The following is a 576,716-nucleotide window of genomic DNA, read 5'->3' as shown; positions in this document are numbered from 1 at the left end:
TGGCTGTAACAATGCATGTGCACATACCCTCTAGGCTGGCTGCCATAGTTTGCATCCCCACCCACACCTCCTTGGCCATCTCCCGCTGGACTCCTACTACTGTCCTCTCAAAGCTGGTCCCTGTGTCCTCCGAGTCCTCAGCTGTGTTGCTGCTGGCAGGTCATACTATTGGGTGCTGGGTGGGGTCTCTGGGATGGCTGCTACATTAATACTCCTCCTTGTGACTGAAGGTGGTGTCTGGAGGGATATGACTTGGAAGGTCTCTTGGCTCATGGTTGTCAGCTGGTCATCCAGGTCATCCGGGTACTACAGGACAGGCAGACCCGCATGAGAGCCATCATCCTCTGCAATGAGATGGTGTAAAATCAGTCTATCTGTGTTGTGGTAGTTGATATGTCATGTCACTGACTTGCTATTGGAGGTTCATTGTCATCATTAGTACCCAAACATTGTTCCTGTACATAATGTTTGCAGTCTATCAGCCCTATGCCCCACATGAGTGTCACATGAAGGGAAGACCAGTTGTAGCAATTAGATGTGTCATATCTTCTAGGTGTGATGTATATCCTTTTTGTAGCTTGACACCATCTTGTCATTGTCAACTCTCCCTATGTATCCATTTGCATGGTAAGGCCTTGCAGTTGGTGTTGGCGTGCTCATACTACAGCACCACACATGGCAATTTTTCCCTGTCCCAGTCTTACATGTTTCACATACACCCATGCAGTGCTGAGACCTTGCACCATCCCAGGGATGGCATTGCCAGGACACTATGCTCTTGTTACCATTGATAGCTCCTCATGTTGATGTTTGTGTATTTGTGCTACATTGCATAGCACTCATGGACCTAGCAAAGTTAAATTTAATCTTCAGCCTGTGCTGGTGGGTTTGCCATTCTACACACCAATGTCCTCCCCTCAATGCAGCTCTCCTTGCAACATGATACATGAGATGCAGCATGGTGGCAGTGCAGCTAATTTGTCACATGCACAGGGGTACACCCAGGGATGGCCAGCATGGGTATAAGATTTCTGCTGTGTATATCATTATGTATGTGACAGGGCCTGATGGTAAATTAGTCTATGGACATAGCCAGTTATCTGGAGTTGAACTTAGGTCAGGGCCTGAAACTAGGTTGATGGTGATTGTGCAGGTAGTAATACTGGTCCCTCATTTCAAGTGTGTCAGTCCTATGTGCACCTGACTGTCATTGTCTATTTGACAGGCCCCAACAGCACATGTGGTAGTGGCAACTGTTGTCTATGGGGAATGCCCCATGCGCCAATGGCTTGTCACTGCCATGTTTCCAGCAGCTTACAGACTGGCAATGCCACCTGTCCTGTGACACCAGACCAGTATTACGTTCAACGCTAACCTGCAGGTCTGTTCTGGCATTTCCACAAGCCTTTGCATGGCGGTGATACCCCCATGTAAATGTTGGTGGTGATGTGGTTTGGTGTGCCCCGGGTGCCCCTGCACAGCCGATGCACCTGGAATGGGCAGTGCAGGGGGGTCCCATGCCCTGGCCCTTTCCTCTTTCCACTGCCTGATTTGCATGGCTGAGTGCAGAGTGTCCTGTCACACCCAATGCACCCCAAAACTGGTACGGCTCTATTTGATCCATCAACAATGTTGTACTAGTTCCCTACAGAGTTACCATGAGCAGACATATTTCCACCCACCATCAAAACATGTGGCTCCTCATGCCAACCGCAAAGGGTACAGTTCACTGGCAGTTTTATCAACACAGGACTTGCCCATGTACCACCTCCCTCCCGTCGATGTGGAATTATACTGCATTATGTTCACAGTCATACCCCATGTGTTGTATGTGTGTGTTTATTTCCCATTCATGTGTGTCCCACATGGTTGTGTCAGAGTAGTTGTGGGCTCAGCCTGTGACTGTTGTGACCTAGTGTTTGCTATCTGTGGTACATATTTTTTGTAGTGGCACATTTCTGTTAAGCATAAAGATGTGTGGTTCAAAACTACCCCAGTGTAGTTGGTCTGGGTAGTGGCATGTTATCAATGATACAGGACAAGCCTGCTTTTCCCCCCAGCGCCTGTTCAGTTCTTTGTTCCTTGCACCCAGGGGGTACCCTGACCACATGATGGAGTGGTTGCTGCCTTATGTGGCTGTGTTGTCAATGTGGGGGGTGCTGGTGCTACAGGCACATGTCTGTGTACTGTTGGGACAGTTGCAATGACTTGTGTGCTGTCAGATGCAACACACATGTGTTTGAGCAATGAGGCAAGGCAGTTGCAAGGTGTCACTGCAAGGAACACCACCATGACGTTACCCCAGGAACGGTATTAACTGACTGCCTGGTCTCGGAAGTCTTGGTCGTGTTGGCAGGGTTGATATGACTATATATAAGGGGTGTTATGATAAAACAAACAGAGGCACAATGATTATAGATGCTACCCATCCCATGTGCTGCATATGTGGATGTAGGTATTTAGGCCTGGTGATCGACATATGGCCTGGTTGTGCATGTGTTATGGAGCATGACACTACCAAGGCGTAGGTACATGTGTAGCTTACGTCAGCATGGTGCAACTTACTTAGGCCCGTATTTATACTTTTTGATGCTAAACTGCGCTAACGCAGTTTAGCGTCAAAATATTTCGCGCCGGCTAACGCCATTCTGAAGCGCCATGCGGGCGCCGTATTTATTGAATGGCGTTAGCCGGTGCAAGCAGACTGGCGCTGCCTGGTGTGCGTAGAAAAAAACCACGTACACCAGGCAGCGCCGGCGTTGGGAAAGATGTCGTTAGGGCGTCTGAAAATGGCGCAAGTCAGGTTGACGCTAAAAAATCGTCTTAACCCGATTTGCGCCATTTTAAACGACGCCCAGACGCCATTTACATGACTCCTGTCTTAGTAAAGACAGGAGTCATGCCCCCTTGCCCAATGGCCATGCCCAGGGGACTTATGTCCCCTGGGCATGGTCATTGGGCATTGTGGCATGTAGGGGGGCACAAATCAGGCCCCCCTATGCCAAAAAAATAAATATATATATTTTTTTTTATACTTACCTGAACTTACCTGAATGTCCCTGGGGTGGGTCCCTCCATCCTTGGGTGTCCTCCTGGGGTGGGCAAGGGTGGCAGGGGGGGTCCCTGGGGACAGGGGAGGGCACCTGTGGGCTCATTTTGAGCCCACAGGCCCCTTAACGCCTACCCTGACCCAGGCGTTAAAAAGTGGCGCAAATGCAGGGTTTTTTGACCCGACCACTCCCGGGCGTGATTTTTGCCCGGGAGTATAAATACGACGCATTTGCGTTGCCGTCATTTTTTTAGACGGGAATGCCTTCCTTGCATCTCATTAACGCAAGGAAGGCGTTCACGCAAAAAAATGACGCTATTTGCCCATACTTTGGCGCTAGACGCATCTAACGCCAAAGTATAAATATGGCGTTAGATTTGCGCCGAATTTGCGTCGAAAAAAACGACGCACATTCGGCGCAAACGGAGTATAAATATGCCCCTTAATGTGCAATGTCCCCCTCTGCGCTCCTTTGACATGCATTGTGTGTGTCCTATGTGACTCCCCCTTCTTGCACTTGACATTTTACCATTAATTTCTAAACTATTTTTAGAGCCACCCTGCGTCATAGTATCACACCCAGGTCGCATTAATTTATGGAGCTATTCAGCACTAAATGTTTTGATGCAAAACTGTGTTAGCACAGTTTTGCATCAAAAAGTATAAATTTGGCGTTATTCTTTTGAAAATTAATATCTTGACTTGTGTGTGCTGGATTCATTTAGGCCCTCATTACAACTGTGGTGGTAAATGCCGCCTACCGCTGTGCTGACGGCCACCAACATACCGTGACCGCAGCAGTATTCTGCTACAGGTATTATGACCGACACTGAGAAATCCGCCAAAATACATACACCCACACAAGTCCAACAGAGAGAGACACAAGCCAGGAGCACCCACTCAATCTGAGCCACAGAACACCATCACCCATACACCATCCACACACCTCACACCACACACCCCAAGAGAGCACCCCACACATCACCCCACACATCACCCCACACATTCTCACACATATCACTCACACCACATCCATGGCAGCGCAAAGACACCGCAGGTTTTCAAAGGAGGAGCTAAGGGTCATGGTGGAGGAAACCATCCGGGTAGAGCCACAGCTATTCGGATCACAGGTGCAGCAGACGTCTATTACAAGGAAGATGGAGCTATGGCAGAGGATCGTGGACAGGGTCAACGCCATGGGACAGCATCCAAGAACAAGGGATGACATCAGAAAGAGGTGGAACAACCTATGGGGGAAGGTGTGTTCCATGGTTGCAAGACACCAGGTAGCCATACAGAGGACTGGCAGTGGACCCCCACCTCCTCCCCCTCAACCTACAACAGCCTTGGCAACAATGCATCCTGAGTGCCTCGCAGGAGTAGCAGGAGGACTGGACTCTCGTAAGTCATTTCTTTACTACTATATCCCCCACCCTACCTGCATGCCATCACAAACTCCTACCCCTACCCTCACCCCCATCACTCCACCACTTCACAAATACCCCACTTTCACAACCCATTCATCCCAATACCAAGCCCTGCATGTAACACAAATGCATGGACACCCATCACAGACCTGCATGGACACCCATCACCACAGCATGCCCAGTAGAGAGACTCACCCAGCCCACACAATTACCACTCACACAGGGCCAGGCTGACAGGGAAATCACAATCATACAGGGAAACACACCCCTGCACAAGATGGCATACGCAGATACAATAACACTGCATTTGCATCCCCACAGGACCCATACTCAACGTCACCGGAGAGGAGGTGCCAGCTACATCCAGTCCCCCCTGAAGAGGCCCACAGTAACGACAGCAGCTCTGCATGCCTGGATAAGGATGACCAACCTGGCCCCTCCGGTACCTCTGGACAGTCGGATCGCCAGTCACAATTCCAACCCACCACAGAGCCTCCCATCTCAGGAAACACCAGCACAGCACCCACCCAGCGGGCCCATGCCACTGTCCCCAAGACATGTCAATTAGCAGTGTGTCCACCACTACAGGGACCGCAGGCAACCACACAAACACAGGACGATCAGGGAACTGGTGTCAGTGGCAGTGGGCACACGGTTCAGGGGCCAGAGGCACAGGACCACAGGGAAGCTGGGAGGACTGCTGTGCGACGGGGAGGACAGGCCCAGGGAACCTACTCTCCAGGAGGCACTCACCAACATCCTAGGAGCATACCACCATTCCCAGGAGACGATGGGCCAGATACTGGCCAAGTTGCAGGAGACCCAGCGGCTGCAGGAGAGACAGTACCTTGGGATCAGGGAGGACCTCAAACACATCTACACCATCCTGGTCACCATTGCAGGGGTGCTGGGGCGACATGGCCAACACCATGAGGGAGGCAGTGGCACAACAATGGGCCCCTGACACTAGTCAAACCGATGAACAGCTTTCCACCTCCGCCGGCACTAGTGGACAGGAAGCCCCACCAAAGGAACAACAGGCCACCAGCACCGCACCCCCTTCAGTAGGAGAACCACCCCAAAAACCATCTCTGTGATCCAGGCAGAAGCCAGAGAACATTGCCAAAACCCCCACCAGGAAATAAGACTCTCCTGATTGTCACCCTTCTGTCTCACTCTGTCACCTTGTCCACCTTGCACTGCCATTGCTCTACTTCCTATGCCCCATTGGACAATGCACCTGTGACACCAAGAGACTGGACTCTACCCTGGACTTTCCTCCACTATCAGCCCAGCCCTATGCACATCCCCCTCTACTTATGAACACATAAATAAACACCCTTGGAACAAATACTAAGCAGGAGTCTGTCAAATGATTCAAATATGTATTAGTTCAACATAATCAAAGCATTAAAAGGCAAATTTACAGTCAAATATACTTTGAAATGACCATTGGTGGGTAGGAGTACACATAGCAGGAGCCAGAGTGGGACACAGAGATCTGAAGATAGAGATGCCAAAGGGTACAATAAGTGACCATAGGCATAGGGAAATCAGTCTGCCATGTACAATGTCCGACAGATAACTGATAAGTTAAGTTAAGTTACAGTGTCTTACCTGTGTGTCACTGGAAGTTCTGCTGTATTATGTTGCTTCTGTTGTCAACATCTTCTTCCTCTGCCTCCTCTTCCTCACTGTCCACAGGCTCCCCCGGTGCCACACGCCCATCTTCAGGCTCATCCTCCTGCAGAAAAGGCACCTGGCTTCTCAAGGCCAGGTTGTGCAACATGCAACGATGATCTGGCACACCTTCTTGGGTGAGTAGTACAGTAATCCACCTGTCAGATGGTGGTACCGGAACCTGCCCTTCAGGAGGCTGAAGGTCCTTTCAATAATCCTCCTTGTACGCCCATGTGCCTCTTTGTAATGTTCCTCTGCCCTTCTCCTGGCATTCCTCACTGGGGTCAGTAGCCATAGAGGTTGGGCTAACGAGAGTCACCTGCAAATATCGGAGGGCAACTGTTAGACACATACTAACCATTAGGGACAACCCCATACCCAGACACCAATTTATACTGTGTGGGGACCTTGGGCTCACCTATTAGCCACACCCGGTGCCTCTGGAGTTGGCCCATCACATATGCTGCTATTCCTCTAGATAAAGGCTTCATGCACAGAGCCAGGGTATTTGGCATTCACATGGGAGATGTATTGGTCCGCCAAACATACCATCTGCACATTCATAGAGTGATAGCTTTTTCTATTCCTTAACACTTGTTCATTTCTCCGGGAGGGGGGACAAATGCCACATTTGTAGCATCAATGGCACCAATGATGTTGGGGATATGTCCCAGGGTATAAACGTCAGCTTTCACTGTGGCCAAATCCTCCACCTGGGGGGAATACAATGTAGCATCACATGTGTTTAGCAGGGCAGACAACACTCTGGTCAACACGTTGGAGAACATTGGCTGAGACATCCCTGATGCCATGGCCACGGTTGTTTGAAAGGAACCACTCTCCAGGAAATGGAGCACTGACGGGACATGCGCTAGAGGGGTGATACCTGTGGGCTGGCTGATATCTGACATCAGGTCAGGCTCCAATTGGCACACAGTTCTTGGATTGTGGCACAATCAAGTCTGTAAGTTATGATGTCTGTCCTCCATTGTCGCAAGGTCCACCACGGGTCTGTACACCGGAGGATGCCGCAATCTCATATTCAGCCTCTGCGGTTGAAGCCTATGGAAGAAAACGGTGAGCAGAGGGTCATATTCACAGATCTATTGCACTAATGATGAATTTCTTTCTTTACAGAACCAGTATGTGAATCTGACAACCAGTTTCTGTGACAATGGGCGTCATTACAACATTGGCGGTAAAAGCCACTTACCGCCGTGCAGAAGACCGCCAACACACCGCCGCGACTGTGGAATTCCGCCATGGTCATTATGACCCACTGCTCGGAATCCTCCAAAATTCAGACACCCACACAAGTCCGCCACACCAAAGGTCAGTGATAAACTGGCGAAAACAAAACCGACACCGTCACACCAACAGAAATACGCCCACATTATCACGACAAACGAATCCACGCAGCAGCCTTTCAACCGCGGTATTCCATTGGCGGTACACACCGTCGCGCTCAAAATACACACACATTAACAAAACACAGCCACATTGGACAATTCAAAACACACACACCTGATACACATACACACACCACTCCCACACACCCAATACAATATAAAACACACACCCACATCACCCACAAACCCCTATGACAAAAATTCACGACGAAGGCCAGAGAGAGACACCACCATCAACAAAACTAGCATCCACAGGCACACAACACCATCACCCACATAACTTCCACGCACCTCACACAACACACCACTACATATCACCACACTTATCACCACACACACCACCCCACACATCACCTACACCACCCCATGGCACTGCAAAGAAATCCCAGGATCTTGGAGGAGGAGCTCAGGGTTATGGTGGAGGAAATCGTCCGGGTAGAGCCACAGCTATTTGGATCACAGGTGCAGCACACCTCAATTGCAAGGAAGATGGAGCTATGGCGAAGAATAGTCGACAGGGTCAACGCAGTGGGACAACACCCAAGAAATCGGGAGGACATCAGGAAAAGGTGGAACGACCTACGGGGGAAGGTGCGTTCCGTGGTCTCAAGACACCACCAGGTGGTTCAGCGGACTGGTGGCGGACCCCCACCTCCCCACCCACAACTAACAACATGGGAGGAGCAGGTCTTGGCGATTCTGCATCCTGAAGGCCCCGAGTTGGTGGTGGAATGGAATCTTAACTATTACATCCCCCACCCTACCTGCATGCTATCACATACCCCCACTCTCGCCCTCACCCCTATCACTCCAACTCCAACTCCTCACAAATGTACCAATATCACAAACCACACAGCCCAACACCAAGCCCTACATGCAACAACAACGCATGGACACCCATCACTAAAGTATGCCCACTCCACATACCTATACACCCACCTAAACCATCATCACACAAGCTCACACACAGGAATGCCAGCACTGGGGTACACAGTCACCCACCCATTGCACACCATGACACACACAGATGCAATAATCATGCCTTTACACCTCTGCAGGACCACTACCCAACGTCACTAGACAGGAGGGTCCAGACATGTTCACTCCACCCACAGAAGAGGCCTACAATGATGACAGCACCTCTGTCCAACTGGATCTAGATGACCAGCCCGGACCATCGGGGGCCTTGGGACAGTTGGTTCCCCTCACACTGGCACAGTCCACCACAGACCTTCCCCCCTCTGGAAACACCAGCACAGCACCCACCCAGCAGGCCCATACCTCCATCCCCAGGACATGTCAATCAGCTGTGTGTCCACCACTACGGGGAACCCACCACCCCAACAACAACAGGGACCTGGGGGGTGTGGCAGTGGGCACACGGTCCAGGTGACGGAGGCCCACGAACACAGGGGAACTGGGAGGGCTGCTCTCCTCCATCATGGGAGCATACCACCACTCCCAGGAGACGATGGAAACGGTCCTGGTCAAGTTTCAGGAGACCCAGTGGCCTGCTGGAGGAACAGTATTTGGGCTTCAGGGAGGAACTCAGAACCATCAGCTCCACCCTGGGCACCATCTTAGGGGTGCTGGAGGAAGTACTTAACACCAGGAGGGATACTGTGGCACTACAAGGGGCCCCTGACACTAGCATAGACGATGAACTGCCCACTACCTCCGCCGGCGCTAGTGGACAGGACGCCCCGCCACAGGACCACCACACCAGCACCCCACTCGCTGCAGATGGAGAACCACCCCTCAAACGGTCCCTGAGGTCCAGGGCAAAGACAGAGAGCAATGCCAAGACCCCCACCAAGAAATTAGACCACCCTGATTGTCATCCCACCGTCCCACTTTGTCACCCTATCCATATTTAAATTGCCCCAGCTCCACTTCTTATGCCCATTTGGATAATGCACCTGTGAGACTAATAGACTGGACTCTGCCATGGACAATCCTCCGCCATCACCCCTCACCATTTAACTTCCCCCTCCAATATCTTGAATTTAAATAAACACACCTACAGCACAAAAGATCTGGAGTCTGTCTGTGATTTCGAAATAGTGTATTTGCAATTACAGTGACAAAATGTTCATTAAATAGTAATGTCAACATACCTATGTCACACAGCTCTAGTCCATGAGGAATCTAAGCAGATGAAACATGTTGGGACCCACACCTGTGAAACCGTAAGGGAAAGTGACAACTCAGTGACCATACACTGGGTGAAAACGACAGACAGGATAGAGGTAGTAGTGCAAAAGTACATGTAGTAGGCAGGAATGTATTCTCACCTGTGTTTCACTGGAAATATTGCAGGATCACAGAGTCCCTGTTCTGCATGTCTTCTTCCTCTACTTCATCCTCATCACTGTCCACAGGCTCCACAGCTGCAACAACACCACCATCTGGACCATCCTCCTGCAGAAAAGGCACTTGTTGTCGCAAAGCCAAGTTGTGAAGCACACAGCAGGCCACGATGATCTGTCACACCTTCTTTGGTGAGTAGAATAGGGATCCACCTGTCATATGCAGGCACCTGAACTTGGCCTTCAGGAGGCCGAAGGTCCGCTCGATCACCCTCCTAGTTTGCCCATGGGCCTCATTGTAGCATTCCTCTGCCCTGGTCCTGGGATTCCTCACTGGGGGCAGTGGTCATGACAGGTTGGGGTACCCAGATTCACCTGAAAACGTCGAGGGACAACTGTTAGACACACACTAACCTGTAGGGATAACCCCAGACAACCATTCCCACTGTCTTGCTTCCAGGGGCTCACCTAATAGCCACACACGGTGCCTCTGGAGTTGACCCATCACATAAGGGTTGCTGCTATTCCGCAGGATGTAGGCGTCATGCACTGAGCCAGGGAACATGGCATTCACATGGGAGATGCACTGGTCTGCTAAACATACCATCTGTACATTCATAGAATGATAACTCTTCCAGTTTCTGTACACCTTTTCACTCCTGTGTGGGGGGACCAAAGCCACATGGGTCCCATCAATGGCACCTATGATGTTGGGAATGTGTCCAAGGGCATAGAAGTCACCTTTCACTGTAGGCAAATCCTCCACCTGAGGGAAAACGATATAGCTCCGCATGTGTTTCAGCAGGGCAGACAACACTCTGGACACCACGTTGGAAAACATAGGCTGGGACATGCCTGATGCCATGGCCACTGTTGTTTGAAATGACCCACTTGCAAGGAAATAAAGCACTGACAGCACCTGCACTTGAGGGGGGATTCCTGTGGGATGGCGGATTGCTGACATCAGGTCTGGCTCCAACTGGGTACACAGTTCCTGAATTGTGGCACGGTCAAACCTGTAGGTGATTATCCAATTTCTTTTCACCGGAGGATTCCGCCATCTCCTCACATGTCCCAGAGGACGGTGCCTATGAAGGACAACAGCGACCACAGAGTCAAACAACTCAGAGGTATGTACCCACAGTTTACACAGAACACCAATCATACACAAAATGTGTCCTGTATGTGTGTTGAGACTAGGCCTAGGTATGTGTGACGCAGTTGGAAATTAGGCCATGTGGGCCCCTGAAATGGTGGCTGCCTGACCTCTAAAGTGTGACAATGGAATGTGAGGTAACTGCGCTGGCGTTGCACACCGTTGCGGTAGGCGGTCGAAGACCGCAGCGCAATGCTGCATTGGTTAACATTGGACACTATGGGTCCCAGGAGCCAATGACGATGTACGCCGGCGGTGATGGTACGCACCGCCGCGGACGTGACTGCCATGGACATGACCGACATTTTCTCTCTGTTGATTCACTCGATACCTGATCTTCGACAGGAGAGGACCTACACTGCAAGTGCTGCTGTGACCTCGGTCTGGAAGAGACAATGGCTCGTGCATCTGGGGAAAGGGCCCCTGAGGGACCCCTGAACTGGATTTACTGCTGGAGAGAAATATGTAGCAGGGCCGCTGTGAATTCAGGCCAACCAGTCACTTACTTTGGGAAGATAGATGAGCAGGTTGGCCATGATTTTCCCAAGTTTCTCTCAGTTTTGATTTAGCCAAAAACATTTCTAAGCCCTCAGGTTTGGGCACCTTTAACACCACAGCCAGCTGTCCAAGACTGGAGGGGCACCATTTGGGGGTTCAGGAATCACTCAGGTTGGATCAAGGTACAAGATTTGTTGCAGCATTATAGATCTCTGGCTCCCTGATCAGGAGGCATGCAAACTGGTCGTTGGAATCACTCTGGATAGTCCTGGGTTCTAGTAATGAAGCAGGGCTCTAGCATCAGGGCAGGCCTCAGAGGCTTCCAGGCAGACTCCAGGCAGGATAGCAGTCCTTCCAGGTGAGGCAAATATGCTTTTTGAGATATCCAATAGGCTCAAATAGTTTTAGGGGAGGTGGCAATTTCAAAATTGGAACTTAGAATCTGACTTTACCATTAGGAGGATTTTTAATTACAATATCTCAGACACCAAACATAAAATGTTTACCTATTCCCAATCCAAAGTTACCACTTATTAAATGTAATAAACAACCACAATGTCTCCTATTGGATAGGTAGGCCTCACAGTATCGAAAAATACATTTAGGAGTTTTTCACAACCAGGACATGCATGTTCAGCTTTTTCATTGCACAATGCACACTGCCCTATTGGCTACCTAGGACCTACCTTAGGGGTGAATTACATCCAGTAAAAGGGGAGTTTAAGGCTTGGCATGGAGGCTATATTACCAAGTCGAATTAGCAGTTTAAATGCTACAAAGGAAGAACTAGTGCATGTTGTAAGGTGCTACTCAAGTGGGTGGCACAATAAATGCTGCAGGCCTACTAGTAGAATTTAATTTGCAGATCTTGGGTATATGATATATCACTCTACTAGAGATTTATAAGTAATTGAAATATGTCAATCAGGCGTAATTTTTTTTACCATGTTTAGGAGAGAGAGCACAAGAACTTTATTACTGTTTAGTAGTGCTAAAGTTCACAGAGTCCTAAGGTTCACAAAAACAGATTTCAGCAAACAGTAGAGTGCAAAGGCAAAATGTTTGGTGGGAGACCACCTTAAGGCTAACAGGTCTAACACCCTGGTAGTAGGTTTGAAGTACTTCAGAGTGGAGGATAACAGACCCCCATGAACCTGTTTCTAGTACTCCGCAGGCCATGCAAATGTTCCAGATGACTCTTGCTGAGCAGCTAGCTCCAAGCATCCCACAACACAATGATCTACAAAACCCACCCCCTTCACCATCACTCTCTAGAGACTATGGGGGTCATTACAACATTGGCGGTAAAAGGCGCTTACCGGCGTGCAGAAGACCGCCAATACACCGCCGCGGCCATGGTAGACCGCCACAGCTATTATGACACACATCTCGGAATCCGCCGAAATTCAGACACCCACACAACACCGCCACACCAAAGGTCAGTGATAAACATGCAGAAACAAATCCTCCACCTCCACGCCAACAGAAACACGCCCATGCTATTACGACCCACAAATCCATGCAGCGGTCTTTCAACCGTGGTATTCCATTGGCGGTACACACCGCTGCGCTCAAAATACACACACATCTCCAAAACACCACCACATTGGGGAACTGGGAGGGCTGCTGTGAGACAGGGGGCGGACAGGCCAAGGGAACCCACTCTCCACGAGGCCCTATCCTCCATCATGGGAGCATACCACCACTCCCAGGAGACGATGGCCATGGTCCTGGACAAGTTGCAGGAGACCCTGCGCCTGCAGGAGGAGCAGTATATGGGGCTCAGGGAGGAGCTCAGGACCATTGGCTCTGCCCTGGGCACCATTGAAGGGGTGCTGAAGGACATGCAGCAGAACTTGAGGGGCACCGTGGCACTCCAAGGGGCCCCTGACACTAGCCACGACGATGAACTGCCCACCACCTCCGCCGGCGCTAGTGGACAGGACACCCCGCCACAGGACCACCACACCAGCAACCCATCCCCTGCAAACGGACAACCACCACGCAAGCAGTCCCTGAGATCCAGGAACAGGACAGAGCAAGGTGGCAAGACCCCCGCCAGGAAATAAAACACCACGATTGTCCTCCCACTGTCCCACTTTGTTACCCTGTCCATAGTCGAACTGCCCCAGCTCCACTTCCTATGCCCAGATGGGCAGTGCACCTGTGAGACTAATATACTGGACTCTGCCATGGACATTCCTCCACCATCCCCCATCACCATTTTACAATCCCCCTTCATTTTTTGAGCACTTAAAAAAACACCCTTGAAACACAAAACAATCTGGAGTCCGTCTATGATTTGGTACGTTGTATTATCAATGACAGTGTCATAATGGCTGTACCATTGTAAGGCTAGCATACCTATGTCACACATCACAAGCCCATGAAGGATGCAAACAGTTGACACGTAGGTTCCAACACCTGTGAAACTAAAATTGAAGGGTACAACTCAGTTAACAAATAGTGATTGAAATGGAGGAACAGGATAGAGGTAGACGTGTGAAAGTTAATGTAATGTTAAACCTGAAAATGTTCTCACCTGTGTGTCACTGGAAATATTGATGTATGACTGACTCCCTGTTGTTGTTTTCTTCTTCCTCAGCTTCATCCTCATCACTGTCCGCAGGCTCCACAGGCTCCACAGCTGCTACAACACCGTCATCTGGATCACCCTCCTGCAGAAAAGGCACCTGGCATCGCAAAGCCAAATTATGGAGCATGGATCAGGCGATGATGATGTCCCACACCTTCTTCGGTGAGTAGAATAGGGGTCCACCTGTCATATGGAGGCACCTGAACCTGGCCTTCAGGAGGCCGAAGGTGCGTCCGATCACCCTCCTAGTCCGCCCATGGGCCTCATTGTACCGTTCCTCTGCCCTGGTCCTGGGATTCCTCACTGGGGTCAATAGCCAGGAAAGGTTGGGGTAACCAGAGTCCCCCAATAGCCATACACGGTGCCTCTGGAGTTGACCCATCATATCAGGGATGCTTCTATTCCGCAGGATGTAGGCGTCATGCACAGAGCCAGGGAACATAGCATTTACCTGCAAGATGTACTGGTCTGCCAAACAGACCATCTGGACATTCATCGAATGATAATTCTTCCTGTTCTTGTATACCTGTTCACTCCTGTGGGGGGGACCAGAGCTACATGGGTCCCATCAATAGCACCTATGACGTTGGGGATATGTCCAAGGGCATAGAAGTCACCTTTCACTGTAGGCAAATCCTCCACCTCAGGGAAAATGATGTATCTCCTTACGTGTTTCAGCAGGGCAGACAACACTCTGGACAACACATTGGAAAACATAGGCTGATGCCATGGCCACCGTCGTCTGAAATGACCCACTTGCAAGGAAATGGAGCACTGACAGCACCTGCACGTCAGGGGGGATTCCAGTCGGATGGCGGATTGGTGACATCAGGTCTGGCTCCAACTGGGTACACAGTTCCTGGATAGTGGCACAGTCAAATCGGTAGGTGACGATGACATGTCTTTCTTCCATTGTCAACAGGTCCACCAGCGGTCGGTACACCGGAGGATTCCACCATCTTCTTATATGTCCCAGCTGACGGTGCCTACGAAGGACAACAGCGAAGAACCAGTCACTATTCCTCCAGGTATGTACCCACAGTACACACAAGACTACACCAGACACAAAACCCTTCCTGTATGTGTGTTGAGTGTAGGCCTAGCTATGTGTGACGCAGAAGTTAATGAAGCCATGTGGGCCCCTGAAATGGCGGCTGCCTGACCTCTAAACTGGGACAATGGGATTGTGGGGTAACTGCGCTGGTGTTGCACACCGTCGCTGTAGGCAGTCGTAGACCGCGGCGCAATGCTGCATTGGTTAACATTGGACTCTATGGGTCCCAGGATCCAATGAACAGGTGCGCTGGCGGTGGTGATGCGCACCGCCGTGGACGTCACCGCCGCGGACGTCACCACCATTGTCTATCTGTTCAATCACTAGATACCAGACCTTCGACAGGAGAGGACCTACACTGCTAGTGCTGCTGTGACCTCGGCCTGGAAGCGACGATGGCTGCTGCGTCTGGGGAAAGACCCCTGCCTTCACTGCACAGGAGTTGGAGAAACTTGTGGATGGGGTCCTTCCCCAGTACACGCTACTCTACGGTCCGCCAGACCAACAGGTCAGTACACAGCGAGCACGTTGTATGGGCTAGGCCTGGGTGGAGAGGGCTGGGTGGAAGAGGGAAGGGGGCAGAGTTCATAGAACATTAATGCATGGGAATGAATGGGCCACATGGCCAGAGTAGGGAGGGGGCCACTCACAATGACGGTGCAGTTGGTAATGACTGTTTCTCCTCCCTTGTGCATGTCATGTAGGTTAGCGCCCACCAGAAGAGGGACATTTGGCGTTGCCATCGCCAAGGAGGTCCGGACCCTGGGGTCCCACCAGAGACGGGGCACCCACTGCCGGAAGAGATGGGAGGACATTCGCCGCTGCAGCAAGAAGACGGCGGAGGCTCAGCTGGGGATGGCCTCCCAACGTGGGAGGGGTGCCCGTCTCACCATGACCCCCCTGATGTTCCGGATCCTGGCGGTGGCCTACCCGGAGTTGGATGGGCGCTTGAGGACATCACAGCAGACACAAGGGGGTGAGTACAACCTCATTCTGCGGATTTTGCGTGCAGTGAAGGTGTCTGGGTGGGGGAGGTGGGCTGTGGGTGTCCCTAGGCCAGGGCGAGTTAGGTAGTCAAGGCCCCTCCGTAATGTAGGCCATGTGGCACTCAACCCCACCTCAGCAGAGTGCCAAGTCGAGGTATAGTTGCCCCTGTGGCATCCATGTGAGCAGATGTCCACCATTGCCATGTAGGCCATAACCCAGAAATTGCATGTGCAGAGTGCAGGCGCACGGCGTTATGCAGGGGGCTGCTGCGTCTGTCTTGTCCGCCAACGGTAGTGGAATGCCATGCACTAAAACTCTCTTTCTTCTGTATCCCACACCTTTTCCTGCTCTCCCTGTCCTTTTGTACATCAGCATCAACAGGCGGAGGTACAGTGGCACCGGAGCACGAGGGAGCTGCATCCCACATGGCCATGGAGGGCCACACCACGGACTCTGAATGCACCAGTGGGACGGAGGGCGAGGGGAGCTTCACGTCGGCCACCGGATCATCAACCAGCGACACAGACTCGTCCGCCGATGGGAGCTCCCCTGTGGTGGCGGCACCATCTGTGCCCCCCACTTCTACAGGTACAGCCGCCACCTCCTATACCAGCACCACCCCCCCAGCAGCCCCTCAGCGTTCGCCCCGTGCCTGCTCACCCTGGAGGGTGGGCATCACCTTCGCCCCAGGCACCTCAGGCCCTGCCCCAGTCACCCCTGCTGCCCTCATTGAGGAGGCCATTGACCTCCTCAGGTCACTCACTGTTGGGCAGTCTAATATTGTGAATGCCATCCAGGGTGTAGAACGAGATTTGCAACACGGTAATGCATTCCTGGAGGGCATTCATTCTGGTCAGGCTGTCCTTCAGCGAACCCTTCAATCTCTGGCCTCAGCACTGATGGCAGCCATTGTCCCTGTGTCTAGCCTCCCCCCTCCAACTTCCTCAACCCAGACCCAATCCCCTGTACCCCAGCCCATCCCAAGCACACCTACAGACCAGCATGCACACAAGTCAACACACAAAAGTAGCTCAAGCAAACATAAGCGCCACACATCCCACAGGCACTCACACAAGCATCACACCCATACAGACACAGCAACATCCACTGTGTCCACTGTGTCCCCCTCCTCCTCTTCTCCCTCCTTCCTCCCAGTCTCATCTACACACACACCTGCATGCACCACATCTACAGGCACCATGAGTCGCACAAGGAGACCCAGCACCCCATGCCGCACACCTGCACTCACCACCTCCACTGCCATTTACACGTCCCCTGTGTCCTCTCCCAGTGTGTCTGTGACGCCCCCTCCCAAAGTACACAAACGCCGGCAATCACTCACTCAACATCCATCCACCACACGACAGCCTCCAGTACCCGCATCTGCACCCAAAACAGCTAAAGTGTCACCTCCGACAACCACCTCCTCTTCCTCCACTCCCAGACCCCCTCCAGCTACCCATCCCAGTGTTCGTCAGAAACTGTCCCTCTGTAAAATTGCCCTTTTTGCCCCCCCTCAATTCATCAGTCCTGTCGTAGCGCCTCAGCCAAAAAGCCTCCAATACCAGTGGTGCGTGTTCAAGGCTTGTGGAGTGCACCGGCCACTAGGGCAGGCAGTAGGACCCGGAGCCAAGCCACTGGCAGCCCACCCTCTGTAAAGGCTCTCAAATTGGAGAGTGGACGACGGGACTGTGTTAAGACTCCGGGTGGGACAACAACTGACATGGGTTCGAAGGGGATTGGTGAGTCAGCTGTGACTCCAACAAAGGTGGGGAAGGTCCAGAGGAAGTATGCCCAGCCTTTTGTGAGTGTAACGGCGGAGAAGTGCGCCATCATTTCCGGCGGACCAGACACAACCGCCAGCACCGTCGTCACTGGTCCAGAGACCACTGCCGGAGTCACAGCCCAGGAGGGCCCAAGTATGGACCACCGCCGGAGTCACAGCCCAGGAGGGCCCAAGTATCGTCACTGGTCCAGAGACCACCGCCGGAGTCACAGCCCAGGAGGGCCCAAGTATCGTCACTGGTCCAGAGACCACCGCCAGAGTCACAGACCAGGAGGGCCCAAGTATCTTCACTGGTCCAGAGACCACCGCCGGAGTCACAGCCCAGGAGGGCCCAAGTATCGTCACTGGTCCAGAGACCACCGCCGGAGTCACAGCCCAGGAGGGCCCAAGTATCGTCACTGGTCCAGAGACCATAACCGGAGTCAGTGCCCTGGAGGGCCCCGGCTGCCACAGCCCCGCTGGACAATGATGGAACGTCATGCCACACACCAATGCCCAGTGTAGAGAACGTCATGCCACACACCAATGCCCAGTGTAGAGAACGTCATGCCACATACCAAAGCCCAGTGTAGAGAACGACATGCCACACACCAATGCCCAGTGTAGAGCACGTCATGCCACACACCAATGTCCATATCAGAACTGCCATGCTAAAGCACCGCTGAACATGGCAAAGACCGCCATGGCAAAGCACCACTGAACAGGGCAAAGACCGCCATGGTGAAGACCGCTGAACAGGGCAAAGACCGCCATGTCAAAGCACCGCTGAACAGTCCTGAACTGCCATGGCAAAGCACCGATGAACAGGGCAAAGACCGCCATGTCAAAGCACCGCTGAACAGTCCTGAACCACCATGGCAAAGCACTGCTGAACAGGGCAAAGACCGCCATGTCAAAGCACCGCTGAACAGGGCAAAGACCGCCATGGTAAAGCACCGCTGAACAGGGCAAAGACCGCCATGTCAAAGCACCGCTGAACGGGGCAAAGACCGCCATGGCAAAGCACCGCTGAACAGTCCTGAACCGCCATGGCAAAGCACCGCTGAACAGGGCAAAGACCACCATGGTGACGACCGCTGAACAGGGCAAAGACCGCCATGGCAAAGCACCGCTGAACAGTCCTGAACCGCCATGGCAAAGCACAGCTGAACAGGGCAAAGACCGCCATGGTGAAGACCGCTGAACAGGGCAAAGACCGCCATGGCAAAGCACTACTGAACAGTCCTGAACCGTCATGGCAAAGCACCGCTGATCAGGGCAAGCACCGTGTAGGAATGAAAAGGCCGCCACATCAGGCATCCTTATCCCATGTGCAGCTGGGACAGTGACAGGACATGAACTTTCACGGGGAGACTCATCCAATCTGGGCACCAGTCTCACACAGTACCAGTAGAGAACTGCATCTACTTGAGAGACTGTTGCTTTGCACTCCCCAGGATAATGCAGTGGGCAACCCACCCACTGTAGAGACTTGTGAGACTGTGGCTTTGCACTCCCAAGGATAATGCAGTGGTCAACCCACCCACTGTAGAGACTTGCGAGACTGTGGCTTTGCACTCCCCAGGATGGCACAGTGGGCAACCCACCCACTGTAGAGACTTGTGAGACTGTGGCTTTGCACTCCCCAGGATACTTCAATGGGCATGGAGCCCTGTCGTGGATCTGGCTTCGCATTCATCTGGTTGAGGTGCCCCCCCATCCCTTCCCCCTGAGGTGCCTGTAGTATTTCGATCTGATGCCCCGGCAGTGTTCTCTCCGATAGTGGTCAGGTATCGTTTGTGGGCCTCGCCCATGCATTTTTGGACTGTTGGTGCACGGACATTGTTGTGTACATATCTGCACTACTTCTCGTATTGTATCTATAATTATGAGTGAATTTGAAATTTATATCTGTATATTTTTGTATGACATGTATATTGGCACATTACATTGTTTGACCGAGTTTCGCATTGTCTATTCATTCTTCCGGGGGGGATTGTGGGTTATTACTGTGATTTTTTGTGAATGCATTGGTGTGTATGTTGTAATATGCGAGGGTAGGGGTGTTTGGTGGGTGTCCCCCTAACTTTTGCCTCCCCCCTCCCCGTGTCGTAGGTGCCGTACTCACCGGTGTCTTCGGTGCCTACGTAGCTGTTGGTCGTAGAGGAGCAGAAAGACAAGGGCAGGGAGTATTTGTAATTCTGGCTCCATGGTGGCCTCCTTCCTTGTGGGATGTGTTGAGGTGAGCATTTTCCCATAGCAAAAGCTGTTTCCGCCGTGTTTTTATCCACGGTGAATCCGCCCCGGAAAAGGTGGCGGATTGGTAGGTTGTAATACTGTGGGCGGTACTTTGTCTCCCGCCTGTCTGTTGGCGGTAACCGCTGCGCTGCTTGTCTGTACCGCCTTGGCGGGCGGTGTGTTAAAGTGCCTGTCTTTGTTGGCGGTTTCCGCCAGGGTCATAATTCCCTTTTTTTGTCCACTGGCCTGTTTGCGGTATTACCGCAGCTTTAACACCATCCGCCAGGGTTGTGATGACCACCTATCTCCTACCCCATGCTTATCACCCTGAGCCAATGAGGAGGATCCTTCCCCATGCATAGTACAGCTTCCAGCTCTTCCACGGTGGCAACATCCCTAAGTTCTGCAACAACTAGCTATGATTTCCTTTTTGTGTGACATTCCAGGTGGTGTGGGAGAGCTGAGGTTTGCTATTGATTGTTTAGATTTTTTTGCGTTATCAATGCTTGCTGTCTGATACAAAAATCTGCATGTATACTTGTACAATTTTAAGATTCTTGCAGGCTCATAAGCTGCAGACCCACTGAAATAATTCCTCAAATGTTTGTTTGCTCTGTTAGACTGTCTTGTGCTGTGTTTTGCACAATAACAATAAAAATGGTTAAAAAACAAGAAGGAATTGTGCTAGTGTCAGGCAGATTTGAAGTCAAGACAGAAGCCGCAGTCCAGTCTAGACTCTTACAGCACAAGAAACCATTTAAGTTAATCATAAACAGACACTTCCTCAGATCGGTACTAAAGTTAAACTTCCCTCCATTTCTTCATATGTCCATTTAACAATATACAAAATACATTAATAGTGTTCAAATGTTTGGTTCATAAGTAGTTTATGGATTAATTATACCTAATTTCATCCATAATTATTCATTTATCCCAAGCACAACACTACTTTCATTTAGAATTAAGGCCTTATCAGTATTTGGAATGTGCCAACTCTAAATTGCAAAACTGAAATATTATGGGGCATATTTATACTCCGTTTGCGCCGAATTTGCGTCGTTTTTTTCGACGCAAATTCGGCGCAAAACTAACTCCATATTTATACTTTGGCGTTAGACGCGTCTAGCGCCAAAGGTCATGGAGTTAGCGTCATTTTTTGGCATGAACACCTTCCTTGCGTTAATGAGATGCAAGGTAGGCGTTCCCGTCTTAAAAAATGACTCCCAGGCATGTGCGTGGTATTTATACTCCCGGGCAAAAATGACGCGGGTCAAAAAACCCAGCATTTGCGCCTCTTTTTAACGCCTGGGTCAGGGCAGGCGTTAAGGGACCTGTGGGCTCAGAATGAACCCAGAAGTACCCTCCCCTGCCCCCAGGTACACCCCCTGCCACCCTTGCCCACCCCAGGAGGACACCCAAGGATGGAGGGACCCATCCCAGGGAAGAAAAGGTAAGTTGTGGTAAGTATTTTTGTAAAAAAAAATTGTGGCATAGAGGGGCCTGATTTGTGCCCCCCTACATGCCACTATGCCCAATGACCATGCCCAGGGGACATAAGTCACCTGGGCATGGTCATTGGGCAAGGGGGCATGACTCCTGTCTTTGCTAAGACAGGAGTCATGTTAATGGCGTCTGGGCGCCCAAAAAAAATGGGTTAAGACGATTTTTTTGCCTCAGCCTGACTTGCCCCATTTTGGGACGCCCAAACGCCATTTTTCCCTACGCCGGCGCTGCCTGGTGTACGTCGTTTTTTTTCACGCACACCTGGCAGCGCCGGTCGGCTAATGCGTTAGGCGGCGCTAATTTTTTTTGTCGCAAAACTGCTTTACCGCAGTTTTGCGTCAAAAAGTATAAATATGGCCCTATATGTCACAGCATGGGCTTTGCACCCTGATGTCAGCCAAAAGAGTGGACTATGGGCCTGATTACAATTTTGGAGGAGGTGTTAATCTGTTCCAAATGTGACGGATATACCACCAGCCGTATTACGAGTTCATTATATCCCATGGAACTCGTAATACGGCTGGTGGTATATCCGTCACATTTGGGACGGATTAACACCCTCCTCCAAAGTTGTAATCAGGCCCTATGTGAGGTTATTACTTGCAGTGGAAGAACACAGAATCATGGGTCGCTCCTGCAGAACGTGAACCGGACCCCCTGATTCTCTCCATTTTCACATATTTTAATTGGACATCGGCTGATGGTGGACCCCTTATGGGTTAGGTGGCTCCTGAAGAACTGGGGGGCGCACTGCACCCAAGAGACTGCAGGGGCCTATGTTAAACCCCTGCTTATTGGACAAACAAATTAAATCAGCAAAATGTGTATAGTCCATGATGTGGTTGCTAGAGGCAAACCTCTCAAATTTTAGCTTCTCAGTTAAGGGTATGAATTATAATGTTAGGAGGCTCCACTGAAACAGTGGAGATAACTCACTTTATAAAAATGACAGATGTGTCCAGGGTGGGTGATCCTATTAAATTCTAAAGAAGTGAATGTCCTTGTTTGGCGAATGATGATGAGTCCAAGGAGCTCAACATGGTCAAAGTAATTGTTAATTAGGATGTACGCTAGAGCTCCCTCTGATGTCAGTAGAAAAGGTGCATCACCTCAGTTGGTTAGTAAATGTTACCATAAAGTCAGCAGAGGGATGTAGTACTGTTAGAAATGGGGTCTCTGGTTGACAGTCATTTTGCACTCTATCCAAGCAGGGACACTCGCTTTAGTCATGGTAAGGGAGTTACTCTCCTCAGACAATCCCTCCTCACCCCTTGGTAGCTTGGCACAAGCAGTCAGGCTTATTTCAGAGGCAATGTGGAAAGTATGTGTACCACCATGCACAGTAACACAGTGAAAACACCACAAAAGGAATCCTCACCAGTTTAGAAAAATGGCCAATATTTAGTTAATTAAAAAAGGACCAAAACAACACAATTTCAACATACACAAGCAAAGATATGAATTTTTAAATTAAAAGGAGTCTTATTCCATAGAAATTAATGGATCCATTGTTTTTACAGAAAGTACCTGGAATGTGTCAAAAATAAAGCAGCGTGAGCAAGCATGTGTCGGAAAAATAAGCAATGCATCAATCTCTGACTCACAAGTGAGGGTATGCGTTGATTCTCCTCCTGTTGGGTAGGCGAAGTGGCATTTCTCTGTCCTGCAGAAGAGAGATGCGTCCGTTTCCAGACGGACAGCCTCACTTTCGTGCAGGTTCACTGTGGTTTTGACGGCCAGCAATGATGCGTGAGAAATCCCAGTGCATGGGGGTGAAAAGCCGCGCTGAGTGGGTGATGCATCAATTTAGGTAGCTGCAAGTGAGTGTTGTGCTGATTTTCAAGCCACAACGCAGGCGGTGCAGCAATTTTTCAACAGCGAGGTGGGTGCTGCGTCAGTTTTTCTCCTGCTCCATTCCAGTGCATGGATTTCAGCCTTGGTTTTACCAACTTCTTCTTTCAAGGGCCCAGGGACAGGTTAGGGCATCACTTGGCAGGGTAGGAGTCTCAGCAAGAGAGTCCAGGTCCTAGCAGAGGATGTCTTTGATGGCCCTGAGACTTCAGAACAGTGAACGAGCGCAGTCCAAGCCCTTCAAGACCCTGCACTAGCAGGAAAACACCACAAAGTCCAGCCTTTGTAACTGCAGGCCAACCCATCAAAACACACTCACAGGCAAAGGGGCAGTACTTCTTCTCTAGCTCTTCAGCTCTTCTCCTTGGCAGAGGTTAGTCTTGATCCAGATGTGATCTAAAATTCTTGGGTTTTGGGTCCACTACTTATACTCATTTCTGCCTTTGAAGTAGGCAAAATTCAAAGGAAAATCTCTGTTGTTCACAAGATCCTGCCTTGCACAGGCCTGGCTCCAGACACACACCAGGGGGTGGGAGACTCCATTGTGTGAGGAAAGGTACAGCCTTTTCAGGTGCAAGTGTCAGCTCCTCCCTCCCCACCCTAGACCAGGAGACTCATCAGGATATGCAGGACACTCCTCAGCTCCCTTTGTGTCATTGTTTAGAGGAAATTCACAAACAGCCCGACTGTCAGTCTGACCCAGATGTGGATTCCACAGGCAGGTAGAGGCACAAAATGGTTATGCAAGAAAATGCCCACTTTCTAATGTTGGCAATTTCAACTTGCCAATCTAAAAAGAAACTTTACCAAAAGATGTATTTTTAAATGGTGATTTCAGAGACCCCACACTCCATACCTCTATCTGCTCCCGATGGGAAGCTGCACTTAAAAGATAATTAAAGGCAGTCCCCAAGTGAACCTATGAGAGAGACAGGGATTGCAAAAGTTAAAACCAAAATTGCCAGTATTTCACTATCAGGACATTTAAAAAACAACTGGTACATGTTCTACCTTTCAAATACTATGCACCCTGCCCATGGGACTACCTAGGGCCTACTCTAGGGGCGACTCATATGTAGTAAAAGGGAAGGTTTGGGCCTGGCAAGTGAGTACACTTGCCAGCTCGGATTGGCAGTGCAAAATTGTACATACAGACACTGCAGTGGCAGGTTTGAGCCATGTTTAAAGTGCTACTCGTGTGGGTGGCACAATCAGTGCTGCAGGCCCATTAGTAGTATTTGATTTATAAGCCCTGGGTACCAAATATGCCAGTCATGGAAATCACCAGTACAATTTACACAAAGAGCACTTGCACCTTAGCTCTGGTCAGCAGTGGTAAAGTGTCCAGAGTACCAAAACCTGCAAAAATTAGTCAGAACAAATAGGAGGAAGGAGGCAAAAAAGTTTGGGGATGACCCTGCAAAAAGGGCCAGGTCCAACAAACCATAAGCGGTTACCAGATACTGTGGGTCATCAAAAGCTGCTGCTACCATACAGTAGAATAAAATAGCAATGTGTTACCATATTCCAAACATTTGAAGCTAGGCCAGAACCAAGATACCCATCTTGCAACAAATGAAGTTATGTATTGGATTTCTGCATCCAATGCCTTCCTAAACACATTTAACAATAGATTAGGCAATGTTCCAAAAGGGATACACAGGTTGTGTTATCTATGATTAAACCTCCCATCAGCACAAGCACTTGCAATTATTTTTCTGTCAGTAGCCTTTAATGGGTGCTACCATGCATGTTCCTGATGCACTTTGGTCAGTCCAAGTGCTATTCCTATTTTGCTATTGCTGTTGCTATATTCTTCTATTCAATTGTTGTTTCAACCCACATTTAAATATTTCTGGGAACATTGTTTTCTATAAACAAAGCTTCACTTTAGGAATAACGCCATAAATGTCACACTGTTAGTTTATTTTTGAGCTTCAGTTAGCATTCCCTACTGGAGAGGACCATTGTTTCCAATTAACACTGCAAAATGTACAGCTCTACACTAGCCTGCCAGAAAAGAAATCCCTCATTTAAGTGCCCATACACTTACACATGTGCACACACAAACACACACATATATGTAAATGGAACATCTTCCCTGTCTCAATTATCGGATTCCCTGCCATTGACCTCGGCCTTCGCACAGTATTCTAATCAACAACTAGATTGCTAACATTCTATATTTGTTACAAAAGTGTGGCACACCTGATGTCATCTTGATGTAGTCAGAAACTGTAATACCTGAAGCATTTCCTTTAGAAATAATAAAACGGAGAGGGTCTTTTCGCAATAGAAATTATCGTTAGTGCTCTAAAAAACTAAAATGAAGACATAGGCTCTCATTCTGACAATGGCGGTAAATCCCAATTACTGCCACGCTGACTGCCGACAACTTACCGCCGTCGCCGCAGAAATTGGTTCACCATTTTATGACACACATACACCAATCCATCAGTATTCAGCCACGTACACAATTCTACCACATTAAAGTTCAGTGACAAAATGGATGATCAAAACCCACACCGTTACGCCAACAGAAGAACTCCCATTCCATTATGACCCACAAATTACCACAGCAGACGTTCAATGGCGGCAAACCATTGGCAGTCCATACTGATGTGCTCACAATGGACACCCACAAACAAAACAACACCACATTGGCAAATTCAAACAACAAACACCTGACACCCATACACACAGCACACCCACACACCAACACCACTATAAAACACACAACCACATTACCCACAACCCTTTACAAATACAAACCATTGGCACAAGACAGACACCAAGACCACAGACAAAACCAGAGCCCCACACCACTTACAAATATATACCACCCACCCACGCATCCCACATCACACACCCCAACACATTACCCCACACACCCTCACCTACACACCTCACACAACACCCATGGCACCACAAAGAAACCCCCGATTCACAAAGGAGGAGCTAAGAGTCATGGCGGAGCCTCAGCTATTTGGAGCACAGGTGCAGCAGATATCAATAGCCAGGAAGATGGAGCTATGGAGGAGAATCGTGTACAAGGTCAACACCGTAGGACAGCACCCAAGAACTAGGGATGACATCTTGAAGAGGTAGAACGACCTACCGGGGAATGTCTGTTCCATTGCATCAAGACACCAACTCGCTGTACAGAGGACTGGCGGTGGACCCCATCTCCTCCCTTACAAATAACAGCATGGGAGGAGCCAGTGGAGCAATTCTTGGCAATCCTGCATCCTGAAGGCCTGGCCGGAGTAGAAGGAGGACTGGACTCTGGCAACTCAACTCTCTACTAATACTACCCCCCTACCTGCATGCTATCACACACCCCCACCCTCACTCCCATCACTCCACCTCCTTCCACACACCCCACCATCACAGCTCACTCATCCCAATGCCAAGCCCTGCATGCCATACCAATGCATGGACATCACTCACAGCCCTGCATGGACACCTATCACTAAAGCATGCACACTAAAGAGAATCAGCTATACCACCATATACCAACTTACACAAATAGAAGCTGCCAGGGCAAATAAACCCAACAAGGGCAAGCCGATGATGCACAATATGTCAGACACAGAAACAATAACACATCATTTACATCCCCACAGGTACCCTAGCCAATGTCAGTGGAGAGGAGGTGCCAGTACTATCCAGTCCCCCAACTGAAGAGGCCCACAGTGATGACAGTAACTCTGGTCTTTAGGATCTGGATAACAAACCTGGCCCATCAGGGAACTCTGGACAGCCAGTTACCCAGGCCCAGTCACACACCACCACAGAACCTCCCCCTTCAGGAAACACCACCACAGCACCCACCCAGCGTACCCATACCTCTGTCCCCAGGACACGTCAATCAGCAGTGTGTCCACCTCTACGGAGACCCAAGGCCATACCTCGCACACAAGACAATCAGGGACCTGGGGTCAGTGGCAGGGGGCACTGGGAGGACTGCTGTGTGCCAGAGGAGGACAGGCCCAGCGAACCAACTTTTCAGGAGGCACTTGCAGGGATCCTGGGAGCATATCAACATTCCCAGGACACAATGGGCCAGATCCTGGACAATGTGCAGGAGAACAGGTGGCTGCAGGAGGGACAGTACCAGGCGATCAGGGAGGACTTGCAGGCCATCAACACAACCCTAGTCTCCATAGCAGGGGTGCGGGAAGACGTGGCCAGCATTATGAGGGAGGCAGTCACACAACGGTGGGCCCCTGCCACTAGCCAGACATCTGAACAGCCTTTCGTCCTCAGCTGCTGCTAGTGGACAGGAGGCTCCGCCACAGGACCAACAGGCCACCAGTACCCCTGCCCCTGTAGGAGGTGAACCACCCTGCAACCGTTCCCTGCAATCCAGATGGAAGCCAGAGACACTTGCCAAGACCCTCGCCAGGAAATGAGACTCTCCTGATTGCCACACTTGTGTCCCACCCTGTCACCCTGTCCACCTTGAACTGCCATTGCTCCCCTTCCTATTTCCCTTTGGACAATGCACCAGTGCTACAAACAGATTGGAACAATACCCTGGACTTTCCTCCACCATCACCCCAAGTATGGAGTATGTCACAACTTTCACATATATATTCATTTGAACATATACAAACATTGCAATTCAACTGTACAGAAAATGAGCATAGGTTAATGACCTGCAGTGATCACACCAGGAGCATATGTGAGGTCACCTACATCTGTAAAAGGAATTGCCAAAGGGTACAGTAAGTGGGCATAGAAGTGAGAAATAACAGCATGCCAGTGCCACAGAAATTCAAATAAATGTCATTGAAATGTGAAGTAACACTCTCTTACCTGTGTGTCATTGGAAATATTGTCTGATGATTGATGTACTGTTGTCCTCATCCTATGCCTCCTCATCCTCACTATCCACAGGGTCCATGGCTGCCACACAGGCATCTCCAGCCTCCTCCTCCTGCAGAAATGGCACATGGCATCTCAGGGCAAGGTTGTGCAACATGCAACATGCCACTGTTATCTGGCAGACCTTCTTGGGTGAGTAGCACAGGGATCCACCTGTTAGATGGAGGCACCTGAACCTGGCTTTCAGGAGGCCAAAGGTCCTTTGTATTATCCTTCTGGTTCGCCCACGTGCCTCATTATAACGTTCTTCTGCCCTTGTCCTGGCATTCCTCACAGGGGTCAGCAGCAACGACAGGTTGGGGTAACCAGAGTCTCCTACAGTATTGGTGGACAACATTTAGCAACACACTATCACATATGGCCCACACCATACCCATACACTAACCTATACTGGGTGGGGACCAGGGCTCACCTATTAGCAACACTCTGTGCCTCTGTAGTTGGGTCATCACATTTGGGACGCTGCCATCCTCAGGACAAAGGCATCATGCACTGACCACGGATAGTTAGCATTGATGTGGGAGATGTACTGGTCTGCCAAGCACACGATCTGTACATTCATAGAATGGAAACTCTTCCGATTTCAGAACACCTGATAATTTTGACGGGGGTGGGAATGCAATATGTGTTCCATCAACTGCCCCAATTTTGTTGGGGTTATGTCCCATTGCATAGAACTTGGACTTCACTGTGGCCAAATCGTCAACCTGGGGAAATACAAGGTAGCTGCACACTCTGGTCAGCACTACTGAGAACATTGGCTGTGACATTCCTGCTGCAAAGCCCACTGTCACTTGGAAAGAACCAGTTGGCAGGAAATGGAGCACTGATCGAACTTTCAGAGGAGGGAGATCCCAGTGAGGTGACGGATAGCAGATATCAGGCCAGGCTCCAATTGGGCACACAGCTCTGTGATTGTGGCCCTGTCAAGTCTATAAGTGAAGATGATGTGCCTGTCCTCCATTGTTGCCAAGTCCACCAGGGGTCTGTACATGGGGGTAGGTCCCCATCTCCTATTCTTCTGCAGCAGTAGCAATCTATGGGGCAAAAGAGTGAGGGGCTGATCACAAACTGAACAATAGGGCTACTGCAGAACTTTGCATGTTGTAATGGGTAAGTGTGAATTGTCCAGTATGTCCAAATTTCACCAGTGACTCAGAAAATATCCAGGGCCCCCCCCCCACCCCCAAAATAGCATCCGCCTGCCCTGTGTGAAGGGACAGGTGGAAGTAAGGTAATTCCGTTGACGTTGTGCGTCGTTGCGGGAGGAGGTCGGGTACCACCATACAACTCCTCATTGGTTAACATTCGGCCCTATGGGTTACAGTGGCCAATAGTGATCTACGCCGGAGTTGACGGTATGCACCGCTGCGGACGTGACCACCATTTTCTATCTCATCCCTCACTTGCTACTTGATCTTCAACAGGATAGGACCTACACTGCATGTGCTGCTGTGACCTGTGTCTGTGACCAACCATGGCCCGTGTGACTGAAGAAAGGACCCCAGCCTTCACTTAGGCAGAGTTTTAGAGAGTGGTGGATGCGGTCCTGCCCCGGTACGGACTGCTGTATGGGCCTCCGGACCAACAGGTGAGTACACTGTGGGCACGATGCATGTGGCATGAATGCATGGAGTTGTATGTGAGGGCCTTGTGTGAGGGGGGCGGATGGATGTCCTCTGGGTGGTGTATTGGTTGTGTGCTGGGCCATGTGTGTGTAAATGGTGATGTGAAGGGGTATGGTGGGCCAAAAGTGTAACATGCCGGACTATTTGACTAATACTATTTTCCTGTGTGTATTTCCTCTGCAGGTCAGCACCCATCAATAGAAGGGTATATGGCAAGATACCCACCTGAGAGACTGCGGCCTATCACTCCCCAGGACCAAGCACAGGGCATGTTGCCCCCTCCAGAGCAAGTGAGCAAGTCACCCACTCGAGAAACTGTGGCCCTGCACTCCCCAGGACCAAGCACAAGGCATGTTGCCCCCTCCAGAACCAGTGGTCTTGTTATATCTGCCGACTGGGGTACCCCCGTCCTCTGTCCCCCTGAGGTGCCTGCCTATTTCCCAACTGATGCCCCTGCAGTGTTTTCTCTGTGTTGAAGCAGATGTCATGTGTGGCCTTGTACTCTGGCCTTGTGGACTAGGTACATTGTGGACTGGGCTGTGTCCTTTTTTGTGTACATATGAATATATCTATTATCTTGCCTCACTTATTTATCTTGATGTGTTTCTCTCATTACAATCACTTTTTCAAAATCGTTTTGTCCTTGCATTATACATCCGAGGTACAGGGTAAAAATCTTTTAGTAATGCAGCTGATTGTATTTATACTTTTTTAGCGCCGCATTTGCATCGCTTTTTGACGCAAAGGCGGCGCAAACTTACAAAATACAATTGTATAATGCAGCGCTAAAAAAGTCTAAACACGGGCCTAAGTGTTTTGCACACTTTTGTCATTGGCTATACTTGGGCTACAATTTGGTGAATTTTGTGCTACATTTGGGCTCTTTTTTCTATGGTGGCCATCTTGGGAGGCTTATTTTTTATGAAGCTCCATAACCCCTTCGCTGCCAGGCCTTTTCCCCCTCCTGTGGTGAGCTTTTTTTTGCTATTTGGTGCTTAGGCCCTCATAACTTTTTGTTCACATAAGCTACCCACGCCAAATTTGTGTCCTTTTTTTCCAACATCCTAGGGATTCTAGAGGTACCCAGACTTTGTGGGTTCCCCTGAAGAAGACCACGAAATTAGCCAAAATACAGTGAAAATTTAATTTAGTTTTTTTCAAAAAAATGGGGAAAAAAGGGCTGCAGATGGCAGCTTGTGGTTTTTCCCTTGACAATGGCATCAACAAAGGGTTTGCAGTGGCAAGATCACCATCTTCCCAGCTTTCAGGAACATGCAGCCTTGAATTGGAAAACCCCATTTTTCAATACAATTTTGACATTTTACTGGGACATACCCCATTTTTACTATTTTTTGTGCTCTCAGCCTCCTTCTAGTTAGTGACCAAAATGGGTGAGAAACCAATGCAGGATCCCAGACAGCTAAACATTTCTGAAAAGTAGACACAATTCTGAATTCAGCAAGGGGTCATTTGTGTTGATCCTACAAGTGTTTCCTACAGAAAATAAAAGCTGAAATAAAAAAGTGAGGTAAAAAACTGCAATTTTTCTCCATGTTTTACTCTGTAACTTTTTCCTGCAATGTCAGATTTTTGAAAGCAATATACTGTTACGTCAGCTGGACTCTTCTTGTTGTGGGGATTTATAGGGCTTGTAGGTTCATCAAGAACTCTAGGTACACAGAGCCAATAAAAGAGCTGCACTTTGCAATGGGTTTTTATTCTATACTGGGTATACAGCAATTCATTTGCTGAAATATAAAAAGTGAAAAATAGGTATCAAGAAAATCTTTGTATTTCCAAAATGGTCACACGATAAGGTGTTGAGAAACAGTGGTTATTTGCACATCTCTGAATTCCGGAGTGCCCGTACTAGCATGTGAATTGCAGGGCAATTCTCAAATAGACGTCTTTTTTACACACTGCCTTACATTTGGAATGAAAAAATGTAGAGAAAGACAATGGGCAATAACACTTGTTGCTATTTTGTGTTCCGCCAAGTCTCCCGATAAAAATGGTACCTCACTTATGTGGGTAGGCCTAGCGCCCACAAAAGGAAATGGCTCAAAACACAACGTGGACACATCACATTTTTTCACAGAAAACAGAGGTGTTTTTTGCTAAGTGCCTACCTGTGGATTTGGGCCTCTAGCTCAGTCGGCACCTGGGGAAACCTAGCAAACCAGTGCATGTTTGAAAACTAGACAGCTAGGGGAATCCAAGATGGGGTGACTTGTGGGGATCTGACTAGGTTCTGTTACCCAGAATCCTTTGCAAACCTCAAAATCTGACCCAAAAAACACTTTTTCCTCTCATTTCGGTGACAGAAAGTTCTGGAATCTGAGAGGAGCCACAAATTTCCTTCCACTCAGCATTCCCCCAAGTCTTCTGATAAAAATGGTACCTCTCTTGTGTGGGTAGGCCTAGGGCCCACGAAAGGAAATGGCCCAAAACACAACATGGACACATCACATTTTTTCACAGAAAACAGAGGTGTTTTTTACAAAGTGCCTACCTGTGGATTTTGGCATCTAGCTCAGGCGACACCTGGGGAAAAATAGCAAACCAGTCGTGTTGAAAACTAGACACCTAGGGGAATCCATGATGGGGTGACTTGTGGGTCTCTGACCAGGTTCTGTTACCCAGAATCCCTTGCAAACCTGAAACTTTGGCCAAAAAAACACTTTTTCCTCTTGTTTCGGTGACAGAAAGTTCTGAAATCTGAAAGGAGCCACATATTTCCTTCCACCTAGCATTACCCCAAATCTCCTGATAACAATGGTACCTCACTTGTGTGGGTAGGCCTAGCGCCCACGAAAGGAAATGGCCCAAAGCACAACGTGGACACATCACATTTTTTCACAGAAAACAGAGGTGTTTTTTACAAAGTGCCTACCTGTGGATTTTGGCCTCTAGCTCAGCCGGCACCTGGGGAAACCTAGCAAACCAGCGCATTTTTGAAAATAAGACACCTAATGGAATCCAAGATGGGGTGACTTGTGGGGCTCTGACTAGGTTCTGTTACCCAGAATCCTTTGCAAACCTCAAAATTTGGCCCAAAAAACTTTTTTTCCTCTCAATTCGGTGACAGAAAGTTCTGGAATCTGAGAGGAGCCACAAATTTCCATCCACCTAGCGTTACCCCAAGTCTCCCAATAAAAATAGTACCTCACTTGTGTGGGTAGGCCTAGCGCCCACGTAAGGAAATGGCCCAAAACACAACGTGGACACATCACATTTTTTCACAGAAAACAGAGGTGTTTTTATACAAAGTGCCAACCTGTGGATTTTGGCTTCTAGCTCAACCGGCACCTGGGGAAACCTAGCAAACCAGCACTTTTGTGAAAACTAGACACCTAGGGAAATCCAAGATGGGGTGACTTGTGATGCTCTGACCAGGTTCTGTTACCCAGAATCCTTTGCAAACCTCAACATTTGGCCAAAAAAACACTTTTTCCTCTCATTTCGGTGACAGAAAGTTCTGGAATATGAGAGGAGCCACAAATTTCCTTCCACCCAGCGTTCCCCCAAGTCCGCCGATAAAAATGGTACATCACTTGTGTGGGTAGGCCTAGCGCCCACGAAAGGAAATGGCCCAAAACACAACGTGGACAGACCACATTTTTCAACAGAAAACAGAGGTGTTTTTTACAAAGTGCCTACCTGTGGATTTTGCCCTTTAGCTCAGCCGGCACCTGGGGAAACCTAGCAAACCAGCAAATTTTTTAAAACTAGACACCTAGGGGAATCCAAGATGGGGTTACTTGTGGGGCTCTGACCAGGTTCTGTTACCCAGAATCCTTTGCAAACCTCAAAATGTGGCCAAAAAAACATTTTTTCCTCTCATTTCGGTGGCAGAAAGTTCTGCAATCTGAGAGGAGCCACAAATTTCCTTCCACCCAGCGTTCCCCCAAGTCTCCCGATAAAAATGGTACCTCAGTTGTGTGGGTAGGCCTAGCACCCACGAAAGGAAATGGCCCAAAACACAACATGGACACATCACATTTTTTCACAGAAAACAGAGGTGTTTTTTACAAAGTGCCTACCTGTGGATTTCGGCCTCTAGCTTAGTCGGCACCTGGGAAAACCTAGCAAACCAGCACATTTTTGAAAACTAGACACCTAGGGGAATCCAAGATGGGGTGACTTGTGGGGCTCTGACTAGGTTCGGTTACCCAGAATCCTTTGCAAACCTCAAAATTTGCCCCAAAAAACATTTTTTCCTCTCATTTCGGTGACAGAAAGTTCTGGAATCTGAGAGGGGCCAAAAATTCCCAACCACCTAGCGTTCCCCCATGTCTGCCGATAAAAATGGTACCTCACTTGTGTGGGTAGGCCTAGCGCCCACGAAAGGAAATGGCCCAAAACACAATGTGGACACACCACATTTTTCCACAGAAAACAGAGGTGTTTTTTACAAAGTGCCTACCTGTGGATTTTGGCCTCTAGCTCAGCCGGCACCTGGGGAATCCTAGCAAACCAGCACATTTTTTAAAACTAGACACCTAGGGGAATCCAAGATGGGGTGACTTGTGGGGCTCTGACCAGGTTCTGTTACCCAGAATCCTTTGCAAACCTCAAAATGTGGCCAAAAAAACATTTTTTTCTCTCATTTCGGTGGCAGAAAGTTCTGCAATCTGAGAGGAGCCACAAATTTCCTTCCACCCAGCGTTCCCCCAAGTCTCCCGATAAAAATGGTACCTCAGTTGTGTGGGTAGGCCTAACGCCCACAAAAGGAAATGTCCCAAAACACAACGTGGACACATCACATTTTTTCACAGAAAATAGAGGTGTTTTTTACAAAGTGCCTACCTGTGGATTTTGGCCTCCAGCTTAGTCGGCACCTGGGAAAACCTAGCAAACCAGCGCATTTTTGAAAACTAGACACCTAGGGGAATCCAAGATGGGGTGACTTGAGGGCTCTGACTAGGTTCGGTTACCCAGAATCCTTTGCAAACCTCAAAATTTGGCCCAAAAAATGTTTTCCTCTCATTTCGGTGACAGAAAGTTCTGGAATCTGAGAGGGGCCACAAATTTCCTTCCACCCAGCGTTCCCCAAGTCTCCCAATAAAAATAGTACCTCACTTGTGTGGGTAGGCCTAGCGCCCACGTAAGGAAATGGCCCAAAACACAACGTGGACACATCACATTTTCTCAAAGAAAACAGAGCTGTTTTTATACAAAGTGCCAAACTGTGGATTTTGGCATCTAGCTCAACCAGCACCTGGGGAAACCTAGCAAACCAGCGCATTTGTGAAAACTAGACACCTAGGGAAATCCAAGATGGGGTGACTTGTGATGCTCTGACCAGGTTCTGTTACCAAGAATCCTTTGCAAACCCCACAATTTGGCCCCAAAAACACTTTTTCCTCTCATTTCGGTGACAGAAAGTTCTGGAATCTGAGAGGACCCACAAATTTCCTTCCAACCAGCGTTCCCCCAAGTCTGCCGATAAAAATGGTACCTCACTTGTGTGGGTAGGCCTAGCGCCCACAAAAGGAAATGGCCCAAAACACAACATGAACACATCACATTTTTTCACAGAAAACCGAGGTGTTTTTTACAAAGTGCCTACCTTTGGATTTTGGCCTCTAGCTCAGCCGGGACCTGGGGAAAACTAGAAAACCAGTGCATTTTTGCATACTAGACACCTAGGGAAATCCAAGATGGGGTGACTTGTGGGGCTCTGACCAGGTTCTGTTTCCCAGAATCCTTTGCAAACCTCAAAATCTGGCCAAAAAAGCACTTTTTCCTCTCATTTCGGTGACAGAAAGTTCTGGAATCTGAGAGGAGCCACAAATTTCCTTCCACCCAGCGTTCCCCCAAGTCTTCAGATAAAAATTATACCTCACTTGTGTGGGTGGGCCAGGTGCCTGCAACAGAATAAGGCCAAAAACGTGTAGAGATTGAGGGGATATGACAGCGAGTTGATAAGCAAATATTTTTCTTTTATACATCTTTTAGGCCGACTCTAATTTGGGGTCCCATGCAAGTGAGGTATCATTTTACTTGGGGATTGAGGGGAACGCTGGGTGGTAGGAAATTTGTCCCGCAACGGTGATCCTACAAAGAAAAGTGAGGAAAATATGATTTTTATGCAAATTTGGAGGTTTGCCAAGGAGTCTGGATAAGAAAATGATGGGGGATCCAGGCAAGCCACACCTCCTTGGACTCCTTGGGGTGTCTATTTTTAAAACATGTCTGAGTTTGGTAGGTTTCCCTAGATGAAGGCCGCACCCAGGACCAAAACTATAGGTGCCCCCCCATCCCCCAACACAGATAGTTTTGCAATAGATCATTTTGGTGTGTCCACATACTTATGTGATGTTCTAAACACTAAAATTGTGAAAAGAAATGCACTTAGGTTATGTTAAAAAGACCCCTCACCCACCAACTGAGTTGGTGGCATGCTTCATCATCGGGGTCCCACCCGAGGCACCTAGCGTGTCACAGGTGTGCTGCGACGCCTGATTACAGCGGAGCAGATTTTGGCCCTCATTCTGACCCTGGCGGTCAAAGACCGCCAGGGCCACGGGCAACGGAAGCACCGGCAACAGGCTGGCGGTGCTTCATTGCCCATTCCGACCGCGGCTGTAAAGCTGCGGTCGGAAAACCGGGTCCGGCGGTTTCCCGCCGGATTTCCCCCGGCTGGGCAAATCCTCCATGGCGGCGCTGGAAGCAGCACCGCCATGGGGATTCTGACCCCCTTCCCGCCACCCTGTTTCCGGCGGTTTTTACCGCCAGGAACAGGATGGCGGGAACGGGTGTCCAGGGGCCCCTGGAGGCCCGTGCACTGCCCATGCCACTGGCATGGGCAGTGCAGGGGCCCCCTCACAGGGCCCCAGCATGCTTTTCACTGTCTGCATAGCAGACAGTGAAAAGCGCGACGGGTGCAACTGCACCCGTCGCACTCCTGCAACACAGCCGGCTCCATTCGGAGCCGGCTTCAGTGTTGCAGGCCCTTTCCCGCTGGGCCGGCGGGCTCTCCCTTGGCGGGCGCCCTCCGGCCCAGCGGGAAAGTCTGAATGGCCCCAGCGGTCTTCTGACCGCGGAGCGGCCAATTGGCGGTTCCCGTTTGGCGGGCGGCAACCGCCGCCCGCCAAACTTGGAATGACCCCCTTTGTCATTTTTACCACACATACTGGTTGGATTTGGCACGAGGGTGAGTGATGGTTCAGTGGATCAAATTTTATTAACAAGAGATTTCACAAAAATGAAAAGCATTGTTAATAACGGAAAGGCCAACAAACTGAACCAATGACTCACAGCTCATGATCTGTAAAGCCACGGCAAGGCATCACCCGCTTTACAGTCCATTCACACACCTTTCATATATGACACGCACAAGACCTTTCACACTGCCAGCCACGGGCCCAGCACATTACAACACTTGCATCAACAGACAGCACCACTCAAGGGCCCATCACTTACATACACCCACATACCTGATACAGCAATCACACCAGCTGATGGGAGTGTGTGGACTGGTGTTTGGCTGGCAGTGTGTTGCAGTAGCCAACAGCAAGTCAATATGTACACTATCTACACCCTCAGCCAAGCACCACTTCACACACAATGGCATCACTATTTTTTATTTTTTTTAAACAAAGAAACCACTAACCAATTAGAAATAATTACAAAACTACAAACACAAAAGCTCTAACTAAGTACATGACAGAAATGTCAACCATGAAACTGAACACATGAAAATAGAAAACAGACAGTTTACACTCATGGCTAATCCCAGTAATTCTTCTGGGTGTGGTAATTCTTAAAACAACCACACACACACAGCCCAGGCTATGAAGGACAATCTGGGCAGTTCATTTGAGTCTCCCTCCGGATACCTCTTCGAAAACACACTCTACATTTCTTAGCTTAAAAGTCTTTTTTGGGTGAGGGAGGAATGTGCTCAGCAAAGTGGCGATCTTTCAATATAGCCACATCCTCCACCACTGCTTCTCTAGGAACTCTGGCCTGTTCCACCACAATAAGGCTCTCTATCACCGACTCCTGAAATTTCACAAATGTCATCTTTGACTCTGGAGACCTATCCTTAAACACAATAAAAGCATTAAAAGTTGCTAAGTGTAAGAAGTGAATTGCTAACTACTTATACCAAACGTAAGACTTACGAATAGCAGTATAAGGTTCCAACCTTTGATCAACTCTATCTACACCTCCCATGTTCTTATTATAATATAAAATGCACACAGGTTTACGCACTTCAGCAACCTGGCCCCAAACAGTCACGGGGGAAGTACTCTCATCATGGATGGTACTTAGCATGTAGACATCCCTCCTGTCTGAAAACTTCAAAGCTAGCAGCTCATCATTCCTCAAGGCACTGCACTGTCCCCTCTCAAGTTTTTTACAGACACGCTCCCTTGGATAGCCTTTCCGGTTACAACGAATTGTGCCACAAGCAACAGTGTCCACTCAAATCAATTCCTTGAACAACTGCACTCCAGTGTAAAAGTTATCTACATACAAATGGTGACCTTTGTTTAACAGTCGTCTACCAAGTTCCCACACAATTTTCTCAGTAACTCCAAAAGTGTGAGGACAACCGGGGGGGTCAATACTGGAATCCCTACCAGTGTAGACACAGAAATTATACACATATCCTGTACTACTTTCAGACAGCATATTCAATTTAATTCCACATCGTGCCCTTTTGCTAGGAATGTACTGCCTAAAAACCAAAGGACCCTTGAAGAGGACCAAAGACTCGTCCACAGCTATTTCTTTGCCTGGAACAAAGACCTCTGAAAACCGATCTACAAAATGATCAAGGACAGGCCTAATCTTAAAAAGACGGTCAGAATCAACGTGATCTTGTGGCAAGGCTAACGCATTGTCAATAAAATGCAACATCCTAAGAAGAAGCAAATACCGATTATGACTCATTGTTGCAGGAAATATAGCTGTAGTCATCAAGGGACTAGTACACCAATAAGAAGCCAGTGACGGCTTCCTTATCAACCCCATCTAAAGGGTCAAACCTAAAAACCTTTTCATCTCCTCCAAATTTGTGGGAATCCATTAGGTAGCTCTAAAGTGTGGCTTAAGTCTAGCAGCGTTGTCCCTCAAATACTGCTCCGCATACAAATTAGTCTGCTCAACAATCTCTTCCAAAAACACATCATCCACAAATAACTCAAATAAATTGACAGGCAAAAAGTTCTCTGTATTGACTCTACACCCCGGGAGCCCAGTAAAGGCAGGTAACTCTGGCTGCTCCATGTTTGGGGCAACCCAGAGTTCAGGTCTTCTAATGGGAAACCTTTCAGCCCCAGGTTGCTGCACTAATGGCACATCAGTGTCCTCCTCTGAAACAGGCCCTTCATCTGCACTGAGTGTGGCTTCCTCATCAGAAGATTCCTCTCCGACAGAAACTTCACTGCGAGAATCTCTCACTTCCTCCTCTGCCTCAGATGTAGAGTCCGTCTCATAATCGTGATCAGACAATGACTCAAAAAGCATTCCAACCACCTGCTGAGCGGTCATCCTGCAGCTAGCCATGATCTTTCCTATGAAAATTAACTGGACAAATGCACCACCAACAACCAGCACTGTGTACGATAAGTAATAAAGTGTAGCTTTATTATAAACTCAAAAACTATACCACTCACATGCCTGAAAAAGCTTGAATCACCAGCAACTACTCTGCACAGACGCAGCAATCACCAATGATATCCCTTTAAAAAGAAAGAAAGAAAAGCAAATTAGAAATAAGACAACACAAATATCATTGTACACAAATCTAAGGACAATTTCACACAAACCTGCATTTAGTACACCACCTACAAACATGTCATTCATGCATGGCAACAATACTCCTTTGGAGTAAATTGTTTTTACTTACCTAAAACATGCAACTATGCAAACCGCAGGTCAACCACCGCCAAAACCGCAAGGAGCCACAGCAAAGAAAGCAAAAGCTTTGAACTAGAACAGAAAGGAGGAAAAAAATTATCACAAATGCAATAACTTCATCAGTTGACAAACATCCCACCATCAAGCATTTAGAAATTGGTGCCTAAGTGGATTCTGCCATAGGGGCAGATGGGCCTACTAAAAAATAGGCCTATCTGCCCCAAGGAGGGCAGAAAATACCTTTAGTAGTGTATCACCACTGGAAGCGACCCTTGCCCAAGGGGCCACCCCCCAAACAAACAAAAAACACACACACACTATCGCTGGTGCCTACGTGGCTTCTGCCCCACTTGGGGGCAGATGGGCCTAAAAGAAATAGGCTTATCTGCCCCAAGGGGGGCAGAAATGGTTAACAGTTCAATGCCCCCTTGGGGGAGCGCCCCTTGCCCAAGGGGACGCCCCCCACATAAATAAACATATAAAAAAAATCCCTTGTGTTCTAGTGGTTTCTGCCCCCCTTGGGGGCAGATCAGCCTAAAAATATTAGGCTGATATGTCCCCAAGGGGGGCAGAAATGGCTGTGGTACACATGCCCCCAAAGGGGGGCGACCCTTGCCCTAGGGGTTGCCCCCCTCCACTAACACACACACACACACACTATCCCTGGTGTCTAAGTGGCTTTTGCCCCCCTTTGAGGCAGATGGGCCCAAATAAAATAGGCCCATCTGCCCCCAAGGGGGGCAGAAATGGCCAACAGTCCAACGCCTCCCTTGTGGGGGCGCCCCTTTCCCAAGGGGAGGTCCCCCACAAAAATAAACATATAAAAAAATCCCTGGCATTCTAATGGTTTCTGCCGTCTTTGGGGGCAGATCAACTTAAAAATAAGAGGCCGATCTGCCCCCAAGGGGGTTAGAAATGGCCACAACAAACATGCCCCCCACATGAGAGCGACCCTTGCCCAAGGGGCCGCTCCCCAACACAAAACACAGCAGAAATAAAGAATCCCTGGTGTCTAGTGGTTTCTGCCTCCCTTGGGGGCAGATCAGCCTAAAAATATAAGGGCAGTGCGATCGGGCAGCAGGAATGCTCAAAGAGACACCGGGCCAAAGGAAAACCCTTTCCTTTCCCCCGGTGCCTCTTATTTTACAACCCCCCACCCGCCGGAGGAGAAACTCACCTGTTTCTCCGGCTGTGCACTGGAAGCAAATGGCTTGCAGTGTGACTGGCAGTGTGTAAGGATGTCAGCGCGCAATCGCGCACTGACGTCATTACGGGGGGGGGGGGTGGAAGGGGTAGGGCTTCTCCTTCCATCCCTGCCTTGGGGGGGTGTGAGGGAACCCCACGGAGGGAGCGCTAGCGCTCCCTCTGGGCTCTGGGCCGCAGACGTAATGGTTACGTCCTTGGCACAAGAGCACTGTGCCGCAGGACGTAACCACAACATCCGCAGCACAGAAGGGGATAATTTTCTCATTTACTGCAATATCCTCAGTAGAAAGTGCTTTCAGTTTTCCACTACAATTCCATCAATATGGCGTTCAGATATGCCACACTTTTGACATAAATTCTGAATGTTAGCACTCTAGTTCCTCATTAGACCACTCTCTAATAAAGCTGCTACTCACCAACGGGTTAACTGGCAGTCTTTTACTGGTGTTAAAAGTGCATGTTTCAGCCTGCATGTCAGATTGTTTTAATGAAAGAGAAGATGAAGATATTTGAGAACTCACTTACAAAACGTTGTCATTTTTCTTTCTGCAGCACTAACCATAATTTCTAAGACAATATGAGCCTCCTCATTTTTTTTCATTCTAAATTAAATGTTCTAAATTTTACCAGTTTGAGTCAATCAGTATGGCATTAAGTGTGCCACTTTTTTGTCATAAGTAAGACTGTTGGAGCTCTAGTTGTTCTAAAGAATACTCAGGGAGGCAGCAGTTAAACATAAGGGACTCAACCAACAGGCTGCTTCTGTTGGAAGTACATATTCTTCTGAGAATGTCAGACATAGGGCCAGATGTATGAAGAAACCACTTTGCAAATCTCTAATAGCGATTTTTAAGAAATCGCTATTTCTGATTCGCAAAATGGTATGTATCATATTTGCGATTGATTAATAGCGATTTCTTAAAAATCGCAAATGCTATTACCGAATCGCAAATAGCGATTCTGAGCCCATTCGCATCTATGGACCTGTAGGCCCTCAACTGCAAATTTTTTGCATTTCCCAAATTGCGAATTCCTAACTGGAATTTGCAATTTAGGAAATGCAAAACCCCAGGGTGCTGGGGGCCTAAGGCCTCCTCTGCTGCGCCCCAAAAAATATTTGAGGACATGTAAGGCACACACATGACAAATGGGCATGTGTGCGTTACATGTCAATTTTAAAAATGCATTTTTAATGCATTTTAAAAATTTGCACATGGTTACCACCAAGTTTTACTTGGTGGTAATTGCGATTCCTAAATGCCCAATTCGCATTAAGGAAAAGCTTGATACATGTGCTTAAGAAATCGCAAATAAGGATTCCTTATTTGCGATTTCCTATTTAGAGAATTGCAATTTGCGATTCTCTAGATGGTCTCATAATTTTAAGGAATCACTATTGTAGCGATTCCTTAAAATTGCATAGCAAATGCCTTTCATACATAATGAAAGGCATTTTTGCATTCGCAAACGGCCATTCGCACCGTTTGCAAATGCAAATTCGCTTGATTCATCTGGCCCATAATTCTTATGTGGGTATGAAAGATAGTGTGAATGTACTGTCATTTTAGCTTCTGAAGCACCTTCCACAACCTCTGTGGAAAAATCTGGAGAAAACAGTTTTCTCTCAACATGATTTATAACATCCCAGCTTGTTCACAAGGTAAATTCACCTTAGAACACACCACAATTCTTAAATGAGTACGGTACTATTAAAAATTACTTATGTTGTAACCAAAATATGTTATCAACCTTCACATGTTCTCCTTTTTGTGACCCTCAAAAACTGCCATTCACTACAATGCATTTCAATAGGTGATATCATGTATATTGGTCCCAAGGTGGCTGCCAGCATTCCCTAGATGAAGTGCTGACAGCCAATTAGATCTCACCATGAGATCTGTGCTTAGACTCCAACCAGATATCTATTTCCTTTTCCTTTAATTACTCTAAAACTACTGAATGGATTTACGCCAAATAATAAAAAGCACAATCCGAGCACCAAGATCTAGCTTCCTGCCAAATTTGGTGTAGTTATGTTCAGCAGTGCAGGATGTAGTAGTGCCTAAAGTCTCTATGGGAAAATTTATGGGGAAACTACAATTTGGGACCCCCCTTTTAATTGGCCCCACCTGATGGGTAACTCATATACTTTCAAGACCGCAGCTGAACTGACTATTGTACTAATTTTGCGAATTTTGTGAAGATTTGTCAAACAGCTCCAAAGTTATTGGCAAAAAAAAAAAAAAAAAACTTTTCCTAAGGAAACTAGGTCCTAGCTATCACTAACTACTGGTGACCACCAGTGTGATATATATATATATATATATATAAATAAATATATACATAAAACCTTTGTTTTTTTTCCAGTGAATTTCTAAGGAATTTTAAATTCTATCTCCTAACTATAATGTTCCTGTAACCTTTGTTTTTTTTCAGTGGTAGTGACAGCCAGTAGTATATATACTATAACCTACCAGCAGTAGTTAGAACATATATATATTTTTTCACATATATATATATTTGTTTTTTCACTAAAAAAAAAAGGTTAAAGGGACATTATAGTTAGGTTCTGAATTTACTCGTACAAAACCATTGAAGTTCACATGTTATAATTAGAGCTATCTAAAGTACCTATAACTAGTTCCCTAAAGTAACTATAACTTGCCTCCCACCATGCACAGGTATGCGATCAATAATTTTACTTCATATGTTACAGTGACTTTATCAATGTTCTCATGAGTGCTGAAATGTGCGGGATAATTAGCAGTGCATGGTGAGGGCCCTAATATAGTTACCTTAGGGCATGAGTTAATGAACAATAACTTGAGAGATTGTCTGTGTGCCATACGGTATCCCTCCCTGCACAAATAATAACACTTTTTGTAATGCAGGAACACTTGCATAGTGCTATACTGACCAAGTCACTGGTAGCTCATGCAGACTGTGGTGTACAGATGTGAATTGATCCTGAATGTCTGTCAGACAAGTATCTGGGGGAGCAGCAAGGAGGAAGCCAAATCTGAGGTGCTTTGTGTGTCTTTGGATTTTGATTCTCACCCTTGTGGACAACCCTCCAAGGGGCAGGAATTGTGGGGCTGGATTGTGGGAAGCAAGCAGGATGGAGACTGTAACAAATGAACCAATGCTCAAACTATATCCTCTTTTTGTGAAGCAACGGAAAACTTGTGTGAGTAAAACGATCAAGTCTTCAATTGAGGATGAGGTTGCACCAGATTGAGAGTCATTGTTGTCTTATTGATTGATAAAGCTTATGTATCAACTCAACAGGCTTCTATATGGTTGGGTTCTGGTCCAGTGTTAGAAGACCTCATAAGCTCAGAGTCAGTCGATCCAAGCAACAGGGTTTCAGAGGCAAGTCCCTCTAATTACAACCCTTCTAGGGGCAAACATGAAGCAAATTTCTCACAGGGAGATAGCCAGTTTGAATCTATCAAGTCCTTCTCTGATACTTTACTGACTGAAATGTGGGATCTTAATTTATCACAAGAGATTACAGCCCTCCACAATAGACTGGCTAAAATTGAGGATAACATGGCACTATTACCAGCTAGGCTACAGGAGGTAGAATCTAGGATATCTTGAGGACAGGATGACATCTGTTCAGCAAGAAATGTGTAACATGGTAAAAAACAGGTCATCTTGAGAAAAAAGTTGAGGAATTTGAGAATCATGTGAGAATATCTAATCTATGAGCCCTGTGTGTTCCCTGATGCTTCAGGGGATCTGTCCATTGCGAGAGACCATCAAGTTCAATTTCACCGCTCACCCAATCTCAAACATTCATGTAGTCCTCCAGTGAACCTTGCAGACTACCACGATAAATAGCAGATATTAGCTAAAGCAATTGAGAAGAACTTCTGAGAACATTCAATTTTATAATTTTTCAGACATGTCCCTTTCTGTGGCTCAACTCCCAAAATAATGTTTAAGAATTGTGAACTTGTTTAAAACCCATGGGGTTCAGTAATACAACAATCTAAGTGTAAGGTTCTAGTGAAGGGACAGTTGCATTTGTTCTCAAATGTAAAAAAGAATCAGGAATTCGTGTTCCAAATGCAGATTTCATTCTTTTGCAGATGTCTAGGTAGTCTAGCAGATGGAGGGGTTGGAGCAGGGGCTGCCCCTGTTTCAGGGAGGGCATGATCAAGGCCAAGTGAGGGAACATGGCACCATATACAAGGGGTGGGGTCGGGGGTAGGGCATGCAGTTCCCTCTCTCTTGGGCAATTCCCTCTCCCTTCCGACTCCCACAACCAGGCATGCAATTTATCCTGGACTCCTCACTATCCATGACCCAGCAAGGCAACGCCATCTCCTCCTCCTGCTTCAACACCCTCTGCATGCCCCGAAAGATCTACAAATGGATCCCCATGGAAACGAGAACGTCACCCAAGCCTGCGTAAGCAGCAAACTGGACTACAACAATGCCCTCTATGCAGGAAACATGGTTAAACTTCAGAAAAGGCTGCAACGCATCCAGAACGCCTCCACACGTCTCATCCTGGACATGCCCTGCCACTGTCACATCACAGGCCACCTGAGAGACCTGCAATGGCTCCCTGTCAACAAGAGAACCGCCTTCAAACTCCTCACCCATGCTCTCAAAGCACTGCACAACATCAGGCCAGAATACCTCAACAGATGGCTCTCCTTTTACACCCCGACCCGACAGCTCTGCTCCACCCTCCTCGCCCTCGCAACCATCCCACTCATCTGTAGAACTACAACCGGCGGCAGATCAGTTTCACACCTTGCCACAAAGACGTGGAACACTCTTCCCACCCACTGGCATCAGACCAAGGACCTCCTTACATTTAGGAGACTTCTCAAGACCCGGCTGTTCAAGTAGTAGCAGCGCCCCCTCCTCCCCCCTAAGCACCTTGAGACCCTCACGGGTGAGTAGTGCACTTTACAAGTTCCTTGATTGATTGATTGATTGGTGTTTGGGGTTTTTGGGTCACTCGGGTTCTGGGCAGAAGTTTGGGGAGGCAGCATGTTCAGTAAAATGAGCAGAGCTAAAGAGAGTATTGATGAAATCATACAGAATAGGAGGTTGAGTCTGGAGGTGACTCATCTCAAAACAAAACTTCAAATCCCTAACAGATATTCCTGTGCATTTTTTGCCTTTGCAGGGGTCGCAATACGAGGAATGGTAATTTATTTGGCTAGATCTATTGATTTGCATGCAAGAGATGTACTTAGAGGATGATGGCTCTGGATAAAGGTATCAGTACAAGATTTCCTTCTGAATTTGGTGAACTATTATTGTCCTGTGTCTGACGAAGTAGGACCATTGATACATCTACACAACCTTCTACACAACCTTGCTATGTCCGTGATTTTTGGATGGCAACTTGAATTTTATTCAAGTGTGCCACATCTTAGTAGATATGGCACATTTCTGCTCTCTCCCTTCCATGTAATGTAGCACAATAAGGTGCCATGCTACACTGCATTGCATGAATGATTAGTAAAACTGCCCTTTACTGTTTTAGTCCTACTTTTACTTGTACTTTCCTTTACTTACACCTACTCTTGTACTTAATCATTTATGCTTCTTTTCTCAATTTTCTTACTTCTAATAAATCATATGTATACCTCCTCTTTATGCTATTCTTTTATGCTTACTTACACTTTTGCACTAAATTGTACTGCTGCATTCACTCCTACTTTTTTGCTTCTCTGCTCCTAATCTTACTGGTGTGTGTGTGTGGAAATTCATATTCCTATATATTGTTCTTTGTAATGGCATTCATCACACATATTCTCACTCCTACTCTTACTTACTTATAAGTATTCCTACTTATTTCTACATAGGCCTACTTGTATTCCTACCTACTGAACATCTCTTTACTTCACCTTACTCCTATTTTTCTGACTACTCAAATCTCTAAACTGACTCTTCAATCTTAAATTTACAGAGCCCTAGTTTTAATCCTATTTCTACTTATGTCAACAGTTACTCTTATAAATTTCGACATTTAGGGGGTTATTATGACCCTGGCGGAAGGCGGAGAAGCGGCGGTAAGACCGCCAACAGGCTGGCGGTCTTTTTTTTTTGTATTATGACGATGGCGGTTACCGCCATGGTCATCCGCCAGTTCTCCGTTCCGCCCGCCGGGCCTATACCGCCAGCGGTATTTTGACCCGGCTTACCGCTGTGGATTTCCTGCGGTTGGAACCATGGCACTGATAGGGGTCTCCCCCACCCCCCACCACGACTCCCTCCCCTACACCCCCCACCACCCCTGCCACGCCCCAGAGGTGGCAGGACCCCCCTACCCACCCGACCCCCAACATCACAGAACTCACACACACACAACACGCACGCAGGCACCACCAACACACACACGCACACACACCGACATACATGCCTACATCCACACACACAGTCAGACACGCACACCCACATACAAACATACATGCTCACATCCATACAGACATACCCACAGACATACACGCACTCATTCCCAAAACAAGCAACACCCCAGCAAGCAAACACGTACTCACCCCCCCTCTACATACACAGACGCACACCCCCATGCACCCACACAACACACAACACCCCCCCACCCCCCTCCCCTAACGGACAATCGACTTACCTGTTCCGTCGATCCTCTGGGAGGGGACGGGAGCCATGGGGGCTGCTCCGCCGACACCACACTGCCAACAGAACACCGCCACGCTGAATCACAGGACGTGATTCGGTGGGCGGTGTTCTGTTGGCGTGGTGGTGAAGGTGGAGCAACCTCCACTTCCCCGCCGCCCTTCAGTATGGCTGTTGGCGGCTCTCCATCGGAAAAAGGACGGAGAGCAGCCAACAGTCATAATACGCCGAGCGGCAAACCGCCACTACTGGTGGTCTTCCGCACGGCGGACCCTCGGCGGGCTTGTAAAAAGACCGCTGAGGTTGTAATGACCACTTTAGTTACTACAAGTATTGCTCCTACCTACTTCTGCTGACTCCTACTAATATTATTCCACCCATCTCCTTATGCCAATCATCCACCCTCATCAACGTATGTATCTATCATAAAAACCTAATCATTAATCCAACAACCAAGCAGTTATCCATTTAGGAACACTTGCCTCCTTACTTCCACGCAACTGCATCCGTTCCTCTAAGCACTGTATTAGTTTCATATGCCCTCGTAAGTCTCCAAGGATCCTTTCACTCTTGTATGCAATCTCACATATATGAATCCATGAATCTATTGATGCATCTATATGTACCTCTATTTATTTCTGGAAAGCAAACATGTAATGGGCAGATTGATTGAGTTAATTTTAGCATCTGGTAATTACTAGGGACTGCAATCCTTCAGCATCATTTTTATTGCTTACAGTGCCCCCTGAGACCAAAACCAACTTTGGTTCTGCTCCAATAGAAAAAGTTCAGTCCACATTGCCAGGCCAGGTCTCTTCTAAACGGAAACACCACAAACCTTATCTCTGTTTCAACCTAAATGTCTCTTGTCAATAGAGTTGAGCTTCAGTCTCAAGGCACAGTGAGTAAGGGTCGCATGCCTGGACATACCCATCACAATTGGAGAAAAACAGAATTGTATGTTGTCTGATTGTGTGTTTGTGTGTGTGCATGTGTTTGATCATTATTTATATGCATTAGGATACAGGTTTGTGTGTTGTAGGTTAGTATACTTAGTCACACAGCCTCATACAACCATTTCAACACAACAAAGAACACAAAAGAAGCCAGGCAAATCGACTTTCCCAGTGCTTGCTTTTTTACTAATCATTCTTTAAATAAATAGCTTCAGGCATTACATTATACCCTCTGCTCAAGGCAGATAGATACTACACTCGCCTAGGTGATTTTCCTCCACCAAACATACAGCTACAATTTCTCTTCCCATAGCCAATTTGATATGCACATTTTATTGAAGAGAGTTTAAGAAAATGTATTATGCACGTGTAAATTCACTCATCAGCAGAAGAAGCCTATTTTTAGTAGAAAAACAATTGCCCTCATTATGAGTTTGGCGGTATACGGGGAAGATCGCCGTGCGAAATGGCGCCACCATGCCGCCAGTGTTGGCAGTACAGCGACCGCCGGATTACGAGTCCCAAAACACAAAGCGCCAAAATACAGACACAAAACCAACACTGCTGGGCCAACCCATGGTGAATGAGTGACTGATCAATCACCAGCCACGCCAACACGATTCCTACCATCATATGATCAATCAACCTTCAGCAAAGTGGAACATGCATGGCAGACACCGTAGGCGGTTCGCACCGCAGTGAAACAAAAAGGCACAGTGAAAAGTAGCCAACACCACATTGGCTAGTTCAAATATCCCACTCCTGATAACCATACACAGACCACGCACACCTGACCATGCCACCATATAACTCCCAACAAGCCGTTGTGACAAATAGGAGCAGCCATAGCCACACCCGAGACTAAGCACACACTAGACACAGCAAACAAAGATCACACAGCACAAATTGCACAAATCAACACCACAGCTCACCAGCACACACAGCCAAACACACCGACATCATCACACACCCCGTATTACACCCGACACGCAAAACACATACCCACCCGACAACAAATCACGCCAGAAACACCCACGGTTTACCGACAATGAGTTGCAGGTAATGGTGGACAAGATCATCAGAGTCAAGCCACAGCTCATGGGATTCCAGACTCAACAAACATCAATTGCCAAAAACACAGAGTTATGGCAGAGTATCATCAACATGGTCAATGCATTCGGCACATACCCACACACAAGGGAGGACATCAGAAAGAGGTAGGACGACCTGAGGGGGAAGGTCCGTTCCATGGCGTCCAGGCAAAGGATAGCCAGTAATAAGACTGGTGGTGGGCCCCCACATCCTCCCCTCCATCTGGCAACCCAGGAGGAGAAGGTCCTGGACATCATGTATCCCTAAGGCCTGACTGGCATCAGCAGAGGGCTCAACACTGGTAAATCAGCAATATCCCCAAGCACCAACCACCCATGCTCAGTATGCCGTCCCACCACTCTCCAACCCACTGCAACCAACCCTACTCACCCGTCCCAACACCCCACACCCCTCCTCTGCATGCCACACCACCCCACTCCCACCCCACTCCCACTCCCACACCTGAGGTGCCTGCATTGCCCATTGATGCCCCTGCCCTGTGGAGGTCTGCACTGCAGTCAGTGCTTGAAATGAAAAAATTAAAGTGCAGGTACTCTGTGCCAGAGTACCTGCTTGTTACCGAGAAGTGCTGGTACTCTCCAATTAAAAGTATAACGTTTTTCTTGAGATGTGCCGGTACTCTCCCTCTCAAAATAAAAATGTGCCGGTACTCAGTACCGGACAGTACTGGCCCATTTAAAGCACTGACTGCAGTCAGGAGTCAAGTTGGGGCATCATCTTGTGCCCAGTGTGCTCAGGGCACTGGATTCTAAACTGGCCCTTGGGCCTGTATGTACAATTGTTGTTGCACATTTTTGCAATATATGGTTACCATGCGGCACTACACCATTGGTGTTCGTTGTTACCTACCTAGTCCTGGCTTTCATTCACCATGAATGTGTGGTGGTTGTGGGTATTGGTGTGTGTGTGTGTGTTGGTGTTTGCGTGTGTGTGTGGGCCTGACTTCCTGTGTAGTGTGTGTTGTGTGTGTGTGTGCTAACGTCGTTCCCTCCAGTGTGTGCTAGGCTGGTGTACTTACAGTTGGTGTTTGTGGTCGCCGTCACTGGTCTGGGAGTTGCAGGGCCAGGTAGAGGATTGTAAGGAGTTGCAATTTGGCTGCCATGGTGCCTACAGATGTGCCTGTGTTCCTGAAGGTAGGTGTTCCCTTTATATTGTTCGTTTCTGCCATGCTTTTTGTGGTGGTGGTTCCACCCCGGAAATCCTTTACGGTGTGGTATTTCTTAATATAGTCATGGGATACTGCCTGACTGCCAGGCTGGAGATGGCTGCTGACTGGTGTGCCAACACTTCTGCTGTGGTGGGCCGAACGGTGACTTAGCTGTGTTATTCAGGTACCTTTCCAGGACTTGTGATGTGACGGTCTTCACTGCCGGGCCTGCGGCGGTGCGGCCCCCAACTCCACCGTGGTGGTACGCTGACCTCCAAACTCATAATGGGGGCCAATGGGTTTGAATACATGTTTAGGTACTATTTATTGCATCTGATTTATCAGTTGCAAGTTGATATGCACAGTTATTTATCAGAATTTGAGAAAACTTATCATGCATTTGTAAATTCATTTATACACAGAAATAGCCTGAGTTATTAGGAAACCAATGGGCCTGATTACAAGCTTAGATGCTAGTTATCACACCCAAAAAATAACAATATCTCAGTGTATGTTACTTATTGGGTGCGAAAAATAACACCTGTTATGAGATGGTGCTGAATAACGTGGATTTTGGTGTTTAATGTACCAAAATATGTACAATGCAGTAAATACCATATTATTTTCTCTGTTAAGTTTTCACTGGGTTCAGCTGCCAAAATGTAATGGATGTTGAGGTATTTAACCCATCTGACAATTATCATATGCTTTAAATACCTACCAACTCGTAATACCAAATTATGCATAAATAGGGTTTTACGCAATGGTCAGAATATAAACAACTCATAATCAGGGTCACAGGCCCATATTTATGCGAAGTTAGCATTGCCATAGCATCATTTATTTCAACGCTAAAGTGGTGGTACCTTAACTCTATACTTATATCTTGACACTAGACCCGTCTAGCGTCAAAATATTGGAGTTAGTGCCATTTTTAGGAAGCGACACCCCACCTTGCGTCTCCTTGTGACAATGCGATGCGAGGTAGGCGTTCCCTTCCTAAAAATGACACTAGCACCCGAGTGCCATATTTAACTTCCGATGCTGAAACAATGTGTAACTTGGAGGCAGACCTAAATAATGGCGCTAAACCCGATTAGCGTCATTATTTAACGCCTGGTCAGACCCACATTAAAGTGCTGGTAGGCCCATTTCCATGTAGAAACACAATTGAATGGGCGCATAGATGCCCATCCCAACCCCCAGCATCACCACTACCCACACCACAGGGACACTAATGGAGTGGGGAGCCCATCACAGTTACTTGTTGTACGTGCTGTGTTGTGTGCCACTATAGGCCCCTTACATAGGGCCCCCTGGCTGCACTTGGTATGTTGGGTTTGCCTTGGAGACACTGGTCCCCTAAGGTGGAAATTAGGGTTGCAGTAATGACTCCTGTCTATACATAGACAAGAGTCATTTTTTTGGCTGCTTGTATATCAAAAAATTACGCTACGCTTACTAGTGGCAGATATTTTGCTGCTAATCAGACTACTGTCATTTTCCCTAACGTCATCTGTCACTGGCTAGTGTCTTTTGTGAAACACTAACCATTCTTTAGCGCTATCATACGTCTTTTCTTATATATTGTGCAGGGATGGTGTTAGGGAATGGCGTTAGCTTGCGTTAAGTAAATGACGCACAAATGCAGTAATGCAGATTTTAATCACTTTCCGTATATATGGGCCTCAGTGTCTTATTTCAGTATACAAGTTTTACACTTCTAATTGGATTTCCCAACGTTAGTTATCTGTCAGTAAATCTACTCTGGTGGTGGGGGAGTGGGCTGTCCAGAGAAAAAATGAAATGAAAAAGTTGTGCATATTCACAGGCTTACATGTTTGTGGTTAGTCATAAAAAAATTCAACTCCATCCCACCCTGGAAAATGGTCAGATATTTGCTTCTGTCATGGGTGGAGTAAATCCTTTTTTTGAGATTTGGAAGCGAAAGGGAACCTCACCCGAAATTGGTTAATTGGGAAAGTATTTTTCCTAAATGAAGAAAAAAAAAATCATGATTGTGCCTGGAAAGCTGCATCTTTATCAAGGTTCAAGCAGCAACCTGGAAACATCTTGTAAACTCCTAAAATGAGAAAATGTATCCACAATAAAAGGGCGTAAAGGACCAAGGACAGGTTTACTAATTTCTTTAGCAATGTCACCCGAGGCCCACCATTCACAAAGCCATTTGCTTTAGTTAGTTTAATTTAAATGTGCAAATGGCTCGACATATTTGTGCAAGATAGTCATCAAAATGTATTTTGAATTTGTATACTGATTTATTCATGTGTATTGTTAATATGCTATTGTGTAATGTTGTGTACAAGTAAATCCAACATTAGAGACTTAGGTGGTCATTACAACCCTGGCGGACGGTGTTAAAGTGGCGGTAAGACCGCCAACAGGCCGGCGGTAAAAATTTAGCAATTACGACCATGGCGGAAACCGGCAACAAAGACAGCCACTTTAACACTCGAACCGCCACGGCGGTACAAAGAAACAGCGCAGCGGTCACTGCCAACAGACAGACGGGAGACAATGTACCGCTCACACTATTATGACAGGCCAATCCGCCACCTTTTCCGGGGAGGATTCACCGCGGATAAAAACACGGCAGAAACAGGAATCCCGAAGGAAAAATGCTCACCTCTACACACCCCACAAGGACGCCATGGATCCGAAACTCCAAATTCTACCTGCAATAGTCTTCCTGCTCCTCTACCAGGAGCACGAACACCAGCGGCGAAGACCACAGTGAGTGCTGCACCTACGACACAGGGGAGGGGGAGGGAAAAAACAGTGACACACACACGCAATACGCAACAACCCCACCCTCACCCATGACAACACACACACTAATACAGCATGATACATTACAGTTACACCCCTAACCCCCCCCCCCCGGAAGAATGCAAAGCCAAAAGGAAATGAGTGTAGCCATTGTAATATATTGAAAGCAAGTAGGCAGAAATATGTGTATATACACCATGTGCAAAATATATACCAAGCATATTAGTCCAGGTAGTGCTCTAATAAAGTCCGTGGAACACTGGGACCACATGGTATGGGCGAGGCCCACACAAGATTCCCAACCATGACGGAGAGAACACTGCAGGGGCATCAGAGAGCAATAAAACAGGTACCTCGGGGGAGGGAAAGGGGGGCACCTCAGCCGGTTGAGTGCACAACGCCAAATCCACGAGTGGGTCACATGCCCACTGTTACATCCTGGGGAGTGCAAAGCCACAGTCTCACAAGTCTCTACAGTGGGTGGTTCGCCCACTGTTCAATCCTGGGGAGTGCAAAGCCACAGTCTCTCAAGTCTCTACAGTGGGTGGGTTGCCCACTGTTCCATCCTGGGGAGTGGAAAGCCACAGCCTCACAAGTCTCTACAGTGGGTGGTTTGCCCACTGTTCAATCCTGGGGAGAGCAAAGCCACAGCCTCACAAGTCTCTACAGTGGGTGGTTTGCCCACTGTTCAATCCTGGGAGTGCAAAGCCACAGTCTCTCAAGTCTCTACAGTGGGTGGGTTGCCCACTGTTCCATCCTGGGGAGTGCAAAGCCACAGTCTCTCAAGTGGATAACAGTCTCCACTGGTTCTGGAGGGGGCATGGTGCCCAGAGTGCTACATCCAGCTAAGGACAGAGGTAGTGGATGCATCATTCACCCCGTGACGGACTCAGTTGCGTCAGTGCCCTTGCCGCTCATGGGCCTGCGGTGTTTTAGAGGGCGGTGCCCTGTTCAGCGGTGTTTGAGACAGCAGTGCCCTGTTCAGCGGTGCTTGAGACGGCGGTGGCCTGTTCAGTGGTGTTTGAGGCGGCGGTGCCCTGTTCAGCGGTGTTTGAGACGGCGGTGCCCTATTCAGCGGTGCTTGAGACGGCGGTGCCCTGTTCAGCGGTGCTTGAGACGGCGGTGCCCTGTTCAGCGGTGTTTGAGAAGGCGGTGCCCTGTTCAGCGGTGCTTGAGACGGGGGTGCCCTGTTCAGCGGTGCTTGAGGCGGCTGTCTCCATTACAGGGACTAAGGTGCTGGCGGGCCTTCATGGCTCAGCGGGGATTTTGCTGGGGGTCCTTCATGGCCCAGCTGGGCTTGTGCTGGCAGGCCTGTCCTGGGCAGCTGGGCTTGTGCTGGCGGTCCTGTCCTGGGCAGCTGGGCTTGTGCTGGCAGGCCTGTCCTGGGCAGCTGGGCTTGTGCTGGCAGTCCAGTCCTGGGAAGCTGGGCTTGTGCTGGCGGTCCGGTCCTGGGCAGCTGGGCTTGTGCTGGAGGTGGCCTCCTGGGCAGCGGGGATGATGGCGGTCTTCTCCGCCGTGCTGCTCTTCCCAGACATGCTGGGTTTCTTGTGGCCCTTCCCCACCTTGGATGGTGTCACAGCTGAGTCCACACTCCCACTGGGACCCCTGGGAGCGGCATTGGTGGCTGGAGTCTTCACCCTCTCCCGCCGGGTACTGGCCAACTTCTGATGCTTCACAGCTGGGGGACTGTCTGTGCTGTGGCTGCGTGCCACACTGGCTGCCCTGGTGGCCGGTGCACTCCAGATTCCGGTGACTACAGGCACCACTGGTCCCGGAGATGTTGTGGCTGAGGTGCTAGTTCGGGACCTAGGACACGGACGGGGTGGGGGAGGTGTGGGAAAGAGGTCAAGGTTGGACAGGAAAAGTTTTTGACACACTGGGACGGGTAGCTGGAAGGGGTTTGGGAGTGGAGGAAGAGGTGGTGGTTGTAGGAGGTGTTCGTTTGCTGACTTTGGGTGAAGGTGCATGTGCTAGAGGCTGTCGTGAGGTGGATGGCTGTTGGGTGGGTGTGTGCCTGCGTTTGTGTATCTTGGGAGAGGGCGTCACAGACACACTGGGAGAGGACACAGGGGACGTGTGAATGGTAGTGGGGGTGGTGACTGCACGTGAGCGGGGTGTGGTGGTGGGTGTGCCGGTGATGGTAGTAGTGGCTGTAGAGGTAGTGCATGCAGGTGTGAGTGTATACGAGGAGGAGGGGGACACAGTGGAGGCAGTGTATGTTGGTGTGTCTGCATATGTGTGATGCTTGTGTGAGTGCCTGTGGGATGTGTGGTGCTTATGTTTGCCTGAGCTTCCCTTGTGTGTTGACCTGTGTGCACGCTGGTCTGTAGGTGTGCTTGGGATATGCTGAGGGACAGGGGATTGGGTCTGGGTGGAGGAGGGAAAGTTAGACACAGGGACAATGGCTGCCATCAGTGCTGAGGCCACAGTCTGAAAATCTCGCTGAAGGGCCGCCTGACCAGAATGAATGCCCTACAGGAATGCATTGGTTTGTTGCAACTGCCTTTCTACACCCTGGATGGCATTCAAAATGGTAGACTGGTAGACTGCCCAACAGTGAGGGACCTGAGGAGGTCAATGGCCTCCTCACTGAGGGCAGCAGGGGTGACTGGGCCAGGGCCCAAGGTGCCTGGGGCGACGGTGATGCCCACCCTCCCGGGTGAGCAGGCATGGGGCGAAGGCTGAGGGGCTGCTGGGAGAGCAGTGCTGGTGGGGGGGTGGCAGCTGTACCTGTAGATGGGGGTGGCACAGATGTTGCCGCCACCACAAGGGAGCTCCCATCAGAGGACGGGTCCGTGTCACTGGTGTCAGCTCCTGTCCCCGCCGTGGAGCTCCCCTCACTCTCCGTCCCACTGGTGAACTCTGAGTCCGTAGTGTGGCCCTCCATGGCCATGTGGGATGCAGCCCCCTGGTGCACTGGTGCCACTGCTCCTCCGCCTGATGATGCTAATGCACACAAGAACAGGGAGACCACAAAAAGGGGGGGGACGACAGAAGAAAGACATGTTGAGTGCATGCATTACCGCTACCGTTGGCGGACACGACAGACACAGAAGCCCCCTGCTCCACTGTTCAATTCCTGGGAAATAGCCTACAAGGCCATGGATGACATCTGCACACATAGATGACCCAGGGGCATGACTAGGTGTACATGACTAGGTGTACTTGGCACTCTACAGAGGTGGGCTGGGGTGCCACATGGGCTGCCTTATGGAGGGGCCTTGCCTACGGAACTCACCCTGGGCCTAGGGGAACCCACAGCCCAACTTCCCACACAGACACCTCCACTGCACGCAATGTCAGCAGAATGAGAGTGTACTCACCCCCATGTGGCTGCTGTGATGCCCTCAAGTGCCCATCCAATTCCGGGTAGGCCACCGCCAGGATTCTGAACATCAGGGGGGTCATGGTGCGACGGGCACCCCTCCCACGTTGGAAGGATATCCCCAGCTGAGCCTCCGCTGTCTTCTTGCTCCAGCGGCGAATGTCCTCCCATCTTTTCTGGCAGTGGGTGCTCCGTCTGTGGTAGACCCCCAGGGTCCGCACGTCCTTGGCGATGGCACGCCAAATATCTTTCTTCTGTTGGGCGCTGACCTACATGAAATGTACAGGGGGAAGAGTAAGTAATTACCAACTGCACCGTCAAAGTGATTGGCCCCCATCCCTACCCTTGCCATGTGGCACATGCATTCACCGTCTTTCATGCACGCAGCACTCTCCCCCCTTCCTTCTTGCATCCAGCCCTCTCCACACAGGCATAGCCCATACAACATGCTCTCTGTGTACTTACCTGTTTGTCTGGAGGACCGTAGAGTAGTGTGTACTGGGGAGGACCCCATCCACGAGTTTCTCCAACTCCTCCAATGTGAAGGAAGGGGCCCTTGCCCCAGACACTCGAGCCATTGTCTCTTCCAGACCGAGGTCACAGAAGCACTTTCAGTGTAGGTCCTCTCCTATCGAAGATCAGGTATCGAGTGAATAAATAGATAGAAAATGGCGGTCACGTCCGCGGCGGTGCGTACCGTCACCGCCGGCGTACATCGTCATTGGCTCCTGGGACCCATAGGGTCCAATGTTAACCAATACAGCATTGCGCCGCGGTCTTCAACTGCCTACCGCGATGGTGTACAACGCCAGCACAGTTACCTCACATCCCATTGTCCCACTTTAGAGGTCAGGCAGCCGCCATTTCAGGGGCCCACATGGCTTCATTTTCAACTGCGTCACACATACCTAGGCCTACACTCAACACACATACATTCCACTTTTTGAGTATGAATGGTGTTCTGGGTAAACTGTGGGTACGTACCTCTGAGTTGGTTGACTCTGTGCTCCCTGTACTCCTCCATAAGCACCGTCCGCTGGGGCATGTGAGCAGATGGCGGAATCCTCTAGTGTACCGACCGTTGGTGGACCTGTCGACAATGGAGGAGCGACATGTGATTATCACATACAGGCTTGACCGTGCCACAATCCAGGAACTGTGTACCCAGTTGGAGCCAGACCTGATGTCTGAAATCCGCCATCCCACAGGAATCCCCCCTTAAGTGCAGGTGCTGTCAGTGCTCCATTTCCTTGCAAGTGGGTCATTTCATACAACAGTGGCCATAGCATCAGGGATGTCCCAGCCTATGTTTTCCAACGTGTTGTCCAGAGTGTTGTCTGCCCTTCTGAAACACATGCGGAGCTACATCGTTTTCCCTCAGGTGGAGGATTTGCCTACAGTGAAAGGTGATTTCTACACCCTGGGACATATCCCCAACATCATAGGTGCCATTGATGGGGCCCATGTGGCTTTGGTCCCCCCCCCTCCAAAGGAGTGTACAGAAACCGGAAGAGTTATCATTCAATGAATATACAGATGGTATGTTTGGCAGGCCAGTACATCTCCCATGTGAATGCCATGTTCCCTGGCTCAGTGCATGACGCCTACATCCTGCGGAATAGCAGCATCCCTTATTTGATGGGTCAACTCCAGAGGCACCGTGTGTGGCTATTAGGTGAGCACCTGGAAGTAAGACAGTGGGAATGGTTTTCTGGGTCTGGGGATATCCCTACAGGTTAGTGTGTGTCTAACAGTTGTCCCTCGCCATTTGCAGGTGACTCTGGTTATCCCAACCTGTCATGGCTACTGACCCCAGTGAGGAATCCCATGACAAGGGCAGAGGAACGCTACAATGAGGCCCATGGGCGAACTAGGTGGGTGATCGAGCGGACTTTCGGCCTCCTGAAGGCGAGGTTCAGGTGCCTCAATATGACAGGTGGATCCCTATTCTACTCACCAAGGAAGGTGTGCCAGATCATCGTGGCCTGCTGTATGCTTCACAACTTGGCTTTGCGACGACAGGTGTCTTTTCTGCAGGAGGATGGTCCAGATGGTGGCAGCTGTGGAGCCTGTGGACAGTGAAGACGAGGAAGCAGAGGAAGAAGACACTAACAACAGGGACTCAGTAATCCAGCAATATTTCCAGTGAGACATAGGTAAGAATACAAACCTGCCTACTACATGTACTTTAACACTACTACCTCTCTACTGTGTGTCGTTTTCACCCAGTGTATGGTCACTCAGTTGTCACTTACCCTTACGATTTCACAGATGTGGGTCCTACTGTGTGACATCTGCTTAGATTCCTCATGGACTAGAGCTGTGTGACATAGGTATGTTGACATTACAATTGAAAGAGCTTTTTGTCACTGTAATTGCTAATACACTATTTCGAAATCACAGACAGACTCCAGATTGTTTTGTGCTTTAAGGGTGTTTATTTAAGTGCTCAATATTGGTGGAGTAGTGACATGGTGAGGGGTGATGGTGGAGGAATGTCCATGGCAGAGTCCAGTCTATTAGTCTCACAGGTGCATTGCCCTAATGGGCATAGGAAGTGGAGCTGGGGCAGTTTGAGTATGGACAGGGTGACAAAGTGGGAGAGTAGGATGACAATAAGGGTGGTTTCATTTCTTGGCGGGGGTCTTGGCATCGTGCTCTGTCTTTGTCCTGGATCTCAGGGACCGTTTGCGGGGTGGTTCTCCCTCTGCAGGGGGTGGGGTGCTGGTGTGGTGGTCCTGTGGCGGGGCGTCCTGTCCACTAGCGCCGGCAGAGGTGGTGGGCAGTTCATCGTCCATGCTAGTGTCAGGGGCCCCTTGTGGTGCCACAGTGTCCCTCCTGGTGTTCACGAGTTCCTTTAGCACATCTACGATGGTGCCCAGGGTGGAGCTGATGGTTCTGAGTTCCTCCCTGAAGCCCATATACTGTTCCTCCTGCAGGTGCTGGGTCTCCTGAAACTTGGCCAGTACCGTTGCCATTGTCTCCTGGGAGTGGTGGTAGGCTCCCATGATGGAGGAGAGGGCCTCGTGGAGAGTGGGTTCCCTTGGCCTGTCTGCCCCCTGTCGCACAGCAGCCCTTCCAGTTCCCCTGTGTTCCTGGGCCTCCGTCCCATGGACCGTGTGCCCACTGCCGCTGCCCCCAGGTCCCTGTTTTTGTTGGGGTGGTGGATTAGCCTGGGTTCCCTGTAGTGGTGGACACACAGCTGATTAACGTGTCCTGGGGACGGAGGTATGGGCCCGCTGGGTGGGTGCTGTGCTGGTGCTTCCAGAGGGGGGAAGGTCTGTGGTGGCCTGTGACTGGGTGAGGGGAACCGACTGTCCCGAGGTCCCCGATGGTCCGGGCTGGTCATCTAGATCCAGTTGGACAGAGCTGCTGTCATCACTGTGGGTCTCTTCTGTTGGAGGTGTGGACATGTGTGGACCCTCCTGTCCGGTGACGTTGGGTAGGGGTCCTGCAGGGGTATAAAAGGATGGTTATTACATCTGTGTGTGCCATTGTGTGCAATAGGTGGGTGACTGTGTACCCCAGTGCTTCCATTCCTGTGTAGGACCTTGTGTGATAATTGTTTAGGGGTCTGTTTGGGTATGTGTAGTGGACGTGCATTGGTGATGGGTGCTGTTGGACTTTTGCTTATGCAGGGTCATCCCCAGACTTTTTTGCCTCCTGCCTCCTATATTTTTCTGACATGTTGCTGTTGGCTTTTTACCTCTGAGCACTTTACCACTGCTAACCAGTGCTAAAGTGCATATGCTCTCCTGTTTAAATTGTATGTAAGTGGTTTATCCATGATTGGCATATTTGATTTACTAGTAAGTCCCTAGTAAGGTGCACTAGAGGTGCCAGGGCCTGTAAATCAAATGCTACTAGTGGGCCTGCAGCACTGGTTGTGCCACCCACATAAGTAGCTCTGTAATCATGTCTCAGACCTGCCACTGCAGTGTCTGTATGTGTAATGTTACACTGTAAATTCGACTTGGCAAGTGTACCCACTTGCCAGGCCTAAACCTTCCCTTTTCTTACATGTAAGGCACTCCTGAGGTAGGCCCTAGGTAGCCCCAAGGGCAGGGTGTGGTGTATGGATAAGGTAAGACATATAGTAATGTGGTTTATATGTCCTGACAGTGAAATACTGCCAATTTCGTTTTCACTGTTGCAAGGTCTGTCTCTCTCTCATAGGATAAAATGGGAGCTACCTTTAAATATGATTAAAGTGTAGATTCCCCTAGAGAGTAGATGGACATGTGGAGTTTGGGATCCCTGAACTCACAATTTAAAAATACATCTTTTAGTAAAGTTGATTTTAAGATTGTGCGTTTGGAAATGCCACTTTTAGAAAGTGAGCATTTTCTTGCTTAAACCATTCTGTGACTCTGCCTTGTTTGTGGATTCCCTGTCTGGGTCAGTTTGACAGTTGGGTTGTTTTTCACCTCACACCAGAGAGTGACACAAAGGGAGCTGGGGTGTAATCTGCATTTCCTGATTAGCCATCTCTGCTAGGAGGGAGGGGTGGAGTGGTCACTCTCATCTGAAAGGACTGTGCCTGCCTCTGACAATGCTGTCTCCAACCCCCTGGTGTGTGTCTGAGGCCTTGCCTGGGCAAGGCAGGATTTCACAAGAAGGTGTGAGTCCCCTTTGAAGGAAGGTGACTTCAAAGACTAAAATGGGTATAAGAAGGGCACCCAAACTTACAAACTTGAGAAACACTTCTGGAATCAAGAGGAACCTCTGCCTGGAGAAGAGCTGATCGCTGAGGAACAAGTGCTGCCCTGCCTGTGACTGTGCTTTGTGGAGCTTTCCTGCAGTGCTGCTTCTGCCAGAGTAAGAGGGCAAAGACTGGACTTTGTGTGCCTTCCATCTTGAAGAAGAAATCTCCAAGGGCTTGATGTAGAGCTTGCCTCCTGTTGTTGAAGTCTCAGGGATAGCAAAGACTTCTTCCTGCCAGCACCTGGAGTCTCTGGAGAGACCCCTACTCTGCTCTGAGGTGCCCTTCCAGTTCCTGGGACCCTGAAAGGAGAGGCTGGCAGCCTAAGGACAAAAATACACGCACCGAGCACCGTGCGGAGAAAAGATCGACGCGAATCCGATCGCGGCTGAGAAAACGACGCGACGCCGGCTCCGCAGCTGAGAAACGACGCCGCAGGAAACGCGACCGGAGAATCGACGCCCGGAGCAGGAGAAACGACGCGCAGCATCGCTGACGAAGGCTGAGAGATCGCAACCTGCGCCACGGGACTTTCGGACCGTCGCGTGGCTGGCTTTTTCGACGCGCATCGCCGTGCCGAGTTGTTTTCGACGCATATAACCGTGCAGGGTTATTTTCGACGCACACCGCCCGTGCGGGGTTATTTTTGACGCAAACCAGGTACATTTTTCACGCTAGCAGCGCTAGTGTGGTGTTACAACTACCTAAAGACTCTTTTTATTTTAAACCTTAAAAAAATCATAACTTGACTTGTGTATGTTGGATTTTTGTCGTTTTGGTCTTGTTTTGTCTAGATAAATATTTCCTATTTTTCTAAACTGGTGTTGTGTCATTTTGTAGTGTTTTCATTAAGTTACTGTGTGTGTTGGTACAAATACTTTACGCCCAGCACTCTGAGGTTAAGCCTACTGCTCTGCCAAGCTACCAAGGGGGTAAGCAGGGGTTAGCTGAGGGTGATTCTCTTTTATCCTACCTAGAGTGAGGGTCCTTGCTTGAACAGGGGGTAACCTGACTGTCAACCAAAGACCCCATTTCTAACATTGGTGACCAGCGGTCGGGATTTGGACTTGTATTTGTACTTGACATACAGTAATTAAGTGTACACTACTGTTTTGATCTCAGACCACTACGTGACCACATACTACTAGTCTTGTGATTTTTGTTTTTTTACTTGGACTGTTTTTCTCTGCATTCAGTTTCTTTTTTTCACTGATCCCGTGATTGACTTTTCTGAAACTTCATTTGAGAACTTGCTTTTCTGTTTTTGGAACTGTGCATATTTTTTTTTAACCTCTCATCATGTCTCAGTCTGGAGATGCCCTAGCTGAAGCTGCTTTTGACTTGGAGAAATTGGAGAGCTACAAAGTGGCTCAGTTGAAGCAGTTTTGTAGTAATGTTGGCTGTCCCATTAAGAGCTCATCCAAGAAGGATGAGCTGCAAAAGGCGCTGAGGGCCTGGGTGACAGCCAAAGCAGCTGAGGGGCACACAGATGAGGAGCCAGAGGGGGAAGAGGAGTTGCAAGTCACTCACACTGATGTAGTGGGTGGGCCTGCTATGTCTCAGGGGAGAATCTCCAGGGCAGGTAGCAGTGTGTCCTCCAAGAGTCTGACACCTGGAGAGTTACAGGACAGACAGGCAGAGAGGGAGTACCAGTTGAAGCTGAAAAGGCTCAGTCTAGAGGTGGAACAGAGAAAGCTGACCCTTGAGGTGGAACAGAAAAAGCTCGATTGGGAGCTGGAAGAAAGGAGGAGGAACTTAGAGATTAAAAAAATGATTTATGCTTACGAGCTTAAATTGAAAGAGCTGGAAGTCATGAGGGCTGAGTCCAGCTGGAATGGTGGCAGCAACAATTGTATATCCAGTGATGCTGCAGAAGTGCACATGCCCAGAGAGGTGGTGCCCTACTTGAAGGAGGGAGTTAACACACGCCAGGAGGTTCAGGGGTATGAGGTAGCTCCAGTGATGCACAGGGTCCCTGAGGTGGATTGGGGAACTGGCATGGGGAGTCATATTCCTACTGGTGGGAGGGACACTCTACTGACTCTAGGTGAGAGTGACAGGGAGAGGGGTTCCCCCCAGGTAGAAGTCCTGGTTATGGAGTGTGAAAACATCCCAGAAGAGTGTGGGTTGAGTGTCAGGGACAGTCAGGTACTGTCTCACCAGTCTCAGGAGGGTGATGTGGGGTGCTTTTTCAAGGCAGAGTCACTGGATGGTTGGGTGAAGGGTACTTTGGTTAATTCATGTGAGGGGCTGAGTGATGTAATTGCTGGAGAGCATATGTCTAGTCCTTATTTTCCAGAGCTATGCCAACACCAGGTGGAGTGTGAGTTCTCTGACCCCAGGGAGCTTACAATGGAGGCAGACTTCTGGGTGAGTACCAGAGAGTCTGAAGAGGCATTTGGGGGTGCTCCTGAGAGGAGTGGTCTAGGTAGTTCCCAACCAGGTGAGGTAGGGAAGGATTGTAGTGTCCCAGGTAGGTCCCAGTGTAGTGGGATGGGTGAGGGACCCCATGTCCAGTCTCAGAGGAGAGGGAATGGGGATGGGTTGAGGCCCAAGGTGCCCGAGATCCGGTCCCAGGTCCTGGAGGGTTCCCTGCGGGAACCCCAGGAGGGGAGCCTAGCCTGTACCATAGGGCCATCTGTTGAGGGAGACCCCACAGTGTCAGGAGAACTTGGGGGGGCCGCTGTAGCCAGCGTCCCACCAGTTCTGGTGTCTGGCAGTACCACTCCTAGTGAGGGGGTGCAGAAGTCCAGACAGAGGGTTGAGAGGGGGTTGCGGACCCCAGTGGAGAACCTGGAGGGTCAGGGGTCAGCTCTGAGAGCAGAGCCCCCCATGAATGACCTTGGTGAGACCATTTCTGGGTTGGGGGGAATCCAGACTCTGTCAGATGGGCAGAGGTCAGGAGACCTGCGCCAGCCAGACTCTTGTGTGGCCCTTCGGGACAGTGTGTCCCTTGAGGGGGGTAAGTGTGCCTCCCTGGAAGTCCTGGTGTGCCAGGCAATGGTTCAACCGCAGGGTGGTGACTCTGGGTTGAATGATCAGGTTCAGGGGGTAAACTCTGACCTGATGGGGGGTAAGTGTGCTCCCAAGGAAGTCCTGGTGTGCCAGGCAGTGGTTCAACCGCAGGGTGGTGACCCTGGGTTGGATGACCAGGTTCAGAGGGTAAACTCTGACCTGGTAGGGGGTAGGTATGCTCCCCAGGAAGTCCTGGTTTGCCAGGCAGTGATCCAGTCTGTGGGTACAGACCCTGGATTGGGAGGCCAGGTTAAGGGTGTCCCCCCTGACCTGGAGGAAGGGGCTACTGCTAACAGTGCCCCTACCATGTTGTCTTCTGGGGGGGCCACTCCTAGTTGGGTGGTTCAGGACCCCAGAAGAGAGGGCAGGGGGAGGGAAGCCTCACCCCTGGCCCTGGTCCAACCTGAAGGGACAGACCCCAGGTTGGAGGATCAGTTGCAGGTTAACATCCCTGCACTGATGGAAGAATTGTGCAGGACTGCTTCTACAAGCACCCTGACAGTTTTTGACTCTGGGGGTGCCGCTTCTGCAGGGAGGGTACAGAGCCCCAGAGGGGAGGACCAGGGTCAGGTTAACATCCCTGACCTGGTGGAAGAGAGAGTGGTCAAAGGGTGCCAGGCACCTGGGGCTACCACCCCCCACTCTCCACAGTCACAGTGGTTAGAGAGGCCTGAGGTCGGGCTCTCATCCCTGACAGTTGTCTGGGGCCACTGTGGCTTGCTGTCCTGGTGGACAGAGTTGCCCCTGGGGGGGGGAGGACGAGAGTCACACCCCGGGGGTGGAGTGGGCAACACCACTGTGTTGGCCCTGGTGGTACTATCTGCCCATTGCAATACATCTGTGAGCAAAGTAAAGTTAGGTGTTGCACAGATGGTGTCTGTAGATGTGGAGAAGGGTTCCCCATGGGTTAGCTTAGTGGGCCCTGAGAGTATGGACAGAGGGATCCAACTGGAGTCAGGAAGGCGTAGAACTGGAACATGCCCCTGCTGTTGTGGGCCTGGGTCCTTGTTCTATCGCCCCAATCAGGGAAGTACATCAAGGTATTGATTGTTCTCCCCTGGCTTTAGGCTGGTAGGGGGTCGTGTTGGACTTTTGCTTATGCAGGGTCATCCCCAGACTTTTTTGCCTCCTGCCTCCTATATTTTTCTGACATGTTGCTGTTGGCTTTTTACCTCTGAGCACTTTACCACTGCTAACCAGTGCTAAAGTGCATATGCTCTCCTGTTTAAATTGTATGTAAGTGGTTTATCCATGATTGGCATATTTGATTTACTAGTAAGTCCCTAGTAAGGTGCACTAGAGGTGCCAGGGCCTGTAAATCAAATGCTACTAGTGGGCCTGCAGCACTGGTTGTGCCACCCACATAAGTAGCTCTGTAATCATGTCTCAGACCTGCCACTGCAGTGTCTGTATGTGTAATGTTACACTGTAAATTCGACTTGGCAAGTGTACCCACTTGCCAGGCCTAAACCTTCCCTTTTCTTACATGTAAGGCACTCCTGAGGTAGGCCCTAGGTAGCCCCAAGGGCAGGGTGCGGTGTATGGATAAGGTAGGACATATAGTAATGTGGTTTATATGTCCTGACAGTGAAATACTGCCAATTTCGTTTTCACTGTTGCAAGGTCTGTCTCTCTCTCATAGGATAAAATGGGAGCTACCTTTAAATATGATTAAAGTGTAGATTCCCCTAGAGAGTAGATGGACATGTGGAGTTTGGGATCCCTGAACTCACAATTTAAAAATACATCTTTTAGTAAAGTTGATTTTAAGATTGTGCGTTTGGAAATGCCACTTTTAGAAAGTGAGCATTTTCTTGCTTAAACCATTCTGTGACTCTGCCTTGTTTGTGGATTCCCTGTCTGGGTCAGTTTGACAGTTGGGTTGTTTTTCACCTCACACCAGACAGTGACACAAAGGGAGCTGGGGTGTAATCTGCATTTCCTGATTAGCCATCTCTGCTAGGAGGGAGGGGTGGAGTGGTCACTCTCATCTGAAAGGACTGTGCCTGCCTCTGACAATGCTGTCTCCAACCCCCTGGTGTGTGTCTGAGGCCTTGCCTGGGCAAGGCAGGATTTCACAAGAAGGTGTGAGTCCCCTTTGAAGGAAGGTGACTTCAAAGACTAAAATGGGTATAAGAAGGGCACCCAAACTTACAAACTTGAGAAACACTTCTGGAATCAAGAGGAACCTCTGCCTGGAGAAGAGCTGATCGCTGAGGAACAAGTGCTGCCCTGCCTGTGACTGTGCTTTGTGGAGCTTTCCTGCAGTGCTGCTTCTGCCAGAGTAAGAGGGCAAAGACTGGACTTTGTGTGCCTTCCATCTTGAAGAAGAAATCTCCAAGGGCTTGATGTAGAGCTTGCCTCCTGTTGTTGAAGTCTCAGGGATAGCAAAGACTTCTTCCTGCCAGCACCTGGAGTCTCTGGAGAGACCCCTACTCTGCTCTGTGGTGCCCTTCCAGTTCCTGGGACCCTGAAAGGAGAGGCTGGCAGCCTAAGGACAAAAATACACGCACCGAGCACCGTGCGGAGAAAAGATCGACGCGAATCCGATCGCGGCTGAGAAAACGACGCAACGCCGGCTCCGCAGCTGAGAAACGACGCCGCAGGAAACGCGACCGGAGAATCGACGCCCGGAGCAGGAGAAACGACGCGCAGCATCGCTGACGAAGGCTGAGAGATCGCAACCTGCGCCGCGGGACTTTCGGACCGTCGCGTGGCTGGCTTTTTCGACGCCCATCGCCGTGCCGAGTTCTTTTCGACGCATATAACCGTGCAGGGTTATTTTCGACGCACACCGCCCGTGCGGGGTTATTTTTGACGCAAACCAGGTACATTTTTCACGCTAGCAGCGCTAGTGTGGTGTTACAACTACCTAAAGACTCTTTTTATTTTAAACCTTAAAAAAATCATAACTTGACTTGTGTATGTTGGATTTTTGTCGTTTTGGTCTTGTTTTGTCTAGATAAATATTTCCTATTTTTCTAAACTGGTGTTGTGTCATTTTGTAGTGTTTTCATTAAGTTACTGTGTGTGTTGGTACAAATACTTTACGCCCAGCACTCTGAGGTTAAGCCTACTGCTCTGCCAAGCTACCAAGGGGGTAAGCAGGGGTTACCTGAGGGTGATTCTCTTTTATCCTAACTAGAGTGAGGGTCCTTGCTTGAACAGGGGGTAACCTGACTGTCAACCAAAGACCCCATTTCTAACAGGTGCCATGCTTTGTTGTTGCATGCAGGGCTTGGTGTTGGGATGGGTGGTTTGTGATGTTGGGACATATGTGAGGAGTTGGAGTGCTGGGGGTGAGGGTGGGGTTATTTGCTGGCATGCAGGTAGGGTGGGGGATGTAATAGTTAAGATTTGTCTTACCAGAGTCCATTCCTCCACTTACTCCTGCGAGGCCCTCAGGATGCAGAATCGCCAAGACCTGCTCCTCCCATGTTGTTAGTTGTGGGTGAGGAGGTGGGGGTCCGCCGCCAGTCCGCTGAACTGCCAGGTGGTGTCTTGAGACCACGGAACGCACCTTCCCCCGTAGGTCTTTCCACCTATTCCTGATGTCCTCCTGATTTCTTGGGTGCTGTCCCACTGCATTGACCCTGTCGCTATTCTTCCCCATAGCTCCATCTTCCTTGCAATGGAAGTGTGCTGCACCTGTGATCCAAATAGCTGTGGCTCTACCCGGACGATTTCCTCCACCATGACCCTGAGCTCCTCCTCCGAGAACCTGGGGTGTCTTTGCCGTGCCATGGGGTGGTGTAGGTGATGTGTGTGGTGATAAGTGTGCTGATATGTAGGGGGGTGTTGTGTGAGGTGCGTGGAAGTTCTGTGGGTGATGGTGTTGTGTGCCTGTGGATGCTGTTGTTCTTGTTGGTGCTGTCTCTCTCCGGCCTTCTTTCAGAATTTTTGGTCGTAGGGGTTTGTGGGTGATGTGGGTGTGTGTTTTATATTGTAATGGGTGTGTGGGAGCGGTGTGTGTATGTGTATCAGGTGTGTGTATTTCGAATTGTCCAATGTGGATGTGTTTTGTAAATGTGTGTGTATTTTGAGCGCGGCAGTATGTACAGCCAATGGAATACCGCGGTTGAAAGACCGCCACGTGGATTCGTGTGTCGTGACAGTGTGGGTGTATTTCTGTTGGCGTGACGGTGGAGGATTTGTTTTCGCCAGTTTATCACTGACCTTTGGTGTGGCGAACTTGTGTGGGTGTCTAGATTTTGGCGGATTCCGTATTGTGGGCCATAATAGATGTGGCGGAATTCCGCGGCCGCAACAGTGTGTTGGCGGTCTTCTGCACGGCGGTAAGCGGCTTTTACCGCTGATGTTGTAATGACCACCTTAGAGTATTCCAATGTGAGGGGGTCATGGAAAGTTTCAATGAAAAAAAATACAAAGAAAACGACTACAATACACACATTTTACCATATGATTGTAAAAACAATTGAGTACATATTTAGCTTCTGTTTAAAAGTAGACATGTTTTGTTATACTCAATGAGTTGGCATTTCGTACAGTTTTCTGTTTTTCTGATTTTTTTACAGCAATGAACAACTTTTCGAGCAGTGACAGCTGTTTAAGGAAATGTAATTCCATACTACTTTAAAATTGCCTTTTATTACAAATTTTATCATCTGATATGGTCTGGCTATTACTTTCCAAACATTGGCTGCTATTTTAGTGCGCAGATGTTCTGTCAGGAGCATCTCCACTTGCTTGAGCAATTGCTCTCTAATTATAGGTCTGGACAGACTAAGTCGTTTCCCTCTGTTTCTGTGTTATTTGGTCTGGCACATTTTTCTCTCTGCTGTCCATCATAATTTAATGACATTTTGGGCAGTCCTATAAGTGTGCTAATATCTATAGGTTTGGAAAAATTATGTTTTGCCATTTATCTCTGAAAAAAGTATATTTTGCCATTTCCATTTGAAACGGCAAAATAAATCCTAGCAACACGGAATGCTCTTTAGATGACTTGTCATTCTCTTTTGTTAGCCACTTGAATGTGTGATCCAAAATTCTAACAATTGTGCATTTCATTCATATACACAAAATGTAGTCCAATCTAAAAAAAAATTCTGTTATGCCATTGGAATCCTTATAGTCAAGTAGTCACTACAGTCTTAGAAGAATTTATATAAATGTTCAAGAAAATTGTTCAGGACAAGTTTTCAGAATACCTCCTGTATTTGTAATGTCCGTCAAAACAAATCCTTACAAAGCAATAAATCTTGGCAAGGGCAATCCGAGACCAACGTAGTAAGGTTCTGGCTGCAGTAACATTGTATCCTGATTTTCTAGCATACAGTGTTGTGAGCTACGTGAAAAAATAAAGATAATTGAAGATAGCTATTGTCTCTCTAGATTATGCAAACGTTTGTGGACTGCTGGGTATCGCAGTTCTTTGTCAACATACTAATGAATAGCAAGACCTCCGCCCACAAATCCTCAGTCCAGACAATGCCAGCACTGTCATGACTGCCAACTTTTCCTTCTTTGTAAGGAACTTAAGACCATATTGATGGACTGGTTTGCGTCACTCTAGCAGCACGCAATGTGGTGCAAGAGCAACAGCAACCTTAAGTGAGATTTATGAAGCCACGCAAGGCCAGCTTGCATGTATACGTGGCTTCACAAATCTTGAGTAATGTAATGCAGCAAAAATCATTAATCTGAGCCAGGAAGGCTTTTCCATGGGTGTTGCATGGGTGTTCCCATGCAACATCCATACATTTTGACTCATTCCTAGATTTACAACAACTTGTAAACCTGGGAATGTGCCAAAAAGACACACCTCCCCACAAGAACTTGTAAACCTGGGAATGTGCCAAAAAGAAACAAATCCCCAGGAGAGGCATAACAAGAAGACATATGTTTATTTCTCCTCTTCTTTCTCTTTCTATGTGTTCTGCATTCTGCAAAGCCGCTCAGAGTTGTTTTTGTGCAGGAAGGTGTCCTGCACAAAAACAACCCTGCATGAAACACATGTCCCTTTGCAAGATGGTGGGAGGTTGCCTGTGTTGGCGCTAGGTGCCTGAAGGGTTATTCTTTTAAATGCTGCACATCCATGCCCTTTCCTTGTTACGCAGGGCAGTGCAGCAAGGTGACTTGTTGTGCTGCTCTGTGCCACAAAGCCCATACATATGGGCATTAGTGTGAGCAGGTATGAAGTACCACTCCCCCATGACAGAATCACATTGCAGTAAGCACTATCACACTTCCTGACAAATTGAGAAATACTAGTTCTACTACTAGATTTTCTAGTTTCAGATAATATAGTTAATCCTGATATTATGTGCTACATTCAGTCAAAGTGAGTTAATCATCATTATGAAAAAGTACATGACCTCATGTAAGACTCCACTCTTCCTAGATGTATTTAATTGTATTGTTATCCTACATTGTCTCAGCTCTAAAACTGTATTCTAAAAAGTTCAGCTTGGTGTTACATTTGATCACAATATGACCTTGAAACCAAAAAAAACAGCATTATGATGCTGATGAAATCACACTCACCACTTATAAAGTAATGAGCAGAGGGAAATGATAGGGGCAGACCATGTGAGGGAGTAGCTTCTAAGGACAGGCCACCAGGAGTACCAAATACAACATGTAAAAAGACTTTACTTATCAGTGGGTTGAGGAGCGCACCTGCAAATGTAAAATACAGCTAGTCTTATCCTCTCTCATACGAAGGGACAAGAAGTGGCAAGAGGTGTGTGACATGGTAGGTGATGTTGAATGGAAATATAATATTATCTGCACCCAAGGTGTTGTCAATGGGCTCCATCCATGCCATAATATAGTCAAATTAAATGATCAGTAGTATTTTGCCAATACAAATGCTACAAATGTATCCAATGTAGAGAACCACTGCTACATGAAGTGTATGAGCTGCTTATGAGGTTATTGGAACATCGAAAATTGCAAAACTTGAGTCTAAAATGATTACACATTAAATACAGCAGAAGAGCTAAGTTCATGATATGAACTAGCAGAAAGATGTGATAAATGATGGATAATAAATAACTTTTGTAAATACATTTCACTAAGAAGCATGTTTTCAATGATCAGGTGACAGGAACACAAAAAGGAGTAGAGCAGGATATATTTTGACTAAGAGCCTTGAAGAAAGTTCAATGTGGAATTAAAAGTGTTTTTTTTTTGCTTGGGAATAAAAAAAACGTTGTGCCTGATTTAGATCTTGACAGTATTACCACTGTCCCACCACAGTGGCAGACTGAAGTACTCTATCAAGTAGTCAGAGCTCCGACTGCCGCATTTGGATATATTGTAGCTGAGCTGCCGACTGCCACAACGGAGTGCCCTTTCTAGTCATCAGGCTTGCATGCTTCCTCCGAACATATTGGGATGTTACAGTCCTGCTGGTGTCTACCAGTGGCGGACTGGTGATGGAGAGAGATCATTGCAGGGCCAAAGTACAGTGTACAATGTCAGTGACAATGGCAATAGGGTAAGTAACACACACCCCGTGTACATTGACCATGGATGGCCACCAGCATGACACAGTACACAGCACACTACAGACACGCCTTTATCCTTTGCCATTCCACCACAACACAACATGTACACGCTCAGTACACGCAATGTGATACATCCCCGAAACACCATACACACATGAACGATACAACACCCACATGCAACACAGCCACATAAAAAACTGAATTACATGCATCTACACAAACACACACACAAGTACAACTACACATGTCCCAGCAACATCCAAAACTCAACAACTATACAACCAAACATACACAACCAACAACAGACCCACATGCAAGTGGCACTCTTGCAGTCACAACCACATCAACCCATGCAGCTCCCTCTACTTCAACCAGCCACTCCACTCACACCCCTCCCAAGTAAAAATGGTGAGGTGCCAAATATGTGCCCAATAGATTCCCCTGGACTATAGACATGACACAAGTAAAGGCACAACACAACCAGGGAAAACACATATCCAAAGTTGAAATAAGCAGTATTCCTCTGACATGTATTTTACAGTGCAAGTTCTGAGCTGACAAGTGAAAAGTGACAAGTCAAGTTTCACAAGTAATAAGGACTGCTAACCTTCGAGTCTGGCGATGACTGGGTCATGTTTGCTCTATGGTCCAGAGGCAGCAATGAAGGCAGTTCTTGTCCAGTCATGTCCAGTCAAAAATGGAAGTGGAAAAAGGGAAAAAAGCTATGTCTTTAACTCATTTCTATTCCAATTCATCAAGTCAGGTGTGGAGGTAACACTGCCACAGTTGCCTGCTTGGCAGGAAGAGTGGCTGGAGTCCTGCCGCAAGCCACTACTTCCAGTGTTGCCACTGATGCCGGTGGAGATTCCTGGTGAAGTCAGCAGCACTTGGGTAATCTTTCACATATGGGACCGCCAACATCTAAATCGAATGGGTGGACCAACAAGGAAGAGGCCGGGATTTCCAATGAAAAATTGACAGCAGTACTGTTACCACCAAGATCAGGCGCTCTGTCACTTCTGAAAGCAAAAGTACCCACTAACCAACCTATCGATTATGAAAAACTGGCTTGAGACAAGACATCAGGCAAATCATTCACCAGGCACCCAAAAACATAGGGGGTCATTACGACCCTGGCGGAAGGCGGAGAAGCGGCGGTAAGACCGCCAACAGGCTGGCGTTCTTTTTTTGGGAATTATGACCATGGCGGTTACCACCATGGTCATCAGCCATTTCTCCGTTCCGCCCGCCAGGGCGGAGATGACCACTGGGCTGGAGACCAGGGTCTCCAGCCCAGCGGTCATCACTATACCGCTGGCGGTATTTTGACCCGGCTGACCGCCATGGATTTCATGCGGTTTGGAACTGCCATGAAATCCATGGCGGTAAGCACTATCAGTGCCAGGGAATTCCTTCCCTGGCACTGATAGGGGTCTCCCCCACCCCAACCCCCTCCCCTACACCCCCCACCACTCCTGCCACCGCCCCAAAGGTGGCAGGACCCCCCTCCCCACCCCGACCCCCAACATCACATCACTCATACACACACGACACGCACGCAGGCACCACCACCACACATACACGCACACACACCGATATACATGCCAACATCCACACACACAGTCATACACGCATCCCCACATTCAAACATACACACACACAACCATATAGACATACCTACAGTCATACACGCACTCATTCCCAACCTCTCAACACCACCGCAAGCATACACGCACTCAAACACCCCCACTACATACACACATGCACACCCCGATGCACCCACACAGCACACAACACCCCTCCACCCCCCTCCCCTAACGGACGATCGACTTACCTGGTCCCTCGATCCTCCGGGAGGGGACGGGATCCATTGGGGCTGCTCCGCCGACACCACACCGCCAACAGAACACCGCCACGCCGAATCACAGGACGTGATTCGGTGGGCGGTGTTCTGTTGATGTGGCGGTGGAGGTGGAGCAACCTCCACTTCCCCACCGCCCACCAGTATGGCTGTTGGCGGCTCTCCGTCCGAAAAAGGACGGAGAGCTGCCAACAGTCATAACACGCTGAGCGGCAAACCGCACGGCGGTCCCTCGGCGGTCTTGGCAAAAGACCGCTGAGGTCAAAATAACCCCCATAGTGTTTTTTATGTAATTAAGGGCCAGATGTAGCAAAGGGTTTTACCCATTCTGTGTCAATGGGAAAATGTGTTCGGACATATGGCCCTAAATGTATTATTCTTGGGAAGTAAAACCTTAGACGATAAAGCTAAATCTCAAAGATTCAATAGTCTATCTAGGTGAGTACCAAATAAAAGTGCTGAATGTTTGAAATATGTGTTTGGGATATACACATTTGCTAACATTTAATTCATTTATGCGTGATCACACTGTTCTGATTTATGACAGCACGATTGATAACAATTATCTATTAGCCATGTGTACTACTTATGTGCCAATGATTGTGGCCATGTGTTGTTGAATCTTTGCAATTCCATCATATGTGTGATAATATTAGTATTTATTTATTCTTGATGTTGACCCTTTGATTGTGAGTCAGAATGTTTCCCCTAATGTTATTCATTGACTCTCAGTTAAACTTTTTTTCAAAACATCCATCATGTTGATTGTGACATGATTCTTCATCTGTTTGTAGAATTCCACACCACTAATTTATTTTTTACTTGACAAATTCTTCAATATTTTTGGGAATGTTTTGGCATTCAAGGTTTGTGTCTTTTTTGTAGCCTGTATTTGAGTTGTCCATGCTGTGTCTTTCTTTGTATCCCTTTTTCATTTCTTCACACCACAAATTTTCACTAGTTTTATGTATGTCCTATAATTATCGCTATGTCTGGATCTGGCACTAGTATGAACTGACTAAACACATTAGTGTTTGGTGCACACGTTGTGCCCTTTAGCCCTTGTGAATTTAGAATGGATAGTGCTTCATTTCGCATTCTTGAAATTATATGGGAAAGGATGATGGACATGCTGATTTTATGTCAAGACAGGATCTATGTTATATATTGGTTGATTTTTAGCTGACAATGCTGGGGAATTATTCCCAACTTTGGGGGTCATTCTAAGTCTGGCGGGTGGCGGAGGCCGCCCGCCAGACTTCCCTCCTCCAAAATACCGCTCCGCGGTCGCAAGACCGCTGAGGGTATTTTGGCTTTTGCACTGGGCTGGCGGGTGACCGCCAAAATGCCGCCCGCCAGCCTAGTGCAAAAACCCTTCCCACTAGGACGCCGGCTCAGAATTGAGCCGGCGGAGTGGGAAGGTGCGACGGGTGCAGTGGCACCCGTCGCGTATTTCAGTGTCTGCAATGCAGACACTGAAATACAAAGTGGGGCCCTCTTACGGGGGCCCCTGCAGTGCCCATGCCATTGGCATGGGCACTGCAGGGGCCCCCAGGGGCCCCACGACAACCCATACCGCCATCCTGTTCCTGGCGGGAGAACCGCCAGGAACAGGATGGCGGTATGGGCTGTCAGAATCCCCCATGGCGGCGCAGCAAGCTGCGCCACCATGGGGGATTCCCAGGGCAGCGGAAAACCGGCGGGAGACCGCCGGTTTTCCACTTCTGACCGCGGCAAAACCGCCGCGGTCAGAATGCCCTGCGGGGCACCACCAGCCTGTTGGCGGTGCTCCCGCCGACCCTGGCCCCGGCGGTAAGGAACCACCGGGGTCAGAATCACCCCCTTTCTCTTGATTTCCAGGATAACTCAAGGAGGTAGCTTACTCCTGGAATGCAATGAATGCAATAGTTAGGCAGAAAAACAGTAAGCCACAGGAAAAAAAAGTTTTTAATTCCGGACCTTGCTGTTTGTTCACTGCATTCTTTTTCTACACCATTCTTTACTACACATGAATTTTGAGTGATATGCTCACCTTATTTTATTAGGTGCAGTACAGCATGCAAAATATGGCTTTTTTTGTAAAGGAAGCTGATGCTTCTATTTTGCACCTTTTCAGATCCAAGTCATATGCTATGTACCTTACATCCACTCTGCTATGTTCCATTAAATAGTTACATAAACTAATCCATGCTGATTAGTTTTCATTTGTTCTTTTCATTCCATAAGACCAAACAACATTTACAGCACCTTTTTGGCTATTAATATAAGTAGCAAAATGAAAATTATTTACACCAGTTTTCTGGCCAGACCTCACAAGCATTTTGTGTGCCAGTGTCCCTTTTTCAAAGCATCCCTCTTACAATTTGACCCATCACTCTTGGATCAATTGTAAGCAATGACTGCTCAGATAATGATAATTAGAGTCACATGAAGAAGTCACAACATCAGTTTTACCTATGCAGCACAACAAGACACTTAGGGGCATATTTATTCTTTCTGTGCGATGAATTAGCATAATTTTTTTGCGCAAATTCAGCACAAACTTAAGTCTGTATTTATATTTTGACGCTAGACCCGTCTAGCATCAAAGTATTGGAGTTAAAGTCATTTTTTGGGTGTGTGAAATCACCTTGCATCAATGAGATGCAAGGTAGGAGTTCCCGTCCAAAAAATGACTCAAAGCCCCTAGCACCTCATTTATCCTCCCATGCAAAAAATGTTTTAGGTAGTTATAGTTAGGTCCATTTTTCCACTGACAGAGCATTTTTTGCTTTGCCAATAATTTTGGCGCTGCTTTACGAATCTTAACAAAATGTTCAAAGCGTATACTTTGGTCAATTCAGCTGCTGTATTGAAAATTTTGGCATGATCGCTCAAGCAGGCGCTGAGAAAGAGGGGATGGGGTGTTCCTAAAACACTTTTTCACCATTATGCGTCAATGGGATTTTTCCCAATTTTTAACCCAACTACAACCCGAATCTTTGAACGTAATTGCACCCAATTTGGCAGAAAGCTAGCTCTTGGTTAAGAAAGTGTGCTTTTTGTGATTTGGTGTAAATCTCTTAAGTTGTTTTGGAGAAATTAGAGTTTAAGAAATATAGATATCTAGGGCTGCAGATTCTCCACGCATCTAACTGACCCCATGATGATATCTGATTGACTGCCAACATTTCAAGCAGAAAGTATTAACAGCCATTTGAGACTCATCTTCAGCTGAGTCCCTAAAACAAATGTAAAAAAAAGAGAAGGGCCAGGGTAAGGACACCCTGACCACTTAGCTCTAGTAAAAAAGCATTAAAAAAATATATACATATATACAGACCTGCAGATTTTCCTGTTTTTTTTTGCTTTTTTAAAAAGGGTGGCTTCTTGCCCATTTCTTTTAATTAGTCACCGGGCGAGCCAGGTCCCGGGGGTATTTGTGCTTAAATAAAGGAGAGGGCCAGACTGGGCCCCCCTCCTTGGGTTTCTATTAGCCCCAGGGGCTGCCACCTTCCCAGTGCGATCAGAATGAAAACATGGACCACCTACGCCTCAGGGGCCACCACCTCCCCGGGGCAAAATAATGTTTTAAAATGGGGGAGACCCTATGGTGATTTATCAATGATGTTATCAAAGATGTCATGAGCATTGTGGTATGTGGGGTAATTAGAAGTGCAAGGTGAAGGCGCATGTTGCAGTTACCTTAGTTAATTAGCCATGACCAATCCCTTTCCTTCTTCAACTTCAGTCCAAGGGGTGCTGGTCCTCGGGGATGCCGGAGGGGCTGTGCAGCCCTTCAACATTAATTTTCATTAAAGCCTGAGAAGGGAGCAGTCCCTGGGGCTGCCCCGCATGCATTTTGTTTAAAGCCCCAGGGAAGTGGTGATCCCCAGGGCTGCACGGGGCCACGTGCCATCCCTGCATTAATTGTCATTAAAGCTCCATGGAGGTGGTGGTCCCCGGGTCTGCAGTGGGAGCACGTGGTGACCCCACATTCAATGCAATAGTTGCCCTGAGGAGGTGGCAGTCCCTGAGGCTTCAAGTAAGGCCAGGAGGAGGGGCATGTGCACCCTCCCCTCATTTTTTACATGCCACCTGGACCTGGCCCAACTCCCTGTAACCACTGAGATAGCTTTTCTAGACTTTGATGAATGATGTGCTAAGAATAATGGGGGTCATTCTGACCCCGGCGGGCGGCGGGAGCCGCCCGCCTGGAGGGAGCCGCCATATGGCCGCTCCGCGGTCGAAAGACCGCAGAGGACATTCTGGCTTTCCCGCTGGGCTGACGGGCGACCGCCAGAAGGCCGCCCGCCAGCCCAGCGGGAAACCCCTCCGCACGAGGAAGCCGGCTCCGAATGGAGCCGGCGGAGTGGAGGATGTGCGACGGGTGCAGTGGCACCCGTCGCGAATTCCAGTGTCTGCAAAGCAGACACTGGAATTCAAAGTGGGGCCCTCTTACGGGGGCCCCTGCAGTGCCCATGCCATTGGCATGGGCACTGCAGGGGCCCCCAGGGGCCCCACGACACCCCTCACCGCCATCCTGTTCCTGGCAGTTGGAACCGCCAGGAACAGGATGGCGGTGAGGGGGTCGGAATCCCCCATGGCGGCGCAGCAAGCTGCGCCGCCATGGGGGATTCCCAGGGCAGCGGAAAACCGGCTGGAGACCGCCGGTTTTCCTGGTCTGACCGCGGCCAAACCGCCGCGGTCAGAATGCCCTGCGGGGCACCGCCAGCCTGTTGGCGGTGCTCCCGCATCCCCGGCCCCGGCGGTCCTTGACCGCCGGGGTCGGAATGACCCCCAAAGTATTTTAGGACAATTTGAAAAGATACATTTATTTGTCAAGTAAAAAGAATGTGATTACATTTCAGTATGCTTCTTAAATATCTGTATTTGAAAAGTAATTAAAACAGGAACGTGACTGCTGTCACACCTAGACTGAACAGCTCAAGGTGAGAGCATGAGACCTTAACCTCTAGCCCACAGATAAGACACTGCAACTTTAATGTAAAAAAGACATACATTTTTCCTCATTAGGAATGTCAAAACACTAGTAAATAAACAGACAAATTGCATGACATAACACAACTTAAACCTTCAACCTGCTGAGTAACAGTCCGAGAGATTTAGTAGTAGGCCACAAGAGACTCTATCCTGCTGTGCCTTTAAACATAGCTATAATATTTGCAACCAAGCATCTTGCTTGTGTGCTGCTTTGAAGTCATCCCAGAGAGAGACTATTGTTATTACAATGTCTCTCCATGGAATAACTTCAAAGTAGCATACAAGCAAGATGCCTGCTGCCAACTGAGTACCGCGGGGGGAGCCTGAAGGCGCCTGCATACCTAGCCGGCTTCCCACATCCTGCAGGAGTCAGCATTGCTCCCGCAAACAGGGAGCTGCTTTACATAGCAGCACCCTGCTTGCGGGACCAATGATTCCATCTGTTTTCGGTACGCATACCCATGCATGCATATTTGCATTCAGGGAAACAGCTGAAAACTCTGCTTTCTGCAAAGAGGAGCTACATGACAGCATTGCTTGCAGAAGCAGAGTTATGTTTGCTTTTGAACATAACAGGAGCCAGACCTGGGAGGTGGTGGTCCCCATGGTCATTTTAGGCTTCATGAGCGGGGCCAGACAGCCATCCTTGAATGTTAAAGTTAGCCCCGGGGAGGTGGTGGTCCTCTGGGCCGGGGGTCAGCGACGGACCCCCTCCCTTATTTTAGTTAGAGTTATTTCACGTACCTATAACTCAGGGTCAAGATAACTATAACTTGCGCCCTCGCCATGCACTGCTAATTACCCCAAATATTCACTCATGATAACTTTTACAACATCAATAAAAATATTAATGAAACATTAGAAGTTAAATTATTCAAGAAAAGACTGCATGGTGGGGGTGGGAGTGATGGTTCCCTTAGGCTCCGACTTATAGTGACTTGAAGTTACTCTAACTATAACATGATGAATTTCTACAGTTTTGTGTGAGTAAATTCAGAACATAACTATAACGTCCCTGAAATCTTTCTTTTTTAAAGTTAATTTTTTAGATTTTATTTATGTATTGGAGCCTAAGCCCAGGATCCGAGACAGGTTGAACGGCCATGCCAGTGGAGCACACAGGACATAATCTCAATGAAGAGAAGACAAATGAAGAAATGATAACGCATTTGAACTGACAAGGGGCCTTCGTCACATGAACAGCATAAAGGTACAGTGAGATTTAAACATGAAAATACCATGAAAATGAATAACAGACACAGTCTAGTAGTCCTAACGGAAAGGAATGAAATGGCGGTGGCTATATTGAAATATCCTATAGTGTTAACTGCCCTTTACAAACACTTGTGAGCTCTCTTTGTCTGCTATACATGTAGAGGGAATGATACCAACAATACATAAAATGAAAAAAAATGAAACAAAACAATGTAAGTTGTATAAGTACAGTTGTATCAAAAAGTGAATATCAATATACATGTAGAACAACTGAATCTTAGTGTCAAAGTACACTTCATGAAACAGTTATGGCAGGAAATCCATAAGGTGCATTATACAAATAAACACATTGTATGCATACATTTACATTACAAAAACACCTATGTCATGTGAGTGCTGTTATCTCAATATACGTATGCAAAAATTTTGAATCATAGTGTCAAAGTACACATCATGACAAAGTAATACCTGGAAAATCCATTTGTGCATTATGTACACACTCACATACACACACACACATGTGGCCTACTGCATGCTTTTGTATACTTTGGCTCTTGCATAGTCCAAAATAGATAATGAGCAAATCATTTTCAGAAATAATATTAACTTGCACATTGACTCGGAAGGCACTCCGCCATAATGGCATATTCAGTTGAAGGAAAGAAAGGAAACCAATGTACTAGGAGGGAACACTAAGGGTGCAAAGGTGTAACACCCTAGTACTAAGTCAATTGACTAGGCCTCAAAGGAAACGTTTATGAAAAGTCATGTCTCCGTGGGACGGCAAACAAAAATGTCAATGGGACATGTAAATGGTGCATCTTGCCCAGATTCCAGTAAGACAAGAGGAGACAGTAAGGGACAATGACCTATCCAGGTCCCCAATAGGAACACTACACACATCAAAAGGGATCGCCCTGTTAAAAATATAGGAAGCCCACCTATGCGAGAACCCATACTCACAGGCATTGACCAAACCCTTCCTCCATTAACTCTATACAGAACACAGTACAAAAACATAGAGTGAAAATTTTTTTAGACAAATTATTATAGCAACACAACAAAAGAAGGCATTTCTTATTGGTGCTGCACGTCACCCAAATTGTGTAGATGGAGAAAAAAAAGGCTAATCCTGCAGACTCCCTCATGCATTCTTTTGGGCCCCTTCTAAGATAAAAACATGATAAACAACATGTTACAAAGATTTAAAATTACTTGACATTCCACAACATGGCATAAGTGGAAATACGTGGGAAAAGCCACAGGTCAGAAAACATAGTTCATTAATCATCATGCAAATGTACATTCATTTCTTTGTCAAAGTTTAGACCACCAGGGATATTGGTTTCTAGGTCCAGAATAAATCTGGATTCTCTTTTCCTCAGTTTAAACATCCTATCCCCCCTAGGATTGTAAGGAACCTGTTCAATGGCCATCCTTATAGCTTTTTCTTGAAAATGCCTGACTACAGTATAATGAGGATCACCGTTGGTGATGGTTCTCATGTGTTGCAGACACATTTTTTGATCATGCATGTGGTACTCCCCACATATCTTAGTTGGCTGGGATACTCCAGAATATACACAACAAACTCTGTACTACAGGTCAAAAATTCTTGTGTGTCCTGTTACTGTTGGCCAAAGAAAATTCTTGTGCCATCTCAATACTTTTGCACATCTCACAGTGGCCACATGAAAAGAAACCCTGTAGCTAGTGGTCCCTAAGGCTGGAACAGACACCGCATGACCCTGCACCGCAGAACAAGTCTGATTGCTTCTGCACCTTTACCAGAGACCAAGGTGTGCAGACTGAACCCTAACAGGGCTCCCTGCCTGGCACTATCTGGAACTACACCCAGATTCGGGGTACACACAACCTGCAGTGATCCAGAATAACATGAACACATTCAGATGTAGTGGGGGTCCAGATCAACACCATCCCTTCTGAGATGAAGGTCCTCTGCAATGTGCTCTGCAAGGTGAAGACAAAGCATGACAAGTACCAGCGGAAGTAAGTATCGAGTACTGTCCTATCACCATTTCATGACTGTAGTGCTATGCCTTCTGAGCACTAATTCATTTATGTGCTGTGGTGGCCCCCAAATGAGTGCTCATGTGGTACTGGGGACAAGGTCCCCAGTTATGGAATTGCCCTTATTATATTAGTAGGGCACTGTGCCCTCCACTCTATTTGCTTTTGTCAGTAGTTTATTGATAGCAAATCAGTGTGAGTTGAACACTGTACACTACATACTGTACTCTCCTCATGCCAGTGACTTACAGTGCTACCTGATTAGATATGCACTCTCTTTCTCATCACTTATGGATACTGCTGCCCATCTCAGATAATCAGTCTCAGCATCTCTCACTGGCTAGTGCACAGCTTTTCAGTCATCATAACTGATATCTGGCAGTTAATTTTTTGCTGGCTGATTCCAGGCATGTTCACGGTCTGGCACTGTTAACTGAATCTGTTATTGTGATCCCTCAAACAAAATTCTATTTCCTAACTATAAAGGTCCTGTAACCTTTGGATTTTTCTTTGAATTTCTATGGTTTTTTTAATGGTATTTCCTAGTTACTAACTATATATATATATATATATATATATATATATATATATATATGCACAGAATTTGCTGCTTGTTGGGTTACTAGGCACTTTCAATTTCTAGATAAAAAAGCTATACTTTGAAACATATTCTTTGCCCAAGATCACACATAGGGCCTGATTATGAGGTTGGCGGTCTATAGACAGCCACAATCGCAGTGGCGGTCTGGACCGCTGCCAATGCAGTGGTCTGACCTCCACATTACAACCCTGGTGGTCGGACCACCAGAGAACCATCAGCTTCACTAGGAGCTTAGTTCCTGGCAGTCTCGAGGATGGTGGAGGTCCTAATCCACCAGGGAAGCGCTGCAAACAGCGCTGCCCTAGGGATTATGACCCCCTTCTCCGACAGTGGTTTCATGGTAATAGCACCACCATCAAAAGGCTGGTGTAGAACAGGTGCAGGGTCCCCAAGGTGGCTCCTGCACTGTTCATGCACTTGGCATGGGCAGTGCAGAGGCTCTCCGGGCCAGCACTGTCACAATGTTCACTGTCTGCTTTGCTTTGCAGACAGTGAACATTGTGAGGGTGCTGGGGCACCCTGCTCACTACAGCATTGCTGCTGACTCATTTATGAGCCGGAGGCAATGCTGTAGCCTGTTTCCCACTAGGCCAGCAGGCGGAAACTCAGCTTTCCACCCGCCGACCTAGCAGGAAACTCTTAGGCGGCTGCAACCCTGTCATGAGTTTGGTGGATGGGCTTTCCAATCTGTCAAACTCGAAATAGGGCCCATAGTTGTAGGATGAAAAATCAGAATAGGACCTCAGTATTTATATGTTCGATGCCTAAGTGTTGCTCATTGGGCCATAACTAGAATGAGATTACATTTTCATGTTCCATTTCCTCTGCGCTAGTGCATTTTAGTGAGTAATTGTAAGATCTATTGACTTTTCCAATGGGTGTTACTTTATGATGATGAAAGTATAAAATTTCAAAAAGGAAAAATTATTCCAAAATGATGAAGTGAAATATCACATTGTGATTAGTACCACGAAATCCAAGACTGTTCTATTGATTTGAAAATAAAAAATGGAAACGTGTAAACCTATAAACTATGAAAAACAATGAATGGGATAATGTCCATCCCTGGGGATCAAAACGAAACAAGCACTCTGATGGAAACCATGCGTGTATTTGGTAGTGATTTATTGAATGTATGGAAAAGAACATCACTAGTTATGAGAGCACAATCCCACAAAGAACATAGGGAAGTATTCTATTGCTTACTGATGAGCTCTAATTCCAAAAGTAACGCATAGCTTGAAAAGCGTACCAAAACTAATCATCTTCTCTACAGGTGTCCAATTGTAGGTGTAAATCTGGATTCAGAAACAGTTGAATTTATCACTTTTTGCATTTATGTGTTTGGTGAATTCTCTTCTTTGTATATTTGTTTTTTGCACTGTAAGAAATGACCACGCCAAAAATGCTAATGACATCAAATACAATTATATCACATTTTTCCTATAAGTCCATGGACTACGATAGTTTGCATATTTTTCCATTCAGGTCACATTTTGGGGCTAATTTGTGATCTCCTGAGAGTAAAAAAAGAAGCTTATTTACTTTAGAAATTGATGCCAGAAGCCATATCAGTTAGTCTTTGTACACTCTTGTAAAATTACAGGACAAAATTATACGAATGATCCAAGACACAGCAAACAAGGACAAAGTACTATTTATGTCATTCATAGATTCTTCGGCCTACATTCTGTAGTTCCATGTCTTTTAACTTACGTCACTACAAATCATCCCTATATGGTGCCCCTTTGTAATGCACCCTATGCTTCTTTTTAGGAGTGTGTAAAGTTGCACAACTACCAAAAATAGATACACATGATATGCAGTTCTAGATGATTTGAGTTTTTGAAAAAAATACGACTTTTTTGAGTATTTTGAATGCAAGCATATTGAGTTTTATGTCACGTTTGAGGAAATGCAAATAGAAATATGCCCTTACTTACTGTGTAGCACTAAGTGCTATCACAGTAACAACAAACTGATTGCAGATGTGGAGAAAAAGGAGGAGGGGCAGTTTAATTGTGGCTCTGCAGGCAGTACTAGACGTGGCTGGTGGCATGGGTGCTGAGCGGGACACTTGCAGGGAGGGTGGTTTGATCAGCTTAGCTTTTATCGAGCTGCACGGGCCTGGAGGTCCAGTGCTTCAGGTCAAAGACCTAGATAAGCTGGCCTGAAACTGTAGTGTATGACATATTTCTCACAGATGACGACCTCAACATTAATCTTGCCTGGTTCGATCGCATTGTTTTAGGATTCACAGCCCTTGGTTACAAAATCAATTTTAAGAAAACTACATAGCCTTTCTTACTGTATTGTTCTTCAGATATGAGCTGTCAAAGGAGGGGAAGAGCCTGCCCCCACACTTTATAGAAAAATGTGCTAAATTCCAGCCACAAAACACTATCAATAGATTGCAGTCTTTCTTTGGTTTCTTTAACTTTGGCAGAACTTACATTACTGATTATGCACAATGCATCAAGCCAGTCTATGATTTAATATGCTCAGATTTCTCAAGCAGACACTGGACAATTGAACACACGTGCATCCTTAGAGGATTGCAACAAGACATGCTAGAAGCAAAACACTTACATGCCCGTGACAACAAAACAAAAATGGTCATTAGAATAATTGCTGATGCCATTGGGTTCACTTATGTCACCTTTAACAAACAAAACACGGTGCCCATAGCACATAAATCACATTTATATTCCAATGCAGAACAATGCTTTGCATCCACAGAAAAAATTGTACCTGCAGTACAGATGGCTGTCATCAAGGAGAGGCCACTTGCCCAAGGGAAATGCATTTTTGTCATTACCCCAGTGCCGGCCTTAGAAGCTGTCACCAAAGCAAGCTTTCCTAACACTAAAGCATTACATCCATGCTGGATCCAAAGGGCATCTCCCTGACAGCCACCGATGTTGATTACATCTTTGACCCAAAAACTCAAACACAAGAATTTCACCAATACGAACAGGAGTACCCTTCAGCTCTTAACATCTTGTCACTTGACAGATACCTCAATGTCATTTACATTGATGGTTCAGCACAACCAGATGTAGGTACAAAACACCAATGCTTAGCCCCTTGCGCACCTGTGAGTGAAAGTGATAAGGGATGTTGTATTACACCTTCACAATACCTACATGCAGACCATAGGGGACTGCACAACACAATTGGCTGAACTCAAAGTCCTCATCCTGGCACTGTAGCATATAGATCCAAGACACCTTACATTGATAGTATGTGATTCATAGTACTGTGTCCAGTTCTATAACAGTTTTCTTAATCATTGGTGGTTGAACGGATTCAGAGAAAACAAAGAATTTTCTGGGGGAGGGTGGCTGATCTTAAGGATAAGCTACCTGATGCACATGCAGTCCATACATTGGGTGTTGGACTTTTTTGCTTATGCAGGGTCATCCCCAATCTTTTTGCTTCCTGCCTCCTATTTTTTCTGACCTGCTGCTGTTGGTTTTTGAACTCTGAGCACTTTACCACTGCTAACCAGTGCTAAAGTGTATATGCTCTCTGTGCAAATTGTATGTAATTGGTTTATCCATGATTGGCATATTTGATTTACTAGTAAGTCCCTAGTAAAGTGCATTAGAGGTGCCAGGGCCTGTAAATCAAATGCTACTAGTGGGCCTGTAGCACTGGTTGTGCCACCCACATAAGTAGCTCTGTAATCATGTCTCAGACCAGCCACTGCAGTGTCTGTGTGCGCATTTTCTAACTGTAAATTTGACTTGGCAAGTGTACCCACTTGCCAGGCCTAAACCTTCCCTTTTCTTACATGTAAGACACCCCTAAGGTAGGCCCTAGGTAGCCCCAAGGGCAGGGTGCAGTGTATGGTTAAGGTAGGACATATAGTAATGTGTTTTATATGTTCTGACAGTGAAATATTGCTAAATTCGTTTTTCACTGTTGCAAGGCCTGTCCCTCTCATAGGTTAACATGGGGGGTACCTTTAAATCTGATTAAAGTGAAGTTTCCCTTTGGTAGTGGATGGACATGTGGAGTTTCGGGTCTCTGAGCTCACAATTTAAAAATACATCTTTTAGTAAAGTTGATTTAAGATTGTGTGTTTGAAAATGCCACTTTTAGAAAGTGAGCACGTTCTTGCTTATACCATTTCTGTGACTCTGCCTGTTTGTGCATTCCCTGTCCGGGTCAGTTTGACAGTTGGGCTGGTTGCACCTCACACTAGACAGTGACACAAAGAGAGCTGGGGTGTAGCCTGCATATCCTGATGAGCCATCTGTGCTAGTAGGGAAAGGGAGGAGTCGTCACTCACACCTGAAAGGGCTGTGCCTGTCCTCATACAATGCAGTCTCCAACCCCCTGGTGAGTGTCTGGGGCCTGTCCTGGGCAAGGCAGAATTTCACATTAAAAAAGACTTTACTTTGAAGAAGGCCTACTTCAAAGGAGAAATTGGGTATACGAAGGGCACCCAAAGCCACAGACTTTAGAAACCCTTTTGGAAAAAATAGGAACCTCTGCCTGGAGAAGAGCTGAGGGAGAAGAGCTGCCCTGCATGTGACTATGTTTTGTGGAGTTATCCTGCAGTTGTGGCTTCTAGCAGAGTAAGAGGGCAAAGACTGAACTTTGTGTGCCTTCCATCTTGAGAAGAAATCTCCAAGGGCTTAATCTAGAGATTGCCTCATGTTGTTTGAAGTCTCAGGGACAGCAAAGACTTCTCTCTGCCAGCACCTGGAGTCTCTGGAGAGACTCCTACTCTGCCCTGTGGTGCCCATCCAGTTCTTGGGACCCTGAAAGGAGAAACTGACAGCCTAAGAGGTAGAAATCCATACACAGAGCGCCGTGCGGGGAAAAGATCGACGCAACTCCGATCTGCAGCTGAAAAACGACACGCTGCCGGCTATGCGGCTGAGAATCAACACTCGCCGGAAACGCAACTGAAGAATCGACGCATGGAGCAGGAGAAACGGCGTGCAGCATCGCTGACGGAGGCTGGGAGATCGCATCCCGTGCTGCAGGGTTTTCGGATCATCGTATGGCTGGATTTCTGACGCGAACCACCGTGTCCTGGCTAAAACAACGCAAGGCCTGCCTGGACCCACCAAACGGCGCTGCCTTGGGGATTATGACCCCCTTCTCTGACAGTGGTTTCATGGTGGTAGCACTGGCATGAAAAGGCTGGCAGAGAACAGGTGCAGGGTGCCCCAAGAGCAGTGCAGAGGCACTCCGGGCCAGCACTGTTACAGTGTTCACTGTCTGCTTTGCTTTATGGGGTCCAGACAGCACTGAGTAATCTGTCAAGATGGACCTTGGGAGGACGTATTCCTTATGAGGTCCTCTTTGGGATACCTATGTATGTCCCAGATCTGGATGGCCCTGGTTTGATAGCAGCCGATACATCTTTTGACATAAATGAATGTCTCACTGTCTAACAGGAGCTTCAGCAGTTTTGTGATGATAGTTAATCCACCAGTGCTGCCTCCTTAGGAATAAGGGATTTGCCAACAACTTTTACAGGCTAGATTCCTAAAGTTGGTTGATCTGGTTTGTGAGAAGAATGTTGTAAAGAAGGAATTCGGCCCATCCTATGAAGACTCGACGCATGGAGCAGGAGAAACGACGTGCAGCATCGCTGACGGAGGCTGGGAGATCGCATCCCGCGCTACGGGGTTTTCGGATCATCGTACGGCTGGATTTCTGGCGCGAACCACCGTGTCCTGGCTAAAACAACGCAAGCCCTGCCTGGACCCATGTGTGGACTGAATCAATGCATTGCTCTCCTGCGGAGAGAAGAACTGACACACGCCAACTCGACAGAAGGGGGAAACGATGCAAGGTCTCGTGAGTGAGTGATATTGACGCATCGCAAGCCCTTTTTCACACACACCTGCCCGTGCTGGGATATTTTTGACGTGCACCAGGTACATTTTCACGCTAACAGTGCTAGTGATTGTTTAAAACTACTTAAAGACTCTTTTTGCATTTTTATTGATAACTTAACTTGTGTATTGTGGATTTTTGGCGTTTTGGTCTTGTTTTGTTTAGGTAAATATTTCCTATTCTTCTAAACCTGTGTTGTGTCATTTTGTAGTGTTTTCATTGAGTTACTGTGTGTGTTGATACAAATACTTTGCACCTAGCACTCTGAAGTTAAGCCTACTGCTCTGCCAAGCTACCAAGGGGGTAACAAGGGTTTAGCTGAGGGTGATTCTCTTTTACCCTGACTAGTGTGCGAGTCTTTGCTTGAACACGGGGTAACCTGACTGTCAACCAAAGACCCCATTTCTAACATTGGGTCACTAACGTGTAGGAGTGCACTATATTGGAAACACTTTGGCTGATGAAGCAGCCAAATCCCCAGTATCTGCGGCTTCTGTTGGTGCAGGGACTCATTCTCAGATGAGATTGATTAATGACATTCTGGCTGCTGTGAAAGCTTTGACTGAAGGCAAGCCTCTTTTAAAATTATACTCTGAAAAGTATTCTTACTACATCAGTGCAAAAAATGTTTGCCTTTCCAACAATGCCTGGGTTTTGGAGATCGAGTGATCCCCAACCAAGACCAGCGATTAGACCTCATCAAAGCAGTGCATGAGGGTGTCGCATCTGCTCATGTTGGTGTTGCGGCCACAATAACACTCTTACAGAAATGCATCTGGTGGCTGGATCTTTACAAACAGACCAAGCAGTATATTCTTTGCTATGACATTTGTCAGCAAATAAAAGGCTCAAACATCAAATGCCTGCTGCAGACATCCCTCTTAGTGTCTATTAGGCCACTACAATGTGTGTACCTGGACCATTGTGGTCCCTTACAAGCAGATTGTGGATACAAATGCATCTTAGCTGCTGTGGATTTTTGTTCTAGATTCCTGTGGGTATGGCCAGAGTGGTCAGCTGACACTTGAACTCTTATAAAAGTCTTTCTGATATTTATTGGTACATATGTGGTTGCAGCATTCCAGGGCCTGCCTTTGCACCTAAGGCATTCAGGGACACCCTGAGGACAATGGGAGTTGAATTCCATTACCCCTCACCCTATTATCCCAAAGGTAGTTCAGTTGTGGAGATGAGGAATTGATATCTAAAGTAGTCTTTAACAGCTACAGTATTAGGTTCACACCACAGTTGGCTTCATCACCTCTATGGGGTCCAGAGAGCACTTGAATAATCTGCCAAGACGGACCTTGGGAGGACGTATTCCTTATGAGGTCCTCCTGGCAGTCTGGAGGATGGTGGAGGTCCGAATCCACCAGGGAAGCACTGAATAATCTGCCAAGACAGACCTTGCAAGGATGTATTCCTTATGAGGTCCTCCTGGCAGTCTGGAGGATGGTTGAGGTCCTAATCCACCAGGGAAGCGCTGCAAACGCGCTGCCCTGGGGATTATGTCCCCCTTCTCTGACAGTGGTTTCATGGTGGTAGGACTGCCATGAAAAGGCTGGTGGAGAACAGGTGCAGGGGCCCCAAGAGCAGTGCAGAGGGGCTCCGGGCCAGCACTGTTACAGTGTTCACTATCTGCTTTGCTATATGGGGTCCAAAGAGCACTGAGTAATCTGCCAAGATGGACCCTGGGAGGACGTATTCCTTATGAGGTCCTCTTTGGGATATCTATGTATGTCCCAGATCTGGATAGCCCTGGTTTGGTAGCAGCCGATACATCTTTTGACATAAATGAATGTCTCACTGTCTTACAGGAGCTTCAGCAGTTTTGTCATGATAGTTAATCCGCCAGTGCTGCCACTTTAGCAATAAGGGATTTGCCAACAACTTTTACAGGCTAGATTCCTAAAGTTGGTTGATCTGGTTTGTGAGAAGATTGTTGTAAAGAAGGAATTCGGCCCATCCTACAAAGCACCGGTCCCAGTCCTGGAAATACAAGGCACCAGAACAATCATCTTACCACCGCTGCCAGGCTCTAAAGCAAACAGATTTGTCTACATTTACAACATCAAAATACACCATTCGTCCTATCCTACAGCAGGCACAGAGGTCTGGGATGGTGCCTATAATTCTTCACTTTCCAGTCCCGGTGGGTGGTTATTGTGGCCAACAGACACAAATCGGTGTCAGGTGCGTTTTGTTAATTCCTCAGGGGGTTTCAAGATTAGCCGGCCAGACCCTTGCTTTGTCTCGGGTCAACACTTGGGTATAGTTACCACATACAGTGTGGGTAAACTGTGCAACAATGGTTACAGACTAGCACCTTAGCAGCAGTTAAAGAACATCTTAATACACTGTCTGAAGACATAGACTTACAAGATTTCTTGCTAGGTCCCTGAAAGCCCCACTCTAAGAGATTACTGTATGCCCCATACAATGAGATCTGGAACCTTTCCCAAATGGAAGCAGCTGCGTATTTAAGGCAGATTGATAAGAAAAATTTGAAAAAAGGCTTTAGCTGCTGTCGATAATGGTATGGGTACACTGTTCAACAGAATATACTCCCATATTAACATAGCGTCATCTGTGACTGACATAATTCAGATTGACATCCTTTTTACATGATGGACAAAGTCAACTGCATTCCATCATGCAGTTAGGATGGACACTACAGATTCGAAAGAAAGGATGTGTTTACTGGAAATACATTAATAGTAGTGACCTGTTTGCTGCTTTAAACTTATTCCGGGAACAATGGACAACGGTTAAAAGGGAAGCGAGTTTCACCATGCTTCACATGGAAAAGTTAGAAAAGCTGTATTTTACAGATGCAGAAAGTCCATCAACAGTACGGCCCATACATGGCATTATAAATCTTCCCATTTCCAAGTTTTGTTTCACAAAATGCTTGAAACATCCTGCTGTTGGCAGATACGAGTGGCTAGGGGATAGCTATGTTAAAGAAGAGTAGGAGTTGTCCTTTGAATAGAAATGTCTGAACAGCGAAAAAGAGGTCTTTCTCAGAGGTACTGAATGTGAGACCTTTGCAATGCACGGGTCGAAAACTTGGCCTGTTTTCTGAAAGGTACTCCTGTCCCTTTGATCCGTCCAGCATTTCATATACTTTTGAATTGCAGTTATGTTGTCTTGAACAAACAGCTGTTGTGGTATAAGACCAGGAATTGCCTACGCAATTTCAGTCTCTAAGATGATAACTTGTTGTGGACATGTTTTATTCCCCCACACAAGAGATAAGAGTAGCAAAAATGTGGCCTCACATTGATTCTACTAATGTAAATGATGACAAGCTGAGTGGACTAAAGGCACTAAAGTTCCAAAAATAAGTTGCGTTGACACTGACTATAGAGATGTATGCTCTCTAGATAGTGAGATCATCAGCCGAGAAACAACCCCTATTAAATACCACCTTCCCCTAGCACTTTGGAGAGCTGGTATTCAGACTATTCAAGGCTTCAAGCACTACAGACATTGTGCACTTGTTTCAGGCTGTCCAGTCTGGATTAGTGTCCATCTTTCAGACTGTCTTTAGAGTCATTCCTTCAGCCATCCATCACTCTTTTCCAGTGTGTTGGGCAGCTTTCCTGTGAATTTGGCATTGATTGGTGGGATACTACTGCTGCTGTCACTGAAACACAGTGGTTGTGCCTTCCCAGATAAGTGGAGTGATAGAGCTACTATCACCAGCCCAGCTGTGCCATGATCGCATGATGCAGTTCATTGATGCCCCGTTGCTGGAAGAATTGGAGCATGATTAGTCACTGTCATTCCGACCAATCTTATGGTGGTTGCAACCAGTTTTTCATTGCACCTGGTGCCGCTTCGAGCATCTACCTTCTGTGTGCCTTGCTGTTCCGTCCATGCCTCCTGTGGACCAAGAGCTGCTCATGTTCCAGATGAAAGTTCATTCACAGTTGTGCTCCATGAGACTGCTGCTGATTCACGAGGCCACTTATGAGCCACCCTTGGTGAACTATCTGGCTCCTTCAGGCACTTTGGATGGTGTTGCCTTGGCGGGTGATCATGCGCTTGAGGCTGCTGCTCACTTTTATTCTATGGATCCGTCCGCCAATTCTGTCATTGATCTGACGATGTTGATTCATTCCTGGATGCCCTTCCTTTCGATGACTTCGGAGATATTCTCCAAGATCATGACTATTGTTAGATGAAATTGACCATTGGCTTTATTCTAAAATTTCAAAGTCATGCCAAAATTGCCTTTTGACCAAATTAACTTGGGCCTGCTGTGCTTGTCATGGTTGACATTTTGCCCTCAATATAACATTGGCGGTAAATGCCACCCACCGCCATGCTGATGGCTGCCAACATACTGCCGGGGTGGCAAATATCCATTTACCATATTATGACACACACAGACGAATCTGATAGAATACAGCCACATACACAAATTTGCAAGCCCAAAGGTCACTGCTAAACTGGTGTTCCTAAAACCCATACCGTTATGCCAACAAAACAACGCCTACCACATCATGACACACGAATCACAACAGTGGACATTCAATGGCGGTAAACCATTGGTGGTACATGTGGCTGCGCTCAGAATGGACACCCATAAACAAAAAAACACTACATTGGCCAATACGAAAAACACACACCTGACACTTGTACACACACTTCACCCACACACCCACACCACTATAAAACACACATGCACATTGCCCACAACCCTTTACCAACAACAGTTACTGCCAGGAGATTGACACAAACAGCACAAACACAACTAGACACACACACCACTCACACCCATACATCCCTCACACACTCCACATCACACACCCCAACACAGTACTCACCACCCTCTCACCAACACACTACACAACACACATGGCACCACAAAAGAACCCCCATTTCAATTAAGAGAAGTTAAGGGTCATGGTGGAGGAAATTGTCAGGGTAGAATCACAGCTGTTTGGAGCACAGGTACAGCAGATATCCATTGCAAGGAAGATGGAGCTATGGCGGAGACTCGTGGACAGGGTCAACGCCGTGGGAAAGCACTCAAGAACAAGGGACAACATCAGGAAGAAGGACCTACGGGAGAAGGAACTTCCATAGCAGCAATGCACCAGCTCGCAATACAGAGGACTGGTGGTGGAACCCCACCTCCTCCCCCACAGCTCACAGCATGGGAGGAGCAGGTACTGGCAATACTGAATCCTGAGGGACTCGCTGGAGTAGCTGGAGGACTGGACACTGGTAAGTCAACATTTAACACTTATCACCCCCATCCCTGCATGCCATCACACCCCCTCAACCTCACTCCCATCACTCCATCCCATACACTACACCTACACATATGACTAACCACAATGCCAAGCCCTGCATGCCATACCAATGCATGGACAGCTCTCCCAGCCCTGCATGGGCACCCATCACCAAAGCATGTACAGCATAGGGGAACTAGCAATCCCACAATACATCACCATACACAATCAAAGGTGGCAGGGCAAAAGCAACCATAGAAAGGAAGCCAGGGATGTACAATATGTCTCACACATGAAGAATAATGCATCACTTACATCCCCACAGGTGTCCCAGCCAATGTCAGTGGAGAGCAGGTGACCGCACTATCCAGTCCCCCAACAGAATATGCCCCCAGTGATGCCAGTAACTCTGAACTTCAGGATCTGGATGACCTACCTGGCCCATCAGGGACCACTTGACATCAGTTACCCAAGCCCACTCACAGACCACAACAGAGCCTCCCACATCAGGATCCAACACCACAGCACCACCCAGCATACCCACACCTCTGTGCCCAGGACATGTCAATCAGCAGTGTGCCCAACTGTTCAGGGACCCCAGGACGCACCTCATACCCAAGACAATCAGGGACCTGGGGTAAGTGGCAGTGGGCACACGGCTCAAGGGACAGAGGCACCGGCCAACAGGGTCAATGGGAGGACTGCTGTGTGCCAGGGGCAGGACAGGACCAGGGAACCGACTCTCCAGGAGTCACTGTTCAAGATCCTGGGAACTACCAACATTCCCATGACACGATGGGCCAGATCCTTGACAACGTGTAGGAGAACAGGCGGCTGCAGGAGGGACAGTATCAGGGGATCAGGGAGGAGTTGCAGGCCATCAACACCCCCCTGATCTCCATAGCAGGGGTGCTGGCAGACATGGCCAACATCATGAGGGAGGCAACAGCACACCAGTACGCATCTACCACTAGCCAGTCAACTGAACAGCCCTCCACTTCCACTGCCAATAGTGGCCAAGAGGCCACGTCACAGGACCCACAGGCCACCAGCACCCGTCCACCTGCAGAAGGTGAACCACACCGTAAACGTTCCCTGTGACCCAGACGGAAGCCAGAGACAATTGCCAAGACCCCGCCAGGAAATGAAACTCTACTGATTGTCCCGCTTGTGTCCCACCCTGTCACCTTGTCCACTCCGAACTCCCTTTGATACCCTTCCTATGGCCATTTGGACACTGCACCTGTCCTATAAACAGACTGGAACAATACCCTGGACTTTCCTTCATCATCATCCCATTCCATTGCACTTTCCCCTCAATTTCCTAGCACTACAAGAAACACCCTTGAACCCAACTCAAATACTTGTATGTCATGTGTTGAAACAGTGTATTAATGGAAACAGTTACATCCGTTGCAAATGAACAGTACAGTGTGAGAGCATAGAAATAATGACCTATAGCTGGCTGTAGTCAGCCCATCATTACACAGTTGTCATTGCACCAACATCTGTAAAATTATAATCCATAGGTGATGTAAGAAAGAACCATCTTTCTTGGCATGTTACCCCGATTTTTACCTGTATGTCAGTATGTTTTTGCCTGTCTCACTGGGATCCTGCTGGTCAGGACCCCTGTGCTCATACTTAATGGCCTAATGTGTGTGTGGTGTATAGTGTTTGACTGTGTCATTAATGCTCTGCTAACCATAACCTCAGTGCTCATTCGCTCTCTGATTTTAAATCTGTCACTATAGGCTAGTGACTTAATTTACCAATTTCAATTGGCACACTGGACCCCCCTTATAAGTCCTTAGTATATGTTACCTAGGTACCCAGGGCTTTGGGGTTCCAGGAGATCCTTATGGGCTGCAGCATTTCTTTTGCCAAACATAAGGAGCTCAGACAAACCCTTCCACAGGTCTGCCATTGCAGCCTGCGTGAAATAGTGCACATACTATTTCACAGCCATTTTCACTACACTTAAGTAACTTAGAAGTCACCCATATGTCTAACCTTCACTTGCTGAAGGTTAGGTGCAAAGTTACTAAGTGTGAGGGCACCCTTGCACTAGCCATTACATGTGTGTGCACTACATATAGGTCACTACCTATATGTAGCTTTGCAATGGTACCTCTGAATATGGCCATGTAAGGTGTCTACGATTATGGAATTGTCCCAACCATTCCAAATCTGGTATTGGGGAGCCAATTCCATGCATCCAGGGGGCTCCACTATGGACCCCCACTACTGCCAAACCTGCTCTCTGAGGCTTGCACTGCAGCTACAGCTGCTGCCACCTCACAGGCAGGGTTCTGCCCTCCTGGGGTCTGAGCAGCTCAGTCCCAGGAAGGCAGAGCAAAGCATTTTCTTTGGGAGCAGGGTGTTGCACCCTCTCCCTTTGGAAATTGGTGTTATAGGCTGGGGAGGGGTAGCCTCCCCCAGCCTCTGGAAATGCTTTGAAGGGGACAGATGGTGCCATCCTTGCATAAGCCAGTCTACACCGGTTCAGGAACCCTCAGTCCCTGCTCTGGTGCAAAACTGGACAAAGAAAAGGGGAGTGACCAGTCCCCTGTCCATCCCCACCCTAAGGGTGGTACCCAGAGCTCCTCCAGTGTGCCCCAGACTTTAGTCATCTTCCTTTGCAAGGTGTGAGGGCACTCTGGAGGCCTCTGAGTGGCCAATGCCAGCAGGTGACGTCAGAGACCCCTCCTGATAGCTCCTTACCTGATAAGGTAGCCAATCCCCCTCTCAGGGCTATTTAGGTTCTCTCCTGTGAGTCCTCTTCAGATTCTACTTGCAACTTTCCAGCAGGAATCCTCTGCAACTACTACTTCATCCTCTGACCTCGGATCAACCGCAGACTGCTCCAGGAACCAATGTAACAGCAACAAAGTATCCAGAAGGGCTACTTTTCCTCTGCAACTTCAGCTCCAGCCAGGAACTGCAACAGTTTCCATGGTGTGCACGCTCTGGAGACTCCCTGTCTTTACCATGAACCAGAAGGACAGAAGAAATCACTTCCCTGCTCATGCAGGCACCTTCAAAGTCGATGACCAGTTCTCTTGGATTCCCCTCCTGGCGACGAGCGTGCTACTTGGAAACCAGAGGGAGGATCCCATTGACACAGACTGTTCTGAGGTCTTGCTCTACCAATTTGGAGGAGGTAAGACCTTGCCTTCCCCCACAACGACAGTACCCTTGTGCACCTCGTCCTCTTCACCTCCTAAGGCCTCTGTACACTATTTGCAAAATTACTTCATGTACAGCCTGTCCAGGTCCCCAGTACTCTGCCTTGTGACGCTGAACTCACTGAGTTGTTCTCCAGCGGCGTGGGACCTTCCTTTGTAGTGCTGCACCAACCGCATTTTGCACCTCCTTTGTCCCCGTGTCCTGGGACTCCAGTGGGTGCTATCTGGTGTTCTGAGGGCTCTCTAAAGTGCTGAGAGCCCCTCTCTTCCTCCTCACACAGAGTTGAGGCCCCCAGATCCCTCCTGGGTCCAGATAGCACCAATGTGATGCAAAATGTGACTTTGCTGGAACCAAGGCTTGGAGAATTCCAGTGCCAAAACTCACCTGCATCCAACTTCTCTTTGTGGGACATCCAGTGCATCATGAAGGAACCCGCTGACATCTTCCTTGGGTGCATTTCTACATTCTTCGTCCAACCGGGGACTCTTCTTTTGCACCCTCTTCTGGGTTGGCAGGGGCTCCTGTCCTTCCTGGAACTTCTTTTGACTTCTGGACATGGGCTCCTTCCTTTGCAGGTCTGCAGGTCCAGGAATCCACCATTTGTTGTTTTCAGTCTTGCCTGGTTCTTGCAATAACTCCAATCACGACTTGTAGTGTGTCCTAAGGAAACTTGTAGTACTTTACTCCTGCTTTTCTGGGCTCTGGGGTGGGGTAATTTACTTACCATTACTGTATTCTTACTCTCCCAGTGATTCTGCACACACTACACTTATCTAAGGGGGAATTTGTGATTTGCATTCCACTTTCTTAGTATGTGGTTTGTGTTGCCCGTAGATCTATTTTCTTCCTTTGCATTCTTTAGCATTTCCTATTGTTTGCACTATCCTAGGTCTAATTACTTACCTTATTTTGGTGTCTAGTGTATATATTGTGTATAATACTTACCTCCAGAAGGAGTATTGCCTCTAAAGTATTTTTGGTACTGTGTCACCCAAATAAACAACCTTTATTTTTGGTAACACTGAGTATTGTCTGTACTTGTGTATAAGTACTGTGTAACTATAAGTTGTATTGCAGGAGCTTTGCATGTCTCCTAGTTCAGCCTAAGCTGCTCTGCTACAGCTACCTCTATCAGCCTAAGCTGCTAGAACACTACTGCAGTTCACTAATAAGGGATAACTGGACCTGGTGTAAGGTGTAACCACCCAAGGTAACCACTACAAACCAGGCCAGCCTCCTACAGGTGACAGTAAGTAGAGGTAAAAAGTGGGTAATACCATCATGCCATAGCCACACAGAATACACCAATATTCAAAGAAGTGTGAAGTTGCACTGACTCACCTGTTTGTCATTGGAAGTACTGACGGATAACTGTGGTTCTGTTGTCCTCATCGTCATCTTCAGCGTCTTCATCCTCACTGTCATCAGGGTCTACTGCAGCCACAGGAGTGTCTGAGGGCCAGGTTGTGGAACATGAAGCATGCCACCACTATCTCCCAGACCTTCTCTGGTGAGTAGCGCAGGGATCCACCTGTCAGATGGAGGCACCTGAACCTGGCCTTCAGGAGGCCGAAGGTTCTCTCGATGATCCTTCTGGTTCGCCCATGTGCCTCATTATAATGTTCTTCAGCCCTTATCCTGGCATTCCTCACAGGGGTCAGCAGCCACAATAGGTTTGGGTAGCCAGAGTCACCTGCGGGTATTGAGGGACAACATTTAGCCACACACTGTCCTATGAGGTTAACACCAGAGGCATACACTAACATACACTGGGTGGGGAACAAGGCTCACCTATTAGCCACACCCTGTAAATCTGTAGTTGGGCCATCACATTTGGGATGCTGCTATTCCCCAGGACAAAGGCATCATTCACCGACCCAGGATACTTAGCATTGACGTGGGAGATGTACTGGCCCACCAGGCACACCATCTGCACATTCATGGAGTGGAAACTCTTATGATTCCTGTACACCTGTTCATTCTGGCAGTGGGGGACAAATGCAATATGTGTCCCGTCAATTGCCCCAATAATATTGGGGATATGTCCCATTGCATAGAATCTGGCTATCACACTGGCCAAATCTTCCACCTGGGGGAAAGCTATGTAGCTGCACATGTGTTTTATCAGAGCAGAAAACACTCTTGACAGCAAGATTGAGAACATTGGCTGTAACATTTGTGCTGCCAAACCAACTGTCACTTGGAAAGAACCTGTCACCAGAAAATGGAGCACTTATAGCACTTGCACATGAGGGGTGATCACAGTCGGACGAGGGATAAATGAGATCAGGTCAGGCTCCAACTGGGCACACAGCTCTGTGATTGTGGACCTGTCCAGTCTATAGGTGAGTATAATGTGCCTGTCCTCCAGTGTAGCTAAGTCCACCAGGGGTGTGTACACGGGATATGTCTCCACGTTCTATTCATTTGCGGCGGTAGCTATCTAAGGGACACAAGAGTGAGTAGGCTGTCGGGGGGAAAAAAATGTGTTTGTACGGTGACTGAGACGGGAACATGGCGGCCAGCTAGGAAGCTGAGCCGTGAGTCCTCCGCACCGGGGGTAACCGACGCAACGCGATGCAGCGCAGAGGGAAGAGGAGGGGCTTGCTGGGCGCGCGGCAGCACTAGTGCCGGCGGTTCTGAATACGGAGGAAAATTACTGGCGAAGCGCTGAAACTGTGCCTCTCTTCGTCTCAGAGGTTTGTTCTTCGAAGAAATCCGGCCCCTGATATCTTTGGTGAGCCTATTAGAGGGGCTGGTTCGGTTTGAAAATACCGGAGTTCCACAGAAGGGCCACTGTCTAAAGTACTGAACATTCAGAAGGTAAGACTCCTTTTAGGGGTCATAGACTGGGAGTATCGTCCCCCCAAGGCTAAATGGAGGATCTAAGGTGAGCTGGCGGTTGGAAGGAGGCAGAGCTCTGGAAACTTTTTTTTCCCCCTCAGCTCCCCTCCCTGTTTACTAGTAAACAGTGAGAGAGGGTTACTCACCATATTCAAACCTGGCACATACCTTAACTCAGGCCGCGGACACGGCAGGGAAAGGCGCAAATAACAGTTTATGTGGAGAGAGGCGTAGGAGGTTTTGCTCAACCTCAGGAGTGTGGAGTGAGGCGATAAGGGGTGTGCGCCAGGGGAGACGCTACACCGCTAGGTGCAGTCTTCGAGGTCCAGGATCACTCTCGGGAGCAGACCTTACAGAAATAAAGAGCCAAGGGGGAGAGATAACTACTTCAGTATTAATGTCACCGGTTAAGCACTTTGTAAAAGGTCCTCAGGTGGGTATTGGTAAGCTGGGGGCAATACGGAAAAGGAAGTCGGGATCTCGAGGGCCGGAGTGCAATATAACAACTGACAATATATGTTCAACAAAAAGGAGAAGTCAATCTAGAGCAAAGGAGAGTCTGGGGGAGTTGGAGAACAATACGGAAGGAGGCTCAGGAGGAAAAGGGGTACCCCAGGGTCAATAACTAAATACTTCCAGTCAGGCATGGAGGAAATAAGCGAGATTTCTCCGGCTTCTGTGGAATCACACTTGGCCCCAGAGGGCTCAGCGGTATTGGAGCAGGGTTCCCCGGTGCAGTGGGAGGCCCAGATGACCCAGTTAACTACAATAGGGGGCAGCTCTCTAAGGGGCAAGGAAGACCTTCTGGAGCCTAACGCCTTAGCCCAATTGGAGCCCAGGGATGGGGGAGTATATGAGCTCTTACTTTCCCTTACGAAAGAGATTCGAGATTTCTGAAAACAATCAGGCTAAGATACAAGAAGCGTGCGTGATTTTAGAGACTGAGATCAATCAGCTAACGGATCGGGTTGGAAAGGTGGAAGAGGCCATGGAGCAGCAGAAAAATCAGGTGCTGGCCAACTCTCAAGACATTGCGCATCATAAGCGGGGGGAGAGGGCTCTGCAGGATAAACTAGAGTTTCTGGAAAATAACATGAGAAGAAACAACATTAGAGTTCTTGGAGTACCGGAGGGGGCGGAGGGAGCAGACCTCAAGGGTTATCTGATATCATTGATAAAAGAGGCAATGCCAGGTCTAGCGCATCTGAAACTAGAGGATGATATTCAAAGGATACACCGAGACCTGTTTAAAAAAAATGCAGGAAGGAAATCCCCTAGAAGAATCTTAGTGAACTTCGCCACCTACTCAATAAAAGAGAAGATTCTGTATGAGGCCCTGAAGGTGGGAAACTTCATTAAGGATGACTGGTCCTTTAGAATTTGATCAGATGTCTCTAGAGTGACTTTGGATAGACAGTGGGAGCTGGGGAAATTAATGCAAGAACTTCGCTCTTTGGGAGCAACGGTACAGTTAAGGTTTCCGGCGGCCCTGTGGATCATGTGGCAGAATAAAACTCATAACATAAGAGACCCTGAGGAGGTTAAGGCCTTTATAGAACAGATAAAGTTGTCGCAATAATGTAATGGTATTTGTGTGATTGAAGAATGCCCGGTGTGCGGAGGGCTCAAAGGGATCAGCAATGGCTGTCCTATTAAAAGCAGGTGAGGGTTCCCATGGGTGGTGGGGGTAGGGGTATAAGGGGTATATGGGGGTTTTGGCGGGGTTTGGAGAATTGGTTGGTTTGGGTGTGGGAGCATAAGGGGAAAAAAGGTTAAAAATAAAATAAATGTCCTCAAAATGTTTTTTTTTCGTGGTCAGAAGGGGAGGATCCAGGTATTTTCTTTTCTTATTATAGGATGGGTAAGCAGGAGGGCTTATTACTAAAAATAAGCTCATGGAATATCAACGGGCTCAGGGTCAAGTGTAGAAGAAGGAAGATTTTGGAATTTCTTAGGCAGGCGGAGGAGGATGTGATTATATTACAGGAGACGCATCTTTCACAAGATGAATGGGAAAAAGTGTTTAAAAATACAAGGTGGATATCAAGGGGGATAGTGACCAATCAGTCGTGCCCAGTCAAAGGCATTGCTATTCTTTTTAAAGAAAGGATAGCAAAGGGATTAGGTATAGGGGAGGTACATGTTGATTTAAAGGGCAGATGGGTGGTGGCGGAGGTTTGTTTTTTTGGGGTATGGCTCACGATCGCAGGTTATTATGGACCTAATACAGATGATGCCAGTTCATTTATAGAACTATATAATCTCCTTCTGAAAACCAAATACCCGATTGTATTAGGTGGGGATTTTAATATATTACTGAACTTGGCCTTGGACAAATCCACTCCCCGGGGAACGGCTAATTCCCCTAGATGTAGGTTACTGGTTAAGCAGGCTATAACTGATTTGGGGTTGGTGGATGTGTGGCAGGTTAAGGGGGGGGGTAGGACCCAGATTCACTTTTCACAACAAGAAATATGGGCATAAATCCAGAATAGATTTCTTTTTAGTACAGAATAGCTTGATAGGAAATGTTTCTTCAATAGTACATGCCCCGGCACATTTATCAGATCATGCGGCTGTTAAGCTGTATCTTTCCTTCACGGTGCAAGTTCCTAGGTTCCGAGGTACAATAAGTTGTTTATTATTATTGGATGACCTGATAATTGAGACATTAAGAAAGGATACAATAGATTTTTTTGAAGTGAATCAGGGATCTGCTAGTTTGCAAATAGTCTGGGATGTATACAAAGCCTATATTAGGGGGAGGCTGATTAATTTGGCTATATTTAGGCACAGGGAGGAGAGAGAGAAATTACGTAGTGTCAAGACCAGTATAGCGATGCTGCAGGACTCTATACAAGCTGCACAGGAAATGGGGAATAGGGATCAATTAATGTCACTCGAACGACAGCATGAGGAAGCCCATTCGAAATTAGAGTATTTATTGGAAGTTCGAGAAAGAAAGAAATGGGAAGCTAGTCAGTACGCCCATTATGAATATGGGGAAGGGTGCAGTAAGTTACTGGCTTGGAAGGTATAATCTGACCATTCAAAGAAACATATTGCGTCAATTAGGTCTAAGGCTACTGGTCAGATCTGTATAGAAGGTACTGAAATAGAAGCTGCTTTTGTTTCCTTTTTTCAAGATCTGTATTCAGATGAGCTGCGGAACTCTGAGGAGCAGGTTAGAGATTTTATGGCTACAGTTAGGCTGCCATGTCTGGAGAGCTCAGTGTTGCACATTTTAGAAGGAGAGGTAACCGGGTCAGAATTAATGGACATTTTTAAGGTTTTGAAGAGAGGTAAAGCCTCGGGCCCAGATGATCTCCCGAATGAGCTATATTTGGTACTGAGGGAAGAATTAATTCCAGTTTTATTGAAATTATTTAATCATATGCTCTTGGAAGGGGGCCAAGCACCAAGCTCCTGGAGGGAAGCAGTAATTTGTTTGATCTTGAATCCCCGTAAGGACCCAACACAGTGCTCCTCTTATCGACCTATTTCATTACTGAACTCAGACTATAAAATTTATACAAGTCTGTTATCTAAAAGGCTGGGGAAGGTTTTGCCGGGACTGGTCCACCCAGATCAGAAAGGGTTTATTAAGGGTAGACAGTTACAGGAATTAGTGCACGATTTACTGGCGGCAATGGATTTGGCTTTAGCAGAGATGCTTCCTCTTGCAATAATAACCTTTGATGCAGCCAAGGCATTTGATCAAGTAAACTGGTTATTTTTGCATGTGGTTATGGAAAGGTTTGGATTAGGGACTACTTTTATTAGGGCAGTTAATGAACTATACAGGTCACCAACAGCGAGAATTCTGATTAATGATGTGCTCTCACAAGAAGTGGCTATTTTCAGAGGGACGCGGCAGGGCTGTCCCCTGTCTCCTTTGTTATTTGATCTATATATTGAGCCACTAGCAACACTGCTTAGAAATAATGGGGAAATCCTCCCCTTTCAGAGTAGGAGCTGGGAGAAGAATGTCGCACTATATGCGGACGATCTTATGATCTACACTAGGGATCTTTCTTTGTCACTTCCTCCAATAAAATTGGCGATAGAAGGGTTCGGTAGAATGTCGGGATATAAAGTTAATGCTGAGAAGACAGAGATTATGGCGGTCATTCTGACCGCGGCGGGCGGCGGTCGCCGCCCGCCATGCGGTTACCGCCGAATGGCCGCTCCGCGGTCAGGAGACCGCAGCGGCCAATCTGGCTTTCCCGCTGGGCCGGCTGGCGACCGCCAAAAGGCCGCCCGCCGGCCCAGCGGGAAAGCCCCTGCAACGAGGAAGCCGGCTCCGAATGGAGCCGGCAGAGTTGCAGGGGTGCGACGGGTGCAGTGGCAAAGCAGACAGTGAAAATCTGTATGGGGCCCTGTTAGGGGGCCCCTGCACTGCCCATGCCAGTGGCATGGGCAGTGCAGGGGCGCCCAGGGGCCCCACGACACCCGTTCCCGCCATCCTGGTTCTGGCGGTGAGAACCGCCAGAAACAGGCTGGCGGGAAGGGGGTCGGAATCCCCATGGCGGCGCTGCAAGCAGCGCCGCCATGGAGGATTCCCTGGGCCAGGGGAAAACCGGCGGGAAACCGCCGGTTCCCCTTTTCTGACCGTGGCGGTAATAGCCCAGGAAGCACCGCCAGCCTGTTGGCGGTGCTTCTGCTGCCCTCCGCCCTGGTGGTCAGAGACCGCCAGGGTTGGAATGACCCCCTATGTGTTGGAACATGGCATATGAATCTCCGCTAGTTAAACAGGAAATTAGGTATTTAGGAGTCCAGATCACAAAAGAATTGGGGGACTTGGCAAGGATACATTTTGAGAAAACACATTTAGAGGCCAAGAAACTCCTAAGAACATGGGCGGCTCTCCCGCTGTCTTTAATAGGTAGATCCAATATCTTGAAAATGATAATTCTGCCAAAATTCACTTTTCTATTTAATACTATCCCGTTGGAATTTAAGAGCAAGTGGTTTACAAAATTACAGGGAGGCATGTCTTCGTTTGTCTGGGCACAAAAGGGAATAAGAATTTCGTGGAAAAAGTTATGGAAGAGAAAGGAACGGGGGGGCTAGCAACACCTGATTTCTATAAGTATTATCTGGCTTTTCAATTTAAGAATAGTAGAATTCTCTTAAATAAAAAATCAGAATACACTCCAATGTGGGCAGCATTGACTGCATATGTGGGGGAAGGAGCTGAGTTTTTTCTATACAAATTTGGCCACCCAAGGTTTTTCAAAAAAATTAGACTTAAGATCCTGTGGCAGGCCTGTAAAATTTGGTTACAGATTCGCAACCTACTGCGGATAACTTATTACTCTAAAAGCGAGCGGGATACTACAATGGGGACAGATTATAGAGGGTGCGAATTTGATACCATGGGTCACATTTCTGGAGAGAGTGGGAGGGGACATCTCTAAATTTAAGTATTACCAGTTGGTTAGCTGGATTAAATCTTTACAAGAAGGAGAAATTGGTAGATCTTGTTGGGACGAGAAACTAACTCAAAGACCTCTACCAAAGGAAATTGCGGTTTGGTATCAAGCATTGATGGAGGCAGCTGAGGAGGATCCCCCTTTCCCGCTCCAGAAATGGGGAGAGGTGTTCCCAAATATGGACATAATAGCGATGTGGCAAAAATCATGTTCTATTCTCTGGAATACGGTTAAATCTTCGGCAATGAGGAAGAATCATTTGTTTACATTGCACAGAGTGTATTGGACTCCAGCGAGATTATCCCGGATAAGTGGAATCCAGAAGAAATGCCCACGATGTGAAGGCATTGATGCGGACGCTTTTCATATGTTCTTGGACTGTCCAGGTCTAGCTAAATATTGGATAGATGTGCAGAGTGTCTTAAATAGGATATTTGGGGAAGAAATAATACTGAATTCTGCTCTAGTGTTATTTGGGGTTTGTGAGATGAGAGACCAATCACAGCAACGTTTTTTGTTTCTTTTGATGCTTATTGCTCGGCGACAAATCTGTCATAATTGGATATGCTCACAACCCCCTACAGTGCAGGAGTGGCTGAACTCAATAGATAGATTACATAAACTGGATGGAGCCGGGCCGATCAGTAAAAGAGATGTCTTGTGGGTGGGATGGGAAAACGATTGGTAAAATCTTATTCAAGTGGCTAAAGATGTCCGATGATTATACCTGACCCCCCCTTCGATACATCTGGCCTTATTGTCCAATCAGGATTTTGGGCAGAGGGGGGAACGATTTGCCAAGGATATAAGGAGATCCATGGAAAAGCGCGTCAGATGGAACGGCCAGTTGATACTAGGGGGCTGGATACCTGGAGTAAAAATGGATCCTCTCGCTATTGGCACGGGCTGGTGAGATGAGGACAAAAAAAAAAAAAGAGTGAGTAGGCTGTCACAATCTGGAAAACTAAACCACAACATCAGTCCAGATGGTGCACCTATGTATTGGGACAGTGTAAATGTCGAAGTATGTGCCTATTTAACCTGTGACGCAGTAATTTTCGATAGGCCTCTCCCCCCTGAAATGGCGACCGCCTATCCTGTATGAAGGGACAGGTGGAAGTGAGGTAATTCCGTCGACTTTGGGCATCGTGGCAGAAGGCGTTCTTGCACTGCCGTGCAGTTCCTCATTGGATAATATTGAGCCCTGTGGAGTACAGTGGCCAATGAGGTTGTACGCCGGCGGTGATGGTGGACACCGCTGCGGACGTGACCGCCATTTTATATCTGATTCCTCACCTGTTTCCTGAACATTAACAGGAGAAGACCTAGACTGCATGTGCTCCTGTGACCTATGCCTAGAACCTACCATGGCCCGTGTGACAGGGTAAGGGCCCCAGCCTTCACTTTGGAGGAGTTGGAGCGACTGGTGGATGGGGCCCTATCCCAGTATGGACTGCTGTATGGGCCTCCAGACCAACAGGTGAATCCACTTTGTCCAAGATGCATGTGGCATGGATACATGGAGATGTGTATGAAGGCATTGTGTAAGGGTTGGTGGGGGAGGGGGGTGGAGTGATTGTCTGTTGGCAGTGTACATGTTGTGTGACAGTCTGGACTGTTTGTTTAATGGAGTTCTCCTGTCTGTATTACCACTGCAGGTCAGCGCCCATCAAAAGAAGAGATTATGGTGTGGAAACGGTGGGAGGACCTGAGACACTGGGTACACAAGACTGTGGAGGCCCAGCTGGAGATGGCTTCCCAACGAGGAAGGGGTGTCCGTCGGACCCTGACCCCTCTGATGGCCCTCATACCCTGAGCTGGATGGGCGCTTGAGGGAATCACAGCATCTGCAAGGGGGTGAGTACAGTGGGCTTCATTACATATTTTGGCTGGTGGGGTGGTATCCAGTTGGTGGATGTGTGTTTGTGGGCTCCCCTAAGGCCAGGCCAGACATTGCTGCATGGGTCAACTGAAGGGCAATGGTTGCATGGCAAATACAGGTAACCTAGCTTTTCAGCAGTCCATTTCAGGCAGGGCATCATGGGTCCCAGGTGTGCTGCAGTTGGCGTGTGGTCCTCAACTTGCTTTAGTGTCTAGCCATATCACTGATAGTGCAATGCATAGTGCTTAAGCCTGCTCTCTGTGTGTGACGGTGATGTGCATGCCAATGGTGGTGTTGGTGCAGTCATTGACCAAGTGTATCCATTGTCTCCCCTTTCTTGTTTTCTCATCCTGTCCTTGTGTGCATTAGCATCATCTGGTGAATGAGCAGGGGCACCGGTGACAGAGGGAGCTGCATCCCACAGTACCCATGAGGCAGAGTCCACCGATGTAAAGGGAAGCAGTGGGATGGAGGGCAAGGGGAGCACCATGATGGAGACTGGAGGAGACAACACAGACTCTGATACCTCCTCCGATGGGAGTTCCCTGGTGGTGGCGAACACCTCTGTGACCACCCCAGCTACAGGTACAGTCGCCACCCTGTACCAGCACTGCTCTCCCAGTAGCCCCTCAGCGAGTTGCCTGTGTCCGCTCACCCAGAAAGGTGGGCATCACCTTTGCCCCAGGCACCTCAGGCCCTGCCCCAGTGAGCCCTGCTGCCCTGAGTGCGGAGGCTATTGACCTCCTGATATCCACCTCTATAGGGCAGTCAATCATTGTGAATGCCATCCAGGGGCTGGCATCCCATAATCAGCAATGCAATGCATTCCTGGAGGGTATTCACAGTGGATTGGCGGCACAACAGAGATCGATTCAGGCTCTGGCCTCCTCTCTGATGACAGCCATTGTCACTGTTTCTACCGTCTCCCCTCCAACTACCACTTTCCGGTCCCATTCTCCTCAATCCGAACCCATCCCAGGCACACATACAGACAAGCATGCACACAAGACTACACCTACGACTGGCACAGGCAAACTCAAGCACCACAATTCATCCCAAAAGCACTCATGCAAACACCATACATTTGCAGACACTACAACATCCACTTCCTCCACTGTCTCCATTCCTCGTCCTCCACCACCTCCCTCCCAGTCATGTCCACAATCACACCTGTATGCACTCTTCCAACAACCTCTCCCTCATCCTCGACTCCCATTACTCCTCCCTCCTCCCACACCACCTTCCCTAAAAATCTATTCCGTTCCTAATTTGACCTCTTCCCTACCCTTCACCCCTGTCCTGCCCGTATGGGTAGGGTACCAAGGACACAGCCCAGCACCTTAGACAAACAGTCCACCTGGATAGTGGTAGCATCACCTACTCGGGTGGTAAGGATACCACACCTCCATCGAAGCAGGGGAAGAAGCCAGCACCACCAGGAAAGAAGGGGAAGGAGCCTGCACCACCATGAGAGAAGGGGGAGGAGCCTGCACCACCTGGAAAGAAGGGGGAGGAGCCAGCACCACCAGGAAAGAAGGAGAAGGACCCTGCACCACCAGGCAGAGAGAGAAAGAGCCCATCCAGCCCTGCCAGGAAGGGTAAGGGATCCACGCCCCATGTACTGGAGTAGACGAAGCACTCTTCGCCAGCGGAGGCTTTCAGGCTGACACCTCCACCACCACCAGCTGTCACGGGCCCCAAGCGCCAGCTGAGGAAGTGCAGCCATCAGAAAGTGCAGAGGCTGTGCAGGGGGCACCTCCATCCACCACCACACTGCAGCCATCAGACAGTACAGATGCTGCCCAGGAGGCTCCTCCATCCACCACCACAGTGCAGCCATTAGACAGTGCAGAGGCTGCCCAGGAGGCTCTTACATCCAATACCACACTGCAGCCATCAGATAGTGCAGAGACTGCCCAGGAGGCTCCTCCATCCACCACCACACTGCAGCCATCACCACCAGCAGACACCATGTAGGCCACACTCTAGGGGCTCATGTGTGCTTTGCCCCCTCTAGAACCAGTGGGGAAGTCACCCACTCCAGAGACTATGGCCTTGCACTCCCCAGGACAGAGCAATGGGCATGTTGCCCCCTCCAGAACCAGTGGGGAAGTCACCCACTCCAGAGACTGTGGCCTTGCACTCCCCAGGACAGAGCAATGGGCATGTTGCCCCCTCCAGAACCAGTGGGGAAGTTCCCGTATTCGGCTGAGGTGCCCCCCACCCCATCCCTCTGAGGTGCCTTCCCACTTGCAAAATGATGCCCCTGCAGTGTTCTCTCCGGATGTGTCAGGAAACAGGTTGGGCCTTGGACTTTGCCCTGTGGCCTTGTGTGCCATTATAACTTTAGACTGGGCATTGGCCATTTATGAACATCTGTAAATCTATTTGGTTCATGTGGTAGGTTTTGCTATGCTAATACACTGTCAGTACTTCAGCAATCTGGTTTGTTTTTTATTATGCCATGTGTCATGTGCCATCGGTTTACGTGTGCAGCTGGTTGTATGTATGGTGTGTGTGTGTCAGGTGTGTGTTGTGCATGTGTGTCCCTGTCGTTTTCCTCCCTCCCTCCCTTTTTTGCTAGGCGGCTGTACTCGCCCTCGTTGTCTTTATTCCAGGTGGAGCATTACGTAGAAGATCATCGGGAAGACTTGCAGGCATTTATTGGCGTTGGTACCAAGCCGGAAAAGGTGGTGGTTTGCAGTGTCTTAATATGGTGGGAGGTACTTTCCATCTGGCTGTTGCTGGCTACCGCCGTGATAAGTGTTGTTCCGCCCTGGCGGTTGGTGTGGTACACTGGCTCTCTATGGGAGTTATCACCGCCATGGTCATAATATGGCAGTACTTACCGCCAGCCTGTTGGCGGTATTACTGCCACTTTATCACTTACCGCCAGGGTCGTAATGAGGGCCTTTGTCTCTTTGTATGTTTTAGCTATTTACTAGTTTTTAATTAGATTTTAATATTATTTTTATGATATTTTTTTTTGTTTTGAGTTAAGAGTATTTTAGCATGGGCTCAAGCACCTTCTTAGGCATCATCCCTGTGGAATCATACTTGTTCCGGTAATGTGAGGGTGTAGCGGATTTATTGGAAATCAGGAGTTAGCCTTCTGGCTTGCAGACCTGTGCCACAGTCACCTACTTAGCCTGCTCTGTTTGAGCGTATTTATTTAATTATTTCTTCCAAGATGGCTGCTATGTTTATAGTTAGGAAGATGTTTTAATTTCACATTATCAGTGCCACTCTGTGAAGCCTTTACTATCAGCATCAAAGACAAGTGAAATACCTAGGTATTCATGTCATGTCCCTTTCGTACTTATGTGTGACACAAACATAATGTACCTTTGGAGGGAATTGTTTATGTAATTGCCGCCCCAAGCTGCCTTCTTATCTTATATTTGGGAACATACCTTCGTCACGGGTCCTACAAGATCAATATAATTACATCTTACACAGATAAGGTTATCAGAGGGATTCCTAACATATGCCATCAGTGCTATCCATGCTACACATCTCCTTGATGCAGACCCAGCCTTTGTGTCCCCATGGTCTCTGATTTAGAGTCCTCATTCCAAGGTAGCAAAGGTTGGGGGGGGGCACTTATCATGCACAAGGTACTGGCAGATTAGGTTTATCTCTCCTTACTCTCTTTAGGTTAGATATTAGGTTCTCCATGCTAGGTCTTTCGGGATTTTTCATATCTCATGTTATTGCAAGATGGTGGGGTTCTTTGTGTTCACGACTTTTACAATTCTACTTTTTGCATTGTTCATTATCTTAATCATTGCAGCTAATGCATTTGAAAGAAGATTTCAGTCTTGTTAAGAAAACCTCTTGAGTACTTCACTAAATCTCCTTCCTTGCTTGTGTGTGACTGAGTCTTGTTGCTCTTGTGAGAAAAGGGTAATCACCATTTAACAACAACTCCCCTGAGATGTCGCACTCTTGAGTCCATGCGTAAAGGCTGCCAGAGATCGCCTTTAACTGTTTGGATTTTGGTGAGGTACTGCTTGTGAGCCGGGTGAGGTTGGGCCGACAGTTGCAACTTGTCGTACGGATGACCTAGTTGCCTACAAACAAAAGTGCTGTCATCCCTAAACTAGCAGTCTTGCCTAGAGCAACAGTCCAACAAGGACAAAACTGCCTGAGTATGCCTGTGTATGTGCTCTGGTGGGTCTGGGTGGCATCAGTAGAGTTTATATTTGATTGTGGTTTGCTGAGAAATAGAGGAGTGCCATTGGTCTAAAGAATTTTCTACATTATGTAGAAGCACGTACTAGGACACAGTATTATGTCTAATAAAAGGCTTGACCAGCAGCCTAGAAATAGCATAATGTTGCAACAAAAAGGAGCACTGAAAGAAAGAAATGCAGACAACAGGCTATCTAAAGTATAAGTAAAAATAGGTAAAGCCAATGGTTAAATAGCTAAAGGCAGTGGCTAAATGGAAACCTAGAGGTCCCAAGCGCTAAACCAAAGAGAGCAGAACTCAACTGAGAACTATCTGGAACAAACATCACCACCTGGACCATATTGGAAACCGAATACACAAAAGATAATGGCTTAGCGTTAAGGACTGTATGAGTAGGGATGGGAAAATTCAACAGTGAAAAATTGGAGAACCAGAATGAAGATTAATTTGTCACTAATGCTCTAATAAAGATTACTTACATATAGTCTGAGAAACTGATAATGGAATAACACTGAGCAACAAAGTACTATATGAGACATATTCAGGGAAGAACCAATATTGTCAGGCTCGCACAAGGGATACCCTAAGACTGGCCCTCATCAAAAATGTGGATATAGAGTCCTGCTGAACATACTAATAAGGATTCAGAAAAGGTGTGTGAGTATTGTAAGGGTATCCTGGAGGTGACCCAAGTAGAAGTAAGTTCTATATAATGAATTACATGATACCAAAAGTTGAGAAAACTAGCGGATAGTAAAGGTAAACCAATGGAGATTTTTAGGCCTAAAGAGGCTTTAAGAACGGCAAAGTACTCAATAACAGAGAGTCCGCAGGTAGGAAACAAACCATATACAGGGCAGTCCTGCTTCAACTCTCTTAGAAGTCAAAAGTCAAATATTAAACCAGCAAGTGTAAATGACTCCCAGGTGCCCAAGAGTGTAACTGAGTTGGAAAAGAGCAAAGGAAGCTACAGAAAATCTCCCTTGAACAGTGGTTTTCAAATGTGTTAAAGCAACGCCCCCTCACTGGGAAAAATTAAATCATCGGGCCCCCCTTCAGAATTTTTCATAACTTTTCGATTAAGTTGCCAATGTTTAAAAATGCAATAAACATTTTTCTGCTTCAAACAAAGCACTATTATCTGCATAACCCTTCTTTTGGCCAGAGCCTTGCACTCCCCCGGGATCATTTGGGGCCCTCCTAGGGGGGCCCACCCCCCAGTTTGAAGACCTCTGCCCAAGAACAGGGAAAAAACGAATTTAAGTTACAGGAGGAAATAGGCTTTCACCTTATCAAAAATGTGTGGCTTCTAGACATTCATCTGATGCCTGAGGAGGATGAGAAGCATGGGGGTGATAAGGCTAGAGAGACAGTAACCAGCAGAGAAAACAACGCTAGAAATAATAATAGAGCAATAACTCAGGGAGCTAGTTATGAGGCATAATTGATTCAAAGAATGATTGTCAAAAAAAATTGTCGAGCCAAAGATTTTATTATAATAGATTTGATGATAAATCTATATTGGAAACATTTCAATCATTCACAGGATTAAAGGACCTCATGGACATGCCTCTCTCCTCTATGCTGTCAGGGAAATTCAAAGTATCTGATTCTAAAAACACTACTAGCCCTCTCATGAAAGAGTATGGCATGCAAAAAAAGAATCCCTTGAAGTGCAAGCTGCAATGGCTCCAAACAAAGAAGGTTCTCTTTACCCTACAATATCAACATCTCTGTTGAAAACAGCAGTATCCAATAGGATTAGGGTGATGATTTGTGAGAGTTTTAGGAATTAACCTAATAAGTTCCACAATGATGGCTGCAATGAAACATTACCTGGAGTCTAGGTTAAGTTTATTTTAAAAGATAGTGAAAAACTCTAACCATACTATGGAGATGATGTCAGCAATCTTGGAACATCTCATAGATATCAAGACAAGTAAGTCTAAGGGTGATAAAACAATTATTAATACATTTGAAAAAGAAGATGAAAGCTCCCAAACTGTTAGCAACAGAAATTGTCTAATTTGCAATAAAGCTGACAAAATGCCCCAAACAGATGACAAAGGGCCTGAATTAGACTTTGGCGGATGGAGTATGTTCTGTTGCCATGAAGGAGTACTTTAGTGTGCCATGGCGAGGGTTCTCAACCTGCCAAATTTAGAGATGACCATCTGTTCAGAATACATGTCTTGGGTTTCTGGGTCCCACCATCAGGATAGTTCCTGGAAATGCATTGAAAAGTTGACAGATGGTGTGAATGTAGGCTTGGTAGGTAGTGGAGATGGAGTAGTCTCCATGGTCCACATACTGAAGTTCTACCAAATTCTAAATGAGGCGGGTAGAACTTCACTTTGGTGAAGAGGATTTTCTGTCCTGTTTGTGATTGAGTACCCTCTCCATTAAAGTCTAAATCATGCTTATAGACACTTTATCTAAAATTATCAGTTGTGAGAGTCCATTGATAACAAATTATGCAATGCCTGATATGCATGACATACTTATAACAAGGAAGAGAGCAACTATGTTGGCTTAGCAGACCCAATTGGCTAAGATCGAAAAAGAAATAACTGTGAAATCAGTAGATAAAAGTTAGTCCAAGTGAAAAAACAATAATTCTTGAATTTTCAAAGCAAAACACAATGGAAGAACTGCTTCAGAATTGAAAAAAGAGAGAGGAGAGGAAAATCTCTTAGAAAGATCAAATGCTTCAATTTGACTGTAGTAATACAGATGTAAATAAACTAACCAAAACAATATGATCTTGTAAGAACCACAAAGGAGGTCAAAAAGAAGTAGATTAAGATGTGGTCAATCACAGATACCAAGGAAATTGGGAGACATGCAGTGAGTTTAGATGACCATTCAACCTTTTGTGAAGTGACACATGCTCAGCATGATCTTGAAGAATAAAAAGAAAAGTTTCAAGTGTTAAATTACCCGAAATTGTTCCTGTAATAGATAGAAATAATACTAGCACACAGTTAAGCCATCAGAATTGTTTGCTGTATGAATAATGGATATATTTACAGATTGGACCCACAATCCATTTTTACACTAGAATAAAATTATTTCAATGTTCAATGCAGGCCCAACGCTGTCAAGAGTTACATTCACACATAGTGCTTGTGCCCCTTCCCCATGAAAGTAACCACACACTTGATTGGCCTGGTGCTAAGTGTTCAAAGCAAAAGATGAGTTAAAATGTTTAGGTTTTGATATTTATGAAGTACAAGAGAATAATTTGTACGATTTTCATTACAGTGATCGATTATCGACCCATCAACATGGGACAAAAAGGAACGTATACCACCTAGTCTCCATCCGTACTTTAATATTTACCAGTAAGAGTTTGTGGATGAGAAAATAATTATGCCTAAAACTGTTTCTGTGAGACAACTAGACACAAAGGGGGTTATTCTAACTTTGGAGGAGGTGTTAATCCGTCCCAAAAGTGACGGAAAAGTGACGGATTTACCACCAGCCGTATTACGAGTCCATTATATCCTATGGAACTTGTAATACGGCTGGTGGTATATCCGTCACTCTACCGTCACTTTTGGGACGGATTAACACTCCTCCAAAGTTAGAATAACCCCCAAAGACATGTGTACAAGAAACTAAAGGGCAAGAAGAACAAAACTGCAAATATTGCTGGTCCCTCAATCACCAAACATTGCTGTTCTTGATTTCAAGGATATTCGCATACTTTTGTGGAATATAACTGGTCTTAAATGAAATTAGGAATATATAATAGAGAAATTGAGAGTAAATAAAATCCTGATACTGACACTAGAATCCTGGGAATGGGAGAAAGGAGTCCTAGTGGATAACTTGGTATAAAACAAGAAGGCAGAGAAGGGTATATGCGATCATGCCATTGGAGGCTTGGTCACTCTAGTAGCGCTATAAAAGGCCATTAGGAGCAAAGGGTTATTATGGAGTTCTCTGATCTTATAACAGAGGTAATCACAGGAGGAAAGGATCCTTTAAGGTGAAAACTATTTCTAGAGAAAATATGATAGTGAAAGAATATATTTTAAGTAATAAACAACAAGGGAAATATTTAAACAATGTGGCCCGTATTTATACTCCGTTTGCGCCGAATTTGCGTTGTTTTTTTCGACGCAAATTCGGCGCAAAACTAACGCCATATTTATACTTTGGCGTTAGACGCGTCTAGCGCCAAAGTATTGGCAAATAGCGTCATTTTTTTGCGTGAACGCCTTCCTTGCGTTAATGAGATGCAAGGAAGGCGTTCCCGTCTAAAAAAATGACGGCGACGCAAATGCGTCGTATTTATACTCCCGGGCAAAAATCACGCCCGGGAGTTGGCGGGTCAAAAAACCCCGCATTTGCGCCACTATTTAATGCCTGGGTCAGGGTAGGCGTTAAGGGGCCTGTGGGCTCACAGGTGCCCTCCCCTGCCCCCAGGGACCCCCCCTGCCACCCCTGCCCACCCCAGGAGGACACCCAAGGATGGAGGGACCCACCCCAGGGACATTCAGGTAAGTTCAGGTAAGTATAATTTTTTATATTTTTTTATTTTTTTTGGGTGGCATAGGGGGGCCTTATTTGTGCCCCCCTACATGCCACTATGCCCAATGACCATGCCCAGGGGACACAAGTCCCCTGGGCATGGCCATTGGGCAAGGGGGCATGACTCCTGTCTTTACTAAGACAGGAGTCATGAAATGGCGTCTGGGCGTCGTAAAAAAATGGCGCAAATCGGGTTGAGGCGATTTTTTTGCCTCAACCTGACTTGCCCCATTTTAAGACGCCCTAACGTCATTTTTGCCCAACGCCGGCGCTGCCTGGTCTACGTGGTTTTTTTCCACGCACACCAGGCAGCGCCGGTCTGCTTGCGCCGGCTAACGCCATTCAATAAATACGGCGCCCGCATGGCGCTTCAGAATGGCGTTAGCTGGCGCAAAAATTTTTGACGCTAAACTGCGTTAGCGCAGTTTAGCGTCAAAAAGTATAAATACGGGCCTGTGTCTCTTAATTTAGGAAATCATTTTTAAATATCTCACTGCTCCAATATTGCTCCTGGGATATTGTAATTTAAATATTACATCAGCTGAAAGAAATGATCAAGTGCAGCATGCAGAGGAAAAAGCTTTAGATATACCATGCCAAATACATTGCCAAGGTAAAGGCAATTGTCTAGTATGAATTTATCTGACCATAAAAAGATTAATAATGACTGTAATAAATGTGAGAAAAACTATTGACCAACTGGCAAACTTTACCATTGATAATGGCAAAACAGCTTTTTCGATTGATCTTGCTGTAATATCATAAGAATATTTTTTGCATGTGACTGATATGGAAGATGAGGTTCAGGGGGGAAGTTATTTTAAACTCTTGAATTGATAAATACACTATGCCAATAATAGGGATACTCAGACCAGCAGCAGACAACTTTGCTGCAAGAACCAAAGAAGAATAGTTTCACCAAATTAAAAAAACAAAGTAAGATGCTATTAGATGCCATGTTAATCAAATATGTAGAGGATGCATTACAAGAGAAACATATGGATTATGCAGACAACAAATAAAAAATACAAGAAAAGTAGCTGTTCAGACTAACACTAAGCAAAAACCAAGAGCTATGAAAACATAGAATGATAAGTGAGAGCTAAATAAAATAAAAATTTCAAACTGGATCAAAGTATGAGGATCTGGATGAGGCAATCATAGTTCTCCAGGAAAATCAACCTAAGGTCTTTTGGGATGCCATAGGTAAAATGCTAGGAACAACCACAAAAGGGGTGGCAAACCTGCTGAGAAACTTTAGGTCAAGTATAAAATTACACTGTAGAATGTAAAGGAGAAAAAAACAATACTGATCTGAAATCAGCCCCTAAGAGTAACAATGTTGATCTAGGATTTAACTCACAAATACATTTGATACCATTTGTTAAAGAAATTAAATGGTTATTAAAGTCATTTAAAACATCAAGAGCTCAAGAAATAGATGGCCTTTCAGTCCAAGTTCCACAGTTAAACTCAAACTTGTGGGGTCAAGCTCTTATGTCCCTCTACAAGGTGGTAGTCACAGAACACAGAATATTGTAGACTTGGCGAGGCAGTTTAAGGGTGCCAATGCCCACTGAGAGGTCACAAAACCTGCCCAATGAATGCCAAATTATAACTTTGTGTGAGAAAGTCATCCTTTTGGCTCTGATCCCCCCATTTTTGTGACTGATACTGGTGGTTAGGGCTATGACAGTGCCCAGGGTTCTACAAACCAGACCCAGAGCCAGTGCTCTTTTTAAAAGGTATATTGTAATTAGGTGTCATTATAATCAGCTCTGACATCCTACCTAAAAGTGCATAGTGTATGGTAGGGCATGTAGGTTGAAGAACACCATTGGAGTTAAGGCACCAATGGATGCACTGCTGGGATGTCTGATGTCATTTTAAAGGCTGCCCTGCCTTGCTGGTTGAATTTAAACTAAAGGTAAGCCCATATTCGTCTTTGGAATTAAAAGTACATTCAAATTCCTAAACTACCTTATTTTTACATATACGTCACCTCTAAGGTCTGCCTTAGGTGCCCCTAGGGCATGGTGCAATTTACTTATAAGCAGGTACATTATAAAAGTTGCTTTAGAAGCACGTTGAGAGAAAAACTGCCAATTTAATGTTCCCCATTGTAGTTCATTAGCTCCATAGGCTAACATAGGAAGGCTTTATTTTACATTAATAAAGTCTTACTTTTCACAGGAGTGAGCTAGAAATGTCTCCAAGATATCACATTATTAAATCCAATCACTTACCAATGTTAGATTTATTAGAACTATTACAGGGAAAAAGTTTTAGAACTCTTTCTTAAAGTTACCTAAAATCAACCCTATAGTAGCCTTTCTTGATTGATCAGCCTTTGACATGCTGAGCAAAGCTACCTTAATTAGGTGTGAAGAGGTCTGGGCAGAGACAAAGGAACCATCTAGTAGGTGGAGAACTGCAATGACAGATGACAGAGCAGGAAGGGGACTGGGTGGCCAAACTCATCTTCAAAGGAGGGAATGACAGTTAGGCCAAAAACCAAACCTTCCCCATTTCCTGCAGGGCCAGCCAGATGGGAATCCTTGTAATTAGATTAGGAGAGGGACGGAAAGGGGAGTGTAGAAAGCCAAACAGATGTGTGGGCTTAGCCAGACCTGAACCTCTAGGAGAGATTTTCTCCATCTTGAATTTTTGAGAACCAGTGTTTTCTGGGATTGAAATATGCCACTCTATGCAGGGCGTGGTAATCACAGAATGTAATGCCCTGCACCCCATTGGTCAGGGGTGCTCCCCTGTTTGAAAACCCAGAAGCCTGGATACGAGTGGAAGAGCTGCCAAGCAAATGAGTTAGTTGCTGTAAGAATTCACAAGAAGGTCTGCAGAGCAGAACCCCTGGTCTGCACCAAGGAGGACTGCACCCATATGAACAGCACCTGCTCCACAGTCTGGGATTTACCACAAAAATGATTTTGCCTTGCTTCTAAAGATTCAGGCCGTGGACTCTCTGTAAGCAACAGCTATAAAGGAGCTACCAAGAGTCCTCTCCCTCAAGTCTGCAAGAAGATCCCAGCTGACCACCATCCAGTGGACATTTAAGGTTTTTGAGCAGGTGCTTTGGGGAATTGTAGTTCCAACTCCAAAGGAGCAACTCAGAGCTTTTGGAGCCTTGGATCAAAATTGTGGACACTGTAAAACCCCAAAAAGGCCTTCTGTAAAAAGATCCAGAAGTTCGGAGACGTTTGGAGTACTTTTTAGAAAACGCTCCATAAGGTGACAGACCCATCGTCGAGACTCAAGCCGGCGACGTTGAACTGCCACCCAGCCTGAATTTCAAGTTCATCCCGCTGATGCTGCTGAGTTTTTAGGCATCAACGAGAGCTCTAGGAGTTTACCGGTGCATCGCGGTGAGCCAAGCCCTTGTTATCAAACCGCAAGCTGGCTTGAAGAGGAGATCCACTCCACATTAGGGAAAAATCCAAAGATAAAGTTTTGACTGAGGCCTACCACTCAGTGTTTGGGCTCTGTAAGAAATGGGACCTCTAGTTCACATCGAGTTTGCACTCTGTCCAAACAGGGGCCCTCACTTTAGTCAGGGCAATAGAGACAACCAATTAAATAACACCTGCTCACCCCCTTGGTAGCTTGGCACAAGCAGTCAGACTTATCTTGAAGGTAATGTATAAAGTATTTGTACCAACACACTTAGTAATACAGTGAAAACACTATGAAGTGGACACCACACCAGTTTAGAAAAATAACCAATATTTATCTAAATCACACAAGACCAAAACGACAAAACTCCAAAATACACAAATCAAGTTATGAATTTTCGAAGGAATAGATTCTTACTTCATAGAAAACAATGGAAACATTGTTGTTACACAAAGTACTTGGTTTGCTTCAAAAATAAAGCTGGACGGGCAAGCTTGCGTCTGAAAAGTCAGTGATGCATCAATTCTTACACACAAGTGAGGCCATGCGTTGTTCCTTCTCCTGTTGGGGAGGCAATGCGTCTTTTTTCTCTCCTGTGATGCGTCGATTTCTGGACGGGGTACTTCGGGTCCACGCAGGTTCATGATGATTTTGACACCCAATGATGATGTGTGTGAAATCGGGCTGCACAGTGATGGAAAACCGTGCTATGTGGGGTTTGCATCATTTTCAGCAGCCAAAAGCAGGTGTTGAGTAATTTCTCTAGCCGCAGTACATTCGATGTATTGATTTACCAGCCGTGATGCAGGTCGTGCATTGATTTCAGCTGCAAGTTGGATGGCGTGTTATTTTTACAGCCTCATTACAGGTGGTGCATCAATATTTTCCCCGCATGGCTTCCTATGCGTGGATTTCAGTCCTTGTTCTACCAGCTTCACCTTTAAAGGGACAGGGACTGGGTGGGGCACCACTTAGTGGGGCAGGAGTCTCAGCAGAGAGTCCAGGTGCTGACAGAGGAAATCTTAAATGGCCCTGAGACTTCAAAACAGGAGGCAAGCTCAGTCCAAGCCCTTGGAGAAACTTCTCAAGCAGGAATATACCACAAAGTCCTGTCCTCTCTCAGGCAGAAGCAGTAACCCATTCTCCAGCTCTTCAGCTCTTCTCCTTGGCAGAGGTTCTTCTTGGTTCCAGAAGTAATCCAAAAATCTGGAGGTTTGGGTCCACCACTTGTATCCCTTTCTGTCTGAAGTAGACAAACTTCAAAGGAAGGTGTCTTTTGTTCACAAGATCCTGCCTTGCCCAGGCCTGGCTCTAGACTCACACCAGGGGGTTTGAGACTGCATTGTGTGAGGGCAGGCACAGCCCCTTCAAGTGTAAGTGACCACTCCTCGTTCCACTCTAACCCAGATGGCCCATAAGGATATTCAGGGTATACCCCAGCTCCCTTTGTGTGACTGCCTAGTGGAGAAACAGATATAGCTAAACTGTCAGTCTGACCCAGGCAGTGAATACACAAGCAGGCAGAGACACATAATGGTTTAAGCAAGAAAATGACCCCTTTCTAAAAGTTCCATTTTCAAACAAACGATTTAAACAACTTTACCAAAAGATGTATTTTTAAATGGTGAGTTCAGAGACACCCAAACTCCAGATCTTTACCTGTTCCCAAAGGGAAACTGCACTTAAAAGATATTTAAAGGCAGTCCCCATGTTAACCCATAAGGGAGATAGGCCTTGCAACAGTGAAAAACATTTTTGGCAATATTTCACTGTTAGGACATGTAAAACACATCAGCACATGTCCCACCTTTAACATACACTGCTCCCTGCCCATGGGGCTACCTAGGGCCTACCTTAGGCTGCCTGATATGTACAAAAAGGGAAGGTTTGGTCTGGCAAGTGGGCACACTTGCCATGTCAAATTGGCAGTTTCAAACTGTAAACACAGACACTACAGTGGCCGGTCAGAGCCATATTTACAGGGCTACTCATGTGGGTGGCACAATTAGTGCTTCAGGCCCACTAGGATAATTTGATTTACAGGCCCTGGGTACCTCTAATGCACTTTACTAGGGACTTACCAGAAAATCTGATATGCCAATCATGGATATCCCAATCACCAATGCAATTTAGACAGAGGGCATATGCACATTAGCACTGGTTAGCATTGGTAAAGTGCCCAGAGTCCTAAAACCAACAAAAGCAGGTCAGAAAAAATAGAAGGAAGGTGGCAAAACATTTGGGGATGACCCTTCAAAAAGGGCCAAGGCCAAAAGGCTCCATCAAGGTCAGCCTCAACATTTGACTTTGACCTGGTCAGGAGCAGCCAGATGTCTACGGTGGGCACCTTCAAAAACTAGGAAGCAGGCTTTTACATTTAGGGCCTCAAATATGACATTGGTGGTAAATCCCACTTACTGACATGCCAACTGCTGCCAACATACTGCTGCCGCCGCAGATATCCTCCAACCATATTATGACACACACATACCAATCCGTCACTATACAGCCACACACACAACTCCACCAGCCCAAAGGTCTGTGATAAACTGACAGTATCCAAACCCACACCGTTACGCCAACAGAACTATGCCACAGCATTATGACCCACAAATCACCACGGCGGACATTCAATGGCGGTAAACCATTGGCGTACATACCGCCACGCTCAAAATACACACTCTCATACAAAACAACACTACCTTGGTCAATTTGAATAACACACACCAGATACCCATACACACACCATACCCACACCACTATAAAACACACACTCACATTACCCACAACCCTTTATGAATACAAACAATTGCCACCAGAGAGAGACAGCAAGAGCACTCACACAACCAGAGCCACATTCCACCATCACCTATACACCACCCATGTACCTCATAACACACACCCCAACACATCACCCTACACACCCTCACCCACACCACTCTCACCACACTCATGGCACCACAATACTACCCCAGGTTCTCGGAGAAGGAGCTAAGGGTCATGGTGGAGAAAATCATCTGGGTAGACTCACAGCTACTTGGATCACAAGTGCAGCAGATATCCATTGCTAGGAAGATGGAGCTATGGTGGAGAATCGTGGACAGGGTCAACACCGTGGGACAGCACCCCAGAACAAGGGATGACATCAGGAAGAGGTGAAATGACCTACGGGTGAAAGTTCCATAGTAGCAAGACACCAACTTGTTGTACAGAGAACTGGTGGTGGACCCCCCCTAATCCCCCACAACTAACAACATGGAAGGAGCTTGTCTTGGCAATCATGCATCCTGAGGGCTTGGCCAGAGTAGGAGGAGGACTGGACTCTGGTAAGTCAACTCTTTACTACTATCACCCCTCTACCTGCATGCCATCAGATACCCCCACCCTCACTCCCATCACTCCACCACCTCCCACACACCCCACAATCACAACCCACTCATCCCAATGCCAAGACCTGCATGCAACACCAATGCATGGACACCCCTCACAGACCTGCATGGACACCTATCACTACAGCATGCACACTAGAGAGAACCACCTAACCCACCAAATAACAACTCACATAAGGCAAAGCTGCCAGGGCAATAACAACCATAGAGGGCAACACACCCATGCACAATATGTCACATGCAGAAACAATAACATCACAGGTAACCCACCCATTGTCACCGGAGAAGAGGTGCAAGCAACATCCATTCCCCCCACAGAAGAGGCCCACAGTGATGACAGCAGCTCTGGTCGCCTGGATCTGGATGACCAACCTGGCCCATCAGGGACCTCTGGACAGTCGGTTGCCCAGGCACACTCTCACACCACCACAGAGCCTCCCCCCTCAGAAAATACCACCACAGCACCCACCCGGTGGGTCCTTACCTCTGTCCCCAGGACATGTCAATCAGCAGTGTGTCCACCACTACAGGGACCCCAGGCCATCCCACAAACACAGGACAATCAGGGACCTGGGGTCAGTGGCAGTGGGCACACAGTTCAGGGGACAGAGGCCCAGGACAACAGGGAAGCTGGGAGAACTGCTGTGCGACAGGGAGAGGACAGGCCCAGGGAACCAGCCCTCCAGGAGGCACTCACCACAATACTGGGAGCATACCAACATTCCCAGGATACGCTGGGCCAGATCCTGGAAAAGTTGCAGGAGAACAGGCGGCTGCAAGAGGGAGAATACCTGGGGATCAGGAAGGACTTGAAGGCCATCAACACCACCCTGGTTTCCATTGCAGGGGTGCTGGCAGACATGGCCAACAGTATGAGGGAGGCAGTAGCACACCACTGGGCTCCTGCCACTAGTCAGACTACTGAACAGCCCTCCTCCTCCGCTGCCGCTAGTAGACAGGAGGCCATGCCACAGGACCAATAGGCCACCAGCACCCTCCACCTGAGAAGGAGGACTACCACACAAACGTACCCTGCAAAACAGACTATTGCCAAGACCCGCGTCAGGAAATAAGACTCTCCTGATTGTCACCCTTGTGTCCCACTCTGTCACCCTGTCCACCTTGAACTACCATTGCTCTCCTTCCAATGTCCCCATGGACAAAGTACCTGTGATACAAATAGACTGGACTCTAACCTGGACTTTCCTCCATCATCACTCCAGCCCAATGCACTACCCCCTCTTCTTCAGAGCACTGCAATAAACACACTTTGATAAAATACAATTATTGTGTATGTCCAAATGTATTTGTTTAACCAGGTTCGAACATTGCAATTCAACTGTACAGTAATGTTTACATAGGAAAGATCTGTAGTTTGCTGCAGTGAACACACCTTGAACAATAGGGGGGCACCAACATCTGCAAAAAGAGATGCCAAATGGTACAGCGAGTCGGCATAGAAGTAGGAATATACAGTCTGCAGTGACCATGTCACATATCTAACTGTCAATTATATGTGTATTAACACTGTCATACCTGTGTCTCATTGGAAGTTTTGACGAATAATTACACTGCTGTTGTCCTCATCCTCATTTTCTGCCTGCTCATCTTCACTGTCCACAGGATCCACTGCTGCCACACGGCCATCTCCACCCTCCTCCTCCTGCAGAAAAGGCACATGGCATCTCAAGGCAGGGTTGTGCAACATACAGCATGCCACAATGATCTGGCAGACCTTCTTGGGTGAGTAGCACAGGGATCCACCTGTTAGATGGAGGCAATGAAACCTGGCCTTCAGGAGGCCAATAGTCCTTTTTATAATCCTTCTTCTTAGCCCATGTGCCTCATTGTAACGTTCCTCTGCCCTTGTCCTGGCATTTCTCATAGGGGTTAATAGCCATGAGAGGTTGGGGCAACCAGAGTCACCTGCAAATAACAAGTGACAATTGTTAGCCACACACTCACCCTTAGGGCCCATACCATACCCATACACAAACATCCACAGGGTGGGAACCAGGGCTCACCTATTAGCCACACCCTGTGCCTCTGGAGTTGGGCCATCACATTTGGGATGCTGCTATTCCTCAGGATAAAGGCATCATGCACAGACCCAGGATACTTTGCACTTACGTGGGAGATGTACTGGTCCACCAGGTACACCATCTGGACATTCATGGAGTGAAAACTCTTTCGATTTCCGAACTCACTTACTACCTGACCTTCAACAGGAGAGGACCTACACCGCAAGTGCTGCTGTGACCTGTGTCTTGAACTGACCATGGCTCGTGTTACTGGGGAAAGGGCCCCTGCCTTCACCTCAGCGGAGTTGGAGCGACTGGTGGATGGGGTCCTACCCCAGTACCGACTGCTGTATGGGCCTCCAGACCAACAGGTGAGTACACTCTGAGTACGATGCATGGGGTGTGAATGCATGGAGTGCTGTGTTTGAAGGCCTCATGTGGGGGGGGGGGGTTGGTGGATGGACCCTTGGCAGCATGCAGCATGTATGCTGGGGCATGTCTGTGCTAATGGGGATGTGAAGGGGCATGGTGGGCCTTAAGTGAAACAGGCAGGATGGTCGGACTAATACCTTTCCCTATGTCTATTTCCCCTACAGGTCAGCGCCCATCAAAAGAAGGGTATATGGCATGCCATCGCCAAGGGTGTGCCGACCCTGGGGGTCTACGGCAGGCAGAGCACCCACTGTCGGACACGCTGGGAGGACCTGAGACGCTGGGCACGGAAGACGGCGGAGGCCCAGCTGGGGATGGCCTCCCAACAAGGAAGGGGTGCCCATCATACCCTGACCCCCCTGATTGCCTGCATACTGGCGGTGGCCTATCCGAAGCTGGATGGGCGCTTGGGGACATCACTGCAGCCACAAGGGGGTGAGTACAGTGCCTTACTTTACAACTTACGCCTGGTGGGGTGGTATCAGGGTATGGTGTTTGGGCCCTGTGGGTGCCCGAGTTCAGGCCTGGCATTGCAGAGTAGCTCCCATGTTGGGCAGGGTTCTGATGTGAAAGTCCTCCAACCAAGCTAGTGGGCATCCACTACTGGGCAGGGGTCTGTGGGTGTCAGGTATGCTGCAATTTGTGTTAGGTGTCCCTATCCATGGGCAGGTGATTAGCATTGTGACTGGTAGTGCATTGCCTAATGCGTAGGGCTGTTCCCTGTGTGTGAGTGTGTTGTGTACGCCAACGGTGGTGTTATTGCTGCCATTGACCAAGTGTATCCTTTGTCTCTCCCCCCCTTTTTGTTTTCTCACCCTGTCCTTATGTGCATTAGCATCATCAGGAGGAGGAGCAGAGGCACCGGTGAAGGAGGGAGCTGCATCCCACAGGACCCAGAAGGCGGAATCCACCAACGGTGAGGGCACCAGTGGGACAGATGGCGAGGGGAGCACCATGGCAGAGACTGGAGGGGGCATTTCAGACATGGATACCTCCTCCAATTGAAGGTCCCTGGTGGTGGAGGACACCTTCTTGCCCACTCCAGCTACAGGTACAGGTGCCACCCCTGTACCAGCACCGCCTTCCCAGCAGCCCCATAGCGAGTTGAGAAGGCTATTGACCTCCTGCGATCCATCTCTGTTGGGCATTCAACCATTGTGAATGCCATCCAGGGGCTGACAGCCCAAACGCAACAGTCCAATGCATTTCTGGAGGGCATTCACACTGGCATGGCGGCAAAACAGAGATCAATCTAGGCTCTGTTCTCCTCTCTGATGGCAGCCATTGTCCCTGTTTTCACCGCCCCCCGCCAACTTCCTCTTTCCAATCCCATTCCCCTCAACCCCAACCTATCCCAAGCACACAGTCAGACGAGCAGGCACCCAACAGCCATCCACCTCTTAACAGCATCCATCCCATGCACCTGCACCCAAATACAGCAGACTGGCAACTCCTATCACCACACCCTCTTCCTCCACTCCCAAACCATCTCCCTCTTCCAGATCCAATGTCGCTAAGAAGTTTTTCCTCACCACCATTGACCTCTTCCCTCACCCTCCCCCCGTCCCTCACCTCAGGCCAGGGTGGTCAAAACCCAGGCACGCACCTCAGCCACCCAGTCCACAGGCACAGTAGTGTCCCCAGCAACTCCAGGTGGGAAAGAATCCCAGCACCAGCCAGCCAGATGGAAAGGGGCCTGCGCCAAGTGCTTCAAGGAAGGGCAAGGAGGCAGCCCCAGCTGCAGGAAGGAAGGGCAAGGAGGCAGCCCCAGCTGCAGGAAGGAAGGGCAAGGAGCCAGCCCCCGCTGCTGGAAGGAAGGGTGTAGGAAAGGAACGGTGTACTTCATTACCTCATTTTGGCGACGAGCGTGGTGAAAACTTCACAGCCTTGAAGCCTCAACTGGACGATCTGCACTTCAAAGTAATGTCGGCTACGGGACCAGTCTGAGGACAACTGTGCTTTCTCCTCCTACGGGTGAGTTGGAGGTTTACGAGTCAACGAGCAGGAAATACCCTGACGGTTCGGTCTCATTGGTTTTATATCTTACGCAAAGTATATTGCTTTAAATTTCTGCACGCGCACTGTGTTTCGGCGTTTCGGATTCCTGACGTGTGCAATGCCAACGCATGCTACCTAGGCAACGTGGAGACGCCTCCTTCAATTAAGGTGCTCTCATACAACGTCATTATACGTCTCCAAGGCAACAGAGACGCTTTCTGCAAAAATACAGTGCGTGATTCGAGGCCTGTTTACACAACGTAAATACGCGTCTCCCAAGCAACGAGAGACGCGCACTCCGATCTTAACTATAAAGTGAAGCTGACTTTGTGTTGCATTTCGGTTTAACATCGCGGGATACATTTGACAACAAAAACGTGAAGCTGACCTTAAGCTGTTTCTTTGCTTTACAACGTGGCATACATTTGTTTTTGAGACTTCTAAGTGTACTGTGTAGTACATATTTGTTTCCGGAGACTTTATTAATAATAACTAATTCAAATGTACATGATTCCTCATAATTCTACACAATAATAATAATAACAATTTAATTTGGTGTCTAATTGTGTTCATCTGTAGAATTTAAATAATATTGACAGCATGCAAAATGTACCTGCAGCACCCTTCTTCTTGGTATCTCCAGGAGAACCTCCCATTAAATGGCAAAAGTGGAAAAAATGTGTTTACAAATTATGCAAAAGTCTGCGGCACGTCTCTTAGTGCGGAGAGAAAGACTTCCTTGTTAATGCACTGTTTAGGCACTGAGGGACAGGAAATTTTTGAAAACCTGCCTGATTTATTGGATAATGATTTGGCTGGTCTCAACGAATATGAGATTTGTATCAAAAAACTTGATTTACATTTTTTATCTAAAGTCTGTACAGTTTTGGAACGTTACCAATTTGGAAAGAGGTTACAACGACAAGAAGAATCAATTGAACAATATATTACAGCACTACGTGGTCTTGCCACTAACTGTTCATTTGGGGCTTCTTATGAAGAGCGCTTAAGAGACCAATTCATGTTGGGTTGCTCATTGGAAAAGGCTAGAGAAAATATGTGGCAAAAAGACAACCCATCGTTAGATGAAGTAGTTTCTATGGCCAAAGCATGTGAACATTCTAAGAACTGTATTCAGATTTTGAAGAACCAAAAAACTACAACTTGTGAATATGATATAGAAGAAGGGGGTTCTGTTAAAACTGTTCAAAGTAGTAAAATTGAAGTCAAGCATTTCAAAGAAAAGAATGATATTAAGAGCTTAAAGTCTTTTACGGGGAAATGTTTTAGATGTGGCAATGTAGGTCACATGGCTAATAATAAGGATTGTCCTGCTTGGAAAGTATTATGTAGAAATTGTGGAAAGAGAGGTCACTTGGCAAAATGTTGCAAAACAAAAACAGGCTCTAGGAAAGTTAGTGAAGTAGTTTTTGAAGACACGAATGATGATGTTGATGTGATAAACGTAATTGACATCTTGCAGAATACTGGTGGACACTTGGATGGTCCCCTAGAAACAATTTTGGTGAATGGTGCAAGTCTGAAAGTTTTATTTGATTCTGGAGCTAAAATAACTTTAGTTCCTAAAAGTTTTTATGATTTATACTTGAAAGGTAAACTTATCTTACAGAAGCCTGATATCTCTCCCAAAGGTTATGGTGGAGTACCTATCAAACTTCTTGGATACTTTTGGGGTACTATTGAGTTCAAAGAACGTATAATTCCGGCAAAAGTGTATGAGTCACTAAAAGGGGATTCTTTGATAAGTTGGTTTCATCAACGTGATTTGCGTGTTTACCTTGACCCTAATGAGGTCCCATCGGTACTTCTTAAGGATGTTTCTTCTGTTATTCAAGTGGATGAACAGGGACAAACATGGATTAACAAATTTCCTGATGTTTTCAAAAAAGAAATTGGCTGTCTCAATAATTACCAACTTGCAATTAGTTTAAAGCCTGGAGCTCAACCCAAAGTTGAGATCGGTTCCTTTCACTGTCAAACTTAAAATGAAAGAAGAAATAGACAGATTATTGAATAGTGGTATAATTCAAGAGGTAGAGGCATCTGAGTGGGTTGCTCCTGTTGTTATGATTAAGAAAGCTAATGGCGAAGTTAGACTTTGTGTAGACCTCAGAGAGTTAAACAAGGCAGTAGTAGTAGACCATCATCCACTTCCTAACATTAATGAAATGTTATGCTCTCTTAATGGTGCAAAACACTTTTCAACTCTTGATCTTTCCTCTGCATACCATCAGATAAAACTGCATCCATCTTCACAAGATCTCACAACCTTCATTACCCCTTTCGGTACCTTTAAGTTTCTCAGGATGCCTTTTGGCTTAATCTCAGCAGCTTCTGTATTTCAAAGGGCACTTGAAAAGGTATTAAGTGGTGTGAAAGGTGTTAAGATTTACCTAGATGATATTTTAATATATGGAAATGATTTAACTAAACATGACGAGAGTTTGAGAATAGTCTTACACAGATTGAGAAACTCAGGTCTTACCCTGAAATCTGAAAAATGTAAGTTTAACATGTCCTCCATAGAATATTTAGGTCATGAAATCTCAGGAAAAGGCATCCGTCCTAAATCTGCTTTGGTTGACACAATCATAAATATTCCATCTCCAGAAAACAAGCAGGAACTGGTAAAATTTCTTGGGATGGCAGAATTTTATAATAAATTTGTACCTAAGTTTGCTGGGAGAACAAGGAACATGAGAGATCTTTTGAAGAAAGGGAGTGAATTTTCCTGGTGTGCTCAATGTGATAATGAATTTCAAGATATTAAAGGTTCCCTACGCAAGGCAGGTAATTTAGGTAGTTATGACCCTAATGATGAGATCAAATTAATGTGTGATGCCAGCTCGAAAGGCATTGGAGCAGTACTAACACAGAGAGCAGATGGTGTCAATAGGACAATTTTATTTTTGTCTAGAAGCTTGAAAGGTGCTGAATACAAATATTCTGTGATCGAAAAAGAAGCACTAAGTGTTTATTGGCCAATAAGAAATTAAGAAAATTTTTATGGGGTTGTAACTTTGAAGTTATCACAGACCATAAACCTCTGAAAGAAGTTTTCAAGAACAAAGGTATTGACTTGGTGTCACACCGTATTCGCAAATGGGTAGTAGCTTTGCAAGAGTTTGATTATACAGTGGTCTATATGCCTGGAACTCTCAATTTGCAAGCTGATTGTCTCTCTAGGCTTTGCAAATCCTATTCTTTGGATGAAACTGACAGGGAGTGTGGCAGTGATGATGATGACTACTTTACGAGTGATGAATTTGACCAGGATGTTAAAGTTTGTCTTGTTACGAACTCGATTATTCAAGAATCGGAATGGAGAGATGAATTACTGAAAGACGTCACCTTACAAAAAGTAATTGAACAAACGAAAAATGGATGGGGTGTTAAAAAACATTGTGAAGAAGGTGTTGTGCCGTTTTGGCAAGTAAGGAATGAGTTAACGATTATAGATGATCTGTTACTTAGAAGTAGTAAGTTGGTTCCTCCCCTTTCTTTGAGGAAAAAGTTAGTTGCGCATGCTCACTCTAGCCATATGGGTATCTCCAAAACTAAAGAGAGATTGAGGTGTACTTATTGGTGGCCTGCCATGGATACTATGGTGGAGAGAGAAGTAAGGGATTGTCTTTTTTGTGCCCAATCGGATAAAGTCTTAAAATGCAGGATACAACCCATGGTGTTAAGGGAGGACTCCTTAGGACCTTGGATGGATGTAGCCTTAGATATTCTAGGACCAGTGAGGTTAGGCTCAATGGACAGGTATGTGTTGGTCTCTATTGATATGTATTCAAGATGGCCAGAAATAAAGATTGTGAGTTCTGTAGAATCTAAAGACATAATTGCCTTTCTTGAGGAACTTTTTGAAAGGGAAGGGTTTCCTTCCTCTGTCCTTACTGATAATGGAGTTCAATTTACTTCGAAAGCTACAGAATCCTTTTTGAAAGACAGAGGGATTAATCACAAAAAAGCTGCTTTATATCATCCTGAATCCAATGGGGTGGTAGAACGATTTATCAAGGTTCTTAAAGAAAGTATTCAATTGGCACAAAGGCAAGGTAATGAGTGGGAGAGTGAAATAAGGAAAAAGGTGCGTGAATATCGTTTGACTCCACATTCCTCCACAGGGGTGACTCCTTTTCGCCTATTTAAGGGAAGGTTACCGTGTCATGAGGTAGCTCCTGGATGGGTGCAAGAGAAACGTTTGTGTGTTGATCCCTTGATTGGTGATGTGAAAGGTTGGAGAAATAAAGAACGTGAAAAAAAAATTCAAAGGAAAAAATGGTATGATACACGAAAAAGTGTAAAGGAAACCAGTATAAAAGTTGGTGATTGGATAAAAATAAAGTCTCAGAGGGGTGGAAAAACAATTAGTAAATACTTAGGTCCGTTTAAAGTTGTGAAACTCTTTAAAAATGCAATAAAGACAAATGATCATAAAATATGGAACTTAAACAGAGTAGCAAAATGTGACATCTGTAAGCCAGATGAGTTTAAGGAGTCTGGCACTTCAAAGTCTAGTGAGGAGTCTGTCACTTCAAAGTCTAGTGTATCTGATACACTTGATAATGGTTCTCATATTGTTTTTGATTCCACAAAAAAGATGAGTTCCAGACCTGTGAGATTAATTAGGAGACCTGAGAGACTACGAGATTATGTGTAATTATGTTCATCACTTTCTCTTTTGTATGTTTTGAGTTGGTAATGTAAGGGAGGTGATGTAGTATTGTAAACTTATTGTTACTGTACACTTATTGTTATTTTAGATAATTCTTGTTAAGCACTATGTATATTCTCTTGTTGTTTTTGAAACACTCATTCTTGGGAGCAAGACAGTTCTAAGAACTTAGAATGTGGAATGGGGAGCTTGTAGTTAGGTTCCTGGTGGGGCAGTTGACTAGAAACGTCTTGCTGACAGGATGAGGCTTCTTTACTCTGAACCTATTCTTCAATAAACTTGTTGTGACAAGGAAAGGAACGGTGTACTTCATTACCTCAAAGGGCAAGGAGGCAGCCCCAGCTGCAGGAAGGAAGGACAAGAAGCCAGCACCAGCTGCTGGAAGGAAGGGCAAGGGGCCTGCAAAGGCAGGCAGTAGAGACCAGGGGCCTGGTACTGGGACTCAGTTGGAGTCCCCACCACCAACCATGGTGGTGCAGCCATCTGAGGCTGCAGGGGATGGGCTTGAGCCTCCCCCCACCGCCACCAGCACCGGCACCAGCACCAGCTGCCCAAGTTGGCAGTCTTCTGAGGCTGCAGGGGAGGGGCTGGAGCCTCCCCCCACTACTTCCAGCACTGCCACCAGCACTCTCACCAGCACCAGCAGCCCCTGTGGGCAGCCGTCCGAGGTTGCAGGAGATGGGCTTGAGCCTCCCCCGACCACTGCGAACACCACCACCAGTACCATCAGCCCAGTGAGCAGCCGTCCGAGGCTGCAGGGGATGGGCTGGAGCCTACCCCCATGACTACCAGCTCCACCGCAGCACCACCACTGAGCAGCCATCACCGCTGGCGGGCAGTGCGTAGTCCTGCATCCATGGGCTGTTGTGCGGGCTGACTCCTGAAAATCCTGTGGGTCTGACACACAGGTGAGAGACTGTGACACTCCCCAACATCTGCATCACAGGGCACAATGCCCCCTCCAGAACCAGTGGAGAAGACATCCACTCACCCCATTCTCCCCAGGATGATGCTCACTGGGCACGATACACCCTCCAGAACAAGTGGAGAAGACATCCACTCACCCCATCCTCCCCAGGATGAAGCTCACTGGGCTCAATGCCCCCTCCAGAACCAGTGTAGAAGACATCCTCTCACCCCATCCTCCCCAGGATGAAGATCACAGGGCACAATGCCCTCCCCAGAGCAAGTGGGCAAGTCACCCACTCGAAAGACTGTGGGTTTGCCCTTCCCAGGACAGAGCACAGGGCATGTTGCCCCCTCCAGGACTAGTGGCGTTGTACCATCTTCCGGCTGAGGTGCCCCCCCCCATTCCCCGTCCCCCTGAGGTGCCTGGTTATTTTCGACCTGATGGCCCTGCAGTGTTCTCTCCGTGTTGTTGCTGGAGTGAGGTGGGGCTTGGGACTTTGTGATGTGGCACTGTGGCCCACGAACATTGAGGACTGGGCAGTGTCCCTAGATTTGTGAATATGTATATAATTTTTGATTTGGATGTACGTATTACTACTATATTTATATTATTACACTCTTTTAACTCTATTGTAGTTGTCCTTGCATTATTACTGAGGGGTACAGGGTGAATATGTTATGTTACTGCATCTGCTTGAGTGTATGGTGTTGGGGGTGGGGTGTTGCATGTGTGTGTCACTCTCTTTCACCTTCTCCCCTCCCCTGTGTGTTAGGTGGCTGTACTCACTGTGGTCGTCTTCACCGTCGTTGGTGCACGTAGAAGAGCATGGGGAATACATGCAACTCGGGCTCCATGGTGGCGTTGTTCTTCCTTGAGTCTCCAGGGGTGAGTTGTTTCCCTTCTGTGCAGTGTTTCCGCCAGGCTTTTGATGTCATTGGTACCGCCCCAGAAAAGGTGGCGGATTGTTGTCTCATAATACAGTGGGCGGAACATTCTCTTCCACCTGGCTGTAGGTGGTAACCTCCATGGTTTCTGTTGATTCCGGCCTGACGGTCGGTGTGTTAAAGTGGCTGTCTGTCTCAGCGCTTTCAGTTGTGGTCATAATTTTGCAGTTATTACCACCAGCCTGTTGACGGTATTACTGCCACTTTATCACTATCCACTAGGGTTGTAATGAGGGCCTTAATCTTTCAAAATAAATATCTCCTTTTCCCTATACTGGAAGTTTGCCATGTTCATGTCATTTTAAGGATACAAATATTTGTTATTTTTTAAATTGGTGTTGGATTTTTATTGTTCAGTGTCTTTTTAGTTACCATTTTGTTGATAATAAATGCTTGAGCAACAATTCATTTATTAATACCTTGACTGGACCTTATTTGAGATTGTGGCCTTACTACTAAGTGCAGGTACCTACCTGCCCTAACTAATGAACTATTCTCCAACACTTTGCTATAAATGTATATGAAACACCTGATGAGATGCCTGGAAGAATGGGTGGTAAAAGCTAATGTACTCACAAAAATGCAACTAGGATTCAGGAAGGGTCTTTTAACCATTGATGGCTGTTTTACGTTAAAACCTCTGGTCAAAAGATATGTTATAAAGAAAAAACAATGAATGCATATGACCTATTTTGACTTAACATCAGCCTTTGATCCCAGCAATCAAGCTAGACTATGGAAACAAATGGAAACATGGGTTATTTCACAAGCACATTTGTAATTGATTGTCTATTTATATGAGGGTTCCTGGGTGCAAGTAAAGTTGGCCAGTAATTAAGTACTTTCCAGGAAAATTGAAACACCAAAAACACAAAGGCTGAGTTGCATGCTTGTCTTTCTCTTATTTTCAAGATATCTACTCTGACTTTCCAAACAATCTGCAGGGAGTCTGGGTATTTCCACCAAAGCAGGGAGAGGAACATTTATGTAGACAATACAATTCTAATGGAGCTTACACTTGCTGGCATGTAAAGATTACTAAGTACTTTGGCCAAATACTGTAGAAAGAATGAATTGTTAAAAAATGTAGCAAAGAAAAGGAAATATGACTTCTTAAGAAATGAGAAGAAATTACTTAATCAGAAAATGATGACTGAGCAACAAGTAAAGTTTGTGATAGAATATAAACACTTACAAATTACATTTTGTAGGAATCATAATTTTAGGGGTTACATTAAAGCCCAGAAACAACAAAGCAAATTGGTGACTGAAGTTTTAGCATGTTTGGCTCAAAAGCTTGGCCACAATACTGTGGAGGTTTTAAAAGAAACATTTAATTTAAACAATGTAAGCTTTTTGCTCTACAGGGCTACATTATTCAATTAGAGAGACATAAGACATATTGAGGTAGTGTAAATTAACATTTGATAGAAAAGGCTAGAACTTCAAGGAGCTCAGTTAATTCTGCATTGTGATTGTTCCTTGGATTGGTTAATATTAAATGTATATATTGCCTAAGACCAAATACTTATTGGCAAGCCACTGGAGATGTACCAAAGAGATCACTGAGATGTATGTTTAAAATGTATTTGCAGCCACGAACTCCAGTATCATGGATTGATAACTTATGGAAAAACGTGTTGAGAGTAGATACCAGTGGTATAGTGACACTGGGAGAAACTATAATCGCAAAAAGAAAGAAAATGTTAAAATATGTGCTAAATATGCTGTTGTTTAAAAAAGACCAAGAACACAACATCTCATCACATGGGTGATTCAGAGTTGCATGTTAAACTACTTTAAAGATATAAAAATAGAGGCATTAGGAGGTGGATACTGTAGCTGAGATAGGTTGAAGTTCCTTTGCTTACCAACTGTAAGCTGGGTAAAATTGAAAGTGGAAAGAATGTTGGGTGTGACGATATTTCTATTCTGTACAAATGGTCCTGCACACTGATAAATCCAACTGTATTTTGCTAATATTTCCTAGAGGAAAAGAGGAGGCTCTTGTTCCATATGATTCGATTGCTGAACAAAATAAAAATTTATGATTTATTTGCCACTGTTATGCAATGCAATAATATGAATATATGTTTTTAAACTTGTTACATTTTTCAGTATAGTCAATACAACAGCATAAGCACCTAAACATGATAACCAGACGGGGTTTAATTAAAGGGGTCCAGAATTTTACTGTATTTATCTAGTCCACAGTCAGCTAGTTTAATGTGTCTGAAAATGTTTCTAATTTTCATTGTCATCCTTTGTGGAAAATAATATCAGTGAGACATCTTTAATCTGCTGATAGCACTTTATGTATGGCCCTATTTGCACACGCGCTAATGTGTGAAAAACATTTTAAACACCGTTTTGTATAAATAATGGAGAAAGTAATGAATCTTAACTGCTCTCTTGATCTCCTTTCAGCTGTCTTATTTAAGATACTTTTAAAAACAGTATTTCAAATATCTTGATCTTTTAATAACAGTGTGTTGTGCTATCTGCAAAGTAAACTTTAAAAAAATATATATTTTATACGGTGCCTTCCCTGTTTAAATCGATAGGAATGGAATGCACTTTAAATAATATATTCTGCTGCCCTGCTATTACATGTTAAACATGTTTTTCATTTTTTGAATGCCCTTCAAATGATACATGTTGCTGTTTTGTTATTAAGGCCCTCATTATAACCCTGGCTGTCGGTGTTAAAGCGGCTGTAAAACCGCCAACAGGCCGGCGGTAAAAAAATTGGAATGACAACCGTGGCAGAAACCGCCAACATAGACAGCCGCTTTAACACTCCGACCGCCACGCCGGGACAAAAAAACAGCGCAGCGGTCACCGCCAACAGAATGGCGGAAGACAATGTACCGCCCACAGTATCATGAGAGACCAATCTGCCACATTTTCCGGGGAGGACGACCACGGTGAGTACTACAACTATGACACAGGGGATAGGGGACGGAAAAGAGAGTGACACACACACACACAACACGCAACATCCCCACCCCCACCCTCACTCACTACAACACACACACAAATACATGTTGATACATTACATTTACACCCCCAGCACCCCTGGAAGAACGCAAGGACAAAAGGAAATGAGTTGAACGAATGTAATCAATAAAAATCCATTACTCAAAAATATATAAACACTATTAACAAATATATACACCAAGAATTCAAGTCCATGTACTGCACCTACATAGTCCGTGGACCACTGGGACCAAAATGCATGGATGAGGCCCATACAAGATACCCGATCAAAACGGAGAGAACACTGCAGGGGCATCAGATTGAAATAAAACAGGCACCTCAGGGGGAAGGGAAGGAGGGGCACCTCAGCCGGATGAGTGCACGACGCCAGCTCCACGAGGGGGCACCATGCCCATTGATGTATTCTGGGGAGTGCAAAGCCACAGTCTCACAAGTCTCTCCAGTGGGTGGTTTGCCCACTGCTTTATCCTGGGGTGTTCAACGCCACAGTCTCACAAGTCTCTCCAGTGGGTGGTTTGCCCACTGCTTTATCCTGGGGAGTGCAAAGCCACAGTCTCTCAAGTGGATAACAGTTCTCCACTGGTCCAGGAGGGGGCTTTGTGCCCAGAGTGCTTCATCCTGCCAAAGACAGAGGTAGTGGATGTGATACTTCAGTGGTTCTGGAGGAGTCTTTGTGCCCAGAGTGCTTCATCCTGCGAAGGACAGAGGTAGTGGATGTATCTCTCCACTGGTTCTGGAGGGGGCTTTGTTCCCAGAGTGCTTCATCCTTCCAAGGATTGGGTGAGTGGATGCCTTTCTCCACTGGTTCTGGAGAGGTCTTTGTGCCCAGAGTGCTTCATACTGCCAAGGACAGAGGTAGTGGATGCCTTTATCCACTGGTTCTGGAGGGGGCTTTGTGCCCAGAGTGCTTCATCCTGCCAAGGACAGAGGTAGTGGATGTGACACTGACACTCCACTCACGGTGGGCCTACATGGAAGCAGTCCAGGCCCCTGGAACTGACCACCAGCTTCGTACGACTGACCAATAGGGATGGCAGCCATGTCTGCGGTGGTGCCACTGGAACATGATGTGGTGTGGCCGCTTGCGGAGCTTGCGGCGGCATCAGTAGCGGGTGTGCTTGCGCCGCTCATTGATCAGCGGTGCTGGTGGGTGGCTCAGTGAGCCTGCTGCTGGCAGCAGTTTCCTGGGCAGCGGTGCTGGTGGCAGCGGTGTCCTGGGCAGCGGTGCTGGTGGCAGCGGTGTCCTGGGAAGCAGTGCTGGTGGCAGCGGTGCATGTGGCGGTGCCGGTGGTGGGCTTGTCTGCTGTGCAGGTTGGCGGCGACTTCCCTTTCTTCCTCTGCCCCTTCCCCACCTTGGATGGTGGCGCAGCTATCTTGCCACTCCCAACTGTAGTCCTGGGAGAGCCCTTCGTGGCAGGTGTTTTGCCCTTCTCCCTCCGGGCTGTGGCTAACTTCTTATGTTTCTGAGGTGGGGGACTGTCCTTGGCCTGGCTCCTTGGCACACTGGCTGCCCTGCTGCTTGGTGCACTCCAGAAGCTGGTTACTGCTGGCACCCCTGTTCCCGGTGACGTGGTGGCTGAGGTGCAGAGTTGGGACCTGGAAAGGCGGGCCCTAGGGGACGGAAGGGGTGGGGGAGGTGAAGGGAAGAGGTCAAGGTTTGACAAGAAAGGTTTTTTAGACACACTGGGAAGGGTAGATGGAGGGGGTTTGGGAGTGGAGGAAAAGGTAGTGGTTGTAGGAGGTGTTTGTTTGCTGACTTTGGGTGAAGGTGCATAGGCTGGAGGCTGTCGTGAGGTGGATGGCTGTTGGGTGGGTGTGGACTGCATTTGTGTAGTTTGGGAGGTGGGCTCACAGACACACTGGTAGAGGACACAGGGGATGTGTGAATGGTAGTGGGGTGGTGAGTACACATGAGGGGTGTGTGGTGATGGGCATGCTGGTGATGCACGTAGTGGCTGAAGATGTAGTTCATGCAGTTGTGAGTGGAGACGTGACAGGGAGGGAGGAGGGAGATGAGGAGGAGGGGGATACAGTGGAGGCAGTGGATGTTGGTATGTGTGCATGGGTATGATGCTTGTGTGAGTGCCTGTGGGATGTGTGGTGCTTATATTTGCCAGAGCTACCCTTGTGTGTTGAGGTGTGTGCATGCTGGTATGACGGTGTGCTTGGGATAGGCTGAGGTACTGGGGATTGGGGCTGGGTGGAGGAAGTTGGAGGGGGGAGGCTGAACACAGGGACAGTGCTGAGACCAGAGTCTGAAAAGCTCGCTGTTGGGCTGCCTGACCAGAATGAATGCCCTCCAGGTATGCATTCGTCTGTTGTAACTGCCTCTCTACACCCTGGATGGCATTCAGAATGGTAGACAGCCCAACAGTGAGGGATCTGAGGAGGTCAATGGCCTCCTCACTGAGGGCAGCAGGGCTGACAGGGGCAGGGGCTGAGGTGCCTGGGGCAAAAGAGATGCCCACCTTCCTGGGAGAGTGGCCACGGGGCACACGCTGAGGGCCTGCTGGGAGGGTGGTGCTGGTAGGGGGGTGGCAGCTGTACCTGTAGATGCGGTGGGCACAGAGGGGTCCGCCACCGCAAGGGAGCTCCCATCAGAGGAGGAGTCGGTGTCGCTGGTTTCAGCTCCTGTCCCCGCCGTGGAGCTCCCCTCGCCCTCTGTCTCACTGGTGAATTCAGAGTCCGTAGTCTCGTCCTCCAGGGCCATTTGGGATGCAGCTCCCTCCTGTTCCGGTGGCACTGCTCTTCCACGTGATGATGCTAATGCACACAAGAACAGGGAGGGGGGGGAAAGAAAGTAGAAAGACATGTTCAGTGCATGCAATACCACCACCGTTGGCGGACACTACAGACACAGCAGCCCTCTGCATTACGCCATGCACTTAGAGTTCCCTAATTAATCTCAGGGCCATGGGGTACAAGGCCTATGCCCGACTGCTGCACACATGGAAGTCACAGGAGCCTGACTAGGGGTAGATGGCTCTTAACACTGGTAGGGTTGGGTTCTACATGGCCTGCCTTACGAAGGGACCTTGCCTACAAAACTCGCCCTGGCCTAGGGGTACCCACAGCCCACCTCCCCCACCCAGACACCTCCAATGCACGCTGAATCAGATGAATGTGACTGTACTCACCCCCTTGTGGCTGCTGTGATGCCCTCAAGCGCCCATCCAACTTCGGATATGCCACCGCCAGGATCCAGAACATCAGGGGGGGCATGGTGCGATGGGCACCCCTCCCATGTTGGGAGGCCATCCCCAGCTGGGCCTCTGCCGTCTTCTTGATCAAGCGGCGAATGTCCTCCCATCTTTTCCAGCAGTGGGTGCTCCGTCTGTGGTAGACCCCCAGGGTCCGGACTTCCTTGGCAATCGCACACCAAATATCATTCTTCTTGTGGGCGCTGACCTACAGGAATAGTACAGGGAAAAGGAGAAGATATAACAGTCCGGACCGTCACAGTCATTGGCCCACGTTCCTACCCTTGACATGAAGCACATACACTCACTGTTGTTTCATGCACACCTCATTCCCTTCCCCAATCTCCCATCCACACCACTCCAAACAGGCATTGCCCATACAGCATGCTCACAATGCACTCACCTGTTTGTCTGGAGGACCGTAGAGTAGCTTGTGCTGGGGAAGGACCCCATCCACTAGTTTCTCCAACTCCTCCAATGTGAAGTCAGGGGCACTTTCCCCAGACACTTGAGCCATTGTCACTTCCAGACTGAGGTCACAGCAGCACTTGCAGTGTAGGTCCTCTCCTGTCGAAGATCAGGTATCAAGTGAGTGAACAGTGAGAAAATGGAGGTCACGTCCGCGGCGGTGTGTACCGTCACCGCCGGCGTACATCGTCATTGGCTCCTGGGACCCATAGGGTCCAATGTTAACCAATGCAGGGTTGCCCCACGGTTTTCGACTGCCTACCTCGACGGTGTACAACACCAGCGCTGTTACCTCATATGCCCTTGTCCCACCTTACAGGTCAGGCAGCCGCCGTTTCAGGGGGCCACATGGCATTCATTGTAAATGCGTCACACATATCTAGGCCTTGCATACACACTAAGACAGGTACATAATGGATTGACAAATGTGTGCAATAAATATTCTATTTAATACCTCAGTGTTGGGTGACTCTCTGCTCGCTGTTCTCATCCATAGGGCACGTCCGCTGGGGCAGGTGAGGAGATGGCGGCATCCTCCGGTGTACAGACCGCTGGTGGACCTGTGGACAATGGAAGAGCGACATGGAATTGTCACCTACAGACTTAATTGTGCAACAATCCATGAACTGTGTGCCCAGTTGGAGCCAGACCTGATGTCAGCAATCTGCCATCCCACAGGGATCCCCCCTCTAGTGCAGGTCCTGTCAGTACTCCATTTCCTGGCAAGTGGGTCTTTTCAAACTACAGTGGCCATAGCATCAGGGATGTCCCAGCCTATGTTCTCCAACGTGTTGTCTGCCCTGCTGAAACACATGTGCAGCTACATCGTTTTCCCTCAGGTGGAGGATTTGCCTACAGTGAAAGGTGACTTCTATGCCCTGGGACATATCCCCAACATCATGGGTGCCATTGATGGGACACATGTGGCCTTGGTACCCCCCCGCAGGAGTGAACAGGTGTACAGAAACCTTAAGATTTACCATTCCATGAATGTGCAGATGGTGTGTTTGGCCGACCAGTACATCTCCCATGTGAACGCCAAGTTTCCTGGCTCAGTGCATGACGCTTACATTCTAAGGAATAGCAGCATCCCTTATGTGATGGGCCAACTCCAGAGCCACTGTGTGTGGCTATTAGGTGAGGACAAGGACCCTATACCATGTGAATAGTTGTCTGGGGTTGTCCCTAAGGGTTAGTGTGTGTCTAACAGTTGTCCCTCGACATTTGCAGGTGACTCTGGGTACCCCAACCTGTCATGGCTACTGACCCCAGTGAGGAATCCCAGGACAAGGGCAGAGGAACGCTACGATGAGGTACATGGGTGAACTAGGAGGGTTAGAGAGAGGACCTTAGGCCTCCTGAAGGCCAGGTTCCGGTGCCTCCATTTGACATGTGGTTCCCTCTATTACTCACCAAAGAAGGTGTGCCCGATCATCATAGCCTGCTGTATGCTGCACAACTTGGCTTTGCGGCGACAGGTGCCTTTTCTGCAGGAGGATGGTCCAGATGGAGGTGTTGTGGCAGCTGTGGAGCCTGTGGGCAGTGAAGAAGAGGAGGCAGAAGAAGAGGACATTGACAACAGAAACACTGTGATCCATCAATACTTCCAGTGAGACACAGGTATGAAGACATCACTACCTCCAACAGCTGATACAATTGTTCTACCTCTCATCTGTCTGTCACTTTCACCCAGTGTATGGACCCTGATTTGTCACTTTCCCTTTCGATTTCACAGATGTGGGTCCCACTGTGTGACCTCTGCTATGTAACCTCATGGACTAGAGCTGTGTGACATAGGTATGTTGACAATAGAATGGACATTGCTATTTTCCTCAGTTATTGCAAATACACATTTGTGAAAGCATAGACTGACTCCAGATAGTTTTGTGATTTAAGGGTGTTCATTTAAGTGCAGAGTCCAGTCTATTAGTCTCACAGGTGCATTGTCCAAAGGGGCATAGAAAGTGGAGCTGGGGCAGTTTAAGGATGGACAGGGTGACAAAGTGGGACAGAAGGATGACAATCAGGGTGGTCTCTTTTCTTGGCGGGGGTCTTGGCATTGTTCTCTATCTTTGTCCTGGATCTTAGGGACTGCTTGCGGGGTGGTTCTCCATCTGCAGGGGGTGGGGTGCTGGTGTCGTGGTCCTGTGGCAGTGCCTCCTGTCCGCTAGCGCCGGCGGTGGTGGTGGGCAGTTCATCATCCAGGCTAGTGTCAGGGGTCCCTTGTTGTGCCACAGTGTCGCTCCTGATGTTCACGGGTGCCCAGGGTGGTATTGATGGATTTGAGTTCCTCCCTGAACCCCAAATACTGTTCCTCCTGCAGCCGCTGGGTCTCCTGAAACTTGGCCAGTACCGTTGCCATCATCTCCTGGGAATGATGGTAGGCTCCCATGATGTTGGAGAGGACCTCATGGAGAGTGGGTTCCCTAGGCCTGTCCTCCCCCTGTCGCACAGCAGCCCTCCCAGTTCCCCTGTGTTCCTGGGCCTCTGTCCCCTGAACCGTGTGCTCACTACTACTGCCCCCAGGTCCCTGCTGTTGTTGCGGTGGTGGGCTAGCCTGGGTTCCCTGTAGTGGTGGACACACTGCTGCTTGACGTGTCCTGGGGACAGAGGTATGGGCCCGCTGGGTGGGTGCTGTGCTGGTGTTTCCAGAGGGGGGAGGCTCTGTTGTGGCTTGTGCCAGTGTGAGGGGAACCGACTGTCCCGAGGTCCCAGATGGGCCGGGCTGGTAATCTAGATCCAGTTGGACAGAGCTGATGTCATCACTGTGGGCATCTTCTGTGGATGGAGTGGACATGTCTGGAACCTCCTGTCCAGTGACCTTGGGTAGGGGTCCTGCAGTGGTGTAAAGGCATGATTATTGCATCTGTGTGTGCTATGGTGTGCAAAGGGTGGGAGGCCCTGTACCCCAGTGCTTGCATTCCTGTGTAGGACCTTGTGTGCTAATTGTTTAGGGGTCTGTGTGGGTATGTGTAGTGGCCATGCATTGGTGATGGGTGTCCATGCTTTGTTGTTGCATGCAGGGCTTGGTGTTGGGATGTGTGGTTTGTGATAGTGGGACATATGTGAGGAGTTGGAGTGATGGGGGTGAGGGTGAGGGTGGGGGTATGTGATAGCCTGAAGGTAGGGTGGGGGATGTAATAGTTAAGATTTGACTTACCAGAGTCCATTCCTCCTGCTACTCCTGCGAGGACCTCAGAGTGCAGTATAGCCAAGACGTGCTCCTCCCATGTTGTTAGTTGTGGGGGAGGAGATGGGGGTCCGCCGCCAGTCCTCTGAACCGCGATGTGGCGTCTTGAGACCACGGAACGCACCTTCCCCCATAGGTCGTTCCACCTCTTCCTGATGTCATCCCGTGTTCTTGGGTGCTGTCCCACTGCGTTGACCCTGTCCACGATTCTGCGCCATAGCTCCATCTTCCTAGCTATGGTGGTGTGCTGCACCTGTGATCCCAATAGCTGTGGCTCTACCATGACCCTTAGCTTCTCCTCAGAAAACCTGGGGTGTCTTTGCGGTGCCATGGGGTGGTGTGTTGTGATGTGTGAGGTGGTGTGTGTTGTGATGTGTGGGGTGATGTTTAGAGGTGTATGGTGTTTTGTGCGTGGATGTTTATGTGTGATGGTGTTGTGTGCCTCTGTATGCTGGTGTTGTCTTTGCTGTGCTGTCTCTCTGGCCTTCATCTAAATTTTTGGTAGTAAGACTTTGTGGGTGATTTGGGCGGGTGTTTTATATTGTATTGGGTGTTTGGGAGTGGTGTGTGTATGTGTATCAGGTGTGTGTATTTGGAATTGTCCAATTTGGTTGTGTTTTGTAAATGTGTGTGTATTTGAGCACAGCGGTGTGTACCGCCAATGAAATATCACAGTTTAAAGACCGCCGCGTGGATTCGTGGGTCGCGATAGTGTGGGTGTATACCTGTTGGTGTGACAGTGGAGGTTTTGTTATCCCCAGTTTATCACTGACCTTTGGTGTGGCGGACTGTGTGGGTGTCTAGATTTGGGCGGATTCCGAGCTGTGGGTCGTAATAGCTGTGACGGAATTCTGCAGCTGCGGCGGTGTGTTGGCGGTCTTCTGCACGGCGGTAAGCAGCATTTACCGCCAATGTTGTAATGAGGGCCTAAGTGTCTTTACATTTGTGTGACCAACATCTTTACATACTGAGGACAGTTGTACATAATAGCCTATTAGGATTTTTTAGACAAAGTCTTAGGCTGGACATTCCTACATAAATAAGGCAAAGTCTAAGGTACTTTTTCTGGAGGATCGCAAGCGCTCCGTCCCATTCTTTTTATTGGTAATTTGCACATCTGTTTTTATCTCATCTGTGATATTCAAATTAGATTACTGCAACTGCTTATGTTTGTGACACCTAGTTTCTACCATAAAAAGTTTCAAAGAGCACAGAATGCCACAGTTCATATCATTTGTCATATAAAGAATATGATCAGGCCTTCAACGACTACAGAAAGCTACATTGGTTGTAAATGGGGGAAAGGGTTCAAGTTGAATTGCCTCGGCTTAACCTATAAATCTTTCCACTCTCCGAAGGTGTCTTTCTTTGCCCATATTTGAAGCCACACTTCCCCCTCAGATCTCTGCACTCAGATTCCTTGGTGGTACTATAGAGCCTGTGGGAGGTCACTCATTCAGCTATCTTGGTTCTAAATTTTGGAACAAACTATGACAACTACTAAAGCAGACTTGACCAATACATTATCTTCAGAAGTACTTCTAATGTCTTTCTGCTCAGCTAATTTAGCTTTCAGCTACTTTTCAATGTGTCTTGTATTTCTAGCATTAAGAAACTACTGGGTACATGTTGAATATCAGAAGAAATACAATCCAATGAAAATATAAACTGCATTGTATTTTGGATGAAAATCTAACTGAGCAAAGCTAAGATGACAAATACATTTGGATTGTAGTGCCGACCTTTCTGGCTATGGGTTCCAGAATCCAAATATTAACCCCTGCGGGGTTGGGATTTTATCTGAACCTCAGTAACAGAGCATAATCATTAATTAAACTCCAGGCAGTATGGATCTTTGAAGTCAACAGAGAATTTTAATTGTTATCTTTTAGTTCAGTAAATAACAAGAATTAGGGGCTGAATACGAGTTTGACAGTCTGATAACCGCCAAGTTGCAGTGACGGTCTGACCACCAATGGCCTTGTGGAGCAGACTACCCTATTACAAGTTTGACAGTGTCACACAAACAGAAGACCACAATTGGTCCGCTGCTACCTCCAGGCAGCACAGACTGCCATGGTCATCCAGAAGCACAAACACCCTGGCAGAGCCCATGTTTCCACTGGTCCCAATACAAGGTTGCACACTGCTAATGTGACGTGGCGGCCCAACCACCATGTACAAGCTGGTGGAAATGGACACAATAAAGGGAGACACTCACCTGCAGATAGCTTCACGCATCCAGAGCTGCCGTGGAGCCCTTCGAAAACGTCATGCCACTTCTCCTGCTCGCCGGAAAGACAACAAAATCAATGACACCATGGACAACAGCAACTGTAAGTAACCAAACCTACCTGTAACATTAACCCTTTAAAAACTAACCCTTTAAAAACAGCACATTGCACCATTAAACACTTGATAGGGGGGTACGCCACAGGCAGCAGCTATGCAATTCATATAACACACACTCACTGGCATAGAGCAACACGGACACCTACACACACACAATACGCACACTTCAGCCAACACATATACAAACTGCATGGGAACACTACACAATTACACATGGCGACACAGCTCAGACATAGGGACACTGATGGCCACACATTATTCTCAGACATAACAACAACAACACAATTACTGCACATATCCAAACAACATACAAACACTCACACCCAATACTGGCCAGGCACATATAACACCACCATGAAGCAATCCTATAATGGACACACACATCACACCACAATGGAAGCAAAATACACAGAGATACAAATAGACACAATAGACAAAGCACACCACAACAACTAAACCTGCACAGCTGGACTGGGACTATCAGGACCACACATGGACCATACATGGAAGGAGGCTGCACTGGGACACATATCATATTGAACAGGGCACTCAAAACACATGCGCATGGGAAACGGCCCTACATGGATCTGTGGGACAACCAACACCAAAAGCAATTGTCATGAAAATCTAGACAAGGGGGAAGGGCAAGTCAACAAAGCACACACAACTCCCACTCTATGGGACATACAAATACACGAACCAGCTGCAAGGGACACACCCCCAAAATGGATACATGCACAATCAAATGCAAAGCTATCCAGCACAACTGAACACACTCCATGGCTGCACTGACAAAACTCAAGAAGGCACACATCACATGTATACAATAGCCATTTCAGGGGTCAAGTTCAACACCATACATGTCCACATCACACAACACACAACACAACCATTACACACACTACACAATGCCATGAAACCAACATTGCTTCTACAGGCCATAGGAAAGTCCATTTTGAGTGCCCAAATGGCACAGTGTTGGGCCCCTACTTGACTCTGACTGTCATGTAACCTCCACAGGAAGGGGCATTAAGGGGGCAGGCAGGTGCCTCATGCATTTTCCAGGGGAGGGGGCTTGGGAGGAGTTTGGATTTGGGCTTGGGAGAAGGGATCATTCTTCGGAGGGGTGGGCTTGTTCTTGGTGGGTGGAAGGCACAAGTGCTTTCAGGGGTAGGGAAGGCTTTGGAGGTTGAAGGGATGGCCTTGGAGAGTGTTGAGGTCCTATTGAGTATGGTACAGGGGTACAACCAGGGGTAACATCAAGCTCACACAGGAAAAGTTTTGTTGACACACGAGGATGGGAATCAGAAGGGGGTTGGGATTTGGAGGTTGAGGGAGTGGTTGTCCTACTTGTTGTAGTGGATGTCTTGGGTGTGTGCTTGTGGGAAGTATGCTTGTGTGTGGTGGGTATCTTTTGCGAGAGTGAGTTAGGATGTTTATTTGTCTTGGGCTGAGGTGGTGGAGTTGCTGGGGGATGCTGCAACCAGTGGGTGTCTGTTAGGTGGAAACTGCAGGTATGGTATATGTGTTGCATGTAGGTGTGTCTGTAGTTGTGGTGTCTGCAGATGTGGTGACTGGGGCAGATGTCTGAGGGTCTGCTGGGGTGGTATCTTTGGGTAGGATGGGTGTGATGGCTGTACCAGTGACTGTTGATGTGGTGACTGTAGGTATGTCAGATGTTGTGTGTGTGATGCTGGGGGTGGAGGGGGTGTTAGGGCATGTCATGACTGTTGCTGTGTCTGTGGGTGGAAGTTGTTTGTGTGTGCCAGAGTGTCTTGTGGTGCTTGTGTGAGCTACCTTTGTCTGTTGAGGTGGATGCTTGAGGGTCCGTCTGTGAGCTTTGGCTAGGTTGGGGAAGGGGGATTTGGACTGGGAAGAGGAAGGTGGAGGTGAGATGGAAGACAAGGAGTAGGAGTAACTGTCTGCCATGAGTGTGGATGCCAGAGCCTGAAAAGACCTCTGTAGTCCAGCAATTGCAAGGTGAAAGCCCTCCAGGAACATGTTGGTCTGCTGAACTTGGGTTCCCAGTCCCTGGATGGCATTCATGATGGTGGACTGACCCACAGAGATCGACCTCAGGAGGTCAATAGCCTCCTCACAGAGGGCAGAAGGGTTAACAGGGACTGGTGCAGAGTTGCCTGCGACAAAGGAAACACCCACCCTCTTGGGTGAGCAGGCACATCCAACTGCGTGGGGAGCAACACGGAAGGTGGTGATAGAATGGGGGGTGGTGGACAAATATGTTGCTGGGGGCTCCCTAATGGGTCTGTCACCATAAGGTTGTGACCACTGGAGGAGAAATCCATGTAGATCCAGTCTCCCGGTGGTACTCCCCTCATCCTGCGGGCCACTGGGTCCCTCTATGTCAGTGGTGTCTTGACCCAAGGTGCCCTACCAGATGCATCCCCACTCGGCTGTGCTCCATCTCCCTTGCCTCTCTGTGCTGATGCTGCCAAAAGAAAGAGGAATAGGGTCACAACATGGATATGAAAACATTCAATCACAACTCTGACAGACAAACAATACCATCTTGTCAAGTAGCCCCCATAAAATGTGCCAGCTCAGTGGCACAATCATGTGCCAATACAAAACCATGCATGCCATTTAGAATGACAACAGTAACACATGAGAAATTCAGGGTCTCAGACAAATGCAATAGCATTGATGAAGTCTAGCAACCACACTAACCATACCACATCTAGGTGACCACTCCAACCTCAAACCTGTGACACATGCAGCAGACCTGAGTGAACCAGTAGCCAACAATTGGATCCCATTGTAAGGTACCTAACCAATTACACAGACACAAGCCTATGCACACATCTAATATGCACTGATGTAATGCACCGACAATAACAGATGTTGCTAAGGAAATGCAGAGAACACTGGTACAAATGTGCTATACCTGGAGTAGCTGACATGGAAATATCCATGTCACTATGGACACATCACAACAATGTACAGCAAAGTACAGCTCCACAAGTGACACCTGCCCAAAATTAGTCAAGAAGGTAGTAGCGAGGTCACTCACATGTTGCGTTGCAAGGAACAACAATGATTTCAGGTCCTAAATCTCAAGGAAAGGTGTCTCCAGAATACATACAACAATGAATCTGTGAGTCTCAGGGTAGCCACCACCAATGTCTGACACACACTACAATGTTCACATCTGAGTGTGATTGTAGTGGAACAACTGTACCGTGCAGGAAGGAGAGACACAGACCTTGCAATCACTGACAGAAGGACCTCATCTTGTCCACTGAGAAGCAACATCACTACCAACATCTCAGTCCTGGCAAGCATGGCATCTGTCTGCAGATGAACCCCTGACCCAAACACATGTGATGCAAACATCACTGCAAGTCAATCCATGATGCATGCTAACGGTCAGAGCTTAATGTCCAATCAATACACAGGTGCAGTGCAGCTCCAAACATGATTCCACATCAAGGGTACACATGAACATGAAGTGAATCTACACTCTGGTCCTACCTGTCATGTCCCTCATAGCTACTGCAGTTCTACATGACTAATGACATTCTACAAGGCAAGAATGTATCTGTCAGACGACAGATGATGGTGACACACTCCTGTCTGTGGCACCACAATAATTGGACAACCATTGTAGATGTACCATTACAACAACAGTATTCCATGCACATATATGTGAGAGACTCCAAACATCATCTCATCCACATGGTTAGCACATGCCTAAAACAAGAACATATACATGTATCCTAAGGGCAATGGAGCACATGCAGAAATGGAGGCACAAGGAATAATGGCTACAGTGATGACACATCACTCATGGTAATGCACATTCCCCACTTCACAAGGGAAACTAGTTTGCTACAGCTGCCAACAATTAGCCATGTAAGTCGTGTCACATGTATGATGGGTACCTACGTATCACAGACTGCAGTGAGGCACCAGCACCATCATACACATGAGAAAACGTGCTCCTGGGTGGCAGATGTCAACCTACACATATCCCCAGACACATGGCAGAGTACAGTGACCCACAATCAATCAATCAATCAATCACTGCATTTGTAAAGCGCGCTACATACCCGCGAGGGTCTCAAGGCGCTGGGGAGTGGGGGTGCTACTGGTCAAAGAGCCAGGTCTTGAGGAGTCTTCTGAAGGCCAGCAGGTCCTGGGTCTGTCGTAGGATGGTGGGGAGAGTGTTCCATGTCTTGGCGGCGAGGTAGGAGAAGGATCTGCCGTCGGCAGTGGTTTTTCGGATGCGGGGGACTGTGGCGAGGGCGAGGTTGGCTGAGCGGAGGCTTTGGGTGGGGGTGTGGAAGCTGAGTCGGTTGTTGAGGTAGGTGGGTCCAGTGTTGTGCAGTAATTTGAGTACGTGGATCAGGAGCTTGAAGGTGATCCTTTTGATGACGGGGAGCCAGTGCAGGCTTCTCAGGTGGAGTGTGATGTGGCTGCGGCAGGTGACATCGAGGATGAGTCGGGCCGAGGCATTCTGGATGCGTTGGAGTCGTCACAGGAGCTTGTTTGTAATTCCTGAGTAGAGGGCGTTCCAGTAGTCGAGTCTGTTGGTGATGAGGGCCTGGGTAACAGTTTTTCTCGTGTCGAGGGGGATCCATTTGAAGATCCTGCGGAGCATCCGGAGGGTGTTGAAGCAGGACGCGGAGACGGCGTTGACTTGCCTGGTCATGGAGAGAGTGGAGTCGAGGATGACCCCCAAGTTGCGTGCGTGGTTCATGGGTTCCGGGGCTGTGCCTAGTGACGTGGGCCACCAAGAGTCGTCCCAGGCTGATGGGGTGGGTCCGAGAATGAGGATCTCCGTCTTGTCTGAGTTCAGCTTCAGTCTGCTATCCTTCATCCAGTCCGCTACGACCTTCATTCCTCGGTGGAGGTTAGCTTTGGCGGTGTGGGGATCTTCGGTGAGGGATATGGTCAGCTGGGTGTCGTCGGAGTAGGAGATGATGTTGAGGTTGTGTTGTCATGTGACGTGGGCGAGGGGGACCATGTAGATATTGAACAGTGTCGGGCTGAGGGAGGATCCCTGTGGGACGCCACAGATGATCTCGGTGGTTTTAGAGCGGAAGGGTGGGAGGCGGACGCTCTGGGTTCGGCCGGAGAGGAAGGATGTGGTCCAGGCCAGGGCCTTCTCTTGGATACCGGCGTCATGGAGGCGTGCTGATAGGGTGCGGTGGCAGACCGTGTCAAAGGCTGCTGATAGGTCCAGGAGGATGAGGGCGGCTGTTTCTCCTTTGTCCATTAGGGTCCGGATGTCGTCAGTGGCGGCGATGAGGGCGGTTTCGGTGCTGTGGTTACTGCGAAAACCGGATTGGGAAGGGTCCAGGATGTTGTTGACTTCGAGGTAGCGGGTCAGCTGTTTGTTGACAATCTTCTCTGTCACTTTTGCCGGGAAAGGGAGCAGGGAGATGGGCCGGAAGTTCTTGAGATCCTTGGGGTCCGCCTTAGGCTTCTTCAGAAGGGCGTTGATCTTGGCGTGCTTCCAGCTTTCTGGGAAGGTTGCTGTCTCGAAGGAACAGTTGATTGTTTTCTGGAGGTGGGGCGCGATAGCTGCGCTGGCTTTGTTGAAGACGTGGTGAGGGCAGGGGTCCGATGGGGACCCGGATTGGATGGAGTTCATGGTTTTGATGGTGTCTTCGTCGCTGACGCTGGACCAGACGGTCAGGCGACTGGTGCGAGTGGTAGTCGCAGGGGTGGTGGACTCAGTGGTGTGTGCGGGGGGGTCGGGGTTGAAGCTGCCATGGATGTCGGTGATCTTGTGGTGGAAGAAGGTGGCCAGGGTGTCGCACAGGTCTTGAGATGGAGGGATGTCATTGGTGATGGAGCTGGGGTTGGAGAGTTCTTTCACGATGCTGAAGAGCTCTTTGGTGTTGTGTGCGTTGTTGTCTAGGCGGTCCTTGAAGGCAGTCTTCTTGGCGGTCCTGATGAGTTGGTGATGTCTGCGGATGGCGCTCTTGAGGGCTATGTGGTTGTCTGGTGATCGGTCGTGGAGCCATTTCTTCTCCAGCTTCCAACAGGTGTGCTTGGTGATCCGGAGGTCCTCGGTGAACCTGGCGGCTTTCTTGTTGGTGTGGTTGGTTGTAAAGGTCTTGAGAGGGGCGAGGGTGTTGGAGCAGTCGTTGATACACTGTGTGAGGTTGGTCTTGGTGGTGTCTTAGTCGGTGGGGTCGGTGGGTGGTCTCAGGGCGAGGGCGGTAGTCAGTTGGTCCTCGGTGACCTTGCCCGAGCAGCGGCGTGGTAGCTGTTGGGTGCGGTGGTGTGTGGTGGTTTTTCTGAAGGTGAAGTGGACGCATCTGTGGTCGGTCCAGTGTGGTTCGGTGGTGTGGTTGAAGGAGACGTGGGGGCTTGCGGAGAAGATGGAGTTGAGCGTGTGTCCAGCGGCATGAGTGGGTGTCGTTACGAGCTGTTTGAGTCCGAGGTTGGCAAGGTTGTCGATCAGGGCGGTGGAGTTGGCGTCATTGTTGTTCTCAAGGTGGAAGTTCAGGTCCCCGAGGAGGATGTAGTCCGTGGAAGCGAGGGCGTGGGTGCTGATGAGGTCGGCAATGGTGTCACTGAACTGTGGACGGGGTCCGGGAGGTCTGTAGATGAGAGTTCCTCTGAGGGTGGTGTTGGGGTCGTGTGGATCTGGAAGTGCATGTGCTCGGCGGTGGTGAGGGTGTCATCGGTGTTCGTTGAGATTTTGATGGAGTCTTTGTGGATGATGGCGATTCCTCCTCCCACTCCGTTGGTGCGGTCTCTGCGGGAGATCTTGTAGCCCTGTGGGATGGCTATGGCAATGTCTGGTGCTGAGGTGGTGTTCAGCCAGGTCTCCGTCAGGAAGGCGACGTCGGGGCGGTGGAGTCTAGGAGGTCCCAAAGTTCGATGGCGTGCTTGCGAGCGGAGCGGGTGTTGAGGAGGATGCAGCGGAGGTGGTTGAGTTCTCTGGCTGGTGGTGTGGAGGGTTTGATGCTGGTGAATCTGCAGTTCCGGCAGGTGAAAGGCACCTGGGTGCGTTTCGGGATGGCCCGGTAGCAGGGGTGGTCTCGTCTGGTGTTGAGTGCGTGGAGGGTGCTTGCGTCGTAGTGAAGTCTGGCGTTGCGGGCGTGCGGGTTCCAGGTGTTCTGGTGCTGGGTGCGGTCCTGGCGTGGACGGGTGCAGATGGGCTTGCCTTAGGCGCGCCTTCGGCGGACCAGCGGCGCGCCCGCTTCACGGCCTCCATATGAGGGCAGAGGGAGGGAGGAGCAGCTGGGAGGTGGGAGCGGGGCGGCCAATGGGAGTGAAGGGTGCGGGGCGGCAGGGGCTCAGCAGCAAGGGAAAAACCCGGGGAAAAACCCGGGGGAAAACCCGGGGAAAAACGGTGGGAAAAGACGGCGGGAGAGGGACAACAGAGCACAGGGGTACAGAAAGCAAAACACAGGGGCACAGAATGAAAAAACGAAGTGGCACAGAAGCCAAGCGCAGGGGTACAGAAAAAAGGGAGCGAGTAGTCAGGCAGCAAAAGCGGCAACGGAGGTTCAACCCACAGGGGGCTGCGTGGCAGATGGGGGGAGCGACCTGCCTCGTGACAGGGTCAGTACCTTTGGACTGTAACATTTTGGAGGCGTGATCTGTTGGTAAAAACTAACACACACCAGAGGAGGTATTATAGAACAGTTGTACATCAAACAGAGTCATATGTTCTCCCTGCTGAGCAAATGGACTGAGGATTCCCCACAGCTTTATCCTAGGTCCCAGGTTCAAAATAAAGAGTACACCAGTTGGAAACACATGGCCTGTCTACGCAAATTAGCTCCTGTTGGACTTTTCTGCTTATGCAGGGTCATCCCCAATCTTTTTGCCTCCTGCCTCCTATTTTTTCTGACCTGTTGCTTTTGGCTTTTGAACTCTGAGCACTTTACCACTGCTAACCAGTGCTAAAGTGCATATGCTCTCTGTGTAAATTTGTATGTAATTGGTTTATCCATGATTGGCATTTTTGATTTACTAGTAAATCCCTAGTAAAGTGCACTAGAGGTGCCAGGGCCTGTAAATTAAATGCTACTAGTGGGCCTGCAGCACTGGTTGTGCCACCCACATAAGTAGCTCTGTAATGATGTCTCAGACTTGCAATGTCTGTGTGTGCAGTTTTAACTGTAACTTCGACTTGGCAAGTGCACCCACTTGCCAGGCCTAAACCTTCCCTTTTCTTACATGTAAGACACCCCTAAGGTAGGCCCTAGGTAGCCTCAAGGGCAGGGTGCAGTGTATGGTTAAGGTGGGACATATAGTGATGTGTTTTATATGTCCTGACAGTGAGATATTGCTAAATTCGTTTTTTACTGTTGCAAGGCCTGTCCCTCTCATAGGTTCACATGGGGGCTACCATTAAATCCGATTAAAGTGTAGATTCCCTTTGGGAGCGGATGGACATGTGGAGTTTGGGGTCTCTGAGCTCACAATTTAAAAATACATCTTTTAGTAAAGTTGATTTTAAGATTGTGTGTTTGAAAATGCCACTTTTAGAAAGTGAGCATTTTCTTGCTTATACCATTTCTGTGACTCTGCCTGTTTGTGGATTCCCTGTCTTGGTCAGTTTGATAGTTGGGCTGGTTGCACCTCACACTAGACAGTGGCACAAAAGGAGCTGGGGTGTAGTCTGCATTTCCTGATGAGCCATATGTGCTAGGAGGGAGGGAAGTAGTGGTCACTTACACCTGAGAGGGCTGTGCCTGTCCTCGCCCAATGCAGTTGCCGACCCCCTGGTGAGTGTCTGGGGCCTGGCATGAGCAAGGCAGGATTTCACATTCAGAAGAGACTTTACTTTGAAGGAGGCCTACTTCAAAGGAGAAATTGGGTATAAAAAGGGCACCCAAAACCACAGACTTTAGGAAACACTTCTGGAACCAAGAGGAAACTCTGCCTGGAGAAGAGCTGAATAGCTGAGGAAGAAGAGCTGCCCTGCCTGTGACTGTGCTTTGTGGAGCTATCCTGCAGTTGCTGCGTCTGCCAGAGTAAGAGGGCAAAGACTGGACTTTGTGAGCCTTCCATCTTGAGAAGAAATCTCCAAGGGCTTGATCTAGAGCTTGCCTCCTGTTGTTTGAAGTCTCAGGGACAGCAAAGACTTCTCTCTGTCAGCACCTGGAGTCTCTGGAGAGACTCCTACTCTGCTCTGTGGTGCCCATCCAGTTCCTGGGACCCTGAAAGGAGAAGCTGGCAGCCTAAAGATAAGAAAATCCATGCACAGAGCGCCGTGCGGGGAAAATATTGACACAACTCTGATCTCTGGCTGAAAAAACAATGCGCCTCCGGCTCCGCAGCTGAGAAAACAATGCTTACAGGAAACGCGACCGAAGAATCGACACACGGAGCAGGAGAAACGACGCGCAGCTTCGCTGACGGAGGCTGGGAAATCACAACCTGCACTGTGGGGATTTCGGATCATCGTGCAGCTGGATTTCCGACTCACGTACCGCCGTACAGAGTTATTTTTGACGCACACCCGCCTGTGCAGCGTTATTTTTGACGCACACCAGGTACATTTTCACGCTACAGCACTAGTGTGTGTTTAAAACTACTTAAAGACTCTTTTTGCATTTTGATTGCTAACTTTTCATGTTGGGAGGACTATCCCAGCTGGGCCTCCGCAATCTTCTGCGTCCAGTGTCTCAGGTCCTTCCACCTCTTCCAACAGTGGGCGCTCCGCCGGCTATGGACTGCTTCGTTCTGTACCTTCTTGGTGATGGCTCTACATATCCCCTACTTCTGATGGGTGTTGACCTGCATGAATGCAAAAAAGAAGACAGGCAATTATGTCCACGATGTAGAGAGTTAACCGGAGAGCCATCCGGGCTCTCCTATATTTTGTAAGTGTGCTCTGCACGTTTGGGTGGGGCACGGAGAAGGGGTATAAAATAAAGGTGGGGCTGCGCTGACGCAGTCCCCCGTGAGTTAACCAGCCGTCCGCATTGCCCGTGTCTTTCTTAGAAAAGTTCCCAAGGCCTTTTCTATATTGGCGACGAGCAGGATCTAAAGGTTAAAATAGCCCCGCATGCCTCCACAATGATGAGCGACAAGTGAAAAAAAAAAAAAGAAGAAAGGGGAAGAGCACCACGTCGACGACGTGTGCGATGGTGTGAGTGAGTGATCCCCGTTCCCTGCCCGCCGTCCTCAACGAGCTGAGCATTCTCAGCATTTGCACCTCACCTGTGTCTGGAGCGGCTGCGTGGTGTCCTGCGGTGTGGTCTGCGTTGGGCTGTGCCGCTGCCATGCCTGAACAGCACGGGCGCCGTAGCGCCGAAGACTCCTGTCCCCGTGTGGCTGTGGGGCTGTCCCACCTCTGTAACACAGGCAGCGAGGGCGTGGGAGTCTGTGTGTGCAGGCTTCTGGACCGGAGGAAAGGATTTTTCCTCTTTGAGGTGAGCCCCGCCCTGCGCGCAAGGAAGAACGCTACGGGGGCTGGAAGAAGAACGGTTGTCCAGGTGAGGTGTCTGTTGCCGAGGAAAGGCAGCACAGCACGCCAGGAACGCTCGGAGGGCAAAGAGGGCCCAGGAAGCAGCTGAGACCACTGAGTGCTTGTAGTGAAATGAGGCTCAGGTGGTGGGAAAGAAAAAAAAAGGAGGTTTACGGCAGCTGAGGGGTATGTCCCTCCAATACAAGAAACAGAATAGAAGAAAAAAAATATATGTAGAAACAAGAGTTTTTTTAAAAAGAAAATTACACAGAAAAAAAAACTGCACAGTTTCACACAAAGAAAAAAAAAACTGGATAAGGAGAAGGACAGTTGAATTAAGTAAAAGGCGGAGACACAGTAAGAAACATTAGACATACACAAGAGCTGTAGCTTTTGAGAAAGTGTACATTTAAAGTAACAACATGAGTGTGCCACAACCAGAAAATGCGCCACCACCACAGGAAAATCCCCACCTCCATGTACAGATAAATAACAGTGTTCACTCCTCCGTCACAACGTTGCCCCCATTCAGCCAACTGATTGATCCGGCCACAGCAGCTCCAAGATGGCGCCTGTGGCTAAATCGACTAGACAACTATTTCTGCGCCACCAGGGAAACGGATGGAGCGGTGCGCAGGTCACTAATGTTGCTGATGGGTGGAGATGAGTTACAAGTTATTTGATTCACTCCCAGACACTGGGGACAAATCTGACTTTGATGCGGCTGTAACGGCTCTTAATAGGCACTTTGATCCCCAGTTGAACTCAGACTATGAGCGTTTCAAACTGCGACAGGCGCAGCAGACGGAGATTGATTCAATGAACATGTTTTATGCACGACTGAGAAAACTAGCAGGTTCGTGTACAGGTCTCAACCAGCAGGAGGAGATCAGAGCTCAGATTATTCAGGGGTGCCGGTCTAATGCACTACGAAAGCTCATTCTGCGACAGCAAGGCATCTCCCTAGACGAAATTCTAATTCTTGCACGCTCTCTTGAACTATCGGTGGTCCGGGCAGATGCCATGGTGGCAGTGCAAGGTCAGTCGTTGGCAGCTGCTTCGTCAACACGTCCACTCCAGGTGAAAGAAGAGCAGGTAGACGCTATTCAGGCTCGTCAAACACCAGGAAGATGATCAAACATTTTTAGGCCTGTTGAACGTGTCTATGGGAGCTGCGGGTATGAACACAAGGCTGCAATGGGATGCCCGGCAAAAGGAAAATCTTGCAATCGTTGTGGCCAAGGTAATCATTTTGCAAGAGTGTGCCGGTCCGGAAGGAATAAGCAAGGGGATCAAAAGGGGAAGGATGCTAACGTCCGGAGTGTAACCAAGAAGTCTGAAGAGTTGGGAGATAGTACAACATCTAGTGGGCCCGTCTTTGAAGAAGATGAGGAGGAGGACATCTTTGTGATCTCATTCACTGGTGGGAGGCAACAAAAGAAGAGACTGCCTCCAATGAGAAAGGTACAAGTCAACGGCATGTTAGCATCAGTACTCATTGACACAGGGGCGTCTGTCAATGTCATGGATGAGACCCTGTTTGGGCAGCTAACTCCCACACCGTCTCTCGCCCCAACTGCCACCAAGATATACAATTATGGAGGACGGGAGCCCCTTCCTCTAAAAGGAACAGTGGAGGTGTCAGTGACCAGTGGAGATCGGTCGACACAAGCTAAATTCTATGTGGTGACAGAAGATTGGGTCACCCTGTTAGGGTGTCACACTGCGGAAGATTTGGAGTTAGTGTTTTTTGCTCGCCAGGTATATGACTCTCAAGTGGAACGCCTTATCAGTGAGTTTCCGCAGCTCTTTAAAGGGCTGGGACGGCTAAAAGGGAAGTGCATCAAACTTCATATTGACCTGAGTGTTGCCCCGGTCACTCTGAGACATCGCCGTGTGCCATTCCACATAGGACCTGCAGTGGAAAAGGAGTTACAACTGCTTGAGGACCAAGGAGTCATAGAAAAGGTAGACGGGCCAACACCCTGGGTTTCGCCGTTGGTAATAGCTCCAAAACCCAAACAACCGGGAGCTATTTGCCTCTGTGTTGACATGCGTCTGCCTAATAAAGCCATTCGGAGGGAGAGGCACATAACACCCACTATGGATGACATCATAGCTGATCTGAACGGGGCGCAATGGTTCTCAAAATTGGATCTCAACGCTGGGTATCATCAGCTGGAGCTGGACCCTGATAGCAGGAGCATTACCACTTTCTCAACACATGTGGGGCTCCGCCGGTATAAGAGACTGAGTTTTGGGGTATCCTCTGCCGCTGAAGTGTTTCAGAATGCCATTAGAGAGACATTGTCAGGGTTGCCGGGGGTAATCAACCTGAGCGATGATATCTTGATACACTCCCGGACTATAGATGAACATCATCAACATTTAAGGGCTACGTTACAAAGGTTAGTGGAATCGGGACAAACTCTTCACAAGAAGAAGTGTGCATTTTATCAGACATCCGTAGAATTCTTTGGCTACATCTTTTCTAAGGATGGTCTACAACTGGATCTGCGTAAAGCGGAGGCCATTCGTCAAACCCCAATTCCACAAACTTCAACAGAAGTCCGGAGCTTTTTGGGAATGGCCACGTGTTGTGGGAGGTTCATACCTCAGCTTGCCACGATGGCAGAGCCTCTGTGACAGCTCACAAAAAGACAACACCGCTGGGAGTAGACCCCGGCTGCGGACAAAGCATTCGCAGACGTCAAAGCAGCGTTGTTGGACAAATCAATCATGGCTTACTTCAACCCCCATAAGCCGGTGGAAGTAGTTGTGGATGCGAGCCCCGTGGGGCCTGGGGCCGTACTTCTTCAGGAGCAGAGACATCAGGAGTGGGTTCCTGTTGCATATGCCAGCAGAGCATTGTCTGCAGTGGAAACACGATATGCGCAAATTGAGCGAGAAGCCATAGCGATCCGATGGGCATGCAAGCACTTTCACTTGTATCTCTATGGACACGATTTTCAAGTAGTGACTGATCTTAAGCCTTTAGTTTCACTGTTTTCAGGAAGCCCACGCTTAGCACCTCCTCGAATTGAACAATGGACTGTTCTACTAGCCGTATAGGTTTTCAGTTTTTTTTGCCCAGGGATAAATAACCCAGCGGATTACCTGTCTCGACACCCATCCCCGAAAACATTTGATCCTCAACAAGAACAAGATGAAGAAAGCACTAAAGTCTTTGTCAGTATGGTGGTGTAGTCCGCATGCCCCAACGCTCTTATCATCACAGAAATTGTGAATGCTACAAAGGATGATGTAGTACTAAAGCAGGTTACTGATGCGTTGGGTCACAAGAAATGGAAACACTTCCTAGAGAAAACAAAGGTGTCTAGCCAAGAACATAAAATGACTATGCAAGGTATGTGGAAGGTGCGTGATGAGCTGTCCAATACAGGACTGATCCTGAGGGGAAGGAGGATCGTGCTTCCTCAGTGCCTGTGGGCTCGAGTGATAGAGCTAGCCCATCAGGGGCATCAAGGTGCCGCAAAAACAAAGGCGAGGATGCGTGCCAAAGTGTGGTTCCCTGGCATGGACAGTGAAGTTGATGAGATGGTGGGGAAGTGTCACTCCTGTATCATTACCCCTGCGGAACCGCCCAGTTCTCCGATAGTCACAGAACCTGCCACTCTGAAACCGTGGGCGAAGTTTAACATGGACTTTGGAAGTTTTCCGGATGGGCGGCTGACAGTTGTTCTGATGGACTCGTATACCAAATTTCCTGTGGTAGAGGTCATATCATTTACGGCATTTGAAAATGTGTGGCCAGTTCTCCAAAAGACATTTGCATTATTTGGGCTTCCTGATGAGATCAGGACAGACAATGGGCCCCCGTTTCAAGGGCAAGAATTTCGCTCCTACCTTGATGGGTTGGCTATTTGTCATCGCAAGATCATGCCGTATTGGCCTCAGGCGAATGGTGATGTTGAAAGGTTTATGAGAACTTTAAATAGAGCCCTCAGGATAGGAGTGGAGCAAAGAGAGGATGGTGAACAGTGTCTACAACAGTTCCTGAGTGCTGACCGCCAGACACCCCATAGCACCAGCAGCGTTGATGTTTATAGTCTCTCCGCGTGACTGTATCCCAGCTTGCCCACGCTGGAAACCACCTGTGTTGGATTTGAAAGCCACTCAGAGGCATCGGGAGGTCACTAATCAGAAGGCCAGCGAAAAACGGCGGACAAAACACAGAGAGTTCCAAGACGGTGATCGAGTGGTAGGGAAAAATCGGAAGGAAGGAGGGAAGTTCCGAACACCTTTTGAACCCGAGATTTGGGAAGTGATTGGTATTCAAGGGGGAATGATAACGGCAGCCTGGGGAAGACAAAGAGTTACAAGAAATGTGTCGCATTTCCGTAAAGCTGGAATCTTCGTCTCTGTGGAAGAGGAAGGAGAGATGGAGGAAATGATGGGTGTATCACCGAGCAGAAATGAAGAGACTGTGAGTCCTGCCGTGTGATGGTCCTGGACATAGGGGTGTGCGCGCTAGAAGTACAAGATATAACTTACGGCCTAATCCTGCTCCCAACAGCCAGCTAAAGGATTTTGTCTGCACAGTAGACCCGGTGTGAACTGTAATTCAGTGCCATCCTTTTCAGACTGAGCACTGGTGATGTCGAGTGTTGGTGATGTGAGGACATGTACTATGATCGTTCTGGGTTGTGTCTTATTTTCTTTCATTTCTTTATCCTCGTTTTCTTGCTCCATATTTGGGGTTTCTTGTGTGGTTTTAGATATGTTATATGTATAACTACATCTCTTCTGTGTGGAGTAAAACATGGGAGGGATGTAGAGAGTTAACTGGAGAGCCATCCGGGCTCTCCTATATTTTGTAAGCGTGCTCCGCACGTTCGGGCGGGGCACGGAGAAGGGGCATAAAATAAAGACAGGGATGCGCTGACGCAGTTCCCCGTGAGTTTACCAGCCGTCCGCATTGCCCGTGTCTTTCTTAGAAAAGTTCCCATGGCCTTTTCTACACACATGTCATATACAAAATTGCACATACATCTCAGTGTGGCAAGCTAAAACCAACCTTTCTTGACCATCCTACCTACTTGTGGCACATAGCAGTCATTGGAAACAGGGACATGGCTACATTTACTCCCCAATAGGCTGCAATACACACCACCCAGCTCTGGCCCTGCAGTTGCTAAGTAGGTCAACTGTGACTTCTGTGAGACATAAGTTAGCAACCTGACATTGATCAGAAACATAATAGAACACATCACACAAAGTGGCAACTGACAGGTAAACCCCTCAGCAAAGAATGCACACAAACCTCCACCACCTCTGAATTCCACCTGCTGCATACAGTCCCCAAAGGCCACAACCAGACTACACACTGCCCAATCACACTTGGCTGAAGGGAGTGACATGTTGGGCACACAAAGAGTCAAGCCTGTCCATGTGTGGACGCGTGCAGAGACAGATGCAGGCATATAATACTTCAGGGGGTGGGGATCTGTGTGTCTCATCAATATCACAATACACACTTCTACACATGTCTCCTAAACCTAGAGTACATTCTGAAAAACATGGGCATGCATTGTACATGTCCCACAGCAAAAAAGTCAGATATAGGTGGTCATTACAACATTGGCGGTAAAAGGCGCTTACCGCCGTGCAGAAGACCGCCAATACACTGCCGCGGCCATGGAATTCCGCCACAGCTATTATGACCCAGATCTTGGAATGCGCTGAAATTCAGACACCCACACAAGTCCGCCACACCAAAGGTCAGTGGTAAACTGGGGAATAACAAAACCTCCACCTCCACGCCAACAGAAACACGTCCATGCTATTACGACACACGAATCCACGCGCCGGTCTTTCAACCACAGTATTCCATTGGCGGTACACACCGCTGCGCTCAAATACACACACAACTCCAAAACACCGCCACATTGGACAATTCAAAATATACACACCTGATACACATACAAACACCACTCCCACACACCCAATACAATATAAAACACACACCCACATCACCCACAAACCCCTACAACCAATAGCACAGATTAGACAATCCCACCACACAGAGGCACACAACACCATGAACCACACTACTTCCATGCACAAAACACCACACACCACCACACATCACCACACTCATCAACACATACACCACCCCACACATCACCCACACCACCCCATGTCACGCCAAAGACACCCCCGCTTTTCCGAGGAGGAGCTCCGGGTCATGGTGGAGGAAATCCTACGGGTAGAACCACAGCTATTTGGCTCACAGGTGCAGCACACATCCATAGCCAGGAAGATGGAGTTATGGCGCAGAATAGTCGACAGGGTCAACGCTGTGGGACAGCATCCAAGAAATCGGGAGGACATCAGGAAGAGGTGGAACGACCTACGGGAGAAGGTGCGTTCCGTGGTCTCCAGGCACAACATTGCGGTTCAGAGGACTGGCGGCGGACCCCCACCTCCTCCCCCACAACTAACAACATGGGAGGATCAAGTCTTGACCATCATGCATCCAGAGGGCCTCGGAGGAGTCGGTGGAGGAATGGACACTGGTAAGTCAATTCTTAACTTTCATATCCCCCACCCTACCTGCATGCTATCAAACCCCCCCACCCTCACCCCCTCCCCTATCACTCCAAATCTTCAATAAAGTACTCATAACACAAACCACCCATACCAACACCAAGCCCTGCATGACACAACTAAGCATGGACACCCATCACTAAAGCATGCTCACTGCACATACCCAGAACACCCCCCCCAACCATCATCACACAAGCCCCCACACAGGAATGCTTGCACTGGGGTACACAGTGAGCCACCAATTGCACACCATGACACACACATATGCAATAATCATGCCCTTATGCCCCTGCAGGATCATGAAGGACCGTCACCACCCCGGAGAGTCCAGACAACTCCACTCCACCCACAGAAGAGGCCCACAGTGACGATGGGCCTCGGGACAGTCGGTTCCCCTTGCACAGGCACAGCCCAACACTGACCTTCCACCCTCTGGTAACACCAGCACAGCACCCACCCAGCGGGCCCAAACCTCCGTAGGTCAATCAGCGGTGTGTCCACCACTACAGGGAACCCAGGAAAACCCACCACCCCAACAACAACAAGGACCTGGGGGCAGTGGTAGTGGGCACACGGTCCAGGGGACGAAGGCACAGGAACACAAGGGAACTGGGAGGGCTGCTGTGCGACAGGGGACGGACAGGCCAAGGGAACCCACTCTCCACAAGGCCCTCTCCTCCATCATGGGAGCATACCACCACTCCCAGGAGACAATGGCAACGGTCCTGGTCAAGTTTCAGGAGACCCAGCGCCTGCAGGAGGACCAGTATTTGGGGTTCAGGGAGGAGCTCAGGACCATCAGCTCCGCCTTGGGCACCATCGTAGGGGTGCTGAAGGACATACAGCAGACCTTGAGGGACACCGTGGCACTCCAAGGGGCCCCTGACACTAGCCAGGACGATGAACTGCCCACCACCTCTGCCGGCGCTAGTGGACAGGACGCCCCGCCACAGGACCACCACACCAGCACCCCACCCCCTGCAGACGGACAACCACCACGCAAGCGGGCCCTGAGATCCAGGAACAGAACAGAGCAAGATGGCAAGACCCCCGCCAGGAAATGAGACCACCCTGATTGTCCTCCCACTGTCCCACTTTTTTACCCTGTCCATACTTAAACTGCCCCAGCTCCACTTCCTATGCCCAGATGGGCAGTGTACCTGTGAGACTAATAGACTGGGCTCTGCCATGGACATTCCTCCACCATCACCCATCACCATTTTACAACCCCCCCCTCAATTTTTTAGAACTTCAATAAACACCCTTGAACCACAAAACAATCTGGAGTCAGTCTATGATTTGGTAATATGTATTATCAATGACAGTGTAAAAAAGCGTTTCTACTTGTAAAGGCAACATACCTATGTCACACATCACAAGTCCTTGAAGGATGCATGCAGATGACACAAGTTGGTAACCATATCTGTGAAACCGTAATGGAAAGGAACAACTCAGTTACCAAATAATGCTATGAAATTACACACAGGATAGAGGAATACGTGTGACAGTGAATGTAATGGTAAAAATGAAAATGTTCTCACCTGTGTGTCACTGGAAATATTGCTGTATGACTGACTCCCTGTTGTCGTTTTCTTCTTCCTCAGCTTCCTCCTCATCACTGTCCACAGGCTCCACAGGCTCCACAGCTGCCACCGTCATCTGGATCATCCTCCTGCAGAAAAGGCACCTGGCATCACAATGCAAGATTGTGAAGCATCGAGCAGGCGATGATGATCTGGCACACCTTCTTCGGTGAGTAGAATAGGGAACCACCTGTCATATGGAGGCACCTGAACCTGGCCTTCAGGAGGCCAAAGGTGCGCTTGATCACCCTCCTAGTCCGCCCATGGGCCTCATTGTACCGTTCCTCTGCCCTGGTCCTGGGATTCCTCACTGGGGTCAATAGCCAGGACAGGTTGGGGTAACCAGAGTCCCCTAATAGCCACACACGGTGCCTCTGGAGTTGACCCATCATATCAGGGATGCTGCTATTCCGCAGGATGTAGGCGTCATGCACTGAGCCAGGGAACATAGCATTAACCTGGGAGATGTACTGGTCTGCCAAACAGACCATCTGTACATTCATAGAATGATAACTCTTCCTGTTCCTGTACACCTGTTCACTCCTGTTGGGGGGGACCAGAGCTACATGGGTTCCATCAATAACACCTATGATGTTGGGGATATGTCCAAGGGCATAGAAGTCACCTTTCACTGTAGGCAAATCCTCCACCTGAGGGAATATGATGTATCTCCTTAAGTGTTTCAGCAGGGCAGGCAATACTCTGGACAATACGTTTGAAAACATAGGCTAAGACATCCCTGATGCCATGGCCACTGTTGTCTGAAAAGACCCACTTGCAAGGAAATGGAGCACTGACAGCACCTGCACGTCAGGGGGGATTCCAGTGGGATGGCGGATTGGTGACATCAGGTCTGGCTCCAACTGGGTACATAGTTCCTGGATTGTGGCACGGTCAAACCGGTAGGTGACGATGACATGTCACTCCTCCATTGTCAACAGGTCCATCAGCGGTTGATACACCGGAGGATTCCGCCATCTTCTCAAATGTCCCAGCTGACGGTGCCTAGGAAGGACAACAGCGACGACCGAGTCAATTTGCCAGAAGAGATGGGAGGACATTCGCCGCTGCAGCAAGAAGACGGCGGAGGCTCAGCTGGGGATGGCCTCCCAGCGTGGGAGGGGTGCCCGTCGCACCATGACCCCCCTGATGTTCTGGATCCTGGCAGTGGCCTACCCTGAGTTGCATGGGCGCTTGAGGGCATCACAGCAGACGCAAGGGGGTGAGTACAACCTCATTCTGCGGACTTTGCGCGCAGTGGAGGGGTCTGGGTGGGGGAGGAGGGCTGTGGGTGTACCTAGGCCAGGCAGAAATACGTAGACTAGGCCCCTCTGTAATGCAGACCATGTGGCACTCTACCCCACCGCAGTATAGTGCCAAGTACAGGTATAGATGCCCCTGTGACATCCATGTGTGCAGATGTCCACCATAGCCATGTAGGCCACATCCCAGGAATTGCATCTGCAGAGGCCAGGAGCACAGCGTAGTGCAGGGGGCAGCTGTGTCTGTATTGTCCTTCAACTGTAGCGGTATGCCATGCACTCAACCTGTTCTTCTTCTGTCCCCTCCCCCTTTTTGTGCTTTCCCTGTTCTTATGTGCATCAGCATCATCAGGTGGAGGTACAGTGGCACCAGAGCACGAGGGAGCTGCATCCCACATAGCCATGGAGGGCCACACCATGGACTCAGAATGCACCAGTGGGACGGAGGGCGAGGGGAGCTTCACGTCGGCCACCGGATCACCAACCAATGACACGGACTCGTCCGCCGATGGGAGCTCCCTTGTGGTGGCGGCACCATCTGTGCCCCCCACTTCTACAGGTACAGCCGCCACCTCCCCTACCAGCACTGCCCTCCCAGCAGCCCCTCAGTGTTCGCCCCGTGCCCACTCACCCAGGAGGGTGGGCATCACCTTCGCCCCAGGCACCTCAGGCCCTGCCCCAGTCACCCCTGCTGCCCTCAGTGAGGAGGCCATTGACCTCCTCAGGTCACTCACTGTTGGGCAGTCTACCATTGTGAATGCCATCCAGGGTGTAGAAAGAGAGTTGCAACACGGTAATGCATTCCTGGAGGGCATTCATTCTGGTCAGGCTGTCCTTCAGCGAACCCTGCAATCTCTGGCCTCAGCACTGATGGCAGCCATTGTCCCTGTGTCTAGCCTCCCCCCTCCAAACTCCTCCACCCAGGCCCAATCCCCTGTACCCCAGCCCATCCCAAGCACACCTAGAGACCAGCATGCACACACGTCAACACCCAAGGGAAGCTCTGCCAAACATAGGCACCACACAACCCACAGGCACTCAAACAAGCATCACACACATGCAGACACACCAACACACACTGCCTCTACTGTGTCCCCCTCCTCGTCATCTGCCTCCTCCCTCCCAGTGTCGTCTACACTCTCACCTGCATGCACTACATCTACAGGCACCAGGAATCGCACCAGGACCCCCAGCACCACAACCCGCTCATCTGCACTCACCATCTCCACTTACATTTACACGTTCCCTGTGTCCTCTCCCAGTGTGTCTGTGACGCCCCCACCCAAAGTACACAAACGCCGGCAACCACACATCCAACATCCATCCACCTCACGACAGCCTCCAGTACCTGCACCTGCACCTGCACCCAAAACACCTAAAGTGACACCTCCTACAACCACCTCTTCTTCCTCCACTCCCAGACCCCCTCCAACTACCCATCCCAGTGTTCGTCAGAAACTGTCCCTCTGCAAAATTGACCTTTTTGCCCCCTCCAATTCATCAGTCGCGTCGTAGCGCCTCAGCCAAAAGGCCTCCAGTACCAGTGGTGCCTGTTCAAGGTGTGTAGAGTGCACCGGCCACCAGGGCAGGCAGTGTGACCGGGAACCAAGGCACTGGCAGCCCACCCCCATAAAGGCTCTGAAATTGGAAAGTGGCCGACGGGACCGTGTGAAGACTCCTGGAGGCAAAACAACTCACAGGGGTTCCAGGGGGATTGCAGAGGCAGCTGTGACTCCTCCAAAGGTGGGTAAGGGCCGGAGGAAGTCTGCACAGCCTGGTGTGAGCATCACGGCGGACAAGGGCGGCATCCTTCCCGGCGGTCGGGACGCCACCGCCAGCACCGTCGTGACTGGTCCGGAGACCACTGCCACCGCCGGAGTAATAGCCCAGGAGGGCCCAAGTATCTGCACTGGTCAGGAGCCTACCGACGGACTCATAGCCCAGGAGGGCCCAAGTATCGTCACTGGTCAGGAGACCACCGCCACCGCCGGAGTCATAGCCCAGGAGGGCCCAAGTATTGTCACTTTTCAGGAGACCACCGCCACCGCCGGAGTCATAGCCCAGGAGGGCCCAAGTATCGTCACTGGTCAGGAGACCACTGCCACCGCCGGAGTCATAGCCCAGTAGGGCCCAAGTATCGTCACTGGTCAGGAGACTACCGCCGGAGTCATAGCCCTGGAGGGCCCAAGTATCGTCACTGGTCAGGAGACCACCGCCGGAGTCATAGCCCAGGAGGGCCCAAGTATCGTCACTGGTCAGGAGACCACCGCCGGACTCAGTGCCCAGGAGGGCCCCGGCTGCCACAGCCCCGCTGGGCAATGAGGGAACGTCATGCCACACACCAATGCCCAGTCCACAGAACGTAACGCCACACATCAATGCCCAGTCCACAGAACGTCCTGCCACACACCAATGCCCAGTCCAGAGAAGGTCATGCCACACACCAATGCCCAGTCCAGAGAACGTCATGCCACACACCAATGCCCAGTCCAGGGACCGTCATGGCAAAGCACCGCTGAACAGTCCAGGGACCACCATGGCAAAGCACCGCTGAACAGTCCAGGGACCGCCATGGCAAAGCACCGCTGAACAGTCCAGGGACCGCCATGGCAAAGCACCGCTGAACAGTCCCGATCCGCCATGGCAAAGCACCGCTGAACAGTCCAGGGACCGCCATGGCAAAGCACCGCTGAACAGTCCAGGGACCGCCAGGGCAAAGCACAGCTGAACAGTCCAGGACCGCCACGGCAAAGCACCGCTGAACAGTACAGATCCGCCATGGCAAAGCACCGCTGAACAGTCCAGGGACCGCCACGGCAAAGCACCGCTGAACAGTCCAGGGATCGCCATGGCAAAGCACTGCTGAACAGTCCAGGGACCGCCATGGCAAAGCACCGCTGAACAGTCCAGGGATCGCCATGGCAAAGCACTGCTGAACAGTCCAGGGACCGCCATGGCAAAGCACCGCTGAACAGTCCAGACACCGCCATGGCAAAGCACTGCTGAACAGTACAGGGACCGCCATGGCAGAGCACTGCTGAAGAGTCCAGGGACCGCCATGGCAAAGCACTGCTGAACAGTCCAGGGACCGCCATGGCAAAGCACCGCTGAACAGGGCATGCACCGGGGAAGAATGAAAAGGCCGCCACATCACGCATCGTTATCCCATGTGCAGCTGGGACAGTGACGGGACAGGAACTGTCACGGGGAGTCTAATCCAGTCTGGGCACCAGTCCTCCTACAGAACCAGTGGAGGCTGTTATCGACTTGAGAGACTGTGGCTTTGCACTCCCCAGGATGGTCCAGTAGGCAACCCACCCACTGTAGAGACTTGAGAGACTGTGGCTTTGCACTCCCCAGGATGTAACAGTGGGCAACCCACCCACTGTAGAGACTTGAGAGACTGTGGCTTTGCACTCCCCAGGATGTAACAGTGGGCAACCCACCCACTGTAGAGACTTGAGAGACTGTGGCTTTGCACTCTCCAGGACTGAACAGTGGCCAACCCACCCACTGTAGAGACTTGAGAGGCTGTGGCTTTGCACTCACCAGGATGTAACAGTGGGCAACCCACCCACTGTAGAGACTTGAGAGACTGTGGCTTTGCCCTCCCAGGATGTAACAGTGGGCAACCCACCCATTGTAGAGACTTGAGAGACTGTGGCTTTGCACTCCCCAGGATGTAACAGTGGGCAACCCACCCACTGTAGAGACTTGAGAGACTGTGGCTTTGCACTCCCCAGGATGCAACAGTGGGCAACCCACCCACTGTATAGACTTGTGAGACTGTGGCTTTGCACTCCCCAGGATACATCGAGGGGCATGGAGCCCCGTCGTGGATCTGACTTTGCAGTCATCCGACTGAGGTGCCCCCCCTTCCCTTCCCCCTGAGGTGCCTGTAGTATTTCTATCTGATGCCCCGGCAGTGTTGTCTCCATTTGAGGCCAGGTATCTTTTGTGGGCCTCGCCCATGCATTTTTGGACTAGTGGTGCACGGACATTGATATGTGCATATCTGCACTACTTCTCGTCATGTATATACTTTTGACTGGTTTAATGATATATCTGTATATTTTTGAGACATGTATATTGATACATTACAATGTTTGAACTGATTTAGTTTTGTCTTTGCATTCTTCCGGGGGGGTTGTGGGTTGTTCCTGAGATTTTTGTGAATGCATTGGTGTGTGTGTAGTACTATGCAAGGGTGGGGGTGAGGGTGGGGGTGTTGCGTGTGTGTCCCCCTAACTTTTGCCTCCCCCTCCCCTATGTTGTAGATGCAGTACTCACCGTTGTCTTCGCCGGCGCCGGCGTTGCTCTTCTTAGATGAGTAGGAATACAAGGGCCGGTAGGATTTGTAATTCCGGCTCCGTGGAGTCCTCCTTCCTCGTGGGATGTGTTCAGGTGAGCGTTTTCCCATTGCAGATACTGTTTCCGCCGTGTTTTTATCCATGGTGAATCCGCCCCGGAAAAGGTGGCGGATTGGCGGGTTGTGATACTATGGGCGGTACATTGTCTTCCGCCTGTCTGTTGGCGGTGACCGCCGCGCTGCTTGTCTGTACCGCCGTGACAGGCGGTGTGTTAAAGTGGCTGTCTTTGTTGGCGGTTTCGGCCAAGGTCATAATTCCCTTTTTTTATCCGCTGGCCTGTTTGCGGTATTACCGCCGCTTTAACACCGTCCGCCAGGGTTGTAATGACCCCCATAGTGTCTCCTCAGTGAAAAACACACTGTTTGCACTAATGCAATGACCAGAGTGCTGTGAGAAAAAGGCCTCTTTCTGACATGGTTAGCCCCCTACTTTTTGCCTGATTTATGATGCGGCCTGGAAATTGTAGTGCCCACGGCCCCTCCTTACCAGGTTCCCTAGTCCAGAGCTCTTTCCGTAAAACTGTTGTGATGCATTGGCACAATTGGATACACCTTTAGCTACCACTATAAATCCCTAGTAAAAGGCACCTAGGTACCCAGGGCATGGGGTATTAAGGGTAGGCCCATATAGGCAGCATCACAGATTGTGCCACTCTCTAGGGCCATGCATCCAGATACACCCAGTACTGCCATTGCAGGTTGGGTGTCCTGGAACAAGGCTAAAACACAAAACTGACATAGCACACTGCCTGTGTGCCCTGTCCACCATACACTGTGTACACCATGGATTAAACACCCCTCTCACAGGCCTTCCAGCCCTAAGGCAGGACACACCATATTATATGTGAGGGCATAGCTGCATGAACAAATGCCCCCACTTTGTCCTTGCCGACCCTGGGACTTAGTGAGTGAACAGAGCAGCCATTTTAATACATTTGCTTGACACTGGTCAATACGAGTTCCCCAGCTACATAATGGCCACTCTGAAACCTGGGTTGTTTGTTATAAAACAACTCAGAATGATAAATCCAAACTGGTACCAGTATTGGATGTATCCCTAAATGTACCCAGGGGTCACCTTAGAAATACCCCCTGCAAAGGCTAACTACTCTGGCATGGTTGCTGACTGGTTCTATCCAGCCTGACACCTCCAGATACCCACTCTACAAACCTTAGGGAAGAGATCCATCTCTCTGGGTTGTAGATTTAAGCCCTTCCTGGGTTGAGGTGCCAACCTCCCTGCACTGCACTGGTTGCAAGCTTCAAAAGGCTAACCACCTTTGAAACTTGACCCACAGGACTGTTGCTAGCAGCAGATAGTAACCCCCCATGCAAGCCCTCACTTTTGGTGGGAGCAATGGTGGAAAAGTCAAACAAAGGGTAGGAGGAGTGGTCCCACCTAGCATGCACCATCCCTAAGGTGTTGCCTATGAGGTGACCACTCCATTTAATGCTCCTCCAACCTAGATGGAAGGAAAATAGCCAATCAGGGATAGGGAAGTGACCCTTCCCACAGGAAGTTGTCACTTTAGTGGGTGTAGCCACCCTAAGGTAGATGACCCATTGGTCCCTACCAGGTTACCCCTAAAATACCCACTCACCACTTTATTTAGTGGGCACCCCTTGACCAGGAAATCAGATTCAATGGACAAAGGAAGACCAGCACCAGTAAGATCCAAGGCACTAGAACTGTGGACCTGCTGCAACAAAGAAAAGGCAACAAATCCTGCCTGCTGCACCCAGGACCCAACAATTGCCGCTGGGGAGCTGCTGGACAACTGAAAAACTCTAAAGAACCCCAGAGGACCTCCAGACTTCAAAAATCGGCATAAAACTTCCTCCAGAGTGGAGGTTCCACTCTGTAACAAGTAACTAGCAAGTCAGGAAGGGTCACTTCACTGACCAGCCACTAACTCCTGAACTGAATACTGCAGCTGGACCAAAGAACACACCAACAACCGCAAGGACAAATCCTGAAAGTGTGCCGAATTTGGTGGCACTGCACTCTCCAGTGGTCTAACGGTACCAATAGCCGGGTATGGTCAGCTAACATTGGAAACCAAGAAGACCAGCCTTCCTGGGGCTGAAAAGGGACCAGGAGGAAGCCCCAGTCAAGGGACTTCAGGAACACCCTGGACCTCCCACCAGAGTACCCTTGTTATCCTTCTAACAACCCTTAAACCAATGGGCATCCTTTTGCACAGCTCCTGGCTCAGTGATTTGCTCTGCACCTGACCTCCCTATGCTCTGCAACAAAGAACCTGCTGTGCCTTAATGGTCCCCCACCCCTTGCAGCCTCAACACTCAAAGGGGACCCCAAAGAACCACCTTTAAATTTACCTGTGTAGTGCTTTTCCAAGTGGTCCCCGCATTGGCCCTACACCAGCAAAAGAGACCTTTCATCACTGCTCCCAAAAGCATCCGGAGCCTTCCAACCTTCTATAGCTGGCACAGTGTGCCCACCGATGACCTCGACTAACCTGCAAAAGAAGAACTTGGTAAACCATCTGTATGGTTTTATATGTTTTTTTAGAGGTGATCCTCTACTGATTTCTATGGTGCATAACTATGCACAAAAGAATATTTTTATTAAACTTCAAAAATTCATATCTAAAAAAGTATTTAACCAATTTTGATAATATTGGTCTTAAAAATGACCTAAATATTTTAAGTATTTTTAAAATTGTTCTCGAGTTATTCCTTTGCATGTGTGAGTTGCAAGATCGATGCTTTGAGTACAACAAATGCTTTGCAGTGCTCCTAGATTTACCTAACTACTCGACTAAGCTACCTTAAAAATTAGAGCATTAGGTGATCTACTGATCTAGTTTTACCCCTCTAAACCAACGTGTCATTGACTGGACCCCTTGTACAGTGTGCCTAGCTTAGCACACTACATAGAGGACCAACCTCCTACAAATGCAAAAACCCTTCTTAGGACACACTTGAACTGTATGAAATAGACAACAGGGCTATGGGATAAAGGAAGCTGTCTAGGAAATATATCACACATTGTCAAAGATAGAGCAGATCAGTCACAGATCACCTGCCTACCCTTTATACCATTTGCATTCTAATCAGTGAATAGGGGCTCAAGATGCTGCATATTGGCACTGAGGCATGATTTAGCCTCATAACATGCTGTGCAGGGATATTGGGTGTTGGCACAGTGTCACACTTGCATAGCAAAAGGGAATCCATACCAGCCCAGATTTCCAATGCTACTGTAAGAAACAATAGACACGCCGCGGTCTCTGCAGGCTGAGCAGACAGACCTACATGAAACACCATGTAACCTACAGCCAATTGCCATGTGGTGTCTATGTGTAGAGCTGAGGGGCATAGTAAGTCATTACCTGACTTCCGCAGAACAGTCCAACAAGGCCTAATGTGGCCTGAGATTACTGTGCCAACATAGACAGAACTCAACTTACAACAACCAACACATACAGCATACATTCACCCCTCCTGCTGTCATACAATTACATGTGACCACTCACTGATACCATCTTTTGGCACGAGATGCCTGGGGATGGCTCTTATGAGACATCAGCTAGTCATGTGCATCTAACACAAGTTGGGTTAGGGAACACTCAATACAGACTCCCCACATTGTCTCAGGACTCAATACCTGTCACTTGACACAGAAACATTCCCATTGATAGACACTGACATCACCTACAGGGCTTTAACTCCACAATCTGACAAACTGAGCCAAACTATAGGCTATCTTAAGGTGAGATATGACAAAGTACTGAGAAAAGGTTGCACATGGGGCACTTACCTGCTCCTCTGGTTCACCATAAAGCTATTCATACAGGGGTAGGACCTCTACCATGATCTTCTCCAGCTCCTCCAGCGAAAAGGCAGGGACCCTGCCACCTGCCATCTGTTGGACGTGGCATGATGGCTACAGAGTCGGTACACAGCAACTCAGGTAGTGAAGGTCTTGATGGCAGCAGTGTCAGGAGTCAAGAGAGGGATTTAGAAGAAGATGGCGGTCACCTCTGTCACATACACGACAGTCACTGCCGGCAGACACAGCCATTGGCCCAAGACCACCACAGGCAGCAATGTCGACCTATTGCTGTGTCCACCGCTGTTGCCTACTGACATGATGACTTCCACCAGTGGCCACGGGCAGTTCTTAATGTCCAGTGGAGTAGGGCAGGCACCAGCCATTTTAGAGGCATACAATGCTATTTATTGCTATTTTTGATTTTAAGAATCCCGAATATGTTGTGCAGGCAATTCATAAGTGCCGGCCGTGTCCTGTTATGTAGGTCAATCAATTTTTTCATCATATTGGTATAACATCAAGCACACATGACAACTTAACTAGGGGCACAGCCCCCACCCAATTCCCCGTGGGCAATTTAGGATTTAGGGGCATTGAATCACAGTCCAAGTGGCAAGTTACATGCACATATGGTTGCTATCCAGATAGATAATGTGTACACATATGTGGAAAAACAAGGGGGAAATGTGTCACATATGTGCAATTGTGATATGTGATGTGTAGTATGTATCATGTCTTCTGCTACTCACAAGCCATGTCACTGTTTGTAAATGGCATGTATTATGTATCTTGCAAAGGACACATTGAATGATGGCTATACTCTCATTTTGTCCCACACAGTTTCCCTGGGAGGAGAAGGATCAGAAAACTTCCTGTGTACCGTCCACTCACAGATCTTCAGGCCATGGAACATATCATCCACAACTATCACCTCGATAAGCAGACAATTGTGGATCTTTGTTGGAGCCAGATCTGATGCCAGCCATCAGTCATCCAAATAGCATATCACTCAAGTCATGTCAGTGTTGGACTTCCTGGCCATAGGGTCCTTCCAACATACAGTGGCCCTAACTGCTGGGATGTTCCATCCAATGTTCAGTCTGTTCTTGAAGCATGGACTCCCAGCAGTGTTGAAGCACTTGGACAGCTACATCTGGTTTCTTCAATGTGAGGATGTTGCACCTGTGAAGGCTGACTTCTATGGTTTGGCCCAAATCCCAAATGTGGTGGGAGCCATTGATTGTACACATGTAGCCTTGGTTCCACCACATGACAATGAACAAGTCTATGGGAACAGGAAAAACTTCCATTCCATCAATGTCCAACTTGTTTGTTTGGCAGACCTCTACATTTCCCAGGTCTGTGCCCTTTATCCGGGTTCACTCCATGATGCCTTCATCATAAGGAACGGCACTACTCCACAGCTGATGACACAACTGTGCCCAGAGGGGGCCTGCCTGGTTGGTAAGTCACACATGTCATATGTGTTTGTATATGTTGGTATCTCTGTTTTCAAGAGGCAGGGCATCTCATGCTATGCATTATAAAGCTAAGGTTTGCTAGCTATATCAGACTTGAAAATATGACTCTTTTGTTTATCTTCTTTGTTTGGGTTAGTCACATGCACTGACAGTGGATCAACTGAAGTTTCAAATGAGGTTTGGGTCATCTGCATGCCTTTACCTGCCCAAACGCCTTGTATATCATTCTTTCTTCCAGCTGCCTTCAACATGCCATCCTCATGTGGGCATTTCGGAGTTGTGTCATTGGCAGGTTGCTATTGCTGGTCTGACATGTGAAGTGGACATGGACTGATCCAGGTAATGCTGGTCACAATTTTTTTTGTGTGTGATTCCTATGCCTAGGCTGCCTGTCCAGCGCGTGGGCAGGATTCTGAGATACACAATACACTTGTTAGCTATGTTGTGTTGGTCCAATGGTCTCATGTGTGTGATAATGTGCCTTGTAACATGTCATCCTGTGCAATCCATGCCTTCTACTTTCACATTGTCATTTATCCTGTATGATCTGTTAGTGACTGACAATGTGTTTCGTCATTGCAGGCCAGTGTGCCTGTGCCACACCATTGACACAGGTGTGTGACATTCCACCAGATGCTTGCTCATTGTAATGTGAAGGACCTCGGCTCAGGGTATGTTGTACTGCCATCTTTCTTTGCCATGGTGTGTGTTAAGTTGGCAGACCTGGTTTTGGTATGTGATAAGGGTCAATACTGGTGAAAATATCCCACACTCTGTTAGCCTATTCTACAGGACAAGGTCTGACATACCCTTTTTTAGTTGGTCTGGGGACAGTACATTTAGGATAAGATGTTCTTGGCTATGTTTGTCCAGAAATTGTTAACAGCCTATGTGCAATACAGTACAATAAAATGTATAATTTGATCATACACTTGTGACATTGTGTTGCTAGTCATCCTCAGCATGACACTATCTGAGACTTCTTCCTCCATCCATTACCTTCTAATGTCTTACTCATGTGCTTCACATGTGATTAACATTCGACATTTCAGACAAATAAAAAAGAGAGGTAGTGGGTAGCATTTTAGTGATGGGTGTGTTTATATACACCACTACACAAATCAATAGTGATACTGGAATAAAAAAAGAGAAGTAAGGTGAAGGGATCAGTCATGGTTGATGCAATCAATAGAGTAGAGGCCACAACATGTGAAGTCCAAAGTCCAGTGTCCTACTAGCATGAAAAATGGAACCTGGTTAAGGAACAGTTAATGGAGTGAATCTGTGGGACACAATGGAATTACATCAGGAAGTGGTCACTTGCTGTCAGTAGTTGGTGTCTTGTCATCTGCACCTCCTGGATGCTTGGATGGACATCCCCGCTTGTGGGGGGATTCAGTAACTACATAGGCAGGGGTGTCTGAGGTGGGTGCTTCCCCCAGCAAGGCCTCCCTTCCACTGGCAGGCACTGATGACGTGCATGGTTTAGATGCACCATAGGAAGGGGTAGGATTTTGATGTCAATATCTGCTCTGGATAGTGTTGGTGTCCCTCAGCACCCCTGTTAGGGAGGCCATGTTGGTATTGTGGGCCTCCCACTGTTCATGCATTGTCCAATGGAAATCCCTCTCCAGTGCCTTGATTTCCCTGAGTTTGGTTAGTACCTGGCCCATCACGCCTTGGGACTATTGGTAGGATCCCAAGACATGGCTGATGGCATCCTGTCCAGGGCCATCACCAGCAGCCTCTTGCCACTGTGCCACACCATACACTTTACCCCCGCATGCCTGTGCCCTTGGTGCAGTCTGCCCCTTCCACTGGTTCCAGGTCCTTCATTGTCATTGTTGGCTGGCTGTGACTCAGGAACCTGGACTAGTGGGCATAAGATGTACTCAAGACAAAGGTTTGGGTGACTGGCTGCCTGCGATGTAGAGACCATGCGTCTGAGAGGAGTAGATGTGGTCAAGGCTAAGGCTGACCAGTGTCGTTTGACCAGTTTGTCCGGAAAGGCCAGAACAGCCCTCAGCATCTAATAGTCCAGGAGTTGTGTTCTGACTGAGATCTTCATCCATGGGAGAAGTGGCAGTCACCTCAGTGGTGTCGGTAGTTGCAGTGGCGGCTCGACCTGTTGATGTGAGAGAGACAATTTTAGTGGTTGTATTGTAACATCTACCCCCAATAGTTGACAATGACATTGGCCTAGGGCCATGCTCACATTGGACCTGGTGATTTCCCTTATGTGACAGCTACACATCTTATCATTTGTAATAACCTGACATTGGAGTCACATACCAATTGCAGTTCAGTGAACTAGCTTCAGACTGTCTGGAATTATTAGCTCATATCTTGCTAGCAATGCAGGCAGAATATTGGCTTGCAGGATGTTGTTTGAGTCATCTTGAAACCTAGTTATCTATGATGCAGGCATTGGCAGAACCTTAGATAAGAACCTTGGGGCCATAGCTCTGAATTATATGCTCTGTCTAGACATTTTGAGCTTTCCCTCCTGTCTACACTATTTTCATCTTGGCATAGCATCTCAAGATGGATCTGGGTGTGTGGCCACATCAAAGGGTGTGCCATGACCTGTATCATCATCCCTACCAGGTATGCCAAGTTATTTAGTGGATTCACGGACAGTGGCGCAATGTCATATGGACACTGGCCTGGTGTTTAGGGTTGCATGGTCTGGCTCTCCTTTGATTGATAGTGATATTACACACATCAAAAATCACAATTCACATTCTCTGTCCTCTAAGGTGAGTAGACGTCCATAGCAAGAATACCAACTAGGATATTTGAACATATGCAGAGTGGGCTGGATCATTGGATTGGGTAGACAGAGCCTCCTGACCTTATCAGTTATGTGACTCCATGCATTACATGCAGTCGTTCAATGTGACTCACCCAGGTGTGTGCATCTCATGTGTGTATAGCCAGGAAAAGGTATTTTGGCAGGTGTACAGTGGAATGGTGCTTGAAGTGAGAATTTGGAATCCTCCTATAAGTTCTAGTCATTTCTCTCCCTTATCACAAACACTGTACAGTTGTCCTCCTATCAGGTGAGCACAGTTCAATGGGTGAATAGAGATAGAAGGGTGCTTTGTATCAAGGTACATTGTGTTGGCTGGGGGTGGTGACACTAGTATTGTCCCCTGCCCTTGGCATTTCTGTCAGTTCCTGACCTACTCCTAGACACTATAGAGTTGTCCTCCTGTCATTTGAGTACATTTCAATGGGTGAGTAGAGGGAGAAAGGTGTTTTGTATCAGGGTACACTGATTTGGTGGGGATGATACTAGTATTGCCGCTGACCTTGGCATTCCTTTCAGTGCTTGCCCTACTCCCAGACACTGTAGAGTTATCCTCCTGTCAGGGGAGTACAGCTCAATGGGTGTGTAGAGGGAGAAGGGTTTTTTGTATTGGGCACATGGTGTTGGCTAGGAGGGTTGACACTAGTATTTCCCTCCGGCATTGGCCTTCCTGTCAGTGCCTGACCTTCTCCCACAGACTGAACAGTTGTCCTCGTTTTAGGTGAGTACCGTTCATGAGGCAATTGCAGAACAAGGTAATTTTGAGTGTGGTACAATGTTCTGGTTTTGTAATGGTAGAACAGTGCCTGCTGGGAATTGTGGTCCTCTCATTTCCCTGTGCTACACACAGTGTACAGAGATGTGGTTCCTCCAGGTGAGTCTAATTCCCATGTGAGATGGCAGATAATGGTCTTTGGACAAGGGGTGACTGGGCTGGTGAGTGGGTTGATAGTGAATGTTGGAAAAGGTAAGCATCGAGCATGCATGACAATACATTTGTGTGCCATTTTTATTGTTGTGACTTACCAGACTCCACTTCTCCAGACATTCCTGTCAAGCCCTCAGGATGCAGGGTGGCCAAGACCTTCTCATCCCATGATCTGAGCTGTAGGGTAGGAGGTGGGGGGACCACCACCAGTCTTCAGGACTGCAAGCTTGTGTCTGGACGCCATGGAATGGACCTTGCCCCTGAGGTTTTTCCACCTCTTCCTGATGTCGTCCCTTGTGCATGGGGAGCTTCCTACAGAATTAACTCTGCCGATGATCCTTTGCCACATTTCCATTTCCACATTTCCTAGCAATTGTAGTTTGCTGGACCTTGGCTACAAATAACTGTGGCTCTTTTCTAATGATTTTATCAACCATGGTTCTTAACTCGTCATCTATGAAACAGGGATTTTTCGGGGGTGACATGGTGGTGACTGGAAAAAGAACGGGTGGGTGCTGGGTGCTAAACAGGTGATGGGGAGTAATTAGAAAGGGGAGCTGCAACTGGATGTGATGGTTGGGTGTTGAGGATGTGGGATATGTGGTTGTGATAGTTGGATGGGGTACCTAATCCATGGTTTGGAATGTCTGTTTTTTGTGATGTCTTGTTGGGTTCTGCTGTGGAAATTGCAAAGGATTGGTAAGTGTGGAAGTGTGTGTTTATAGTGTGATTTGCAGGTGTGTCGAGTGTGTGGATGTGTGTCAGCTCTGTTGTTTTCAAATGCATCCAATGAATCCAATTTGGTGTGGTGTAATACTGTGGTGACCGCCAACCACTGTGGTTCAGACCGCCATGGCAGGACCGCCATTGTGATTTTTTTATTGTAATACGGTCAATTGATAGTTGACAGCTGGCCGTGCCAGTGGGTGGACTGCATATTTCCCACCCACCAGAGTCCTGCCGGGGTCAGTTTGTTGGCTTTGTTGGTCCAGGCTGTGTAACTCGTAATATGAAGGTCTGTGTGACCAACATGGTGTTCTTTTGGTGGCCCCCACTATGGCGGTCTGGTGGTCCGACCCCTAAAACTCGTATGAGTCCCTTAATGTGAGTCAAAGGGTTTTATTTTCAAAGTCTTTAATATAATCCATCACAATCAATATTTGATAATAATGTAAATCAATATATCAGTCAATAAGACAGTCACTACATTAATAATGCAACAAGTGTGTTCCATTAAGACACTCTCGATTCTAAATTAGATTAGGATTGAATGTGAGAAGAAAAAGCTGTCAGTTCAGATACACAGGAAGGGTTCTGATGAGAGAAATCAAAACATAAGCATGAAGCCTTAGTATCATAAGCTAGAAATTATTTTCCACTAAAATAACAGCAGACCAAGAAATATTCTAAGACCATTCATGTAGAAAAGTTTAAGAAACTCAATGAAGAGTCTTTTGGCAGAGAGTTGGGAAAAAGAATCTGGAATGAGGTGAGAAAACTTCTCTACTCCAAGTCAAAGAAAAGGAATGGGTCAGAGAAAGTCTATCTCTAAGTCTGCAAATCTAGGAAAAAAACATACTAATATAAATACACAAAAGCTATGTTGCAACATTATTTATGTTCTTCCTTCATGATGACCAATAGGATTTTTGTACGCTTCTGAGAACAGGTTTCCTCACCATCTTCTAAAAACAGTAGAATTGTCTTTCAGACATGAGTCCTTGAATGTTTCAACACGTTACTCATAAGTTCCAAAAACATTTTTCCATGGATCATTCTTCCTGTCATCTCCCTCTCCTTGTGGAGGGAACCTTGGTATCAGTAATCAAATACAAAACAAGCGCAAATTCACTAGCTAACAGTAGTTTTCAAAATGGTAACATCTGCAGAAAGGAGAAATAAAACATCTTGCAACTATTTAATGTGAAAAACTGTCTTTTCAATATTAATGCATTTTCTCAATTAAAATGGCACCATCAGTTGTGGTAAGCTTAAGACAACATTTCCTTTCCATTTTACAGGTTACCTACTGAAACTTTTGCTTTAGGCTCATATTATTTTTAGCGTAATCTTTGCACATAATTTTATTAAAGCATATTCTGACATACAAAGTGAGGTACCAAATCAAGCAGGTCATCCTCATCAAAGTTCTCACTTCCTGGCTTAGGCTATAAGTGAAAGTCAAAATCTACCAGTGAGCAAGATCTAAGTCTTTCGAATTCTGATGAAGCTCCAAATTAAACTGTTGGTTTGGCATTACAAGATCAGAGTGAGACAAAGATGGATTTTATATCCACTGAGGTCACTTCACAGCTGGAATAGATTTGCTGACTCCCCCACATCCAAGGATTTACCTTCAGATATTGTCAGTTTGTTTTGGTTCTCACAGTCCGTCAGTGAGGCAACACTATTTTTCTGAAGAACAAGAACCATCTAATAAAAAAATGAGGCCTGATGGGCAGAAATCTGTTTGAAATGTAATTAATTTGCATCTCAAGGAATATCCATCATCCAGTCCAATCTGTCTCTCAATGCCTACTAGAAAAAGCATTGCACTTTTATTTGTTAATTCTGTAGGATATTTCAGACTCCTGCTTTAGTAAAATGTAATCATGCAGACATACATTAGTGCACATATGATCTGGGTTCATGTCTTTACTTTCTCAATTGCAATTTAATCACTTGCACTATTCTGTGTTGATGCTGAAAACCTAAGGCTTCATGTACTTCTGAAACATGCTCTCTTTCCAAAGAGAGTGATACTGCTTGCTGGACTTTTTTGCTTATGCAGGGTCATCCCCAATCTTTTAGCCTCCTGCCTCCTATTTCTTCTGACCTGTTGCTGTTGGCTTTTGAACTCTGAGCACTTTACCACTGCTAACCAGTGCTAAAGTGCATATGCTCTCTGTGTAAATTGTATTATTGATTGGTTTATCCATGATTGGCATATTTGATTTACTAGTAAGTCACTAAAGGTGCCAGGGCCTGTAAATCAAATGCTACTAGTGGGCCTGTAGCAGTGGTTGTGCCACCCACATGAGTAGCTCTGTAATCATGTCTCAGACCTGCCACTGCAGTGTGTATGTGTGCAGTTTTAACTGTAAATTCAACTTAGCAAGTGTACCTACTTGCCAGGCCCAAATCTTCCCTTTTCTTACATGTAATGCACCCCTAAGGTATGCCCTAGGTAGCCCCAAGGGAAGGGTGCAGTGTAAGGTTAAGGTAGGACATATAATAATGTGTTTTATATGTCCTGACAGTGAAATATTGCTAAATTCCTTTTCACTGTTACAAGGCCTGTCCCTCTCATAGGTTAACATGGGGGCTACCTTTAAATCTGATTAAAGTGTAGATTCCCTTTGGGAGCGGATGGACATGTAGAGTTTGGGGTCTCTGAGCTCACAATTTAAAAATACATCTTTTAGTAAAGTTGATTTTGAGATTGGGTGTTTGAAAATGCCACTTTTAGAAAGTGAGCATTTTCTTACATATACCATTTCTGTGACTCTGCCTGTTTGTGGATTCCCTGTCTGGGTCAGTTTGACAGTTGGGCCGGTTGCACCTCACACTAGACAGTTACACAAAAGGAGCTGGGGTGTAGGCTGCATTTCCTGATGAGCCATCTGTGCTAGGAGGGAGGGGAGAAGTGGCCACTTACACCTGAAAAGGCTGTGCCTGTCCTCACACAATGCAGTCTCCGACCCCCTGGTGAGTGTCTGGGGCCTGGCCTGGGAAAGGCAGGAATTCACATTCAAAAGAGACTTTACTTTGAAGTAGGCCTATTTCAAAGGAGAAATTGGGTATTAGAAGGGAACCCAAGACCACAGACTTTAGAACACTTCTGGAAACAAGAGGAACCTCTGCTTGGAGAAGAGCTGAAGAGCCGAGGAAGAAGAGCTGCCCTGCCTGTGACTGTGCATTGTGGAGCTATCCTGCAGTTGTTGCTTCTGCCAGAGTAAGAGGGCAAAGACTGGACTTTGTGTGCCTTCCATCTTGAAAAGAAATCTCCAAGGGTTTGATTTAGACCTTGCCTCCTGTTGTTTGAAGTCTCAGGGACAGCAAAGACTTCGCTCTGCTAGCACCTGGAGTCTCTGGAGAGACTCCTGCTCTGACAAGTGGTACCCAATCCAGTCCCTGGGCCCTTGAGAGGTAAGCTGGTGGAAATCCAAGGAAACCGACTTCGGACGACTTCGGACCGCCGCCGCTGCTGAATCCGTTGACGCCGCCTGCAACCAGCTCCGTGATCTTTGCTGGAATGCGATGACCTTCGCAGGCCTGACGCCGCTGCAGCCCAGCTGAAGTCCGCAACTCCGTGGAAGTCGCCGCACCACGTCGTGACCGACGCCGCTCGAAGTGCGCAGATTCAACTTCGCGCATCGACTTGTTTTCACTCTTCACCAAAGGTACTGTACTTGGGGGTCTACGCGACTCTATGTCCGGCGCCGCTGGTGTCGGCTTGTTGGGACGACTCCATCACAACGCTGTGTTAACACCTCATCGAAGCATTTTGTGTTTCTAAGCGCTATTTTTGAGTTTAATCTTTAAAAATTCATAACTTGACTTGTGTATGTCGGATGTTTGTCGTTTTGGTCTTGTTTTGTTTAGATAAATATTTCCTATTGTTCTAAACTGGTGTTGTGTCATTTTGTAGTGTTTTCATTAAGTTAATGTGTGTGTTGGTACAAATACTTTACACCTAGCACTCTGAAGTTAAGCCTACTGCTCTGCCAAGCTACCAAGGGGGTAAGCAGGGGTTAGCCAAGGGTGATTCTCTTTTACCCTGACTAGAGTGAGGGTCATTTCTTGAACAGGGGTAACCTGACTGTCAACCAAAGACCCCATTTCTTACATTGGTGGCAGCGGTGGGATTTGGACTTGTATTTGTACTTAACATACAGTGATTAAGTGTACACTACTATTTTGAGTGCAGACCACTACGTGACCACATACTACTTGTTTGGTGATCTTTTGCTTTTTTTCTCAAAGACCCCTTTTTGTTCTACTTCCATGATTTTGCTGTTCCCTTGACTGATTCTTTTTACTTCATTGGGAACTTATTTTCTGCCTTTGGAACTTTGCACTTGTGACCGTCATGTCTCAATCTGGAGATGCAACAGCTGGAGCTGTGTTTGAAATAGAGAAACTGAAGGAGTACTCAGTTGCTCAATTGAAACAGTTCCTTAAAGATGTTGACTGTCCCACTGAGAGCTCCACCAGGGAGTGGGAGCTGCAAAAGACACAGAGGGCCTGGGTGACAGGCAAGGAGGCTGGAGGGCACACAGAGGAGGAGGATGTGGGTGGGGAAGTGCAGAGGATACACAGTGGTGTAGTGGAGGTAACTGTTACACCTGGGGGGAGGGTCCCCAGGAGGGGTAGCAGGGTGTCACCCAAGGGTCTGACTCCTGAAGAGTTAGAGGACAGACAGGCAGAGAGGGCTCACCAGTTGAAGTTCAAGGAATTGAGGATGCAAATGGAGAAGGAGCTGGAAGAAAGGAGGAGGGACTTAGAGATAAAAAATAGGATTTGGGCTTATGAGCTCAAAATGAAGGAGTTGGAATTCATGAGGGCTGAGTCCAGCTGGAATAGTGGCAGCAACAATTTTATATCCAGTGCTGCTGAGGAAGTGCACAGGCCCAGAGACATGGTGCCCCACTTGATGGAGGGAGTTAACACACACCAGGAGGTTCAGGGGTATGAGGTATCTCCAGTGATGCACAAGGTCCCTGAGGTGGATTGGGGAACTGGCATGGGGAGTCATATTCCTACTGGTGGGAGGGACACTCTACTGACTCTAGGTGAGAGTGGCAGGGTGAGGGGTTCCCCCAGGTAGAAGTCCTGGTTATGGAATGTGAAGACACCCCAGAAGAGTGTGGGTTGAGTGTCAGGGACAGTCAGGTACTGTCTCACCAGTCTCAGGAAGGTGATGTAGGATGCTTTTTCAAAGCAGAGTCACTGGATGGTTGGGTGAAGGGTACTTTGGTTAACTCATGTGAGGGGCTAAGTGATGTAATTGCTGTAGAGCATATGCCTAGTCCTTATTTTCCAGAGCTATGCCAACACCAGGTGGAGTGTGAGTTCTCTAACCCCAGGGAGCTTACAATGGAGGCAGACTTCTGGGTGAGTACCAGAGAGTCTGAAGAGGCATTTGGGGGTGCTCCTGAAGGGAGTGGTCTAGGTATTTCCCAACCAGGTGAGGTAGGGAAGGATTGTAGTGTCCCAGGTAGGTCCCAGTGTCGTAGGATGGGTGAGGGACCCAATGTCCAGTATCAGAGGAGAGGGAATGGGAATGGGCTGAGGCCCAAGGTGCCCGAGATCCAGTCCCAGGTCCTGGAGGGTTCCATGAGGGAACACAAGGAGGGGAGCCTAGCCTGTACCATAGGGCCATCTATTGAGGGAGACCCCACAGTGTCAGGAAAACTTGGAGGGGTGGCTGTCGCCAGTGTCCCACTAGTTCTGGTGTCTGGCAGTACCACTCCTAGTGAGGGGGTGCAGAAGTCCAGACAGAGGGTTGAGAGGGGGTTGTGGACCCCAGTGGAGAACCTGGAGGTTCAGGGGTCGGCTCTGAGAGCAGAGCCCCCCGGAAATGACCTTGGTGAGACCATTTCTGGGTTGGGGGGAATCCAGACTCTGTCAGATGGGCAGAGGTCAGGAGACCTGCACCAGCCAGACTCTTGTGTGGCCCTTGGGGACGGTGTGTCCCTTGAGGGGGGGAAGTGTTCCCCCTGGAAGCCCTGGTGCCAGGCAATGGTTCAACCGCAGGGTGGTGACTCTGTGATGAATGATCAGGTTCAGATGGGTAAACTCTGACCTGATGGGGGGTAAGTGTGCTCCCAAGGAAGTACTGGTGCGTCAGGCAGTGGTTCAACCGCAGGGTGGTGGCTCTGGGTTGGATGACCAGGTTCAGAGGGTAAACTCTGACCTGGTGGGGGGTAGGTATGCCCCCCAGGAAGTCCTGGGTTGCCAGACAGTGGTCCAGTCTGTGGGTACAGACCCTGGACTGGATGATCAGGTAAAGGGGGTAAACCCTGACCTGAAGGGGTGGGAGGTTTGCCCAATCACCCCCCCGGTGTGATTTCAAGGGGTACTCTCCCTGAGGGGGTGGGGTGCAGAACCCTGAGATTAGGGCCAGGGGAGAGAGAGCCTCACCCCTGGCCCCAGTGCAATCCAAGGGTACAGACCCTGGATTGGAATGCCAGGTTCAGGGTGTCCCCCCTGACCAGGAGGAAGGGGCTACTGCTAACAGTGCCCCTACCATGTTGTCTTCTGGGGGCCCCACTCCTTGTTGGGGGGTGCAGGACCCCAGAAGGGAGGGCAGGGGGAGGGAAGCCCCACCCCTGGCCCTGGTCCAACCTGAAGGTACAGACCCCAGGTTGGAGGACCAGTTGCAGGTTTGCATCCCTGTACTGGTGGGAGAATTGGGCAGGACTGCTTCTACAAGCACCCTGACAATTTTGGACTCTGGGGGTGCCGCTAATGCAGGGAGGGTACAGAGCTCCAGAGGGGAGGACCAGGGTCAAGTTGTCATCCCTGACCTGGTGGAAGGGAGAGTGGTCAAAGGGTGCCAGGCACCTGGGGCTAACGCCCCCCACTCTCCACAGTCACAGTGGTTGGAGAGGCCTGAGGTCGGGCTCTCATCCCTGACAGTTGTCAGGGGTCACTGTGGCTTGCTGTCCTGGTGGACACAGTTGCCCCTGGGGGAGGAATGAGAGTCACACCCCAGGGGTGAAGTGGGCAATGCCACTGTGTTTGCCCTGGTGGTACTATCTGCCCATTAGAATACATCTGTGAGCAAAGTAAAGTTAGGTGCTGCACAGATGGTATCTGCAGAAATGGAGAAGGGTTCCCCATGGGTTAGCTTAGTGGGCCCTGAGAGTATGGACAGAGAGATCAGACTGGAGTCAGGAAGGCGTAGAACTGGAACATGCCCCTGCTGTTGTGGGCCTGGGTCCCTGTTCTATTGCCCCAATCAGGGAAGTACATCAATGTATTGGTTGTTCTCCCCTGGCTTTAGGCTGGTAGGGGGATGTGGTGAACTTTTTTGCTAATGCAGGGTCATCCCCAATCTTTTTGCCTCCTGCCTCCTATTTTTTCTGACCTGTTGCTTTTGGCTTTTGAACTCTGAGCACTTTACCACTGCTAACCAGTGCTAAAGTGCATATGCTCTCTGTGTAAATTGTATTGTTGATTGGTTTATCCATGATTGGCATATTTGATTTACTAGTAAGTCCCTAGTAAAGTGCACTAAAGGTGCCAGGGCCTGTAAATCAAATGCTACTAGTGGGTCTGTAGCAGTGGTTGTGCCACCCACATGAGTAGCTATGTAATCATGTCTCAGACCTGCCACTGCAGTGTCTGTGTGTGCAGCTTTAACTGTAAATTCGACTTGGCAAGTGTACCCACTGGCTAGGCCCAAACCTTCCCTTTTCTTACATGTAAGGCACTTCTAAGATAGGCCCTAGGTAGCCCCAAGGGCAGGGTGCAGTGTATGGTTAAGGTAGGACATAAAATAATGTGTTTTATATGTCATGACAGTGAAATATTGCTAAATTCGTTTTTCACTGTTGCAAGGCCTGCCGCTCTCATAGGTTAACATGGGGGCTACCTTTAAATCTGATTAAAGTGTAGATTCTCTTTGGGAGTGGATGGACATATGGAGTTTGGGGTCTCTGAGCTCACAGTTTAAAAATACATCTTTTAGTAAAGTTGAATTTAAGATTGTGTGTTTGAAAATCCCACTTTTAGAAAGTGAGCATTTTCTTGCTTATAGCATTTCTGTGACTCTGCCTGTTTGTGGATTCCCTGTATGGGTCAGTTTGACAGTTGGGCCGGTTACACCTCACACTAGACAGTGTCACAAAAGGAACTGGGGTGTAGTCTGCATTTCCTGGTGAGCCATCTGTGCTAGAAGGAAGGGGAGGCGCAGTCACTTACATCTGAAAGTGCTGTGCCTGTCCTCACACAATGCAGTCTCCTACCCTCTGGTGAGTGTCTGGGGCCTGGCCTGGGAAAGGCAGGATTTCACATTCAAAAGAGACTTTACTTTGAAGTAGGCCTACTTCAAAGGAGAAATTAGGTATAAGAATGGCACCCAAAACCACAGACATCAGAACACTTCTGGAAACAAGAGGAACCTCTGCTTGGAGAAGAGCTGAAGAGCTGAGGAAGAAGAGCTGCCTGCCTGTGTCTGTGCTTTGTGGAGCTATCCTGCAGTTTTTGCTTCTGCCAGAGTAAGAGGGCAAAGACTGGACTTTGTGTGCCTTCCATCTTGTGAAGAAATCTCCAAGGGCTTGGTTTAGAGCTTGCCTCCTGTTGTTTGAAGCCTCAGGGACAGCAAAGTCTTCTCTCTGCCAGCACATGGAGTCTCTGGAGAGACTCCTGCTCTGACAAGTGGTGCCCTATCCAGTCCCTGGGCCCTTGAGAGGAAAGCTGGTTGAAATCCAAGGAAACCGACTTCGGACGACTTCGGACCGACGCCGCTGCTCAATCCGGTGACGCCGCCTGCAACCGATTTTGTGATCTTCGCTGGAATGCAACGACCTTTGCAGGCCCGATGCCGCTGCAGCCCCGCTGAAGTCCGTGACTCTGTGGAAGTCGCCGCACCATGTCATGACCGACGCCGCTCGAAGTGCGCAGATTCAATGTTTCGCACAGACACCACGATCCCCGACTTCGTGCATCGACGTATTTTCACTCTTCATCAAAGGTACTGTACTTGGGGGTCTACGCGACTCCAAGTCCGGCGCCGCTGGTGTCGGCTCGTTGGGAACGACTCCGTCAAGACGCCGTGTTAACATCTCATAGAAGCATTTTGTGTATCTAAGCGCTATTTTTGAGTTTAATCTTTGAAAATTAATAACTTGACTTGTGTATGTCGGATTTTTGTCGTTTTGGTCTTGTTTTGTTTAGATAAATATGTCCTATTTTCTAAACTGGTGTTGTGTCGTTTTGTAGTGTTTTCATTAAGTTACTGTGGGGGTGATTCTAACCCTGACGGGCGGCGGAGGCCGCCCGCCAGAGTTCCCCCTCCAGAACACCGCTCCGCGGTCATAAGACCGCTTCGGTGATTCTGGCTTTTGCACTGGGCTAGCGGGCGGCCACCAAAAGGCCGCCCGCCAGCCCAGTGCAAAAGAGCCTTCCCACGAGGACGCCGGCTCAGAATTGAGCCGGCGGAGTGGGAAGGTGCGACGGGTGCAGTGGCACCCGTCACGTATTTCAGTGTCTGCAAAGCAGACACTGAAATACAAAGTGGGGCCCTCTTACGGGGGCCCCTGCAGTGCCCATGCCATTGGCATGGGCACTGCAGGGGCCCCCAGGGGCCCCACGACAACCCATACCGCCATCCTGTTCCTGGCGGGAGAACCGCCAGGAACAGGATGGCGGTATGGGCTGTCAGAATCCCCATGGCGGCGCAGCGAGCTGCGCCGCCATGGAGGATTCTAAAGGGCAGCGGAAAACTGGTGGGAGACCGCCGGTATTCCGCATCTGACCGCGGCCAAACCGCCGCGGTCAGAATGCCCTGCGGGGCACCGCCAGCCTGTTGGCGGTGCTCCCGCCAACCTGGACCGCCGGGGTCAGAATGACCCCCTGTGTGTGTTGGTACAAATACTTTACACCTAGCATTCTGAAGTTAAGCCTACTGCTCTGCCAAGCAACCAAGGGGGTAAGCAGGGGTTAGCCGAGGGGGATTCTCTTTTACCCTGACTAGAGTGAGGATCCTTGCTTGAACAGGGGGTAACCTGACTGTCAACCAAAGACCCCATTTCTAACACTACTCTCAACAGATGAGCTAAATAGATATCATTTAGCTCTCAGAGCATTACATTGACTACCACTGAAGCACAAATTAAGCATAGGCCTTCCTTATAAGTCTGTCTTCTTCCAAAAATCTTCTTTCCTTGTCATTACATTGCAGACCTCAAGAGGCCTTTGCAACAATCTTATCTAATCAATAATCTTTTTATACATCCCTTTAATCAGGAAGACATTCACTTTCAATATGGATTTCTCTATTGCTGCCCTCAGAGTGTGGAATTGGGTTCATCATCTTAAAGCTGCATAAACACTTCTAGCCTTTTTGAAAAGTGTGGAAGAATGTTTTCTTTTAACTATTATTTTTTAGTTTGCTTCGAGTCTCTTGCTGAACAAATGTTTATTTTTTTCTTTGACTGTATTTTTATTCTCTCTGTTTTGTCAGCTTGCCAGTAACAATTACATGGGATATCTTCAAGGCTGAAAACGTATTCAATAGTGAAACCAATTTGTCATTCACCTCCAATTTGATTCTGTTAGTAAAAACTTTGAACATTACCTTTCATTGTGTACTACCTTGATGTGTATGCCCTATGTGGACATGTTCCCTCTTTGTGGCTTCTGATCCATAATAACCGCTTGCTTTTAGTTTAAAAAACATATGACTTTTAGTTTAAAAAACATATGACTAAATAATTGCTGCTCCATTTTTAAAAAAGGAATCTATTCACAAGTCTCTTTCCACGGTTCTTTCCTTATTCCATCTCTGTAGTCATAGCCTTTGCTCTCTCCTGTCACCTCTAGTCTTATGGCATGTTCTTCAAATGTCATGCATACCAGTAATCAATGTATAGTAGTATGACATACCACAAAATCTCTTAAAAGACTGCCTGTAGAGGTAACTCCATGTCAGGGCGTCTGTGCACATATCAGCTGATGTGTGTGGGTGGACGACTGTTGGTGTGTTGGTCTGTGTGTACATGGATATGTGTAGGTCTAATTCTCTTTCTGGACATGAGTGGCATGTGTTATCTAACACAATTTACTATAAAAAGTAAAATATGTTGGTGTTTTCAATGTTTCTTTAAAAATGTGAACCTTGAATCTTGACACGTTTCTAATGGGATATGTATGCAGTGCTATTTCTTCACAAAGACCACATTGGCAGAAGTGAACAGATGAAAACAAGAAGAAAATACCACACATAAGGAAAGTACATATTAACTGAGTGAAAAGGGTCTAATCCATTGTACTCACAGTGAAAACATCTGCCAGTGGTGCATCTTTTTACATAAGTTACAAGACCGTTTATTCACACAGTATTAGTCCATCATCAAAAAAAGAAAAACATAATTTCACAGTGACAGGAATGCGGTCTGCCCTGACAATGTGGTGCTCTTATAAATGGATGAATGTGGTGAAGTTGGATAATGATAGTGTGGTCCAGGATAAACACCGATCTGTTATTGTTGCTAATTTCAACTCGAGTAACATCCTTGCTATCTAGGTCTTTCCTGGTACATGAGAATCTGAAGCTAAAACCAATGCATCACAATTGAGGTCCTAAATGTTCAGGGGCCAAGTCCAAAGAAACAGGATGATTCATTGATTTTCAAAAACCCACAACGTTCTTATGCGATTTGTGTGGATTGCCACACAGCAGTTATTCACAAACATCCAAATAACAGATGGTGATCAATTCAAAAAGTATGTTTCCTAGTGGTCACCTAAACCTACACCAGCAGATCTTTGGCTGTTGAAAACAATAAGGCCCACAATTCTCAGTATTTCATGGAACACTATACAACAAGCGTCCTTGCTGCATGGCGCTGTGTGAAATGGTGAGGGCAGGAATGTGCCATATTCAACATTACATGCTGCATTCCTGCTCGCTGCCTGCAGTAGCACACACACTGCTGCCAAGTTCAAACACAGACACCCAATGCTGCCTCCATTGTAGCCAGGCTTGTTTCTGTGCACAAAAAAAAACCTCAGAGGCATTTTTCTCTTTCTATTTATGGAGCACAATGCAGCACACTTAGAAAGAGGAACCATTGAGGAGAAATGAAGATATTCACCTTGTTGCACCTCTGGTGGGGAGGCGTACAATTTTGAAGCATCCCTAGTTCTACCAGGGTAAATCTGGGAATGTAGCAGAATGTATGGGCAGATATGCGGAAACACCCACTCTGCCTGTGGCACAATTCCATGTCACAGAGTAAAGCAAGGCAGCAAATTGCACTGCCTTGCATTACTCAAGATTTATCAAGCCAAGCAGGAGCACACAAGGTGGCCTTGCGATAATGCACATGAGACACAAAACCTTGTTAATATTGCCTAGAAGTTTTAATTCACACTTAAGATGCAAATGCTCACTAACTTTTTATTTTGTTAAATCTATCCGTTACTTCCACGAAAGATGTGTGAGACTAGAGTTTTCACACCAAATTTGCATATCCACACAAATGTTTGTGTTCACCAAGGCATGGCTGCTTCGGAGTTCACTTTCCTTATCCCTAAGACTGCTGAATAACTGCTCTTTTGTACATTACAATCACCAATCAATGCTTATAAATGAAACTTTGCGTTTTAAAGATTTCGAAAAAGGTCAGGTTAAAAATGGTTTTATTATTTTTGTTTTGACAAGTAACAATATGTTGCAATCGTTTTTCTTTCATTTTCCTTTGCATTTAATGTTTTTCAAGTATTTTTTGCTTTCAAGCGAAACGTATATTTCCATTTAACCTTTTTTGCCAAAGGTGCAGGTTAGAAAGATCCTTAAACCATGTTTTAACATTAAATAACTGTCTGTAATGTTGCTGTTTGATACTGAAAGGCAAATTTCCAACAAAGCATTATTTAGTAATAAAGGTCATAGATATCCTTAAAGAGATGTTACAGGAGAAAGTATGCACCTAGATGTTGTTTTGTTGGCATTTCTTCACTTTTGTAAAGTTTGACAGTCACATGTTCTTCTTACTTGCCGTTTGAAAAACACATACACATATTTCATTGACGCTGAGGCGGAGGGTAATGGGTACTCAATTGTTTGCCATAAAATGTAAGCACCTTATAGAACCGACTTTGGAACTTTTTATTTTGAGAGTGCTGTGTAGATTTGTTTCTAACTTTCTGCGATTTAAAACATGTAATACTTCTACCATTTTGCAATTATGAATTAAGTCTGATAAAATATAGATAAAAATATGCAATATAATAAACCAGTTGTGTTGTTTAGATTAGACATTTCTGCATGCTGCCCACCTAACCTATTCATGTGCACTAGTTACTGTGTATTTCTATGATAGCTGCAGAGTCTGGGGCGTGAAGCGAACATAGGCAGTGGACATATTGTATTCTTGTGTTCGGTGAGATTAAATGAAATTGTGGTATTAGCCCAATTGTCCTTGTGCTGTCAGGAAATTAGTAGGAGTTAGCCACTGTTAATGATCTAAGCAGACGGTAACAAGGCTTAAACAAAGATCCACATTGTATAATACATTTTGGCAATTAAAACCTGGTACTCCTGGATAGCCGTAATGGACAATTCTCTTTCAGTTTTTGCCCCCATCATAATTAAAGCAAGTCCCTCTGCTATCTTGCTGTGTGAACAAACCCTCTTGAAATCGTACTAGTTTCATTAGAAAATTAAGTAATGAGGTAGTTCCTCTAATATTCACTTCCTGTCCATTATACGCATACTGTGTATCAAACCATGTATCCCTGCAGATCAGCTTGTGGTTGTCCTTGGCTTTTGCTGAGTCGAGGTTTTTTAATAATGAATATATGTATGCTTATGTTGGCATATGTAGAGATCAATCCTCTAGGTTGTATGGGGTGTAAATGTGGAACCATCAGAACCTCTAATCAAGACAGTCCTTGACCTGTGGACAGTTCAGATGAAGGACCGCCCTGCTGTCTGAGGAAGCAAAACTTCCCTGCTGAAAGAAGAAGGGAAACTGGATCTGCATGCCTTGATCACAGACTACCCGGAGTGACAGCAAGGGTCAGTTGGCTGTCCTGTATGAGCTATAGGAACACAACAAGCTTCCATAGGCTTTTCTGAAAGTGTCCAGCACACGCACAAGCTGGATCTGCCTGGCCAGCTTGAGCCCTGTTGCTGACCTAGACTGAAGTGAGTACTGATCCCCAAGAGGTACCCCCCAGGTCCTTGATCCTTGGCTGACATCAGTGTGAACTCCTCCTGAAGAAAAGTTGAAGATACAGATTTTTGTGCTCCTCACAACCACAAAGTGGCCTCTGTGGGACAAGCATTGACCGCCTACAACAACCACCAATGGGAAGTTCCAGCAGGCCTTGCTTTTTGCTGGGACAGTGACCGTCTGCATTAAACAACAAAGCAAAACCTGCACTTTGCCCCATCATCAACAGACCACAACAGGGTGCCCAGCTCTTTGCACTATAGTAATAACTGTCTGTATCAACTGCATTATACCAACAACCTCCTCTCTGTGGCCTCTGACCAATGAAAACAGCACTCTTCATGCCAGGCTTGAGAAGGTAACTGTTCAGTGAGACTAACCTGATCCCTGTATCAGACCTTGTGATTGTCCCCCAGTCTAGCATGACCAGAAACCATGAGTGGTGCTTTGCCTTTCTTTGCGCTTTTTTCAGCTGAAACTTTCAAAACTGATACCCCTGGTTCTATTGGATCTTTGTTGTTTTGGTGTCATTTTATGAATCAAATTTTACTCTATTTTTATATTATTGGATTTTTTCTTTTGTTGTGTATTCACTTCATTACAGTTTGTGTGCTGTATAAATAGTTTACACATTTGCTCTAAGTTAAGACTGATTGCTATTGTGCCAAGCTGCCAAAGTGTTAAGCACAGGTTGATTTTGTGATTTTTCTGGTTCACCTAGACTAGGATTAGGATTGATTGTGTTTGTTTGAGTGGGGCTTCCAGCACCCTTTAGACATAACCCACCTTTTTACATCGGTGCTGAGTAGTGGTGATTCAGTATTTGTATTTGTGCAGTATCACTCGGGGATTCGTGCAAAACGGAATCCTTAATAATAATCTGACATTAGGAATTACTTTTTTTAAAAATTCTCCTTGATCACCCATATTTTTTCCTTTCCCATAAGTAATTGCTACCTCACATTTGCCCCACCTTCAATACCTGCTTGAAAAGGTAGGGTTGGAGCTTGGCTGCATTGATATCCTCAAAATGACAGAGCTGAAGAAGCTCTCGAAGGAAACAGGGCTAACTTTGTAGAAGGGGGCCACAAAAGTGGACTTTCAAATAGGCCTCAGAGCCTCTCAGGAGATCTTCAGGATGCAAGCTGCAACAAGAGATTAAGAGACTAATGACCCTGAGGAGGCGAAGGAGGTGAATGTGGATGACAAGTGTCAGGAAGGAAATGACATGGCCACAAGCACAGAGCTTCAGCAGCAGCAGGAGGAGGAAAACCTGCCCACATGAGCAAAGTCCCCTGCCAGGAGCAGTGTGTCTTGCAACAAACTGCTCCCTAGGGAACTGGAGGACAGGAGAGCTGAAAGAGAGTTTAGCCTCCAGCTAGCCAAGCTGAATTTGGAAGCCACTAGAGAGGAGGGGGCCAAAAAGAGGGATTTGGAGAAAAAAAGCTTCCTGGCTCATGAAGTGACTCTGAAGGAGCTTGACCTAAAAGCCAAACAAACCCTATGGTCCAGCAGCAATGACACCAGCGGCAACAGAGTGTCCAATGGATAAAAGGGACACCATTCCTAAAGACCTGGTGCCTAGTTATGTTGTGGTGGATGAATATGACAAGTGGTTTGCTGTATATGAGGTAGCACAGCATATGCATAGGGTCCCAGAGAAAGACTGTGGGTCTAGTCTAGGGAAGCACATACCACATTTTGGGATTGGTTTAGAGGTAGCTAAATAGATGCTCTATGTTCCCATGAAGGCAACCCTTATTGGCATGTTCAGTCTGACTCCTGAGATGTTAAGAATATAATTAAGGGATGATTTAACCAGTTCTGGGTGGATTTTGTGGAGTATTTCGGTAAAGCACTGAATAGTTGGGCGAGAGGCATCAATTTGAGAGATGTTGATTGGTGGTTTAATGTGATTTTCAGAGAGCACATGCTCAGCAAATGCTATACAGAATTGTGCCCACAACGATAGATATTGGGCTGGTCCTTGGACTGTTGGAGCCTAGGGCAGAAAGGGAAATTGTGAGCATACAACATGAAAGCACAGAAAATTACATCAAAGGAAGTGCCATCAATTGACTATTTTTAAGAAGCAACTCTTTGGTGTGGGTATCAGTAAAACAAAAACATAAATACTAACACTAATAAAATAAGCACATATCTTTTGAATGTCCATTGACTGGAAATACCTTATATTAGTCACACACGATAGAAAAGTTTGGCCTAGGTCTCTCCAAAACTTTTGCTTCCTCAAATGTTAACAATTTGCAATCAGATTAGAGCATTAGATACATACATACATGTGCCTTTGTATGCCATATTTATATAACACAAACCTAGCCGAAAGGCTGCAAAGCACACTACGGGGTCAAAGAGACAGGATCATGACTCCTAAATTTAGGCCCATATTTAGAGGAAAATGACAGAGGGCGATGGTGTGCCAAAATTGACAGCGCCGCCCTTCATCATTTTCACAATGCAGGAATGCTCCATATTTAATTGAATAAGGCGCACCCCTGTGTTGTTCCCTGAGCTGCCACTAAATTTAGCTGCAATGCAGGCATCCTTGCACCATCATGCAACGATGTCTGCGTTGAGAAGTGCCAAATCACCATTAGTAATTGTTTATGTGCAGGAAGTGACACCTTTCCACACATAAACAATCATGTTTGGCATTTTCCTCTCTCTATGTATGCTGCAGAACACAGCACACATAGAAAAAGCAAAAAGTCAAGGAGGAATTAAAGTTTTCCTCCTCTTTGCACCTTGATAACACCACCTGTGGGATGGCGTTAGATTTTGGTGCTGCCTCAGGTTTATGAAAACTCATAAATCTGAGGCAACATCAAAATGCAATGGGTATTGCTGTGGCATGCCCACAGCAACATCCACTGCACGCCCCTTCCACGCAAAGGGCTGCGTGTGAAGGGGTTGTATTTAGAAGGTGGCATTAAGCCACAAAAAGTGGTTTAACACCACCTTGTGTGTACGGCACAGGGCATATCGCCACCAGAGAGTCACGAAAAAAAAGTGACCCTCCGGTGGTGCTAGGGGAACATAAATACACCCCTTAGTTTTTTCAAAAGGTGAGTATGGGCTGTTTTATAAATTGGAGATGGGTTCAGGGTGTCCAGATGTATTTAACATTCCAGATCCTTCGTGAATACATGGGCAAGGCCTTTTTCTTGTTTTATCTCTTTTTAGCAATTCTTCTTCTTCCTCCATCAGAAGGTGTCCTTGCTGTGGGTGTGTAGAAAGCCACTGTAGAGGGCCAGCTTTTCATGCAAGAAGGCATGGGTGTCAGTTGTGTAGTGCAAACCTAATCAAAAACAACAGAGCACTGTACAGGGTTAATGACAAGTATAAAGTCAAGTAGTCATGGGGAAGGTAGCTGGGTCTCTGACTGTTAATGCATTGTGATGGCTTTACAGATGATGCATCTGGATTAGAAGATTGTGCGGGCTGGCAAGGGGAAACAGTGGAGTTCCATCACATCGAAATGATGATGTTATAATTTTTCATGCCCTAGTGAGGTGTGTTACAGCAAGTAGAATGCCATTAGGGGGGGCAGTGTGGATTAAAATTCCAACATGGTTTACCAGATACCCCGTGCAAGACAGGATATGTGCAAAAACGTTATGAAAGCAAATAAAACAGTTAAAAATATTATGACTTCTATTAAAGGTATCATCCTAGTAACTGAAAAACACCAGAAACTACAAGAATAAAATCAAATGTAGGCTAAAAGTGTTTAATGCCTTATGCCAGAGCCATAGTTACAACACTTTACCAAAAAATGTAGGGTGTATTTGTTAGGGCTGAGTGGGTGCTCAAGATCCTGTATCAAGCAAATTCAAAGAAGGAAATGAAAGGTGCCTACACAGGGGAAACACCCAACCCCTTAGGGTTTAAAAAAAAAAAAAACATACAGGACAAACAATGTGTGGCACCTCTCTAATCAAGTATAACATTCTAGAGTAGTTATTAGAGAAACATGCAAACAATTTAATACAAGTTTGAATTATCCAAACTCAACACAAATTAAAGATTATAGCACTTTGAAATCCATCCGTGGTAATACAATTGTGATTTATTGATACATTTTCAGCGTCCGCCAACACGTGTTTCGTCATGGGAAATTTCCTTTCTTAATATTCCCGAAACGACTTCTTCAGGGCTACAAATTGTAAATAAATATCAAATATTAGAAACCAAAATGCTCCAATTTTCAAACAAAAATATTTGCCAAAGAAGCCCCATTGAAATCAAGGTGAAGGTCTCCTGAGGGAGACCAATGTGATGATTCTTTTAAAATTAGTGCAAGCACAACCTACGAATCCGAATAATGATCCAACAGAGTGCTCCCCACACGAATGACCCAACTAATCTTATGTTCACTTTTATAGAACTAATCCAACCAGTGATACCATGCATCCACAAATTGAGTGCCACCACACCCTAATGTCAAAAAATCTATTCTTAGGACCTCTAAAAGGCCTCCTAGAATACCTTGTTATTAGAACATGTCACCGTAAATTCATCGTCATTGAGTCGAAAAAAGAATATAGGTATATTGCCATTACATAGTAAGCTGACTCGATCTAAAATAATAAACAGAAAAAACCAAAGACCTAATATAGCGGGATATTTCCAATAAACCATGAAGTTTACACACACCTCTTATACATTGTGAATCACACCAAGCCCCCTTTGTGAGGTACCTGTCATCCAGTGGCCAAATGATCATGTATACCCGTCTTATATATCTGATTGTGGAAGAAACGAACAGTATCTATAAGTAACAACTACATAAGCCTACATACATCTAAATCAAGCTCCTTAATAAATACTATCTTCTCCGAAAAATCAAAATTGAACCTATTCAGGGCTCACCTCATATTATCGGAATCTCTGCATACCAGCGTTAATTTCGAGTGGAAAACGCTGCGACGTGAGTACGCGTCTCGTATGTGTTTAGTAATCTGACCCGGAAGTAGATATACTTGCGGGGCAGCCGTCTAAACGACATCATGAAAATAGAAAGAGGACCCGCTGATACGAGGATATACACCTCAGATCACTATGTGACTACAACGGGAGTGTAACGCGTTGCCTAGGTAACTAAACGACGCTCCAAAATAGGGACGAAAAGAAGGAAAGGAAAAAATGACTAATCTTCATAAACCCTAAGTTATGCTATCAAAAAGCTAAATATAAATTAGAATTAAGGGAACAAGATTGCAACCACACGCACGACCCAGATTGGAAAAGTGAAAATTCCAACATATCAGTCAATCATTCAGTGTCTTATGACTGTGACTAAATATCATGATTGCCATTAAACCCTGGTTTAACCAGGTTCAAACAGAGTCCATCTCCACCAGTATGATGTCCCATATATCCCATATATTATCATGTTGGAGAATTTTGGTGCATGGTAATATCACAAAGCCTCCATCAGTAAACCATTGATTTACATTCAATCAGAATATACAATACAGTAAAAAATCAGCAACAACAAAGAGCAATCATTACATAGAAATCGAACAGTTAATCACCTAAAAAGAACTCCAATTCCCGATCCGAATTGAGACCTAGGGGCATATTTATACTCCGTTTGCGCCGAATTTGCGTCGTTTTTTTTTATGCAATTTCGACGCAAAACTAACTCCATATTTATACTTTGACGTTAGACGCGTCTAGCGCCAAAGTTCATGGAGTTAGCGTCATTTTTTTGCGTGAACACCTTCCTTGTGTTAATGATATGCAAGGTAGGCGTTCCCGTCTTAAAAAATGACTGCGATGCATATGCGTCGTATTTATACTCCCGGGCAAAAATGACGCCCGGGAGTGGGCGGGACTAAAAAACCTGCATTTGCGCCGGATTTTCGCGCCTGGGTCAGGGCAGGCGTTAAGGGATCTGTGGGCTCAGAATGAGCCCAGAGGTGCCCTCCCCTGCCCCCAGGGATACCCCCTGCCACCCTTGCCCACCCCAGGAGGACACCCAAGGATGGAGGGACCCACCCCAGGGACATTAAGGTAAGTCCAGGTAAGTATTTTTTCTCTTTTTTTTTTGTGGCATGGGGGGCCTGATTTGTGCCCCCCTACATGCCACTATGCCCAATGACCATGCCCAGGGGACAGAAGTCCCCTGGGCATGGCCATTGAGCAAGGGGGCATGACTCCTGTCTTTGCTAAGACAGGAGTCATTTCAATGGGGGATGGGCGTCGTAAAAAAATGGCGCAAATCGGGTTGTGGCGATTTTTTTGCCTCAGCCTGACTTGCACCATTTCTGGACGCCCATACGCCATTTTCCCCCTACGCCGGCGCTGCCTGGTGTACGTCGTTTTTTTTAACGCACACCAGACAGCGCCGGCGGCTAACGCCGGCTAACGTCATTCAATAAATACGGCGCCCGCATGGTGCTTCAGAATGGCGTTAGCCGGGGCTAATTTTTTTTACGCAAAACTGCGTTGGCGCAGTTTTGGGTCAAAAAGTATAAATATGGGCCCTAATTCCACAGCTCTCAATCTCATGATCCAGAGAGCTTCCTTCTTACGTAGGGCTAATTCTCTGTAGGATCTTTAGGGATATGCTCCAGTCCAAAAAATACAAAACTCTTATGTGTGGTTTGTGCATCACAGTCGACAATGTGTGTTACTAAAGGGTATCTCACATCATTATTTTTAAGTGCTCGAATATGCTCACCAATTCTAGATTTGAGTTGACGTATTGTACTTCCCACATAGATTTTGGAACATTTACAACGTATTATGTACACGACAAACGTGGTGTTGCAATTGATCAAAGAGTTTATATTAAGAAAATTCGCTAATATTGTGGCATGCCCCACGGCAAACTTCACAGCAGCCATATTTGAAAAATCCAACCAATTTAGTGGAAAGCCATGTTTTATGTGGAGCAGTGGAGGTAAAGCTGGGACATAAAATACTTTTCAGGTTTCTACCTCGTCGGTATGTTACTGGAACCTTTTCAGGTAAATATTCTCTCGCGGATTCATCCTGTGGTAGTATGTTCCAGTGTTTCTTCATACAATTTTCTAAAATCCTGGACGCATCATTGAAATCAGTTATAAATCGGATCTTATCCGATTTGTCCAACAGCTCCCCTCGATCTTTAGGTTTCAAGGTATCACTTCTGCTCAAACGTACAGCTCTAGATTTTGCTTCTTTTACTAGCTTGTTCGAGTAGCCACGTGCTAGAAATCTTCTGCCCATATCCTCAACCTGTTGTAGAAATTCATCATCCAAACTACAATTGCGTCTGGCCCTCACTAATTCTGCGAAGGGAATGGAGGCTATTTGATGTCTAGGGTGTGGGCTATTTGCATGCAAAATAGAGTTGCACGCCGTGGTCTTGCGAAAGAGTCTACTTTGAATTCTACCATTTGCGACAAAAATCTCCACATCCAAAAATTCAATGCTTATTGCACTATAATGATACGTAAATTTTACATTCATAGCATTAGAATTGAGAAAGTTACAAAATTCTATCAATTTTATCTCACCACCAGTCCAGATTAGAAAACGGTCATCTATATAGCGTCCCCAAAACAATATGTGTGTTTGCCATTGAGCAGCCATGGGGCCCCAAATCCATTTATGTTCAAACCACCCCATGAAAAGATTCGCATAGGAGGGGGAGAATTTCGAACCCAACACCCCTGTCAACTCTTCCTTCTTCTGGTTTCCGGTTCCTCCTTGCCTCAGCCTCTCTCCTACAAGCAACCTGCAAAAGAGAAAGAAGACAAGGTTAGACTGATCAGTATCTCTTGCCAGCGACAAGTAAGTGCAAAACTTTTATTACCTGAAAGAACTTTGACAACAATTTCTGGATTCGTGTATAGACAATTTGAAACAAGATACATTCCACGAACATTGTGATTCAAACTCTTTGTTACAACAATACTTTGCGGAACTTTGTGAAGCAAACATTTTTTTATAGAACTTTTAAGAATCGAACCGGGGAAACCATTAACAGCAAGGCAAACAGTAAATCAAGGACTTGCACAAATTACATGCTGTATTTTGACGTAAAAGTACAGTATTTGTTTTATAAAAGATTCTGGAAATATGGGAAAAGTGAGTCTGCTATTGGCAATTTAGGCTTTAGTTATATTAAGATGAATGTTTGATATTGATAATTCTGATAACGGTATTTGTTTAATGTTTTAGAAGCTTTAGAGTAATAGAAAGCACATCCCAGAGCAGTAACACATTCCAAACCTGGAAACTAGAGACCAGGATCCAAGAGGTACTTTTAGAAGAAAATTTCTAATAAATAAAGGGATAGTCAGGAACCCAGTTAGGAATAGGATGTACTTATCTGTTCTTTGTTTATGTTTCATTAGGCACCAGTTTCTACAGAAGTCAGAGAGGGCCGCAGATTTGTGCAGCACTTCAACAGTGGAAACGCAAGAACGCTGTTGTCTCTTTATTTTATTTTATCCACTTCCCCCCTTCCCTTGAGCTTCTGTTCTTAGTGCACTGTTTTAAAAACTAGTTTGCTGGAACAAGCAGTTTCAGGGTGGGGTCGGATTGTCTTCAACCTCCATCAGAACTGAACAAGGACTCAGGTGAGCTGGGCTTTGACAGTGTGCTTGAGATAGGTTGGAGTTGAGGGGAATGGGATTGGGAAAAGGAAATTGTAGGGGGAAACAGGGACAATGGCTGCCATCAGAGGGGAGGCCAGATCCTGGATTGATCTCTGTTGGGCCGCTAAGCCACTGTGAATGCCCTCCAGGAATGCATTAGTCTGTTGCATCTGGGATTCCAGCCCCAGATGGCATTCACAATTGTTGACTGCCCTACAGAGATGGATCGTAGGAGGTCAATAGCCTCCTCACTGAGGGCAGCAGGGCTGACTGGGGCAGGGCCTGAGGTGCCTGGGGCGAAGGAGATGCCCACCCTCCTAGGTAAGAGGGCAAGGCCAACTCGCTGAGGGGCTGCAGGGAGGGCAGTGCTGATACGGGGGTATGGCGGCTGTAACTGTAGCTGGGTGGGCACAGAGGTGTCCACCACCACAAGGGAGCTTCCATCGGAGGAGGTATCTGTGTCAGAACTGTTCCCCAGTCTCTGCCCTGGTGCTCCCCTCGCCCTCTGCCCCACTGATGCCCTCACTGTCGGTGGACTCTGCCTCCTGGGCTGTGTGGTATGCAGCTCCCTCCATCGCCAGTGCCTCTGCTCCTCCACCAGATGATGCTAATGCACATAAGGACAGGATGACAAGACAAAAAGGGTGAGGGGAGACAAAGGATACACTGGGTCAATGGCTGCACTAACACCACCGTTTGCATACACACCACCCTCACACACAGGGAACAGCCCTACACAATATGCATTGCACTACCAGTTATAATGCTAGCCACCAAGGCATGGGGAGGGGAACGCACCGCCAAATGCAGCACACCTGGGACCCATCCAGCTCTGACCAGTTGTGGATGCCTACGAGCTAGGTATCAGCATTATCTGTTCAGAACCCTGGCCAACATGGGACCTACACTGCAATGTCAGGCCTGGCCTAGGGACACCCACTTACACACATCCCCCACCCGGATTCCACCCTACCATATGTAAGTTGTAATGATGGGCACTGTACTCAACCCGTTGTGGCTGCTGTGATGCCCTCAGGGGCCCATACAGCTCCGGGTAGGCCACCACCAGTATGTGGGCCATCAGGGGGGTCAGGATTCGACGGGCACCCCTTCCTCTTTGGGATGCCATCCCCAGCTGGACTTCTGCCATCTTCCGTGCCCAGCGGCTCAGGTCCTCCCAGCGCTTCTGACAGTGGGTGCTCTGCCTGCTGTAATCCCCCAGGGTCCCCACCTCCTTGGCAATGGCAAGCCACATACCCTTCTTTTGGTGGGCGTTGACCTGCAGAGGAATTATACACAGGAAATAAGATCAATCAGACCGTCCTACCTGTTACACTCATGGCCCACCATACCCCTTCACATCACCATTTGCATACACATGGCCTAGCACACAACCAATATGCCGCCCAGGGGACATCCACCCACCCCCCCTACACAAGGCCTTCACACACACCACTCCATGCATTCAGGCCACATGCATCGTGCCAACATTGTACTCACCTGTTGGTCTGGAGTCCCATACAGCAGTCTGTACTGGGTTGGACCCTATCCACCAGTCGCTCTAACTCCACCAAGGTGAAGGCAGGGGCCCTTTCCCCAGTCACATGGGCATGGTAGGTTCCATAAACAGGTCACAGCAGCACATGCAGTGTAGCTACTCTCCTGTTGAAGGTCAAGTAGCAAGTTAGTCATCAGATAAAAAAAACGGAGTTCACGTCCGCGGTGGTGCACAACGTCACCGCCGGCGGTCATCTCCATTGAACAGTGTACCTCATAGGGCCCAATGTTAACCAATGAGGAGTTGCACTGCGGTTCCCGACCACCTATTGCAACGGCGCACAACATCAGCGGAATTACCGCACTTCCATCTGTCCCTCCACACAGGACAGGTGGACGCCATTTCAGAGGAGGGGTGGCAGGCTCTGGATAATAACTGCATCACAGTAAAAAATGGGACATACAAGACAATCCCCCTTAACCATTACAAATTAATATCTTGCATTGTACTGTTGTGGCTCCAAAGTTCAGTTTGTGACCGGCTCCTCACTCTTTTGTCCCTTAGACTGCAAACGCTGTGGATGAATAGGAGATGGATACATGCCCCCGTGTACAGACCCCTGGTGAACTTGGCAACAATGGAGGACAGGCACATTATCCTGACCTATATACTTGACAGGGCCACAATCACAGAGCTGTGTGCCCAACTGGAGCCTGACCTGATATCTGCGATTGGGCGCCCCACAGGGATCACCCCTCTTGTGCAAGTCCTATCTATGCTCCATTACTTGACAACTGGTTCTTTCCAAGTGACAGTGGGCTTGGAAGCAGGAATGTCACAGCCAATGTTCTCAATAGTACTGACCAGAGTGTTGTCTGCACTGATAAAGCACATGTGCAGCTACATTGTTTTCCCCCATGTGGAGGATTTGGCCACAGTGAAGGCTGACTTCTATGTAATGGGACATATCACCAACATAATTGGGGCAATTGATGGGACTCCTATTGCATTTGTACCCTCCCCATCAAAATGAATAGCTGTTCAGAAATCGCAAGAGTTTCCACTCGATGAATGTCCAGATGGTGTGCTTGGCGGACCAGTACATCTCCCATGTCAATGCTAAGTATCCTGGGTCTATGCATAATGCCTTTAGCTTGAGGAATAGCAGCATCCCAAATGTGATGACCCAAATACAGAGACACCGGGTGTGGCTAATAGGTGAGGCCTGGTTCCCACCCAGTATATGTTGGTTTATGGGTATGGTGTGGGCCATATATGATAGTGTGTGGCTAAATGTTTTCCCTCGATATTTGCAGGTGACTCTGCTTACCCTTTGGCTACTGACCCCTGTGAGGAATGCCAAGGCAAGGGCAGAAGAATGTTACAGTGAGGCACATGGGCAAACAAGAAGGATAATCAGACAAACCTTTGGCCGCCTGAAGGCCAGGTTCAGGTGCCTCCATCTAACAGGTGGGTCCCTGTGCTACTCACCCAAGAAGGTCTGCCAGAAAATCGTGGCATTCTGCTTGTTGCACAACCATGCCTTGAGACGCCATGTGCCTTTTCTGCAGGAGGAGGAGGCTGGAGATGGCCGTGTGGAGGCAGTGGACCCTGTGGACAGTGAGGATGATGAGGTCGAGGATGGGGATGAGGATGAGGATGAGGACAACAGAACAGCAGTGATACAACAATACTTCCAATGACACACAGGTAAGACAGTGTTACTTCACATTTCATTGTCATTACTTAAATTATGTTTGGCATTGGCATGCTGTTATTTCCTACTTCTATGCCCACTCACTGTACCTTTTGGCAATTCATTTTGCAGATGTTGGTGCCCCACTATCGCTACTGGTGTGATCACGGCAGGAAACTACAGGTCTTTCCTATGTGAACATTACTGTACAGTTGAATTGCAATGTTTGAACCTAGTTAAACGAATACACACTAAAACAATGTTACATACTCCATACTTGTATTTTTTCCAAGGGTGTTTATTGAAGTGCTAAGAAGAAGAGGGGCAAGTGCATTGGGATGGGGTGATGATGGAGGAAAGTCCAAGGTATTGTTCCAGTCTATTTGTGGCACAGGTGCATTGTCCATAGGGACATAGGAAGGGGAGCAATGGCAGTTCAAGGTGGACAAGGTGACAGAGTGGGACACAAGGGTGACAATCAGGAGAGTTGGGAATTGGGGGTCTTGGGAATAGTCTCTGGCTTCTGCCTGGATTGCAAGCAACATTTGTGGGGTAGTTCTCCTTCTGCAGGGGGAGGGGTGCTCATGGCCTGTTGGTCCTGTGGCGGGGCCACCTGTCCATTAGTGGCAGTGGAGGTGGAAGGCAGTTCAGATCTCTGGCTAGCGTCGGGGACTGCTGTTGTGAGACTGCCTCCCTCATAATGTTGGCAATGTCTGCCAGCACCCCTGCAATGGAGGCCAGGGTGGTGTTGAGGGCCTGCAAGTCCTCCCTGATCCCCTGGTACTGTCCCTCCTGCAGCCACCTGTTCTCCTGCACGTTGTCCAGGATCTGGCCCAGCTTATCCTGGGAATGTTGGTAGGCTCCCAGGATCTCTGCAAGTGCCTCCCGAAGAGTCGGTTCCCTGGGCCTGTCCTCCCCCTGGCGCACAGCAGTCTTCCCAGTCTGCCTGTTGTCCTGTGCCTCTGTCCCCTGAACCGTGTGCCCACTGCCACTAACCCCAGGTCCCTGATTGTTTTGGGTATGGGGTGTGCCCTGGGGTCCCTGTGGTGGTGGACACACTGCTGATTGATGTGTCGTGGGGACAGAGGTATGGGTACGTTGGGTGGGTGCTATGATGGTGTTTCCTGATGGGAGAGGCTCTGTTGTGGTGTGTGACTGGGCCTGGGTAACCAACTGTCCAGAGTTCCCTTATGGGCCAGGTTGGTTGTCCAGATCCAGGCGACCAGAGGTGCTGTCATCACTGTTGGCCTCTTCAGTTGGGGGACTGGATAGTGCTGGCACATCTTCTCTGCTGACATTGGCTGGGATACCTGTGGGGATGTAAATGCTGTGTTATTGATTCTGTGTCTGACATATTGTGCATCAGTGGGTTGCCCTATTTGTTTGTATTTGCCCTGGCAGCTTTAACTTGTGTAGGTTGGTATGTGGTGGGCTAGCTGATTCTCTCTAGTGTGCACACTTTGGTGATAGGTGTCATGCAGGGCTGTGAGTGATGTCCATGCATTGGTGGTGCATGCAGGGCTTGCCTTTGTGATGGGTGGGATATGATGGTGGGGTGTGTGGGAGGTGGTGGTGTGATGGGAGTGAGGGTGAGGGTGAGGGTGGAGGAATGTGATGGCATGCAGGTGGGGGGTGATAGTAGTAAAGGGTTGACTTACCAGAGTCCAGTCTCCCTCCTACTCCAGCCAGGCCCTCAGGATGCATGATTGCCAAGACTTGCTCCTCCCATGTTGTTAGTTGTGGGGGAGGAGGTGGAGGTCAACCTACAGTCCTCTGTATAGCAAGTTGGTGTCTTGCTGCAATGGAACGTACTTTCCCCCGTAGGTCGTTCCACCTCTTCCTGATGTCGTCCCTTGTTCTGGGGTGCTGTCCCACGGCGTTGACCCTGTCCACTATCCTCCGCCATAGCTCCATCTTCCTAGCAATGGCTATCTGCTGCACCTGTGCTCCAAATAGATGAGGCATTACCCTGATGATTTCCTCCACCATGACCCTTAGCACCTCCTATGAGAATCTGGGGTGTCTTTGTGGTGCCATGGGTGTTGTATGAGTTGTGTAGGTGAGGGTGTGTAGGGTGATGTGTTGGGGTGTGTGATGTGGGGTGTGTGGGTGGTGTATAGGTGTCGGTGGTGTGTGGCTCTGGTTTTGTCTGTATTCGTGGTGTCTGTCTCGTGCCAATGGTTTGTAGTCATAAGGGGTTGTGGGTACTGTGGGTGCGTGTTTTATAGTGGTGTGGGTGTGTGTAGGTGCTGTGTGTATTGGTGTCAGGTGTGTGTTATTCAAATTGACCAATGTGGTGTTGTTTTGTATGTGTGTGTATATTTTGAGCTCAACGGTATGTACCACCAATGGATTACCACCATTGAGTGTCCGCTGTGGTGATTCGTGGGTCATAATGTGATGGGCGTTGTTCTGTTGGCGTAATGGTGTGGGTTTGGATACCACCAGTTTATCAGTTACCTTTGGTGTGGCGTACTTGTGTGTGTTGCTGAATAGTGATGGATTGATGTGTGTATGTCATAATATGGTAAACGGATATCTGTCGCGGCAGCGGCATGATGGCTGCAGTCAGCGGGGCGGTCAGTGGGATTTACCGCCAATGTCATAATGAGGGCCATAATGTGTCATTTCTTGGTACATAATTTACTCACCCCTGCCGCATAATTTGATCCTCTCCTGCCACATAAATCCAGGGGTTCTGCTTATTGCTATGCTGCTCCCTTTTTGGCAAAATTGGGAGTATTTTGATTCAATGTGAAAACGTCTAGCCACCGAGATTTAAATTTTTTTACTGATTATTTCCTGAAGGAGATAGGTACCCAGTCACATGTTATAATCACCTAAATGCAGTACAGTGGTAAATATATAGCCTTTGCACCAAAGCAGTGGGTCTACAAATTTAACAAACTGGGCAAATAATGCTCTCTCTCTGCATTATTCACTGATCAGACAATACATCAGCACTTTGAAACAGGCTTAATGTGAGAAATAAAAACAAAAGGAATATCCTGACTCTGGCTCAGCACAAAGTCCAGTTTGAACCACAAGTTCATAAGAGCAGAGCTTTCATGTGGCTTCTGCCTGCCACCCTCCTTCTAACCAGGATTTGGCATTACAGCTAGAGCTGCTGACTTTGTAAGTGGGGAATCAGGTTCCAACATTCTGTGATCCTGGGCAAATGACTTAATCTCCCTATGCCTAAAAATGTGTTCTTGTATAATGTAACCAATTCTCAAGTAAAGCAATCCAATACCTTTGGGTCAAGCTTGCTATATACAAAACTGCAAACAAAAAGTGTTTAACCACTCATTCAAGGCTGTGTGCATCTAGGGTTGAAACCTGGTTGTTTTTTTTGTTCCATTCTGGTACAAAAATAGGCAGTCGCTTAAAGCTGTTATTTTTCACCCTTATCAGTACATAATCAAAACAACAAACATAAACAGCAAATACATTTAAATGTGTTTTAGTGATGCGTTCAATCCCTGAGTAAAAATGTAAGTAAGAAAAGACAAAAACATTTTCTTACAAGTGAATACTCATGATTTTCCTTGAAGTCCTTTTTAGTAGTGTGTCCTTGCCTTTGCAGACTCCTGAAAAAACCCAGTAACGAATGGCCTGGATTTTCTCTTCAAAAGGTGTCAAACCTATTTGCATTCCAGTAGTTGAAGGTGATCTTGAAGCTGCATGGTGCAGGACCACTCCTGTGTAACAATGCCCCCTCCCAGACACTGACATGCATCTCCTTCACAGCTCATCAAGGGCTTAAAGAGTGAGAGCTGTTGGTCATTCCCTTTTCCTGGCAGTGCTGCACATGCCTGCGAGGCCCAGGAAAGAAGTGCCCCTTTTCTGGGTCTCACAGTTCTGGAGTACAGGTGCGAGGCCCAGGTCAGGGGGTACACTCGTGTAAGGCCACATGTTGTTGTGCTGAGCGCGGGGTCCTGAGCAGCTGCCCATGATGCCCATGCATGGCACTGGCCCTGTATATATACTAAGTTCACCGCACCTAAGCTTAGAAAGGAAGCAGATCTCTGGATCAGACCACAGTGACCAAGAAGGTACCTGGAAGGATCACCAAAAAGGTGGAAAGGGTCCCCAGGAGAAGAAAGAGGATGGAGACAAGGATAGAAACAAAGAGTTTTCTCAAGGCCCCCAAATGAGTTCTCATAGGAAGGATTCCCAATCCCATCCTGTCCAAAAGAAAAGGGCTCTTTATGAGAATCAGCCCTCAGGTCACATTTCACATAAGGTCTATGAGTGCTACAGGTATGGACAAGCTCAGGGGGATGCCAACTGCCTGGAAAGGCAGCAGCCCTCCACTGGAGGGCAGATCGCATGTATGGCAAGAGTAGTACCCAGAGAGCAGGCTTCCTCAGTTGGTGTGGGGAAGAGTGCAGAGCTTAGCCTAGTGCCTCTGGATGATAGAGAGATAATACCCATCATCAATGGGCAGAAGGTGGAGGCTCTGAGATACGTAGGAGCCAACATGGCTACTCTGCTGTCCTCAGGGCAGGTACTCCCTAATGTAGTACACTAGTTTGTTTGATTAGGGGTAGGTGGAACTCGTGGGAGTTTTATTCCACTGAATTCTGTGGAGTTACATAAAACTCTGTGAGATTCCACAGACTACCATGAACGGGCGTTGCTGCTCGAGAGGATTTTGCTGCTGCTCGAGTATACTTTCTACTCGAGTAGCAGTTTTCTTACCATAAACGGTCGGAACCGCCTGCGACAGTTCGCAGTGATAAAATCTCACTGGGTGCCTTCCTAGCTCCTCAAAACCATGTTAGGGGACAACAATTCTTGCTTTCGCTCAACAACTTTCCATTGGTGAGCTGCATGCAAGAAAAAACTCCACCATGTGGGGGTTGGCGGAATTCATCAAAAATTCATGTTACAAGTGTAACGTGGAGTATCCAAAATCCTGCAACCCCACTGGCAGTGCTGAATTTTTCTCCCACTGCCAGTTGTGACAGCTGACAACCACGAGAGTCACTGTCTTGTAGTTCTGTTTCCCTTTGAATGAGGTTTATTAAGAGTAGCTGTATGTCTGGTTATACCTGTGGATTGTCTGACATGGAGCACCCCATCTGTAAAGAGGTGGATGACCGGTCAAACTTTGAGATTTTAAGGTTTCCTGAGTGGGTGTGTCTGACCACCCGGTCCATGGCAGCCCCAAGAAGGAAGTCAAAATGACCTGGAGCCTCGAAAAATGACCCAGTACTTGACAAAAAGAGAAAGGGCATTGGAAATCTGCAACTGAGATTTCTACAGTTCAGGAGGCTAAGCGGAGGGTGGTGCCCCAGAATCTATAGGGGAAGACATTGTTGCCTTGGGGGACCTACACAAGTAGTTCAGATGGCAAACCAGAGGAAGAGGCTGTCCCGGGCACAATTCTGCAAAGTACAGAGGGTGTGTCTTTCTCTTGAGGTAAGTCTGAGTCATTAGCAGCTGTGATGTTCACCTAACCTACTGGGAAAACTCTCTCCTTTATAGTGAGCTTAGGGTTCCTTAGCCTTTGACAAGCCATGTGTTGGTGATCCTTCAGTGCTATAGGGCTGTCCTACTGGTGCTGGCTCATGACATACCCCACGCAGGACATTATGGCAAGGCCAAAATCTTTCCAAGTTTGGTGTCCCACCTTTATAGGCCCTGGATAAGAATAATCTCAGATACATTCTGCAGGGTCTTTCCCACTTGTCAAGGCCAGTAGGAAGTCAGGAGCAAAGGGGAAGACCACTTGCTTCAGCACCCTATAGTGGGAACCCCCTTTGAGATGGTAGGTATAGATATTGTTGGACCTCTGGACCCGTAGACTGCCCTAGGCAACAGGTTCATCCTGGTCTTGGTGTATCACACAGAACCTGGAGGCCATTCTTCTTAGTATGGTGACTGCGTTCGAAGTGGTCACGGCATTGATGGGTATATTTACCCAAGTAGGTTTCTCCAAGGAGGTTGTATCAGAAGAAGGCACACACTTCCTGCCTGCATACATGAATTCCATGATGGATGACTGTAGAGTAACCTACAAGTTCTCCACACCACACCACCTCCAGACAAATTGGTTCAACAAGACCCTGAATACCAGGATTATGGGCCTACCTGAACCCATGAGTTTTATGTGGGACATCCTCTTACCATGCCTTCTTTTTGTATATAGGGAGGTACTTCAGATGGGAGTGGGGTACAATTCCTTTGAGCGTCTATTTGGCTACCCTGTGCATGGAACAATCAGTCGTGTCGGGTGTAGTGGGAACAAGCTCCCAAGGAACCCCCTCAGGTGTTGTGAGCCACATGTTGGCACTCAGATCTCAGGTGATGTATTTCTGCAAAGAAGCCACTGAAAACTTGCCCGGAAGTGATGACGTAGTGGTACAACCAGAAGGGCATTCTGATAGAGTGCCAACCTGTCTAAAAGATGTAGATTATGGTGCCTGGGGAGCCCCACAAATTCAAGGACTAGTGAACTGGGCACTATGAGATCAAAGTGTGGAATGGGAAGTTACCTACTTGGTGGACCTCATGACCTCCAAGAACCCTTTAAAGGTCCTGCATGTAAATCACCTTAAACCCCACTTTAAGAGGTCTGAAGTAACCATGCTCTTAGTGACAGATAATGGTTTCGATGAGGAGAGCAAGCCACTCCCCGACTGTCTGTTTGTCGATGAGCAAGATGTCAAGATGGGTCAGTGGAAGGAGATGTTCTCTCACATACCTGGCCCCAGAGCAACAGAGGGATTATCACCTCTTGTTGAATCAGTTTGCATCACTTTTCTCACTTACTCCTAGTCTCACCAATTGGTGCACCCATGATATTAACTTGAGACAACATGCCTGTCTAAAGCAAAATTTACAAAGTGAGAGCCAGCATCAAGGAGGAGATGTTCAAGACACTGGTGTTAGGAGTGATTAAGCACACAAACAGATCTTAGTCCTGTCTACTGGTCTGGTACCCAAGGCTGCCCCACTACACCCGGTGAGGGTTCCTTGAAGTCACATATGTTATTGCTAAGCTGACATAGAGGACTTCAATTTTTGCCACCTATATCTCAGAATGGGACACATTTGTACTTTATGGCTGCTAAGGTTTACTGGGAACTAGAATTAAATATGTTCATGAATGATTTGCCTCCCTCCAGTCTACTTATGGATTTACTCATTGCTTTGGCTCTCTTTCAACAAGGCATTCCAGGAAGCCTCTCATTGACAAGGGCTCTGCAGATTGGATACATTCCTACAGCTGACTCACTGTGGCCTCAAACGCATGGTGAAAAATATCTAAATGGAATAAACCAGCAATCTCTAGCTGTTTTGGTTTTTGCCTGTCTCCTCAGGGCTTTGGTGACTTATCCCTACCCACCAAGACCCTACATTTTGATGCAGCAACAGTAATTTATTGTCACTCTTACAGTCCAGAGGACATCAAGGCAGGTTCCTAAGAACCATGCCTTATACCCAAGGACGTTTTCACAGTTAATCAACTCTGTAGATGCTGTTGCAGATCTATGTATGTTTTGAGGAGTGGGTGGTAGGGTGTCATTGTATTGTGTGCATTTTCCAGTGATTCAAAGATTCCATACTCCCAACCCTGGTAGAAATACAATTAAATATAATTTTTACCAATTCCTTTTCCAACCTACTGCAAATGATTAAAAAGTGACTAATTCAAATGGGCACCAAATAGGGTCTAGGAGTTCTGAGCTGTCGATCCCCCACATAAGTATTAGGAGATAACTCCAATCTGTGGTCAGGGAACATTTTCCCCCTTCTGTGGACAAAGACAATCCCATGATGGACCTCTTTAAATCAAAATGTTTCTGTATCTTCAATCTCTATTTCTGATATTTATGTGCTAAGAAAGTCTTTTGTATTACTGATCCTGCTCCTCCCTTTACAGCACAGAAAAATAACAGACAGGAACCCCTACTGTGCTTAGCCTATCTCTCCAAACCTACCCAAGGGTATCAACCTATAGTATTGAATGGACTCTCACTCACTGGGGTTCCAAGTGGCATACTTCATCATAGAGTCCTCGTCCAGATACCGAGTGCATCTGGATGGGCTTAATCTTGGTAGCCAAGAAAGCTTTTTGGGTATTGGGTAGGATCCTAGATTTAAAACAGTCTAGGGTGTTCTGGGGGCTAATTTTATTTTCAAAGGGCACCCTGATGGAGTTAAAATACATTTAGGGACACACTAAGGAAATTAGGCCCAAATTTAAGAAATCTGCCGATTTACATCCTGAAGTGCCACTTTCTTTGCACCACCCTAACGCAAACATGTGTACACCATATTTTAGATAACGCACACAATGGTGGTATTAAGAACAATAGTGTCACATTTGTTACACTATTGTGACGCTTTGTTCCTCTAGCATCAAACATTCTTTCAATAGAGTAGCAAAGTGCAAGGAGGCCCATTGATTCCAATGGGTGTGTCCTCTAAATGCCTGATTTCAGCAGGTGTTAAAACATGACACCAAAATTGGTGCAATGATATCTTGTAGATTTCATTGCACCATTTTTACGTGCCTCCTTGCCCTGGAACGCTCCCTTTGCATACATTATGCATGGCGCATGCATAATGTGGCGCAGAGTTGCAAAGTGGCATAATGCATGCATTGATATGCAGATATGCTGCAGTGTTTTTTGCAATCCAACTCCACATTAGCGTCAGAAAGGTCAAAGGTAGAAAGTCAGAGACTGGTGACAGTAAACAATTGGATTAATTGAGACTCAGGGACAGGTTATGTGGAGGACCTTATTATCCCTAAGGTAGAGAGGATGGAGTTAAACAATAAAGCTGGCCAGACACCTTGGACAGAACACACATTTTGGCATCTCTGTTTGGTCTTTCTACTTTTAGGGCTATATGGAATGCATGGAAAGACATATACCGACTCCTGAGAGTAGATAGTAAAGTTCATTAAGATGCCTCACTCTGGTATAATGAGGAAATCAGTGTGGACCAACAGACAACAAAATGGGCTTTATGTGAATCGGTGGGAATTAAAACAATTGGAGACCTTCTCAACAGAGATTTGTTTTGTTCCTTTGAGATGTTAAATCAGCATTTTCACTTCCCCAGTCACAACCCTGGAGCTACTGACAGGTGCAGCACTGCTCATGAGGCATGCTCAGATGGGATATGATTGATCTCTCAACTTTGCTGATACTAAATTTAAGTTGTGGACTTTTCCAAGGGAGGGATTTTGAATATGTACGAAATACTCATTGGCAATCTCTACTCATATGATACTTTCTGTGCAGCTTAATCCTATTTGCAGGAGCAGCTGGGTGTAGAATACTCAGGGAGTGACTGCAAAAAATATCATGATCGCTCACTCAGAGAAGTATGCTTAAAATATGACTATTTCAAAATCCTCCATAACTCATATTGGTATCATTTCAAACTATGTAAGGCTCATCTGGTTCCTAGTACGGTATGTGGGAGATGCCCAGAAGGTGTATATTATTTGTATAACATGTTTTGATTGTGCCCTTTATTGGATATATATTGGTGCTATGTATGGGAGGCACCACACTCAACTAGTTTTATTCCTTTTAAGGAGCTGGGCAAGCTGGCCTGGTTACATGATTTTGTTGCTTCTGATAGTATTACCTCTTATCGGCATGAACAGATGTCTACAGCCCTTACGGTGGCTAAGATCTCCAAATTACCCCATTGGCATTTAGCACAGGTGCCGACACCACAATAATGACTAGTTGAACTTTAGTATTTAGTAGTTTCAAAATCAAATCCAGATATTTGACAAGGTTTAGGGTCCATCTTTACACTTATGGGAATTGTAACTATATTTATTTTATGTATCGCATAATTTTAAGTGCTCAACTGTGATGGCAGTTCAAGTGCTTTCACTAATGACCTGGGTTTGGGGTGAAGTGTTTCAGGTTGGTGGCTTAAGGTATTGGCTTGTGGGGTGTATGTCATGTGTGGGGATAGGTTACCTCAGACTTTGCTCAAACTGTGCTAAGTGAAATGGCTTTTTGTTCCTTATTGGATTTCATTTGCTACTCTTTTAATTTTTTATAAAGTTCTTTTTGTTCCCTTTTGGGATCTCACTTAGCACAGTGTTTAAATGGGAGTGGAGTATTCTGTATTTCATTACAGTTGTAAGGTTAAAAGACACTGTGCCTGAGATAATAATTTAACGTATCAAGGAGAAAATAACCTAAGAAAAAAGAATCATGTTGAGACTGAATCAGATGTGTTTCTGTTTGTTGAAAGTTGCGATTCATCTTCTAAAAATCGAAACGCAGCATATTTGGGCAGTCTTGGCATAAAGGTATTGAGAAAGTGAATATAAAATAGAAAATGTAAACTGTCAATTTAAAATATCAAGTACAATACCAAAGACTTTTGGTGGCTTGCAAGGACCAGGTTCCTTACTGTGATACACAATTTCTATCAGTACTGACACTCACAGTCTTACCCTTTTCTTCAGGGGGCAGGAGTGGATCTTTAGTTTGATCCTGCAAGAAATAAGAAAGGTACACTGAGTACTTCTCTAGGACCAAATAAATGATACATTTCAAGATGCACAGTGTATCAGACCGGTGCCCCTGCATCAAGCATCAAGCTAAATACATTAACTAGTATTTATAGTGTTAGAAATGGGGTCCTTGGTTGACAGTCAGGTTACCACCTGTTCAAGCAAGGACGCTCACTCTAGTCAGGGCAAAAGAGAATCACCATCAGCTAACCCCTGCTTACCCCCTTGGTAGCTTGGCAGAGCAGTAGGCTTAACTTCAGAGTGCTAGGTGTAAAGTATTTATACCAACACACGCAGTAACTTAATAAAAACACTACAAAATGACACAACACCAGTTTAGAAATATAGGACATATTTATCTAAACAAAACAAGACCGAAACAACAAAAATCTGACATACACAAGCCAAGTTATGAATTTTGCTTAGCGCTTAGAAACACAAAATGCTTTGATGAGGTGTTAACACGGCATTGTGATGGAGTCTTCCCCAACAAGCCGACACCAGCGGCGCCGGACACGGAGTTGAGTAGACCCCCAAGTACAGTACCTTTGGTGAAGAGTGCAAACAAGTCGATGCGCAAAGTCGGGGATTGCGGCGTCTGTGTGAAACATTGAATCCACGTACTTTGAGCGGCGTCGGTCACGATGTGGCGCGGTGACTTCCACGGAATCGTGGACTTCAGCAAGGCTGCAGCAGCATCGAGCCTGCGAAGGTCGTCGCGTTCCAGCAAAGATCACGGAGTCGGTTGCAGGTGGCGTCACCGGACTCAGCAGTGGCATCGGTCCGAAGTCGTCCGAAGTCGTTTTCCTTCAATTTCCCCCAGCTTTCCTTTCAAGGGCCCAGGGAATGGATAGGGCACCACTTGTCAGAGCAGGAGTCTCTCCAGAGACTCCAGGTGCTGGCAGAGAGAAGTCTTTGCTGTCCCTGAGACTTCAAACAACAGGAGGGAAGCTCTAAATCAAGCCCTTGGAGATTTCTTCACAAGATGGAAGGCACACAAAGTCCAGTATTTGCCCTCTTACTCTGGCAGAAGCAGCAACTGCAGTATAGCTCCACAAAGCACAGTCACAGGCAGGGCAGCACTTCTCCTTAGCTCTTCAGCTCTTCTCCAGGCAGAGGTTCCTCTTGATGTCCAGAAGTGATCTAAAGTCTGTCGTTTTGGGTGCCCTTCCTTTACCCAATTTCTCCTTTGAAGTAGGCATACTTCAAAGTAAAGTCTTTTTGGAATGTGAAATCCTGCCTTGCCCAGGTCAGGCCCCAGACACTCACCAGGGGGTCGGAGACTGCATTGTGCGAGGACAGGCACAGCCCTTTCAGGTGTAAGTGACCACTCCGCCCCTCCCTCCTAGCACAGATGGATCTTCTGGAAATGCAGACTACACCCCAGCTCCTTTTGTGTCACTGTCTAGTGTGAGGTGCAACCAGCCCAACTGTCAAACTGACCCAGACAGGGAATCCACAAACAGGCAGAGTCACAGAAATGGTGTAAGCAAGAAAATGTTCACTTTCTAAAAGTGGCATTTTCAAACACACAATCTCAAAATCAACTTTACTAAAAGATGTATTTTTAAACTGTGAGCTCACAGACTCCAAACTCCACATGTCCATCCGCTCCCAAAGGGAATCTACACTTTAATCAGATTTAAAGGTAGCCCCAATGTTAACCTATGAGAGGGACAGGCTTTGCAACAGTGAAAAATGAATTTAGCAACATTTCACTGTCAGGACATATAAAACACATTACTATGGGGGTCATTCTGACCCTGGCGGTAAATACCGCCATGGCGGAGGTTGGCGGTAGCACCGCCAACAGGCTGGCGGTGCTCCGCCGGGCATTCTGACCGCGGCGGTACAGCCGCGGCCAGAAGCGGAAAGCCGGCGGTGTACCGCCGACTTTCCGCTGCCCATGGGAATCCGCCATGGCGGCGCAGCTTGCTGCGCCGCCATGGGGATTCTGACACCCCATACCGCCATCCTGTTCCTGGCGGTTCGCCCGCCAGGAACAGGATGGCGGTATGGGGTGTTGTGGGGCCCCTGGGGGCCCCACAAAGAATTTCAGTGTCTGCTTTGCAGACACTGAAATTCGCGATGGGTGCAACTGCACCCGTCGCACCTTCCCACTCCGCCGGCTCCATTCTGAGCCGGCTTCCTCGTGGGAAGGGTGTTTCCCGCTGGGCTGGCGGGCGGACTTTCGGCGGTCGCCCGCCAGCCCAGTGGGAAACCCAGAATGACCGCCGCGGTCTTTTGACCGCGGTACGGTCTTCTGGCGGTTCCCGCTTGGCGGGCGGCTACCGCCGCCCGCCAAGCTTAGAATCAGGGCCTATATGTCCTACCTTAACCATACAGTGCACCCTGCCCTTGGGGCTACCTAGGGCTACCTTAGGGGTGCCTTACATGTAAGAAAAGGGAAGGTTTAGGCCTGGCAAGTGGGTACACTTGCCAAGTCGAATTTACAGTTAAAACTGCACACACAGACACTGCAGTGGCAGGTCTGAGATATGATTACAGAGCTACTTATGTGGGTGGCACAACCAGTGCTGCAGGCCCACTAGTAGCATTTGATTTACAGGCCCTGGCACCACTAGTGCACTTTACTAGGGACTTACTAGGAAATCAAATATGCCAATCATGGATAAGCTAATCAACCATACAATTTACACAGAGAGCATATGCACTTTAGCACTGGTTAGCAGTGGTAAAGTGCTCAGAGTTCAAAAGCCAAAAGCAACAGGTAAAAAAAAATAGGAAGCAGGTGTCAAAAAGATTGGGGATGAACCTGCATGAGCAAAAAAGTCCAACATATAGAATTTCTGTTATTACTGGAGATTACTGCCTCGTGTTTTTCTCCCAAATTACTTTTAAACAGGACTTCCTTTTTCCATGTTTAAAATGTTTTTAAAACTTTGCTATATTTTTGCACTATGATGTTGCACTCTGTTTCATTTACCTTCTTTATGCAAACAATATCTTTACTATTCAAATTCAGTTCCTCCCCTAAGGTCTGCTACGTTTACTCCGGGGGTCCATGAGAACATAGAAAATGTAATATTATCAATAAATTAACACAAAATGGAAATAAGAAAATTTGAAAAATGTTCTGTAAAAGTGAGGGGATATGAAATTCGAGGCTAAAAATTATGGGGTATATTTAAGAAAAATGGCGCTGCACAATGCAGCACCACTTTTCTTGTTCCGCTTAGCGATGCCCTAACGCCATCATGTGCATGCCGTATTAAAAATACGGCACACCATGGTGGTAGTCCAGTGCTTTGCAGGAATATTGTAAAAAATTCTGACGCTAATTCTGCAAAGCACCCAGAGGCCCATTGTAACCAATGAAAGCCTCCCTTTATTGCCTACTCTGAGCAGGTGTTAAAAGTGCTGAAAAAAATGATGCAAGGAAATCTCTTAGATTTTCTTGCACCGTTTTTTTGCTCTCCCCCCCACCCCCAACCGGGGAACACCCCCTTCGCATCCACTATGCCTGCACCACTTTTTCAATGAAATTACGATAATGTGGCATTGGCATGGCGCTAGGGGCTCGTAAATATGCCCCTAAATTGGTATCCTCAGTTTGATTTGTTGAAGCAGTGAATGTGCATTCAACAGACTATAGTTTTGTTAACCTACGACCTCCATTGGCTTCAGAAAAGCTCCAACCTTCCATCAAAATTAAAATGTTGATCTTTATTTTCGTGAATTAAATAATAATCTTCAGCATTTGTGTATTTGTTGGATGAATGCTTGGTTCTCTATTTTTGCATTGTTTTGTTGTTCAAACTATCAAAATGACTACATTTCGGGTCTCCAACTTTCAGTAAACACTCAGCCATGGTCCACAGATTCCAATAATTATTTAGTGGGGGTCCCTGGATCCCATTAATGATTAAGTGGACTCCAAAGAAGTCGAAAGCATAAGAACTACTGCTGTAAAGTCTCTCCACATTTATTTATGAGTCAAAATCACTTGCTAACATTGAACAATTAGCTTCACTGGAAACTTGCTGTAAGCCATCAGCTTTAGCTTTTAATTGGCAATGGGATTTTTACTTGGAAATAATGTAGTCCCAAAAATCCATGAACTTGCAATGACTTGTTCAATTTTTAGATCAACTTCCCATTGGAAAAGACCAACTTTTTTTCTCTTTTCCCCCAGACATTTTCATTCTTTTGTTGAAACTACTTTTTTGGGCCATAGTACTCTGCGCACCCTACTACCGCAGATTTACAGTGCTATATTTAAAAAATGCTGCATTCAGTTTGGAAGCAACTAGCAACATACTTAAAAAAAAATTTGACAGTAATTTAAAATCCAACCTACAGGACAAGTCAGATTTTAATTTACCATTTTAGAAAATGACACATTTTGGAACATGCATTTTCCTGCCAAAAACTAAAAGGCTTCCCTGCCAGTGTCCACATATAAGCTGACCCCTGATTGCTCTCCTCTAATGAGAGAGTATTGCTCTCAGATAGTGAACAAAGGGCTCTGGGTGTGGGGTGCGGCTCTACTCCCTTGGCAGGGTGGCCTAGAGGATGTAACCCTCCACTCCAGAGCTTCCAAAGATGCCTATAAAGTCACTGGCAGATGAAGTTCACACCTATATCTGCTTCCCTCTTGCCTCTCTGGTCAGGCCAGGACCAAACACCGGGTATAAAAGTGGCAGCCCCAGAACCTCTCATCTTTGGACTTCTGGACTTCTCATCAGAACACTCCTGGATTTTAGGAAAATCAGAAGGAGGACTGCTCTGTTGTCTGAAGAACCTGAAGGAAGTCTGGACTTGCTTACCTTTGAACCCAAGACCCCAGAAGTGACTCCAGCGATCAGTTGGCTGACCTCCTGTTTGAGCTGCAGGAGCAAAAAAAAGCTTCCAGAGGCTTTTTACCTGCAATTGCACAAATGGCCAACTCCAACTGGACCCTCCCTGAACCCTGCTGGTTGGTTTATTGGAGTGAACCCTAACCTGTGAGTGGTGCCTACCAGGTCCTGAACCTTTGGCTGGTGTTACAGTGTTCTCCTCCTGTCCCCAAACTGCAAGACGAGGGACTTATACATCTTTTGCCAACTTTCTACAAGGAGACACAGCAGAGACCCATTTCTCATCAAAGCCATCACCTGCAAATGGCCGGTAGGCATCAACTTGCTGGTTCACCCCACTGAAGTTGATCTAAGTCCAAGTGTAAAGGACATTACTGGGATCGAAGCCAAGCAGCATTTGATCGGCAGTGAGACTTTCCAGGGTACAGGCTTCAAACTTTATCCTGTCCAAAGTTTACCGCCTCCATCGATGATTGCACAAAGTCCCCACATTACAGCAACCCACTGTCAACAAGCTCTGCTTCAGATCCATCTTGCAGATAGCCCAGCCGATGACTCATCAGTGACCAATTTTCTTCATAAATGTCTCAAAGTCAGAAGATGAACTGTCCACTGAGTTGAACCTGGTCCCTGCATCTGAACCACGGTACATCGCAGTAGGCCTTACTTTTTGACTTTGAGCTGCTCTTGCATGACCAGATAACCATGACAGCCCCTTTTTGGTGCTATTTTTAATTCAAATTTTAAAAAGATATCTCTGGATCTACCTGTTTCGTCTTGTTTTGGTGTCATTTTATTATTAAAATATTCTCTATTTGTTTTAAAATGATTTTTTCCTGTTTTGGGTTTTCACTTTCTTACTGTTTGAGTACTGCATAAATACTTTACTCATTGCCTCTACATTATGCCTGACACTTTTGTGCCAAGCTACCAGAGGGCTAAGCACAGGTTTATTTAGTGACTACATTGATTTACCCTGATAAGGACTGCGATTAATATTTGAAATGGGTTCTCGCTCCCTTCTACCAATATTCCAATTTCTTAACCGCTTCGCTGCAAGGCCTTTTCCCCCTTAGGTGCCAAGCCTTTTTGGGCTATTTGGGGCAGTTTGTGCTTAGACCCTCATAACGTTTTGTCCACATAAGCTACCCAAGCCAAATTTGCATCCTTTTATTCCAATATTCTAGGGATTCTAGAGGTACCCAGACTTTGTGGGTTCCCCTGAAGGAGACAAAGAATTTAGCCAAAATACAGCGAACATTTCATTTTTTTCAAAAAAATGGGAAAAAGGGCTGCAGAAGAAGGCTTGTGTTTTTTCCCTGAAAATGGCATCAACAAAGGGTTTGTGGTACTAATATCACCATCATCCCAGCTTTCAGGAACAGGCAGAACTGAATCAGAAAACCACACTTTTCAACACAATTTTGGCATTTTACTAGGACATACCCCATTTTCACTATTTTGTGCACTTTCAGCCTCCTTCCAGTTAGTGACAGAAATGGGTGTGACACCAATGCTGGATCCTGGAAGGCTTAAGATTTCTAAAAGTAGACAAAATTCAGAATTCAGCAAGGGGTAATTTGTGTAGATTCTACAAGGGTTTCCTACAGAAAATAACAGCTGAAATGAAAATATTTTGAACCTGAGGTGAAAAAAACATCAATTTTTCTCCATGTTTTACTCTGTAGCATTTTCCTGCAATGTCAGATTCTTGAAAGCTATATACCGTTATGTCTGCTGGGCTCTTCTGGTTGTGGGGATATAGGGCTTGTAGGTTCACCAAGAACCCTAGGTACTCAGAAATAATAAATGAGCTGCATCTTGCAATGGGTTCTCATTCTATACGGTTATAAAGCAATTCATTTGCTGAAACATAAAGAGTTGAAAACAGATATCAAGAAAACCTTTGTATTTCCAAAATGGGCTGTAGATAAGATATTGAGAAGCAGTGGTTATTTGCCATCTCTGAATTCCGGGGTGCCCATACTAGCATGTGATTTACAAGGCATTTCTCAAATAGACGTCTTTTTTGCACACTGTCTTAGATTTGGAAGGAAAAAATGATAAGAAAGACAAGGGGCAATAACACTTGTTTGGCTATTCTGTATTCCCCTAAGTATCCTGATGAAAATGGTACATCACTTGCGTTGATAGGCCTAATGGTTGCAACAGGAAATGTGACATAGACACATCACATTTTACATTGAAATCTGACGTGTTTTTAGCAAAGTGCCTAACTGTAGATTTTGGCCTCTAGCTCAGCCAGCACCTAGCGAAACCTACCAAACCTGCACATTTTTCGAAACTAGACGCCTAGGGGAATCCAAGATGGTTTGCCTTGTGGGGCTCTCACCAGGTTCTGTTACCCAGAATCCTTTGGAAATCTCAGAATTTGGCCCCAAAAAAACTTTTTCCTCTTATTTCGGTGACAAAAAGCTCTGGAATCTGAGAGGAGCCACACATTCCCTATTCCCCAATGTTCCCTCAAGTCTTCCGATAAAAATGGTACCTCACTTGAGTGGGTAGGCCTAGCGCCCACGACAGGAAATGCCCCAAAACACAACCTGGACACATCACATTTTTGGAAAGAAAACAGCTGTTTTTCGCAAAGTGCATAGGTGTGGATTTTGGCCTGTAGTTCATCCGGCACCTAGAGGAACGTAACAAACCTGTGCATTTTTTAAAACAAGAAACCTAGTGGAATTCAATATGGGGTGACTTGTGGGGCTCTCGCCAGGTTCTAATAACCGAGAATCCTTTACAAACCTCAAGATTTGGCTAAAAAAACACGTTTTCCTCACATTTTGGTGACAGAAAGTTCTGGAATCTGATCAGAGCCACAAATTTCCTTCCCCGCAGTGTTCCCCCAAGTCTGCCGATAAAAATGGTACCTCACTTGAATGGGTAGCATAGAGCCCGCAAAAGGAAATGCCCCAAAACACAACCTGGACACATCACATTTTTCGAAAGAAAACACAGCTGTTTTTTGCAATGTGACTAGCTGTGAATTTTGGCCTCTAGCTCAGCCGGCACTTAGGGAAACCTACCAAACCTGCGCATTTTTTAAAACTACACACGTAGTGGCATCCAAGATGGGGTGACTTGTCGGGCTCTCACCAGGTTCTGTTACCCTGAATCCTTTGCAAACCTCAGAATTTAGCCCAAAAACATTTTTTCCTTTCATTTTGGTGACAGAAAGTTCTGGAATCTGAGAGGAACCACAAATTTCCTACCCCCCCAGTGTTCTCCCAAGTCTGCCGATAAAAATGGTACCTCGCTTGAGTGGGTAGGGCTAGCGGCCACAACAGGGGATGCCCCAAAACACAACCTGAACACATCACATTTTTCGAAAGAAAACAGAGCTGTTTTATGCAAGGTGCCTAGATGTGGATTTTGGCCTCTAGCTCAGCAGGCACTTAGGGAAGCCTGCACATTTTTGAAAACTAGACACCTTTTGGAATCCAAGATGGGGTGACTTGTGGGGCTCTCACCAGGTTCTGTTACCCAGAATCCATTGCAAGCCTCAACATTTGGCCAAACAACACTTTTTGCTCACATTTCGGTGACATAACTTTCTGGAATCTGAGAGGAGCCACAAATTTCCTTCCACCCAGCGTTGCACCAAGTCTCCCGATAAATATGGTACCTCACTTCTGTGGGTAGGCCTAGTGCCCACGACAGGAAATGCTCCAAAACACAACATTGACACATCACATTTTTCCAAAGTAAACAGCTGTTTTTTGCACAGTGCTTAGCTGTGATTTTGATCTTTAGCTCAGCCGTCACCTAGGTAAACCTACAAAACCTGTGCATTTTTTAAAACTAGACATGTAGTGGAATCCAAGATGGGTGACAGGAAATGCCCCAAGACAAAACCTGGAAACATCACATTTTTCTAAAGAAAACAGAACTGTTTTTTGCAAGGTGCCAAGGTGTGGATTTTGGCCTCAAGCTCAGCCGGCAATTAAGAAAACCTACCAAACCTGTGCATGTTTCAAAACTAGACTTGTATGGGAATCCATGATGGGGTGACTTGTGGGGCTTTCACCAAGTTCTGTTACCCAGAATCCTTTGCAAACCTCAGAATTTAGTGGTAAAAAAAAAACTTTTTCCTCACATTTCAGTGACAGGAAGTTCTGGAATCTGAGAGGAGGCAAAAATGTCCTACCCCCTCAGTGTTCCCCCAAGTCTTCCGATAAAAATGCTACCTCACTTGAATGGTTAGGCCTAGCGCCCGCGAAAGGAAATGCCCCAAAACACTACCTGGACACATCATATTTTTCCAAAGAAAACAGAACAGTTTTTTTGTAAGGTGCCTAGGTGTGGATTTTGGTCTCTAGCTCAGGAGGCACCTAGGGAAACCTACCAAACCTGTGCATGTTTTAAAACTAGACTCCTAGGGGAATCCAAGATGGGCTGACGTGTGGGGCTCTCACTAAATTATGTTACCCAGAATCCTTTGCAAACCTCAGAAATTAGCCAAAAAAAACACTTTTTCATTTAATTTAGTTGACAGAAAGTTCTGGAATCTGAGAGGAGCCACAAATTTCCTTCCACCCAGCGCTGCGCCAAGTCTCCCGATAAAAATGTTACCTCACTTCTGTGTGTAGGCATAGTGCCCACGACAGGAAATGCCCCAAAACACAACATTGACACATCACATTTTTACAAAGTAAACAGCTGTTTTTTGCAAAGTGCCTAGCTGCCGGCGACCTTTAGCTGAGCCAGCACTTAGGTAAACCTACCAAACCTGCACTTTTTTAAAAACTAGACTCGTGTGGGAATCCAAGATGAGGTGACTTCTGGGGCTCTCACCACGTTCTGTTACCCAGAATCCTTTGCAAACCTCAGAATGTAGCCAAAAAAACACTTTTTCCTCTTATTTCGGTGACAGAATGTTCTGGAATCTGAGAAGAGCCACAAATTTACTTCCCCCCAGTGTTCCCCCAAGTCTGCCAATAAAAATGGTACCTCACTTGAGTGGGTAGGCCTAGTGCCCGCAACAGGAAATGCCCCAAAACACAACCTGGACCCATCACATTTTTCGAAAGAAACCAGAGCTGTTTTTTGCAAGGTGCCTTGGTGTGGATTTTGGCCCCTAACTCAGCCTGCACTTAGAGGAACCTACCAAACCTGTATATTTTTTTAAACTAGACACCAAGTGGAATCCAAGATGGGTTGACTTGTGGGGCTCTCACCAAGTTCTGTTACTGAGAATCCTTTGCAAACCTCACCATTTGGCCAAAAAACACTTTTTCCTCACATTTCGGTGACATAACATTCTGGACTCTGAGAGGAGCCTTAAATTTACTACCACCCAGCATTGCGCCAAGTCTCCGATAAAAATGGTACCTCACTTCTGTGGGTAGGCCCAGTGCCCACAACAGGGAATGCCCCAAAACACAATGTGGACATGTCACATTTTTCCATAGAAAACAGCTGTTTTTTGCAAAGTGCCTAGCTGTGATTTCGACCTCTAGCTCATCCGGCACCAGGTAAACCTACCAAACTTGCGCATTTTTGAAAACTAGGCACACACGGGAATAAAAGATGGGGTGACTTGTGGGGCTCTCACCAGGTTCTTTTCCCCAGAAACCTCTGCAAACCTCAAAATTTGGCAAAAATACACTTTTTCCTCGCATTTCGGTGACCTTACGTTATGGAATCTTTTGAGGAGCCACAAATTTCATTCCACTCAGAGTTGCGTGAAGTCTCCCGATAAAAACTGTATGCCTTGTGTGGGTAGTGCTAGTGCCTGCGACAGGAAATGCCACAAAACACAACCGAGACACATAAAATTTTTCAAAATAAAACAGAGTTGTTTTTTGCAAAGTGCCTTGCTGTGGATTTTGGCCTCTAGCTCAGGTGGCACCCAGGGAAACCTAACCAAACCTGTGCGTTTTTTAAAACTAGAAACCTAGGGGAATCCAAGATGGGGTGATTTGTGGGGCTCTCGCCAGGTTCTGTTACCCGGAATCCTTTGCAAACCTCAACATTTGGCCAAAAAACACTTTTTGTTCACATTTCGGGAGACATGAGATTCTGGAATCTGAGAGGAGCCACAAATTTCCTTCCACTCAGCGTTGCGCCAAGTCTCCCGATAAAAATGGTACCTAACTTCTGTGGGTAGGCCTAGTGCCCACGACAGGAAATGCTCCAAAACCCAACATTGACACATCACATTTTTCCAAAGTAAACAGCTGTTTTTTGCAAAGTGTCTAGCTGTGATTTTGACCTTTACCTCAGCCGGCACTTAGGGAAACCTACCAAACCTGCACTTTTTTTAAAACTAGACTCGTATGTGAATCCAAGATGAGGTGACTTGTGGGGCTCTCACCAAGTTCTGTTTCCCAGAATACTTTGCAAAGCTCAGAATGTAGCCCAAAAAACACTGTTTCCTCTTATTTCGGTGACAGAAAGTTCTGGAATCTGAGAGGAGCCACAAATTTACTTCCCCCCAGTGTTCCCCCAAGTCTGCCGATAAAAATGGTACCTCACTTGAGATTTTTTAAAACTAGGCACGCAGTGGAATCAAAGATGGGGTGACTTGTGGGGCTCTCACCAGGTTCTGTTCCCCAGAAACCTCTGCAAATCTCAAAATTTGGCAAAAATAAACCTTTTCCTCACATTTCGGTGACCTACCAAACTTGCACATTTTCTAAAACTAGACACCAAGTGGAGTCCAAGATGGGGTGACTTGTGGGGCTCTCACCAGGTTCTGTTACTGAGAATCCTTTGCAAACCTCAACATTTGGTCAAAAAACACTTTTTCCTCACATTTCGGTGACTTAACATTCTGGAATCTGAGAGGAGCCATAAATTTACTTCCCCCCAGTGTTCCCCCAAGTCTGCCGATAAAAATGGTACCTCACTTGAGTGGGTAGGCCTAGTGCCCGCAACAGGAAATGCCCCAAAACACAACCTGGACACATCATATTTTTCGAAAGAAAACAGAGCTGTTTTTTGCAATGTGCCTAGGTGTGAATTTTGGCCTCTAGCTCAGCTGGCACTTAGGGAAACCTACCAAACCTGCACATTTTTTAAAACTAGACACATAGTGGCATCCAAGATGGGGGGACTTGTGGGGCTCTCACCAGGTACTGTTACCCAGAATCCTTTGCAAACCTCAGAATTTAGCCAAAAAAACACTTTTTCCATTTATTACGGTGACAGAAAGTTCTGGAATCTGAGAGAAACCACAAATTTCCTACCCACCCAGTGTTCCCCCAAGTCTGCCGATAAAAATGGTACCTCATTTGAATGGGTAGGCCTAGCGGCCACAACAGGATATGCCCCAAAACACAACCTGAACACATCACATTTTTTTAAAGAAACAAGAGCTGTTTTTTGCAAGGTTCCTTGGTGTGGATTTTGGCCTCTAACTCTGCCGGCACTTAGAGGAACCTACCAAACTTGCACATTTTCTAACACTAGCCACCAAGTGGAGTCCAAGATGGGGTGACTTGTGGGGCTCTCACCAGGTTCTGTTACCGAGAATCCTTTGCAAACCTCAACATTTGTCAAAAAACACTTTTTCCTCACATTTCGGTGACTTAACATTCTGGAATCTGAGAGGAGCCATAAATTTACTTCCACCCAGCGTTGCGCCAAGTCTCTGGATAAAAATGGTACCTCACTTCTGTGGGTAGGCCTAGTTCCCACGATAGGAAATGCCCCAAAACACAACGTGGTCATGTCACATTTTTCCATAGAAAACAGCTGTTTTTTGCAAAGTGCCTAGCTGTGATTTCGACCTCTAGCTCAGCCAGCACCAGGTAAAACTACCAAACTTGCGCATTTTTTAAAACTAGGCACGCAGGGGAATCAAAGATGGGGTGACTTGTGGGGCTCTCACCAGGTTCTGTTCCCCAGAAACCTCTGCAAACCTCAAAATTTGGCAAAAATAAACCTTTTCCTCACATTTCGGTGACCTTACTTTCTGGAATCTTTTGAGGAGCCAAAAATTTTCTTCCACTCAGCGTTGCACAAAGTCTCCCGATAAAAACTGTACGCCTTGTGTGTGTAGGCCTAGTGCCTTCGACAGGAAATGCCACAAAACACAACCTAGACACATCACATTTTTCAAAATAAAAAAAAGTTGTTTTTTGCAAAGTGCCTAGCTGTGGATTTTGGGCTCTAGCTCAGGTGGCACCCAGGGAAACATACTAAACCTGTGCGTTTTTGAAAACTAGAAAACTAGGGGAATCCAAGATGGGGTGACTTGTGGGGCTCTCACCAAGTTTTGTTACCCAGAATGATTTGCAAACCTCAGAATTTAGCCAAAAAACACTTTTTCATCACATTTCGGTGACAGAAAGTTGTGGAATCTGAGAAGAGCCACAAGTTTCCTTCCCCGCAGTGTTCCCCCAAGTCTTCTGATAAAAATGGTACCTCACTTGAGTGGGTAGGTCTAGTGCCCATGACAGGAAATGCCCTAAAACACAACGTGGACACATAACATTTAAAAAAGAAAACAGAGCTGATTTTGGCAAAGTGCCTAGGTGTCGATTTTGGCCTCTAGTTCAGCCGGCATCTAGGGAAACCTTCCAAACCTGCACATTTTTGAAAACTTGACACCTAGTGGAATCCAAGATGGGGTGACTTGCAGGGCTCTCACCTGGTATTGTTACCCAGAGTCCTGAGCTAACCTCAAAATTTGGCCAAAAAAACACTAGACACCTAGCGGAATCCAAGATGGTTTGACTTGTGGGACTCTCACCAGGTGCTGTTACCCATAATCCTTTGCAAACCTCAAAATTTGGCAACAAAAAAAACCTTTTTCCTCACATTTTGGTGGCATACGTTCTGGAATCTGAGAGGAGCCACAAATTTCCTTCCATTCAGCCTTGCGCCAAGTCTCCTGATAAAATATGTACCTCACTTGTGTGGGTAGGACTAATGCTCGTGACAGGAAATGCCCCAAAACACAACCTGGACACATCACATTTTTCAAAAGAAAACAGAGCTGTTTTATGCCAGGTGCCTAGGTGTGGATTTTGACCCCTAGCTCAGCCGGCACTTAGGAAAACCTACCGAACCTGCACAATTTTAAAAACTAGACACATAGTGGAATCCAAGATGGGGTGACTTGTGGGGCTCTCACCAGGTTCTGTTAACCAGAATCCTTTGCAAACCTCAACATTTGGCCAAAAAAAACACTTTTCCCTCACATTTCGGTGACATAACATTCTGGAATCTGAGAGGAGCGACAAATTTCGCTCTACCCAGCGTTGCGCCAATCTCCCGAGAAAAATGGTACCTCACCTCTCTGGGTAGGCCTAGTGCCCACAACAGGAAATGCCCCAAAACACAACATGGATACATCAAATTTTTCCAAAATAAACATTTTTTTTGCAAAGTGCCTAGCTGGGGATTTTGGACTCTAGCTCAGCCGGCACCTAGGGAAACCTACCAAACCTGTGTGTTTGTGAAAACTAGACACCTCGTGGATTCCAAGAAGGGGTGACTTTTGGGGATCTCACCAACTTTTGTTACCCAGAATCCTTTGCAAACCTCAGAATTTAGCCAAAAAAACACTTTTTTCTCTTATTTCGGTGACAGAAAGTTCTGGAATCTGAGAGGAGCTACAAATTTCCTTCCCCCAAGGTTCCCCCAAGTCTTCCTATAAAAATGGTACCTCACTTGAGTGGGTAGGCCTAGAGCCCGCGACACGAAATGCCCCAAAACACTACCTGGACACATCCCATTTTTCGAAAGAAAACAGAGCAGTTTTTTGCAAGGTGCCAAGGTGTGGATTTTGGCCTCTAGCTCAGCCGGCACTTAAGAAAACCTACTAAACCTGTGCATGTTTTAAAACTAGACTCATATGGGAACCCAAGATGGGGTGACTTGTGGGGCTCTCACCAGGTTCTGTTACCCAGAATCCTTTGCAAACCTCAACATTTAGCCAAAAAAAAACACTTTTTCCCTCACATTTCGGTGACATAACATTCTGGAATCTGAGAGGAGCGACAAATTTCGCTCTACCCAGCGTTGCGCCAATCTCCCGAGAAAAATGGTACCTCACCTCTGTGGGTAGGCCTAGTGCCCACAACAGGAAATGCCCCAAAACACAACATGGATACATCAAATTTTTCCAAAATAAAATTTTTTTTTGCAAAGTGCCTAGCTGGGGATTTTGGCCTCAAGCTCAGCCGGCACTTAGGGAAACGTACCAAACCTGTGCATTTTTTAAAACCAGACTCCTAGTGGAATACAAGATGGGGTGACTTGTGGGGCTCTTACCAGGTTCTGCTACCCAGAATCCTTTACAAACCTCAAGATGTGGCAAAAAAAAACACTTTTTCCTCACATTTCGGTGACATAACATTCTGGAATCTGAGAGGAGCGACAAATTTCGCTCTACCCAGCGTTGCGCCAATCTCCCGAGAAAAATGGTACCTCACCTCTCTGGGTAGGCCTAGTGCCCACAACAGGAAATGCCCCAAAACACAACATGGATACATCAAATTTTTCCAAAATAAACATTTTTTTTGCAAAGTGCCTAGCTGGGGATTTTGGACTCTAGCTCAGCCGGCACCTAGGGAAACCTACCAAACCTGTGTGTTTGTGAAAACTAGACACCTCGTGGATTCCAAGAAGGGGTGACTTTTGGGGATCTCACCAACTTTTGTTACCCAGAATCCTTTGCAAACCTCAGAATTTAGCCAAAAAAACACTTTTTTCTCTTATTTCGGTGACAGAAAGTTCTGGAATCTGAGAGGAGCTACAAATTTCCTTCCCCCAAGGTTCCCCCAAGTCTTCCTATAAAAATGGTACCTCACTTGAGTGGGTAGGCCTAGAGCCCGCGACACGAAATGCCCCAAAACACTACCTGGACACATCCCATTTTTCGAAAGAAAACAGAGCAGTTTTTTGCAAGGTGCCAAGGTGTGGATTTTGGCCTCTAGCTCAGCCGGCACTTAAGAAAACCTACTAAACCTGTGCATGTTTTAAAACTAGACTCATATGGGAACCCAAGATGGGGTGACTTGTGGGGCTCTCACCAGGTTCTGTTACCCAGAATCCTTTGCAAACCTCAACATTTAGCCAAAAAAAAACACTTTTTCCCTCACATTTCGGTGACATAACATTCTGGAATCTGAGAGGAGCGACAAATTTCGCTCTACCCAGCGTTGCGCCAATCTCCCGAGAAAAATGGTACCTCACCTCTGTGGGTAGGCCTAGTGCCCACAACAGGAAATGCCCCAAAACACAACATGGATACATCAAATTTTTCCAAAATAAAATTTTTTTTTGCAAAGTGCCTAGCTGGGGATTTTGGCCTCAAGCTCAGCCGGCACTTAGGGAAACGTACCAAACCTGTGCATTTTTTAAAACCAGACTCCTAGTGGAATACAAGATGGGGTGACTTGTGGGGCTCTTACCAGGTTCTGCTACCCAGAATCCTTTACAAACCTCAAGATGTGGCAAAAAAAAACACTTTTTCCTCACATTTTGGTGACAGAAAGTTCTGGAATCTGAGAGGAGTCACAAATTTCCTTCCCCCAGTGTTCCCCCAAGTCTGCCGATAAAAATGGTACCTCTCTTGAGTGGGTAGGCCTTCCGCCCGCAAAAGGAAATGCTCCAAAACACAGCCTGGACACATCACATTTTTCGAAAGAAAACCAGAGCTGTTTTTTACAAGGTGCCTAGGTGTGGATTTTGGCCTCTAGCTCAGCCGGCACTTAGGGAAACCTACCAAACCTCCACATTTTTGAAAACTAGACACCTAGGGGAATCCAAGATGGTTTGACCTCTGGGGCTCGCACCAGGTTCTGTTACCCAGAATCCCTTGCAAACCTCAAAATTTGGCAAAAAAAACACTTTTTCCTCACATTTCGGTGGCATAATGTTCTGGAATCTAAGTGGAGCCACAAATTTCCTTCCACTCAGCGTTGCGCCAAGTCTCCCGATAAGAACTGTACCTCACTTGTGTGGGTAGGCCTAGTGCCCGTGACAGGAAATGCCCCAAAACACAACCTGGACACATCACATTTTTCATAAGAAAACAGAGCTGTTTTTTCTCAAAGTGCCTAGGTGTGGATTTTGACCTAAAGCTCAGGAGGCACCTATGGAAACCTAAAAAAACCTGTGCATTTTTTTAAACTAGAGTTCTATGGGAATCAAAGATAGGGTGACATGTGGGGCTCTCACGAAGTTCTGTTACCCAGAATCCTTTGGAAACCTCAGAATGTAGCCAAAAAAACACTTTTTCCTCTCATTTCGGTGACAGAAATCTCTGGAATCTGAGACGTGCCACAAATTGTCTTCCCCCCACGCTCCCCCAAGGCTGCCGATAAAAATGGTACCTCACTTCTGTGGGTTGGCCTAGTGCCCACGAAAGGAAATACTCCAAAACACAACATTGACACATCACATTTTTCCAAAGTAAACAGCTGTTTTTTGCAAAGTGCCTATGTGTGGATTTTGGCCTCTAGCTCAGACGGCACCTAGGGAAAGCTACCAAACCTCCGCATTTTTTAAAAGTAGACACCTATTGGAATCCAAGATGGGGTGAATTGTGGAGCTCTAACCAGGTTCTGTTACCAAGAATCCTTTGCAAGCCTCAACATTTGGCCAAAAAACACTTTTTACTCACATTTCGGTGACATAACATTCTGGAATCTGAGAGGAACCAAATATTTCCTTCCACCCAGCGTTGCGCCAAGTCTCCTGATAAAAATGGTACCTCACTTGTGTGGGTAGGCTTAGTGCCCACAACAGGAAATGCCCCAAAACACAACATGGACACATCACATTTTTCCAAAGAAAACAGCTGTTTTTTGCAAAGTGCCTAGCTGTGGATTTCGACCTCTAGCTCAGCCGGCACCAGGTAAACCTACCAAACCCGTGCATTTTTTAAAAGTAGACACCTAGTGGAATCCAAGATGGGGTGACTTGTGGGACTCTCACCAGGTTCTGTTACCCAGAATCGTTTACAATCCTCAAAATTTGGCTAAAAAAACACTTTTTCCTCACATTTCGGTGACAGAAAGTTCTGGAATCTGAGAGGATCCACAAATTTCCTTCCACCCATCGTTTCCCGAAGTCTCCGATAACAATTGTACCTCATTTGTGTAGGTAGGCCTAGTGCTCGTGACAGGAAATTCCCCAAAACACAACATGGACACATCACATTTTCCCAAAGAAAACAGAGCTGTTTTTTGCAAAGTGCCTCGCTGTGGATTTTGGCCTCCAGCTCAGCTGACACTTAGGGAAACCTACCAAACCTGTGCATTTTTTCAAACTAGGCACGCAGGGGAATCAAAGTTGGGGTGACGTGTGGGGCTCTCACTAGGTTTTGTTCCCCAGAATCCTTTGCAAACCTCAAAATTGACAAAAAAACACTTTTTCCTCACATTTCGGTGACCTTACGTTCTAGAATCTGAGAGGAGCCACAAATTTCCTTCCACTCAGCATTGCGCCAAGTCTCCTGATAAAAACTGTACCTCACTTGTGTGGGTAGGCCTAGTGCCTGCAACAGGAAATGCCACAAAACACAACCTAGACACATCACATTTTTCAAAAGAAATCAGAGCTGTTTTTTGCAAAGTGCCTAGCTGTGGATTTTGTCCTCCAGCTCAGGTGGCACCCAGGGAAACCTAACAAACCTGTGCATTTTTGAAAACTAGAAACCTAGGGGAATACAAGATGGGGTGACTTGTGGGGATCACACCAAATTTTGTTACCCAGAATCCTCTGAAAACCTAAGAATTTAGCCAAAAAAACACTTTTTCCTCTTATTTCGGTGACAGAAAGTTGTGGAATATGAGAGAAGCCACAAATTGTCTTCCCCCTATGTTCCCCCAAGTCTGCCGATATAAATGGTACCTCACTTGAGTGGGTAGGCCTAGAGCCCGCGACACAAAGTGCCCCAAAACACTACCTGGACACATCACATTTTTCAAAAGAAAACAGAGCTGTTTTTTGCATAGTGCCTACCTGTGGATTTTGGCCTCTAGCTCAGGAGGCACTGAGGGAAACCTACCAAACATGTTCATTTTTAAAAACCAGACACCTAGGGGAATCCAAGGTGGGGTGACTTGTGGGGCTCTGACCAAGTTTTATTACCAAGGATCCTTTGTAAACCTCCTAATTTAGCAGAAAAAAAAACACTTTTTCCTCACATTTCGGTGACAGAAAGTTCTGGAATTTGAGAGAAGGCACAACTTTCCTACACCCCCCAGTGTTTCCCCAAGTCTTTCGATAAAAATGGTACCTCACTTGAGTGGGTAAGTCTAGCGCCCGCGACATGAAATACACCAAAAAACACAACCTGGACACATCAAATTTATCCAAAGAAACAGAACAGTTTTTTGCAAGGTGCCTAGGTGTGGATTTTGGCCTCTAGCTCAGGAGGCACCTAGGGAAACCTGCCAAACCTGAGCATGTTTTAAAACTAGAATCCTAGGGGAATCCAAGATGGGGTGACTTTGGGGGATCTCACTAAGTTCTGTTACCCAGAATCCTTTGCAAACCTCAGGAATTAGCCAAAAAAAACACTTTTTCATTTAATTTTGTTTACAGAAAGTTCTGGAATCTGAGAGGAGACACAAATTTCCTTCTCCTCAGTGTTCCCCCAAGTCTGCCGATACAAATGGTACCTCACTTGAGTAGGTAGGCCGGGAGCCCGCGAGAGGAAATGCCCGAAAAAACAATCTGGACTCATCAAATTTTTCGAAAGAAAACAGTGCTGTTTTTTGCAAAGTGCCTAGATGTGGATTTTGGCTTCTACCTCAGGAGGCACCAAGAGAAACCTACCAAACCTGTCCGTTTTTGAAAAACAGACACCTAGGGGAATCTAAGATGGGGTGACTTGTGGGGCTCTCACCAAATTTTGTTACCCAGAATCATTTGCAAACCTAAGAATTTAGCCAAAAAACACTTTTTCCTCATATTTCGGTGACAGAAATTTCTGGAATCTGAGAAGAGCCACAAGTGTCCTTCCCCCGAGTGTTCCCCCAAGTCCTCCAATAAAAATGGTACCTCACTTGAGTGGGTAGGCCTAGCGCCTGTGACAGGAAATGCCCCAAAACACAACCTGGAAACTTCACACTTTTCGAAAGAAAACAGAACTGTTTTTTGCAAGGTGCCAAGGTGTGGATTTTGGCCTCTAGCTCAGCCGGCACTTAAGAAAACCTACTACACCTGTGCATGTTTTAAAACTAGACTCATATGGGAACCCAAGATGGGGTGACTTGTGGGGCTCTCACCAGGTTCTGTTACCCAGAATCCTTTGCAAACCTCAAAATTTGGCCAGAAAAACACTTTTTCCTCACATTTTGGTGGCATACGTTCTGAATCTGAGAGGAGCCACAAATTTGCTTCCATTCAGCCTAGAGCCAAGTCTCCCGATAAAATATGTACCTCACTTGTGTGGGTAGGACTAATGCCCGCGACAGGAAATGACACAAAACACAACCTGGACACATCACATTTTTCAAAAGAAAACAGAGCTGTTTTTTGCCAGGTGCCTAGGTGTGGATGTTGGCCCCTAGCTCAGCCGGCACTTAGGGAAACCTACCAAACCTGCACATTTTTTTAAACTAGACACCTAGTGGAATCCAAGATGGGGTGACTTGTGGGGATCTCACCAGGTTCTGTTAACCAGAATCCTTTGCAAACCTCAACATTTTGCCAAAAAAACACTTTTTCCCTCACATTTCGGTGACATAACATTCTGGAATCTGAGCGGAGCCACAAATTTCGCTCCATCCACCGTTGCGCCAAGTCTCCTGATAAAAATGGTACCTCACCTCTGTGGGTAGGCCTAGTGCCCACAACAGGAAATGCCCCAAAACACAACATGTATACATCACATTTTTCCAAAATAAACATTTTTTTTTGCAAAGTGCCTAGCTCGGGATTTTGGCCTCTAGCTCAGCTGGCACCTAGGGAAACCTACCAAACCTGTGTGTTTGTGAAAACTAGACACCTAGTGGATTCCAAGAAGGGGTGACTTTTGGGGATCTCACGAACTTTTGTTACCCAGAATCCTTTGCAAACCTCAGAATTTAGCCCAAAAAATATTTTTATCTCTTATTTCGGTGACAGAAAGTTCTGGAATCTGAGAGGAGCTACAAATTTCCTTCTCCCAAGGTTCCCCCAAGTCTTCCTATAAAAATGGTACCTCACTTGAGTGGGTAGGCCTAGAGCCCGTGACACGAAATGCCCCAAAACACTACCTGGACACATCACATTTTTCTAAAGAAAACAGAGCAGTTTTTTGCAAGGTGCCTAGGTGTGGATTTTGGCCTCAAGTTCAGCCGGCACTTAGGGAAACCTACCAAACATGTGCATTTTTTAAAACAAGACTCCTAGTGGAATACAAGATGGGGTGACTTGTGGGGATCTTACCAGGTTCTCTTCCCCAGAATCCCTTGCAAACCTCAAAATTTGGCAAAAAAAACACTTTTTCCTCACATTTCGGTGGCATAATGTTCTGGAATCTGAGAGGAGCCACAAATTTCCTTCCACTCAGCGTTGCGCCAAGTCTCCCGATAAGAACTGTACCTCACTTGTGTGGGTAGCCCTAGTGCCCGTGACAGGAAATGCCCCAAAACACAACCTGGACACATCACATTTTTCAAAAGAAAACAGAGCTGTTTTTTCTCAAAGTGCCTCGGTGTGGATTTTGACCTCTAGCTCAGGAGGCACCTAGGGAAACCTACCAAACCTGTGCATTTTTTTAAACTAGACTCCTATGGGAATCAAAGATTGGGTGACATGTGGGGCTCTCACGAAGTTCTGTTACCCAGAATCCTTTGGAAACCTCAGAATGTAGCCAAAAAAACACTTTTTCCTCTCATTTCGGTGACAGAAATCTCTGGAATCTGAGACGTGCCACAAATTGTCTTCCCCCTATCCTCCCCCAAGGCTGCCGATGAAAATGGCACCTCACGTGAGTGTGTAGGCCTAGCGCCCACCACAGGTAATGCCCCAAAACACAACCTGGACACATCACATTTTTCGAAAGAAAATAGAGCTGTTTTTTGCAAAGTGCCTAGCTGTGGATTTTGGTCTCTAGCTCAGGAGGCACCCAGGGAAACCTACCAAACCTGTGCATTTTGGAAAACCAGACACCTAGGGGAATCCAAGATGGGGTGACTTGTGGGGCTCTCACTAAGCTTTGTTACCCAGAATCCTTTGCAAACCTCAGAATTTAGCCAAAAAACACTTTTTCCTCTAATTTCAGTGACAGAAGCCTCTGGATTCTGAGAGGAGCCACAAATGTCCTTCCCCCCAGTGTTCCCTCAAGTCTTCCGATAAATATGGTACCTCACTTCTGTGGGTTGGCCTGGTGCCCACGAAAGGAAATGCCCCAAAACACAAAGTTGACACATCACATTTTTCCAAAGTAAACCGCTGTTTTTTGCAAAGTTCCTAGGTGTGGATTATGGCCTCTAACTCAGACGGCACCTAGGGAAAGCTACCAAACCTCCGCATTTTTTTAAAGTAGACACCTATTGGAATCCAAGATGGGGTGACTTGTGGGGCTCTAACCAGGTTCTGTTACCCAGAATCCTTTGCAAGCCTCAACATTTGGCCCAAAAACACTTTTTGCTCACATTTTGGTGACATAACATTCTGGAATCTGAGAGGAACCAAAAATGTCCTTCCACCCAGCGTTGCGCCAAGTCTCCTGATAAAAATGGTACCTCACTTCTGTGGGTAGGCCTAGTGCCCACAACAGGAAATGCCCCAAAACACAACGTGGACACATCACATTTTTCCAAAAAAAACAGCTGTTTTTTGCAAAGTGCCTAGCTGCGGATTTTGACCTTTAGCTCAGCCGGCACCAGGTAAACCTACCAAACCCGTACATTTTTGAAAAGTAGACACCTAGTGGAATCCAAGATGGGGTGACATGTGGGACTCTCATCAGGTTCTCTTACCCAGAATCGTTTAGAGTCCTCAAAATTTGGCTCAAAAAACACTTTTTCCTCACATTTCGGTGACAGAAAGTTCTGGAATCTGAGAGGATCCACAAATTTCCTTCCACCCAGCGTTTCCCCAAGTCTCCCGATAACAATTGTACCTCATTTGTGTAGGTAGGCCTAGTGCTCGTGACAGGAAATTCCCCAAAACACAACATGGACACATCACATTTTCCCAAAGAAAACAGAGCTGTTTTTTGCAAAGTGCCTAGCTGTGGATTTTGGCCTCCAGCTCAGCTGACACTTAGGGAAACCTACCAAACCTGTGATTTTTTTCAAACTAGGCACGCAGGGGAATCAAAGTTGGGGTGACTTGTGGGGCTCTCACCAGGTTTTGTTCCCCAGAATCCTTTGCAAACCTCAAAATTGATAAAAAAACACTTTTTCCTCACATTTCGGTGACCTTACGTTCTTGAATCTGAGAGGAGCCACAAATTTCCTTCCACTCAGCATTGCGCCAAGTCTCCCGATAAAAACTGTACCTCACTTGTGTGGGTAGGCCTAGTGCCTGCGACAGGAAATGCCCCAAAACACAACCTAGACACATCACATTTTTCAAAATCAAACAGAGCTGTTTTTTGCAAAGTGCCTAGCTGTGGATTTTGTCCTCTAGCTCAGGTGGCACCCAGGGAAACCTACCAAACCTGTGCGTTTTTGAAAACTAGAAACCTAGGGGAATACAAGATGGGGTGACTTGTGGGGATCGCACCAAATTTTGTTACCCAGAATCCTCTGCAAACCTCAGAATTTAGCCAAAAAAACACTTTTTCCTCTTATTTCGGTGACAGAAAGTTCTGGAATCTGAGAGAAGCCACAAATTGTCTTCCCCCCATGTTCCCCCAAGTCTGCCGATAAAAATGGTACCTCACTTGAGTGGGTAGGCCTAGAGCCCGCGACACGAAATGCCCCAAAACACTACCTGGACACATCACATTTTTCCAAAGGAAACAGAGCTGTTTTTTGCATAGTGTCTACCTGTGGATTTTGTCCTCTAGCTCAAGAGGCACTGAGGGAAACCTACCAAACATGTGCATTTTTGAAAACTAGACACCTAGGGGAATCCAAGGTGGGGTGCCTTGTGGGGCTCTCACCAAGTTTTATTACCAAGGATCCTTTGTAAACCTCCTAATTTAACGGTAAAAAAAAAACTTTTTCCTCACATTTCGGTGACAGAAAGTTCTGGAATTTGAGAGAAGGCACACATTTCCTACACCCCTCAGTGTTTCCCCAAGTCTTTCGATAAAAATGGTACCTCACTTGAGTGGGTAGGCCTAGCGCCCGCGACGTGAAATACGCCAAAAAACACAACCTGGACACATCAAATTTTTCCAAAGAAACAGAACAGTTTTTTGCAAGGTGCCTAGGTGTGGATTTTGGCCTCTAGCTCAGGAGTCACAGAAGGAAACCTGCTAAACCTGAACATGTTTTAAAACTAGAATCCTAGGGGAATCCAAGATGGGGTGACTTTTGGGGATCTCACTAAGTTCTGTTACCCAGAATCCTTTGCAAACCTCAGGAATTAGCCAAAAAAAACACTTTTTCATTTAATTTTGTTTACAGAAAGTTCTGGAATCTGAGAGGAGCCACAAATTTCCTTCTCCTCAGTGTTCCCCCAAGTCTGCCGATACAAATGGTACCTCACTTGAGTAGGTAGGCCGGGAGCCCGCGAGAGGAAATGCCCGAAAAAACAACCTGGACACATCAAATTTTTCGAAAGAAAACAGTGCTGTTTTTTGCAAAGTGCCTAGCTGTGGATTTTGGCTTCTACCTCAGGAGGCACCAAGAGAAACCTACCAAACCTGTCCGTTTTTGAAAAACAGACACCTAGGGGAATCTAAGATGGGGTGACTTGTGGGGCTCTCACCAAATTTTGTTACCCAGAATCATTTGCAAACCTAAGAATTTAGGCAAAAAACACTTTTTCCTCATATTTCGGTGACAGAAATTTCTGGAATCTGAGAAGAGCCACAAGTGTCCTTCCCCCGAGTGTTCCCCCAAGTCCTCCGATAAAAATGGTACCTCACTTGAGTGGGTAGGCCTAGCGCCTGCGACAGGAAATGCCCCAAAACACAACCTGGAAACATCACACTTTTCGAAAGAAAACAGAACTGTTTTTTGCAAGGTGCCAAGGTGTGGATTTTGGCCTCTAGCTCAGCCGGCACTTAAGAGAACCTACTAAACCTGTGCATGTTTTAAAACTAGACTCGTATGGGAACCCAAGATGGGGTGACTTGTGGGGCTCTCACCAGGTTCTGTTACCCAGAATCCTTTGCAAACCTCAAAATTTGGCCAGAAAAACACTTTTTACTCACATTTTGGTGGCATACGTTCTGGAATCTGAGAGGAGCCACAAATTTGCTTCCATTCAGCCTTGCGCCAAGTCTCCTGATAAAATATGTACTTCACTTGTGTAGGTAGGACTAATGCCCGCGACAGAAAATGACACAAAACACAACCTGGACACATCACATTTTTCAAAAGAAAACAGAGCTGTTTTTTGCCAGGTGCCTAGGTGTGGATTTTGGCCCCTAGCTCAGCCGGCACTTAGGGAAACCTACCAAACCTGCACATTTTTTAAAACTAGACACCTAGTGGAATCCAAGATGGGGTGACTTGTGGGGATCTCACCAGGTTCTGTTAACCAGAATCCTTTGCAAACCTCAACATTTGGCCAAAAAAACACTTTTTCCCTCACATTTTGGTGACATAACATTCTGGAATCTGAGAGGAGCCACAAATTTCGCTCCACCCACCGTTGCGCCAAGTCTCCTGATAAAAATGGTACCTCACCTCTGTGGGTAGGCCTAGTGCCCACAACAGGAAATGCCCCAAAACACAACATGGATACATCACATTTTTCCAAAATAAACATTTTTTTTTGCAAAGTGCCTAGCTCGGGATTTTGGCCTCTAGCTCAGCTGGCACCTAGGGAAACCTACCAAACCTGTGTGTTTGTGAAAACTAGACACCTAGTGGATTCCAAGAAGGGGTGACTTTTGGGGATCTCACCAACTTTTGTTACCCAGAATCCTTTGCAAACCTCAGAATTTAGCCAAAAAATAATTTTTTCTCTTATTTCGGTGACAGAAAGTTCTGGAATCTGAGAGGAGCTACAAATTTCCTTCCCCCAAGGTTCCCCCAAGTCTTCCTATAAAAATGGTACCTCACTTGAGTGGGTAGGCCTAGAGCCCGCGACACGAAATGCCCTAAAACACTACCTGGACACATCACATTTTTCTAAAGAAAACAGAGCAGTTTTTTGCAAGGTGCCTAGGTGTGGATTTTGGCCTCAAGCTCAGCCGGCACTTAGGGAAACCTACCAAACATGTGCATTTTTTAAAACAAGACTCTGAGTGGAATACAAGATGGGGTGACTTGTGGGGCTCTTACCAGGTTCTGTTCCCCAGAATCCTTTACAAACCTCAAGATTTGGCTAAAAAAAAAACTTTTTCCTCACATTTTGGTGACAGAAAGTTCTGGAATCTGAGAGCAGCCACAAATTTCCTTCCCCCAGTGTTCCCCCAAGTCTGCCGATAAAAATGGTACCTCTCTTAAGTGGGTAGGCCTTCCGCCCGCAAAAGGAAATGCTCCAAAACACAGCCCGGACACATCACAGTTTTCGAAAGAAAACCAGAGCTGTTTTTTGCAAGGTGCCTAGGTGTGGATTTTGGCCTCTAGCTCAGCCGGCACTTAGGGAAACCTACCAAACCTGCACATTTTTGAAAACTAGACACCTAGGGGAATCCAAGATGGGGTGACTTGTGGGGCTCTAACCAGGTTCTGTTACCCAGAATCCGTTGCAAGCCTCAACATTTGGCCAAAAAACACTTTTTGCTCACATTTTGGTGACATAACATTCTGGAATCTGAGAGGAACCAAAAATTTCCTTCCACCCAGCGTTGCGCCAAGTCTCCTGATAAAAATGGTACCTCACTTCTGTGGGTAGGACTAGTGCCCACAACAGGAAATGCCCCAAAACACAACGTGGACACATCACATTTTTCCAAAAAAAACAGCTGTTTTTTGCAAAGTGCCTAGCTGTGGATTTTGACCTCTAGCTCAGCCGGCACCAGGTTAACCTACCAAACCCGTGCATTTTTGAAAAGTAGACACCTAGTGGAATCCAAGATGGGGTGACTTGTGGGACTCTCACCAGGTTCTCTTACCCAGAATCGTTTAGAGTCCTCAAAATTTGGCTCAAAAAACACTTTTTCCTCACATTTCGGTGACAAAAAGTTCTGGAATCTGAGAGGATCCACAAATTTCCTTCCACCCAGCGTTTCCCCAAGTCTCCCAATATCAATTGTACCTCATTTGTGTAGGTAGGCCTAGTGCTCGTGACAGGAAATTCCCCAAAACACAACATGGACACATCACATTTTCCCTAAGAATACAGAGCTGTTTTTTGCAACGTGCCTAGCTGTGGATTTTGGCCTCCAGCTCAACTGACACTTAGGGAAACCTACCAAACCTGTGCATTTTTTCAAACTAGGCACGCAGGGGAATCAAAGTTGGGGTGACGTGTGGGGCTCTCACCAGGTGTTGTTCCCCAGAATCCTTTGCAAACCTCAAAATTGACAAAAAAACACTTTTTCCTCACATTTCGGTGACCTTACGTTCTAGAATCTGAGAGGAGCCACAAATTTCCTTCCACTCAGCATTGCGCCAAGTCTCCCGATAAAAACTGTACCTCACTTGTGTGGGTAGGCCTAGCGCCCACCACAGGTAATGCCCCAAAACACAACCTGGACACATCACATTTTTCTAAAGAAAATAGAGCTGTTTTTTGCAAAGTGCCTAGCTGTGGATTTTTGTCTCTAGCTCAGGAGGCACCCAGGGAAACCTACCAAACCTGGACATTTTGGAAAACCAGACACCTAGGGGAATCCAAGATGGGGTGACTTGTGGGGCTCTCACTAAGCTTTGTTACCCAGAATCCTTTGCAAACCTCAGAATTTAGTCAAAAAACACTTTTTCCTCTAATTTTGGTTACAGAAAGTTCTGGAATCTGAGAGGATGCACAAATTTCCTTCCACCCAGCGTTTCCCCAAGTCTCCCGATAACAATTGTACCTCATCTGTGTAGGTAGGCCTAGTGCTCGTGACAGGAAATTCCCCAAAACACAACATGGACACATCACATTTTCCCAAAGAAAACAGAGCTGTTTTTTGCAAAGTGCCTAGCTGTGGATTTTGGCCTCCAGCTCAGCTGACACTTAGGGAAACCTACCAAACCTGTGCATTTTTTCAAACTAGGCACGCAGGGGAATCAAAGTTGGGGTGACTTGTGGGGCTCTCACCAGGTTTTGTTCCCCAGAATCCTTTGCAAACCTCAAAATTGACAAAAAAACACTTTTTCCTCACATTTCGGTGACCTTACGTTCTAGAATTTGAGAGGAGCCACAAATTTCCTTCCACTCAGCATTGCGCCAAGTCTCCCGATAAAAACTGTACCTCACTTGTGTGGGTAGGCCTAGTGCCTGCGACAGGAAATGCCACAAAACACAACCTAGACACATCACATTTTTCAAAAGAAAACAGAGCTGTTTTTTGCAAAGTGCCTAGCTGTGGATTTTGACCTCTAGCTCAGCCGGCACCAGGTAAACCTACCAAACCCGAGCATTTTTGAAAAGTAGACACCTAGTGGAATCCAAGATGGGGTGACTTGTGGGACTCTCACCAGGTTCTCTTACCCAGAATCGTTTAGAGTCCTCAAAATTTGGCTCAAAAAACACTTTTTACTCACATTTCGGTGACAGAAAGTTCTGGAATCTGAGAGGATCCACAAATTTCCTTCCACCCAGCATTTCCCCAAGTCTCCCAATAACAATTGTACCTCATTTGTGTAGGTAGGCCTAGTGCTCATGACATGAAATTCCCCAAAACACAACATGGACACATCACATTTTCCCAAAGAATACAGAGCTGTTTTTTGCAAAGTGCCTAGCTGTGGATTTTGGCCTCCAGCTCAGCTGACACTTAGGGAAACCTACCAAACCTGTGCATTTTTTCAAACTAGGCACACAGGGGAATCAAAGTTGGGGTGACTTGTGGGGCTCTCACCAGGTGTTGTTCCCCAGAATCCTTTGCAAACCTCAAAATTGACAAAAAAACACTTTTTCCTCACATTTCGGTGACCTTACGTTGTAGAATCTGAGAGGAGCCACAAATTTCCTTCCACTCAGCATTGCGCCAAGTCTCCCGATAAAAACTGTACCTCACTTGTGTGGGTAGGCCTAGCGCCCACCACAGGTAATGCCCCAAAACACAACCTGGACACATCACATTTTTCTAAAGAAAATAGAGCTGTTTTTTGCAAAGTGCCTAGCTGTGGATTTTGGTCTCTAGCTCAGGAGGCACCTAGGGAAACCTACCAAACCTGTACATTTTGGAAAACCAGACACCTAGGGGAATCCAAGATGGGGTGACTTGTGGGGCTCTCACTAAGCTTTGTTACCCAGAATCCTTTGCAAAGCTCAGAATTTAGCCAAAAAACACTTTTTCCTCTAATTTCGGTTACAGAAATTTCTGGATTCTGAGAGGAGCCACAAATTTCCTTCCCCCCAGTGTTCCCTCAATCTTCCGATACAAAATGGTACCTCACTTCTGTGGGTTGGCCTAGTGCCCACGAAAGGAAATGCCCCAAAACACAAAGTTGACACATCACATTTTTCCAAAGTAAACAGCTGTTTTTTGCAAAGTTCCTAGGTGTGGATTTTGGCCTCTAGCTCAGACGGCACCTAGGGAAAGCTACCAAACCTCTGCATTTTTTAGAAGTAGACACCTATTGGAATCCAAGATGGGGTGACTTGTGGGGCTCTAACCAGGTTCTGTTACCCAGAATCCTTTGCAAGCCTCAACATTTGGCCAAAAAACACTTTTTGCTCACATTTCGGTGGCATATCATTCTGGAATCTGAGAGGAACCAAAAATGTCCTTCCACCCAGCGTTGCGCCAAGTCTCCTGATAAAAATGGTACCTCACTTCTGTGGGTAGGCCTAGTGCCCACAACAGGAAATGCCCCAAAACACAACATGGACACATCACATTTTTCCAAAAAAAACAGTTGTTTTTTGTAAATTGCCTAGCTGTGGATTTTGACCTCTAGCTCAGCCGGCACCAGGTAAACCTACCAAACCCGTGCATTTTTTAAAAGTAGACACCTAGTGGAATCCAAGATGGGGTGACTTGTGGGACTCTCACCAGGTTCTCTTACCCAGAATCGTTTAGAGTCCTCAAAATTTGGCTCAAAAAACACTTTTTCCTAACATTTCGGTGACAGAAAGTTGTGGAATCTGAGAGGATCCACAAATTTCCTTCCACCCAGCGTTTCCCCAAGTCTCCCGATAACAATTGTACCTCATTTGTGTAGGTAGGCCTACTGCTCGTGACAGGAAATTCCCCAAAACACAACATGGACACATCACATTTTCCCAAAGAAAACAGAGCTGTTTTTTGCAAAGTGCATAGCTGTGGATTTTGGCCTCCAGCTCAGCTGACACTTAGGGAAACCTACCAAACCTGTGCATTTTTTCAAACTAGGCACGCAGGGGAATCAAAGTTGGAATGACTTGTGGGGCTCTCACCAGGTTTTGTTCCCCAGAATCCTTTGCAAACCTCAAAATTGACAAAAAAACACTTTTTCCTCACATTTCGGTGACCTTACGTTCTAGAATCTGAGAGGAGCCACACATTTCCTTCCACTCAGCATTGCGCCAAGTCTCCCGATAAAAACTGTACCTCACTTGTGTGGGTAGGCCTAGTGCCTGCGACAGGAAATGCCACAAAACACAACCTGGACACATCACATTTTTCAAAAGAAAACAGAGCTGTTTTTTGCAAAGTGCCTAGCTGTGGATTTTGTCCTCTATCTAAGGTGGCACCCAGGGAAACCTACCAAACCTGTGCGTTTTTGAAAACTAGAAACCTAGGGGAATACAAGATGGGGTGACTTGTGAGGATCGCACCAAATTTTGTTACCCAGAATCCTCTGCAAACCTCAGAATTTAGCCAAAAAAACACTTTTTCCTCTTATTTCGGTGACAGAAAGTTGTAGAATCTGAGAGAAGCCACAAATTGTCTTCCCCCCATGTTCCCCCAAGTCTGCCGATAAAAATGGTACCTCACTTGAGTGGGTAGGCCTAGAGCCCGCGACACGAAATGCCCCAAAACACTACCTGGACACATCACATTTTTCCAAAGGAAACAGAGCTGTTTTTTGCATAGTGCCTACCTGTGGATTTTGTCCTCTAGCTCAGGAGGCACTGAGGGAAACCTACCAAACCTGTGCATTTTTGAAAACTAGACACCTAGGGGAATCCAAGGTGGGGTGCCTTGTGGGGCTCTCACCAAGTTTTATTACCAAGGATCCTTTGTAAACCTCCTAATTTAAAGGGAAAAAAAAACACTTTTTCATCACATTTCGGTGACAGAAAGTTCTGGAATTTGAGAGAAGGCACAAATTTCCTACACCCCCCAGTGTTTCCCCAAGTCTTTCGATAAAAATGGCACCTCAATTGAGTGGGTAGGCCTAGCGCCCGCGACATGAAATACGCCAAAAAACACAACCTGGACACATCAAATTTTTCCAAAGAAACAGAACAGTTTTTTGCAAGGTGCCTAGGTGTGGATTTTGGCCTCTAGCTCAGGAGGCACCTAGGGAAACCTGCCAAACCTGAGCATGTTTTAAAACTAGAATCCTAGGGGAATCCAAGATGGGGTGACTTTTGGGGATCTCACTAAGTTCTGTTACACAGAATCCTTTGCAAACCTCAGGAATTAGCCAAAAAAAACACTTTTTCATTTAATTTTGTTTACAGAAAGTTCTGGAATCTGAGAGGAGCCACAAATTTCCTTCTCCTCAGTGTTCCCCCAAGTCTGCTGATACAAATGGTACCTCACTTGAGTAGGTAGGCCGGGAGCCCGCGAGAGGAAATGCCCGAAAAAACAACCTGGACACATCACATTTTTCGAAAGAAAACAGTGCTGTTTTTTGCAAAGTGCCTAGCTGTGGATTTTGGCTTCTACCTCAGGAGGCACCAAGAGAAACCTACCAAACCTGTCAGTTTTTGAAAAACAGACACCTAGGGGAATCTAAGATGGGGTGACTTGTGGGGCTCTCACCAAATTTTGTTACCCAGAATCATTTGCAAACCTAAGAATTTAGCCAAAAAACACTTTTTCCTCATATTTCGGTGACAGAAATTTCTGGAATCTGAGAAGAGCCACAAGTGTCCTTCCCCCGAGTGTTCCCCCAAGTCCTTCGATAAAAATGGTACCTCACTTGAGTGGGTAGGCCTAGCGCCTGCGACAGGAAATGCCCCAAAACACAACCTGGAAACATCACACTTTTCGAAAGAAAACAGAACTGTTTTTTGCAAGGTGCCAAGGTGTGGATTTTGGCCTCTAGCTCAGCCGGCACTTAAGAGAACCTACTAAACCTGTGCATGTTTTAAAACTAGACTCGTATGGGAACCCAAGATGGGGTGACTTGTGGGGCTCTCACCAGGTTCTGTTACCCAGAATCCTTTGCAAACCTCAAAATTTGGCCAGAAAAACACTTTTTCCTCACATTTTGGTGGCATACGTTCTGGAATCTGAGAGGAGCCACAAATTTGCTTCCATTCAGCCTTGCGCCAAGTCTCCCGATAAAATATGTACCTCACTTGTGTAGGTAGGACTAATGCCCGCGACAGAAAATGACACAAAACACAACCTGGACACATCACATTTTTCAAAAGAAAACAGAGCTGTTTTTTGCCAGGTGCCTAGGTGTGGATTTTGGCCCCTAGCTCAGCCGGCACTTAGGGAAACCTACCAAACCTGCACATTTTTTAAAACTAGACACCTAGTGGAATCCAAGATGGGGTGACTTGTGGGGATCTCACCAGGTTCTGTTAACCAGAATCCTTTGCAAACCTCAACATTTGGCCAAAAAAACACTTTTTCCCTCACATTTCGGTGACATAACATTCTGGAATCTGAGAGGAGCCACAAATTTCGCTCCACCCACCGTTGCGCCAAGTCTCCTGATAAAAATGGTACCTCACCTCTGTGGGTAGGCCTAGTGCCCACAACAGGAAATGCCCCAAAACACAACATGGATACATCACATTTTTCCAAAATAAACATTTTTTTTTGCAAAGTGCCTAGCTCGGGATTTTGGCCTCTAGCTCAGCTGGCACCTAGGGAAACCTACCAAACCTGTGTGTTTGTGAAAACTAGACACCTAGTGGATTCCAAGAAGGGGTGACTTTTGGGGATCTCACCAACTTTTGTTACCCAGAATCCTTTGCAAACCTCAGAATTTAGCCCAAAAAAATTTTTTTCTCTTATTTCGGTGACAGAAAGTTCTGGAATCTGAGAGGAGCTACAAATTTACTTCCCCCAAGGTTCCCCCAAGTCTTCCTATAAAAATGGTACCTCACTTGAGTGGGTAGGCCTAGAGCCCGCGACACGAAATGCCCTAAAACACTACCTGGACACATCACATTTTTCTAAAGAAAACAGAGCAGTTTTTTGCAAGGTGCCTAGGTGTGGATTTTGGCCTCAAGCTCAGCCGGCACTTAGGGAAACCTACCAAACATGTGCATTTTTTAAAACAAGACTCCTAGTGGAATACAAGATGGGGTGACTTGTGGGGCTCTTACCAGGTTCTGTTCCCCAGAATCCTTTACAAACCTCAAGATTTGGCTAAAAAAAAAACTTTTTCCTCACATTTTGGTGACAGAAAGTTCTGGAATCTGAGAGCAGCCACAAATTTCCTTCCCCCAGTGTTCCCCCAAGTCTGCCGATAAAAATGGTACCTCTCTTAAGTGGGTAGGCCTTCCGCCCGCAAAAGGAAATGCTCCAAAACACAGCCCGGACACATCACAGTTTTCGAAAGAAAACCAGAGCTGTTTTTTGCAAGGTGCCTAGGTGTGGATTTTGGCCTCTAGCTCAGCCGGCACTTAGGGAAACCTACCAAACCTGCACATTTTTTAAAACTAGACACCTAGGGGAATCCAAGATGGGGTGACTTGTGGGGCTCTAACCAGGTTCTGTTACCCAGAATCCGTTGCAAGCCTCAACATTTGCCCAAAAAACACTTTTTGCTCACATTTTGGTGACATAACATTCTGGAATCTGAGAGGAACCAAAAATTTCCTTCCACCCAGCGTTGCGCCAAGTCTCCTGATAAAAATGGTACCTCACTTCTGTGGGTAGGACTAGTGCCCACAACAGGAAATGCCCCAAAACACAACGTGGACACATCACATTTTTCCCAAAAAAACAGCTGTTTTTTGCAAAGTGCCTAGCTGTGGATTTTGACCTCTAGCTCAGCCGGCACCAGGTAAACCTACCAAACCCGTGCATTTTTGAAAAGTAGACACCTAGTGGAATCCAAGATGGGGTGACTTGTGGGACTCTCACCAGGTTCTCTTACCCAGAATCGTTTAGAGTCCTCAAAATGTGGCTCATAAACACTTTTTCCTCACATTTCGGTGACAAAAAGCTCTGGAATCTGAGAGGATCCACAAATTTCCTTCCACCCAGCGTTTCCCCAAGTCTCCCAATAACAATTGTACCTCATTTGTGTAGGTAGGCCTAGTGCTCGTGACAGGAAATTCCCCAAAACACAACATGGACACATCACATTTTCCCAAAGAATACAGAGCTGTTTTTTGCAACGTGCCTAGCTGTGGATTTTGGCCTCCAGCTCAACTGACACTTAGGGAAACCTACCAAACCTATGCATTTTTTCAAACTAGGCACGCAGGGGAATCAAAGTTGGGGTGACGTGTGGGGCTCTCACCAGGTGTTGTTCCCCAGAATCCTTTGCAAACCTCAAAATTGACAAAAAAAACACTTTTTCCTCACATTTCGGTGACCTTACGTTCTAGAATCTGAGAGGAGCCACAAATTTCCTTCCACTCAGCATTGCGCCAAGTCTCCCGATAAAAACTGTACCTCACTTGTGTGGGTAGGCCTAGCGCCCACCACAGGTAATGCCCCAAAACACAACCTGGACACATCACATTTTTCTAAAGAAAATAGAGCTGTTTTTTGCAAAGTGCCTAGCTGTGGATTTTTGTCTCTAGCTCAGGAGGCACCCAGGGAAACCTACCAAACCTGTACATTTTGGAAAACCAGACACCTAGGGGAATCCAAGATGGGGTGACTTGTGGGGCTCTCACTAAGCTTTGTTACCCAGAATCCTTTGCAAACCTCAGAATTTAGCCCAAAAACACTTTTTCCTCTAATTTCGGTTACAGAAATTTCTGGATTCTGAGAGGAGCCACAAATTTCCTTCCCCCCAGTGTTCCCTCAAGTGTTCCGATACAAAATGGTACCTCACTTCTGTGGGTTGGCCTAGTGCCCACGAAAGGAAATGCCCCAAAACACAAAGTTGACACATCACATTTTTCCAAAGTAAACAGCTGTTTTTTGCAAAGTTCCTAGGTGTGGAATTTGGCCTCTAGCTCAGACGGCACCTAGGGAAAGCTACCAAACCTCCGCATTTTTTAGAAGTAGACACCTATTGGAATCCAAGATGGGGTGACTTGTGGGGCTCTAACCAGGTTCTGTTACCCAGAATCCTTTGCAAGCCTCAACATTTGGCCAAAAAACACTTTTTGCTCACATTTCGGTGACATATCATTCTGGAATCTGAGAGGAACCAAAAATGTCCTTCCACCCAGCGTTGCGCCAAGTCTCCTGATAAAAATGGTACCTCACTTCTGTGGGTAGGCCTAGTGCCCACAACAGGAAATGCCCCAAAACACAACATGGACACATCACATTTTTCCAAAAAAAACCGTTGTTTTTTGTAAATTGCCTAGCTGTGGATTTTGACCTCTAGCTCAGCCGGCACCAGGTAAACCTACCAAACCCGTGCATTTTTTAAAAGTTGACACCTAGTGGAATCCAAGATGGGGTGACTTGTGGGACTCTCACCAGGTTCTCTTACCCAGAATCGTTTAGAGTCCTCAAAATTTGGCTCAAAAAACACTTTTTCCTCACATTTCGGTGACAGAAAGTTCTGGAATCTGAGAGGATCCACAAATTTCCTTCCACCCAGCGTTTCCCCAAGTCTCCCGATAACAATTGTACCTCATTTGTGTAGGTAGGCCTAGTGCTCATGAAAGGAAATTCCCCAAAACACAACATGGACACATCACATTTTCCCAAAGAAAACAGACCTGTTTTTTGCAAAGTGCCTAGCTGTATTTTTTGGACTCCAGCTCAGCTGACACTTAGGGAAACCTACCAAACCTGTGAATTTTTTCAAACTAGGCACGCAGGGGAATCAAAGTTGGGGTGACTTGTGGGGCTCTCACCAGGTTTTGTTCCCCAGAATCCTTTGCAAACCTCAAAATTGATAAAAAAACACTTTTTCCTCACATTTCGGTGACCTTACGTTCTAGAATCTGAGAGGAGCCACAAATTTCCTTCCACTCAGCATTGCGCCAAGTCTCCCGATAAAAACTGTACCTCACTTGTGTGGGTAGGCCTAGTGCCTGCGACAGGAAATGCCCCAAAACACAACCTAGACACATCACATTTTTCAAAATCAAACAGAGCTGTTTTTTGCAAAGTGCCTAGCTGTGGATTTTGTCCTCTAGCTCAGGTGGCACCCAGGGAAACCTACCAAACCTGTGCGTTTTTGAAAATTAGAAACCTAGGGGAATACAAGATGGGGTGACTTGTGGGGATCGCACCAAATTTTGTTACCCAGAATCCTCTGCAAACCTCAGAATTTAGCCAAAAAAACACTTTTTCCTCTTATTTCGGTGACAGAAAGTTCTGGAATCTGAGAGAAGCCACAAATTGTCTTCCCCCCATGTTCCCCCAAGTCTGCTGATAAAAATGGTACCTCACTTGAGTGGGTAGGCCTAGAGCCCGCGACACGAAATGCCCCAAAACACTACCTGGACACATCACATTTTTCCAAAGGAAACAGAGCTGTTTTTTTCATAGTGTCTACCTGTGGATTTTGTCCTCTAGCTCAGGAGGCACTGAGGGAAACCTACCAAACCTGTGCATTTTTTTAAACTAGACACCTAGGGGAATCCAAGGTGGGGTGCCTTGTGGGGCTCTCACCAAGTTTTATTACCAAGGATCCTTTGTAAACCTCCTAATTTAACGGGAAAAAAAACACTTTTTCCTCACATTTCGGTGACAGAAAGTTCTGGAATTTTAGAGAAGGCACAAATTTCCTACACCCCTCAGTGTTTCCCCAAGTCTTTCGATAAAAATGGTACCTCACTTGAATGGGTAGGCCTAGCGCCCGCGACATGAAATACGCCAAAAAACACAACCTGGACACATCAAATTTTTCCAAAGAAACAGAACAGTTTTTTGCAAGGTGCCTGGTGTGGATTTTGGCCTCTAGCTCAGGAGGCACAGAGGGAAACCTGCCAAACCTGAGCATGTTTTAAAACTAGAATCCTAGGGGAATCCAAGATGGGGTGACTTTTGGGGATCTCACTAAGTTCTGTTACCCAGAATCCTTTGCAAACTTCAGGAATTAGCCAAAAAAAACACTTTTTCATTTAATTTTGTTTACAGAAAGTTCTGGAATCTGAGAGGAGCCACAAATTTCCTTCTCCTCAGTGTTCCCCCAAGTCTGCCGATACAAATGGTACCTCACTTGAGTAGGTAGGCCGGGAGCCCGCGAGAGGAAATGCCCGAAAAAACAACCTGGACACATCAAATTTTTCGAAAGAAAACAGTGCTGTTTTTTGCAAAGTGCCTAGCTGTGGATTTTGGCTTCTACCTCAGGAGGCACCAAGAGAAACCTACCAAACCTGTCCGTTTTTGAAAAACAGACACCTAGGGGAATCTAAGATGGGGTGACTTGTGGGGCTCTGACCAAATTTTGTTACCCAGAATCATTTGCAAACCTAAGAATTTAGCCAAAAAACACTTTTTCCTCATATTTCGGTGACAGAAATTTCTGGAATCTGAGAAGAGCCACAAGTGTCCTTCCCCCGAGTGTTCCCCCAAGTCCTCCGATAAAAATGGTACCTCACTTGAGTGGGTAGGCCTAGCGCCTGCGACAGGAAATGCCCCAAAACACAACCTGGAAACATCACACTTTTCGAAAGAAAACAGAACTGTTTTTTGCAAGGTGCCAAGGTGTGGATTTTGGCCTCTAGCTCAGCCGGCACTTAAGAGAACCTACTAAACCTGTGCATGTTTTAAAACTAGACTCGTATGGGAACCCAAGATGGGTTGACTTGTGGGGCTCTCACCAGGTTCTGTTACCCAGAATCCTTTGCAAACCTCAAAATTTGGCCAGAAAAACACTTTTTCCTCACATTTTGGTGGCATACGTTCTGGAATCTGAGAGGAGCCACAAATTTGCTTCCATTCAGCCTTGCGCCAAGTCTCCCGATAAAATATGTACCTCACTTGTGTGGGTAGGACTAATGCCTGCAACAGAAAATGACACAAAACACAACCTGGACACATCACATTTTTCAAAAGAAAACAGAGCTGTTTTTTGCCAGGTGCCTAGGTGTGGATTTTGGCCCCTAGCTCAGCCGGCACTTAGGGAAATTACCAAACCTGCACATTTTTTAAAACTAGACACCTAGTGGAATCCAAGATGGGGTGACTTGTGGGGATCTCACCAGGTTCTGTTAACCAGAATCCTTTGCAAACCTCAACATTTGGCCAAAAAAACACTTTTTCCCTCAAATTTCGGTGACATAACATTCTGGAATCTGAGAGGAGCCACAAATTTCGCTCCACCCACCGTTGCGCCAAGTCTCCTGATAAAAATGGTACCTCACCTCTGTGGGTAGGCCTAGTGCCCACAACAGGAAATGCCCCAAAACACAACATGGATACATCACATTTTTCCAAAATAAACATTTTTTTTTGCAAAGTGCCTAGCTCGGGATTTTGGCCTCTAGCTCAGCCGGCACCTAGGGAAACCTACCAAACCTGTGTGTTTGTGAAAACTAGACACCTAGTGGATTCCAAGAAGGGGTGACTTTTGGGGATCTCACCAACTTTTGTTACCCAGAATCCTTTGCAAACCTCAGAATTTAGCCAAAAAACAACTTTTTCCTCTCATTTCGGTGACAGAAATTTCTGGATTCTGAGAGGAGCCACAAATGTCCTTCTCCCCAGTGTTCCCTCAAGTCTTCCGATAAAAATGGTACCTCACTTCTGTGGGTTGGCCTAATGCCCACGAAAGGAAATGCCCCAAAACACAACGTTGACACATCACATTTTTCCAAAGTAAACAGCTGTTTTTTGCAAAGTGCTTAGCTGTGGATTTTGACCTCTAGCTCAGCCGGCACCAGGTAAACCTACCAAACCCGTGAATTTTTTGAAAAGTAGACACCTAGTGGAATCCAAGATGGGTGACTTGTGGGGCTCTAACCAGGTTCTGTTACCCAGAATCCTTTGCAAGCCTCAACATTTGGCCAAAAAACACTTTTTGCTCACATTTCGGAGACATAACATTCTGGAATCTGAGAGGAACCAAAAATGTCCTTCAACCCAGCGTTGTGCCAAGTCTCCTGATAAAAATGGTACCTCACTTCTGTGGGTAGGCCTAGTGCCCACAACAGGAAATGCCCCAAAACACAACGTGGACACATCACATTTTTCCCAAAAAAAACAGCTGTTTTTTGCAAAGTGCCTAGCTGTGGATTTTGACCTCTAGCTCAGCCGGCACCAGGTAAACCTACCAAACCCGTGCATTTTTGAAAAGTAGACACCTAGGGGAATCCAAGATGGGGTGACTTGTGGGACTCTCACCAGGTTCTCTTACCCAGAATCGTTTAGAGTCCTCAAAATTTGGCTCAAAAAACACTTTTTCCTCACATTTCGGTGACAGAAAGTTCTGGAATCTGAGAGGATCCACAAATTTCCTTCCACCCAGCGTTTCCCCAAGTCTCCCAATAACAATTGTACCTCATTTGTGTAGGTAGGCCTAGTGCTCGTGACAGGAAATTCCCCAAAACACAACATGGACACATCACATTTTCCCAAAGAAAACAGAGCTGTTTTTTGCAAAGTGCCTAAGTGTGGATTTTAGCCTCTAGCTCAGACGGCACACTAGGGAAAACTACCAAACCTCCTCATTTTTTAAAAGTAGACACCTATTGGAATCCAAGATGGGGTGACTTGTGGGGCTCTAACCAGGTTCTGTTACCCAGAATCCTTTGAAAGCCTCAACATTTGTCCAAAAAACACTTTTTGCTCACATTTCGGTGACATAACATTCTGGAATCTGAGAGGAACCAAAAATGTCCTTCCACCCAGCGTTGCGCCAAGTCTCCTGATCAAAATGGTACCTCACTTCTGTGCGTAGGCCTAGTTCCCACAACAGGAAATGCCCCTAAACACAACGTGGACACAGGACATTTTTCCAAAGAAAACAGCTGTTTTTTGCAAAGTGCCTAGCTGTGGATTTTGACCTCTAACTCAGCCGGCACCAGGTAAACCTACCAAACCCGTGCATTTTTTAAAAGTAGACACCTAGTGGAATCCAAGATGGGGTGACTTGTGGGACTCTCACCAGGTTCTGTTACCCAGAATCGTTTACAATCCTCAAAATTTGGCTAAATAAAACACTTTTTCCTCACATTTCGGTGACAGAAAGTTCTGAAATCTGAGAGGATCCACACATTTACTTCCACCCAGCGTTTCCCCAAGTCTCCCGATGACAATTGTACCTCATTTGTGTAGGTAGGCCTAGTGCTCGTGACAGGAAATTCCCCAAAACACAACATGGACACATCACATTTTCCCAAAGAAAACAGAGCTGTTTTTTGCAAAGTTCCTAGCTGTGGATTTTGGCCTCCAGCTCTGCTGACACTTAGGGAAACCTACCAAACCTGTGCATTTTTTCAAACTAGGCATGCAGGGGAATCAAAGTTGGGGTGACTTGTGGGGCTCTCACCAGGTTTTGTTCCCCAGAATCCTTTGCAAACCTCAAAATTGGCAAAAAAAACACTTTTTCCTCACATTTCGGTGACCTTACGTTCTAGATTCTGAGAGGAGCCACAAATTTCCTTCCACTCAGCATTGCGTCAAGTCTCTCGATAAAAACTGTACCTCACTTGTGTGGGTAGGCCTAGTGCCTGCGACAGGAAATGCCACAAAACACAACCTAGACACATCACATTTTTCAAAAGAAAACTGAGCTGTTTTTTGCAAAGTGCCTAGCTGTGGATTTTGTCCTCTAGCTCCGGTGGCACCCAGGGAAACCTACCAAACCTGTGCGTTTTTGAAAACTAGAAACCTAGGGGAATACAAGATGGGGTGACTTGTGGGGATGACACCACATTTTGTTACCCAGAATCCTCTGCAAACCTCAGAATTTAGCCAAAAAAACACCTTTTCCTCTTATTTTGGTGACAGAAAGTTGTGGAATCTGAGAGAAGCCACAAATTGTCTTTCCCCCTATGTTCCCCCAAGTCTGCCGATCAAAATGGTACCTCACTTGAGTTGGTAGGCCTAGAGCCCATGACACAAAATGCCCCAAAACACTACCTGGACACATCACATTTTTCGAAAGAAAACAGAGCTGTTTTTTGCATAGTGCCTACCTGTGGATTTTGGCCTCTAGCTCAGGAGGCACCGAGGGAAACCTACCAAACATGTGCATTTTTGAAAACTAGACACCTAGAGGAATCCAAGGTGGGGTGACTTGTGGGTCTCTCACCAAGTTTTATTACCCAGGATCCTTTGCAAACCTCATAATTTAGCGAGAAAAAAAAAACACTTTTTCCTCACATTTCGGTGACAGAAAGTTCTGGAATTTGAGAGAAGGCGCAAATTTCCTACCCCCCCCCCCTAGTGTTTCCCCAAGTCTTTCGATAAAAATGGTACCTCACTTGAGTGGGTAGGCCTAGCGCCCGCGACATGAAATACACCAAAAAACACAACCTGGACACATCACATTTTTCCAAAGAAACAGAACTGTTTTTTGCAAGGTGCCTAGGTGTGGATTTTGGCCTCTAGCTCAGGAGGCACCTAGGGAAACCTGCCAAACCTGAGCATGTTTTAAAACTAGAATCCTAGGGGAATCCAAGATGGGGTGACTTTTGGGGATCTCACTAAGTTCTGTTACCCAGAATCCTTTGCAAACCTCAGGAATTAGCCAAAAAAAACACTTTTTCATTTAATTTTGTTTACAGAAAGTTCTGGAATCTGAGAGGAGCCACAAATTTCCTTCTCCTCAGTGTTCCCCCAAGTCTGCCGAAACAAATGGTACCTCACTTGAGTAGGTAGGCCTGGAGCCCGCGAGAGGAAATGCCCGAAAAAACAACCTGGACACATCACATTTTTCGAAAGAAAACAGTGCTGTTTTTTGCAAAGTGCCTAACTGTGGATTTTGGCTTCTATCTCAGGAGGCACCAAGAGAAACCTACCAAACCTGTCCACTTTTGAAAAACAGACACCTAGGGGAATCTAAGATGGGGTGACTTGTGGGGCTCTCACCAAATTTTGTTAACCAGAATCATTTGCAAACCTAAGAATTTAGCCAAAAAACACTTTTTCCTCATATTTCGGTGACAGAAATTTCTGGAATCTGAGAAGAGCCACAAGTGTCCTTCCCCCGAGTGTTCCCCCAAGTCCTCCGATAAAAATGGTACCTCATTTGAGTGGGTAGGCCTAGCGCCTGTGACAGGAAATGCCCCAAAACACAACCTGGAAACATCACACTTTTCTAAAGAAAACAGAACCATTTTTTGCAAGGTGCCAAGGTGTGGATTTTGGCCTCTAGCTCAGCTGGCACTTAAGAAAACCTACCAAACCTGTGCATGTTTTAAAACTAGACTCGTATGGGAACCCAAGATGGGGTGACTTGTGGGGCTTTCACCAGGTTCTGTTACCCAGAATCCTTTGCAAGCCTCAAAATTTGGCCAGAAAAACACTTTTTCCTCACATTTTGGTGGCATACGTTCTGGAATCTGAGAGGAGCTACTAATTTCCTTCCATTCAGCCTTGCACCAAGTCTCCTGATAAAATATGTACCTCACTTGTGTGGGTAGGACTAATGGCCACAACAGGAAATACCCCAAAACACAACCTGGACACATCACGTTTTTCAGAAGAAAACAGAGCTGTTTTTTGCCAGGTTCCTAGGTGTGGATTTTGGCCCCTAGCTCAGCCGGCACTTTGGGAAACCTACCAAACCTGCACATTTTTTAAAACTAGACACCTAGTGGAATCCAAGATGGGGTGACTTGTGGGGCTCTCACCAGGTTCTGTTAACTAGAATCCTGTGCAAACCTCAACATTTTGCCAACAAAAACACTTTTTCCCTAACATTTCGGTGACATAACATTCTGGAATCTGAGAGGGGCCACAAATTTCACTCCACCCAGCGTTGCGCTAAGTCTCCCGATAAATATGGTACCTCACCTCTGTGGTTAGGCCTAGTGCCCACAACAGGAAATGCCCCAAAACACAACATGGATACATCAAATTTTTCCAAAATAAACATTTTTTTTGCAAAGTGTCTAGCTGGGGATTTTGGCCTCTAGCTCAGCCGGCACCTAGGGAAACCTACCAAACCTGTGTGTTTGTGAAAACTAGACACCTAGTGGATTCCAAGAAGGGGTGACTTTTGGGGATCTCACCAACTTTTGTTACCCAGAATCCTTTGCAAACCTCAGAATTTAGCCAAAAAAAACACTTTTTTCTCTTATTTCAGTGACAGAAAGTTCTGGAATCTGAGAGGAGCTACAAATTTCCTTCCCCCAAGGTTCCCCCAAGTCTTCCTATAAAAATGGTACCTCACTTGACTGGGTAGGCCTCCTGCCCGCGACACGAAATGCCCCAAAACACTACCTGGACACATCAAATTTTTCGAAAGAAAGCAGAGCTGTTTTTTGCAAGGTGCCTTGGTGTGGATTTTGGCCTCAAGCTCAGCCGGCACTTAGGGAAACCTACCAAACATGTGCATTTTTTAAAACAAGACTCCTAGTGGAATACAAGATGGGGTGACATGTGGGGCTCTTAACAGGTTCTGTTACCCAGAATCCTTTACAAACCTCAAGATTTGGCTAAAAGAAACAATTTTTCCTCACATTTTGGTGACAGAAAGTTCTGGAATCTGAGAGGAGCCACAAATGTCCTTGCCCCAGTGTTCCCCCAAGTCTGTCGATAAAAATGGTACATCTCTTGAGTGGGGAGGCCTTCCACCCGCAAAAGGAAATGCTCCAAAACACAGCCCGGACACATCACATTTTTCGAAAGAAAACCAGAGCTGTTTTTTGCAAGGTGCATAGGTGTGGATTTTGGCCTCTAGCTCAGCCGGGGAAAACTACCAAACCTGCACATTTTTGAAAACTAGACACCTAGGGGAATCCAAGATGGTTCCACTTCTGGGTCTCTCACCAGGTTCTGTTACCCAGAATCCCTTACAAACCTCAACATTTGGCCCAAAAACATTTTTTGCTCACATTTCGGAGACATAACATTCTGGAATCTGAGAGGAGCCACAAATGTCCTTCCACTCAGCGTTGTGCCAAGTCTCCTGATAAAAATGGTACCTCACTTCTGTGGGTAGGCCTAGCGCCCACAACAGGAAATGCCCCAAAACACAACGTGGACACAGCACATTTTTCAAAAGAAAACAGCTGTTTTTTGCAAAGTGCCTAGCTGTGGATTTTGACCTCTAACTCATCCGGCACCAGGTAAACCTACCAAACCCGTGCAATTTTGAAAAGTAGACACCTAGTGGATTCCAAGATGGGGTGACTTGTGGGATTCTCACCAGGTTCTCTTACCCAGAATCGTTTAGAGTCCTCAAAATTTGGCTCAAAAAACACTTTTTCCTCACATTTCGGTGACAGAAAGTTCTGGAATCTGAGAGGATCCACAAATTTCCTTCCACCCAGCGTTTCCCCAAGTCTCCCAATAACAATTGTACCTCATTTGTGTAGGTAGGCCTAGTGCTCGTGATAGGAAATTCCCCAAAACACAACATGGACACATCACATTTTCCCAAAGAAAACAGAGCTGTTTTTTGCAAAGTGCCTAGGTGTGGATTTTAGCCTCTAGCTCAGACGGCACTTAAGGAAACCTACCAAACCTGCACATTTTTTAAAACTAGACACCTAGGGGAATCTAAGATGGGGTGACTTGTGGGGCTCTCACCAAATTTTGTTACCCAGAATCATTTGCAAACCTAAGAATTTAGCCAAAAAACACTTTTTCCTCATATTTCGGTGACAGAAATTTCTGGAATCTGAGAAGAGCCACAAGTGTCCTTCCCCCGAGTGTTCCCCCAAGTCCTCCGATAAAAATGGTACCTCATTTGAGTGGGTAGGCCTAGCGCCTGCGACAGGAAATGCCCCAAAACACAACCTGGAAACATCACACTTTTCTAAAGAAAACAGAACCATTTTTTGCAAGGTGCCAAGGTGTGGATTTTGGCCTCTAGCTCAGCTGGCACTTAAGAAAACCTACCAAACCTGGGCATTGTTTTAAAACTAGACTCGTATGGGAACCCAAGATGGGGTGACTTGTGGGGCTTTCACCAGGTTCTGTTACCCAGAATCCTTTGCAAGCCTCAAAATTTGGCCAGAAAAACACTTTTTCTTCACATTTTGGTGGCATACGTTCTGGAATCTGAGAGGAGCTACACATTTCCTTCCATTCAGCCTTGCGCCAAGTCTCCCGATAAAATATGTACCTCACTTGTGTGGGTAGGACTAATGGCCACAACAGGAAATGCCCCAAAACACAACCTGGACACATCACGTTTTTCAGAAGAAAACAGAGCTGTTTTTTGCCAGGTTCCTAGGTGTGGATTTTGGCCCCTAGCTCAGCCGGCACTTAGGGAATCCTACCAAACCTGCACATTTTTTAAAACTAGACACCTAGTGGAATCCAAGATGGGGTGACTTGTGGGGCTCTCACCAGGTTCTGTTAACTAGAATCCTGTGCAAACCTCAACATTTTGCCAAAAAAACACTTTTTCCCTAATATTTCGGTGACATAACATTCTGGAATCTGAGAGGGGCCACAAATTTCACTCCACCCAGCGTTGCGCTAAGTCTCCCGATAAAAATGGTACCTCACCTCTGTGGGTAGGCCTAGTGCCCACAACAGGAAATGCCCCAAAACACAACATGGATACATCACATTTTTCCAAAATAAACATTTTTTTTGCAAAGTGTCTAGCTGGGGATTTTGGCCTCTAGCTCACCCGGCACCTAGGGAAACCTACCAAACCTGTGTGTTTGTGAAAACTAGACACCTAGTGGATTCCAAGAAGGGGTGACTTTTGGGGATCTCACCAACTTTTGTTACCCAGAATCCTTTGCAAACCTCAGAATTTAGCCAAAAAAACACTTTTTTCTCTTATTTCAGGGACAGAAAGTTCTGGAATCTGAGAGGAGCTACAAATTTCCTTCCCCCAAGGTTCCCCCAAGTCTTCCTATAAAAATGGTACCTCACTTCACTGGGTAGGCCTCCTGCCCGCGACACGAAATGCCCCAAAACACTACCTGGACACATCAAATTTTTCAAAAGAAAGCAGAGCTGTTTTTTGCAAGGTGCCTAGGTGTGGATTTTGGCCTCAAGCTCAGCCGGCACTTAGGGAAACCTACCAAACATGTGCATTTTTTAAAACAAGACTCCTAGTGGAATACAAGATGGGGTGACATGTGGGGCTCTTAACAGGTTCTGTTACCCAGAATCCTTTACAAACCTCAAGATTTGGCTAAAAAAACCACTTTTTCCTCACATTTTGGTGACAGAAAGTTCTGGAATCTGAGAGGAGCCACAAATTTCCTTGCCCCAGTGTTCCCCCAAGTCTGTCGATAAAAATGGTACATCTCTTGAGTGGGGAGGCCTTCCACCCGCAAAAGGAAATGCTTCAAAACACAGCCTGGACACATCACATTTTTCGAAAGAAAACCAGAGCTGTTTTTTGCAAGGTGCCTAGGTGTGGATTTTGGCCTCTAGCTCAGCCGGGGAAAGCTACCAAACTTGCACATTTTTGAAAACTAGACACCTAGGGGAATCCAAGATGGTTCCACATCTGGGTCTCTCACCAGGTTCTGTTACCCAGAATCCCTTACAAACCTCAACATTTGGCCAAAAAACACTTTTTACTCACATTTCGGAGACATAACATTCTGGAATCTGAGAGGAGCCACAAATGTCCTTCCACTCAGCGTTGTGCCAAGTCTCCTGATAAAAATGGTACCTCACTTCTGTGGGTAGGCCTAGTGCCCAAAACAGGAAATGCCCCAAAACACAACGTGGACACATCACATTTTTCGAAAGAAAACAGCTGTTTTTTGCAAAGTGCCTAGCTGTGGATTTTGACCTCTAACTCATCCGGCACCAGGTAAACCTACCAAACCCGTGCATTTTTGAAAAGTAGACACCTAGTGGATTCCAAGATGGGGTGACTTGTGGGACTCTCCCCAGGTTCTCTTACCCAGAATCGTTTAGAGTCCTCAAAATTTGGCTCAAAAAACACTTTTTCCTCACATTTCGGTGACAGAAAGTTCTGGAATCTGAGAGGATCCACAAATTTCCTTCCACCCAGCGTTTCCCCAAGTCTCCCAATAACAATTGTACCTCATTTGTGTAGGTAGGCCTAGTGCTCGTGACAGGAAATTCCCCAAAACACAACATGGACACATCACATTTTCCCAAAGAAAACAGAGCTGTTTTTTGCAAAGTGCCTGGGTGTGGATTTTAGCCTCTAGTTCAGACGGCACTTAAGGAAACCTACCAAACCTGCACATTTTTGAAAACTAGACACCTAGGGGAATCTAAGATGGGGTGACTTGTGGGGCTCTCACCAAATTTTGTTACCCAGAATCATTTGCAAACCTAAGAATTTAGCCAAAAAACACTTTTTCCTCATATTTCGGTGACAGAGATTACTGGAATCTGAGAAGAGCCACAAGTGTCCTTCCCCCGAGTGTTCCCCCAAGTCCTCCGATAAAAATGGTACCTCATTTGAGTGGGTAGGCCTAGCGCCTGCGACAAGAAATGCCCCAAAACACAACCTGGAAACATCACACTTTTCTAAAGAAAACAGAACCATTTTTTGCAAGGTGCCAAGGTGTGGATTATGGCCTCTAGCTCAGCCGGCACTTAAGAAAACCTACCAAACCTGTGCATGTTTTACAACTAGACTCGGATGGGAACCCAAGATGGGGTGACTTGTGGGGCTTTCACCAGGTTCTGTTACCCAGAATCCTTTGCAAGCCTCAAAATTTGGCCAGAAAAACACTTTTTCCTCACATTTTGGTGGCATACGTTCTGGAATCTGAAAGGAGCTACAAATTTCCTTCCATTCACCCTTGCGCGAAGTCTCCCGATAAAATATGTACCTCACTTGTGTGGGTAGGACTAATGCCCGCGACAGGAAATGCCCCAAAACACAACCTGGACACATCACGTTTTTCCGAAGAAAACAGAGCTGTTTTTTGCCAGGTGCCTAGGTGTTGATTTTGGCCCCTAGCTCAGCCGGCACTTAGGGAAACCTACCAAACCTGCACATTTTTTAAAACTAGACACCTAGTGGAATCCAAGATGGGGTGACTTGTGGGGCTCTCACCAGGTTCTGTTAACCAGAATCCTTTGCAAACCTCAAAATTTTGCCCAAAAAACACTTTTTCCCTAACATTTCGGTGACATAACATTCTGGAATCTGAGAGGAGCCACAAATTTCGCTCCACCCAGCGTTGCGCCACGTCTCCTCATAAAAATGGTACCTCACCTCTGTGGGTAGGCCTAGTGCCCACAACAGGAAATGCCCCAAAACCCAAAATGGATACATCACATTTTTCCAAAATATTTTTTTTTTTTTGCAAATTGTCTAGCTGGGGATTTTGGCCTCTAGCTCAGCCGGCACCTAGGGAAACCTACCAAACCTGTGTGTTTGTGAAAACTAGATACCTAGTGGATTCCAAGAAGGGGTGACTTTTGGGGATCTCACCAACTTTTGTTACAAGAATCCTTTGCAAACCTCAGAATTTAGCCAAAAAAACACTTTTTTCTCTTATTTTGGTGATCGAAAGTTCTGTAATCTGAGAGGAGCTACAAATTTCCTTCCCCCAAGGTTCCCTCAAGTCTTCCTATAAAAATGGTACCTCACTTGAGTGGGTAGGCCTAGAGCCCGCGACACGAAATGCCCCAAAACACTACCTGGACACATCACATTTTTCGAAAGAAAACAGAGCTGTTTTTTGCAAGGTGCCTAGATGTGGATTTTGGCCTCAAGCTCAGCCGGCACTTAGGGAAACCTACCAAACATGTGCATTTTTTAAAACAAGACTCCTAGTGGAATACAAGATGGGGTGACATGTGGGGCTCTTACCAGGTTCTGTTACCCAGAATCCTTTACAAACCTCAAGATTTGGCAAAAAAACACTTTTTCCTCACATTTCGGTGGCATAATGTTCTGGAATCTGAGAGGAGCCACAAATTTCCTTCCACTCAGCGTTGCGCCAAGTCTCCCGATAAGAACTGCACCTCACTTGTGTGGGTAGGCCTAGTGCCCGTGACAGGAAATGCCCCAAAACACAACCTGGACAAATCACATTTTTCAAAAGAAAACAGAGCTGTTTTTTCTCAAAGTGCCTAGGTGTGGATTTTGACCTCTAGCTCAGGAGGCACCTAGGGAAACCTACCAAACCTGTTCATTTTTTTAAACTAGACTCCTATGGGAATCAAAGATTGGGTGACATGTGGGGCTCTCTCGAAGTTCTGTTACTCAGAATCCTTTGGAAACCTCAGAATGTAGCCAAAAAAACACTTTTTCCTCTCATTTCGGTGACAGAAATTTCTGGAATCTGAGACGTGCCACAAATTGTCTTCCCCCCATGCTCCCCCAAGGCTGCCAATGAAAATGGTACCTCACGTGAGTGTGTAGGCCTAGCGCCCACAACAGGTAATGCCCCAAAACACAACTTCGACACATCACATTTTTCGAAAGAAAATAGAGCTGTTTTTTGCAAAGTGCCTAGCTGTGGATTTTGGTCTCTAGCTCAGGAGGCACCCAGGGAAACCTACCAAACCTCTGCATTTTAGAAAACCAGACACCTAGGGGAATCCAAGATGGGGTGACTTGTGGGGCTCTCACTAAGCTTTGTTACCCAGAATCCTTTGCAAACCTCAGAATTTTGCCAAAAAAACACTTTTTCCTCTCATTTCGGTGACAAAAAAATTCTGGATTCTGAGAGGAGCCACAAATTTCCTTCTCCCCAGTGTTCCCTCAAGTCTTCCGATAAAAATGGTACCTCACTTCTGTGGGTTGGCCTAATGCCCACGAAAGGAAATGCCCCAAAACACAACATTGACACATCACATTTTTCCAAAGTAAACAGCCTTTTTTTGCAAAGTGCCTAGGTGTGGATTTTGGCCTCTAGCTCAGACGGCACACTAGGGAAAGCTACCAAACCTCCTAATTTTTTTAAAGTAGACACCTATTGGAATCCAAGATGGGGTGACTTGTGGGGCTCTAACCAGGTTCTGTTACCCAGAATCCTTTGAAAGCCTCAACATTTGGCCAAAAAACACCTTTTGCTCACATTTCAGTGACATAACATTCTGGAATCTGAGAGGAACCAAAAATGTCCTTCCACCCAGCGTTGCGCCAAGTCTCCTGATAAAAATGGTACCTCACTTCTGTGGGTATGCCTAGTGCCCACAACAGGAAATGCCCCAAAACACAACGTGGACACAGCACATTTTTCGAAAGAAAACAGCTGTTTTTTGCAAAGTGCCTAGCTGTGGATTTTGACCTCTAACTCATCCGGCACCAGGTAAACCTACCGAACCCGTGCATTTTTGAAAAGTAGACACCTAGTGTATTCCAAGATGGGGTGACTTGTGGGACTCTCACCAGGTTCTGTTACCCAGAATCGTTTACAATCCTCAAAATTTGGCTAAAAAAAACCTTTTTCCTGACATTTCGGTGACAGAAAGTTCTGGAATCTGAGAGGATCCACAAATTTCCTTCCACCCAGCGTTTCCCCAAGTCTCCCGATAACAATTGTACCTCATTTGTGTACGTAGGCCTAGTGCTCGTGATAGGAAATTCCCCAAGACACAACCTGGACACATCACATTTTCCCAAAGAAAACTGAGCTGTTTTTTCTCAAAGTGCCTCGGTGTGGATTTTGACCTCTAGCTCAGGAGGCACCTAGGGAAACCTACCAAACCTGTGCATTTTTTTAAACTAGACTCCTATGGGAATCAAAGATTGGGTGACATGTGGGGCTCTCACGAAGTTCTGTTACCCAGAATCGTTTGGAAACCTCAGAATGTAGCCCAAAAAACACTTTTTCCACTCATTTCGGTGACAGAAATCTCTGGAATCTGAGACGTGCCACAAATTGTCTTCCCCCCATGCTCCCCCAAGGCTGCCCATGAAAATGGTACCTCACGTGAGTGTGTAGGCCTAGCGCCCACAACAGGTAATGCCCCAAAACACAACCTGGACACATCACATTTTTCGAAAGAAAATAGAGCTGTTTTGTGCAAAGTGCCTAGCTGGGAATTTTGGTCTCTGGCTCAGGAGGCACCCAGGGATACCTACCAAACCTGTGCATTTTGGAAAACCAGACACCTAGGGGAATCCAAGATGGGGATGACTTGTGGGGCTCTCATTAAGCTTTGTTGCCCAGAATCCTTTGCAAACCTCAGAAATAAGCCAAAAAAACACTTTTTCCTCTCATTTCGGTGACAGATATTTCTGGATTCTGAGAGGAGCCACAAATTTCCTTCCCCCCAGTGTTCCCTCAAGTCTTCCGATAAAAATGGTAGCTCACTTCTGTGGGTAGGCCTAGTGCGCACGAAAGGAAATGCCCCAAAACACAACATTGACAACGTAAACAGCTGTTTTTTGCAAAGTGCCTAGGTGTGGATTTTGGCCTCCAGCTCAGACGGCACCTAGGGAAAGCTTCCAAACCTCCTCATTTTTTTAAAGTAGACACCTCTTGGAATCCACGATGAGGTGACTTGTGGGGCTCTAAACAGGTTCTGTTACCCAGAATCCTTTGAAAGCCTCAACATTTGGTCAAAAAACACCTTTTGCTCACATTTCGGTGACATAGCATTCTGGAATCTGAGAGGAACCAAAAATGTCCTTCCACCCAGTGTTGCGCCAAGTCTCCTGATAAAAATGGTACCTCATTTCTGTGGGTAGGCCTAGTGCCCACAACAGGAAATGCCCCAAAACACAACGTGGACACACCACATTTTTCCAAAGAAAACAGCTGTTTTTTGCAAAGTGCCTAGCTGTGCATTTTGACCTCTAACTCAGCCGGCACCAGGTAAACCTACCAAACCTGTGCATTTTTGAAAAGTAGACACCTAATAGAATCCAAGATGGGGTGACTTGTGGGACTCTCACCAGGTTCTGTTACCCAGAATCGTTTACAATCCTCAAAATGTGGCTAAAAAAAACCTTTTTCCTGACATTTCGGTGACAGAAAGTTCTGGAATCTGAGAGGATCCACAAAATTCCTTCCACCCAGCGTTTCCCCAAGTCTCCCGATAACAATTGTACCTCATTTGTGTAGGTAGGCCTAATGCTCGTGATAGGAAATTCCCCAAAACACAACATGGACACATCACATTTTCCCAAAGAAAACAGAGCTGTTTTTTGCACAGTGTCTAGCTGTGGATTTTGGCCTCCAGTTCAGCTGACACTTAGGGAAACCTACCAAACCTGTGCATTTTTTCAAACTAGGCATGCAGGGGAATCAAAGTTGGGGTGACTTGTGGGGCTCTCACCAGGTTTTGTTCCCCAGAATCCTTTGCAAACCCCAAAATTGGGAAAAAAACACTTTTTCCTCACATTTCGGTGACCTTGCGTTCTAGAATCTGAGAGGAGCCACAAATTTCCTTCCACTCAGCATTGCGTCAAGTCTCCCGATAAAAACTGTACCTCACTTGTGTGGGTAGGCCTAGTGCCTGCGACAGGAAATGCCACAAAACACAACCTAGACACATCACATTTTTCAAAAGAAAACAGAGCTGTTTTTTGCAAGGTGCCTAGCTGTGGATTTTGTCCTCTAGCTCAGGTGGCACCCAGGGAAACCTACCAAACCTGTGCGTTTTTGAAAACTAGAAACCTAGGGGAATACAAGATGGGGTGACTTGTGGGGATCGCACCAATTTTTTTTACCCAGAATCCTCTACAAATCTCGGACTTTAGCCCAAAAAACACTTTTTCCTCTTATTTCGGTGACAGAAAGTTGTGGAATCTGAGAAAAGCCACAAATTGTCTTCCCCCTGTGTTCCCCCAAGTCTGCCGATAAAAATGGTACCTCACTTGAGTGGGTAGGCCTAGAGCCCGTGACACGAAATGCCCCAAAACATTACCTGGACACATCACATTTTTCGACTGAAAACAGAGCTGTTTTTTGCATAGTGCCTACCTGTGGATTTTGGCCTCTAGCTCAGGAGGCACCAAGGGAAACCTACAAAACCTATGCATTTTTAAAAACTAGACACCTAGGAGAATCCAAGGTGGGGTGACTTGTGGGGCTCTCACCAAGTTTTATTACCCAGGATCCTTTGCAAACCTCATGATTTAGCGAAAAAACCCCACTTTTTCCTCACATTTCAGTGACAGAAAGTTCTGGAATTTGAGAGAAGGCACAAATTTCCTACCCCCCCCCCCCCAGTGTTTCCTCAAGTCTTTCGATAAAAATGGTACCTCACTTAAATAGATAGGCCTAGCGCCCGCAACACGAATTACAACAAAAAACACAACCTGGACACATCACATTTTTCCAAAGAAACAGAACTGTTTTTTGTGCAAGGTGCCTAGGTGTGGATTTTGGCCTCTAGCTCAGGAGGGAAACCTGCCAAACCTGAGCATGTTTTAAAACTAGAATCCTAGGGGAATCCAAGATGGGGTGACTTTTGGGGATCTCACTAAGTTCTGTTACTCATTATCCTTTGCAAACTTCAGGAATTAGCCAAAAAAACACTTTTTCATTTAATTTTGTTTACAGAAAGTTCTGGAATCTGAGAGGAGCCACAAATTTCCTTCTCCTCAGTGTTCCCCCAATTCTGCCGATACAAATGGTACCTCACTTGAGTATGTAGGCCTAGAGCCCGCGAGAGGAAATGCCCGAAAAAACAACCTGGACACATCACATTTTTCGAAAGAAAACAGTGTTGTTTTTTGCAAAGTGCTTAGCTGTGGATTTTGGCTTCTACCTCAGGAAGCACCTACCAAACCTGTCCGTTTTTGAAAAACAGACACCTAGGGGAATCTAAGATGGGGTGACTTGTGGGGCTCTCACCAAATTTTGTTACCCAGAATCATTTGCACACCTAAGAATTTAGCCAAAAAACACTTTTTCTTCACATTTCGGTGACAGAAATTTCTGGAATCTGAGAAGAGCCACAAGTGTCCTTCCCCCGAGTGTTCCCCCAAGTCCTCTGATAAAAATGGTACCTCACTTGAGTGGGTAGGCCTAGCGCCTGCAACAGGAAATGCCCCAAAACACAACCTGGAAACATCACATTTTTCGAAAGAAAAAAAGAACTGTTTTTTGCAAGGTGCCAAGGTGTGGATTTTGGCCTCTAGCTCAGCCGGCACTTAAGAAAACCTACCAAACCTGTGCATGTTTTAAAACTAGACTCATATGGGAACCCAAGATGGGGTGACTTGTGAGGCTCTCACCAGGTTCTGTTACCCAGAATCCTTTGCAAACCTCAAAATTTGGCCAGAAAAACACGTTTTCCTCACATTTTGGTGGCATACGTTCTGGAATCTGAGAGGAGCCACAAATTTCCTTCCATTCAGCCTTGCACCAAGTCTCCTGATAAAATATGTACCTCACTTGTGTGGGTAGGACTAATGCCCGCGACAGGAAATGCCCCAAAACACAACCTGGACACATCACATTTTTCAAAAGAAAACAGCTGTTTTTTGCCAGGTGCCTAGGTGTGGATTTTGGCCCCTAGCTCAGCCGGCACTTAGGGAAACCTACCAAACCTGCACATTTTTTAAAACTAGACACCTAGTGGAATCCAAGATGGGGTGACTTGTGGGGCTCCCACCAGGTTCTGTTAAACAGAATCCTTTGCAAACCTCAACATTTGGCCACAAAAAACACTTTTTCCCTCACATTTTGGTGACATAACATTCTGGAATCTGAGAGGAGCCACAAATTTCGCTCCACCCAGCGTTGCGCCAAGTCTCCCGATAAAAATGTTACCTCACCTCTGTGGGTAGGCCTAGTGCCCACAACAGGAAATGCCCCAAAACACAACATGGAAACATTACATTTTTCCAAAATAAACATTTTTTTTTGCAAAGTGCCTAGCTGTGGATTTTGGCCATCAAGCTCAGCCGGCACTTAGGGAAACCTACCAAACCTGTGTGTTTGTGAAAACTAGACACCTAGTGGATTCCAAGATGGGGTGACTTGTGGGGCTCTTACCAGGTTCTGTTACCCAGAATCCTTTACAAACCTAAAGATTTGGCTACAAAAAACACTTTTTCCTCACATTTTGGTGACAGAAAGTTCTGGAATCTGAGAGGAGCCACAAATTTCCTTCCCCCAGTGTTCCCCCAAGTCTGCCGATAAAAATGGTACCTCTCTTGAGTGGGTAGGCCTTCCGCCCGCAAAAGGAAATGCTCCAAAACACAACCTGGACACATCACATTTTTCAAAAGAAAACCAGAGCTGTTTTTTGCAAGGTGCCTAGGTGTGGATTTTGGCCTCTAGCTCAGCCGGAACTTAGGGAAACCTACCAAACCTTCACATTTTTTAAAACTAGACACCAAGGGGAATCCAAGATGGTTTGACTTCTGGGGCTCTCACCAGGTTCTGTTACCCAGAATCCCTTGCAAACCTCAAAATTTGGCAAAAAAACCACTTTTTCCTCACATTTCGGTGGCATAATGTTCTGGAATCTGAGAGGAGCCACAAATTTCCTTCCACTCAGCGTTGCAGCAAGTCTCCCGATAAGAACTGTACCTCACTTGTGTGGGTAGGCCTTGTGCCCGTGACAGGAAATGCCCCAAAACACAACCTGGACACATCACATTTTTCAAAAGAAAACAGAGCTGTTTTTTCTCAAAGTGCCTCGGTGTGGATTTTGACCTCTAGCTCAGGAGGCACCTAGGGAAACCAACCAAACCTGTGCATTTTTTTAAACTGGACTCCTATGGGAATCAAAGATTGGGTGACATGTGGGGCTCTCACAAAGTTCTGTTACCCAGAATGGTTTGGAAACCTCAGAATGTAGCCAAAAAAACACTTTTTCCTCTCATTTCGGTGACAGAAATCTCTGGAATCTGAGACGTGCCACAAATTGTCTTCCCCCCATGCTCCCCCAAGGCTGCCCATGAAAATGGTACCTCATGTGAGTGTGTAGGCCTAGCGCCCACAACAGGTAATGCCCCAAAACACAACCTGGACACATCACATTTTTCGAAAGAAAATAGAGCTGTTTTGTGCAAAGTGCCTAGCTGTGGATTTTGGTCTCTGGCTCAGGAGGCACCCAGGGAAACCTACCAAACCTGTGCATTTTGGAAAACCAGACACCTAGGGGAATCCAAGATGGGGTGACTTGTGGGGCTCTCATTAAGCTTTGTTACCCAGAATCCTTTGCAAACCTCAGAAATTATCCAAAAAAACACTTTTTCCTCTCATTTCGGTGACAGATATTTCTGGATTCTGAGAGGAGCCACAAATTTCCTTCCCCCCAGTGTTCCCTCAAGTCTTCCGATAAAAATGGTACCTCACTTCTGTGGGTAGGCCTAGTGCCCACGAAAGGAAATGCCCCAAAACACAACGTTGACACATCACATTTTTACAATGTAAACAGCAGTTTTTTGCAAAGTGCCTAGGTGTGGATTTTGGCCTCTAGCTCAGACGGCACCTAGGGAAAGCTACCAAACCTCTGCATTTTTTAAAAGTAGACACCTCTTGGAATCCAAGATGGGGTGACTTGCGGGGCTCTCACCAGGTTCTGTTACCCAGAATCCTTTGCAAGCCTCAACATTTGGCAAAAAAACACTTTTTGCTCACATTTCGGTGACATAACATTCTGGAATCTGAGAGGAGCCATACATTTCCTTCCACCCAGCTTTGCGCCAAGTCTCCTGATATAAATGGTACCCCACTTCTGTGGGTAGGCCTAGTGCCCACAACAGGAAATGCCCCAAAACACAACATGGACACATCACATTTTTCCAAAGAAAACAGCTGTTTTTTGCAAAGTGCCTAGCTGTGGATTTTGACCTCTAGCTCATCCGGCACCAGGTAAACCTACCAAACCTGTGCATTTTTGAAAAGTAGACACCTAGTGGAATCCAAGATGGGGTGACTTGTGGGACTCTCACCAGGTTCTGTTACCCAGAATAGTTTACAATCCTCAAAATTTGGCTAAAAAAACACTTTTTCCTCACATTTCGGTGACAGAAAGTTCTGGCATCTGAGAGGATCCACAAATTTCCTTCCACCCAGCGTTTCCCCAAGTCTCCCGATAACAATTGTACCTCATTTGTGTAGGTAGGTCTAGTGCTCGTGACAGGAAATTCCCCAAAACACAACATGGACACATCACATTTTCCCAAAGAAAACAGAGCTGTTTTTATGCAAAGTGCCTAGCTGTGGATTTTGGCCTCCAGCTCAGCTGACACTTAGGGAAACCTACCAAACCTGTGCATTTTTTCAAACTAGGCACTCAGGGGAATCAAAGTTGGGGTGACTTGTGGGGCTCTCACCAGGGTTTGTTCCCCAGAATGCTTTGCAAACCTCAAAATTGGCAAAAAAACTATTTTTTCTCACATTTCGGTGACCTTACGTTCTAGAATCTGAGAGGAGCCACAAATTTCCTTTCACTCAGCATTGCGCCAAGTCTCCCGATAAAAACTGTTCCTCACTTGTGTGGGTAGGCCTAGTGCCTGCGACAGGAAATGCCACAAAACACAACCTAGACACATCACATTTTTGAAAAGAAAACAGAGCTGTTTTTTGCAAAGTGCCTAGCTGTGGATTTTGTCCTCTAGCTCAGTTAGCACCCAGGGAAACCTACCAAACCTGTGTGTTTTTGAAAACTAGAAACCTAGGGGAATCCAAGATGGGGTGACTTGTGGGGCTCCCACCAGGTTCTGTTATCCAGAATTCTTTGCAAACCTCAAAATTTGGCCAAAAAAACACTTTTTCCTCCTGTTTCGGTGACAGAAAGTTGTGGAATCTGAGAGAAGCCACGAATTGTCTTCCCCACTATGTTCCCCCAAGTCTGCCGATAAAAATGGTACCTCACTTGAGCGGGTAGGCCTAGAGCCCGCGACACGAAATGCCCCAAAACTCTACCTGGACACATCACATTTTTAGAAAGAAAACAAAGCTGTTTTTTGCATAGTGCCTACCTGTGGATTTTGGCCTCTAGCTCAGGAGGCACCGAGGGAAACCTACCAAACCTGTGCATTTTTGAAAACTTAACACCTAGGGAAATCCAAGGTGGGGTGACTTGTGGGGCTCTCACCAAGTTTTATTACTCAGAATCCTTTGCAAACCTCATAATTTAGCCCAAAAAAACACTTTTTCCTCACAAAGTTCTGGAATATGAGAGAAGGCACAAATTTCCTACCCCCCCCCAGAATTGCGCCAAGTCTCCTGATAAAAATGGTACCTCACTTCTGTGGGTAGGCCTACTGTCCGCAACAGGAAATGCCCCAAAACACAATGTGGACACATCCCATTTTTTCAAAGTAAACAGCAATTTTTTGCAAAGTGCCTAGCTATGGCTTTTGGCCTTCTGGTCACCCGGCGCCTAGGGAAACCTACCAAACCTGTTTATTTTTCAAAACTAGACACCAAGGGGAATCCAAGATGGGGTGACTTGTGGGGCTCTTACCAGGTTCTGTTACCCAGAATCCTTTACAAACCTCAAGATTTGGCAAAAAAAACACTTTTTCAACACATTTCGGTTACAGAGAGTGCTGGAATCTGAGAGGAGACACACATTTCATTCCACCCAGCGTTCCCCCACGTCTCCCGATGAAAATGGTACCTCATTTGTGTGGGTAGGCCTAGTGCCCGTGATAGGAAATTCCCCAAAACACCACGTGGGCACATCACATTTTCCCAAAGGAAACAGACGTCAACATCAGGACAGTGCACGCTCTACGGGTGACAAAAATGCAAAAACCCAGCCTTTATGCAAGGACATAATTCATGCATTGTATTTATATGCAGGATGTTAACCTTTTACATTGCAGACTTTAACCTTGAAAAACACTATTAATGATGTTTGCAATAACTGCTCATTTGCAATGTATTGCTGCAGGCTTACTGAGTGTGTTAGGGTGTGGTCCCTTTCTAGGACCTTCTAGAAGCTTTCCCTGCAGCATGACTGGGTGTGGTTTGTGGGCTGGGCTAGACTCTATATAAGGGAGCCAGCCCAGCTCCATGTGCTCACTATTCAGAGGTCCCGGTGTAGAGCAGCAGCAATTTCCTGAGCTTCTGTTCCGGAGGCCTACCTTGATGTTCCAGGCCTGCCCCACATTACATTGATGATCCTTGAGCAGAGTGGTAAGGCCGAGGTCGGGCTGGGCCACCTACCCCGTTGTCAGAGATTCTTGAGTCTTGGGCCTACTCGTGGAACTTTCAGAGTATGCGAGTCATTGCTCTCATGTAAACCTTGATGTTCGGATCGGCAAAGGCTTGAGCAATCATTTCATGGCATTTGCATATTCTTGTTAGAATCGGTAGTGTGCATGATTGATTTCCCACCTGTAAACCTTGATGTTCGGATCGGCAATGGCTTGCGTGATCATTTCATGGCATTTGCATGTTCTTGTTAGAATCGGCAGTGTGCGCAATTCATTTCCCGCATGTAAACCTTGATGTTCGGATCGGTAAAAGCTAGCGTGATCATTTCATGGCATTTGCATATTCTTGTTCGAAGCGGCAGTGTGTGTGATTCATTTCCCGCATTTAAGCCTTGATGCTCGGATCGGCAACGGCTTGCGCGATCATTTCATGGCATTTGCATATTCTTGTTGGAATCGGCAGTGTGCGCGATTCATTTTCCACATGTTAACCTTGGTGTTCAGATCGGCAAAGGCTTGCGCGATCATTTCATGGCATTTGCATATTCTTGTTAGAATCAGCAGTGTGAGCAATTCATTTCCCGCATGTAAACCTTGATGTTCGATTGGTAAAGGCTTGTGCGATCATTTCATGGCATTTGCATATTCTTGTTAGAATCGGCAGTGTGTGCAATTATTTCCCTCATGTAAACCTTGATGTTCGGATCGGCAAAAGCTTGTGCGATCACTTCATGGCATTTGCATATTCTTGTTACAATCGGCAGTGTGCACAATTCATTTCCCACAAGTAAACCTTGATGTTCGGATCGGCAAAGACTAGCGCGATCATTTCATGGCATTTGCATATTCTTGTTAGAATCAGCAGTGTGCGCAATTCATTTCCCGCATGTAAACCTTGATGCTCGGATCGGCAAAGGCTTGCGCGATCATTTCATGACATTTGCACATTCTTGTTCGAATCAGCAGTGTGTGTGATTCATTTCCCGCATGTAAGCCTTGATGCTCGGATCGGCAAAGGCTTGCGCAATCATTTCATGGCATTCGCGTATTCTTGTTGGAATCAGCAGTGTACGAGATTCATTTTCCGCATGTAAACCTTGGTGTTCAGATCGGCAAAGACTTGCGCTATCATTTCATGACATTTGCACATTCTTGTTCGAATCGTCAGTATGCGTGATTCATTTTCCGCATGTAAACCTTGGTGTTCAGATCGGCAAAGACTTTCTCGATCATTTCATGACATTTGCACATTCTTGTTCGAATCGGCAGTGTGCGTGATTCATTTCCCGCATGTAAACCTGGGTGTTCAGATCGGCAAAACCTTGCGCGATCATTTCTTGGCATTTGCATAACCTTGTTAGAATTGACAGTGTGTGCGTTTCATTTCCAACAAGTAAAACTTGATGTTCAGATCAGCAACAGTGTGCACGAGTTAAAACTTTGATATGTAGTTTTTGTTGAAGTGCACACATTTATCCTGGGCTTCTGGATTTTCTGCATAGACACTAAACTCAAAATGTGACATTCTTTGTGCGAATGAAGTTCCTGGGAACGTTTCAGATTGCCTCATGTTTGAAATGCAATGTTTGTTCTGAAACATTATTCTGGAAGGTTCTTGTATTCCTAGAAAGTATGTGACATTTCATAAAAAGCCCATAAGAAACATTGTATTAACTATTCTTGATTTTTTTCCAGATACCCAGAGTTCTTGAGGTCTAGTGATAGTAATTTCTTAGTTTATCCTTGATTACAGTATGAGAACGCTTAGAACCATAGTCTAATGAAAGTAACTGTGATTATATCTTGATATTGAGTTGTTTATCCTTTTGCTTCCTACAGCTCTCCTTCCCAGCTGTTCCCTACCTAATCCCCTTTTCCCCCACTTGGACTCTCTCAGGCTCTGTGATATTTCTATCAGAGGTTTGTAGCTGTCTAGTGGTGGGCATGTTAGGAACGTGCACAGACCAGGAGGATCTGGTTTCCCTGACAACAGTGCTGTTTTGCGCAAAGTTCCTAGCTGTGGATGTTAGCCTCTAGCTCAGGCGGCACTTAGGGAAACCTACCAAACCTGTGCGTTTCTGAAAACCAGACACCTAGTGGAATCCAAGATGGGGTGACTTGTGGGGCTCGCACCAAGTTTTGTTACCCAGAATCCTTTGCAAACCTCAGAATTTAGCCAAAAAAACACTTTTTCCTCTTATTTCAGTGACAGACAGTTCTGGAATCTGAGAGGAGCTACACATTTGCTTCCCCTCACTGTTCCCCCAAAGTATTCCAATGAAAATGGTACCTCACTTGAGTGGGTAGGCCTAGCGCCCACAACAGGAAATGCCCCAAAACACAACCTGGACACATCACATTTTTCAAAAGAAAACAGAGCTGTTTTTTGCAAAGTTCCTAGCTGTGGATTTTGGCCTCCAGCTCAGTCGGCACTTAGGGAAACCTACCAAACCTGTCCATTTTTTAAAACTAGACACGCAGGGGAATCAAAGATGGGGTGACTTGTGGGGCTCTCACCAGGTTATGTTCCCCAGAATCCTTTGCAAACCTCAACATTTGGCAAAAAAGCACTTTTCCCACACATTTTGGTGACATTACGTTCTGGAAACTGAGAGAAGCCACAAATTTCCTTCCGCCCAGCATTTTGCAAAGTCTCCCGATATAAATGTTACCTCACTTGTGTGGGTAGGTCTTGTGCCCGTGACAGGAAATGCCCCAAAACACAACGTTGACACATCACATTTTTCCAAAGAAAACAGCTGTTTTTTGCAAAGTGCCTAGGTGTGGATTTTGGCCTCTAGCTCAGCCGGCACCTAGGGAAACCTACCAAACCTGTGCATTTTTTAAAACTAGACACCTAGGGGAACCCAAGATGGGGTGACTTGTGGGCCTCCCAGCAGGTTATGTTACCCAGAATTCTTTGCAAACCTCACAATTTGGCCCAAAAAATACTTTTTCATGATATTTCAATGACATGACATTCTAGAATCTGAGAGAAGCCACAAATTTCCTTCCACCCAGCATTGCGCCAAGTCTCCCGATAAAAATGGCACCTCACTTCTGTGGGTAGGCCTAGTGCCCGCATCAGGAAATGCCCCAAAACTACGAGGACACATCACATTTTTCCAAAGTAAACAGCTGTTTTTTGCAAAGTGCTTAGCTGTGGATTCTGGCCTCTAGCTCAGCTGGCACTTATGGAAACCTATCAAACCTGCACATTTTTGAAAACTAGACACCTAGTGGAATCCAAGATGGGGTGACTTGTGGGGCTCCCACCAGGTTCTGTTATCCAGAATTCTTTGCAAACCTCAAAATTTGGCCAAAAAACACTTTTTCCTCACATTTCGGTGACATAACATTCTGGAATCTAAGAGGAGCCACAAATTACCTTCCACCCAGCATTGCGCCAAGTCTCCTGATAAAAATGGTACCTCACTTCTGTGGGTAGGCCTACTGTCCGCAACAGGAAATGCCCCAAAACACAATGTGGACACATCCCATTTTTTCAAAGTAAACAGCAATTTTTTGCAAAGTGCCTAGCTATGGCTTTTGGCCTTTTGGTCACCCGGCGCCTAGGGAAACCTACCAAACCTGTTTATTTTTCAAAACTAGACACCAAGGGGAATCCAAGATGGGGTGACTTGCGGGGCTCTTACCAGGTTCTGTTACCCAGAATCCTTTACAAACCTCAAGATTTAGCAAAAAAAACACTTTTTCAACACATTTCGGTGACAGAGAGTGCTGGAATCTGAGAGGAGACACACATTTCATTCCACCCAGCGTTCCCCCACGTTTCCCGATGAAAATGGTACCTCATTTGTGTGGGTAGGCCTAGTGCCCGTGATAGGAAATTCCCCAAAACACCACGTGGGCACATCACATTTTCCCAAAGGAAACAGACGTCAACATCAGGACAGTGCGCGCTCTACGGGTGACAAAAATGCAAAAACCCAGCCTTTATGCAAGGACATAATTCATGCATTGTATTTATATGCAGGATGTTAACCTTTTACATTGCAGACTTTAACCTTGAAAAACACTATTAATGATGTTTGCAATAACTGCTCATTTGCAATGTATTGCTGCAGGCTTACTGAGTGTGTTAGGGTGTGGTCCCTTTCTAGGACCTTCTAGAAGCTTTCCCTGCAGCATGACTGGGTGTGGTTTGTGGGCTGGGCTAGACTCTATATAAGGGAGCCAGCCCAGCTCCATGTGCTCACTATTCAGAGGTCCCGGTGTAGAGCAGCAGCAATTTCCTGAGCTTCTGTTCCGGAGGCCTACCTTGATATTCCAGGCCTGCCCCACATTACATTGATGATCCTTGAGCAGGGTGGTAAGGCCGAGGTCGGGCTGGGCCACCTACCCCGTTGTCAGAGATTCTTGAGTCTTGGGCCTACTCGTGGAACTTTCAGAGTATGCGAGTCATTGCTCTCATGTAAACCTTGATGTTCGGATTGGCAAAGGCTTGCGCAATCATTTCATGGCATTTGCATATTCTTGTTAGAATCGGTAGTGTACATGATTGATTTCCCACCTGTAAACCTTGATGTTCGGATCGGCAATGGCTTGCGTGATCATTTCATGGCATTTGCATGTTCTTGTTAGAATCGGCAGTGTGCGCAATTCATTTCCCGCATGTAAACCTTGATGTTCGGATCGGTAAAGGCTAGCGTGATCATTTCATGGCATTTGCATATTCTTGTTCGAAGCGGCAGTGTGTGTGATTCATTTCCCGCATTTAAGCCTTGATGCTCGGATCGGCAACGGCTTGCGAGATCATTTCATGGCATTTGCATATTCTTGTTGGAATCGGCAGTGTGCACGATTCATTTTCCACATGTTAACCTTGGTGTTCAGATCGGCAAAGGCTTGCGCGATCATTTCATGGCATTTGCATATTCTTGTTAGAATCAGCAGTGTGAGCAATTCATTTCCCGCATGTAAACCTTGATGTTCGATTGGTAAAGGCTTGTGCGATCATTTCATGGCATTTGCATATTCTTGTTAGAATCGGCAGTGTGCGCAATTATTTCCCACATGTAAACCTTGATGTTCGGATCGGCAAAAGCTTGTGCGATCACTTCATGGCATTTGCATATTCTTGTTACAATCAGCAGTGTGCACAATTCATTTCCCACAAGTAAACCTTGATGTTCGGATCGGCAAAGGTTTGCGCGATCATTTCATGGCATTTGCATATTCTTGTTAGAATCAGCAGTGTGCGCAATTCATTTCCCGCATGTAAAGCTTGATGCTCGGATCGGCAAAGGCTTGCGCGATCATTTCATGACATTTGCACATTCTTGTTCGAATCAGCAGTGTGTGTGATTCATTTCCCGCATGTAAGCCTTGATGCTTGGATCGGCAAAGGCTTGCGCGATCATTTCATGGCATTCGCATATTCTTGTTGGAATCAGCAGTGTGCGAGATTCATTTTCCGCATGTAAACCTTGGTGTTCAGATCGGCAAAGACTTGCGCTATCATTTCATGACATTTGCACATTCTTGTTCGAATCGTCAGTATGCGCGATTCATTTCCCGCATGTAAACCTTGGTGTTCAGATCGGCAAAGACTTTCTCGATCATTTCATGACATTTGCACATTCTTGTTCGAATCGGCAGTGTGCGTGATTCATTTCCCGCATGTAAACCTGGGTGTTCAGATCGGCAAAACCTTGCGCGATCATTTCTTGGCATTTGCATAACCTTGTTAGAATTGACAGTGTGTGCGTTTCATTTCCAACAAGTAAAACTTGATGTTCAGATCAGCAACAGTGTGCACGAGTTAAAACTTTGATATGTAGTTTTTGTTGAAGTGCACACATTTATCCTGGGCTTCTGGATTTTCTGCATAGACACTAAACTCAAAATGTGACATTCTTTGTGCGAATGAAGTTCCTAGTACAATTCCTATTGTTTTCCTGGGAACGTTTCAGATTGCCTCATGTTTGAAATGCAATGTTTGTTCTGAAACATTATTCTGGAAGGTTCTTGTATTCCTAGAAAGTATGTGACATTTCATAAAAAGCCCATAAGAAACATTGTATTAACTATTCTTGATTTTTTTCCAGATACCCAGAGTTCTTGAGGTCTAGTGATAGTAATTTCTTAGTTTATCCTTGATTACAGTATGAGAACGCTTAGAACCATAGTCTAATGAAAGTAACTGTGATTATATCTTGATATTGAGTTGTTTATCCTTTTGCTTCCTACAGCTCTCCTTCCCAGCTGTTCCCTACCTAATCCCCTTTTCCCCCACTTGGACTCTCTCAGGCTCTGTGATATTTCTATCAGAGGTTTGTAGCTGTCTAGTGGTGGGCATGTTAGGAACGTGCACAGACCAGGAGGATCTGGTTTCCCTGACAACAGTGCTGTTTTGCGCAAAGTTCCTAGCTGTGGATGTTAGCCTCTAGCTCAGGCGGCACTTAGGGAAACCTACCAAACCTGTGCGTTTCTGAAAACCAGACACCTAGTGGAATCCAAGATGGGGTGACTTGTGGGGCTCGCACCAAGTTTTGTTACCCAGAATCCTTTGCAAACCTCAGAATTTAGCCAAAAAAACACTTTTTCCTCTTATTTCAGTGACAGACAGTTCTGGAATCTGAGAGGAGCTACACATTTGCTTCCCCTCACTGTTCCCCCAAAGTATTCCAATGAAAATGGTACCTCACTTGAGTGGGTAGGCCTAGCGCCCACAACAGGAAATGCCCCAAAACACAACCTGGACACATCACATTTTTCGAAAGAAAACAGAGCTGTTTTTTGCAAGGATCCTAGGTGTGGATTTTGACCTCAAGCTCAGACGGCACTTAGGGAAACCTACCAAACCTGTGCATTTTTGAAAACTAGTCTCCTGGTGGACTCCAAGATGGGGTGACTTGTGGGGCTCTCACCAGATTCTGTTACCCAGAATCCTTTGCAAACCTCAAAATTTGGCCAGAAAAACACTTTTTCCTCACATTTCGGTGACATAACATTCTGGAATGTGAGAGAAGCCTCAAATTTCCTTCCACTAAGTGTTCCCCCAGTCTTCTGATAAAAATCATACCTCACTTGAGTGGATAGGCCTAGGCCCGCGACAGGAAATGCCCCAAAACACAACCTGGACACATCACATTTTTCAAAGGAAAACAGAACTGTTTTTTGCAAGGTCCTCTGTGTGGATTTTGGCCTCTAGCTCAGACGGCACCTAGGGAAAGCTACCAAACCTCCACATTTTTTAAAAGTAGACACCTACTTGAATCTAAGATGGGGTGACTTGTGGGGCTCTCTCCAAGTTTTGTTACCCAGAATCATTTGCAAACCTCAGAATGTAGCCAAAAAAACACTTTTTTCTCTTATTTTGGTGACATAACATTCTGGAATCTGAGAGGGGCTACAAATTTCCTTCCACCCAGCGTTCCCCCAAGTCTCCAGACAAAAATTGTACCTCATTCGTGTGGGTAGGCCTAGTGCTCGCGATAGGGAATTCCCCAAAACACAATGTGAACATATCACATTTTCCCAAAGAAAACTGAGCTGTTTTTTGCAAAGTTCCTAGCTGTGGATTTTGGCCTCTAGCTCAGCCGGCACCGAGGGAAACCTACCAAACTTGTGCATTTTTTTAAACTAGTCACGCAGGGGAATCAAAGATGGGGTGACATGTGGGACTCTCACCAGGTTCTGTTCCCCAGAATCCTTAGCAAAACTCAAAATTGGAAAAAAAACACTTTTTCCTCACATTTCGGTGACAGTACGTTCTGGAATCTGAGAGGAGCCACACATTTTCTTCCACCCAGCATTGCGCCAAGTCTCCTGATACAAATGGTACCTCACTTGTGTGGGTAGGTCTTGTGCCCGTGACAGGAAATGCCCCAAAACACAACATGGACACATCACATTTGTTTAAAGAAAACAGAGCTCTTTTTGCAAGTGCCTAGGGGTGGATTTTGGCCTCTAGTTCAGCCGGCACCTAGGGAAACCTTCCAAATCTGCACATTTTTGAAAACTTGACACCTAGAGAAATCCAAGATTGGGTGACTTGCGGGGCTCTCACCTGGTATTGTTACCCAGAGTCCTTTGTTAACCTCAAAATTTGGCCAAAAAAACACTAGAAACCTAGGGGAACCCAAGATGGTTTAACTTGTGGGGCTCTCACCTTGTTCTGTTACCAGGAATGCTTTGCAAACCTAAAAATTTGGCTAAACAAAACACTTTTTCCTCACATTTCGGTGGCAAAATGTTCTGGAATCTGAGAGGAGTCACAAATTTCCTTCCACTCAGCGTTGCGCCAAGTCTTCCGATAAAAACTTTACCTCACCTGTGTGGGTAGGCTCAGTGCCTGCGACAGGAAATGCCCCAAAACACAACTTGGACACATCACATTTTTAAAAAGAAAACAGAGCTGTTTTTTGCAAAGTGCCTAGCTGTAGATTTTGGCCTCTAACACAGGAGTCACCTAGGGAAACCTACCAAAACTGTGCATGTTTTAAAACTAGACTTCTAGGGGAATCCAAGTTGGGGTGACTTGTGGGGCTCTCACTAAGTTCTGTTACCCAGAATCCTTCGCAACCCTCAGAAATTAGCCAAAAAAACACTTTTTAATTTAATTTCGTTGACAGACTGTTCTGGAATCTGGGAGGTGCCACACATTTCCTTCTCCTCAGTGTTCCCCCAAGCCTTCCTTTAAAAGTGGTACCTCACTTGAGTGGGTAGGCCTAGCGCCCGCGACAGGAAATGCTCCAAAACACAACCTGGACACATCATATTTTTCTAAAGAAAACAGAACTGTTTTTTGCAAGGTGCCAAGGTGTGGATTTTAGCATCTTGCTCAGCCAGCACTTAAGACAACCTACCAAACCTGTGCATGTTTGAGAACTAGACTCCTATGGGAATCCAAGATGGGGTGACTTGTGGTGCTCTCTCCAAGTTCTGTTACCCAGAATCTTTTGCAAACCTCAGAATTCAGCCAAAAAAACACTTTTTCCTTTCATTTTGGTGACAGAAATTTCTGGAATCTGAGGGGAGCCACAAATGTCCTTCTCCCAAGTGTTCCCCCAAGTCTGCCAATAAAAATGGTACCTCACTTGAGTGGGTAGGACTAGTGCCCGCAACAGGAAATGCCCCAAAACACAACCTGGACACATCACATTTTTCGAAAGAAATCACAGCTGTTTTTTGCAAAGTGCCTAGCTGTGGATTTTGGCCTGTAGCTCAGGAGGCACCCAGGGAAACATTCCAAACCTGTACATTTTTGAAAATTAGACAACTAGGGGAATCAATGATGGGGTGACATGTGGACGCCGCGATCACCGACTTTGCGCATTGACTTGTTTTCACTCTTCACCAAAGGTACTCTACTTGGGAGTCTACGCAACTACACTGGTGTCTGCTCATTGGGAACGACTCCATCATGACGCCGTGTTAACACCTCATCGAAGCATTTTGTGTTTCTGAGCACTATTTTTGAGCTTAATCTTTAAAAAATAATAACTTGACTTGTGTATGTCAGATTTTTGTCATTTTGGTCTTGTTTTGTTTAGATAAATATTTCATATTTTTCTAAACTCGTGTTGTGTCATTTTGTAGTGTTTCCATTAAGTTACTGTGAGTGTTGGCACAAATACTTTACACCTAGCACTCTGAAGTTAAGCCTACTGCTCTGCCAAGCTACCAAGGAGGTAAGCAGGCGTTAGCTGAGGGTGATTCTCTTTTACCCTGACTAGAGTGAGGGTCATTGCTTGAACAGGGGGTAACCTGACTGGCAACCAAAGGCCCCATTTCTAATTTTGGTGATCAGCGGTTGGTATTTGGACTTGTATTTGTACTTGACATACAGTGATTAAGTGTACACTACTTTTTTGATCTCAGACCACTGTGTGACCATATACTACTTGTTTGGTGATATTTCATTTTTCTCTTAAGGACTCCTTTTTGTTCTACTTCCATGATTTTGCTGATTCCTTGACTGATTCTTTTCACTTCATTGGGAACTTGTTTTCTGCCATTGGAACTTTGCTCTTGTTGCCATCATGTCTCAATCTGGAGATGCAACAGCTGGAACTGTGTTTGAATTAGGGAAACTGAAGAGGCACTCAGTTGCTCAAATGAAACAGTTCTGTCAGGATCTTGCCTGTCCTGTTAAGAGCTCCGCCAGGAAGGGGGAGCTGCAACAGGCACTGAGGGCCTGGGTGAAAGCCAAGGAAGCTGGGCGGCACACAGAAGATATGGTTGGGGAAGTGCAGAGTCTACACAGTGGTGTAGTAGAGGTACCTGTTACACCTGGGGGGAGGGTCTCCAGGAGTGGCAGCAGTAGGTCCTCTAAGGGTCTGAATCCTAAAGATGTGCAGGACAGACAGGCAGATGGTAGTTAGCATGTACACATCCCTCCTATCTACAAATTTCAGAGCTAGCAGCTCATCATTCTGCAAGAGACTGCACTGTCCCTTCTCAAGTTTTTTACCGACAAGCTCTCTTTGATAGCCTTTCCGATTCGAGCGAGATGTGACTCAAGCAACAGTGTCCACTCTGAACAACTCCTTGAACAACTGAACTCCAGTGTAGATGTTATCTACATATAAATGGTGATCTTTGTTAAACAGTCGTCTACCAAGTTCCCAAACTATTTTCTCACTAACTCTAAAAGTGGGTGGACAACCAGGGAGGTCAATACTGGAATCCCTATCAGTGTAGACCCGGAAATTATAAACATATCCTGTATTACTTTCAGACAGCAAATACAATTTAATTCCATACCGTGCCCTCTTGCTAGGAATGTACTGCCTAAAAACCGAACAACTCTTGAACAAGACCAAAGACTTATCTTCCGATATTTCTTTGCCTGGAACATAGATCTCTGTAAAACGATCTACCAAAAGATTAAAGACAGGTCTAATCTTAAAAAGACGGTCGGAATCAGGGTGATCTTGTGGCAAGGCTAAAGCATTATCTGAAAAATAAGCTCATACCGGTTACAACTCATGATTGCAGGAAATATAGCAGTTGCCATCAAGGGACTAGTAGACCAATATGAAGACAGTGATGGCTTCCGTATCAGCCCCATCAAAGAAGATAAACCCAAGAACTTATTCAACTCTTCCAGATTTGTGGGAATCCACTGGCTAGCTCTAGAGTGTGGCCTAAGTCTGGCAGTGTTGTTCCTCAAATACTGCTCTGCATACAAATTAGTCTGCTCAACAATCTCTTCCAAAAATATACTGGCCATAAACAACTCAAAGAAGTTGACAGGCAAAAAGTTTTCCGTATTAACTAGACACCCTGGAAAACCAGTAAACGAAGGCAACTGTGGCTGCTCCATGTTTGGTGCAACCCACGTGTCAGGTTCTTCCAATGGGAAGCCTTTCAGCCACTGGCTGCTGCACCATTGGCACATCAGTGTCCTCTTCTAAAACAGGCCCTTTATCACCACTGAGAGTGGCTTCATCATCAGATGATTTCTCTCTGACAGAAAATTCACTTCCAGAATCTTGCACTTCCTCCTCTGCCTCAGATGCAGTCAGTCTCATAATCATGGTCAGAAGACGACTCAAAAAGTACACTAACAACCTGCTGAGTGGTCATCCTACGGCTAGCCATGATCCTTCCTACAAAAAGTAACTGGACAAATGCACCACCAACAACCATCACTGTGTAAGATAAATAACAAACAAAGTACAGGTTTATCACTAAGAGTTATAAACTCAAAATCTATAGCGCTCACTTGCCTGAAATAGCTTGACTCACCAGCAACTACTCTGCACAGCCACAGCAATCATCAATGATATCCCACTAAAAAGAAAAAAAGAAGCAAATTAGGCATAAGACAACACAATAATCATTGTGCATAAATCTAAGGACAATTTCACACAAAATCCTACATTTAGTACACCAGCTACAAACAAGTCATTCATGCATGGCAACAATACTCATTTGGAGTAAATGTATTTACTTACCTAAAACTTGCAACTACGCAAACCGCAGGGCAACCACTGCCAAAACCACAACAAGCCACAGCAAAGGAAGCAAAATCATTGAACTAGAACAAAAAGGAGAAATAATCTTTTATTATCGTAAATGCAAATACTTTGCCAGTTGACAAATACTCAACCACCAACCATTGTTAAATTTTCCCTGGTGTCTAGTGTTCCCTGCCTATAGGCAGATGGGCCTAAAAAAAAATAGGCCAATCTGCCCCCAAGGGGGCAGAAATACCATAGACTATATTGCCCCCTTTGGGGGGGCGACCCTTGCCGAAGAGGCCTCCCACACAAAGCACATACATGATCCCTGGCGCTAAGTGGATTCTGCCCCACTTGGGGCAGATGGGCCTAAAAAACAAAAAAAGCCTGGTCTGTTCCCATGTGGTGCAGAACTGCCCAATAGTGCTTTTTGCCCCTTGGGGGCGACCCAAACACAGAAAAAAATTAAATAAATAAAACAAATCCCTGGCATCTTTATGGCTTCTGCCCCCCCAGAGGGCAGAAGGGTCTAAAAAAATAGGGCAATGGCATAGATTATATTGCCCCCTTTGAGAGGGGTGACCCTTGCCCAAGGGACCACCCCTCCACACAAAGCACACACAAAACACACAAAAACAAAAGAAAGAAAACAAAAAAATCCCTGGCGTCTTTATGGTTTCTGACCCCCCCCCCCCGGGGGCATAAGGGTCTAAAAAAATGGGCAGGCAAAAATTGCATAGATTATATTGCTCCCTTTGGGGGGCGACCCTTGCCCAAGGGACCACCTCCCACACAAAACACACACACACACACATGATCCCTCGCGCTAAGTGGATTCTGCCAACCCTTGCCCAAGGGGGCGCCCCCCCCAAACACAGAAAAAAACAAAAGAAAAAAAACAAAAAAATCCCTGGCATCTTTATGGTTTCTGACCCCCCTGGGGGAAGACGTGCCTAAAAAAAATAGGCTAATCTGCCCCCAAGGGGGGCAGAAATGGCCTAGAATATATTACCCCCTTTGGGGGGGGTGACCCCCCACACAAAGGACACACACACATGATCCCTGGCGCTAAGTGGGCAGAAGGGCCTAAAAAAAATAGGGTTCCACGCCGTCTTGCACCCTTTGACCATGTCAGCGCGCGAGCGCGTGCTACGTCATTGGGGGTGGGGTGGTAGGGGAAGTGATTCCCCTTCCAGCCCTGACCCTTTGGACCTAGGGAGGAGCGCTAGCATTTCCCCCGAGGGCTGGTACATGGACGTAATGGTTATGTCCGTGGCACCCGAGAGGCGCAGCCACGGACGTAACCATTACATCCATGGCGTACAGGGGGATAAACTTCCCTACCTTCAATCCTACTTTTTACTCTAAGGGCCATAAATAAACAAAGGCATTGAGCTTGGTTGTTCCTCTAAATTCTGTTTACATATCAACATTTGTAACACTTTTCCAAGAGACTACTTGCAATGTATTAATGTGTGAACTGTTGCTTGGTGTCATAACCATATGCTCATATGCTACCTGGAGAGCTAAATGTAAACTCTGGGGACATTTCTGAAATTTTGGAATTGGACTCCCTAGGAATACTAGGAACATTATATGATATAGAAGCAGCAATTATGGTAAATAAAATGAAACAATCTTTTGCAAAATGTTGGCATCCAATTACTTCTTGGATGAAGAATCTTTTACTGGAAAATTAGAAACAGAATTGCAGGAGGTTGGGATCTTTGATATTACGGTAGGACTTTGTTGTTTACTTGCATTTTTCTGTTTTTATGACGTTTCTCATAGTTATAGCTCTGTTACAAGGATTACACAGATGTTGCTGCTATACTATTTGTATGCCCTATGTCAATTTGTTCTATTATCTTTTTGCAAAAAAAAACAGCAATATTGTAATTTTTGCAGCTTCCATTGATACTATGATTAGTGTCTTCTTAGTATTTTCTTTTTTCACATCAAATACAGAATAGGAAGAAATGTACATATTGAAATTTAGAGGATAACATAATCGTATACAGGATCGTATAATAACAGTAGGATATTTTAGATTAATGCAAGGCAGAACCAAGCAGATTTCTTAGTAGGGTTTGGATTGCACATTTGTATCAAACCAGGCTTTTATGGATTACAAAGGAGCCAATCATTACAATGTATGCAGCATTTTGCTTCACATTGTGCTAGGGCCACTAGGGTTATCTGATACTTTGTCCACCGATTTTTCCGCATGATTCTCATGCAACACCCACTGCATAATTTGGAGAGTTCATAAAAAAAGTATTGGTATCTCAAATAGATCAACGGTTACTGAGAAAAAGGTTCACCCATGATGTCTCAGGAACTTTGCAAAAAGATATATAAATGTGTTGTTGGACTTTTTTGCTTATGCAGGGTCATCCCCAGTCTTTTTGCCTCCTGCCTCCTATTTTTTCTGACCTGCTGCTGTTGGCTTTTGAACTCAGAGCACTTTACCACTGCTAACCAGTACTAAAGTGCATATGTTCTCTGTGTAAATTGTATGGTTGATTGGCTTATCCATGCAGTTTTCTTTAAATAGGTGGGTTTTCAACTTTTTCCTAAAATGGGGTAGTCCTAGTGAATACAAGGCCTTTTGTTTTATTTTTTATTTTTCTTAGACTTCTTACTCTAAAGTCTGGTGGTGTCCTACCTGTGGCTATGCCAGGAACCAAGAAAGATGGCGAGCTTGCCTGCAAGACATGCAAGGGCACTGGTTGTTATGGCTTTGTAAATGATGGAGTTGGTTTTGAAAATGGTGCTGGCTGGGGAGGGGAGCCAATTGAGTATCATCAGGCTGGGTTGATATAATTATATTCCTTCAGGCTCATGATGCGATGTGGTGAGTAGGATGCTCTTAGGGCTACCAGATTGGAGTCTGAGAGGCCGTGGAGTAGGGCATAACCACCATCAAGGTGCAGGAGTAAGAGGAGTTGAACAAAAGTTATGAATTCCCTATCTGGAAGAATAGGTTTGACTGTGTTTTGAAGATGGTGTTGATTCTAGGCTGCCTTTGTGTTTTGCCAGTGTGTTCATTGAGGGTGAGGTTGATGTTGACAATGATTTCAAGTGATTTGTCATTAAGTGGCCGTTGGAGTTCCAGACTGTCAAGTTTCATGTCATTGAGCCAAGTTTGTACTGTATTTTGTTCACTGTTCTTTGGCAAATAATGGGAATTCTCTCTTGTTTGGGTTGAACTTCTGATAGGTACTGGACATCCAGTTCTGAATTATGTGCAAGCAGCGTTTGAGGCACTGAGGGGCATATTTAAGAGCCCCTAGCTCCACCGGAGTGTCACGTTTTGTGACACTCTGATGGCGCTATGTCGCGCTCCGTATTTACAAGGTGGCGTTAAGCAAGGTGAGGTTGAGCCACTTTTTGTGGCTTAACGCCACCTTGCAAATATTGCCCCTTCACACATAGCACTTTGCACGTAAGGGACCTGCAATGGGTGATGCTGTGGGTGTGCCACAGCAACACCCATTGCATTTTGATGCTTCCCCAGATTTACAAGTTTTTGTAAACTTGAGGCAGAGCCAAAAGCGTTATTTCTCCTCATTTTTTAGCTTTGTATATGTGCTGAATTTTGCAACACACATATATAGAGCACATCACCATTTAAGATTGTTTTTGAGCAGGAAGAGGTTCCTTCCTGCACAAAAACAATCTCCCCCCCAATGCAGCCATGCTTGCAGTATGGTGCAAGGGTGGCTGCGTTGGCTCACGGCAGCATAGTTAGCACCGGCGCATAGGGAAACAGAGGGGTGTGCCATATTCCAGTAAATACGGCGCATCCCTGCATTTTAAAAATGACTGTACATGATGCTGGCAAATTTGGCGCAGTGCTGCGCACCGTCATTTTCTATGAAATCTGGCCTTGAATGCCTGAAGCAGAGGAGACTATCAGCATGTTGGTGAATCATGATGCTCATTTCTGTGTGTAGCACGCCAAACGGCTGAATATAAGTGTTGAAAATGACTGAGACGGTATGGACCCATGAAGGACTCTTCATGTGACAGGGACCTTGAGGTGCTCATATGAACAAACTACTATGGGCTGTAAAGAAAGGAGGAGCACCCGTGAGGGACATTATCAGTGAATCCTATTCTTGTCTCGAAGGTATGGGGGTGAGAGAGCGTAGCTTATATAATCTATATTAACATGAAATGTTTATGAATTAATGCGTGATAATGCCGCATAGAAACTGTAATAATGAATTCTTGCTTAAACGTGCACTTGAAATGTGACCACGGGGAGTGGCCGTCAATGTATACGAGAACTAATAGAAATGACTAATATTGATAAAATATGATATTAAAGTGTGGTTTTGTACTAATTATTAATGATTTCATTATTGAATTTGTGCTGAAATCCTTGTAGGCCTTAAGTTAGCATGAGCCGAAGCTTAGCTGCTAGGCTCTCATATTAAACCTATTTTTCCAATCTTGCAGCGTGCTGACTCGCAAAAGGACATGACCCCTTGTTGTTTTCTTCAAACTAGAAGCTGAATGTAGCCATAGTAGATCCGTTCCCATGAAATCCCATTGCTTGTAGAAAATGTTAATCAAAATGCAACAGTGTAGATTAATGTAATGTACAAGGTCGTTCAAACCGGTGAAGACAATGGAGCTACTGACCAAAAGATGTGCAAAGAATTACAGAAGGATGAAATCATACCGGATGTGCTACCTCTAAAGACGTCAATTATGTGGACCAATGAAAAGCTTGTAAAAAAATATGGGGTGAAAGATTAATGACATAATCCATTTCCTAATTGGATAAAGATAGTGGGGTATAACGTTCAACCAATTAAGTTTTAGGGGAATGTACAACGGAAAAGGGATAAAAACCCATGACACGGGGAGCCATTGAGAATGAGGTAGGGAATGCTATTGATTTTATCCAGAAACTTTGTCACTCTGTTTGGTGACTTATTGGTTTGCTTAGAACCATCCTCGTACTTAGATTGCCCATTTTAAACTTTACCTCTTTATGAGGGAAGTGCCCCTTTTGCCTTGAAGCTGAATTCTGACTGATGGCGATTAGACTGATGTCCTGAAGACTGAACCTGAGTGCTGACCTAAACCTTGGAGGGTTCTGGATACAAGAGTGAGAAGAGGGCTAGGCTTCGTCACAGTTAGCAGTCAAAGTTAGCAGGTCTAGTCTTCTCCTGTCCTTCCACAAAGTCCAGAAGTGTTCTGCGGCTCACACATTGGGTACCACATTTATGCCTAGCACCGGCCCATCGGTCAAAGTGACTCCCGTCTCCTCCCCAACCAATAGAGTAAACATTCCTAGTGGCAACCCTGCACATAGTTACAGTACTTGCTGTGTGCCCAATTACAAATAATCCCACAGTGCTCCCATGAAACCTTTCTTCAAATGTTTAGCACTTTTGTGACCACCCTAGAGGTGTGGTCAGGAAAATGATCAGCCCCTCCGCTGTGGTCACACAGTTCTGGGGGCAGTTCTCCTCTCCCTAGGATTGGTGCCTGACTAGCTGGGGTAGAAAAGTGAGCCCTGCCTAGTTATCAATGTACATTTGCCTGTGACATGGTAGGCCTTCTTGAAGTTAATTAAGTTATAAGGCACAGCTCAGGTGGTCATTCTGTCAGAGGAAAAGAACACTTCACCATATTCAAGGCCTGTGTCTCAGCTTTGGCAGCAAGTTCACACCTTATCAAAGTGACTATTCAACATCTAGATGGCAGTTGAAGCTCATGCAAGTGGATCTTTAGAGGTCTTACGGAGGGTTAAGGTGTCTTTTCCAATATGTTTATTACAAATCTGTTTTTACCAGTGAATTTGTCCTCTAATAAACATTTCAAAAAGTCTAAAAATTAGTTGTGTAGGTGTTTCTTAACTGAAAATATCAATATTAAATTTAATATTGTATTCCAATGCTTTCTTATGTAACAGACACACAAGAAAATGGTGTATACAGCTTTTCTTCTAACTGTAAAGGCATGATTTACATTAAACATAAATGGGCCAGATTTGCTAAGGTAAATGTACACTTTTTTTAACAATTGTTTACAATTGCTGGCTATTTACAAAGATATTTTACTAGTAGTATGGTTACAAATGCAGAGTCACCACATATAAAAAGATAGGACTGTCCTATTCCTTTATAGGCGAAGACTTACACAAAAGTGTAAGTTTACCTTTGTGAATTAGGCCCAGCTTTTTATAACTATTTCTATCATAATTTTTTCAAGATACACATTGTCAACAATTACAGTATCATAACAATCAAATCAGTAGCATCAAATGTATCTGTTCTTTCATTTCAGACCTTTCTGTGCCCCTGCACCCAGAGTATCCTTCCATCTTGCCCCCAACTCCAATACAGTCTTTCTGTCGCTTCCATGTAGACCTCTTGAGGGCATAGTCAGTTTTATTCCTATTATTACGATTATTGGGTGTTCACAGTAGTGTGCTGTAGCTTCCCGAACCAAGGGCATGGTGTTACCTCCAATCACCCCAGATTTTATCAAACGTTTTAGGGAATCCCCAAGCACTGTAGATCACATTTTCTGCCTCCAGACAAGAGTTCATGCCGGCGATGTATTGTCATTTGATTGGCAGTTGTTGCTTTCTCCTCTTCAAAGCAATGTCTCTCTTCACCAACATGAAGCCTCTATCACAGATCAGTAGCTGGGCTTGTGTGAGCCCAACATCACATGGGATCCCTAAAATGGAGAAACTGTGAAGTGGTAGGAATGGTCACTTTTCCAGTTCCCCAATAACTGGAGACCCACGGCGTCATTTGCAATAGCAAGTACTTAGCCATGCCTGGGCATTCCCTCTATAGTGCCGAGATATCTTTCCCAGGCTTACCTAAGTATCACCAGAGTGTCAGGATAGTTTTTCAGTATGGTGCAAAATATGTGGAAAACCACTTTATTGTTTAATTCCTCACAGAACCCCCACCTTTCCAGGGGGCTGGCGTCAGGGACCAAGGCCCAGTCTATTTGTTCCACCTGCAAGATGTATTGTGGTTCCATGTATTTGTAAAACTGAGTAGTGTCTAGTTTGTTTTCATGCCACAAGTTGTCAAGGTGTTTCAACACTCCTGCCACCGTCTCTAGGATGTAATTCACTGAGGAGATACCAATGAGATCCAATCTACAGAGCCCGGACAGCCTTTCAACTTCTGTGCCCCTTCTACGGAGGTTTTTGCCAAGTTAGTTGTCCATACCAACCTATGCTTCTAGAGGCCTTGTCCCATGCATCTAGGGTAGTTCAGATAGGATGCAACAGTTGTTGTCTTCTCTTCTGCTGTAAAAATAGTGCAGATATGTTTGGTCTTCCATTCCTAACTGCTCAAGTCTGGAAGCAGGGCACAGTCTTGAGGCAAACCCCCATTGATTGTTATTTTGGAGCTGCATCACCCACCATTATGCCCTAACATCCAGTAGTGCAATGCCACAGTTGTATGTTGATCAGGTAAGGGACAGTAAGTCTATTTGGGGGTGCCACTACTGCAGAAGAGGGCTTGTGTAGTTTTATTTAGTAAAAAATGCTTAAACCAGGGGGTTTTGGCCAATAACAGCCTGGCCCAACTCAAACCACTGGGTTAACAAAGTCCTTGAAAAAAAACAATTTCATAATTCACTGTACAAATGTTATAAATTGTTGGAGAGTCCAAAAAAAGGAAAACATAATAACACTGTTTGAATTAAATAATAATTACATGTATTTGCTGTACATCTCAATACAATATACATTTTTTTTTTTTTATTTATTTATTTTTCATTGCTCAATACATTTTTAAAAAGTTTGAGTTTTACAGAGTTTATGAATAATTTAGATAACAGATATCATTTGGTGGACTGTAGAAAAAAAACATATTAGTAAAGTTATTGAGTTCTGATTGTTCTTTAGAGTTTGTAACATGAATTATCAGTTAATGAGCACATGTGACTCATATAACCTGATGTTGAAATTCAGGATCACAAATTAGTGAATTTTGGATGTTAAAGATAATTGGTAGATACATTTTTTTTTAAAGTACTGGATTCTTTTAAAAGTAGGTGAGTGCCCCTTCTCCTTCCCCCTCTCTTTATTTGAGTAAGGATGAAACTTATAAGTAATGGAATTTAGATACTTTTGAGTTATGGCTCTTTGTTTCTTCTTTTCTATTTCATTTTTTCAGTGTATATAGTTTTTTTTTATAAATGTCACATTTTGGAAGGATAAATGTGATGGTGGAAGTAAAAGAGAACATTTGCCATTTTTTTAAGGATATTCCTATGGTATTAACTCATGCAGAGATTTGATTAAGGTAATTAGACACAGTGGGAGTCATTAGAAAATATGTCAGCATCTCAAACCCAAAATTTGGTGACTTAGATACAGTTACTTTGTATAAGTACAAATGCATTTGAGCAAATTGTGACATGGTTAAACACAAGGGAACACTCCAGATTGAATTAATAGTGAGTTTGATTCCCTATTAATTGAGGTTACTTGCTTGAGGAGATTAGACTAAGGCAAGCAAATATTTTAGGGTAGTCAGGGAACATGTGAGCACCCTAAACCAGAACCTAGGATTTAAAAAAAATATATACATCTTGACAAAATAATGATTCCATCAGCTAATTGGTTATTACGTTAGTGCCTTGTTTGTAATGACACCTTTGCTGTTCAATCTTTTTTGCTTTTATGATCTTGTTTGGTTTTTGAGTATTAAGTAAATAAAAGTAGATGAATTTGAGAACATTGCTGTCTATTTTTGACATTATGCTTTTTTCATTTTATCAATTAATCCTAGGTTTGTAATTATTTAGCAAATATTAATACTTAACACTCCTGAAGAAGGGACAATGTACTTTAAGCTTTTTTTGGTTCTTGGAGTTTCAACATGCCTAAGAAGACTTGGAAAACAGATTACAGGCAGGTAACAGGCCTCCATGGTCACAATGTCTTTTCCCAAGTCTTCTACCCTCCGAGCCCTACCTTTCTTTGGCCTGGGTGACTAAGTTTTGCTTTTTGTTTCTGAGGATAATATTACATGCCTCCCAGACAGTAACTGGGGAGTTTACAGTGCCAACATTTTCTGCAAAGTAAAGCTTGGATTCCACCCTTAGTCCCTTTACTACATTTGTGTCTTGCAAATTCCAGGCATTAAGGGGGTCATTACAACCCTGGCGGACGGTGTTAAAGCTGCGGAAATACCGCAAACAGGCCGGCGAAAAAATAAATGGAATTACGACCCTGGCGGTAACCGCCAACAAAGACAGCCACTTTAACACACCGCCCGCCACGGCGGTACAGACAAACAGCCTGGCAGTCACCGCCAACAGACAGGCGGAAGACAATGTACCGCCCACAGTATCACAACCTGCCAATCCGCCACCTTTTCCGGGGCGGATTCTCCGTGGATAAAAACACGGCGGAAACAGCTTTTGCTATGGGAAAACACTCACCTGAACACATTCCACGAGGAACGACGACTCCATGGAGCCGGAACTCCAAATCCTACCTGCCCTTGTCTTTCTGCTCCTCTACGACCAACAGCGACATAGGCGCAGAACATACCGGTGAGTACTGCATCTACGACACGGGGGAGGCAAAAGTTAGGGGGACACCCACTAAACACCCCCACCCTCGCATATCACAACATACACATCAATGCAGTCAAAAATGTCACATGAACAACCCACAATTCCCCCGGAAGAATGCAAAGACAAAGCGAATTGCGGTCAAACATTGTAATGTGCCAATATACATGTCATATAAAAATATACAGAATAATATCTCGAAATCTGTCATAGTTATATCTACAATACAAGAAGTAGTGCAGATATGTACACAACAATGTCCATGCACCAAAAGTCCAAAAATGCATGGGCGAGGCCCACAATAGATACCTGACCAAAATCCGAGAGAACACTGCCGGGGCATCAGATAGAAACACTACAGGCACCTCAGGGGGAAGGGAAGGGGGGGCACGTCAGCCGGATGAATGCAAAGCCTGATCCACGATCGGGCTACCTGCCCTTTGATGTATCCTGGGGAGTGCAAAGCCACAGTCTCACAAGTCTTAACAGTGGGTGGGTTGCCCATTGTACCATCCTGGGGAGTGCAAAGCCACAGTCTCAAAAGTCTCTACAATGGGTGGGTTGCCCACTGTACCATCCTGGGAGTGCAAAGCCACAGTCTCACACGTCTCTACAATTGGTGGGTTGCCCACTGTACCATCCTGGGAAGTGCAAAGCCACAGTCTCAAAAGTCTCTACAATGGGTGGGTTGCCCACTGTACCATCCTGGGTAGTGCAAAGCCACAGTCTCAAAAGTCTCTACAATGGGTGGGTTGCCCACTGTACCATCCTGGGGAGTGCAAAGCCACAGTCTCACAAGTCTCTACAGTGGGTGGGTTGCCCACTGTACCATCCTGGGGAGTGCAAAGCCACAGTCTCAAAAGTCTTTACAGTGGGTGGTTTGCCCACTGTACCATCCTGGGGAGTGCAAAGCCACAGTCTCAAAGGTCTTTACAGTGGGTGGTTTGCCCACTGTACCATCCTGGGAAGTGCAAAGCCAAATTATCGCAAGTAGATGCAGTTCTCAACTGGTACTGGGTGGGACTGGTGCCCAGACTGGATGAGTCTCCCCGTGAAAGTACCTGTCCTGTCACTGTCCCAGCTGCATATGGGATAAGGATGCCTGATGTGGCGGCCTATTCATACTCACACGGTGTTTGCCCTGTTCAGCGGTCTTCACCATAGCGGCCTTTGCCCTGTTCAGCGGTCTTCACCATGGCGGTCTTTGCCCTGTTAGCGGTCTTCACCATGGCGGTCTTTGCCCTGTTCAGCGGTGCTTAGCCATGGCAGTCTTGGCCTTGTTCAGCGGTGCTTAGCCATGGCAGTCTTTGCCCTGTTCAGCAGTCTTCACCATGGCGGTCTTTGCCCTGTTCAGCGGTCTTCACCATGGCGGTCTTGGCCTTGTTCAGCGGTGCTTAGCCATGGCAGTCTTTGCCCTGTTCAGCGGTCTTCACCATGGCGGTCTTTGCCCTGTTCAGCGGTCTTCACCATGGCGGTCTTTGCCCTGTTCAGTGGTCTTGGCCTTGTTCAGCGGTGCTCTGACATGGCGGTTCGGATACTGACATTGGTGTGTGGCATGACGAACTCCACACTGGACATTGGTGTGTGGCATGACGAACTCCACACTGGACATTGGTGTATGGCATGACGAACTCCACACTGGACATTGGTGTGTGGCATGACGTTCCATCATCTCCCAGCGGGGCTGTGGGATCCTGGTCCCTCCTGGGCACTGACTCCGGCGGTGGTCTCTGGACCAGTAACGATACTTGGGCCCTCCTGGGCACTGACTCTGGCGGTGGTCTCCTGACCAGTAACAATACTTGGGCCCTCCTGGGCAATGACTCTGGCGGTGGTCTCCTGACCAGTAACGAGACTTGGGCCCTCCTGGGCACTGACTCTGGCGGTGGTCTACTGACCAGTAACGATACTTGGGCCCTCCTGGGCACTGACTCTGGCGGTGATCTCCTGACCAGTAACGATACTTGGGCCCTCCTGGGCAATGACTCTGGCGGTGGTCTCCTGACCAGTAATGATACTTGGGCCCTCCTGGGCACTGACTCTGGCGGTGGTCTCCTGACCAGTAACGAGACTTGGGCCCTCCTGGGCACAGACTCTGGCGGTGGTCTCCTGACCAGTAACGATACTTGGGCCATCCTGGGCAATGACTCTGGCGGTGATCTCCTGACCAGTAACGAGACTTTGGCCCTCCTGGGCACTGACTCTGGCGGTGGTCTCCTGACCAGAAACAAGACTTGGGCCCTCCTGGGCAATGACTCTGGCGGTGGTCTCCTGACCAGTAACGAGACTTGGGCCCTCCTGGGCAATGACTCCGGCGGTGGTCTCCGGACCAGTAACAACGGTGCTGGCGGTTGTGTCTGGACCGCCGGAAATGAAGGCGCACTTCTCCGCCGTGACACTCACAACAGGCTGGGCAGACTTCCTCGGGACCTTCCCCACCTTCTTTGGAGTTACAGCTGACTCACCAATCGCCTTCGATCCCATTTCAGTTTTTGTACCACCAGGAGTCTTGACACGGTCCCGTCGTCCACTCTCCAATTTCGGAGCCTATACAGGGGGTGGGCTGCCAGTGCCTTGGCTCCGGGTCCTACTGCATGCCCTGGTGGACGGTGCACTCCAAAATCCTGGAACACTCACCACTGGCACTGGAGGCTTTTTGGCTGAGGCGCTACAACGGGACTGATGAACTGGAGGGGGGGGGATAAACAGGTCAATTTGACAGAGGGACAGTTTATGACGGACACTGGGATGGGTAGCTGGAGGGGGTCTGGGAGTGGAGGTAGAGGAGGTGGTTGTAGGAGGTATCACTTTAGCTGTTTTGGGTGCAGGTGCAGGTACTGGAGGCTGTCGTGAGGTGGATGGATGTTGGGTGAGTGATTGCCGGCGTTTGGGTACTTTGGGAGGGGGTGTCACAGACACACTGGGAGAGGACACAGGGGACGTGTAAATGGCAGTGGAGATGGTGAGTGCAGGTGAGCAGCTTGTGGTGCTGGGTGTCCTGGTGCGAGTCCTAGTGCCTGTAGATGTGGTGCATGCAGGTGTGTGTGTAGACGACACTGGGAGGGAGGAGGGAGAAGAGGAGGAGGGGGACACAGTGGAGACAGTGGATGTTGCGGTGTCTGTATGGGTGTGATGCTTGTGTGAGTGCCTCTGGTGTGTGTGGTGCCTATGTTTGCTTGAGCTACTTTTGGGTGTTGACTTGTGTGCCTGCTGGTCTGTAGGTGTGCTTGGGATGGGCTGGGGTGCAGGGGATTGGGTCTGGGTGGAGGAAGTTGGAGGGGAGAGGCTGGACACAGGTACAATGGCTGCCATCAGTGCTGAGGCCAGAGATTGCAGGGTTCGCTGAAGAACAGCCTGACCAGAATGAATGCCTTCCAGGAATGCATTACCATGTTGCAACGCCCTTTCTACACCCTGGATGGCATTCACAATGGTAGACTGCCCAACAGTGAGTGACCTGAGGAGGTCAATGGCCTCCTCACTGAGGGCAGCAGGGGTGACTGGGGCAGGGCCTGAGGTGCCTGGGGCGAGGGTGATGCCCACCCTCCTGGGTGAGCTGGCACGGGGCGAACGCTGAGGGGCTGCTGGGAGGGCGGTGCTGGTAGGGGAGGTGGCGGCTGTACCTTTAGAAGTGGGGCGCACAGATGGTGCCACCACCACAGGGGAGCTCCCATCGACGGACGAGTCCGTGTCACTGGTTGGTGATCCTGTGGCCGACGTGAAGCTCCCCTCGCCCTCCGTCCCACTGGTGCATTCAGAGTCTGTGGTGTGGCCCTCCATGGCCATGTGGGATGCAGCTCCCTCGTGCTCCGGTGCCACTGAACCTCTGCCTGATGATGCTGATGTACAAAAGGACAGGGAGAGCAGGAAAAGGGGGGGAGACAGAAGAAAGAGAGTTTTAGTGCATGGCATACCGCTACCGTTGGCGGACAAGACAGATGCAGCAGCCCCATGCATTACGCCGTGCTCCTGCCCTCTGCACATGCAATTTCTGGGATATGGCCTGCATGGCAATGGTAGAAATCAGCGCACATGGATGGCAAAGGGGCAACTATACATCAACTTGCCTCTGTTCTGATCTGGGGTAGAATCCCACATGGCCTACATTAATGAGGGGCCTTGCCTACCTAACTCGCCCTGGCCTAGGGACACCCACAGCCCACCTCCCCCACCCAGACACCTCCACTGCACGCAAAGTCCACAGAATGAGGTTGTACTCACCCCCTTGTGTCTGCTGTGATGTCCTTAAGCGCCCATCCAACTCCGGGTAGGCCACTGCCAGGATCCGGAACATCAGGGGGGTCATGGTGCGACGGGCACCCCTCCCACGTTGGGAGGCCATCCCCAGCTGAGCCTCCGCCATCTTCTTGCTGCAGCAGCGAATGTCCTCCCATCTCTTACGGCAGTGGGTGCCCCGTCTCTGGTGGGCCCCCAGGGTCCGGACTTCCTTGGCGATGGCACGCCAAATGTCCCTCTGCTGGTGGGCGCTGACCTATATGACATGCACAAGGAAAGAGGAACACTCATTACCTACTGCACCGTCAATGTGAGTGGCCCCCTCCCAACTCTGTCCATGTGGCCCATTCATCCCCATGCATAACTATTCTATGTACTCTGCCCCCTTCCCTCTTCCACCCAGCCCTCTCCACCCAGGCCTAGTCCATACAACGTGCTTCCTCAGTACTAACCTGTTGGTCTGGAGGACCGTAGAGTAGCGTGTACTGGGGAGGACCCCATCCACAAGTTTTTCCAACTCCTGCGCAGTGAAGGCAGGGGCCCTTTCCCCAGATGCAGCAGCCATCGTGGCTTCCAGACAGAGGTCACAGCAGCACTAGCAGTGTGGGTCCTCTCCTGTCGAAGGTCAGGCATCTAGTGATTGAAGAGATAGAAAATGGTGGTGAAGTCCGCGGCGGTGACGTCCGCGGCGGGGCGCATCATCACCGCCAGCGCACCTGTTCATTGGCTCCTGGGACCCGTAGGGTCCAATGTTAACCAATGCAGCATTGCACCGCGCTCTACGACCGCCTACCGCGACGGTGTCCAACGCCAGCGCAGTTACCCCACAATTCCATTGTCCCAGTTTAGAGGTCAGGCAGCCGCCATTTCAGGGGCCCACGTGGCTTCATTTACTACTGCGTCACACATACCGAGGCCTACACTCCAAACAGTTCCCGGATGGGTTAATTGTCTGTTGTAGTCTTGTGTGTGACTGTGGGTACATACCTGGAGGAATGCTGACAGTTTCTTCGCTGTTGTCCTTCTTAGGCACCGACAGTTGGCACATATTGGAAGATGGCGGAATCCGCCGGTGTACGGACCGCTGGTGGACCTGTTGACAATGGAAGAGAGACATTTGATCGTGACCTACCGGTTCGACCGTGCCACAATCCAGGAACTATGTACCCAGTTGGAGCCAGACCTGATGTCACCAATCCGCCATCAGACTGGAATCCCCCCTGACGTGCAGGTGGTGTCAGTGCTCCATTTCCTTGCAAGTGGGTCATTCAGACAAAAGTGGCCATGGCATCAGGGATGTCCCAGCCTATGTTTTCCAACGTCTTGTCCAGAGTGTTGTCTGCCCTGCTGAAACACTTAAGGAGATACATCATATTCCCTCAGGTGGAGGATTTGCCTACAGTGAAAGGTGACGTCTATGCCCTTGGACATATCCCTAACGTCATAGGTGCCGTTGATGGGACCCATGTAGCTCTGGTCCCCCCCGCAGGAGTGAACAGGTGTACAGGAACAGGAAGAGTTATCATTCCATGAATGTCCAGATGGTCTGTTTGGCAGACCAGTACATCTCGCAGGTAAATGCTATGTTCCCTGGCTCAGTGCATGACGCCTACATCCTGCGGAATAGCAGCATCCCTGATATGATGGGTCAACTCCAGAGGCACCGTGTATGGCTACTGGGGGACTCTGGTTACCCCAACCTGTCCTGGCTATTGACCCCAGTGAGGAATCCCAGGACCAGGGCAGAGGAATGGTACAATGAGGCCCATGGGCGGACTCGGAGGGTGATCGAGCGAGCCTTCGGCCTCCTGAAGGCGAGGTTCAGGTGCCTCCATATGACAGGTGGGTCCCTATTCTACTCACCGAAGAAGGTGTGCGACATCATCATCGCCGGCTCCATGCTCCATAGTTTGGCATTGCGATGGCAGGTGCCTTTTCTGCAGGAGGATGATCCAGATGACGGTGTTGTAGCAGCTGTGGAGCCTGTGGAGCCTGTGGACAGTGATGAGGATGAAGCTGATGAAGAAGAAAACGACAACAGGGAGTCAGTCATACAGCAATATTTCCAGTGAGACACAGGTGAGTACATTTTCATGTTTAACATAATATTAACTTTCACACGTCTACCTCTATCCTGTACCTACATTTCACTGACTATTTGTTAACTGAGTTGTCCCCTTCCATTTCAGTTTCACTAATGTGGTAACCTACGTGTCAACAGCTTGCACCCTTGAAAGGCTTGTGATGTGTGACATTGGTATGTTGGCCTTCCAATGAGTAACCATTTTTGACACTGTAATTGACAATACAAAGTTCAAAATCATTGACTGACTCAAGTTTTATTAGTGTTTCAAGGGTGTTCATTTAAGTGCATAACAATGAAGGGGGGTTGTGAAATGGGGATGGGTTATGGTGGAAGAATGTCCATGGTAGAGTCCAGTCTATTAGTCTCACAGGTACATTGCACATCTGGCCATTGGAAGTGGAGCTGGGGCAGTTCCGATTTGCACAGGGTAACAAAGTGGTACAGTGGGGGGACAAGCAGGGTGCTCTTATTTCATGGCGGGGGTCTTGCCATCTAGCTCTGTCCTGTTCCTGGATCTCAGGGACCGCTTTCGTGGTGGTTGTCCGTCTGCAGGGGGTGGGGTGCTGGTGTGTTGGTCCTGTGGCGGGGCGTCCTGTCCACTAGCGCCGGCGGAGGTGGTTGGCATTTCATCATTGTGGCTAGTGTCAGCGGCCCCTTGGAGTGCCACGGTGTCCCTCAAGGTCTTTTGAATATCCGTCAGCACCCCTACAATGGTGCCCAGGGCGGAGCTGATGGTCCTGAGCTCCTCCCTGTACCCCAAATACTGCTCCTCCTGCAGACGCAGGGTCTCCTGCAACTTGCCCAGTACAGTTGCCATTGTCTCCTGGGAGTGGTGGTATGCTCCCACGATGGAGGAGAGGGCCTCGTGGAGAGTAGGTTCCCTTGGCCTGTCCTCCCCCTGTCGCACAGCAGCCCTCCCAGTTCCCCTGTGTTCCTGTGCCTCCGTCCCCTGGACCGTGTGCCCACTACCACTGCCCTCAGGTCCCTGTTGTTGTTGGGGTGGTGGGTTAGCATGGGTGCCCTGTAGTGGTGGACACACCGCTGATTGACCTGTCCTGGGTAGGGAGGTATGGGCCCGCTGGGTTGGTGCTGTGCAGGTGTTCCCAGAGGGTGGAAGTTCGGTGTTGGGCTGTGGCTGGGCAAGGGGAACAGACTGTCCTGAGGCCCACGATGGTCCTGGCTGGTCATCAAGATCCAGTGGAGCAGAGCTGCTGTCGTCACTGTGTGCCTCTTCTGGGGGTGGAGTGGTGTTGTCTGGACCCTCTGGTGTGGTGACGTTCCTTAGTGGTTCCTGCGGGGGTATGAGTACATGATTATTGCATGTGTGTGTTTCATGGTGTGCAATGGTTGGGTGTGCGTGTACCCCAGTGCAGGCATTCCTGTGTGGGGGCTTGTGTGCTGATGGTTGGGGGGTGTTCTGGGTCTGTGCAGTGGGCATGCTTTAGTGATGGGTATCCATGCTTAGTTATGTCATGCAGGTCTTGGGGTTGGGATGGGTGGTTGGTGTCATGGGTAGATTAGTGAGGATTTGGGGTGATAGGTGAGGGTGTGAGGGTGGGTGTGTGTGATAGCTTGCAGGTAAGGTGGGGGATATGATAGTTAAGATTTTACTTACCAGTGTCCGTTCCTCCAACGACACCTGCGAGGCCCTCAGGATGCAAGATGGACAAGACTTACTCCTCCCATGTTGTTAGTTGTGGGGGAGGAGGTGGGGGTCCGCCGCCAGTCCGCTGCACCGCGATGTGGTGCCTGGATACCGTGGAACGCACCTTCCCCCGTAGGTCGTTCCACCTCTTCCTGATGTCCTCCCTATTTCTTGGGTGCTGTCCCACTGCGTTGACCCTGTCGACTATTCTTTGCCATAGCTCCATCTTCCTGGCTATGGATGCGTGCTGTACCTGTGAGCCAAATAGCTGTGGCTCTACCCGGATGATTTCCTTCACCATGACCCTGAGCTCCTCCTCGGAGAAGCGGGGGTGTCTTTGGCGTGCCATGGGATGATGTGTGTGATGTGTGAGGTGGTGTATGTGTTGATGAGTGTGGTGAGTGTAGTGGTATATGGTGTTTTGTGCGTGGATGTTGTGTGGGTGATGGTGTAGTGTGCCTCTGTGTGATGGGGTTCTCTATTCTGTGCTGTCTCTCTCTGGCCTTCTCCCAGAAATTCTGGTCGTAGGGGTTTGTGGGTGATGTGGGTGTGTGTTTTATATTGTGTTGGGTGTGTGGGAGTGTTGTTTGTATGTGTATCAGGTGTGTGTATTTGGAATTGTCCAATGTGGCGGTGTTTTGGAGATGTGTGTGTATTTTGAGGGCAGCGGTGTGTACCGCCAATGGAATACCGCATTTGAAAGACCGCTGCGTTGATTCATGGGTCGTAATAGCATGGGCGTGTTTCTGTTGGCATGGAGGTGGAGGATTTGTTTCTGCATGTTTATCGCTGACCTTTGGTGTGGCGGAGTTGTGTGGGTGTCTGAATTTCGGCGGATTCTGTGATGTGGGTCATAATAGCTGTGGCGGAATTCCGTGGCTGCGGCGGTGTGTTGGCGGTCTTCTGCACGGCGGTAAGCGCCATATACCGCCAATGTTGTAATGACCCCCTAAGTCTCCAGATCATTGCATTTCACTGCCCCGGCCTGTAATGTCTAAGGGTAATTTTGAGGGGGGTGGTCTGATATGCCATGGGACATGTATTTGCAGATTGTTTTGCCACCGCTTTAGTGCTTAAGACGAACATAATCTATTCATGAAAAGCTTTTATGGCCCCAGAGCAAAATGGGTATTTTCTGTCCAGAGGGTGTTTCAGTCTTCACATGTCCATCTGGCCTACGGTACAAGTAAACTGGGGCAGTTCAGTAGTCACTCATGTGCCACATTAGAGGGTTCAGATCGTTCCATCCCCCTTTCAAGGATGTCTTCATAGTTTACTACTGTTAAATGTCAATTTGCATTTGATTCCAATACAATGGGGCCTACCGCTTCATACACCCTTTGTTGTAGTGATGGGGAGCATAGTCATTGAGGATCCATATTTAATGATGAACCCAGGTGCCTTGAATGGCTACATAGCATCCAGCTGGATCTTCCCATTTCCAAGTCAGCTGAAATGGAGGGTTCTTTCTCATTAATATTGTAACCCCACTGGATCTCCTGGTAAAACCCTTTTGGGCCATAGATGCACGAGGGCCCCCTGGAGGCACTTTCAATGCAACACCTGGTGGGCTAGTGTTGCATGATTCTAAGGAGTGCCTAGTGCATTGACATGTGTACACATGGTTGGTCCGAACCAACCAGATCACCTTTTGCCCCTTGCCAGGACTCTATTTCAAACAAGAGATTGTGGTGGAGGCTTGTATTATCCGATTTCCCTTTTTTCATTCACCCACTTCCGTACCGCTTCAGGAGTGTCAAAGAAATATGATCTAGTTCCATGAACTACTCTGAGATTGGTGAGAAAGAAGAGCATGTAGGATAAGTTCATCTTGTGGAATTTCCTTTTTACCCGCTAGAATGATTTACATTGGTTTTCTACTTCATGTTTTTACATGCTTCCCTTAATATTGTGTCTCTGTGCTGGAAATTGAAGATAAAAGCAATCAGTGGTTGTGAGGGAACCTAGGGGTGGGTTTCAGTGCAGGTCTTAAATGCACTCTTTCAATGCGAATTCACGGTGAAAATGCCCTTCCAGGTATCCAGGGTGTGAGTCTGAGCCAATCATCTAGGAATTTCCCTAATGAAGAAGTTTCCATGGCCTCCAGGAATCTTAGGAATTGAAGCTTTGACCTGTTCTCTGTGTCTTCTTTCCTCCCCTGATGGTTGTTACAAGCCTTTTTTCCTGTCTGTGAGAAGGGTAGTCATCTTATCCTTGAGTGTTAAAATTCAGCCCTCTGCCTGTGACATTCAATCAACTACATTGGGTGAGATAAATAACAACTATTACGAGCTGGTGTTGAATAACACACAGAGTGTGGTGTTTAATGCAACAAAATCTGCATGATACAGTATGCTTCCCCCTTTAATCATGTATGACCTGTCTTAATTGAATGAAGGCTGAGGTATTTAATGTATCTGATAATTATCGGATGCATCAAATAGCTACCAACTTGTAATTTTGACGCATGCATAAACAAGAGTTTATGCATGGCTCAAAATACACTGACAACCCTGAAATCAGGCCCTATGAATTCAAGCTACACCAAAGAAGAAACAAGGTGATATCATTTTCAAAGCAAGTGGGGTAAAAGGAAACAAAATCCATTAATGGAAATAATATGAAAATGACCTGCTGAAAAGAATTTGTCTAAAGACTTGTGTTAATGTTTATGTTTGAAAGTGAGAGAAAGTGCTAAGTGGCATTTCTTGCTGTGCACCTGCTGCACTTCCCTTATAGGTCAGATTGGTTAAGAGCTTTGATTTAGGATTAAGGGCCTGATTTAGATGTTGGCAGAGGGGAATACAAATGTGGCAGATATCCGGTCCACTGTATTGTGATCGGATTCTATACTATGGGGATCGTAATGCGGCAGATGGGAAATGCATCATGCTTGTGACAGTGTATTCCCTCTGCCAACATCTAAATCAGACCCAAGGTCAGTATACCAGAAGTCCTGGCCCTGCAACTGAGAAAAGCTGAATGTTGTAGCCAAGGAGGGTGCCTAGAAGCTACATTTCTTACATCTGTTAAGGTGTTGAAGCCTTCATTTTTGGCAGTCAAAACAATGAGTGGAACAAACTTGAAATCTCTAACCGGTGATCTCCCTTTATTATTGGGATAATTTTGCTGCATGGTCCAGTTATACATTTTTATCTTTGTACTTGAGCAGATCTGCTCATTTCACTTTCACTTAAATTGAAATAACAGTGTGACAAACACTCTGATCATTATTTCACAAGAAGAAGAAAAAATTGGGCAGCTGCAGATGTACTTCACTGGCAGCCCCATGTGAAAAAATTATAAAGGGCAGCCTCTGGTGCAAGCACCAAAAGTTGCATGACTGCACTTCCCTGCTTCAGCCAATGAAGAAGGCACTGGGCAGTGAGTTGACCCACACTAAAAAGGTTAAGAAAATCCAGTAATGCAATAAAAACGCATATTCCCATAAACATCACAATCTTCTAAAACAGGAGAAAAAACCTTACAGCTGCAAACCTCACTATCCATTTCACTATTTAAACATCAGTTGTATGTCTACACAGTGATATAACTTAGCACTGATTGTTCTGCTACAGTAATAACACACTACAGAGTACCAGCTCTATTAACTTCCTACAAGAGAAGACTAGAAATGTCATAATTAGAGTGTAATGAACCTGTTACATACAGGTTTTGTGCAGATATGCGGACTGGTGTGCATTCAAATTTGAAAATGTAGATAGATGTAGACAATTTATGTCAGGCACTACTGATCAAACCAGGAGTGCCCAGTATTGTAGGTGCCATTTCTTACTTCCTACTGGTGTGAAATTCTTTCTGGTTGGTTAGCAGGGATTAGGTGACAGGGTAATCCATCACATCTACGAAGCTTCTATTACATACCTTCCTCTCACATAAGTATGCTGGTAGCAAATTGGACTCGGTGTACATTGTCTTGTCTGTTCTTTCTGAGTAACGTAATGCCAAAGATGATCATGTATCCTGTCTTCAATTGTGCATCAACAACCCTGCCTTAGGACTCATGCACCAGAACAATAAGACAGTGAGACTGTGAGTAGGCAATAGCACCTTAAATCCTTAGGGGCATATTTATACTTTTTGATGCAAAACTCCACTGACGCAGTTTTGCATCAAAAAGTTTAGCACTGGCTTGCGCCATTCCTGAGCACCAGCCGGGCGAAATATTTATGGAATAAATGAAAGCTGGTGCAAAGGGTAAGCTAGTGTAAAAAAATAAATGACATTATCCAGGTGAGTGTGGCGGTATGGGAGAAGGGGATTTGCACCACAAAATGACGTTAGGCAGGTTAGTGGCAAAAAAAATGGCAAAAAAAATGCCTCTAACCAGCCTAGGGTCATTTTCTGATGCAAAACCATCCATACCACATGGTTCCTGTCTTAGAAAAGACAGGAGTCATACCCACCACCCCAATGGCCTGCAGAGGGGTCCTGTGTCCTCTGGGCATGGCCACTGCACACTGTGCCTTGCAGGGGACCCCAAGTTGGGCCCACGATGGCACTTTCATTTAAAAAAAAAAATACTTACCTATATTTACACTACTTACCTGGGATGGGGTCTCCCATCCTCTAGTGTCCCTCTGGTGGGAGTGGAGGTCTTTCTGGTGCTTGGGGAGGGCACATGTGGACCCATTACATGGTTTTTAACCATGGAAATGGGTCCACAGGTCCCCTAACGCCTTGTCTGACCCAGGCGTTAAATTATGGTGCAAAGCAAGCTTTGCACCATTATTTAGCCCCTCCTCCCACCCGTACATCATTTTAGCACAGGAGATAAATATGGGACTATGGAGTTAGCACCATTTTTTAGATAGGAACACCTACCTTGCATCTCATTGACGAAAGGTAGGTTAACACATCTAGAAAATGGTGTAAACTCCAATATTTTGAGGTTAGACATGTCTAACGTCAAAATATAAATATGGAGTTAGTTTTGCGCCAAATTTGAGTTAAAAACAAATGCTGCAAATTCGGCACAAATGGAGTATAAATGTGCCCCTTATTCTTTACTGGATAGGAGCCTTGTTTTGTAATGCCTTAGGACCCAATGAATAATTTTAAACAGTTTCAATGTTGATAATCAGCATATGTTTCTCCATGAGTTGTTCAGATTGCAAATAGAGAGAAGAACACTGAATCCAGAGGGCTGGGCATATCTCAGCAATCCAGCTAGAGTGTATTTTCTGTCTAGTACTATAACATTTTACTTAATGAGTTTTACATAATTAAAACGTGTGAAAGTAGAAAATGTTTAAAATATGCTGTTTCTCTAAGCATCGATCAGCCCTTTTCGCTCTTCTGAATGGAATTCTAAAGGAGTACACTGCAATGACTATGGCTGGGAATGCATGAGTCCTCTTAAATTTGCAAGTGGCATTTCTAAATCTGGGGACTTTCACATTTGACCCTGTTTGCTTATCAACATGAGGCTTGATCAAACATCAGTCAATTAGTCTCATTTTCTTTACATATCCACTAAGGAGATGCGTATTAAATTACACTCACAGAGAAGAACGACATATATAATGTATAAGCATGGATTGCATTTGGGTGAAGCAAGACATGTACTAATAATGTTAATGTTTATGAATTATTTCCTCTGTGTGCCTTTGAGATGTTTCTTTTTCTCGTTCTATGAATGGCTTATTCTATTTATCTAAATATTTTGTATTTCTGGAACATTTCAGTCTTCTAATGTACAATGGATCCATATGAGGTGGACGGTATCCTTGGCAATGGAACATTTATTATCTGTATAAGTGGGTGAAAGAAATGCACATTGTTGTTTCAGAATAAAGGCATGTATTGAGTCAGTAATCTTCTAACTAAAACCTCTTGACCTTTTCAGTTGAATGTCATGGTGACTACCGGTGTTACATATCTGATGGTGAATAGGCTCTACCTGCAGTATTTTTTCATTTCAAGGGTTCTGCTTCAGAGAACAGAAATGTATGTCAATATTTGTATTTTACTTGACACACCATAATCTGATAATATTCTCCTCATCATAAATCCATAATCTAACTGGACACAATGCCTTTGTTTTACAGTTCTTAAAAGTGCATTTTCCTCTTTTCACTCTAGAAAGGTGACATACAGAATTAGGATTAGAGGAGGACAAATAAATCATGAGGCTAATTGACTTGGTGCATAAGTACCTTGATATCAAAATATATTATCTAAAAGGTTGACATCGTATTATTTCTTAACGATAGGAGAAACCAACAGAAATAAACAAAATTACCTAGAAAGTATAATTCACTGGACACTTCCTTCTTTTCCATACATATCATCTTGCTTCGAATGGCAGTAAACAGATTTCCTCCGGTATATGTATTAACAAATCTAAACACAAAGGCTTAGTTTATACCACCTAGTGCGGAAATCAAATGCACAACTACCTTACTAAACTTGTACAATAACTATTAGCTAGAGAGAGGTCTTTCTCATACCACATTAGCGTCGTTTGCTAAGGAAGAGCTGTGCCTTAACAAATGAATTCTTAAAATGCAAATACTACAGATGTTACTAAGTTCCTGACAGAACGGGGAAGTTTTATATTTAAGCCAGTATCAGATTGAAGTACAGAGTGAGTCGGAACCATTTGACAATATTCTATATTGCACGAAATACGAGATACTCCTGTTGGGATATTAAATGTGTGCAATAGAATACAATAATTCTGCTGCCCTGTCAAGCATACCACGCATACTGTCATCAACTAAATAATGAGCTTCATCCTTCTGTAGATTTTGGAAGAGTATTCAGCGAGGCATTTTAGAATTTAAATAACATCCAAATATATGCCTACAAAACTACACGTTAAACAAAGATTTAAACTAAGACAAACCAGATTGTGTAAGTCTATCCACATCAGGCATATGTCTGTAGAGCTCATTCATTTTTCTAAAACACCATGCATCTTTTGTTACTAAACCAAAGAAAGACCTGAACATCTATTCACTTAATTTAACCTTGAGGAATTTAGAATAGATGCTTATAGAAAGCACAAATGAGTCATTATTTAAGAAACCAGGCCAGCCTAATAGCTATCAGAGTACAAATTTACCCGCTACCTCAATTTTGGATGCCAATCTCAAAGTTATTGATCTTAACATTGAGAGATTTGTAAAGTGCATGAATGCTGAGGGTGCCTTGACGCTAATATCCACTGCACTAAAAAGAGAGATTACCTAGCTTAAAAAACAGATTATCATCAAAAAGAACCTATAACCATTTGCAATTTTAGTGAAGAGCAGATTCTCAGGGCTAACAGCTATTATGTTGAACAGGAGAATAAATATATTTTAAGCTGTTTCCTGAAGGTAAAAAAGATTGGACTGATGTCTAAGATGTCCAGGAAGGTTATTCTACAGTTGGGCTGTAGAAAAGATTTAGCTCCTGCTTTCCCTTTTCTTATTTCTAATTTTACCAACAATACCTGTTGTGGAGTTGGTTGAATGCAAAGTTCTTCTCAGGCAATACCACTAAAGTTTTTTTTTTAGGTAATATGGGCCATCTCCGTACAAAGTCTTATGTGATAGGCATAGGGCCTTAAACATTGACACTTTTATTTATGGGAAGCCAGTGAAGATCATGCAATTCCTCAGACCCTGGCTTAAACTAATGGATTTTCATCAGCAGACAGGCTCCTGCATTCTGTAGGCTTTAAAGTGTTTTCAAACAATGCTGGTGAATGCCCAAATATAGAGCATTTCAATAATCTAGTCTTGACAACACTAAGACAGCGACCAAATGGAATGAAAGGAAGCATCTCCCTTAGCATACACCAAAAGAAAAAAGAAGAAAAGGTACGTTTATTAATCTTGAAATACAAACAGGAATCAAAAGGTATTCCCAGGTTCCTGACGAGTGATGCAGGAGAGGGCCCAGTTTCTGGGGCCTCCAAGATTGCTCCCAGGACCCTGACTCTTTACCAAAGAAGAGAACTTTAGTTTTCACTGAATTCATCATCAGACTATTGCTACTCGTTCAGTCTTCAATAGCGCACATACATCTATTGAAATGGCATGCAGTCTCCTCAACATCATTCATAATTTACAACACAATTTGTGTGTCATCAGCATACTCAACAGGAGTGAAAGCAAAGGTGTGAATCAATCTTGTTAGGGGTGCCACATAAATATAAAAAAGTGTAGCACTCAGTGAACAGCCCTGAGGGCCCAACATGACAGTGTAAAAGACTCGGATAAAAAATCCCCCAGGGCAACAGACTGATCTCTACCCAAAAGTAAGAAGCAAAACAGCCCTAAAATAGAGCCTCCCACACCAATATCTGCCAGACGTTCCAACATTACATCATGATTTACAGAGTGAAAGGCAGACACTAGATCCAACAGGATCATTGCTGCCTTTCTGCTGTTGTCTAAAATGCTTTTCAGCTCCTTTGTGGCTTCAACTAGAGCAGGTTTGGTGCTATTTGTGGCCTGAGTCCAAATTGCACTGAATCAAGAATACCATTCTCCTGTACAAATTTAAAGAGTGTAATATTCATATGACTTTCCAATATTTTTGCTGAAAAAGGTAGACATGATATTGGACAATAGTTTTTTTTACCTCATTTGTATCTAATGTGGGTTTCTTCAACAAGTGGATAGAAACTTTCTTCCATTCCAAAGGAAACAATCCACAGTCAATAATGGTGTTTAATAATCTAGTAAGGGGAGGAGTAACCACTCCTACTACCTAATGAACAATTATTTGGGGCACCAGATTTGGTTTGATATATGACTTCGGACACTCTGTCCTTTGTAGGGGTGAATTTTACAAAATTATTTTGCACTGAGGCTTTACTGGTAGAACCCAAAACTAAGGCTGATGGGCTGCTCCTTGTATTTAATCTGCAATAGATCTCCTCCACTTTATTTAAAAACAAAGGGATTTGAAATAATCTTGATAGTTTTGAAAAGTTCTCTAAAAGAGTTCTTTTTTAAGCAGAAAACTTATCAACAAAATATTTGGTTTTCTCAAAGACAAAGAGCTTTTTGTACTCTTGAATATATTGATTGCATCTGACCTTTTCTTTGTTTTTCTCCATACTCTCTCCTGCCTTCTACATTTTTGTTTTAATTGCTGAGAGGAGAATCAGGTAGCAGGGAGTCTCCTTCTGTGATTTTTAATTGTTTTAACAGGGGTGAGCTTGGTAACTGCACCTCTTGACCACCCAGAATGTGCCCCACTCTTACATTTGAGTCTTTCATAAAAATGAGGTGAGAAGTTGTAGTGAATCCTAGTTCGTTTTAATGGGATAACAGGAGTTAGCTTAGCCTCTGGCTTGCAGACTCGTGCCCCGTCACCTAGTGACTTTTAGCCTACTTAGCTTGCTCTGTCTTAGCCCATTTAATTATTTAATTCTTCTAAAATGGCTGCCTTATTTATAGTTAGGCCACTTGTGATGAGTTACATTATCAGTGTCACCACGCTAAGGCGTCAAGATCAAGCAACAAAGACAAACAAACAGTAGGTGTTCACACTTAGGGATTTTCCCTCTCTATACTTTCGAGGGATTGTTTATATTAATTGCCATCCCAAGCATGTCTGTTATCTATTGTTTGGGAACACGCCTACGTCAGGGGTCCTTGTAGATCTGAATAAACACATTGCACTTTAGACAGATAATCAGAGGGATTCCGACCAGAGGGCATCGCCACCATCGCTGATATCGATGCTGCAGTCGTCTTGACACTGACCAAGTCTTTGTGTCCCTGCGGAGTCTGAGATAGAGACCTCATTCCAAGGTAACGAGGGTTGGGGGCTCCTCTCATGGACATGGCATTGGCAGATTAGGTTTAGCAAACCCAGCTCTCCTTTAGGTAGGAGGTTAGGTCTTTCACATTAGGGTATTAGGGCATATTACATCTCGTATGTCTTTTCTATGCATTGCAAGTTGGTGGGGGTCTTTGTAGTAATGACTCTCGTCTTCACAATTCTGTTCCTTGCATTATTCATTATCCTAATCATTGCAGCCCATGCAACTTATCACAAATTGCAGTAATGTTAAATAAAAACTATTTGAAACTTTACTGCATCTTTGTCATTGCCTGTGTTTGTATGAGACATGATATATCTGTGAGAAAGGGGTAATCTCCGTTTAACCACGACACTCCCTGAGATGTCTTATTCTCGAGTCCATGCGTAAAGGCTGCCACAAATCACCTTTTACTATTGTGTTTCTGGTGAGGTGCAGCTAGTGAGCCGGTAAGGTTGGGAAAATAGTTGCGACTTGTTGTAGGATAGGCATAGTCGCCTACAAGCAAAAGTACTGCCATCCGTTAACCAGCAGTCTTGCCCAGAGCAAGGGTCCAAACTGCGACAAAGTATTTAAAACATCTACTAAACAAGTTTTATGTATTCTATTCCAAGCTTGATCTTTCTTACTTAGCTCAGCATTTTTAACAACATTAGTGGGCGGGACAACATCTAGGTTGAAATTGATGGCTTTAAGACCTGACCAAGAAATGGGTAGGACATTATCAAGTGTTAGGTCTAAATTGTTTGAGAAAATGCCCAACAACATGAGTAGAAATATAAACCCACTGGGAAAAGCCAAATCCATTAAGAATATTCATAAGTTGTTCTGAGTCTTTCTTATTATTGTTGTCTAAATTAAAATTTAAATCACCTAGGATAGTGAACTTAGAGAACTGCATGCAGGATTCTATAGACCTTCTAAAAGGCCAGCCTTGGGCTCTGGTAGACTATTGATGAAGAGTCCATTGAAAATGGGTTTGTGCTTAGTAAGTCCTCCACACGTAGTGATGTAAATCTTCTGTAATAAATGAATCATATGAAGGCCGACACATCTGCTTCTGAGGTAACTATCCTCAACTGTCCCAATTGCATGCTAATCTTCCCAGAAACTTTCCATAATACATCATCAGAATCTAGCATGATGCTACAACTCTTACTTCTACTTCAAGACCGCACACAACATTTCTGAAATGTTTGAGCCCCCAAACCACTGCAAGTTTTTATTTTATATCACTGAATGCCTTTCCTCCACAGGTGAAGATGCTCTAGATGCAAATGCTATTGTATCCTCCTGGCCCAGCGTTTTTTTTTTTTACTTAAACAGCTCCAATCCCTTTGTTACTTGCATCAGTAGTTATACACACCCACGTTTAGGGTCATAACAAAGTTCCCGCTGTACATATTTCATCCTTATATCGTAAAATCATCTTGTAAAATTTCTGTCTAAATAAATTTGCCATTTTCCTTTAACAGCTGTCTCTTATTGTTAGTTTTTTCAGAAAATATATTTGTAAATTAGCATAGAATTCGACTAGCTCAAGAAATGTTCTCAACTCATCTTTGTTACAAGGTGTAAGAGCATCTTTTATAGCATTCACCAATACTTTTTTTGGCTTTTACCTTCTGCTGTTATTTCATGCACCAAGTAATTCAAAACTTGCACATCAAACTTGCAGTTAAAAACTCTGCTGTCAACCCATTCTCACATAACTTGGTTAATATGCTTTGTACCCTTTTATCAAGTTTTTCTTTATTCTCCCCCATCATTAGGATTTCATCTTGGAAGCAGATTATGGCTGCCATGTCTTAAAAAAATGTGTTAGCTTTGAAAAACAACTGCTGCTAAGGTAAGCCCAAACGGCCTAGATATATATCAATAACACCCCTGTGGAGTCGGAGAAGCAGTTGATTTTTAGCATTACCATGTAACCCATGTAACTTTATCTGATGATATGCTGATGATAAACCCATGGGCGAACCATTTCACACCTTTTGTCAGTGCAAGCATCCTGTTGATTTTTGAAAGGGGAAATGTATCCACAATAATATTTTTATTGAACTCCTAAAATCAACAGATAAGGGGCCAGATGTAGCAAAGGTTTGCGACTCGCAAACGGGCAGAATCGCAATCTGCGACAGTGCAAAATCGGAAATGGGATGCAAAAAGCCCATTTCCGACTCGCAAAAAGTGATGGGACCCGTTTGCAAGTCGCATCCGTTGCGACCCCATTTTGCGACCCGCAAATAGCAAGTCGCAATTTGCGAGTCGCAAACCTTATGCAATTGCAACTCGCAAATTGCGACTACTCGCAAAAAGCCCAGTTTGCATGTCCCATTTACCACTAACTCAGAGCAGGTGGTAACCATTACCAAAGTATAAAAGGGGACCCAGAAGCCATCTGGGTTACTCAAGATGGCGGAGATATACCTGATAGCAGTGAGGAGGAGAGTCTACGCAGCCCAGCAGAGGGGGAGGAGGGGCCACAGACAGGAGAAGATATATAGAACCAGGCAGACTCTTTTTCAGCAAACTGAAGAGGAGATCTATGACAAATACCGCCTTAGCAGCGCAGCCATTCTAGAATTAATAGATTTACACAAACCACAGCTAGAACACCAGACTCTGCGTGGCTGCGCCATTCCTACGCATGTGCAAGTACTATGCTCACTGCACCTCTTGGCCTCAGGGAGCTATCAGGGGGTCATTGCTGTGGCAGGTGGGGTATCCCAAAGTGCAGTGTCAATGTTCCTCAGGGCCTTCCTAGATGCCTTAGTCACGCACATGTCCCACTTCATATACTTACCAAGGAATGAGGCAGAAATGAACAGCACCAAGCTGGACTTTTACAGGATTGCCCACTTTCCCCATGTCATAGGGTGTGTAGATGGGACACACATTCAAACATGCCCCCCTGCAAATCTGGAACACATTTTCCGCAACAGAAAGTGTACCCACTCACTCAACATACAGGTTGTTTGTGATGCCCATTATGTCATCACGGACATCGTAGCTAAGTTTCCAGGCAGTACCCATGACTCATACATTTTTAGGCATAGTGGGATACATCAACGCCTGGAACGTGGGGAATTCGGAGACGGTTACCTCCTAGGTAGAGCCATAGACACTTGCAGACATACACACAGGTCACTGTGCACGACTATCTGGACTTCCTAACAGTGTACTTTTGTGCCCAACAGGTGACCGTGCCTATGCTCTCAGGCCTTGGATCATGACTCCGTTTTTAACACCCAGCACTGAATCAGAGAGGCAATACAACAGTGCGCATAAGAGGACCAGGAACCTGATAGAGCGCACTTTCGGACTCCTGAAGGCAAGATTCAGATGCCTCCACCCAGTGGAGGCGCCCTCCAATACACCCCCATTACCGCATTCAAAATTGTGGTCGCATTCGCCATCCTCCACAACATAGCCACCCGACGTGGGCTACCTCTCACCCCTGCAGACCCAGATCCGGATGATGAAGAGCAAGAACAACCACATCGCCATCATGGGGATAGGAGTATAGCTAATCTAGGCAGACTGAGACGGGACCACATTGCAACACAATATTTTGGACGGTACGTGTCAACTCCCACCATACTCACCTATTGACCAAAAACTCCATTTGTTAAGTGGAACAAAAATAACTGTTTTATTACTGTAATTAAGAAACTATATACAAGTCGAAATTGTCCATGGGCAGGAAAATGCCAACCAGTCATGTGGCACATTAACGCCATGTGCCACATTTAATGGTCCTGGGTGTTATCTATGATCTCCTGCCCCTCCTGCCAGCTTGGCTGGTCCCTGCTGCGTCCGTGGTGCTCTGCCTACCACTCCTGAGCACCCTGCTGTCAGTGGCAGAGACACTGCTCACTGTTGAGCCCTCCTCACTGTCTTGGGGTGTTTCCCCTGTGGCCCTCGACATTTCCCGTGTCTCCATAAGTTCGATTATGTGGGTGAGACGTCCCAGGCCCCTGGCAACATCCCCAGTAAGATGGCCCATCTCTACTTGCAGCCCAACTGTCCTCCTCGACAGGCCTGTTGTATTAATGGCGAGCCTGCCGATCGATGTGGCCATCCTGTCCAGTCGGTGCATTATCTGCCGATCTCTGCGCCGCCCAGCCTCTGCCTGGGCCAGCAGTCCTCCCGCCAGTTCCCTAATGGCAAGGGCAAGGTCCCCAGTGTTCTGGCATATCATGTCCATGCGTCTGTTGAGGTGCTGCATGCTTGCATGGTTGTTTCGCACAAAGCGGTGCAGCACACCACTGATCCTGCCCAAAATTCTGTTTTACAGGCGCTGACCACGCAGCAGATGTGCCTCACTGGTGGTTGGAGGAAGTATCCCGGATGCAGACTGCAGCCCAGATGGCCTTGTCCTGCGACGCCTGCGCAGCGGTGGCTGCCCTGTGCTCCCACCTGTGTCCTCCCTGCCTGTTGCTGGGGCAGCTTCTGGTGTGATTGTTGCAGCAGGTGTTGCTACTGCAGGGCAGCTGCTGTTTGTTCTGTGTGAAGACTGGCAGTTATAAAAGGGTGTATTTGTAAACTTCCTGGCTGTGATGTCATCATCATGTGCCAGGAAGTGTTTCCAGAGTGTTCTGGTGTGGTTTCTGGAGTGTTCTGCTGCACCTGCAAGCAATTTTCAAGGAAATCGCAATTTGCGACACCTACTCGCTAATTGCGAGTTCGTTTTTTGCACACTCGCAAAAAGCGACCTCGCAATCTGCAGACTCGCACACTGCGTTGCGAGTCCGGCTGCGAGTCGCAAAATCGGATCGGTTTTTTTTCTGGCATTACATATTGCGACTCGCATTTTGCGAGTCGCATCAACTCGCAAAATGCGAGTCGCAATTTTTATTTTTGCTACATCTGGCCCAAGATGATTTTACCTTTGCACTTGTGGACTCCAACCAATGGTGATATCCATTCCATTGCTCTACTTTCTCAATAATTCCTCCTTCTATTAGAGTTTTCAATTCTTTATTGACGTCCTCTCTCAGTACCCAGGGTATGCCTCTAGATTTGTGTAGTTTTTGTTCTGCTTAAGTTTTGAAAATGATTTTGTGGACGTATCCCTTGAGAGTGCTAATTTTTCCAGAAAAAAAATAAGGACATTTGTTCTTCAATTTGGCCCATTGCTCTCACTTTCACTCACCGCTAGAACCTGTGCTACACTATTGTGATCAAGTATACTATCCAACTCTCTTTGATCCATCCATCCTGATACAGCCAGAACTTCTTCAATTTCATACAATTTACCAATTGCCTTTCTCCTTTTAAATTCAAAAGTGACTTTCTTGTAACCAATCATGGGTATAGATTATTCAGTACAACGTTCCAGAGTAACATCTGGAGGATTGAAGAATGTGCCTATTACTCCCACAAATTGTTCTTCCCATTACTTATAAATGATTGTATCTGGGGCACCTGAATCAGCTACAGTAGTATCTCTACTCCTCTTAAATGTATTTTATAGACTGATTTGTTTCTGGATTGTAAATGGAAGTGGTTAAAATACATGTTCTTTTCAGAATTACTTTCTGTAACCTCACTAATGTCATTATTACCTGAATCCTTGATACCTAAATCATAAACATGCTCTTTTGAAGTACCTTCCTCTGCTGATGTTTCTGAGTCAGTGTTGGATTCCTCTTTAACTATGGCAACATTCTTGAATTTTTTCCTCTTCTACACACCTTGGCAAAATGCCCTTTAATACCACATTCACCACATTTCTGTTTTTTAGCAGGACATTGTTGACTGTAGACAAGGTGTTCCTAACTACAACATCTGTATCACCTTTTTCCGATGTCTTAACATTATTTTTTTCTGTTATAAACACATATAGGCCCTCATTCCGAGCCTGGCGGGCGGCGGAGGCCGCCCGCCAGGCTTCCCCCCTCCGAAATACCGCTCCGCGGTCGTAAGACCGCGGAGGGTATTCCGAGTTTTCCCCTGGGCTGGCGGGCGGTCTTCACAAGACCGCCCGCCAGCCCAGGGGAAAACTCCCTTCCCACGATGACGCCGGCTCGTAATAGAGCCGGCGGAGTGGGAAGGTGCGACGGGTGCAGTTGCACCCGTCGCGTATTTCAGTCTCTGCTTTGCAGACACTGAAATACTTTTAGGGGCCCTCTTACGGGGGCCCCTGCCGTGCCCATGCCATAGGCATGGGCACGGCAGGGGCCCCCAGGGGCCCCGCGACTCCCCCTCCCGCCATCCGGTTCCCGGCGGGAGAACCGCCAGGAACTGGATGGCGGGAGGGGGAGTCGGAATCCCCATGCCGGCGCAGCATGCTGCGCCGGCTTGGAGGATTCCTTTGGGGCAGCGGGAAACCAGCGGGAGACCGCCGGTTTCCCTTCTCTGACCGCGGCTGAGCCGCCGCGGTCAGAATGCCCCGCGGGGCACCGCCGGCCTGTCGGCGGTGCCACCGCGTCCCACGGCCCTGGCGGACTTGTTCCGCCAGGGTCGTAATGACCCCCATAGTCTCTGTCTTTTTTTATGTTTAATTTTGTTAACAATATCTTTCAGAGGTTCCTTTAACTCGCTCATAACAGCTTCACCACACATTGGAAATTTCCACTTTTTTAACTAAAGCTATAAGTTCTTCTAGTTGAGACTCTCCATGCACCCACAACCTTTCTTGTATGTGTTCATTATTTACATGCATTATTATCTGATCTCATATATGTTCATCATGTAATGTTCCAAATCTACATGCTAAAGTGAGCTTTTTCAGATTAGAAACATACTGTTCAGTTGTTTCTATTTCCCCTTGGTTTCGTCTGAAAAAAGTATACCTATCAATAGCGATACATTCAGAAGTAGAGTAGCACTTATCTAAATCCTCTATTGCATATCAAGATACATTCAAATCATCCACCTGTCGAACCTTCTTTTCTATGGCGTTATATACTTTAAGACACTGTGGCCCAAGGAGTTTAAGAGAATTTTCTTTTTCTTTAGTGGAGTTAAATCTTTCTTTTCAAAGGTATCCTTGTAGTTCAAAAAGTATTTTTTCCATTCGTGCCACTTGATGGCTGATGTCAAGAACGGCAGAGGTGGAGTGAGTGAGAATATTTGTAATGTCCACATTTTTACTCCTTAATAACACCCCAATACAATTTGAAATGTATTGACCAATAACAAAGATACTTATAGTTTGTATAGGTAATTTGTGCACTTATCATGATGTTTACTCACTTGCGGATTGTTTTTTAATAGACCCAAATCATGGTAAACCACCAGTAAGCAATGCACTGATGGCAGATATCCTGTGAACTTGTTACAAGGTGTGCCTGTCTCCAAAATAATACAAGAAAATGAAATCCTGTGAAATTGTTACAAGGTGTGCCTGTTACTAAAATAGTGCAATGAAGGCACTGACAATTAGCAAAAGATGTGCCTATCACCGAAGGGTTCCATAGAAATATTCCTGGTCCTTAGCGATCAAAGATAAACATGTATTTTAAAAAAACTCATGAAGTGTTATTCCCATCACGTAAAAAATGTCCACCTCACGTTGTGCATACTATGTTTTTTCTACAGGAATTAGATAGTTTCATGCTTGCTTGCTTGTGCGCTGGTGGCTGATGATCCTCGCAACACCGGAAGTGCTGCGCTGGTAACTGATGATCCACAAAGACACAAAGGTGCTGTGAACAGGCAGTGCGTTGTGAATGGCCAATTCATACTTCATAAAAATGCAGTATGTTAAGGTATAATGGCATATTCTTTTACTTGATGTGCCTGCTGCATCCAGTAATCAAACGACTCACATTGGTGATGCACATGATACTGCCTGTTGCATGAGTGACTCATGCTTAATGTGCACATTAGGCTTTTTAAATGAGGCACCCTCACAGTACTAACATTATTAATGATTAACAAATACAAATGTTTCTTAAATATAAGATAAGCAGATTGTAATCTGTGTTGGCCTCAAAACAAATATTACTTATCATGGGTTTTCAGATTCAGTCAGCTGGCGTAGCGCTTTCTTCTTCCCCGCTACATCGGGTTATACACAAGTACCCTTACTAGTCACTTGGAAATCTTGTGTTTTTCTTAAATCTTATTGCCAACATTTGTTGCATAAGTCCTCCACACATAGTGATGTAAATCTTCTTTATTTAAGAAAGAATTAATCATATAAAGTCAGAAATCTGTTTCTGAGGTAATGATCTTCAACATCCCTAATAACATTCTAACTTCCCCAGCAACCTTCCATAATACATCATCACATTCTAGCCTGACTCTACAACATTCTAATTGTGATATGTCATCATGAATAAGGTAAGAATATGAAGACACAACAGTTTGTTAGCTAATTTACAACTAACTAACATTGCTTCAAAATCTATTACATTGACCGCCTTGTATAGTAGTTCAAAGCAATCTTGATTGACTACTGCTAGGCCACCTCCGCATTTGCCCAAGTGGTCTAATCTGGAAATAGTGAACCCATTCGGTAAGGCATTGACCAGATCTGAATCTGAAGTTTCATCTGCCCAGGTCTCAGTAAGAAACACTAGATCTGGAGTATACATTTCTAGACAGTGACAGAATTTGGTTTTGTACCTAATAAGCGAGTGAATGTTCAACTGTATACAATTCACTCTTAAGCCACCCTTCACAAGAGGCTGGGAAGTCAAGAAATTGTCTGTCCCACCACCAAGAAGTGTTTGTTCTACATTACAACCCGAGTTACAATGCGTACAATGTATAGTGTCCTGGTCATGACAAAGGTCAAAATCCTTACTGGATGGAAACTTACCTGTATTAAATTGTAGTTGCAGCTTTCTAGAATACTTTAGGAGAGCAAGTAAACCAGGGATTGAGGTGCCTAGTGCAGTTTTGGCTTAGACAGGCACAAATGGGCTTGCCTTTGTCATGCCTTTGGCACGCCCGCTGTGCATCTGTGCTCCTAGGCTTGTTTTATACTGAGCCCGGGATGAAGACTGGACTTCTAATAAAAATAGCATCCTTAGTAACCCATCTTGGCTCTGAACACAGCACAAGTGGTACAAATTTTAAATCATGAAGTATTGTGATGCCACGCAATAAGCAGTCAACAGTACGTTAGTTATTTAGTGTAGATCTATGCAGATTTAGGGGGTCATTACAAGTTCAGCGGGCTCATGACCGCCATGTTAGTGGCAGCAGAGAACACATTATGACCATGGCGGTATTCACAGCAGAACACAGCGAATCCACTTAAGGCACCGCCAGTGCGGTCAGGCCGCTACGGATGATGGTAGCCAGCTGCAGGCCGCAGAGACCAGCTCCCCACTGGACAGATTACGAGGCTGTACACCACCAAAGTTTTCACCCTGCTCACACCACCATGGAAAACCCTGTCAGAACCCAACTCTATAAAAGGAGACACTCACCTTCAGAAACACATACCTTTCGACGATGACGACAACAACCATGATTATGCACGTGAGAGAGCGTAGCTTATATAATCTATATTAACACCAAATGTTTATGAATTAATGTGTGATAATGCCGCATAGAAACTGTAGAAATGATTTTTCCCTTAAATGTGCACTTGTAATGTGACCACGGGGAGTGGCCTCCAATGTATACATGAACTAATAAAAATGACTAACGTTTTGAATTAATATAAAGAATAAGTTTATACTAATTATTAATGATTACATTATTGAATTTGTGCTGAAATTCTCGTAGGCCTTAAGTTAGCATGAGCTGGAGCTTAGCTGCTTGGCTCTCATATTAAATGTATTTTTCCTATCTTGCAGTGTGCTGACTCGCAAAAGGAGATGACCCCTTGTTGTTTTCTTAAAACTAGAAGCTGAATCCGTTCCCATGAAATCCTCATTGCTTGTAGAAAATGTTAATCAAAATGCAACAGTGTAGATTAATGTAATGTACAAGGTCGTTCAAACCGGTGAAGACAATGGAGCTACTGACCAAAAGATGTGCAAAGAATTACAGAAGGATGAAATCATACCGGACGTGCTACCTCCGAAGACGTCAATCATGTGGACTAATAAAAAGCTTGTAAAATAATATGGAGTGAAAGATTAATGACATAATCCATTTTCCAATTGGGTAAAGATAGTGGGGTATAACTAAGATCCAATAACATTTTAGGGGAAGGTACAACGAAAAAGGGATAAAAACCCATGACACGGGGAGCCATTTAAAATTAGGTAAGGAATGCCATTGATTTTATCCAGAAACTTTGTCACTCTGTTTGGTGACTTATTGATTTGCTTAGAACCATCCTCTTCCTTAGATTGCCCATTTTGCACTTTACCTCCTTATGAGGGAAGTGCCCCTTTTGCCCAGGAGCTGAATTCTGATTGATGGTGATTAGACTGATGTCCTGAAGACGAAGACTGAACCTGAGTGCTGACCTAAACCTTGGAGGGTAATTATGACAATGAAACTGTGATTTGTCTGTTTGCTTTTCCTTTCTAGGTACCAACTGCTTACTTTTGACAGTGACCATAGCTAGATGTTTTCCAAATTGGTGTTCTAAATTGTTTTGCATGAAGCCCAAAATGCTAATGCTAATCAGTGGTTAGCACAGGAGTTCACTAAACTGACGCAAATAGACAAATGACTGAATCTATGCTTTGTTGAACTGACACGTTAATGACACTCTGCTAAAATTGACTCATGTTTACGTTGTGTTATGTTTAAATAATTGCGTTCCTCGTGTTGTTTAAGTCTTATTGAAGTTGCCAAATTATGACAATGTTATTGAATGTTTTGCTAATGAAATTAACACATATGCTCTTAGAATTGTAATCAATAGGGAATGAACCTCATAAAATTCTATTTAACTGGTGTGGTTATTCATGACTGCAAGGTCATGGTAGTGTCTTGAATTGATTAATGACTTTGACTAAAGTGAAATGTATTGTTGTGATAAATATTGATGACATCATTGACGTATTGATTGACATATTGATTAGCTATCTCGTCCTAAGGTGTCTCTCAACTGGGTCAACAGATTCATTTGCCTAAAACGAGTCCTGATGTGTAATAGATTATCATAAAGGGACGCGTTAACACACCCTTACCTGTCACTGTTGCACAATGCCAATGTATCTACACACACAACATACACATCATGAACGAGTAACGGTGGCGACACACGTACCCTCACACTGACATACACACTCACACACAGCCACATACACACATGCATAAACATAGTACACACACTGCCACCAACACACATGTAAAAAACACACACCATTTCCCATAAACACAGCACAGTACAGTCAAACACAACAACACACAACACTACCAAATGACACAACTATACCACAACAGCAACTCCTCAAAAGCACTGTTAAGCGTCCTCAATATACACCTCCACTTGCCAAATCATACATACGACACAATGTAACAACACTAGAGAATCAATACACACAATCACACATCCATACAATGAGGCCTACGTCATACCCCACAAACACACTTCACAACGAATCTGACATAACAATCACCATATACTCATGCACACAGTACAACCACACAAGGGCACACAACACTCCAAATAACACATCACCACAATCTCAACACACAATACCAACACACATCCATTGTCCCAACTCATACATGCCCATCACACAATACACAGCCATCACTGCAGGACAGATGCAATCCACACACCCAACACATGCTGCCCAGACACAACTGTTAGTGCAACCGCCACGCACACAAAGCTAACTCACATGCAAAACAAAGCAGCCAAGACTAAAAAAGCCATAAGAAAAGAAAGGCAGAACAAAGATGTAACCTTATAACCAACAACTGGTTGGCCAAGATGTATGTTAATACATAAATAAATAAATATATATATACAGAACTATGTGCAAACATGAAGGCCATAGGCCACTCCAAACACATATGTGCATCATGCACATATGGCACTTGCAAGTGCGCCTACTTGACTCTTGACTGCCAAATAACCTCCACAGATAGGGGCATCAAGGGGGCAGGCAGGCACCTCAGGGTTTGTGGAGGGACAGATGGGTGTTTGGACTTATGTTTGGGAGGGGGATCTTTGGTTTTTGGAGGGGGGCTTAGGTTGGGGCTTAGGGGAGGGCGATGAACTCTTGGGAGGGATCGACTACTTGGTGGGGGATGGGCGTGGCTACTTGTACGGGATCCACGGGAGGACTTGGAGGTGTAAGAGCTGGACTAGGGGAGGGACACAGATCGTTTGAGGGTCACACAGGGTGGGAGCAGAGTAGGGAAAAGACACAACTCCGAGAGGAAACATTTATTTGACACAAGATACGGTCATGGCAAAAGGGTTTGTGAGTGGAAGTAGAGGGAGTGATGGTAAGAGATGTTTTGGTGGGTGTCTTGGGTGCATGAGTGTGTGAGGTATGCTTGTGTGTGTTGAGTGCCTATTGAGTGTGTGAGTGTGGAAGCTTATGTGTCTTGGTAGGAGGGGGGTGGAGGTGCTAGGAGATGCTGTGGTAGATGGGTGACTCTCTCTTGGGATGGTGACTGCAGGCATGGTTGATATGCTGTATGTAGGCCTGTCTGTGGTTGTGGTCACTGCGGATGTGGTGACAGGGGTGGATGTCTGGGGGTCTACCATTGTGCTGATTGTGGGTAAGAGAGGATTTATGGATGTATGGGTGAAAGTTGGTGTGGTGTCTGCAGGTGTGTCCAGTGTTGTGTCTGTGAAGGTAGGGGTGGTTGGGGAGTCAGTGCAACTAGTGACTGTTGGTGTGTCTGCAGGTGGGTGTTGTTTGTGTGCATGTATCTGTCAGCAGAATCCTTGGATGTTGAGGTGGATGCATGCTTGTCTGTCTGTGTCCCTTGGCTGGGAGAAGGAAGAGGGGTTTGGGATTGGGAGGAGGAAGGTGGAGGGGGGACAGAAGACAAAGGGTGACTGGCTGCCGTCAGTGTGGATGCCAGAGCCTGAAAGGATCTTTGGAGGCCAGCCAGTGCACTGTGAATGCCCGCCAGGAACATATTGCTCTGTTGGACTTGAGTTGCAAGTCCTTGGATGGCATTCACGATAATCGACTGATCCACAGAGATGAACCTCAGGAGGTCAATAGCCTCCTCACTGAGGGCAGCAGGGCTGGTAGGGGCAGAGGTCCCTGCAGAGAAGGAGACGCCCACTCTTCTAGGTGAGCGGGCATGGACCATTGGGTGGTGAGCTACAGGGAGGACAGTGTCAGTAAGGGAGGTGGCAGACAAAGATGGTGCTGGGATAGTCCCAGAAGGGTCCGCCATCACCAGGGAGTGTCCACTGGAGGAGGTTTTCAAGGATGATGATCCAGTCTCCCCCGTGGCACTCCCCTCGCCCTCCAGGCCACTGGGTCCCTCGCTGTAAGTAGTATCAGCACTCCGGGTCCCGTAGCCAGCAGCATTCCCACTCACCTGTGCCCCATCTCCTTTACCTGCTGATGCTGATGCACACAAATAGAGAGAGAGAGAGAGAGAGAGAGAGAGAGAGAAAGAGTGAGATAGAGAAGGAAAGAGAGGGTCATCAAATTCTTCACATACACACATTATAACATGGACAACTGTAGGTATACATCTCCTGGCTAGGCAACCTCATATAGGAAACCACATATCCTACATCATGTCACAGCACGTTACTCCAATCCACCCCTTTATGTCATCTGTCTCACTAACATAATAATCCAAGTAAGGTAGCACAACAGGAGAAATTCAACAAATCATGTGGAAAGCTATGTTAGCATGCTCATCATGCCCTAGCTTAAGATGAAATTCTGTCCAAATCCTGATCATGACTCTCCATACTCCTATCACCTTTAGGAAAAGTATTTGACCAATCACACCATATCATGCATGTTCTGATTCAACACCTGACCAATCCATGTCCATAAGTAATGTCCCATGCAAGTTAAGACAACTCTATTTGCAGACCACACAGCACCTGCCATTCCATTCACATGCCTGGCTGAACCCTCTGTACATATGTGCCATAATGTATACAATCTCTGGTGTAGCCACAACAAGTGGCACTCCAATAAGGTGACATCTGATGCTAGAATACATGTCTGGAAAACAGCCATGTCAGTACATGTACCAAATCCCAGCGGAATGGTCAGACACTATACACAGATACACCACATCACTTCATACATGGATATGCAGCTACAGTGGCCTACATAGCACACATGAGACACCCACTGACAATCACAAAGAGTAGTGTATGAACAACTAAACAAACACCAGTCAACAAATACATTATAGGGCACATAACATTCCACCAGACATGCAGATACAGTTCCATGGCATGACAACATGATTAAATCAACACCACTCACACCATTCCTGACACGTGATTACCTGTACCTAAGTCCAGACAACAAACATATCCCACTGAAGAAACATGTACACATGACGTACACATGGACCTACATGACTGCCATTGCACTGAGAACATATCTCATAACAACAATAGCCGTATTAGAAATAGTAGTACAGCAAAACCGTTGCATACTGAATTAAGAGGTGACTCAATGCCAATTCCTGTCCAAACTGCCCACATAAGCTATGCCAAGGAAAGCAATGAGTGTCCCACTCTATAAGATGTGCCCCCAAGTAACCATTGAGACATGATGTAGGCAACTAAAAACATATGTTGCACTCTTATTGGTAGGGCATTGGCACATATAGCATGGATATTGCACATTGTCAAAGGGTAGGTCAACCTAGCCACTTTCCACCACTAGAACAAAGCCATTGGGATAAAAGTGATTTGCCCACATGTCAATGGCATGGAAATGCATGAAAAGGGCAAATAGACAAATTCAGACACCCAAAGTTGAATCTCCTTCCGTTACAACCTTCACATAACCCATAGTGTGAAAATGAAGTGACAATGGGGATACATCTACAAACCCCATGTGTACAGTCCTATACTGGCCATATCTGTTGACTGTTTGAGATGCCATCCTCAGATGGAGTCAATACCTGTACCAGAACATAAGTAAACTAGCCCCTGTACCAAATCTGTCAAGCAACCAGTAGCAAATACAGGTGATCAACACAGAAAGGAGTGGTTAGACACCTTAGAGCTACTTTATCACGTATGCTGATGGATGGACCTGTAAAAACTCTATGAGTAGGATGATACAGCAGCCTACATCCATATGAATGGCTGGGTCGAGTAACGCATGTGGCATTGTCATTTGTGCATCTCCACATGCAGACATTGATATATCTTGACACTGGTGATCTCAACGTACACATAACAAACCCTAACGCCAGATCTCGATCTAATAGTCAGGCTATGTGAGTACTACTTATTTCCACTAGTCTACATACATGTAGCACCTACTACATTGTCACAGCTGCTAAGGTTTGACTGCAAACACCATACTACCAGAGTGAAGTACAAGTATACAGTTAGTACTTACCCCCTTGTGGCTGCTGTGCTGCCTTCAAATGCCCATCCACCTCAGGGTAGGCAACCACCAAAATGCAGGTCATTAGGGGGTTCAGTGTCTGACAGGCACCCCTCCCTCGTTGGGAGGACATCCCCAGCTGGGCTTCAGTGGTCTTCCGGGCCCAGTGTCTCAGGTCCTCCCATCTCTTTTGACAATGGGTGCTCCGCCGGCTGTGGACCTCAAGGGTCTGCACTTGCGTGGCGATGGCATGCCAAATCACCTTCTTTTGATGGACGTTGACGTGCATGGATGACACAGACAAAAGCAGAATGTCATGTACACATGCACCATATCAATAGGAGTGGTCACTACACAGCACTCACAGCAAGTAGGCACACATACCCAACCTCTCTGCTCACAAGCCTTCACAATATACCATCTGCATGCATTTACACCCTCACAGGGTCACCTGCCTGATGCAACGTCACACACAACACCTTTCACACATAGCTAGGGCATTGGTCTTACCTGCTCCTCTGGTGCCCCAAATAGCTGTTCATACAGAGGTAGGACCTCCTACAATTGCTTCTCCAGCTCTTCTGGGGTGAAGGCAGGGGCCCTATCAATTGCAGCATGTGGCATGATGGATCCCAGAGGCAGTACACAGCAGCTCACGTCGTGGAGGTCTTGCTGACAACAGTGTGGGGAGTAAAGTAAGCAAAACTGCAGAAAATGGTGGTCATGGCCGACACGTACAGGACCGTCACCGACAGCGGTCATGCCCATTGGCCCCAGTCCACCAAAGGCAGCAATGTTAATCAATGGCAGGTTGCACAGTGGTTGCAACCACCTACCATTATGATGACTTCCGCCTGCGGACTTAGGTCATTTCCAACTGTCCACTACAGTAGGTCAGGTGCCTAATCATTTTGGGCACATGTAATCAATGGATGTGCTTAATTATCTGTGTCTGTCACTTACTCCCCCAAAAATCTGTGTAACCGTATAGTTGGCCCATCATGGTCGTGCAACATACTGTGCCAATTCTTAGACAATGACGTTTTGAGGGAGTATATATCGTGAGAACTGTGTTGAGCTACTCTGAGGTACATAGGCCACTGGTAGATATTGGTAGAATCCAAAAGATATGTGTGATTAGTTAAGGACAGCTAAGTCTCTCACACATGTACAATAACATGTGTTTCATATGTACAATCCAATTTACATGTTAGCCAATGTGAGGCTATGAGGGTGAATTAGGTCCATATCTATGGTCTGTATTGTATATGTCAGAAGCGTTACACATCCACAACAGATGTTAGGTGCCAGGTAATATACAATGGGTTAATGATGTGTGCATACTGCTTAACTCATTGTATATTCTCTCCTTTCAATAGCTATCCTGCCTTGAAGAGATTGAGACAATCACCAGTGTACTGTCCACTAGTAGACCTGGAAACCATGGAGGACAGGCATGTTATTCAGACATATCATCTGAATCGTCATACCATCATGGATCTTTGTACACAGATGGAGCCATATCTGATGCCAGCCAGTCGCAATCCCTATGGCATACCTCCCATAGTTCAAGTATTATCAGTGCTACACTTCCTGACCACAGGGTCATTTCAGAATCCTGTTGCCTTGACAGCAGGGATGTCTCAGCCCATGTTCATTCTGGTGTTGAAGGATGTACTGTGTGCTTTGTTGAAACACTTGGACAGCTACATCAGGGTCCCCCCAAGAGTGGATTTGCCCTATGTGAAGGGAGACTTTTATGAGATAGGACACATTCCTCATGTGGTAGGAGCCATTGATGGCACCCATGTATCCCTGGTACCTCCAGGTGCCAATGAACACGTTTATAGGAACATGAAGAACTATGACTCAATCAACGTGCAGGTGGTGTGTCTGGCAGACCAGTACATTTCACAAGTCACAGACAAGTTTCCTGGACCTGCGCATGATTCCTAAATAATGTGGAACAGCAATGTCCCACATCTAATAGTATGACTTCAAACAGAGAGGGCCTGGCTGCTTGGTAAGTTTGCACTGCAGTGTGTGTTTCAGTGTTATGTCACCTGTCATCACAATGTAGCCAGTCACAGCACCTATTTATCAGTTGTTCTACCACTGTGGTCACAGGTGACTCAGGCCATCCAAACCTTCCTTGGCTGTTGACACAGTGAGGCAAGATTCAGGTGCCTGAACCTATCTGGAGGAGCCCTCCTCTACTCGCCCCACAAGGTATTCCAAATAATCGTTACTTGCTGCATGCTCCACAATCTAGCCCTGAGACACCAGATACCATTGCTAGCAGATGAGAGTGAGTCAGCTGGAACAGTGGCTAGAAATGCTGATATGGCAAGTGATGAAGAGCCAGAGGAAGAAAGAACCAATCAATCAATCAATCAGAACATTTATAGAGCGCGCTACTCACCCGAGAGGGTCTCAAGGCGCTGGAGGGGGGGGGGGGGGGAGTTACTGCTGCTCGAAAAGCCATGTCTTGAGGAGTTTCCTGAAGGCGAGATGGTCCTGGGTAGTTCTTAGGTGTGCGGGGAGGGAGTTCCATGCTTTAGCTGCCAGGTAGGTGAATGATCTTCCTCCGGCGGTGGTTCTGCGGATCCGTGGGACGGTGGCGAGGGCGAGGCTGGCTGAGCAGAGCTGACGGGTGGGCGTGTAGAACGAGAGGCGGCTGTTGAGGTATTCGGGGCCCATGTTGTGGAGTGCTTTGTGTGCGTGGGTGAGGAGCCTGAAGGTGATCCTCTTGTTGACGGGGAGCCAGTGCAGGTGTTTCAGGTGGGTGGATATGTGGCTGTGGCGAGGGATGTCGAGGATGAGGCGTGCGGAGGCGTTCTGTATGCATTGTAGACGTTTGAGAAGCTTTGCGGTGGTACCCGCGTATAGGGTGTTTCCGTAGTCCAGACGGCTTGTGACGAGGGCATGGGTGACTGTCTTTCTGGTTTCGGCGGGGATCCATCGGAAGATTTTTCGTAGCATGCGTAGGGTGTTGAAGCATGATGACGAGACGGCGTTGACTTGCTTGGTCATTGTGAGGAGGGGGTCCAGGATGAATCCGAGGTTTTGTGCGTGATCCGAGGGGGTTGGTGCGGTGCCCAGCGCCGTGGGCCACCAGGAGTCGTCCCAGGCAGATGGGGATTGTCCGAGGATGAGGACCTCCATCTTGTCTGAGTTCAGTTTTAGGCGGCTGAGCTTCATCCAATCCGCGACGTCTTTCATTCCTTCCTGTAGATTGGTTTTGGCGGTGGTTGGGTCTTTGGTGAGGGAGAGTATCAGCTGGGTGTCGTCGGCGTAGGAGATGATGTTGATGTTGTGTTTGCGTGCAATGGCGGCGAGGGGGCTCATGTAGATATTGAAGAGGGTTGGGCTGAGCGAAGATCCTTGGGGTACGCCACAGATGATCTCGGTGGGTTCTGAGCAGAAGGGAGGGAGGTGGACTCTCTGGGTTCAGTCGGAGAGGAACGAGATGATCCAGTCTAGGGCCTGTCCTAGGATTCCAGTGGTGCAGAGGCGGGTTATTAGGGTGTGATGGCACACAGTGTCGAAGGCAGCCGAGAGGTCCAGGAGGATGTGGGCGGTTGTTTCTCCATTGTCCATCAGAGTCTTGATGTCGTCGGTGACTGCAATGAGGGCGTTTTCTGTGCTGTGGTTGGCTCGGAATCCAGATTGGGAGGGGTCGAGCAAGTTGTTAGCCTCGAGAAAGGCGGTAAGCTGCTTATTGACGGTCTTCTCGATGACCTTGGCCAGGAAGGGGAGGAGAGACATGGGGCGGAAGTTCTTCAGGTCATTGGGGTCAGCCGTGGGTTTTTTCAGGAGGGCGTTGACTTTCATGTGTTTCCAGCTCTCGGGGAAGGTGGCTAATGCGAACAACCTGTTGATGATGTTCCGGAGATGTGGGGCGATGACGGAGTCGGCTTTGTTGAAGATGTGATGGGGGCAAGGGTCCGAGGGGGAGCCGGAGTGGATTGTGTTCATGATGCTTCTGGTCTCTTCTGAGCTGATAGGGGTCCAGTAGCTGAGTGTAGTGGTGGGGGCTGCTGGTTCGGTGGTAGGGGGCGGGGTCTGGGGTCCGAAACTGTTGTGTAGATCTGCGATCTTTCGGTGGAAGAACGTAGCAAGGGAGTTGCAGAGTTCTTGTGAGGGTGTGATGTCGTTGGAGCTGGCGCTGGGATTGGAGAGCTCTTTGACGATGTTGAAGAGTTCCTTGCTGTTGTGGGTGTTGTTGTCTAGTCGCTCTTTGAATGAAGTCCTTTTGGTGGAGCGGATCAGATGGTGGTGTTCACGGGTGGCGGTCTTGAGGGCTGTCATGTTTTCTGTGGTTCGTTCCTTGCGCCAGGTTTTTTCTAGGGTTCGGCAGGATTTCTTAGATTCTTTGAGGGCGTCCGTGAACCATGGGGGTTTCCTGATGCTGGTCCTGATTGGGGGGCTTTTAAATGGTGCAAGGTTTTTGGCACAGTTGGTGATCCACTGTGTGAGGCTGTGGGCTACGTTGTTGGCGTCAGTGATGTTGGCTGGTGGGTTTTGGCTCAGTGTTGAGAGGAGCTGTTCTGTGGAGATTTTGCTCCAGCGTCTGCGGGAGATTTGTTGTGTGCGATGGTGGTGAGTCTCCCGTTCGAAGGTGAAGTGGACGCATCTGTGGTCGGTCCAGTGTAGTTCAGAGGAGTGGCTGAAGGAGATGTGATTGCTAGCGGAGAAGATGGGGTCGAGTGTGTGGCCAGCGGAGTGGGTGGGGGTGCTCACCAGTTGCTTGAGTCCGAGGTTGGCGAGGTTGTTGAGCAGGGTGGCGGTGTTGTTGTCGTTGTTTTTCTCCAGGTGGAAGTTCAGGTCCCCGAGGAGGATGTATTCTGGTGAGGCTAGGGTGTGCGGGCTGATGAAGTCTGTGATGGTTTTGCTGAATTGGGCACGTGGGCCCAGGGGTCTGTAGACGAGAGTTCCTCTGAGGGTGTTTCTGGGGTCGGTGTGGATCTGGAAGTGTACATGTTCGCGGCGAGGGGGGTGTCTTCGGTGGTGGTCGTGATGTTGATGGTGTTCCTGTAGATGATGGTGATTCCTCCTCCGGTTTGGTTGACGCGGTCCTTCCGGGCGATCTTGTAGCCGTCGGGGATGGCTATGGCGATGTCTGGAGCCGAGGAGGCGTTCATCCAGGTTTCTGTGATGAAGGCGACGTCTGGTGCTGTTGTGTCTGGGAGGTCCCATAGTTCGATGGCGTGCTTGTGGACGGAGCGTGTGTTGAGGAGGATGCACTTGAGGTGGTTGTTGTTGCGAGGGCCGGTGGGTGGTCTGCAGGTTCGGCGGAATGTGTATTTGCAGGCTTGGCAGGTGAAGGGTCCATGGGTTCGTTTAGGGCTGGCTTGGTAGCAGGTGGCTGTTCGTCCGGTGTTGAGGGCGTAGAGGGAGGCGGCGTCGTATCTTAGTCGGGTGCTTTGAGTGCGGTGGGGGCCAGGGGTTCTGGCGCTGGGCGCGTAGGGAAGCGACCTACCCGAGGGTCAAGGGTCGCTGTCTCTGCCGCGCAGCGACCACCATAAGAAGGAAGGGGGGGAGGAGGGGTCAGCTGGGAGGCGGGAGGGAAGGAGAGCAAATGGGAGCAGGGGTTGCGGGGCCGCAAGGGTGGCAGCGGCGGGAAACAAAGTGCAGAGGAGTAGAGGAGAAGGAAAAATAAACAATGAAAGGAACGTCAAAGGAGGAAATAAATGCAAGAGCTACCTGGCATGTGTGTTCCATGGGATATGTGATCATACACATATGGAATGTGTATGTAAAGATTCTGTACCTGGTGATATATAGGTCCCAGATGGGTGTCCCTGCTTTTCAGGTGGGTTACCATGGGCATGCCTTCTATTACCTGTATGTGTGCATTGTATACCACCATGCCTTCCATCCTGATAGTACTCTCTGTCATGCTCTATTTGCAGATTTGAATACTGACTATACTATGGTATTGGCCTGGATTTTAACCTCTCTGACATCTGTCCTGTGACATTTCTGTTGGTAGAGGGAGCCTCCATATGATGACCCTTACATTGGCTGTTCGATGCAGGGGGCATGACCAGACCTCAATTGGGAAGCATGGCGATTGTTGATGTATTATAAAAGACACATATACAGCCGTTGTTTTCAATTGTGATTTATTGTGCACATCAGGATACTAAAGGTCAAAATCAAAGTGCTGATAAATAGGGACATGAGTTAGATCATGGTAGATGGATTCATCAGAGTAGTAGCTACACCAGTTGGTAACACGGGTTCAGTTTCCTTGTACCATGGGAAAATTGAGTCATGTCTCAAAACAGTCTACAGTGCGTCTCAGTGGCACTCAAGAGTGACATATTAGGAGAGGTTAACTTTCTGGCAGTGGCTTTGGTCTTGGCATCTGCTCCAGCCAGATGTCTGGGTGGATGTCACTTTGTGGGTGGGGTTGTTCAGCTACAGAGGGAGGGGTGCCTGAAGCATGTATTTCCCCTGGCAGGGCCTTCATTCGACTAGCTCCGCAGATGTAGATGGGACAGATGTCACATTGCTGGTGGAAGGGGCCTGATGGTGTGTTGAGGAATCAATGAGGGTGATATTGATGTCTCTCAGCATCCCTGCAATGGTAGCCATGGTGGCATTATGTGCCTTCCACTGCTGCATGACTTCCTGGTGGTATTCCCTCTGCAGACTTTGATTCTTCCCCAACATGGTGATTGTTTGGCCCAACCTGTCCTGGGAACTTTGGTATTCTTCTAGGACTTTGGAGATGGTTTCCTGGTCAGCGGGGTCCCTTTGAGGCCCAATCCACATACCCACAGCATCCCTCCCATGCATCCCAAACCCAGGTGCCTGTGCCCCTGCCACTGTGTGTACACTCCAAGTGGTAGCTGGGCATTCATTGTCAGGGATGTCAAGGTTCGACTCAGGTCCCTGTACTATGGGGCATACACTTGATTGAACAGGCCTTGGGACAAAGGTTGGGGGGCAAATGGTTGTTTGATGTAGTAGCACCAGGGCAGGGGTATTGATGTGGGCAGGGTAAGGCAGGGAGTCATTGACCAACCAGGTGCCACAGATGGGCCAGGTTGTTCCTCATTGTCCAGACATCCAGGTGTGCTGTCTTCACTGGGGCCTTCATCCTGAGGAGGACTCAGGAATCCTCTTCATGGTGGCAATGGCTAGGTTACTTGTGGAGGGAGTGAGACACAGAGTTCAGGTTGGAATGTCTGTTTGATTACGTCTTTGTGAGATGCAGACAGTGGCTTTGCATGATTCCCTAAAATTACATTGACAGGTGCTGCACAGCATACCTTTGTTGTACATACTACTGTGTGACTTGATTACCATACTCCATGTTGGGAGCTGTCATACAAGTTCGGTACAGATTGCACTGCAGATGGGTTCTCTTTATGTGTGGTAACTGACATGACTGTTCACCTCTGTTACCTAGTGAATAGTCAAGTTTTCTAGATGTCACGCATTAAAGCTGAATAATACATGCTGGTGTCCTAGTGGAAACACAGTATGTGAGTATGCAAGGGTAATAGTCCTGTGTCTAGATGTTGTGCATGTGCATCAACTCAGCCATATTACTTTCCAACCCAGGTCAGTCCATATCTGGCTTGAGATATTTGATGTGTGGCCATTAGCAATGGTCACTCTGCTGTAGCTGTATATTGTTTTGTATGCTATTGTGCATCTGCCATTGCATTGCTGTCATTACCATGTACAAGTCCTCACTAGGACAATCTAGATGATGTAGATAGTACCTTAATTGTACATGCATGAAACGTGATGTGTTGTGCACATTCCAGGTTTTCAAAATAAGGAGTTAATGCATTCTGGAAGTCGTAGTGATTTGATCAGCCAGCAGTTAACCTACCATTGCAAGGGACTATGCGGGCATTTGGGCAGAGTGGAGTGGCATGCAGGAGAGGGGCATTGGGTGATTAGGTGGGAAGTGTAGTTGGACATTTAGTTAATTAGTGAGTATTTGGGTAGTGAGGAAGCATGCAGGACAGGACCAATATGTGACATGACTGTTGTGAGTACTTAGCAGACCCCAATCCCCCAGATATTCCAGTCAGGCCCTCAGGATGCAGTATGTCCATGACCTTCTCCTTCCATGATGAGAACGTTAGGAGGGGGGGGGGCTCCACCGTCAGCCTTTTGCACAACTAATTAGTGGTGTGATGCCATGGAACGCACCTTCTTGTGCATAGATGTAGGCTACCTACTGAATTGACCCTGTCGACCATCCTTTGCCACAACTCCATTTTTCCTGCCAATGTTTGGTGGACCTGTGCTCCAAACAATTGTGGCTCTACCTCAACTCCTCATCAGTGAAACGTGGGTGTTTTCGTGGGGACATGGTTGTGGTTGTGTAGACGGTGTGTGGGGGTATTGTGAGTATAAGGGTGCAGTGTTGGGTAATCAGTGAGGTGTGAGTACTATGAGGGTGTGACAGTTGTCGCAAATTGTGTGTGCTTTTGATGTGTGTAGTGTGTTAGTTGTGCTGATGTGGGGTGTGTACCGAGTGTGGTGTGCATGTGGGCCTATTGTGTAGAGGTGCTATATGTATTATTTTCCGCTATTCTATAGTTATCTGAATGGCGTTTTTGTTTCAAAGGATTGTGGGTTGTGTAGGGTAGTGCAGTGAGTAGTTGTGTCAGGAGTGTGTCATTTGTGGGGTATTCACACTATCAAATGTGGTGTTTTGTTCTGCCTGATGTGGATTTTGACCTTGCAGTGCGCACCACCAACGGTTTTCCGCCATGGAAGTATCACTCTGGTGATTTGTGGCTCTTAATCTGGTAGGTGGAATTGTGTCGGACTGGCAGTGCTCGTTGCCACCCTCCAGTGTCCTGGTGGTTTCGGATTTTGGGCTGTCTTTTAGCAGTCTTCACAGTGTGACCCTTAATTCGGCGGTCGGATTACCACCAACATGGTGGTGTTTTGGCAGCCACCAACACAGAGGTCTTCCCAAAAGACTGCCAAACTTGTAATGAGTCCTGTAGTCTCCATCTGAGGAGAAAACCAAATGGCCTTACATCAAATGCAGGAAACACTAAACACATTTAAAAACAATGACTTTAGACCCCTTATTTTTCATGCACCTGACAGTACCCTTCCTGTTATCAAGGGAGTACTTCAAAGAAAGAAAGAGCACATACTCTGACTTGCAGTGACTAGAAATTAAGGGGCATATTTATACTCTGTTTGCGCCGGATTTGCGTCGTTTTTTTTTACGCAAATCCGACGCAAAACTAACTCCATATTTATACTTTGGCGTTAGACCCATCTAGCGCCAAAGATCTTGGAGTTTGCGTCATTTTTTAGCGTGGACACCTTCCTTGCGTTAATGATATGCAAGGTAGGCGTTCCCTTCTAAAAAATGACTCCGAGGCATGTGCGCCGTATTTACACTCCCGGGCAAAAATGATGCCCGGGAGTGGGCGGGTCAAAAAAAATGACGTCCAGCCGCTTTAGCGTCATTTTTTAACACCTGGTCAGGGCAGGCGTTAAGGGACCTGTGGGCTCGGAAGGAGCCCAGAGGTGCCCTCCCATGCCCCCAAGGACACCCCCTGCTACCCTTGCCCACCCCAGGAGGACGCCCAAGGATGGAGGGACCCATCCCAGGGAACTTAAGGTAAGTTCAGGTAAGTATTTTTTTTTTTTTTTTGGGTGGCATAGGGGGGCCTGATTTGTGCACCCCTACATGCCACTATGCCCAATGACCATGCCCAGGGGACATAAGTCCCCTGGGCATGGCCATTGGGCAAGGGGGCATGACTCCTGTCTTTGCTAAGACAGGAGTCATTTAAATGGGGGTTGGGAGTAAAAAAAAATTGCGCAAATCGGGTTGAGGCGAAAATGTTGCCTCAGCCTGACTTGCCCCATTTTTTGACGCCCAAGCTACATTTTCCCCTACGCCGGCGCTGCCTGGTGTAAGTCATTTTTTTTACGCACACCAGGCAGCTCCGCCGGCTAACGTCATTCCATAAATAAGGCGCCCGCATGGCGCTTTGGAATGGCATTAGCCGGCGTTAAATTTTTTGACGCACAACTGCGTTGGCGCAGTTGTGCGCCAAAAAGTATAAATACGGCCCTAAGACATTACTGGAAGTGGTGTCATGGGAGGTAGTGTCACTAGTAATCATATGGCACAGAAGAAGTCACTAAACAGGTAGAAAATTAGATTTTGAAGCAATGCACTACATTTCCTATCACATCAATATTCCAAATGTGTCATCTACAGATGGCATTTCCAGCTGTAAAATTCTATTTTCATATTAGAGTTTTTTTTTTTTAAATGCAACAGAGGCCCAACCACCCTGTAATTTAATCAGCGCCAACCTAACTCCCAGGAAACACTGAGTGCAGCGCCACTTTCCCTACGCACCTTAGCATCCCCCTACCGCCACCTTGTGTGCGCCGTATTTAAAATTCGGTGCACCATGGCACAGGGTAGGAGGCAATAGCATTATTCTATCTGACGCTATTGATGTACTCTGCAGGAGTAACGCCAAAATGTTGGCGCTACTCTTGCAGAGTATATAGGGTATATAGGGGCCTATTCTAAATAATGGAAGCCCCCTTTTAGCGCCTGCTCTGAGCAGGCATTAAAAGTGCCGAAAAAAATGGCACAAGGAAATCTCATAGATTTCCTTGCACTCATTTTTCAGCCTCCTTTACATACAATATACCTGTTGCAGACATCATGTGGCACAAGGGTTTACAAAGTGGTGCAATGCAATTATTGCACCACTTTGTAAATATGGCACGTGGGAAATGCCACATTAACGCCACATTTGTGTCAAAATCAATGCAGCAAATGTGGTGCAAGGTGACGCTAGAGGCTCATAAATATGCCCCTTAGTTTGTAACTTAAAAAACAATTCCAAAGTACCTAGAGTATTTTAGCTTTTAGGAGAAAACTGCAGGAAATACAAAATAAATTATTGAGCCCAACACTGCCAGTTAAAGCATCCTCAAACAGTATATTATCCTTGCCCTAAAAAACATGGAACCTTTTGTTATGGTATTATTGGCTTCTTATGAATGAGTGAAAAAAGCACTGCATAATGTCATGCTTTAAAATACCTGCATGTAAATGAAGTATTTAACTTAAATCGTCTAGGTTGAAAATACCTCTATGCAAATAAAGTACTCTAAAATAGTCTGGGGTTTTTTTTCAAACAAAACTTTTCATTATAGATTTCTTAGGCCCATACATATAATGAGACAACTGAATTATAAGTCCCAGAATGAATAGTCTTATTGGCTAAAGTGCCAGATCTGGCTCAAGATGTTACACACATTATGAGATGACTTGGGACCTGTTAAACATCACAAGAAAAACAAAACATGCACAGTCCCAGGACAATGGGTAGTGGAGAGATGCATGTGAGGCAGACATTTGTGAGGTGTGTGAGGCATAGTTACCAGTGAAGGGAATGGATAGGTCGAAGAGAGGACATATTGGGGCGTAATCCCTATGTCACCTAGGCAATTGTTGTTATCTCATTTTACAGAATAAATGCACAAAACTCAAAGTGCTGCAGTTCTCTAAATGTGCAACATAATTCTGCAGCAGGGTCCACAAATATACAATAACAAGTGTGCAGTCATTTCCCCAAAACAACCAGATAGAAAAAAAAATTCTTTGCAAAGTCACTCATATTGAAACCTCATTCATGGAAAATAACTCTATAACAACTCTTAAGGAACTGCAACACAGATATACTGATTTTATGTAAATATCAAAATGAAATAATGAAATGAATAAATCCTTCTCCAATTATGAACCAAAATAAAATCTTAAGCAGTATGTGGCACTCTAAATTAAAGTTTTAAAGTAACAAAATCCGATGCCTAATAAAGCTTCAAAAGTCACAAAATGCAACGCCTAATCTTCCGAAAACATTTCAGTCAATGTGTGCTGACAGCTTTCGTCTTGAACATGTTCCTGTGGCAGTGACAGAGCGTAGCTTATATAATTAATATTAACATGAAATGTTTGTGAACTAATGTACAATAATGCCCCATAGAAACTGTATTAATATGTTTTGCTAAAACGTGCGCTTGAAATGTGCCCACGGGGAGTGGCCACCAATGTATACGGGGACTAATGAAAATGACTAATGTTGATGAATTATTGCATTTAAATGGTTTTACACTAATTATTAATGATTATGTTACTAAAGTTCGCTAATAAATCTTTTAGGCCTTAGTTAGCATGAGTCAAGGCATAGCGGCCTGACTCTCATATTAAATGTATTTTTCTAAACGTGCAGTGTGCTGACTTGCTAAAGGACATGAACTCTTGTTTTTCTTCAAACTAGAAGCTGAATGTAACTATAGTAGATCCGTTCTCATGAAGTTCATCTTGCTTGTAGAAATATTTTAGCTGAATGCAACAGTGTAGATTAATGTTAGGTACAAGGTCGCCTAAACTGGTACAGACAATCGAGCCACTGACTGAAGATGCGCAAAGAATTACAAAAGGATGAAGTCATACCGGACATTCTACCTCTAAAGACGTCAATCATAAGGACCAATAAAATGCGTGAGAACTGTTGTGGGGTGACAAATTCAATGACCTAATGTAAAGTTAATTGGTTAAAAATAGTGGGGTGCAACCCCTTGTCCAACCAGTTATTAGGGGAATGTACACCTTAAAGGGGATAAAAACCCTTGACACCAGGAAGAGAATTAGAATGGAGAATAGGAGACTAGGAGAGACTAGGGGAGATGCTGATGCGAATTGCTATGATCCAGACACTTTGTCACTTTGACTAGTGACTTGATAAATTTAGACTAGAACCATCCTTGTCTTTAGATTGCCCATTTATACTTTACCTCCTTATGAGGGAAGTACCCCTTTTGCCCTTCCTGCCTGAGCTGAGTTCCTGACTGATGACGAATCAACTGATGTCCTGAAGACAAAGACTGAAACTGAGTGCTGACCCAAACTTGGAGGGTAACTATATGACAATGAAATTGTGATTGTCTGTTTGCTTTTCCTTTCTAGGTACCAACTGCTTCTCTTTTTGACAGAGACCATATCTAGATGTTTTCCAAATTGGTGTTACTAAATTGTTTTGCATTAAGCTCAACATGCCAATGCTAATTCGAGGTTAGTTAAGGGTTCACTGAACTGATGCAAATGGACAAATGACTAAGGGGGTCATTACAACCCTGGCGGTACAAGACCGCCAGGGCTGTTATGACGGAAGCACCGCCAACAGGCTGGCGGTGCTTCCCAGGGTATTACGACCGCGGCGGTAGCGCCGCGGTCGCACCGCCGGGGCCGGCAGTTTCCCGCTACAATGGCCCGGCCGTAGTAATCCGCCAGGGCAGCGCTGCCCAGGGGATTACGAGTCCCCCTACCGCCAGCCTTTTCCTGGCAGTTTGAACCGCCAGGAAAAGGCTGGCAGTACGGGGAGCCGCGGGGCCCATGGGGACCCCTGCACTGCCCATACCACTGGCATGGGCAGTGCAGGGGCCCCCTGACAGGGCCCTGTGCAGCTTTTCACTGTCTGCTTAGCAGACAGTAAAAAGCGCGACGGGTGCAACTGCACCCGTCGCACGGCCGCCAACACCGCCGGCTCCATTTCGAGCCAGCTCCTGTGTTGCGACCAAGATCCCCGCTGGGCCGGCGGGTGGAAACTAAGTTTCCACCCGCCGGCCCAGCGGGGATCTCCATATGGCCGCTGCAGGCGGCGGGCCGATCTTGGCGGGCGGCTTCAGCCACCCACCAAAGTCGTAATGAGGGCCTAAATCTATGCTTTGTTGAATAACTTGCTAGTAATATTCTGCTAAGGATAGCCTATGTTCACGCCTTGTTATATTCTGATGTTTGTGATACTTGCTTTGATGAAATCTTCTCAGAGTTGCCATATTGTGACTATGATAATGTGTTTTCTGGTTTTGAGACTAATAAACTTATTAGTAGAATTGTAACCAATAGGGAATAAATATCACAAAATTCATACTAAACTGGTGTGGTTATTCATGACTGAAAGGTCATGGTGGTGTCTTGAGTTTAATTAAATGTCATTAACTAAGGTGAAATGCATTGTTGAAATAAATATTGATGATATTATTGATGCATTGATTGACATGTTGATTAGCTATCTCGTCCTAAGGTGTCTTCAATCAGGGTCAAAAGATTCATTGGCCTAAAACGAGTCCCAAAGTGTATAAATTAGTCATGGAGGGACACGTTATCAGTTCTGGTAGCAGAGCAACGGTTTGGACCTTTGGGGCCCTAGGACAGAGAATCATTGTTTAATTTTGGTTTTCGAGATAATGCAAACTGGAAGTATGATGTGTTTCTAAATTCCCCATGACTTTCCCGGAATCTTGGAGCCTGCCTAAGTGAGTTGGGAATGTTCTCGGCGTTTTAGCATATGTGGTATAGAATTTGCGCTTGCTCAGCTTATGCATATTGCAGGTGTTTTGTGAAGTTTGTGTGTTTAGGCCAGGTAATGTTGTTTTAGTAGGAGTGGGCGTACTCCGCAGTATGAGAGTAGGGAAGTCGGCGTACTTCATGTGAGTGTGGTGCTTCGTGCTCAAAAATGATCCACATGGTTGGTTGGTAATGTACGGACCTGTCGTGTTCTAAGACTCCGGAGTATATTGACAAGTGTAGGAGACACTTGGGTTTATGTTGTAATTTGTGTGGTTTAATAGGTCAATCGGGCGTGGTTGACAAGTCGAGTTTGAGTCAAATTGTGTGAGTGAAACCTCCGATGGAGATTTGGCAAGTTCTAAAGTGCACTAGGACAAACCATTGACAAGTCGAGAGTAGAATTTTCGAATCGAATTCTGCTTGCGTATGCGGGAGCTGAGAAGGAGAGAGTAGCGGCCGAGGCTTCAAGTGAAATCTCTGTAAAGTTCTGAAGCAATTGTGTACCTTTTCTGTAGTAAACCGACAAATTTGGGTTTTTGTTGTTAAAGGTGCTCACAAAATATTGCATTAGTTGTGTGTGAGGAGGACAAGCCGCAAGACTTTGTCAGGTGCAGAGTGTGTGAGTGTGACATCAGTGGTGCCGCGCTGGGATAGGTCAGTTGCCGAGAGGGGTCGCGCACAGATTGGCAGCCGTCCGTGAGAGGCAATAGGTTGAGAAAGGTGGGTGAAGAGAGTTCTGGGAATTAAAGTCACTTTCTGATTAGATTCAAATCAAAATAAAAGACGCAAAATGAAGTTTATCAAAGCGCTAAAGAGTGCTCTGAAGTGAGATACATATATTAGGGAAAGTGAAGGGGAGCCTACACCGCCTGAGGGTACTCCAGCTTATATTGTAATGGAGGAGAAGGGAGTCGCGCCATGTCTTTGGATGAAACAGTGGCGCAAATTAAGAGAGAAGGAGGGATGTTTAGTGTTTTCAGAGCATGGAACGTTCAGTACAAGAATTTTAGAGAACTTGAGGTGGATGTTAAGTGTGCAAAAGCCGCCTCCAAGACCAGCTCAGTATGAGGCATTAGCAGTTTGGGATTTAAAGGCCATACGACAAAGACAGCAAAGACTTGAGAGGAGAATGAAAAGGGCAGAAAAGACTTTAGCTGAGGCTAGATGGGACAATGAAAGCAGAATGTGGAGAAGGGGAATATTTGACGGGCTTAAACTGTTTCCGGCAATGACTCAGGAAGATGAGACATAGGGAAAGAAAGCTACCTGTAAGACAGAGAAGGGCTCTAGCAAGCAAAAAGAGACTCAGAGATCTTGGGTAGATAAGGACGATTCTGACGATGAGGAGTTTCTTAATCAGTTGTTACATGATCGCCCGCCACCATATGCTATAAGTGACACTGCTCCAAGCACTAGTGCGGGTCCTGAGCATCCGGCACCGAGCAAGGGAATTACAAATAGAGTGCAGACAAGTGAAACAGTTTTGACACAAAATGGTGTCAGTGTACCCACTGCACCAGACGCGCAGATACAGTTACAACCTCCACCGATACAGAGGCTTTATCCAGACATCCCAGTACTAGAGACAAGTACGAGTCTGATGGTGCCGCCTGATCCGATATACACAAGATCAAAGTTAGTGCAGATTGAGCCAACTCTGCAATTGCTGCCCCAGCTGCAGCAACAGCTGATTGCGGGTTACAATCCAATAGCAGGACCGCAGTCAGTACCTGCTCCAGCCACAGTGAGTCAAGCTTTGGGAGTTAGTGCTCCACAGGGTTTGGGACCAGGTCAGACACCAGCTGCCATATCATTACCAATTACTGTTGGTCCACCAGTACCGCTGTATGTGTAAGGTAAGCCTGGCACATGCGATCAGGGAGTGAGGACCCAAGAGATAATAAGAGGAGGGTTCACAGGAACTCCTCAACCAATGACACCAAGAGAACAGGCAGTAGAAGGACTCAGATCTTTGTTAGACCTTAGTCCGATTGGGGCTCCTTTAGAGGCAATGAGACTAGCAGGGCTAAGTGTGCTAGCCCCACAGACACTGAGTACAGATACAACACAGTCACTATTGATGCAGACAGGAAACATTTCGTTGCAAGGCTTCTCCGTGCAACAATTAAATGAGTGGTTAGAAAAGACCAATGCTTCACAAACTACTGCAGCGACCACAGAGAGGCCAGAGAAGGATGAATACTTAAACTTTGTAAGACTGGATATGGAAGCTGCTGAACTAGTGGGAGGAACAATGGGGGTGAACAGATTAGAGTCATACACAGAAGCAGAATTGAGGTATCTGTGCCCCAAAATCACTAAAGAAGTGGGCAAAGTGCACCAGAGGTTAGCAAACCTGGCTGACAAATATGACATAGACATTGAGAATACTAAACATTGGAAAAGAAGCTACAGGTTAGAATTCGACTCTAAAGATTTTGACCACATGAGGTCTACCGGAATGAAAGCACATCTTAAAGAAATACTGCAAAGTGCGCAAATCTGGTGAGCCTTAGAGAAATGGGAAGGCAGATGGGCAAAGAAAAGAGATAAAGAAAAGAGTGATAGTCCGGAACCAAAGCAGGCTAAAGACGCACCGGACACGGGGACAGTAAAAATGTTACCAATGAGAGAGATAGTCGGAGGGGTGCTAGTCCATGTATTGTGGTCTAGAGGTGACATCCTATCATTCACAAATGATTATCCCAGGTTGAGGGAGAAACCGATAGAGTGGTATCAGCAGACAGACAGATTTGTGAAGCTTGCGAAATGTCTTTGGGAGGACTTGAATACCCTGTTTGAGATTATCGTTCCACCTGTCTTATGGCTTGAGTGCAAGAGAGGTGTGGATTGGCCGACACAGGAACCGGCAAGGGATAAGGTAACTGGAGCACCATCTGAGGAGGTGATGAAGTACTATCATAAAGTGATTGAGTTTTTGAAGCAGAAAGTGTCGCCGAAGGTGACTGATTGGCAGAAAATCGATCGGACCTCACAGGAGGCCAAAGAGTCGATTCATGCTTACTATGAGAGATTGTTGAAAGCGTTCAGGCACTACAGTGGCACTGAGACCATAGAACCGAAAGACATGAATCATCTTGTGTTCAGGTTTGCTGAAGGGCTAAGACCAGAGATTAGCCAGATGATTAAGAATCATTTGATCTGTTGGCAAGCGAAGCCGATTGATGAGGTGTTGCAGTATGCGAAATACTGTAGTGAAAGATTGAGTTGAAGCAGAGAAAGTTGAAGGAGAAAGTGATGGTCATGCAGATTAAGGCAGCGCAGGCAGGGATGCAGGGAAACGGAATACAGCAGATGGTACAGCAGCAACCGCAAGGGAATGGCATGTTTCAGACACAGCCAAGAGGCCGAGGTCGAGGTTTTGTGAACCGTGGTCCAGATCTGAATACTGTTGTGGTTCAAAATGATGTGCAGGGGGTGAAGAACATATCACCATGTCATGGGTGCGGGGCATGGGGCATTGGCAGGGGGAATGCCCAATGGTGTTGCACGATGGTGCAGTTCAACAAAGCAGTGATGTCAGTACATTTCAAAATGTGAGGGGTCCAAAGGTGAGGGGCCAAAACCAAAACTTCCAGAATAACATGGTACAGATGCAGGGGTTACAGCCCGTGCATCAAATGCAAATGCCGCGTGTTCAACTAGCACAAATGCAGCAAGTACAACAGAAGGTTCCTATGGTACCTAGACAGCAAATGCAATTACCATTAGCTCCAATGGGACAGCAACAGGTGATGCTTACTCAACAGGTCACAGGCCAAATGATGAGTCAAAATAACACAGTGCAACAGTTCCCATTGCGTGGTGAGGATGGAATAAACGATGAATGGTCGGATGATTGTTCAGACAGTGAGAAGTGTAGCCTTGTTGCATCCCTAGAAGTAGATCAGAGGGGTTCCTATGTAGAGGGAAAGGTGATGGGACATAAGGTTTAATTCTTGGTTGACACAGGAGCTACACGTTCTATAGTCAGAAGCGCAGAGGTCTCGAAATTGCCACTTTCAGGGCGTACCTTAAGAGTGATAGGAGTAGTGAATCAATATTTGACAAACCCGATTACAGATCCGGTTCAAGTTGAGATTGGCACTTTCAGGGACTGCATAAGTTTGTAGTCTCTGATCCTAGTCCAGCATCCTTACTGGGAAGAGACTTACTGTGCAAAACGAGGTGTTCAATTACCTGTTCCAATGAAGGGATTGAGGTGCAGACAAACAGTGATGATGAAGGGGAAGATGGTCAGTTTCTAGAGTTAGAAACGGAGACTGCCAATGAGGAATACCCTTTGATAACTCTATTCCCGATGATTACAGTGACTGACTTACCAGCTGATTTGCAGGTAACAGTGACAGAGAAGTGTGGGACCTGACAGGAAAAGAAGTGGGACTGATAAAAGGAGTAGAACCGGTTAAAGTGCAGGTAAAGTTGAATGCAGTATTTCCCCAGGTACCACAGTACCACATGGCACAAGATGTCCTCATTCAGGTATCACAGATAATTGTGGACTTTGTGAAGCAAGGGGTTCTGAAAGAGGTATTGAGCAGCCCATGTAACTCACCAATAATGGGTCTGAAAAAGCCTTGTGGGAAGGTTCGAATTGTGCAGGATTTGAGGAAAATAAACGAGATTGTGGTAAAATGCTGCCCTATAGTGCCAAACCCAGCAGTAATCATGTTTCAGGTTCTGTGTGATGCAGAGTGGTTCACAGTTGTGGACCTCTCTCAAGCATTCTTTTCGGTGCCTCTTCATGAGGACAGCCAATTTCTTTTCAGTTTCAAATTCCTGGATAAAGTGTACAGTTGGTGCAGAATTCCTCAATGGTTTTCTGAGTCACCTTCCATCTTCAATCAGATATTGAAGAAGGATTTGGAGTCGTTGGAACTGCCTTTCAGTTCGACTCTGGTACAGTACATTGATGACTTCCTGATTGCGTCCAGGACAAAAGACGACTGTAGGTATGACACAATTGCCTTCCTGAACCATTTGGGAAAGAACGGACATAAAGTGTCCCCAAAGAAGCTGCAGTATTGTCAGAAAGAGGTAAAGTACTTAGGTCACTTGATTGAGAAGGGCTCCAGGAGAATATCAAAAGAAAGGTTGACAGCCATACTGCAGATGAATCCCCCAACAACAAAGAGAGATGGCAGAATGTTTTTGGGAATGGTGGGCTACTGTCGTCAGTGGATTCCCAACTTTTTGATTATCTCTAAACCATTAGTGAAACTGACAGACAAGGAAGTTCAGGATGACCTGGGTACCATAATCTTGTCCAAGAAAGAGATGGAGGCATTCATGAAGTTGAGAGAATGTATGTGCAGGGCACCAGCTTTAGGTATGTCTGATTACACGAAGACTTTCCTAATGTTTTGTCATGAACGTGATGCTTGTTCTTTGTCTGTCTTAACACCGGTCCATGGAGGTGCAAACCGCCCAGTAGCATATTTTTCAGCTACTTTGGACCCAGTCGCAGCAGCCTTACCGGGTTATTTGCGTGCAGTTGCAGCAGGTGGTCAGAGCCTCACACAGTGTGAAGGCATATTGATGGGACATTCCTTAACAGTAATGGTTCCACATTTAGTTGAAATTGTGTTAATCCAAACCAAGACTCAGCATATGACAAATGCTAGGCTGACAAAATACGAAACAATCATTCTGGGGTCGCCAAATGTTTCACTCAAGAGATGTACTGTATTGAACCCGGCAACTTTACTTCCTGTTGAAAATGCTGAGATTAATAATGTTGAGGAAGTAGAACATGATTGTCTTGAGGTAACAGAACTATGCACCAAACCAAGACCTGACATCAAAGACATCCAATTGGAAGAAAATGACTATATTATGTTTGTTGATAGTTCATATTTGAGAGACTCATTAGGAGTACTGAGAGCTGGGTATGCCGTGTGTACAATCACTGGTATTCTAGAAGCCTCCTGCCTTGAAAGAGTGTACTCTGCACAAGTGGCTGAATTAATTGCCCTTACTAAGGCATGCCACGCAGCTGAAAACCTGAAGGTCACTATTTATACTGACAGGAGATACAGATTCGGAATTGTGCATGATTTTGGCCAATTGTGGTCAGAGAGGGGTTTCATGACCTCTTCTGGTTCACCAGTGAAAAATGGCGAAAAGATTAAGGATTTGTTGCATGCGATTCAGTTACCTCTTGAAATTGCCGTGGTGAAATGCAATGCTCATGTTAAATCGCAAGACTTTGTGTCAATGGGAAACGGCTATGCAGATCAAGTCGCAAGGTTTTGCACATTGAACTGTATATCATTCAAGGATCAGTGGGAATTGTTACCGGAAACTGAAAATGAAACCTGTCTAAACTTTGCATTAAGAGTGGTTGATACATTAGACGAGTTAAGATCACTGCAGGGTTGTGCTAGCAGAGAGGAAAAACGCTTCTGGCAGAGAATGCAATGTATACAGAGGTCTGATGACTTGTGGGTCTCAGAGGAGGGGAAATGGTTTTGCCAAACAGTCTTTTGTCACAGTTTGCAAGGTTTTACCATGGTCAAGCACATCTTGGCAGAGATGCAATGATCAGGTTGTTTAAAATCGATTGGTTCAATCCGAAATTCAGACAAGCTGCAGAAGTTATCTGTCAGAGGTGCATCATCTGTCAACGGATGAATGCAGGAAAAGGGACCGTGGTGACTTTGAGCCACATAGGGAGAGCTGGAGGTCCGTTTAGCAAGATGCAAATGGATTTTATTGAGATGCCTGTGTGTGGAGGCTTGAGGTAAGTGTTGGTGATTGTGTGTGTTTTCAGTCATTGGATTGAAGCATACCCTACACGTAGAAATGACAGCCTCACAGTAGCAAAGCTGTTGCATAGGGAGTTAATACCACATTTTGGATTCCCAATCTCTTTAGAATCAGATAGGGGCAGACACTTCGACAATGAGGTGATTAAGCTCTTGTGTGCTGCATTGGATATTGAGCAGAAGCTGCATTGTAGCTATTGCCCGGAAGCATCAGGACTAGTGGAACAGATGGATGGTTCCTTGAAGTCGAGAATGGCAAAAATTTGCGCAGGTACTAATTTGAAATGGCCAGATGCATTGCCCATAGTGCCGATGTCAATGAGAAACACATCTGACAAGAAAACAGGACTTTCTCCCTACGAGATTCTGATGGGTCGAGCTATGAGATTACCTGCAGAGCCTGCAAATGCTCTTGTGAATATCACGGATGATATGGTGTTGGACTACTGCAAGGGTCTGGCTGATGTGGTCCGCTCTTTTTCTCACCAGGTGGAGGCTACCACATTGCCACCGATCAGTGATCCAGGTCACACCCTGAAGGCCGATGATTGGGTGGTTGTCAAGAAGCACGAGAGAAAATCGTGTTTGGAGCCATGCTGGAAGGGGCCATATCAAGTAATACTGACAACAACCACTGCTGTGAAATGTACCGGCGTTCCAAACTGGATACATGCCAGTCACACAAAGAAGGTGACGTGTCCAACTGATGAGGAACCTGAAGTCTCCAAAACAACTGCAGAAAAGGGAGTCTCAGGGCCGGAGAGTATTCAAAGGGGAACTGAGACTGAAGGAGAGCCCACTGAGGACGGCTTAGTCCCTCAAACAGTAAACGAGTTCGAGAGAGGTGACAGTGAGCCTATCTCAGTGGAGGCAGCAGGGGAACCGAGGCAAAGAGAGGTTCTTCCAGTTGTTGACGGATACGGGTTTGAGGTTGAGCCCGTAACAGACCCTGAAGACGAGGGGGGAGAAGCAGAGGGAGGTCAGAGTACATCCACTCCCCCAGAGCCACTTACAGGTCTGTCAAGAGAAAACACCATAGCACAAGAGGAGGGCGCTGTTCAACGTCCTGAAAGGCCAAGCAGGAAGAAAACACATAAAGGAGATAACTGGCCGAAGCCACAAGCTGCAATAGAGAAAGTGGTGCCTGGTGACACAATAGAGGAAGAAGTTGATACAACCAGGAAAGAGGATCTCAGTGAAGGAGAGTTACAGAGTAAACGCAGACTGAAAAGAAAAAGAGTCGCAAACAGGAGGTACGCAGGTCCTGAATGGGCATACGCAACATCAGCTGAATGACAACAAAAATTCTTGGCGTTCTGTTTTGATCGGGAGGTATCAAGTCAATACTACGGCACCTGAATTCAACTTTAGAAAGAGACTGTGTTAAAATTTAAATTGAAATTTAAAGCGGAAAAGCTGAGAAAAGAGACTGATAAATTACCGGATGTGAAACTGAAAACCTGATTTGACTTTGAAAAACGGATTATGACAAACTGCTAAACCTGATTTGACAAAAGGGGTCTTGGAGTGAGTGAAACGCTGTAAATATTCACAGAGAGAGAAAGAGACTTTTACATTGAGAAAAAAAAAAGGGGGGGGGGGGTTTATATCATCCTCAAGTTGATTGTTTGCTTGGTATTTCTCTGCTATCTGATTCTTTACAGATCATGGGTTACACTAAGAATAGAACGGGTAGGATGTGTGGTTGGTTGAGTGTCATTCTAGGTATCGTATGTGCAATAATAATTATAGGTGTGATTGTGGGAATGCCATAGATTGAAAAGAAAGTGACTAACAATGCTTCAAAATCTGAGACTGCTACACTAACACTGTGGGAAAAGTTTGAGCAGGATGCAAAATACTTACATGCAGGAACTAATTCAAAGGGGGAACTGTCTACTAATGTCTTCTATCGCTTGCTGAATGAATATGTTGACACAATGGATGCGAGAAACTGTTGTGTGTGCACAAAGATTCCTTCATCAGTACAAGAAGGGGTTACTTATCATAGCTTGCCGCTAACTTACGGGATAAGCTGTAGTTTGCTATTAACAAGATTCTATAATCAAGAACATGTACAATATTTTTACTCTAACTTAAATGTAGTGTTTTCTTTTGTGCCTGTGATTGAGTTTCTGAACAAGTTAGCTAAAAAGCATAGCATAAAATTAATTAGGGGTTTCTTTGAGCCGACACTGACATTTGGGACAGCTTATGCACACCACAACAATCTAACTTGTTTACTAACGCCTGTAGAAAAGAGCTTCTTAGATCACACTGATGATAGATGCAAGGCATTGAAAGAGAAGCTAGAAAAGGGGTTAGAAAAACGCACAATTGCAAATGATTATGCTTACACCGCAATAAAGACACAAGGCAAATTAGCTATAGAGGCATTACATGTAGGTAGGCTTTGTATATATAGGCCGAAATCTGAGCATGACACTTTATTTGTGGGAACAAGTGAATGCAGGCATGTGTTTTTGTTTCAGAGTAAGTGGACGTTCATGTTAAATGGACAGGATCCAGCGATCCCTGGGATCTACTATATCTGTGGGCTTAATGCTTATTACCGTCTCCCTAAGGGATGGTATGGGACATGTTATATGGTAATAGTTTTCCCAAAGATCTACCAGATTGATGACAAAGCAAATTCCTAAAATGTCTGAATTACAACATACTAGACAAAAGAGAGAGAAAACAGCTGCTGTTGTTGGTGACATATTTGGAGCCATAATTCCTTCAGTAGGGGTTATCTTAAACTCCATAAAGATTTGAAAGTTGTCTACTGTTGTGGATAACATGCTGACAAACTTCACAGGGGCTTTACTCCTGATGGATACTGAACTTGCTGCGGAAAGAGCTATGACTCTTCAAAACTGGCTTGCTTTAGACATTCTTTTAGCGAAGAGCGGCGGAGTCTGTAAGATGCTTAATGAGCGCCATTGTTGTGCGTTCTTACCTGACAATAGTAAAAAGATTAGAAGTATGCTTACTAACCTAACAAGAGATAGTGCAGATTTGAAGGACTTGAAGGAACCTGGAGTTTGGGAGAAAGTTGGGAATGGAAGTACCAGAGTAGGGAATTGGTTTAGTAATATTTGGAATGGGGTTCTTGCCAAAATATTAGGGGGTCTATTGATTGTTCTAATTTGTTTATTAGGCTTATGGTTATCATGCAAAGTCAATGAAAGAATAAAGAGAAATCTGACAAAACGAAGCAAAAGAAATGAAGAAAATGAAAGGGAGAAAATGTTTAATGAAATTTGGGAAAGTTCACACAAAGGGTAAGATGTTGAAATGAGAGTGATGAGGAAAGTGAGAGGTTGAAAAGGGAAAGGTTTGTGTGATGACAAAGGTCGTCAGAGGAGGGACTGAGAGAGCGTTGCTTATATAATTAATATTAACAGGATATGTTTGTGAACTAATGTACAATAATGCCGCATAGAAACTGCATTAATATGTTTTGCTAAAACGTGCGCTTGAATTGTGCCCACGGGAGTGGCCATCAATGTATACGGGGACTAATGAAAATGACTAATGTTGATGAATTATTGCATTAAATGGTTTCACACTAATTATCAATGATTATGTTACTAAAGTTCGCTAATAAATCTTTTAGGCCTTAGTTTGCATGAGTCGAGGCCCAGCTGCCTGACTCTCATATTAAATGTATTTTTCTGATTGTGCAGTGTGCTGACTTGCTAAAGGACATGAACTCTTGTTTTTCTTCAAACTAGAAGCTGAATGTAACTATAGTAGATCCGTTCTCATGAAGTTCATTTTGGAATGTACAACTAAAAGGGGATAAAAATCCTTGACACCAGGAAGAGAATTGGAATGGAGAATTGGAGACTAGGAGAGACCAGGGGAGATGCTGATGCAAATTGCTATGATCCAGACACTTTGTCACTTTGACTAGTGACTTGATAATTTTAGACTAGAACCATCCTTGGCCTTAGATTGCCCATTTATACTTTACCTCCTTATGAGGGAAGTTCCCCTTTTGCCATTCATGCCTGAGCTGAGTTCCTGACTGATGGCAAATCAACTGATGTCCTGAAGATGAAGACTGAACCTGAGTGCTGACCCAAACTTGGAGGGTAACTATATGACAATGAAATTGTGATTGCCAGTTTGCTTTTCCTTTCTAGGTACCAACTGCTTTTCTTTTTGACAGAGACCATATCTAGATGTTTTCCAAATTGGTGTTACTAAATTATTTTACATGAAGCCCAACATGCCAATGCTAATTCGAGGTTAGTTAAGGGTTCACTGAACTGATGCAAATGGACAAATGACTAAATCTATGCTTTGTTGAATAACTTGCTAGTAATATTCTGCTAAGGATAGCCTATGTTCACGCCTTGTTATGTTCTGATGTTTGTGATTCTTGCTTTGATGAAATCATATCAGAGTTGCCATATTGTGACTATGATAATGTGTTTTCTGGTTTTGAGACTAATAAACGTATTAGTAGAATTGCAACCAATAGGGAATAAATATCACAAAATTCATACTAAACTGGTGTGGTTATTCATGACTGAAAGGTCATGGTGGTGTCTTGAGTTTAATTAAATGTCATTAACTAAGGTGAAATGCATTGTTGTAATAAATATTGATGATATTATTGACGAATTGATTGACATGTTGATTAGCTATCTCTTCCTAAGGTGTCTTCAATCAGGGTCAAAAGATTCACTGGCCTAAAACGAGTCCCAAAGTGTATAAATTAGTCATAGAGGGGCGCGTTATCAGCAGCATGACATTATTGAATATAAACAGAAATTGTTACTCGTTCCGAATCACTCATTTTCTTCAATTAGGGCACCATAGATTCAAACATAGGTCTCCTGATAAAAAGAGGCTTATAACATTTACAGAATAACATGTCCCCTGTTTTTCCCACTCCCCACATGCATTTTAGATGGTAAGGTTTGTGTCAAATGCCAGCACTCACTGTTCTGCCACTGCCTTCTCAGAAATCATTGTTCACCTAAGGTCTGGAAAGAAAAGTTTTGGGGCGGCCAGCATAGTTCAATCGTCTTCAACGAAAACATGAGCCATGGTGCATATGTGTTGGATTGATTTGTAACTCAGCATGCAAAGCAATGAGGCATCTTAGGATGGGGTTCAATCAACTTTGTGGGGAATTAGCTTAGAACTCAAGGGCAGGGCAGGCGCTATCTACAGCTACTTCCTGTCACTTCCATAGCCTGGCCATCAACTAGAACTGACCTCAGCTACGAATGTTATGTAAAGTCATAATCTAATACATGAAGAAAAGCACAGTGATTTATAAAACTATGAGCATCTGTACAAGTCATTATTTTCTTACACAACTGGGTAAATGTAGCCCAGTTGTGCAAGAAAAAGCCACATATGAAAGCAGTCACTTCTGCTTTCATATCTTCTGTATCTACAGAGCCTTGTTTTAGGTTGTGCAAGAGAAAGCCACATCTGAAACTAGTCACCTCAGCTTGCATATCTTCTGCGACCACAGAGCCTTGTTTTAGGTCACACCCACAGCCTCCAGGCATCAGGCAGAATTATTCTGAAAATGCATTTTATTTTATTATTCTGGATTATGGTACACTGCCCTCTCACCTCAAATGTCCAAAGTCAAACAAAATACATGCAATGTACTTTTATATATTAAAGGCTTTTGGGATGTGACTGTCTGCAGGAGTGAAGGTGCTGAACTTGGACAGCAAGCAAAAACACATGTAATGCATGGCTATCCTTTTATCCCCCAAGGTGACAATGATCATATTATCTTCAAGAAGTTTAGAGTTGTTCAGCCCATATGAGGACAGAACCTCTAGCTCTGCCAGCCATGGGGAAAAGGTTAGGTAAGACATTTAACGAATATTCCAGGGTCTTGGAAATGGTCAAACAAACATTGTTTCTTATAATGTGCACAGTTTTAACCGATAGCTTGAATACATTGGTGCTTCAGACATGCTGTCCAAATATGAAGCAGTACTTCTCCAAGATATGTAGCTATTGAATTTTCCATCCCTTTATAGCCTCCATTGGTTACCTAAATCCCTCTCTCCTTCTACAACTTTTAAAATGGGTTGAGATTGGAATGGAATGGTTCTAGGTTATTGTAGAAGATTAGCCTTTGTAAGTAATTCATGCTTAGCTAGGGGCAACATTTCTCACACCGTCCCCATCCTCATACTGTAGACCCCCTCCTAGAATCCCTGGGAAACTCAGATGTGCAAATGTGATTTTATTAGAGGCTACCACCCTGTCACAATTGTTCTCTGGGTTTTCAGTGATACACTTATTCATTATATTGCAGTAGATATTACACACTTTTCTTAAGTGTGTTGCTTTTAATGTCTTTCCTAGAAAAGCAGTAGTCATCTGTTTCCTTAACGCTACACTTTCTCAAACCTAATCTGTCCTGCACACTACTTTTTCCAGTGACCTATTAAAGCTGATTGTTGAGTTAAGGAATTAGTAGGCATAGTGGCCTTCAGTTGAAGAATATGAAGGATTTGTATCCATGCTATTTCTGTTGCTGATATGGTTAATACATACGTTCAGGAAGTAAATTATACCAACCTGCTCAGTGTTTCCAGAATGAGTTTAAGAAGAGCTGCAGATTACAGAGAAAATTTTTATTTATAGAACAAAATGTTTAAAAGGACAACAGTCCATGCTTAATTCAAGTCTTCACTGAGAGCATACTTCCAATTAGGGTCAGAAATCAGTTTATTTGACAAAAAATGTATCTACTATGTACAGGTTAAAGCGTACACTGCAGATTGAAGCAGCATTATTTCTTAATCCCTACCACTGTGACACAATCTCTCCCTGTTTTGATATCTACAGAACAGAATAAAATGTATTAATTGTTTTCTTGAAAGAGGTTTAGTTAAAAATGTGAGCTAGGCTTTTCCTACTAAGATCAAGAAAATAACAGAAATGAAGAAAAACAATTCAGTTGAATATACTAGGTCATACCCAGAACCCTGCAGGTATAGTGCTAATAATCCTGTTATTGATATATAAAATTGAAATTAATATTGACACTTTAAGAGTTTCAATTTTGAATCCAATTAATGTTCACATCTCAATGTTCTCAAAGCAGCAGTTTTTTGGGAGGAATATCTTAATTTAGAGTGCCTCAAACATTTTAGCCATGATTTCCCACTCTGATGCATTCAGCGTTAAAGTGTCACTACATGTAAAACCTGCAGATCTAAATGAACAAAAGTACTATTGTTTGTGAAGATATGTTGTTGTAACAAAAGTGATGCTTCCAATAACCCCAGAAAGAAAACACAACATAAAATCACACTATCACCTCCGGACAGGTTTATGAACGAATATTAAGCTGAGAAAAATATTGTGTCCTTTGTTGATTAATTCCTTTAGCTAGGTTTCTGAAAGGAAAACTTGAATGATCCCAAATATATGAGCTGTGGATGTGTCAAGTCTTTGGCTACTCACAATCATAGTACTGTTCCAAAGTGCAAAGAAAAACAAAGTTTTTATTTAAAAAAGAGGGACAGTTTCTGCAGTTCTTTGCAAAAACAGGAAATTATTCATTGTACTGCAAAGCGTGGGCTGCCAACACTTGCCAGTCAACCCCCATTCTATGCTCTGAGCATTTCTTACCCCTTGCAATACACAAATATTTCCCCTAGGTCTATGAATGCACCAATGCTGCCAACCAAATTGCTATTTATTCCAAGCAGTAATCAAGAAAATATGTCCTTATAAAAGCATTGTACAATGGCGCAGTGGTTGTGAGTGAAAAGATGTGCTTGGTGCTCTTCCATATGTGAAACACACATGTGACACTAGTGATCAAAAGTGCACATCTAAAAACAAGCACAGACTGTTCTTGGCTAATCAACAGTTTAGAAAAGGTCTGCAATTTCAGTCGACGTTTTAATCCCTAAGGAAATAATTGGACCATCAAAAGGACTTTAGATATGCTTGAGCCCCAGATTTGAGAGTAAAAATGGACCTTGCAAAAGACCCCAAGGGTAATACAAAAACTATCAGTCCCTGATGATAATGGTCCAAAACTCCTGCAGGATGAAGCCTGGAATTAAATGGAGGCATCCCCCAGCCAAAGGTCTCGATGGTCCACTGCCTGATGTGTAGCAGGAGCCTCTCCAACCAAAGTGGTCCCAGGTGGGTGGGGAGGGAATATAAGAAAATAAGGCACAGCCCAATGGAAGCAGTGTCCCAACGGTGAAGTGAACAGTGAGTGAAAAGCCCCCTGCAGAAAAGACTAGGACTTTTGGTGCACCTCACACCTAACGAGAGCTTGCCCCCCTGGACTTCCACCCTACCCTTTCCCTCACTCAAGCATCACCCATATGGTGACCACAAGCTCTAACTCAGATCTCTTGCTCCGCTATGTCCTACTTTCAGGACATAGCAAGTACTTTACTCATCTTTTGCTATTTGCCAGTAAGTACATGTCCTCTTGTTCTGACTGGATTTAGATCTAGAAATGTAGCACTTATTTAACACAAAATGATAAAATGATTCAATAGAACAGCTATGTATTTATATATTTACAAACATCCTTCAACCTTTTGCCCCACTTTAAAATCCCTCCCACATCACATTCAAAACCTACTCTTACCCTAACAATAATCCTGCTCACAGAATACCTACATTTACCCATCAGAAAGATGTAAAAAAAAGAAAACCAAAACTGAATGCTGCTCTGCTTCATTACTTGTTCACCTACAGGCAGTAGATTTTTGTTTCACTATTGAAAATACATCTGTTGGGGATATTTACACCTGTTCTATTTCTTTACAGAAAGGTTTCAACTCCAGCCTGAGGTGATACATGAGGTCCCACTTCTAGCAATGGGCATAGTTAGAATGCAGCTCATTTTTTTCTGGTACATGCCTTCGGGGACACTCACCCAGTATGCCTGTTCCTTTGAGAGAAGCACTTGTCAGGCATGTCACATAGTGCTAGTACATGGGGAGCTTTTGTGCACTACAAACTCAATCCCTCTTATGACACTCTTTGAATAAAGATTGAACAGACTGTGGCAGTCATTACAACATTGGCGGTAAAAGCCACTTACCGCCGTGCAGAAGTCCGCCAACACACCGCCACGCCCGCGGAAATCCGCCACAGCTATTATGACCCACAGCACAGAATCTGCCAAAATTCAGACACCCACACAAGTCCGCCACACCAAAGGTCAGTGATAAACTGGCGAAAACAAATCCTCCACCGTCACACAAACAGAAATACGCCACCATTATCACGACAAACGAATCCACAAGGCGGTCTTTCGACCGCAGTATTCCATTGGCGGTACACACCGCTGCACTCAAAATACACACACATTTACAAAACACAGCCGCATTGGACAATTCAAAATACACACACCTGATACACATACACACACCACTCCCACACACCCAATACAATATAAAACACACACCCACATCACCCACAAACCCCTATGACCACAATTGAGAAAGAAGCACAGAGAGAGACACCACCATCAACAATACTAGCATCCACAGGCACACAAGACCATCACCCACATAACTTCCACGCACCTCACACAACATCCCACTACATATCAGCACACTTATCACTACACACACCACCCCACACATCACCCACACCACCCCATGGCACGGCAAAGACACCCCAGGTTCTTGGAGGACGAGCTCAGGGTCATGGTGGAAGAAATCGTTCAGGTAGAGCCACAGCTATTCGGATCACAGGTGCAGCACACCTCCATTGCAAGGAATGTCGAGCTATGGCGAAGAATAGTGGACAGGGTCAACACAGTGGGACAGCACCCAAGAAATCGGGATGACATTAGGAAGAGGTGGAACGACCTACGGGGGAAGGTGCGTTCCGTGGTCTCAAGACACCACCTTGCGGTTCAGCGGACTGGCGGCGGACTCCCACCTCCTCCCCCACAACTAACAACATGGGAGGAGCAGGTCTTGACAATTCTGCATCCTGAGGGCCTCGCAGGAGTAGCAGGAGGAATGGACTCTGGTAAGTCAAATCCCAACATCACAAACCACACATCCCAACACCAAGCCCTGCATGCAACACCAAAGCATGGACACCCATCACCAAAGCATGCCCACTGCACAAACCCATGCACCCCCTTAAACCATCATCACAAAAGGTCCCACACAGGAATGCAAGCACTGGGGTACACGGTCACCCACCCATTGCACACAATGGCACACACAGATGTAATAAACATCCTTTTATACCCCTGCCGGACCCCTACCCAACATCACCAGACAGGAGGGTCCACACATGTCCACACCACCAACAGAAGAGGCCCACAGTAATGACAGCAGCTCTGTCCAACTGGATCTAGATAACCAGCCTGGCCCATCGGGGACCTCGGGACAGTCAGTTCCCATCACACAGTCACAGGCCACTACAGAGCTTTCCCCCTCTGGAAACACCAGCACAGCACCCACCCAACGGGCCCATACCTCTGTCCCCAGGACACGTCAATCAGCAGTGTGTCCACCACTACAGGGAACCCAGGTTAACCCACCGCCACAACGACAACAGGGACCTGGGGGCAGTGGCACTGGGCACACGGTTCAGGGGACGGAGGCCCAGGAACACAGGGGAACTGGGAGGGCTGCTGTGCGACAGGGGGAGGACAGGCCAAGGGAATCCACTCTCCACAAGGCCCTCTCCAACATCATGGGAGCCTACCACCACTCCCAGGAGGCGATGGCAACAGTACTGGGCAAGTTTCAGGAGACCCAGCGCCTGCAGGAGGAACAGTATTTGTGCTCCAGGGAGGAACTCAGAGCCATCAATTCCGCCCTGGGCACCATCATAGGGGTGCTGAAAGAAGTACTTAACACCAGAGGGACACTGGAACAACAAGGGGCCCCTGACACTAGCCTGGACGATGAACTGCCCACCACTTCCGCCGGCGCTAGTGGACAGGAGGCACCGCCACAGGACCATGACACCAGCACCCCACCCCCTGCAGAGGGAGAACCACCCTGCAAACGGTCCCTGAGATCCAGGACAAAGACAGAGAACGATGCCAAGACCCCCGCCAAGAAATAAGACCACCCTGAATGTCATCCTTCTGTCCCACTTTGTCACCCTGTCCATACTTAAACTGCCCCAGCTCCAGTTCCTATGCCCCTTTGGGCAAAGCACCTGTGAGACCAATGGACAGGACTCTGCCATGGATATACCTCCACCATCACCCCTCCCCATTTTGCAACCCCCTCCAATATTGAGCACTTAAATAAACACCCTTGAAGCACAAAACAATCTGGAGTCAGTCTGTGATTTCGAATTAGTGTATTGTCAATTACTGTGGCAAAAAGCTCTTTCAATTGTAATGTCAACATACCTATGTCACACAGCTCTAGTCCATGACGAATCAAAGCAGATGTCACACAGTGGGACCCATATCTGTGAAATCGGAATGGAAAGTGACAACTCAGTGACCATACACTGTGTGAAAACGACAGACAGTCGAGAGGTAGTAGTGTTAAAGTATATGTAGTAGGCAGTTTTGTATTCTTACCTGTGTCTCACTGGAAATATTGCAGGATCACCGAGTCCCTGTTGTCGATGTCCTCTTCTTCTGCTTCCTCGTCTTCACTATCCACAGCCTCCACAGCTGCAACAACACCGCCATCTGGACCATCCTCCTGCAGAAAAGGCACCTGTTGTCGCAAAGCTAAGTTGTGAAGCATACAGCAGGCCACGATGATCTGGCACACCTTCTCTGGTGAGTATAATAGGGATCCACCTGTCATATGGAGGCACCTGAGCCTGGCCTTCAGGAGGCTGAAGGTCCGCTCGATTATCTGCCGTGTTCGCCCATGGGCCTCATTGTAGCATTCCTCTGCCTTTGTTCTGGGATTCCTCACTGGGGTCAGTAGCCATGACAGGTTGGGGTAACCAGAGTCACCTGCAAATGGTGAGGGGCAACTGTTAGACACACACTAACCTGTAGGGATAACCCCAGACCCAGACAACCATTCCCACTGACTTGCTTCCAGGTGCTCACCTAATAGCTACACACGGTACCTCTGGAGTTGACCGATCACATAAGGGATGCTGCTATTCCGCAGGATGTAGGCATCATGCACTGAGCCAGGGAACTTGGCATTAACATGGGAGATGTACTGGTCTGCCAAACATACCATCTGCACATTCATAGAATGATAACTCTTCAGGTTTCTGTACACCTGTTCACTCCTGCGGGGGGGACCAAAGCCACATGTGTCCCATCAATGACGCCTATGATGTTGGGGATATGTCCCAGGGCATAGAAATCACCTTTCACTGAAGGCAAATCCTCCACCTGAGGGAAAACGATATAGCTCAGCATGTGTTTCAGCAGGGCAGACAACACTAAGGACAACACGTTGGAAAACATAGGCTGGGACATCCCTGATGCTATGGCCACTGTTGTTTCAAATGACCCACTTGCAAGGAAATGGAGCACTAACAGCACCTGCACTTGAGGGGGGATTCCTGTGGGATGGCGGATAGCTGACATCAGGTCTGGCTCCAGCTGGGTACACAGTTCCTGGATTGTGGCACGGTCAAGCCTGTATGTGATGATCACATGTCTTTCCTCCATTGTCGATAGGTCCACCAGCAGTCTGTACACCGGAGGATTCCGCCATCTCCTCACATGTCCCAGCGGACAGTGCCTATGAAGGACAACAGTGAGCACAGAGTCAACAAGGTACGTACCCACAGCTCACACAGAACACAAATCATAATCCGAAAAGTGGCCTGTATGTGTGGTGAGGCTAGGCCTAGGTATGTGTGACACAGTTAAAAATGAAGCCATGTGGGCCCCTGAAATGCCGGCTGCCTGACCTGTAAAGTGGGACAATGGGATGTGAGGTAACTGCGCTGGCGTTGTACACCTTCGCGGTAGGCAGTCGAAGACCGCAGCGCAATGCTGCATTGGTTAACATTGGACCCTATGGGTCCCAGGAGCCAATGACGATGTACGCCGGTGGTGACGGTACGCACCGCTGCGGACGTGACCGCCATTTTCTATCTGTTCAATCACTCGATACCTGATCTTCGACAGGAGAGGACCTACACTGCAAGTGCTGCTGTGACCTCGGTCTGGAAGAGACAATGGCTCGAGTGTCTGGGAAAGGGCCCCTGCCTTCACATCGGAGGAGTTGGAGAAACTCGTGGACGGGGTCCTCCCCCAGTACATGCTACTCTACGGTCCTCCAGACAAACAGGTAAGTACACTGGGAGCATGCTGTACGGGCTATGCCTGTGTGGAGTGGGGTGGATGTAAGAAGGGGGGAAGAGTGCGGCGTGCATGAAACAACGGTGAGTGCATGTGCCACATGGCAAGGGTAGGGATGGGGGCCAATGACTGTGATGGTGCAGTTGGTAATAAGTTTCTCTTCCCCCTGTACAATTCATGTAGGTCAGCACCCACCAGAAAAAATATATTTGGCGTACCATCGCCAAGGACGTCCGGACCCTGGGGGTCTGCCACAGACGGAGCACCCACTGCCGGAAAAGATAGGAGGACATTCGCTGCCGTAGAAAGAAGACGGCGGAGGCTCAGCTGGAAATGGCTTCCCAACGTGGGAGGGGTGCCCGTCGCACCATGACCCCCCTGATGTTCAGGATCCTGGCGGTGGAGTACCTGGAGTTGGATGGGCGCTTAGGGCATCACAGCAGCCACAAGGGGGCGAGTACACTCTCCTCCTGCTGATTTTGCGCGCAGTGGAGGGGTGTAGGTGGGGGAGGTGGGCTGTGGGTTTCCCTAGGCCAGGGCGAGTTTAGTAGGCAAGGTCCCTCCGTAAGGCAGGCCATGTGGCACCCCACCCCACCTCTGTAGAGTGCCAAGTACACCTATTCATGCCCCTGTGTCATCCATGTGTGCAGATGTCGTCCATTGCCTAGTAGGCCATTTTCCAGGGTTTGAACAGTGGAGCCCAAAAGTGCGGCGTAGTGCAGGGGGCTTCTGTGTCTGTCGTGTCCGCCAACGGTAGCGGTAATGCATGCACTGAACATGTCTTTCTTCTGTCGCCCCCCCTTTTTGTGGTCTCCCTGTTCTTGTATGCATTAGCATCATCAGGCGGAGGAGCAGTGGCACCGGAGCACAAGGGTGCTGCATCCCACATGTCCAAGAAGGGCGAGGCTACGGACTCGGAGTTTGCCAGTGGGACGGAGGGCGAGGGGAGCTCCACAGCGGGGACAGGAGCTGACACCAGCGACACAGACTCGTCCTCTGATGGGAGCTCCCTTGTGGTGGCGGCAACATCTGTGCCCCCCCATCTACAGAGACAGCTGCCACCCCCTACCAGCACTGCCCTCCCAGCAACCCCTCAGCCTTTGCCCCGTGCCCGCTCACCCAGGAGGCTGGGCATCACCTTCGCCCCAGGCACCTCAGCCCCTGCCCAGTCACCCCTGCTGCCCTCAGTGAGGAGGCCATTGACCTCCTCAGGTCCCTCACTGTTGGGCAGCCTACCATTTTGAATGCCATCCAGGGTGTCGAAAGGCAGTTGCAACAAACCAATGCATTCCTGGAGGGTATTCATTCTGGTCAGGCGGCCCTTCAGCAAGCTTGTCAGACTCTGGCATCAGCACTGATGGCAGCCATTGTCTCTGTCTCTAGCCTCCCCCATCCAACTTCCTCCACCCAGACCCAATCCCCTGTACTCCTATCCCAAGCACACTTTTCAGACCGGCATGCACACACGTCAACACACAAGGGAAGCTTAAGCACCACACATCCCACAGGCACTCATGCAAGCATCACACACATGCAGACACACCAACATCCACTGCCTTCACTGTGTCGCCCTCCTCCTCCCTTGTCTCCCTCCCAGTCTCATCTACACTCACACCTGCACGCACTACATCTTCAGCCACTACTGCCATCACCAGCACACCCACCACCATTCACGTGCAGTCACCACCCCCACTACCATTCACACGTCCCCTGTGTCCTCTCCCAGTGTGTTTGTGATGCCACCTCCCAAGATACACAAACGCAGGCACACACCCACCCATCAGCCATTCACCTCACGACAGCCTACAGCGCATGTACCTTCACCCAAAGTCACCAAACGAACACCTCCTACAACCATAACCTTTTCCTCCACTCCCAAGCCCCCTCCAGCTTCCCGTCCCTGTGTCTCCAAAAAACTTTTCCTGTCCAACCTTGACCTCTTTCCCTCACCTCCCCCACCCCGTCCGCCTCCTAGGGCCCGAGTCTCCAGGTCCCAACCTAGCACCTCAGCCACAACATCTCTGGGACCAGTGGTGCCTGTAGTCACCGGAATCTGGAGTGCACCGACCACCAGGGCAGCCAGTGTGGCACGGAGCCACCGCACGGACAGTGCCCCACCTTTCAAGCATCAAAAGTTGGCCAGTGCCCGGCGGGAGAGGGGGAAGACTCCAGCCACCAAAGCCATTCCCAGGGGTCCCGGTGGGAGTGTGGAGTCAGCTGCGACACCTTCCAAGGTGGGGAAGGGCCACAAGAAACCAGGAAAGTCTGGGAAGAGCAGCACGGCGGAGGAGACCGCCATTATCCCTGCTGCCCAGGAGGCCCCCGCCATCATCCCCGCTGCCCCGGAGGCCACCGGCATCATCCCCGCTGCCCAGGAGGCCATCGCCATCATCCCCGCTGGGACCAAGAGGACCGCCAGCACAAGCCCCGCTGGGACAGAGAGGACCACCAGCACAAGCCCCGTTGGGACAGAGAGGACCACCAGCACAAGCCCTGCTGGGACAGAGAGGACCACCAGCACAAGGCCCCCTGGGACAGAGAGGACCGCCAGCAGCTGAGTCACTGCAAAGGAGCCCGCTGCTTCAAGCACCGCTGAACAGGACACCGCCGCCTCAAGCACCGCTGAACAGGGCACCGCCGCCTCAAGCACTGCTGAACAGGGCACCGCCGCTCCAAGCACCACTGAACAGGGCACCGCCGCTCCAAGCACCGCTGAACAGGGCACCGCCACTCCAAGCACCTCTTAACAGGGCACCGCCGCCACAAGCACCGCTGGCCCATGAGCGGCAAGGGCACTGACGCTACAGAGTCAGTCACAAGCAGGATGAAGCACTCTGGGCACAAGGCCCCCTCCAGAACCAGTTGAGAAATACATCCACTACCTCTGTCCTTAGCAGGATGAAGCACTCTGGGCACAAGGCCCCCTCCAGAACCAGTGGAGAGATACATCCACTACCTCTGTCCTTAGCAGGATGAAGCACTCTGGGCACAAGGCGCCTTCCAGAACCAGTGGAGAGATACAACCACTACCTCTGTCCTTAACAGGATGAAGCACTCTGGGTACAAGGCCCCCTACAGAACCAGTGGAGACTGTTATCCACTTGAGAGACTGTGGCTTTGCACTCCCCAGGATGGAACAGTGGGAAACCCACCCACTGTATAGACTTGAGAGACTGTGGCTTTGCACACCCCAGGATGGAACAGTGGGCAACCCACCCACTGTAGAGACTTGAGAGACTGTGGCTTTGCACTCCCCAGGATGGAACAGTGGGCAACCCACCCACTGTAGAGACTTGAGAGACTGTGGCTTTGCACTCCCCAGGATTGAACAGTGGGCATGTGGACCCCTCGTGGATTTGGCGTTGTGCACTCAACCGGCTGAGGTGCCCCCCCTTTCCCTCCCCCTGAGGTGCCTTTTTTCTTGCTCTCTGATGCCCCATGCAGTGTTCTCTCTGTCATGGTCAGGGATCTTGTGTGGGCCTCGCCCATACCGTGTGGGCCCAGTGTTCCACAGACATAATTGGAGCACTACCTGGACTACTAAGCTTGGTGTATATTTTGTTTATGGTGTATATATATATTTTTGCGTACTTGATTTTAATATATTACAATAGTTACACTCATTTCCTTTTGTCTTTGCATTCTTCCGGGGGGTTGGGGGGTGTAACTATAATGTCTAAATATGTATTGGTGTGTGTGTTGTGGTGGGTGAGGGTGGGGGTGTTGCGTTCGTGTGTCCCTGTTTTTTCCCTCCCCTGTGTCATAGGTGCAGAACTCACGTTGTCTTCAGTGCCGGTGTTCGTGCTCCTGGTACAGGAGCAAGAAGATGAGCGCTGGAAAAATGTGCAGCTCTGGTTCCATGGCATCCGGATTCCTTGTGGGGTGTGTAGAGGTGAGCATTTTCCGTTCGAACTCCTGTTTCCGCCGTGTTTTTGTCTGTGGTGAATCCGCCCCGGTGTAGTGAATCCTAGTTTGTTTTAACGGGATAACAGGAGTTAGCTTAGCCGTAGGCTTGTAAACTTGTGCCCCCGTCACCCAGTGACTTTTAACCTACTTAGCTTGCTCTGTCTTAGTCCATTTAATTATTTATTTCCTTTAAGATGGCGGCCTTGTTCATAGTTAGGCCACTTGTTATGGGTTCTGTTATCAGTGTCACTGCGCCAAGGCGTCAAGATCAAGCATGAAAGACAAACATACAGTAGGTATTCACACTTAGGGATTTTCCCTCTCTATACTTTCGAGGGATTGTTGATATTAATTGCCGTCCCAAGCATGCCTGTTATCTATTGTTATGAATAACACTTATGTCAGGGGACCTTGTAGATCTGTATAAATACAACACACTTTAGATAGATAATCAGAGGGATTCCGACCAGAGAGCATCGCCACCATCGCTGATACCAATGCTGCAGTCATCTTGACGCTGACCCAGTCTTCGTGTCCCTGCGGAGTCTGAGATAGAGACCTCATTCCAAGGTAGCGAGGGTTGGGGGCTCCTCTCATGGACACGACTTTGGCAGATTAGGTTTAACGAACCCAGCTCTCCTTTATGTAGGAGGTTAGACCTATTCTCCTTAGGGTACTAGGGCTTATTCCATCTTTTACATATACATATATTTCTTTCATATATTGCACAATGGTGGGCGTCTTTATAACAATGACTCTCTTCTTCACAATATTGTTGCTTGGTATATTCATTATCCTAATCATTGCAGTTCATGCAACTTATCACAAATTGCAGTTATGTTGAATAAAAACTATTATAACTTCACTGCATCTGTGTTATTGCCTTTGTTTCTATGAGACATAATAAATCTGTGAGAAAAGGGTAATCTCCGTTTAACTACGACAACCCTGAGATATCGTGCTTTGAGTCCATGCGTAAGCGACTGCTACAAATCACCTTTTACTATTGTGTTTCTGGTGAGGTAAGGTTTGGACAACAGTTACAACTAGTTGTAGGAAGAGACTTAGGGGCTCATTCCGAGTCCGGCGGGCGGCGGGCGCTGCCCGCCGGGCGGAAACCACCCAAAGACCGCACCGCGGTCAAATGACCGCGGGGGTCATTTTGACTTTCGCGCTGGGCCGGCGGGCGATCTCCAGAAGATCACCCGCCGGCCCAGCGGGAAAGCCCCTGCAACGAGGAAGCCGGCTCCGAATGGAGCCGTCGGAGTTGCAGGCGTGCGACAGGTGCAGTAGCACCCGTCGCGATTTTCACCGTCTGCATAGCAGACAGTGAAAATCATGGTGGGGCCCTGTTAAGGGGCCCCTGCACTGCCCCACGACACCCGTTCCCGCCATCCTGTTCCTGGCTGGTTTTACCGCCAGGAACAGGCTGGCGGGAAGGGGGCAGGATTCCCTGGGCCAGGGGAAAACCGGCGGGAAACCGCCCTGGAAGCACCGCCAGCCTGTTGGCGGTGCTTCCGTTGCCCTCCACCCTGGCGGTTTCAAACCGCCAGGGTCGGAATGAGGGCCTTAGTCACCTACAAACGAAAGTACTGTCCTCCTGAGACCAGCAGTCTTGCTCAGAGCAAGAGTCCAAACTACGACACCGGAAAGGGTGGCAGATTGGTAGGTTGTGATACTGTGGGCAGTACTTTGACTTCCGCCAGTCTGTTGGCGGTGACCACCAAGCTGTTTGTCTGTACCGCCGTGACGGTCGGAGTGTTAAAGTGGCTTTCCGCCACGGTCATAATTCCGATTTTTTTACTGCCGGCCTGTTGGCGGTCTTACCGCCGCTTTAACACTGTCCGTCAGGGTCATAATGACCACCTGTGTGATTTGATAGGATTGGATGTGCTCTGCCGTTCCTAACCCCTACCATTATGAAAAGAAGGAATTATTTAAAAAAGCAATAGTTACAAAACAGCAAAACCACAAATTTAAAAAAGAAAAAGAAAACAAAACAGATAAAACCGAGAACCAATCAGTTCAGCACCAGCCTGGTGATGGACAAAGCAAGAGAAAACTCCAGCAGGAGAAGGGTGGCAAAAAGAAAAAAAAGAAAAACTCTGGAGGCTCACAATAGGTACCAGCATTGCCCAGTTCAAAGCAGATGCAATAAAACAACAATGACTCATATGGCACGTTGCCCAAGTAGCACCATGTGATAAGAAGCCTTAGTAACATGCTAGCATTTTGTAAACAAATTAACATTCATTTTGACTCAGGTGACTCGAAGTAGGCAATTGCATAGGAAAGCCATGTGATTGTGTACACTTGTATAAATGTTGAAAAATAGGTTTTTGCAACAGAAATGCATTGCAAAAAGTTAAAATTTTTAAACAACAGTTCAGCTTGATTAGACCTTAGTGACCATGAATATTTGTCAGGAAATAAATATGATTAAAAAAATGAATAATGTTTGTAGAAAAATATTTCTTGACTTTACCCACCCCTACATCAAACGTTTTAGAGGTGTAATTTTCTGCTGTTTCCAGACTTACTGTGACCAAGAAATAAAGAGCTTTAAGAAGTACTACAGGGTACAGGGATCTAGCTCCACCAAAAATGTGATTCCTGTTGGGATGGAATAGTCCTCTAAATATTTACTGACTTGTACCCATGATTTGAGTGCCCAGATGTACTGTTGTCTGGATCTCTAATGCTGATTTGTATTGTCGTAGTCAAAAATGAATCATGCATGTGCACCATGACAGGGGCTTAGTATGTGGGACTGGGAGTGGTGTTCAAAGCACTATTCTCATATAGTTGGAAGACCAGTGCCCTCCAAAGGAGTTAAGATACATGAGCGAAGTGGCAGCACCATACTGTGAAGTGATGAGTAGTAGTGAACGGGTCCTTTTTAACCTGTGTCACTGAAGTGACGCTTTAAGGCTCACTCACCTTTTTAAAAGTTCCCCTTGCTATGTGCTTAACTCATCTGGTGTCTACATCAGTTAGAATTATAGGGCTGTGCAGCACAGGGGTGACTCTATGCTCACTGTATGTGTGCCTGGGAGGGGTACAGTACAGGGACAGAGCAGCACTGTGCAGTACATGCATGCTAAGTACATATATATATATTATACAAGAGATGTAGTGTTCTGCAGAGGGAGTGTGCAGTGAAAGCACATGCTGGGTGTATGTGTGTTTGCAAGAAGTACAATACATGAAGGGTAAAGTGTGCTGTGTATGCATGGGGAATGTGTTTACTGGCACTGTGTGTGTTTGCAAATAGCACACCATGGCACAACACAGAAAGGCTCTGGTACTGAGCAGTACACACATAATGAATGTGTGGGCAGGATATATGTATGTTTGTGAAGGCATAATGCATTGAGGTAACAGTACTAATAAGTGTATGTGCTGAGTCCATACACTAAGTGCAAGTGTGCATATATTAGTACATTATGTGGGGGGCCCTATATTTCCATTTTGAGAATCCCAGTCCTGCCTGATGAAGGAGTAGAGGAATCCTCAGACAGAATTGAGTATTGCTGCATTCCTGCGAGCTGGGTGGGACACACTGGAGAAAGGGAAAGAAAGTCTTCCCCTGTACACTTCAAAGGAAGGTTGCTTTTTGATTCAGTGATAGATTACGAGAAAATAGCCTGGACATGGACACACCACAGGAAACAGATGAAGCTGCTAAGGAAACCATAGAGAGCTGGGCAGGGAGCCCGGGATTTACCTTTTTATGAACATATGAATGTGGCTGACATTCAGGTTTGAACTCTAGGCACTTCGATGGCCAGTGGTGTGGGACTGTCAGCTTCAGAGTCTTTCCTCCTGTTACCGACAGCTTTTAAAGAGGAAGATGGAGAAGAGAGAGAAAAGTGTAGTCTTCAAAAGAAGCTGAACCACAACATTGAACTCCTCATCTGCCAAGCAGTCAGATGGGCTTTGTGAGAAGAGAAAGCTCTGCAAGACTTCTGCATGTGAATAGGACTAGAGACCAAGGCCTGTTAGTCTCCCTGTTCGTAAGGGGACACCACCCAGGGAAACCAAGACCATCTGCTCTGGAGCCTGGAGAACCAGTGCCTGCCTGCTTACTAAGACTAGTGTGCATTCTGATGAAGAAAAGACTATTGTAGGGAGAGAGGCCCAGTAGGTAGCCTGACTAAACTGACTCCTAGTGGACCGATTGGAATTAAGTGAAGAAGGATAACTTACCCCAGTTCCTCAGGATCCATAGTAGGTCAGGCCCTGGACCTATCAGATTCTTTGCACCCTTAGAAGGTGGCTCCCACTTTGCAGCTCTACTGACACACACTTTGGCACAATCCAGGGTATGGAAGGATCACAACTGTGTTGTAATGCCTATAATGCATTGATATATGACTGGAATAAGATGAGATGCTGCATGTTTTGTGGCCATCATTGAAATTGACTATTGTTTTTGAAACAACATTATTGTTATTGAATCCTACTAGATGCTCATAATGACCACTTATTTTTGATGTTTCACAAGTGATTTTATTATAACCCTGATCTTTTAACGTCATTTTGTGTATGATATCACACTGTTTTTAATTTATGTGATAAGTATGAATGTTTGATTGTTTGATGTTTTTTAGAATGAGTTATGTTTATGACCCAGTTACACATACACGTTTTGAGTTTTGACATAGTAAACTGATTTTGTATAATGGTTGTATATTTTTTTAATGGATTATTGTTAAACTGGATTTAATCCTGAATAAAACACAGTATAACTGACATGTGCCTCATTTGTATCTGTATTGCCCCAATAAGTTGGATCATAAAACCCATACACATAAAATGCCCTGTCCTTTCTTTGTCAGGCAGCTTTGTTGTAGTTTTCTACGTATTTCCGTGGTTGTTGCTGCCTGAGTAGCATAGCTATTTCAGAGGTCCTCTTTCCTTGCAGGGGACAGTGATATTCCACACACTTTAGAATTCGAAGATGGCTACTGTTAGAAATTGGGTCTTTGGTTGACAGTCAGGTTACCCCCTGTTCAAGCAAGGACCCTCACTCTAGTCAGGGTAAAAGAGAATCACCCTCAGATAACCCCTGCTTACTCCCTTGGTAGCTTGGCAGAGCAGTAGGCTTAACTTCAGAGTGCTAGGTGTAAAGGATTTGTACCAACACACACAGTAACTTAAGGAAAACACTACAAAATGACACAACACCAGTTTAGACAAATAGGAAATACTTATCTAAACAAAACAAGACAAAAACGACAAAAATCGGACATACACAGGTTAAGTTATGAATTTTTAAAGATTAACTCAAAAATAGCGCTTAGAAACACAAAATGCTAGGATGAGGTGTTAACACGGTGTCGTGACGGAGTCGTTCCCAACAAGCCGACACCAGCGGCGCCAGACACGCAGTCACGTAGATCCCCCAAGTACGGTATCTTTGGTGAAGAATGAAAACAAGTCAATGCGTGAAGTCGGGGATCACAACATCTGTGCGAAACGTTGAATCAGCGCACTTCGAGCGGCGTCAGTCACGTCGTGGTGCGACGACTTCCATTGAGTCACGGACTTCAGCAGGGCTGCAGCGGCATCGGGCCTGCGAAGAGCCTCGCGTTCCAGTGAAGGTCACGGCGTCGGGTGCAGGCGGCGTCACCGGATTCAGCAGCGCCATCGGTGCGAAGTAGTCCGAAGTCGATTTCCTTCGATTTCCACCAGCTTTCCTTTCAAGGGCCCAGGGACTGGATAGGGCACCACTTGTCAGAGGAGGAGTCTCTCCAGAGACTCCAGGTGCTGGCAGAGAGAAGTCTTTGCTGTCCCTGAGACTTCAAACAACAACCCTCGGAGATTTCTTCACAAAATGGAAGGCACACAAAGTCCTGTCTTTGCCCTCTTACTCTGGCAGAAGCAGCAACTGCAGGATAGCTCCACAAAGCACAGTCACAGGCAGGGCAGCACTTCTCCTCAGCTCTTCTCCAGGCAGAGGTTCCTCTTGTTTCCAGAAGTGTTCGAAAGTCTGTGGTTTTGGGTGCCCTTCTTATACCCAATTTCTCCTTTGAAGTAGGCCTACTTCAAAGTAAAGTCTCTTTTGAATGTGAAATCCTGCCTTTCCCAGGCCAGGGCCCAGACACTCACCAGGGGGTTGGAGACTGCATTGTGTGAGGACAGGCACAGCCCTTTCAGGTGAAAGTGACCACTCCTCCACTCCTTCCTAGCACAGATGGCTCATCAGGAAATGTAGACTACACCCCAGCTCCCTTTGTGTCACTGTCTAGTGTGAGGTGCAACCAGCCTAACTGTCAAACTGACCCAAACAGGGAATCCACAAACAGGCAGAGTCACAGAAATGGTATAAGCAAGAAAATGCTCACTTTCTAAAAGTGGCATTTTCACACAAACAATCTTAAAATCAACTTCTCTAAAAGAGGTATTTTTAAATTGTGAGCTCAGAGACCCCAAACTCCACACGTCCATCCGCTTCCAAAGGGAATCTACACTTTAATCAGATTTAAAGGTAGCCCCCATGTTAACCTATGAGAGGGACAGGCCTTGCAACAGTGAAAAAACTAATTTAGCAATATTTCACTGTCAGGACATATAAAACACAATACTATATGTCCTACCTTAACCATACACTGCACCCTGCCCTTGGGGCTACCTAGAGCCTACCTTAGGGGTGTCTTACATGTACGAAAAGGGAAGGTTTAGGCCTGGCAAGTGATTACACTTGCCAAGTCGAATTTACAGTTAAAACTGCACACAGACACTGGTCTGAGAAATGATTACAGAGCTACTTATGTGGGTGGAACAACCAGTGCTGCAGGCCCACTACTAGCATTTGATTTACATGCCCTGGCACCTCTAGTGCACTTTACTAGGGACTTAATAGTAAATCAAATATGCCAATCATGAATAAACCAATTACATACAATTTACACAGAGAGCATATGCACTTTAGCACTGGTTATCAGTGGTAAAGTGCTCAGAGTTCAAAAGCCAACAGCAACAGGTCAGAAAAAATAGGAGGCAGGAGGCAAAACGATTGGGGGTGACCCTGCATTAGCAAAAAAGTCCAACAGCTACCCAGAGCAATGTTTACAGAGTGGCCATCTTGGAATGATAGTATACATGGGGCATCATTGTTTTTCCTATTCCAAGATGGCTAGTAAGTTGCTTTAAAACATGACAGCTAATTGGAACTTTAAAACACTACACTATGCCCACTATGCACTATGCCAGAAGATTAGCTTTAATTTTATAATGCCAGCATATGCTTACAAAGTTCAGGTGACATGTTTTCCTTATTCTACTTGATTTTCTGAGTCTGTTTCCTTGTGGAAGAGTAAGTGCGAAGGTGATTGGCAAGGGCACATGTATGATGACTTATTGAGTGCCTCATCTCACCATTGACTGAAGAGGCGCTTTCAGTTATAAGCCAGACTTGTTGGCACTATTGTATGATGTGCACGTGCCCATTTCACAAGCCGTTCTGATACATGGGTATGTACAGAAAGCAGACTCCTTTAAATAGCCGTGATATATAAATGAAACAAAGACCAAGAAAGCTCTGCTTTGTTTCGGTACAAGGTATTTTTTGTCAACTGAAGGGAGAGTTGTTTCCTATCACTCTTGTAAGTCTTGAATCCGTTTATGAAAAGAGCAATCAAGTCATCTACCCTGTATCTTACCATATAATAATGGGGCTAAGAAATCGTTCTTTGTATTTCTTCCCTTGAAATTCGTTTTTAAGAATAGACAGTCAAACCTTTCTCTCAAGGATTTTCAAAATGTCACATTTTATACAGACAGATACACACACGCAGGCAGGCATTCATATAGCTCGTGCTGGAAATTGCAGAACTGTACATCTGTCCCATTGTGTGCTCCTCTATTGAAGCGCAAGCCGCTTTCATTCAGTGTAAAGGTAGAGTTTCTAGCTCAGGCGCGCAATACAGAATGTAATTAAGCCTTTTTCTTTGTTCTTTAAATTTTAATCTTCTATCTCATATCAGAATTAATGAGGAAGCTGGTTTCATTGCTCTGAAATACAAGGTTCTGAACTTTACACTTCATTCACATAAGACCCTCTGTCCATGGAGATTCTCCCTGTTACAGTCGAATTCAGCTATTTTTAGGCACTACGTTATTCTATGAATTCAGCATCGCCGGTGTTTTTTTCTTCATACATAAAGGCTCAGGATATGGCATGAAATTAGATAACGCCACACTGGCTCCTATTTAATGCATGGTGTAAATGTTATTTCGCACATCAGGGCCCTAAATCATTGCATAGGTGTGTGATGTGGCTGACTTACTTTATGAATGTAAACACCTACCCGTGGTTCTCAAAGTGTTAGTGTTAAGATTTACTTAGACGTAGATATGAAATTAATTAATGCCTGCATGAGCTCACAGTAAACAGTAAGACCTGTATACTTTTAGGTAGGTTTCTCATCTTAGTTCATGGAAGGGGAGACAAGGTCAAATAAGACCAGGAATCTCAAAACGCAAACCCTGTACTTAGTCGAAGTTGCTACTTGTAGTACCTTTCGACACTGCTTTACTCACTTGACTCCAAGTCCATGGTAGGTCCTCCATTTTCTGCCCCATGATTATGGGAAATGAGCAGCAATCCCCAAATCCTCTTTTTTTTCCAGAAAAGGTCCCTTAGGTACACTGATGGCCAACACCAGCTTCAAGGGCACATGTTGAAAACTGAACACATTTCAACTGCCCTCTCCGCCTTATGCCTGCCAGTGAATTCCAGAGCATACTGTCACCGCTGAAAACATTCATGTTCAACAAAGCCTTGCAGAACGAGTGATAGTTTAAAAAAAAAAATTGTTAACAGTTTTATTTATTGATATTTTAAAATGATACATATCTTTATTCACGATGCCATAACATGTTACACGGATGTACAACACACCTTTCTGTGCCATCCTTAAGTGTCTGGTTTATACATTACAATATCACAAACTCAGAGTAACCTTTATTACAATTCTATATTCAAATGTGTTAGTCCATATTGCAGACATCTTAGGAGACACACATTCACAGTCGCATGTTTGTGAGACGGGGAGTCCGTTTCCACCAATTGTATCTCTTTGAACCCCTATAACCGCCCTCCACTAGTACAAAAAGTAACCAAGTAACTTGCCCAGACGTGTCAAACTCAACTGAATGGTGTGTGGTGCAGTCGCCAGGTCGTAGCACCGCATGCGTCCCAATGGGCTCCCCACCCATCTGTGGCAGGGCAGGAAACCATTGGGGGGAACATGAGGGGGCCTGCACAGGGGAGTCTCCATCTGGTGTGTGTGTCCACAGGGGGTAACTGAGAGTTTGTGATTATCATACCCCTAGCCATCATTGAGTAGAGGCCCATCAGAGTCCTCATCTGTGGCCGCACCTAGGGTTTCCTAGGCATTCAGCACCTCTGCCCACATGGGGGCTATCAGTCTGCGCCTCAGTCCTCTCATTTCCTTTCTCTGTAGCGCCCTTTCCTCTGCCCTTGCCCAGTGTGTAACGTCCACTACCCATATGTCCAGTCTGGGCCCATGTTTATTTTTCCAGGCCATCACCACTCTCTTGCGTGCTAACACCAATGCCAGGTTGGCGAACTTGTTCCCTACCTTTTTAGGAGAAGGCCTATCAAAAAGACCCAGCAAGCATACAGCTGGACTATTATCCAGTTGCCTGTCTAAGACGTTGTTGAGCCGCGCAAGGACTCCCCCTCAGTAGTGTCTTAGTGTTGGACATTCCCAGGTCGTATGACAAAACTCACCCTCATTCAACTGGCATCAGGGAAGGCCGCCAATAGCACTCCTTAAATCCAGTTAATTCTATGTGGAGTGAGGTAGGTCCTATGGACGTAGTTGTACAGTATATACTTCAGACATGTAGCTTGTGAAACCTTGTGTGCATATAGAGTCCTAGCCCATTCAGCATCTGTCATAAGTCTGTATATATCTGTGTCCCATTTATGTTGCAGTCCTCCCAGCTACTGCTCAATCATCCCATCCAATGCTCTGTAATCCACGTGACCAGGTGGGACCACCACCCATTAGCCAGCAGGGTCTTGAGGACTGAAGCTGTGGGGGCTCCTTGCTTCTATCACCCCATAGATCCTTCAGGGCTCTTGTAATGGCCTCGTATGTTAAGAATTGTCTGTCAGGCAAACCCATCTGTGCTGGTAAATCCCCAAAAGGTCCCAGCATTCCACCTTGGTAGTACTCTCCCACAGGCTTCATCCCCACCTCTGTCCAGAATTTTAGCTGTCCGGGGGTAAAGAAGGAACAGTGTTCGCCAGCGGTAGTCCAATGAGTTTTCACCCAGGAACGCCTCAGCAGGCCGGGGCTCCGCCAGTCATCAGCTCCTTTTAATGAGGGTGCCCATGTCCAGCGTCTCCCCGTGGGAGCATTGTATTGTCTCACCCAGTATCAGGTGTCTCACGGGGGCACAGTCCCCCTTGCATGCTTGCCATGGCCTTCTCTCCCCACCTGGGTGAGAGGGAGACACTCACCACAGCCAGCAGCATCCTGCTTCAAGGCCTCTCCCTCCAGGCCCCTCCAGCCGTGCATCGCACGCCCGGCATTCCAATATGGCCTGTGTCCAGCCCAGCTGTGCCTGGGAGGAGAGGGGGTGGGGGAGGACCCTGCCCATGTCACATGGCTTGCTCAGGTCCAGCCACTGCCCAGCCACTCCTTGCTTCATTGCCAGTGCACTCCAAGGTCAAGAAACCCCACCCTTCCTCTTGTTGCGCTAGTTGGGGGATCGCTGGCACTGCGGCCGCACCTCTCACTCACTCCTGTTGTATGGGGCCTTCAAGGCCACTGCGAGGCCACCATCTTGTGTCCATCCACAGACACCTTCACCCTGTCTCAGTACTGGGTATAGCAGAGTTATCCACAGGATCTTTTGTGGGCCGGTCCGGAGCTTCACATTCACACCACTGCCACCTTCAACGACTAGCTCCGCCCCCCAGAATGCTACCTGCGTGTAACTTGTGTTGTTCACTGCACCTCTGCCATCTCTTACAGCCCAATGTTGACTAATAAGATGTTCCAGAGCACTGGCTAACGGCTTAACCAATACCTATGCGATGCATGGGCAACAATTTACTTTTTGCTTTAGTGCTCAAGAGCTCCCTCTACCACCTCCCCTTCCTCTTCATGGAAACATGCAGACTTCCCAGTTATACTTGTAAGACTTAAGGTCAAACTTCCAGCAGAACCTTGATCTATCCAAAATGTGTTGAGATTGACAAGTGTAGACTCAACATCACCACTCAATGCCACCTATACATGGAACATATCAATTCCAGCCACTTCCATATGACTCCTTAGCATAAGAGCCACAATTTTGTTTTGCTTGATGCAGTGAAAATTCTTGCCCCCTGTGGAACAAATAAGATTTCCCAGGTGTTAGCCCGAGAAGCATAGACCGTACCCCTTACATAAACAAAATCACGTCATGCCATCTTCCATCCCTTCCGTGTCAACAAATACATACTAATGCACAGTCATGGCAAGACTCAATCCACAAAATACCTTTTTAGTTGCTTTCAGCTCATGGACATATCACATGCAAATGCTTACTTTGAATAGCGACAAGATGATCTTCTTAATTCAAAATGTCCAACCAATAAATTGTGCAAGAAATGTGACTATAGGTATGCAAATTTTCAGGGTTGTGCACATTAATACACATTTTAAAGTATTTGTAGTTTTGTTCCTAAAAAACTGCTTTGAGGAAGTCCAGTGCTTTGATATAATCGGAGATCTAGTTGGCTACCCACAATCCACATATAAGCAAGACAAAATTAATAAAATGAACAACTAATAAAACACACAAGCTTGATTCCCAAAGTATATTGTGAAATTAAATCAAGTTGCAAATTCTCAATACTGATATACAGAATGAAAGTTCTGCTTTTATCCCTGCTGGTCACAACTCTATTGTCATTGGTTCCACAATTCTCTAATGGTGGCTGTAGGGCGGCACCCTTTATCTTGGCCTTTCTGTGTCAGTGATATTCAAGCTTCAGAGAATTCTCAAAATGGCTGTGACACTGATAGAAAAGCTGCTTAGTTTGAATCATGTATCTCTGGCAAGCTACTCACTGCACTTGTTCCCAGAGAAACAGCACATTCTCTTTAGGCTCCTTTGTACATTTGAATGTGCTATTTATAGGGAAGACCTAACTTTTTAATTACATTACATTACATTACAAAACACTTACTATAGCGCACAGCTCACTCCCATAAGAGCATCTCAGTGCTTAGAGTGACAGGCAAAAAATGAGCATTGTCAGATAGTTTAGAGAGGGGCATTAAACAGCCATGTTGTTCACATCTATTTGAATTTTTCCTGTTCCACACAGAAATGAATGGAGAGGGGCAGTTTGTTCCAATAAAATGGAGCTAGATATAAAAACTATATCTAGCTGTGAGGGAATGCGGGATCTTTAGATAAACCTTATGAGAAGATCTCAGCAATCTGCACGACTAATAAAAATTGAGTTTAAAGTGCAAATGGGTACACAGAGCCTTGTTGAGGGCCTTCTGGGTCATGCAACACATTTTTAAAATTATCCATTTTCTAATGGGAAACCAATGAGGTTACATAAGAATAGTAGCAGTGGGCATACAGTAAGCAAGTTGCAGATTAGCCAAGCTGCTGTGTTTTGCACGACTCTAAGTTTGGACAGCAAGGTGTCATTGGGTGCCCATAACAGTGCATTCCCATAGTCAAGGCGACTCCTGATAAGGGCCTGGACTACAGTCTTTCTCAATCCATGAGGAATCCACTGTAAAGTTTTCCTTAAGAGCTGCATAGTGGCATAGCAGGTACCACAAGTAGGTTCAATATGGGATTTCATAGAAAGGGTTTCGTTGATTTTAATCCCCAGATTTTTTACCACCTGTTTGGGGACTGGAGCTGGTCCAAGCTCAGACGGCCACCAATACACTGACCCGATCTCTTGAGCTTTGCCAAAAAGCTAAATTTCCGCTTTTATCTCCATTTAACTGGAGACAGTTGTTAGGCTGCGATTTCTCTCAAACAGTGTCCCAAATTATATTGTATTTTATTGGATCGGACTCGAAGGAGATGAGAAACTGGGTATCATCTACATATGATACAATTTCAAATCCACATGCTCTTACTATCTGTGCTAGAAGGGCTACATAGATGTTAAATAATGCAGAGTTCAGGCAGGAACCCAGTGGGTTTCCTTTATTAATTCTTATTGTTCTTGATTGGAAGGAGGCTAAGAGTGTGTTTTTCTTCCTTCACAGGAATCAAATGCTTCACTGAGGTCGATGGAGATTTTCACCCAGAAAGAGTGAAATCATACACAAATTTACATTAACACCACCCAAACAACGTAGTCACCATGACCAAAGTAGTCACGGAGGGAGACTCCAATCAATGAAAAATTTCAAAGCTTGATTTCACAACCACAAGCTAATGTCAGGAAGACTGTGTGCAAGATCAGATTAAAAAGATATCTCAACACCATTGGCTCCCCAAAGCGGTGAAACAAATGTAATCTAATTAAAATTAATACAATTAAGCATTCAAGAAGAACAATACATATCATTAAAGAGATACTCTGAAACAAAGAAACATATCTCATGTCAGATTGTATCAACAATAATCAATTTCAATTAAGCAAACTATGCAAAATTTGGGTTGGACATAGGTTGTCCCTGCAGCTAACCAAATTAGGACATGCATGTGCGGGGACGGGCTAACACATGTGGGCAAAAGACAAAAGAAGACAAAAATAATATGGAAGAATATATCTAGTGCTTCAGATTACTAACTAGAAAAAAAAAGGGTGAGTGTCAACATGCTAACTTCTATTCTAGAATAAGAAAAACATGTCAAAGGAAAAGGCAATCAGCATGGAGATATACCATTCCTACGGTCAGCATTCAAGGATTGTTCATCAGCCAAGTATTCGATCAGCAGCAAAGTCCAGTCTGACATCATCAGCAAAGTGTAGAGAGAGAACTGCACAGACTTAAGAGGTCTCAAGAGCCAAGGAAACACTGACTGAAACTTATGAAGTCCATCCTGATACAAAAGAGCACAAATGGCTCTAATTTGTAATTTCTGTGGCCTCACATCACAGAAAAGAGGCATTATCCAATCAAAAGGCAGTAAAAGGTCAGGTTGCAACAGTCTGGTATTTTCTCAGGTTCAGTCTGAGATCATCTCCTCTCTCAGTGAGCATCCAAACAGTTTGGTAACAATTTAACTTCTCTTGTAAAAATCCAGTTTCTTCCCAGAGCGTACAATGGAATTGTCTTAGTCCCATGTAAATCCGCATGTTATTTGAAACAACTTACTTCATGTTATTTTCACAGACATTAATGTTCCTTTTTAAAGATTACTAAACTAAAAGTCTCTGTGCAATCCAACAAAAAACCTATTTGGTACTCATGAGAAGAGAACATAGAGGACAATGATATGTTAGAAAGAATAATGATTCATCACTTTAAATGACTGCAAAATACAAGTGCTGCAGACTTAGTTATGCTAATATATGAAATATAAGTGCATTAATAGATATGTTAATAAAACAAAGATAATATTCATCTTGTAAATTCAATCATTAATAATATACAATCAGAATAAGTAAAATATTTCATTAGAAACTGAATCATTTTGTTAATACATCACATTAGATATAACAGAGATGTGCATTTAATTTTATGCACCCGTTTGTTTAGATTCATGAATCACACATTAGGCATTAAAAAATTGTTTTGGGAAAATGGCAGTTAGTCTACAGTCTAAAATATATTTAGTCATTATTTAAACCTTATTAGCACATTTTTAAATCCGGTTGGCACAATTGTGACCACAACACTGAAAACATGAGCACTTTTAAAATGCATGTCAATGCAGCTTTCTATGTTAGGCTATTAACATAAAATATAATTTGTCACTTTCTGCTGACCTCTGGGTCACTAAAATCATTACTAATATTTTATGCTCCAACATGTCTAAACAGATGTTTTGGGTTCGGTTGCCAAGAAATCACTGAGCCAAAGCAAGGCACTGCCACATATTCCTCCCTCATATAATCTGTGCATAAGGATGGAGTGAGAGAATGTATCAAAGGCTGCTGCATAGCTAATTATTACCAGTATTATCGGCATTCCTGGGTCCAATGATAGTCTAATTTCATCAGTGACCACAACTAATGCAGTCTCCGTACTATGTGATGCTCTATAACCAGACTCTGAACTGTCTAGATTCTTGTGTTATTCTAGAAAGATAATCAGTTGGGAGTTAACATACATTTCTAGAATTTTAACAAGTGATGGAAGCAATGAGATTGGGCAGTAGTTAGAAAGAATCTCTGGGTTGGCAGAAGGCTTATTGAGAAGGGGTGAAAATTGCGCTCACTTACATTTCACCTGATGTTTAGCTGAAGGTAGAGAGAGATTAAAAAATGCCATAACAGATGGTACAATATCTTTGGCAAGACTGGCACATATGATGGGGGGCAAGGGTCTAAAGAGTAACCAGATTTGGCTGGGGATAGCAGCTCCTGCACCTGTTCCAGAGAGCATAACTCAGAATTGCTCAAGACATTGTTGGTATTTGAAGGTCATTGATTGAAAGTATGTTCTCTCACTTGCAATTCCAGTTTATTTGGAAAATTCTTCTAAATAAGATTAATTTTGTCTTCAAAGAAATCTTCTGAGTCACATAATTTTGATGAGGTCAGAATAATACAAGTACGGGGTCATGGTTTTATAAAACTATTCATGGGTTTATAAAGTTCCTTAATGGAGTTGCCCACATGATCAATAGTTGCAATAAGATGTGCTTTATGAGCTATCCTAAGCTGCTTAAAATAGCTTTTCAGCAGGAACCTGTATGCTTCTTTGTTGGCCAGAGATTTAGTAGCAGGTCATCTCTGTTCAAGACCTTTGCATTCGAATTTAAACACACAGATTTTCAGTATATCAGGAAGCATGACTTTTTGCTGAAGTTGGTAAAACTTTTTTAACTGGGGCCATTTGGCCAAAGGCCCTGGAAAGGGAACCATGATATACATCCACATCAGAATCAATAACATCGTAAGATGAAACTGAGATGGCTCTACAAAGCTCAGAAAATGGGGCAGAAGTAACTGTCTTCCAAGCGCAGCTAAGCTTGATGAATTTTGTGCCAGGCTTGGCGGATGTATCTTTACATGGGATCCGAAACTGGATCAAGTAATGGTCAATACAAGCAATAAGAAGGGGAAGTTCACATGTTGCTTCCCCTGAATTGGTACAGGTAAATCAAGGGTGTGCCCTGCCTTATTTATGTGTAGGTCCTGACACTATTTGTATAAGTCATAGCAGTTCCAGGTCTGCGAAAAGTTGGGTCACATTCTGGTGAAAATTAAAATATTAAAATCACTAAGAAGTAGAACTTTTTTGTGGCCAAAATATGTGGCATGATGTAGTCAATTAAAGACTGACTGAAGCCTTTCTTCATTTCAGGAGGACGATCATCAAGAATCAGTAGCAGAGATTATGATTTGGAAGACACATAACTCTCCCCAGTCAAACATTTAAGTGCTAGTTAGTTCACCATGGAGGGAGTTGTGGAATGCAATAGTCACCCATCCACCAGGCCTACCCTCTCTATCGAGTATAAGCAATGAATACTTTTCTGGTATAGCTCAGGGAATACATAGAAATCATGTTGCTTTTCACCAAGTTTCCACAAAGACCTGACATTAAAGTTCCTTAACCCCACTTCTCGGAATGCTCATTGGCTGGGACAAATGTCACAGAGCTCAAATTAGGGACCTTCAGGTGCATTATATTGACTGAATTAGCTGCATCAGTAGTTTCAAAAGCTGGCACAGAAACAAAGCAACTGAAGCTGTAATAGTTACACAAGGTCGGAAACTCTAAAAACGGGAAATGCTGTTCACAACACCAAATAGGGTTTTGAATGTTTTTGAGGTTCATACAAATTTAGTAGAGCTCAGAAAAATAATATTTTCTAGCTGCAAGGCTTATTATGGTGTCAAAGATAAAAAGGAGGAGGGATCCTGGCATCTGGAGTCATCCGGGGCAGATAGGCACAGCCAGGCTTGCCTTTGACGCACCGTTGGCCTGGTGGCGGCGCTCACCATGCACGTGTCTGCTGCACATCCGTGCTCTGATACCCCTTAAATAATATCCTGTGAGGCACTTGGGGCCATATTTATACTTTTTGATGCAAAACTGCGCTAACGCAGTTTTGCGTCAAAAAAATTAGCGCCGGCTAACGCCATTCTGAAGCACCATGCGGGTGCCGTATTTATTCAATGACGTTAGCCGGCGTTAGCCGGCGGCGCTGCCTGGTGTGCGTGAAAAAAAACGACGTACACCAGGCAGCGCTGGCGTAGGGGGATATGGAGCTTGGGCGCCAAAAAATGGGGCAAGTCAGGCTGAGGCAAATTTTTCGCCTCAACCCGATTTGCGCCATTTTTTTCGACTCCCAACCCCCATTGAAATGACTCCTGTCTTAGCAAAGACAGGAGTCATGCCCCCTTGCCCAATGGCCATGCCCAGGGGACTTCAGTCCCCTGGGCATGGTCATTGGGCATAGTGGCATGTAGGGGGGCACAAATCAGGCCCCCCTATGCCACAAAAAAATAAATAAAAAAAACTTACCTGAACTTACCTTAATGTCCCTGGGATGGGTCCCTCCAGCCTTGGGTGTCCTCCTGGGGTGGGCAAGGGTGGCAGGGGGTGTCCCTGGGGGCATGGGAGGGCACCTCTGGGCTCCTTCCGAGCCCACAGGTCCCTTAACGCCTGCCCTGACCAGGCGCTAAAAAACAGCGCAAAAGCGTCCGGACGTCATTTTTTTTGACCCGCCCACTCCAGGGCGTGAATTTTGCCCGGGAGTGTAAATACAGCTCACATGCCTCGGAGTAAATTTTTTAGACAGGAACGCCTACCTTGCATATCATTAACGCAAAGTAGGTGTCCACGCTAAAAAATTACGCAAACTCCATGGACTTTGGCGCTAGACGCGTCTAACGGCAAAGTATAAATATGGAGTTAGTTTTGCGTTGGAATTGCGTAAAAAAAAACTACGCAATTCCGGCGCAAACAGTGTATAAATATGCCCCTTGATTTCTAGAACAACAAACTACCCAAAATGGTGGTGATCTAGTGGCCCCCAAAAAGTAAGACGCAAGGAGAACTCCAGGCTCTCTCTGCAACAATCACCGTGAGCCCTGGCGGACTGGAGAGCAGTCTAATGGAGTCTTATTTACGAACAAGGCCCTTGATATTTTGGTCCATATTTATACTTTTTTAGCGCCGCGTTTGCGCCGCTTTTTGACGCAAAAGCGGCGCAAACTTGCAAAATACAATTGTATTTTGTAAGTTTGCGCCGTTTTTGCGTAAAAAAGTGTCTCAAACGCGGTGCTAAAAAGGTTTAAATATGGGGCTTTGTGTCATGCATTTGCCGAAGATTCCCATTTCAGATCTGCTCACTGGGCAGTAGGGCAGCAGTGATTTGTAGGTCCTTAGCTTTTAACTATTGAGCAGTTTGCTACTTCTCTTTTTTATGTATTTCTGATCGTTTCACATTTCATTATGCAGCAACGCTCATGTTTTTGGCAACTTTTCGTTATGGCCGTACCTTGTTTTGCCTACCTCGCCTGCCATGTATGAGTCCTAACGCTGACCATGGCTGTTATGTCCGAGCTTTGTCAATAACAAATACAAAACAAAACAAAAACATTCCCTGCTGTACCTGAGGAGAAAACAGCCAGTAAAAAAATAAAACAGGCTGGGCACATCTTCCCTTCACTGAACCCCACTACTTAATTTGTATTTTTATTGTTTCATTTTTTACCACATTTACGTTTTTTGTAGCATGTATCTGCTATCTTTTCAATTTTGAAACCTGGCCAGATATACTCAGTCTGCATCATCAAATAGTTTAAGAAATTATTACTTATTTGCAACTTTAGATGTTACTTTTAAATTGCAAATCGATACCATAGGTATGAATGGTTTGTGACGTTAATTCTGATCAGTTACTGACTCCCGAGTTGGGTTGACAATTGATTTGAAAAGAAGAGGTGTCCTTTGAGCAAGGCCACAATGTAACTTCCATCTATTGGAAATGTCCCTTTTGCTGTTGTTCTAATAATTTACAATTTACATAATCGTTTATCCATGCTGTTTTATTTTACGTGATTTAAAGCTTGCAATCATGTAACAGAAGGTTAAATTGGAATTATTAATAAAAGGGATTTGTATTTGGGTTTTCTCAAAAGGTATTTCGAAAAGTAAAGATCAGCTCATCTTGCAACATTTGTTATTAATTCTTAATCGATCTGAGGATCACCAGACATCATGGCTCCATTCGTTGTTAGGCTATACATTGTGAAATGTTCATTATTATTCGGTGTCACATGAATTAACAGATTTCGCATTGGATGTCTAGTTTAAACGTCATGGTAATCTATAAATAGTAGTATTTTTTTGCAGTCCGCGTGTGGACATCATAGAGTTGACAGAAACCAATGTACCGAATGAGTACTTTGAACGTCTTATTGACTTGAAAATATGGGAGGTTATCAAGGGATTGTTACGAGTGTTTATCCAGTCAAGAAACAGTCTCAACCACCACCATGAAGAGCCTTTTTGTGAAAATATCTGGATGGACAACTAGAACCAATTGATCAAACTGGAGGCCATCATTCAGCTCTAAGGCATATGGCACGTGATTAGCAAATAGGAATAACATTTAGCCTTCAAAAGAGGCCCCATCTGTTTTTTTAGCTTTCCTTGACACTTATGAAATGATAACTATCACTCACTAAGTCTACTACTTATGAAAGTAAAAGATTGAATTTTTGGCAACCTAGTCCTTTTCCACACGTATCACAGGCGTCAATGTGAGGATATGTCAAATATAATTCAAATATCATCTCAAAGCTCATTGTTAAAGTGTGTTGTACACTGGTGAACATGCATTTGTCTGTCTGCACACATCACACTGTCTGACTGATGCTTTGAAAGGCCATTCCATGCCTAGTAGTGCACTGTAGGAAATAGGGCATTAGTTGAAGGCAGTGAGGACCCACTTCAGTTAAAAATAACACTTGTCAGGGTGCACTACAAAAGTAATTAAGTAAACCTTTGCCCAGCCCCAGTAGATGTAGCAAACAGGCCTAGCTTTAAAAGCAACCTGTAAAGTATTTATGCAGTATCAAATAGTAATAAAGTGAAAATCCACCACAAGAAAAATACCAAGCCAATTTAGTAAGATACAGAATATTTTTAATAAATACATTCAAGTGAAAGCAAGAAAAACCCAATGGAGATGTGAATTTTTTAATTATGAATGAAAAATAATTCCAAAAGGCACAAAGTCTCAACTGTGGTTATCAGATCACACTAGGCTAGGTCAAAGTCAAAAGTTAATGCTGACTGTGATAGATAGCTATCCATATACAGGGACCAGGTGATTCTTGGTGGAAAGTTTACAGTCTGATTTCATTTTCTTGAGAAAACAAGAGGCCGTTGAGTTTTTTGGTGGGGCAAGCTGCAAACAAAATCAGAGGAATAAGTCAGCATCAACTTAGCCAAATGACCCTGAGGAATTTCTCAGCATCAACTTTGTCAACTGATATTGGAGTCACTTCTGGGTTCCAAAGTTTATAGGAAGTATATTTTAGTAAGGGCTCCAGGAAGATTAGTGCCTCTTTTATGTCATGACCAGCTCCATCCTCCTCTTTGTGCATTTTACATTTTCTGATGTACTATTAATGTTTCAAAAAGGTCCTATAGTTTTGTTTGGCCACCATCTACAGAAAAAAGGTTGTGCTCATGAAGATTAAACAGGATTAACAGTTGGGAGTTTCTCTGGTGTATGTATTATGTATGTTAGACTTGGCATCATTGGCATGGTCTCCACTCACTTTTTGCCTCTACTTCCCAGGCTGTTTCTGTATGCTGGATTCAGTGTTTGCTGTTTTGTTTGCTCTGGACACACTTACCACTGCTGACCAGTGCTAAAGTATAAGTGTTCCCTGTATAAACTGTGTGTGTACATTGGCTATCCATGATTGCCATATTTGATTTACCAGTATGTCCCTGGTAAAGCGCACTAGAGGTGCCCAGGGCCTGTAAATCATATGCTACTAGTGGGCCTGCAGCACTGGTTTAGTAAAGTTGGTTTTTAGATTGCGTTTGAAAATGCCACTTTTAGAAAGTAGGCATTTTCTTGCTTAAACCATTCTGTGACTCTGCTTGTTTGTGGATTCCCTGTCTGGGTCAGTTTGACAGTTGGACTGTTTGCACCTCTCCTCTAGACAGTGACACAAAGGGAGCTGGGGTGTAGCCTGCATATCCTGATGGGTCATCTGGGCTGAGGGGAGTGGGGGAGAGGTCAGTTACACCTGAAAGTGCTGTGATTGCCCTCCCATAATGCAGTCTCCAACCCCATTGTGTGTGTCTGGGGCCTGGACTGGGCAAGGCAGGATCTTTAAAACAACAGAGACTTTCCTTTCAAGCAGGTCTACTTCAAAGACAGAAAGTGGTAAAAGAAGAGCACCGAAAGCCCCTGAAAATTGGATTACTTTTGGAATAAAGAGGAACCTCTGCCAAGGAGAAGAGCTGGAGAAGCTGGAGGAGGAGTACTGCCCGCTTGCTTGTGTCTGTGCTTTGTTGGGTTGGCCTGCAGTAGCTGCTTCTGCCTGAGAGAAGACAAAGACTGACTTTTGTGTGACTTCCCACTGGTGAAGACTCTCCAAGGGCTTGAGTTGAGCTTGCCTCCTGTTGTTAAAGTATCAGTGAAAAGAAAGACTATTCTCTGCGAGCACTTGGGCTTTCTGCTGAGAGTCCTGCCTGCCAAGTGGTGCCCTAACCTGTCTCTGGGCCCTTGAAAGGTGCAGCGTGTGGAAAAGGGCAGAAATCCACACAAAGACCACCAAGCGGGGAATCTTTTGATGCACCACCCACTTCGGGGCTGATAAACGACACGCCTCAGGAATTGCTGCTCAAATCGACACTCCACCTGCATCTCAGCTGGGAGATCGATGCAACATGGCTGGAGAAACGACATGCAACACCCGCAGCGGCTGCTGTTAATGATGCAAGCCCCCACACAGCACGGTTTCTTGACACCGTGCACCCCGATCTCAACGGAATATGGCTGGGTGCAGAAAATTAACGCAAAGCCTGCCCGGACCAGAGGTGCCCCTCCAAATCGTCACATCGGTCTCTTGCGTGAGAGAAGAAATGATGCACGCTGACCTGACCGGGGGAGAAACAAGGCATGCTCTCCCTTGCGAGTGAGAAAATGATGCATCTCTGGCTTTTTCCGCCGCGCACTCGCCTGTGCAGCTTTATTTTGACGCTACCCAGGTACTGTTATACACTAACAACGTTCTCACTGTTTTCTAAAGGCTTTAAGATTATTTGGCTTTTTCAATTCATAACTTAACTTGTGTATATTGTGTTTTTGTTATTTTGGTCCTGTTTTATTTAGATAAATATCAATTTTTCTAAATCTGTGTTGTGTCATTTTTTAGTGTTTTCACTGAGTTACTGGGTGTGTTGGTTCAAATACTTTACACCTTGCTTCTGAAGTTAAGCCTGCCTGCTTGTGTCAAGCTACAAAGGGGGTGAGCGGGGGTTAACTGAGGGTGATTCTCCTTTGCCTTGACTAGAGGGAGGATCCTTGCTTGGACATGAGGTAACCTGATTGCCAACCAAAGACCCCATTTCTAACAATGTACAAGATGTATCTACTGTATAGCTCTCATAGCAGGCATCTGTAGGAGGCTGGACTGGCTTGTAGTGAGTACCAAGGGGTACTTGCACCTTGCACCAGGCCCAGTTATCCCTTATTAGTGTATAGGGTGTCTAGCAGCTTAGGCTGATAGATAATGGTAGCTTAGCAGAGCAGCTTAGGCTGAACTAGGAGACGTGTGAAGCTACTACAGTACCACCTAGTGTCATATGCACAATATCATAAGAAAACACAATACACAGTTATACTAAAAATAAAGGTACTTTATTTTTATGACAATATGCCAAAGTATCTTAGAGTGTACCCTCAGTGAGAGGATAGGAAATATACACAAGATATATATACACAATAGCAAAAATATGCAGTATAGTCTTAGAAAACAGTGCAAACAATGTATAGTTACAATAGGATGCAATGGGGAAACATAGGGATAGGGGCAACACAAACCATATACTCCAGAAGTGGAATGCGAACCACGAATGGACCCCAAACCTATGTGACCTTGTAGAGGGTCGCTGGGACTATTAGAAAATAGTGAGAGTTAGGAAAATGACCCTCCCCAAGACCCTGAAAAGTGAGTGCAAAGTGCACTAAAGTTCCCCTAAGGACAAAAGAGTCGTGTTAGAGGAATAATGCAGGAAAGACACAAACCAGCAATGCAACACTGTGGATTTCCAATCTAGGGTACCTGTGGAACAAGGGGACCAAGTCCAAAAGTCACAAGCAAGTCGGAGATGGGCAGATGCCCAGGAAATGCCAGCTGCGGGTGCAAAGAAGCTTCGACTGGACAGAAGAAGCTGAGGTTTCTGCAGGAACGAAAAGGGCTAGAGACTTCCCCTTTGGTGGACGGATCCCTCTTGCCTTGGAGAGTCGTGCAGAAGTGTTTTCCTGCCAGAAGGACGCCAACAAGCCTTGCTACACGCAAATCGTGCGTTTGGCGTTTTTGGACGCTGCTGGGGCCCAGGAGGGACCAGGAGGTCGCAAATTGGACCTGCAGAGAGAGGGTACGTCGAGCAAGACAAAGAGCCCTCACTGAAGCAGGTAGCACCCGGAGAAGTGCCAGAAACAGGCACTACGAGGATGCGTGAAACGGTGCTCGCCGAAGTTGCACAAAGGAGTCCCACGTCGCCGGAGACCAACTTAGAAAGTCGTGCAATGCAGGTTAGAGTGCCGTGGACCCAGGCTTGGCTGTGCACGAAGGATTTCCGCCGGAAGTGCACAGGGGCCGGAGTAGCTGCAAAGTCGCGGTTCCCAGCAATGCAGCCCAGCGAGGTGAGGCAAGGACTTACCTCCACCAAACTTGGGCTGAAGAGTCACTGGACTGTGGGGGTCACTTGGACAGTGTCGCTGGATTCGAGGGACCTCGCTCGTCATGCTGAGAGGAGACCCAAGGGACCGGTAATGCAGCTTTTTGGTGCCTGCGGTTGCAGGGGGAAGATTCCGTCGACCCACGGGAGATTTCTTCGGAGCTTCTGGTGCAGAGAGGAGGCAGGCTACCCCCACAGCATGCACAAGCAGGAAAACAGTCGAGAAGGCGGCAGGATCAGCGTTACAGAGTTGCAGTAGTCGTCTTTGCTACTATGTTGCAGGTTTGCAGGCTTCCAGCGTGGTCAGCGGTCGTTTCCTTATCAGAAGGTGAAGAGAGAGATGCAGAGGAACTCGGCTGAGCTCATGCATTCGTTATCTAAAGTTTCCCCAGAGACAGAGACCCTAAATAGCCAGAAAAGAGGGTTTGGCTACCTAGGAGAGAGGAAAGGCTACTAACACCTGAAGGAGCCTATCAGCAGGAGTCTCTGACGTCACCTGGTGGCACTGGCCACTCAGAGCAGTCCAGTGTGCCAGCAGCACCTCTGTTTCCAAGATGGCAGAGGTCTGGAGCACACTGGAGGAGCTCTGGACACCTCCCAGGGGAGGTGCAGGTCAGGGGAGTGGTCACTCCCCTTTCCTTTGTCCAGTTTCGCGCCAGAGCAGGGGCTAAGGGGTCCCTGAACCGGTGTAGACTGGCTTATGCAGAATTGGGCACATCTGTGCCCAACAAAGCATTTCCAGAGGCTGGGGGAGGCTACTCCTCCCCTGCCTTCACACCATTTTCCAAAGGGAGAGGGTGTCACACCCTCTCTCAGAGGAAGTTCTTTGTTCTGCCATCCTGGGCCAGGCCTGGCTGGACCCCAGGAGGGCAGCTGCCTGTCTGAGGGGTTGGCAGCAGCAGCAGCTGCAGTGAAACTCCAGGAAGGGCAGTCTGGCAGTACCAGGGTCTGTGCTACAGACCACTGGGATCATGGAATTGTACCAACAATGCCAGGATGGCATAGAGGGGGCAATTCCATGATCATAGACATGTTACATGGCCATATTCGGAGTTACCATGGTGAAGCTACATATAGGTAGTGACCTATATGTAGTGCACGCGTGTAATTGTGTCCCCGCACTCACAAAGTTCAGTGAATTGGCTCTGAACAATGTGGGGGCACCTTGGCTAGTGCCAGGGTGTCCTCACACTAAGTAACTTTGCACCTAACCTTTACCAGGTAAAGGTTAGACATATAGGTGACTTATAAGTTACTTAAGTGCAGTGTAAAATGGCTGTGAAATAAGGTGGACGTTATTTCACTCAGGCTGCAGTGGCAGGCCTGTGTAAGAATTGTCAGAGCTCCCTATGGGTGGCAAAAGAAATGCTGCAGCCCATAGGGATCTCCTGGAACCCCAATACCCTGGGTACCTCAGTACCATATACTAGGGAATTATAAGGGTGTTCCAGTAAGCCAATGTAAATTGGTAAGAATGGTCACTAGCCTGTCAGTGACAATTTGGAAAGAAATGAGAGAGCATAACCACTGAGGTTCTGGTTAGCAGAGCCTCAGTGAGACAGTTAGGCACCACACAGGGAACATATACATGCACACCTATGAGCACTGGGGCCCTGTGTGACAGGGTCCCAGTGACATATACATATAGGCCACAAACCTATGAGCACTGGGGTCCTGACCAGCAGGATCCCAGTGACACATAACAAACATACTGAAAACATAGTGTTTTCACTATGAGCACTGAGGCCTGGCTATCAGGATCCCAGTGAGACAGTGAAAACAGTGACAAAACACCCTGACATACACTCACAAACAGGCCAAAAGTGGGGGTAACAAGGCTAGAAAGAGGCTACCTTCTCACACAACCCCCCCCCAAACGAAGGACAATAAGGCTAACCTTGGCCAGTTGAGACTTTATTGTCTAAGTGGTGATAAGTAGAGAGTAGCTCTGCAATAGACTGGTTACTCCCTTTATTATCCACTATATGGTTACTTCCCTGTGGGGATGTAAACCACCCTGTTTGAAGTTTTTTAGCTAAGCAACAATGTGAAGATGTATTTTCAGAGTTTCTATCAGTAAGTTTTAGTTTAGAGCAGTGGGAATTGTCCACTGAACCTATTTGTAGTGATGGAAATGCCAGACAGGGATGCTGTCTCAGAAAAGCCATAGCTGGGCAAAAACTTTGTCCATCTGGCTGGAAGAGAGAACAGGGATGCTGTTTCTCTTGAGTTGGAGCAGGGCAGGGATGCTGTCCTATGAGCTCCACACTAGGGCAGGGATGCTGTCCTAAGTGTTGTGAGGTAGTGCAGGGTTTCTGCACTAAAGTTTCTCTGGGAGGGTTGGAGGGATGCTCCATGTTAACTAAAATGGTGCTGTTTTTCTCACCAATGTTAGTTATCCCACAGAGAGGTACTTCCACCTCAGGGAGTCCAGCTTTGCCAGCTGATGATTCCCTTGGAACAGGTGCCACCCCAGGAGAGGTTTCTCCCACCACAGGAATAGTATCCTGAATGGTAGGGTGGTTAGGGGATACTGTGATACCCTTTTTACCTGTTGATGGAGAGGGATCCTGAGTTTTCAGGCCTTCTCTCCTTTGCTTTTTCATTTCACTTGAAATGAGAGGGAACAATTCCTCAGGGATGCCCAGCATGGCTGCATGGGCATAAAACTCTACATCAGCCCAACCTGAGGCCTCTAGGTCATTACCTAAGAGACAGTCTACAGGTAAGCTAGGTGATACCACCACCTGCTTGGGGCCAGTAACTCCACCCCAACTAAACTGAATTATAGCTAAGGGAAGAAACTTAGTGGAGTTATGGACATCAATAATCTTATACTGTTGTCCAATGATGTGTTGTTCAGGAGGCACTAGGTTTTCAGTCACCAAAGTGAAACTGGCACCTGTGTCCCTGTAGGCCAAGGCCTCAACACCATTTATTGAAACTGTCTGCCTGTACTTATCCATTGTAAGGGGACAAGCAGCCAGTGTGGCAAGGCCAATGCCACTAGGTGTGACAGAAACTGTCTTGGGACTGATTACATCAGTTTCCACTATGGACCCATAAGTGAACCTGTTAGAAATGGGGTTTTTGGTTGGCAGATAGGTTGCCCTCTGTCCAAGCAAGAACCCTCACTCTAGTCAGGGTAAGTCACACACAATCCAAAATCAGCCTGTGCTCACCCTCCGGTAGCTTGGCACGAGCAGTCAGGCTTAACTTAGAAGGCAATGTGTAAAGCATTTGTGCAATAAATCATACAACACCATAGTATAACACCACAAAAATACACCACACAGTGTTTAGAAAAATATAGAATATTTATCTGGATAATTGTAGGTCAAAACGATCAAAGTTGCAATACGAATTTGTAAAGATATCACTGAAAAGTGATATTAAGAGTCTTTAAGTCTTTAAAAAGCAATAAAGTGTCTTTCAAGCACAGAGTACCTGGTTTCTGGTGGGAAATCTCCTCAGAGGGCCACAGGAGAAGAGATGCGTGGAAAAAGGGGTGTGTGCGTCGTTTTCCGCTCAGCACACACAGACTTGCGTCGTTCTTTTCCACGCGGGGAAGTCGGGCGTCGTTTTCCGGCGCGCAGACAGTCTCTTTTTGTGGATCGCGAGGATTACCAGATGTCCCGGGTCTGTGCGTGGATTCTCCTGCTTATTTTCCGGCTGCGCGTCGTTCTGCGGGGCTGCGCGTCGAAGTTTCGATCTCACGGTAGGCGTCGCGTCGATTTCTCCTTGGAAGTCGGGCGGCGTTGTCCTTGCGAGGCCGTGCGTCGAAATTTTGGTCTCACGGCAGGCGTCGCGTCGATTTCTCCTTGGAAGTCGGGCGGCGTTGTCCTTGCGAGGCCGTGCGTCAAAGTTTCGCACTCACGGTAGGCGTCGCGTCGATTTCTCCTTGGAAGTCGGGCGGCTTTGTCCTTGCGAGGTTGTGCGTCGAAGTCTCGATCGTCCCGAGGGCGTCGCGTTGATCAGCGTCGGTGTGCGGCGTTTTTCTCGCCGCGAAACAAGCTGTGCGTCGAAATTTTCGGCGCACGGAGCGTCCACGTGAAAGGAAGAAGTCTTTTTGGTCCTGAGACTTCAAGGAACAGGAGGCAAGCTCTATCCAAGCCCTTGGAGAGCACTTTCACAGCCAGACAAGAGTTCAGCAAGGCAGCAGGGCAACAGCAAGACAGCAGTCCTTTGGAGAAAGCAGACAGGTGAGTCCTTTGAGCAGCCAGGCAGTTCTTCTTGGCAGGATGTAGTTTCTGGTTCAGGTTTCTTCTCCAGCAAGTGTCTGATGAGGTAGGGCAGAGGCCCTGTTTTATACTAAGTTGTGCCTTTGAAGTGGGGGTGATTTCAAAGAGTCTCTAAGAAATGCACCAAGTTCCCTTTCAGCTCAATCCTGTCTGCCAGAGTCCCAGTAGGGGGTGTGGCAGTCCTTTGTGTGAGGGCAGGCCCTCCACCCTCCCAGCCCAGGAAGACCCATTCAAAATGCAGATGTATGCAAGTGAGGCTGAGTACCCTGTGTTTGGGGTGTGTCTGAGTGAATGCACAAGGAGCTGTCAACTAAACCTAGCCAGACGTGGATTGAAGGGCACAACAAGTTTTTAGTGCAAAGAAATGCTCACTTTCTAAAAGTGGCATTTCTAGAATAGTAATATTAAATCCGACTTCACCAGTCAGCAGGATTTTATATTACCATTCTGGCCATACTAAATATGACCTTCCTGCTCCTTTCAGATCAGCAGCTGCCACTTCAACAGTGTATGAGAGCAGCCCCAATGTTAGCCTATGAAGGGAGCAGGCCTCACAGTAGTGTAAAAACGAATTTAGGAGTTTTACACTACCAGGACATATAACTACACAGGTACATGTCCTGCCTTTTACCTACACAGCACCCTGCTCTAGGGGTTACCTAGGGCACACATTAGGGATGACTTATATGTAGAAAAAGGGGAGTTCTAGGCTTGGCAAGTACTTTTAAATGCCAAGTCGAAGTGGCAGTGAAACTGCACACACAGGCCTTGCAATGGCAGGCCTGAGACAAGGTTAAGGGGCTACTGAGGTGGGTGGTACAACCAGTGCTGCAGGCCCACTAGTAGCATTTAATCTACATGCCCTAGGCACATGTAGTGCACTCTACTAGGGACTTACAGGTAAATTAAATAGTCAATCATGGATAAACCAATCAATAGTACAATTTACACAGAGAGCATATGCACTTTAGCACTGGTTAGCAGTGGTAAAGTGCTCAGAGGTCAAAAGCCAACAACAACAGGTCAGAAAAAAAATAGGAGGAAGGAGGCAAAAAGTTTGGGGATGTCCCTGTCAAAAAGCCAGGTCCAACATGACCCCCCACCAGCCTAAAGCCAGGGGAGAACAATCACTATCCTGATGTACTTCCCTGTTTGAGGCGACAGAACAAGGACCCAGGCCCACAACAGCAGGGGCATGCTCCAGTTCTTCGCCTTCCTGACTCCAATTGGATCCCTCTGTCCATACTCTCAGGGCCCACTAAGCCCATCCATGGGGAACCTTTCTCCTTTCCTGCGGATCCCATCTGTGCAGCACCTAACCTTACATTGCTCACAGATGTATCCCAGGAGCAGGATAGTACCACCAGGACCAACACAGTGGTGTTGCCCATTCTATCCCCGGGGTGGGACACTTGTCCCCTCCCCAGGGATAACTCTGTCCACCCGGACAGCAAGCCACAGTGATTACTGACAGCTGCCAGGGATGAGAGCCAGGCCCCAGGCCTCTCAAAGCTCTCCAACCACTGTGGCTGTGGAGAGTGGGGGGCGGTAGCCCCAGGTGCTGGGCACCCTTTAACCACTCTCCCTTCCACCAGGTCAGGGATGACAGCCTGAACCTGGTCCTCCCTTCTGGGGCTTTGTACCCTCCCTCCTGGAGCGGTACCCCCAGAGTCCAACATGGCCAGGGGGCTTACAGAAGTCGCCCTGTACCATTCCTCCACCAGTGCAGGGCTGTTAACCTGCCACTGGCCCTCCAACCTGGGGTCTGTACCTTCAGGTTGGACTAGGGCCCGGGGTGAGGCTTCCCTCCCCCTGCCCTCCCTTCTGGGGTCCAGCACCCTCCAACTAGGAGTGGCCTCTTTAGAAGACCACATGGTAGGGGCACTGTTATCAGTAGCCCCTCCCTCCAGGTCCGGGGGGACACCCTGAACCTGGTCTTCCAGCCCAGGGTCTGTACCCTCAGACTGGATCACCGCCTGGCAAACCAGGACTTCCTGGGAGGCACCCCTACCCCCTACCAGGTCAGAGTTTAACCTCTGCACCTGCCCATTCAACTCAGAGTCACCACCCTGAAGTTGAACAATTGCATGGCACGCCAGGACTTCCTGGAGGGCACACTGACCCTCCACCAGGTCAGAGTTTAACCTCTGCACCTGACCATTCAACTCAGAGTCACCACCCTGAAGTTGAACAATTGCCTGGCGCACCAGGACTTTCTGGGAGGCACACCTACCTCCCACCAGGTCAGAGTTTAACCTCTGAGCCTGGTTCCCCAGCCCAGGGTCACCACCCTGAGGTTGGGCAATTGCCTGGCACGCCAGGACTTTCTGGGGGGCACACCTACCCCCCACCAGGTCAGAGTTTAACCTCTGAACCTGGTCATCCAACCCAGAGTCAACACCCTGAGGTTGGACAATTGCCTGGCACAGCAGGGCTTCTTGGGAGGCACACCTACCTCCCACCAGGTCAGAGTTTAACCTCTGAACCTGGGTATCCAACCCAGAGTCAGCACTCTGAGGTTGAACAATTGCCTGGCACGCCAGGCCTTTCTGGAGGGCACACTGACCCTCCACCAGGTCAGAGGTTAACCTCTGAACTGGGCCATTCAACTCAGAGTTACCACCCTGAAGTAGAACAATCGCCTGGCACGCCAGGACTTCCTGGAGGGCACACTGACCCTCCACCAGGTCAGAGTTTAACCTCTGCACCTGCCCATTCAACTCAGAGTCACCACCCTGAAGTTGAACAATTGCATGGCACGCCAGGACTTTCTGGGAGGCACACCTACCTCCCACCAGGTCAGAGTTTAACCTCTGAACCTGGTTCTCCAACCTAGGGTCACCATCCTGAGGTTGGACAACTGCCTGGTACACCAGGGCTTTCTGGGGGGCACACCTACCCCCCACCAGGTCAGAGGTTAACCTCTGAACCTGGATATCCAACCCAGAGTCACCACCCTGAGGTTGAACCATTGCCTGGCAGGCCAGGACTTTCAGGGAGGCACACCTACCTCCCACCAGGTCAGAGTTTAACCTCTGAGCCTGGTTCTCCAACCCAGGGTCACCACCCTGAGGTTGAACCATTGCCTGGTATACCAGGACTTTCTGGGGGGCACACCTACCCCCCACCAGGTCAGAGTTTGACCTCTGAACCGGGTTAGCCAACCCAAAGTCACCACCCTGAGGTTGGGCAATTGCCTGGCACCCCAGGACTTTCTGGGAGGCACACCTACCTCCCACCAGGTCAGAGTTTAACCTCTGAACCTGGCCATCCAACTCAGAGTCGACACCCTGAGGTTGGACAACTGCCTGGCACGCCAGGACTTTCTGGGGGGCACACCTACCCCCCACCAGGTCAGAGTTTGACCTCTTCACCTGGTAAGCCAACCCAGAGTCACCACCCTGAGGTTGAGCCATTGCCTGGCATTCCAGGACTTTCTGGGGGGCACATCTACCCCCCACCAGGTCAAAGTTTAACCTCTGAACCCGGTTATCCAACCCAGAGTCACCACCCTGAGGTTGAATCTTTGCCTGGCATGCCAGGGCTTCCTGGGGGGCACTCTCACCCCCCACAAGGGACACGCCGTCCCCAAGGGCCACACAAGAGTCTGGTTGGCGCAGGTCTCCCGACCTCTGCCCATCCGGCAGAGTCTGGGTTTCCCCCAAACCAGAAACGGTCTCACCTGGGTCATTCCTGGGGGGCTCTGCTCTCAGAGCTGACCCCTGACTTTCAAGATCCTCCACTGGGGTCTGCCGCCCCCTCTCAACCCTATGTCTGGACTTCTGCACCCCCTCACTAGGAGTGGTACTGCCAGACACCAGAACTGTTGGGATGCTGTCTACAGTCATCCCCCCAAGTTCTTCTGACACTGCGGGGCTTCCCTCAAAAGGTGGCCCTACGGTACAGGTTAGGCTCTGAGACCTACCTGGGACACTACAATCCTCTCCCACCTCACTTGGTCGGGAACCACCTAGACCACTCCTTTCAGGAGCACCCCCAAATGCCTCTTCAGACTCTCTGGTACTCACCCAAAAGTCTGCCTCCACTGTAAGTTCCCTGGGGTCAGAGAACTCACACTCCACCTGGTGTTGGCGTAGCTCTGGAAAATAAGGACCAGACATATGCTCTCCAGCAATTACATCACTCTGCCCTTCACATGTATTAACCACAGTACCCTTCACCCAACCACCTAGTAACTCAGCCTTGGAAAACCACTCTACATCACCCTCTTGAGACTGGTGAGACAGTTTCTGTCTGTCCCTGACACTCAACCCAAACTCTTCTGGGATGTCTCTACACTCTATATTCAGGACGTCCACCAGGGGGGAACCCTTTTCTCTGTCACTCTCTGCTAGAGTCAGTAAAGTGTCCCTCCCCCCAGTAGGAATATGACTCCCTGTGCCAGTTCCCCAATTCTTCTCAGGGACCCTGTGCATAACGGGAACTACCTCATACCCTTGAACTGCCTGGGGTGTGTCAACTCCCTTCTTCAAGTTGGGCACCACATCTCTGGGCTTGTCCCCTTCTTCAGCAGTACTAGATGCAAGATTTTTGCTGCCACCATCTGAACTGGACTCAGCCCTTCCGGCCTCCAGTTTCAGCTCTTTACAGCTCAGCTCTTGAGCTGCAATCTTTTCTTCTTCCAGGGCTAAGAGACTTGCTGCCTCAGCCCTTTCAATAAACTCATCTAGCTCTTCCATCCACCGTGTTTGAGCCATGAGCCATTCTTTTTTCACTGGGTCTCTTTCCTCATCTGAGTCGTCCTCCTCCTCCTCTGAGGGGTACTTAGTCATTTGGTTTCTTGCTGCCTCTCTCTCTGCCCATCTGTCTTCCTCCCAGACTATGTAGGCATGTAGCATCTCTGCTTTAGTAGATCTCTTTGCTACAGGAAGGCCACATTCTCTGCAAAGCTTCCTTAGGTCAGCCTTAGTGAGGTGGTCAGTAGGCAAAAAGAATAAGTAGGTAAGCGATCCCATTCTGATAGGATCTTACCAGCAAAAACCAAAATCCAAAGTCCAAAATATCAATAGTATATCCAGGAGGACATCAGAGACCAAAAGTCAAAAAAGAGATAAAAAATCAAGTTGACCTTCAACTGTGGGTAGGTAGTGAAATACTTAGCTACTGTATGTCACTGCACAAACACAAGTCCTATCCTCACCGCTGATCACCAATGTTAGAAATGGGGTTTTTGGTTGGCAGATAGGTTGCCCTCTGTCCAAGCAAGAACCCTCACTCTAGTCAGGGTAAGTCACACACAATCCAAAATCAGCCTGTGCTCACCCTCCGGTAGCTTGGCACGAGCAGTCAGGCTTAACTTAGAAGGCAATGTGTAAAGCATTTGTGCAATAAATCATACAACACCATAGTATAACACCACAAAAATACACCACACAGTGTTTAGAAAAATATAGAATATTTATCTGGATAATTGTAGGTCAAAACGATGAAAGTTGCAATACGAATTTGTAAAGATATCACTGAAAAGTGATATTAAGAGTCTTTAAGTCTTTAAAAAGCAATAAAGTGTCTTTCAAGCACAGAGTACCTGGTTTCTGGTGGGAAATCTCCTCAGAGGGCCACAGGAGAAGAGATGCGTGGAAAAAGGGGAGTGTGCGTCGTTTTCCGCTCAGCACACACAGACTTGCGTCGTTCTTTTCCACGCGGGGAAGTCGGGCGTCGTTTTCCGGCGCGCAGACAGTCTCTTTTTGTGGATCGCGAGGATTACCAGATGTCCCGGGTCTGTGCGTGGATTCTCCTGCTTATTTTCCGGCTGCGCGTCGTTCTGCGGGGCTGCGCGTCGAAGTTTCGATCTCACGGTAGGCGTCGCGTCGATTTCTCCTTGGAAGTCGGGCGGCGTTGTCCTTGCGAGGCCGTGCGTCGAAATTTTGGTCTCACGGCAGGCGTCGCGTCGATTTCTCCTTGGAAGTCGGGCGGCGTTGTCCTTGCGAGGCCGTGCGTCAAAGTTTCGCACTCACGGTAGGCGTCGCGTCGATTTCTCCTTGGAAGTCGGGCGGCTTTGTCCTTGCGAGGTTGTGCGTCGAAGTCTCGATCGTCCCGAGGGCGTCGCGTTGATCAGCGTCGGTGTGCGGCGTTTTTCTCGCCGCGAAACAAGCTGTGCGTCGAAATTTTCGGCGCACGGAGCGTTCACGTGAAAGGAAGAAGTCTTTTTGGTCCTGAGACTTCAAGGAACAGGAGGCAAGCTCTATCCAAGCCCTTGGAGAGCACTTTCACAGCCAGACAAGAGTTCAGCAAGGCAGCAGGGCAACAGCAAGACAGCAGTCCTTTGGAGAAAGCAGACAGGTGAGTCCTTTGAGCAGCCAGGCAGTTCTTCTTGGCAGGATGTAGTTTCTGGTTCAGGTTTCTTCTCCAGCAAGTGTCTGATGAGGTAGGGCAGAGGCCCTGTTTTATACCAAGTTGTGCCTTTGAAGTGGGGGTGATTTCAAAGAGTCTCTAAGAAATGCACCAAGTTCCCTTTCAGCTCAATCCTGTCTGCCAGAGTCCCAGTAGGGGGTGTGGCAGTCCTTTGTGTGAGGGCAGGCCCTCCACCCTCCCAGCCCAGGAAGACCCATTCAAAATGCAGATGTATGCAAGTGAGGCTGAGTACCCTGTGTTTGGGGTGTGTCTGAGTGAATGCACAAGGAGCTGTCAACTAAACCTAGCCAGACGTGGATTGAAGGGCACAACAAGTTTTTAGTGCAAAGAAATGCTCACTTTCTAAAAGTGGCATTTCTAGAATAGTAATATTAAATCCGACTTCACCAGTCAGCAGGATTTTATATTACCATTCTGGCCATACTAAATATGACCTTCCTGCTCCTTTCAGATCAGCAGCTGCCACTTCAACAGTGTATGAGAGCAGCCCCAATGTTAGCCTATGAAGGGAGCAGGCCTCACAGTAGTGTAAAAACGAATTTAGGAGTTTTACACTACCAGGACATATAACTACACAGGTACATGTCCTGCCTTTTACCTACACAGCACCCTGCTCTAGGGGTTACCTAGGGCACACATTAGGGATGACTTATATGTAGAAAAAGGGGAGTTCTAGGCTTGGCAAGTACTTTTAAATGCCAAGTCGAAGTGGCAGTGAAACTGCACACACAGGCCTTGCAATGGCAGGCCTGAGACAAGGTTAAGGGGCTACTGAGGTGGGTGGTACAACCAGTGCTGCAGGCCCACTAGTAGCATTTAATCTACATGCCCTAGGCACATGTAGTGCACTCTACTAGGGACTTACAGGTAAATTAAATAGTCAATCATGGATAAACCAATCAATAGTACAATTTACACAGAGAGCATATGCACTTTAGCACTGGTTAGCAGTGGTAAAGTGCTCAGAGGTCAAAAGCCAACAACAACAGGTCAGAAAAAAAATAGGAGGAAGGAGGCAAAAAGTTTGGGGATGTCCCTGTCAAAAAGCCAGGTCCAACAGAACCCAACTACACCCTTTGCTTGACTGTTGCCAGCAGTCCCACCACTAGTACCACTACTGCTAGGGGCACTAGAGCTTGATGTATTAGTGGTGGTAGGCTCAGGAGGTTTACCTGGACAGGACTTATCCCCTGGCCTATGGCCTCTGTTTTTACACACAAAGCACCAAGGCTTTTTAATGTGTGCAGGTTGGGAAGAAGAGGAAGAATTTGTTTTATCCCCACCCTCTGAAGAGTGTTTAAGATTTGAAGTGGGATCTTTGGTTTTACCCTTATCCCCATGCTTATCTTGAGATTTTTCACCATCTTTCTTCTTATTGCCATCTTTGTCACCCCCTGTATGAACTGTTCTGTTCACCCTTGTTCTGACCCATTTGTCTGCCTTCTTTCCCAATTCTTGGGGAGAGGTCAGATCAGAGTCTACCAGGTACTGGTGCAACAAATCAGACACACAATTATTAAGTATATGCTCTCTCAGGATTGTGTTATACAGGCTTTCATAATCAGTAACTTTACTGCCATGTAACCACCCCTCCAAGGCCTTCACTGAATGGTCAATGAAATCAACCCAGTCTTGTGAAGACTCCTTTTTGGTCTCTCTGAACTTTATCCTGTACTGTTCAGTGGTTAAGCCATAACCATCCAGGAGTGCATTCTTAAGAACTGTAAAATTATTGGCATCATTTTCTTTCACAGTAAGGAGCCTATCCCTACCTTTTCCACTAAATGATAGCCATAGGATAGCAGCCCACTGCTTTTGAGGGACATCCTGTACAGCACAGGCCCTCTCAAGTGCAGCAAACCACTTGTTAATGTCATCCCCCTCCTTATAAGGGGGAACTATCTTATGCAGATTCCTGGAATCATGCTCTTTTGCAGGATGACTATGGGGAATACTGCTGCTGCCACCATGGGTATCTAAACCCAACTTCTGTCTTTCCTTCTCTAATTCTAAAGACTGTCTATCAAAATCCAGCTGTTGCTTCTTGAGCTTCAGTCTGGTTTGTTCCACTCTCAATCTATTGAGCTCCCTTTCTAACAATCTGTCATCAGGGTGGGTGGGAGGGACATTTCTAGATACAGAGGTATGATGGGAATGAACAGAAGGAGACCTGTCCCTTACAGAGGGCACCCTAACAGCTTGGCTACCAGTATAATGTGAGAGCACACCATTAGTATGGTGTGATTCAACCTCTGTACCAACTATGCTAGACTGTCTAGTAATGGGCAGGCTGAGAAGTTTCTTTCCTGAACCTTTTCCTGGGGGAGTCCCTGGATCAGATTGAGAACCATTAGCTGCTTTTTCACCAGATTGGGCACTTATGGCCTTATCCTGTACTCTAAGCATGTTAATTAACAGTTCTAAGGAAGGATTCTTCCCTACACTCAAACCTCTCTCTATGCAGAGACTCCTTGCTCCTTTCCAGCTAAGGTGATCATATGCAAGTTTGGCCAGTTCAACATTTTGGCCTGTGCCAGACATTTTTTAGAGAGAGTTAAAGTGATAGAAAAAGAGAAAAAAGTTTTCAGAACTTTTTGGAAAGACAGAAAAAACTTTTAAAACTTTTAAGAACTTTTTGAAAGTTTTAGAAGTACTTTTCAGCACTTAGAAAAGAGTGAAAAGAGGAAATGCAAAACATTTTGGCTATGTGTATATACACTGACCTTGTTTTGTATATTTTTCTCTTATGAAAAGTACAATGACAAGAGTGGTAAGCAGTCTCAAGCACTTATCCCACCACTGCACAACCAATGTAGGAGGCTGGACTGGCTTGTAGTGAGTACCAAGGGGTACTTGCACCTTGCACCAGGCCCAGTTATCCCTTATTAGTGTATAGGGTGTCTAGCAGCTTAGGCTGATAGATAATGGTAGCTTAGCAGAGCAGCTTAGGCTGAACTAGGAGACGTGTGAAGCTACTACAGTACCACCTAGTGTCATATGCACAATATCATAAGAAAACACAATACACAGTTATACTAAAAATAAAGGTACTTTATTTTTATGACAATATGCCAAAGTATCTTAGAGTGTACCCTCAGTGAGAGGATAGGAAATATACACAAGATATATATACACAATAGCAAAAATATGCAGTATAGTCTTAGAAAACAGTGCAAACAATGTATAGTTACAATAGGATGCAATGGGGAAACATAGGGATAGGGGCAACACAAACCATATACTCCAGAAGTGGAATGCGAACCACGAATGGACCCCAAACCTATGTGACCTTGTAGAGGGTCGCTGGGACTATTAGAAAATAGTGAGAGTTAGGAAAATAACCCTCCCCAAGACCCTGAAAAGTGAGTGCAAAGTGCACTAAAGTTCCCCTAAGGACAAAAGAGTCGTGTTAGAGGAATAATGCAGGAAAGACACAAACCAGCAATGCAACACTGTGGATTTCCAATCTAGGGTACCTGTGGAACAAGGGGACCAAGTCCAAAAGTCACAAGCAAGTCGGAGATGGGCAGATGCCCAGGAAATGCCAGCTGCGGGTGCAAAGAAGCTTCGACTGGACAGAAGAAGCTGAGGTTTCTGCAGGAACGAAAAGGGCTAGAGACTTCCCCTTTGGTGGACGGATCCCTCTCGCCTTGGAGAGTCGTGCAGAAGTGTTTTCCTGCCAGAAGGACGCCAACAAGCCTTGCTACACGCAAATCGTGCGTTTGGCGTTTTTGGACGCTGCTGGGGCCCAGGAGGGACCAGGAGGTCGCAAATTGGACCTGCAGAGAGAGGGGACGTCAAGCAAGACAAAGAGCCCTCACTGAAGCAGGTAGCACCCGGAGAAGTGCCAGAAACAGGCACTACGAGGATGCGTGAAACGGTGCTCGCCGAAGTTGCACAAAGGAGTCCCACGTCGCCGGAGACCAACTTAGAAAGTCGTGCAATGCAGGTTAGAGTGCCGTGGACCCAGGCTTGGCTGTGCATGAAGGATTTCCGCCGGAAGTGCACAGGGGCCGGAGTAGCTGCAAAGTCGCGGTTCCCAGCAATGCAGCCCAGCGAGGTGAGGCAAGGACTTACCTCCACCAAACTTGGGCTGAAGAGTCACTGGACTGTGGGGGTCACTTGGACAGTGTCGCTGGATTCGAGGGACCTCGCTCGTCGTGCTGAGAGGAGACCCAAGGGACCGGTAATGCAGCTTTTTGGTGCCTGCGGTTGCAGGGGGAAGATTCCGTCGACCCACTGGAGATTTCTTCGGAGCTTCTGGTGCAGAGAGGAGGCAGGCTACCCCCACAGCATGCACAAGCAGGAAAACAGTCGAGAAGGCGGCAGGATCAGTGTTACAGAGTTGCAGTAGTCGTCTTTGCTACTATGTTGCAGGTTTGCAGGCTTCCAGCGCGGTCAGCGGTCGTTTCCTTATCAGAAGGTGAAGAGAGAGATGCAGAGGAACTCGGCTGAGCTCATGCATTCGTTATCTAAAGTTTCCCCAGAGACAGAGACCCTAAATAGCCAGAAAAGAGGGTTTGGCTACCTAGGAGAGAGGAAAGGCTACTAACACCTGAAGGAGCCTATCAGCAGGAGTCTCTGACGTCACCTGGTGGCACTGGCCACTCAGAGCAGTCCAGTGTGCCAGCAGCACCTCTGTTTCCAAGATGGCAGAGGTCTGGAGCACACTGGAGGAGCTCTGGACACCTCCCAGGGGAGGTGCAGGTCAGGGGAGTGGTCACTCCCCTTTCCTTTGTCCAGTTTCGCGCCAGAGCAGGGGCTAAGGGGTCCCTGAACCGGTGTAGACTGGCTTATGCAGAATTGGGCACATCTGTGCCCAACAAAGCATTTCCAGAGGCTGGGGGAGGCTACTCCTCCCCTGCCTTCACACCATTTTCCAAAGGGAGAGGGTGTCACACCCTCTCTCAGAGGAAGTTCTTTGTTCTGCCATCCTGGGCCAGGCCTGGCTGGACCCCAGGAGGGCAGCTGCCTGTCTGAGGGGTTGGCAGCAGCAGCAGCTGCAGTGAAACCCCAGGAAGGGCAGTCTGGCAGTACCAGGGTCTGTGCTACAGACCACTGGGATCATGGAATTGTACCAACAATGCCAGGATGGCATAGAGGGGGCAATTCCATGATCATAGACATGTTACATGGCCATATTCGGAGTTACCATGGTGAAGCTACATATAGGTAGTGACCTATATGTAGTGCACGCGTGTAATGGTGTCCCCGCACTCACAAAGTTCAGTGAATTGGCTCTGAACAATGTGGGGGCACCTTGGCTAGTGCCAGGGTGTCCTCACACTAAGTAACTTTGCACCTAACCTTTACCAGGTAAAGGTTAGACATATAGGTGACTTATAAGTTACTTAAGTGCAGTGTAAAATGGCTGTGAAATAACGTGGACGTTATTTCACTCAGGCTGCAGTGGCAGGCCTGTGTAAGAATTGTCAGAGCTCCCTATGGGTGGCAAAAGAAATGCTGCAGCCCATAGGGATCTCCTGGAACCCCAATACCCTGGGTACCTCGGTACCATATACTAGGGAATTATAAGGGTGTTCCAGTAAGCCAATGTAAATTGGTAAAAATGGTCACTAGCCTGTCAGTGACAATTTGGAAAGAAATGAGAGAGCATAACCACTGAGGTTCTGGTTAGCAGAGCCTCAGTGAGACAGTTAGGCACCACACAGGGAACATATACATGCACACCTATGAGCACTGGGGCCCTGTGTGACAGGGTCCCAGTGACACATACATATAGGCCACAAACCTATGAGCACTGGGGTCCTGACCAGCAGGATCCCAGTGACACATAACAAACATACTGAAAACATAGTGTTTTCACTATGAGCACTGAGGCCTGGCTATCAGGATCCCAGTGAGACAGTGAAAACAGTGACAAAACACCCTGACATACACTCACAAACAGGCCAAAAGTGGGGGTAACAAGGCTAGAAAGAGGCTACCTTCTCACAGCATCTCAGCAGGTGTGGTGCAAATTGACAAACAGAATGGCGGTACTTGTCTTCTTCCTTGCTTATCTGCTCCCCAGTGGCAATTGTCACAGCTAATAGGTTTCTGAGCTTCTGCTGCCTTTAGAAATATTCTCTTCTGGGTTAGCCCTTCATTGGAATTTTCTAATATGTTGGCATCCCTTTAATGCGTGGAGTTCTAAATTTGGTTTCAACATTGTACATATGCTGTAACGCAGTCAGTATTTTTTTGGTTATACATCTGCTATTATATGTTACTTCATCTTCCTGAGCCCTGTTGGGTTAACAAACATCCTACTGCTTACTAGTCGCACTCCCATTTGCCATGTTTGAGAGTTGAAAAGGTCCCAGCCTTTGGAGTGAACAGAAGGAAATAGTTGCAGATAAAAGCTCCAAACACATTCAAGAACTTCATTGTAGCATAACAGTTTTCCTTGAGAACATTCCTTGAGCATACAATATACAGTGATCTTGAATAGGATTCTTTAGAACAAAAATGTGTCATAGCAAATGACACATCACAGGAATGAACACGCAACACAGAAATTCATAATTTTAAGAAAATGTAATTGGGCTGATATTGCAGTCTGTATTCCAATGATGAGCTGTGGCTCCTTGCTGATTGCAGACATGATGGTATTTATAGTCTCTATGATAAGATAGTGGAAATTCACACTTGGTACTCTATCATGTTAAACTTGTTTACTCTTGTTCTGGTAGTCCTAGGGATCCACTCCTGAGCACCCACCGACCTCTACCCCCACCGACCTTTCAACCTCAGAAGAAACCAGATCAGCTACCAACTCACCATCATCCTCATTGTCTTGCTTGCCAAAACCACCTTTCCTGAAGCCTGGAAACACACAGAGAGCAGAGCTCCCCTCAAGAAACCTTTTGTAGACCCCAATGAGCTCCAGAACTACCTTCTAATCTCTCTATCCCCTTCCCCACCAAAGTCCCGGTGAAGGTCATCAACCTCCAACTCACCGAGCACCCAGAGAGAAACAACCTACTGGACCCATCCCAATCAGGCTTCAGAGCCAACCACAGCACCGAGACAGCCCAGATCATGGTAACAGATGACATCCACATCCTACTCGACAGAGGAGAATCAGCTGTCCTGATCATGCTGGTTGTCAGCTTTCGACACCGTCTCTCACCACACAGTCATTGGCTCACTATGCCATATAGGGATCACAGGCAATGCACTCAGATGGATGGCATCCTTTCTCACAGGATGCACCCAAAGAGTCTACCTTCCCCTTCACCTTGCAAGCCAAGCACACCATCTGCGGTGTCCCCCAAGGCTCATCCCACAGCCCAGACTTTTTAAACATCGACATGACACCACTTGCTGACATAGTAAAATCACACAACATCAACATCATTGCCTACACTGATGACACCCAGCTCATACTCTCTCTCTCAACAGACCCCAACTGAACAAGGACCAACTTACACAACTGCACGAAGAACATATCCGTCTAGATGAGGGACAACTGCCTGAAGCTCAACACAGATAAGACAAAAGTTCTGATCTTCGGCAGACACACAAACCTGTGGAAGGTCTCCTTGTGGCCTTTGGAATGCAGACACACATCCACGCCTAAAGACCAAGCATGCAACCTTGGCATCATCCGCGACAGTGAACTCTTTATGCATCGTCAGGTCAACGCCATCCCCCTCAGCCTGTTTTCACACGCTCCGCAAAATCTTCAAATGGATACCCATGTGCACCAGAAAGACAGTGACGCATGCCCTCATTACCTACTGAATGGACTACGGCCATGCACTCTACACACGCACCACCACCAAACTCTTGCAAAGACTCCAGATGATCCAGAACGCATCAGTGAGGTTGATCCTCAGCTTGCTCATGAGAACTCACATCACCTAGCACCTGAAAGACCTTGACTGGCTCCCATTCCAGAAAAGATTCATTCTGAAAAGCCCTTTATGACCAGGGCCCCACCTACCTTAATCACTGTCTACACTCCCATCATCCTCTCTGGAACCTCCAATCCGCACATCAGGCCCTTGCTTAAATATCCCACATTTGTCGATGTCGCTTGGGAGGACGCTCCTTCTCCTATCTTGCCATCAAAATGTTGAACATCCGTCCACAACACCTCCACACCGCACCCTCACTTACCCATTTTAGGAAGGACACAACACATGGCTTTTCGAGTAACACCAGCAGCAAGAACATGGACATCCGCTTGGCTGATAAGCCGCGCTCTACAAATACACATTGATTGATTCCTGCTACACCTATTTATTTGCAATTCTTCTTGAGCTCTAGGCAAAATGGTCATCTTCCAACATGCATGCTCCACCAGTGTTATGGTTGTCAGATGTCTTATTGCCAATAATATGCATTGATGATATAAATATATTTTTGACAAAAAAAAATTCCATATGTATTTGCAGTCATGAATTAAGCACTTTAGCAATTGCAAGTGGTATGTTTTGGAGCGTAGCTCTTATAATCAAAATGAACATGAAATGTTTATGGACTAATGTGTAATAATGCTGCATAGAAAATGTATTAATGTGTTTTACTAATGTGAGTCCAAAATGTGCCCACAGCGAGTGGCCACCATTATACCCGGGGAGTGGCCACCAATATACCCGGGACTAACACAATTGACTAATAATGAGTTTTTAATGCACTAATGTATGATTTTGTATTAGTATCAAGAGCTATACATTGAGGTTTTGCTAATTAATTCACTAGGCCTTAGTTAACCTGAGTCGGGGCCTAGCTGCCCTGTTTCATATTAAATGTGTTTATCTAACGTGCAGTGTGCTGAGTTGCTGAAGGACATGTAATCTTATTTTTCCAGAAGCTAGAAGATGAGTGTAACTGTAGTAGATCTCTTCTCATGAAACTCGACTTTCTCAAGGAAACATTCTTGCTGGAAGCAACAGTGTAGACTCGCAAAAGGTACAAGGTCGCCTAAACCAGTATAGACAATGAAACTACTGACTGGGGATGCAAGAGGACCACGAGAATATAAAAATCATACTGGACATTCTACCCGGTGAAGACGTCAATCACAAGAGCCAATAAACTACGTGAGAACTGTTATGAGGTGACAATTTTGATGGTACGACTGGAAAACCATTGCAGGGAGATAGTGGTGTGCCAAACCTGCCCAATTAGAAATTAGGGGACTGTACAACAGAAAAGGGATAAAAACCTTTGACACGAGGAGCCAAGGGGAGATGCCATTGCGAATTATTCTTGCTATTACCCATACACTTGCCACTCTGCCTAAAGACTTTGCTGTTTGACTCTTCAAACCATCCTCACCCTTTCCATGCCCGTTCCATGCTTCTCCTCCTTATGAGGGAAGTGTCCCTACTTATCCCGTCTTGCTGAACTTTGCTGTGTTTCCTGGCTGATGGCGAATCAACTGATGTCCTGAGGATGAAGACTGACTCTGTATGCTGTCCCATTACGGAGGGTAACTACATGATGATGACATTGTAATTGTCTGTTTGCCTTTCCTTTCTAGGTGCCAACTGCTTCTTTTGACAGAGACCATAGTTAGATGTTTTCTAAATGTATGTTGCTAAATTGTTCTGCATGAAGCCCAACATGCCAATGCTAATTTGAGGTTAGTTAAGGGGTTCATTAAACGGACGCAAATAGACAAATGACTGAATCAATGCTTTGTTGAATAATGCGCTAATGATGCTCTGCTAAGATTAACCAATGTTGATGTTGTGTTATATCCTAATATTCATAATCTTTGCTTTGATGAAATCGTATTCTAGTTGCCATATTATGACAATGCTGATGTGTTTCATGGTTTTGAGACTAAGAAACTTGGTAGTAGAGTGTAATCAATAGGGAATAAACATCATAAACTTGCTAAAATCTGGGGGCATATTTATACTCCGTTTGCGCCGGAATTGCGTCGTTTTTATTGACGCAATTCCGACTCAAAACTAACTCCATATTTATACTTTGGCGTTAGACGCGTCTAGCGCCAAAGTCCATGGAGTTTGCGTAATTTTTTTGCGTGGACACCTACTTTGCATTAATTATATGCAAGGTAGGCGTTCCCGTCTAAAAAATCGACTCCGAGGCATGTGCGTCGGATTTATACTCCCGGGCGAAATTCACGCCCGGGAGTGGGCGGGTCAAAAAAAATGACGTACGGCCCCTTTCCGCCGTTTTTTAGCGCCTGCAAAAGGCAGGCGTTAAGGGACCTGTGGGCTCTGAAGGAGCTCAGCGGTGCCCTCCCATGCCCCCAGGGACACCCCCTGTCACCCTTGCCCACCCCAGGAGGACACTCAAGGCTGGAGGGACCCATCCCAGGGACATTAAGGTAAGCTCAGGTAAGTTTTTTTTAAAAGTTTTTTTGTGGCATAGGGGGGCCTGATTTGTGCCCCCCTACATGCCACTATGCCCAATGACCATGCCCAGGGGACAGAAGTCCCCTGGGCATGGCCATTGGGCAAGGGGGCATGACTCCTGTCTTTGCTAAAACAGGAGTCATTTCTATGGGGGTTGGGAGTGAAAAAAAATTGCGCAAATCGGATTGAGGTGAAAAAATTGCCTCAACCTGACTTGCCCCATTTCTTGACGCCCAAGCCCCATATCCCCCTACGCCGGCGCTGCCTGGTGTACGTCGTTTTTTTTAACGCACACCAGACGGCGCCGGCGGCTAACGCCGGCTAACGTCATTGAATAAATACGGCGCCCGCATGGCGCTTCAGAATGGCGTTAGCCGGCGCTAATTTTTTTGACGCAAAACTGCGTTAGCGCAGTTTGGCGTCAAAAAGTATAAATATGGGCCCTGGTGTGGTTATTCATGACTGAAAGGTCACGGTGTGTCCCGATTCTCATTAATGACATTGAATTGATGTGTTATGGTGATTATTGATGACGTTATTGACTTATTGATTGACATGGTGGATAGTTATCTCATCTTAAGGTGTCTTCAATCAGGGTCAAAAGATTCATCGGCCTAAAACGATTCCCGAGTGAATAAATTATCTAGATTGGGACGCGTTATCTGTTCTGGTAGCAGAGGACGGTTTGGCCATTTGGGGGCCCTAGGACGAGGGACCATTGTTTAAAAGTGTTTTCGAAATAATGCAAATTGGAGGTATGGTGTCTCTCTAAGTCCCAAATGACTTTCCCGGAAACTCAGAGCTTGCCTAAGTGAGTTGGGTATGTTCTCGGCGTTCTAGCATGTGTGAAATAGAATTTGCGCTTGCTCAGCTTATGCATATCGCAGGTGATTTGTGAAGTTTGTGTGAATTTAGGCCAGGTAATGTTTTAGTAGGAGTGGGCGTACTCCACAGTATGAGAGTAGGGAAGTTGGCGAACTTCATGTGAGTGTGGCGGTTTGTGCTAAAAAAATTGTCCACGTGGTTGTTGGTGATATGCAGTCCTGTCGTGGTCTGAGACTCCGGAGTATATTGATAAGTGTATGAGAAACTTGGTTTATGTTGTAATTTGTGCGGTTTAATAGGTCAATCGGGCATGGTTGACGAGTCGAGTTTGAGTCAAAATGTGTGAATGCATCCTTCGATGGAGATATTGGCAAGTTCTAAAGTGCACTTGAACGAACCATTGACAAGTCGAGAGTAGGATTTGCGGGTCGAATCTGCTTGCGAGTGTGAGAGCTGGGACGGAGAGAGTAGCGGCTGAGGCTTCGAGTGAAATCTCTGTAAAGTTCTGAAGCGATTGTGTTACCATTCCTGTAGTAAACCGGCAAATTTGAGTTTATTGTAAGGTGCTTGCAGCATATTGCATTAGTTTCTGTGTGAGGAAGACAAGCTGCAAGACTTTGTCAGCCACAGTGTGTGTGAGTGTGACATCATTGGAGCCGCGCTGGGATAGGTCAGTTGCCGCTAGAGGTCGCGCCCGGATTGGCAGCCGTCTGTGAGAGGCAATTGGTTGAGAAGGTAGGCGAAGAGTGTTCTGGGAATTAAAATCACTTCCTGATTAAATTCTAAACAAAATAAAAGAGGCAAAAATTAAGTTTTTGAAAGCTCTAAAGAGTGCTTTGAGGGGCGATACATACATTACAGCGAGTGTTGGGGAGCCTAGACCGCCAGAGGATACTCCGGCTTATACCGTAATAGAGGAGAAGGGAGTCGCGCAATGTCTTTGGCTAAAGCAGTGGTGCAAAATAACAGAAAAGGAGGGATTTTTGGCGTTTCCGGAGTACGGAACGTTTAATATAAGGATTTTGGAAAATTTGCGGAGGGTGTTAAGTGAGCAAAAACCGCCTCCAAGACCAGCTCAGTTTGAGGCATTAGCGATTTGGGATTTAATGGCCATACAACAGAGGCAGCAGAAATTTGTGAGGAGAATGAGAAAAGCAGAAAAGACTCTAGCAGAGGCTAGATGGGATAGTGAGACCAAGATGTGGAGAAGGGGAATAGTAGACGAAGTAAGGATGTGTCCGGAAATAACACAAGAAGCCGAGACAGAGGGAAAGAAGGCCACTTGTAAGACAGACAAGGGCTCTAGTAAGCCAATGGAGACTCAGAAGTCTTGGGCAGATGCAGATGATTCAGACGATGAGGAGTTTCTTAATCAGTTGTTGCATGATCGCCCGCCACCATGTGCCATGAATGATAATGGACCGAGTACTAGTGCGGGTCCTGAAGATCCGTCACAAAATAAGGGAATCGCGAATACAATACAGACAAGCAATACAATTCCGATACAGAATGGTGTTAGTGTACCCACTGCACCAGATACACAGATACAGTTGCAGCCACCGCCAATTCAGAGGCTCTATCCTGATGTCCCAGTTTTGGAGACAACTACGAGTTTGATGGTGCCGCCTGATCCAGTATACACGAAAGCAAAGCTAGTGCAGATTGAGCCAACTCCACAATTGCTGCCCCAGCCGCAGCAACAGGTGGTTCCGAGCTACACTTCTGTCACAGAACCCATGATGAATCAAGCTGTGGGAGTTAATGCTCCACAGGGTTTGGGAATTGGACAGTCATCAGCTGCTATATCATTGCCAATTACTGTTGGTCCGCCAGTACCGCTGTATGCGCAAGCTAAGCCTAGCGTATGTGACCAAGAAGTGATGACCCAAGAGGCGATAAGAGGAGGGTTCACAGGAAACTTGCAGGGAATCACAGAAGGGGGACAGACAGCTGAAAGGTCTAGATCCTTGTTGGATTTCAGTCCGATTGGGGTTCCTATGGAGACAATGAGGCAAGCAGGATTGGGTACCCTGACCCCACAGGTGATGAGTGCAAATACGTCACAGACATCAATGATGCAGTCTGGAAATGTCTTGTTGCAAGGCTTAACAGTGCAACAATTGAATGAGTGGTTAGACAAGCTCAACACTCCGCAGACTACTTCAGTGACCACAGAGTGATCAGAAAGAGAGGAATACCTGAATTTTGTGAGGCTAGGTGTGGAAGCCACAGAATTAGTAGAAGGGACAATGGGGGTGAACAGATTAGAGTCATACACGGAAGCAGAATTGAGGTTAGACTTCGAACCTAAAGATTTTGATCACATGAGATCCACACGAATGAAGGCACATCTTAAAGAGATATTGCAGAGTGCTCAAATTTGGGGAGCATTAGAGGAGTGGGAAGGCAGATGGGCAGAGAAGAGAGATAAAGAGAAAGGTGACTGCCCGGAACCGAAGCAGGCGAAAGCTGCACCAGACACGGGAACAATACAAATGTTACCAATGAGAGAAACAGCTGGAGGGGTTCTAGTTCATGTACCGTGGTCTACGGGGGACATTCTGTCATTCACAAATGATTATCCCAGGTTGAGGGAAAAGCCAATAGAGTGGTATCAGCAGACGGACAGGTTCGTGAAGCTCGCAAAGTGCCTCTGGGAAGACTTGAATACACTGTTTGAGATTATAGTCCCAGCTGACTTATGGCTTGAGTGCAAGATGGGTGTGGATTGGCCGACAGAGGAACCGGCAAGGGACAAGATTACTGGAGCACCATCTTCTGAAGTGATGAGGTATTACCATAAGGTGATTGAGTTTTTGAAGCAGAAAGTGTTGCCGAAAGTTACTGATTGGCAGAAAACTGATTGAACGTCACAGGAGGGCAAAGAGTCGATACATGCTTACTATGAGAGGTTGTTGAAGGCATTCAAACACTATAGTGGCACTGAGGTCATAGAACTGAAAGACATGAATCACCTTGTGTTCAGGTTTGTTGAATGGTTGAGACCAGAGATTAGCCAGATGATTAAAAATCATTTGATCTGTTGGCAAGCGAAGCCGATTGATGAGGTGTTGCAGTATGCGAAATACTGTAGTGATGAGACTGAATTGAAACAAAGAAAGCTGAAAGAAAAGGTGATGGTGATGCAAATTATGGCAGCTCAGGCAGGGATGCAGGAAAATGGAGTACAGCAGGTGGTACAACAACAACCTCAAGGAAACTGAATGTTTCAGACGTAACAAAGAGGCAGAGGTCGAGGAGGTTTTGTGAACCGTGGTCCAGATTTGAATACCGTTGTGGTTCAAAATGATGTGCAAGGGATGAAAAAGGTGTTACCATGTCACACGTGCAGGGGCATGGGACACTGGAAGCGGGAATGCCCAATGATGGTGCAGGATGGTGTTGTTCAACAAAGCAATGATGTTGGCACATTTCAAAATGTGAGGGGTCCAAGAGTGAGGGGTCAAAATCCGAACTTCCAGAATAACATGGTGCAGATGCAGGGTCTCCAGCCTATGCAACAAATGCAAAAGCCACGTGTTCAACCAGCACAGATGCAGCAGGTACAACAGCAGATTCCCATGGTACCTAGACAGCAAATGCAGTTACCACCAGCTCCAATGGGACAGCAACAGGTGATGCTTCCTCAACAGGTCACAGGTCACACAATGAGTCAAAATGATGCAGTACAACAGTTCCCATTGCGTGGTGAGGATGGAAAAAACGATGAATGGTCGGATGATTGTTCAGATAGTGAGGAGTGCAGGCTTGCAGCGTCCCTAGAAGTAGATCAGAGGGGACCTTATGTTCAGGGAAAGGTGATGGGTCATAAGGTTTCATTCCTAGTTGATACAGGAGCTACACGCTCTACAGTCAGAAGTGCAGACGTTCCGAAATTGCCACTTTCGGGGCGTACCATAAGGGTGGTAGGAGTAGCAAATCAGCTCCTGACAAATCCGATTACAGATCCGGTCCAAGTTGAGATTGGTACCTTCCAGGGATTACATAGATTCGTAGTCTGTGACTCGAGTCCCGTATCCCTACTGGGAAGAGGCTTACTGTTTAAGACGAGATGTTCGATTACCTGTTCCAATGGAGGGATTGAGGTGCCGACAAACAGTGATGATGAAGGGGATGATGGTCAGATCTCAGAACCAGAGACGGAGTCCGCAAGTGAGGAGTACCCTTTGATAACCCGATGTTCACAGTGACTGATTTACCAGCCGAATTACAGGGAGCAGTGACAGAGAAAGTGTGGGACTTGACAGGAAAGAAAGTGGGATTAATAAGAGGAGTGGAGCCAGTCAGGGTAGAAGTGGAGCCAAATGCCGTGCTTCCCCAGCTACCACAGTACCACATGGCACAAGATGTTCTTATACAGGTGACGCAGATAATTGTAGACTTTGTAAAGCAAGGGGTTCTAAAAGAAGTGATGAGCAGCCCGTGTAATTCACCAATAATGGGTCTGAAAAAGCCTTGTGGGAAAGTTCGAATTGTTCAAGACCTGAGAAAAGTTAATGAGATTGTGGTAAAATGTTGCCCCATAGTGCCAAATCCAGCCGTGATTATGTTTCAGGTTCTGTGTTATGCAGAATGGTTCACAGTTGTGGATCTGTCTCAAGCATTCTTTTTGGTGCTTCTTCATGAGGACAGCCAATTTCTCTTCAGTTTCAAATTCCTGGACAATGTTTACAGTTGGTGTCGAATTCCTCAAGGGTTTTCTGAATCACCTTCCATCTTCAATCAGATATTGAAGAAGGATTTGGAATCATTAGAATTGCCTTTTAGTTCGACTGTAGTACAGTACATTGATGATTGGTTAATTGCGTCCAAAACGAGAGATGACTGCAGGTACGATACTATTGCCTTACTGAATAATTTGGGAAAGAACGGACATAAAGTGTCCTCAAAGAAGCTACAGTACTGTCAGAAAGAGGTGAAATACTTACATCACCTGATTGAAAAAGGGTCGAGGAAAATATCCAAAGAAAGGGAGACAACCATATTACAGATGAACCCCCCCGACAACCAAGAGGGACGTTAGGATGTTTTTGGGAATGGTGGCTACTGTCGTCAGTGGATTCCCAACTTCTCGATTATCTCTAAACCTTTGGTGAGGTTGACTGTCAAAGAAATTCAAGACGGCCCGGGTGCCATAACCATGTCCGAGAAATAGATGAGGGCATTCATTGAACTGAGGGAAAGCATGTGCAGGGCACCAGCTTTAGGTAATCCTGATTACACAAAGCCTTTTGTATTGTTTTGTCATGAACGTGATGCTTGTTCTTTGTCAGTCCTGAAACAGGTCCATTGAGGTGCAAACCGCCCAGTAGCATATTTTTCAACTACTTAGGAACCAGTCGCAGCAGCCTTACCGGGTTGTTTGCGTGCAGTTTCAGCAAAGCCTCACTCAGTGTGAAGGTATAGTGATGGACATCCCTTAACAGTAATGGTCCCACATTCAGTTGAAATTCTGTTGACCCGAACAAAGACGCAGCATATGACAAATGCAAGACTCACAAAGTATGAAACAATTATACTGGGGTCACCTAATGTATCTTTGAAGATATGTGCTGTGTTGAACCTGGCAACTTTGCTTCCTAATGAAAATGCAGACATTGATGATGCTGAGGATGTAGAACATGATTGTCTTGAGGTAACGGATCTGTGCACCAAACCGAGACACGACATTAAGGATGCCCAATTGGAAGAAAATGATTACATTATCTTTGTTGTTGGTTCATGCCTGAGAGACTCAGTAGGAGTACTGAGAGATGGATATGCCGTGTGTACAATCTCTGGTATCCTAGAAGCATCCTGGCTTGAAAGACTATACTCTGCTCAAGTGGCTGAATTAATTGCTCTTACTAGGGCATGCCACGCTGCTGAGAACCTGAAAGTCACTATTTATACTGATACAGATTTGAAATTGTCCAGGATTTTGGCCAGTTGTGGTCACAGAGGGGTTTCCTGACCTCTTCTGATTCTCCAGTGAAAAATGGTGAAAGAATTTAGGAATTGTTGCACGCGTTTCAATTACCTCTTGAAATTGCCGTGGTAAAATGCAGTGCTCATGTTAAATCACAAGACTTTGGGGGTCATTCCGACCCTGGCGGCCGGCGGTACCGCCAACAGGCTGGCGGTGTTCCGCCAGCAATTCTGACCGTGGCGGAAAAGCCACGGTCATACCGCCGGCCCCTCCACTTTCCCACCAGGCTTCCGCCTGGTGGGCATAATCCCCAGCGCAGCGGTGCGAGCACCGCTGCCCTGGGGATTATGAGTCCCGGACCGCCAGCCTGTCCGTGGCGGTAAACACCGCCATTGAAAGGCTCGCGGTAAGGGGACTGGGGGAGCCCCTGGGGGCCCCTGCACTGCCCATGCACTTGGCCTGGGCAGTGCAGGGGCCCCCAGGCATAGTCCCATCGCGCATTTCACTGCCCGAATTTCGGGCAGTGAAATGCGCGATGGGTGCTACTGCACCCGCTGCACATCAACATTGCGATGTTACCGTCCGCTGGCCCAGCGGAAATGTCGGAATAGGGAGGCATGAATACCGCCGGCAATGGCGGTATTCTGTCTCCCCCGGCCTCTGCGGTCTGGAGAAAAGACCGTCGAGGTCGGAATGACCCCCTTTGTGTCAATGGGAAATGGATATGCAGATCAAGTCGCAAGGTTTTGTGGATTGAACTGTATATCATTTCAAGACCAATGGGAATTGTTACCTGAAACTGAAAATGAAACATGCTCAGGGTATGCATTAAGTGTGGTAGACACACTGGATGAGTTGAGATCGTTGCAGGGACGTGCAAGTAAGGAGGAGACATGCTCTTGGCTCAAAATGCAATGCATACAGAGATCTGTTGATTTATGGGTTTCAGAAGAGGGGAAAATGGTTTTGCCAAACAGCCTTTTGTCACAGTTTGCAAGGTTTTACCTTGGTCAAGCACATGTTGGGAGAGACACAATGATCAGGTTGTTCAAAGTCGATTGGTTCAATCCAAAATTCAGACAAGGTGCAGAAGGTATCTGTCACAGATGCATTGTCTGTCAGCAGATGAATGCGGGGAAAGGGACTGTGGTGAATTTGAGCCACATTCGGAGAGCAGGAGGTCCATTTAGCAGAATGCAGATGGATTTTATTGAGATGCCTGTATGTGGAAGTCTGATGTATGTGTTGGTGGTTGTGTGCATTTTCAGTCACTGGATTGAAGCTTACCCTACACGTAGAAATAACAGTCTCACAGTAGCGAAGCTGCTGCTTAGGAAATTGATACCACATTTTGGGTTCCCGATCTCTTTAGAATCAGATAGGGGAAGTCACTTCCACAATGAGGTGATTAAGCTCTTGTGTTCTGCCCTGAACATTGAACAGAAATTACACTGTAGCTATCGCACTGAAGCATCAGGACTAGTGGAGCAGATGAATGGTACCTTGAAGTCGAGAATGGCAAAGATGTGTGCAGCCACAAATTTGAAATGACCAGATGCATTGCCCTTAGTGCTGATGTCAATGAGAAACACGCCCGACAAGAAAACAGGACTGTCTCCTCATGAAATTCTTATGGGCCGAGCTATGAGATTGCCCGCAGTGCCTGCAAATGCTCTTGTGAATATCACGGATGATATAGTGTTGGACTACTGCAAGGGTCTGGCTGACGTGGTCCGCTCTTTCTCTCACCAGGTGGAAGCTACCACATTGCCACCAATAACTGACCCAGGTTACACCCTGAAAGCCGGTGGCTGGGTCGTTGTCAAGAAACATGTGAAGAAGTCGTGTTTGGAGCCACGTTGGAAGGGGCCGTATCAAGTAATACTGACAACTACTACTGCTGTGAAATGTGCAGGACTTCCAAACTGGTCCATGCCAGTCACACAAAGAAGGTGACGTGTCCTACTGATGAGGAACTCGAATTGTCAAATACAACAGCTGCAGAGAAGGAAGTCTCAGGGCCGGAGAGTAATCAAAGGCGAACTGAGACTGAAGGTGAGCCTATCTCAACTGAGGCGCCAGGATGATCGACCCAAAGAGAGGTTCTCCCAGAAGCAGACGGATATGGGTTCGAAGTTGAGCCCTTGACAGACACTGAAGGTGAAGGAGGTCAAAGTGTTCCGACTCCTCCTGATCCGCTTGCAGATCCATCAAGAGAAAACACCATAGCAGAAGAGGAGGGCACTGTTCAAGATCCTGAAAGGCCGAGCAGTAGGAGAACACTGAAAGGAGATAATTGGCTGGAGCCACAAGCTGCAAAGGAGAAGGTGGTCCTTAATTAAACAATAGAAGAAGAAATTGACACAACAAGGAAAGAAGATCTCACTGAAGGAGAGTTGCAGGGTGATCTCAAACTGAAAAGAAAGAGTGTTGCAAACAGGAGATACGCAGGTCCTGAATGGGCTTATGCGACATCAGCTGAGTGGCAACAAGAATTCTTGGCATTCTGTTTTCATCGAGAGATTCCAAGTCAATACTACAGCACCTTAATTCAACCATAGAAAGAGACTGTGTTAAACTGAAATTAAATAGAGAGAGAAACCTGAGAAAAGAGACTGATAAATTACCAGATGTGAAACTGTTAACCTGAATTGACTCTGAAAACCGGATTACTGCTAACCTGATTTGACAAAGGGTCCTGGGAGTGAGTGAAACGCTGTAAATAGTTGCCAAGAGAGAGACTTTGCACGAGAAAACAAAAAAGAAAAAAGAGCTTTTAGATTTTCCTCAAGTTGATTGTTTACTTTATTTTATTCTGCTCCCTGATTCTTTACAGATCATGAGTAGCACTAGAAATAATGATGATAGGGGTAGGATTCGTAGATGGTTAAGTGTTATTTTGAGTGTTGTGTGTGCAATAATAATTATAGGTGTAATTGTGGGAATGCCGTTGGTGGATAGGAGTGTGATTAACAATGCTCCATTTCCTGAGACTGCTACACTAACACCATGGGAGAGGTTTGAGCAGGATACGAAGTATTTGCATGAGGGAACTAATATGAAAAAGGAACTATCTACTAATGTCTTCTATTGCTTGTTGAATGAGTATGTCGAAACAATGGATGCGAAGAATTGCTATGTGTGCACGAAGATTCCTTCTTCAGTACAAGAACGGGTTCCTTATCATAGTTTGCCACTTACCTACGGAATAAGCTGTAGTTTGCTATTAACAAGATTCTATGATCAAGAACATATTCAATACTTCTATTCTAATCCAGATGTAGTGTTATCTTTTGTGCCTATAACTGAATTTTTAAGTAAAATAGCTAAGGAACATAGCATAACAATAGTAAGGGGTTTCTTTTGGGACAGCTTATGCGCACCGCAATAATCTAACCTGCTCACTAACGCCTGCAGAGAAGAGCTTTTTAGATCACACTGATGATAGAAGAAAAGCGTTAAAGGAAAAGCTAGAGAAGGGATTAGAAAAGCAAACGTTTGCGAATGATTATGCTTACAGTGCAATAAAGGCGCAAGGCAAGCTAGCTGTAGATGCATTACACGTAGGAAAGCTTTGTATATATAGGCCAAAATCTGATCATGACACTTTACTTGTGGGAACGAGTGAGTGCAAACATGTGTTTTTGTTTCAGAGTAAGTGGACATTCATGTTAAATGGACAGGATCCAGCAATCCCTGGGATCTATTGCATATGTGGACTTAATGCTCATTACCCTCTTCCAAAGGGATGGTATACAACATGTTATTTGGGAATAGTTTTCCCAAAGATCTACAAATTTGACGACTTAAAGCAACTTCCTAAAATATCTGAATTACAACATACTAGACAAAAGAGAGAGACAGCGGCTGCTGTCGTAGGTGATATATTTGGAGCCATAATTCCTTCAGTGGGGGTTATCTTAAACTCCAAAAAGATTTGAAAGATGTCTACTATTGTGGATAACATGCTGACAAACTTCACAGGGGCTATACTCCTGATGGATACTGAACTTGCTGCGGAGAGGGCTATGACTCTTCAAAACCGGCTTGCTTTAGACATTCTTTTAGCGAAGAGTGGAGGAGTCTGTAAGATGCTTAATGAGCGCCACTGTTGTACATTCATACCTGACAATAGTAATAAGATTAGTAGTATGCTTACTAACCTAACAAAGATAGTACAGATTTCAAAGAGCTGAAGGAACCTGGAGTTTTGGAAAAGGTTGGAAAGGGAATTGCTACAGTAGGGAATTGGTTTAGTAGTATTTGGAATGGGATACTTCCAAAATAATATGGGGTATATTGATTGTTCTAGCTTGTTTATTCGGACTATGGTTATCATGCAAAATTAGTAAAAGAATTAGAGAAAAATTGGCAAAACGCAATATAAGGTAAGAAGAAAAGAAAAAGGAGAAAATGTTCAAAGAAACTTATGCAAAATTAAGGAGGGGAGAAGAAATTGAAATTAGTAATTTAAGAAAGTAAAAGGTTGTGAAGGGAAAGGTTTTCTGTGATGACAAGTGTCATCAGAGGAGGGATTGTTGGAGCGTAGCTCTTATAATCAAAATTAACATGAAAAGTTTATGGACTAATGTGTAATAATGCCGCATAGAAAATCTATTAATGTGTTTTACTAACGTGAGTCCAAAATGTGCCCATGGGGAGTGGCTGCCAATATACCTGGAGACTAATAAAATTGACTAATAATACATTTTTAATGCACCAATGTATGATTTTGTATTAGTATCAAGAGCTATACATTGAGGTTTTGCTAATTAATTCACTAGGCCTTAGTTAGCACGAGTCGGGCCTAGCTGCCCGGTTTCATATTTAATGTGTTTATCTAACATGCAGTGTGCTGACTTGCTGAAGGACATGTAATCGTATTTTTCCAGAAGCTAGAAGATGAATGTAACTGCAGTAGATCTGTTCTCATGAAACTCGACTTGCTCAAGGAAACATTCTTGCTGAATGCAACAGTGTAGACTCGCAAAAGGTACAAGGTCGCCTAAACGGGTATAGACAATGGAACTACTGACTGGGGATGCGAAAGGACCACGAGAATATGAAATCATACCGGACATTCTACCCGGTAAAGACGTCAATCACAAGAACCAATAAACTACGTGAGAACTGTTATGAGGTGACAATTTTGATAGTAAGACTGGAAAACCATTGGAGAGAGATAGTGGTGTGCCAAACCTGCCTAATTAGAAATTAGGGGACTGTACAACAGAAAAGGGATAAAACCCTTTGACACAAGGAGCCAAGGGGAGATGCCATTGCAAATTATTCTTGCTATTACCCAGACACTTTGTCACTCTGCCTAAAGACTTTGCTGTTTGACTCTTCAAACCATCCTCACCCTTTCCTTGCCCGTTCTATGCTTCTCCTCCTTGTGAGGGAAGTGTCCCTACTTACCCCGTCTTGCTGAACACACCCACTCCCACCCTCATGAATACATAAAGAATACAAATCCTGACCTATCTTCACCCCTACTTTCTCACTCTTCACAAACAACTACCACAATCACCCCAACACAGCACCATTCATTCACCTGCCTTTCATCCATTGCACAATTTAGAGCCTTACATTATGATCCAAATGCTCCTCCACCACCCCAACCCATACTCCTTCCACAGTAAACAGACACAAACAATATAAACAACATGCTACTCTTAACAACTTTGCATCCTCTTGCCTGTAACATAATAAGGCTAACTTACAAAAAAAGTACACCCTTCATGTGTCTCTCAGCCACAAAGTACACTACCAACACAAACACTTGCTGTGTTTCCTGGCTGATGGCGAATCAACTGATGTCCTGAGGATGAAGACTGACTCTGTATGCTGACCCATTACGGAGGGTAACTATATGATGATGAAATTGTAATTGTCTGTTTGCCTTTCCTTTCTAGGTACCAACTGCTTCTTTTGACAGAGATCATAGTTAGATGTTTTCTAAATTTATGTTGCTAAATTGTTTTGCATGAAGCCCAACATGCCAATGCTAATTCAAGGTTAGTTAAGGGGTTCACTAAACGGACGCAAATAGACAAATGACTGAATCAGTGCTTTGTTGAATAATGCGCTAATGATGCTCTGCTAAGATTAACCTGTATTGACGTTGTGTTATATCCTAATATTCATAATCTTTGCTTTGATTAAATCTTATTCTAGTTGCCATATTATGACAATGCTGATGTGTTTCATGGTTTTGAGATTAATAAACTTGCTAGTAGAGTGTAATCAATAGGGAATAAACATCACAAACTTGCTAAAATCTGGTGTGGTTATTCATGACTGAAAGGTCATGGTGTGTCCCGATTCTCATAAATGACATTAAATTGATGTGTTATGGTGACTATTGATGACGTTATTGACCTATTCATTGCCATGGTGATTAGTTATCTCGTCTTAAGGTGTCTTCAATCAGGGTCAAAAGATTAATCGGCCTAAAACGAGTCCCGAGTGAATAAATTATCTAGATTGAGATGCGTTATCATATGTAACGTGTAAAGCACATTTCAAATTATTAAAAACTCATTGTGAAATGTATATGTTTTATATGATGCTTTTGAGACATTGTGGACTGATTAATTATTTAACTTTTGTGTGGAGCAGGCTTTTAAGGGTAATTCCTCCTTTTCTGCTGTTTTCCCTGATAGTTACAATTGGATGGGTTCATTAACAAGTATCACTTTGCTTTCTGCATGTCTGTCTACACTAGTGTCTACAACTGTCTGCTATGTTCCATGGGCAATAATACCAGGTGGTAAAACCACTTGCACAAATGTCATCATTGAAATGTCCACTGTAGTAACAATGTATGTAGGTGGATTTACAGGAAGGTATACTTATTATCTCTTGTTAACTGGAATATCTCTAAAGTCAAAATGAGGCTGATATAGAGAAAGTTGTGAGTGATGGTAATTAAATATTAAGTTCAGGAACCCATGGGATCCCAAGGGTCATCAAATAGAAGACTAGGCAGTGATATTCACACCCACAAAAGAAAAGCATGAGTTCTTTATGCCGAAACTACATTGCAGCACTTCTAACATTTGTACCACTGTGTACCTCTATAGGTGATATTGAGCATAATGTAATACATAGATGCTGATTTTGAGCATTTAAAATCCCCACTCACAGGTTGGGTCATATGCCTTCAGGTTGATCAATCTTCTGCTAGTGTTCTATGTAGCAGTAGATTATCATTTTTGTCTATAAGGTTGACACTTTAATGTCACTGCATTTCTTGCAGCCACTGATCTGCTCTTGGAATGGGTGCAGAAAGCTAAGAGGTTATAATTTTGAAACAAAATTTTAGTTGTCAGGTTAAGGGATCATTTGATCATATTTCCATATATTGCCAGTAGTAAATTGGCCTTTTCTAGCCTGTCCGGCGAACTGTTGTTTAATTTGTTAAACTTTACAAATATTGAAGTAGAGTATTCTAGAATCTGGACACTATGATTTGTTCTTGTACTGTGAGTACAAACGTGGCACAGTTCAGATAGTGAGTTTCATAGATAAGTACATAAATAAGTGGGATTGTCTATTTATACTCCCGGTATGTGTAACCAAAGTAGTATCTGAAAATCTGCAGATATAGGGGGTCATTCTGACCCTGGCGGTAATTACCGCCAGGGCCGGGGTCGGCGGTAGCACCGCCAACAGGCTGGCGGTGCTCCGCCGGGCATTCTGACCGCAGCGGTACAGCCGCGGCCAGAAGCGGAAAGCCGGCGGTGTACCGCCGACTTTCCGCTGCCCATGGGAATCCGCCATGGCGGCGCAGCTTGCTGCGCCGCCATGGGGATTCTGACACCCCATACCGCCATCCTGTTCCTGCCGGTTCGCCCGCCAGGAACAGGATGGCGGTATGGGGTGTTGTGGGGCCCCTGGGGGCCCCTGCAGTGCCCATGGCATGGGCACTGCAGGGCCCCCCATAAGAGGCCCCCACAAAGAATTTCAGTGTCTGCTTTGCAGACACTGAAATTCGCGACGGGTGCAACTGCACCCGTCGCACCTTCCCACTCCGCCGGCTCCATTCTGAGCCGGCTTCCTCGTGGGAAGGGTGTTTCCCACTGGGCTGGCGGGCGGCCTTTTGGCGGTCGCCCGCCGGCCCAGTGGGAAACCCAGAATGACCGCCGCGGTCTTTTGACTGCGGTACGGTCTTCTGGCGGTTCCCGCTTGGCGGGCGGCGGGTACCTACCATTTAACTGAGAGAATTCAGCCTTGAAAGGTGGCTTTTCTAGAAGTCTAGGTGATATTTCGGTTGGATCAGCATAAATCAGGCCCCATCCTTTACATGTCAGGAATATATATCTATATACCTATATATGACATTTATATTCAACATGTGAACCTAAGGGTGTAAGTTGACTTCCCTCACATTCACATTTTGTTAGTTCCAAGTGGTTTAAAGAGAGATATGGATGTTTTTGAAGCTATTGTTATATGTAATTGGTGTTTCAATAGCTAATTAGGCAGAAATTACACCATCTCTGAGAGTTAACAGATCTATCTTGCTGGGCTTTTTCCAAGTGCAAAGCTACATGCTGAAAAATTCTCTTTTACCCTGAACTTCTACAGAAGTTCTATTTTATGCTAACATCTTCTATGCTTCCAGGATAGATAGCTCCATTACCAAATTATTTCCTCTGTCTATATTTAGAATGGAAAAGGGAAGTTTCTCTATGGAATACCATTTTGCAACAATTTGGTTTATTCTCATTATGGCTGTTACGATTTTGTATCTCATATGATTACAGCTCACCTTAATGACACATTTCAGCTGGCAAATCATATTGCTGTATGTTACAAACTTATTTTCACTCTGTTTATATACTGGATTGATTATAATTCTAAAGCAAATCCTGTTAATCATATTTATTGATTTCTGGTCCTTATTGTGGCGTAACATTGGCTTCACAAGTTGGAAATGTATTTCTGATGTTATCTTCAAGTCAACTAACAAAGGTCCATATGACTAAAAGGGAAATATATTTGATGATTTTACAAAAAGATTGAGGTGCAATCATGAATACTCCATCAATGTTGTGCCCCCATTTAGTTTGCTACTCAATGGCTACAATTCTGTATTGGGCTTAAGCACCACTTGAGTTGTTATATACTGCCACATGGAGGACACACAGGATATCTAAAACATGTAATTTAGTCAACTGCAGAGGTGCTTGCTGTATCTTAACACTTAGAGGGTTGTGATGTTACCCTGCTCCAATTCTTTAGAGTTCTGTACTTTCAAACTGTAATATTTTTTATTGTATATTAATAGTATTTATATAGCTTTTACTTTCCCTGACGAGGAATCAAAGCGCTTTTCGGCAAGTAGTACGCTACTCTGGAATCCAAAAGGAATTAGTGGTGGATCAGTATAGGGAAAATATGAGTTCAGTTTTAGTATTTGTATGAGTTAATTTTAGCAGAGGATATGTGACCTTATTAGTTAGATTGACTAGAGTAATGGAGGGATAGAGGAGGGAAGAATCCAGAACTGATAATTGGGAGTTTATAGTAATAGGATAAAGCTTGGGATGAGTAAAGGAGAGATGGAGGAGGGAAAAGTCTGTGGAAAGGTTTGGGGAGATCATAGTATCAGGAGGAGTTTTGGATGAGTCAAGTTGAGATAAATGAGGGAGAATTTATTAGGGTTGTTTGGGAGATCATGTTAGTGAAGTGAGGTTTGGGTGAGCTAGATGTGGAAGAGGAGGGAAGAGTTTAGGCAGGGTTATTTTGGAGATGAAACTAGTAGGAGAGGTTTGGGATGAGTCAGAGTGGGGATGGAGGATAGATTGATAGAAACATGACATGTGGTGATGGGTAGACACAGTAAAGCTTACAAGAGTGTACATTTATATTATGTTTATTTATTTACAATTTTTTATATATATATATATATATATATATATATATATATATATATATATATATACTTTTTTAACCATTATTCTATTTTTCTTTAATTTATGTATTCATTCTTTTTTATTATTATTTATTCATGTATTTAATTTGTTTTTTTCTTTAATTTACTTATTTATAATTTGAGTTTTATTTTTGGATTTTATTTTATTTATTTTTATTTATACCCACATACACACATACACACACACACATATATATATATATATATATATATATATATATATATATATATATATATATATTTATGTATTTATTCACATACATATACATATTTAATTGTGCGTAAATATACATTTGTTAAACAGGTTTAATGAGTATGTGTGTAATTTATTGTTATGACATAGTAGCAATACTATTTCCTAAAGAACTATACATATCTAGAATATACACATATTCAGTTTAAAAGTAATTTATCAACACATGCATAGACAGTCCACTGCTGTTTGAATATGGTGGTTATGAAGCAAAGAGCCAACTCTTGAGTAGTTTTCTGAAGAAAAGATAGTAATCCATGGATCTTATATTTGGGGGTAATGAATTCCAACAGTTTGGCTGCTTGAACGGAGAAGGAAGTACCGCCTATGGTCTTTTCGTTTATGGTGGTGTTCTAAGACGGGGTGTCAATCTTGAGCGGAGGTTTCTTTGTTGAATGTATTTGGTTATTTTGTTTCTGATAAAAAAGTGGTCCTGTTCCATGTATAGCTTTGTGGGTGATATAAAGCAGATTGAAGGTGGATCTTCTAGCAACATGTAACCAGTGTAGTGCTCTCAAGGCAGGGTAGATGTGGGCTTGTGGCTTTACATGTAATAGTAGCCTGGCAGCGGAGTTTTGAATATGTTTTAATGTTTTCATAATAGATAGAGATGATCCATGGTAGAGGCCATTGGCCTAATCCAGTTTAGATAGTACAAGAGAGATAGTAGCCTGTACCTTGTGTGGAAATCTGAGATAGGGAATAATGGGTTGCAGAGTGTTCAAGGTGATGAAGCTTGTTCGTGCTAATTTGTCCACTTGGGCATTCATAGTTAACTTGGAGTCCTTGGTAATTCCGAGGTTTTTTTCTTCCTTGGATGATTGAGGAGGTCCGAGATCATCAGGCCAGGCGCATGATGGGTCATATGTTTTCCAGTCACCACATATGAGTTTTTCCATTTTGGAGGTATTTTGTTTCAGATGGCTCCAAGTCATCCACTGATCAACAGCTCTGAGGCAACTGAAGATTAGTGAGTTTTCAATGTCTTTGGGGCATTTCAATTTAAGTAGTATTTGTTTGTCATCTGCCTAGTTGTAGCATGCAAGTTGAAAATCATGAATCCGTTCTGGTAATGAAATCATGTAGATATTGAAAAGCAAAGGTGAGATGATTGATCCTTGGGGGACCCCTGCTTTGTGAGATAGGGTTTGAATGAGAAGGGGGTAGAATAGTAAATATTAGTTCTGTTTTGAAGGTAGGATGTAATCCAGTCGAGAGCAGTCCCTTCTACGTGGAGACCTTGAACTAGGGTGTCATGATCAACTGTATCAAAGGCAGGCGTGAGGTCCAAGAGAAGTAGTGCAGCAACTCCATTGCAGTCGACTGTGTTTTTAAGGTCATCCCAGATTGCTATGAGTGCCAATTCAGTGCCTCTTCCAGGGTGGAATCCAATTTGGTAGTCTGAAAGTATGGAATTTTCTTCAATGAATTGTGACATTTGGTCGAATGCTGCTCTTTCTATCAGTTTGCCCAGTAAAGGTCCATTTGTGATTGGTCTTTTGTTGTTTTGGTCCTGTGGGTCTAGATTTGTTTTCTTTAGTAACAGACATTTGTATGCCTTTTTCAGGTCTTCAGGAAATGTTCCCGTAGTTAAAGAGATGTACAGGTGTGGCAGCAGATGTAGATAAAAGAATGTTCTTGAAGATGTGTGGTGGACAAGGGTCAGAAGGGCAACCGGAAAGCCTGCTTGCTTTGGCCAAATCCATACATTCACCTTGTGATATTTGTTTGAAGGATTGTAGAGGCTGGGTTGGGTTATTCTTAGAGGGAATTTTTGGAAAGGGATTGGTGCTGATGGTTTTCTTTTGTTTTAAATAGGAGTCCAATGTGTCTGCCTTGGTTGTGTAATGAATTTGCCAGTTTGTTTGTGAAATCTTGAGTAGTGAGATGACCTCCTTCCATGCATTCAGGTTTTTGAAATTAATTGAGAATTTTATAAGTTGCAGATTTAGTATGTTGTATTCTGTCTGAGTAGTTGCGTTTTTTTCAACCTTTTTGATTGATGATTTGTACATTCTGTTTGTGTAGCTGCAGGTTGTCTTGATTGTTGTTTGTTTTGAGCCAGGTCCACTGTAACCTTCTGATTTATTGCTTTATCTTTTTAAGTTCTGTGTTGTTCCAAGGTGTTGGTTTTCTTTTGTCCTGTTTAGTTTTTCTGAGTGGTATTAGGATATCAAAAGCTTCCTGTAGCCACTCATAAAGTGTTGGAACAGAATTAATTGTATCTAGATTTGTGTTGGCTGTTAGTTGTTTTTCCAACTCATCAAAATTGAGTTTGCTCTATGGTCAATAGGTGTATGTATCTAAGTAGTTGTGGGGTGTGTTGATTTGTAGTGTTTTATGTAGGAAAGTTATCGAATGGTGGTCTGACTTTGTGATTGGTGTGATGCTATGAACGGTAACCACTTCAGGCTTAGGAAAAATTACATCTAGGATGTGTCCAGCGATGTGTTTGGGATTGTGTACAATCTGATGTAGGTTCAATGTGACTAGGCCACTGGTGATAGCTTTTGGATGGGGCATATTGGGTTTGTCAAACCAAATATTTAGGTCCCCAAGAATGCATAGGTTTGAGTATAATGTAGTAAGGTTTGAGACTGTATCTAGAAAAGCATCTGGGAATGTTAAGTTGTTAGGTGGAGGTCTGTAAAGGTGGAAAACGTTACAGGAGAAAGTTGGAGTAAGGTGGCATCTGGTGAGGAGGGCTTCAGAACCTTGTATGGAAATGTCTGTTTTACTGAGATGTATTGTTTGTTTGAATATTATTGCTAGTCCACCTCCTGTCTTGCCTATACAGTTTTGGGTGATGGTTTGATAGCCCGGAGGAATGGCTTCATTGAACACTGGGGACATGTCATCGCCCAACCATGATTCTGTTATGAATAGTAAGTCAGGTTGTGTGTCTGTGAGCAGGTCGTAGATGTGGTGCTTCTTTTTTTAGAGTGATCAAGCATTTATAATCTGGCAGTTTAGAAAAAGTGTGTTAGTGGTGGTGGTGTTTTTTTTAGGAGAAGGGTGAGCAGTATATTTTGAGCTTGTAGCAGGTGTGTTTTTAGTTGTGATAACTATGTGAGGGTCACAATAGCCCTGTTTTTTAGTATGGTGTTCCTGTTCCAGCATGCTCAGGAGGCAATTTCTTGGGTCTGTTTGTGTTGGTGGTGGACTTTGTGGCTGAGAGACACATGAAGAGTGTACTTTTTCTGTAGGTTGGCCTTATTATGTTATAGGCATGAGGATGCAAAGTTGTTAAGAGTAGCATGTTGTTTATATTGCTTGCGTCTGTTTACTGTGGAAGGAGTATGGGTTGGGGTGGTGGAGGAGCATTTGGATCATAATGTAAGGCTCTAAATTGTGCAATGGATGAAAGGCAGGTGAATGAATGGTGCTGTGTTGGGGTGATTGTGGTAGTTGTTTGTGAAGAGTGAGAAAGTAGGGGTGAAGATAGGTCAGGATTTGTATTCTTTGTATAGTCATGAGGGTGGGAGTGGGTGTGACAGAAAGTATAATGAAAGTTTGTTTTGTTATGATGTGCTGATGTGTGTGGTCTGTAGTGTTTTTATGGAATAGTTAGAGAGGATATTGATGTAGTGGTTTTCTGTGAAGGATATGTATGGGAGTTAGTGCTGGTGAGACATACTAGAGTATTACAGGGGGCATTGATGTGTTTTGGTGATGAGTGTATGATGTGTGTAAGAGAGGATGGATGTGTGTTAGGGGAGTTTGTGTTAGTTGTGATGAATGGATGAAGTAATATGTGTGGTGGAGTAGAGTGTAAGGATTGTATGGTTGTGTGTAATTGGTGAAGAGAGGGGAAGGGTGTTTGTAGATGGTGTATAGGAAAGCTGAGTTTAGGAGTTGTCATGACAAAAGGGGGTCTTTGTGGAGCAAAAAGAGGATAGTAATGTTGGTGTGTATGAACAGAGAGCGTGTACCTGGATGCCTCAAAGTAATGTATTTTATGGTTTTATGTTGTGTGGGCGATGGCAGGTTGTGTTAATGGGAATTGACAGAGTTGTGTTTGTTGTGATAATAAAGGTGTTTTACTGTTATAGTTGTGGTAGATATGTGTATAGATGTGGTATGTGGGGTTTTGTGTTGGTTGATGAGACATTCCAATCTGTAAAAGGTCAGTTTATGATGCAAGATTTGGATGTCTTTCCTGATAGTGTGTTTGCATGTTGATGGATGTATAGGGAGTAAGGTCCCTTTTGGTAAATGGCAAATTGGGCAGCATTTCTGCCCCTAGGCTCTACCAGTCCTGAACAGGCCAAGACAGGCAACTGCCCTTGTCCGCTCTGCCCTTAGCTGAGACGCTCTGAGCCCTAAGCTTAAATAGCCATACTGGTCAATATAAACCTAGACCTAACCCTAACCAATCAGATCTGTAACCCTAAACCTCACAACCAATGGGAGGCCCAACCCTATTCACCAATCAATCCCCTAATCCTGACAACCAATCACAACCTCAACCCTAAAACCAGAATCCAAAAGGAATCACAACCCTACTACCAATCACAAACCCAACCCTAAAAACCAAGAGCCAATAGGAATCTCAACCCTCCTACCAATCAAAAACCCAACCCTGAAAACCAAGAGCCAATAGGAACCTCAACCCTACTACCAATCAAAAACCCAACCCTTATCCCTAAGCCAAAAGAAAGGCCAACCCCAACAACATATCTCAACACTTCATGCAGCAACCAGTATAAACCTAGACAAAGGGCTAGGTTAACTGAAGCCCCATCCCATGTGGGAAGGTAGGAGGGAGCTGCTGATCTATTCAGAATCTCCTTGGATACAGACAGGCTGAACCCACACTTCCAAGCTAGCAGAGTCTACTTTACAGGTAAGGGAGAGATTGTAAGCAGCACTGAAATGTTGCTTGTCACAGACTCAAAAATCTGTTTTTTTCAAGGCAAACAGGTGATTCAGAGAGTTCCTAAACACAATTTAAATCAAAGAAACAGATTAAGCAGTCTCCTAAACACACTCTGGTTAGCCGCTGAGGTGTATGTAGCCTTTTTTACTTTCAAAAGGAGGGGGACTTTATGCAGTCTTTTGCCACAAACTAGAAGGGACATTTCAAACAGTCCACGCTAAAAAACAGAACTTATAAAAGGCCAAGCTACCTGAAACACAGAGTGCCTACAGTAAACAGGCACGGGTAGCAGCAGAAAACACTTTTAAGCAAGCAATAATATTTCACAGAAATGTCTGGGGCTCCTTACCTAGGTTTCCTAGGAATCATTGATCACTGGTCTGTATTAGGGTACAGGGAAAAAGCAGGGCTCACAAAATGGACGTTGCTGTCGTGGGGTTCCCTCCACAAATGTAATGGGCCACAGCAGGTGTGGGAAGAGGGCTCAGGTGGCCTGGGACTCAAAGAGCCAATCAGCTAAGCCCAGCCCCTGTGGGAAGGGAAGAGGGAGCTGCTGCTCTATCCTGAATCTCCTTGGATACAGACAGGCTGAATCCACACTTCCAAGCTAGCAGAGTCTACTTTCCAGGTAAGGGAGAGATTGTAAATAACACTGAAATACTGTTTGTCGCACACTCAGAAATTAGGCTTTTTCAAGGCAAAAGAGGTGATGCAGGCAGTTCCTGAGCACAATTTAAATCACAGAAAAAGATTAAGCAGTTTCCTAAACACTCTTTGGTTAGCCACTGAGGTGTATGTAGCTTTTTTTACTTAAAAAGGAGGGGGGCTTTATGTAGTCTTTTGCCCTAAACTAGGAGGGAAATTGCAGACAGTCACGACTGAAAAACAGCACTTTTAAAAGGCCAAGCTACCTTAAACACAGAGAGTCTACAGTAAACAGGCACAGGTAGAAGTAGAAAACACTTTTAAACAAATAATAAGATTTCCCAGAAAGGTCTAGAGCTCCTTACCTAGGTCTCCTAGAAATCCTTGATCACTGGGCTGTATTAGGGCGCAGGGAAAAAGCTGGGCTCACAAAATGGAGGTGGCTGTCTTGGTGTTTCCTCCACGAACTTAAGGGTCAGAGCAGGTGTGGGAGGAGAGGTCAGGTGGCCTACGACTCAGAGAGCCAATCAGCTAAGCCCAGCCCCAGTGTGGGAAAGAGGGAGGGAGCTGGCGCTCTATTCATAATCTCCTTGGATACAGACAGGCTGAATCCACACTTCCAAGCTAGCAGAGTCTACTTTCCAGGTAAGGGAGAGATTGTAAATAACACTGAAATACTGCTTGTCGCGCACTCAGAACTGTGGCTTTTTCGTGGCAAAATAGGTGATGCAGACAATTCCTAAACACTCTGGTTAGCCACTGAGTTGTATGTAGCTTTTTTTACGTAAAAAGGAGGAGGGGGGCTTTATGCAGTCTTTTGCCACAAACTAGGAGGGAAATTTCAAACAGTCAAGGCTTAAAAAGCACTTTTAAAGTGCCAAGGTGCCTGAAAAACAGAGAGTCTACAGTAAACAGTATTTTCTGTTTCATTCCTTCAATTTTTTTGTTTGTGCATAATTTCAAGAGGCAGTATATACTGCTGGAATAAAAAAACATAAACACCACTGCAAAGTTTACATGTGAAGGTTGAGGTATTGGTTTGTATGGCCTTTACCCAACTTTGGTTTCATTAGTGTTAGCTTTTATATGAAACTCAAAGCTTTCATTGAGACTTTTCATCCCCAGCATTAAAGTTAGAGAATACACATGTTTGATCAACGTGTATTGAAGAAATCCATTAATATTTTTATAATTAGAACTATTTTTAACATTAAAAAAGCTAAAACCGTGGCTGCTATAATAAAAAAAGCAGGAGAAAAAATTCTATGAGGTGAATGTAATGTGAAAAATATATTTTTTCTAATTCTGTTCGGGGACCAGAGGTTTTTTCTTATTTTATGTTTTAGAGATTTTTAGAGATTTTGTGCAAGTACTATTTCTGAAATGTATGCCCATAATTTTGAGAAGTCTGCATTTCACCTAATATATGAGTGAAAGTCCACAAACAAACATCAACTCTTTTGTTGCAAGCCTCAAGCTAATATGGTGAAAAGTACTGCCAACAGGAAATTGGCGGTTTGTCTGAAGCCAAACTGCCAATGTACCACACCGACTGCCATGGTGGTAATGCCTGCCGGACTGGAGATATCAATCTCCAGCCTGGCGGTTGTCACTGTACCCCCTGCAGGATAATGACCCTGCCTACCACCATGGTTTCCGTGGCTCCCTTACCGCCATGAAAACCATGGTGGTAGGCACTATCAGAATTTCTTCCCTGTCAATGATAGAGGTCTTACGAACAAGATTCCACCACCCTCCCTTCCTCCCCAAACCCCCATTAATTCATGCCCCTCCCAGATGCACAGACGCACACATGCATACACACACACACTCCCACATTCATCCACCCATGCATAGATCCATTCACACACACATCTGCACCCATTTTCACACATACACGCAGACACGCATTCAGAGAACACAACACACACACACACATCCATACATGCATACATATTCGACACAGAACACACACCTGCATACAGGCATTCAGAACCATTCACATACACACAGCATCCCCCACCCCCTCCCCTGTCAGAGCACCCACTTACCTGTGTTTAGGGGGTCCTCCAACAGGAGACGGCAAGGGGCGCTGCTGCCACCAGAAGCGTCCGCCAGCAGAACACCACCAGGCCTTATTATTTCTCATAATATGGTTAGCAGTGGTCTACTGGTGTGGCTCTGCTGCTGGCAACAGCACCACCTTACCGCCATCTGCCGGCATGATTAACTTGCACTGTTGAGTAAGTTTACTCTTTTTCAATATTCACAAACAATTTAATATTATCTTTACCACCGCAGGAACTCAACAGTCAGACAGAGAACTCCACATATAAAAAGATAGATCTGTTCTATATTTTTATGTGCAGAGTTCTCCTCTCTTACTGCAGAGTCTAAGCACTTGTAGATTTACAATTACATGTTTTGTTTGTAAATAGTGAAAAATATTAAACTCACACTGTAGGAGAGCGCCGGAGGAAACCCAATCATGGCGCTCTCCGAACGCCTCGCCAGATCGGCAACCCCGTCGTCATGGAGACGCATCGGGAAGGAGGCGGAAGTCGGCCCCGGAGTTCCGGGTTGCCGAGAGTGAAGAAGGGCACGGCGGAACAAGATCGCTCTGCTCTTCCGGACGCGAGACGGACCCCGAGAGAGAGACGGCGGAAAAGAGTGAGACGAGGAGAAACGGAGAGCCAGACGCTCCGAGAGAGGAGACGGAGAGAAGCGCCAACCCGGAATACCCGAGAGGAGAGACGGAGGAAGGGACGGAAGAACCACCCCGAGAGGAGACGGAGGACGCAACAGCCTGCCACGGCCCAGGAGGGTCGTGGCTGGACAAGGTACGTGCCTTAGTAAAGGGCCACAGCAGAACCCAGGAAAGGGGACGGGTAGGACGAGAGGGGAGGACTGAGAGGGGGAGGAAAGGGGAGGAAGGGAGACAGGGTGACTACCTCTAAGGGGAGAGCGCCTGAAGCGGGGCCAGTTCCCTGGGCACCTTAACAACCACGCATGCTGCCTGACACTGGGAAAAGAAACCATTTCACCTCCCCACTAAAAAAGGTTAGAGTAACCCTTCCGTCACTATTCCCCCCCCCCCTTTTCCCCTTAGTTCACCTCCTCTCCCCTACCCCCACACAGAACCAAAACCGTGTTTACCCTCCACACTTACCGGCTGCCACCCTGTTTTTGTTCTTCCGAGGGAACCTGCCGCCAAGATACCGGAACACGCCACAGGGAAGAAAAAGGAAGGGAAAAGAATAAGCAACCCACCTGAGACGGATAGAGACCCGAGAGGGAGAAAAGGAAAGGAAAACGGAACTCAGAAACACCGGTTACTCACAGACTGTTCTAGAGTTATTCTCCCCCTTATCTACCGCCAAGAACAATAAAAAGCACGTAAACCCCTATAAAGGGTAGTTAACCTCAGTGTTTGTGTCCTCTATCACCCCTACACCACATCCATCTCCTACACACACCTTTCTATATTGGGGCCAGGAGAGGGGGGCAGGGAACACAAAGGGGAAGTAGCATTCAGGGAGAGAGCAAGAAAACACATGCACTTGCATGGGGTGCTTAAAGTAAAGGAAAAAAAGTAGTACCCTGATTGGAAGCACAATTAGCAGCATAAGGATACATGTTATTCATATGGAACACAGTGAGACCGACATGCCCCTGCGTGGGATAAACAAACGGATGTGGCAGAAAACTATTGCATTCAAAGGAAATAAATAAATTAGAAATCAAATGAATCCAAGCATAAGCTGACCCAAAACTAAGACCTTTGTTATGACCATGCTGGTAAATCCCGCTTACTGCCATGCTGACGTCTGCCAACTTACCGCTGCAGCAGCAGATATCCGTTCACCATATTATGACACACACAACAATCCCACAGAATTCAGCCACAGACACAAATCTGCCGGACCAAAGGTCAGTGATAAAGTGGCGGTATCAAAACCCACACTGTTATGCCAACAGAACAATGCCCACCACATTTTGACCCACGAATCACCACAGCGGGCAATAAACAGCGGTAAACCATTGGCGGTACTACCGCCGTGCTCAAAATGGACACCCAAAGACAAAACAACACCACATTGGACAATTCAAACAACACACACCTAACACCCACACACACACCACACCTACACACCCACAACACTATAAAACACATACCCACATTACCCACAACCCTTTACAATTACAAATCATTGGCAAAGGACTGACAACAAGAGCACTGATGCAACTACGTACACACACCACATACACCCATACATCCCTCACTCACACCACTTCACACAGCCCAACACATTACCCAACACACCCTCACTAACACATATCACATATCACCCATGGTACGACTAAGGCACCCCCGTTTCACTGAGGAGGAGGTGGAGGAAATCGTCTGGGTAGAGCCACAGCTATTTATAGCAGCAGATATCAATAGCAGGAAGATGGCGATATGGCGGAGAATCGTGGAACAAGGGACGACATCAGGAAGAGGTGGAATGACCTACAGGGGAAGGTATGTTCCATAGCAGCAAGACACCCGCTCGCTATACAGAGGACTGGCGATGGACCTCTGCCTCCTCCCCCACAACTCAAAGCATGGTAGGAGCAAGTCTTGGCAATAGGGAGGGCCTGCCCGGAGTCAGAGGAGGACTGGACTCAGGTAAGTCAACTCTTTACTATTATCAGCCCCCTACCTGTATGCCATCACATACCCTCACCCTCACTCCCATCACTCCCATCACTCCCATCACTCCACTACATCCCACACACTCCACCATCAGATCTCTTCAATCCCAGTGCCAAGCCCTGCATGCTGTACCGATGCATGGACACTCCTCACAGCCCTACATGCACACTCATCACTAAAGCATGGACAGCATGGGGAAACTAACATAACCACAATACACCAACATACACAATCAAAAGCTGGCAGGGCAACACCATCCATAGAGGGGAAGCCAGAGATGTACAATATGTCATACACATTAACCATAACATATCATTTACATCCCCACAGGTACCCCAGCCAATGTCACTGGAGAGGAGATGCCAGCACTATCTAGTCCCCCAACTGAAGAGTCCCACACTGATAACAGTAACTCTGGTCTTCAGGATCTGGACGATCTACCTGGCCCATCAAGAATCACTGGACAGACAGTTACCCAAGCCCACTCACAAAGCACCACAGAGCCTCCCCCATCAGGAAACACCACCACAGCACCCACCCAGAGTACCCAAGCTTTGTCCCTAGGACATGTCACTCAGCAGTGTGCCCACCTGTACAGGTACCCCAGTCTACAACTCACACACAAGACAATTAGGGACCTGGGGTCAGTGGCAGTGGGCACACCATTCAGAGGACAGAGGCACAGGCCAAAAGGGACACTGGGAGGACTGCTATGCAACAAGGGAAGGACAGTTGCATGGAACTGACTCTCCAGGAGTTGCTCTCTGAGATCCTGGGAGCCTATCAACATTCCCAGGACACGATGGGCCAGATCCTAGACAACGTGCAGCTGCAGGAGGGACAGTATCATGGGATCAGGGAGGACTTGCAGGCCATCAAGAACACCCTGATCTCCATAGTAGGGGTGCGAGCAGACATGGTCATCATTATGATGGAGGCAGTGTCACACCAGCAGGCCCCTGCCACTAGCCAGCCTCTGACCAGCCTTCCACTTCTGCTAGTGGCCAGGAGGCTTCACCACAGGACTCACAGGCGACCAGCACCCTTCCCCCTGCAGAAGGTGAGCCACCCAGCAAACGTTCCCTGCGATCCAGACAGAAGCCAGTGACATTTGCCAAGACCCCGCCAGGAAATTAGACTCTCCTGATTGTCTCCCTTGTGTCCCACTCTTGGACTGCCATTGCTCCCCTTCCTATGTCCCCTTGGACAATGTACCTGTGCTACGAATAGACTGGAACAATACCCTGGACTTTCCTCCATCATCACCCCATCCCATTGCACTTTCCCTTCTACATGGTAGCACTACAATAAACACCCTTTGATATAAATCGATTTCGAGCATGTCATGTATTTCAAATATGTATTGATTGAAACAGGTACAACCATTGCAAATGAACTGTACATAGAATGAGCATCGAATTAATGACCTGTAGCTGGCTGTTGTGATCACACCAGGAGTATTTGCCAAATCACCAGCATCTGCAAAATGAATAGCCAGAGGGAACAGTAAGTGGGCATAGAAGTGGGAAATACCAGCATGCCAATGTCACACAGAATACAACCAAATTCATTTAAATGTAAAGTTGCACTGTCTTACCTGTGTGTCATTGGATGTACTGAGGGAACACAGATGTTCTGTTGTCCACATTCTCACCCTCTGCCTCCTCATCCTCACTGTCCACAGGGTCCACTGCTGCCACAGGGGCATTTCCAGCCTCCTCTTCCGGCAGAAAAGAGACATGGGCCCTCATTCTGACCTTGGCGGGCGGCGGAGGCCGCCCGCCAAAGTCCCGCCGTCAGGTTACCGTTCCGCGGTCGAAAGACCGCGGCGGTAATTCTGACTTTCCCGCTGGGCTGGCGGGCGGTCGCCTTCAGGCCGCCCGCCAGCCCAGCGGGAAAGAGGCTTCCACGATGAAGCCGGCTCGGAATCGAGCCGGCGGAGTGGAAGCTGTGCGACGGGTGCAGTTGCACCCGTCGCGTATTTCACTGTCTGCGCAGCAGACAGTGAAATACATTTAGGGGCCCTCTTACGGGGGCCCCTGCAATGCCCATGCCAGTGGCATGGGCACTGCAGGGGCCCCCAGGGGCCCCGCGACCCCCCCTACCGCCATCCGGATCCCGGCGGTCGGACCGCCGGGATCTGGATGGCGGTAGGGTGGGTCGGAATCCCCTCGGCGGCGCAGCAAGCTGCGCCGCCTTGGAGGATTCAATGGGGCGGCGGTACACTGGCGGGAGCCCGCCAGTGTTGCCGGTCCGACCGCGGCTTTACCGCCGCGGTCGGAATCCCCATTGGAGCACCGCCGGCCTGTCGGCGGTGCTCCCGCGGTCCTCCGCCCTGGCGGTCTTTGACCGCCAGGGTCAGAATGACCGCCATGGTGTCTGAGGGCCAGGTTGTGCAACATGCAGCAGGCAACCACTATCTGGTAGACCTTCTTGGGTGAGTAACACAGGGATCCACCTGTTTGATGGAGGCAGCGGAACGTGGCCGTTGGGAGGCCAAATGTCCTTTCAATTATCCTTCTGGTTCACCCATGTGCCTCATTATAACGTTCTTCGGCCCTTGTCCTGGCATACCTCACAGGGGTCAGCAGCCATGATAGGTTTGGGTAACCGAAGTTACCTACAAATATTGAGGGGCAACATTTAGCCATACACTATCCCATATGGCCAACAACATAGCTATACACCAACATATACTGATGGGGAACAAGGGCTCCCTGTTAGCCACACCCTGTGCCTCTGTAGTTGGGCCATCACATGGGATGCTGCCATTCCTCAGGACAAAGGCATCATGCACTGACCCAGTATGCTTAGCATTGATGTGGGAGATATACTGGTCTGCCAAGCACACCATCTGCACATTCATAAAGTGGAAACTCTTACGATTCCTGAACACCTGTTCATTCTGGCAGGGGGGACAAATGCAATATGTGTTCCATCAATCGGCCCTATTATATTGGGGATATGTCCCATTGCATGAAACCCGGCCTTCACAGTTGCCAATCATCAACCTGTGGGAATGCAGTGTAACTGCACATGTTTTATCAGGGCAGACCACACTCTTGTCAGCACTATTGAGAACATTGGCTGTGACATTCCTGCTGTCACTTGGAAAGAACTTGTTGCCAGGAAATTGAGAACTGATAGCACTTGCATAAGACGGGGGATCCCAGTGGGTTGACGGAAAGCAGATATCAGGTCAGGCTCCAATTGGGCACATAGCTGTGTGACTGTGGCCCTATCCAGTCTATAGCTGAGGATAATGTGCCTGTCCTCCAGTGTAGCCAAGTCCACCAGGGGTCTGTAAACGGGGTATGTCTCCATCTTCTATTCATCCGCAGAGGTAGGTAGCTAATGGACAAAAGAGTGAGGAAGCTGTCACAAATTAAACAATGGAGCCACAATAGTAGTCTGCAATCTGTAAGCATGTTATGGGACAGTGTGATTTGTCAAGTATGTGCATATTTATCACGTGACGCAGAATTCTTCCATAGGCCTGCCCCCCCACCCCCGAAGTGGCGTCTGCCTCTCCTGTGTGGAGGGACAGGTGGAAGTGAGGTAATGCCTCTGACGTGCGCTGTGGTGGGAGGCAGTCGTGCACTGCCGTGCAATTCCTCATTGGTTAATATTGGGCCCTATGGGCCAATGGTGATTTACGCTGGCGGCGACGGTGTTGTGCAGCCATTTTAGTTATAGCTCCATGCATGTTATTTTAACATACTAGGCCTGCTGCTGTGCACTTTAGCCTAGATACATTTTATTCAGCTCCGATTTATTATTGTTATAATAGCAACTTTTACGGTCTTGTTTTATTTTCTCTGTCTAAATGTTTTTGCCTCGGCCAGCACTCTGTTCTCAAACAAGACATTCTTGCTCACTCTGTGCTTCTTCCAAGGCTGCAGCAAGATAGGTTGCCGGTGAACGTGGTATAAGTTTAGTCTCTGACATTCATAGAAAATGCACATCCTTACTTACGGATATTTTCTCAGGAGATCAGCTGTTTTATCATAAAAACACATACCTGCCCTTTACACGTTAGTGGGAGATTCTAGCTAGAGAACCACAACTGTATGCTGATTACTTCGCTACAGCTGCTCATGCAGACTTCAGACCTTTGCTCAGGTGTGGGGAAGGATGTCTTCCCAGGGGATCCTGAAGGGCAGAGTTAGAGCTTAACACGCTGTGCTCTATGGTATCCTAGGTAGGAATTAGTCTATTGACTGTAGTGACAATATGGTAGCGTTATTTCTATGCTTAATTCTCCTTAATTCTCCTTGTCACAATTTTAATCTTGTCATGCTGTATCGTCCTGGTTATTGCAGCTCATGCTTTGCTATCTAAGATGCAGTAGCTTCATTAAAAACATCACTGAAACATATACTGCCTCTGTTTGTCATTCTATATATATGAGACTAATGTAACTGAGAGAAACGGATGAGACCTGAGTGACCATGGCTTCCCCGAGAAATCAGTTATGTCATGCGCTTAGCTGCCCAATCATCCTTGTCCTTGGGTAGAGATAAGGCACTCCTAGTTAGCCAGAGCAGAACCCGAATTGGAGTGACAGGTGTTACCTGTAGTGGGTCAGACTCAGTCTCCCACACCGCAGGTGATTCTGCCGCTCAAAATCCAGTAGTCTCAATAGAATAATGCGAGCCTAAGCGACATGGCACCATCAACGTTTGGTCAGGCTCTAATTTTCGGGTCCTCCTGAGTATCTCTATCTCATTATATACAAAGTCACCTCAGTACTATATACGGAGATGTCAATGGTATTGAGGATTTCCTCCTCAGCTAAGTAGGGCACCCTATCTGACGCTGGAGATTGTTCAAGTTTGAAGTCTAAAAGTAAAATCCCTATTTGGTGTTCCTTCTCTGAACAAACCTACCATCTATTATGGCGAATCCGCAACAGGTAGCAATTGCAATCAATATGAGACAACCCCTGACTGCACATTTACTAGCAAATGGTCTAACAGTCCAGGTCATCAAACAGAAATGTTTTATTCTTGGGTCACATTTCTAGCAGCTGATGGGAATACAAACACATTTCATCACTATACACTTGCAAACGTACCTGGACAATACAGAGCATATGCATATTTAGAGATACCTTTATATTATCAAGAACAGAATAATTGGCTTGATGGCACCCTACCCCACACAATTCTACCAATTAGGCTAGGTCCTCTAAGTAATGATGGTCCTACCTGGCCTTTATTGGCCACTTATAAACCTCACCCTGCAGTAGCAAATTTAGCAGTAGTTGAAGTTTGTTGCTTATCTACTGAACTGACAGCAATATACAGACGACTAGTACAGTTTGTAATGCAAACGTTGAATACAAACCCAGCACGTGCTGCTCCAGCGCAACCACATGCAGTGATGCCAGGTATAAACCCTGCAACTGTGCATTCAATTATGGATAAAGTACCCGCCAAACGAGTTGGTTAGCTCAAAAAATAAATGCACTGGAAGCAGTATTTCCCCATACAGAACATAGAGTTCTAACGATGTGCTTGCCATTTGGGATGGTCCCCACAGTAGACTGTAATACATGGGGCACTGTATTATCCGCGCTCTATACTACCGCACACAGTACATCGACACTTGCCAACCTGCCGGAAGTGATTAAAAAAATTCAAGATGAATACCTGTGCTGCCCCGGCCCTAAACCTGGGAATGCAATTAATGGGCAATTTTTCCACAGTATCCTCAATTATGTTAAGTAACCTTAAAGGGGAAGCGTTCTCACTAGCAGTGTGCATGCGACTCCGGGATGTTCCCCAACAGGACCAAGTACGCGAGATGCCAAACATTATCGCAGAGACCTATTCTAGTATTGGTGGAGATAGTCTAAGTGCCAGATGACTAAACCACAGTTTCAGGGCAAATCAAAAAAAGATTTTTCCAAGCAAGCTCCTGAGGGTAACAAGAAATGCTGCGATAAAAAACAACAAACTCCTGGAAAAGAAAGCGGAGAATCTCTGCGTACAGAGACCCCACAGAATAGATTTAATCTCCGAAATAGAGATAATATAAAAACGCCTGCTAGATATCAATATACTGATACATGCCAATCTCATTCCTTTCAGGACTCATCAGAAAAACGCAGTGAGAGAGGAGGGCAATCAGAGCAAAGAACAAAGTACGTGAAACTGAGACAGGAATCACAACACTCTTCAGAGGTTTCTGTTAAAAAGGAATAGAAACCTCCCCAACAGAAATCCCAATTTAAAAAGAAAAAGGTGGCAGCAGTTGCAGTATGACATGCCGCTCAAGAAGAGGGTCCTCTTGAAGAACAGGAAGTGGGCACTAGCGCTGCTAGACAGCGCAGCAGAGGTCACAATAGTTCGCCGGAGTCTTTTAGAGCACCTGGAGGTAAAAGCAACTGATGACTTTCCACAAGTAGAAACAGCGGACATGCGAGCCTCCACGCCTGATAGTGTGTATAAAGTAACGCTACAGTTAGAAGGAGACATTGAACGCACAATAGACACAATCTTTTGGGATCGCGTCGTAAATATCTGTGATGTTTTGTTGGCCGAACAAGATTGGCCACCTGAGGTTGTCTGTACCTGCCCATATGGGAAAGATGTTATCAAACATTCTTTCTCAACCCTTGTTCCGGAGGAACTCGCTGAATCCTACGCCATCGATTGGGCATTGGCGCAGGCACCCGCGTTATATCGCAACCACGTAGGCTGGGATAAAGATTCTCCCTACCATGTAATTCCTAGTAAGAATCAACCCCAACCTCAACCTCAAGATCCAATAAAACATGATGCTAAAGTACCTGGGAGAGAAATCCTCACAGAACTGGAGTACCAGGGCGTAATTGAACCCTGTGTCTCCCCAATGAATAATCCTTTATTCCCAGTAGCTAAACCGGACCATTCATACAGAATAGTCTTAGACCACAGACACTTAAACAGTCATACACATACATATGCTATACAAAACTCACATGGCACAGCACATAGCACAGCACTGATGAATAACATAGTACGCAAAAAATACAAAACAACACTGGACATTTCCAATAGTTTCTTCTGCCAGAATATAGCACCTGAGAGTAGATACTTAACAAGTTTCAGCGCACTAGGCTCTCCAGGGGTACAAGAACAGCCCAGGACTGTTTGCAGCTCGTGTGACTGCAATTTTGCACAACATTGACCCTGAAGCATTGTCCTATGCAGATGATATCTTTCTTATGGATGATGCATTACTACAACAGTTAAGACGGGTAGCCCGGATTGTTGTGGGATTTGCTGAATTTGGTTACAAATTCAACTTCAGAAAAACAAAAAAAGCCTTCCTCAGCATCTTGTTTCTTGGATAGGAGCTATTGAGTGAAGGAAAGAGCCTAGCGCCACAATTCTTAGAAAGATGAGCACAATTACGACCTGCAAATACGATTAAAAAACTCCAATCTCTATTGGGTTTCCTAAATTTTGGCAGAACTTACAATCCTGAATATACAACTCGCATAAAACCTTTATATGACTTAATACGTCCTGACTTTTCAAGTAAAAAACTGCAGACAGACATGCTTGCAGCACAACATCTACACACAATGGACAACAAAATGCACTTGGTTATCAGAGTAATTGCTGGTGCCATTGGTTTCACCTATTTACCGTTTAATGAGGGTGAGATCATCCTGATTGCTTACAAATCACACTTGTACTCAGTAGCAGAACAACGCTTTGCTCCCACTGAGACAATTCTCACTGCTGTTCAGATGGCTGTCATTAAAGAAAAACCTCTAGCCCAGGGCAAACACATTATTGTTGTTTCTCCCATCCCTGCCCTAGAAGCTGTCACAATGATGAATTCAGGTGATTAAGCCAACTACGAGCCGTACCTAAGACTCTGGCTGTTAGGAATTGGTTTAAATCACAGTTTAATTACTCCACAACACTATTTCCCTCTGGATGAAATAGAGACGAGTACTGGAGTTGGACCCCCAATGAAACCATGGTGTCCCTGAATGCCCTTGAGGCAAAAGCAGGGCCCTGGTCCGAATGGAATGCTGCAACCGCATATGTACCGATAAAGACTCGCAAATCTTTAATAACAGTCCGAGCGTCAGCCGAGCGTTGTGGCCACAGCTATACAAATCTGGAGCATGAATCAATGGCAACTAAAATATACTTGTATGCACTATCTGGTGTTAGGGGACCACAGTGGTCCAAGTACACACATTATAACGGTTTGTTTGAAATTAAGAGGGGTGTCTGCGGTGGGCGCTTGGCAGAGGAATCTTTAATTTGTTGACAGATGTCACAACAAAGGACATACTGCTTGGTCTCTTTGTAGAGATCTGGCAACCAATAACGGGCCTGCAAGATTGAAATTGTAGCCGCCACACTAGCATGGGCAGATGCCACCCCCTCATGAGCTGCTTTAATCAACCCTGGTCTTATGTCTTTGTTGGGACTGTCGCTTACGCCTACACCTGGTATTCTATCCTCAGCGTTCAGACGATCTCCCATTCAATAGGAATATTTATTAGGAAATCCTTTAGGATAGAGCTTACCATCAGCCGTAGCTGTCACAGCAGCCCAAATGTCTGCGTCTGGTTTTGAACTCAAACGAGTCACTGCAGCTACAGTGGCAACAGCCACTGCTGACTATGAGGCTTCATCAGCCAATGTATTTCCAGCAACCTGTATCCCAACACGCTGGTGTCCAAGTGTCTGTACAACGTGGACATTTGGTAGTGTCTCTTTCAGATTTGCTACTTTTTCCCACAGAAGTCTGTGTTTGATGGTGTTGCCTTTGGAATCTCTGAATCCATTCTGAAGCCAATAATGCAGGTATTCATTAAAGGACTGGACACAATATTATGGATCACAAACAATCAGCGTAGGCTGTGCAGGATCCGTGTGTTCCAGTGCCATCAGCAGTGCTTTTAGTTCTGCCAACTGTGCTGTGTCAGAGATGTAGCCCATTGTATCCAACGTGGATGTAATGCTTTTGCGTTTCGAACGCTAGCTTTTGTAACAGCCTCTATGGCTGGGATCGGAGAAACAACAATAATGCATTTTCCTTGGGCAGGAGGCCTTTCTTTAATACAGCCATCTGCACAGCAGTGAGAATTTTCTCATTGGGAGCAAAGCATTGTTCTGCTGCCGAATATAAGTGTGATTCGTATGCAATCAGGACTGTCTCACCTTCATTGAATGTCACATAGGTGAAATCGATGGCCCCAGCTATTACTCTGATGACCAAATGTGTTTTGTTGTCCCTCGTGTGTAAGTGTTGTGCTGCAAGCATGTCTGTTTGCAACTCTCGAAGAATGCGTGTATCTTCAATTGTCCAGAATTTACTTGAAAAATTGGGACTTATTTGATCGTATAAAGGTTTTATGCGTGTACCATAATCTGGAATGTAAATTCTGCCAAAATTTAAGAAACCCACTAGAGATTAGAGTTTTTTAATCGTATTGGGTGGTTTTAACTGTGCACATTTCTCTAAGAATTGTGGTGCTAGGTTCTTTCCTTCACTTGACGGCTCATATCCTAGGAACAGGACACTGAGGAAGGTGATTTTTGTTTTTAAATTTTTAGCCAAATTCAGCAAATCTGACAACAATGCGGACTCCCCATCTTAAATGTTGTAGTAATTCATCATCCGTAAAATAGATATAGGCCCTCATTCTGACCCTGGCGGTTTGAAACCGCCAGGGCAGAGGGCCGCGGAAGCACCGCCAACAGGCTGGCGGTGCTTCATGGGCAATTCTGACCGCGGCGGTAAAGCGGCGGTCAGAAAAGGGCAATCGGCGGTTTCCCGCCGGTTTACCCCTGGCCCAGGGAATCCTCCATGGCGGTGCTGCTTGCAGCGCCGCCAGGGGGATTCCGACCCCCTTCCCGCCAGCCTGTTCCTGGCGGTTTACACCGCCAGGAAGAGGCTGGCGGGAACGGGTGTCGTGGGGCCCCTGGAGACCCCTGCACTGCCCATGCCACTGGCATGGGCAGTGCAGGGGCCCCCTAACAGGGCCCCATAATGATTTTCAGTGTCTGCTTTGCAGACACTGAAAATCGCGACGGGTGCAACTGCACCCGTCGCACCCCTGCAAATCCGCCGGCTCCATTCGGAGCCGGCTTCCTCTTTGCAGGGGCTTTCCCGCTGGGCCGGCGGGCGATCTTCTTGAGATCGCCCGCCGGCCCAGCAGGAAAGTTAGAATCACCGCCACGGTCATCTGACCGCAGTGCGGTGTTTGGGCGGTTTCCGCCCGGTGGGCGGCGCCCGCCGCCCGCCGGGGTCGGAATGACCCCCATAATCTCCATAGGACAATGCTTCAGGGTCAATCTTGTGCAAAATTGCAGTAACACAAGCTGCGAACAGTCCTGTGCTGTTCTTATACCCCTGAGGTAAACAACATAATTTTTCTGGGAGCCTAGTGCACTGAAACTTGTTAAGTCTCTAATCTCAGGCACTATATTCTGGCAGAAAAAAAACATTGGAAATGTCCAGTGTTGTTTTGTATTTTTTACGCATTATATTGTTCATTAGTGCTGTGCTATGTGAGTTTTGGCCAGCATAAGTGTGTGTATGACTGGTTAAATGTCTGTAGTCTAAGATTATTCTATATGAATGGTCTGGCTTAGCTACTGGGAATAATGGATTATTCATGGGAGAGACACAGGGTTCAATTACTCCCTGGTACTCTCTTTCCGTGAGTATTTCTCTCACCAGTGCTTTTGCTTCGTGTTTTATAGGATACTGATGTTGCGGTTGAGGTTCATTTTTAATTGGAATTACATGGTAGGGGGATTATTTATCCCATCCTACGTGGTTTCTGAATAATGTGGGTGCTTGTTCCAAAGCCCATTCAATGGAACAGGATTCGGCAAGTTCCTCTGGAACAAAGGCAAGAAGGAAGGTTTAATAACATCTTCTCCGTATGGGCAGGTACGGACAAATTCAGGTGGCAAATTTTGTTTGGCCAACAAGACATCATATATGTTTACTACGCGATCCCAAAAGATTGCGTCTATCATGCGTTCAATGTCTCCTTCTAACTGTAGCGTTACTTTATACACCCTATCAGGCGTGGAGACACGAATGTCCGTAGTCTCTACTTGTATGAAGTCATCAGTTGCTTTCACCTCCAGATGCTCTAGAAGATTCAAGCGAACTATTGTGACCTCTGCCGTGCTGTCTAGCAGTGCTAGAGCCCATTTCTTGTTCTTCAAGAGGACCCTCTTCCTGAGTGTCATGTCGGACTGTGACTGCTACCACTTTTTTCTTTTTGAATTGTGGTTTTTGTTGGGTGAGTTTCTCTTCCTTTTTAACAGGAACCTCCGAAGATCGTTGTGATTCTTGTCTCGGTTTCACGTACTCTGTCCTGTGCTCTGATCACCCACCTCTCTCATTTCTTTTTTCCGATGAGTCCTGAAAGGAACAAGATTGGCATATATCAGTATATTGCTATCTATCAGGTGTTTTCTATATTATCTCTGTTTCTAAGATTATGGGGGTCATTCCGATGGACCGCCAGGGCCGGGGACTGCGGAAGCACCGCCAACAGGCTGGCGGTGCTTCCTGGGCCATTCTGACCGCAGCGGTAAAGCCGCGATCAGAAAAGGGGAACCAGCGGTTTCCCGCCGGTTTTCCCCTGGCCCAGGGAATCCTCCATGGCGGCGCTGCTTGCAGCGCCGCCATGGTGATTCCGCCCCTCTTCCCGCCATCCCGTTCCTGGCGGTTTTTACCGCCAGGAACAGGATGGCGGGAACGGGTGTCGTGGGGCCCCTGGAGGCCTTTGCACTGCCCATGCCACTGGCATGGGCAGTGCAGGGGCCCCCTAACAGGGCCCCATAATGATTTTCAGTGTCTGCTTTGCAGACACTGAAAATCGCGACCGGTGCCACTGCACCCGTCGCACGCCAGCAACTCCGCCGGCTCCATTCGGAGCCGGATTCATCGTTGCTGGGTCTTTCCCGCTGGGCCGGCGGGCGGCCTTTTGGCGGTCGCCCGCCGGCCCAGCGGGAAAGCCAGAATGGCCGCTGTGGTCTTTTGACCCCGGTGCGGTCTTTCGGCGGTTCCCGCCAGGCAGGCGGCGGTTGGAATGACCGCCTATATCTATTCTGTGGGGTCTCCGTACACGGAGATTCTCCCCTCTCTGTTTTAGGAGTTTGTTGCTTTTTATCCCAGCATTTCTTCTTACCCTCAGGTGTTTGCTTAGGGAAATCTTTACTCGATTTACCCTGAAATAGTGTTTTTTGTGGTCTGGCCCCTAGACTATCTCGACCAATACTTGAATAGGTCTCTGCAAATATTTTAGGCAGCTCTCGTTCCTGATCCTGTTGCAGCACGTTAAGATTACTTAAAATGATTGAGGATACTGTAGCAAAATTGCCCATCAATTGCATTCCTAAATCTTTGGCTGGGGTAGCCCCGAATTCATCTTGAATTTGTTTCAACACCTCCGGTAAATTGGCAAGTGTCGGTGTACCATGTGCGGTTGTATACAGCGCGGCAAACACCGTGCCTCAGGTATTACAGTTATCTGTAGGGACCACCTCAAAGTGTAAGCACATTGTTAATATTCTATGTTTTTCCTGAGGTCCCGTATGGGGAAATACTGCCTTCAGCACATTCATCTTTTGTGCTCACCAAAACGGAGTTTCCTCTAGTTTGGCGGGTACTTTACCCATAATCGAATGTACAGTCGCAGGATTTATCCCTGGTGTTGCTGCATGTGGATGTGCTGGAGCAGCACGTGCTGGATTTGTATTTAATGTTTGCATTACAAATTGTGCTAATCGTCTATATATCACTGTTAGTTCAGTATATAAACGGCGAACCTCAGCTACCGCTAAATTTGCAACCGCAGGATGTGGGGTGTAAGTGGCCAATAAAGGCCAGGTAGGACAGTCGTTACTTAAAGGACCTAACCTTACTGGTAATATTGTGTGGGGTAGGGCGTCATCAAGCCAATTATTATGTTCTTGATAAGATAGAGGTATTTCTAAATATGCGTATGCTCTGTATTGTCCAGATGCATTTGCAGGTGTATATTGGTGAAATGTATTTGTGTTCCCATCAGCTGCTGGAAATGTGACCCAAGAATCAAAAAAGGTTTGTTCCATAAGCTGCATGGGCATTCACCACAAATGTGACTGGACCACCCTGGGCCATTAGGCCATTCGCTAATAAAAGTGTAGTTAGAGGCTGTCTCATATTAACTGCTATTTGTACCTGCTGTGGATTCACCATTGTAGTGACACCATAAGTTCAGAGAAGGCACACCAAACAGGGCTTTCTTTTTAAGGTTCAAGCTTGAACAACCTCCAGGCTGCAAATAGGATAGCCTACGCAGCTGGGGTTGAAATCCTCAGTACCACGGACCTCTCTGCATACGGTATTGAGGCATCATTATATATAATGAGACAGAGATACTCCGGAGGACCCGAAAATTAGACCCTGACCATACCTTGGTGGCGCCATGTCACGTAGGCTCTCATTATTCTAATGAGACTACTAGATTTTGAGCAGCAGAATCACCCGCGGTGTGGAAGACTGAGTGTAACCCACTGTAGGTGACACTTGTCGCTCTAATCCAGGTTTTTGCTCTGGCTAACTAGCAGTGCCTCATTCCTACCACAGGATAGTGATGATTGGGCAGCCGAGCGCATGACATACTAGGCTTCTCAGGGAAGTTGTGGTCACTCAGGTTGCATCCAGTTCTCTCATTTACAACTTAGTCTCATATATAAATGACAAACAGAAGCAGTATATGTTTCAATGATGAGTTTAATAAAACAACTGCATCTTAGATAGCAAAGCGTGAGCTGCAATAACCAGGCCAACACAACATGACAATATTAGAATTGTGACGAAAAGAGTGAAGCATAAAAACAATGCTATCATATTGTCACTATAATCAATGGACTATTTCCTATCTAGGTATAATTTGAGCACAGCATATTAAGCTCTAAATCTGCCTTTCAGGTTCCCCTGGGAAGACATCAACCCCCATACCTGAGCAAAGGTCTGTGGTCTGCGTTAGCATTTGTAGCAAAGCATTCACCAATCAGCATACAGTTGTGGTTCCCTGGCTGGAATCTCCCTCTAACGTGTAAGGGACAAGGAGGTGTTTATATAATAACACAGCTGATGTCCTTACAAAATGTCCCTACGTAAGAATGTGTATTTTCAAACGAATGTTGGAGACTAAACTTCTACTACGTTCGCCGTCAATGTACCAAACTGTAGCCTTGAATGAAGCACAGAGTGATGAAGAATGTCTTGTTTGAGAACAGAGTGCTGGACTAGGCAAAAACAGTTAAATAGATGAAAATAAAACAAGACCGTAAAAATGGTTATTGTAATAATAATAGGTTAAAGTGCACAGCGGCCTGGTGTGTTCAAATAACGAGCATGGAGCTATAACTAAAATGGCTACACAACAGGTGCAGTCATTGACCCAGTGTATCCTTTGTCTCTCTCCCCCCCTTTCTTGTTTTGTCATCCTGTCCTTATGTGCATTAGCATCATCTGGTGGAGGAGCAGAGGCACCGGCGATGGAGGGAGCTGCATCCCACAGGACCCAGGAGGCAGAGTCCACCGATGCTGAGGGCACCAGTGGGATGGAGGGCGAGGGGAGCACCATGGGGGAGATAGGAGGGGACAATACAGACTCTGATACCTCCTTTGATGGGAGCTCCCTGGTGTTGGTGGACACCTCTGTGACCACCCCCAGCTACAGGTACAGCTGCCACCCCAGTACCAGAACCACCCTCCCAGCAGCCCCTCAGCGGGTTGCCCATGCCCGCTCACCCAGGAGGGAGGGCAACTCCTTCACCCCAGTGAGCCCTGCTGCCCTGAGTGAAGAGGCTATTAAGCTCCTGAGATCCATCTCTGTAGGGCAATCAACCACTGTGAATGCCATCCAGGGGCAAGCACTCTAATGCATTCCTGGAGTGCATTCACAGTGGATTGGCGGCCCAACAGATATTGATACAGGCTCTGGCCTCCTCTCTGATGGCAACCATAGTCCCTGTTTCAACCGTCCCTCCTCCAAATGCCACTTCCCAGTCCCATTCTCCTCAACCCCAACCCATCCCAAGCACACAGCTAGACGAGCATGCACACAGGACAACACCCAAGAATGTCACAGGCAAATACAAGCACCACACTTCATCCCGCAGGCACTCACACAAACACCATTCAGTTGCAGACACAACAACATCCACTATTTCCAGTGTCTCCCCTCCTCCTCCTCCACCTCCCGCCCAGTTACGTCCACACTCACACCTGCATGCACTACATCTCCATCCACTACCAGCATCATCACCACACCAAGCAGATCACACACCTCACTGGCAGACACCTCCACAACATCCATGCACACGTTCCCTGTGTCCTCTCCCACTGTGTCTTTCCCCCCTCTTAAAGTACACAAATGCAGTCACTCAGTCACCTAACAGCCATCCACTTCACAACAGCATACAACCCATGCACCTGCACCCAAATCCAGCACGCAAACACCTCCAACATCCACTCCCTCATCCTCCACTCCCATTGCTTTACCCTCTTCCTGCCCCAATGTCCCTAAAAAGCTTTTCCTTTCCCAGATTGCCCTCTCCCTTACCCCTCCTCCTCCGTCCTGCACATATGGCCAGGGTGTCAAGGACACAGCCAAGCACCTCAGCCAAACAGTCATTTTCATCAGCAACTTCTCATGGTGGAAAGAATTCCAGGCCACAAATACTGAAGGGAAAGGAGCCTGCACCAGCCAGCAAGAAGTGGAAGGAGCCTGCACCTCCCACCAAGAAGGGGAAGGAGCCTGCACCATCCAGCAAGAAGGTGAAGGAGCCTGCACCAGCAGCTGTCACAGAGCCCCCACCACCAGCTGTGGTTATGCAGCCATCAGTGAGTGCAGGGGTTGAGCATGAGCCTCCCACAACCACCACCACAGTGCAGCCATCGGAGGGTGCAGTGGCTGAGCAGGAGCCTCCCATGACCACCACCACAGTGCAGCCATCGGAGGGTGCAGGGACTGAGTAGGAGCCTCCCACGACCACCACCATAGTGCAGCCTTCACCGCCGGCGGATGCCATATGATCCAGCCTCCATGGGCTGCTGTGAGGCCTGCCACCACCAGAACCAGTGGGCAAGTCACCCATTCCAGAAACTGTGGCCCATCACTCCCCAGGACCAAGCACAGGGCATGCTGCCCCCTCCAGAACCAGTGAGCAAGTCACCCACTCCAGAGACTGCAGCCTTGCACTCTCCAGAACCAAGCACAGGGCATGTTGCCCCCTCCAGAACCAGTGCGCAAGTCACCCACTCCAAAGACTGTGGCCCATCACTCCCCAGGACCAAGCACAGGACCTGTTGCCCCCTCTAGAACCAGTGGGCAAGTCACCCACTCCAGAGACTGTGGCCTTGCATGTCCCAGGATCAGGCACAGGGCATGTTGCCTCCTCCAGAACCAGTGGGCAAGTCACCCACTCCAGAAACTGTGGCACATCACTCCACAGGACAAAGCACAGGGCATGTGTCCCCCTCCAGAACCAGTGGGCAAGTCACCCACTCCAGAGACTGTGGCCCATCACTCCCCAGGACCAAGCACAGGGCATTTTTCCCCTTCCAGAACCAGTGGGCAAGTCACCCACTCCAGAGACAGTGGTGTATCACTCCCTAGGATCAAGCACATGGGATGTTGCCCCCTCCTGAACCAGTGGACAAGTCACCCACTCCAGATACTGTGGCCCATCACTCCCCAGGACCAAGCGAGGGCATGTTGCCCCCTCCAAAACCAGTGGGCAAGTCACCCACTCCAGAGACTGTGGCCTTGCACCCCCCGGGACCAAGCACAGGGCATGTTGCCCCCTCCAGAACCAGTGGGCAAGTCACCCACTCCAGAGTCTGTGGTCTCGCACTCCCCAGGACCAAGCACAGGGCATGGTGCCCCCTTCCAGAACAAGTGGGCAAGTCACCCACTCCAGAGACTGTGGCCTTGCACTCCCCAAGACTAAGCAATGGGCATGTTCCCCTCTCCAGCACCAGTGGTCTTGTTTCCACATCCAGCTGAAATGACCCTGAGGTGCCTGCCTATTTGCCAACTGATGCCCCTGTGGCCATGTGGCCCCTGTGAACTGTGGACTGGGCAGTGTCCCTTTCTTGTACATTTGTTCATATCTGTTACATTGCCACATTGACTTAATATTTTTAATGTTGATCTTATTACAATCACTTGTTGTCCTTACATTATTCAGCCAATTTTTGGGGATACGTTGTTTTCTTGTGCAGCTGGTTGTGTGTATGGTGTGTGTGTATGGGGTGTGTGTTGTGTGTGTGTGTGTGTGTCACTCTCCTTTTCCTCACACCCTCACTTGTGTGCTAGGCAGCTGTACTCACCTTTGTTGTCTTCTCCGGCGTTAGTGTTCGTGGTGGAGCATAACGTAGAAGATCATCGGAAAGACTTGCAGTTCTGGTTCCATGGTGGCGTGGTTCTTCCCTGTGTCTCCAATGGTGAGTCCTTTGACTTCTGAGCTCTGTTTCCACCAGGCTTTTGATGGCATTGGTACCGCCCTGGAAAAGGTGGTGGATTGCCATGTCATAATATGGTGGGTGGAACTTTGTATTCCACCTGGCTGTAGGTGGCTACCCCCATGGTGACAGTTGTTTCCGTCCTGGCGGTCGTTGTGGTACATTGGCTGTCCTTCAGAATTATCACCACCATGGTCATAATTTGGCAGTAGTTACCGCCAGCCTGTTGGTGGTATTACTGCCACTTTATTACCGACCACCAGGCTCAAAATGAGGACCTAAATGTCTTTAAAAAAAATAGGCCTGGCGAATACCAGCGAACTCTGTCTGAGGCCTAAAAAGTGAAAGAAACGTAGGGCCCCATTACGAGTTTGGCATTTGGACAAGCCGACTGCCAAACTTGTGGGGAGGATGCCACTGTCATACCGGTGACACCCCCCCAGCATATTACAATGTTTCATCCGAGTTGTGTAATGAAGGGGCCCCCCTGAGGCCCACGGCACTGGCTTTTCATCAGCCTTTCAATGGCGTAGTCCATGCCATGGAAAAATAGCAGTAAGCTGAGTTGTAATCAGCCAGGTGGCGCTGAGTTCAGTGCTGCCCTGGCTGAGTACAACTCAGACTGCCTTTGGGGCATTGGAAACCATATTCCTGGCAGGAATGGTGATCCCCTGATGGGTCCGCACAACAGGTTTGTAAGGTGGTGGTCAGACCGCCACATTTGCAACGGTTTTAAGGTCCTTGGACCCCCAGCATCGTATTGAGGACCTTAGGGCCATATTTACAAACAATTGATGTAAGGAAACACGGCAAGTTATTTACTGCACTGCCCTACGCCAATTCGAAAGGGCAAGAATGCACCATATTTACAGGATACAGTGCATTTCTTCTTGTTACATCTTCTCTGTGGAGGCATACATTTTTGGCATTGCCCCAGATTAATGCTATGTTGTAAATCTGGGGCAGTGTCAAAACCCATTGGTGTTGTGTAGGAACACCCTTACAACGCCCATTGCACGCCTCCCCGACTCAGTGTGAGGCAACACAGTGCTTTTGCTGAGTTGCCCTACACCATATCTGCAAGGCCATTAACAAGCATGCAAAGTAGCTTTGACTGGCCTTGTAGATATGGGTCTGCACTGTGCACCACCCGAGCATCAAAAAAAGTGACTCTCTGGTGGCACGTGGGGCTTGTAAGTAAGCCCCTTAGGTTGTGCTACAATCGAATAATTGATAGTAACATTAAAAAAACCTTGTTTGTTCAGCAGGGTACTTTTAAAAGCATAATCGGACTGGCAAAGCATCGTCTTGAGTGATGGCCCCTCCTAAAATGTCACTTAGGCTGACCACCTCAAGAATTATAGAGACCTTTGCGCCAATCGGAACACTTTCAGAGCGGGGTCACCTTCATTGCCCAGTCTCTTGCAGCTTCCGTTCTATAACATTCTTAAACACTCCCACAAACGTCTTCTATCTTTTAACCCCTTCGCTGCCAGGCCTTTTCCCCCTCCTGTGCCGAGCCTTTATTTGGCTATTTGGAGCAGTTCGCGCTTAGGCCCTCATAACTTTTTGTTCACATAAGCTACCCACGCCAAATTTGCGTCCTTTTTTTCCAACATCCTAGGGATTCTAGAGGTACCCAGACTTTGTGGGTTCCCCAAAAGGAGGCCAAGAAATTAGCCAAAAAACAGTGAAAATTTCGTTTTTTTCAAAAAATGGGAAAAATGAGCTGCAGAAGAAGGCTTGTGGTTTTTTCCCTGAAAAGTGCATCAACAAAGGGTTTGCAGTGATAACATCACCAGCTTCCCAGCTTTCAGGAACAGGCAGACTTGAATCAGAAAACCCAATTTTTCAACACAATTTTGGCATTTTACTGGGACATACCCCATTTTTACGATTTTTTGTGCTTTCAGCCTCCTTCCAGTCAGTGACAGAAATGGGCATGAAACCAACGCTGGATCCCAGAAACCGCAACATTTTTGAAAAGTAGACAAAAATCTGAATTCAGCAAGGGGTCATTTGTGTAGATCCTACAAGGGTTTCCTACAGAAAATAACAACTGAAAAAGAAAAATATTGAAATTGAGGTGAAAAAAACATCAATTTTTCTCTACGTTTTACTCTGTAACTTTTTCCAGCAATGTCAGATTTTCGAAAGCAATATACCGTTACGTCTGCTGGACTCTTCTGGTTGCGGGGATATATAGGGCTTATAGGTTCATCAAGAACTCTAGGTACCCAGAGCCAATAAATGACCTGCACCCTGCAGTGGGTTTTCAATCTATGCCGGGTATACAGCAATTCATTTGCTGAAATATAAAGAGTAAAAAATAGCTATCAAGAAAACCTTTGTATTTCCAAAATGGGCACAAGATAAGGTGTTGAGAAGCAGTGGTTATTTGCACATCTCTGAATTCCGGGGTGCCCATACTAGCATGTGAATTACAGGGCATTTCTCAAATAGACGTTTTTTTTACACTCTGTCTTACATTTGGAAGGAAAAAATGTAGAGAAAGACAAGGGGCAATAACACTTGTTTTGCTATTCTATGTTCCCCCAAGTCTCCCGATAAAAATGATACCTCACTTGTGTGGGTAGGCCTAGCGCCCGCGACAGGATATGCCCCAAAACACAACGTGGACACATCACAGAAAACAGAGGTGTTTTTTGCAAAGTGCCTACCTGTAGATTTTGGCCTGTAGCTCAGCCGCCACCTAGGGAAACCTACCAAACCTGTGCATTTCTGAAAACTAGAGACCTAGGGGAATCCAAGATGGGGTGACTTGTGTGGCTCGGACCAGGTTCTGTTACCCAGAATCCTTTGCAAACCTCAAAATGTGGCTAAAAAAACACATGTTCCTCACATTTCTGTGGCAGAAAGTTCTGGAATCTGAGAGGAGCCACAAATTTCCTTCCACCCAGCGTTCCCCCATGTCTCCCGATAAAAATGATACCTCACTTGTGTGGGTAGGCCTAGTGCCCGCGACAGGAAATGCCCCAAAGCGCAACGTGGACACAGCCAAATTGGTGAAGGAAAACAGAGGTGTTTTTTGCAAAGTGCCTACCTGTAGATTTTGGCCTGTAGCTCAGCCGCCACCTAGGGAAACCTACCAAACCTGTGCATTTCTGAAAACTAGAGACCTAGGGGAATCCAAGATGGGGTGACTTGTGTGGCTCGGACCAGGTTCTGTTACCCAGAATCCTTTGCAAACCTCCAAATGTGGCTAAAAAAACACATGTTCCTCACATTTCTGTGGCAGAAAGTTCTGGAATCTGAGAGGAGCCACGAATTTCCTTCCACCCAGCGTTCCCCCACGTCTCCCGATAAAAATGATACCTCACTTGTGTGGGTAGGCCTAGCACCCGCTACAGGAAACGCCGCAAAGCGCAACGTGGACACAGCCAAATTGGTGAAGGAAAACAGAGGTGTTTTTTGCAAAGTGCCTACCTGTAGATTTTGGCCTGTAGCTCAGCCGCCACCTAGGGAAACCTACCAAACCTGTGCATTTCTGAAAACTAGAGACCTAGGGGAATCCAAGATGGGGTGACTTGTGTGGCTCGGACCAGGTTCTGTTACCCAGAATCCTTTGCAAACCTCAAAATTTGGCTAAAAAAACACATGTTCCTCACATTTCTGTGGCAGAAAGTTCTGGAATATGAGAGGAGCCACGAATTTCCTTCCACCCAGCGTTCCCCCACGTCTCCCGATTAAAATGATACCTCACTTGTGTGGGTAGGCCTAGCGCCCGCGACAGGAAATGCCCCAAAGCGCAACGTGGACACAGCCAAATTGGTGAAGGAAAACAGAGGTGTTTTTTGCAAAGTGCCTACCTGTAGATTTTGGCCTGTAGCTCAGCCCCACCTAGGGAAACCTACCAAACCTGTGCATTTCTGAAAGATAGAGACCTAGGGGAATCCAAGATGGGGTGACTTGTGTGGCTCGGACCAGGTTCTGTTACCCAGAATCCTTTGCAAACCTCAAAATTTGGCTAAAAAAACACATGTTCCTCACATTTCTGTGGCAGAAAGTTCTGGAATCTGAGAGGAGCCACGAATTTCCTTCCACCCAGCGTTCCCCCACGTCTCCCGATAAAAATGATACCTCACTTGTGTGGGTAGGCCTAGCGCCCGCGACAGGAAACGCCCCAAAGCGCAACGTGGACACAGCCAAATTGGTGAAGGAAAACAGAGGTGTTTTTTGCAAAGTGCCTACCTGTAGATTTTGGCCTGTAGCTCAGCCGCCACCTAGGGAAACCTACCAAACCTGTGCATTTCTGAAAACTAGAGACCTAGGGGAATCCAAGATGGGGTGACTTGTGTGGCTCGGACCAGGGTCTGTTACCCAGAATCCTTTGCAAACCTCAAAATTTGGCTAAAAAAACACATGTTCCTCACATTTCTGTGGCAGAAAGTTCTGGAATCTGAGAGGAGCCACGAATTTCCTTCCACCCAGCGTTCCCCCACGTCTCCCGATAAAAATGATACCTCACTTGTGTGGGTAGGCCTAGCGCCCGCGACAGGAAACGCCCCAAAGCGCAACGTGGACACATCACATTTTTTCATTGAAAACAGTGCCTACCTGTAGATTTTGGCCTCTAGCTCAGCCGGCACCTAGGGAAACCTACCAAACCTGTGCATTTCTGAAAACTAGAGACCTAGGGGAATCCAAGATGGGATGACTTGTGTGGCTCGGACCAGGTTATGTTACCCAGAATCCTTTGCAAACCTCAAATTCTGTCTAAAAAAACACATTCTCCACACATTTCGGTGACAGAAAGTTCTGGAATCTGAGTGGAGCCACAAATTTCCTTCCACCCAGCGTTCCCCCAAGTCTCCCGATAAAAATGATACCTCACTTGTGTGGGTGGGCCAGGTGCCTGCAACAGAATAAGGCCCAAAACTTGTAGAGATAGAGGGGATAGCACAGCAAGTTTATAAGGACATATTCTTTTATACATCTTTAGACTGACTCTGCTTTGGGGACCCACATAAGTGAGGTGTCATTTTACTTGGGAGGCTGAGGGGAACACTGGGGAGTAGGAATTTTGTGCTGGAGTGGTGATCCTACGAAGAAAAGTCAGGAAAATATGCTTTTTTTAAGCACATTGAGGTTTACAGAGGAGTCTGGGTAAGAAAATGTTGGGGGATCCACGCAAGCCACACTTCCCTGGACTCCTTGGGGTGTCTAGTTTTATAAAATGTCTGGGTTTGGTAGGTTTCCCTAGATGAAGGCCGCACACAGGACCAAAAACATAGGTGCCCTCTCCCCCCCAAACACAGGTAGTTTTGTAATATATCGTTATTATGTGCCCACATACGTCCGTGATGTGCCAAACACTAAAATTTTGAAAAGAAACACAGTTAGGTTATGTAAAAAAGACCCCTCACCCACCAACCAAGTTGGTGGCATGCTTCATCATCGGGGTCCCACCTGAGGCACCTAGCGTGTCACAGGTGTGCTGCGACGCCTGATTACAGCGGAGCAGGTTTTGTCATTTTTACCACACATACTGGTTGGATTTGGCACGAGGGTGAGTGATGGTTCAGTGGATCAAATTTTACTAACAAGAGCTTTCACAAAAATGAAATGCACTGTTAGTAACTGAAAGGCAAAAAACTGAACCAATGACTCACAGCTCGTGAGCTGTAAAGCCGCGACAAGGCACCAACCGCTTTACAGTCCATTCACACAACTTTCATACATGACACACACAAGGCCATTCACACCGCCAGCCACGGGCCCAGCACATTACAACACTCACATCGACAGACAGCGCCACTCAAGGGCCCATCACTTACATACGCCCACGTGCCTGATACAACAATCACACCAGCTGATGGGAGTGTGCGGACTGGTGTTTGGCTGGCAGTGTGTTGCAGTAGCCAACAGCAAGTCAATATGTACACTCTCAGCCAAGCCCCACTCCACCCACAATGGCATCATTTTTTTTTTTTTTTTTTTTAACAGAGGAACCCCTAACTAAGTAGAAAGAATTACAAAACTACAAACACAAAAGCTCTAACTAAGAACATGACAGAAATGCTAACCATGAAACTAAACACATGAAAATACAAAACAGACATGAGTTTACACTCATGGTTGTTCCCAGAAATTCTTCTGGGTGTGTTAATTCTTAACCCCTTCTGTGCCGCGGACGTAGTGGTTACGTCCCGCGGCACAGTGCTGCTGTGCCGAGGACGTAACCACTACGTCCTCGGCACACAGCCCAGAGGGAGCACTCTCGCTCCCTCTGTGTGCTTCCCTCCCACCCCCCAAAGTCGGGGATGGAAGGGGAAGCCCTTCCCCTTCCACCCCCGACCCCCACACCCCCCCATAATGACGTCAGCGCGTGATCGCGCGCTGACTTCATTATGGGATCCTCGCCGCACAGGAAGCCATTTGCTTCCTGTGCGGCGACGAGAGAAGAGGTAAGAATCTCTTCCCGGTGGGTGGGGGGTTGGGGCTAAAAAGGCACCGGGGAAAAGGAAAGGGTTTTCCTTTTCCCCGGTGTCTCTTTGAGCATTCCTGCTGCCCGATCGCATTGCGATCGGGCAGCAGGAATGCCCACTAGACACCAGGGATTTTTTTTGTTGTTGTTTACTTACCTGTTTCTGGCACGCGGGGAGCGGCTCCTTGGGCAAGGGTCGCTCCCCTTTGGGGGGCAATTAGTTACGGCCATTTCTGCCCCCCTTGGGGGCAGATCTGGCAACTTTTTAGCCAGATCTGCCCGCAAGGGGGGCAGGAAACACTAGATCACCAGGGATGTATATAGTTCTGTGCATTTATGTGTGAGGGGGTGCCCCCTTGGGCAAGGGGCGCCCCCCCCCAAGGCGGCAGAGAACTATTGGCCTTTTCTGCCCCCCTTGGGGGCAGATCGGCCTATTTTTTTTAGGTCCATCTGCCCCAAGGGGGGGAAAAGCCACTTAGGCACCAGGGATTGTGTGTGTAGTGGATGGGGGGGGCGCCCCCTTGGGCAAGGGTCGCTCCCCTTTGGGGGGCATGCCTTTTCGGGCCATTTCTGCCCCCCTTAAGGGCAGATTGGCTACTTTTTAGCCAGATCTGCCCCCAAGGGGGGCAGAAAACACTAGATCACCAGGGTTTTTTATTTTTATGTGTATTTATGTGGGGGGGGTGCCCCCTTGGGCAAGGGGCGCCCCCCCCAAGGGGGCAGAGAACTGTTGGCCTTTCCTGCCCCCCTTGGGGGCAAATCGGCCTATTTTTTTTAGGTCCATCTGCCCCCAAGGGGGGCAGAAGCCACTTAGGCACCAGGGATTGTGTGTGTAGTGGGTGGGGGGGCGCCCCCTTGGGCAAGGGTCGCTCCCCTTTGGGGGGGCATGTCTTTAAGGGCCATTTCTGCCCCCCTTGAGGGCAGATCAGCCTATCATTTTTAGGCTGGTCTGCCCCCAAGGGGGGCAGAAACTACTAGAACGGCAGGTATTTTTTTTTATTTGTTTATTTTTGTGGGGGGGCGTCCCCTTGGTCACGGGGCGCCCCCCCAAGGGGGGCATTGACCTGTTGTCCATTTCTACACCCCCTGGGGGCAGATGGGCCTATTTTCTTAGGCCCACCTGCCGCCAAGGGGGGCAGAAGCCACTTAGACACCACGGATAGTGTGTGTGTGTGTGTGTGTGTGTGTGTGTGTCTGTGTCTGTGTTAGTGGATGGGTGGGGCCTTGGGCAAGGGTCGCCCCCACTTTGGGGGCACATGTACCCAGGCCATTTCTGCACCCCTTGGAGACAGATCAGCCTATTATTTTTAGGCTGGTCTGCCCCCAATGGGGGCAGAAACTACTAGAACGCCAGGGATTTTTTTTAATTTGTTTATTTTTGTGGGGGGGTGTCCCTTTGGTCACGGGGCGCCCCCCCAAGGGGGGCATTGACCTGTTGCCCATTTCTACACCCCCTGGGGGCAGATGGGCCTATTTTCTTAGGCCCACCTGCCCCCAAGGGGGGCAGAAGTCACTTAGACACCAGGGATAGTGTGTGTGTGTGTGTGTGTGTGTGTTAGTGGATGGGTGGGGCCTTGGGCAAGGGTCGCCCCCCACTTTGGGGGCACATGTACCCAGGCCATTTCTGCACCCCTTGGAGACAGATCAGCCTATTATTTTTAGGCTGGTCTGCCCCCAAGGGGGGCAGAAACTACTAGAACGCCAGGGATTTTTTTTTATTTGTTTATTTTTGTGGGGGGGGCGTCCCCTTGGTCACGGGGTGCCCCCCCCTAGGGGGGCATTGACCTGTTGCCCATTTCTACACCCCCTGGGGGCAGATGGGCCTATTTTCTTAGGCCCACCTGCCCCCAAGGGGGGCAGAAGCCACTTAGGCACCAGGGATAGTGTTGTGTGTGTTTTTTTTTTTTTTTTTGAGGGCTGTCCCCTTTGGCAAGGGTCGCTCTCCATGGGGACACACTACTAAAGGTATTTTCTGGCTTCCTTGGGGTAGACAGGTCTATTTTATTAGTAGGCCCATCTGCCCCTATGGCAGAATCCACTCAGGCACCAATTTCTAAATGTTTGATGGTGGGGTGTTTGTCAACTGAAGAAGTCTTTGCATTTGTGATAAAAAATGTTTTCCTCCTTTTTGTTCTAGTTCAAAGCTTTTGCTTTATTTGCTGTGGCTCCTTGCGGTTTTGGCGGTGGTTGACCTGCAGTTTGCACAGTTGCATGTTTTAGGTAAGTAAAAACAATTTACTCCAAAGGAGTATTGTTGCCATGCATGAATGACATGTTTGTAGGGGGTGTACTAAATGCAGGATTGTGTGTGAAATTGTCCTTAGGTTTGTGCACAATGATATTTGTTTTGTCTTATTTCTAATTTGTCTTTCTTTCTTTATTTTTAGTGGGATATCATTGGTGATTGCTGTGTAGTTGCTGGTGAATCAAGCTTTTTCAGGCAAGTGAGCGGTATAGTTTTTGAGTTTATAACTCTTACTAACAAAGCTACACTTTGTCACTTGTCTTACACAGTGCTGGTTGTTGGTGGTGAATTTGTCCAGTTAATTTTAGCAGGAGATATCATGGCTAGCCGCAGGATGACCGCTCAGCAGGTGGTTGGTATGCTTTTTGAGTCACAGTCTGATCATGACTATGAGACAGACTCTGCATCTGAGGCAGAGGAGGAAGTCAGAGATTCTGGCAGTGATGTTTCTCTTGGAGGGGAATCTTCTGATGATGAAGCCACACTCAGTGCAGATGAAGGGCCTGTTTTAGAGGAGGACATTGATGTGCCAATAGTGCAGCAACCTGGGGCTGAAAGGTTTCCCGTTATAAGACCTGATGTCTGGGTTGCCCCAAACATGGAGCAGCCAGTGTTGCCTGCCTTTACTGGTCTCCCGGGGTGTAACGCCAATACAGAGAACTTTATGCCTATCAATTTCTTTGAGTTATTCATTGATGATGTGTTTTTGGAAGAGATTGTTGAGCAGACTAATTTGTATGCGGAGCAGCATTTGAGGGACAACGCTGCTAGACTTAGGCCACACTCTAGAGCTGCCCAGTGGATTCCCACAAATTTGGAGGAGTTAAAAAACTTTTTTGATGGGGTTAATAAGGAAGCCGTCACTGGCTTCTTATTGGTCTACTAGTCCCTTGATGGCAACAGCTATATTTCCAGCGACCATGAGTCGTAATCGGTATTTGCTTCTTCTTAGGATGCTGCATTTTGTTGACAATGCATTAGCCTTGCCACGAGATCACCCAGATTCTGACCGTCTTTTTAAGATTAGGCCTGTCCTTGATCATTTTGTAGATCGGTTTTCGGAGGTCTATGTTCCAGGCAAAGAGTTAAGTGTGGACGAGTCTTTGGTCCTCTTCAAGGGTCGTTTGGTTTTTAGGCAGTACATTCCTAGCAAAAGGGCACGATATGGAATTAAATTGTATATGCTGTCTAAAAGTAGGACAGGATATGTGTATAGTTTCCGTGTGTACACTGGTAGGGATTCCAGTATTGACCCCCCTGGTTGTCCTCCCACTTTTGGAGTTACTGAGAAAATTGTGTGGGATCTTGGTAGACGACTGTTCAACAAAGGTCACCATTTGTATGTAGATAACTTCTACACTGGTGTGCAATTGTTCAAGGAATTGTTTAGAATGGACACAGTTGCTTGTGGCACAATCCGTTCTAACCGGAAAGGCTATCCAAGGGAGCTTGTCTGTAAAAAACTTGAGAGAGGACAGTGCTGTGCCTTGCGGAACGAGGAGCTGCTAGCTTTGAAATTTTCAGATAAGAGGGATGTCTACATGCTAAGTACCATCCATGATGAGAGTACTTCCCCTGTGACTGTTTGGGGCCAGGTTGCTGAAGTGCCAAACCTGTGTGCATTTTAGATTATAATAAGCACATGGGAGGTGTAGATAGAGTTGACCAGAGGTTGGAACCTTATACTGCTATTAGTAAGTCTTACGTTTGGTATAAGAAGTTAGCACTTCACCTCTTCCACTTAGCAACCTTCAATGCTTTTATTGTGTTTAGGGATAGGTCTCCAGAGTCAAAGATGACATTTGTGAAATTTCAGGAGTCAGTGATAGAGAGCCTTATTGTGGTGGAACAGGCCAGAGTTCCTAGAGAAGCAGTGGTGGAGGATGTGGCTAGATTGAAAGATCGCCACTTTGCTGAGCACATTCCTCCCACACCCAAAAAAGACTTTCCAGCTAAGAAATGTAGAGTGTGTTTTCGAAGAGGTATCCGGAGGGAGTCTCGAATGTACTGCCCGGATTGTCATTCAAAGCCTGGGCTGTGTGTTGGTGCTTGTTTTAACCCCTTCGCTGCCAGGCCTTTTCCCCCTCCTGTGCCAGGCCTTTTTTTGCCTATTTGGGGCAGTTCGCGCTTAGGCCCTCATAACTTTTTGTCCACATGAGCTAACCAAGCCAAATTTGCGTCCTTTTTTTCCAACATCCTAGGGATTCTAGAGGTACCCAGACTTTGTGGGTTCCCCTGAAGGAGGCCAAGAAATTGGCCAAAATACAGTGAAAATTTCGTTTTTTTTAAAAAAATTGGAAAAAGTGGCTGCAGAAGAAGGCTTGTGGTTTTTCCCCTGAAAATGGCATCAACAAAGGGTTTGCGGTGCTAAACTCAGCAGCTTCCCAGATTTTGGGAACAGGCAGATTTGAATCAGAAAACCCAATTTTTCAACACAATTTTAGCATTTTACTGGGACATACCCCATTTTTGCAATTTTTTGTGCTTTCAGCCTCCTTCCAGTCAGTGACAGAAATGGGCATGAAAACAATGCTGGATTCCAGAAACTTAAACATTTCTGAAAAGTAGACAACATTCTGAATTCAGCAAGGGGTCATTTGTGTAGATCCTACAAGGGTTTTCTACAGAAAATAACAACTGAAAAAGAAAAATATTGAAATTGAGGTGAAAAAAACATCAATTTGTCTCTACGTTTTACTCTGTAACTATTCCCTGCAATGTCAGATTATCGAAAGCAATATACCGTTACGTCTGCTGGACTCCTCTGGTTGCGGGGATATATAGGGCTTGTAGGTTCATCAAGAACCCGAGGAACCCAGAGCCAATAAATGAGCTGCACCCTGCAGTGCGTTTTCATTCTATACCGGGTATACAGCAATTCATTTGCTGAAATATAAAGAGTAAAAAATTGCTATCAAGAAAACCTTTGTATTTCCAAAAAGGGCACAAGATAAGGTGTTGAGGAGCAGTGGTTATTTGCACATCTCTGAATTCCGGGGTGACCATACTAGCATGTGAATTACAGGGCATTTCTCAAACAGATTTCTTTTTTACACACTCTCCTATATTTGGAAGGAAAAAATGTAGAGAAAGACAAGGGGCAATAACACTTGTTTTGCTAATCTATGTTCCCCCAAGTCTCCTGATAAAAATGATACCTCACTTGTGTGGGTAGGCCTAGCGCCCGCGACAGGAAACGCCCCAAAGCGCAACGTGGACACATCCAAATTTTTTGAAGAAAACAGAGGTGTTTTTTGCGAAGTGCCTACCTGTAGATTTTGGCCTCCAGCTCAGCCGGCACCTAGGGAAACCTACCAAACCTGTGCATTTCTGAAAACTAGAGACCTGGGGGAATCCAAGGAGGGGTGACTTGCGGGGCTCGGACCAGGTTCTGTTACCCAGAATCCTTTGCAAACCTCAAAATTTGGCTAAAAAAACACATGTTCCTCACATTTCTGTGGCAGAAAGTTCGGGAATCTGAGAGGAGCCACAAATTTCCTTCCACCCAGCGTTCCCCCAAGTCTCCCGATAAAAATTATACCTCACTTGTGTGGGTAGGCCTAGCGCCCGCGACAGGAAACGCCCCAAAGCGCAACGTGGACACATCCAAATTTTTTGAAGAAAACAGAGGTGTTTTTTGCGAAGTGCCTACCTGTAGATTTTGGCCTCTAGCTCAGCCGGCACCTACGGAAACCTACCAAACCTGTGGATTTCTGAAAACTAGAGACCTAGGGGAATCCAAGGAGGGGTGACTTGCGGGACTCGGACCAGGTTCTGTTACCCAGAATCCTTTGCAAACCTCAAAATGTGGCTAAAAAAACACATGTTCCTCACATTTCTGTGGCAGAAAGTTCGGGAATCTGAGAGGAGCCACAAATTTCCTTCCACCCAGCATTCCCCCAAGTCTCCCGATAAAAATGATACCTCACTTGTGTGGGTAGGCCTAGCGCCCGCGACAGGAAACGCCCAAAGCGCAACGTGGACACATCCAAATTTTTGGAAGAAAACAGAGGTGTTTTTTGCGAAGTGCCTACCTGTAGATTTTGGCCTCTAGCTCAGCCGGCACCTACGGAAACCTACCAAACCTGTGGATTTCTGAAAACTAGAGACCTAGGGGAATCCAAGAAGGGGTGACTTGCGGGGCTCGGACCAGGTTCTGTTACCCAGAATCCTTTGCAAACCTCAAAATTTGGCTAAAAAAACACATGTTCCTCACATTTCTGTGGCAGAAAGTTCTGGAATCTGAGAGGAGCCACAAATTTCCTTCAACCCAGCGTTCCCCCAAGTCTCCCGATAAAAATGATACCTCACTTGTGTGGGTAGGCCTAGCGCCCGCGACAGGAAACGCCCCAAAGCGCAACGTGGACACATCCAAATTTTTGGAAGAAAACAGAGGTGTTTTTAGCGAAGTGCCTACCTGTAGATTTTGGCTCTAGCTCAGCCGGCACCTAGGGAAACCTACCAAACCTGTGCATTTCTGAAAACTAGAGACCTGGGGGAATCCAAGGAGGGGTGACTTGCGGGGCTTTGACCAGATTCTGTTACCTAGAATCCTTTGCAAACCTCAAAATTTGGCTAAAAAAACACATGTTCCTCACATTTCTGTGGCAGAAAGTTCTGGAATCTGAGAGGAGCCACAAATGTCCTTCCACCCAGCGTTCCCCCAAGTCTCCCGATAAAAATGATACCTCACTTGTGTGGGTAGGCCTAGCGCCTGCGACAGGAAACGCCCCAGAGCGCAACGTGGACACATCCAAATTTTTGGAAGAAAACAGAGGTGTTTTTTGCGAAGTGCCTACCTGTAGATTTTGGCCTCTAGCTCAGCTGGCAGCTAGGGAAACCTACCAAACCTGTGCATTTCTGAAAACTAGAGACCAAGGGGATCCCAAGGAGGGGTGACTTGCGGGGCTCGGACCAGGTTCTGTTACCCAGAATCCTTTGCAAACCTCAAAATTTGGCTAAAAAAAACACATGTTCCTCACATTTCTGTGGCAGAAAGTTCGGGAATCTGAGAAGAGCCACAAATTTTCTTTCACCCAGCGTTCCCCCAAGTCTCCCGATAAAAATTATACCTCACTTGTGTGGGTAGGCCTAGCGCCCGCGACAGGAAACGCCCCAAAGCGCAACGTGGACACATCCAAATTTTTGGAAGAAAACAGAGGTGTTTTTTGCGAAGTGCCTACCTGTAGATTTTGGCCTCTAGCTCAGCCGGCACCTACGGAAACCTACCAAACCTGTGGATTTCTGAAAACTAGAGACCTAGGGGAATCCAAGGAGGGGTGACTTGCGGGGCTCGGACCAGGTTCTGTTACCCAGAATCCTTTGCAAACCTCAAAATTTGGCTAAAAAAACACATGTTCCTCACATTTCTGTGGCAGAAAGTTCTGGAATCTGAGAGGAGCCACAAATTTCCTTCAACCCAGCGTTCCCCCAAGTCTCCCGATAAAAATGATACCTCACTTGTGTGGGTAGGCCTAGCGCCCGCGACAGGAAACGCCCCAAAGCGCAACGTGGACACATCCAAATTTTTGGAAGAAAACAGAGGTGTTTTTAGCGAAGTGCCTACCTGTAGATTTTGGCCTCTAGCTCAGCCGGCACCTAGGGAAACCTACCAAACCTGTGCATTTCTGAAAACTAGAGACCTGGGGGAATCCAAGGAGGGGTGACTTGCGGGGCTTGGACCAGATTCTGTTACCCAGAATCCTTTGCAAACCTCAAAATGTGGCTAAAAAAACACATGTTCCTCACATTTCTGTGGCAGAAAGTTCTGGAATCTGAGAGGAGCCACAAATGTCCTTCCACCCAGCGTTCCCCCAAGTCTCCCGATAAAAATGATACCTCACTTGTGTGGGTAGGCCTAGCGCCTGCGACAGGAAACGCCCCAGAGCGCAACGTGGACACATCCAAATTTTTGGAAGAAAACAGAGGTGTTTTTTGCGAAGTGCCTACCTGTAGATTTTGGCCTCTAGCTCAGCCGGCAGCTAGGGAAACCTACCAAACCTGTGCATTTCTGAAAACTAGAGTCCTAGGGGAATCCAAGGAGGGGTGACTTGCGGGGCTCGGACCAGGTTCTGTTACCCAGAATCCTTTGCAAACCTCAAAATTTGGCTAAAAAAACACATGTTCCTCACATTTCTGTGGCAGAAAGTTCTGGAATCTGAGAGCAGCCACAAATTTCCTTCCACCCAGCGTTCCCCCAAGTCTCCCGATAAAAATGATACCTCACTTGTGTGGGTAGGCCTAGCACCCGTGACAGGAAACGCCCCAAAGCGCAACGTGGACACATCAAAATTTTTTGGAAGAAAACAGAGGTGTTTTTTGCGAAGTGCCTACCTGTAGATTTTGGCCTCTAGCTCAGCCGGCACCTAGGGAAACCTACCAAACCTGTGCATTTCTGAAAACTAGAGACCTAGGGGAATCCAAGGAGGGGTGACTTGCGGGGCTCGGACCAGGTTCTGTTACCCAGAATCCTTTGCAAACCTCAAAATTTGGCTAAAAAAACACATGTTCCTCACATTTCTGTGGCAGAAAGTTCTGGAATCTGAGAGGAGCCACAAATTTCCTTCCACCCAGCGTTCCCCCAAGTCTCCCGATAAAAATGATACCTCACTTGTGTGGGTAGGCCTAGCGCCCGCAACAGGAAACGCCCCAAAGCACAACGTGGACACATCCAAATTTTTGGAAGAAAACAGAGGTGTTTTTTGCGAAGTGCCTACCTGTAGATTTTGGCCTCCAGCTCAGCCGGCACCTAGGGAAACCTACCAAACCTGTGTATTTCCGAAAACTAGAGACCTAGGGGAATCCAAGGAGGGGTGACTTGCGGGGCTCGGACCAGGTTCTGTTATCCAGAATCCTTTGCAAACCTCAAAATTTGGCTAAAAAAACACATGTTCCTCACATTTCTGTGGCAGAAAGTTTGGGAATCTGAGAGGAGCCACAAATTTCCTTCCACCCAGCGTTTCCCCAAGTCTCCCGATAAAAATAATACCTCACTTGTGTGGGTAGGCCTAGCGCCCGCGACAGGAAACGCCCCAAAGCGCAACGTGGACACATCCAAATTTTTGGAAGAAAACAGAGGTGTTTTTAGCGAAGTGCCTACCTGTAGATTTTGGCCTCTAGCTCAGCCGGCACCTAGGGAAACCTACCAAACCTGTGCATTTCTGAAAACTAGAGACCTGGGGGAATCCAAGGAGGGGTGACTTGCGGGGCTCGGACCAGGTTCTGTTACCCAGAATCCTTTGCAAACCTCAAAATTTGGCTAAAAAAACACATGTTCCTCACATTTCTGTGGCAGAAAGTTCGGGAATCTGAGTGGAGCCACAAATTTCCTTCCACCCAGCGTTCCCCCAAGTCTCCTGATAAAAATGATACCTCTCTTGTGTGGGTAGGCCTAGAGCCCGTGACAGGAAACGCCCCAAAGCGCAACGTGGACACATCCAAATTTTTGGAAGAAAACAGAGGTGTTTTTTGCGAAGTGCCTACCTGTAGATTTTGGCCTCTAGCTGAGCCGGCACCTAGGGAAACCTACCAAACCTGTGCATTTCTGAAAACTAGAGACCTAGGGGAATCCAAGATGGGGTGACTTGCGGGGCTCGGACCAGGTTCTGTTACCCAGAATCCTTTGCAAACCTCAAAATGTGGCTAAAAAAACACATGTTCCTCACATTTCTGTGGCAGAAAGTTCTGGAATCTGAGAGGAGCCACAAATTTCCTTCCACCCAGCGTTCCCCTAAGTCTCTGGATAAAAATGGTACCTCACTTGTGTGGGTAGGCCTAGCGCCAACGAAAGGAAATGGGCCAAAACTCAACGTGGACAGAACATATTTTTTCACAGAAAACAGAGGTGTTTTTTGCAAAGTGCCTAGCTGTGGAGTTTGGCCTCTAGCTCAGCCGGCCCCAGGAGGGGGGGGGGGGCAGAAATGCCCTAAAATAAATTTGACCCCCCCACCCCCCCCAAGACCCCTACGGGGTCGCTCCCCCTGCATGACATTGGCACCAAAAAACAAATCCCAGGTGCCTAGTGGTTTCTGCCCCTTTGGGGGCAGATTGACCTAAAATCGGCCAATCTGCCCCCAAGAGGGGCAGAAATGGCCTAAATACAATTTGCCCCCCAAGGGGAGCGACCCTTGCCTGATGGATCGCTCCCCATCTCTAAAAAAACAAACAAACAAAAAAAAAAATTAAAAAAAAAAAATTGCCCCGGTGCCTAGAGGGTTCTGCCCCCCCCTGGGGGCAGTTCGGCCTAATAATAGGCCGATCTGCCCCCAGGGGGGGCGGAAATGGCCTAAAATAAATTTGCCCCCCAACCCTCACTCCCCCCCCCCCCGGGAGTGACCCCTGCCTACGGGGTCGCTCCCCCTGCGTGACATTGGGGCCAAAAAACAAATCCCAGGTGCCTAGTGGTTTCTGCACCCTTGGGGGCAGATTGACCTAAAATCGGCCAATCTGCCCCCAGGGGGGCAGAAATGGCCTAAATACAATTTGCCCCCCAAGGGGAGCGACCCTTGCCTGATGGGTCGCTCCCCATCTCTAAAAAAACAAAAAAAAAAAAATAAACAAAAAAATAATAATTGCCCCGGTGCCTAGAGGGTTCTGCCTCTCCCTGGGGGCAGTTCGGCCTAATAATAGGCCGATCTGCCCCCAGGGGGGGGCAGAAATGGCCTAAAATAAATTGCCCTCCCCCCAGGGAGCGACCCTTGCCTAAGGGGTCGCTCCCTTTGCGTGAAATTCACGCAAAGAAAAAACTCCCTGGTGTGTAGTTGTTTCTACCCCCCTTGGGGGCAGATTGGCCTCATCAAAATAGGCCAATCTGCCCCCAAGGGGGGCAGAAATGGCCAAAATATAATTTTCCTCCAAGTGGAGCGACCCTTGCCTAAGGGGTCGCTCCCCACCAAAAAAAAAAAAATGAAACATAAAAAAAAAAATTAAAAAAATGGTCCCTGATGCCTAGAGGTTTCTGCCCCCCCTGGGGGCAGATCGGCCTAATAATAGGCCGATCTGCCCCCAGGGGGGGCAGAAAAGGCCTTCCTGAAAATATGTCCCCCCTGGGAGCGACCCTTGCCCAAGGGGTCGCTCCCTTTTGTCAATAACAGTAAAAAAAAAAAAAAATCCCTGGTGTCTAGTGGGGTTTCAAAAGCCGGATTGCAAGCAATCCGGCTTTTGAAACCCTCAGAGAGACTTCAAAGGGAAGAAAATACTTTTCCTTCCCTTTGAAGCCCCTCTGGGCCTCCCCAGTGATTGAAAGAGAAATGCTTTTGCATTTCTCTTTCAATCGCGCTGGAAGCAGAGCTTCCAGCGCGACTAGGGAGGCCCCTGTGACAGGTCTTCCCCTTCCATCCCCGACTTGGGGGGCGGAGGGGGGTGCACGGGGGGCGCGCGCCCCCAAGTTCCCCTGTGCCATGGACGAGATGATCTCGTCCAAGGCACAGGGGAACTATAGCCTTGGACGAGATCATCTCGTCCAAGGCACAGAACAGGTTAAATGAAATCGACAGACTCTCAGACAATCAAACCTTTTATTAATTATTAATTGTGAGCTCAGAACTGTTACAAAGGAGTTTCACAAATATTGCCGACAAAATCTCTCATGGGTTTAGTACTTCCCACAGACATTTTTGACAATCAGAAAGTCAAATACTTGAATCTTGCCAAGTCACACAATCAAACCCGTTTACCATTCCAAGGTAGGAAGATTGAGTGTCATTCAATTAAGTGATAGTAACATCTAGGGTTGGATCACAAAACATTTTTGACAGGACATATTACATATCCTATTATGACTATCTTAGGAATGCATAAGTGTTAAGGTGGTAATGTGTTACATGAACATAGGAAAGCGTATATAGTTGCATGCTCCTAGAGTAGGTTGCAGGCCCTATCTCAAACCATTTCCAGACTTTTCTTGACTTCTCTGCAAAGCCCTTTGCCTCTCAGATTCATTCTGCAAGAACTTTTTTTTTGCCCTGTCTGAATCAATGCTGCTTTGAACTCTACTGAGTTTCTTGAAAATCTTTTTATCGAAAGCTCTGCTTTATGATTCAAGATTTGATGTTAATCTTTAGGCTTTCACCTCTCAATTTAGAGTTCTTTATTGGTTTTAACTGACACTTTCCTCTCATTGTGAAATTTTAGAATAGGGACTGTCATTATGGAACAACCTTAAATGTTATTGTTGTATTATTCATCATTTAAAATTGCTTAGATTGATCTAATTCAATTGATAAGATTTTATATTGATTCTGCTAATGAAGGTTAAGAGAACCTTAAGAGTTTATTACAACTTTGAAACCCACACAAACTCTCATCATTGACTCCCAAGGTTGAAACTGTGATGACTAATGGAGTTGATTCATAGTTCTTGGTTAATCCGATCTGCTTCCAAGGCCTAACACCCTATACAGCAGGGACCTTTGATTTGATGAGCTGGTAAGCTTACATCATAAACTAAATATTTAACAAAGGTCCCTGCTTCACCATTGTGTTGCCTTTTGTTGGGGGCGGTAGTTCATTTTATTGTTGTTTTGCTAGTTATATTTTTGTTGTGCTTCATTAGGTTTATGTGGTGCTGGTATTTTGCTTTGGGTTTTGTTGTTGTGCTATGTTCTGTAATTGCTTTTGAAATGACAACAAATGCTGCTATATTTCCAGCAAAAACAGGCATTTCCTTTAATTTCCAATAGAAGCAAATATTTACTACTGTCTAAATCTGTAATGCTGCCTCAGATCTTTAAGTATTTAAGACACCTGTCAGCCTAACAATGTGATTGAGGACACACCTCAAATAAAATGTCAAGTGCTCACTTTCTGTGATATAGACACTGTTACATAAATTACGTAGAAACAAAATAAGTACTAAGCATTATAGAAAACTCAGCCTTAGCATTTGCAATTATTTTGCCTAAAATACTTTTGGTTTTCATAAACTGCAGTAGAAATAGAGAATTGTTATTCTGTGGGCATTGTAAATGCAGGCTTCCGTTACAGGTGCACAGGCACATACACACAGCAGGACCCAAAAAGTCATTAACAGTGCAAGCTTTCCTCAGACACAGTTGTGGTCTTAATTCTCAAACACACAGCACAATATGTATAGTAAGGAATTTAGTACAAGTTTCTTTCATGCGCACTTACACGCAATACCTGCAGAGTGAGCAATTGAAAAAAAAATCAGTATGAGCGCAGTGATCAAAGGTACCAGACAGTGGACAGTGAACTGGTATGGCCCCTCCAGGGTGCGCCTTGCAGACCATAGTGTTGAAACCTTTAGTGCTTCTTCCACTGAATGACATTATTGTTAAAACTGTGGAGAAAACACATCAATTGTTCTATATTTTATTTCAGTAATTTGAGCGGACATAACAATGGGGATTGTGAAGGGGTGGATAAACTCATTGCATAGATGCTTCTATTAAAAATGAAATAGCTTATTCAAAGGTGAAATAAAGGTATTTCGGTTGCAAAGCCCACAAAGAGCAAAGTCGTGGGATTTAAACCAGCAAAATCCCGAATTGCAATTACACATTTTGACTCCTTGTTATTCAGAAGGAATAGTGAGAATGGAGAGGGGTAAATGAATGAGGTTGCCCCCCCTCTCCAACTGCAGTGAAACGTGTCAGTGGTTTGGCTCTGCAATGGCAGTTGCAAAAGATTGAGGGTTAGATTTATCACAGTGGTTCGTTGGCCTTCCATCATGCAAGGTAATACAAGGGCAATACACTAGTGTGAGATTTACCAAACAATTCAACACCAATGTGTGTGGCTCTGCGGTGCTTGGCAAACCTGGAGTAACAAAGATAGCCCATGTCACTGCCTTGTGTTACTCTGTGGAGATGTACCATTGGTGAGCATGGGTGATTCCAAGCATCCACCCATGGATTTTGGTGCACTCCCAAATTTAACATCACGTTTACTGGGAATGCATCAAAATTTCAGCAAAGTGAACTATGTTTATTTCTCCTCCTCATTTCCTCGTTCTACATGTGCTGCATTGTCCCTTCCTGCACAAAAGTCAACCTGCCTACAAAGCAGGCACACATGGACCAGGGTACAAGGGTGGCTATATATGCAAAAGCCATCACTTTGTGCACCTGCATGAGGAGAGGACAGGAAAGTGCCATGTAATATTAAATATGGTTCATTCTTGCCCCTTCCATTGCATGTAGTGCAGCACAGCAAGATGTCTTGTTGCTTGTCTTAATGAGTACCAACATCTCAAACAGAGTAGCATCCATTTGCAAAATGGAGAGCTTCCATGTCGTGAATGTGATTTTGTGAAAGCAGACAGTGATCTAGAAGACTGCTGATTGTTCCTGCTTGTGTTAATATGCATTACATTATGCCTGATTTTGGGACACATTCCAGGTTCTGTTTAGGCAAGGTTTTGCAAAGCTCTCCATGAGTAGGGCTGCAATATTACCATTCTACAAATGTAAATGCAGATATGAAATCTGCTCTCCCTCTTGGTTTTATGTCAGAATATTTATTCCAAAAATATTCTGTGGAATAAATATTTTGACCTAAATATTTGTTCACAAAACAACTCTAAATTTAGTGTATGGTTTCTATTAACTCCAAAGAGTCTATATTTTTCTAAACTATATTTAGGAGACATTTTCATAACCACCCCAAAGTCCAACACTTCCCTCAATGTGGTTAGTTTTGGGGAGGAAATAGTATATTTGACCCCCAAAAGTCCAACACTTTTCCAAGTATGTTAGATTTAGAGTCAGAAGGGTAAATCGGACCCCACCTTGCCTAAAGTCCAACCCTTTTGCCATCATAGTTACTTTTGTAACATAAATAGTAAATCTGACCCAGAGTCAAAAACCTTCCCCAGTGTGGGTAGGTAGACAGTGGAAATAGTAAATCTGAGACCTCAAAAGTCCAACATCTTCCTCAGTGTATTTACGTTTGGAGTTTAACAGTAAGTCTGGCTCCCCATTTCCACATTGTAGTTAAGTTAGGAGTGAGAAGATTTAGGGCTTGGTCTAGAACTTGACGAATGGAAGACTCTGCCTCAAATGTGGCTAATATCCTGTCACCCGTATTACAATCTCCAGAGAATATAACAGGATCATAATACAGTGGACAGGATATCTGTCAGTTTGTGAGGGAGTATTCCCCTAAGCCCAGATCAATAATTACTTTGGTTTTGTTGGTTCTTTTAGAGTTAATGCAATTTTATTTTATTTTGTCATGATGCAAACCTGGTAAAAATGCTTTCACATATTTATTATTGTATACGTTTTAAATAAAGCAATTAACACAGATTATTGTATCAATTTATATTGAAATTTATACATGTTTTATTTTTGAGTACACATTTTTAAAGTTTGTAATCATAAAACAAATATATTTTTTGCATACATTTTTGTAAGGTTTTTAATAATACATTTTATGTGACATTGTTTGCAACATGTGTTAACAGAAAGCTCTTACGTTTTTCTATTTCTAGATACATTTCTTATTTAACTTGTATACTGAAAATACAGTTAGAACACTTTAATCATTTGAGTATTTTACCAGTATTCCTAAATATATTTGTACCCAATGTCTGCATGTATTTACACATATTTACATTTTTCTGCACATTGTTTAGAAAATAAATGCATTATTGCCTATGTTTATTCCATTGACTTGAATAGTAAGAAAGTTTATTTTGCTGCATGCTTTCTTTTGTAGTCTGTTTCCGCATGTGATCAAGGCTGTTTGTGGTCAAAATCAATCATAGGTTGCTAGTCTGCAATTAACTGTATTCCTGAATCACCCTGAGTGAGTGTTCTTTTGGAACATTGTTTTTGATTATATATAAATAATACATAGAAATATATGTTTGAATATGATTTTAGCAATACTTTGGATATTAATGTTTTGATTTTCATGATTTTGGTAATGTTTTGTATTGTAATCCTGGTAGTAAGTATTTTTGTTTTTTAATATGTAGGTAATTTACATATTTCAGTTGTGTATATAGGACCGAGATATTTGTGTTCTTGATATTATTGTATATTCTTTATTGCTGATTAATAAAAATCATAGCAAGATACATCACAGAAATACATTTGCATTTGGTATAAATGAAATGACAATATATTTGTTAAAAGCTAAGTGAATGAAATATATAAAATCCTAGTGTTGAAAAACTTACCTCATTTAAAAACTGATTTTGGCAATGAGGAATGACATAAGAGGAGATTGTGCAAAGCAAGTTTTGTACTTCTAAAACTTGCAAAGCAGACACTGAAAATCATTTGGGCAATGCAGGGGCCCCCAGGGGCCAAACGACTCCCCTTCCCGCCAGGAACAGGCTGGCGGGAAGGGGGTCGGATTCCCTGGGCCAGGGGTAAACCGGCAGGAAACCGCCGGTTGCCCTTTTCTGACCGCAGCTTTACCGCAGCGGTCAGAATTGCCCATGAAGCACCGCCAGCCTGTTGGCGGTGCTTCCTCGGCCCTCTGCCCTGGCGGTTTCAACCGCCAGGGTCAGAATGAGGGCCAAAGTCATGCAAAGTAGTTTTTTTTACTTCTGAGAGGTTCACCAATTACTGTGAAGTGCCCTCAAGGCCAGAAGTAACAGTTTCTGCCTGAGATGGGTTACAGCTGGGCAGATGCACTAAAAGTGTAATGCACTTTCTTCAGTGTAACTGCATAAATGGCAGGACAAATCCAGCCAGGATTGCTTAAATGCAGGACCTGGTCTTTTGATGGAAAGGCACCCAGACAAAATAAAAGAAGTGAGTGTTGGGTGGATCCTGTAATATGATTTAAGAGATGTGGTTGTGGAAACTAGGTAGTATAAGACTGAAGAACTGTCCTTCTAAGTTTGTTTCTGGCCATTTCTGCTTTATCAGTCATCAAGCTTTAGATTCCAGGCATTGCTCAAATTTAAAGTGCTTAATGCTTGCTGGAGAACTGATGTCAAGGAGTTTTTTTGTTTGCCCTGCTGTGTGCTTATATTATTTACGTTAGATTTATCTTGTTCATGCCTTTGAACTATGCATACAGGGTACTGCTGTCCAGTCCCCTATGCATGTGCTCTGATTTCTTCTGTGAAGTTGGGTTGTTGGTTGACTGGAATGTGAGCACTGGTCAAGCCAACAGCCACATTCCCTTGCAGGATGAACCACAAAAAGTCACTAATTTGATATATGCGTATCACTGGGTAGCTTTTCACAAAAATCAGTCAGGCTAAACTTGGAGGCAATGTGTTAAATATTTATGCTGTGCACAAACAGCAATACAAAGAAAACACAACACAATAAAAATTCCAAACCAATTAAAAACAAATAGAAGACATTTTAAATAATGATTTGGCACCAAAGCCATAAAAATCCAATTAGTAGAATCGGTGCTATGGATTTTGAAAGTTTAAGGTTCAAAATAGCAAGTCCTCAGTTTTAGAAAATGGCCATCTAGGTACATTTAACACCACAACCAATGGTCCAGGAGTGGATGGAGAGTTCTTGGGGGTTCCAGACTCACCCAGGCTGGCCCTAGGTGCACGTTTATCATGGTCGGAGCCCGCTATGTCCCTGAGGCTCTGAACGGAGTGCCAGCAAAACTAGCCCTTGGAGTCCCTTCTGAAGTCCTTGATGCAGGTGAAAATGCAGGGCTCCACAGAAGGGCTGGTTTTTGAAGGCTCATGGAAGGTTCGAGGCAGGAAAGTAGTCCTTCTTGGTACAGCAGCTGTCTGACAGAGTAAACAGAAGTTCACAACAACAGACAGTCCCCCGAGAGACTTTATGTAGGTCCAGTATTGAATTGAGGAGCCTTATTTTTATATCTTGGTGCCCTGCTCCTAGAAGATGGGAGAAGTTTCCAAAATGGTTCTCTGACATTCCAGGAGTTTCCTGCCTCCCCTGTCCTGACTCCTAGCTGGCTCCACTGAAAATACAGGGTCATTAGCCAATGTGTGGTGGCAGAGGCCGACCTATTCAGACACAAGTGGGGCTGAGCTTAGCTCTCTTCCATCAAGTTAATGGCCTATTCAGGCTCTGCTAATCCCACTACTCTGTGACTGTCTGTGATGAATTCAAAGTCTCAACTGTCCGTTACAACCAGTCATGTGACCTAAGGCAGGCTGAGGGCACAGAGAGCTAGGGGCAGGCACATGCCTGCTGTCTAAAAGTGGTATTTGCAAACTTGTAATGATAAATCTGACTTTACCAATAGAGAGGGTTTATCATTACAAGTTCATCAATGCCAAACATGGCAGATCAACCACCTCTAGTTTAGGAAATAATTTGGGAGTTTTTCAATACTCAGACATGTAAATCTAAAAAGTACATGTCCTATCATTTAATTGCATAGCACCCTGCTTATTGGACTACGTAGAACCTACCTTACAGGTGACGTATTTGTATTAAAAGGTGAGATTAAGGGTTGGTGAATGTTTTAAAATATCAAGTCAACATGGCAGTAGGACACTGCCTTCAGGTAGCAATGGCAGGATTGGAACACGTTTTAGGGTGTTACTTAAATGAGTAACACAATAGGTGATGCAGGCCCATTGGTAGCAGTTAATGTACAGATCCTGGGTATAAAGTATACCACTGTACAACTGACTTACATTTAAATTGAATATGCCAATCAGGTATATGCCAATCAAACCATATTTTAGGTAGAGAGCACTTTAGCACTGGTTAGCAGAAGTAAAGTGCACAGATTCTTAAGGCCAACAAGCAAACATGCAGCATAAAGTAGGAGGAGGAAGGCAAAACGTTTGGGGGTGACCCTGGAGAGAATGCCATTTCCAAAACTTCTAAAACAAGGCAAAATTGTCCACTCCACAATGGAGATATTTGATATTTCAATAAACCAAAGTACATGGTGCAAACAAATACACCGAGGGCATAGGAAGTTAAATGTGAATGTGTTAAGGTCCCCACACCTTTGTGAACAATGATCAATACTTTTGTGTCAGTTCTAATGGTGGGCAAGATCTGAACTACAATGCTACATTTTTGCTTTAATGTGCTATGAAGGATGTATATATTTAAAGTATGTTGTGCCAAAAGCATTGGCCAAACCATAGAGGAGGTGGGGGGTTCTAACTATGGACCTTATAATAAATCTAGATGAAAAAGGTTTATTAACATTGGTACTACTATGGACAAAGACAGAGCCTTTTTCCAGGACTACAGGGGAGAGAACAGTATTTTACCAAAGGATGCTTTAGAAGTTACCATGGCATAATATAACACAATAGTCTGGTAGCTTTGTGAAACACTGGTATGACACAATACCAATGTCTAATTGGATCGGAACAGACTTTGCAGTTTTCCATAATGCCCAAGTTACCACACCTAACAAGTCTACAAACAAGTTTTCACCTTGACATTTTGACACACTCATTGCTTATTACACAATTACTCTGTAGGGAAGTCTGAAAGTCCAAAGAAAACCATAGCATATAGAAGTACGGTTCAGCTGCTACTTTATTAGGTACTTCATCAACAACCTTTCTAAGAAAACTGACAGATTCCAGAAGTCATCATAGAACATGGAACAAACAACAGAATGCCCAATGATGGAATCGTTGACTGGATTCCACTGCTTTGAGCAAAATGCAGATTACACCCTCCTTTATGAAACACAAAAAGAACAACAATAGTCTAATAGTAAATTGAGTGGAAAAGATGGGCAGCATGCAAACGATTCATCTTGTTGCAGCAGACTGTGAACATTGAGATGAATTTCAAATAGTCTTTTCTATCACACCTTCTGAGGTGTCCAAAAAAACAAACACAGTAATCATAGGTTATGTGCAGCTGCTTATTTATTAAGCACCTCATGCACAGCTTTTGCAGATAAACTCACTGCTTTTCAAAATCCAGCATTGAACATAGAACATATACAAGAATGGCCAGTGACGGAATGTTTGACATGATTCTGCTGTTGCAGGAGCAATCAAGATGACACACATTTCACTAGTTGTCACCACCATTTCTGAGTTTAAAAAGCTGTTATGGACAGTGTAACCTAATTATGGGAAAAAATATCCTGTTCCACAATTTCATAACAGATCCCAAAGCAACAGGCAGGATGGACTGCACTTCCTTTTTGCCTTACAATGGATTAGATATTATTCTGAAATTATTCCATAGTGTCTGAGACCCCAAAAGGCAGTTAGGCCAGTCTCACAATAGCAAGACCTGCACTGGGAGAAACAAAGCACACATTTATAGAAGAGCACATGTGACAGAGCTCTTTCTAGTATGCTTCCGCCCACAGCAAAGGTCAAAATTCACCTGGAGCTTCCCATTGTTTCAGTTGATACTTTCCATTATCCTCTAAACATCATACGTTATAGTTTTCCTAGTTCATCGGCTAGTACACTATGCCTTTGGTGGCAGTGCATAGCTAGCCCAATTTGCTCTTTGTTTTAAAATCCCAACTGTCATTTTATGTATAGACAGTTCATCAGAAAACACGCTTTGTCATCTCACTTATTTTTGCAGTTTTCTATAGTGCTTCCGCCAGCACAATTCAGTTTTCCAAAACATTGCTGGCATACACAATTCAGAAACTTTATAATGGCCTTTTAAACATTGCACTCAGTACTCACCATGCTCCAGCTGAATGGGCTATGGCTCACTAGTTACAGTCACTTCACAGTGTGGGGTTTATTCATTCCTTAATTCTACTGATTAGTCTGCTGACAAAGGAAAAGGCATCTGCACTGGCAACGCAGTTTTAGCATGGCAGGTCCAGTGCTAAAATATGTATTTCAGGAGGAGCAGACACATAGGTGGTCATTACGTGTCTGGCAGTCACTTGTCTGCCAGACTTGTAGTGGAGGTATATTTACTATACACCAACCACCACATTGTGACCACATCGCTTGTGCCGAGGGGGGGCCGCCAGCACCGCCAGGGTCAGAGATCCCAACAGTCTGGCAGTAGGTGGTCCTACTCTGCCCTGGGGATTACGGCCTCGTTCTCCACCAGCGATTTCATGGTGGTAGACAATGCTGTAGGGTGTTTCCCGCTAGGCCAGTTGGCGGAAACTCAGGTTTCTGCCCGCTGACCTGGCGGGAAACTCTTAATGGGCCCGGTGGGGAGGCAGCCACTATGGGGCTGTTGTGCAAAACTGTCCGCCGAACTTGTAATGAGGCCCATACTATCACTGTCTTAACCTCTAATAAGATGTTCTACTTATGTGCATCCCTCCTGCTCTTGATTCCAGTGGGGATTTTAGCAGAAATCTTAGTTTCCTTTTAGAGATGGTGACCCTGTCAAGGAGACCAGATCCTTGATGCCTGCGTAAGTTCCCAACATGTCCACCACTAGACACATCCAAAGCTCCGATAGAAATATCACAGAGCCTGAGAGAGTCCAAGTGGGGGAAAAGGGGATTAGGAAGGGAACAGCTGGGAAGGAGACCAGTAGGAAGCAAAAGGTTAAACAACACAATATCAAGATAAAATCACATTGACTTTCAATAGACTATTGTTCTAGGAGTTCTCATACTGTAACCATGGATAACCTAAGAAGTGACTTTAACCAGACGTCAAGAAATCTAGGTACCTGGAAAAAATCAAGAATGGGTTAATACAATGTTTCATATGAGCTTTTCATGAAATATCACATACTTTCTAGAAATACAAGAACCTTCTAGAATAATGTTTCAGAATTAACATTACATTTTTACATGAGGACAAAAGGCTATTTGAAACATTCCCTGGAAAACAATAGGAATTGTACTAGGGACTTCATATGCACAAAGAATGTCACATTTTGAATTTCAGCATCTTCACCAAAAAATCCCAAAAGCTCGGGATAAATGTGTGCACTTTATCAAACACAACACATCAAAGTTTTAATTGCCATGAAATGATCGCGCACCCTGTTGCCGATCTGAACATCAAGTTTTACATGCTGGAAGTGAATTGCGCACACTGCCGATTCAAACAAAAATATGCAAATGCCATGAAATGATCGTGAAGACTGTTGCCGATCTGAACATCTAGGGCCATATTTATACTTTTTGACGCAAAACTGCGCTAACGCAGTTTTGCGTCAAAAAAATTAGCACCGGCTAACGCCATTCTGAAGCGCCATGCGGGCGCCGTATTTAATCAATGACGTTAGCCGCCGGCGCTGCCTGGTGTGCGTGGAAAAAAACGACGTACACCAGGCAGCGCCGGCGTAGGGGGATATGGAGCTTGGGCGTCAAAAAATGGGGCAAGTCAGGCTGAGGCTAATTTTTCGCCTCAACCCGATTTGCGCCATTTTTTTAGACTCCCAACCCCCATTGAAATGACTCCTGTCTTAGCAAAGACAGGAGTCATGCCCCCTTGCCCAATGGCCATGCCCAGGGGACTTATATCCCCTGGGCATGGTCATTGGGCATAGTGGCATGTAGGGGGGCACAAATCAGGCCCCCCTATGCCCCAAAAAAAAAAGAAAATGACTTACTTGAACTTACCTTAATGTCCCTGGGATGGGTCCCTCCAGCCTTGGGTGTCCTCCTGGGGTGGGCAAGGGTGACAGGGGGTGTCCCTGGGGGCATGGGAGGGCACCTCTGGGCTCCTTCAGAGCCCACAGGTCCCTTAACACCTGCCTTTTCCAGGCGCTAAAAAACGGCGCAAAAGCGGCCGTACGTCATTTTTTTTGACCCGCCCACTCCCGGGCGTGAATTTTGCCCGGGAGTGTAAATACGGCGCACATGCCTCGGAGTCAATTTTTTAGACGGGAACGCCTACCTTGCATATCATTAACGCAAAGTAGGTGTCCACGCTAAAAAAGGACGCAAACTCCATGGACTTTGGCGCTAGACGCGTCTAACGCCAAAGTATAAATATGGAGTTAGTTTTGCGTCGGAATTGCGTAAAAAAAAATGACGCAATTCCGGCGCAAACGGAGTATAAATATGCCCCCAAGTTTTACATGCTGGAAGTGAATCGCGCACACTGCTGATTCAAACAAGAATATGCAAATGCCATGAAATGATCGCGCACACTGTTGCCGATCTGACCATCAAGTTTTACATGCTAGAACTGAATCGCACACACTGCTGATTCGAACAAGAATATGCAAATGCCATGAAATGATCGCGCAAGCTGTTGCCGATCTGAACATCAAGTTTTACATGCTAGAACTGAATCGCGCACACTGCCGATTTGAACAAGAATATGCAAATCCCATGAAATGATTGCGCAAGCTGTTGACGATCTGAACATCAAGTTTTACATGCAAGAAATGAATTGCGCACACTGAAAGTTTCACAAGTATGCCCAAAACTCGAGAGTCTTTGAGAACGGGGTCGGGGGCCCTGCCCGACCTCCGCTTTACCGCCCTGCTCAAGGATCACCAATATAATGCGGGGCAGGCCTGGAACATCAAGGTAGGCCTCCGGAACAGTAACTCAGGAAGTCGCTGCTGCTTTGCACCGGGATCTCTGAATAGTGAGCAGGGCTTGCTCCCTTACATAGAGTCTGGCCCAGCCCACAAATCACACCCAGTCATGCTGCAGGGAAAGCTTCTAGAAGGTCCTAGAAAGGGACCACACCCTAACACACTCAGTAAGCCTGCAGCAATATCTTACAAATGAACAGTTATTGCAAACATCATTAATAGTGTTTTTCAAGGTTAAAGTCTTCAATGCAAAAGGTTAACATACTGCATATAAACACAATTCATGAATTATGCTCTTGCATAAAGGCTGGGTTTATGCATTTTTGTCACCGGTAGAGCCCACACTGTCCTGATGCTGACAAACCCATCACATTCTGTAATGCCTCATACAAATGAATCTTGAAACCTTTGGAGTTCCTTTAGACAATCCCCAGAAAACAAATGTTAGGAGAGTAGTTGGGGAGAAAAGAACCCATCAGCACTTTTTGTATCCTAATTAAAAGGGAAAAAGAATACATTTCCCACCATACCACTGACAAGTGCTGCATGCAGTAGTTTGGTGTTGGTATATATCTACAGGAACTAGTCCCCAAATTCTACTTTCATTGTAAAGGGCTGTCCCTATGACAGAAGCTAAAGTTCAGAATAAAATAATCTCAGGCATATTTACAAGCTCCTAGTGCCACCTTGCAACAAAATAGCGTATTTTTTTTACTCTAAGGTGGCATTAAGGAGGCCCTTCTCCCGTGCTGCATTTACAAAGTGGTGCAATGCTTGCATTGAACCACTTTGTAAACCCTTGCACCACATTATGCCTGTGCCAGGCATACGATTTGAAAAGGGGGGTGTTCCGAAGTGGGGAGGCCGGAAAAAATGATGCAGTGAAATTTACAACAATTTACAGTGCTATTTTTTCCATTACTTTTAACGCATGCTCAGAGTAGGGGGTAAAATGACACACCAATTTTAATCAATGGGCCTCCCTGTCCTTTGCTGCACTATCATTAACATTTTTGATGATAGTGCAGCAAAGTGCCACAATAGCATCAAAAATGTTGACGCTATTGTCCTAACGACCACCATTGTGCACCATATTGTAAATATGGTGCAACCAGGTTGTCGTTAGGTGGGGCAAGGAGAACGCTCGGAAAGTGGCGCATCGAGACTGATGCACCACTTTCTTATAAATATGCCCAAATATTTCTAACTGGCGCTATGGATAAGCTACAGAAGGGTAAGCACTGTTTTTTATATTTACTATACCCCAATTCACTGGTGAAGTCAGATTTTAATCTTAAAAGTTAGACATTGTCTGGCTTAAACTCCAGTAGGTTAATTGGCATTAACCTGCTAGCGGCTGGCCCCTGATGATGTTTCCCCTTAAATATGTGTCAGAACTGCTTTCATAGCAGAAAAAATTGTTTAGGTCCTTCGGCAGAATGACCTGGGTGTGGTGTATGTGCCTCCCTTCAGCTCAGGAAGGGCAGCAGAGTCTGGTTCAAAAACTTCAATAATTTGAATCGGAGCAGGGTGAGGACTGGTCATTCACATGTAAGCATGTAAGTGTTAATACAAGCCTGGGAAGGAGGATTCTTTGTTCCCTGGGTCACCTATAGCCACCTTGGCACCAACCCTTTGGTTAGAGAGACTGGCCACTGAACCAGTTTGGTGAGTTGTAGAAAAGATGACTGGTCATTTCCTGAGACATACCTCTGGCTGGGACACCAGAAATGTCTAAGCTTCGAAGAGTACAGCTGTTGGTAGGTGGATTATTAGTAGATGTAGGTAAGTACCTACAGCTAGCAATAAAGCCACACACGATCCAGTCAAGATCTCATTAAATGAATCCTTACTCAGCTTTTGGTAGCTTGGCTGCAAGCAGACAGGCTTAACCTAGGAGACAGGTGTCTAAAGCATTTTAAACACCAATAAATTAAATAAGTAAGACACAAAACACAATACAAAATTCTGCACCAATTTATAAAAACTGTATATTTTTATTATCAAAATGACACCAAAACAACAGAAATAATCTAATGTAAGAAACAGGAGATATGCATTTCTAAGAATAAAAAGTATTAACTAGGGCTTAGAAGCAAATATCACTCAAAGGGTTTAAAAAAAGTCATGCTGGACCGGGACAAAGTCAAACGTTCTGTCTGCCCAGGATGTAACCCTTTTACACCTACTTCTAGAAGTGTTTCTTGATGCTGGAAAGTGGCCCACAAAGCCAGCCAAGGGTTCAGAAACTATGGTTGGCCTCTTGGGGTTTAGGACTGCAACTCTCCCAATGATCAGGTCAATCCAAGTAAAATACAGGTAAAGCTTGTCAGCTGAACTTTTCCTTGTTGATGGAGTAGCTAGCCCATGCAGAACGTTTCTACCTGTTGCTGATCAGGGAGCCCACTACTTATCCTTTAATATAGACAAATTCCTTTTGTTGTGAAGCCTTGTGTGTGCAAGATGTGCAGTCCTTATGTGTGCAGTCCTCTCTTGTGCAGTTCAAGGGTCCAGAAAGACAGTCATTCTTCTTCAGTTGTTTTTTTTGGGTCGTTGGGGGTCCACAACACCAATCCAAGGTTTCAGAATCCAAGGCTTCTCTTAGTTGCTCCCAGGGAAGTTGGGACAATGGACCTTGCCAAATCTTTAAAAGTCCACTGAACACTGTCCAACTGGGTTCTTCTGGCAGGGGTTGAAGCAGCTGACACTTGTTTGCTCTTTTATACCTGTCACTTACAGGGAGTTGACTCCTGAATCCTTTAGAAGCCAGACAAAGTATTCTTTGGGCTGAAGACCAATGTGTGCTGATGGTGCAGTCTTTAAGAGTGCAGTACTCTATTGTGCAGTTCAAGGGTCCAGCAGGGCAGTTCTTCTCATAGTTTCAAGGCAGGGATCTAAGTTGCTAGGTCGCTCTCCAATATTTATTGATGGTTCTGAGTAGGTAAGTAGGAGGGGGCACTCCTGACCAAAGGGTACAGGGGGATACCCTCAGGTATGGCCACTTTCTCCAAAGTGTGACATATTTCTGTTTCAGAAAGCATTATTTTTTAAAAATCCAATATGGAGAAAATCTCACTGGCAGGTACGGTCTGGCTAACCCAACCTTTTGCAATGGACAACTTTCTCTAAAACTCCCCTTCCAGCCCCTCTCTTAATCTAATTACTGGGTCTCCCATCTGGCTGTGTGTGCAGGAAATGGGGTGGGCCTGGTTTCTGTCCTAAATGTCTTCCCCTCCTTTAAAAACCAGTCTAGTAAATCAGCCCCTTTCATGCTTCGGGATCTGCTGTTGCATTTTTCTTTGCCCACCCATTTTACCCAAAATAGTGCACTGTGGGAAATTTGGCAGTAAGGCAATCAGGATGAGCAGCAAAAGTGAGAAGGGTTGCCCTTGAGAACTTTTTTCTCATTGGCTAGTAAATCCTACAAAAGTGGCACCTCACCCACAGATCTTAAGATCACAATAGGGTCTGCAGGAGAATGGCAAAGAGGCCTGTGTCTGCTGTCTGTGGCCCATGTTGAGACCTAATGGTCTGAATCTGTTCCTACTTGTACCAAGGGCTAAGAGGTAGACTAAAAGAGTCCACTGATCTCTTGTGTCTTTACAGGGAAACATCACACTGCAAAAGGCCCTTTTGCTGGAGTAATCAGATGATCAGTTGCTACTGGCCCTTGATTGGACACTGCTGATGGCCTCTGCTGAAGTGGGTTCCAGCCCTGCTTGCTGTCCTGAATGTCCTAGGAGCCTTAGAAGAGACCAAGAGCAATTTCTCCAGAGAGTCTGAAAAGTGGGCATACATAGCTTCAACAGTATCTAACTGCAAAGATTTCTAACATCACGAGGTCTTCAACAGATATAAATTCTAGTCTTGTCCTGCTGGAAGATTTTGAGCTTTACATAAGAAACTAATTCCAAAGGTAGAAATCTGAACTGGGTGAAAGGGGGTAAAGGGTCTCTCTGACTAAAGGACTTTAAAGTCCACAAAATTTGAATTAATCCATTCAGAGCTTTTTCTAATTCAGCTGGAGCTCTTCCAATGGTTGTCTGTTTTTGTGAGGGTTTTGTTGGATAGAGCCTCCCCCCCTGGAGGATTTTGACTTCCATAAATAAAAGTCTATCACGAAAGGTGAAATCTTTGACCGGGACTTCCTGCTCTGGTTAGCTGACCTCTGATCTAGTACCCAGTCAACAGCAAACAGCGACTTATACCTTCTTGGTGATTTTCCCCCTAAAACTTTAAAATTCATATCTCTGATTCCCTCATTGGAGTTTAGTCATTTCTGTGTCAATTTTTCTTATTACACGTTTCTCTATTTTTAGAAATTGGTTTTGGGATGCCCAGGTTTATTTATGTTTATTTATTGCACTTGCGGTAGGGCCAGGAATTATCACTTGGGAAGGACATTGTTATTTTTTCCAGAAAGAACACCCCAACCCCAAAATAATAACCCATTTTCTTACAGTAATGAACATTCAAGCAAGGAGAGTATGATTTGTGGGTGTACAAATTTGTATAAATGTTTTACTCACCAAAACTGAGTCAAGAGATTTTGAGCACCCTCTATTTCTCATTATTGTAGCTTCAGGACTCACAGGAGAAGGCAATAATGGGAGACAACCATAGTCTAGAACTCCCAGACATTTTGAAAGACAAGAAGAAATAGATAAACTAAAAGCGAAATAACAGGAATTATGTAAATCAGGTTGAGACAATTGCTGACCAATGTGGTAGAGAGGGAAGTTGTCTATAATCTAAACATAATATTTTCAATAGGAATCATGTACTAGATCACTTCTTTGGCCAGCTACATGACTACAGTGTTTATCACCTAAACAAATCTAGGGAAGTTATGTCAGAAATTAAAGCTTTAAAAATGGCCAGTGAAGCAACACTAATAGCCAAATGTACAAAGCATTTTTGTCGTCAAAGATGGTTGAATTTTAATGTTGTGATGACAATCATTTTTTTTCAATTTGCTGATTGATAAAAATCTTAAATCTCAATTTCTCGGTGAAGTCATCAAACAGAATCTTCATTGTTTGCATGGACCTTTGATTGTCGACTTGACGCATAAGAAAGGAGCTAATATAGGCAATGTATTTCATGTACAGTAAAACCAATGTGCCTCTACAGAAGTGACAGAGATGATGGTGTCCAAACCTTAAGGGTTTGATTACCAATTGAATTCTGATTTCACATAAATCAATCAGTAGATTTAAAGTAAGCATATCATAGGAGCATACATATTCAAATGATTATGCAGTTTGAATGTATATATTATGAGAAGAAAAAGTAAAAAAGTATTGCATACAAAAAAGAATATGATCCTATCCTAGCAGCAAGCAGGTTCCATAAAGGAACTTACCTATCCTAAATAAAGTATCAAAAGTCAAAATAGGAAATTCTTTGAGGAAGTTGTCCACATCAGAAGAACCAGATTTAAAGTACAATGGAAAGAGTTTGAGTATTCAAGCATGAAGTTGATAAGAAGCCTTCTCCCAGAAAGAGTCAGCATTGGCTGTGGTTTGCTACTGTAAAGAGCACACAAAGCATCAAAGAAGATTCTAAAAGCACTCTCCTTATCAACTTCCACTGAGCAAACTAATCAAAAAACAGTGTTCACAGGGAGCAGGTACAGTGCCCAGTTTCCCAGCACCCAACAAAGAAGCAGTCATCTGGAAATCTATGGCTGTAACTAGGTCAGTGCAGTAAAATTAGCTCTTCTCATAGAGTTTGCAGAATTTGGGCACTCCATGCTACACTGAGTATTGTGGAGTTCCAAAACGTCTGCCAGTCCACATGTGGCAGAATTATTTTTCAATTAGCACGAGCTAGATTTATTTTAGGCACTCGCTTGGGAGCTCCATGATAGTCGCAGGCCGCTTGTGAGCATGCATGAAATTTCAATGGAGCTTGCGCACCTTTGGCCATGGCATTGCCATTATAGTGCTGCTCGCGAATGACCACAGGTGCACTTCGAGCAGATTCTCTACTCGAGAAGCAGCTAAATCTGGTAGAAAATATCTTTTCAAGTGGATTTTCTATGCCAATGGATCGTTCAAGTTGTTTTTTTTAGTGCGAGAAGCTTTTTAAAAAAAAACGTTTTTCCAACAGGAAAGAAGTGCCCCAAAGATTCTAACTTCCTGTTCCTGTCCAGTAGGTTCCTCCTAATACTTTGAGTACAAGAAAAGAGATTGAGCTACAACTAATGTCCACTGCTATCTACAATTGTAGAACAACAACAACAATCAAGATAACTGAAATATACAAAATTATATTATTGCATATGTATGTACAACACCAAGAAAACACAACGATCAATCAATCAATCAATCAATCGTAGTATTTATATGTACCCGTCAGGGTTTCGAGGCGCTGGGGGGGGGTGGGGGGGAGTGCTGCTGGTTTAGCGGTCGAAGAGCCAGGTCTTGAGGAGCCTTCTGAATGCGAGGAGGTCCTCGGTCTGGCGAAGGGATGTGGGGAGAGAGTTCCAGGTCTTGGCGGCGAGGAAGGAGAAGGATCTGCCGCCGGATGTCTTGCGCTGGATTCAGGGTACGATGGCGAGGGCGAGGTTGGCGGATCGGAGTTGACGTGTTGGGGTGTAGAAGTGGAGTCTGGTGTTGAGGTAGGAGGGTCCGGTGTTGTGAAGTGCCTTGTGAGCGTGGGTCAGGAGTTTGAAGGTGATCCTCTTGTCTACCGGGAGCCAGTGGAGTTCCTTTAGGTGAGGGGAGATGTGACTTCGGCGGGGCATGTTGAGGATCAGTCGGGCGGAGGCATTTTGGATATGTTGGAGGCGTTTGATGTCTTTGGTTGGGATGCCAGTGTAGAGTGCGTTGCCGTAGTCAAGTCTGCTGCTGATGAGGGCCTGGGTCACCGTCTTTCTGGTTTCTGTTGGAATCCACTTGAAGATTCTGCGGAGCATTCGGAGGGTGTTGAAACAGGAGGAGGAGACAGCGCTGACCTGTTTGGACATGGTGAGGGTGGAGTCCAGGATGAAGCCGAGGTTTCTTGCGTGGCTGGCAGGGGTGGGTGGGGGTCCGAGGACGGAGGGCCACCATGAGTCGTTCCAGGCCGAGGGAGTGCGTCCGAGGATGAGGACTTCCGTCTTGTCGGAGTTGAGTTTCAGGCGACTGTTGTTCATCCAATCGGCGATGGATTTTAGTCCCTCGTGGAGGTTTGTTTTGGCGGTGAGCGGGTCTTTGGTCAGGGAGAGGACGAGCTGGGTATCGTCGGCGTAGGAGATGATGCTGAGATGATGTTGGTGGGCCAGTTGAGCGAGGGGGGCCATGTAGACGTTGAACAACGTGGGGCTGAGGGAGGATCCTTGGGGGACGCCGCAGATGAGGTTGGTGTCTTTGGAGCGGAAAGGGGAGAGACGGACTCTCTGCGTTCTGTCGGAGAGGAAGGATGAGATCCAGTGGAGGGCTTTATCTTGGATGCCGGCTTCCTGGAGGCGGGTCAGTAGGGTGCGGTGGCAGACGGTGTCAAAAGCGGCTGATAGGTCGAGGAGGATGAGGGCTGAGGTTTCGCCGTTGTCCATTTGATGTCTGATGTCATCTGTGGCGGCGAGGAGGTTTAAGATTAAATATATAAATATTTACATATTCACAGGAAAAGACACATACATTATATATAGTAAATAGACAGAGACAAAGGGGTTATACAAGACAAAAACACAACAAATAATGAAAAATAATAAAAACATAACATTGAAAAAAGGACAAAAAATACAATACGATTTAGATATATACTTTCTTTACAACACTACTTTAAAGCCTTAATAGTATTCACAGTCTTGACATATTAACTTAGAAACAGATCGCGTCTCTACCTAATTCAACAAAAGAAATTACTTGGACACTAAAATTCATATCCCATTACAACAACTGTAGGAACTAAGCCTACGCGCGTTTCGGCGGTAAACCTCCGTTTTGTAAAGCCGCCTTCATCAGGGCAGTTCCTTTTTGATGTTAGGTGACTGATACCGCAGATCTTTTAGATTCTCGTCTTTCCCATCTGAGTCAAATCAGATGACAATGTTGATGCGTTCTCTCATAAGGAGAACACGAAAAGGTTGGTTCTCTAGCTTCAACTCTTGATTACACGGGGCTCCTTATACAGGCCTACAGTCAGATTTCAAAAATCCATCTCCAAATGGTCTTCAAAATAGCCGGATTTCTAGAGGGATAAATACCACAGCTTCCATTAGTCTTACATCTTCCAATGCACCGATTTCTAAATAGCGAGTGCTAAACAAACACGTCCTAATACTTTGTCCATCTCCTGGTCACTTTTCACTTGGATTTTGAGATGGAATGATCACTAACTTTGGCTGCTGAATATATATCTTTGGATTACAGGACTTTGTTTATATGATATCATGCAAGTCAGTTTAAAAACTATTGTATAATGGTGTTGTTTGTTTGCTAGGGCATGCACCAGTATTTCCTTGTACCTTGTTTTGATTTTTTAATGTCACTGTGATGGGAGGCCTATTTATTTTTTGCATTTCGTTTTTCACCCTTTGTGAAGGCAAAACATTGCACAGTTCAGTATCTTTTCTCCTTGTTTGTTACATTAGCAATATTTGTTTTATTTTACTATGTGGCCTGGTCTGCCAATGGGACATCCAGCCAGTAGGCCCAGTACTAGTCATCAGTGCATGAAAGAACTGTTTCTGTGGTATATATTTTTTAAATCATCATTTAGGGAAGGGTTGAAATTGTATTAAATTAACAATGTTAGCTATTGTTCGTATGTCATGTTTTTTTCTGCAAAAAAAATATATAAGGGTTAATATTTGACACCATAGGAGGATCTGTGTTATTGTAAAATTTGTGAACCTCAGTTAATTTTCGTGTTTGGCACTGCTAAATTAATGGTAGTGATTTTTTTCTGTGTTACCATGCCTCCTTTGTCTGGCAAGTTTGTGTGGAAGTGTAGCTGCCATTGGCCACCATTTGTCTTTGCTCCATGCCAAGTGGCCAGAGGCTATTTTGTGTGTAGTCTGCGTCCATAGGCATGAACACGTTATTAGTTTTCCATGCCTCCCTGCTCGTTGTTGTTGTTTTATCATATACTGGTGGCCATTTTGTGCAGCCAGCTAGTGTGTTTTCTGCCATAGGCTTGCATGTGTTATTTGTTCTCCAGGCCAAGATGCTTGCTGTTGTTTTTTGACCATGTGCCTGGCAGACATTTTGTGTACTCAACCAGTGTGCTTTTTGATATAGGCTTGCATGTGCTCTTTGTACTTCATGCCTCCTTGCTCACCGTTGTTGTTTGACCATGTGGCTGGTGATCATTTTATTCAGTCAGCCTGTGTGCTTTAGCTATAGGTTTGCATGTGTTCTTTGTTCTCAAAGCCTCCTTGCTCGCTGTTGTTGGTTTGCCCACGTGGCCGGAGAACATTTTTTGTACTCAGCCTGTGTGCTTTTGCAAAAGGCTTTCAGTGTGCTTTGTTCTCCATACCTCCTTGCTTGCTGTTGTTGTTTAAGCATGTGGCCGGTGGCCATTTTGTATAGCCAACTAATGTGCTTTTGCCATAGGCTGGCATGTGTTCTTTGTTCTCCATGCCTCCTGCTTGCTGTTTTTGTTTTGACCATATGGCCGGAGGCCATTTTGTTTACTCAGCCAGTGTGCTTTTGCCATAGGCTTCCATGTGTTCTTTGTTCTCCATGCATCCTTGCCCACTGTTGTTTTTGATCATGTGGCTAGCGATCATTTTGTACAGTCAGCCAGTGTGCTTTTCCCATAGGATTGCATGTGAAATCAGTTTAATGATGTGCTTAAGAATCATTGTAAGTCATGCATATTATGAATATGATGAATAGTGCTTTTTAAATTTTGACATTATTTTTTTGTATTGTTCATCTTTACCTTCTTGTCTGAGTGTTGATGGCCTTTTCGATTACCTTGGCTGGGAAAGGTAGCAGAGAGATGGGGCAGTAATTCTTGAGGTCCAGAGGGTCAGCTGTTGGTTTCTTCAAGAGCAGATAGATCTCAGCATGCTTCTAGTCTTCTGAGAAGTTGGCTGTATCTATGAAGCAGTTGAGGGTGTGGCAGAACTAGGGTGCGATGGAAGTGTTGGTTTTGTTGAAAATGTGGTGGTACAGGGATCCATAGGGGCTCCAGAGTGGATGCTGCTCATGATGATGCGGGTCTTGTCCGTGATAAGGGTAGTCCAGCAGTGAAGGATCTGTGATGGTTCGGAGGGGGGTTGGAGTTGGTGAGATGTAGGAAGGCTCGGAGGGTCTTTGGGTCCAAAGCTGTCATATATGTATTTGATTTTCGGGTGAAAGAAGGTGGCTAGTCTGTCACAGAGATCTTGAGATGGAGGAATGTTTGCTGTTTCTGATTGGGGTTTGGCAAATTTCTTGACTACAGTGAAGAGTTCTTTCGTGTTGTCAGTGTTGGCGCTCATACGGTCCTGCAGGGTAGCATTCCTGATGACTCTGATGAGGTGGTGGTAGCATTTGGTGGCAGCTCTGAAGGCTTCAAAGTCTTCCTGGGCCATATGTATGTAGCTTTAGGTTTGTGATTTCCTAATAGAGAATTTTTGTGATTTGTTATTAGGAAATCCCAAACTGCTGTGTACAACAGTGTGTTTGAAATTTTTTGTGGTTCCCAAAAGGGTCTAAAGAGACATGCCTTATTAATAATCATGAGGCAGGTCACAATTTGCTACACATTTGGGAATGGCCACAATCACAGGGATGGTGGCCTGATGGGGCCAGCAGAACACCATGGCTGTGATTGCTTTTTAACTAAAGTAATCTTTTCTTTGCAATGCAGCCCATTATCCTTAAAGGAAAACAGGATGCATTACAATAAGAAAAATGAAACAATTTCTTTTCATTGTTTAGGAGAAGGCAGTGATCTTTTTGCACCCCATTTGCAAAGGGGCTCTTGGTTTGTGAATGGCTTACCACCAACTTGAAGTTGGTGGTAACTGTGAATGTTTTGGAACCACACTCCTGGTTGCAAAACATTCCTACATACCAGGGCAACTCACTATTAGGAAGGGATGTCCTTGGCACGCCCCTTCATAATAGCGAGTTTCAAACCCTATTTTGCAAGTCGGTAATAGATTACCAACTCGCAAAATAGAATTGGTATATGCCAAAATGCATCTAGTGCATTGTTCTTAAAAAAAGTTAATTCAAAAACTTAGAAAACCTAGCTGCCATTAAATCTGGAAATACCCATTACTCCACAGTGTGCCACTTTCAAAAAGCCCATCGGAGAAACTCAGAGCGCATAATATTCTTTGCCATTGATTAACCTGTGAAAGATGCTTGTGGTGGCAAGAGACAAAAACAGATTGCTAATTGGATTCTAGGTAGATATATTACTTATGTAGCTTTTCATTTCTTATATAGACTTTCTTCACTGGGATACATTTTGAAACATAGCAACTATTAATTAAAGTTATCTAACTGTACAGAAATAAAATGTACACTAGTGGGCTTCAAAATAATAACAGAACACCGAGTATCTAACAACTTTGAATTCTCCACAAATAGCGATGTAACAATTGGTAACATTTCCTCATTGTTTCTTGGAAACCGCTGATGTAAGATTTTATATAAGTCACTTGGATATGAAAAGAGCTACAATAATATTGGCAGAAAAGTATGGCACAAGAGGAAAGAAAAGTGTGTTACTGGTAAAATGTCATGGATTACATGCAAATTTATCTCCTGGAAATATGTACATTTAAAGCCACATTTCTTTGCACAATGTTATTTTTTTTTTATATTTGAACATATTCAAAGTGTGATATATAACAATTAAAGAACGTGCTTATAATTGATGGTTGCTTTATTTTCTAAAGTAAACATATACTGATTTCGATCTTTAATTTACTTCTTTAGTATGTTTTTTTCGTTTCATAATTTCTAAACAATCCATTAAAAAAACAAAAGTGTCTGAAAAGTGCCTCACAAATCAACTTTTTCCTAATTCCTGTCGGATATATGTTTGTGCGGTATGACAGTTTTGCCGCTTGCTATGACGCGACCTTGTAACAAAGGATTGCAAACAATCTGAGAAATTACGGGTGGATTGCAAAACCCACTATTAATTGAGCTACTTATTGCTCCCAAAACAGCTAATCACATCGTGAGTGATGAATGTGTTCCTGAGAGAGGTGGTGGAACAAGAGCGGCAATAGGGCAGCTCTACCCAGCTCACAGAAGCAAGCACACCAGTAGCATCATGTGTGCAAATGCATAATGCAACCCGCCCACAAAAAACAGAGACTGACGGAAACAAAGGTAGTGCAAGCTCTTTCTTAGAATACACAGAAGCATTATGGACCATATTTATACTTTTTGATGCAAAACTGCGCCGATGCAGTTTTGCGTCAAAACGTTTACCGCCGGCTAACGCCATTTATTTTTGCGCCGCTTGGGTGTCAAAGTTATACTTTGATGCACGGCGGCGCAAACCACTGGAGTGAGTCATTTTTTTTTACTCAAACCAATGCGTGACGTCGTGAAGAAAAATGACGCTGATGCGGTGAAAATGACTGTGAGCCGGTTTACGATGTTGCAAACCGGATACACGCCTTTTTTTGACACAATAGCGTAAAAAGCGGCGCAAACACAGCAAAATGTGCTAAGGAGAGCCAAAATGGATCCCAGATGCTTGAACAGACTCCAGAAAGATGTCAACAGACCAGGAACCAGCCAGGAGGACCCACACAAGCCCCAGGAGAGGGAGAAGAAGAAAAGAAAGTGTTGCTTCTGTGCAGAGGAGCAGGTCAATCTGGTGAAAGAGGTGACGGAACACCAGCACCAACATTTTGTCAACTCAAAGTTGCCAATTAGTAGGAGAGAGGCAATATGGCAAAACATTATTGACAAGATAAACAGTGTGGCAGAAGTACAGAGAACATTAATCAAGTGCAATGAACGCTGGCATGACTGCAAGCGCAGGACAAAGGAAAAGATGGCCAGGAACAGGAAGGCAGCACTACAGACTGGAGGTGGGAGTCCAGCATCGCAGGAGGCCCTGGACCACTTGGAGGAGATGGTGGCAGCCGTCATCCCTGACTAGATCATCACAGGGATTCAAGGACAGGACAGCGCAGACTACCAGGAGACAACACAGATGCAGGGTAAGTCGCATGGGGAATTAAAATGCACAAATGTTAACTGCAAGTGGGGGGAACATACCTACTACACAATGCATGTAAGTCATGATATTCAGGAAGTGGCATGGGTAAAGGGGCATGGCATGGGGGCATGGGTTGTTCAGAGAAAACCTGGGGCACAGTACTGCACTACACCAACAACCTTTGCATGGGAGTATGCTGCCATGCCAAGGATATTGGAAAGGTAAAGCCAGTCCAGGAGGGTAGGGTACAACATAAAACTGGCCTGCTGTCACACAACAGCTGGTATTCTCTCTATACTGTATGAACTAGGGCTCAATTAACAGTCTCAGGCCATATCTGCAAGTGGAATTTAACATTGACAACAGTTGCCACTACCACCTCTGCTGTGTGCAGGTCAAGTAGCTAATGGCAGTAACGTCCCCATGGATCAAACACACCCAAATTATAGGGTTCAGGATGACAACGTCAGCAATCCCCTGCAATCAATAAAAATGTTCTACTCCTATCAAATATGAATGTCCATAGTTGCTACAAACATCAGCCATTGTCATAAACATTATGAGGTGCACAACACTAATGTCATACCCATGCTGCATATGTCAGGATCCATCCTGTGCCTGGGTCACAATAGCTCCAATGAGACCATGCAACATCCCAAATGTCATACTGCTCAGACAACAGCATTGAGGGGGAGGACATATGTCACCGGCTAGTGAAATTCACCCTCACAGTCAGAAGAGGAAATGGAACACTGCTAGGACCATCAGTGCAATCCAATGTAGCACACATTCCCCAACATAAACATTACACACTACCAATGCTGATATCTGTAGTGTGCCATGCCAATGCTATACACAGTATATGCTAGGTCTCAGCAACATATAGCTGGATGTGAACTATCAGAGACTGTCTCAGTTCCAGATTGTTAAGTGTGGTGCAAGTTCCATCAGAACAATCACAGCCAGTGCAAGGCCTCACCATGAGAATGGAAGTAGACAGAGGGTTGAGTAGGACAAGAAGGTGGCAAAATACAATTTGGGCAGAACCTACACCTAGAGGATGTGATGCTGACAAGTCACCAAACTGACCACACTACATGTGACATGCAGGTGGGGCATAGGCCTGGGAGAATGCTAATATTATAGACAGGGACAATGAACAGGAACCAAGATCACAATGTGCAACAAATAGGAAGGCATGCATGTCACATTACAAATCCAACAACACAGACACACTTATTGTACAATATCTCATTGCAGAGGACATTGGCTATCCTGGGGATATGCCTGTCCTGGACTTCCCTGATGACATGGATGACGAGCTGACAAACATCAGCCAGCAGACCCTCCAAGATGTCCTTGGAACCCTCCAGACCCCACCTTCAGTCACAAGCAGGAGCACAGAACAAGCAGCCATTACAGAGGACTCACCCACCACCCCAATTGTAAGACCTGCCAGCTCCAATACAGCTGAGGACTCAGACGACACAGGCACCAGCTTTGAGAGGACTGTAGTTGGAGTGCAGCGGGAGCTGCCCAAGGAGGTGCGGGTGGGATTGCAAAATATGGCAGCCAGCCTAGAGGGGGTGCGTTCGTGCATGATGTCAACTGCAGAACAGGCAGCAGCCATGCAAGGGCGAACATCAATCTTGCAAGAACTTGAAAAAAGTGTGAAGGAACTCAGCACAGCTTTAAGAGAGTTGGCACAACACCTCCAACAACAAACATTTCAATGTCTGCACAAATGTAATATTGACCACCTCAGGGCCGACCTGGCTGCCTACCACAGTGATGTGGCTGCTATTCTTAAGAACCAGCAGCTCCTCATTACTGCAGTACTGCCCTTAATAGCCCCACAGTTGGCAGCTACCGGGATGTCTGACTCCACATCTTCAAACACTGAAGGGTGTGTTGCCCCTTCACAACCACCTCCACCAAGGGCAGAGGAGACAACACACACATCAGAAGATGAAGACATGGAACAGATCACCTTCACCCATAAGAGTACCCAGTAGCATTAGTCCCTGCCACCTGGCCACTCATAACCAAGGTCCTGTGCTTTGTAACCATTCCAGTCTTGCAACAGCTGCTCTCAAGCACTGTTCTCCAGCCCACTGTTTATCTTGTCACTCTGCCCTGTGATTGTCTCTCACTAACTCATTGGCATATCATGTCCCTCTGCAATGCCTGACACTTCCCCCCAGCATGTCCAATGACATACCCCTTTGCACTTGTGTAGGATCACAATGGAAGATGCCACGCTAAGGGACTCACAATCATGGACAATGTAAATATAGCACTACAGCACTTTATAATAAATAGCACTTACACAACCACTTTGTCTCTGTGTAATGTGACACATCAACCATGAGGGTGATCAGTGATGTTTGCCTCTTGTCAATGATTATAGAATGTCAATACAACTGCCCTGAAAGAATGTGGGCTGATAACTATGCACTGTGGTCTGGATTGTACCATCATCTGCCCTTCCTGAGGGTTAATGCTGAGGTAAATAGAAACTATACAGTATAATGATGTGTTGGACAGAATAAGTCTTCCTCAAGGGATGTCTAAGCCAAAAATTATTGTCTTCAAATTTTTCTACAAGCCAATCTTTACGTATCTGACATTTGACTCAAAATTTGCCTGACACACACCATACAGCAGGATTGGATGTGTATGAGTGTACGTACAAATAAGTAACCTGGCTACCATACTACATGAGATCATATCACCACTCACCTTATAAGGCTTCACTTGAACATCAGGCCGCAGGCAGACGTAACACAGTGTCTTCAATCTCAAATCTGGTCCCAAAGTATGTGAGATTGAAAACATACATCAAAAATTAACAACACATTGGGATCCATAGTAACCTTTAGTGGTGGGTGCAATGAAAGGCAGAATCTTAGCAAAGTAGCTCTGGTGTAGCTGCCAATTTAACAGCTCAATCAGGAATTGTTTGCAGGACGGGAAACAAATGAAAATACTAAAGAGACACTGTTCAGCCATGGCAAGGCCCTGATCCCCAAGCATTTGACACATACTGTAAAGGAGTACCTAAATATTTAACAGTAGAAAAGAAAGATAAACCTGGGGAAACACATTAGCTAACCTAACCTATCCTAACTACACATTACCCACAAAAGGCCCTAACTAACCTAAGCCAAACTTACTTATCACATTTAACTAAACACTCTAAACATCAACCCCCCACTCCCCTTGTAAGACGGGACCCATGGAGGACAACATATACTAACCTAAACACATAGGTGGTCATTCTGACCCTGGCGGTCTTTGACCGCCAGGGCGGAGGACCGCGGGAGCACCGCCGACAGGCCGGCGGTGCTCCAATGGGGATTCCGACCGCGGCGGTAAAGCCGCGGTCGGACCGGCACCACTGGCGGGGTCCCGCCAGTGTACCGCGGCCCCATTGAATCCTCCGCGGCGGCGCAGCTTGCTGCACCGCCGCGGGGATTCCGACCCCCCCTACCGCCATCCAGATCCCGGCGGTCGGACCGCCGAGATCCGGATGGCGGTAGGGGGGGTCGCGGGGCCCCTGGGGGCCCCTGCAGTGCCCATGCCACAGGCATGGGCATTGCAGGGGCCCCCGTAAGAGGGCCCCTACATGTATTTCACTGTCTGCTGCGCAGACAGTGAAATACGCGACGGGTGCAACTGCACCCGTCGCACAGCTTCCACTCCGCCGGCTCGATTCCGAGCCGGCTTCATCGTGGAAGCCTCTTTCCCGCTGGGCTGGCTGGCGGTCTGAAGGCGACCGCCCGCCAGCCCAGCGGGAAAGTCAGAATTACCGCCGCGGTCTTTCGACCGCGGAACGGTAACCTGACGGCGGGACTTTGGCGGGCGGCCTCCGCCGCCCGCCAAGGTCAGAATGAGGGCCATACTATCTTATACTAAACAAATATATATTTTTTTGTATTTATTTATATATATATATATATATATATATATATATATATATATATATATATATACATATAGATATATATATATCTTCCAAAACACTTCTTAGAAAAGAAGGCAATGTCGCAGCCACTTACTTGCTTCAGTCCTAGTATTCTTTATTCAGGCAGATAAGCACCATGAGAAACAGAACAAAACAGAAATACTCCAACGCGTTTCGAGAGTCTCTGTATTTCTGTTTTGTTCTGTTTCTCATGGTGCTTATCTGCCTGAATAAACAATACTAGGACTGAAGCAAGTAAGTGGCTGCGACATTGCCTTCTTTTCTAAGAAGTGTTTTGGAAGATTTACAGGTGTTCGTGACCCTGTCGCAGCCTGCCGTGCTGGAGGCTAACCTACACAAAGAAACTTTTAATGATGAGCATTTTGGTCTGGTTAGCGACCGCTTTCCCAACTAATTTTCAGGATTTTTTTATGTGGTTTTTTTATGTGGCTTGTTTACTTAAAACGAATGTTTCAATGATGTGATTTATTTTTACAAGAAGGAAGCCGGCTGTCAGAACGACAGACTAATTGTAAGCTAAAGCGGACTTCAGCCTTAAGCCCAGCGTATGATTCAGTGTTGAGTACACGCGTTCGCTTTCACAAAACTAATGAACGTGCTAAAGTAAACAATCTGTGAAAAGTGAGTTCGGCGATACGCGTGCACAATTTGCTTTCAAGACAAGAAACGCGTGCCGGTGGTGGATACTGTTACGGGTTTAGATTTAATTGGGTAAACACGCGCTGAGACATTTACTGAAACATTATAGAAGCCATTAGCGTTTAATGGTTTTCTGCCTTTTCGGCTTTGATTTTCGAATTAAGAAAGCCGATGGAGTGCGTGTGCGTTCCTTTAAAGAACTCAGCATCGGATACACGCGGCTAAGTTGAATAAACATAGAATACGGCAAAAGAAATCTTCTGAAACCTGTTTCCTTCATTTTTGCTGTCGTTTGGAAATGCGAAAGCCGAGTGAAGGCCTGCAATACGTACATGGTTTTCCAGCTATTTTTCAAGTCACCGCATACGTCTTGACTAAGGAAACCTGGGATGCCATTGCATTCCTGATAATAAATGGTGCAATAATTTAAGGTGACATCACATTAAGCCAAGTAAGTTTTCAAGCCACATTTTCCATACTTCTTCACATTTTTCACATTATTCTATATTTTCTGCACTCTCTATGAGTGCTTACATTTTGCTATAAGTTGGGCATAAGCAGCAGAATAAACTGTGAATATTCACAGTGTTTTGCTTCATACAAGCATGGATGTTCAGGGAGAGGACACCATGGGTTCAGACAAAAATGTTTCACGATTGGCAGCAGCTGAGGCATTATTCAATGCAGTCGATGTAAGTGACCAGAGAATTGGGAATACAGAAGGAGGATCAAAAAATCAGTGGTCATTATGGAATAAACTATAGAAAACCTCTAAGAAAGAGCAATCAAAATGGTGGGAAGCTGTCACTCTTCAAAAATATATTGATTGTGGAAGAATCCCTAGAGGCTTAAGGATTTTCATAATACCAACTCATGAAAATCCAGATCCAGAAATGGTGGTGGAATGGATGGAAAACAACCACCAGTGTAGTATGAATATGCTAAAAATATTAGTTAAATATGCATGGAAAGACCAATTAAGATTGAATGATGAAATCACAACAATAACCAAAGATTTGAAAGAACTATGCACTGCAGATGCCTTTGAAAAAGAGATGAAAAAATGCAATGAAAAATTACGTAAAATTGAGGATTCATTAAAGGCAAAAAAACAACAGAAGTTCGTACGAGATCTGAAAGATTATGAAAGAGGACAGATTCTAACCTTTGGTAGAAAATATGAAGCCATTAGGAATAGGTCTAAAGAGGACTTTTTCAAGATCAAAATTGGAAAGGACACAAAAACAACGCCTGGAGAAGTAAGCGATAAAGAACAATCAAATGGGACTCAAGTAGTACTTGATAGTGAGGAGAGTGAAAGTGACATTTCCTCCCAATTGGATTGTGGTGGAGTAAAAGATGGTGTTTTAAAGGAGTTCGACCTGATTGCTCAACGCAGATCAATGGGCCAAGCGGCACGAGGAAGAGGAGCTCAACAAGGTCGAGGAAGAGGAGGAAGATTAAGAAGAGGCTCCAGAGAACAAAGGGATGGCTCACAAGGAGTACAGACAAGAGGTCAATTATCAATGAAGTAACACAAAAAATGACAGTTGTCAACCTCTCTAATAGAAATATTTCGGAAATGGAATGTGATGTATTGTCATTAGGACTATTGTTTTGTCCTGTTATGCCCTTCAATTATACACAGAGTCGGATTGACCTATTTCATTTTGTGAGAAAACTCAACCTGAAGAAATGGTTTGAAACAAAAATTAAAGACCAAGATGTAAGTAGTATCAATAAGGTATCAAACTTGACAATTGGAGATATTGGACTACTACATACTTTATGTGAATTAGATGAGAGTACCGTGGCTGAACAGGATCCATTTTTAAACTTATCACAAATGGGTATTGTAGTTGATAGGAGGTGTCCTAGTAATTTGAAACCCAAATCAACCTTTTCACCACAAGTCAACTGTGACGCGATTAATGTCTTTGAGAAGGGAGTAATTGATTGTTTAAAATCTTTAAGATATTCAAGAAGATCTAGGTATGATAACTTATCAGAAAAACAATGTGAAGCGATAGAATCCTTACGAAAAGATGATAGTATTGTAATAAAAAAATCCGATAAAGGTGGAAATATTGTGATCTTATCCAGAGATGATTATATTAAGGAAGGTCTAAGACAACTGCAAGACAAAGAAAACTATTAGGTGGTGGATAGAAATGAAATGTTAATGGCTAAGAGGAAAGTTTTTGAGAAACTATATGAATGGAAGGAATCAGGACTGATTGAGTGGGAAGAATATCAATTTTTAAAAGTCGAATTCCCTATAACAGCTGCTATTTACTTTCTACCTAAATTACACAAGAATGCACAAAATCCCCCTGGGAGGCCTATTGTATCCTCTATGGGGAGTTTACTGGAAAATGTCTCTAAATATGTAGATTATTTTTTGCATCCCTTTGTGGAGGCTTTACCCTCCTATATTAAGGATACAAGAGATTTTCTACGCATAATCAATGGAATTGGATGGGAAAAAGATTATCTTTTCCTAAATTTAGATGTGACCAGTTTATACATGTGTATCCCGCATGAAAAGGGTATAGAGGCAGTTAGATATTTTTTAAGGGCGAGGTCACTGTCTTACCTTCTGCATACAGAAATGTTACTAGATATGGTGCTGTTATGTTTGACTTACAACTTTTTCACTTTTAATAATATTTTATACCGTCAGGACCAGGGGACTGCAATGGGAACTTGCTTCGCCCCCAGCTACGCAGGTTTATACCTTGGATGGTGGGAAGAGCAGGTTGTCTGGAACATCTCTGGTTTTGATAACCAAGTAGTCCTGTGGGTGAGGTACATTGACGACATTTTCTGTATCTGGAAAGGCAGTAAAGAATCAGCTTCGAGCTTTGTGGAGGAATTGAATAGTAACAATCTGAACCTTAGGTTCAGTTGTACATTGGATTCAGCTGAATTGGAATTTTTAGACGTAAGAATCATGGTAGTTAAGGACAAATTGGAATGTGAATTATACAGGAAAAACACAGCAGGTAACAGTTTATTACATGCTATGAGTAGTCACCCAAATAATTTGATTCATAGTATCCCCTACGGGGAACTACTAAGGGCTAGAAGAAACTGCAGTTTGGATACTGCATTTGAAAATGAGATCAAAGTGATGAATAAAAGATTCATTGAAAGAGGCTACTCACAAACTGTAATAAATGAAGCTGTTAAGAGGGTCAAACAGACCAAAAGGGAGGAGTTATTGGTTGAGACTGTAGATAACATAAAGAAGGAAAACATTAAAATAAGATTCATAACCACATATCATGATAAAGTAAATGAAATCAGAAAAGCTTTTGTCAAATTTTGGCCAGCCCTAAAGACGGATGAACATATAGGTGAATTATTGGATGAGTATCCGGCGTTCACATTTAGAAGGAGTAGATCTTTGAAAGATATATTAAGTCACAGCACAATATTCAAAAATGAGATGACACAACCCATTCAGGGTTTTTATATTTGCGGCAAATGTAAGGCATGTAAATTTAGTACTAATTGTAAGGAGGTATCATTCCCAGGGACTAACAAAGCGTTTAAAATAAGAAAGCATGTTTCGTGCACATCAGATTATAGTGTTTATGCTCTCAAATGTCCGTGCAATAAATTTTAGATTGGGAGCATGTTAAAAAGCGTATTCTGGAATATTTAAGAGCAATTAAAAATGAGGACAAATCTTACCCGGTGGCGAGACATTTTAAATTTAAATTTTAAAGAATTTCATAAGAAAAATGAAAAGATGTTACAATTTGTTCTCCTTGACGGTCGCATTAAAAACAAGAGGTGGTAATAGAACGCTGGACTTGAGAAAATTAGAATCTAGGTTGATCATAAGCTGTAACACAATGGAACCCATTGGTTTGAACAAGGATGAAGGGTTATTGGTACATTTACATTGATTGAATAAAACACTAGTGTATTTAAAATGCAAAGGTTGTAACTACATGTCGAAGTTCTGCCATTTTGAATTCATTAATCATTAATTTTCAATCTTTAATTTTTCTTTCTATTTTTTCCTTTTTTCTTTCCAGATGATGTAAATTTATAAGAAGCAAAAGAGCTATTATATCTTCAGGGTACGGTTGAATTACCCACAAATATATGGCTAAAAACAAGATGAGTATTTTTATTTTGAAGTAGTAATAATTGGTCTACAACACTGTGAAATGACTAAGATGTAATGTAATACGTGTATATATTTACGTTTAGGCTGACATTACTAATTGAGTATAAGAAAGTGTGAGCAATATGCAGTAACTGCTAGTAAGGTTCACAATCATTTATCTCCACTTTGTCTGGAAGTTTAATTTTAGTTCATTGACCATTTGAAGACTAAGGGGTTCATTCCGACCCTGGCGGCTGGCGGTATGTTGGCGGTAACACCGCCAACAGGCTGGCGGTGTTCCGCAAGCAATTCGGACCGTGGCGGAAAAGCCACGGTCATACCGCCGGCCCCTCAACTTTCCCGCCAGGCTTCCGCCTGGCGGGCATAATCCCCAGGGCAGCGGTGCAAGCACTGCTGCCCTGGGGATTATGAGTCCCCGACCGCCAGCCTGTCCGTGGCGGTAAACACCGCCATTGAAAGGCTGGCGGTAAGGGGACTGGGGGTGCCCCTGGGGGCCCCTGCACTGCCCATGCACTTGGCATGGGCAGTGCAGGGGCCCCCAGGCATAGCCCCATCGCGCATTTCACTGCCCGAATTTCGGGCAGTGAAATGCGCGACGGGTGCTACTGCACCCGCTGCACATCAACATTGCCGCCGGCTCTATTACGAGCCAGCGGCAATGTTGATGTGCCATTTCCGCTGACCCAGCGGAAATGTCGGAATAGGGAGGCATGAATATCGCCGGCAATGGCGGTATTCTGTCTCCCCGGCCTCGGCGGTCTGGAGAAAAGACCGCCGAGGTCGGAATGACCACCTAAGTGTTAAGATGGCTGCCAGTGGTTTCAGTTGGTAACTGTAGTCCATTTTCCATGCCTATTGTGTTAGATATAATGGAAAGAGAAAAAGGTTTTCAGAATATCTCTGTGATCAAGGGAGCAGAGTCTCTCGAAACGCATTGGAGTATTTCTGTTTTGTTCTGTTTCTCATGGTGCTTATCTGCCTGAATAAAGAATACTAGGACTGAAGCAAGTAAGTGGCTGCGACATTGCCTTCTTTTCTAAGAAGTGTTTTGGAAGATTTACAGGGGTTCGTGACCCTGTCACAGCCTGCCGTGCTGGAGGCTAACCAACACTAAGAAACTTTTAATGATATATATATATATATATATATATATATATATATATGTTTTAAACACCAAAACCCAAACATCATCCCCCACCCACCCACACACATAATAAAAATACATATTAAAATTATCATACCCCCACCCCAACCCACTACTACTAACTAAACTAACAGCCTATTCTAACCTAACACTAACCCCCCTAAATCTACTAATTAAAAGAACCAGGAAAGAGGAGGTACACATTTTATAACCCTAAGCCTGTGCCTCAGGGGGGATGGACAAGCAACAAATACTTTCAAACATCTAGGACCCCCAGGAAGCTTTGGACAGCTGTACATGGGTTTGGGCAGTCCACCACAGGTAAGGAGGATGTCCAACTAGGATAGACCTAAACCTTGGACAATCCCATCCACATTTATGTTTGTAAATGCAGACCATTGTCAACATCATTTAATACCACTAATACCTGTCTTACAACAAGCAGATAGATGCAAGCACACATCTGGCCATGAGCTACATGCACACCTATGACATTGTACTCAAGTGTCACATACACGTAGCACAACATGTGGAGCTACATGCTGCTAGGAAGTCAAACATACAGTCGAACATTTTCATTAGTGAACAGGGAGGCTCAAGTCTGAGGGTAAGACTTTGGCATCCCTATTCTGTGAGATTCAGGGTCTGACTTGGTGACCAAGTCATAAATATGGCCCTCTGCTAAATTTACTATATAAAAAAATAACAACAATTGTCACCCTATTCACTTGGCCTTGCCTACAGGGCTGCACAACAATCCCAAAATATGACTATACGCTAAAGATTGTCCAACTCAAAGATGGAAAAAAAGTGATACTCCACTCAAGTAACATATCCAATCATTTGCCAGTACATCATACCTTGCTATGTGTCCAACACACAGGAGTCAATCACACAACAGCTGCAAATACAACACATAACTGAATTATCAACAGTTACTGGAGATGTCTGGGTCCACAAATCGAACCACCTCTCCAATTGTGTAGGGGGCAGGTCCACCTGTAAAGCATGGAAGGGAGAAATGTGCTCAATGTCTGTGCACTGTACAACACTTCCAAATAAAATTACTGTGTGTAACATTAAATCTGAAAGTCCAGCCTCTCAGGCATGATGATACTGCAACAGACATACCACTGCAAACATGTACAAACCCAGTCACTCCAGTGAGTGATACACACATATCTGCACACATGCAGTGGCCCTAACTATCATGTGGTGACAAACATGCTCCATCAATTGTTTGCAGACTCATTTATGGGGTGTACCCATCTCAATGAGAGACATGAAAAGCCACTTTCCTGGAGCACTGCAATACCAGTCACTCAGGTATTGTGGCATGTGCATCAGTGGACAATCATTTACTGTGTGACACACCTGTGGGTTGATTTAAGGTCATGATTTATCATGCTTTCTATGGTCCCTTGGGCCTGTGTTGTGTGTAGGTTACATATGCTACATTAACAGTGTACCCTGAGCCACATATGCCCCCTATGACACCATAATGGCAGGGACTATGACACCATAATGGCAGGGATGCTGTGCATTAATTGGTGGCAGTTTAAGGCTAGCCATGGATTGACCAGTTTTAATATTTGTATACAACAAGGAGATATATGTTGACATTGTATATTGTAGTCATCCATGACAGAATGCATAGGCACAGGTGTAGTTATTGTACCTGAAATGTGTCACTCATTGCCCTGTGTACACATTATGGGTTTTGGAAATCACAGTGAGCCACATTCATCATCTTACATTTGCCAAGTTGGTTGATCAGCAGATATACAGCAAACTGACAGTGTCATATTATTAACACATTGTTTAGCAAATGTACCACTGTGTCAATCATGATGATGTAGGTTTCAATTTGTATGTACCTTCGGAATGGCAGCAGTCACAGGAATGCTGGTCTTCTGATCTTAGCATACACCCATGTCTGTGATAGCCTCCATACTGGGAAGTTAGTTATGAAACATATGCTGCACTAGATCAGCAGGGGTGTGCCAAACTAAATTAGCAAAGTATTAGTGAACTTTATATGTATGATGGAATTGGTCAGGGGTCCCTTGCACGACATCATGCACGTAATACATTGTGATCATGCATTCACCAACGTCAGGTATCCAATGATGATCCCATAACTTATGAGAAGTTCATGGCTATAGAGTAACACAGATGGGAAATGCATTAGCTCTGTTCCAGCTATTGTGCCCAAGATCAATGTAAAACACACAGGTACAATGAACAGAGGGCCATGGATAGTTGTGCCCCTCAGTTTGTATCATTTGCTTCATTTTATGTGCCACAGCTATGGAAATTAGCACCAAACATTTAGATACGAACCTGTGTGCATTTCTTTTGCCATCCATCCCTAATTTAATTGCGACACAACCAGGTCAAACTATCAGCCTAAGATGTTACCTGAGGTTAGAAATAACTTGGTTTGTATGTCTCAGAATCCAGTTCAGACATGCATCAGAAATAATTGGGGGACACATTAATTCTTGAAAATATCTGAATTAAAACAATGTCTTTCTTGGTACACTCACAGACCATGCCTAAAACATATGCTAGAGCCACATTTGCATCATCTATTGACGTGAAGGCAGCACTAATTTACAGGCTCCAGTTGTGTTTTGTAACTCAGTGCAGCTGTTGCGTCAACAAATGATGGTACTATGTAGCAATTATTGTATGACTCACGGCCACTGTATGTTTAACTTGCATTCCACATGTCCAAAAACATTGCCTGCAGCATATGAACAAATCTGCTACTGTCACTACAGAGCATTTAAATGTGCACATTACTGTGAATTGTACTCACCAACAGGGCCACCAATCACAATCCCCAGGTGGTCCAGCAGGTCTTGCTCCCTGGCAACAAGGTCAGCCCAACAGTGCTTTAGCTGGTGGTCACTGCGCGGTGTATTGTATATGCATTGCAGATGATACAGGAACTTTGCCGACCAGAGCCTCCTTGCCTCTGTGTGACACTCCTGTATCACCCGGCCACCTGCTTCTATCATCAATGGGAGGAAGTGGCACACCAGCCAAATGAATCCCCCCAGCTCTTCCTCTCCCATTCTAATGAGAAGTGGCCTGCCCAACATGCTTGAAATAATAAAGGAATTAAGGGGAAGAGAGGATAATGAAGGGAAATGAGGAGAGGGAAATGAAAAGTAATTAACACTAACACACCCCAACTATCCCCAAACTAACACTACCCACAACAGACTCCCAACAGTACAAGGACAAAATTAGACACCAGAAAGACAAAAATCCACCAACACAGGATACCACAGACCCTTAGAAAACACCAAAAGACAATATAAAGAGCACACAGGAGACAAATTCACAATATTCACAGAGAGACAAGTCCAAACACAGCCACACAGTCAAGAAAAATCACAGACTGCAAAGTGAAAGTGAAAGTACACCCACTGTGCCAAATCTGTAAGCAGGATATCCTATTACATCCCTTCCTGCCTCAAATGTGGTGTGTTTTTATTATGATGCGTCAAAATATTATAACGCCTTCAGTCTGTGCGTCATTTTTTTTATGCACATGCTTAGAAATTACCCGCATACATATTTTCAAATATTTTTCATAGTTACCAATTTCATGGGGTATAGTGTGTGAATTACCGTTCAGGGCCAATGGATGTATCATGGCAGTGAGTGTCATTTTTCTACGCATATGCAGCATTTTATGATGCATGTGCATCTTTTTTGGCACGTATGCATCAAAATGTATGTCTTTTACTGGGTTTGGGTCATTTCTCAAATTTTATAGTACATGAAAGCTGTAACTATACACATATATATGCTGTTTGCACCTACATTGTGCATTGCAGTGTATGGGCACATGTGGAAGATCACACTACTGCGGACCATGGTCATCTAGTTGTTGTACCAGATTTTCACTCTTCACTGACGCAATGGATCCCCAAACTTTTGGAATACAAATTGGTATTACCCCGTTTGAGCAGGTTGTGCGTCAATAGAAGATAGCAAGGCAAAACAACTCAATACAGTAACTCATTGCCTGTGTGTCAATGTGTGTGAATTGGCTCTTACAATTTTAGTTGTCCCACTGTGTGAACATCTCAAGACGTGTTTTCATAAATGTGCTTGTATGCATGTGTTGTCAATGGGGACAACCATCAGATGCAATTCAGTGTGGAAATGAGTAAGGAAATGTGTTTGTCATACACGGCACAACAAATGCTGTGTGAACTTCCCAGATTTTTGGGACATAAGCATCTCCCATGACAAACCATGCACAGGATAGATAGAGGACGGTTGATCATGGCAATGATCTATGACTAACCCATCACATGTCCTGGAATGTTGGATACCACTTCCTGGTCACTTGTTTCGATACTACCCGTGAGTCAGGCATTTGAAAATGCTATGTGGGTACGGTGTTTGTGATACGAGTCAGTCCCAAAACCAATCCACAAATGTAATGTCACTCCACAGTTTGAGTTGTATAAATGAGCTATGTTTCTCCTGTGGCAGTGGAGGACCAGCAGACCAAGCAGCACGTGTTCACATATTTCCAGTGGTTAATTGAACAAAGTTGTCAAGGTTAAGTGTGTGGGCCCATGTGTAGCCTGTGTCATTATTGGGGTCCATGGTGTCACAGTTACGTGCAGGTCTAGTCATGAGTCTGTGGATCCATTCCCTGCATTAACAAAGTATCCTTCACAGCAAATTGAACGAAAGCCGAAGAGGAAATGAGAACACACATGGGGATAGTCCAGCTATGGCACTACAGAAGTTTTATGAGACTGACAACAGGGCAACTTTGGTGTGCTCACAAAGTTAATGGATCAGGAATTTTAAACCAGCAGGTTTCATCACAACATTTGTACACAGTGTGGCACCTAAAATTCCCACTGCAGCCAGGAACATCAGTGCATCTGTGCTGATTATTCTCACAGCTATTCACCACACAAGCCCCATCAATATGTTGGGGCTGATGTGAATCAGTGTGTGGACGTCAGAGTAGAAACATGTGTTGACATTTCATGCACATTATCTAATGTTGTTTGTTGTGCTGGAGGCACCATACCCAATCCACGCATACAGCCATGGTATACTGTCACTTTTTGTCACTCATGAAACCGAGACAAGGGATGGGCCATGATTAGGCTATTTGAAAAAAAGTTCCACCCCATGATACGATAAGTAAACTGATTACACTATACAATGTATTTGAGTATTCATTGTAGACCTACCTGACACAATACCCCAGGAGGAAAGTGAGGGCATGGAAAACAACTATGACACAAATGTAGCCACAGGAAACCTTTATGGTAACGCAAAGACAGGAACCAGTCAGGCTAACAGGAGGCAGGGTCAATCAGGAACAAAAATGAACAAGGCAAATACACAGTGAGCAGACTGAGACTGGTCAAAGCTGGAACAACACTGAGGAAAATGTATACTGTTTTTGTCCTGTGTGCTGCAACGTTACACAATAACCCAAGGCCTGTGTTACACAAGTGATTTATCCAGCAATGAATAACAGTGATATACATATAATGGAAGTTTCTATGCCGTTCCAGGCAGCTGCAAGGGCAGTGCATGTTCAAATGGCTGGTATGCATATGCTCATAGGGTTGTGCAGCTTCTGTCTCTCACAAGTCCTGTAGGTGAGAATCAAGTTCAAAGGGCCAATAGTACCTTTCACATGGGAAGCAATGGATAGGTGATTACAGGTCCTACAGACTACAAGGCAGTGCATTAGCTGACCAGAGGTCCATGCAGACAGATGAATAATGACAATGGCATACCATACTAAAGAGGGAAGCACACTGGAGTGTGTAGATGAGGCATTATCTGGGTACAAATAGTCCATTTCCAGGGGAGAGACAGAAAACATGGCAGTGGCAGGACTTATGACCTGGGATGGCATGTGCAGGGGATGTCTTGTGAGCAATGCTAGTCATACCTGGGGCCCGCGTGCTATCCATTTGCTGCTTACATGGATTTCTTGTCACACATACTCATTGCAAAGATAGCTGATGTCACACTTACTGCTGTCAAGGGTCTGGTCATAAATTCCTGTTAACAATGCAATAGCACATCCACTGCCTCATGTATGAGGCATTTATTTTTCCATATTGAATGATGGTGTCTTAGTCGTGTGCCCTATGCTGCAATGAACCATGTTGCCAACATGTATGTGTGAAATAGCTGTGGTCCTCTGCTATTGCCCTTCAAATGTGAAATGGAAAGCCTATATATCATTTACAGTGTATTTGAAGTTGGCTGTACATTCATACCCATCAAATGTGATGTGGATTTTTCAGTATCCTAATATGTATTTCTGCAATGCTCCATGAGGCTACACTCTGATTATGATTCTTAGGGATAATGTGATGCAAAAATTATTACCCAGACCATGATATAGTGATTAGAATAGGTGTTTAATGACGTATGGTAAGACAGTGGTGATGGTGACTATAGTTAAAAGAAGTTTTGAACAATGTGTTGTCTCCGACGCAATCCTGCAGCTGTGTTTGGATGGTCCCTCTCATGTTGATGTACAACGTCCTCCTCTTCCTCCTCTTCAGCCATTTGTGGGTCTGGTTCATAGAGGGGAATGTTCCTCCTTACACAAATGTTGTGAAGGAAGGCACAGGTCAAAATGATCTTGCCGACCATTTCTGGTGAGTATAGGAGGCTGCCTCCGGTGATGTTGAGGCACCTGAATCTTGACTTCAGGATGCCAAAGGTCCTCTCGACTATGGTGCATGTCCTCTCATGTACCTCATTATAGGGACGCTCTGATGCTGTGCTTGAGTATGCAAATGGGGTAATGATCCATGGCTGGATCCCATGATCAGCTGAAAGAGAAAATGAGTGAGAAAATGTTGATGTTGCTTGCACCATGATTATCACTTTGCATGGCAGCTGTTCTCTTGTCTTGTCTGTGACTCATCTGTGTTTGTGTTATTGTGTGGAATGCTAGGCTTGTAGGATGTACCATCAGCATTGGGTTGTTTCATTATCTGAACTGGTGTTTGGCTGATTGACCGGATGTCAGTGGTATTTTTGTACACTTGCAGTACACTGTGTACTCCCATACATTATGTCATGTGAGAGAGGTGTCCATGTGTCTTAACTGGGGGTGACATGATACTTCCATACACATAATTAATTCCACAGTGGTGGTAACACGGTTGCATCTATATGGCCTGGACATCCCATCCAATTTAACATATGCAATATAATTTGTTAAACATCAGTGAGGCCCTTTGATTTGGCTAGGTGACAATGTGCAACAAATCTCCATAAGTTGTCAGCACTTAATTGTTGACAATTGACAATGCACAAATATCCCATGTGTTCTCTGCAGACCTATTTCTCTGCCCTTGCCGAGTTGACTCATGTTCAACGTGTACCTATACTACTGAACCTGGTCCAGTTCAGCTGGCTAACTTGGTTGTGAGGTTGATGTTTTGAGTGTCAGAAGGTCCATATGCCTGTACATCTGTTGTGTATATGTGAAATTGTCTCATACCGTATATGTAGGAATGTGCACTTTCAATATTGTCACATCAATATGAATTCTTAGCACAGCCCACTTGCTTATTGGTAGTGGGCAATGTCAGAACAGGAATGATGTGAGATATTGGTACTGTCTCAATGATTCCACGTCACCTTCATTCGAGTCATCATCATCATGCTATGTGTCTCATGGTGTTTGACCTGCAGCAAAACACATTGCACACCCCTTACACAGTACTTATTGTTTGGAAGGGTGTTTGATTGAGTGTTACTGATGTGATATTGAAAGATTAATCTTCCAAGTTGTACTGCCATTTAATGCCATGTCATTATGTTGTTTCAAATTGTTCACTTGTGTTTGTGGAGTGGCATCTGTTGTTATTTGGATCTGTCATTTGTCCATCGGTGTGTATCCCATTGGCTCAGGATATCAAACGTGCCTAGCAGTGTCACAACCTAAGTGTCTTCCTGACCACGTGTCAATGTAGTGGTGTATGTGTTGTGTATCCTACAGGGTTGCTGTGCTGCGTGTATATAAGTAGGTTTCTGTACTTACCAACAAGTAGGCCATTTCTATATCATCCATCCTGGAAGTATTGATTGATGGTGCAGTGGCAGAAGATGAATGAATCATGTACACTCCCAGGATACTTTGCCACAATGTTGGTGATCAATCTCCGGTGAACAACAATGGCCTGCACATTGATGGAGTGTGTGTGCTTCCTGTTGCGGTATAGATGTTCGGTTGCAGCAGGTGGCACAATCCATACATGTGTGCACTCAATGGCACCAAGCACGGGTGGGAAGCCATTGATTTGATAGAAGCCGTGTTTGGTCTCCTGCTGCTTCTGCTGTGTGTTGGGGAAGCTGATGTGGCGGGGTGTGAGGGAGATCATGGCATCCAATACCTTGGGTAGGAAGGCAGAGAATGAGGGCTGTGTGATCCCGGAAATCAGGGCCCCAGTGGTTTGAAAGGAGACACTTGCCAACATGTTGAAGACAGCTTGCAGCTTGGTCTCTGGTGGAATGATGTAGGGTGTCTGCAAGCTGGGTGCCAACTGTGGCTCAATGTTGCGCAGCAGCTGATGAATGGCTTGCCAGTTGAGTCTGTACCTCTGGATGATGTCTTCTTGCCAGAGTCCCAGAAGGGTTGTCCTGGTGCGGAATATCCTGTCCTGCCTTTTGCATTGCCTTTGGGATCCCTGTTGGTGTTGTGGAATCTGCTGTTGTTGGTCCTGTGCTCTATGTCTTCATGCATGCTGGATGAAAAGCACCTCCATGTCTTCCTTGTGGAGCTCTGCTGTTGCTTGTGTGTGTTTTCCTTAAGTAGTGGCGTGTTTGCCCCATTTTAATGCCTGCCCTGACCCAGGCATTATTTTTTGATGCAAATCAGCCTGTGCCACATTTTCCAACTCTGCCTCCCGGCCGTGTGGGATTTTTGCGCAGTAGCATAAATATGGCGCACGGTTGTTTAAGTCAATTGTTGAATGTGAATGCCTACCTTGCATGTCATTAATGCAAGTCTGTTTCCCGCATCCAGAAAATTACGCACACGGCAGAATTTTGGCGTTCGCGGGGTCGGGCGTCATTGTATAAATATGGTGCAAGGTTTGCGCTGAATGTGCATCAAAATTTTTGACGCACATTCGGCGCAGACAGATTATGAATATGTCCCTATCTGTACAGTGGTTATGTCCAGTCTGGTTACGCACTGGGTTAATGCATGAACTGAAATGAATTAGGTTTGACCCCATTGTTATAGTTTTAAATCCCAGTGGGCATATATAGCGTTTTATCATCACGATGCAGATAAAATGAGTACTTTTGAGTTGGGTAACAATTTGTATATGTTACGTGTCAGCAGAGGCAAGGAGAGTCCTTCTTAGTGGAGGGTGTGTTCTACAAATGTACATATTTTGTATTGTTATGCAGTTCTGTCATGTTGCCACCATCTTCATAATAGTCCTGCTCTCCAAATGCACAATGGCGCAAGAGAGTGGTTGTAGAGGGTTATAAAAGCATGCTTAGTGAAAACAAGAATCTGAAGGGTGCTCTTAGACTAGAATGGAGTCTTGGCTGCAAGTAGGAGCAGCAGAATGTTCCAAGTCTAATAGAGAATCAAGGAGGGACTCACAGAATTATTTGTGATTCTGGAGATGGAAGAAGGGGGTTTTGGGGGTCAGAAGAGAGTAGCATGAATGCAGGAGGTATTAACACATGGTCTACATAATCATCTGTTCATAGGAGGTAGCTACATGGTGCTTTTTGGAGCCTAAGGGTGATCAGGGTGCAGCACGATGGTCCACTTTGCCAAGGTTTGTATTAAGGATGCATATAGAAGAAGCATGTTGCAGGTGGTGAATGAGAGTGCTGCAGGGACAGTCGGAAGGTGCACAGTGCAAGATGCAAACAAATGGTGCATTTGCGTGCTTCATGGTGGATAAGCAAGCCTTACAGTGAACCAGAGAGCTGAATGGTTGAATAGGGAGTCACCTGGTATTTAACCAGCCTTAGTCCTCCTGTGCATTCAGCCACTTGTAGCCTTACATGTAAGAGGGGAAAAACTCATCAACGTGACAACGAATTGGAAAGAAAAATATGGGCTGGATAAAAAACAAAAGTTGAACCCTCGTGATAGGTGCCTCTGAGCTGGTCCAAGAAGATCAAAGACCATCGGCAGAAAAGAGAAAAGTAAAGTGACTCTAATTTACATTTTTTGTGGCATCACAGGAAGTGACAACCCAGAGAGTGACATCAGGAGCAGTGGTTCACTGTTAGTCTTCTTTGGCACCATTTAAACAACATTAAAAACATAATTTCCAGGTCGGTATGGCACGAAATGAAGAAAAATATAAATAAATGAAACCCTAATTAAAATAAATACCTTTAGTCTAATGGGCTTTAAAGTGTCAGTTCTACTAAAAATGTTGATATAGAACTTTAATGGGATAAGCCTCACAAACGAGCCCCATGTGCTATGTGTGTTTATAGTAACTGCCCCACAGTACTTAGTATGCTAACGTCCTCATTACGAGTTTGGTGGTCCCACTGCAGGACCGGCAAACTTGAGGGAGGACGCCACTGCCATGGTAGTGGCATCCCCTCCTGCCCTATTTCAATGTTCCTGCTGGTCTGACTGGTAGAAACATTGTAATTGATCATTCCTGATGGTCAGAATGGCAGGAACAGTACTATGAGATAGCACTCGGCTCTCTTAAAGGAGTCAAGTGCTATCTCGCTGTATGGGGGGGCGACCATCACCCTAGGAATGTGTACTGTCTGGAAAGTAGACAGTGCACATTTCAATGGTGCTGGGCAGTGGGGGCCCTGCACTGCCCATGCTATAGACATGGGAAGTGCAGGGGCCCACCTGTAGCCTCAGCACACCCTCAAAGCCATCCTGTCCATGTCAGCGCCACCCTGGCTGAGTAAAACTCCAACCGCTGTGATGTCGTTGGGAACCATGTCCCCGGCAAGGATGGAGGTCCCCTGGCAGGTCTTGCCATCAGGGTTGTAATTGGGCAGTCAGACCTCCTGGAGTGCCGTGGCCTGACCGTCAACGCGAGTGTGACAGTCATTGGACCGCCAAACTGGTAATGAGGCCTTATGTGCTGTTGACAAAAAGCCAGTACTGGTATAAAGAGTCGGTTCTAAAATGTACTGGGCCTCCAGGCAGCTGTGTAGTGGCTTGGTGAGCACTCACATGTGCACCTGCTTGTATTTACATAATTACCCAATAGTTAACGCTCCTAATATAAAATAGATCCAAACAGTGTACTTCTATTAAATGCATTTTTCTAAATTTGGGACTTACAAAACGTAATGTGTAATCAGTGAAAATGTTGCAATCTAGTTCTTTGGTCCAATAAAAGTGATAGAAGAATCTGACTCCACCACTCACAGGTTATTAATGTGGTCAGTTCACAGTGGGGCCACTCAATGCACATTGTCACAGGGTCATCTAGAAAACCAGTATGATTACTGCTCATGTTAAAGATCTCAGACGGATGAAGCATAGTAAAACCAGCCAACAATTTACGTTTGAGCAACAGGGGAGATATATACAGAGAATTTGTTTATGTATTTAATTAGGTTCTCAATGTAATTTGTCACGACTCTGAGCATATGGTGGTAAAATGCTTTACAGAGGATGGCATTGAAATCATAGTAAAACCAAAACTAGGTCAGAAGAACAGGAGTTAAGTATTCAAAATCATATTGGAATCTTTGTAGTGTGGGCTTCAGAGGTTAAGATGCAATAGTTCAGATAATGAGATGTATCTATTAACTGATGTTTAGAGTACCTTTACAAAACAGTCATTGTACTTGGTCTGTCACATATGTGTTGCTATTGCGTACCAGTCCATTGACACATTCCCATAATATGACTGCTTCTGGATGGAAGACTTTCCTGTTATCTGGAAGTGCTCATCTGGAGTGAAGTTTGGCTTCTTAAATTCAGTGTGTGCCAAACAAATGAAATGTTTGAATCAGACATTCATGTGAATCTCCTTGTAGGTGATACAAATGGTATTAAATGTAGAAACAGTCCATGGAAAACAACCCACTAATGAAAGCAATGGTGTAATGAACTAAGATCAGTCACAACTCACTTCCCTAATGAGGGGAGAGGGGTGGGGGCAGTTCGCAGAGGGGATGTGGCACGGGGAGTGGGTCATAAAATTAATTTTAAAAAAAACTTACCTGCTCCTCACATGCCACTTCTCTCCTCTGTCTCCTACCTCAGGCACAGGCTCCCAACCTGCCCTGCAGCCAATCCTGACGCTGCTCAGAGCAGCATCAGGATTAGCTGGGAACACCCTGGCTGTGATGCTTGGCTGGAGAGAGTCTACAGTGGATGTGTATTTGGCCTGCCCAAGACGGCCGGCCAAACACACATGCACTCTGCGGGAAGTGCTCCACTCAGTGCTCGTCACCCCCGTGGCCCTGCCCCTTCTACCACAAAGGGATAATAAACATGGTTTATTATCCCTTTGTGATGAAAGGTTTACAGATTTTGCTGCTGGCAGGGGGTGGGGGGACACTCATCCGTCCTAATGAAGGAGCCGCCCCATACTAAGATCCATTTACATTGTTGACCAGATATGTTACCAAATGGAGGATTGCTTCAAAGGGAGATAAGTGAATATTTAGGCAGCCCAGACAGTGGTACATTTGCATAGTCTATACCTGAAATGACTAGATCTTAGATGCCCATTCAAGGGTTTTTTTTTTGGAAGAAAGGCTTGATGCCATGGAAATGTTTTAGATGGTACAATTTTAACATCTAGTTGAAGGTGAAGTAGAATGTTTAGTTTGAAGCCAATGGAGTTAGCTATTGGTTTGAGGCCCATGTTCTTGGGTTTAGTTGACCAGTCAACCAGAAGTTCCTGTCATCCGTATGCTGAGAGAAGGAGAAATTCAGCCTTCTGACAGTTTAACTATGGTTTCATATTTGCATTCAATTTTGAATGCCCATAAGGGAGAGAGTGAGGGTGCTTAAGCCTGTAGGGGTATTCAGTTTTAATATTTAGTTGGGTATTGTCAGCACAATGTTAGAAACAGTAGCCACATTTTATTGCCTTTGCCGTCTGTCATCAGCATATCTTCCATTAGGTTCTACAACAAAGCATTTCAAGAATAGTATGACAAGCATTAGTAAGTATTAAAGCCTCACACAACATTTCCCCTGCACTGATGATGACCAAACTATGATCACCAGCCTATTTTACACTCCCAGTAATTCAATTAATCTGTCAGCAGACTTAAGCCTTCTCTCAGTGATTTTACTGTACAAATCCCCAGCCCATATGGTTACCCCCAAGACTCCATCCTACACCCATTCCAGTAAATGTTTGCATCAGGCTAAATAAAAAGAAAAACAGAAATGACTCCCCTTAAAGGATTTGACCACTGAAATCTATGAAAATTGTGCCTTTATACCAAGTATGACAATACAAACACATCCTACCACTGAAAGCACAAATCTATCCTCCATCTCCTCTAGTGAATCACTGAACTACAACAAGATCAGCTAAGTACATTTAAGCCCTCCACAACACACTTGCCACATGTTTTTTCACCTTGGATCCTGCTACTTGGATACTTTCCAAAACAAAAACAAAACTGCTCCTTGGTTCCCTTCTCATTGGCTTGTCTAAAACAGCCAAAACTGAGAGCCTTTCACACATATGCCTTCACAAGCTTTCTTGATCATCCCTACATACAGGATACAACACAAACTCAGCACTACACTCTTTCAATTTAACACAAAAATCTCAAAACCTGGACCTCACCGACACTCCATTCCCATCATCTCAAGAACAAGACAACCAAAATAAAGCCTTCTACATCTTTTTACCTAGTATTCTTGGAAACATCACTCTCTTGCATACTAATAAACCACACCCCTACTCTCCAAAAGTGCATATGGGTACCTTCTAACATCACATACATATCTGCCCTAATTCTGAGCTATGACCTTGATGCTTTACTTGTGACAGAGATGTATTCTGTCTGACCTCCACATCATTATTACTTAGTGTTAGAAATGTGTTCTCTAGTTTGCAGAGGTATACACCCTTGTCCAGGTAGGAACTACAATACTAGTCAGGGTAAGTCACACACAATCTAAATTATCCTGTGCCCACCCTCTGGTAGTTTGGCACTGAGCAGTCAGGCTTAACTTAGAAGGTAATGTGTAAAGTATTTGTGCAATAACACAGTGAAAACACCACAAAATACACCACACAGTTTTAGAAAAATATGAGATAGTTTTCTGACTAATTAAGGTCAAAACGATCAAGATTTGATAATCACAAGTTGAAATATCACTTGTGTAATGATAAGAAGAGTCAATTGTCTCTTGCAAACACAAAGTACCTACTTTGTGGCAAAATTAGAGACAGAAGACCGAAGAGGGGGAGATGCGTGGAAAAAGGTAGGTGTGTGTCGGATTTCTGGTGCACACAGACAAGTTGATTCTTTTCCAATCGGCAAGGGGTTTGTGCCGAATTCCCCCGTGCAGCCTCGAATCTTCTTGGTGGTGTGGGGTCTTTTGACATCCAGGGACGTTGTGTAAAAATCCAGGGTGTGCGGGATGAAGTCACAGCTGTTGTGTCGATCCGGTGGGGGGTGAGCAGGGGTTATCGGAGTTGGGTATCTCCCTTATCTTGACTACAGTGAGGTTCCCTACTTGGACATGGTGCAAACTGACTGCCAACCAGAGACCCAATTGCCCCCATCTCATTCTAACACCATCTCAGCTAGGATCCAAATCTAGAGCTACCCACTTTGGTAAAAAAGGTCAGTTTTGGAGGAAAAATGTAATGCGTCCATGTTGCATTTTGGGACATTTCCTGTCACAGCACTAGGTCTAGCCACACATGTGAGGTGTCATTGTTATTGGGAGACTTAGTGCAATGCTGAGTGGAAGGAAGTGTGTGTCTTCCCTCAGATTACACAACTTTCCATCACAGAATGTGAGAATAATGTGTTTTTTAGTTAATGTTTAAGGTTTGCAAGGGATTCTAGGTACACAAACCTGGTAAGTGCCATGCCAATCAGCCCACCCCAGATACCCCTAGGTGTCTAGTTAAAATAAAATGTACAGGGTGGCTAGGATTCCCTAGGTGCCAGCTGAGCTAGGGCCCAAAATCTAGGGCACCTCACATTGGAGAAAGAGGGCCAGTTTTCAGTGGAATTATGTAATGCATCTATGTTGCAATGGAAGTTTGTGGCTCCCCACAGATTCCAGTTTTTCAGTCACAGAAACTTGAGGAAAATTTGCTTTTTTAGTCAAAACCCTTGAAAGTCAGCCCATCATTGATATCCCTAGGTGTCTAGTTTTCAAATATGTACAGTGTGTCTAGGTTTCCCTGGGTGCTGCTTGAGTTATGGTCCAAAATCTAGAGCTACCCACATTGGAAAAAGAGGGTCAGTTTTCGGTGGAAAAATGTGATACATCCATGTTACGTTTTTGGACGTTTTGGATGCAAATATGGTGTTGATACCATATGCACAAAAAAGTTATGGAGCCCTGAACTCGAACTACCCCAATTTGCTAAAAAAGGGCTCAGCACTGGAGGTGGGAGGTGGGAATGGCTAGCAGCAAAGGGATTAAAATGTCCAAACAGTATGCTTCATTGCTGTTAAACACTTGTGTTGGTAGATCAGCCTTTACAAAGCTACCGAGTAATTTCCTTATTTTTTTCAGTATTAGGGCATCATTAGCATATGGCAGAGTATGGCCTTTCCAAAGGTTTTCTATGTACATTTTCTCCCATACTAACTTGAAATATTTCAACAGATGTTTCACATATCTTACCAATGATTGGAGAGTCTCTACCAAAGGATGGTAGAATACTGTCGGACAGTGAGATTTTTGCTTTGTTTTTAGGAGCCATTGTAAGAAAATGCTGCAATGGGCCAGGCCTTCAATAGTTTTAAAAAAAGAGGTCTAATGCAGAAAAGTCCTCTGACTAAGCAGCACCGTATTCAACAAGGAACAGGCAAAATTGTGGGCCTTTATCAGTACGCTACATTGTGCATTGTTATAATGCATAAAAAGCTTGATGATATTACAAAAGTATTTCTAATGGGACTGGCTATCCCTACGAGGTCATTGAACAAAAAGTCATTAAAAATGTACTTTATTCATTTTGATTGGACACGGAGATCATGGGCCTCCCCATCCATATTTCCGCACCAAAATCCACATGTACCGATATTTACTAGCCTTTTTCTGTCTGTAATTTATCTGGGGAAAATTGTAGTGGTTATGGTAGTTATCGTAAAACTTGAAAACATTTGCGCAGGTATCGGAAGAGAAAAGGCCACTCGTGATAGGGGCCTACAACTTCAAATTCTGCTCCAGTTTGGACATTTGACATTTCCAAAAGCTTTTTCTCTTACTCACAATTATGTGGTCCAGTGATTGCAGCAGATTTCGGATTTAAATCTTCCTCTTACCTACCTGAAAATGTGAACAACGTCCATATATTCGACACCCACTGGTGTTTTTCCTCTTTTTTTTAGTTTTACCTCCATCTGTTACTGCCTTCTTCGCCAGTTCACGTCATCCACTCCTTCCCATCCATCCTTGTTGTGGTGCAACCTCTGCCGTTTCATGGAGCCTGCAGTGCACTCAAATGATGTGTGTCTGCTTCCAACTGCTTAAAGTATTTGAGGTCATGTCATTAAGGTGTGCACCCAGGCACGGCACAGAAGTCTAAAAAGCTTGCATTTATCTCACAAGTTCCCTCAGTAAGACTCATATTTATACTTATTTAGCGCCGCATTTTTATGCAAAAGCGGCGCAAACTTACAAAATGCAATTGTGTTTTGTAAGTTTGTGTCAAAACAAATAAGCACGTGCGGCGCTAAAAAAGTATAAATATGGGCCTAAATGCGGGAGCTCCACGCAGCACTGCTCGGAAACCGAGAGAAGCAACCACTACTCACTGTTTCTGAATATCACTTCAGCAGTTCATCCAAGTACATTGAGAAATTCCAAGTTAAATATGCGCCCAGCCTTTATAAATCCCAGCTGGCTAGCTGCTAGGAAGGGATACCACTTAAACAAAACGCGAATGACAAATTCTCGGATAAAATTAACACTCAAGATAAAAAATTAAAAAAGAATGCAGAGAAACAGCATTATAGTATATGAAAAGACAGCTAAGAAATGAGTCATTTATGTTACATTTAGTTTCCTCTCTACATTTTCTGACTAAAGGGCGCAATGGAAATGCAGAGGTTTGCTTTATGGATAGATTCATGTTTAGGGGGCTGCAAATCCCAGAGCTAATCCGCAAGGTTTCTGAAGTAAAAACACAGGCCGGAGCAGCGTGTTCACATAAATAACACAGAAATTGGAGCCACTAATTTTTCTGTTTTGCCAGTCTTTTTATGTACCATTTTTACTGAGCCTCACTCAGGAACTTGCTGCTCAATCTGTAGAGAGTTTATAGGAGGATTAAACGGATTTCTGGCAAACTCATATGAAAGTGTGCTTTTATGTGAATAATTAGGGCCTGATTTAAGAAAGGATCAAAGGGTTACTCCTTCACAAACGTTTGTGTATAATCTGTAAAGGATGTTCGATTTGTTCGCCAAACTCTACAACAGGTCCTTAATTTGGATACAATACTATTTTAAAAGTGGTGCTAGAGCAGCCTAGTGCCACTTTCCTGTAGTTTGGCTCATTTTTAAGGAACACTACTTTACCTTGCATCATTTATCGACAACAATATATAAGGTAGATGTTCCCTTTTAAAATATGACGCTAGCCCGCTAGCGTCATATTTAAAAGCCGTCTGAAAAATGATGCACACCTCGAAAAAATGATGCTAACCCTGATTTGATTCAAAATTTTAACTTCTGGTCAGACAAATGATGCACAACCACCAGTAAATAAGGAAAAACCCCTATAAGGAACTCTGGCAAACATCTGGACAACCTGGACCAGTTACTGCTACAGCTCGGCATTCGTAGACAGCGACAGTGATGATGCCAAGTTCCAGTAGCCTCCCTGCAGCACCCTCAACCACCACAACAGCAGCCACAAAGGCCACACAGAAGGATGGAGAGAATATTTCGCCAACAGATATCCATCCTTGGCCTCAGGGAACAAGATGTCTTCAGACTCCACTGTCTCAAGCCGGTGTCCATTGTACAACTGCTCCACCACTTTCCTCCCAGCATCAATGTGGAAAGTCCTACAACTATACCACCTATGACCAAGTTCCTGGTCGTGCTCCACAGGCTGGCCTCTGGCACATTTCAGACAACTGCAGCACACATTAGTGGTATCTCCCAAACATCCTTTTCTGCCTTCATCCCTATGGTAGTGGATGCCATCACCCCCACCCCCTCTCTCCACCACATCCTGTTCCCCAACATCCAGCAACTGCAGTAGGAGACCAAACAAGGATTCTACCAAATTGCTGGGTTCCTGCATGTGCTTGGTGCAAAGGACAGCACACATGTCTAACTTGTCCCTCTGCTGCAACAGAACACCTCTTTCAGAACAGGAAATGCATGCACTCAATAAACATGCAGGCCATTGTGGACCATCAATGGATTTTCACCAACATCCTCGCTAAATATCGGGGCAGCATGCATGATGCCTACATCTTCCAACACTCAAAAAGAAACCAACATTTCCAGGATGGACAATATGGCAATGGCCTACTCATAGGCAAGCAGGCATTCACAACATAAAACGTACAACATACTAAATATGTGGGACAAACAATGCATACACCACACTACACACATATGGACAGGGAAGCACAGATGACCGTTGGAAAACACATATGCAACATGCATCACTCCACACATTCAATGCACATCACCCTCACAAATGGCCACATGTACAAGTCCCTTGCACCACTGGACTTTCACTTTTATTGATGCTCTGGCGGAGCAAAGACCTTCCTCCTTTTAAAAGGTGGTGTCAAGCCACTATGCTGGTCATTACAACCCTGGCGGTCGGTGTTAAATTGGTGGTAAAACAGGCCGGCGGTAAAAAAAATTGAATCACGACCGTGGCGAAAACCGCCAACATAGACAGCCACTTTAACACTCCGACTGCCACAGTCTGTCTGTTGGCGGTAACCGCCAACAGACAGGCAGAAGACAAGGTTCCGCCCACTGTATTGCAACAGTCCAATCCGCCACTTTCTCCGGGGTGGATTCACCGTGAACAAAAACACAGCAGAAACAGGACTTGGAAGGGAAAACGCTCACCTCTACACACCCCATGAGAAACCAGGACGCCATGGAACCGGAGCTCCAGATACTCCCAGCCTTTATCTTCCTGCTCCTCTACCAGGAACAACAAAGACGGCGGCGAAGACCACGGTGAGTACAGCACCTACGACACAGGGGAGGGGGAAGGGGAGAAAGAGTGACACACACACGCAACACGCAACACTCCAATCCCCACCCCCACCCTCACCCACTACAACACACACACAAGTACATATTGATACATTACATTAACAATCCCCAAACCCCCCTGGAAGAATGCAAGGACAAAAGGAAATGAGTTGAACGTTTGTAATCTATTCAAATACAGTAATCAAAAATACATATATATATATTTACACTATAAACAAATATATTCACCAAGAATACAAGTCCAAGGTATTCCACCATCATAGTCCATGGAATACTGGCCCCAAAATGCATGGGTGAGGCCCACACTCAATACCCGATCAAAACAGAGAGAACACTGCTGGGGCATCAGATAGAAATACAACAGGCACCTCAGGGGGAAGGAAAGGGGGGGCACTTCAGCCGGATGAGTGCACAACGCCAGATCCACGAGGGGGCTCCATGCCCACTCCATGCCCACTCCTGTATCCTGGGGAGTGCAAAGCCACAGTCTCACATGTCTTTCCAGTGGGTGGGTTGCCCACTGCTGCATCCTGGGGAGTGCAAAGTCACAGTCTCACAAGTCTTTCCAGTGTAGGGTTGCCCACTGCTGCATCCTGGGGAGTGCAAAGCCACAATCTCACAAGTCTTTCCAGTGGGTGGGTTGCTCACTGCTGCATCCTGGGGAGTGCAAAGTCACAGTCTCACAAGTCTTTCCAGTGGGTGGGTTGCCCACTGCTGCATCCTGGGGAGTGCAAAGTCACAGTCTCTCAAGTGGATAACAATCTCCACTGGTTCTGGAGGGGGCCTTGTGCCCAGAGTGCTTCATCCTGCCAAGGACTGAGGTAGTGGGTGTAAATCTCCACTAGTTCTGGAGGGGGCTTTGTGCCTAGAGTGCTTCATCCTGCCAAGGACTGAAGTAGTGGATGCCTTACTCCACTGGTTCTGGAGGGGGCTTGGTGCCCATAGTGCTTGTGGCAGCGGTGCCCTGTTCAGCAGTGCTTGTGGCAGTGGTGCCCTGTTCAACGGTGCTTGCGGCAGCAGTGTTTTTGGCAGCGGTGCATGTGATGGCGGTGTCCTTGGCAGCGGTGCTTGTGGCAGCGGTGTCCTGTTCAGCGGTGCTGGTGGCGGTCTTGTACGCTGTGCAAGTTTTCGGCGACTTGCATGTCTTTCTGTGCCCCTTCCCCAGCTTGGATGGTGGCGCAGTTGTCTTCACACTCCCAACTGTACCCCTGGGAGAGGCTTTGGTGCTAGATGTTTTGCCTCTCTCCCGCCAGGCACTGGCAACTTTTTGTGGGGACTGTCCGTAGTCTGGCTCCTTGGCACACTGGCTGCCCTGCTGCCTGGCTCACTCCAGAAGCCGGTTACTACTGGCACCACTGTTCCTGCAGACGTTGTGGCTGTGGTGCTGGGTTGGGACCTGGAAAGGTGGGCCCTAGGAGACTGAAGGGGTGGGGGAGGTGAGGGGAAGAGGTCAAGGTTGGACAGGAAAAGTTTTTTGGACACACTCAGATGGGTAGATGGAGGGGGTTTGGGTGTGGAGGAAGAGGTAGTGGTTGTAGGAGGTGTACGTTTGCTGACTTTGTGTGAAGGTGCATGGGCTGGAGGCTGTCGTGAGGTGGATGGCTGTTGGGTGGGTGTGTGGCTGCGTTTGTTTACCTTGGGAGGTGGGCTCACAGACACACTGGGAGAGGACACAGGGGATGTGTGAATGGTAGTGCGGGGGTGACTGCATGTGAGCGGGGTGTGGTGGTGGGTGTGCTGGTGATTGGGGTAGTGGCTGAAGATGTAGTGCTTGCAGGTATGAGTGGAGATGAGACCGGGAGGGAGGAGGGAGATGAGGAGGAGGGGGACACAGTGGAGGCAGTGGCTGTTGGTATGTCTGCATGTGTATGATGCTTGCTTGAGTGCCTGTGGGATGTGTGGTGCTTATGTTTGCCAGAGCTTCCCTTGTGTGTTGACGTGTGTGCATGCTGGTCTCATGGTGTGTTTGGGATTCGCTGACGTACACGGGTTTGGGTCTGGGTGGAGGAAGTTTGAGGGGTTAGGTTAGACACAGGCACAATGGCTGCCATCAGTGCTGAGGCCAGAGTCTGAAAAGCTCGCTGTTGGGCTGCCTGACCAGAATGATTGCCCTCCAGGTATGCATTGGTCTGTTGCAACTGCCTCTCTACACCCTGGATGGCATTCAAAATGGTAGACTGCCCAACAGTGAGGGACCTGAGGAGGTCAATGGCCTCCTCACTGAGGGCAGCAGGGCTGACTGGGGCAGGGCCTGAGGTGCCTGGGGCGAAGGAAATGCCAACCCTCCTGGGTGAGCGGCCACGGGGCACATGCTGAGGGGCTGCTGGTAGGGCGGTGCTGGTAGGGGGGGTGGCGGCTGTACCTGTTGATGCGGGGGGCACAGAGGAGCCCACCACCACAAGGGAGCTCCCATCAGAGGAGGAGTCCGTCTCGCTGGTCTCAGCTCTTGTCCCCACCGTGGAGCTCCCCTCGCCCTCCGTCCCACTGGTGGCTTCTGATTCCGTTGTGTCGCCCTCCAGGGCCATGTGGGATGCAGCTCCCTCCTGCGCCGGTGGCACTGCTCCTCCGCCTGATGATGCTAATGCACACAAGAACATGGAGACCACAAAAAGGGGGGGGAAGACACAAGAAAGACATGTTGAGTGCATCCAATACCGTTACAGTTGGGGGACACTACAGACACAGAAGCCCCCTGCACTATGCCGTGCACTTAGAGTTCCCTAATTAATCAAAGGGACATGGGTTACAAGGCCTATGCCCGGTTGCTGCACACATGGAAGTCACAGGAGCCTGACTAGGTGTAGTTGGCTCTGAACACAGGTGGGGTGGGGTGCCACAGGGCCTGCCTTAAGAAGGGACTGTGCCTACTAAACTCGCCCTGGCCTAGAAGAACCCAGAGCCCACCTCCCCCACCCAGACACCTACAATGCGCGCTGAATCAGCAGAATGAGAGTGTATTCACCCCCTTGTGGCTGCTGTGATGCCCTCCAGCGCTTATCCAACTCCAGATACGCCACCGCCAGGATCCGGAACATCAGGGGGGTCATGGTGCGACGGGCACCCCTCCCACGTTGGGAGGGCATCCCCAGCTGGGCCTCCGTCTCCCTCCTCCCTTCCTGTCACATCTCCACTCACACCTGCATGCACTACATCTTCAGCCACTACGTCCATCACCAGCACACCCATCACCACACACCGCCCATGTGCACTCACCACCCCCACTACCATTCACACATCCCCGGTGTCCTCTCCCAGTGTGTCTGTGAGCCCACTTCCCAAAGTACACAAACGTAGTCACACACCCACCCAAAAACCATCCACCTCATGACAGCCTCCAGACCATGCACCTTCACCCAAAGTCAGCAAACGTACACCTCCTACAACCACAACCTTTTCCTCCACTCACAAACCGCCTCCATCTACCCATCCCAGTGTGTCTAAAAATCTTTTCCTCTTAAATGTTGATCTCTTCCCTACACCTCCCCCACCCCTTCTGTCCCCTAGGGCACGCCTTTCCAGGTCCCAACCCAGCACCTCAGCCACCACATCACCGGGAACAGTGGTGCCAGCGGTAACCGGCTTTTGGAGTGCCCCAAGCAGCAGGTCAGTCAGGGTGCCAAGGAGCCAGACCACGGACAGTCCCCCACCTCAGAAACATGAGAAGTTGGCCACAGCCCAGAGGGAGAAGGGCAAAACACCTGCCACCAAGGGCTCTCTCAGGACTACAGTTGGGAGTGGTAAGACAGCTGCGCCACCATGCAAGGTGGGGAAGGGGCAGAGAAAGAAAGTGAAGTCGCCGCCAACCGGCACGGCCGACAAGACCGCCACCAGCACCGCTGCCAAGGACACCGCAGCCACCAGCACCGCTTCCCAGGACACCGCCGCCACCAGCACCGCTGCCAAGGACACCGTCGCCACCAGCACTGCTGCCCAGGACACCGCCGCCACCGGCACCTCTTCACAGGACACCGCCGCCACCAGCACTGCTGCCAAGGACACCACCGCCACCAGCACCGCTTCCCAGGACACCACCGCCACCAGCACCGCTGCCAAGGACACCGCCGCCACCAGCACCGCTTCCCAGGACATCGCCGCCACCAGCACGCTCAATGAGCCACCCACCAGCACTGCAGGCCAATGAGTTCCACAAGCACTGCCGCTACTGAGGCCACCACAAGCAGCGCCAGCGGCCACGCCACATCATGTGCCAGTGGCACCACCGCAGACATGGCTTTCATCCCCAGTGGTCAGTCGTACGAAGCTGGTGGTCAGTTTCAGGGGCCTGGACAACTTCCATGTACGCCCACTGTCAGTGGAGAAAGACATCCACTACCTCAGTCCTTGGCAGGATGAAGCACTCTGGGCACAAAGCCCCCTCCTGAACCAGTGGAGTATCCCATCCACTACCTCAGTCCTTGGCAGGATGAAGCACACTGGGCACAAAGCCCCCTCCAGAACCAGTGGAGCATCCCATCCACTACCTCAGTCCTTGGCAGGATGAAGCACTCTGGGCACAAAGCCCCCTCCAGAACCAGTGGAGCATCCCATCCACTACCACAGTCCTTGGCAGGATAAAGCACACCGGGCACAAAGCCCTTCCATAACCAGTGGAGAAAGGCATCCACTACCTCAGTCCTTGGCAGGATGAAGCACACGGGACACAAAGCCCCCTCCAGAACAGTGGAGAAAGGCATCCACTACCTCAGTCCTTGGCAGGATGAAGCACTCTGGGCACAAAGCCCCCTCCAGAGCCAGTGGAGTATCCCATCCACTACCTCAGTCCTTGGCAGGATGAAGCACACTTGGCACAAAGCCCCTTCCAGAACCAGTGTAGACTGTTATCCACTTGTGAGACTGTGGCTTTGCACTCCCCAGGATGCAGCAGTGGGCAAACCACCCACTGGAAAGACTTATGAGACTGTGGCTTTGCACTCCCTAGGATGCCTCAGTGGGCAAACCACCCACTGGAAAGACTTGTGAGACTGTGGCTTTGCACTCCCCAGGATGCAGCAATAGGCATACCACCCATTGTAAAGACTTGTGAGACTGTGGCTTTGCACTCCCCAGGATACATCAATGGGCATGGAGCCCCCTCGTGGATCTGGCATCGTGCACTCATCGGGCTGAGGTGCCCCCCCTTCCCTTCCCCCTGAGGTGCCTGTTTTATTTCGATCTGATGCCCCTGCAGTGTTCTCTCCGTTTTGATCGGGTATCTTGTGTGGGCCTCACCCATGCATTTTGGCCCCAGTGGTCCACGGACTATGTATGTACAGTACATGAACTTGAATTCTTGGTGTATATATTTGTTAATAGTGTATATATGTTTTTGAGTAATGGATTTTTATTGATTACAATCGTTCAACTCATTTCCTTTTGTCCTTGCATTCTTCTGGGGGGGTCGAGGGGGTGTTAATGTAATGTATCAACATGTACTTGTGTGTGCGTTGTAGTGGGTGAGGGTGGGGGTGGGGGTTTTGCTTGTTGCGTGTGTGTGTCACTCTCTTTTCCCTCCCCCCTCCCCTGTGTCGTAGGTGCAGTACTCACCGTGGTCTTCGCCGCCAACGTTCGTGCTCCTGGTAGAGGAGCAGGAAGACAATGGCAGGTAGAATATGGAGTTCCGGCTCCATGGTGTCCTGGTTCCTCGTGGGGTGTGTAGAGGTGAGCGTTTCCCCTTCCAAGTCCTGTTTCCGTCGTGTTTTTGTTCTCGGTGAATCCACCCCGGAAAAGGTGGAAGATTGGCCTCTCATGATACTGTGGGCGGTACATTGTCTTCCGGCTGTCTGTTGGCGGTGACCGCCATGCTGTTTGTTTGTACCGCTGTGGCGGTCGGAGTGTTAAAGTGGCTGTCTATGTTGACGGTTTCCGCCACGTCGTGATTCTATTTTTTTTACCGCCGGCCTGTTGCCGGTTTTACCGCCGCTTTAACACCGACCGCCAGGGTTTTAATGAGGGCCATGGTGTAGGAAAATTGTGCCAACAGTGGCTTAAATCATCCTCACTAGATGCGGTAAAGCACACCTCAATCTCTTGTCTAACACCACTGACTTACAAGATTTCTTGTCAGGCCCCAAAATACCACGTAGGAAGCGTTTCTTGTATCCAGTATACAATGAAATATGGAAGCTATCCCAACAAGATGCTGCAGCCCGGTTAAGGCAAATAGTCTAGGAAAATTTGAAAAAGGCATTAGCTGTTGTGGATAATGGGATTAACACCTTGTCTGACTGGATATATACGATTAAAAACATTGTATCTTCTGCTGTAGACATTATACAATCTGATATGCCTTCTTTAAACCATGGGCAAAGTCAGACCAGGTCCATTATGCAGTTGAGTTGGACACTTTAAACATTTAAGGCGGGTCGCTTTCCGTGGCAGCACATCAATGCCAGGGAAATATTTTTCTCCTTTAATCTAACGCGGCAACAACAACTAATGGCTAAGAAAGAAGCAACTTATGTCATGCTTAACATAGAGAAAATAGAGAGGTTGCCTTTCACCGTGGCAGAAATACCACCTGCAGAGTGGTAAATACACGGGGTTATTAATCTGCCTATTTCAACTCTACAATTCACCTCCTGTTTGAAACACATTCCATTAGGCAGATTTGAAAAATTGGGAGATAGTTACATCCATGAGTTGTGGGAGCTTCCCTTCTCGAAATTCTTCAATGCCATGAAAGAGGTCTTTCTTAGCGGTAGTGAATGCAAGACTTCAGTCAGCCATTCAATGGTTTGTAAACAGCTGTCCTTGCATGGGGCGTGTAACGCCTCCGTTGCAAACTTGGCTTGCTATCTGAAGGGAGTTCCAGTCCCCATGATTAGACTTACATTCCAGGTGCTTTCAAATGGCAGCTACGTCCTTCTCAGTAGTGAAGACTGTTGTGGCATGCGGGCCGGAATAGTTTACATTGTTTCCGTCTCTAAAGTCGTTACATGCTGTGTTAACGTGCTGTTTCCCCCTGCTAAATTAAGGGAGGTAGCTGATATCTGGCCTCCTATTGCTACTTCAAAGGTGAATTTTGACAAGTTGAGTAGACTCAAGGCTTTATTGTTACAGAAGCATGTGGCCCTTACATCTGCACTTGAGACCTACGCACTTCAAGTGGCAAGGTCATCGGCAGAAATACAGTCCCTGTTAAATATAAATTTTCCGAGACACTTTGGTGAACTCGTGGGACGTATATTCAATGCGTCCAACATGGCTGGGTCAGCACATTTTTTCAAAGCTGTTGGTATTGGTTTTGTTCACACCTTCACACCTTCTCCTCTATATTCGATTTGATACCTTCAGCTATCCACTCAATTTTCTGTAGTATTTTTGGGGGATTTCCGATAACTTTGGCTTTTTTATCTGGCATTTTGCTGTTGCTGTTGTTTTTCCACAATGGCTGTCCCGCCGCAACAAGGACAAATGAAGATGCTCCCATCAGTGCAGCTGTGTCGTGAACGCATGATGCAGCAATTTGGAGCAACACTCCTGGAACATTTGGGGTGTGACTGGTCTTTGACTGGTCTTTGTCATTCAGACCGGTTTTGGATTGTGTGCAGCCTGTGTTTCGGTGCCTATGGCGCTCTTTTGAACATGCACTGGAAGTTTGTCTTTCACGGCAACGCCCCTCAGCAATTGATGCTGATCTGTTGATGTTCTCGTTGAGGGTTCATTACCAGACATGCGCACTGCGGTTGCTTTTGCTACGTGAAGCTGATTACGAGCTACCCTTCCTGGAGGAAGTTGCCATCAACTCGTCAATGGGCACTGCACGGGATGCCGCCTTGGTTGATAATGGGGCTATGGAACACACCTGCTCCTTGGTCGTTTTTGGTGCAGATTTTCCGTTTTTGTCATCTGCAGAAGTGGAAGATCTCTTGCTTTCCATGACTCGTGCTTGATTCAGAACTACTCTGAATTGACATTTTTCATTGAATTCGATTTTAAACCACAAGCTCATTTTTTAAATTGTCAAGTTGTATGCTTGTGTGTCATCTTAACTTGTCAAAATTGAGTAGGGTTTTACATATATCTTAGGTTGAGATATTTTAGTTTGGCTTGAACCACCTTCTACCGACAAGGGGAGGGTGTTGTGTAGCCATTTTAAGAATAGCTCCATGCACATTAATTTAATACACTAGGCCGCTGTGCACCTTGACCTAGATATATTTTATTCAGCTTCGCACTGTTATTTTTACTATAACTAGTTTTAAGGTCTTGTTTTGATTTCTTCTATCAAACTGTTTAGCTTAGTTCAGCACTGTGTTCTCAAACAACGCATTCTTGATCGCCCTGTGCTTCAGTCAAGGCTACAGTCTGGTACATTGCTGTGAAACTTGGTAGAAGTTTAGTCTCCAACATTCATAGAAAATACACATCCTTACTTAGGGACATTTTCTTAGAACATCTGCTGTGTTTATTATAAAAACACTTTCTAGTCCTAGTACACGTCAAGAGGGAGATTCCAGCCAGGGGACCAAAACTGTATGCTGAATGCTCCATTGCAGATGCTGACGCAGATTACAGGCCTTTGCTCAGGTATGAGAGTTGAGGTCCTCCTGGAAAACCTGAAAGGCAGGATTAAAGCTTAACATGCTGTGCTCACAATATGATTTAGATAGGGAATAGTCCATTGAACCTTGTTGCACTATGATAGCATTATTCCTATGCTTCACTCTCATCGTCACTATTTTAATATTGTTGTGTTGTGTAGTTCTGGTTATTGCAGCTCACGCTTTGCTATCCAAAATGCAGTTGTTTTATATAATCCATGTTTAAAACTTATACTGCTTCTATTGTCATTTATATATGAGACCACACTGTGTATGAGAGAACTGGTTGTGACCTGACTGACCACGACTTCCCTGAGGAGTACCTATATATCATTTGCTCGGCTGCCCAATCTTCTCTACCATTTGGGAGAGATGAGGTACTGCTAGTTAGCTGGAGCAAAGCCCGGATTTGGAGTGACAAGTGTCATCCACCGTGGCTCAGACTCAGTCTCCCACACTGTGGACGATCTTGCTGCTCGAAATCCAGTAGTCTCATTAGAATAATGAGAGCCTACGCGACAACACAATGCCAGATACAAGTCAGATTCTCCATTCCAATGATAAATAATGTGCTAGGACAGTTAGAAAGGAACACAAATGCATGTCTGGCACTGTTTCTCCCCTTCCATTGCAGCCGACCAATATTACGGCATCCAGCCATTGGTCATGACCCCATATGGAAACGCACTTAAAGATGCCGAGAAGGCTTAGAACATTGCCCATAAAAGGGCCAGAAATGTGGTGGATAGGGCATTTAGCATCCTGAAATCCAGGTTCAGGTGCCTCATCTATCTGGAGGAAGACTATTATAAGCACCTCCCCTTGTGTGCAAAATAATACTAGCCTGTGCAATTTCACACAACACCCCTGTACTCACCAATGTACCCTGGGAGGAACAGGTCGAGTTTCCCAGGGAGGAGAATGAGGACAATGATGTATGACTGGAGGATGGGGAAGAACTAAATTCTGCTGCTGGAGCACGTAGAAGGTACACTATTGTGCATGACTTCTTCACTTAGAAACTGTACTTTAATCATCACTGGGCACACATTTGTAAATGCATCACTTGAACACAGATTTGTCTTGCAGTACTTCTGTTCACCTTCACATCCCTTAACAACTCAACCACATCTTGGAAAGCATGACTAGGCCACAACAGTTAGAAAACAAATAGTAGGAACACACTCAGGAACAACAAACAACTACACACAATGCAAAAATAAATGAATGTGTGGGTGAAATGTCTGCGTAGCCTGTTGTACAAATATTTACGTTGCAACACACATATCACAAAAGTGTGTCTGGTTGACATTTGACAGCAGCCACACATAACAAAATGTGAAGACTGCTGTTCAGATGTAAGGCCTAGGTAGGACAAGAGTAGTCAGCACCAAAAACAGTAGGCCAGTGTCTGTTATGTAACAAATCAATGTCTAAATGTCACAATCACAGGGGACAACTTACAACATACTCCTTAGTGGCACTCACATGTATGACTAATAGCGATTGAAATACAGAGGACAAAACACCTGAATGTCTTGGTCTGTCAGACTATCGAGTTGGTATCTTGCATGCATGTAAAGCAATGTCAAAACAAGTCACAAACCATTGACAAACTGTATGTGTAAATGAGGCACAGACATGCTGAAATATGCAGTTTCTACTCATAGCTGTCAGCAGTATCCACATAATCCAAACACACTTATAGTGCATGCAACAAAGAACGGTGAATTAAGCTGTTTGTGAGTGCTTATGTTAAAGAAACAAATCTGGAAGCACAGCTGAGACACTCCTCTACTTAACTTGCCAGACAATATGTGGAGGTGAATCAGGTGTTCCACAAGTGCTGGGGCTGGTGTTGAGATGTGTGGGGGTCAGTCATCTCCTCTTGCAAACAATGGAAATGGTATGGCAAATATTGCTTAGACCTTAGAAGAAGGAATGTCCGTTAGTAAAGTTCACAATTATGAATTATTATGGCATGCATGAAGGACGGGACAGTGAAGATAAGGAAGATGAGTAACAAGGAAAATCTGCAGTGACTGTGCCAGCAATGTTGACCTAGAAGCCTACATCACACAATCTGGCTTCAATGTGTGTGAATGATCACACATTGTCAAATACTCAATGTGCAAAACAACATTGTAGCCAATGTCAGTCCAGGCACATATTCACACATTGCGTAGAACAGTAATTATACCAGTCACCTTGCCATCAACTACATTAGTGTGTTTGGGCAGCACAAACAAGTATGACTGATGAAGGGGCAACTGGCACTATCTGTACCATGGATCTGCAGACATGACCCTGTTCCTCTATCCACCAATAACCTAGCAATGCATATGAGGAACACGTATCAAATATTAAAACATAATCATGTCAATCCCAATTAAAAGATAAGAGAAGACCAACACAACCAACCTGTAAGTCCCTAGTACATAATAGGGCAAGGCTGACATGAGCAACCTGTACGTCACTAGTATGGAATAGGGCAAGGCCAACATCAACAATCTGTAAGTCTCTAGTACATAATAGGGCAATGCTGACATCAACAACCTTTTAGTCCCAAGTACATAATCGGGCAGGAGACTTCAGTTATACAATTGGATTTCTGCACTTAACTGTGCATTGCAGTGCTGAAATTAAACTTGAGGATGCCAACCCCCCACCACCAAAATTCCAAGAGGGGGCTCTATCTACTCTGTAGACAGTCAGGGGCCTGCTGCCCATGCACAGTGAACTGTGCTGAGGGGTCACCTTGATATTGGGCCCACACCAGCAACAATGGGGCTGTGGGGGTATTTAAAATGCCACTGGTGCACTGATGAGTATCCTGCCATCCCTGTTTAACATCAGCCCTGCCATGCAGATTGTGTGCTAAGAGGGAAGTCCTTGCAAAACTACATGGTTAGTAATTATGCAGTCAAAGTGTATGTGGCAAGAACATTGACACCAAAGTAATTTCCACATACCCCTCCTAGGTGGACCAGGCTTGGTGTAGCCTGTAACTTTGCACATGGACAGATGGAAACATGCATCTGTTATGAGCAAAGAGTTTTGCTACACTGGTGTGCAATTACCCATGAAGGATTCCAAAGTTTGTCGAAGTTACATCAATAAACACACCACTTTAGTAGGCATTACTGGTCACACATGAAAAACACTTTCCACTCATTAGCATTTCACATAAATACCAAACATGACACATGTCAGTCCACCATACCTAAAAACTTGCATACATGGAGAAATGTGATTTACATGTGTTGCATTACATCATGATGTCAGGACCTTAATACACACCATAGGTTGCCATACAAATGCACTTACATAGGTCCGGGTTAGAGGATCACATACTAAGCCAAGTCACCAGCATCCCTAGTTATACAGTTGTCAAGGGTATCATGTGCATGAACCTGTTTCACACATGGGCCACCCACCAGAAGCTGTGTGGTGAGACAAACAGTGCAAATGTAAAAGGTGTGGTCAGTAAGACCAACATTGCAAGTTGCTTCACATATGGACAGTCACAGTACACACTTGGAACACATGTGAAGACACACAGGTGGGAAAATGTATTTTACACATGCACACTTACACTCAATATCATTCCTCTCATGCATCCCACAGACCAGCATACATAAAGAAATACATTTCATCATTTGCATCAAAACATACAACTCATGTAGTGATTTTCATCCATTTTGCATTAAAAAAAAAAAGAATGCCTCACACTTGTATGTCAAAATGAGTATATTATGCCCTGTCAGCCATTCTTTAAAAAACACTCATGGCCGTCATGCATAAAAAAGACGTGACACATAACATCAAAACATGAAGCATACACTCAGAAAGTGATGTAATTTAACTTCCTTGCTGCACACATGGGAAAGTGAAGTTACTTTCACATGCCCTTAACATTCTTTATGTCTGTGCTTGGGAGAGGTTGTCTGGTGGTGGTGCTGGGGTGAGGGGTAGTCTTTTGTAAGTCTTTTGTGCTGTCTGTGTTGTGTCCCTAAAATCCTTTTTTAGTATTTTTTGTCATGTTGTGCTGTAATTTACTGTGTATTGTCAGGTGTTTGTTTCTGGGGTAGATACGTTGGTTGGGCTAGTTGTGGGTAGTTTGGGTTATTTTGTTTGGGTTGTTTGTTTGCACTGGAGTCTGGGTGCACCATGTCAGGGAAGGGCAAGGAGAATGACTGCAGATGAGCTGGGAGGGTTCATTTGGCTGGTCTGCCACTACCTCGCCAGTATGGTGGCCATGGGTGGGCATGTGATACTGGGGTATAATACAGAGGCATGGAAGCTGTGGTGGGGCAAGGTGCTATCCCAGTTGACACACATCTTTGCTGTGGAGCGCAGAGACCACCAGCTGAATCACATGGGGCAGACCTGATTACCTGGGAACAGAACCTCCGGGATCACCTGGAAGTAGAGGTTGGCGAAACTGTTGATGAGTGCACCTTATATTTTGCTCATTCCTAGTTTGCATTTGTATGACTGTAGACCACAGGGGTTACTTTACCATATCATGACAAAGGCCAGGACTGCTTCAATGAAAAGGGTAGCAATGCACTGTCAGTCAGACAAATGGCACACTCCTGTGTTTGTTTCCTGTGTTTATCCAGAAGATCTTGATTTGCAACAAAGCCAACACACATGTGTCATGGTAAAAGAGTACATAGTTACCAGGTACAACGGTCCATGTACATCAAGGGCCTGGCCACTGTGGTATGTTGCATGGATATGTACATGTGATGACAAACAGGACAGAGGAGTATAGATAGTCATGGATCAGTGTGTTCCATGAGTCATAAGTTCAGAGTGACACAACAATGTGCTTTCTTTGGGAAAATTGTAGCTGAGACATGTATGTATGGTTCAAGCACATATATGTACATGTTAGTCTGGCCTACAAATTGCTGTCAAATAGACATGTTGTAGGGCTCACTTGAATATTCTCTAAACCGCAAAACATGTGTAATGTGTAACATTTCTCCATGGTGCTCATTATTCAACATTCATAGTAGTATGTCTCATGTCATGACTTTCAGGTGGACCCACCCCCCTACATCATTGGTGAGGTTGCAAGGTGTGCGGACCCCTAAGCTACTATTGCATGCCTTCCTGTATGTCTAATGTGTAGTGCAAGAGATGTGTGTGATGTTGTAGGATGTGCTCAATGCCATGTAAAAATTGCGTGTGTGGCAATTTGGACATCATTATCCATCCTTGGATATTGATAGTATGTCAGATGTTATGTTGAGGATGTGGAGTACCCCAAAGTGATGCAATGATAGCAAGGTGTGCTGCAAGGGCCATGTGATTGCTGGAAAAGGTATATATGCAGACAAACCCAGTGATGACGGTCAAGACATGTGCCAGAAGCTCTGGGTTGAAAACCGGTATGGAGGGTGACAATATGTTGGTCACAGTACATGTTACTGCTCTGTGTGCCACATGTAGCACACAGTAACTCAGTGCATGTTAGGCTCAAGGACCATGTTAATAGATCACTAAGGGACTTATCATTGAGCCCATTACGCCAGAAGTGCTTCACTTTTTCCCCTATAAAAAGTGACACACCAGTGGTGCCAGTGGCTTATGGTTAAGCATCCCAGATAGTCAGGACAAAGCTCATCAGAACACACGTGGACACTGCATGTGATTTGCTTACACCCTATACTCTATGTTGGATGTGGCAACATTGACAACCCATGTCATCCTCATAGACCTTGACATGTGTGTATGACATTAGAGATGTTCGTACAACATTGTCATATGACATGTCATTCCAGTACATTTTTAGAAAGTTCCGGACTTGAGAATGTCCAATGATGCTATTTAAACAGCTCCATACAATGAATAGTATCAGCCAGTGCTGTTGCTAGATCACTGTGCAGATAATATGTGTAGCATGCATGCACCAACATATGAGATGGCTGTGCGGAGTGTTTTTTACAACAAGCTGACCTGAACGTATTGACACATATACAGGCATGGGGTAGTATAGTTGCATAATGACCATGCATGTTGTCATGGAACAGCCCATCATACAGTGAGCAGAGTGGATATTGAAGTGGATTCATACATTTCTGTATCACATGAGTGAGTAATCCACACTTCATTCTCACATACAATAAATGTCACCTATAGATTCAATGTAGCAGTGTGGACAGACATCTGTCCTTGCCATATCAGGTACATATAAGCTTCTTTACAAGCCCTTGGAACAGCAGTGCATCACTTATTGTATGGAAAAAAAGTAACACTCCTGTGGCGCAAGTGGCTTGTAGGAAAGCCCCATAGTTTGTTGAATCCACATTTAAGTTGCAGGCCTTAGGAGGAGCCAAGATGGCGGCCGGGACGGTCGCTTGATCCGAGCGCTCCGTTCCCGGCCACTTCGAGATATCCTGGCAGGCGCCCCCCCAGCGGCCTGACAGGGACGGCCAGGACGGCGGCGCGGCTGGGGGAGACCGGGGCATTCAGCTCGCGCTGCGAGCGCGCTCCGGACCCCGCGGGGCGAGTCTGGGACTCGTCGGCCCGCGCCAAGAGAGCGGTGAGAGGTGGGGGGAGCTGCGGCCCCGGTCGCGATTTCACCGGGCGCGGCCGCTGCCTGCCTCCCCGCCTGCTTGAGACTGGGAGAGCAGGGGAGGTGCGTCCGGCGGAGGATTGTGCAGTCTTGCACTGCCGGGCGCCCTGGGACTCCGTCTTGAGGAGCTTGGGCGCCATTTTTTATCTCGGCGGCCGGCGGGGAGAAGGGTGGCGGAGGAGCAGTGAGGAGGCCCGGCGGGGCAGACGCGGCGGCTCAGCAGGCAGCGGGGATTCCAGGACCAGAAACTTTGAGCATCAGAATAAAAAAATAAAAAAAATAAAAAAAATAAAAAAAAGAATAAAAATAATAATAAGGTGAGGAGGGGGCCCACGAGGAGGGGAACACCAAACTTCACGGAGGAGGTAAACCTAGGGGGCGGCAAGCGGCCCCCCCCCTCACTCCACCGCTCCACCCACGCAACTGGGCAAGACAGAAGCGCACTGCGTGCTCCTGGGAGCACAGCTTATCCACCACAGGCAGAATGGATGGCTGGGCTGGACTGTGGATGCGTGGACTGTTCTGGACTTTCTAGCAGTGGGTCCCTGCCACAAGGGTTCCTAGCTGCACAAGGCATATTCGCAGCACCCCGCGAGCGCCCCAACCCGGGACCTTTCCCGTGCCTCGGCGCCTCACCCGGCCGTCCAGCAATTCTCCCCTCTATCTGAGGGAAACCTCTGACACCAAGCCCCGCCGCCACACAAGAAGAAACAAGCGTTCTCCCCCAAGGACAGTACCCCCTACACATTACGACACGCCCGGCGTACAGCCCCATGGGAACGCTGAGTTAGACCATTGAACTTATCAATGACTGCAGTATTTGTCACTGAACACACAGGCCAAAATTAGCCAAATCAGGACTGGATGCTCCTTTGCTTTACTGCCTAATCGCAAGCCCATCAGTGCGAAATCCCTGCGGATCGGGAGGCACCCCCCTGACAGCCAAAATGGCCGGTAGAGCCAAGTCAACCAAGAACCCAGATCGAACAACCCAAGCGATAACGCCAACAGATCAACAACTTGGCCCATCCTTACAATCTCTGGAAAACACACTACTAGCGCACTCAGCCCAGTTCGAGAAAGTATTGCAGGCAATACTGGACACTAAGTCATCACTGGAGGGCAGAATTGATGCAGTCGTGCAAGACCTGAACCTCCTGCGAGTGGATCATCGCAGCCTAGCCGAAAAAGCAAAAACAACTGAAGCTGAGATAGCGGAACTAACCCCAATAGTGCAAGGGAATCAAAAACAAAGTCAGCGCATGGATGAAGAGCTGAAGATACTCTGGAGAAGATCCGAGGAAATGGAGAGCAGGGCGCGCCGAAATAACGTGAGATTTCTGGGATTCCCGGAAAGTATGCGGCAACCGGAATCAGAAATTTCCCTAGAGCAGTGGCTAATTAAAGAGGTGTTAAGTGGGGCTCCATCCAAGTTTTTCTCAGTTGAAAGGGCTTACAGAGTTCCGGGTAGGCCTCCGGCCCCTGGCCAGCCCCCCAGACCATTGATTGCCAGGTTCCTAAACTACAGAGATCGAGATGCAATATTGCAACAATTCGGCAATAAGGGCCCGTTCAAGTATGAAGACTCGAACATCAATGCTTACCCTGACTTCCGCAAGAGGTGCAGAATCGGCGTAATTCTTTTGTTAAAATCAAGCAACGCTTACGAGAACAGAACATAAAATATGCCCTGCTCTTCCCAGCCAAGTTGAGAGTAGTGATGGAGGACCGTACCCATATATTCACCAGTACCGAGGACGCCTGGACATGGCTCCATGCCAAGGGCCTTGCACACCCCCGGGAAGACGCAGATGAGGACGAGAAATGGGGAAGATCCACTGCAGGGACGAGATCCAAACGGCGTACCAGAGGCCAGCCCAATGTCCGGCAAGCAGCAGAGGAAAGAGCAAAAGTGCTTAAAGAGACGCCACTACACATGCAAAGCAGCAATATAACTCCCGGTGGGCTTGTGGAGCTGGAACTGGATTCAGACACAGCCAGCTCCGTATCCACGGTAACTGGAGAACTAGGTGGGCCGAAGGTCACTCCGAGATCTGCGGATGAACTATAAACTAGTCGCTCAGATCCAGAATGAACACTAGGGATGGCGATCGTACCAGTAAAACCTGCAGAGACTCCACGACACTGCCGAGTTGCGGGGACAGAACGCTTCCAACAATATACATCTTTGATATAAACACTAAGCTAAGTGACTTGGGGCACAAACAGGTGGCAAGAGGCGGGCGGGTGGGGCCAGAGGGAACGGAAACATGCCAAGGGGGGGCGCCTGAAGATATTGGCAGACTTAGTCTGCGGCATGATGTGAGCCCCTTACAAGAGCCACATCTGTAAGATATGAGAATCCCACTAGGTAAATCCAACTGGATAAAAGTTATGTAATGCATTTTTAAGTTTTGTAGTTTCATTGTAGTTGTAAGTAGCGTAGGGGGTTTAACTAGGGGGGTGGGGGTTAGTAGTTTAGTAGAAATGCAGCGATAGGAATCACTTAATGCACTAAAGATGGACCTGCACCCGCTATATCTAAATGTTAGCAGCAGAAAGGCAGAGACCAGATGGGCCAACATTAAAACCCAGGCTCATGTCACAGCAACATATCCCCTGCACCCTATAAGATGTCCTCTAGAAGCAACATGGGGAACCAGTATATTATATTAACATGGAATGTCAGGGGCCTAGGGACCCCGAACAAACGGGCTAGAGTGCATGCTCGACTTAAGAGACTAGGAGTGCATATTGCTATTTTGCAAGAGACACATATGCTGGAGGGGGATCTACGAGACATGCGAGTGAAGTGGGGGGGCCAGCTGATTGGCACAACATATTCGACCTTCGCGAGAGGGGTGCTGATCTGGATAGCAGCGGGAGTTCCATTCCTCATGTCAACACACAAGATAGACCAGGGAGGGAGGTACGTAGTAATGGAGGGCAGATTAGATGGTAGACAAATGGCTGTGGTCGGGGTATACGCCCCAAACAGTGTCACCATAGGCTTTCTCACCACTCTCACCCCAACGTTGCTGACCCACCCCATGCCCCTTGCCATCTGGGGTGGGGATTTTAACAGCACCCCAGTGGCAGCATTAGATAGAACTAGCGCCCACCAGAGCGCATCAACTAATAGGAAGCTCGTAAGTCCCCTGCAAGAATGGGCAAATGTTATGGGCCTATGTGATGTATGGCGGTTAGGCCATCCAGAGCAAAAAGAATATTCATTTTATTCGGTCCCACACAATACCCACACTAGAATTGACATAATATGGGGCACTCGCGAAATAGGGGCGCTGATAACTGAATCCGAATACTTGGCAAAGACAGTCTCGGACCATGCGCCTCTGCGGGTAACCCTGAATTGGGGCAGGGCACGTCAGGTAATACCCACTTGGAGATTCCAGGCGGAAGCTCTACAAGACCAAGCATTCGCTACATCACTGGGGGAATCTATAGGCCAATATTGGGAAATAAACGCTATGTCTGCAACAACCCGGGCGATAGAATGGGATGCCCACAAAGTAGTGGCCCGCGGAGTATGTATGTCCACTACGTGGGGAGTGAGACGCTCCTTACAGGCGGAAATTAGCAAACTTGAGAAGGAGCTGCGGGATGTGGAAAAAGCGGTAGCACGGGGGGAAATTACCAGTATTGCCCTGAAAGAAAAGCGCTTAAAATATAACGAGGCAGATAGCAGGCTCCGCTGCCACGACTATAAATACTACTTAACCAGGTTGCAAACGGAAGGAGATAGATCAAGCAGAATGCTAGCGTGGCTACTACGTGAGGATAGACAGCAGGCCCCGATAGGGGCCATCCGGGTGGGCGCGCAAGAAATGGCTACTACACAAGCAGAAATAAACTAGGTGTTTAGGAATTATTACTCTAACCTATACACTAAACGTACTGCGCGCACGGCTACACAACTAGAGGCCTTTCTGGCGGACTCCTTCCTACCCCAGCTACCACAACCAGATAGAGATGGAATTGAAACCCCTATAACAATAGCAGAAATAGAACTAGCCCTTGCACAGCTACCCAGGAACAAAGCGCCTGGCACTGACGGTCTCCCTTCGGAGTATTACAAAGCCTATTTACCCAGTTTGAAATCTCATCTGCTAGGAGTGTTCCAAGAGGCGTGGACTACAGAAAGCTTACCCACATCTCAAAGGGAGGCTCTGATAGTAGTACTCCCTAAACAGGGTCGAGACCACACAGATGTGAAATCTTATAGACCACTATCGCTGCTGAACACAGACTGCAAAATATTAGGCAAAATATTGGCCAACAGGTTGGCCCCCCTCATGCACTTACTGATACATGCAGATCAGAGTGGCTTCATTCCCAAGCGTAACACCTTCCTGAATATTCGAAGATTGTTGGGCATAATAGGAGACACTCCCAAGAATGCACAGGAGGAAATAGTGCTCTCATTAGACATAGAAAAGGCCTTTGATACGCTCGAGTGGGACTTTCTGTTGGCCACGATGGCCCGTATGGGAATAGGCCCTAACTATATCCGCTGGGTTCGGACATTGTACTCTAACCCGAACGCGAGGGTGAAATCAGGCGGGGTGATTTCTGATAGTTTCCCCATCTCTAGGGGGACACGGCAGGGATGCCCCTTATCCCCGCTACTGTTTGCCATAGCAATGGAACCATTAGCGGCAAAAGTTTGCCTCATGGAGCATGAATGGGGAATTATTAGGAACGGGGTACATCACACGATTTCACTATATGCAGATGATGCGTTGATATATATCAAGAACGGCTGTGCAGCTATCCCATCTGTAATATCTTTATTGGCTGAATTCGGAGGCCTATATGGCCTTGTGGTAAACTGGGAGAAGTCGTGTGTCTTTCCCCTGGTAAAAAGGGCTCCTAATAATCATGATCCCCCAGAGACAGGACATCTTAAGTGGTGCCCTACAACATTTAAATACTTAGGGATAAACATATATCATGCCACGGAAGACTTAAGAGATGGGAACCTGGGGAAGGCGCTAACATCTATAAAAGGCTCCCTACAATTCTGGAACAAGCTCCCTCTCTCGCCACCCGGCAAGGTGGCGATTGCTAATATGTTGATTCTACCTAGGCTTTTATATTACTTTGCGGCCCTAACGATAATTATTCCCAAGAGATTCTTCAGCAATCTAAACACAGCATTGCTGCAGCTCATTTGGGGAGGTGGCAGAGCGCGAGTGGCGCTACCCACACTACAATGTCCGCTGGACAACGGTGGCCTAGGAACTCCGAATTTTGAAAAATACTATGCAGCCGCACAACTTCAATGGGTCCAATATTGGATCCACAGACCAGAGCAAGCGGAACCTACGAGCTTAGAGCCTCGGCGGAACGGGACTCCCCTTTTAAATTGGCTGTCGACGAAGCCCCCCAAAGTGGCACTGGTCAACCCACTGCTTGCAGCTGCGTACGCGTGCTGGGCCAGATACGTGCAAAAAAGAGCAGATAAGCTCCCATACTCTCCACACGTACCGCTGAATTACCTATTAGTGGGGAACGCAGCCAGAATGCAAGCTGCAAAGCAGTGGAATGAAGCAGGAATACTGACCGTAGGGGATTGCTACGAAGACGGTAAACTAATGACGTTCGAGGCCCTTCAGGCCCTCACGGAGATAAATCCGGGACAGTTCCTGACATATCATGCCGTATGTCACGAAATCAGGAAAATTTGGGGAATGGGCACCTCGGAACCAGAGATCTCCCCTGTGCTTCACCAGCTTCTACAACACAACGATCAAACTAAAACAATATCCAATCTATATAGAATCCTCAACAAGACCCCTGATACACAGACAGGGAAAACATGGGGTAGATGGAACGCAGTACTCCCCACCCCGATCCCACTGGAAGACTGGCCCAAGGCCCTATCCCACATCAGAGGTGTGTCAAGGAATCCCAGATTTAGATATACCCAATTCAATTACACGCATCAAACATATCTCTCCCCAGCCAGAATAAAGCGCATGTTCCCTGATGCAGCATCAATGTGCCCCAGTTGCAGATTGCCGTCAGCATCCTTTTTCCACATGGTATGGGATTGCCCGAATATACAAACGGCCTGGGCGGAGGTGGTAGAGGAGGTATCTGGGCTTACGGGACTGGCACTGGTAGCAGACCCCGGGTCCTGCCTGTTGGGACTTAGGAAGAGACCAAAAAAACAAAGACATTTACATAAATTTATAGACCTGGCCTTTTTAATGTATAAAAGGTTAATAGCAATGCATTGGAAAGCCTCTATGGCTCCCGATCTGAAATCCTGGCACTCTCTAATAACACGCTGGGCGCGCACTGAATATCAGGTACTAAAAAGAATGGTGCGTGAAGGGCGGCAACACACAGGTTGCTCTACATGGGAGGATATGGTAACAAAGCTGGAGGCCAAAAACGATGAAAAGCCTCCTTAAATTGGGGCGCGCGTATTCGCAACAACCACAGCATAAATTCACCTGCACCCCTCATCACGGGAACAGAATTCATAAGACACCCAGACAACACAGTGCACATGCATCATATCCGCCCATCTCTCTAGTAATAAATGCCCACTAAGACTATGTCACCACAGTGGTAGCGCGGCGCGGGGAGCAGAAAACCAGGGGAGCCACTCGCATACACTAACCTAGTTGATGCCCCTCCCCTCAGACACTCAGGGAACCCATGCACGTAAAGCAAGGTCCACACTGGTCTCAAACGAATGCCTATATAAAATAAACAGTGAAGGATAAACCTAGGGAGGGTGCAGCCAGGAATGATATTGCAAGACCAGAAGCGTTCCGTGAAGTGCATAGAGGGGTTGTGTGTATTTGTTTCAAGACTTAGATAATTAACCATTGTTTTGGTTTATCCTGTGGTTGCAAACTGAACAATTTGTATCATATTTCGAAATATAAAACCAATAAATATATTTAAAAAAAAAAAGTTGCAGGCCTTGCTCTCATGAGTATGGAACATGCCAACGGATCTAAGGTAAATGACGTATGCAAAGGGACATTCATGAGCTATCCAGCATGATGACTGTGACCAACCATGGTCACATGACTGATGTATAGGATGAGCATGGTGAATGTTTACCTGCTAACTACGAGATGTTAGAAGCTTGTACACTGGTAGTATTCAACATTGGTTAGCCTTGACACCTTGAACATCAACAATATGTAGAAGATGATTGTGATGCAGATGTGTCTTAACCTTGGTCTTTATGATAGTATTGTGAGTTGTGGTGGCCAACGTGTGTGATCTGCAAATGCTGTTTTTATTGCATGCTTGCTCTTCCTCTGCCCAACGCACAATTTGATGAGATGTTTTCTTCATGTTTCATCAGCCACCATGAACTCAGCACAGAAGCGTGCTTTTGAGAAGCATGCAGAACACTACTAGCACATCTGTGCTGTTGAAAAAGATTATGGAGAATAGACCTGCATTAGACCAGTGAGAAAGCATCTGAGTTCCAGGGCAGTCTACGAAAAAGGACAGGGGTGGCTCTGCAGGTTCCGCACCCTCTACCTCAAGAGGTCCTACTCCAGCACCATCACATCCTCAGCCAGGACCTCCACTCATGGCTCAATCCTTTGAGCAGGAAATGTTCCGGGATATGGCAGAACTCAAGTTGAGAATGGAAAGTTGGAGGAAAAAACTGATGACGTGGACAAAATGCTCTGTTACATTAAGAGGAAAGTAAAGAGGTACTGAATTTAGACCCTTCCCTTCCCCTTGATTAAAAGTTTCATGATAGTATGTTTTTAAGATGGTTAGGCTTAGTTTGGTTACCATAGGATAGGTTAGTTTTAGGTCATAGTTTTCATCTTAATGGGGGTATTTGGGTTTTATCTATTCCTGGGTTTTTTTACGGGGGTGGGTTAGCTTTTGGATATGTGTGCTAAATAAAAAAATAATAATAATTAAAACGTTTGAAAAATACAAAAAAATATATGTTTGTTTACAATATACATTTAGTTAGTCAATGTTTAGCTGTAGTTACTGTTTTCCTAGTATACTGATGTCACTTAACCCCTTCGCTGCTAGGCCTTTTCCCCTCCTGTGTCAAGCCTTTTTTTGGCTATTTGGGTCAGTTTGCACCTAGGCCCTCATAACTTGTTCTCCACATAAGCTACCCATGCCAAATTTGTGTCCTTTTTTCCCAACATCCTAGGAATTCTAGAGGTACCCAGACTTTGTGGGTTCCCCTGAAGGAGGCCAAGAAATTAGCCAAACTACAGCAAAAACTTTTTTTTTTCAAAAAAATGGGAAAAAGGGCTGCAGAAGAAGACTTGTGGCTTTTTTCCCTGAAAATGGCATCAACAAAGGTTTGTGATGGTAAACTCACCATCTTCCCAGCTTTCAGGAACAGGCTGACTTGAATTAGAAAACCCAATTTTTGTGCTTTCAGCCTCCTTCCAGTTAGTGACAGAAATGTGTGAGAAACCAATGCTGGATCCCAGAAAGCTAAACGTTTCTGAGAAGTAGACAAAATTCTGAATTCAGCAAGGGGTCATTTGTGTAGATCCTACAAGTGTTTCCTACAGAAAAGAACAGCTGAAATGAAAAGAATGTTGAAATTGAGGTAAAAAACAGCCATTTTTCTCCACGTTTTACTCTGTAACTTTTTCCTGCCATGTCAGGTATTTGAAAGCAATATACTGTTATGTCTGCTGGACTCTTCTGGTTGCGGGGCTATATAGGGCTTGTAGGTTCATCAAGAACCCTAGGTAGCCATAGCCAATAAATGAGCTGCACCTTGGGTTTTCATCCTATACCGGGTATACAGCAATTAATTTGCTGAAATATAAAAAGTGAAAGATAGGTATCAAGAAAACCTTTGTATTTCCAAAATGGCCACAAGATAAGGTGTTGAGAAGCAGTGGTTATTTCCACATCTCTGTATTCCTGGGTGCCCATACTAGCATGTGAATTACAGGGCATTTCTCAAATAGACATCTTTTTTACACACTCTCTTACATTTGGAAGGAAAAATTTACAGAAAGACAAGGGGCAATAACACCTTTTTTTTTTACTATTCTGTGTTCCTCCAAGTCCCCCTATAAAAATGGTACCACACTTGTGTGGGTAGGCCTAATGCTCGCGACAGGAAACACAAAATGGAAACATCACATTTTCACAAGGAAAACAGCTGTTTTTTACAAAGTGCCTAACTGTGGATTTTGGCCTCTAGCTCAGCCGGCACCTGAGGAAACCTAGCAAACCTGCACATTTTGTAAACCTAGACACCTAGGGGAATCCAAGATGGGGTGACATGTGGGGCTCTGACCAGGTTCTGTTATCCAGAATCCTTTGCAAACCTCAAAATGTGGCCAAAAAACACTGTTTTCTCTCATTTCAGTGACAGAAAGTTCTGGAATCTGAGAGGAACCACGAATTTCCTTCCACCCAGCATTCCCCCAAGTCTCCCAATAAAAATGGTACATTACTTGTGTGGGTAGGCCTAGCGCCTGCGAAAGGAAATGCCCCAAAACACAACTTGGACCCATCACATTTTCACAAAGAAAACTGAGCTGTTTTTTACAAAGTGCCTAGCTCTGGATTTTGGCCTGTAGTTCAGCCGGCACCCATGGAAACCTAGAAAACTTGCATATGTTTGAAAACTAGACACCTAGGGGAATCCAAGGTGGGGTGACATGTGGGACTCTGACCAGGTTCTGTTACCCAGAATCCTTTGCAACCTCAAACTTTGGCCAAACAAACACTTTTTTCTCTCATTTCGGTGATAGAAAGATCTGCAATCTGAGAGGAGACACAAATTTCCTTCCACCTAGCATTCCCTTAAGTCTCCCAATAAAAATGGTACATTACTTGTGTGGGTAGGCTTAGCGCCTGCGAAAGGAAATGCCCCAAAACACAACGTGGACTCATTACATTTTCACAAAGAAAACTGAGCTGTTTTTTACAAAGTGCCTAGCTCTGGATTTTGGCCTGTAGTTCAGCCGGCACCTGGGAAACCTAGCAAACTTGCATATTTTTGAAAACTAGACACCTAGGGGAATCCAAGGTGGGGTGACATGTGGGACTCTGACCAGATTCTGTTACCCAGAATCCTTTGCAAACCTCAAACTTTGGCCAAACAAACACTTTTTTCTCTCATTTCGGTGATAGAAAGATCTGCAATCTGAGAGGAGACACAAATTTCCTTCCACCTAGCATTCTCTTAAGTCTCCCAATAAAAATGGTACATTACTTGTGTGGGTAGGCCAAGCGCCTGCGAAAGGAAATGCCCCAAAACACAACGTGGGCACATCACATTTTCACAAAGAAAACAGAGCTGTTTTTTACAAAGTGCCTAGCTGTCAATTTTGGCCTCTAGCTCAGCCTGGCACCTGGGGAAACCTAGCAAACCTGTGCATTTTTTTAAACTAGACACGTAGGGGAATCCGAGATGGGGTGACTTGTGGGGCTCTGACCAGGTTCTCTTACCCAGAATCCTTCGCAAACCTCAAAATTTGTCCAAAAAAACCCTTTTTTCTCTCATTTTGGTGACAGAACGTTCTGGAATCTGAGAGGAGCCACAAATGTCCTTCCACGCAGCGTTCCCCCAAGTCTCCTGATAAAAATGGTACCTCACTTGTGTGGATAGGCTTACCACCCCGACAGGAAATGCCCCAAAACACAACATGGACACATCACATTTTCAGAAAGAAAACAGCTGTTTTTTACAAAGTGCCTAGCTGTGGATTTTGGCCTCTAGCTCAGCCGGCACCTGGGGAAACCTAGCAAACCTGCACAAGTTTGAAAACTAGACACCTGGGGGAATCCAAGATAAGATGGGGGTGACTTGTGGGGCTCTGACCAGGTTCTGTTACCCAGAATCCTTTGCAAACCTCAAAATTTGCCAAAAAAAACACCTTTTCCTCTCATTTCGGTGACAGAAAGTTCTGGAATCTGAGAGGAACCACAAATTTCCTTCCACCCAGCATTCCCCCAAGTCTCCCAATAAAAATGGTACATTACTTGTGTGGGTAGGCCTGGCGCCTGCAAAAGGAAATGCCCCAAAACACAACGTGGACCCTTCACATTTTCACAAAGAAAACTGAGCTGTTTTTTACAAAGTTCCTAGCTCTGGATTTTGGCCTGTAGTTCAGCCGGCACCCAGGGAAACCTAGCAAACTTGCATATTTTCGAAAACTAGACACCTAGGGGAATCCAAGGTGGGGTGACATGTGGGACTCTGACCAGATTCTGTTACCCAGAATCCTTTGCAAACCTCAAACTTTGGCCAAATAAATAATTTTTCCTCTCATTTCGGTGATAGAAAGATCTGCAATCTGAGAGGAGACACAAATTTCCTTCCACCCAGCATTCCCTTAAGTCTCCCAATAAAAATGGTACATTACTTGTGTGGGTAGGCCTAGCGCCCGCGAAAGGAAATGCCCCAAAACACAACGTGGACACATCACATTTTCACAAAGAAAACAGAGCTGTTTTTTACAAAGTGTCTAGCTGTCAATGTTGGCCTCTAGCTCAGCCGGCACCTGGGGAAACCTAGCAAACCTGTGCATTTTTTTAAACTAGACACGTAGAGGAATCCAAGATGGGGTGACTTGTGGGTCTCTGACCAGGATCTCTTACCCAGAATCCTTCGCAAACCTCAAAATTTGGCCAAAAAAACACTTTTTCCTCACATTTCAGTGACAGAAAGTTCTGGAATCTGAGAGGAGACACAAACTTACTTCCACCCAGCGTTTCCCCAAGTCTGATAAAAATGGTACCTCACTTGTGTGGATAGTCCTAGCTCCTGAGACAGGAAATGCCCCAAAAGACAACGTGCACACATCACATTTTCACAAAGAAAACAGAGCTGTTTTCTACAAAGTGCCTAGCTGTGGATTTTGGCCTCTAACTCAGACGGCACCTGGGGAAACCTAGCAAACCTGTGCATTTTGAAAAACTAGACACCTAGGGGAATCCAAGATGGGTTGACTTGCGGGGCTCTGACCAGGTTCTATTACCCAGAATCCTTTGCAAACCTCAAAATTACACACAAAAAAAAACACTTTTCCCTCTCATTTCGATGACAGAAAGTTCTGGAATCTTAGAGGAGCCACACATTTCCTTCCACCCAGCATTTCCCCTAGTTTCACGATAAAAATGATACTTCACTTGTGTGGGTGGCCCAGGTGCCTACAATAGAAAAATGCCAACAACCTGTAGAGATTGAAAGGATAGTACAGCGAGGAGAAAAAGCACATATTTTTCTTTTATACAACTTTAAGGCTAACTCTGCTTTGGGGACCCACGCAAGTGAGGTATCATTTTACTTGGGAGACTGAGGGGTATGCTGGGTGGTAGGAAATATGTGCCGCAGCGGTGATCCTTCAAAGAAAAGTGAGGAAAATATGTTTTTTTAGGCAAATTTTGAGGTTTGCCGAGGAGTCCGGGTAAGAAAATGTTGCTGGATCCAGGCAAGCCACACCTCGTTGGACTCCTTGGGATGTCTATTTTTATAACATGTCTGGGTTTGGTAGGTTTTCCTAGATGAAGGCCGCATCTGGGACCAAAAACATGGGTGCCCCCCACCTAAACACAGGTAGTTTTGCAATAGATCATTTTGGTGTGTCCACATACTTATGTGATGGTCCAAACACTAAAATTGTGTAAAGAAACACACTTAGGTTATGTTAAAAAGACCCCTCACCCACCAACCAAATTGGTGGCATGCCTCATCATCTGTGTCCCACCAGACACACCTAGCGTGTCACAGGTGTGCTGTGACGCCTGATTTCAGCATAGCAGGTTTTGTCATTTTTACCACACATACTTGTTGGATTTGGCATGAGCGAGAGTGATGGTTCAGTGGATCCAATTTTATTAACAAGAGATTTCACAAAAACGAACACTGTTAATAACTGAAAGGGCAAACAACTGAACCAATGACTCACAGCTCGTGAGCTGTAATGCCACAACAAGGCACCAACCGCTATACAGTCCATTCACACACCTTTCATGCATGACATGCACAAGACCATTCACACTGCCAGCCACGGGCCCAGCACATTACAACACTCGCATCGACCCATCACTTACATACGCCCACATGCCAGATACAGCAATCACACCAGCTGATGGGAGTGTGTGGGCTGGCGTTTGGCTGGCAGTGTGTTGCAGTAGCCGACAGCAAGTCAATATGTACACCGTCAGCCAAGCGCCACTCCACACACAATGGCATCAATTTTTTTTCGTTTCAAAAACAAAGAAACCACTAACAAATTAGAAATCATTACAAAACTACAAACACAAAAGCTCTAACTAAGTACATGACAGAAATGCCAACCATGAGACTGAACTCATGAAAATATAAAACATGCAGTTTACACTCATGGTAGTTCCCAGTAATTCTTCTGGGTGTCGTAGTTCTTGAAACAACCACCCACACACAGCCCAGGCTTTGAAGGACAATCTGGGCAGTACATTTGAGTCTCCCTCCGGATACTTCTTTGAGCACAGACTCTAAATTTCTTAGCTGGAAAGTCTTTTTTGGGCATGGGAGGAATGTGCTCAGCAAAGTGGCGATCTTTCAATCTAGCCACATCCTCCAACATTGCTTCTCTAGGAACTCTAGCCTGTTCCACCACAATAAGGCTCTCTATCACTGACTCCTGAAATTTGACAAATGTCATCTTTGACTCTGGAGACCTATCCTTAAACACAATACAAGCATTAAAAGTTGCCAAGTGGAAGAGGTGAATTGCTAACTTCTTATACCAAACGTAAGACTTAAAAATAGCAGTATAAGGTCCCAACCTCTGATCAACTCTATCTACACCTCCCATGTTCTTATTAAAATCTAAAATGCGCACAGGTTTGCGCATTTCAGCACCCTGGCCCCAAACTGTCAAGGAGGAAGTACTTTCATCATGGATGGTACTTAGCATGTAGACATTCCACTTGTCTGAAAATTTCAAAGCTAGCAACTCATCATTCCGCAAGGCACTGCACTGTCCCCTGTCAAGTTGTTTACAGACAAGCTCCCTTGGATAGCCTTTCCGGTTGCAACAAATTGTGCCACAAGCAACAGTGTCCACTCTAAACAATTCCTTGAACAACTGCACTCCAGTGTAGAAGTTATCTACATACAAATGGTGAACTTTGTTGAACAGTCATCTACCAAGTTCCCACACAATTTTCTCAGTAACTCAAAAAGTGGAAGGACAACCAGGGGGGTCAATACTGGAATCCCTACCAGTGTAGACACAGAAACTATGCACATATCCTGTACTACTTTCAGGCAGCATACACAATTTAATTCCATATCGTGCCCTCTTGCTAGGAATGTGCTGCCTAAAAACCAAACGACCCTTGAAGAGGACCAAAGACTCGTCCACAGCTTTTTCTTTGCCTGGAACATAGACCTCTGAAAACCGATCTACAAAATGATCAAGGACAGGCCTAATCTTGAAAAGACTGTCAGAATCAGGGACTAGTAGACCAATAAGATGCCAGTGACGGCTTCTTTATCAACCCCATGAAAATAGTCAAACACAAAACCTTTTCATCTCCTCCAAATTTGTGGGAATCCACTGGGTAGCTCTAGAGTGTGGCCTAAGTCTAGCAGTGTTGTCCTGCAAATACTGCTCCGCATGCCAAATTGTCTGCTCAACAATCTCTTCCAAAAACACATCATCCACAAATAACTCAAAGAAATTGACAGGCAAAAGGTTCTCTGTATTGACTCTACAGTCCGGGAGACCAGTAAAGGCAGGCAACTCTGGCTGTTCCATGTTTGGGGTAACCCAGAATTCAGTTCTTCTAAAGGGAAACCTTTCAGCCCCAGGTTGCTGCACTAATGGCACATCAGTTTCTTCCTCTAGACAGGCCCTTCATCTGCACTGAAAGTGGCTTCCTCATCAGAAGATTCCTCTCTGACAGAAACTTCACTGCCAGAATCTCTCACTTCCTCCTCTGCCTCAGATGCAGAGTCCGCCTCATAATCATGATAAGACAATGGGGGTCATTCCGACCGCCAGAAGACCGCACCGCGGTCAAATGACCGCGGCGGGCATTCTGACTTTCCCACTGGGCGAGCGGGCGACCGCCAAAAGGCCGCCCGCCCGCCCAGCGGGAAAGCCCCAGCAACGATGAAGACGCCTCCGAATGGAGCCGGCGGAGTTGCTGTTGTGCGACGGGTGCAGTGGCACCCGTCGCGATTTTCAGTGTCTGTTAGGGGGCCCCTGCAGTGCCCATGCCAGTGGCATGGGCACTGCAGGGGCCCCCAGGGGCCCCACGACACCCGTTCCCGCCAGCCTCTTCCTGGCAATCCTGCATTTATTACACCAACTACAAACATGTCATTCATGCATGGCAACAATACTCCTTTGGAGTAAATTGTTTTTACTTACGTAAAACATGCAACTATGCAAACCACAGGTCAACCACGCCTAAAACCGCAAGGAGCCACAGCAAAGAAAGCAAAAGCTTTGAACTTGAACAAAAAGGAGAAAAAAAATGATCACAAATGCAAATACTTCGCCAGTTGACAAACACCCCACCACCAAGCATTTAGAAATTGGTGCTTAAGTGGATTCTGCCCCCCGTAGGGGCAGATGGACTTACTAAAAAATAGGCCCTTGGGGGGGCAGAAAATTCCTTCAGTAGTGTATCCCCATGGGGGGCGACCCTTGCCCAAGGGGCCACCCCCCAAACAAAAAAAACACACACACACACTATCCCTGGTGCCTAAGTGGCTTCTGCCCCTCTTGAGGGCAATGGGCCTAAACATAATAGGCCTATCTGCCACCAAGGGGGGCAGAAATGGCCAACAGTTGTATGCTTCCCCACATAAGTAAACAAATAAAAAAAGCATCCCTAGCGTTCCAGTGGTTTATAAAAATAATAGGCAGATCTGCCCCCAAGGGAGGCAGAAATGGGCAATAGTTCTATGCCCCCTTTGGGGGGTGCCCCTTGCCAAAGGAGGCACCCCCCCACATAAATAAACAAATGAAAAAACAGCCCTGGCATTCCAGTGGTTTCTGCCCGCCATGGGGGCAGATCAGCCTAAAAATAATGGGCAGATCTGCCCCTAAGGGGGACAGAAATGGCCATAAAACACATGCCCCCATACACTAAACACACACACAATATCCCTGGTGCCTTAGTCGCCAAGGGGGGCAGGTGGGCCTAAAAAAACATAAGCCCACCTGCCCCCAAGGGGGTAGAAATGGCCAACAGTTCTATGCCCCACGTAGGGGGGTCCCCCTTGTCCAAGGGGGGTGCCCCCCAAATAAATAAACATATAAACAAACATCCCTAGCGTTCTAGTGGTTCCTGCCCCCTTTGGGGGCAGATCAGGCTAAAAATAATAGGCGGATCTGCCCCCAAAGGGGGCAGAAATGGCCATAGTACACGTGCCCCCAAAGGGGAGCGGCCCTTGCCCAAGGGGCCACCCCCCATCCACTAAACACACACACACTATCCCTGGTGTCTAAGTGGCTTCGGGGCAGATGGGCCTAAAAAAATAGGCCGATCTGCCCCAAGGGGGGCAGAAATGGCCAACACTTCTATGCCCCCCCCACATAAATAAACATATAAACAAAAATCCTAGGCATTCTAGTGGTTTCTGCCCCCCTTGGGGGCAGATTAGCCTAAAAATAATAGGCCAAAATGGCCACAGCAAACATGCCCCCCAAATGGGAGCGACCCTTGCCCAAGGGGCCGCTCCCCGACACAAAAAACATTGAAAATAAACAAAACAAAAATCCCTGGCTTCTAATGGGCATTCCTGCAGCCCGATCGCAATGTGATTGGGCTGCAGGAATGCTCAAAGAGACACCGGGGGAAAGGAAAACCCATTCCTTTCCCCCGATGCCTCTTTGATTGAAACCCCCCACCTGCCGGAGGAGAAATTCACCTGTTTCCCTGAGGTCGCACTGGAAGCAAATGGCTTCCAGTTCGACCGGCACCCTGTAATGATGTCAGCGTGCGATCGCACACCGATGTCATTAGGGAGGTTGGCGGGTCGTTGGTAGAAAGGGAAGGGCTTACCCTTCCATCCCTGCCTTGGGGGGGTGGGAGGGAAGCCCACAGAGGAAGCGCTAGCGCTCCCTCCGAGCTCCATGCCGAGGACAGGAGCACTGTGCCGGTGGATGTAACAGTTAAGTCCCCGGCTCAGAACGGGTTAAGGGGGTGAGGTGTTGATGTTTATCACTGCCATTACGCGTATAGAAAAAGTTAAGATAAAATAGATGCAGGGATAAGTTATGATACTACAGTATAGGTTAGTGTAGGTTAATCTGTATCTTAGAAATTGTTTAGTAGAAATTTTTGGGCATTATTAAATCTTGTTCTTTCCTACAATATAGTCTCCATCATGATTTACTATTTGGGTGGTGTTATGTCTGCACAGGTCGGGTTAGACAAATGCCTTTGGGGTTTGCATCAGGTGGTAATTTGAAAGTGTGACCATGTGTATCCCCAATGGGCAAGTACCTGTCAGGCTGGCAGCGGTATTACATCAGCTACACAAGACATTCCTCAGCACTGTATGTGGCAATTTGCCTATGCATGGATACGCATCCCAAAACAGGTTATCTTACACCATTCATTTGAGATGGTAAGTAATGAGACTTACATTGTTTAGAAGTTGTTGTCATTGCAATCCCCCTAACTTGGGAAATTGATACTTGCACACTCATGACTGCTCTTCACAGTCTTGCACATGTCTAATTTAGTTGGCATATCAATGTTGTACTTGTGCAACCACCCTAGCAGTTCCCAGACACTTGCATAGTATATCATACAAGCCACAGCAAAACTTGCATGCTACCTGTTGCATGACCTGCTTGGGAGACTCAGAAATTATTTGCCTATCAACATTGCGATCAGTCTCCTTAATTATGGTCCAGTCATTGTGTGTGGCTTGGTGTCTGACACAAAGCCACGCATTTCCATTTGTTAAGTTCTCATGGCTTCACACAATGCATACAGTTCAAACAGTTACTGCTTCAGACACAAAATCAACATACATTTTACTTTAGTAAATGTATTTACATGTGCAAGATTTGTTTCTGATGATGTGCAATGCACAGAAGATTGACCCCATGAGATCTACCAAGCCATTGGATGTCCAGTCAGAGTCCAAAGAGGGGGCACACGCTATGAGATATGTGTAGGAGTGGAGTGCATCAGTGAGGAAGTGTTCAAATTGTCAAAAGGTGAGATTTTCCACAATGGCACTCCATGCATGATAACAGTGGGAGAGTGAAGAGGGGATGTTGCCAGTTGTTACAAAACACTGCCATGATCTTGACACACTGGAGAGTGCTAGTTGTGGGAACATGGTGGCCGGCTGAAGACCACGGCCAGGAGCTCCGAGGCAACCTGCTGTAACGATACGAAAAAAACGATGCCTGAGTAAGGCTCTCACCAGGAGCTGATAGGAGTGGCGTGGGCTGTGGCGGAGACGACGAGGGGACTTGGGTGGAGACAGTTTGGTAGGAGGTCGGGACGGATGCATGTGGCACAGCCAGTGTGGTTCAGGGGGCCGCATGTGGGCGGAGGCTGTCTGGAGCGTGCGCTGGGGGAAGTGCTTCTCTGCCCGCTGTCACCTACAAGGAGCCGGACACATGAGAGGTGCCCCCCCGCTGGGAGAGGAGCCGAGCAGAAGACGAAAGGAGACTGGGCTCAGAGCTCGGAAGGCTTGGAGTTCATGACGTCGGCCAATGGTCGCGGGAGTGTACATGGTGAGGAGGCTATATCTGTTCTCCATCTCGCTACGCAGTGGCCACAAGAAGGTAAGGTGTGCCTCTGTTAAGAAAACAGTGGTGGGTGGCCACTTGCAAGTCGTTAAAAAGGAAAAAGGAGGGATAAAAGGTGAATTAAGGAGCAATATGTTAAAGGGGCTTAGCTGTTCAAAAGAAAGTCAACAAGTACCAATTAACCCTGAAAAAATACAACCCAGTAAAGGAAAGGGTGCTGAGCTCCAGAAGAGACTGACAGGGGAAAAGAAAACAGCGCCATTAATGTTTTGTTTTTAACACCCTCCCCAAATCAAGTAGTTATATAGGGGTAGTGAAGGATATTGTGGGGGCCCCTTTGCCATCTGTCTTGGAGGATCATGGCCTAGAGATGAGGGAACATGAAATGAGTAGCGAAGAGCCCCCTCCCTCCCGACATGACTCTAATCCTTTTGACCTACAAACTGCTCCATTGTGCTTCCCTGCTCTTTCTGAACCAGCGTTGCAAGAGGAAATTCTGAGATTGCGTAATTCAGGAGTTCAAAAACTCCTGATAGCTCTAACAAGAGAGATTAGATTGAAGGTTGAGGTTTCCGAAAACAACCAAGAGTAAAATCAAGGAAGTATGTGATGCAGTCGAAAGTAAGATGAACTTGTTGACAGAGAGAATGTCCAGAATGGAAAAAACTGTGGAGGAACATGAGAAGAAGATATGAGCTAATAATTATGAAATCTCCCAGCTGAAAGTAGGAGAGGAAGCAACCCAAGAGAAACTAGAAGTGCTGGAAAATCGCTTGAGAAGAAACAACATTAGACTAATGAATGTCCCAGAAGATTTGCAAGGGGATGACATCAAGGGATTTGTTATTTCAATACTTAGAGACTTTATTCCTAAAACTGGGCATCTTTACTTGGAGGAGGACATTTAAAGAGTGCTTTGAGACCCTTTTAAGAAAACCGCTGCAAGGAAAGCCTCAAGGAGGATTATAGTCAACTATGGAACATATACTATCAAAGAAATTATTCTTTCTGAAGCATTGAAAGCTCGTAGTTTCTCAAAAGGGGACTGGTCTTTCCGTATACCGTCTGATGTTTCTAGGGCTACATTGGACAGACAGTGGGAGTTCGAGAAACACATGCAGGAGCTTCGGTCCTTTGGGGGTAACGGTCCAGATGAGGCTCCCCGCCACTCTAAGAATAATGTGGAAGAATAAGGTGTATAATATCAGGGAGCCAAGTGAAGTTTGTATTTTGATAGAACGGATTAAGGCATCACCTCAGAGAGCATAGATTAGTTATGCAGGTTGCCTCATAAAGAGCTCAATGGAGGGCTAGTTGTCTTTCCCAAAATAGTAATGGAGGGTTCCCCCAGGTGGGTAGGAATGGGGGTAGGGGTTGGTTTAGGATTTTTGTTTTTTTCTCTTTGTATATTTGGTGTGGGAGCAATTGGGGAAAAAAAGAACAAAAAATATGTCCTATATTTCGATGTTCCTAAGACACTCAGGAAGTTCTGGGTTCCATTATATGCTTTTTTGTTGGTTTCCGATCAATGTTAAGTGCTAAATATAATCAGCTGAAGGTTCTTTCATGGACTGTAAATAGGCTCATGGATAAGATGAGAATGAGGAGGATCATGGAGTCTTTGCATAAGATAGAGGAAGAAGTGCTTATCTTGCAAGAAATCTATTTGCTACGGGAGGAGTGAGAAGAAATTTCTAAGTATGAGAAGTGGGTTGGTCACAGTGTGACTACTAATCAATCCTGTGTGGTGAAGGGTGTGCCGATCCTCTTTAAAAAAAAAAAACCTAAGGTTCAGGAAGATAAAGTGACTGTTGAGTCTAATGGGAGATGGTTGAGTGTTGAGGTTGAAATATTTGGGTCAAGGTTTACAATAGCAGGATATTGAGGCCCTAACATAGATGACCTGGTTCCCTTCCCCAAATTATATAATAATTTGTTGATGTCTGAACATCCTGTTATAACAGGAGGTGATTTTAATGTACTTCTAGACCCTAAGTTAGATAAATCTACTCCCAGGGGCACTGTAAATTCTATAAAAAAAACTGATTTGGGGTGAAACAGGCTATGGAGGACTTGGGTCTGGATGATGTTTGGAGGTCGAAAGTTGGTGAAGGTCCTAGATTCACCTTTTATAATAAGAAGTACGGCCACCACTCCAGGATTGCCTTCTTTTCAGTACATAAAAGTTTATGCAGAAAGGTCAAATTTGTGTATCACTCCCCAGAACATCTTTCTTACCACTCGGCGGTAAAATTACATTTTGCTTTTGAAGCCCAGTTAGTCAGCTCTAGATGGACTGTGAGTAGGGCCTTATTTTTAGACAAATTAGCAGTGGAGAGTTTAAAGCTGGACACTAGAGAATTTTTCACAATAAACTACAGATCTACTTCCTTACAAGTGGTCTGGGATGCATACAAAGCATAAATAAGGGGCAGATTAATCAGTTTGGCCTCATATATGCATAAAGTGGAGAAAGATCACTTAGGTAGGCTTGAGTCCGCAATAGGTTCGCTACAAACATTCTAATACTCCACCCTGATGTCAGAAGATATTCAGTTACAGATGTCGGTGGATTCTCAATTGAAGAGTGCCTGAGCAGATTTAGAGCGGTTTTTAGAATATAAAAACAGGAAAAGATGGGAAAGTAAAAAAATGAGGTCAATGGGAAATAAATCGACGCAAGGTAGACCCAGGAAAACAAGGCGTAGTAGGAGAGGAGGAACACACAGAGGCAATAAAAGGAATGATGACCAGGTCATGGAACAAGGAGAAATAGGTAACCCTAGTGTTGGTTCTATTAGTATTATTAACCTTTCTATTATGGAACTCACAACTCATGATTTTACATTGCTAAGCAGAGGCCTTGGATTTTGTCCAGGGGATTTCGGAGACTTTCAGAAGACAAAGATTGATTTTTTTTTATTTATCAGACGCTTAAAACTGAGAAAACATTTTGCTCAATACATTGACAACAGGGATATTAGTATCCTCTCTGATAGTAGTAAGGATTACCAATCTCTGTCCATCAAGGACATTTATGATACGGCTACCTTATTGTCAATTACAGACTGTGAGCAAGATCCTACCACTATATCACAAATTTTGTCAGATCTTGATATCCCATCAGTTACACTCCATAGTGGTTTGAGGAGAAAATCAAGTTGGACACCAACCCTTATGAGTGGGAACTGTATAGATACATTCTTTAAGTTAGTCTGGCGTGATTTGAACAAATTAGAGTTGAAGAAAGGTACTCAGCTACATCTCAGACATCACAATTTAAGCCATGAGGAGAGGACTAATTTGAGGCAATTACGTACAAGGACTGATATTACGATAAGGGAGGCGGATAAAGGTGGCAATATCGTGATTATGAATACCCTAGATTACGATCAAGAGATCTATAGACAACTTGATGATGCCACTTGTTATGAGAAGATCTCTGCAGACCCTATTCCTGCACTTGCAAATAAAATTAACACATTTGTGCAGGAATGCTTAGATCATTCACTTTTAAGAGAGGATGAATACATGTATCTTTGTGTCCTTAGACCTAGGAACCTTTGTATTTATATATTACCAAAAGTACACAAAAATCCTATTTCTCCACTAGGTAGGCCTATTGTTTCAGGTATGGGTGGCCCTACAGAGAGACTTTCGGAATATATAGACATTTTTTTGCAGCCATTTGTGGTGAATTTACCTTCCTACATAAAAGACACCAAGCATATTTTAAGCATATTGGCAGACATCACTTGGGAAGCAGGGATGACCTTAGTAACATTAGATGTTACTTCCCTGTATACGAGCATTAACCATGAGTTAGGAATGATTGCCTTGCATCATTTCCTTCACAGGAGACCAGCGAGTCTTTATGGTCATACTGATATGTTATTGAATATGGTGGAGTTATTTTTGAATAACAATGTCTTTCTATTAAAAAATGATTGGTACCGCCAGAAACAGGGCGTGGCAATGGGATCCAGATTCTCACCAGCCTATGCTAACCTCTTTATGGGAATTTTTGAACAAAATTGGAGTAAGGAGGGTAGTGATTGGAATTCGGATATACTTTTTGGGGGCAGATACATAGATGATTGTCTGATGATCTGGACTGGTGATTTACAAAAACGTAATGATTTTATAACTTATTTGAACACTAATGATTTCAATATTCAATTCACCTCGGAACACAGTGCGATCAATATTGCCTTCCTTGGTGTGGAACTCTTTATTCATGACAAAAAAGTGGAGAGACGTTTGTATAGAAAATGCACATCATGCAACTCTGTTCTACATGCACAGAGTGCACATCCAATACAACAAATCAATTCAATACCATATGGCGAAATGGTACGGGCGAGGAGGAACTGTAGCCTAGAGAGGGATTTTATACAATGCATTGAAAATATGAGCAATAGATTCAAATCACGGGGTTATCCTTCTCAAGTGATTGACAGGGCTCGCAACAGGGTAATGCGCCTGAAAAGGTCTGACACATTGAATCAGAAATCTAGACCAAGTGACAATAACATCCGCTGCATAGTTAATTACACTGAACAGCTAATCTACTGCGGAAATGCATGAATAGACATTGGCATGTACTAACAGCAGACCCCATACTTAAGAAAGTGATCCCTGATACCCCGATTTTTACATTTAGAAAAGGTAAAACTCTCAAGAACATGCTATGCCCCAGCTATCGTAATAAACATCATCATGATAATTGGCTTACGAGTCGTGATAAAGGTTTTTATAAATGTGGACATTGTGGCATGTGCAGATGGGCTAAATCAGGTATCTCTACGTTTATGAGCTCTACCAGAGTACAATTTGATATCAGTCATAACATCAAATGTGACAGCAATTTTGTCATTTATATGATTACTTACAAATGTGGCCTTTATTATGTAGGCAGTACCATTAGGTCACTTAGGGTACGGGCATGTGAACACTTCAGGGCCTTATGACAGGAAGATGAACGATACCCTATAGTGAGTCACATGAGACAGTGTTCAAAACAGGGTCACACACGTGGTTTTGAATTCTTTGGATTTGATCACATTGTCAAGGATCCCAGAGGGGGTAATAGAGAGTTAGCCCTCAGAAAAAAGAAATGCTACTGGATCCTAAAACTTAGAGCGGTGGAGGAGGGTCTCAATACTAATTTTGAAATGGAGTATTATTTAGGGGACTAATGTTGACAATTGTATGAATTTTGTAACATGAAACGTTATGGATTTTGACATATGGATTTTGCCTTCATACTTTGACTCTAGATATATGTACTATGTATGCCTTGATGTCCCACATTTTATAACTCATTTTATTTTTACTTTACTGTATGTGAAATTTTTGTCTTTGTACATTACATTGATTCTGAGATTTACGTTTAGGTAGGTAGGAGGTGTGCATGGCGTAAATGTAGCATGTCCTCTTTATATTTACATTTTAATGAGAATTTGGTTGTTTTAGTTGCTATCTTTTTTCGGTTTCATTTTCTTTTCTGCTAGTCTTGGCTGGGTTTAAATTTTATAGCACAGGATTGGTAGTTATGAATTTGTGTCCAGCCCGCGAATGGGCATAGTTTATATTTAGTCCATTAAAGTTGTGGCTATTATTTTAAAGATGACGCCCGCGCTGGTTATAAGTTCGTTTTCATGTGAGGTTTATAATTTAAAGATGGCGCCCGCGCATGTTTGTGTAGGTCCATTTTCATTTTCTATTGAGGAGCGTCCGAGTGGACGCTATAAATAGAGATCCCCCCGGGTTGCCGGTTTTGATTTAATTAACTGGATACAGAAGCGCTGCGTGATGATTTGAACGCGGCCCTCTGAGTTTGTGATTTATTCATTGTATAGGTGAGTGTTTGTTCTTTGTATATTGACTAATGCTATTGGTCTAGGTTTGAAGACTTAGGGCCTGATTCTTACCTTGGCGGTCGGCGGAGAGGCGGCGGTCGGACCGCGAACAGACCGGCGGTCCAAAAAATGGCATTCTGACCGCGGCGGTCACCGCCGCGATCGACCGCCACATCCCCACTCCGACCGCCACGGCGGTCATGACCGACGGGCTGGAGTTCGCACACTCCGGCCCGGCGGTCGACCCAAGACCGCCAACCGTATCATGACCCTGCTTACCGCCGCGGTTTTTGGCGGTCGGGAACCGCCATGCGAACCATGGTGGTAGGCACTATCGGGGCCAGGGAATTCCTTCCCTGGCACTGATAGGGGTCTCCCCCACCCCCCACTGCCCCCCACGAGTCCTCCCCCCACACCCTCCACCCCCCTGCCACCCCCCAGAGGTGGTATAAACCCCCTGCCCCCCCACCCCGACATGCACATACACGCACCCCGACATGCACGCACCCCCAACATGCACATATGCACACCCCCTACACACACACATACACAACGGGGGCACATACCCGCACACATACATGCCGACATGCGCACCCGCCGAACTACACACATTGCCCAAAGGCACAGCAGCACCCCCGCCCGCATGCACGCACTCACACACCCCCTCTACACACCCCCATGCACGCACACATCACACAACACCCCCCCACCCCCTCCCCTCACGGACAATCAACTTACCTTGTGCGTTGGTCCTCCGGGAGGCGACGGGAGCCATAGGGACGTGACCGCCAACAGAAGACCGCCAACAGAAGACCGCCACACAGAAATGTGGGTCGTAATTCTGGGGGCGGTGTTCTGCTGGCGTGGCGGTGGAGGTTGACCAGTCTCCACTTTCCCGCCGACCACCAGTGTGGCTGCTGGCGGTATTCCGGCAGAACGCTCCCAGCGGTCGGAATACGCACAGCGGCATACCGCCGCGGTCGGCGGTCTTTACCGCGGCGGTAACTCGGCGGTCTTGCGAAAAGACCGCCAAGGTCAGAATCAGGCCCTTAGTAGGGAACAGGATCTCTATACTTAAGTATTACCAACTGGCAAGTTGGGTTAATTACCAGAAGAAAATAGAAACAGGGAAGAACATCTGGGAGGGAAGACTGCTGCAGAGGTCAACTTTTCAGAAGAAGGTGGCCCTGTGGTACTAGATGATAATTGAGGTAGAAGATGAGTCCCCCCCTTCCTGTGAGGAGGTGGGGGAAGGAACCTCCCACCATGGATGTCTCTCATCTTTGACAAGACGCAATGACTACGCTTTGGGGCATAGTCAAATCAGCTTCTCTGAAGAGGAACCATCTGTTTACTTTGCATCGGGTATACTGGTTGCCAGAAAGGATAACAGCTATGGGACAGGGTAAAAGAAGCTGCAATCAACATGCTGATGAGAAGGCAGGCAATACCCACATGTTCTGCAAGTGCCAGAAACTGGGCCCTTTTTGGAATCCAGTAGAAAAGGTCTTAAAGAAGATATTTTGTTTTGAGCTGGAGCTAAGCCTACTGATGATAATCTTTGGGGGCTTGGGCAGGGAATGCCAAAATAAGCTGTTGACTAGGCATCAAAGCCACTTGCTCTTTGTAATAATATTATTTCTGTAATAAATGGATTTCTCCAATAGCCCCTACTATACAGGAATAGGTGAGATCAATTAATAAACTGAGCTGTCTCGAACGAGGTGGTCTAGCAAATAAAAGAGATGCGTTTTGGCTCCTTTGGGAGAATAGTTGTCAAGAGATAGGTTTTTCGGAACATGGGTAAAATGGAGTCCTATGATTAAGAGGTCCCACAAAAAGATGTCACCAGTCTTCGGACTGTGTGGAGAGGTCTTAGGCCGGCGATGTTTGGAGGGGGCCCGCAACCAAATATAACATCACATTGGCCAAATACGGCAGGAGGTTGGGGTACGTGTAAGAGGGAGGACCAATAGGGTCAGGGTGATTCCCCCCCGGGTGCTAACCCACACTCCCCTTAGCCGGAGTGGAAATCTATGAGGATTTTGGTCTAGCGAATAATGTTGCTTCCACAACATCATCCTATGATGTGCGAGGTGCTTCCTATGCCATGGGTGGTGCTGTTGTTGAAGTTGAGGGACAGACACACATCAGGGGCTAGATATGTGGTTTCAAAGGTCCTTGTAGTTGTCATCTGTGGTCAAATGAAAGGCACCACTGCACCAAGGGGGAACTGCTAGTTTCACAACACAGCAGCAACAATATGGTGGTAGGCAGCCAGGTTGTCAGTGAGGGAGTACAATATCTGCTGCATGGATTCCAGGACTGTTTGGATATTCCTCAGTCTATTGTCAATCACACTGGTGAAACTTTGGAAGGGGATTTGTTTGACCCTCAGCCTCAGGACACCAGCTATGTCAGCCAGGGACTGCCGGAGTCCAAGTGGTGAGGAGTGGATGCCTCTGATGGCAGCAGAGTTATCCTTATTTGAAATAAGGCACCTATGGACACCATCTAGGCTGCACTCTGTGGTCTCCATCCCCACCCACACCTGCTGTGCCAGCTCCTGCTGGACTCCTACTGCTATTTTTTGGAAGAAAATGTCTGGGTCCTAGGAGTCCAGGGCTGTGGATGAGCTGGCCAGTGGTGTGTGTTGAGTGGGTCATTTGGAGACCCTGCAATGCTGTGTGTCATCCATGCATTTGGTGATGGTGTCCAGATGGTACCTAGGACGTCCTGGAGTGTGTCGGCATTGATGGTCTGCAGCTGGTCATCCAATTCACAAGAGAAATCCAGTACAGGCAGCTCAGCAGAAGGTAGGGCATCATCCTCTGCAATGGGATACTGAAATGTCAATCTTAGGCTGTAGTAGCAGTTTACATCAGTCATCAAGTTCTAGATCCTGGTGCCTTAGTGACACGGTGCAGAGAAACGCATTAAGGCCCTCATTTATGTGCCCGTAGTGCTATACTGTGCCACAAGAACATCACTTTTGGTTACCCTCATTGGCACAATATGCCAGTCCCCATTTCCCAGACTGCTACACCCACCTTGCATGCCTTCCCATGACCTTGGAATTATATGCCCCTTTCACACCTGACACTGCATTTAGTTGACATTCCATGTGTATTGCTGGAGGTATTCCCATGCAAACATGTGTAATTGTTAGACTTGGAATCCTTGGCATGGACTCCCCTAACTTTTTTGCCTCTGTTTCCTAGGTTGTTGATGTGTGCTGGGCTCTGTTTTTGTTGTTTTCGATACTCTGGGCACTTTACCATTGCTAACCAGTGCTAAGGTGCAAGTGCTCCTATGTACTCTGTATGTGTAATTGGCTTTCCATGATTGGCATATTTGATTTACTAGTAAGCCCCTAGTACAGTGTACTAGAGGTGCCCAGAGCCTGTAAATCAAATGCTACTAGTGGGCCTCCAGCATTGGTTGTGCCACCCACATTAGTAGCCTTGTAAACATGTCTCAGACCTGTAACTACAGTGTCTGTGTGGGCAGTTTTAGTCTACCAATTCGACTTGGCAAGTATACCTACTTGCCAGGCCTAAACCTTACCTTTTCATAAATGTCTCTTGACTCTTATTCTTTTGAAAAATCATATTTTAACTTGTGAATGTTCGATTTTTGTTGCTTTGGTCTTGTTTGATTTAGATAAATATAACTTATTTTTCTAAACTGGTGTGGTGTCAATTTTGTAGTGTTTTTACTGTATTACTGTGTGTTTTGGTACAAATACTTTGCACATTGCTTCTGAGGTTAAGCGTGCCTGCTCATGCCAAGCTACCAAGGGGGTGAGTGGGGTTAACTGAGGGTGATTCTCCTTTACCCTAACTAGAGTGAGGATCCTTGCTTGGGCATGGGGTAACCTGAGTGTCAACCGAAGACCCTATTTCTAACAGTAAGACACCCAGATTCTGATGCCTTCCAAATTTCTCACATCTGGGTTTGCTTCAGTTTTTTCCAACAACTCAAGGATGGTGTAGGAGTGACAAGAGGGTGTCTGAGATCTTTGTAAGTCCAGTGAATTTAGTTGTTGAATGTGTGTTGCATTATGCATCACGCATAGGGCACAGTCTACACAACAATGGTGCACCGATCCCGATGCAACACTTTTCTTGTGCCTTCTTGCCCTAACCTAACAACACCATGGTAGCACCAAATTTACAATATGGTGCACCATTGCTGACATTTTCACAGTAGCCTTATGAGTTATGGTACTATTATGGTGATTGTAGGAAAGTACCATCTTGCCTGGCATGTTACCCCCATTTTTTACTTGTGTGTCGATTTGTTTTTGTCTGCTAACCAGGACCCCAGTGCTCATAGTTTGTGGCCTATATGTGTTCCCTGTGTGGTGCCTAACTGTGTCACTGAGACTCTGGTAACCAGAATCTCAGTGCTTATGCTCTCTCTGCTTTTAAAATTGTCACTGCAGGTTAGTGACCATTTTTACCAATTCTGATTGGCACACTGGAACACCCTTATAATTCCCTAGTATATGGTACCTAGGTATCCAGGGTATTGGGGTTCCAGGAGATCCCTATGGGCTGCAGCATTTCTTTTGCCACCCATAGGGAGCTCAGATACTTCTTACACAGGACTGCCACTGCAGCCTGAGTAAAATAATGTCCATGTTATTTCACAGCCATTTTACACTGCACTTAAGTAACTTATAAGTCACATATATGTCTAACCCTCACTTAGTGAAGGTTAGGTGCAAAGTTACTAAGTGTGAGGGCACCCTGACACTAGCCTAGGTGCCCCCACATTGTTCAGGGCAATTTCCCCCAGACTTTGTGAGTGCGGGGACACCATTACACGTGTGCACTACATATAGGTGAATACCTATATGTATTTTCACAATGGTAACTCCGAATATGGCCATGTAACATGTCTAAGATCATGGAATTTCCCCCCCATGCCAAATCTGGTATTGGGGTGCCAATCCCATGCATCCCAGGGGCTCCAGCATGGACCCCGGGTACTGCCAAACTAGCTCCCTGGGGTTTTCACTGCAGCTACTGCTGCTGCCAACCCACAGACAGGCTAATGCCGTCCTGGGTTCTGGGCAGCCCAGTCCCAGGAAGGTAGAACAAAGAATTTCCTCTGAGAGAGGGTGTTACACCCTCTACCTTTGGAAATAGGTGTTAAGGGCTGGGGAGGAGTAGCCTCCCCCAGCCTCTGGAAATGCTTAAAAGGGCACAGATGGTGCCCTCCTTGCATAAGCCAGTCCACACCGGTTCAGGGATCCTCCAGCCCCTGCTCTGGCATGAAACTGGACAAAGGAAAGGGGAGTGACCACTCCCCTGTCCATCACCACCCCAGAGGTGGTGCCCAGAGCTCCTCCAGTGTGTCCCAGACCTCTGCCATCTTGAATGTGAGGGCACAGTGGAGGCCTCTGAGTGGCCAGTGGCAGCAGGTGAATTCAGAGACCCCTCCCGGTAGGTGCTTACTTAGTTAGGTGGCCAATCCTCCTCTGAGTGCTATTTAGGTTTCTCTCCTGCGGGTTTCTCTTCACATAACAAATGCAAGAAGTCACCAGAGTCCCTCTGTATCCCTCTTCAACTTCTGCCAAGGATCGACCGATGACTGCTCCAGGACGCCTGCAAAACCGCAACAAAGTAGCAAGATGATGTATGAGCAACATTGTAGCGCCTAATCCTGCTGGCTTTCTCGACTGTTTCCTGGTGGTGCATGCTTTGAGGGCTGTCTCCCTTCACCCTGCACTGGAAGCCAAGAAGAAATCTCCTGTGGGTTGACGGAATCTTCCCCCTGCTAACGCAGGCATCAAACTTCTGCATCACCAGTCCTCTGGGTCCCCTCTCATCTTGCCCAGTGTGGTCCCTGGAACACAGGAGCTGGATCC

The sequence above is a fragment of the Pleurodeles waltl genome, chromosome 2_2, assembly GCF_031143425.1.
Source record: "Pleurodeles waltl isolate 20211129_DDA chromosome 2_2, aPleWal1.hap1.20221129, whole genome shotgun sequence".
NCBI classification, from domain to species: domain Eukaryota; kingdom Metazoa; phylum Chordata; class Amphibia; order Caudata; family Salamandridae; genus Pleurodeles; species Pleurodeles waltl.
This window is presented reverse-complemented; position numbering follows the sequence as displayed.